Genomic DNA, 458943 nt, shown 5'->3' on the forward strand with positions numbered 1-458943 from the left:
CACAGCTTGGTCTTCCCAGGCCCAGTGACATCTCAAGGCTCTGTCTCTCGACGATCTCGCAGATGACTCATTTTTTTGTTCCTGTTCTAGCAGCAATCCTGCACACAAGAGAAATAGCCTCCCATTCCCTCCCACGCCTGTCCCTCCTCTCTGCCCTCACTCCAGCCTCCTGATTTCAGTTTTCTTTGGATATATTCCCAGAAGTGAGACTGCCGGATCATATGGTAATTATAGTTTTAACTTCTTGAGGGAGAAATCTCCTTACCATTTCCCATAATGGCTATCACAATTTCCATTTCACCAACAGAGCAAAAGTGTTCCATTTTCTCCACATCCTCACCAATGCTTGTGATGTCTTGTCTTTTTGATAATAGCACTCTTAACGGGTATAAGGTGGTGTGACCTTGAGACTTTTTTTTTTTGAGATGGAGTCTCGCTCTGTCACTGAGGCTGGAGTGCAGTGGCATGATCTCAACTCACTGCAACCTCCACCTCCTGGGTTCAAGCGATTCTCCCGCCTCAGCCTCCCCAGTAGCTGGGACTATAGGCACGAGACACCATGCCCAGCTAATTTTTGTATTTTTAGTAGGGATGGGGTTTCACCATCTTGGCCAGGCTGGTCTTGAACTCCTCACCTTGTTATCCACCCGCCTCGGCCTCCCAAAGTGCTGGGATTACAGGTGTGAGACACCGTGCCCGGCCTAATTTTTGTATTTTTAGTAGAAATGGGGTTTCACCTTGTTGGCCAGGCTGGTCTCAAACTCCTGACCTCAAGTGATCTGCTGCCTGTCTCAGCCTCCCAAAGCACTGAGATATCAAGTGTGAGCCACTGCACGTCTGCCTCGCCTCCCTCTTTTGAGACAGGGTCTCACTCTGACACTCAGGCTGGAGTACAATGGCATGATCTTAGCTCATTGCAACATCGAACTCCTAGGCTCAGGTGATCCTCCCCACTCAGTGTCCCAGTTTGCTGGGACTGCAGGCACGTGCCACCATGCCTAGCTACTTTTTTTTGGTTTGGTTTTATTTATTTATTTTTTTTAGAGATGAGGTTTCGCCATGTTGCCCAGGCTGGTCTCAAACTCCTGGGCTCAAGAAATCCTTCTCCCTCGGTCCCCGAGAGTGCCAGGATTACAGGCATGAGCTACTGTGCCCGGCCAAATGACCACCCCTTTGAAGTAATTTGTTTCTAAAAATGGTTGCAATTGTTTCCATCCTTTTTTTTTTTTTTTTTTGAGACAGAGTCTCGCTGTGTCACCCAAGCTGGAGTGCAGCGGTATGATCTCGGGTTCCGCAACCTCCGCCTCCCAGGGTCAAGTGATTCTCCTGCCTCAGCTTCCCAAGTAGCTGGGACAATTGGCGTCTGCCACTACACCTGGCTAATGTTTGTATTTTTACTAGTCTTAAAGCATAGGCAGGCTTGGATGGCTTCAACCAACTGGATATCATGGAAGTGGTGCTGTGGGATTTCCCAGGCTAGATCGGAAAAGATCAGCAGCTTCTTGTTTACTGGACACTGGTTTTCAGAGTTCAGAGGCACCAGGCGTGGTGGCTCACGCCTGTAATCCTAACACTTTGGGAGGCTGAGGTGGGTGGATCACGAGGTCAGGAGTTCAAGACCAGCCTGGCCAAGATGGTGACATCCCATCTCTACTAAAAACACAAAAATTAGCTGGGCATTTGGCCGGGCGCGGTGGCTCACTCCTGTAATCCCAACACTGTAGGAGTCCGAGGCGGGCAGATCATGAGGTCAGGAGATCGAGACCATCCTGGCTATCACGGTGAAACTCATCGCTACTAAAAATACAAAAAATTAGCCGGGCGTGGTGGCGGGCACCTGTAGTCCCAGCTACTCAGGAGGCTGAGGCAGGAGAATGGAGTGAACCTGGGAGGCGGAGCTTGCAGTGAGCCAAGATCGGGCCACTGCACTGCAGTCTGGGCAACAGAGCAAGACTCCGTCTAAAAAAAAAAAAAAATTAGTTGGGCACGGTGGCAGATGCCTGTAATCCCAGCTACTTGGGAGGGTGAGGCAGAGAATTGCTTAAACCTGGGAGGTAGAGGTTGCAGTGAGCTAAGATGGTGCCACTGCACTCCAGCCTGGGCAACAGAGCAAGACTCCATCTCAAAACAACAACAACAAAAACAAAACAAACAAATGAACAAAATGCAGAGCTCAGAGGCTCGACCTCCTCAGACCCTTTCCCCCACAGCCTCTCCACCTCCTGGCCAGCCTGACTACTGTCCCTCCTCTCCTTGTCCTCATGTCTCTGTCTCTGGTGGGATTTTGGACTCGTTTCTCTCTCAGGTGGATTTCGTGGTTCTTCTGGTGCCTTCTGTCTGGGGGTCAGGCTCAAGCTCTCTCTGGGTCTCTCCCTGTCTCTGTCTCTGTGTTTCTCTGTGTCTCTGGTTGTTTCTGTTTGCTTTGGGGTCTTTTGCTCTGTGTCTCTGACTCTCTCTGTCTCCGTCTCTCTCTGTTTCTTTGTTGTTGTTTTTTTGAGATGGAGTCTCGCTCTGTCACCCAGGCTGGAGTGCAGTGGTACGATCTTGGCTCACCGCAACCTCTGCCTCCCAGGTTCAAGCGATTCTACTGCCTCAGCCTCCCGAGTAGCTATGATTACAGGCGTGCACCACCACATCCAGCTAATTTTTGTGTTTTTAGTAGAGATGGGGTTTCGCCGTGTTGGCCAGGCTGGTCTCAAACTCCTGGCCTTAAGTGATCCTCCCATCTCAGCCTTTCAAAGTGCTGGGACTACAGGAGTGAGCCACTACTCCTGGCCTGGGGTCTGTTACTCTGTGTCTCTGACTCTCTGTCTCTGTCTCTCTCTGCATCTTTGTATCTCTGTTCCATCTCTGTCTCTAGATCTCTCCATCTCTGTCTCTGTCTCTCTCCATCTCTCTGTCTCTCTGCATCTCTATGTCTCTGTCTCCATCTCTCTACATTTTTCTGTCTCTGGCTCTGTCTATCTCTGTTTCTGTCTTTCTGAGTGTTTAGTCTTGCCTCTGTCTCTCTCTGTATTTTCATTTCTCTTTTTCTCTCTGTCTCTCAGTGGGTGTCTCTCTGTGTCTCTCTCTGTATCTCTAACTTTCTGTATGTTCAGTCTTGCCTCTGTCTGCCCTCTGCTCCACCTGGCGCTCTCTCTGCATCTCTGAGCATCTGTCTCCCTCCTCACCCCCACACCCCTTCAAACTCTGGACCCCTGGGCCTTGAGGAGAACCCCCGACGGTGGCAGATATTCAGACAACCAGACACCCATGAGCTACTCTGCCCCTAACTCCCCAGACTGCCCCAAGAGATTCGATGCCATTGACTTTTTTGCTGCACCTCGATTAAATTTCCTCCCTTCCACCGGTGAAGCCCACACCTTTCCTGATGCAGCCTGAATCCTGGGCTGCACTACACATTCCCAGCCTACTCCCGGGTCACCAGACGCCCACCTGCACAATGCACCCCTGCACCTGCCTGGGTCTGCCAGCCCGAGTCCCGCCCCTCCCCAACACAGCGCTGGGGTGGCCACCTCCACCTGGGACACCTGGGGGCATCGATCCAAGTTCTCAGTGAAAGGCTTATTTTTAAAACCCTCAGTGATTTGTCTAGATTCTTCCGTTTTCTCCTGCTTGTTTTGAGAACACACACACACACACACACAATGTGGGAAATTCGTATTTCTTTTTCTCATCTCCAGATTTTTAAAAACTTTCTATTTTAAAAATAATGATAGGCTCTGCAGGAAGTTGCAAAAATAGCGTAGCCAGCCCCTGTACCCTTCACCCCGCTTCCCCCCGGAGTAGCGTCTTACATAACTCAAATAATTCTCAAAGCCGGAAGCGGCTGTGGGCGCCACACCTACTCCCTGGATGGCAGAGCTCTGTTTCCAGATTTTTCACATTAAGCTTCCCTCTTGCACACAGCCCTGAGTACGTTAAGCTTCCCTCTTGCACACACCCCTGAGTATGTGTACACACACTTCTAGAGTCACACACCGCACCTGACCCACACTCACAGAGTCACACGCCTACATCCAAGCACACGAGTTGCTCACACACAGTAACACACACCACATAAGGACAGGCAGATTCACATACCTGCAGAGACCAGTAGCTCATGCCTGTAATCCCAGCATTTTGGGAGGCCAAGGTAGGAGGATCACTTAAGCCAGGAGTTTGAAACCAGCCTGGGAAACATGGAAAGACCCCATCTCTAAAAAAAAAAAAAAAAAGGGCCGGGCGCGGTGGCTCACGCCTGTAATCCCAGCACTTTGGGAGGCCGAGGCGGGCGGATCACAAGGTCAGGAGATCGAGACCATCCTGGCTAACACGGTGAAACCCCGTCTCTACTAAAAATACAAAAAATTAGCCGGGCGAGGCGGCGGGCGCCTGTAGTCCCAGCTACTCGGGAGGCTGAGGCAGGAGAATGGCGTGAACCCGGGAGGCGGAGCTTGCAGTGAGCCGAGATCGCGCCACTGCACTCCAGCCTGGGCAACTAAGCGAGACTCTGTCTCAAAAAAAAAAAAAAAAAAAAAAAAAAAAAAAGAAAAGAAAAGAAAAGAAAAAAAGAAAAAGAAAGTCGGTAGAGTGATGGTGGCTCACGCCTATAATCCCAGCACTTTGGGAGGCTGAGGTGGATGGATCACTGGAGGCCAGGAGTTCGAGACCAGCCTGGTCAACATATAAAAACCCTGTCTCTACTAAAAATACAAAAAAATTATCCAGGCATGGTGGTGCGTACATGTGGTCCCAGCTACTCGGGAGGCTGAGGCAGGAGGATCACTTGAATCCGGGAGGCAGAGGCTGCAGTGGGCCGAGATGGCACCACTGCACTGTAGCCTGGTGGCAGAGCCGAACCCTGTCTCAAAATACCCCACAAAAGCAAAAAACAAAAAACAAAAAACTGTAGTAAAGGGCAGGACACGGTCACCCCACGGATGCACACACACACACACAGCCAATCACATGGTGCATAGAAATGAACACTGTCGTGCACACACAGCTCTGTACACCTTTCTGAAAGTGCCCACACACACATCACATCCATGCACAGAAGCACACATGGGGTTGCAATGCAGATTCAAACAGCTACACAGATATGCATGCACACACAGTCACACTCATGCACGAACACACACAAACACATGCGCCCCCCACATCCACACTCACAGTCACTCATACACGCGCACGGGCGCGCACACACACACACACACACACACACACACTGCCTTGCTAGTACTGTAACCTGTGCTGGAAAATCTGCACAGAGAATTACAAATGTCATCTGTGCCCCCACCCCCAAGCTGTGTTAGTCACCATGGTTTCTGGAGGATGCTGTCTGTATTTGGCAGTCTCTGTCTCTGTCTCTGTCTCTCTCTCTCTCTCTCTCTCTCTCTCTCTCTCTCTCTCTCTGTGTGTGTGTGTGTGTGTGTGTGTATAGAAAACATTTGCTCGGCCGGGCGCGGTGGCTCAAGCCTGTAATCCCAGCACTTTGGGAGGCCGAGGCGGGCGGATCACAAGGTCAGGAGATCGAGACCATCCTGGCTAACACGGTGAAACCCCGTCTCTACTAAAAAATACAAAAAACTAGCCGGGCGAGGTGGCGGGCGCCTGTAGTCCCAGCTACTCGGGAGGCTGAGGCAGGAGAATGGCGTGAGCCCGGGAGGCGGAGGCTGCAGTGAGCTGAGATCCGGCCACTGCACTCCAGCCTGGGTGACAGAGCAAGACTCTGTCTCAAAAAAAAAGAAAACATTTGCTGCCTTGGTATAAGTTTGTCCAGCTTTGGTTCTAACAGACATAGAATATACTCAATGTTCTGGAAGGGAAGATTAATGCAGCTGTACCACAGCCTGCAGTGGTCAGTTGTATAATGCCCTCCCCAGCTCTGTCCTTATTCTAGTGTAAGAGAAATAAGATGGGGGAAGATGGGGCTCAGTGCTGGTCTCCCAGGCTCCAAAGCTTGTGCTGGGGCCATGAGGCCACCCTGTCCCCTCACCCCTGCCTGTCCCTCTGAAGAACCCTGGACACTGAGTTCTTTCTTGGGTCCAGCCTCTCACCTGTTCCCTCTTTTTTTTTTTTTTTTTTTCGAGACAGGGACTTGCTCTGTCACCCAGGCTGGAGTGCAGTGGCATGATCACAGCTCACTGCAGCCTCCACCTCCCAGTTTCAAGCGATTGTCCTGCCTCAGCCTCCCGAGTAGCTGGGATTACAGGTGTGCACCACCACGCCTGGCTAATTTTTGTAATTTTAGTAGAGACAGGGTTTTGCCATGTTGGCCAGGCTGGTCTCGAACTCCTGACCTCAGGTGATCCACCCACTTTGGCCTCCCAAACTGCTGAGATTACTACAGGCATGAACCACTGCATCTGGCCTCAACACATAATTTCACTTCTTGTCTTTTTCGTATTACATGAGTACACATTCCCGGTAAATAATTTTTTTTTAATTTAAATTTAAATTTTTTTTTGAGATAAGAGTCTTGCTCTGTCTCTGGGAACCACCTTGCCCAGCTTCAATAAGTGGGTTTAAATTTTTTTTTTTCATTTTCAGAAATAGGGTCTCACTCTGTCACCCAGGCTGGACTCCAATGGCATGATCATAGCTTACTGCAGCCTCAGACTCCTGGGTTCAAGTGATCCTTCTGCCTCAGCCTCCCAAAATGCTGTGATTACCAGACTCAGCAATAACTATTTGTTGAATGAAAACGAATTAGACCGCTGGGCGAGGCGGCTCACGCCTGTAATCTCAGCATGGTGGGAGGCCAAGGTGGGTAGATCACCTGAGGTCAGGAGTTCAAGACCAGCCTGGCCAACATGGGAAGCCCCTTCTCTACTAAAAACATAAAAATTAGCTGAGTATGATGGTATGTGTAATTCCAGCTACTCAGGAGTCTGAGGTGGTAGAATTGCTTGAACCCGGAAAGCAGAGGCTGCTGTAAGCTGAGATCACACCACTGTACTCTGCCTGGGCCACAAACCAAGACTCTGAAAAAAAGAAAAAGAAAGAAAGAAAGAAAGAATGGATGAAAGGAAGGAAGGAAGGAGAAGACAGAAAGGAAAGAAAGAAGGAAAGAAGGAAAAGAGAGAAAGGAAGGAAGGAAGGAAGGAAGGAAGGAAGAAAGGAAGGAAGGAAGGAAGGAAGGAAGGAAGGAAGGAAGGAAGGAAGGAAGGAAGGAAGGAAGGAGGGAAGGAAGGGAGGGAGGAAGGAAATGAGGCCGGGCACGGTGGCTCACGCCGGTAATCCCAGTACTTTGGAAGGCTGTGGCGGGTGGATCACCTGAGGTTGGGAGTTCAAGACCAGCCTGACCAGCATGGAGAAAGCCTGTCTCTACTAAAAATACAAAATTAGTTGGGCATGGTGGCACATGTTTGTAATCCCAGCTACTTGGGAGGCTGAGGCAGGAGAATTGCTTGAACCTGGGAGGCGGAGTTGGCAGTGAGCCAAGATCACGTCACTACACTCCAGCCTGGGCGACAGAGCAAGACTCTGTCCCCCCCAAAAAAGAAAAGAAATAAAATGAATTAGACCACTGGACAAACCCAAACCAAAAGATCATCTACAAACCCTGTCTCCTGACAAACATTCCTGGGGAGGGCACAGTCTCTACCCACCCACTAGTTGACTACCCCTGGTGCAGACACCTTGAACCAAAGGCTCTGTCCTGATCAACCAGGCCTCGTCCTGATCAACCAGGCCTCATTTCCAGGCCCCACACCTGCTCAGGGCCGGCAGCAGCTGAGCAGAGCTGAAACCTGAGCCCCTGTTCTCACAGCTGGTAACAGAGGTACCCAGACCTGTGCAGACACAGCTGATGAACCAGGAACAATCCCCGGGAAGCCCCAGCAGCCCCAGAGGCTGGTGTCGTGTCTGGCCACAATTTGGGAAATATTACACTTGTGGGACCAGAGACCTTGAGCTCAAAGGGGCTTAGGATTGCAGCTTGAGACGGGGCGTGGTGGCTCACACCTGTAATCCACTTTGGGAGGCCGAGGCAGGCGGACCACTTGAGGTCAAGAGTTCGAGACCAGCTTGACCAACATGGTGAAACCCCATCTTTACTAAAAATACAAAAACTAGTCTGGCATGGTGGCATGTGCCTATAATCCCCCTACTTGGGAGGCTGAGGCAGGAGAGTCACTTATACTCAGGAGGTAGAGGTTTCAGTGAGCTGTGATCCCGCCACTGCACTCCAGCCTGGGTGGTAGAGTGAGATTTTGTCTCAAAAAGAAAAAAGGCCAGGAGTGCTGGCTCACGCCTGGAATCCCAGCACTTTGGGAGTCCGAGGTGGGTGAATCACGAGGTCAGGAGATCAAGGCCATTCTGGCTAACATGGTGAAACTCTGCCTCTACTAAAAATACAAAAAATTTGCCAGGCGTAGTGGCACGTGCGTGTAGTCCCAGCTACTTGGGAGGCTGAGGCAGGAGAATCACTTGAACTCAGGAGGCAGAGGTTGCAGTGAGCCGACATTGCACCACTGCACTCCAGCCTGGGCGACAGAGCGAGACACCGTCTCAAAAAAAAATGGTTGGGCATGGTGGCTCATGCCTGTGGTCCCAGTACTTCGGGAGGCTGAGGCAGGTGGATCACCTGAGGTCAGGAGTTCGAGACTTAGGGGAGGTAAGTCCCCAAATTGGGCCTTAGCAGGGGAGGATTTTTTACTTTGCCCAGGAGAGAATTCAGGGCAAGCTGGTGGGGTTAGTAACCATATATATATTTTTTGAAATGGATTCTCATTCTGTCTCCCAGGCTGGAGTGCAGTGGCGTGATCTTGGCTTACTGCAACCTCCGCCTCCCAGGTTCAAGCAATTCTCCTGCCTCAGCCTGTTGAGTAGCTGGGATTACAGGCACACACCGCCATGCCCAGCTACTTTTTTTTTTTTTTTTGAGATGGAGTTTTGCTCTTGTCACCCAGGCTGGAGTGTAATGGTGAGATCTCGGCTCACCGCAACCTCCACCTCCCGGGGTCAAGCGATTCTCTTGCCTTAGCCTCCCGAGTAGCTGAGATTACAGGCATGTGCCACCACGCCCAGTTAATTTTGTATTTTTAGTAGAGACAAGGTTTCTCCATGTTGGTCAGGCAGGTCTTGAACTCCTAGCCTCAGGTGAGCCACCTGCTGCAGCCTCCCAAAGTTCAGGGATTACAGGCATGAGCCACAGTGCCTGGCCTCATTTTTGTATTTTTAGTAGAGATGGGTTTTTGTCATGCTGGTCAGACTGGTCTCGAACTCCTGATTTCAAGTAATCCACTCACCTTGGCCTCCCAAAGTGCTGGGATTACAGGCGTGAACCGCCGTATCTGACCGTGGTGTTAACAATCTTTTTTTTTTTTTTTTTTGAGACGGAGTCTCACTCTGTCGCCCAGGCTGGAGTGCTGTGGCCGGATCTCAGCTCACTGCAAGCTCCGCCTCCCGGGTTCACGCCATTCTCCCGCCTCAGCCTCCTGAGTAGCTGGGACTACAGGCGCCCGCCACCTCGCCCGGCTAGTTTTTTGTATTTTTTTAGTAGAGACGGTGTTTCACCATGTTAGCCAGGATAGTCTCGATCTCCTGACCTCGTGATCCGCCCGTCTCGGCCTCCCAAAGTGCTGGGATTACAGGCTTGAGCCACCGCGCCCGGCCGGTGTTAGCAATCTTAATTGCAGCGGCAGCATACGCAGCTGCAGAACTCCTGCTCCTTGCAGAACAGGGCTACTCCATAGGCAGTAAACTCAGAGCAGCGGCCCAGAGGCAGTTCTGCAGGCATACTGAGATCCACTTTTAATTATATGCAAATTAAGGGGCAGATTATGCAGACATTTCTAGAAGAAGGGCAGGAATTTTTGGGTTGCTGGGTTGTTGCAATGGAAAGGGATGGTAACGTCTGGGTGTTGCCATGGCAATGGTAAACTGATACGGTACACAGGTGGGGAAGTACTTTCTGCCTGTGACTGTGTTAAGCACAGACACCGAACCTCAATCAGGTCCGGTGTCTGAGCCCACCTGTGGAGTCAAGAGCCTTGCCTCCTACTTCAATAGTCTTTAATGCTTATGGAGGTTGTGAGAATTCAGTGAGTCAACAAATGGTGAGATTGGTGAATACTGAACGCACAATAAATAAAGTTAACTCTTTTTTTTTTTTTTTTTTTTTTTGAGATGGAGTATTGCTGTCTCCCAGGCTGGAGTGCAGTGAGTGGTGCAATCTCTGCTCACTGCAAGCTCCGCCTCCCGGGTTCACGCCATTCTCCTGCCTCAGTCTCCCGAGCTGGGACTACAGGCACTCGCCACCACGCCCAGGTACTTTTTTGTATTTTTAGTAGAGACAGGGTTTCACCGTGTTAGCCAGGATGGTCTCGATCTCCTGACCTCATGATCCGCCCTCCTCGGCCTCCCAAAGTGCTGGGATTACAGGCGTGAGCCACCACGCCCAGCCAACTATGTGTTTTAAAAAATTGCTTAGGCCGGGCATGGTGGCTCACACTTGTAATCCCAGCACTCTGGGAGGTCGAGATGGGCAGATCACCTGAGGTCAAGAGTTTGAGACCAGCCTGGCCAACATGATGAGACCGCCCCCCCCCCCCCCCCCACTGTCTCTCATAAAAATACAAAAATTAGCCGGGTGTGGTGGTGCGTGCCTGTAGTCCCAGCTACTGGGGAGGCTGAGGCAGGAGAATCGAGTGAACCCAGGAGGTAGAGGTACCCAAACCAGAGTGCAGGGTCATGATCATAGCTCAATGCAGCCCCGAATTCATGGGCTCAAGTGATCCTCCTGAGTAGCTAGGACTACAGGTGAACACCACCATGCCTGGCTCATTTTAAAATGTTTTGTAGAGACAGGGTCTCACTATGTTGCCCAGGTTGGTCTTGAACTCCTGGGCTCAAGGGATCCGCCCTCCTCAGCCTCCCAAAGCACTGAGATCACAGGCCGGAGCCACTGTGCCCAGTCTCAGGATGCAATTCTTTTTTTTCTTTTCTTTTTTTTTTTTTTTTTTTTTTTTTTAGACAGAGTCTCAATCTGTCTCAATCTGCCCAGGCTGGAGTGCAGTGGCACTATCTCGGCTCAGTGCAGCTTCCACCTCCCGGGTTCAAGGTATTCTTCTGCCTCAGCCTCCCAAGTAGCTGGGACTACAGGTTCATGTCACCATATCCGGCTAATTTTTATATTTTTACTAGAGACGGGGTTTCACCATGTTGGCCAGGCTGGTCTCGAACTCCTGACCTCAGGTGATCCACCCGCCTTGGCCTCCCAAAGTACTGGGATTCCAGGTGTGAGTCACTGGAATGAGACCTGGCTGAGACTTCCTTCCTTCCTTCCTTCCTTCCTTCCTTCCTTCCTTCCTTCCTTCCTTCCTTCCTTCCTCCCTCTCTCCCTTCCTGCCTCCCTCCCTCCCTCCCTCCCTCCTTCCCTCCCTCCCTTCCTTCCTTTATTTTTGAGATGCAGTTTCTCTCTTGTTGCCCAGGCTGGAGTGCAATGGCGTGATCTCAGCTCACAATAACCCCCGCCTCCCGAGTTCAAGTGATTCTCCAGCCTCAGCCTCCTGAGGAGCTGGGATTACAGGCATGTGCCACCACACTCGGCTAATTTTGCATCTTTAGTAGAGACGTGGTTTCTTCATGTTGGCCAGGCTGGTCTCGAACTCCTGACCTCAGGTGATCCACCCACCTCGGCCTCCCAAAGTGCTGGGATTACAGGCATGAGCCACCGTGCCCAGCCGACCACCGTTTCTTCTTTTTTTTGAGACGGAGTCTTGCTCTGTCGCCCAGGCTGGAGTGCAGTGGCACAATCTCGGCTCACTGTAACCTCCGCCTCCTGGATGCACGCCATTCTCCTGCCTCAGCCTCCCAAGTAGCTGGGACTATAGGCACTCATCACTACGCCCGGCTAATTTTTTGTATTCTTTAGTAGAGACGGGGTTTCACCATGTTAGCCAGGATGGTCTCAATCTCCTGACCTCATGATCCACCCACCTTGGCCTCCCAAAGTGCTGGGATTACAGGTGTGAGCCACTGCACCCGGCCGACCCTGTTTCTTAAAAAGCAAAACAAAACAACAACAACAACAACAACAACAACAAGACTGGGCCCATTGGCTCACGCCTGTAATCCCAGCATTTTGGGTGGCTGAGGCAGGCGGATCAGCTGAGGTCAGGAGTTCGAGACCAGGCTGGACAACATGGTGAAATCCTGTCTCTACTAAAAATACAAAAATTAGCCAGGCATGGTAGCGCACACTTGTAGTCCCAGCTACTCGGGAGACTGAGGCAGGAGAATTGCTTGAACCCCGTAGGCAGAGGTTGCGTTGAGCCGAGATTGTGCCACTGCACTCCAGCATGGGCGACAGAGTGAGACTCTGTCTCAAAAAAAAAAAAAAAAAATTTACGAAAGATCTCTTCAAATGTCAGACAGGCACACTGAAGGCAACACATGTTCCCAGACCACAAAGGAAAAGAGCTGTAAAGAACGTGATGGTGACAGGTGGTGAAGTGTGCATATGGATTATATATTGGATAATAACATCAAGTCAACGTGAAATTTCATGAATTCATTGTATCTTCATTATTATGTAAGGGAACAGACTTGTTCTGAGAGGTGCCCAGTCCCTTCCGGGCTCATTAACAATAAACAGGTGTACATATTAAAATGTTCACAATGGGTGAGGTGAGGAAAGATGGTACCTGAGAGGTCATCGTAGTCTTCTTGCAACTTTTGATATTCTTTCCAAAATAAAAAGTTAAAAAAAGTACATCTGAGTAGGGATGAAAAAATTAGAAAATAGGGCCGGGTGCAGTGGCTCACACCTGTAATCCCAGCACTTTGGGAGGGTGAGGTAGGCGGATCACTTGAGGTCAGGAGTTCAAGACCAGCCTGACCAACACGGCAAAACCTTGTCTCTACTAAAAATACAAAAATTGGCTAGGCGTTGTGGTTCATGCCTGTAATCCCAGCACTTTGGGAGGTCGAGGCGGGCAGATCGCTTGAGGTCAGGAGTTTGAGACCAGCCTGGCCAATGCAGTGAAACCCTGTGTCTACTAAAAATACAAAAATTAGTGGGGTGTGGTGGTGGGCACTCGTAATCCCAGCTAGTCGGGAAACTGAGGTAGGAGACTCGCTTGAACCGGGGAGGCGAAGTTGGCATTGAGTCAAGATTGCATCACTGCACTCCAGCCTGGGCGACAGAGCAAGACTCCGTCTCAAAAAAAAAAAAGTAAAAAAAAGTGTGGTGGAGGAGAAGAAATTCTGATTCATGCTACAACATGGATGAACCTTGAGGACATCATGCTAAGTGAAAGAAACCAGTGTTAGGAGACAAATGCATCATTCCAGTTGCATGAGTTCCCTAGAACCGGCAAATTTATAAAGACAGAAAATAGGTTGGAGGTTAGCAGGGGCTGGGGAAATGGGGAGTTTTTGCATAATGGCTACAGAGTTTTGTTTAGGAGGCTGGAAAGATTCTGGAGGTGATGATGGTGATGGTGGCACAATGGTGAATGCACTTAATGCCACTGAGCTGTTCACCTAAAAAGGATTAAAGTCAGGTGCGGTGGTATGTGCCTGTAGTCCCAGCTACTCGGGAAGCTGAGGTGGGACCACCGCTTGAACCTGAAGAGTTTGAGGCTGCAGGGAGCTGTGATCAAGCCACTGCACTCCAGTGTGGGGGACAGAATGAGACCTTATCTCAAAAAAAACCAAAAAGTTAAAATGGCAAATTTCATGTGATACAATCATGCATTAATTGTTAATGGAAATACATGGGAATCTGAGGCGGGAGAATCTCTTGGACCTGGGAGGTGGAGGTTGCAGTGAGCCAAGATCGCGCCACTGCACTCTAGCCTGGGTGATGGAGTGACACGCTGTTTCCAAAAAAAAAAAAAAAAGGAAATACATTCAGCAAGATGTGTCATTAGGCAATTTCATCGTTGTGTGAACATCACAGAGTGTGCCCACGCACACCTAGATGGCACAGCCTACTGCACACCTAGGCTGTGTGACACAGTCTATTGCTCCCAGGTTACAAACCTGCACAGCATGGAGCTGTGCTGAATCCTGCAGGCAACTGTAACCCGATGGTAAGTACTTGTGTATCTAAACATATCTAAGCATAGAAAAGGTGCAGGAAAAATATTGTATAAACGATTAAAAAGTTTATTAGAAAGCGTGAGCGGTGGCTCACGCTTGTGATCCCAGCACTTAGGGAGGCTGAAGTGGGTGGATCCCTGAGGTCAGGAGCTCGAGACCAGCCTGGCCAACATGGTGAAACCCCATCTCTACTAAAAATACAAAAATTCACCAGGCGTGGTGGCGGGTGCCTGTAATCCCAGCTACTTGGCAGGCTGAGGCAGAAGAATTGCTTGAACCCGGGAGGTGGAGATCATAGTGAGCCAAGATGGTGCCACTGCACTCCAGCCTGGGCCAGAACAAGACTCCGTCTAAAAAGAAAAAAAAAATCTTATTGAACAACCATCATGATTGCAGTCTGTCATTGACTGAAATGTTGTTATGTAATGCTTAATGGTACATGTTTTATCACAATAAACACACATAGAGTAATGAGATGTCATTTCCATGCTCAGGTTGTAAGACACTGTAACTTCCATCTTGTTAGCAGGATGTATTACCCTCTCAGTTTTCAGACTTTAACAAAGCAACCCATCATGTTGAAGAGACCCCTATGTGAGTCAGCAAGTGACTCTTTTCCCTTTCCAATATTTTTTTCTTTTCTTTTAGAGATGGGATCTTGCTATGTTGCCCTGGCTGGGCTGAAGTGGCTATTCACAAGCACAATCACAGTGCACTACAGCCTCAAATTCCTAGCCTCAAGCAATCCTCATGCCTCAGCCTCCAGAGTAGCTGGGCCTACAGGCACTTAACACCTCATCTGGCATCCCCCAGATCAGATCTTTGGATGAGACCCCAGCCTTGGCTAACACCTTGATGAAAACCTGTGGAAGGTTCTAAGGCAGGTAAGACACAGAAACAGTGAGATAATGAATATGATTATTTTAAGCCATTAAGAGTTGAGGGACCAGGTAAGGTGGCTCATGCCTGTAATCTGAGTGCTCTGGGAGGCCGAAATGTGTGGATCACTTGAGCCCAAAGGTTCGAGACCAGCCTGGGCAACATAGCAAAACCCCATCTCTACAAAAGTTTTAAAAATTAGCTGGGCATGGTGGTGCGCACCTTTAGTCCCAGCTAGTCTGGAGGCTGAGGTGGGAGGATCACTAAGCCCAGGACACAGAGTTTGCAGTGGGCCCTGATCTTGCCACTGCACTCCACCCTGGGTGACAGAGGGAGACCCTGTCTCAACAACAACAACAACAAAAGATTTGGGGCTATTTGTTATACAGCAATAGATAACGAATACACTTGTGTGTGTGTGTATGTGTGTGTGGTTTTTTGTTGTTGTTTGCTTGGTTGGTTTTGAGACAAAGTCTTGCTCTGTCACCCAGTCTCTGGAGTATGGTGGCACGATCTAGGCTCACTGAAACCTCCCCCAACCGGGTTCAAGAAACTCTTCTGCCTCAGCCTCCCGAGTAGCTAGGACTACAGGTGCACCCCACCATGCCTGGCTAATTTTTGTTTTTGTGTTTTTGAGACAGAGTCTCACTCTATCACCCAGGCTGGAGTGCAGTGGTGCAATCTCAGCTCTCTGAAAGCTCTGCCTCCCAGGTTCATGCCATTCTCCTGCCTCAGCCGCCTGAGTAGCTGGGACTACAGGCTCCCACCACTATGCCCGGATAATTTTTTTTTTTTTTTTTTTTTTTTTAGTAGAGATGGGGTTTCACCATGTTAGCCAGGATGGTCTCGATCTCCTGACCTTGTGATCCACCTGCCTCGGCCTCCTAAAGCGCTGGGATTACAGACATGAGCCATCGTGCCCAGACTAATTTTTGTATTTTTAATAGAGATGGGGTTTCACCATATTGGCCAGGCTGGTCTCGAACTCCTGACCTCGTGATCTGCCTGCCTTGGCCTCCCAAACTGTTGGGGTTACAGGCGTGAGCCACTGCACCCCGCCCACTATTGTTTTTTATCATTATTATTAGAGGAAGTTTCATAAAGTGAACGAATATATGGGCTTTTGTAGCCAATCCTAGAGGATGGGAGTCCCTCCCTGCCTCCTAGCTTGTACTGGCCCCATTGGGAGCCTCAGTTTTCTCATCTGTAAAAGGGAAATAACAATGCCTGCTTCTGGGGTATAAAAAGGATGAGATGCAAATAAAACGTTTAGCTCAGTCTCTGCTCGTAGGGAGTGGTCAGGTACAGGGGCCGTGGTGATGATGATGATGGCTGGGGGGACAGGGACTGTCTCCTGTCTTGTCTGGTGACATCCCCTTCCGAACAGAGACTTGGAGCCTGCAGGAGTTTCAGCAACTGTTTGTTGATGCTGCAAGATCTCTGTGCCCCTGGCGTGTTTGTCTGTCTGTCCTTCAGCGTGCCTTGCCCTCTGTGCTCCATGGCCCTGTTCGTGATCATCGGTGTCCTGTCCACCCACGTGGATGTCCTGTCACGTCCGTGGGGGGCTCGGAGCGACTGAGCTGTGGGGGCCGGGGACTGGGAGCGGGAGCTGAGGGAGGGAGGGAAGGAGGGAGGCAGGGAGGCAGCGCTTGCCTGGCCCTCGTGATCCCCCCTCCTCGTCTCTTACCGAGGACCCTCAGAGCAGCCACTTCTCCAGGCACTCGGCAGAGAGAACGCGCGTAGGCGTTGCCCTGGCAACGCCGCGATGCCCAGCAACAAGTCCGCGGCGTGTGTCACGTGCTCGGCGCGGACCAATCCGAGGGCCCGCCGGGAAGCAGGTCAGCCTGGGCCAAAGTCCGCCTCCTCCCTCCCGGCGAGAGGCTCCCAGCTAATTACCGTAATTGCAGTGGGAGAGCTGCCGGGTGCGCGGAGGCTGGGGCTGGGGGCTGGGCAGACCCTGAGGAGCTGAGCGGGGAGGGCTGGAAAACAGGACTCTCTCCTCCAACAGCCTTGCCACTGCCTCCAACGCCACCATCGAAGCGCTCATTAGGCGCCTACTGTGTGCACCTGCTGTTGGAGGGGGTGGGGTTGGAGTGTTTCCAGTGGGGTGGGGAACCCTAGCCTCCAGCCTGGGTAAACCTAGATTTGGGGGCTCGGGGAACAGATTTGACTCTTAAGATTCGGGGTCTCATAGAAACTGTCCAATCGCCATTGGCTGTATTGAACCAACCCCTCCCTCCCCCATCCCGATGGGTCATGGTTTCCTCCTGCACAAAAATACAAAAAGTTTAACTCTTGAAGGGAGTGTATTAAAATATTTGTCTCTGGGTGGACAGAGTTCACATCCCGTCTCTGCCATTTACTGCTGTGTGACTCCAGGTGAGTCCCTTAACCTCTCTAAGCCCTCCACTCCTCATCAGTTAAAAAAAAACAAATAGGACCGGGCACACTGGCTCACGCCTGTAATCTCAGCACTTTGGGAGGCCGAGGCGGGCAGATCACCTGAGGTCGGGAGTTGGAGACCAGCCTGGCCAACATGGTGAAACCCCATCTCTACTAAAAGTACAAAAATTACCCGGGCCCGGTGGCAGGCACCTGTCGTCCCAGCTACTCGGGAGGCTGAGGTAGGAGAATCGCTTGAACCTGGGAGGTGGAGGCTGCAGTGAGCTGTGATGGGGTCATTGTGCTCCAGCCTGGGTGACAGAGCCAGACTCCCTCTTGTATTATTGAAAGAATGTGTGTGAAGTGTACAGCAAGTATTTAATAAACAGCAGCTAATGATCACCGTGGTCCCAGCTCTCAGTTAGGAGCTGTGAGGCCTTCCAAGTGTCATTGAATGGCACTGAGCCCCCATCGTTTCCATAGATAAGGTGAAGGAGTGGGAGAAGTGGCTTCGTGTCAGATTCCCTGCCACTGTACTTGGTTTCCTACACAATGTTCTCTGGGTTGTTTTTGTTTCTAATTATTAATAGCTCAAGGCCAGGTACAGTGACTCTCACCTGTAATCCCAGCACTTTGGGAGACCTGACGGAGGCAGGAGGATCTCTTGAGGTCAGGAGTTCAACACCACCCTGGGTTTCAGAGTGAGACCATGTCTCTAAAAAAAAACCAGAAATTTTGAAAAAAGAAAGAAAATTAGCTCAAAGTGGGGGCCTTCATGTGAAGGCATTTAAATTTCTGATTCCTGGACTACCTTATTTTTATTTATTTATTTATTTATTTATTTTGAGACGGAGTTTTGTTCTTATTGCCCAGGCTGGGGTGCAATGGTGAGATCTCGGCTCAATGCAACCTCTGCCTCGCAGGTTCAAGCGATTCCCCTGACTCAACCTCCCGAGTAGCTTGGATTACAGGCGCGTGCCACCTGTATTTTGTATTTTTAGTAGAGACGGGGTTTCACCATGTTGGCCAGGCTGGTCTCAAACTCCTGACCTCAGGTGATCCTCCCGCCTTGGCCTCTCAAAGTGCTGAGATTACAGGCTTGAGCCACAGCACCCGGCCTAGCTGATCTCTTAACCCCTTTCCAGTTCTTTGCTTTGTTTTTTCTTTTGTCAACAAACATTAATTGAGCACCTAGTGTGTACCAGGCTCTACTGTGCGTCTGAGTCCTCAGTCTCGCTGTGCTGAAATCAGGGTCCAGCTGAGCCGGACTGCAGGGCAGCTTCGAGGAATAAATGAGATCCTTCAGTCATTCAATGAATTTCAGGCATTGGGAAATACAGTGCCAATAGTGGTGACTATGGCGTTGACCATAGGAAGTGGCCCAGGACCTCAGGGGACAGTAGGGCGCATCTGGTCATTGTTCAGTTTCGCCGGTGCTGGTTTCCTCCTCCAGGTCTTCCCGCTCGCTGTTCCATCTTTCCCAGAAGACTTGCCTCTGACTTTCCTCTCCTCACCTGCTCCAGGAACAGCAGGAGCAAAGATACAAATGGCAGAGCCTCTGAGGGGCTCCCCTGGGTGTACCCCCCTCCACCACCATGGCTGCCAGGAACTGCCTTCCTATCTGCTCCCCTCTTAGGAGGGCAGTCACCAGAAGGCAGTTGCAGAGGAGGACTGTAGTTGGAAGTTGTTTTTGTTGTTGTAGTTGTTGTTGTTTTTGAGACAGGGTCTTGCTCTGTTGCCCAGTCTGGGATGCAGTGGCACAATAATAGCTCACTGCAACCTCGACCTCCTGAGCTCAAGCCATGCTCCTGCCTCAGCCTCCAGGGTAGCTCGGACCACAGGTGCATGCCACTATGCCCAGCTAATTTTTGCATTTTTTTGTAGAGGCAGGGTCTCGCTATGTTGCTTAGGCTGGTCTCAAACTCCTGGCCTCAAGTGATCCTCCAGTCTTGGCCTCCCAGATTGCTGAGATTACAGGTGTGATCCACCATGCCTGGCCCAGAATTTTGTTCATATGCATTTTTCAGGAGCCTCTGCAAACTAAGAAGGGAGAATACAGCTTTCATGCGAGGGCCTCCCAGGACTCAGGGCTGGAGAACAAACCAGGTCTGCAGGAACTTGGCTTGACTCTGCAGCCCAAGAGCCACCTTTTTGGAGGCTGGGGATCTGGTCCCACTTCAGACAGGCACCAACCACAGAATCCAGCTGAAAGTGGGGACTCTGGTCTCAAAAGGCAGCTCTCTGCGTCTCTGCTGTGTGAACTTGGGCAAGTGTCTCAACTCTCCGCTTGCTTCTGCCCCTGGGAAATGGTGCGAATAAGCACCAAGCTTGGAAAGCTAATGTGAGGATGAGATGAAGAGAAGAGCCGGTTTTCAATAAATGGTAGCTGGCACCATCATTTACACAGACTGGGGACTGATTGGAAGGAAGCCGTGACGGCCACAGAACCAACAGAAAGCTAGAAAATCGCTTTTGAGAACAGGCAGATGCCAAGAGAAGAGCCATTGAGGAGAGCAGCAAGATGGCAGAGAAATACCAAGCCTAGCCCCAGACAGCCTCCGTCTTTCAGTATGACTACGGGCTAGCAATCCGACCTCTGTCTTCTTCCCTTTTCCCTATCTTTCAAACAGGAACAAAACAACAGGTCCTGGTTCCCTGGAGGATGAGGGTGTGAGTTGGAACAGATACCTTGGAAAGGTTTCAGAAGGTTCCAGAAGGTTCTGGAAGGTCCAGATCTGGAACTCATCATATCATTGACAAATACCTATTGGGAATCAATATTTTCAGGACATTGTGCTTCACATTAGGGCTGCCAGAAAGTATTAAGCCAAGAAAAGAAACATTAAAGAAGGGGATAGGAAAGCTGGATTCTAGTCCTGCCTGGGCCTCTGACGTGCTGCTTGAGCTCTCTGGACCTCAAGGAATTGAAAAGTAGGGGGGCTCTATAATAGGAAGGCCACCCTTCAGAGCCCTTCTCTGCCCCCTGCTGGGTGTCCCTGGGGAAAATGTCTCCACCTCTCTGGGACTCAGTTTCCACATCAGAACACTGAGATTCAGTGACTGTACTGCAGGGCAGCTTTAAGAAGTAACTTAGATCATCCAGTCACTCAGTGAATTTCAGGCATTGGGAAATACAGTGCCAATTAAAATGTACAACCTGGCTCTCTATAGTCTATAAAGCGCTTAGCACATAGTGAGTGACAGACAATGAGCACCAACATCGGGCCATCATCATCACCCGTAAAGTGCTTGGCACAAAATAGATGCTCAATAAACCCTAGTTCATAATACTGCAGTAGTTCCAGGACTGACATTGCAATATTCTCTCCTCTCCCACTGCGTCCGAAGCATTAATGTGCCAGGAAGCCCGAACTGAGACCTTCATTAGGGATTCCCTGGGTGGCCTCAGGTGGGGAGGGTGACCTGCGTGTGGTCCTGTTTTCGTGCCCTGCCTCTTCTGGGTAAACGCCTCTGCTAATCTCCCCTTGCCCGGGCTGCGGGTCAGGTTTCGGGGCCCCAGGCAGATGTTGTCCAGAGTAGCCCTGTTTCCTTAATCCTCAGGGCTCCAGAAATTGTCCTTAGAAGAAAGAACAACAGACCCGCTGAGGTCACCATCTGTGCAGTCTTGATTTGTAAATGCTCATGAGGGTGGCAGAAAACAGGTCTCTATAGTAATGGCTGAGGAAGGAGCTGCCTGTGCTTGCGTGTGTGCATGTGTCTGTGTGTGCACACGCACACACAGGGAGGAGGAATTGTCCAAGACCCTTATTCCTAGACTTTTCTTTTCTACCCTGATGAGCTATTAATTGATACTCATTGCTGCCTTGTTATTCCAGAGACAATTAGCTACTGTTCCTAACTGGAGTCGTGGGGACATTTTCTAAAGAGATTCGTTTGCCTCTGCCCACCCACACCTGTCTATCTCCTGGGACACAAGGAAATGTTACAGAACACGGAGACCCAGAGAGGAGAAAAACTGAACAAAGGGGTCTCTCCGGGAAGCTCAGATTCTCAGCAAATAGACAAGGGCAGAGCCTGAATAAGCAAGGACCCAGTGCACGGAAAGTTATAAAAACATCAGCTATAGCTGGGCGCGGTGGCTCACGCCTGTAATCCCAACACTTTGGGAGGCCAAGGCAGGAGGATCACTTGAGGTCAGGAGTTCGAGACCAGCCTGGCCAATGTGGTGAAACCCCCTCTCTACTAAAATACAATCCCTCTAGAAAAGTTTGACGGTTTCTTATAAAGTTAAATATACACTTCCCATATGACCCAGCCATCGCATTCCTAGGTGTTACCCTAGAGATGTGAAAATTTATCACCCACATGAAAGCCTGCATGAAAATATTTATAGCAGCTTTATTCCTAATAATCTCCAAACACAGAAGATGTTCCAGAACCTAATGTCCTTGGACTGATGAATGGCTAAACAGGCCGTAGTTCATCCACATGATGGAATACTACTTAATAATAAAAATGAACTAACTCCGGGTTCACACAGTAGCATGAATGGATCTCCAGTGTGTTCTACTGAGGGAAGGAAGCCAGGCTGGGCACGGTGGCTTACGCCTGTAATCCCAGCAATTTGGGAGGCCAAGGTGGGCAGATTGCTTGAGGTCAGGTTGACCAGCCTGGCCAACATAGTGAAAACTCATCTCTACTAAAAATACAAAAATTAGCCGAGTGTGGTGGCGGGTGCCTGTAATCCCAGCTACTTGGGAGGCTGAGGCAGGAGAATCACTTGAAACCGGAAGGTGGAGGTTGCAGTGAGTTGAGATTGTGCCACTGCACTTCAGCGTGGGTGACAGAGTGAGATTCCAACTCAAAAATAAAATAAAATAAAACAAAACAAAATAGTAAGATAAAAAATAAAAACAAAAAGTAGCAAATGTGCATGTGGGCGGAGAATGTACACACTTATATATGCGTGTGCTTCTGGAAGGGCACAGGAAATGGAATGAACAATTGATAAGAGATTAAACCTTGGGGTTAACAGACTGGGGTCCCCATCCCAACTCCCACACCCTCTCCCTGTGGTCCTTCCGCAAGCCCCTTCCCCTCTCTAGCCATCTATAAAACGTGCATATCAGCCAGGCATGATAGCTCATGCCTGGAATTTCAGCACTTTGGGAGGCCGAGGTGGGAGGATCGCAGAGCCCAGGAGTTCAAGACCAACCTGGGCAACATAGGGTGACCCTGTCTCTACAAATAATTTTTAAAATTAGCCTGGCATGGTGGTGCACACCTGTAGTCCCAGCTATTCAGGAGGCTGAAGTAGGAGGATTGCCTGAGCCAGGAGGCAGAGACTGCAGTGAGCCATGATTGTACTACTGAACTCCAGCCTGGGTCACAGAGTGAGACCTTGTCTCAAAAAAAAAAAAAAGTCTTTCTTTTTTTTTAATTTTTTATTTTTTTTGAGATGAAGTCTCGTTCGGTCGCCCAGGCTGGAGTGCAGTGGCGCGATCTCGGCTCACTACAACCTCCTTCTCCCAGGTTCAAGCCATTCTCCTGCCTCAGCCTCCCAAGTAGCTGGGATTACAAGCATCTGCCACCACACCCAGCTAATTTTTTGTATTTTTAGTAGAGACGGGGTTTCACCATCTTGGCCAGGCTGGTCTTGAACTCCTGACTTCGTGATTTGCCCACTTCAGCCTCCCAAAGTGCTGGGATTACAGGCATGAGCCACCACACCCAGCCAAAAAGCCTGCCTTCCTCTCTCTCTCTCTCTCTCTCTCTCTCTCTCTCTCTCTCTCTCTCTCAGTGTGTATTTTGAGATGGAGTTTTGCTCTTGTTGCCCAGGCTGGAGTGCAATGGCACAATCTCAGCTCATTGCAACCTCCAACTCTTGGGTTCAAGTGATTCTCTTGCCTCAGCCTCCTGAGTAGCTGGGACTACAGGCATGCACCACCATGCCCAACTAATTTTTGTATTTTTAGTAGAGATGGGGTTTCAACATGTTGCCCAGTCTGGTCTCAAACTCCTGACCTCAGGTCATCCACTTGCCTGGGCCTCCCAAAGTGCTGGGATTACAGGCACCCTGCTAAAAAGAACTAACTTTCTTTCCTTCTTTCTTTCCTTCCTTCCTTCTTTTTTTTTTTTTTTTTTTTTGAGACGGAGTCTTGCTCTGTCGCCCAGGCTGGAGTGCAGTGGCATGATCTCCCCTCACTGCAAGCTCCGCCTCCTGGGTTTACGCCATTCTCCTGGCTCAGCCTCCCGAGTAGCTGGGACTACAGGCGCCCGCCACCTCGCCCGACTAGTTTTTTGTATTTTTTTTTTTTTAGTAGAGACGGGGTTTCACTGTGTTAGCCAGGATGGTCTCGATCTCCTGACCTCGTGATCCGCCCATCTCGGCCTCCCAAAGTGCTGGGATTACAGGCTTGAGCCACTGTGCCCGGCCAATATTTTTAATAGAGACAGGGTTTCACCATTTGGCCAGGCTGGTCTCAAACTCCTGACCTCAGGTCATCCACCCGCTTCGGCCTCCCAAAGTGCTGGAATTACAGGGGTGAGCCAACGTGCCTGGCCGGGATCTATCTTATCGGGCTGCCCTGAGGCCTTCAGAACACACATCAGGTGAAATGTTTGGCGCTGACCCTGGCACAGAGTAAAAGCTTAGGGATGGGGGGAGAGAAAGGGTGGGAGGTTTTCCTGTGCAACCTAAGGAACTTCACTTTAGTCCTGGCCTGAATGATCAGGTCCTGTCCAGCTGTCCCCAGATTTATATCCTAACTGTCCCCTCTACGCTTGCTCACCCTCCAGGGCCTGTTCTTTCCCCCACCCCCAGCAGGGCCTTTACACTAACTGTTCCTTCAGCCCAATACCCATACCAGCATGCGAGCAGAGTTTTCGTGTCTTTACCCTCCGTAAAGACAAGGTTGTTTGCTGAATTCATGTATGTATCTCCAGTGCCTAGTACAACAAAAGTTTGTTGAGCAAATACATGGGTGGAATAGATCAGGAAAGAATAACAGTTGTGTCATTACAAAACTTACCATAAACAGACACGATTGCTAGTGCCATGCCAAGTCATGTTGGGAACTTAGGCAAAAGGAAAAGTCAGAAAGGCTGGTTCTGCCTTTATTGACATTTTTGATATTTTGTTAATTGTGGATTTTGGCATACATTTTGATTTCTTAAAACATAGCACTGATTTTTTTTTTTTTTTTTTTTGAGACAGAGTCTTGCTCTGTCACCTAGGCTGGAGTGCAGTGGTGCAATCATAGCTTACTGCAGCCTCGACCTCCTGGCCTCAAGTGATCCTCTCACCTCAGCCTCCCAAGTAGCTGGAACCACAGGTGCCATTCTCTCTCTCTCTCTCTCTCCTCCCCCTCTCTCTCAGAAATGGGGTCTCACTGTTGCCCAGGCTCATCATGAACTCCTCAAGTGATCCTCCCACCTTTGCCTCCCGAAGTGCTCAATGGCATGAGCCATTGCACCTGGCCTGAAATACTATTTATCTTGATTATTGAGTTTTTTGGTGTTCCTTTAAATTTTGCACCTGAGGCCAGTGCCTCACTCAAGTCATTAGCGCCTGCCCTGATTATTTCCAACATGCAATCCACACCATATCATTAATTCCTCATCAAACGCTCTACTATTACCACTTTACAGTTGCAAAAAGTGAGGCACAACTGTGCCCAATGTCCCAAAGGAACGAGAAGAAAAATCTGAATTTGAACCCCAGCTTCTTCGTTTTTTGGTTCAGAGCCTGCCCAGTATAGCACTACAATAAGCTGAATTTTATAAGTTGGGTTTTGAGTCAAGGAATCAAAATCTTCAGGCTTAAGTCCCATCTCTGCCCCAGAGTCTTCTGAGTCCTCCATTTTCACAGACGTCAGTTGCCCTAGGTGGAACTGGACTTTAATATTCTCAACATCCCTTATTTTTCCCAAAACAGTTTACCAGCTTTTTCTTTCCTGAACCAGGAGTAATCGCAAAAATTGGGAATGCAAAGAAACAGGTACCAGCCCGGACACCTGAACCAACTTGGAGCTCAGGAACCCAGGAGGGGATTGGAGAGAGTGCGGAGACTCCGTGGTCCACAATGAATGCTCCTTCCCCATCCAAAAAAAAAAAAAAAATCCCCTAGCCCAGTTTTTGGGCAGATGCCAGACTTTTATTCTGAAGCGTGGGCCACAACCTATGAGGTAATCTTTGGAGCTTCATTCTGAGGCGGAATCCCATTGGCCAGTTGGGGAAGCCCCTCCCAGGATTCCTGGCGCTCCGCCTTCCCCGAAGCCTATAAAAGCACAGATCCCCGCCTCGGCAGCCACGGGACACCTGCATCTGCCAACAAGACTGGAAGCAGGTGAGGCACACAGAGGGGGAGGCCCGCAGCTGCGTGGGAGGAGGGGTGGTCTGAGGGACATGGGATGCCGGGAATTAGGCTGGTTTGCAGGTCGGCGCATGGACATTTTCCCAGGAACGGACAGAGACGGCGAAGTTTGACGGTCTGGAAAGCAGAGATCAGCGGGGCTGACTGCTTGGGAGGTAAGTTCTGGGGACGTGGTACAGGTTGAGGAGCAGGTATCAGTGCTAGTTGCGACCCCTCCGTGTCTCCCCCTCCCAATGCCATTCTGAAGCTCCCCAGGAAGAAGCTAGGAGGGGAAATAAATTGAGTGGGGGTGGGGTTTCCCAAGAATCGGGGGAACCGAGAACGAAGAGGGGTGGGGGAACCAAGAAAGAGAGAGAGGAAAATCAAGTTTTCTTCAGCACGAGGGACAGCTCTCCCCCGACCGAAGGAGGAGAATGCTATTTATTTCAGCACCAAGTATCCGGACAGCGCCTCTCGAGGGTTCCAAGGAGAGAACCGCGATCTGTTTCAGCACCGGGGCTCAGGACAGTTCCCAGAGGGCTCCGTTTCGGCGCCAGAACCCTGGACAGCTCCCCCAGGTAACGCGAGAGCCCTTTGACCCTGATTTTGCAGGAGGAGGACGAGAGAGGGTGGTGTGAGGTGCCCGGCATTTCTGGAGACCTGCCCCTCATGTAATGGATCTTTAAACAAAGTACTTTCCAGATAAGCACACACAGAAGTCTGCAATTTTCTTTTTTTTTTTATTCGAGACGGAGTCTTGCTCTGTTGCCCAGGCTGGGGTGCAGTGGCACGATCTCGGCTCACTGCAACCTCTGCCTCCCGGGTTCAAGGGATTCTGCTGCCTCAGACTCCCGAGTATCTGGGATTACAGGTACCGCCACCACTCCTGGCTAATTTTTGTATTCTTAGTAGAGACGGGGTTTCACCATGTTGGCCAGGCTGGTCTCAAACTCTTGACCTCGTGATCCGCCCACCTCAGCCTCCCAAAGTGCTGGGATTATAGGTGTGAGTCACCGCACCTGACCCAAGTCCGGAACTTTCAACAGGTAAGATGCCTCACTGGGGTAACAGGTGCCTGCTAAGATGACATTATGGTGTCCCTTCCAGACTTCAGTGAGGAACCTTGTGCCAAGCATTGTACATACAGCATATCATGCCATCTTCAACCCTAGGACATGGGTGTTACTGTGCCCAGGTGACATTTGGGGAACCCAAGGCCCCGAAAAAGGCAGAAAAATAACCCACGCAGGGACTCTCAGCCCACAAGTGAAGCTGTAAGTCAACCCCATCCGTCCAACTCTAAATCCCATGTCTCTGACGTGCCTGGGTGGGAGTTGGGCCCTTGGAGATCAGACCCTGCCTCTCTCCAGGAGAACCGGGAATGGAAAACAGGGAGGCAGCACAGAGGCAGGAAGCCCAGGTGTCACAGCTTGGCTCAGGTGAGAAGGAGGAGCTGGGCAGCGATCTCAGACATGGGGCAGGGGGTGGTGAAGAAGATTAGAGTGGCTATGGTCTAGTGCTGTGTGGAAGACTAGTGATTTTGTTGTTCTGATGTGCTACGACAACAAGTCACAGCCGGCCTCATAGCGCAGACTCCCTTCGACCTTCGCCTTAAATGGGCTGGCCCGTGGGGGAGAACCGGGGAGGTCGGGGAGGAATTGTTTCCACTTGGAGTGCGGGCTGGCTCACTCCAGGGGATACAGGCACAGGCAAGGGAGGGAAGCAAACAAGGACATACATCCTGTGCTCATACAGCCACGGACCATGTATGGGGTTGGTCACATCACTCGGACGCCCCCACAAGCCTGGAGATAGAAAATACCTGACTCGAAACCCAAGACCTCTAACCACCTCATGGCGCTTTCCCGGGGAACTCAATGAGGGAATGGCGTTTAAAGCCCTCCATAGACCAGGGTTCTCAGGGTACTTTTCTATTAAAAAAAAAATTTTTTTTGGCTGGTTGTGGTGGCTCATGCCTGTAATCCCAGCACTTTGGGAGGCTGAGGCAGGTGAACCACTTGAGGCCAGGAATTCAAGACCAGCCTGGACAACATGGTGAAACTCCATTTCTCCTAAAAATATAAAAATTGGGTGTTGTGGATCACGCCTGTAGTCCCAGCTACTCTGGAGGCTGAGGCATAAGAATCCCTTGAACCCAGGAGGCAGAGGCTGCATGACCAAGTTTGCACCACTACACTCCAGCCTGGACAACAGAGAGAGATTCTGTCTCAAAAAACATTTTTTTTTTTTTTGGAAAGACATGGTCTCCTGCCTCAGCCTCTCAAAGTGCCAGGATTACAGGTGTGAGCCACCGAACCCAGCCTAAGGGTACTTTTCAATAAAAGTTCCAGAAGTGGGCTGGGTGTGGGAGCTCACACCTGTAATCCTAACATTCTGGGAGGATGAGATGGGAGGATTGCTTGAGCACAGGAGTTTGAGACCAGCCTGGGCAATATAGTGAGACCCCGTCTCTACAAAAAATTTTTTTGTTTTGTTTTGTTTTGTTTTTGTTTTGTTTTTAATTGGCTGGGTGAGGTGACACATGCCTGTAGTCCCAGCTACTTGGGAGGTGCGAGGAACACTTGAGCCTGGGAGGTCAAGGCTGCAGTGAGCCGTGACTGCACCGCTGCACTCCAGACTGGGCAACAGAACAACACCCTGTATCAAAAAAAAAAAAAAAAAAAAAGTTTCAGAAAAGATTATTTTCCTGTCTGCTACCCATCAGTGTCATGGGCCAATCATAGGACAAGTGTGAACTTGTGCCCGGTGGTGACTTAGGACATCATAAAGGCTCACCTCTTTTGCCAGGTGTGATGGCTCACACTTGTAATCCCAGCACTTTGGGAGGCCAAGGTGGGAGAATAGCTTGAGCTCAGGAGTTCGAGACCAGCCTGGGCAACATAGCAAGACCTCATCTCAATAAAAAAATAAATAATAAATAAAACTCACCCCCAATTCTCTGCAACACCCTAATCGAGTGACAAACTCCACATGGTACCTGTTCTCCAGCCTCAGGGCTTTTGCCTTTGCTGTTCCTGCAGCTTGGACTCCCCCCACCTCCACCCAGAGCTCCCCACAACTGACCCTGCCTTCTTCTGCAAGCTCCATTTCATCAAAGGAAATGATCCTTAGTACCTCACCATTGCCCACGTGAAGTCTGTATTGACATTCTCATAGACCTAGGATATTGTGTCTACAGCACATAGTCCAGTTATTTTCATGTTATCTACTGACAGGTCTATTTGTCTCCCTGTTACACTGTGAGCTCCGTGAGGACAGAAACAATGTTTGTATTTTCACTGCTGTATCCCCAGTGCCTGGTCCAGGGCCCGGCACACAGCAGGCGTACAATAAGCATGTGTTGAATCAATAAAGGCATCAAAGAATAAACCAATACATCAATCAATAAATGAATGAATGGCCTCAGCAAACACAGGAAGATCCTTCTTCTATGTCTCCCCCAGAGAGATACCGGAGAGCGATGGTTGCTGCAGGTGTTTATTGGGGAAGCATAATTGAATTTGTGGACACTTAAGGGCCGGCCAGCCAACTCATAGCCCCAAGAGAGAGAGCCAGGCTCATTTAATTAGCAATTACAAGGCATTGATTCCTTATTCGCTCTGGCAACCCTTGTCTCCCTCCTCAGCCCCAGACAAATGAAATCTTTCTCTCTCTCCCAGGAGGACTGCCTCAGTGGGTCTATTAACAAGCAGAGAAAATGAGATTAGAAGACACCTAAATGCCAGAGGCACTTTATGAATGGGCTGAGCAGAGGGAGGTTCAATGTCTGGGTTAGGTCTAATTGTGGGAGTTTTCCTGGACTATTTAGAATTGCCCCCTGGGAATGCAAGGTCTTTCAGAAAGGAAAAGGCACAGATATTGCCTTTTGGGGTCCTCAGTGGAGGAGGGCATTCTACTATGGGTGTCTCCCAATCACCACAAATTAATCATTTCAAACTGAACACTCAATCTTCTCAGCCCCCAGCTTCCTCCCCCAATGTGCCCATGAATATGACAGTCCTCCTACATGCCCAAGACCCTCCTCTCCTCATCCACTCCCCGTGGTCCCCAAGATGAGTCACTGTGCTCAAGTCCATCCTCTCTCCTCCAGCCCTCCGCCTCCATGACCTCCACCTCACTGCACGTCCCCATCTCCTCACTGTCTCCCCTCCCAGCATACGCACACATGCAGCCTGTTCATTCTCTACACGCAGCGAGAGGACTTTCCAGAACACACATCTGACCAAGTTCCACTCCTGCCTGTCACACTTCCAAGAGCCCTACTGACTGCAGAATAACATTCAAATATCTGGTCGGGAGTGGTGACCACTTTGGGAGGCCAAGGCGGGTGGATCACTTGCACAGGACCACAGACGTGTGCCACCACACCCAGCTAATTTTTATATTTTTTATTTTTAATTTTATATTTTTAGTAGAGATGGAGTTTCACCATGTTGGCCAGGCTGGTCTTGAACTCCTGACCTCAAGTGATCCACCCGCCTCAGCCTCCCAAAGTGCTGGGATTACAGGCATGAGTCACCGCACCGGCCTAATTTTTTTTCAGAGCCTCGCTCTGTTGCCGAGGCTGGAGTGCAGTGGCACCATCTCGGTTCACTGCAACCTCTGCCTCCTGGTTTCAAGCGATTCTCTTGGCTCAGCCTCTCGAGCAGCTGGGATTATAGGCATGCACCACCACACCCAGCTAATTTTTGTATTTTTAGTAGAGGTGGGGGTCCTGCCGTTTTGGCACAGTTGGTCTTGAACTCCTAACCTCAAGTGATCCGCCCACCTCGGCTTCCCAAAGTGCTGGGATTACAGGCACGAGCCACTGTGCCTGGCCCTTATCCTTCTCCCTCCCTCCCTCCCTCCCTCCCTCCCTCCTTCCCTTCCTCCCTCCCTCCCTTCCTCCCTTCCTTCCTTCCTTCCTTCCTTCCTTCCTTCCTTCCTTCCCTCCCTCCCTCCCTCCCTCCTTCCCTCTTTCTCTCTCTCTCTCTCTCTCTCTCTCTTTCTGACAGAGTTTTACTCTTGGTTGCCCAGGCTGGAGTGCAATGGCATGATCTCAGCTCACCACAACCTCCACCTCCCGGGTTCAAGCGATTCTCCTGCCTCAGCCTCCCGAGTAGCTGGGATTAAAGGTATGCACAACCACGCCCGGTTAATTTTGTATTTTTAGTAGAGACAGGGTTTCTCTATGTTGGTCAGGCTGCTCGTGAACTCCAGACCTCAGGTGATCTGCTCACCTCGGCCTCCCAAAGTGCTGGGATTATAGACGGGAGCCACCGCACCCGGTCGGCCCTTATTGATTCTTATTAAAGCCACACTCACCTTTTATTTCCCCCCAAAGACCCCTGGGAGCCCTCAGTTTTTCCTGGCAGTTTCATCTTCGTACCCTCCTCCTCCTCACACACATGCCTAGCTCAGTGCTGGCATCCAGTATTCACTTTGGGTATAAATGCTTGTGCCTGAACCCATCACCTTCATCAGACACAGAATCCTGGAGGCCACACACCCCTGTAAAGATGAGCCATCAGCCGGGCGCGGTGGCTCACGCCTGTAATCCCAGCACTTTGGGAGGCTGAGACGGGCGGATCATGAGGTCAGGAGATCGAGACCATCCTGGATAACACGGTGAAACCACGTCTCTACTAAAAAAATACAAAAAAACTAGCCAGGCGAGGTGGTGGGCACCTGTAGTCCCAGCTACTCGGGAGGCTGAGGCAGGAGAATGGCGGGAACCCGGGAGGCGGAGCTTGCAGTGAGCTGAGATCCGGCCACTGCACTCCAGCCTGGGCGACAGAGCGAGACTCCGTCTCAAAAAAAAAAAAAAAAAAAAAGATGATCCATCACCCACGGAGGCCCCACCAACTTACCACCTTCTCCCAGCCACCCCCAAGGACCCAGCTTGCAGCTGCCTACCCAATGGCTTTAGAAACTAAAAAAGGTGAATGAGTTTCCATCCCTGACCTCCTGGGCTTTGCTGTTATGGCTGGTTAACTTGACAGAAGAACACATTATACTTCATTTCGTGCTGTTGTCTTGTTGGAAAAAAAAGTGGCAGCTGGGTGCCGTGGTGCACATTGTAGTCACAGCCACTTAGGAGGAGAATTGCTTGAGCACAGGAGTCAAAGGCTACACTGAGCTATGATTGCCCCCCTACACTCCAACCTGAGCAACAGAACAAGACTCTCTTAAAAAATATGTGAGAGGCCACGTGCAGTGGCTCACGTCTGTAATCCCAGCACTTTGGGAGGCCGAGGCAGGCGGATCACGAGGTCAAGAGATCAAGACTATCCTGGCTAACACGATGAAATCCCGTCTCTACTAAAAATACAAAAATTAGCCGGGCATGGTAGTGGGCACCTGTAGTCCCAGCTACTCGGGAGGCTGAGGCAGGAGAATGGCATGAACCCAGGAGGCGGAGCTTGCAGTGAGCCGAGATCGCACCACGGCACTCCAGCCTGGGCGATAGAGCGAGACTCCGTCTCAGAAAAAAAAAAAAAAAAGTGAGAGAGATCCCCTTCTACCCCGGCCATAGAGCAATTAAATTATGATTGTAATCACCCAGAGTTAAGTGTCAGAATCCACAGGTTAGCCAGGTGCAATGTCTCATGTCCTGTCATCCCAGTTGCCCAGGAGGCTGAGGTGGGAAGATGGCTTGAGGCCAGGAGTTTCAGACCAGTTTGAGTCTTACTATGTTGCTCACAACCCTCTCTTAAAAAAGAAAGGGGAGGCTGGGCATGGTGGCTCATGCCTGTAATTCCAGCACTTTGGGAGGCCAAGGCAGGTGGATCACCTGAGGTCAGGAGTTTGAGACCAGCCTGGCCAACATAGTGAAACCTGGATCTATTAAAAATACAAAAATTAAGGCCGGGTGCGGTGGCTCATGCCTGTAATCCCAGCACTTTGGGAGGCTGATGAAACCTTGTCTCTATTAAAAATATAAAAAATTAGCCGGGCATGGTGGGAGGTGCCTGTGGTCCCAGCTGCTGCGGATACTGAGGCAGAAGAATGGCATAAACCCAGGAGACGGAGCTTGCAGTGAGCTGAGACGGCGCCACTGCACTCCAGCCTGGGCGACAGAGCGAGACTCCATCTCAAAAAAAAAAAAAAAAAAAAATTAGCCAAGGGTGGTGGCACATACCTGTAATCCCAGCTACTTGAGAGGCTGCGGTGGGAGGATTGCTTGAACCAGGAAGGCAGAGGTTACAGTGAGCCAAGATTGTGCCCCTGCGCCCTGGCCTGAGCAACAGCGAGACTCTGCTTCAAAAAAAAAAAAGAAAAAAAGAAAAAAAAAAAGCAGTTACTCCTCATTCTTCTTCCCACACTCCAGCACCTGGCAACTATTTACCTGATTTCTGTCTCTCTGGATTGGCCTGTTCTGGACATGTCATAGAAATGGGATCACACACTGTATAGCCTTTTGTGTCTGGCTTCTCTCACCTGAGCCTGACGTCCTCAAGGTTCTTGCTGTAGCCTGTGTTAGAGCCTCATTGCTTTTCATGGCTGAGTCATATTTCCGTTGCATGGATATACCACATTTTCCTTATTCAGACACTGTTCATGGCTTTAGACACATGATCTCCTGCGAGGTTGGTAGTCTTATTGCACCCTGTTTTGCAGGAGAGGAAACTGAGGCCCAGAGAGGTCAAGCAAGCTGCTTGAGGTTGCACAGCTGCTGGTGGTGTAGCCAGGATTCCAATCCAGGCAGTTTCATCTAGGGTCTGCAAGTTGAACCCCTACCTTCTACCCCTCTAACAGTTCAGTATTCAGAAACAATGTAGCAATTATTATCATTTTTTTAAAGATGGAGTCTCACTCTGTTGCCCAGGCTGGAGTGCAATGGTGTAATCTCGGCCCACTGGAACTTCTGCCAACCGGGTTCAAGCGATTATCCTGCCTCAGCCTCCCGAGTAGCTGGGATTACAGGCACCCATCATCAGGCTCAGCTAATTTTTGTATTTTTAATAGAGACGAGGTTTCACCATGTTGACCAGGCTGGTCTTCAACTGCTGACCTCGAGTGATCTGTCTGCCTTGGCCTCCCAAAGTTCTGGGATTATGGGCGTGAACCACCATGCCCAGCCCAATCCAGGCAGTTTGATGCACAGTCTGCAAGTTGAACCCCTACCTTCCACCCCTCTAACAGTTTGGTATTCAGAGACAATGTGGCAATTATAATGTATCTCTCTGTCATTTTCCCAGGAAAGGATGCCAAGACGCAGACAGGAGCTTGTGGCGGTCACCCAGCGAATCGTCCCCAGCTAGGGCTGGAACTGAAGACTCAGGCTTGGGGAGGAGTCAGTTCAGAAACCTTGAGGGTCTTCTCTGACGCCTGCCTGGCTCCCTTGCGTATGTTTTGGAGAAGTTTTTTGTAGGGAGGCAAGTGAGGGAAGAGGGCAGAACTAAAACGCTGCAATATTCAAGGGCTCAAACGGTGGTTGCCTCCCACCAGGGAGGGCAGGGGGCTGCCAGAGAGAACCTTGGTTATTTCCTGCACCTTAATGGGTCCTTCCTAAGAGAGTGGCTTTGGTTTCCATGACAACAAGCCGGCAGCATCAGAGCAAGATGGTGGAGTCTCCTCCCCCGACCCACATCTGGTTCTGGAATTTCTATCCCTGTCATTCCAAATCGCAGGAATCCAGCTGTGGCTCAGCCCAAGACCAGAGTGGGCAGCCGGGCAGTGGACAGCGTTCCTTCTCTGTGGCCTGGCAGGCAGGAGGACCTCTGGCCCTGCCCCACGCGGGTAAGGAAGAGATGAATGGACAGACATAGCGTATGCCGGGCCTGGCACAGTGGCTTACGCCTGTAATCCCAGCACTTTGGAAGGCTGAGGCAGGCGGATCACTTGAGGCCAAGAGTTTGAGACCAGCCTGGCCAACATGGTGAAACACCATCTCTACTAAAAATACAAAAACAGCCGGGCGCGGTGGCTTAAGCCTGTAATCCCAGCACTTTGGGAGGCTGAGATGGGCGGATAACGAGTTCAGGAGATCGAGACCATCCTGGCTAACACGGTGAAACCCCGTCTCTACTAAAAAAAAAAAAATACAAAAAACTAGCCGGGCGAGGTGGCGGGCGCCTGTAGTCCCAGCTACTCGGGAGGCTGAGGCAGGAGAATGGCGGGAACCCGGGAGGTAGAGCTTGCAGTGAGCTGAGATCCGGCCACTGCACTCCAGCCTGGGCGACAGAGCCAGACTCCGTCTCAAAAAAAAAAAAAAACAAAAAAACTAGCCAGGTATGATGGCACGTGACTGTAATCCCAGCTACTTGAGAGGCTGAGGCAGGAGAATGGCTTGAATCTGGGAGGTGGAGGTTGCAGTGAGCTGAGATTGTGCTATTGCACTCCAGCCTGGGCAACAAGAGTGAAACTCTGTCTCGAGGAAAAAAAAAAAAAAAAAAAAAGCTACAGCCAAGAAGGGAGCAGTGGGTCACGCCTGTAATCCCAGCACTTTGGGAACCCAAGGAGGGATGATTGCTTGAGGCCAGGAGTTCAAGATCAGCCTGGGCAACATGGCAAGACCATGTCTCACCAATAAGTAAATGAATAAAAAATTAGTTGGGTGTGGTGGCACTTGCCTGTTATCCTACTTGGGAGGCTGAGGAAGGAGGATTGCTTGAGCCCTGGAGCAGGAGGCTGCAGTGAGCCATGACTGTGCCACTGCACTCCAGCCTGGGTGAGAGAACAAGCCCCTGTCTCAAAATAACAGCAACAAAACAAACAAGCAAAACAAAACAAGACAAAAAAAACTCTACAGCTAACAGCACACTTAAGGGTACAAGACTGAATGCTTTCCCCCTAGAATGGGACTAAGACAGAGACGTCCAGCTCTGTCCCCCAGGCTGGAGTGCAGGGGTGTGATCTCAGCTCACTGCAACCTCCACCTCCTGGGTTCAAGCAATTATCATGTCCCAGCCTCCCATGTAGCTGAAATTACAGGCGTGCACCACCACACCTGGCTAATTATTGGCAGGTAATTTTAGTAGAGACAAGGTTTCGACATGTTGGTCAGGCTGGTCTCAAACTCCTGGCCTCAAGTGATCCACCCGCCTCAGTTTTCCAAAGTGCTGGGATAACAGAGCCACTGTGTCCAGCCGACTCTCATATTTTCTTCCTTTTCTTTTTTTTTTTTTTTTTTTTTTTTTGAGACGGAGTCTCGCTCTGTCCCCCAGGCTGGAGTGCAGTGGCCGGATCTCAGCTCACTGCAAGCTCCACCTCCCGGGTTCCCGCCATTCTCCTGCCTCAGCCTCCCGAGTAGCTGGGACTACAGGCGCCCGCCACCGCTCCCGGCTAATTTTTGTATTTTTTTAGTAGAGACGGGGTTTCACGTGTTAGCCAGGATGGTCTCGATCTCCTGACCTCGTGATCCACCCACCTCGGCCTCCCAAAGTGCTGGGATTACAGGCTTGAGCCACCGCGCCCGGCCTTCTTTTTTCTTTTTTGAGACAAAGTCTCACTCTGTCGCCCAGACTGAAATGCAGTGGCGCTATCTGGGCTCACTGCAACCTCCACCTCCTGGGTTCAAGTGATTCTCATGCCTCAGGCTCCCGAGTAGCTGGGGTTACAGGTGCCCACCACCACGCCTGGCTACGTTTTGTATTTTAGTAGAGATGAGGTTTTACCATGTTGGCCAGGCTGGTCTCAAGCTCCTGACTTCAGGTGATCTACCTGTCTCAGCCTCCCAAAGTGCTGGAATTACAGGCAAGAGCCACCGCGCCCAGCCGCCACTTCTATTCAATATTGTATTGGAAGTTCTAGCCAGAGCATGAGAAAAAAACAAAAAATAGGCCCGGCACAGTGGCTCATGCCTGTAATCCCAGCACTTTGGGAGGCCGAGGCGGGAAGATCACAAGGTCAGGAGATCGAGACCATCCTGGCTAACACGGTGAAACCCCGTCTCTACTAAAAATACAAAAAAATTAACCGTACACGGTAGTCCCAGCTACTAGGGAAGCTGAGGCAGGAGAATGGCGTGAACCCGGTATGCGGAGCTTGCAGTAAGCCGAGATCCCACCACTCCACTCCAGCCTGGGTGACAGAGCGAGACTCCGTCTCAAAAAAAAAAAGAAAAAGGAAAAAACAAAGAGTAAAGGCATCCACATTGCAAAGAAGTAAAATTGTGTTTACTCATGGGTCCTGTGGTTGTCTATGTAGAAAATCCTACAGAATCTACAAAAGGTTGCAGGCTCCAAGAACAATATAAAACATTAATTGTATTTCTATATACTAGTAACAATCTTTCAGAAACTGAAATTAGGCTGGGCGCGGTGACTCATGCCTATAATCCCAGCACTTTGGGAGGCCGAGGTGGGTGGATCATGAGGTTAGTAGATCGAGACCATCCTGGCTAACGCGGTGAAACCCCATCTCTACTAAAAATACAAAAAATTAGCCAGGCGTGGTGGCGGCGCCTGTAGTCCCAGCTACTTGGGAGGCTGAGGCAGGAGAATCACTTGAATCGGGGAGGCGGAGGTTGCAGTGAGCTGAGATCGTGCCACTGCACTCCAACCTGGGTGACAGAGCAAGACTCCATCTCAAAAATATAAAATTAATAATAATAAAATCCACAAACATCTGTTTTATTGTGAAGATCCGATTCTCTCCCTTGAAAGTGGGCTAGATTTGGCAAATACGATGTGGCAGAAGTGACCCTGTGACTTCTGAGGCTGCGCAATAAGAGGTGATACTATACAGCTGCTGCCTGTTTCTCTCTCTGGGTGCTTGCTCCTGGGACCCAGCAGCCATCTTGTAAGGAAGCTCAAGCTACAATGAGGAGTTCCCACCGGCAGTCCCAGTTGCGGTTCTTCAAGATGACTCCAACCTCAGCCTCCTTACGACGTGAACCACATAAGAACCGCCCCCAGTGAGAACTGTCTAGCAGAGTCCACTCTCAGAACCATGACAAGTAATAATAAGAGGTTGTTGTTTATGTCACTAACCTTGAGGTTGTTTGTTAAGTCAACTTACGTATCGAGAGCAATCTGGAGCATTTCTTTCTTCCAAATCTCTACCTACAAAAAAAATCCCTGTCCAGGCTGGGCGTGGTGGCTCACGCCTGTAATCTCAGCACTTTGGGAGGCTGAGGTGGGCGGATTACGAGGCAGGAGATCGAAACCATCCTGGCTAACACGGTGAAACCTCGTCTCTATTAAAAATATAAAAAATTAGCCGGGCGTGGTGGCGTACGCCTATAGTCCCAGCTACTCGGGAGGCTGAGGCTGGAGAATGGTGTGAACCTGGGAGATGGAGCTTGCAGTGAGCCGAGATCACGCCACTCCACTCCAGCCTGGGTGACAGAGCAATACTCCATCTCAAAAAAAAAAAAAAAAAAAAAAAAAAAAAAAAAAAAAAAAAAAAAAAAAAAAGGCCGGGCGCGGTGGCTCAAGCCTGTAATCCCAGCACTTTGGGAGGCCGAGATGGGCGGATCACAAGGTCAGGAGATCGAGACCATCCTGGCTAACCCGGTGAAACCCCGTCTCTACTAAAAAATACAAAAAAAAAAAAACTAGCCGGGTGTGGTGGCAGGCGCCTGTAGTCCCAGCTGCTTGGGAGGCTGAGGCAGGAGAATGGCGTGAACCCGAAAGGTGGAGCTTGCAGTGAGCTGAGATCCAGCCACTGCACTCCAGTTTGGGCGACAGAGCAAGACTCCGTCTCAAAAAAAAAAAAAAAAAAATCCCGGTCCATATGTCCATACTCAAATACTAGCCTCGTCCATGAAGTATCTCCCAGCTTCCTCCTTTCCTCTCCAGCCAGATACAATTCATTCATTCTCCGGCTCCCGCATCCCCAGCCACACAGTCTAACTTGAGTTATTCTCCTCCCATCAGACTCTGGGCTCTTGAGAACATCTGCTTGTTTACTGCTATATAACCAGGATCCAGCACACAGCCCAGCACATAGCAGGTGCTAAGAATATAAATAGATGTGGCTGAATGTATAAATGAATGAAGAAATGAAACAAAGATACATACTAATGCCTTCAGGCTGTACTACATTATATAAATCTATCTAGTCCCTTCAGGGAGTGGGAGACACACTGAGACTGTTTCTTAGAAACTAAACCATGTCATATTTTCCCAATGAACAGACAGTTCCCCGGAGAGGAAACAGACATTGTAAACAAACTCTTGGGGAACTGTGTGATTTGGTTAGTAATTATAGACAGGCAAATTAAAGCTACCAGCTAGCACGTGGCACGATTCCAGTTACTATTACTGCACCACAGATGACCTCAAAATGTTCAGGCTTAAAACAATCATCATGGCTGGGTGGAGTGGCTCACGCCTGTAATCCTAGCACTTTGGGAGGCCGAGGTGGGCGGATTGCTTGAGCTCAGGAGTTCGAGACCAGCCTGGGCAACATAGTGAAACACTGTCTCTACACAAAAATACAAAAATTAGCTGGGCATGGTGGCACAGGCCTGTAGTCCCAGGTACTTGGAAAGCTGAGGTGGGAGAATCGCTTGAACCCAGGAGGCAGAGGTTGCACTGAGCTGAGATTGCACCACTGCACTCCAGCCTGGGCAACAGAGACAGATCCTGTCTTTTTTTTTGAAATAATTTTCTTATATGTTATGGATTCTGTAGGTCAGGAATTTGGGGCAGGGCTCCACTGGGAAAGTAGCCATTTGCCGAAGCCAAGGAGAGAGGCCTCAAGATAAATCAATCTTGCCCATATCTTTTTTTTTTTAATTATTATTATACTTTAAGTTCTAGGGTACATGTGCACAACGTGCAGGTTTGTTACATATGTATACATGTGCCATGTTGGTATGCTGCACCCATCAACTCGTCAGCACCCATCAACTCGTCATTTACATCAGTTATAACTCCCAACACCATCCCTCCCCCCTCCCCCCTCTTTCTTTTTTTTAAGTCAGAGTCTTGCTCTGTCACCCAGGCTGGAGTGCAGTGGTGCAATCATAGCTCACTGCAGCCTCGATCTCCTTGGGTCAAGATCCTCCCACCTCAGCCTCTCAAAGAACTGGGATCACAGGTGTACATCACTGTACCTGGCTAACTTTTTAAATTTTTTCATAGAGACAAGGTCTCGCTGCATTGCCCACACTAGTCTCGACCTCCTGGACTCAAGCAATCTTCTCATATCAGCCTCTCAAGAAGGTGGGACTGCAGGCGTGCCCTACCATACTCAGATCATTCTGCCCATATCTTGATCTTGAACTTCTAGGCTCCAGAAATGTGGAAAAATAACTTTCTGTGTTTAAGCCACTCAACCTGTGATATTTAGCTAACTAATACACTTACTCCTCTTCTCTTTCCTTTTCTTTTCTTTCTTTTTTTTTTTTTTTTTTTTTCAGATGGAATCTCGCTCTATGGCCCAGGCTGAAGTGCAGTGGCGTGATCTTGGCTCACTATAACCTCTGCCTCCCAGGTTCAAGCAATTATCCTGTTTCAACCTCCTGAGTAGCTGGGACTGCAGGCACGCACCACCATGCCCAGCTAATTTTTGTATTTTTAGTAGAGACAGGGTTTCACCATGTTGGCCAGGGTGGTCTTGATCTCTTGATCTTGTGATCTGCCTGCCTCGGCCTCCCAAAGTGCTGTGATTACAGGCACATGCCACCATGCACAGCTGATTTTTGTATTTTTAGTAGAGATGGGGTTTCACCATGTTGGCCAGCATGGTCTCGAACTCCTGACCTTGTTATCCACCCGCCTCGGCCTCCCAAAGTGCTGGGATTACAGGCATGAGCTACCGCACCCAGCCGAGACCAGTGTTCTCAGTGAAGTAACTCAGTAATGAAAAACCAAATACTGTGTATTCTCACTTATAAGTGGGAGCTAAGCTATGGGTTTGCAAAGGCATACAGAGTAATATAATGGGTGGGACACAGTGACTCACACCTGGAATCGCAGCACTTTGGGAGGAGAAGGAGGGAGGACCATTTGAACTCAGGAGTTTGAGAACAGCCTGGGTAATGTAGCAAGACCCCACATCTAAAAAAAAAAAATTAGGCCAGGCATGGTGGCTTACACCTGTAATCCCAGCACTTTGGGAGGCCGAGTCAGGTGGATTCCGAGATCAGGAGATCGAGACAATCCTGGCTAACATGGTGAAACCCCGTCTCTACTAAAAGTACAAAAAAATTGGCATGGTGGCAAGCACCTGTAGTCTCAGCTACTTGGGAGGCTGAGGCAGGAGAATGGTGTGAACCCGGGAGGTGGAGCTTGCAGTGAACTGAGATCATGCTACTGCACTCTAGCCTGGGCAATAGAGTGAGACTCCATCTCAAAAAAAAAAAAAAAAAATTAGCTGGGTGTTGTGGCACCTGCCTTTAGTCCCATTTACTCAGTAGGCTGAGGCGGGAGGGTCACTTGAGCTCAGGAGTTCAAGCCTGCAGTGAGCTATGATTGCACCACTGCACTCCAGCCTGGACAACAGAGCAAGACCTTATCTCAAAAAATAAATAAAAATAAATAAAATGGTATAATGGACAGTGGAACTCAGAAGTGAGGAGAGAGTGGAGAGTGAGGGATAAAAAGCTACACACCGGGGCCAGACACTGTGGCTCACACCTGTAATCCCAGCACTTTGGGAGGCGGAGGTGGGTGGATCACCTGAGGTCAGGAGTTTGAGACCAGCCTGGCCAACATGGTGAAACCTGTCTCTACTCAAAATACAAAAATTAGCCAGGCATGGTGGCAGGTGCCTGTAATCACAGCTACTTGGGAGGCTGAGGCAGGAGAATCACTTGAGCCCAGCAGCTGGAGGTTGCAGTGAGCTGAGATTGCGCCACTGCACTCCAGCCTGGGCAATAGAGCAAGACTCTGCCTCAAAAAAAAAAAAAAAGAAAAAAGAAAAAAAAGAAAGAAAGAAAGAAAAGAAAAAAAGCAGAACAAGAAAACTGCATATTGGGTACAATGTACTGTACTTGGGTGATCTGTGCACTAAAACCTCATGCTTCACCACTATCCAATTCATCCATGTCACCAAAAACAACTTGTGCTCCAAAAGCTATTGAAATTTTTAAAATGTTTTTTTAAGGGTCTGTTTTGTTTTATTTTGCTCCCGCAGACACGCAATATCCTCTCAGTAAATATTTATGGAATAAATAAATCTGTCTCATCTTTCTTTGGCATTGCTATGATGGGGTCTATTTTGTCTTTTTCTCTATTCATCCGAGTGTTTAAAATATTTTTTCATTAGGAAAAAAAAAAAACGGAAGGCACCTTAGGATGAAAGCACCCCCACCTCCCGACCCCCAGTGGGGTTTGGCACGTCCCTCGCTGTCCCCATCACCTCCCCAGCCCGTGCAGGTGGCCTGGCCGTGGCTCTGCACGGGCAGTCGCGTTTAGGCGGCGCTGCAGCTAATGACACCCCGCTGTGTGTGCCTGGCTGGCAGCCCGAGATGTGCCTGTGCATGGCATGGGGACGTTTGCAAGCCTGGAGCCTGGCGCGGGGGCGGGTAGCGGGAGAACAGGCACGCAGATGGCAGAGGGGCTGCGGCGGAGACGCTCGCCTGGCGTGGGCCACAGTCACGACCCGATCGTAGCCCCCACTGTGTCTCTTCATAGTTGCATCCTTGGAAACCGGTGGGGCCGCAGGAAAAAAATTTAAAAATCAGATGAAAGAAAAGAAAGCAGTGGAGACCTCCAGAATGAGCCAGCGCCGCAGCGCTGTAGTCAGGGTGGTGCTGTGGTTAGAATGTGCTTCCTGGGGTGCTGCCTTTATTCATTCCACAGATATTTATTATTATTATTATTATTATTATTATTTATGTATTTTCATTTTTTATTTTATTTTATTTTATTTTATTTTTGAGACGGAGTCTCCCTCTGTCACCCAGGCTGGAGTGCAGTGGTGCAATCTCGGCTCACCACAACCTCTGCCTCCCAGGTTCAAGCGATTCATGTGCCTCAGCCTCCCAGGTAGCTGGGATTACCGGCATGCACCACCATGCCTGGTTAATTTTTTTTTTTTTTTTTTTTTTTTTGAGACGGAGTCTCGCTCTGTCGCCCAGGCTGGAGTGCAGTGGCCGGATCTCAGCTCACTGCAAGCTCCGCCTCCCGGGTTCACGCCATTCTCCTGCCTCAGCCTCCCGAGTAGCTGGGACTACAGGCGCCCGCCACCTCGCCCGGCTAGTTTTTTGTATTTTTTAGTAGAGACGGGGTTTCACCGTGTTAGCCAGGATGGTCTCGATCTCCTGACCTAGTGATCCGCCCGTCTCGGCCTCCCAAAGTGCTGGGATTACAGGCTTGAGCCACCGCGCCCGGCCGCCTGGTTAATTTTTGTATTTTTAGTAGAGACGGGGTTTCTCCATGTTGGTCAGGCTGGTCTCAAACTCCTGACCTCAGGTGATCCACCCGCTTCAGCCTCCCAAATTGCTGGGATTATAGACATGAGCCACTGTACCCGGCTTCCACAGATATTTATTGAGCATCTACTCTGTTCTAGAAACGGGAACACAGCAGTGAACACGACAGAGAAGAGTCCCTGAACAAACATTCCCAAATATGTAAATTATACAGCAGGCTAGGTTAGACAGTGCTATATGCTATGGGGGGAAAAATAGGCTGAAAGGATCCTTCCACCTTAGCCTCCCAAAATGCTGGGATTATAGATGTGAGCCACCGTGCTCAGCTTTAATTTTTAATATTGGCCATGATTAACAATTGGTCAGAAAAAAAAATCCTGAAAATTTAACAATCAGCTCTTGTGAGCCAGTTTACACCAACATACCAACATACGCACACTCTGGAGGGGTAAATTGTTTTGTTTTTTTGAGACGGGGTCTCTCTGTCACCCAAGCTGGAGTTCACTGGCATGATCTTGGCTCACTGCAACTTCCCAGGGAGTTGGAGGGAGAGAGGAGGTTGGAGGGAGGAGGTTTGCTGGTCTTTAGCATTGACCCATATCCCATGGTGTAAATACTCAGGCCAAGAATGATTTCCAGCTACCACCAAGGAGCCATAGAACAGGGTATGGGGGGCGGACGTGGTGGCCCACACCTGTAATCCCAGCACTTTGGGAGGCTGAGGCGGGTGGAACACAAGGTCAAGAGATAGAGATCATCCTGGCCAACATGGTGAAATCCCATCTCTACTAAAAATACAAAAATTAATGGTGTGGTGGTGGGTGTCTGTAATCGCAGCTACTCAGGAGGCTGAGGCAGGAGAATCGTTTGAACCTGGGAGGTGGAGGTTGCAGTGAGCCGAGATCACACCACTGCACTCCAGCCTGGCAACACAGCAAGACTCCATCTCAACAAACAAACAAACAAAAAAAAAAACAGGATAGTCAGAAGGAACGTGCAGGAGTACCCCAGCACACAGTATCCCAGTACCACTGGGTAGGTGCAGCGGACTTAAATAACCCAGGAAACATAGAACAGAGGAGGACACAGTAACAAAAACAGTGAATTTGTGAGCATTTGTTATTTGTCACCTTTGTTTTTTTGTTGTTGTTGTTGTGTTTTGGGTTGTTTTTTTTTTTTTGAGAGAGAGTCTCTCTCTGTCACCCAGGCTGGAGTTCAGTAGTGCCATTTTGGCTCACCACAACCTCCACTTTCCCAGTTCCAGCCATTCTCCTGCCTCAGCCTCCAGAGTAGCTGGGAATGCAGGCACCTGCCACCATGCCCAGCTAATTTTTGTATTTTTAGTAGAGACAGGGTTTTGCCATGTTGGCCAGGCGAGTCTTGAACTCCTGACCTCAGGTGATCCATCTGCCTCAGGCTCCCAAAATGCTGGGATTACAGGAGTGAGCTACCACGCTTGGCCTACAAAGCACTTTTTAAATTATTTATTTATTATTATTATTTTTTGAGACAGTTTGGCTCTGTCACCCAGGCTAGTGTGCAGTGGCGCGATCTCGGCTCACTGCAACCTCTGTTTCCCAGGTTCAAGCAATTTTCCTGCCTCAGCCTCCTGAGTAGTTGGGATTACAGGTGTCCACCACCACGCCGGCTAATTTTTATAGTTTTAGTAGAGACGGCGTTTCACCGTGCTCGCCAGGCTGGTCTCGAACTCCTGACCTCAGGTGATCCGCCTGCCTCAGCCTCCCAAAGTTCTGGGATTACAGATGTGAGCCACTGCACCTGGCCACAAAGCACTTTTAGCCATGTTTTCTCTCTCACACTCCTGTGTTCTCATTTTATAGACGAGAAAGCTACATTCGGGGAACTTGGGCTGCTGTTTGAAGTCATGCCGCTGTTTGACCGTGGACCTGGTTGTTGGATCCAGGAATTCAGCGTTTAGAATTAACCTCTTGTCTGTGTTGAGAGGCAAATGGTTCATAAAGTATTTTCACGAGAACACTTAGCCTCCCTATGGTGCCAAACACTATAAGAGGCAAAAGGAGTGTCCCAGGGGTTGACCAAGGTCCATCTGGCTGGAGCTTCTCATGTCCCCAAATGGTCTTATGGCCAGTCCCAGGTGCACCGTGGAAACCTTAAAAGTAGAAATTTAACATGCAACTTTAAGCTGCTGTCCTATTATTGGATCACATTCCCTCTAGTGAATTAATTTTTTAAATAAATCCCATAATTACTTCATGCAAAGAACAATTATATTGCAAGATGTTGCCATCTGTGGAAGGACATTAAAACACAATGAAGTGGCCGGGCATGGTAGCTCACGCCTGTAATCCCAGCACTTTGGGAGGCCGAGGTGGGTGGATCACTTAAGGCCAGGAGTTCGAGACCAGCCTTGCCAACATGGTGAACCCCCATTTCCACTAAAAATACAAAAATTAGCTGGGTGTTGTGGCGCGTGCTTGTAGTCCCAGCTACTTGGGAAGCTAAGGCAGGAGAATCGATTGAACCTGGGAGGTGGGCCGGGCGCGGTGGCTCACGCCTGTAATCCCAGCACTTTGGGAGGCCGAGACAGGCGGATCACGAGGTCAGGAGATCGAGACCAACCTGGCTAACACGGTGAAACCCCGTCTCTACTAAAAATACAGAAAAACTAGCCAGGCGTGGTGGCGGGCGCCTGTAGTCCCAGCTACTTGGGAGGCTGAGGTAGGAGAATGGCGTGAACCCGGGAGGCGGAGCTTGCAGTGAACTGAGATCCGGCCACTGCACTCCAGCCTGGGCAATAGAGAAAGACTCCGTCTCAAAAAACGAACAAATAAATGAACCCGGGAGGTGGAGGTTGCAGTGAGCCAAGATCACACCACTGCACTCCAGCCTGGGCAACAAGAGTGAAACTCTGTCTTAAAAAAAAAAAAAAGGCCGGGCGCGGTGGCTCAAGCCTGTAATCCTAGCACTTTGGGAGGCCGAGACGGGAGGATCACGAGGTCAGGAGATCAAGACCATCCTGGCTAACATGGTGAAACCCCGTCTCTACTAAAAAATACAAAAAACTAGCCAGGCGAGGTGGCGGGCGCCTGTAGTCCCAGCTACTCGGGAGGCTGAGGCAGGAGAATGGCATAAACCCAGGAGGCGGAGCTTGCAGTGAGCTGAGATCCGGCCACTGCACTCCAGCCTGGGCCACAAAGCGAGACTCTGTCTCAAAAAAAAAAAAAAAAAAAAATTACTTTGGGGTGTGTGTATGTATATTTCAAATGGTTGAATTGTTCATTAAAAACATTTCAAATATGCCATGAAATCCTATTTGGAGGCATTTCTTCATGTTGTACCACACACAAGAAAGCATCAAAAAAGAATTGGTGGCCGGGAGAGGTGGCTCACGCCTGTAATCCCAGCACTTTCCAGCACTTTTGGAGGCTGAGGCGGGCGGATCATGAGGTCAGGAGTTCAAGACCAGCCTGACCAATATGGAGAAACCCTGTCTCTACTAAAAATACAATATTAGCTGGGCGTGGTGGCGCATGCCTGTAATCCCAGCTATTTGGGAGGCTGAGGCAGGAGAATTGCTTGAACCTGGGAGGTGGAGATTGTGGTGAGCCCAGATCGCACTATTGCTTTCCAGCCCAGGCAATAAGAGTGAAACTCTATCTCTTTTTTTTTTTTTTTTTTTTTTTTTTTAGGCGGAGTCTCGCTCTGTCGCCCAGGCTGGAGTGCAGTGGCGCGATCTCGGCTCACTGCAAGCTCCGCCTCCCGGGTTCCCGCCATTCTCCTGCCTCAGCCTCCCGAGTAGCTGGGACTACAGGCGCCGCCACCACGCCCGGCTAATTTTTTTGTATTTTTAGTGGAGACGGGGTTTCATTGTGTTAGCCAGGATGGTCTCCATCTCCTGACCTCGTGATCCGCCCGTCTCGGCCTCCCAAAGTGCTGGGATTACAGGCTTGAGCCACCGCGCCCGGCCGAAACTCTATCTCAAAAGAAAAAAAGAAAAGAAAAAAAAGAATACTTACACTCGTAGGCATTACCCAAGAGAAATGAAAACATATTTCCACACAAAGACCTGTACGCAGAAGTTTATAGCAGGTTTATTTGTCATCTAAAACTGGAAAGAACCATTACGTAATGGATAAAAGAATGGTGGCTCATTCTTGCCATGGAATACAGCTCCATAATAAAAGGCAACGAGCTACTAATACGCGCAACAGCATAGTTGCATCTTGAATGCATTGTGCTGAATGAAAGCAGCAGACCCCAGAGGCCGCATATTGCATTTTTCCATTTCTATGCTGTTATTATGAAATGCAGAGAACAGATCAGCATTTACTAGTGGCTGCGGGTAGACAAAGGCGTTGACCAAAAGGGCATGATACAACATTCTTTTTTTCTTTTTTCTTTTTTTCAAGGTGGAGTCTCGCTCTGTCACCCAGGCTGGAGTGCAGTGAGGCAATCTCGGCTCACTACTACAAGCTCCGCCTCCCGGGTTCAGGCCATTCTCCTGCCTCAGCCTCCTGAGTAGCTGGGACTACAGGTGCCTGCCACCACGCCCGGCTAATTTTTTGTATTTTTAGTAGAGACCGGGTTTCACCGTGTTAGCCAGGATGGTCTTGATCTCCTGACCTCGTGATCTACCCGCCTGGGCCTCCCAAAGTGCTGGGATTACAGGCATGAGCCACTGCTCCCAGCCAGCATGAGATAACATTCTGAATGAAGATGCTGTTGAACATCTCAGTTGTGATACTGGCTACATAACTGCATGTTTGTCACACCTGTTCTATTTATTTATTTTCATTTATTTATCTTGGAGACAGGGTCTCCCTCTGTCACCCAGGCTGAAGTGCAATGGTGCAATCATGGCTCACTGCAGCCTTGACTTCAGAGGTTCAAGCGATCCTCCCACTTCAGCCTCCTTGATAGCTGAGACAACAGGTGCACGCTACCACGCCCAGCTAATTTTTGTATTTTTGTAGAGATGGGCTATGTTTCCCAGGCGGGTCTCGAATTTCTGGGTTCAAGCAATCCTCCCACCTCAGCCTCCCAAAGTGGTGAGATTACAGGTGTGAGTGACCCTGCCTAGCCAAACCTGTCCTCTTTTTTTTTTTTTTTTTTTTTTTGAGATGGAGTCTCGCTCTGTCGCCCAGGCTGGAGTGCAGTGGCCAGATCTCAGCTCACTGCAAGCTCCGCCTCCCGGGTTCCCGCCATTCTCCTGCCTCAGCCTCCCGAGTAGCTGGGACCACAGGCGCCGCCACCTCGCCCGGCTAATTTTTTGTGTTTTTAGTAGAGACGGGGTTTCGCCGTGTTAGCCAGGATGGTCTCGATCTCCTGACCTTGTGATCCGCCCGTCTCGGCCTCCCAAAGTGCTGGGATTACAGGCTTGAGCCACCGCGCCCGGCCCTGTCCTCTTTATTAAAAATGCATTTTAGTGTATATATATTGCATCTTGAATACACTTTAAAAATAAATAATTCGGGCCACCAAAGATTTCTGTCTCATAATTCACTGCTGTCAAAAAAATGCCAGGAAATGGATCACCTTACAACTGCTAGAATAGCTATTATCAAAAAGATGAAAGGTACCAAATGTTGGCAAGGATTTGAAGAGAACACTTACGCACTATTGATGGTAATTTTAATTAGTATAGCCATTATGGAAAATGGTATGGAAGTTCCAAAGAAAAATTTAAAAATAGAACTACCAGATGATCCAGCAATCCCAGTTCTGGGTATTTATCCAAAGGAATTGAAATCAGCATGTCAGGCCGGGCACAGGGGCTCACGCCTGTAATCCTAGCACTTTGGGAGGATAAGGCGGGGGGATCGCCTAAGGCCAGGAGTTCGAGATCATCCTGGCCAACATGGTGAAACCCCGTCTCTACTAAAAATACAAAAATTAGCTGGGTGTGGTGGCGGGCGCCTGTAATCCCAGCTACTCGGGAGGCTGAGGCACAAGAATCGCTTGAACCCGGGAGGTGGATGTTGCAGTGAGCCGAGATTGCACCACTGCACTACAGCCTGGGCGACAGACCGAGACTGTCTCAAAAACAAAAACACACAAAAAAATCCCACGAAGTTATTGAAAGAAATAATTACGTAAATAAAATAGAAGAAGGAAATTCTGACATATGCTAGGATATAAACAAATGCATGTAAATGAATGAATGAATAAATGAATGGGGGAATAAGAACTGAGCGCGTAATTTTTTACCCTTATCTCTCCCTGTTCTCCCAGCTCAAAACGCTTTCGCCCTGCCTGGCTTTTCGGCCTCCTCTTGGCGCCCCCTGCCGGTGGGCTGCTCGCCTATGCTCCAACCCCGAATCATGACTCGCCCCCTCTGGCCGAGCTTGGCCTTCGGTCTAGGTCCTGATTGGCTCAGAGTTGCTCGCCATGCCTTTTGGGAAATGTAGTCCTTAAGGGCATCGTGCAGGCTTTTTCCATAGGCTCTGACGTAGAGACAGCCACGGGAAGTACGTCACCAAATTTCGCCGGTTCCCACAAGCTAGGTCGTGTAGCGCTGCATGACGGGAATTGTAGTTCTCAAATTGCTAACTTCCCTGGTCATGCACTGCGACTGGAACACCAATTTCCATCATGCCGCGCGCTCACAGCTCGCGGGGGCTGTCCTGTGGCCTTTTGGGAAGTGTAGTCTTAATCCCCCAATGATTCCTTTTTTGTTCTATGGAGTGGGCCCGCGCAGAGGACTCCATTTCCCGGCGTGCTCCCATTCGTCGGGTCGCGGCAGCCATTTTGTTCCGCCCGAGGAACCCCTAAGATGGCGGCGAGGGAGACGGTGAAGGTTGCCTCCCGCCCGTCCGGGCTCTGATCCTCTGTCTCCCCGTCCTCCGGCGGCCGGCCCATGGCCTGGCGGAGGCCCGAACCATGGACCTCCGCACCGCCGTGTACAACGCTGCCCGTGACGGCAAGCTGCAGCTGCTCCAGAAGCTGCTCAGCGGCCGGAGCCGGGAGGAACTGGACGAGCTGACGGGCGAGGTGGCCGGCGGGGGGACGCCGCTGCTCATCGCCGCGCGCTACGGCCACCTGGATGTGGTGGAGTACCTGGTGGACCGGTGCGGCGCGAGCGTGGAGGCCGGTGGCTCGGTGCACTTCGATGGCGAGACCATCGAGGGCGCGCCGCCGCTGTGGGCCGCCTCCGCCGCCGGCCACCTGGACGTGGTGCGGAGCCTGCTGCGCCGCGGGGCCTCGGTGAACCGCACCACGCGCACCAACTCCACGCCCCTGCGCGCCGCCTGCTTCGACGGCCACCTGGAGGTGGTGCGCTACCTGGTCGGCGAGCACCAGGCCGACCTTGAGGTGGCCAACCGGCACGGCCACACGTGCCTCATGATCTCGTGCTACAAGGGCCATCGTGAGATCGCCCGCTACCTGCTGGAGCAGGGCGCCCAGGTGAACCGGCGCAGCGCCAAGGGCAACACGGCCCTGCACGACTGCGCCGAGTCCGGCAGCCTGGAGATCCTGCAGCTGCTGCTGGGGTGCAAGGCCCGCATGGAACGTGACGGCTACGGCATGACCCCGCTGCTTGCGGCCAGTGTGACGGGCCACACCAACATTGTGGAGTACCTCATCCAGGAGCAGCCCGGCCAGGAGCAGATCGCAGGGGGAGAGGCTCAGCCTGGGCTGCCCCAAGAAGGCCCCTCTACCAGCCAGGGGTGTGCGCAGCCTCAGGGGGCCCCATGCTGTAGCTCCTCCCCGGAGGAACCACTGAACGGGGAATCTTATGAAAGCTGCTGTCCCACCAGCCGGGAAGCTGCCGTGGAAGCCTTGGAATTGCTGGGAGCTACGTATGTGGATAAGAAACGAGATCTGCTTGGGGCCCTCAAACACTGGAGGCGGGCCATGGAGCTGCGTCACCAGGGGGGCGAGTACCTGCCCAAACCGGAGCCCCCACAGCTGGTCCTGGCCTATGACTATTCCAGGGAGGTCAACACCACCGAGGAGCTGGAGGCGCTGATCACCGACCCGGATGAGATGCGCATGCAGGCCCTGTTGATCCGGGAGCGCATCCTCGGTCCCTCGCACCCCGACACTTCCTATTATATCCGTTACAGGGGCGCCGTGTACGCCGACTCGGGCAATTTCGAGCGCTGCATCCGCTTGTGGAAGTACGCCCTGGACATGCAACAGACCAACCTGGAGCCTCTGAGCCCCATGACCGCCAGCAGCTTCCTCTCCTTCGCGGAACTCTTCTCCTACGTGCTGCAGGACCGGGCCGCCAAGGGCAGTCTGGGCACCCAGATCGGCTTTGCAGACCTCATGGGGGTCCTCACCAAAGGGGTCCGGGAAGTGGAACGGGCCCTGCAGCTGCCCAGGGAGCCCGGAGACTCGGCCCAGTTCACCAAGGCGCTGGCCATCATCCTCCACCTGCTCTACCTGCTAGAGAAAGTGGAGTGCACCCCCAGCCAGGAGCACCTGAAGCACCAGACCGTCTACCGCCTGCTCAAGTGCGCACCCAGGGGCAAGAACGGCTTCACCCCTCTGCACATGGCTGTGGACAAGGACACCACAAACGTGGGCCGCTACCCCGTGGGCAGATTCCCCTCCCTGCACGTGGTCAAAGTGCTGCTCGACTGCGGGGCCGACCCGGACAGCAGGGATTTTGACAACAACACCCCACTACACATAGCAGCCCAGAACAACTGCCCGGCCATCATGAATGCCCTGATCGAAGCAGGGGCCCACATGGATGCCACCAACGCCTTCAAGAAGACGGCCTACGAGCTGCTGGACGAGAAGCTGCTGGCCAGGGGTACCATGCAGCCCTTCAACTACGTTACCCTGCAGTGCCTTGCGGCCCGGGCCCTGGATAAGAACAAGATCCCTTACAAGGGCTTCATCCCGGAAGATCTGGAGGCATTCATTGAACTGCACTGACCTGCCCAGAACGTCTGTACCCTCACCTCTCCACGCTCCTGCTGAAAGGCGGGAAATCGGGCTGGGGTGTAGCAGATGCTCCGTCTCGCCTCCTTCCGGCACCAATCAGGAGAAGGGTTCTTCCGCCTCCCATCCCTTGACCTGCAGAGAGGGTGGGAGGTGTTAGCCAGCCTTTGGTGCTAGAAGCCTTCAGGGTCACGTGCTAAGAGGACAGTCTTTCTCCAGGAGCCCGCTCACTCATTCTGAGTTAGGGAAAGACACAAGGCCTTCCCCACATCCTGTCTGCCTGGGTTACAGAGGCCTTTGCCTTGTTACCTAGAGGTGGAGGGACCGAAGCCATTGCGTTCCTTCCCTGCTAGAAACACAGGAAGAAGTTGAGGACGGCCTTCCTTCCCTTGCCCCTTTACGTGGCCGGATAACTCCAGCTGCCGAATACAGTGTTAGGACTGGGGGCTCCCGAGATGAGAGTCTGAAAGTCAGGGAATGAGCCCACCTCTCATTTCTTCCAGCACGATCACGCCCTGCTCCCGTGCCACCGTAGTCCCTGGCAGACAGGCAGGGCTCTGCCCAGGGCAGCCTGCCACTTGCATAGCTTTCGGTTGGTTTGGTGTTCTATTTATTTAATAAGTGGGCAGGTTGCAAGCATTGCACAGAAGTTCTGAGATTTTGCTGCCTTTTTTTTTTTTTTTAAAAGAAAGTTGTTTGTTGGACTCCATAAGTGAATTTCAAGCCGTGAGGATTTTGTGGTGCCCGAGATGGCCGAGGCCACAGGAGTGAGCTCTGTGTGTGTGAGGAATTTGGTGAGCGAGATAAAAGTCCATGGGTGTCGACCCCTAAAACACGGGCGACCGTACATTTTTATACATCTCCACTCTACCGCCTTTTACAGGCTTTCCGATTTTACAAGCCTTTCCAATTTTCCATTCTCATTAGAAAGAGAACTGTTCTTCCAAGCAGAAATCAGGAGTGACCACAAAGCCTGACAACACTTTGCCACCCAGCAAGAACTGGCACAATTGGTTTGGGTCTGCATCGCCATCGTGCCCGAGTTAAAACTACAGGCCACTCCGCCTTGCAAACCTCACGTGGCCTCTGATTTCATTGTGGGTGCATCTACAGGTGGCCCGGGCTGTTTTTTTCAGCTGCTTCGAGGATTAGGACCCAAGTCATCATGAAAAAGGCCCAAGTACAGTCTTAATGCAATAAATCCACTAGCTAAGACGTTGAGTGCCAAGACCAGCCTTCCAGCCGAGCTTCGGACAAAGTCTCAGGTTCCCATGTCTCAGGGTGAGGTGCTGGGGCTGCCAGAGGACCTGCCCCAGCAAGACTTTTTCTCAAGAGTGAGACTCCATCAGCCCAGGCAGACAGGAGCAAACAGCAGAAGGAAAGCCATTCTCACTACATCCTCCCTGCAGTGGCCAGGCCCTTAGGAGGAGCAGCCACCGGGGGTGTCCAGAAACATCGTGTCCCTGGATGGAAACTAGGTCTCGTTTGGATTTTTTTTTTTTTTTTTTTTTTTTTTTGCCGTGTTAGGAAATTATTTATTTATTTGCAAGACAGGTTTTAACTTAACTCAGCCAAGGTGGGAAATGGCGTCCCCATCCCTCCCAAAGCACAGAGCACAGAAATGAGGCCGTTTACATTGCAAGTCTGCGCGCTGGTGTTTAAGTCATTAAAAAGATACTGGAAGAGAATTGCCTGATACGTCCTTGGCGTGGGTCAACTGCGGAAGTGGGAGGTGGGTGGATCCGTCCATGGCATTGGTCCGAGTGAACAGAGAGCCCTAGGGCCACCTCCCCTAGCCAGAGGGGTTTCTATGTTATATACTGGGGCTTATTTTATTTTATTATTATTTTTTTGAGACAGAGTCTCGCCCTGTCACCCAGGCTGGAGTGCAATGGCGTGATCTCGGCTCACTGCAACTTCTGCCTCCCGGGTTCAAACGATTCTCCTGCCTCAGCCTCCTGAGTAACAGATTACAGGCACCTGCCACCATGCCCAGCTAATTTTTGTATTTTCCGTAGACGCAGGTTTTGCCATGTTGGCCAGGCTGGTCTCAAACTCCTGGACTCATGCGATCTTCCCACCTCGGTCTCCCAAAGTGCTAAGAATACAAGCATGAACCACTGCACCTGGCCTCTATGTTATATACTGGGGCTTTGTGTAAAATTTCATTTGAAAAACAGTATGTTGCTGTATTTTAAAAAAAAAAAAAAAAAAAAAAGCCTGAGCAGCATAGAGCCTGCCTTTACAAAAATAAAAAATAGTCTGAGTATAGCGACTCACGTCTGTAATCTCAGCACCTTGGGAAGCCTAGGCAACATAATAAGACCTCTGTATCTACAATTTTTTTTTTTTTTTTTTTTTTTTTTTTTTTTTAAGATGGAGTCTCACTCTGTCACTCGGGCTGTAGTGCAGTTGCGCCATCTCGGCTCACTGCAACCTCCGCCTCCCGGGTTCGAGTGATTCTCCCGCCTCAGTCTCCCAAGCAGCTGGGACTACCGGCATATGCCACCATGCCCGGCTAATTTTGTATTGTGAGTAGAGATGGAGTTTCACCATATTGGCCATGGTGGTCTTGAACTCCTGACCTTGTGATCCGCCTGCCAAAGTCCTGGGATTACAGGCATGAGCCACCACACCCAGCCTCTAGAATTAATTTTTAAAAGTAACCAGGAATGGTGGCATGCACCTGTAATCCCAGCTACTTCAGAGGCTGAGGTGGGAGGATTACTTGAGCCTAGGAAGTTGAGGCCGCAGTGAGCCATGACTGCACCACTGCACTCCCGTCTGAGCGACCAAAAAAAAAAAAAAAAAAAACGAAAACCACTAACCCCTGCTTTTCGGTAGGGTTACCTCTAGAAGGAAAGGGTGGCTCCTTTAAGTTGGGGAGAATGAAGTTCACAGGAAGCCTTCCTCAGCTGGTGCCTGAGGAGCTGGGACAGGGACGGTGGAGAGCTATGTGTTGGTGTTTGTGTTTTGGTCAAACCTATCCTGCTTTCCAGCAAGACTCACCGATGAAGCCAGTAAGCGTCTTTGGTGAACTTGGATTTCCTAGAGCTGGTTCAGGCTTAATGAGGAAAATCCCCCTTCCCTTTTTCTTTTTCTTTTTTTTTTTTTTCTTTCGAGATGGCGTCTTGCTCTGTCACCCAGGCTGGAGTGCAGGGGTGCAATCTTGGCAACCTCCGCTTCCTGGGTTCAAGCAATTCTCCTGCCTCAGCCCCCCGAGTAACTGGGATTACAGGCGTGCACCACCACACCTGGCCTAATTTTTATATTTTTAGTAGAGACAGGGTTTCACCACATTGGCCAGGCTGGTCTCAAATTCCTAACCTCAAATGATCCACCCGCCTCAGCCTCCCAAAGTGCTGGGATTATAGGCGTGAGCCACCACACCAGGCCTCCCCGCCACCTTTTTTTTTTCTTCATCTGCCATCTCATCTCACTTCCTTGTGTAAATTTGTTCCATTCTAAAATTCTGGTTTTCTCCCTATTAGAACAGTCAAACCCCCACTAGAAAGCACCACCCCGTTAGCTGGGTCTGTGGGATTTTGCTGAGCCCCTGCCATGTGCCAGGCAGGTTCCAGGCCCCCTTGGGGATAAGGATCGAGCTGTCAATACCAACGTGTGGTTAATCCCTGTGCCCCCGCCGCACGTGGCAATGGAGGGAGGCCCTGCTGTGGGGTGCATGCTACTTCCATGGTGCATTGGGTCGGAGGGCTCTCCCAAAGGTGGGTGTCTCCCATCTCTTGCCTTCACGCACCTGTGGTCTGGTTTCATTCGGGACTGGACAGTGCCACAGGTGACAGCTGTTGGGCTGTCGTCTGTTTGGTGTGGCATCAAAGGAGTGGATTTGAATCAGCAGGTGCTGCTCTCAAAGCCGTCTCCTGGGGGACACAGTACTAGTGAGCATTTATTGAGCACCTACTGTATGCCAGGCACCATTCTCTGTAGTTAAATGCACTGCCTGTTTACACAACAGCCCTCTAAAGGAGGAAAAACATATCAGAGTCCCATGGATGGAAGAAAAATAAGAAGAAGAAGAAGAAAGTAGGAAAAACAGCCCTCTTAAGATGAAGGCCATCTTAAAGCTCTACCAGTTTCGGGTGAGGACTGATCCAGCAGATCCCAGTCATTCCTAAAGAGCTGGCTGATAGCTCCCCTGAGACTGGAGTGAGGTGGGCGTCCCAAGATGACCACCAGCAGAAAAGAGAGCATCTTCCTCCCAGTCAAAGTAGGTCCTATCTAAAGTAGGTCCTGGCCAGGTGCGGTGGATCATGCCTGTAATCCCAGCACCTTGGGAGGCCAAGGCTGGAGGATTGCTTGAGCCTATGAGTTTGAGACCAGCATGGGCAGCAAAGTGAGATCCTGTCTCTACAAAAAAAAAAAAAAAAAATTAGCCAGGCGTGGGGATGTGTAGTCCCGGCTGCTGCTGGGGAGGCTGAAGCAGGAGGATTGATTGAGCCCAGGAGCTTGAGGCTGCAGCGAGCCTTGATGGCACCACCACACTCCAGCCTGGGCAACAGAGTGAGACCCTGTTTCAAAAAAACAAAGTAGGTCCTGTATGGCAGGCGGGGGAACTGAGGCTACTAAGCGACATTAAGATGCCTAAGGCTGGCCGGGCGTGGTGGCTCACACCTGTAATCCCAGCACTTTGGGAGGCCAAGGCGGGAGGGTCATGAGGTCAGGAGATGGAGATCATCCGGCTAACAGTGACGGTGAAACCCTGTCTCTACTAAAAATAGAAAAAATTAGCCGCGTGTGGTGGCAGGCACCTGTAGTCCCAGCTACTCAGGAGGCTGAGGCAGGAGAATGGCGTGAACCCGGGAGGCGGAGCTTGCAGTGAGCCGAGATGGCGCCACTGCACTCCAGCCTGGGGTACAGAGCACGAGACTCCGTCTCAAAAAAAAAAAAAAAAAGTGCCTAGAGACACAGCGCATGAAGGAAAGGCTGAGGTTGGAACCCAGGGCTGTCAGAGTTCATACCTTGTGCTGATTCTCCATCCCGGACGGCAGACACACGGATCCCTTTCCCCTGCTTTCTGGTGGTGGTGTTTTGGCACAAGCTGTCCCCTCCCTGGGACAGGTGACCATCCTGCCTCCACATCCTGAGAGTCTGTTTCCCTCGGGGGTCTGCCAGAATCGGTCCCCTAACCCCAAGCAAATCACTCACAAAAATTATCTGAGCTAAATGCTTGCTTTGAAAGCTCAGACCTGGGGATCGTAACTTCAGCCTCATACCTTCTAATGAAGGCCATCTTAAAGCTCTACCAGTTTCAGGTGAGGGCTGAGCCAGCAGATCCCAGTTGTTCCTAAAGACCTGGTTGCTAGTTCCCCTGAGACTGGGGTGGGGGTGGGGATCCCAAGATGACCACCAGGAGAAAAGACAACCTCTTCCTCCCAGTCAAATCCCAAGATTCGTGACCGAGCACAGTGGCTCACGCCTGTAATCCCAACACTTTGGGAGACTGAGGCGGGTGGATCACGAGGTCAGGAGTTCGAGACCATTCTGGTCAACATGGTGAAACCCTGTCTATACTAAAAATACAAAAAATTAGCCGGGCGCGGTGGCGGGCGCCTGTAGTCCCAGCTACTCAGGAGGCTGAGGCAGGAGAATGGCGTGAACCCAGGAGGCGGAGCTTGCAGTGAGCCGAGATCGCGCCACTGCACTCCAGCCTGGGCAACAGCGTGAGACTCCGTCTCAAAAAAAAAAAAAAAAAAAAAAAAAAAAAAAAAAAAATTAGCCGGGCGCGGTGGCAGGCACCTGTAATCCCAGCTACTCGGGAGGCTGAGGCAGGAGAATCGCTTGAATCCGGGAGGTGGACGTTGCAGTGAGCCGAGACTATGCCACTACACTCCAGTCTGGGCAACAGAGTGAGACTCTGTCTCAAAAACAAACAAACAAAAAACACCAAGATTAGCTCTGATTGGACCGGCCTGGGTCCCATGTTCTTCCATGACCCAATCATAGTATCTCAGGGGTGGGATGTGCCAATTGGCTTGGCCTGGGGAGGGTCCCCCACCAGAGGGTCTGTAATCCACGTGTAACTGGGGTTGCTGTAAAATGGGGCCATCAACGCCATCAAGGGTAGCAAGAACTGTCCACAATAATCAAATGACCACCTGACGCTGATCAGTGAAGTAAAAAGCTCAGAGAGGTCAAGTGGAGTGCCTAAGGCCATGAAGCCAAGAGGGTGACCCAGGTCGTCTGTGGTTAAATGCACTGCCTGTTTACACAGCAGCCCTTTAAAGGAGGAAAAACATATCAGAGTCCCATGGATGGAAGAAAAATAAGAATAATAAAGTAGGAAAAACAGCCCTCTTAAGATGAAGGCCAGCTTAAAGCTCTACGAGCTTCAGGTGAGGGCTGATCCAGCGGATCCCAGAGAAACAGGCTCACAGAGAGGGGAGGGGGCTTCTCTAAGCTTACCCAGCCGGGAAACATCAGGGTCAAAGCTTAACCCCTGCTGGAAGGTGTCGAGAGCCAGGCAGCCCAGCCTGACCTGGGAGATGGGGGAGTGGGGGCCCCCCAAGCTCGCAAACCGCCCTTCCCAGCCTGCTGCCAATCCGATTCCACAGAACTGAAGTGGGGGATCTGGAGTTCTCATTTGCTCGTCTACTTGGTCAGTGACTTTCTCAGACCCTCCCCAACCCTTTGAGGGTCTTGGTCACTGCTGCGTCCTCAGCACCCGGGCCAGGGTCTGTCCCACGCCAGGTGGCCTGTAAATATGGGCTGAGCGAGCGAACAGTGAACGAGCTGGGAATTCGCGACCTCCTCTGACTACTTAGGGCAGCAGCAGGGGACACGAGCAGGCCCCGAAGGCTTTGCCAGACCCCGGGGGGCCGCCACCCCTGTGAAATTCCAGCACTGTTATCTGAGCAACGTCGATGGGGAGGGAACGCCCCTGCCCGAGGTTAAAGATAGCACCGCTCGAATCACGTCACAGGCCGAAAAGGCCAGATGACCCACCGGGGACATTGAATCCATGTCCCGAGAGAGAGGGGTGGAACGGGGGTGTGGATTCCTGTGGGGAGCTTCGGGACTGGAAGAAACAGAGGGTGCTCTGACCGAGTGTTTACCAAAACTTGTATTAGGCAAGACCCGGGCCAAATGTGGGCGGCACTGCCCATGTGCTGGGCCAAGAGAATGTGCCCCCACCGGTCCCAGATCCTGTTTCTCCAGTGGGTTGTACAAGACACCTTGAACCTCCACACAAACTGGGACATTTAGAATTCCCCGGGACAACCCCCTCCCTCCGCCCTGTGCCTTGATATCTCCTATTAAAGCTTATCTCTGAATGTCTGTTAACTTAATATACATGATTTAATTATTGATATTAATTCAAATTTATTAATTTGAATTATTAACTTATTAGTTATTTGATGTCGATTAAAGCAATGATCTTGATCCAATGTCATCTCCTCCATGAAGCCTTCACGGATTACCCAACGTGCAGTCCCACAGCCAGGGACAGTGGCTCATGCCTGTAATCTCAGCATTTTGGGAGGCTGAGGTGGGAGGGTTGGTTGAGCCCAGGTGTTCGAGACCAGCCTGGACAACTTAGTGAGACCCACCCCCTCATCTCTACAAGAAATATATAAAAATTAGCTGGGTGTGGTGGTGTGCACCTGTGGTCCTAGCTGCTCAAGAGTGGCTCATGCCTGTAATCCCAGCATTTTGGGAGGCTGAGGTGGGAGGATCGCTTGAGCCCAGGAGGTGGAGGCCGTAGTGAGCTGTGATCACACCACTGCACTTCAGCCTGGGTGACAGAGGGAGACCCTGTCTCAAGATAAATAAATAATTAATACAAGTTAAATGTTTTTTACTTTTTTAATGGCTTTTATATTTTTAATGGAGATATAAGTTGCAAAACATAAAATTCACTTTTTTTTTTTTGAGACGGAGTTTCGCTGTGTTGCCCAGGCTAGAGTGCAGTGGTGTGATCTCTGCTCACTGCAAGCTCTGCCTCCCAGGTTCACTCCATTCTCCTGCCTCAGCCTACCGAGTAGCTGGGACTACAGGTGCCCGCCACCACGTCCGGCTAATTTTTTTTTTGTATTTTTAGTAGAGACGGGGTTTCACCGTGTTAGCCAGGATGGTCTCGATCTCCTGACCTCGTGATCCTCCCGCCTCAGCCTCCCAAAGTGCTGGGATTACAGGCGTGAGCCACCATGCCTGGCCACAATTCACCATTTTAACATGGATAATTCAGGGGCTTTTAGTATATGTACAAGGTTGTACAACCATCACCAAGATCTAATTCCCAAAAAAGGCCGGGCGCGGTGGCTCAAGCCTGTAATCCCAGCACTTTGGGAGGCCGAGACGGGCGGATCATGAGGTCAGGAGATCGAGACCATCCTGGCTAATACGGTGAAACTCCGTCTCTACTAAAAAATACAAAAAACTAGCCGGGCGAAGTGGCGGGTGCCTGTAGTCCCAGCTACTCGGGAGGCTGAGGCAGGAGAATGGCGTGAACCCGAGAGGAGGAGCTTGCAGTGAGCTGAGATCCGGCCACTGCACTCCAGCCTGGGTGACAGAGCAAGACTCCGTCTCAAAAAAAAAAAAAAAAAAAAAAAAAAAAAAAAAAAAAATAATTCCCAAAAAAATTAAGGACTGATTTTTAAAGCCTATTTAAATAAAAATGTTAACTGGCTCAAGCAATAGAAAATACATTAAAGAGCCAGGCACAACGACAAACGCCTGTAACCCCAGCTACTCAGGAGGGTGAGATGACAGGATCACTGAAGGCCCGGAGTTCAAGACCAGCCAACACAGCAAGACCCCATCTCTTAAAAGAAAAAAGAAAAGAAAATGCATTGATTTTGGCCAGGTGTGGTGGCTCACGCTTGTAATCCCAGCACTTTGGGAGGCCGAGGCGGGAGAATCACTTGAGGTCAGGAGTTCAAGACCAGCCTGGCCAACATGGTGAAACCCCGTTTCTACTAAAAACACAAAATTAGCCAGGTGTGGTGGTGCGTGCCTGTAATCCCAACTGCTCGGGAGGCTGAGGCATGAGAATCACTTGAACCCGGAAAGTGGAGGTTGCAGTGAGCCAAGATCGCGCCACTGCCACTGTAGCCTGGGCGACAGAGTGACCCTTCATCTCTAAATAAATAAATAAATAATAAAAAATAAAACTAGAGACAGGGGTCTCACTGTGTGGGCCAGGCTGGTCCCAAACTCCTGGGCTTAAATGATCCACCTCAGCCTCCCCAAATACAGGGATTACAGGAAAGAGCCACTGCACCCAGACACTCCTTTTCCTCAGAAGAGAAAAAGTTTTGCAGCTTCCCTTGGAAACTGGAGACCGTGGCAGCCTCCCAGGGCTATAATAAGGCCGCAACCACTGAACAGGTTAAAAATAAAAGATCCCCGCCCAGGGGCACTTGGGGATGGCATTTGTGAGCCCAGGCAAACCCCAGGGCTGCAGGGAGACACTCTTGGGGGAGGGGACTGGAGAAGAGCCTGCTGTGTGGCCTCAGGCTGGCATCTGCCCTCTCTGGGCTCTAGCCGGGCTGGAAACAATATTAGACAGAGATTTCCAAAGATCCCGCACTTGCGCACCCCTGAGGATGAACTCTGCCTTTAATTTGTCTCTGAGGGTGCTCTCTAGCCTCATCCTAATCCCGGCTTTACAGTCTCACTATGTGACTTTGCAAAGCGACGCTACCGTCCTGTGCCTCAGTTTCCCCACCTGCAAAATGGGGCCAAAAGAGCCCTAGTGACCTGCCAATGGGGATAGGTATTTAGCTGTCATTCTTGTTGCAATTATTTATTTATTTATTGTTGAGGCACAGTATTGCTCTGTCACCCAGGCTGGAGTGCAGTGGCACCATATCGGCTCATTGCAATCTCAGTCTGCCGGGTTCAAGCGATTCTCCTGCCTCAGCCTCCTGAATAGCTGGGGCTACAGATGCCGGCCACCGTGCCCAGCTAATTTTTGTTTTTTTTTTTTTTTTTTTTTTTGAGACGGAGTCTCGCTCTGTCGCCCAGACTGGGGTGCAGTGGCGCGATCTCGGCTCACTGCAAGCTCCACCTCCCAGGTTCACGCTATTCTCCTGCCTCAGCTTCCTGTGTAGCTGGGACTACAGGCGCCCGCCACCACGCCCAGCTAATTTTTTTGTATTTTTAGTAGAGACGGGGTTTCACCGTGTTAGCCAGGGTAGTCTCGGTCTCCTGACCTCGTGATCCACCCACCTCAGCCTCCCAAAGTGCTGGGATTACAGGCGTGAGCCACCGCGCCCGGCCTAATTTTTGTATTTTTAGTAGAGATGGGGTTTCACCATGTTGGCCAGGCTGGTCTCGAACTCCTGACCTCAGGTGATCCACCCGCCTCGACTTCCCAAAGTGCTGGGATTACAGGCGTGAGCCACCGCACCCGGTCCATTGTTGCAATTTACAGAGGGGCGAGGAGGCTGTTGGCATGGTTGAGAACTGGGCACTTTTTCAGGACCCCTCCCGCTTTGGGCTGTCTCTTTGGAGCAGGCCGGGGAAAGAGGGACTGTCCCCGCGCCAGCCGTCGTTGGGAGAGGCTGGAACCGCTGTCCGATGGTGCCCTCTGGTGGCAGCGTCTGCTCATTGCGGCACCTTCTGGGTCCCCACAGATAATTCATGCCTCCGCTACCTCCAGGCTTGGGGGACACAAGGCCTGCACCAAGGTGGGCCACACTGGCTCCCCTCGGTCCCTTGGAGGCTCCACACTCCCTCCTACCCCTCCGGGTTGTTGCCTGTGCCATGCCCTCCACCCGGAGTGCCCTTTCCTTCCTGGGGGCTGCAGAGAGCTCTGAGCACTACCGGTGGGTTCAGACCCTGCTCCCGGGGCCCCGCCCCCTAGTTCCTTCTGCATCCCGGTCGCACCCAGGGCAAGCCCACACGAGACCACCCACTCCTGTGCCCGCCTCCCCTTGGAGCTGCGAGCCCCGTGAGGGCAGCAACGGGATCCGTCCCGGAAAACATCGTCCACCTGATCTGAAGCCACCCCTGGCATACAGTAGATGCTCAATACACACTGCTCAGCAAAGGAATGAACAGATAATGGAGGGAATGAACAAAATACACCAGCTAGCAGGAAGCGAACATGGAATCGAGAAACGGAAAAACTGACTTGAGGCCAGGTGCAGAAGCTCAGGCCTGCAATCCCAACACTGGGAGGCCAAGGCGGGAGGATTGCTTGAGCCCAGGAGTTCGAGACCAGCCTGGGCAACACGGTGAAACTCCATCTCTACAAAACGTGTAAGGCTGGACGCAGTGGCTCATGCCTGTAATCCCAGCACTTTAGGAAGTTGACACAGGAGAATCATTTGAGGTCAGGAGTTCGAGAACCAGCCTGGCCAACATGGTGAAACCCCGTCTCTAATAAAACTACAAAAAAAATTAGCTGGATGTGGTGGCACATGCCTGTAATCCCAGCTACTCAGGAGGCTGAGGTGGGAGGATTGCTTGAGCCTGGGAGGTCGAGGCTGCAGTGAGCTGTGATCATAACACTGCACTCCAGCCTGAGCAACAGTGAGACCCTGTCTCAAAAAAAAAAAAAAAAAAAAAAAAAAAAGCAGCTAGGCACGGTGGTGCATGCCTGTAATCCCAACACTTTGGGAGGCCGAGCTGGGCAGATTGCTTAAACCCAGGAGTTTGAAACCAGCCAGGGCAACACAGCAAAACCCTATCTTTACAAAAATTACCTGCGTGTGATGGCATGCACCTGTGGTCCCAGCTACTCAGGAGGCTGAGGTGGGAGGATTGCCTGATGTGGAAGGTTGAGGCTGCAGTGAGCTGTGATGGCATCACTGCATTCCAGCCTGGGTGACAGAGTGGGACCCTGTCTCAAAAAAAAAAATTAAATAAATAAAATTTTAAAAAGACTTGGGCATCCACCAGGCATGGTGGCTCATGCCTGTCATCCCAGCACTTTGGGAGGCTGAGGCAGACAGATCACTTGAGGTCAGGAGTTGGAGACCAGCCTGACCAACACAGTGAAACCCCATCTCTACTAAAAATACAAAACTAGCTGGGCGTGGTGGCGTGTGCCTGTAATCCCAGCTACTTGGGAGGCTGAGGTAGGAGAATCACTTTTTTTTTTTTTCTGCCTCCTGGGTTCAAGTGATTCTCCTACCGGCCGGGCGCAGTGGCACACGTCTGTAATCCCAGCACTTTGGGAGGCCGAGGCGGGCAGATCACGAGGTCAGGAGATCGAGATCATCCTGGCTAACACAGTGAAACCCTGTCTCTACTAAAAATATGAAAAAATTAGCCGGGCATGGTGGCGGGCGCCTGTAGTCCCAGCTACTTGGGAGGCTGAGGCAGCAGAATGGCGTGAACCTGGAAGGTGGAGCTTGCAGTAAGCCGAGATCACGCCACTGCCCTCCAGCCTGGGTGACAGAGCGAGACTCTGTCTCAGAAAAAAAAGAAAGAGAGAGACAGCATCCCACTCTGTCGCCCAGGCTGGAGTGCAGTGGCGTGTTCGATCATAGCTCACTGCAGCCTCGAAATCCTGGGCTCAAGTGACCCTCCCACCTCAGCCTCTGGAGCAGCTGGGACAACAGGTGCCCACCACTACGCTCAGCCAGATGGTGATGTTTGAGCAAAGACCTGAAGGAAGTGATGAGGGAGGCATGTAGGTGCTTGGGGGAAGGGCATTCCAGGCAGAAGGCACAGCCTATGCAAAGGCCCTGAGGCAGGACCACACCCGGTATGTTGGAGGAACAATAGGAAGGCTCACATGGCTGGAGCAGAGTGACAAAGGCCAGAGGTCAAGGCAGATGAAGAAGTGACTCTGGGATTTAACAACACAAGGTCGGCCGGGCGCAGTGGCTGAAGCCTGTAATCCCAGCACTTTGGGAGGCCGAGATGGGCGGATCACGAGGTCAGGAGATCGAGACCATGCTGGCTAACACGGTGAAACCCCGTCTCTACTAAAAAATACAAAAAATTAGCTGGGCGAGGTGGCGGGCGCCTGTAGTCCCAGCTACTCAGGAGGCTGAGGCAGGAGAATGGCATGAACCCAGGAGACGGAGCTTGCAGTGAGCTGAGATCAGGCCACTGCACTCCAGCCTGGGTGACAGAGCGAGACCCCGTCTCAAAAAAAAAAACAACAACAACAACACAAGGTCACCAAGGACCTTGAGCTGAGCAGTTTCTTTTTGTTCTTTATTTTATTGTATTTTGTTTTTGAGACAGAATCTCGCTCTATTGCCCAGGCTGCAGTGTAGTGGTGAGATCTCAGTTCACTCCAACCTCCACCTCCCACGTTCAAGCAATTCTCCTGCCTCAGCCTCCCGAGTAGCTGGGAATCCAGGCGTAAGCCACAGTGCCCGGCCAATTTTATTGTATTTTTTTATTTTTAGTTTTGTTTTCTTTCAGATAGAGTCTTGTTCTGTCGCCCAGGCTGGAGTGCAGTGGTACGATCTCGGCTCACTGCAACCTCCGCCTCCCGGGTTCAAGCGATTCTCCTGCCTCAGCCTCTCGAGTAGCTGGGATTACGGGCGCGTGCCACCATCCTCAGCTATTTGTTGTAATTTTTGTGGAGATGGGATTTCACCACGTTGGCCGGGCTGGTTTCGAACTCCTGGGCTCAAGTCATCCACCAGCCTCAGCCTCCCAAAGTGCTGGGATGACAGACGTGAACCACCGCGCCTGGCTGAGCAGAGCAATTTCTGGGACATAGGGCTGAGGTGGGGGGTGGATGGTAATAGTTTCACAGGAAGGACAGGACAGGAAGAGGATCCTGGGGGGCCTTCTGGAAATTCCATGCTGGTGCAAAGCCTGTAGGAAGTGAAGCTCTATTCTGGTCCCTGCCTTCCAGAAGGCCCTTTATTTTCACGGCCAGAGGGGCCAAGCGGGGCCTGGCTGTGCAGTCTCAGAAACTTCCTCCTTTCAGTTTCTGGAGGGAGTCTGCAGGGCTGGGCCAGGGCCTGGGTCATGCAATCTCTAGCTTCAGCATTAGGGTGACCCCCGGCAAAGGCTCAGCCTCATGCCAAGCCCGGGAGGGCAACAGATGCTTCTAGAAGAAACTAAGGGCCGGGCACAGTGGCTCACACCTGTAATCCCAGCACTTTGGGAGGCTGAGACGGGCGGATCACGAGGTCAGGAGATCGAGACCATCCTGGCTAACGCAGTGAAACCCCGTCTCTACTAAAAAATACAAAAAAATAGCCGGGCGAGGTGGCGGGCGCCTGTAGTCCCAGCTACTCAGGAGGCTGAGGCAGGAGAATGGCACAAACCCGGGAGGCGGAGCTTGCAGTGAGCTGAGATCCGGCCACTGCACTCCAGCCTGGGCGACAGCGCGAGACTCCCTCTCAAAAAAAAAAAAAAAAAAAAAGGATGGGCATCAGAAAAGATATTCATGTTTTGCTCAATGAGAGAAGGCAGACACAAAAGGCCATACAGTGTGTGATCCAATTTCTTTCTTTCTTTTTTTTTTTTTTTTTTTTTGAGACGGAGTCTTGCTCTGTCACCCAGGCTGGAGTGCAGTGGCCGGATCTCAGCTCACTGCAAGCTCCTCCTCTCGGGTTCCCGCCATTCTCCTGCCTCAGCCTCCGGAGTAGCTGGGACTACAGGCGCCCGCCACTTCGCCCGGCTAGTTTTTTGTATTTTTTAGTAGAGACGGGGTTTCACTGTGTTAGCCAGGATGGTCTCGATCTCCTGACCTCATGATCCGCCCGTCTCGGCCTCCCAAAGTGCTGGGATTAAAGGCTTGAGCCACCGTGCCCGGCCTCTTTCTTTTTTTTTTTTTTGAGACAGAGTCTAGCTCTGTCACCCAGGCTGGAGTGCAGTGGCGCGATCTCGGCTCACTGCAAGCTCCGCCTCCCAGGTTCACGCCATTCTCCTGCCTCAGCCTGCCGAGTAGCTGGGACTACAGGCGCCCGCCACGGCGCCCGGCTAGTTTTTAAATATTTTTAGTAGAGACGGGGTTTCACTATTTTAGTCAGGATGGTCTCGATCTCACTGATCCTCCCAAAGTGCTGGGATTACAGGCGTGAGCCACGGCACCCGGCCACGTGATCCAATTTCAGTGAAATGTGCAGGACAGGCCTATCCACAGAGACAGGAAGGGGATGCGTGGGTGCGGGGCTGGTGGGGACGGCAGTTGGGAGTGTCAGCTGATGGTTCCAGTGCTGCTTTTTGGGGTGATGAAAGTTTCTGAAATTAGATAGTGGCGATAGTTGCATAATATAGTGAATACAGTAAAAACCACTGGCGTTTCCACTTAAGAAATAACAGGACCAAGCGCAGTGGCTCACGCATGTAATCCCAACACCTTGGGAGGCCAAGGTGGGTGGATCACCTGAGGTCAGGAGTTCAAGACCAACCTGGCCAACATGGTGAAACCCCGTCTCTACTAAAAATACAAAAATTAGCTGGGCATGGTGGCAGGCGCCTGTAATCCCAGCTACTTGGGAGGCTGAGGCACAAGAATCACTTGAACCCAAGAGGTGGAGATCACGTCACTGCACTCCAGCCTGGGTGACGGAGCAAGACGCCATCTCAAAAAATAAAAAATAAAATAAATAAATAATAATAATAATAAATGCCGGGCGCAGTGGCTCACGCCTGTAATCCTACCTCTTTGGGAGGCCGAGGCAGGTGGATCACCTAAGGTCAAGAGTTCAGGACCAGGCCGGGCGCGGTGGCTCAAGCCTGTAATCCCAGCACTTTGGGAGGCCGAGACGGGCGGATCACTAGGTCAGGAGATCGAGACCATCCTGGCTAACACGGTGAAACCCCGTCTCTACTAAAAAATACAAAAAACTAGCCGGGCGAGGTGGCGGGCGCCTGTAGTCCCAGCTACTCAGGAGGCTGAGACAGGAGAATGGCCCGAACCCGGGAGGCGGAGCTTGCAGTGAGCTGAGATCCGGCCACTGCACTCCAGCCTGGGCGACAGAGCGAGACTCCGTCTCAAAAAAAAAAAAAAAAAAAAGAGTTCAGGACCAGCCTGACCAACATGGAGAAACCCCATCTCTAATAAAAATACAAAATTAGCCGGGCATCGTGGCACATGCCTGTAATCCCAGCTACTCAGGAGTTCAAGACCAGCGTGGCCAACATATGCAAAACCCCATCTTTACTAAAAATACAAAAATTAGCTGGGCATAGTGGTGCATGCCTGTAATCCCAGTTACTCAGGAAGCTGAGGCAGGTGAATTGCTTGAACCTGTGAGGTGGAGGCTGCAATGAGCTGAGATCAGGCCTCTGCACTCCAGTCTGGGCAACAGAGTGATAGTCAGTCTCAAAAAAATATATATCAGAAAGAGATCATTCCAAGCAGGCACACATAGCTGCCCAGCCCAGTCTGGCTGTGTGTATACTGACTTGCAGAAAGAAATCCTCTGTTATTTATTCACATTTCACCGTTTTTAAATAGAGGGGACATCGGGCCGGGTTCGACGGCTCACGCCTGTAATCCCAGCACTTTGGGTGGCCGAGGCAGGCTGATCACCTGAGGTCAGGAGTTCAAGACCAGCCTGACCAACATGGAGAAACCTCGTCTCTATTAAAAACACAAAATTAGCTGGGCGTGGTGGTGCATGCCTGTAATCCCAGCTACTCGGGAGGCTGAGACAGGAGAATCGCTTGAAACCGGGAGGCAGAGGTTGCAGTGAGCCAAGATCGCGTCATTGCACTCCAGCCTGGACAACAAGAGCAAAAATTCCATCTCTATATAAATAAATAAATAGGACATTTTCTTATATTTTTTTCTTCCTATTTTTCTCCAAGGCTGTTAGGCTCCCAGGGAATCTGGGCCGCCGTGGCCACGTGGCGCTGGTGGGTGGTGACCACCAGAGGGCGCCAGGGCAGCACAAATCTCAGCTGAGTCCCTAGCTCTGGGGACCTGGTCCTGCCTGGAACTGCTTTCCAGACCTTCCAGACTTTCCCCCATGCCGTACCACCCTCTAGAACTCTCTCCCCACCTGTGGTTCATTCCGATGTAGGCCTGAGGTCTTAGCTTACTTCCTTCTTTCAGAAACTTCCCTTAATCCTCCCAGGCCAGTCTAGGGTCCCCTTTGGGGTCCCACAGCTTCCCCAACAGAGCTCCCATCACCCCATAGCTGCCTGATACTGTCTCCAGCACTGGACAACATAGATTTTCTTCTTCTTCTTCTTCTTCTTTTTTTTTTTAATGGAGTTTCTCTCTTGTCGCCCAGGCTGGAGTGCAATGGCACAATCTTGGCTCACCGCAACCTCTGCCTCCCAGGTTCAAGAAATTCTCTAGCCGGGCGAGGTGGCGGGCGCCTGTAGTCCCAGCTACTCGGGAGGCTGAGGCAGGAGAATGGCGTAAACCTGGGAGTCAGAGCTTGCAGTGAGCTGAGATCCAGCCACTGCACTCCAGCCTGGGCGACAGAGCGAGACTCCGTCTCAAAAAAAAAAAAAAAAAAAAAGAAATTCTCCTGCCTCTGCCTCCCGAGTAGTTGGGATTACAGGCAGGAGCCACCATGCCTAGCTAATTGTTTTGTATTTTCGGTAGAGAATGGATTTCTCCATGTTGGTCAGGCTGGTCTTGAACTCCCGACGTCAGATGATCAGCCCCACTCAGCCTCCCAAAGTGCTGGGATTACGGGTGTGAGCCACCGCGCTGGGACAACAACACAGATTTGTTTCCTGAGGAGACAAAACAGATTTGTGTTGGTCACCTCCACAGTGACCACCAGCGTAGAGCTTGCACACACAGGTGCTCAATAAATGCTGACAGATAAATGGAGGGATGACTGCCTACTCCTCCCTCACTGCTCAGTGAACCAGGGCAGGGAAGAACTCTGTGGCCCCAGGGCCCTGTAGAGACTTGCATACAGCAAGCGCTCAATAATTGCTTATCAAAAGAACTCACAGACCGGGCGCGGTGACTCACACCTGTAATCCCAGCACTTTGGGAGGCCGAGGCAGGTGGATCACTTGAGGTCAGGAGTTCGCAACCAGCCTGGCCAACATGGTGAAACCCCGTCTCTTTTAAAAAGACAAAAATTATCCGAGCGTGGTGGCGCCCGCCTGTAATCCCAGCAACTCTGGAGTCTGGGGCGGGAGAATCCCTTAAACCTGAGAGGCAGAGGTTGCAGTGAGCTGAGATCACGCCACTGCACTGCATCCTGGGCGACAGAGTGAGACTCTGTCTCTAAAAACAAATAAACAACATGGAGGCAGTGAATGAACTGTCTGCACAGCCTCCGTATGGGCTAGAATCCAGGAGAGAGCACCCAGCTTCTTCTTCTGCCCCTGCAGGTCGGTTATGTGGCTGTGAGACCTCAGATAACTGACTCCACCTCTCTAGGCCTCAGTTTCTTCATCTGTAAATGACGGACAATGATGGTCCACTTGGCCCAGGGCCTGGACACCCCCCAGGGATAAGGCCCTCAGGTCCTGGGGGCTTTTTTTTTTTTTTTTTCCTGAGATGGAGTCTCACTATGTTGCCCAGGCTGGAGTGCAGTGGCACGATCTTGGCTCACTACAACCACCGCCTCCCTGGTTCAGGCCATTTTCCTGCCTCAGCCTCCCGAGTAGCTGGGACTACAGGCACCTGCCACCACGCCCGGCTAATTTTTTGTATTTTTAGTAAAGACGAGGTTTCACTGTGTTAGCCAGGATGGTCTCAATCTCCTGACCTCGTGATCCGCCCATCTCGGCCTCCTAAAGTGCTGGGATTACAGGCGTGAGCCACCGCGCCCAACCTGGGCTTTTTTTTTTTTTTTTTTTGAGACGGAGTCTCGCTCTGTCGCCCAGGGTGGAGTGCAATGGTGCGATCTTGGCTCACTTCAACGTCTGCCTCTCGGGTTCAAGTGATTCTCCTGCCTTAGCTTCCTGAGTAGCTGGGATTACAGGCACCTACCAGGCTCAGCTAATTTTTGTATTTTTAGTAGAGACAGGGTTTCACCATGTTGGTCAGGCTAGTCTCGAACTCCTGACCTTGAGTGATCTGCCCACCTCGGCCTCCCAAAGTGCTAGGATTACATGCATGAGCCAACGTGCCTGGACACTTTTTTTTTTTTTTTTTTTAGACAAAGTCCAGCTCTGTCACCAAGGCTGGAGTGCAGTGATACCATGGTAGCTCACTGTAGCCTTGACCTCCCAGTCTCAAGGGATCCTCCTGCCTCAGCCTCCCGAGAAGCTGGGGCAACAGGTGGGTGCCACCATGCCTGGCTTTTTATTTCATTATTTCATTTCATTTCATTGAGACAGGATTCTCACTTTGTTGTCCAGGCTGATCTCAAAGTCCTGGCCTCATGTGATCCTCCCACTTTGGCCACCCAAACTACTGGGATTACAGACGTGAGCCACTGTGCCTGACCCTCAGGGCATTCGAAATGACCCTCCTTTACAGATCTAAAGGAGGTACATGGAGACAGCTAGGAATGGGAGTTCCAGATCTGAGGTCCGTGGTACAAATGAGGAAGATGAGGCCCAGAAAAAGGCTGCGGACCGGGCGTGGTGGCTCACGCCTGTAATCCCAGCACTTTGGGAGGCTGAAGCAGGTGGATCACCTGAGGTCAGGAGTTCGAGACCAGCCTGGCCAACATGGTGAAACCCCATCTCTACTAAAATAAAAAAATTAAAAAAAAATTAGCCAGGCGTGGTGGTGGGTGCCTGCTTGAACCCAGGAGGTAGAGGTTGCAGTGAGCTGGAGATTCCCCCATTCACATCCATCTCGATCTCCTGACTTCATGATCCGCCCGCCTCAGCCTCCTAAAGTGCTGGGATTACAGGCGTAAGCCACCACGCCCAGCCAGTTTTGTATTTTTTTTTTTTTTTTTTTTGAGACGGAGTCTCACGCTGTTGCCCAGGCTGGAGTGCAGTGGCGCGATCTCGGCTCACTGCAAGCTCCGCCTCCTGGGTTCACGCCATTCTCCTGCCTCAGCCTCCTGAGTAGCTAGGACTACAGGCGCCCGCCACCGCGCCCGGCTAATTTTTTGTATTTTTAGTAGAGACGGGGTTTCACTGTGGTCTCGATCTCCTGACCTTGTGATCCACCCGTCTCGGCCTCCCAAAGTGCTGGGATTACAGGCTTGAGCCACCGCGCCCGGCCCAGTTTTGTATTTTTAATAGAGATGGGGTTTCACCATGTTGGCCAGGCTGGTCTTGAACTCCTGACCTTAGGTGATCCACCCACCTCAGCCTCCCAGAGTGCTGGGATTATAGGCGTGAGCCACCACACCTGGCCTGAAGCCTCTTCACTTTCTGAAACTATTTTACTTCCTTCTTTGATAACTTGTTTACTATTCCTTCCTCTCCTCCCCTACGGAAATGACAGTCACTGACTAATCACTTCTGTCTGCTGTCTGGGACAATTCCCAGCACGCAGTAGGCGCTCGATGAACGTCGGTCAAATAAAGAAATAGCCAGTTCACTGCCCCTGCTCAGGTATTTGCGGCTGGTTCCGGCCTGGATGGTCTAAAACCCTCTATTGGGAACAACCTCACTGCACCCTGGAATCTCATCTCAGAACTCTGCTCCCCAGTTTCACTTCAGGGCCGCTGCGGCTGCCACCGGGACCAGAGCTCTGACAAAATCTGAGTCAGCACCTAAAATAGCAAGTGGTGCATGGCTGCTGGGTGATTCACACCAGCCTCCTCCTTCCACGTGGCCTGGCAATCGGGTTGTCAGGCGGGAGGGGCCCCTCGGGTGAGTCCAGTTTCACCTTCGGGGACCGTCCTTCGCTTCCTCCCTTAGCGCCTTTCATTGCAATTCCCCACTTCTGATCTGTGTGGCTTTTGGAGTCAGAATTAATCTTTTTGGGCCTCAGTTTGCCGCATCTGTAGGGTGGATCCATAATAGAAGCTTCTACCTTGAGGGGTCGTTTTGAGGATGAAAACGTGTTTGTTTATTTCTGTATTTGATTTTTTGTTATATCGATGAGGGCTTCCTATGTTGCCCAGGCTGATCTCGAACGTCTGGCCTCGCCTCCTTATGCACCAGGACGATGGGCCTGCGCCACCGTGCCTCCTTATTTATTTTTATTAGTATTTTATTATTATTATTATTATTTGAGACGGAGTTTCACTCTCGTCACTCAGGCTGGAGTACAGTGGCACAATCTCAGCTCACTGCAACCTCCGCCTCCCAAGTTCAAGCAATTCTCCTGCCTCAGCCTCCTGAGTAGCTGGGATTACAGGCACCTACCACCACACCGAGCTAATTTTGTATTTTTAGTAGAGACAGGGTTTCATCACATTGGCCAGGCTGGTCTCGAACTCCTGACCTCAGGTGATCCACCCGCTGCAGCCTCCCAAAGTGTTGGGATTACAGGCATGAGCCACCACGTCCTGCCTTTATTTATTTATTTATTTATCTATTTACTGATACAGAGTCTTGCTCTGTTGCCCAGGCTGGAGTGCAGTGGCGCAATCTCAGTTCACTGCCACCTCTGCCTCCCAGGTTCAAGCGATTCTCCTGCCTCAGCCTCGCGTGTAGCTGAGACTACAGGTGCGTGCCACCACACCCAACTGGTTTTTCTATTTGTAGTAGAGACAGGGTTTCATCATGTTGGCCAGGCTGGTCTCAAGCTTCTAACCTCAAGTGATCCGCCTGCCTTGGCCTCCGAAAGTGCTGGGATAATAGACGTGAGCCACCATGCCTGGCCAATTTATTTATTTATTTTTTAAAAAGAGTTGGATGTCTTATTCAGTTGATAAATAAATAAATAAATAAGAAAGATGTGGCTGGGTGTGGTGGCTCACGCCTGTAATCCCAGCGCTTTGGGAGCCCAAGACAGGTGGATCACCTGAGGTCAGGAGTTTGAGAGCAGCCTAGCCAACATGGCGAAACCCCATCTCTACCAAAAATGCAAAAATTAGCTGGGCGTGGTGGCGAGCTCCTGTAATCCCAGCTACTCGGAAGGCTGAGGCAGGAGAATCGCTTGAACCCGAGAGGTGGAGGTTGCAGTGAGCCAAGATCTCTTCACTACACTCCAGCCTGGGTGAGAGAGCCAGGCTCCATCTCAGAAAAAAAAAAAAAAATGGAGATGGGGTTTCATTATGTTGCCCAAGCTGGTCTTGAATTCCTGGCCTCAAGCAACCCTCCCACTTCAGCCTCCCAAAGTTCTGGGATTAATTACAGATGTGAGCCACCACAGCACCCAGTCTTGTTTACGTATGTACTTATTTATTTATAATCCAGAATCAATAAATGTTAAGTGTCCAGCAAACCTTGGCTCCATTCTTATTCTTAGAAGATCTGTCACCCTGAAAAATATTAATCCCTTCCATGTGGGTCCCCCCACTTAATGAGCGCTGCACCTGCTACCCAGATACGGTGTACCTGATATTTATGTGGTTCTGCATATCATCCGCTGAGGCCTTGAAACAACAGCCTCCACAGACCCATTTCTCAGATGAAAAAGCAGAGACTCCGAAAGGTGAGGCACTTGCTCAGCATCACACAGTGGCATCAGAGTCCAACCTTGGTGGGGGCATCAAGGCAGACCCCAAAGAAAAAAAAGGGCTGCAGCAAAACTGCTAAATGTCCCCCAGTGGCATTTATTCCAATTCATTCATTCATTCGTTCGCTCATCCATTCATTCATTCACTCACTCGTTCATTCATTCACTCATCTATTCATTCACTCACTCATTCGTTCACTCATTCATTCATTCATTCACTCATCCATTCATTCACTCACTTATTCATTCACTCACTTATTCATTCCTCATTCATTCATTCACTAATTCGTTCATTCACTCACTCGTTCATTCATTCAGTCACTCATTCATTCACTCACTCGTTCATTCATTCACTCATTCATTCATTTATAGCTCACTGCAGCATTCACCTCCTGGGCTCAAGCAATCTCCCCACCTCAGTGTCCTGAGTAGCTGGGACTATAGGCGTGCACCACCACACCCAGTTAATTTTTGTGTTTTTGAAGAGACGGGGTCTCACCATGTTGCCCAGGCTGCACCCTCCCCGCTCTCAACAGTATCTTTTCCCTCCACCTTTCCTGGTATTAGAACCCAGACTCGGCGAGGCACATGGCCGCTTAGAAAGGACTACATTTCCCAGCGTTCCTTGCCGCAGGAGCAGGGCCATGTGATTATATTCTGACCAATGGGATGAGGATGGATCCTGGTTTACGCCCTCCAAGAAAAGGCGTGCACTTCCCGCTTCCGTTTCCCTTTTGCAGAAGCGGGAGCCACGTGTTTTATAATAAATAGTTGGGCAGAAGGTGTCCCAGAAGACAATGGCGCTGCGGAAGCAGTCAATAAATATTATTATAATTAAAAGACCGTAGCAATACCCCCACCACCAAGACCCCTCACCCAAAAATAGAGATTGGAATTGGAAACACGGTATCCAGTTCTGACCACCCTGAAAGCCAGGTCATTATCGCGCTTCTTTTGTCCTAAATGAAGGGCTCCCAGGCAATGTCCTGAAAGCGGCAGATGACCTCATCTTCCACTGTCCACAGGGCGCAGGGCAGACCGGAATGGTCTATGGGGTCCTGCCCAAAGCTGATGCCTGGGTCCAGGTGTGTTCCCCAGGTGGTCAGGTCAAAGGACACACAGTCATTCTGCCTCCTGTGTTTTGTCCTCGGGCGCCTGGGACCCTCTCTGGTTCCACATGTGATTGTTCAGCCCCAGCTGTACCATCTGTGCATGGTGGATAATGAGGGGTTGCAGTCCTGGGCTCTGAGGGGGTGCAGGTGAGGCCGTAGGGAAGGCTGGTGGCTGTGAGAAGGGCAGTGACGGTGGGAAGGTTGCTGGCTGTGGGGAGGGCGGTGGTGGGGTGCCAGCCTGCCACGCGTGCAGGGGCGGCGGCTGCGGGCACCCCTGCCAAGTGGGAAAGGATGGAGGGGCTCCCAGGGGCCCCTGGCCCCCAAAGGGCATTCGAGCCCCAAAGGGTGCCCCAGTCCCAAATGGCATGTGGCTCCCAAAAGCCACCTGGAGCTGCTCCATCTGTGCCTGATAGGACAGGTAGCTCTGGAGGTAGGCCGAGTAGGCCGCGTTCAGGGCCGCTGCTTGCATCCGCTCACTGTCCAGGTGTTGGCTCTGTTCCCGCAGGGCTCGGGCGTCCTGTTCCTTCCTCCACATGGCCTTTCGGGCCTGAAGCCTGTGGGGCCTGAAGGTGTTGGCCACCTTCCTAGCGAAGATCTGGGAGTGTTCGTCCAGCCGCACCAGCCCGGAGAGCAGGCTGGCCGTGTCCGAGCTGAGCTGGGCCGGGGAGCTCTCCAGGGGTAGGAAGGGGATGACACAGTCTGGCGACCCCTGTCGCGTGAGGTTGCTCATCATGGCTTGGTTCACCTGGTGCAGGCTCAGGTGACAGTCGAAGTTGGAGGTGAGAAGTAGGATGATGAAAGCTGAGTGGTCTATCGCATCCTGCAGGCAACTCAGCTCCCCACGCCCGGGCACCTGGAAATCCTCGCAGAAGGTGGCCCCGTCGGGCACACCAAGGGCCTCCAGCTTCTCCCGGACCCGCAGGGCGATGTGCTCGTCCGCCCTGGCATGGAGGATCACAAAGTTATAGAATTTCTGTTCCGATGACGATTCCAGGGAGGAAGGGAACAGGGAGGAGGGGGTCAGGTGAGCTGAACAAGGGGCTGATGAAGGAGGAGGAGGAGGCGGAGGGGATGTTTTTGCGGTGGTGGGAGTAGGTGGGCACGGCTTGGTATCTGGAGAGGTGGTGTCTTCTACAGAAAGTTGGAGTGGCGACTGGTGTTTGACAGGGCAGGGGTTTTTGACGGGCTCCACAATGGGCGACGGGAGAGACTGGGCGCCTGCAGACTCCTCAGTGCACTCCACCGGGTAGTGGGTGCTGGTTTCTGGAGCTGTGGGGGTTTCAGGGAGGCCAGTTGAGGTTGTATCTGAGGCCACTTTGGGAAGCGCAGGGGGTGGGCTGCTTGGCAGCTCTTGGGGGCTGGCAGTCTCCCCCGATGGCGGCCAGCTCATCTCCTCAGGCTCCTGGCAGCCACCGGGGACAGGCTCCAGCACCAGGTTGGCCTGAGGGTCGTCACAGAGCTTGCTGGGCCTGTGTGGGCTGCGGTGCGGGCTGAGGAAGGGCATGGTGGGGGACTGGCTGATTTCCAAGTTGCTGGCCAGGGAGGCGGGGCTGTCGGTGGATCGCAGGGAGCGCCCTTGGCTCCAGCCGGCAACACCGTCGATGGGACGCGGGAGGCTCCGGGTCCCAGAGGGCGAAGCCGAGGATGGTGGGAGGCAGTCCAGATTGGACTGGAGCGTCCGGATGCTCCCTGGATCCCCAACAACGTCCCACCCACACCGGTTTCGGGCCTCATCCTGAAGTTCCCCCAGCCGGTGGTCGTCCCTGGAGCTGAGGGTATGGAGGGCTTCCTGGTAGGCCACGTCCCGCAGCGAGGCCGGGCACAGCTTCTCCTCAGCCAGCAGGTGGTACAAGCGGGCTACGGTCCAGGACACATCTGGGGGCTCCTCTGGGTCCTCGGTGCTGTCCACACCAGCCCACTGGCGGGCCACCAGCCGGGCCACTGCATCGGCCTTCAGTGCCTCTAGAGAGATCCTGGCCTCAGTTTCCTGGCCCAGCTTCAGGAGGACCATGGCATGCAGGAGGTCCTGCCCTTGGCAGCCTGGGCGTGGGGTCTTCAGTTTGTGTTTCAGATACAAGAGCTTGTCCTGGCCTGCTGTGCCTAGAATGTCGAAGGCACTAGGAAGTGACGGGCCCGTGCAGGCCATGGGCACAGGTGGGTGCAGCCTCGGGCAGCAGAAGCTGGGGGTAATGAAGGCATGTTCCACACTGCCCGCCTTCTGCACGCCCGGCGTCCCCTACGCATTCACTGTTCCAGGTTCCGCGGGAGCTGCCCGAGCAGATCTGTAGGAAACAGGAGAGGCAAACATGGTTACCCCCAAGAAAGGTCAGCACGGGAAGGCAGCCCACACACCCCCGCCTGCTTTCCCATCCTGCCACCCAGACCTAACCAGGTGACCTTCGGCAACTTCCATTTCCTTCTCTGCAAAATGCTATGAGGCCAGCACGATGGCTCACATCTGTGATCTCAGCACTTTGGGAGGCTGAGGCAGGAGGATCACTTAAGCCCAGGACTTCCAAACCAGCCTGGGCAACATAGCCAGACTCTTGTCTCTACTAAAAATTTAAATATTAGCTGGGCCGGGCGCGGTGGCTCACACCTGAAATCCCAGCACATTCGGAGGCCAAGGCTGGGGGATCACCTGAGGTCAGGAGTTCGAGACCAGCCTGAAACCGCGTTTCTACTAAAACTACAAAGAGTTAGCCAGGCATGGTGGTGCACAACTGTAATCCCAGCTACTTGGGAAACTGAGGCTGGAGAATCACTGGAACTCAGGAGGTGGAGGCTGCAGTGAGCCAAGATCACACCACTGCACTCCAGCCTGGGCAGCAGAGTGAAACTCCGGATCAAAAAACAAAAAAAGTAGCTAGGCGTAGGTGGCATGTGCCTGTTGTCCCAGCTACTCCGGAGGCTGGAACGGGAAGATTGCTTAAGCCCAGGAGGTTGAGGCTGCAGTGAGCTAAGATGGAGCCACTGCACTCCAGCCTGGGCAACAGAGCAAGACCCAGTCTCAAAAAAAAAAAAAAAAAGTTATCCTCTGATACTTACCTGGTGTTACCTGGGAGGTAAACACTATTACACTATTTTCCCCATTTACAGATGAAGAAAGTGAGACACACAGAGGTGATGTCACTTGCCCAAAGTCACACTATCAGCGGATGGCAGAGGATGGATTTGAACCCCAGGCAGTCTGGCTGTGGAGGCTGTGTGCCTAATGGCATACACTTATAGACTTGTTTTGGGCAATTGAGTTGCATTAACACACAGAAACTTTTTTTTTTTTTTTTTTTTTTTTTTTTTGAGACGGAGTCTCGCTCTGTCGCCCAGGCTGGAGTGCAGTGGCCAGATCTCAGCTCACTGCAAGCTCTGCCTCCCGGGTTCCCGCCATTCTCCTGCCTCAGCCTCCCGAGTAGCTGGGACTACAGGCGCCGCCACCTCACCCGGCTAATTTTTTGTGTTTTTAGTAGAGACAGGGTTTCGCCGTGTTAGCCAGGATGGTCTCGATCTCCTGACCTTGTGATCCGCCCGTCTCGGCCTCCCAAAGTGCTGGGATTACAGGCTTGAGCCACCGCGCCCGGCCCACACAGAAACTTCTTAGCTTGATGACTGAAAGCCAGTAGGTGCTCAATACATGCTTGCTAAATAAAGTGGTCAGCCTCGGCTGGGCACGGCAGCTCACACCTGTAATCCCAGCACTTTGGGAGCCCAAGGCGGGCGGCTCACCTGAGGTCAGGAGTTCAAGACCAGCCTGGCCAACATGGTGAAACCCCGTCTCTACTAAAAATACAAAAAATTAGCTGGGTGTGGTGGTCCGCGCCTGTAATCCCAGCTACTCAGGAGGCTGAGGTAGTATAATCGCTTGAATCTGGGAGGCAGCGGTTGCAGTGAGCCAAGATCACATCACTGCACTCTAGCCTGGGCGACAAGAGCGAAACCCTGTCTAAATAAATAAATAAATAAATAAAGTAGTCAGCCTTCTAGATGGTCTTCAAGGACCCAACATCCTGGTATTTGCAGGCTTGAGTAGTCTTTCCAACACTGTCCCAGGGTTGGACTATGAGATTAACAGAATATGGCAAGGGAGCCGGTCGCCACATCTGCTCATTTTTCAAGAGAAGCCAGAGATCTAGATTTTTAGAAATATGCTCACTTTTCTCGGGATGACAATCAATTCCAATACTTTTAAGAAATCTTGTGAGTTGGGTCGGGCGCGGTGGCTCAAGCCTGTAATCCCAGCACTTTGGGAGGCCGAGATGGGCAGATCACGAGGTCAGGAGATCGAGACCATCCTGGCTAACACGGTGAAACCCCGTCTCTACTAAAAATACAAGAAAATTAGCCGGGCGAGGTGGCGGGCGCCTGTAGTCCCAGCTACTCGGGAGGCTGAGGCAGGAGAATGGCGTGAACCCGGGAGGCGGAGCTTGCAGTGAACCGAGATCGCGCCACTGCACTGCAGCCTGGGGCACAGAGCAAGACTCCGTCTCAAAAAAAAAAAAAAAAAAAGAAATCTTGTGAGTTGAAAAAAAAGTTTGGGCCAGGCGCAGTGGCTCACGCCTGTAATCCCGGCACTTGGGGAGGCTGAGGCGAGCAAATCATGAGGTCAGGATGTCGAGACCAGCCTGGCCAACATAGTGAAACCCCGTCTCTACTGAAAATACAAAAAATTAGTCGAGCATGGTGGCAGGCGCCTGCAATCCCAGCTACTCGGGAGGCTGAGGCAGGAAAATCACTTGAACCCGGGAGGTGGAGGTTGCAGTGAGCCAAGACTGCACCACTGCACTCCAGCCTGGGCAACAGAGTGAGACTCCATCTAAAAAAAAAAAAAAAAAAAAAAGTTTGGAGCCAGGCCTGGTGGTGTGTGCCTGTGGTCCCAGCTACTCGGGAGGTTAAGGCAGGAGGACTGCTTGAGCTGAGGAAGTGGAGGCTGCACGGAAAGATACATACATAGCATTCATTCATTCATTTAAGAAGTAATTTTTTGGCTGGGCACTGTGGCTCATGCATGTAATCCCAGCACTTTGGGAGGCTGAGGCGGGTGGATCACAAGGTCAGGAGTTCAAGACCAGCCTGGCCAACATGGTGAAACCCTGTCTCTACTGGAAAAAAAAAAAAAAAAAATTTAGCCTGGCATGGTGGCATGTTCCTCTAATCCCAGCTACTCGGGAAGCTGAGGCAGGAGAATTGCTTGAACCCAGGAGGCGGAGGTTGCAGTGAGCCAAGATTGCACCACAGCACTCCAGCCTAGGCAAAAGAGCAAGATTCCATAAAACAACAAACAAACAAAAAAAGTACTTTTTAGCCGGGTGCGGTGGCTTACGCTGGTAATCCTAACACTTTGGGAAGCCAAGGTGGACAGATCACTCGAGGTCATGAGTTCGAGACCAGCCTGGTCAACACGGTGAAATCCCCATCTCTACTAAAAAAAAAAAAAAAATTGCCAGACATAGTGGTGGGCGCCTGTACTCCCAACTACTTGGGAGGCTGAGGCAGGAGAATCACTTGAACCCAGGGGGCGGAGGTTGCAGTGAGCTGAGATCACACCACTGCATTCCAGCCTGGATGACAAAGCGAAACTCCATCTCAAAAAAAAAAAAAAAAAAAAAAGGTAATTTTTTCAGCATTTGCCATGTATTGGGTACCAGTGAATATACCAGTACGCAAACAAGGAAAAACAGTAATAGACTCTTCCCTGGTGCAACTGACTGTCTAATGGTATGTTAGTTATATGTAATATATAAGTATCACATATATTACATACGACAATATAATGGGCATGTGTAGATACACACAAACACTTACATGCAACCACTTATTTGAGGACTTACTACATGCTATATTGTGCACAACTCCGTTCTTTAAACTGGGCACAGTTCTGCTTTAGGACCTTTGCACTGGCTGTTCCCTCTACCTATATCACTGTTACCTGCCAGGTATCCCTGTGGCTTACTCCCTTACCCTTCTTCATGTTTTTGGTTATGACCTGATCCCAGTGTGCACATCTCCCTTTGACAGGGGCCACTAAATATGGTCCACCAATTTTTTTTTTTTTTTCCGTTTTTGAGATGGCGTCTTGCTCTTGTTGCCCAGGCTGGAGTGCAATGGCACGATCTCAGCTCACTGCAACCTCCGCCTCCTGGGTTCAAGCAATTCTTCTGCCTCATCCTCCCAAGGGATTACAGGCATGCACCGCCATGCCTGGTTAATTTTTTATTTTTAGTAGAGACAGGGTTTTTCTGTGTTGGCCAGGCTGGTCTTGAACTCCCGACCTCAGGTGATCCACCTGCCTTGGCCTCCCAAAGTGCTGGGATTACAGGCGTGAGCCACCATGTCCAGCCAATTGTTTTTTTGTTTTGTTTTGAGACGGAGTCTCGCTCTGTCACCCAGGCTGCAGTGCAGTAGCACGATCTCAGCTCACTGCAACCTCCACCTCCCGGGTTCAAGCGATTCTCCTGCTTCAGCCTCCCGAGTAGCTGGAACCACAGGCGCCCGCCACCACGCCCAGCTAATTTTTGTACTTTTTATTTTTTTATGTTTTTTATTTTTATTTATTTATTTATTTATTTTGAGACGGAGTCTTGCTCTGTAGCCCGGGCTGGAGTGCAGTGGCCGGATCTCAGCTCACTGCAAGCTCCGCCTCCCGGGTTTACGCCATTCTCCTGCCTCAGCCTCCGGAGTAGCTGGGACTACAGGCGCCCGCCACCTCGCCCGGCTAGTTTTTTGTATTTTTAGTAGAGACGGGGTTTCACGGTGTTAGCCAGGATGGTCTCGATCTCCTGACCTCGTGATCCGCCCGTCTCGGCCTCCCAAAGTGCTGGGATTACAGGCTTGAGCCACCGCGCCCGGCCGATTTTTGTACTTTTTATAGAGACAGGGTTTCACCATATTGTCCAGGCTGGTCTCGAACTCCTGACCTTGTGTGATCCACCCACCTCAGCCTCCCAAAGTGCTGGGATTACAGGCGTGAGCCACTATGCCCAGCCAATTGCTTTTATAAATAAAGTTTTATTGAAACACAGACATGTTCACTCATTTACATATCATCGATGGCTGCTTTCTCACTAGGGTGATGGAGTCACTACAACAGAGACCGTGTGGTCTACAAAGTGGTCACTCTCTGACCCTTGACAGAAAAAGTTGGTAGACACCTGGGTTATGAGACAGGCATGTGATTTTTTTATTTTCCGTTCCACAGAGGGGCAAACATGACCGAGATCACACAGCCAGTGACTGATAGAGCAGCCATTTGATGCCAATGTTTGTAACTATAACACCAAGTGCCTTTCAATTAGTAGGGGCATGATTGGCTATTATCGGTTCAATGTCAATCGTGTCTATCCCCAAAATCATACGTTGAAGTGCCAACCTCCAGTAGCTCAGAATGTGACTTTATTTAGAGAAAAGGCCTTTTTTTGGTTTGTACTTGGCTTTGATGTTTTTGTTTGTTTGTTTGTTTTTGATGTTGAAAGTATTTTTATTTGGCTGGGCGCGATGGCTCATGCCTGTAATCCCAGCACTTTGGGAGGTGGAGGTGAGTTGATCACTTGGGATCAAGAGCTTGAGACCAGTCTGGCCAACATGGTGAAATCCCATCTCCACTAAATATACAAAAATTAGCCAGGCATGGCTGGGCGTGGTGGTTCACGCCTGTAATCCCAGCACTTTGGGAGGCCGAGGTGGGCAGATCACCTAAGGTCAGGAGTTCGAGACCAGCCTGGCTAACATGGTGAAAATCCATCTCTACTAAAAATGCAAAAATTAGCCGGGTGTGGTGGCGGGTACCTGTAGTCCCAGCTACTCGGGAGGCTGAGGTAGGAGAATGGCGTGAACCTGGGAGGTGGAGCTTGCAGTGAGCCAAGATTGTGCCACTGCACTCCAGCCTGGGTGACAGAGCGAGACTCCATCTCAAAAAAAAAAAAAAAAAAAAAAAAAAATTAGCCAGGCATGGTGGTGCGTGCCTTTAATCCCAGCTACTTAGGAGGCTGAGGTGGGAGGACTGGTTGAGCCTGGGAGGTTGAGGCTGCAGCAAGCAAGCTAAGATCTCACCACTGCACTCCAGCCTGGGCAACAGAGCCAGACCCTGCATCAAAAAAAGAAAAGGCAGCGGACACTTAGATACAGACATAGAGCTGCACAGAAGGAAGATGATGTGAGGAGACCCAGGGAGAAGGCGGCCGTCTGCAAGCTAAGGAGAGTCCTCAGAAGGAACCAACCCTACGACACCTCGATCTTGGACTTCCAGCCTCCGTAACTGTGAGAGAATCAATTTCTGTTGTTTAAGCCATCCGATCTGGGGCACTTTATTACCGCAGCCATAGCAGCTAATACACTGCAGACACTCGCTGTCTAGACCAGCCTAAACACTCTGTGTTGTCCAGTATGGGAGCCCCCAGCTACCTGTGCCTACTGGGCACCTGAAATGGGGCTGTGATAGTGAAGAGGCTCTGAATTTTAATTTTTTTTGAGATGAAGTCTCGCCCGGCCACATGTTCTCACTTCTAAGTGTGAGTGAATCATTGAGTTCACAAAGACACAAAGAAGGGAACAACAGGGCCGGGCACAGTGGCTCACGCCTGTAATCCCAGCACTTTGGGAGGCCGAGGAAGGTGGATCGCCTGAGGTCAGGAGTTCAAGACTATCCTGGCCAACATGGTAAAATCCCATCTCTACTAAAAATACAAAAATTAGCCAGGTGTGGTGGCGGGTGCCTGTAGTCCTAGCTACTAGGGGAGGCTGAGGTGGGAGAATCACCTGAACCCAAGAAGTAGAGGCTGGAGTGAGCAGAGATCAAACCACTGCACTCCAACCTGGGCGACAGAGCGAGACTCTGTCTCCAAAAAAAAAAAGGGGGGAACAAAAATACCGGAGCCTGCTTAAGGGTGGTGGAGGTGAGGAGGAGGAAGAGGATCTAAAAACTGCCTATTAGGGTCCGGCACGGTAGCTCACGCCTGTAATCCTAGCACTTTGGGAGGCTCAGGTGTGTGGATTGCCTGAGCTCATTCAAGACTAGCCTGGGCAACATGGTAAAACCCCGTATCTACTAAAATACAAAAAAATTAGCTGGGTGTAGCAGTGTGCACCTGTAATCCCAGCTGCTTGGGAGGCTGAGGCGGAAGAATTGCTAGAACCTGGGAGGCGGAGGTTGCAGTGAGCCGAAATGGCACCACTGCACTCCAGCCTGGGTGACACAGTGAGCCTCCGTCTCAAAAAAACAAACAGACAAAAAACTACCTGTCAGGAACGACAATTATTACCTGTGTGATGAAATAATCTGTACACGAAAACCTGTGACATGCCATTCGCCTATATAACAAACCTGGACATGTACCTGTTAATTTTTGTATTTTTGTACACACTGGATCTCCCCATGTTGCCTGGGCTCAAGCGATCCTCCCACCTTGGCCTCCCAAAGTGTTGGGATTACAGGCATGAGCCACCGCAGCCGGCATTTTATCTAATTTTTAATTAATTAAGGCAGGGTGCAGTGGCTCATGCCTGTAATCCCAGCACTTTAGGGGGCAGAGGTAGGAGGATCTCTTGAGCCCAAGAGTTCAAGACCAGCCTGGGCAACAGTGAGACTCATCTCTACCAAAAAAAATAGGCCGGGCGCGGTGGCTCACGCCTGTAATCCCAGCACTTTGGGAGGCTGAGGCAGGTGGATCACCTGAGGGCAGAAGTTCGAGACCAGCCTAGCCAACACAGTGAAACTCTGTCTCTACTAAAAATAAAAAAAATTAGCAGGGCGTGGTGGTGGGTGCTGGTAATCCTAGCTACTTGGGAGTCTGAGACAGGAGAATCACTTGAACCGGGGAGGCAGGGGTTGCAGTGAGCCAAGATTACACCATTGCACTCCAGCCTTGGCAACAAGAGCAAAACTCCGTCTCAAAACAAACAAGCAAATAAATAAAATAAAAATAAAAATAATTAGCTGGGTGGGGTGGTACATGCCTGCATCCCAGCTACTTGGGAGGCAGAGGTCAGAGGATCGCCTGAGCCCAGGAGATCAACGCTGCAGTGAGCGGAGATCGAGGCTGCAGTGAGCAGAGATCGCGCCACTGCACTCCAGCCTAGGCAACAGAGTCTCAAAAACAGCAAAACAAAAAAGGTATGGAAGATGCCTCATTCATAATATTTTATAATGAAACATGTTGGGTATATTGAATTAAATAGAATTTATTATTAAATGCGTTTACATATTGGATTAATAAAATGTATTATTAGGATTAATTTTTGTTTTTATTATTTTTTCTTTTTTCGAGGTGGAGTCTTGCTTCATTGCCCAGGCTGGAGTGCAGCGGGGCGATCTCGACTCACTGCAACCTCTGCCTCCTGGGTTCAAGCGATTCTCTTTCCTCAGCCTTCTGGGCAGCTGGGATTACAGGCATCCGCCATTATACCTGGCTAATTTTTTTTTTTTTTTTTTTTGAGACAGAGTCCCACTTTGTTGCCAGGCTGGAGTGCAGTGATGCGATCTAGGCTCACTGCAGCCTCCGCATCCCGGGCTCAAGTGATTCTTGTGCCTCAACATCCTGAGTAGCTCAGATTACAGGAGCCTGCCACCACGCCCAGCTAATCTTTTTTTTTTTTTTTTTTTTTTTCTTTTTTGAGACCAAGTCTCCCTCTGTTGCCAGCCTGGAGTGCAATGGTGCGATCTTGGCTCACTGCAACCTCCACCTCCTGGGTTCAAGCAATTCTCCTGCCTCAGCCTCCCAAGTAGCTGGGACTACAGGTGCGCGCCACCATGCCCAGCTAATTTTTGTATTTTTAGTAGGGACGGGGTTTCACCATGTTGGCCAGGATGGTCTTGATCTCTTGACCTCATGATCCGCCTGCCTTGGCCTCCAAAATTCTGGGATTACAGGCGTGAGCCATCGTGCCCGGCCTTATTTTTGTATTTTTAGTAGAGACGGGGTTTCACCATGTTGGCCAGGCTGGTCTGAAACTCCTGACCTCAAATAATCCACCCACCTTGGCCTCCCAAACTTCTGGGATTTCAGATGTTAGCCACCGCACCCAACCTCAGTAAAATATATGTATATATATATTTTTTTAGGCTGGGCTCGGTGGCTCACGCCTGTAATCCCAACACTTTGGGAGTCTGAGGTGGGCAGATCACAAGGTCAGGAGATCGAGACCATCCTGGCTAACACGGTGAAACCCCGTCTCTACTAAAAATACAAAAAATTAGCCAGGCGTGGCAGTGGGAGCCTGTAGTCCCAGCTACTCCAGAGGCTGAGGCAGAAGAATCACTTGAACCCAGGAGGTGAGAGGTTGCAGTGAGCCGAGATCATGCCACTGCACTCCAGCCTGGGCGACAGAGTGAGACTGTGTCTCAAAAAGTAAATAAATATGTGTGTGTGTGTGTGTGTGTGTGTGTGTATTTAACTTCAGAGACCTCTGGACAACCCCACTGGCAAAGCAATGTGAGATTCAAATTACTTTGAATTCATTGCCAACATTGAACAGAGACTTTGTATACAACTCCGGCATTCCAGATTCTCTCGGAAAATCAAAGATCCGGCCACACTGGGCCCACGTTCCCACGGGGCAACAATCCGCAGTGAGAGAATTTCAAGTCCTTCCATCTGAGGGCTAAGGCCTGCCCTGTTGACCCCACACCCATCTGAAATGCGTCAGTCCCAGGGCAAGCGAGAGCAACAGGTAGAAGCTTGCCCTTGGGATTCAAGTCACACCCAGGCTGTGACCCTGGGGCAGGCCATGGGTACTTAAAATGTCTCAGTCTCCACGTGTGTGAAATGGGCACCAGCTAAGGTAGCTGTGAGGGTGAATGCGTTCATTTGTACAGGACTCTTTTTTTTTGAGACAGAGTGTTGCTCTGTCACCTAGGGCAGAGTGCATTAGTGCAACCTCAGCTCACTGCCACCTCCACCTGCAGGGTTCAAGCAAGTCTCTTGCCTCAGCGTCCCAAGTAGCTTGGATTACAGGTGAGTGCCGCCATGCACGGCTAATTTTTGTAATTGTATTTATTTATTTATTGAGACGGAGTCTTGCTCTGTCACCCAGGCTGGAGTGCAGTGGCTCGATCTCAGCTCACTGCAACCTCCACCTCTCAGGTTCAAGTGATTCTCCTGCCTCAGCCTCCCAAGTAGCTGGGACTACAGGTGTGGGCTACCACGCCCAGCTAATTTTTTTTTTTTTTTGAGATGCAGTTTCACTCTTGATGCGCAGGCTGGAGTACAATGGCACGATCTTAGCTCACTGCAACCTCCACCTCTCAGGTTCAAGTGATTCTCCTGCCTCAGCTTCCTGACTAGCTGTGACTACAATTGTGGGCCACCATGCCCAGCTAATTTTTTTTTTTTTTTTTGAGGTGGAGTTTCGCTCTTGTTGCCCAGGATGGAGTGCAGTGGCATGATCTCAGCTCACTACAACCTCTACCTCCTGAGTTCAAGCGGTTCTCCTGCCTCAGCCTCCTAAGTAGCTGGGATTACAGGGACCCGCCACCACGCCCAGATATTTTTTTGTATTTTTAGTAGAGACGGGGTTTCATCATGTTGGCCAGGCTGGTCTCCAACTCCTGACCTCAGGTGATCCTCCTGCCTCAGCCTCCCAAAGTGCTGGGATTATAGGTGTGAGCCACCACATCCGGCCCATGTCAGTTACATTTAAATCTCATTCTTTTTTTCTTTTTTTTTTGAGATGGAGTTTCAAGCCACTGCACCTGGACTTTTTTTTGTATTTTTAGTAGAGATGGGGTTTTGCCACGTGGGCCAGGCTGGTCTCAAACTCCTGACCTCAGACAATCTGCTCACCTCAGCCTTCCAAAGTGCTGGGATTACAGGCGTAAGCCACGGCACCCAGCTAATTTTTGTAATTTTAGTAGAGACAGGGTTTCAGGCCATCGACCAGGCTGGTCTCGAACTCCTGACCCCAATCGATCTGCCCGCCTTGGCCTCCCAGAGTGTTCAGATTACAGGCATGAGCCACTGCGCCCAGCCCGTATAGGACTCTTTTTTTTTTTTTTTTTTTTTTTTTGAGACGGAGTCTCGCTCTGTAGCCCAGGCTGGAGTGCAGTGGCCGGATCTCAGCTCACTGCAAGCTCCGCCTCCCGGGTTCACGCCATTCTCCGGCCTCAGCCTCCTGAGTAGCTGGGACTACAGGCGCCCGCCACCTCGCCCGGCTATTTTTTTGTATTTCTTAGTAGAGACGGGGTTTCACCGTGTTAGCCAGGATGGTCTCGATCTCCTGACCTCGTGATCCGCCCGTCTCGGCCTCCCAAAGTGCTGGGATTACAGGCTTGAGCCACCGCGCCCGGCCCCGTATAGGACTCTTAAAGCAGTGCCTGGCACATGTGTGCTCCATGAACATTAGCATGCAAGACTGAAACCTCCTGGCAAGGACTCAGGGGAGTTTTGCAGAAAACACAACAAAGCCAGTCAGACTTAGAATCATCAAGGCAGGACCACCCCCACCTGTATGCCTGGCAAATCTCTAAAATCACGTGGTCTTTCTTCTCCTTCTCTCTGCCCATGGGCCTGAACTCAACCCTATTTCATTGACTGCCCCAGCTTCCCCTGCCTGCCTCCCCTGCCCGCTGCCACCTCCACCTTCTGGAGACCTGGAGAGTTTCATTTCTCACTGTCCATGGCTGGGACAAAGTCCACTCCTCACTCTGAAGAGCAGGCGCCTGGCGGGACAAAAACACCCACAGGGTAGGGGCGTTCTGGCTCTGCCACCTGCCGGCTTGTGCAGTCTGTTTCTCAGCCTCCGTTTCCTCATTTATAACACCCACATGAACTGGTACTTAGGATGAATGGGAGTCTGTTTTGAAACTTTGATGCAAAAATATGGTTAAAAAGTTTACATCAGTGCCCAGGAAGAAGCAAGAGCTTGATATAATAATGTTAGTGTGACAATAAATGTTGACAGACTTTTTCTCTTCCTCTTCCTTTTTCAAAAAAATTTTGATTTTTAATTTCATTTCTTTCTTTCTTTCTTTTTTTTTTTTTTTTTTTTTTTGAGACAGAGTCTCGCTGTGTCACCCAGGCTGGAGTGCAGTGGCACGGTCTCGGCTCACGGCAACCTCCGCCTCTTGGGTTCAAGCAGTTCTCCTGCCTCATCCTCCTGAGTGGCTGGGATTACGGCACACGCCACCACGCCCGGCTAATTTTTGTATTTTTAGTAGAGACGGGGTTTCACCATGTTGGCCAGGCTGGTTCAAACTCCTGACCTCAGGTGATCTGCCTGGGATTACAGGTATGAGCCACTGTGCCCAGCCCCCATTTCATTTTTTTTTTTTAGAGACAGGGTCTCACTCTGTCACCCAGGCTGGAGTGCAGTGGTGGGATCACGGCTCACTGCAGCCTTGAACTCCTGGGCTCAAGCAATCCTCCGACCTCAGCCTCCTGAGTAGCTGGGACTACAGGTGTGTGGCACAACACCTGGCTAATTTTTGTCTTTTTGGTAGAGACAGGGTCTCACCTATGTTACCCAGGCTCCAGGGCTCAAGCAATCCTCCTGCCTCAGCCTCCCAAAGTGTTGGGATTATAGGCATAAACACTGAACCTGGCTAACTTTCTTTTTGAATTTTTTTGTAGAAATGGAGTCTTGCTATGTTGCCCAGGCTTGTCTTGAACCCCTGGGCTCAAGCGATCCTCCCACCTCGTCCTTTTTAAATGTTTTAACTGCATCTGAAACGTGCCCTTCTCTCCCACTCTTCCTCCCACACTGTCATACAGTCTTTCATGCGTTGCGTATGCATTTATTGAGCATCTACTAGGTCCAGGAACTGTTCAAAGTGCCACTGCATATCAAGGCAAGCACATCCGCTCTCACAGAGCTCCTAGTCTGGTTCAGGGAGACCAACAGTAAGTGGGAAAATAACCCAAGATCATTTCAGAGAATGAAAAGTACTGTGAAAGCCATGAGCTGGGGGCTGTGTGGCTCTGAGAGACTGGCTGGGAAGGGGCTACAGGGGACCATGGTGGTCAAGGGAGGCCTTTGGGGACAGGGGGTGACATTGAGCTGAGACCTGAACGAGCTGAGGGAGGAGGCTGGGTGGAGATCAGGGAGGAAAGCTCCCGGAAGGTGAAGCCACCTGCCCAAAGGCCCTGGGGCAGGATTGCGCCTGGCTAGCTGGAGGAACAGTGAGGAAACCCATGTGACTGGATAACCGTTAGGAGGGGGAGAAAGGAAGAAGGTGTGGGGTGGTATAGGGTGTGAGGTTGGGATCCTGGGTCTCAGGGAAGAATTCGGGGTGTCAGGAAGGAATTTGGGATGTTGGGGAGGGATCCTGGGTGTCAGGGAGGAATCTGGGGTATTGGGGAGGGATCCTGGGTATTGGGGAAGAATCCAGGGTGTCAGAGAGGGATCCTTGGTGTCACGGAGGAATTTGGGGTGTCTGGGAGGAATCTGGGGTATTGGGGAAGGATCCTGCACGTCAGGGAGGAATTTTGGGTGTCAGGGAGAAATTCAGGGTGTTGAAATATCGGGTGTCAGGTAGGAAGCTTGGGGCTCAGGAATTTGGGGTGAGGAGGAATATGGGGTTTCAGGTAGGCATCCTGGGTGTTGGGGAGGAATCTGGGGTTTGGGGGAGGGGTCAGGCTGTAGGGGAGGAAACCCGGGTGCTGGGGAGGATCCGGACAGTGGGGGAGGATCTGGGCCACCAGCGAGGAGAGCTGGAGGTTGAGGGGAACGTCAACCTCCCAGCGCGCGGCGCCAGGCCTCCCCGGGGCCCTAAGAGGGAGGCCAGGTGGCCTGGAGTCCTGGCGAGCGGCGCGGGCGCAGGGCCACCCTCCACACCCCCGACACTTTCTCCACCTCTGGCCAGTCCTCGCCGCTTCCCCACCTACCAGGGATCCGGGGCTGCCGGCTGCGCCACTGGGTCCTAGGGTCCTGGGGTCCTGGGGTCGTGGGGTTCTGGGGGCCGGGACTTCTGCGGAGGTTCCCGCAGACCTCAGCGCGCTGAGGGCGCTGGCTCCACCCCGCGGCTCCCGCCCTTGGAAGGAAACGCACCGCCCCTTCCGCGTCCTGGGTGGGTGTGGGACGTGAGGTCACGGTTTCGGAGTCCTGCCCCGCAGCACCGGGAAAGTCCCCGGGGCGCCCCGCACCTGTGCCCTCTCTTCCCAGCCCTTGCGGTCACGTTCAGCAAGTGTGAGCACCTACTGTGTGCAGGGGGCCAGAAGAACTCGCATCTGCCCTGGGGAGCCCACAGTCATCTGGGCTGGGGGCCCAGATGAGAAAGTAATCACAATTGGAAAGTAGGATCATCTCCGTTAGTGATAGGTGCTTTCCAGGAAAGAAATGCAGCAGCTGTTTTTTTTTTTATTTATTTTATTTTATTTTATTTTATTTTTTATTTTATTTTTTATTTTATTTTATTTTACTTTATTTTATTTTATTTTATTTTACTTTACTTTATTTTACTTTACTTTACTTTATTTTACATTTTATTTTATTTTATTTTATTTATTTTATTTTATTTTATTTTTCCCCGAGACGGAGTTTCGCTTTTGTTGCCCAGGCTGGAGTGCAGTGGTGCGATCTCAGCTCACTGCAACCTCTGCCTTCCCGGGTTCAGGCGATTCTCCTGCCTCAGCTTCCCGAGTAGCTGGGACTACAGGTGACATGTGCCACCACGCCTGGCTAATTTTGTATTTTTAGTAGAGACGGGGTTTCTCCATGTTGGTCAGGGTGGTCTCGAACTCCTGACCTCAAGTGATCCACTCACCTCGGTCTCCCAAAATGCTGGGATTACAGGTGTGAGCTTCCATGCCCGGGTCCCCCCAACTTTTTTTATTTTTTTTTTGAGATGGAGTCTTACTCTGTGGCTCAGGCTGGAGTGCAGTGGTGCGACCTCAGCTCACTGCAAACTCCATCTCCTGGGTTCAAGCAATTTTCTTGCCTAAGCCTCCTGAGTAGCTGGGATTACAGGCACGTGCTGCCACATCCGGCTCATTTTTGTATTTTTAGTTGAGACGGGGTTTTACCATGTTGGCCAGGCTGGTCTCGAACTCTTGACCTCAGATGATGGGCCCACATCAGCCTCCCAAAGTGCTGGGATTACAGGCGTGAGCCACCACGCCCGGCCTAATTTTATTATAATAATTATTCTTATTATTATAGGGGTCTCCCTATCTTGCCCAGGCTGCTCTTAAACTTCCAGGCTCAAGCAATCCTCCCATCTCAGCCTCTCAAAGTGCTGGGATTACAGGTGTGAGCCACCGCACCCGGCCTATAACATTATTTTTATCACCACGATAAATAAGATCTAATAATCACAGTGATTTTGCATTGGTGACAAGTGTCAGTTGTGTTTCTGGTTGCAATGCAATCTGAAAGTATCTGTGGCTTTTATTAGGGACAAAGGGACAAAGTCCCAGGTCCTGCGGCTGTCTTCATTAATAATTGAGGAAATGGTAATTATCAGTTAGAGTCAGTGAAAATAAAGATGTGGGCCGGGCGCGGTGGCTCAAGCCTGTAATCCCAGCACTTTGGGAGGCCGAGACAGGCGGATCATGAGGTCAGGAGATTGAGACCATCCTGGCTAGCACGGTGAAACCCCGTCTCTACTAAAAATACAAAAAAAAAAAAAAACTAGCCGGGCGAGGTGGCGGGCACCTGTAGTCCCAGCTACTCGGGAGGCTGAGGCAGGAGAATGGTGTAAACCTGGGAGGTGGAGCTTGCAGTGAGCTGAGATCCGGCCACTGCACTCCAGCCTGGGTGACAGAGCGAGACTCCGTCTCAAAAAATAAATAAATAAATAAATATGTGAATTTTTTTTCCCCATCAGAGTTCACAGACACCCTGAATACCCCCAAGAGACTCAGGGACCCCAGGCTGAAGTTTACCTAAAAGTTCTTGTGGGGAGATAGCAATGGAAGTTATGTTGATGTCAAATCTCCCACAGTTCCCCTTATTGAGTACCTCTCTCCAGTGAGGGAGAAATTTTATTGAGCACTGACTGTGTTCCAGGCATGTCTAGGCTCTGGGAATACAGTAGCGGGGAAGACAGAAATGGTCTTACCCTTCAGGGTCTCCAGGGCTGGTAGGGGAGAGAATGTTAAGCACATCCTCCTGGCCTCTCTGTCTCCCATCCCCAGTATTACCAATTCAAGGAGTGTCTCAGGTGCTTGTCCGCATGCAAAACTGCGCCCAGACTCTTTATTTTTATTTTTATTTTTTTTGAGACAGAGTCTCACTCAGTCACCAGGCTGGAGTGCAATGGCACAATCTTGGCTCACTGCAACCTCAGCCTCCCGGGTTCAAGTGATTCTCCTGCCTCAGCCTCCCGAGTAGCTGGGACTACAGGTGCACGCCCCCACACCTGGCTAATTTTTGTATTTTTAGTAGAGACAGGGTTTCACCATGTTGGCCAGGATGGTCTCGATCTCTTAACCTCGTGATCTGCCTGCCTCGGCCTCCCAAAGTGCTGGGATTACAGGCGCGAGCCACCGCACCCGGTTTTTTTGTTGTTGTTGTTAGACAGAGTCTCGCTCTGTCGCCCAGGCTGGAGTGCAGTGGGGTGCGATCTCTGCTCACTGCAAGCTCCGTCTCCCGGGTTCACGCCATTCTCCTGCCTCAGCCTCCTGAGTAGCTGGGAGTACTCCTGACCTCGTAATCTGCCCACCTTGGCCTCCCAAAGTGTTGGGATTACAGGCGTGAGCCACCATGCCTGGCCTTTTTTTTTCTTTCTTTCTTTTTTTAGAGCTGGGATTTCACTCTGTCACACAGGCTGGAGTGCAGTGGCGCCATCTTAGCTCAAAGCAGCCTCCCATTCTGGGCCTCAAGCAATCCTCCTGCCTCAGCCTCCCAAGTAGCTGGGACTACAGGCACACAACACTGCGTAGAATTATTTTTTACATTTTTTTTTTAGAGACAGGATCTCACTATGTTAACCAGACTGGTCCCTGACTCTTAGGTTTAAGAGATTGTCCCAATTTGGCCCCCCAAAGTGGTGAGATTACAGGCGTGAGTCACTGTGACTGGGCTTTGGTGATCATCTGATCAATGTTTTTTTTTTTTTTTTTTTTGAGACAGGGTCTCAGTCTGCCACCCAGGCTGGAGTGTAGCGGTGTGATCACTAATCACTGTAGCCTTGACCTCCTGGGCTCAAGCGATCCTCCCACCTCAGCCTCCCAAGTAGCTGGGACTGCAGGTGCATGCCACCATGCCTGTCTAATCTCATTTTTTTTTCTTTTGTAGAGATGATGTCTTGCTATGTTGACCAGGCTGGTTTCAAACTCCTGGCCTCAAGCAATCCTCCTGCCTTGGCTTCCCAAGGTGTTGGAATTATAGGCGTGAGCTACCATGCCTGGCTTGATCAATGTCTTAAAACAACCTTTCCTCCATCAAAATGGGTTTGATGGTTCCCATTTTACAGATGAGAAAACTGAGGCTCAGAGAAGGTAATGGCTGAAGCATTCAGACTTCCAGGGCTGCAGATGGGTGAATTTGGCCACTTGCAGAGAGGTGCAGTTGTCCCCTCCCTTCTTCAGTGAAAGAAACAGGCCGGGTGGGGTGGCTCATGCCTATAATCCCGGCACTTTGGGAGGCTGAGGTGGGAGGATTGCTTGAGCCCAGGCGTTTAAGACCAGCCCTGGCAACATAGTGAGATCCCATCTCCACAAAAATTAAAAATAAAGAAAAAACGAGCCAGGCGTGGCAGCACGTGCCTGTAGTCCCTGCTACTCAGGAGGCTGAGATGGGAGGATCACCGGAGCCCGAGAGGTTGAGACTAGTGAGCTATGATCGCACCACTGCACTCCAGCCTGGGCAACAGAGAGAGACCCTATCTCGAAAACATTTTTTTTTTTTTTTTTTTGAGATGGAGTCTTGCTCTGTCGCCCAGGCTGGAGTGCAGTGGCCGGATTCCAACTCACTGCAAGCTCCGCCTCCCGGGTTCACGCCATTCTCCTGCCTCAGCCTCCCGAGTAGCTGGGACTACAGGCGCCCGCCACCTCGCCCAGCTAGTTTTTTGTATTTTTTAGTACAGACGGGGTTTCACCGTGTTAGCCAGGATGGTCTTGATCTCCTGACCTCGTGATCCGCCCGTCTTGGCCTCCCAAAGTGCTGGGATTACAGGCTTGAGCCACCACACCCGGCCGAACACATTTTTTTAAAAAAGAAAGAAATATAATATTCCAGTAAAAGTCCAAGGTTTTTTCTATTTTCCCTCTCCACCACCTCCCCTAGAAGCCTCCACCTACAAGCCTATCCATTCTGTTTCCCACTTTTTTTTTTTTCCTTTTGGAGACAGAGTCTCACTCTGTAGCCCAGGCTGGAGTGAAGTGGCGCGATCTTGGCTCACTGCAACCTCCACCTCCTAGGTTCAAGCAATTCTCCTACTTCAGCCTCCTGTGTAGCTGGGATTACAGCTGTGTGCCGCCACATCCGGCTAATTTTTGTATTTTTAGTAGAGACGGGGTTTCACCATGTGGGCCAGGCTGGTCTCGAACTCCTGGCCTCAAGTATCTGCCTGCCTTGGCCTCCCAAAGTGCTGGGATTACAGGCATGAGCCACCATGCCTGGCCTCTGTTTTCCACTGTTGCACACATATCCACAGATCCATGAACATGATACTGAATATTCTTTGATCTGATTTTCCTTTTTAATTCACATAGGACAGAGGTCAGCAAACTGTTCTTTTTTTTTTTTTTTTTTTTTTTTTTTTTTGAGGCGGAGTCTTCACTCTGTCGCCCAGGCTGGAGTGCAGTGGCACCATCTCGGCTCACTGCAAGCTCCGCCTCCCGGGTTCGCGCCATTCTCCTGCCTCAGCCTCCGGAGTAGCTGGGACTACAGGCGCCCGCCACCTCGCCCGGCTAATTTTTTGTATTTTAGTAGAGACGGGGTTTCACCGTGTTAGCCAGGATGGTCTCGATCTACTGACCTCGTGATCCGCCCGCCTCAGCCTCCCAAAGTGCAGGGATTACAGGCGTGAGCCACCGCGCCCGGCCCAAACTGTTCTTTTTTTTTTTTTTTTTTTTTTTTTTTTTGAGACGGAGTCTCGCTCTGTCGCCCAGGCTGGAGTGCAGTGGCCGGATCTCAGCTCACTGCAAGCTCCGCCTCCCGGGTTCACGCCATTCTCCGGCCTCAGCCTCCCAAGTAGCTGGGACTACAGGCGCCCGCCACCTCGCCCGGCTAGTTTTTTGTATTTCTTAATAGAGACGGGGTTTCACCGTGTTAGCCAGGATGGTTTCGATCTCCTGACCTCGTGATCCGCCCGTCTCGGCCTCCCAAAGTGCTGGGATTACAGGCTTGAGCCACCGCGCCCGGCCCAAACTGTTCTTTATAAAAGACCAGACAATATTTTTGCTGGGTGAGGTGGCTCACACCTGTAATCCCAGCACTTTGGGAGGCCGAGGCGGGCAGATCATGAGGTCAGGAGTTCAAGACCAGCCTGGCCAACACGGTGAAACTCCATCTGTACTAAAGATACAAAACATTAGCCAGGTATGGTGGCTCACACCTGTAATCCCAGCTACTGGGGAGGCTGAGGCAGGAGAATCGCTTGAACCTGGGAGGCAGAGGTTGCAGTGAGCCGAGATTGCACCACTGCACTCCAGCCTGAGCAACAGGGTGAGACTCTGTCTCAAAAAATATATACATATGTATATTTTTTCATAATTATGGCCAGACATAGTCTCTGTCCCAACTTCTCAATGCTGCCATTACTGTCATAGGTGACATGTAAATAAATGAGTGTGGTTATGTTCCAATAAAACTTTATTTACAAAAACAGACAGTGGGCCGAACATGGCTCACAGACCATGGTGCGCCGACCCTTGACATAAATGGTGTCAATATTTAGCTGTATTCCATTGTCAACACATCTTTGATACTTTCCCAACATATGTATCCTGTATGATATTCCAAAACAGGCATTGCGACCTTAAAATGAGGTGGTTATGAGCACCATGGAGAGAACTTGACTCTTTTGAGTCCAAATTCTTTTTTTTTTTTTTTTTTTTTTTGAGACAAGAGTCTCACTCTGTTGTCCAGGCTGGAGTGCAGTGGCCTGATCTTGGTTCACTGCAACCTCTGCATCCCGGGCTAAGTGATTCTTGTGCCTCAGGCTCCTGAGTAGCTGGGATTACAGGCGTGTGCCACCACACCCAGCTATTTTTTGTATTTTTAATAGAGAGAGGGTTTTACCATGTTGGCCAGGCGGGTCTCGAACTCCTGACCTCAAGTGACCTGCCTACCTTGGCCTCCCAAAGTGCTGAGATTACAGGCGTAAGGCACCGCGCCTGGCCTGAGTTCAGATCACTACTTAGCTATTAGTAGCTGAGGTGGGGCTGAGGGTGAGCTCTCTGGGTTACACCTCAGTTTCCCTGGAGATAACAGCATCTATCTGATGGGATTGGGAAGAAGACTGGGAAAGAGCCAGGTGCAGTGGCTCTCACCTATAATCCCGGGGCTTTGGGAGGCTGAGTGGGAGGATCGCTTGAGCCCAGGAGTTTGAGACCAGCCTATGCAACATAGCAAGACCCACATCTGTGTATATATGTATAAAAAACATTTAGCTTAGTGAGGTGGTGCACGCCTGTAGTTCCCAGATACTCAAGAGGATGAGGTGGGACCAGGTGTGGTGGTTCACACCTGTAACCTCAGCACTTTGGGAGGCCGAGACGGGTGGATCACGAGGTCAGGAGATCAAGACCATCCTGGCTAACACGGTGAAACCCCGTCTCTATTAAAAATACAAAAATATCAGCCGGGTGTGGTGGCGGGCGCCTGTAGTCCCAGCTACTCGGGAGGCTGAGGCAGGAGAATGGCGTGAACCCGGGAGGCGGAGCTTGCAGTGAGCCGAGATTGTGCCACTGCACTCCAGCCTGGACGACAGAGAGAGACTCTGTCTCAAAAAAAAAAAAAGAAAAAAAGATTCTTATACTTGGGTGCATATGAATTCAAGTTCAATACGGATTAACAAAGAGAAAGTAACATGTGGTTGGTGACAGGGAGAATGAACCCTCTCATGTACTTAGGGTAGGACTGAAAAGACTGACAATGATTTGGCCTACGTTCCGGCAGTATTTGGTAAGACTGAGAATGTATCGTCTCCATGTCCCTGGGAGAAGTCCCTGAAGTTCCCCTTCTCTGTAGCTACCGTAGAGAAACACTGTAGATTGTCACTTGATTTTTTTCTGAGATGGTATCTTGCTCTGTTGCCCAGGCTGGAGTGTAGTAGTACAATCTTGGCTCACTACAGTCTCAAACTCCTGGGCTCAAGTGACCCTCCCACCTTACCATGCCTGGCTAACTTTAAAAAATTTTTTTTCCTGTAGACTTGGGGTCTTGCTATGTTGTCCAGGCCAGTCTCAAACTCCTGGCCTCAAGCGATCCTCCCACCTCGACCTCCCAAAGTGTTGGGATTACAGGCATGAGCCACTGTGCCAGGCCTGCCAGCATCTTGATCTTGGACTTCCCAGCCTCCGGAACTGTGAGAAATACATTTCTGTTGCTCATAAATTATCCAGCCTGGCCAGGCACTTTGGGAGGACGTGGTGGGAGGATCGCTTGAGCTCAGGAGTTCAAGATCAGCCTGGGCAACACAGCAAGACCCCATCTCTACAAAATAAATAAATGAACAAATAAATTACCCTGCCTAAGGTATTTCTGTTCTAGCAGCAGGGACAGTGAAGACACACAAGCATACACACACGGCCTGCATGCAGTTGTGGGTGAAGTTTATTAAGGCAATACTGAATGCCAGAGCATTTCAACAAGGCTTGCCAGACAGGCCCCAGCACCTTTCTACACTACATTGAGGCTTAGAAGCTCAGTGTTCCACCCCATCCCTAGGACGCCCACTTAGACCAGAAATCCAAGTCCATTAGCTACAGGCTGATCTCCAGGGACATTGGTGTAAACAAAGAAGTGGGATATGAACTATATCCCTGATTTTTTATTTTTCTTTCAGACTAAGTCTCGCTCTTGTCCCCCAGGCTGGAGTGCAATGGCGTGATCTTGGCTCACTGCAACCTCTGCCTCTCGGGTTCAAGTGATTCTCTTGCCTCAGCCTCCCGAGTAGCTGGGATTACAGGCGCCCGCCACCACGCCTGGCTCATTTTTATTTTTTTGTATTTTTAGTAGAGACGGGGTTTCACCATGTTGGCCTGGCTGGTCTTGAACTCCTGACCTCAGGTGATCCGCCCGCCTCGGCCTCCCAAAGTGCTGGGATTACAGGTGTGAGCCACCACACCCGGCCTATATTCCTGACTTTTAACAAGGAAAAAAAAATTCTGTGGGGGAGAACTTTCCTGAAAAAATATTTTTCTGGACATCTCTCTCTACTGACTGATAGGGTGAGGCTCAGAACACGCTTCCTCCAAGCTCAGAGAGACCGAAAGATTGGTCAGCTGGGTGATGCCCCAGTTTTGAGACCCTTAGCTTCCCAAGCAGACAGCACAGAAGAGCTGGTGGAGTGGCCAGAAAACCGGTTTGAAAGGAGCCCTGGGTTGAAGACTCCAGAGCAGAGCTACAGCATAGAGACGGGGCCCGCTGAGTCATGTCCTCTCCCCCTACTTCTTCTCCTCTGGGGCTTTCTCAGTGATTCCGGGGGCAAAGGGTCCCACGAGCCACGTGACAGGTGTGTTCTGGGCCACGTATTCCACCATGTGGTCCAGAGCCTCGCGGGCGCTGGTGACGCGCTCTCGGCTCTGGGCCAGGATGCTGCTGGACAGGTCCTGGAAGGAGTGGATGCTGGAAAAGGTAGCTTGGAGGTCCTCCACCTGGCGGCGGGCCTGCTGTACCTGGTCCTTCACATTGGTGGGGAGGCCCTGAATGCTGGACCCCAGGGAGGTACAGGTGGCCTGCAGCTGCTGGGCAATGTCCCGGAACATGGTGAGCGCCCGGGACTCGACCTGCTGAGAAGGGAGGTGGGGACATCAATCAGGACCATTTGTTTCAGGAAAGGCAACTGGAGCTGAAGCCAGGGAAAGAGGGGTTCTACCACTAACCTTGGGGAAAACCCTTTCCATAGGTGAAATTTTTTTTTTTTTTTTTTTTTTTTTGAGACAGTCTCATCCTGTCGCCCAGGCTGGAGTGCAGTGGCGCGATCTCGGCTCACTGAAAGCTCCGCCTCCCGGGTTCACACCATTCTCTTGCCTCAGCCTCCTGAGTAGCTGGGACTACAGGTGCCCGCCACCACAGCCGGCTAATTTTTTGTATTTTAGTAGAGACGGGGTTTCACCATGTTAGCCAGGATGGTCTCCATCTCCTGACCTCGTGATCCACTCGCCTCGGCTTCCCAAAGTGCTGGGATTACAGGCGTGAGCCACCGAGCCCGGCTCTTTTTTTTTTTCTTTTTTTTTTGAGATAAGAGCCTTGCTCTGTTGCCCAGGCTGGAATACAGTGGCATGATTTTGGCTCGCTGCAACCTCCACCTCCTGGGTTCAAGCGATTCTCTTGCCTCAGCCTCCCAAGTAGCTGGGACTACAGACGCATGCCACCACGCCCGGCTAAATTTTGTATTTTTAGTATAGATGGGGCTTCACCATGTTGGCCAGGCTGGTCTTGAACTCTTTACCTCAAATGATCTGCTCTCCTCAGCCTCCCAAAGTGCTGAGATTACAGGCATGAGCCACCGCGCCCAGCCTCTTTTCTTTTAATTAGAAACAGGATCTCACCCTGTCACCCAGGCTGGAATGCAGTGGTGTGATCATAGCTTACTGCAGCCTCTAATTTCTGAGCTCAAGTTATCCTCTCATTTCAGCCTCCTGAGTAGCTGGGACTACAGGCACTCACTACCATGCCCAGCTACATTTTTAAAATTTTCTGTAGAGCCAGGATCTCACTAAGTTGCCCAGATCTTAAACTCCTGGGCCCAAGTGATCTGCCCACTTCAGCCTCCCAAAATGGTGGATTTACAGGCATGAGCCATTGCATTCGGCCACTAGTCAAATTTTTTTAAAAGCATAGACAAATCACCAAAGAAGATATAGGGAGAGCACATGAAAAGCTGCTTGACATTGTAAGTCATTAAGGAAATGCAAATCAAAATCATAAGGAGCCCTGGCATGGTGGCTCATGCCTATAATCCCAGCACTTTGGGAGGCTGAGGCGGGTGGATCACCCGAGGTCAGGAGTTCAGCCTGACCAACGTGGTGAAACCCTCATCTGTACTAAAGATACAGTTACTGTGGAAAACAGTCTAGCGGTTTCTCAAAATGTTAAACCATAGAATTATCACATGACTCAGCAATTCTAGTTGTGGGTGTATGCACAAGAGAAACGGAAACACACGTCCACACACAGAGGGCAAGGCAAAAAGTGGAAACAACTCAAGTGTCGTTCGGTTGATGAATGGGTGAAGAGAATGTGAACCACCCATACAATAGAATGCGACTCAACCACGGAAAGTCACAGGGATCTGACGCAGGCCACAGCGTGGATGAGCTCCAAGGACGTCACGCTCAGTGTGAGAAGCCAGACACAAAAGGCCAAACAGGGTGGGATCCCATTTCTATGAAATGTCCAGGACAGGCCCATCCACAGAGACAGGACGGGATACGTGGTCGGGAAGAGGAGAAAATGGGGCAGTGATTGCTGATGGGAAAAGGGTTTCTTTTTAGGGGCATGAGATGAGATAGGGATAGTCGTGCAATGCTAAGAACCAGTGATGTGTATGCTTTTTTTTTTTTTTGAGACGGAGTCTCGCTCTGTGGCCCAGGCTGGAGTGCAGTGGCACGATCTCCACTCACTGCAAGCTCCGCCTCCCGGGTTCACGCCATTCTCCTGCCTCAGCCTCCCGAGTAGCTGGGACTACAGGCGCCCGCCACCACGCCCGACTAATTTTTTGTATTTTTAGTAGAGACGGGGTTTCACTGTGTTAGCCAGGATGGTCTCGATCTCCTGACCTCATGATCCGCCTGCCTCGGCCTCCCAAAGTGCTGGGATTACAGGCGTGAGCCACCGAGCCTGGACGATGTGTATGCTTTAAATGCATGAGTTGTATGGTATGAAAATGATATCTCAATAAAACTGTTAAAAAAAAAAAAAAAAAGGCTGGGCGCGGTGGCTCACACCTGTAATCCCAGCACTTTGAGAGGCCAAGGCGGGAGGATCATGAGGTCAGGAGATTGAGACCATCCTGGCTAACATGGTGAAACTCCGTCTCTATTAAAAATACAAAAAAATTCGCCGGGCGTGGTGGTGGGCGCCTGTAGTCCCAGCTACTTGGGAGGCTGAGGCAGCAGAATGGTGTGAACCCAGGAGGCAGAGCTTGCAGTGAGCCGAGATCGTGCCACTGCACTCCAGCCTGGACGACAGAGGAAGACTCCATCTCAAAAAAAAAAAAAAAGAAAAAAAACACTGTTAAAAAATAAAAAGTAGAAGCCAGGCTGGGATAGCCTGGAAGAACTTTCTAGGCAGAAGTTGTAAACCGTTGGGTGAGAACACAGTTGAAATCAGGTCCTTGAAAATTTCCTTGGTCAGGGAGTGAGATGAGCAGAGACAGGATTTGAGACCAGCCTGGCCAACATGGTGAGACCCTGTCTCTACTAAAAATACAAAAATTAGGCCGGGCGCAGTGGCTCTGGTCTGTAATCCTAGCACTTTGGGAGGCCAAGATGGGCGAATCACTTGATGTTAGGAGTTCTAGACTGGCCTGGCAAACATGGCAGAACCCTGTCTCTACTACAAATACAAAAAAATTAGCCGGGTGTGGTTGCGGCGCCTGTAGTCCCAGCTATTTGGGAGACTGAGGCAGGAGAATTGCTTGAATCCAGGAGATGGAGGCTGCAGTGAGTCGAGATCACGCCACTGTAGTCCAGCTTGGGTGATGGAGTGAGACTCTGTCTCAAAAATAAATAAATAAATAAAATTAGCTGGGGGTGGTGGCAGGTGCCTGTAGTCCTGGCTACTCGGGAGGCTGAGGCAGGAGAATCGCTTGAACCCAGGAGGCGGAGCTTGCAGTGAGCCAAGATTACAACATTGCACTCCAGCCTGGGCGACAGAGTGAGACTCTATCTCAAAAAAAAAAAAAAAAAAAAAAGGTACACACTGGGAGGTAGGGTTTTGCCCAGAGCCCTGGCAGCTGGAGGACTCTGGACTTGAGCCAGGGATTATGGGAAGGTGTCCACGTGAGAGAGATAAGATCTGGTTTTCTCATTTGAAAGGTCATTCTGGCTGCTGTGCTTAGCAGTGGAGGAAACAGGAAACAGTTTTAGGCTGGAGACGGTCCAGTTCTGCCTCCCGAACAATTTGCATTTATAGAGATAGTAACGATATCTTTATACATCTCACTTTTGTAGCCTTTACTATGTGCTTTCGATATGATCTCATTTCAGCTTTTTAAAAATTGATCTGGGTCCGGGCACAGTGGCTCACACCTGTAATCCCAGCACTTTGGGAGGCCGATGTGGGCAGATCACCTGAGATCAGGAGTTTGAGACCAGCCTGGACAACATGGCAAACCCCATGTCTACTAAAAAGTACAAAAATTAGCCAGGCGTGGTGGTGCATGCCTGTAATCCCAGCTACTGGGGAGGCTGAGACAGGAGAACCACTTGAACTCAGGAGGCAGAGGATGCAGTGAGCCGAGACTGTGCCACTGCACTCCAGCCTGGGTGACAGAGCAATAAATAAATAAACAAATAGGCCGGGCGCGGTGGCTCATGCCTGTAATCCCAGCACTTTGGGAGGCTAGGGCAGGTGGATCATGAGGTCAGCAGATGGAGACCATCTTGGCTAACACGGTGAAACCCCGTCTCTACTAAAAATACAAAAAAAAATTAGCCGGGTGTGGTGGTGGGTGCCTGTAGTCCCAGCTACTCGGCAGGCTGAGGCCACAGAATGGCGTGAACCTGGGAGGCGGAGCTTGCAGTGAGCTGAGGCCGGGCGCGGTGGCTCAAGCCTGTAATCCCAGCACTTTGGGAGGCCGAGACGGGCGGATCACGAGGTCAGGAGATCGAGACCATCCTGGCTAACACCGTGAAACCCCGTCTCTACTAAAAATACAAAAAACTAGCCGGGCGAGGTGGCGGGCGCCTGTAGTCCCAGCTACTCCGGAGGCTGAGGCAGGAGAATGGCCTAAACCGGGGAGGCGGAGCTTGCAGTGAGCTGAGATCCGGCCCTGCACTCCAGCCCGGGCTACAGAGCAAGACTCCGTCTCAAAAAAAAAAAAAAAAAAAAAAAAAAAAACTGGGGTCAGGCGTGGTGGCTCATGCCTGTAATTCCAGTACTTTGGAAGGCCAAGGTGGGAGTATTGCTTGAGGCTAGGAGCTCAAGACCACCCTGGGCAACACAGTGAGACCCTGTCTCTACTAAAAATTTAAAAAAAAATTAGCCAGGCACGGTGGCACGCGCCTGTGTTCCCAGCTACTCAGGAGGCTGAGGCGAGAGGATTGCCTGAGCCTGCAACAGTGAGACCACAGTGAACTGTGATGGCATCACTGCACTCCAGCCAGGGCAACAGAGTGAGAACCTGTCTCAAAAATAAATAAATAAACAAATATTTCAAAAATTGATATATAATCCACACACCATAAAACTCACCCTTTGAAGTGTACAATTCAGTGGTTTCTAGTATATTCACAAGGTTGTGCAAATACTACCTTCATCTAATTTCAGGACATTTTCGCTTTTTTGAGACAGAATCTCCCTCTGTTGCCCAGGCTGGAGTGCAGTGGCGCGATCTCGGCTCACTGCAACCTTCCTTTGCCCCTGGGGGGCTTAAGTGGGTGGTGGGACAGGCAGCGAGATCCATTAGAGAACACAAGAGGCCAAGGCTTGAGATAGAGTGGAGGGGGCCGGAGAATACTAGTCAGAAGTTGCTACTAGGGGCCAGGCTCGGTGGCTCATGCTTGTAATCCCAGCACTTTGGGAGGCCGGGGAGGGGAGATCACTTGAGGTCAGGAGTTCAAGACCAGGCTGGACAACATGGTGAAACCCTGTCTCTACTAAAAATACATAAAAAATTAGCCAGGTGTGGTGGTAAGCTCCTATAATCCCAGCTACTAGCGAGGTTGAGGCAGGAGAATCACTTGAACCCAGGAGGTGAGCCAAGATCATGCCATTGCACTCCAGCCTGGGTGACAGAGCAACACTCTAAAAAAAAAAAAAAAAAAAAGCCATACCCATGCAGGCCCAAGAGGAGAAATCAAGGCAGGCTTCCTGGAGGAGGTGTCATTAGCTCCTGAAAGCAGGTGAGGCTGGGGAAAGCACTTGAAGCAGGTAGGCCCATGAAGCAGAGGTGTAGAGAGTGGCATCGGGACTCCAAGTACCCCAGGCCACCCCCCCAGTCCCTCATGGGTACCTCTGGCTTGGGCGGTTCCTTCTCGGGGCCCTGGAGCTGCTTCTGGTTCCAGCTGAGCCACATCTGGTGCAGCTTCTCCTGGCCTTCCACCAGCTTCTGATCAACGCCTTGCTTGACAGTTTCCATCTGGGGCAGGGGAGAGAGAGGTGAGGGAAGGAGGCTCCCCTGGGAGAGGCGGGATTCCAGAGGGAACCCAGGGAATCCATCATCTGACTTACATGATGGTCTAGAAGAGAGAAAGGGAGGGAGGAAGGGTTTCCTGGCTATGGTGAGCTCTGGGGCCTTTGGTTTAATCACTGACACACTCATGCTCTGTGTGGTCGGTGGGAAGAATGGCCGCACGTCCCCTGTAGCTCCTCCCATTGCGTCAATTTCTCCTGCCTTTACAAGGGAGCCTGGACATGTGGCTGGCTTTGGCCAATGGGAGATGAGCAGACGGAACTAGCAAAGGCTTAAAAAGTACTTGTAGGCTGGCCACGGTGGCTCACGCCCGTAATCCCTGCACTTTGGGAGGCCGAGACAGGCGGATCACAAGGTCAGGAGATCGAGACCATCCTGGCTAACACGGTGAAACCCCGTCTCTACTAAAAATACAAAAATTAGCTGGGCGCGGTGGCGGGCACCTGTAGTCCCAGCTACACGGGAGGCTGAGGCAGGAGAATGGCGTGAACCCGGGAGGCGGAGCTTGCAGTGAGTGGAGATGGTGCCACTGCACTCCAGCCTGGGCGACAGAGCGAGACTCCGTCTCAAAAAAAAAAAAAAAAAAACCACAAAGTGCTTGTAGGCTGGCCACAGTGGCTCACGCCCGTAATCCCAGCACCTTGGGAGGTCGAGGTGAGTGGATCACCTGGGCTCAGGAGTTGGGAGACCAGCCTGACCAACATGGTGAAACCCTGTCTCTACTAAAAATACAAAAATTAGCCGGGCGTGGTGGTGCGCATCTGTAATCCTAGCTACTCGGGATCGGGACGCTGGCGCACGAGAATCACTTGAACCTGGGTGAAGGAGGGTGCGGTGAGCCGAGATTGCGCCACTCCACTCCACCCTGGGTGACAGAGCCACACTCAGTCTCAAAAAAAAAAAAAAAAAAAAAAAAAAAAAAAAAAAAAAAAAGGGCTTGTAATGAAATAGGATTCACCCTTCCAAAGGAATGAAGCACGCTCACTTCTGCAATCCCAGTGCTTTGGGAGGCCAAGGCGGGAGGATCACGAGCTCAGGAGCTCCACAACAGCCTGGGCAATACAGTGAGACTTCATTTTTATATATTACATAAAGTTTAAGAGAAAAGAAAAATAAATAAAGAGGAATGATGGCAGACATATGCTCCAAGATGGGTGAACCTTAGAGACTGCAGTGAGCCATGCTCATGCACTGCAGCCCGGGAAACACAGTGAGACCCTGTCTCTAAAAAAAAAAAAAAAGGGGTAATTAAAGGTAAATGAAGCTATCCATTAGGGTGGGCTCCAATCCATAAAGGGTTGGGCTCCTTAAATGAGGAGATTAGAGCTGGGCACGGTGGCTCATGTCTGTAATCCCAGCACTTTGGGAGGCCGAGGCCGGCAGATCACTTGAGGTCAGGAGTTCAAGACCAGCCTGGCCAACATGGTGAAACCCCGTCTCTACTAAAAATACAAAAATTAGTCAGACGTGGTGGCAAGTGCCTGTGATTCCAGCTACTCTGGAGATGGAGGCCCAAGAATCACTTGAACCCGGGAAGTAGAGGTTGCAATGAGCTCAGATCACACCACTGTACTCCTGCCTGGGCAACAGAGTGAGGCTCCGTCTCAAAAAAAAAAAAAAACAGATTGGGACACAGACATACACAGAGGGAAGGGCCGACCACGTGAAGACACGGAGAGAAGATGGCTGTCTACAAGTCAAGGAGAGACGCCCCAAAAGGACGCTCTGATCTTGGACTTCCAGCCTCCAGAAACGTGAGGAAATAAATATCTGTTGTTTACATTTCCCAGACAGTGCGATTTTTTTTTTTTTTTTTTTTTGAGATGGACTCTCACTCTGTTGCCCAGGCTGGAAAGCAGTGACATGATCTCGGCTCACTGCCATCTCTGCCGCCCGGGTTCAAGTGATTCTCCTGCCTCAGTCTCCTGAGTAGCTGGGACTACAGGCGCCTGCCATTGTGCCTGATTAATTTTTGTATGTTTAGTAGAGATGGGGTTTCAGCATGTTGGCCAGGCTGGTCTTGAACTCCTAACCTCGTGATCCACCCGCCTGGGCCTCCCAAAGTGCTGGGATTACAGGAATGAACCACCCCACCTGACTGCGATTTTTTTTTTTTTTTTTGAGATGGGCTCTTGCTCTGTTGACTAGGCTGGAGTGCAGTGGTACAATCATAGCTCGCTGCAGCCTCCAACATCTGGGCTCAAGCGATTCTCCTGCCTCAGCCTCCCAAGTAGCTGGGATTACAGGCATGTACCACCACACCCGGCTAATTGTTTTAAATTATTTTTTGTAGAGGTGGGGTCTTGCTGTATTGCCCAGGAGGGTCTCAAACCCCCCGGACTCATGCAATCCTCCTGCCTTGGGCTCCCAAAGCACTTGAGGGACTCACACAAAGAGGTGTGAGCAGCTGTGCCCGGCCCCAGACACTGTGGTTTGTGGCAGCAGCCTGAGCAAATGAGTGTACAACCAGAGACAGTGCCAGGAGCAAGCGGGAATGGCCCCGCCAGCCTGCAGAGGGGTAGGCAATAAGTCACTGAGCTCTGGGTGGGCGTCTGCTGTGGGGTGAAGGCTGCTGGCTCAGGGTCCCGACCCCCCGGAACCTCACCAGGCTTAGGGCCTGCGACAGCTGCAGCAGAGCCTCCTGTGCCCTCTGCTTGGTGGCTCGAAGCTTGCCCAGCGAGTGCTCATAGGCGTGCTGCCGCAGCCTCTCTGACAGGGAGCCCAGACGCACGAAGTAGCTCTGCTCCTGCCGCTGCTGCTGCATGGACGCGACGTCAAAGCCATCCAGGGACGTGGCGATGCGGGCTGCAAGGAAAAGGAGAAGAGTCTCTGTGAAGACCAGAACACACAGCTGGGCTCGTCCCATGCAGACGGTCCCAGGAATCACACTGTCCAGTTTATTTATTTATTTAGAGATGGAGTTTCGCTCTCTCACCCAGGTGGGAGTACGGTGGTGTGATCTCAGCTCACTGCAACCTCTGCCTCCTGGGTTCAAGTGATTCTCCTGCCTTAGCCTCCTAAGTAACTGGGATTACAGGTGCCCGCCACCATGCCCGGCTAATTTTTGTATTTTTAGTAGAGACGGGGTTTCACCATGTTGGCCAGCCTGGTCTCGAACTCCTGATCTCCAGTGAGTCATCCGACTCGGCCTCCCAAAGTGCTGTGATTATAGGCGTGAGCCACCACACGCGGCCATGCTGTCCAGTTTATACCCCAGTTCTGCTTCTTATAAACCTCGAAGGCCGGCCAGGCGCAGTGGCTCACGCCTGTAATCCCAGCACTTTGGGAGGCCGAGACGGGCGGATCACGAGGTCAGGAGATCGAGATCATCCTGGCTAAAACAGTGAAACCCTGTCTCTACTTAAAAAAAAATACAAAAAAAACTAGCCAGGCGTGGTGGCGGGCGCCTGTAGTCCCAGCTACTTGGGAGGCTGAGGCAGGAGAATGGCATGAACCCGGGAGGCGGAGCTTTCAGTGAGCTGAGATCTGGCCACTGCACTCCAGCCTGGGTGACAGAGCGAGACTCTCTCAAATAAATAAATAAATAAATAAACAAACCCCGAAGGCCTGGGAGCAAAGGATTCTGCCTTGGTTTTCCCTATCTGCAAAATGGGGATGAGGGAAGTCAAACCTCACAAGAATCAGAGACCTTAGACTAGCGGGAGGGTCTAACGATGGCCCGCAGGCCAGACCTGCCTTGGTCAACCTGTGAATATAGCCCTGAATGTTCATTATGCAGTCCTGCAGAGACAACAGCATTCCAGCCAGCAATGGATCGCATATACTACAGAGGTCCCATAAGATTGTAACAGTGTCGGCCGGGCGCAGTGGTTCATGCCTGTAATCCCAGCACTTTGGGAGGCCAAGGCGGGCAGATCATTTGAGGCCACGAGTTCAAGACTAGTCTGGCCAACATGGAACAACCCCATCTCTACTAAAAATACAAAAATTAGCCAGGCTTGATGGCACTAGCCTGTAATCCCAGCTACTTGGGAGGCTGAGGCAGGAGAATCGCTTGAACCCGGGAGGTGGGGATGCAGTGAGCCGAGATCACATCACTGCACTCCAGCCTAGGTGAGAGTGAGATGCCATCTCAAAAAAAAAAAAGAGAGAATAATGACATTTCAGCCAACAACGGACCTCATATAGTGGTCCCATAAGATTATAATACCATATGAGCCATATTTTTCCTGTACCTTTTTTTTTTTTTTTTTTTTTTTGAGACAGAGTCTCGCTCTGTCGCCCAGGCTGGAGTGCAGTGGCCAGATCCCAGCTCACTGCAAGCTCCGCCTCCCGGGTTTGCGCCATTCTCCTGCCTCAGCCTCCCGAGTAGCTAGGACTACAGGCGCCCGTCACCTCGCCCAGCTATTTTTTTGTATTTTTTAGTAGAGACGGGGTTTCACTGTGTTAGCCAGGATGGTCTCGATCTCCTGACCTCAAAGTGCTGGGATTACAGGCTTGAGCCACCGCGCCCGGCCTTTTTTTTTTTTGAGACGGAATCTCACTCTGTCACCCAGACTGGAGTGCAGTGGCGGGATCTCAGCTCATCGCAAACTCCGCCTCCCGGGTTCACACCATTCTCCTGCCTCAGCGTCCCGACTAGCTGGGACTACAGGTGCCTGCCACCTCGCCCGGCTAGTTTTTTTGTATTTTTAGTAGAGTCAGGGTTTCACCATGTTAGCCAGGATGGTCTCGATCTCCTGACCTCGTGATCCGCCCACCTTGGCCTCCCAAAGTGCTGGAATTACAGGCGTGAGCCACTGCTCCCGGCCTTTTTCCTGTACCTTTTCTTCTTTTTTTAGGCAGGGTCTCGATCTTTTGCCCAGGCTAGAGTGCAGTAACATGATCTCAGCTTACTGCAGGCTCAACCGCCCAGCTTCAAGTTATCCTCCAACCTTGGCCTCCCGAGTAGCTGGGACTGCATGAAGCTGGGACTACGGCAAGACACCCGGCTAACTTTTGTATTTTTTGTAGAAATGGGGTCTCACTGTGTTGCCCAGGCTGGTCTTGAACTCCTGGACTCAAGCAATCTGCTCGCCTCAGCCTCCCAAAGTGCTAGGTTTACAGGTGTGAGCCATTGCACCTGGCTTCCTGTACCTTTTCTATGTTTAGATCTGTTTGTTTTGTTGGCTTTTATTTTTTGAAGTACGGTCTTGCTCTGTTGCCCAGGCTGGAGTGCAGTGGTGCGATCATAGCTCCACTGTAGCCTTGAACTCCCAGACTCAAGTGATCCTTAGGCTCTCAAATAGCAACTGGGACTACAGGCGTGCACTAGCACACCCAGCTAATTTTTACATTTTTTGTAGAGACAGGGTCCAGGCTGGTCAGGAACTCCTGGCTTAACTGATCCTCCCACCTCAGCCTCCAAAGTGCTGGGATGACAGGTGTAAGCCACCGTGCCCGGCCTCATCCCATGTTCGTAGGTTCATATATATGTATGCATGTATTTATTTATTTATTTTTGAGACAGAGTCTCGCTCTGTTGCCCAGGCTGGAGTGCAGTGGCATGATCTCAGCTCACTGCAACCTCCGCCTCCCGGGTTCAAGCGATTCTCCTGCCTCAGCCTCCTGAGTGGCTGGGATTATAGGCACGTGCCACCACGCTTGGCTAGTTTTTGTATTTTTAGTAGAGACAGGGTTTCACCATGTTGGCCAGGCTGGTCTCGAACTCCTGACCTCGTGATCCAGCTGCTTCAGCCTCTGAAAGTGCTGGGATTACAGGCATGAGTCACCACGCCCGGCCTTTATTTTTTTTCTTTGAGATGGAGTTTTGCTCTTGCTGCCCAGGCTGGAGTGCAGTGGCACAGTCTCAGCTCACCACAAGCTCTGCCTCCCAGGTTCAAGCGATTCTCTTGCCTCAGCCTCCTGAGTTAGCTGGGATTACAGGTATGCGCCACCACGCCCAACTAATTTTGTATTTTTAGTAGAGATGGGGTTTCTCTATGTTGGTCAGGTTGGTCTCGAACTCTGGACCTCAGGTGATCCGCCTGCCTCAGTCTCCCACTCCCAAAGTACTGGGATTACAGCTGTGAGCCACTGCGCCTGGCTGCATGTATTTATTTAATCCTTCTGTACCTATACTTTTTTTTTTTTTTTTTTTTTTTTTTGAGATGGAGTCTCACTCTGCCGCCCAGGCTGGAGTGCAGTGGCCCAATCTCGGCTCCCTGAAACCTCTGCCTCCTGAGTACTGGGATTAGAGATGACCACCACCATGCCTGGCTAATTTTTGTATTTTTAGTAGAGACTGGGTTTCACCATGTTGGCCAGGCTGGTCTCAAACTCTTGACTTCAAGTGATCTGCCCACCTCGGCCCACCAAAGTGCTGGGATTACAGGCGTAAGCCACCGCGCCCTGCCTATATCCTAAGCTTTTTTTTTTTTTTTTTTTTTTTTTTTTTGGAGACGGAGTCTCGCTCTGTCGCCCAGGCTGGAGTGCAGTGGCCAGATCTCAGCTCACTGCAAGCTCCGCCTCTCGGGTTCACGCCATTCTCCTGCCTCAGCCTCCCGAGTAGCTGGGACCACAGGCGCTGCCACCTCGCCCGGCTAATTTTTTGTGTTTTTAGTAGAGACGGGGTTTCGCCGTGTTAGCCAGGATGGTCTCGATCTCCTGACCTTGTGATCCGCCCGTCTCGGCCTCCCAAAGTGCTGGGATTACAGGCTTGAGCCACCGCGCCCGGCCTATCCTAAGCTTCTTATTTGCAAAAATCCCAATCCCAGTACTTTGGGGTGCTAAGGCAGTAGGATCACTCCAACTGAGGAGTTCCAGATCAGCCGGGATGACAGAGGGAGACTCCGTCTTTACAAAAAATTAAATAAACAAAAATTAGTTGGGTATGATGTTGTGTGCTTGTAGTCCCAGCTACTCAGGAGGCTGAGGTGGGAGGCTCGCCTGAACCCAGGAGTTTGAGGCTGCATTGAGCTATGATCGCACCATTGCACTCCAGACTGGGCAACAGAGTGAGACTCTATTTCTAAAACGAACAAATAAAAAAGGGTTGGGTACGGTGGCTCATGCCTGTAATCCCAGCACTTTGGAAGGCCGAGGTGGGTGGATCACGAGGTCAGGAGTTCGAGACCAGCCTGGCCAACATAGTGAAATCCCATCTCTACTAAAAATACAAAAAATTAGCCAGGCACGGTGGCTCACGCTTGTAATCCCAACACTTTGGGGGGCTGAGATGGGCAGATCATGAAGTCAGGAGATCGAGACCATTCTGGCTAACACAGTGAAACCCTGTCTCCCGTCTCTACTAAAAATACAAAAAATTAGCCGGGCATGGTGGCGGGCTCCTGTAGTCCCAGCTACTCAGGAGGCTGAGGCAGGAGAATGGCGTGAACCCAGGAGGCGGAGCTTGCAGTGAGCCGAGACTGTGCCACTGCACTTCAGCCTAGGCAACAGAGAGAGACTCCATCTCAAAAAAAATAAATAAATAAAAATAAAAATAAAATAAAAATAAATTTTAAAAAAATACAAAAAATTAGCCAAGCGTGGTGGCGGGCACCTGTAATCCCCGCTACTCAGGTGGATGAGGCAGGAAACTCACTTGAACCCAGGAGGCGGAGGTTGCAGTGAGCTAAGATCACGCCATTGCACTCCAGCCTAGGTGACAGAGCGAGGCTCTGTCTCTAAATAAATAAATAATAAAGAAAGAAGGATATCAAATAAACAGTGCAGGGAGTGCAAGTATATGACCGAGATGACTGACGTGGGATTTCTGGCCTGCCAGGAACACCAGGGTTCAGTGAGATCTCAAGTTTAGTCACATATTTATGCAGGAACAGAGTGAGCGAAGGGGGAAGAGGAGGAGGGCGGGGAGAGGACAGGGCAGGTTGTGCAGGACCTTGTGGGCTGGCTGTGACGAGGACTTGGGCCTTGACCCCAAGGGAGGTAGGGTCCATGGAGGGCTGTGGGCAGAGGAGGGATGGGCTATGATTCAGATGCTCACAGACGCCCTCTGGTGGCTGCTGTGGGGAGGAGACTGTGGAGGGTGAGGGCAGGAGCTGGTGAGCAGGACAGAGAGGGGGACTGCGTTGGTGATGAGATTCCAAGATGCTGGGAAGAGGTGGCAGGGACGAGGCGGCAGTGAGGAACAGACCCCACGAGGCCAACAGCGGCTCCCGGTTAGGGGGCCCAGGGAGGGGTCTCAGAGCAGCCGACTGGCCACACTCACCCAGCTCGGCGTCCGTAAGGGGCAGGTGGTTGTCCACCCACTCCTCCGACTTCCCCAGCACCGTGTCGACCCCACTCAGCACCATCTGGCCCACGCGGGAGCCCATGACGGACTGGACCCCGCCAGTCACTGCAGACTTCGTCTTGTCCACGCCACTCTGCACAGCACCGCGGGTCGCGTCCACCGCCTCCGATACTCGTGTGGCCACCGTGTCCTTGGCGCTAGACACCATCTCTCGGGCCCCTGACACCTTGGACGACACAAGCTCCTTGGTGTCCGCCAGGACCTAGGAGAGGCAACAGCATCAGCATCTCTGCCCTCCATACCTGGGCACCCCTCCCCTACACCCCAACTTCCAGGGAGATGGAGGCGGGGAGCGCCATCCCCCAGGTGACCCCAGCATCGCTGCCTTCCCTCCATACCTGGGCACCCCTCCCCTGCACCTGAACTTCCAGGGAGATGGAGGCGGGGAATGCCATCCCCGGGGGACTCCAGCATTTCCGCCTTCCCTCCATACCTGGGAACCCCTCTCCTGCACCCCAACTTACAGGAAGACTGAAGCAGGGAGTGCCATCCATCGGGTGACCCCAGCATCTCCGCCTTCCCTCTGTACCTGGGCAGCCCTCTCCTGCACCCCAACTTCCAGGGAGACGGAGGCAGGCAGTGCCATCCACCGGGTGACCCCGAGTCTGGAGTCATGGGCATGATCTCATACTCTGCAGCCAGACTACCTAGGCTCCGTCCCTAGCTTGCTGCTTCTCAGATGTGTGGCTTCAGGCAAGTCACTCTACCTCTCTGTGCCTCGTTTCTTTCCTTCCCTTTCCTTCCTTCTTTTCTTCCTCTTCCCTTCCCTTCCTTCTTCCCATCCCTTCCCTTCCCTTCCTTCTTTAGAGACAGGGTCTTGCCCTGTTGCCCAGGCTGGAGTGCAGTGACACCATCTCAGATCACTGCAACCTCTGTCTCCTGCGTTCAAGCAGTTCTCCTGCCTCAGCCTCCCAAGTAGCTGGGATTACAGGCATCTGCCACTACGCCTGGCTAATATCATGTTCTTTGTTTGTTTTGTTGTTGTTGTTGTTGAGATGGAGTCTCACTCTTGTTGCCCAGGCTGGAGTGCAATGGCATGATCTCAGCTCACTACAACCTCCGCCTCCCGGGTTCAAGTGATTCTCCTGCCTCAGTCTCCCGAGTAGCTGGGATTACAGGTATGCACCCACGCCCAGCTAATTTTGTATTTTTAGTAGAGATGGGGTTTCACCATGTTGGTCAGGCTGGTCTCGAACTCCTGATCTCAGGTGATCTGCCCGCCTCAGCCTCCCAAAGTGCTGGGATTACAGGCATGAGCCACTGCACCCTGCCTGTTTTTGTTTTTTGTTTTTTGTTTTTTTTTTTGTTTTTTTTGAGATGGAGTCTCGCTCTGTCGCCCAGGCTGGAGCGTAGTGGCCGGATCTCAGCTCACTGCAAGCTCTGCCTCCCGGGTTTACGCCATTCTCCTGCCTCAGACTCCCGAGTAACTGGGACTACAGGCGCTTGCCACCTCGCCCGGCTAGTTTTTTGTATTTTTTAGTAGAGACGGGGTTTCACTGGGTTAGCCAGGATGGTCTCGATCTCCTGACCTCGTGATCCGCCCGTCTTGGCCTCCCAAAGTACTGGGATTACAGGCTTGAGCCACCGCGCCCGGCCTGTTTTGTTTTTTGAGATGGAGTCTCTCTCTGTCTCCCAGGCTGGAGTGCAGTGGCGCGATCTTGGCTCACTGCAAGTTCCGCCTCCCAGTGATTCACACCATTCTCCTGCCTCAGCCTCCCGAGTAGCTGGGACTACAGGCACTCGCCACCACACCCAACTAATTTTTTGTATTTTTAGTGGAGATGGGGTTTCACCGTGTTAGCCAGGATGGTCTCGATCTCTTGACCTCGTGATCCGCCCACCTTGGTCTCCCAAAGTGCTGGGATGTGAGCCAGCGTAAGCCACCATGCCCGACTTTTTTTTTTTTTTTTTTTTGACAGAGTTTTTGCTCTCGTTGCCCAGGCTGGAGTGCAATGGCGCGATCTCGGCTCACCGCAACCTCCACCTCCCGGGTTCAAGCGATTCTCCTGCCTCAGCCTCCCCAGCAGCTGGGACTACAGGCGCCCACCGCCACGCCTGGCTAATTTTTTGTATTTTTAGTAGAAACAGGGTTCACTGTGTTAGCCAGAATGGTCTCGATGTCCTGAGCTCGTGATCTGCCCGCCTCAGCCTCCCAAAGTGCTGGGATTATAGGCGTTTGAGCCACCACCCCTGAGAGTCAGGTTTTAACAGCAGCACTACACTCACTGAACATGCACGTTCTCACACTGGCCCAGATTAAAATCTAGCTCTGACAACACCACCATTCCCCAGAACGTGGGGAAAGTCACCTCTTTGCAAAGGGGGAAAAAACTCACAGGGCCCAGAATTGAGAGGATATATTGCGCCTCTCAAAAAGTCAAGAGCTCACAGCAGGCCAGGCATGGTGGCTCGCACCTGTCAATCCCAGCACTTTGGGAGGCTGAGGCGGGAGGATCGCTTGGGCCCAGAAGTGTGAGACCAGCCTGGGCAACACAGTAAGACCTCACCTCTACAAAGCATACAAAAATTGGCCAGGCACGGTGACTCACGCTATAATCCCAGCACTTTGGGAGGCCGAGGCAGCTGGATCACCTGAGGTCAGGAGTTCGAGACCAGACTGGCCAACATGGAGAAACCCCTCTCTACTAAAAATACAAAAATTTGCTGGGCATGGTGGCGGGCACCTGTAATCCCAGCTACTCGGGAGGCTGAGGCAGGAAGATCACTTGAACCCAGGAGGCAGAGTTTCCAGTGGGCTGAGATCACGCCACTGCATTCCAGCCTGGGCAACAAAGCGAGACTCCATCTCAAAAAAAAAAAAAGAAAAAGAAAAAAGCTCCCAGCTGCTGCTCCGTTCAACGACCTTGAAGAATTCACCCTGAGCTTATCCCTTCTGTAAACACAAGGACCGTTGGCCTCCCATGTTATCAGTGGGAGAGAAAGGGAATGCAAGGGTTTGGCCCTACGATGGGGGCTCCTGGCTGACATTTCGCCATCTTCCTGTGAGCTCGGCAGTTTCCATCCCCCTCAGCCAAGCCCACTATTGGCCTTTGCTGATAAGCTGCAGGCATGGCTGGGCACAGTGGCTCACAACTGTAACTGCAGCACTTTGGGAAGCCAAGGCAGGCGGGAGGATTGCTTGAGCCCAGGAGTTTGTTTTTTGTTTTGTTTCTGAGATGGAGTCTCGCTCTGTTGTCCTGATCTCGTGATCCACCCGCCTCAGCCTCCCAAAGTGCTGCGATTAGAGGATGAGCCACCGTGCCCGGCTAGCCCAGGAGTTAGAGAGACCAGCCTGGGCAATACAGCAAAGCCCCACCCCTACAAAAAAACTAAAAAATTAGCCGGGTCTGGTGGTGCACACCTGTAGTCCCAGCTTCTCAGGAAGCTGAGAGCTGGGAGGATTGCCGAAGTCTAGGAGGTCGAGGCTGTAGTGAGCCGAGATCACGCCACTGCACTCTAGCCTGGGCAACAGAGCAAGACCTTGTCTCAAAAAAAAAAAAAAAAGGGTGCAAGTTGACACCCGCTCTGCTGTTTCCCAGCTAAGGTCATTTCCGCATAAATGGGAGGAAAGAAGTGTGACCGTGATGGGACAGCAGAGCCCCCCGGCATACAGTAGGCACTCAATATCGAGTGGATGAATGAGCTGCCTGTCCCTGTAGGCGGTCTCAGGGAAAGTCCAAGGATGCTGGGATGTGGGCTGGCTTGTCCTGCCTCCAACCCAGGGAGCACCTATTTTTTTTTTTTTTTTTTTTTTTTTTTGAGATGGAGTCTGGCTCTGTCACCCGGGCTGGAGTGCAGTGGCCGGATCTCAGCTCACTGCAAGCTCCGCCCCCCGGGTTTACGCCATTCTCCTGCCTCAGCCTCCCGAGTAGCTGGGACTACAGGCGCCCGCCACCTCGCCCGGCTAGTTTTTTGTATTTTTTAGTAGAGACGGGGTTTCACCGTGTTCGCCAGGATGGTCTCGATCTCCTGACCTAGTGATCCGCCCGTCTCGGCCTCCCAAAGTGCTGGGATTATAGGCTTGAGCCACCGCGCCCGGCCGGGAGCACCTATTTCTGATGCTAGAGACCCAGACGCAAGCAGGTGGTGCCTGAGGGTGGCCCTTCTGTAACCACTGGGCCGAAGCGGACATGGAGCCCCTGAATACTTAATAAGCATCTACCTGCTGGGGTGGTGGCTCACCCCTGTAATCCCAGCACCTTGGGAGGCAGAGGCAGCCGGATCACCTGAGGTCGAGAGTTCGAGACCAGCCTGACCAACATGGAGAAACCCCGTCTGTACTAAAAATACAAAATTACCCAGGCGTGGTGGTGCATGTCTGTAATCCCAGCTACTCGGGAGGGCTGAGGCAGGAGAATCGCTTGAACCCGGGAGGCAGAGGTTGCAGTGAGCTGAGATCGCACCATTGCACTCCAGCCTGGGCAACAAGAGTGAAACTCCATCTCAAAACACTAAAAAAAATAAGCATCTACCCTGTGCCAGGCTGCCCGCTGAGCACTGGACACAGACACAAAGCAGGCGGCCTGTGCCCTAGGGACACAAACAATAACCGATTAAGCTTCACACTTATCTGAAGGAGGGTGTTTTGTTGTTTTTTTTTTTTTTGAGACACAGCCTTGCTCTGTTGCCCAGGCTGGAGCACGGTGGCGCGATATCGGCTCACTGCAACCTCTGTCTCCCGGGTTCAAGTGATTCTCCTGCTTCAGCCTCCGGAGTAGCTGGGATTATAAGCACTCACCACCACACCTGGCTAAGTTTTGTATTTTTAGTAGACACGGGGTTTTGCTATGTTGGCCAGGTTGGTCTCGAACTCCTGACCTCAAGTGATCTGCCCACTTCGGCCTCCCAAAGGGCTGGGATTAAGGCGTGAACCACCGCGCCTGGTCTGTGCCTCATTTCTTCATCCCAGGCTATTATAGGTCAAATTATGGCCCGGCCCCCTCAACCCCAAATTCATATGCTGAAATCCTGATCCCCAGGGGTAAGAATGTGACTGTATTTGGAGACAGAGTCTTTAAAAAGCGGTGATTAAGGGAAACTGAGGTAGGGACAGTGGCGCACTCCTATAATTCTAGCACTTTGTGGGGCTGAGGCGGGAGGATTGCTTGAGCCCAAGAGTTGGAGACCAGCCTGGGCAATATGGCGAGACTGCGTCTTGACAAAAAGTACAAAAATTAGCCAGGCGTGGTGGATGCACCTGTAGTCCCAGCTACTCAGGAGGCTGAGGCGGGAGGATCTGTTGAGAACAGGAGTTTGAGAACAGCCTGGGCAACATGGTGAAAACACACATCTACAAAAAATTAAACATAGCCAGGCATGGTGAAGTGTGCCTGTGGTCCCAGCTACTTGGGAGGCTGAGATGGGAGGATTGCTTGAGCTCAGGAGTTCAAGGCTGCACTCCACCCTGGGTGACAGAGCGAGAACCTGTCACACAAAAAAAATTTATTTTATTTTAAATGTTAAGAGCCAACATTTGATACAAGCCATGTGTAGTTCTAGGCCTTCAGGTGTTAACCCCAGGTCAGCATCGCCATTCTGTGGAAAAGAAAGTAGGGCCCAGGCTGGGTGTTGTGGCTCATGTCTGTAATCTTAAGACTTTGGGAGGCCAAGGTAGGTGGATCACCTGAGGTCAGGAGTTCAAGACCAGCCTGACCAACATGGTGAAACCCCATCTCTACTAAAAATACAAAAATTGGCCAGGTGTGGTGGCGTGCACCTGTAGTCCCAGTTACTTGGGAGGCTGAGGCAGGAGAATCGCTTGAACCCAGGAGGCAGAGGTTGCAGTGAGCTGAGACTGTACCAGTGCACTCCAGCCTGGGCAACAAGAGCAAAATTCCATCTCAAAAAAAAAAAAAAAAAAAAAAAAAAGAAAGACAGTGAGGCCCACAGAGGCAAAGTAACTTGTGTGAGGGCCACTCAGCTGCTGAGGGGCAGGACACAATTTAGAACATGGTATTTTTGTTTGTTTTATTTTTTTTTGAGACAGAGTCTCGCTCTGTCACCCAGGCTGGAGTGTAGTGGCACAGTTTGGGCTCTCTGCAACCTCTGTCTCCCGGGTTCAAGTGATTCTCCTGCCTTAGCCTCCCAAGTAACTGGGACTACAGGTGCACGCCACCACGCCAAGCTAATTTTTCTTTATTTTTTTGAAATTTTAGTAGAGATGGGGCTTCACCGTGTTTGCCAGGATGGTCTCGATCTCCTGACCTTGTGATCTGCCCACCTTGGCCTCCCAAAGTACTGGGATTACAGGCGTGAGCCACCGCGCCTGGCCAGAGCAAGGTGTTTTGTTTTTGTTTTTGTTTTCTTTGAGACAGAGTTTCACTCTCGTTGCCCAGGCTAGAGTGCAATGGCGTGATCTCAGATCACCGCAACCTCTGCCTCCCGGGTTCAAGCGATTCTCCTGCCTCAGCCTCCCAAGTAGCTGGGATTACAGGCACCCGCCACCACGCCTGGCTAATTTTGTATTTTTAGTAGGGATAGGGTTTCTCCATGTTGGTCAGGCTGGTCTCGAACTCCCAACTTCAGGTGATCCGCCCGCCTTGGCCTCCCAAACTGCTGGGATTACGGGCATGAGCCACCGCACCCGGCCAGGAACATGGTGTTTTGATGTTTTGACTTTCCTGCCTCCAAGCTTTTCTGACTAATAAAACAGTTATAGGGATGTCAACATTCTGGGTAAAGGGCCACATAACTAAGATTTTCAGTACTGTGGGTCACAGTCTCTGTCGCAACTACGCAACCTTGCCATTGTAGGGTGAAAGCAGTCGTAGACAATATGTAAATAAATGGTCATGGCTGTGTGCCAATAAAACTTTATTATAAAAACAAGTAGGCTGGGCACTGTGGCTCATTCCTGTGATCCCAGCACTTTGGGACGCCGAGGTGGGTGGATCACCTGAGGTCAGGAGTTCGAGACCAGCCTGGCCAACATGGTGAAACTCCATCTCTATTAAAAATACAAAAACTTGGCCGGGCGCGGTGGCTCAAGCCTGTAATCCCAGCACTTTGGGAGGCCGAGGCGGGCGGATCACAAGGTCAGGAGATCGAGACCACAGTGAAACCCCGTCTCTACTAAAAATACAAAAAAAAAAATTAGCCGGGCGCGGTGGCGGGCACCTGTAGTCCTAGCTACTCAGGAGGCTGAGGCAGGAGAATGGCGTGAACCCAGGAGGCGGAGCTTGCAGTGAGCCCAGATCGCGCCACTGCACTCCAGCCTGGGCAACAGAGTGAGACTCTGTCTCAAAAAAAAAAAAAAAATACAAAAACTAGCCGGGTGTGGTGGTGGGCACCTGTAATCTGGCTGGCTTTGCAATTATCCCTCCAGCTGCCCTGTGGGGAGTGCATTCGGGGTGGGGATGGGAACCGACAGGAGAGGGAGCAGGGAGGATGCCATCAAGCCTGTCTAGTTAAGCTGGGACCAGCGCACTCCATACCCAGGTAGGTCCCTGTCTCGGCAGAGCCCCCGAGGGCGGACATCGTTACCTTCTCCGTGGGCTGCTGTAGGATGGGGAGGTTCTCCTCCAACTTGTCCAGCCCCCTGTGGGCGTACTCGCTGGCTGATGCAACTGCCGAAAGAAATTAAGTAAGACGCAAATGTGACTGGTGGAAGGTCACCTCGTAATTGTTCGGGGGACGGCACCAAGAGCTGGGTAGACCCCCCTACTCCCCACCCAGGGAAAGTGCCAGGAGGGGGATTCAGGGCCCTCTGGGACTTCACCCACTCTGGGGCTCCAGCTTGGAGAGGATTGGCTGAGCCCCGCTGACAGCGGCCGCCGTGAGGGTCCTCACTCCCTTCTCTGCCGCGTCGCAGACGGTCTTGACGTGCGGGTAGCTCTCCTTGGTGGAGGCATAGGCTGCGGACACCATGTCGCAGGTGGAGCTGATGAGAGGCATGCTGGCCACGCGGTCCACCACACTGGGCTATGAGAGAGAAGTGGCTCAGGCAAACTGGGCGGGGGAGGATGGGGGGCTCAGCCAGAAACTCAGGGTGCCCTGCAGTTTTGCTCTCACTCCTGGCCAGTGAAACGGCTCAGTTTACCCACACTTTGCATCCAGGTGGTTGCACAAGTCAGGAACCTTGGGGTTTCGCCACATGCTTCCTTTTATTTATTTTTTTTTTGAAACGGAGTCTTGCACTGTCACCAGGGCTGGAGTGCACTGGCGTGACCTCGGCTCGCTGCAACCTCCACCTCCTGGGTTCAAGCGATTCTCCTGCCTCGTCCTCCTGAGTAGCTGGGATGACAGGCGCCACCATGCCCAGCTAATTGTTTTTGTATTTTTAGTAGAGACGGGGTTTCACCATGTTGGCCAGGCTGGTCTTGAACTCCTGACCTCATGATTCGCCCACCTCAGCCTCCCAAAGTGTTGGGATGACAGGCGTGAGCCACTGCGCCCAGCCCGCGTGCTTCCTTTAACACAGCCTAGTTACATGAGCCTGCACTTTATTCCAGCGATGTGCCAGGTGGTGATAAGGGACAAGAGTCCCATTCTCATGGCAGTTAGGGTCTAAACTGGGGGCTGCAGACTATAGCCCATGGGTCACATCCAGCGTACCACTTGATTTTTTAATTTTAATTATCTTTGGGGCCAGGTGCAGCGGCTCACGCCTATAACCCAAGCACTTTGGGAGATCGAGGCGGGCTGGTCACTTCGGGTCAGGAGTTCGAGACTAGCCTGGCCAATATGGTGAAACTCTGTCTCTATTAAAAATACAAAAATTCGCCGGGCGTGGTGGCGCACGCCTGTTACCCCAGCTACTCGGGAGGCTGAGGCAGGAGAATCACTTGAATTTGGGAGGCAGAGGTTGTAGTGAGCCAAAATGTCACCACTGCACTCCAGGCTGGGTGACAGAGCAAGACTCCATCTCAAAAAATATGTATGTAAAATAAAATAACCTATGGATGAGAGATCTGGAATAGAAACTGGCTTCCTAGGAGGTCCCTGAGAGAGACTGCAGAGGTGAGGAAGATTTGGCTTAGCGGTTGTGGAGGGCAGGTAGTTTCAGACAGAACCCTGACCCCTCAGGCCCTCCAAGGGCCTTTGAGATTCCCCTGCTCCCAACTGGGGACACCAGTGAGTGGTCTGTACCCCACCGAGGAATAAACCTCTCTGGCTCCGTGGGCTGCCGGCATATCCCTGGCTCCCTGCCAGGGCACCCTGGTGTGGGAAGCCTCGTTGCACAGGAATCACAGGGTCGGGGCAGTCCCTGGTCCTGGCCCTTCCTCACCTGCTGTACCGGTTCTTCCGCTGTCGCCTGGGTGCTGCCATCAGCCTCTGCCCCGTTGGCAGACATGGTCTCTGCAACAGACACTGTGGAGAGAGGAACAGTCAGGTACAGCCTGCTTGGCCCCACCTTCCAAGAAAAAGTCCAGGCCCACGCTGCAGCTGGAAGACAGGGTTCATACCTGCCCATGACTTATAGCCATGCCTTTCAGTCCTTAGCAGGCACAAGAGTGACCTCTGGACTTTGTTCAACAGCAAGTGCTGATTCTAAAGCTTCGGAATGGGGCTCACCTGGCCCCCCATTTCTTTTTTCTTTCTTTCTTTTCTTTGGAGACAGTCTCACTCTGTTGCCCATGGTGGAGTGCAGTGGGGCAATCTGGGCTCACTGCAACCTCCGCCTCCCGGTTTCAAGCGATTCTCCTGCCTCAGCCTCCTGAGTAGCTGGGACTACAGGCACCCACCACCATGCCCAGCTAATTTTTGTACTTTTAGTAGAGACTGGGTTTCATCATATTGGCCTGGCTGGTCTCGAACTCCTGACCTCGTGTTCCACCCACCTTGACCTCCCAAAGTGCTGGGATTACAGGTGTGAGCCACCACACCCGACCCTTTCTTTTTTTTTTGTTAAAGACAGGATCTTGCTCTGTCACCCAGGCTGGAGTACGGTGGTGCAATCACAGCTCACTGCAGCCTCCAACTCCTGGCCTTAAGGGAACCTCCTGCCTCAGCCTCCCAAGTAACTAGGACTATAGGCACACACCACCACACCTAGTTAATTTTTTCTTTTTGGGTAGAGATGGTATCCTTTTTTTTTTTTTTTTTTTCTGAGACAGAGTCTTGCTCTGTCACCAAGCTGCAGTGCAGTAGCACGATCCCGGCTCACTGCAACCTCCACCTCCCAGGTTCAAGCAATTCCCCTGTCTCAGCCTCCTGAGTAGCTGGGACTACAGCCGCGTGTCACCATACCTGGCCAATTTTTTTTTGTTTTGTTTTTTGTTTTTTTGAGACGGAGTCTCGCTCTGTAGCCCAGGCTGGAGTGCAGTGGCCGGATCTCAGCTCACTGCAAGCTCCGCCTCCCGGGTTAACGCCATTCTCTGGCCTCAGCCTCCCGAGTAGCTGGGACTACAGGCGCCCGCCACCTCGCCCCGCTAGTTTTTTGTATTTTTTAGTAGAGACGGGGTTTCACCATGTTATCCAGGATGGTCTTGATCTCCCGACCTCGTGATTCACCCGTCTCGGCCTCCCAAAGTGCTGGGATTATAGGCTTGAGCCACTGCGCCCAGCCCTGACCTTGCATTTCTAAAAGGCTCCCAGGCAGTGTTGATACAGCTGGTCCCTGGGATACACGTCAGGAAGCAAGGCTTGGGAACAGTCCCTTCCAGGGCTCACCTGTTCTCCAGGAAGCCAGGTATGACCTAAAACCTCTGTAGAGGACAATTTGCCAATAGCTGTCAAGTTCCAAGAGCCATCTTCCCCTTGACCCAGAAACCTCACTTCGGGGAAGATCCCACACCTGTGTTTCCGCATGGGCAGAGCTGTGTGGACTTACTGGCCACAACATGACACTGGAAACAACCTGGATGCCGAGCGAAAGGGGAATAAGACAACAACAAGTGTGGCCAGACACAGCGGCTCACGCCTGGAATCCTGGCACTTTGGGAGGCCAAGGCGGGCGGATCACCTGAGGTCAGGAGTTCGAGACCAGCCTGACCAACATGGTGAAACCCTGTCTCTGCTAAAAATATAAACATTAGCCAGGCATGGTGGTGGGCATCCGTACTCCCAGCTACTCAGGAGGGTGAGTTAGGAGAATTGCTTGAACCTGGGAAGCGGAGATTGCAGTGAGCTGAGATCGTGCCACTGCACTCCGGCCTGTACAACAGAGTGAGACTCCATCTCAAAAAACAAAACCAAAACCAAAAACAAAAACAAGTGTATCCCAATGCAGTGGCTAAAGAATGAGATTTAAAGGCCGGGCATGGTGGCTCATGCCTGTAATCCCAGCACTTTGGGAGGCTGAGGCAGTTGGATCACCTGAGGTGAGGAGTTCAAGACCAGCCTGACCAACATGGAGAAATCCCATCTCTACTAAAAATACAAAATTAGACAGGTGTGGTGGAGAATGCCTGTAATCCCAGCTACTCGGGAGGCTAAGGCAGAAGAATTGCTGGAATCTGGGAAGCGGAGGTTGCAGTGAGCCAAGATTGCACCACTGCGCTCCAGCCTGGGTGACAAGAGCGAGACTCTGTCTCAAAAAAAAAAAAAAAAAAAAGAATGAGATTTAAATGTAACTGACATGGGCTGGATGTGGTTGCTCACACCTGTAATCCCAGCACTTTGGGAGGCCGAGGCGGGAGGATCACCTGAGGTCAGGAGGTGGAGACCAGCCTGGCCAACATGGCGAAACCCTGTCTCTACTAAAAATACAAAAACTAGCCAGGTGTGGTGGTGCACACCTCCATGTTTAGTTATCCCAGCTACTCAGGAGGCTGAGGCAGGAGAATCACTTGAACCCAGGAGGTGGAGGTTGCAGTGACCTGATATCTCACCAGTGCACTCCAGCCTGGGTGACAGAGCAAGACTCCATCTCAAAAAAAAAAAAAAAAAGAAAGAAAGAAAGAAAGAAAACAAAAGACAAAAGACTAAATGTAACTGACATGACATGGACAAAGATCTAGTCAAGGGATAAAATGTGTTAAATAGGGCAAACTATTTTTTTCTTTTTCGAGACAGATTTCCACTCTGTTGCCCAGGCTGCAGTGTAGTGGTGCCATCTTGGCTCACTGCAACCTCTGCCTCCTACGCTCAAAGAGATTCTCCCACCTTGATCTTGTAAGTAGCTGGGACTACAGGCACGCACTATCACACCTGGCTAATTTGTGTGTGTGTGTGTTGGGGGGGGTGTGTGTGGTTTTTTTTTTTGACAGGGAGTCTTGCTCTGTCGCCCAGGCTGGAGTGCAGTGGCGTGATTTCAGCTCACTGCAACCTCCACCTCCCAGGTTCAAGCGATTCTCTTGCCCCAGCCTCCCGAGTAGCTGGGATTACAGGCATGCACCACTGCGTCCGGCTAATTTTTTGTAGTTTTAGTAGAGATGGGGTTTCACTATGTTGGTCAGGCTGGTCTTGAGTGCCTGACCTTGTGATCCACCCGCCTCAGCCTCCCAAAGTGCTGGGATTACAGGCGTGAGCCACCGCACTCGGACGTGTTTTTTTTTTGTTTTTTTGTTTTTAGTAGAGATAGGGTTTCGCCATATTGCCCAGGTTGGTCTTGAACTCCTGAGCTCAAGGGATCTGCCCCCCTTGGCCTCCCAAACTGCTAGAATTACAGGCGTGAGCCACCACACCCAGTCAAAATGCAGGCTTTTTTTTTGAAAGTGAGATAACATGCCTGCCTGCACTGCAGAGCTATGAAGCCCAGGTCAGGGGTATGGGGAGGACGGGGCTCCCCAGGTGAGTCTATGCAAGTGGGATGAAGCCACAACCCCGTTTTCCTGGACAAGTGAGATAAAGCAGGGACACCATCATCAGATGAGGTTCTCAGGGGAAAGCCAGGAGTCCCAGCTCCACCTATGCTGTGCTCCCTGGAGCAAGGCACCTTCCCCTTCTCTGGCCTCGGTCATCTCATCTGTAACATGAGGATAAAGGGTCGGGCACAGGCCTGTAATCCCAGCACTTTGGGAGGCTGAGGCGAGTGGATCACTAGGTCAGGAGTTCGAGACCAGCCTGGCCAACATAGTGAAACCCCATCTCTAAATATACAAAATTACATACAAAATTACGAAAATTAGGCGCGGGTATGGTGGCAGGCACCAGCTACTTGGCAGGTACCAGCTACTTGGGAGGCTGAGGCAGGAGAATTGCTTGAACCTGGGAGGCAGAGGTTGCAGCGAGGCAAGACCGCACCACTGCACTCCAGCCTGGGTGACAGAGGAAGACTCCATCTCAAAAAAAAATGTGGCTAAAGGTCATGCCTGCCTTATGGGATGCTTTCCCGGGGAATTCTGGTGTGAGCCTAAGAACCTGTGGCCTTGACTCTGAGCATCTTTTCCAGAGGAATGAGGCCCCGCCTCCTGGTGGCCTTGCTTTGATGTCCCCTAAGCAGAACTCAGCAAAATGATGTTTTGGGAGCACTGGATCTGGAGTCCAGATTGGGTTCTCTTTTTGTTTTTGTTTTTTCTTTGAGATGGAGTCTTGCTCTGTCACCCAGGCTGGAGTGCAGTGGCGCGATCTCAGCTCACTGCAACCTCCGTCTCCCAGGTTCAAGGGATTCTCCTGCCTCAGCCTCCAGAGTATCTGGGATTACAGGCGCCTGCCACCAGGTCCAGCTAATTTTCATATTTTTAGTAGCGGTGGGGTTTCACCATGTTGACCAGGCTGTTCTCGAACTCCTGACCGCAAATGATCTGCCCACCTCAGCCTCCCAAAGTGCTGGGATTACAGGCGTGAGTCATCGTGCGCAGTCCAGAGTGGGTTCTAATCCCAGTTTGGCAACTCACTAGGAATAGGAGTTTGGGCAGGCAGCATTCCCTAGGAGCCTTGCTTGCCACATCTGTGAAATGGGTATAAGTTTCACAAGAGCCTGGAGTCCCTGTGGACTGGAGGAGACACTGCTCCGGGGAAGCTCAGCTCCATGCCTGGCACATAGTAAGAGCTCCATAAACCATCTCACCGCACTCTGGCTTCCACGGACAAAGGGGTACAGCCAGCCAGGAACCAGCTTCCTGCTAGGTACAAAAATCCCCCAACTGGGAAGTCAGGTGAGAAGATATACCTACCTCCCAGTGATCACTGCCTAAATCTATTCTTCTCACCTCCTTCGGAGCCTGAGCTCACCTGGGCAGGCGGCCAGGTTGGCAGGCATCAAAGTCCTGGCCTCGACAGATTCCCAAGTCCCACTTAGGACTCAGGCAGCTTCCTCCCGTCCCCTCTGTCCACCATGACTTTCTGGAACTGGTTAAAGCAAGGGTGGCCACTGCAGATGTCAACGCCCTATGAAACCCCTGGGGGTCAGTGACCTGCCTTGCCGCTGGCTCCAGAAGGGGAGTTTCAGGCCAGACCCAGTCATCCAGCAACTTCAGGGCATGCTAAGACTGGACTTCAAAAATTCCAAGAGCCCCAGGTCCCACTGCTAGGCCCAGCCGGGACAAGAACCCCAAAGCAGTTAAGGGGTAGGCCTTCCTACTTTCAAGCCATCTCGCCGCCACGCCCACCCGAGGGAAGCGGGCAGGATTCGCCCAAGACCTCCCCAGAAGCAGTTGGGGGCGCCAGGAGCCGGGGCAACCCCCCTTCCAACGCCCGTGGCGAAACCATCTGGAGGGGAGGCGGCTTTACGGTGGCGAGGGGTGTCTCTGAAGACCCCGGAAGGGAGGGCGAAGTTTCTGCCTGCAGGAGGAAACTTACCTGCAAATTGCGTTTCCAAAAGCAAGCAAACTGATCACAATTTAGAGAAAACCGGACGGGGGCGGTATTTAGCCCACCTCCCTCAGTATCTTTCGCCCCTCAAAAGTCCCAGGAAGTGAGAAGAGGGTTTCAAAGTTCAAGCTCCGTTGCAGACGTTGGATTTTTCTGGGGGGAGGGGTGACCAGCCTGGGCTGAAGACCCCTCCCCAGGCCGCAGAGTCCAGCAAATCCCACCCCGAGAAAGGCCCTCCCCCACCCCTCCGCCCCTGGGGTGCCCCAGGACTCGGTGGACACCGCCCCCCAGCTCAACTGAGGGACCCCCGCCACTCACCGCGGTCAACTGGACGTCCCAGGCACAATAACTGCGGCTTCCAGACCAGCCTTGAAACCGTCAGGGCCGGGGCGGGGCTGGCTTTTACTGCGCGGTGGGTTGGGGGCGCAAGGGAGTGACGGGCGAGAGAACCAATCAGGTTGAGGGAATGCCCGCGCCAGGCCCGCCCCTCTCCTCCCTAGCCCGCCTCCACTAGGCCCCGCCCCTCGCCAAGTCACTTAAGAAGTACGGGAAGGACTACACGCCCTGAAGGGGAGGGGGCACTCCTGGACCACGCCTGTCCCAGTCACGGGACCCCCCGCTCCGCAGCTGGGGACCCTATGAAGTTGGCCCTGGGAGGTGAGTGCGATCGGGGCGCCGCACGGGTGCTGGGATTCCCTAGGTCGCCCATTTCCCCTATGGCCAAACTGAGGCTGCTAGAACCCCAGGAGAGTTGCAGGGTGACCTTCGCCAGCGCGTCAGGGGCCAGGCCTTCCACCATGGGCTGCAACCCAGCTACATATATATACACATACACACACTTTTTTTTTTTCGAGACGCAGTCTCGCTCTGTCATTAAGGCTGGAGTGCAGTGGCATGACCTTGGCTCACTGCAGCCTCCACCTCCTGGGTTCAAGAGATCCTCCTGCCTTAGCCTCCTGAGTAGCTGGGATTACAGACACGTGCCACCAGGCCTGGCTAATTTTTGTATTTTTGGTAGAGACGGGGTTTCACCATGTTGGCCAGGCTGGTCTCGAACTCCTGACCTCAAGGGATCTGCCCGCTTGGGCCTCCCAACGTGCTGGGATCACAGGTGTGAGCCACCGCACCCGGCCCAACCCAGCTATATGAGCGACTTGAACCACCACAGGGAACTCATCCAGCCTCCAGCCCGACCTGCCCAGCATCAGACCTCCCAGCACTATATTGACTTTTTATCATCCCTGTTTTGTGGAGGAGGAAACGGAGGCCTGGAGAGGGTCAGCCAGAGGCAAGGCAGCCGTCAGGTTCCAGGCTCTGTGACTGCTGGATCAACCTCTTCCTGAAGCTGCCTCCGCCTGGATTTTACCCCGCCCCTCTCCACCACCCAAATTCTTTATCTTCTTGGTCTATAAACCAAGGTCTCAATCTCAGATGGCCCTAGGGGCCAAGGAGGAGATGAATATTTCTGCTGAGGAGGTGGCAGTGATGCTCTGCTTAGAGGGGCAGGGGAGAGCAGTGTCCTATGGGAGACCCACCTGGGGAGTCACAGATCCACAGGAAGTTCAAGCCGTAGACATGTCCTGCCTGTTAGGGAACAACAGGGGCTGTGTCCAGCCCAGGGGCCACCGGTTTGCCACTTCTGCTAAATTATTTGAATAGAATGAAGCTTCTGGTAGCTTTAGAAAGAACATGGGAAAAATTGGGTGTCTGTGACTGCATTTTTCTGGGGGGTGGGTGAGGACAGGGTCTATGCTAGCACTGTCCAATAGAACTTTCTGCAATGTTAAGAGTGTTCTAGAAATGTGTGCCATCCAACACTGTAGCCAAAAGCACCATGTGGATAATGCACAGTGAGAAGCTGAATGTTTAAATTTTTTTTTTTTTTTTTTTTTTTTTTTTTTTTTTTTTTGAGACAGAGTCTTGCTCTGTCACCCAGGCTGGAGTGCAATGGTGCAATCTCGACTCACTACAACCTCTACCTCCCGGGTTCAAGCGGTTCTCCTGCCTCAGCCTCCCAAGTAACTGGGATTACAGGTGCGTGCCACCACACCCGGCTAATTTTTGTATTTTTGGTAGAGATGAGGACTCACCATGTTGGCCAGGCTGGTCTCAAACTCCTGGCCTCAAGTGATCCACCTGCCTTGGCCTCCTAAAGTGCTGGGATTACAAGTGTGAGACACTGCACTTGTCCTGAATGTTTAAATTTAAGTAACTTCAGGCAGTTAGTGAGATTCTCAAGTGAATCTGAGACCGCATTCCTTGACATTTGTAACAGACTTTTTCCTTCTCATTCACTCATTCAACCATATTTATGGAGTCCTTGCACTGGGCACAGCGGTGAGCTAAACAGATAAGAATTCCAGCCCTCGTGACACTCACTAACCAGTGCGAGAGACGAACAAGGAACAAGATAAGTGAGTGAACTTTACAATGGGTCACGTGGTAGGACAGCAAAGGAAAAGACGAATGTGGGGGCTGCAGGGTTTTTGTTCTTGTTTTTTGTTTTTGAGACGGAGTCTCACTCTGTCACCCAGACTGGAGTGCAGTGGCACGATCTTGGCTCACTGCAACCTCCGCCTCCCACGTTCAAGCAATTCTCGTGCCTCGACCTCCCAAGTGGCTGGGATTACAGGCCTGTGCCACCATGCCTGGCCAATTTTTGTATTTTTTTTAGTAGAGACAGGGCTTCACCATGTTGGCCAAGCTGGTCTTGAACTCCTGACCTCACGTGATCCACCAGCCCTGGCATCCCAAGGTGCTAGATTACAGGCGTGAGCCACTGCACCCGATGGGGCTGCAGTTTTTTGTAGGGAGGTCAGAGGAGGCCTTTCTGAGTGACATCCAAGAAGAGAAGAGAGAGAGGTCAGGAGGGAACCATGTCCAGTTAGGGGGAACAGCATTCCAGGCAGCAGGCACAGTCCATGCAAAGGCCCTGAGGCAGGACTGCACCCGGCACCTAGAACAGCGAGGAGGGCCCTGTGGCTGGAGTAGAGTGAGTGAGAGGGAGGGAGGAGGGGAGGGCAGGGATGGCTCAGAGAGGGGAAGTGACTCATCCAAGATTCAAGGTCAGTGGGAGATTTGCCTGGTAACCCTCAGCTTCTTGGTGGCCTTGAGTAACAAAATAACTCTGGTCTAGGGGATGAGCCCTGGTGATTTTGCCAAACGCCCTTTTTTTTTTTTTTTTTTGAGACAGAGTCTCACTCTGTCGCCCAGGCTGGAGTGCAGTGGCGCAATCTCGGCTCACTGCAAGCTCCACCTCCCGGGTTCACGCCATTCTCCTGCCTCAGCCTCCCGAGTAGCTGGGACTACAGGCACCCGCCACCACGCCTGGCTAATTTTTTTGTATTTTTAGTAGAGACGGGGTTTCACCATGTTGGCTAGGATGGTCTCGATCTCCTGACCTTGTGATCTGCCCGCCTCGGCCTCCCAAAGTGCTGGGATTACAGGCATGAGCCACCATGCCCAGTCTTTTTTTTTTTTTTTGAGACAGTCATCTCCCAGGCTTTCGGTTCTTCTTGAGGGCAACATCTGCCGAGAAGTCCCCGCCTGGCCTCCCACAGCCCCAGGGTGAGAGGTAAGAAATAGCTACTGTGGGTGTGGGCCCAGCTACTCGGGAGGCTGAGGCAGGAGAATCACTTGAACCCGGGAGGCGGAGGTTGCAGTGAGCCGAGAATGCACCACTGCACTCCAGCCTGGGCAACAAGAGTGAAACTCCATCTCAAAAAACAAAAAAGAAAAAAAGAAAGAAATAGCTACAGTTGGCTGGGCAAGGTGGCTCACTCCTGTAATCCCAGCACTTTGGGAAGCCAAGGTGGACAGATCACTTGAGCTCAGGAGTTCAAGACCAACCTGGCCAATATGGTGAAATCCTGTCTCTACCAAAAATGCAAAAATTAGCCTGGTATACAATTAGATACCATCTCACACCAGTTAGAATGGCGATCTTTAAAAAGTCAGGAAACAACAAGTGCTGGAGAGGATGTGGAGAAATAAGAACACTTTTACACTATCGGTGGGACTGTAAACTAGTTCAACCATTGTGGAAGACAGTGTGGTGATTCCTCAAGGATCTAGAACTAGAAATACCATTTGACCTAGACATCCCATTACTGGGTATATACCCAAAGGATTATAAATCATGCTGCTATGAAGATACATGCACACATATGTTTATTGCGGCACTATTCAGAATAGCAAAGGCTTGGAACTAACCCAAATGTCCATCAATGACAGACTAGATTAAGAAAATGTGGCACATATACACCATGGAATACTATGCAGCCATAAAAAAGGATGAGTTCATGTCCTTTGTAGGGACATGGATGCAGCTGGCAACCATCATTCTCAGAAAACTATCACAAGGACAGAAAACCAAACACCGCATGTTCTCACTCATAGGTGGGAATTGAACAATGAGAACACTTTTACACAGGGTGGAGAACATCACACACCAGGGCCTATTGTGGGGAGGAGGGTAGGGGGAGGGATGGCATTAATACCTAGTGTAAATGATGAGTTAATGGGTGCAGCACACCAACATGGCACATGTATACATATGTAACAAACCTGCACGTTGTGCATACCCTAGAACTTAAAGTATTAAAAAAAAAAAAAATTAGCCGGGTATGGTGACCCATGCCTGTAATCCCAGCTTCTCCACAGACTGAGGTGGAAGGATCGCTTGAGACTGGAGGGGTGGAGGTTGCAGTGAGCCAAGATTGCACCACTACACTCCAGCCTGGGTAACAGAGCAAGACCCTGTCTCAAAAACGAAAATGAGATAGCTGCTGTTTTCTTGGCTATTTCATTACATTATTCAGCAGCCTGATTCCCATTTTCTTTTAATTTTTATTTATTTATTTATTTTTGAGACAGAGTCTCGCTCTGTCGCCCAGGCTGGAGTGCAGTGGCACGATCTCGGCTCACTGCAAGCTCCACCTTCCAGGTTCCCGCAATTCTCTGCCTCAGCCTCCTGAGTAGCTGGGACTACAGGCACCCACCACAACGCCCGGGTAATTTTTTGAATTTTTAGTAGAGGCGGGGTTTCACCATGTTGGCCAGGCAGATCTTGAACTCCTTGACCTCGAGATCCACCCGCCTCAGCCTTCCAAAGTGTTGGGATTATAGGCGTGAATCACCGCGCCTGGCACTATTTATTTATTTACTTATTATCGTTATTATTTTTTGAGTTGGAGTCTCGCTCTGTCGCCCAGGCTGGAGTGCAGTGGCGCAATCTCGGCTCACTGGAAGCTCCACCTCCCGGGTTCATGCCATTCTCCTGCCTCAGCCTCCCGAGTAGCCAGTGACCACACCTGGTTAATTTTTTTTTTTTATTTTTAGCAGAAGTGGGGTTTCACCGTATTAGTCACGATGGTCTCGATCTTCTGACCTCGTGACCCACCCGCCTCAGCCTCCCAAAGTGCGGGATTATAGACATGAGCCACGGCATCCGGCCTATTATTAATATTATTATTATTATTATTTTTTGAGACAGAGTCTTGCTTTGTCGCCCAGGCTGGAGTGCAGTGGCGCGATCTCGGCTCACTGCAAGCTCCGCCTCCCAGGTTCACACCATTCTCCTGCCTCAGCCTCCGAGTAGCTGGGACTACAGGCGTGCACCACCACACCCGGCTAATTTTTTGTATTTTTAGTAGAGACGGGGTTTCACCGTGTTAGCCAGGATGGTCTCAATCTCCTGACCTCGTGATCCGCCCACCTCAGCCTCCCAAAGTGCTGGGATTACAGGCGTGAGCCACCGCGCCCAGCCCTATTATTTTTTTTGAGACAGAGTCTCACTGTGTTGCCTAGGCTGGAGTGCAGTGGCGTGATCTCGACTCACTGCAACCTCTGCCTCCCGGGTTCAAGCGATTCTCCTGCCTCAGCCTCCCAAGTAGCTTGGATTACAGGTATGCGCCACCACACCCGGCTAATTTTTGTATTTCCAGTAGAGACAGGGTTTTGCCATGTGGGTCAGGCTGGTCTCGAACTCCTGACCGCAGGTGATCCACCCGCCTCAGCCTCCCAAAGTGCTGGGATTACAGGCATGAGCCACTGCGCCCAGAAAGTCTTTGTTTTTGACATTTTCTACTCCTTCTTTTCTTTCCTTCCCTCTCCACCTCCTCCCAATTCTAGGACTCCTAGTTCTTTCTCTCTGAGAGTAGGGGAATGGCGGTGAGCATACTGCCACAAGGTGGCACTGCTGGCCCCACATGGGCGGGGGGGGGGGGGGGGTCCCTGCCTGGCACAGGTGTTCCCTGTCTCACCTCTGACCCTTCCTTCCCTCCATCCATCCATCCGTTTTCAAGCATGTCCTATTGAGTGTGAGCCAGGCCGGCAATTCACTGAATATGCAGTCATTCAACAAATAATTATTAAGCACCTGCTGTGTGCCACACTGTGCTGGGCAGCCCTGGAGACAGACACGGGATGGCAGGATTGTATTAAGACTTTTGGGACCTGGCCGGGTGCGGTGGCTCACGCCTGTAATCCCAGCACTTTGGGAGGCTGAGGCGTTTGGATCACCTGAGGTTAGGAGTTCGAGACCAGCTTGAACAATATGGTGAAACTCCATCTCTACTAAAAGTACCCAAAAGAGGCCGGGCGCGGTGGCTCAAGTCTGTAATCCCAGCACTTTGGGAGGCCGAGACGGGCGGATCACAAGGTCAGGAGATCGAGACCATCCTGGCTAACACAGTGAAACCCTGTCTCTACTAAAAAACATACAAAAAACTAGCCAGGTGAGGCGGCGGGCGCCTGTAGTCCCAGCTACTCGGGAGGCTGAGGCAGGAGAATGGCGTAAACCTGGGAGGCGGAGCTTGCAGTGAGCTGGGATCCAGCCACTGCACTCCAGCCTGGGCGACAGAGCGAGACTCCGTCTCAAAAAAAAAAAAAAAAAATTAGCCAGGCATGGTGGCGCGTGTCTGTAATCCCAGCTACTCGGGAGGCTGAGACAGGAGAATTGCTTGAACCCAGGAGTCAGAGGTTGCAGCAAGCCAAGCTCATGCCACTGCACTCTAGCCTCAGCAACGGAGCGAGACTCTGTCTCAAAAAAAAAAAAAGACTTGGGGCCAGCTGTGATGGCTCAGGCCTGTAATCCCAGCACTTTGGGAGGCTGAGGAGGGTGGATCACCTGAGGTCAGGAGTTCGAGACCAGCCTGGCCAATGAAGAGCAACCCTCTCTCTATTAAAAATACAAAATTGGCCAGGTGTGGTGGCTCACGCCTGCAATCCCAGCACTTTGGGAGGCTGAGGCAGGCGGATCACGCGGTCAGGAGATTGAGACCATCCTGGCTAACACAGTGAATCCCAGTCTCTACTAAAAATACAAAAATTAGAGAGAGGGTTTCTCTTCATTGGCCAGGCTGGTCTCGATCTCCTGACCTTATTATCTGCCCCCCTCAGCCTCCCAAAGTGCTGGGATTACAGGCGTGAGCCACTGCTCCCGGACCCTATTTTTTTTTTAAGGCGAAGTCTAGCTCTGTCACCCAGGTTGGAGTACAATGGCGCCATCTTGGGTCATTGTAGCCCCCGCCTCCTGGGTTCAAGGGATTCTCCTGCCTCAGCCTCCTGAGTAGCTGGGATTACAGGTGCGTGTGACCACACCCGGCTCATTTCTATATTCTAATTTTTTTAAGTTTTATTTATTTATTTATTTGAGACAGAGTCTCACTCCGTCATCTGAGCTGGAGTGCGGTGGCGTGATCTCAGCTCACTACAACCTTCACTTCCTGGTTTCAAGCAATTCTCCTGCCTTAGCCTCCCGGGTAGCTGGAATTATAGGCGCCCGCCAACATGCCCAGTCAATTTTTGTATTTTTAGTAGAGGCGGGGTTTCACCACGTTGGCCAGGCTGGTCTCAAACTGCTGGCCTCAAGTGATCTGCCCACCTCGACCTCCCACGGTACTGGGATTACAGGCATGAGCCACCACGCCTGGCCAGGGCCTGGTCTTTGTCTTGGGAGCAATGGGCAGCAATGTTGGATTCAGAGCAGGGGAGGGCCCTCATCAGGCCTCTGGGGAAGGGGCCTGTGAGATGCAGGGACTGGCAGGGGCCTGGGGAATCTGCGGGGGCCAGTGGGAGGTGATGGTCCGTGGAGGGTCTGCAGGGGGTGCGGGCAGAGGAGAGACTGCACACGGAAAGTGGACAGGTGAGGCTGACACAGGCCTTGGGTTAGGGGTTCAGGGGACAGGGCCAACCTTGAGGCAGGGACCCAGCAGAGGAGCACGTTGGGGGATAAGGATGAGGATGAACTCAGTTCGCCTCTTCCAGAACCCCTGTCCTAAGGTTGCAGGGTTAGCAAATAAAAATACAGGACACCTGGTCGAATGCAAATCTCAGCTACACTTTTTTTTTTTTTTTTTTTTTTGAGACGAAGTCTCGCACTGAGCCCAGGCTGGAGTGCAGTGGCACGATCTCGGCTCACTGCAAGCTCTGCCTCCCGGGTTCATGCCATTCTCCTGCCTCAGCCTCCTGAATAGCTGGGACTACAGGCACCCAGCACCACGCCCGGCTAATTTTTTTGTATTTTCAGTAGAGACGGGGTTTCACTGTGTTAGACAGGATGGTCTGGATCTTTTGACCTCATGATCCACCTGCCTAGGCCTCCCAAAGTGCTGGGATTACAGGTGTGAGCCACCGTGCCCGGCCTTTTTTTTTTCTTTTGAGACAGGGTCTGGCTCTGTTGCTCAGGCTGGAGTGCAGTGGTGCAATCAGGATGCAGCCTCAACATCCCAGACTTAAGCAATCCTCCTACCTCAGCCTCCCAAGTAGCTGAGAAGATGGGTGCATGCCATCACATCTGGCTAATTTTTGTATTTTTCATACAGGTGGGAGTCCCACCATGTTGCCCAGGCTGGTCTTAAACTCCTGGGCTCAAGTAATCCTTCCACCTTGGCCTCCCAAAGTGCTGGGATTACAGGGGTGAGCCACCATGCCTGGCCATGTGAATAATTTATAGCATAAGTATGTTGTGAATATTTTGACACATACCTATGCTAAAAAATGTTCATTTAATGGAGTTCAGTGGCTCACACCTGTAATTCCAGTGCTTTGGGAGACAGAGGCAGGAAGATTGCTTGAGCCCAGGAGGTCAGGGCTGCCATGAACTATGATGGCACCACTGTGCTCCAGCCTGGGTGACAGAGCAAGACCTTGTCTCAAAATAATAATAATAATAATAATAATAATAATAATAATAATAATTCGTTTTGGCCAGGCACAGTGGCTCATGCCTGTAATCTCAGCATTTTGGGAGGCCGAGGTGGGCAGATCACTTGAGGTCAGGAGCTGGAGACCAGCCTGGCCAACAAGGTGAAACCCCGTCTCTGCTAAAAATACAAAAATTAGCCGCTGGGCGTGGTGGCATACATTTGTAATTTTGGCTACTTGGGAGACTGAGGCAGGAGAATCCCTTGAACCTGGGAGGCGGAGGTTGCAGTCAGCCAAGATCGTGCCACCGCACTCCAGCCTGGGTGACAGAGGGAGACTCTGTCTCAAAAAATAGCAATAATGGCTGGACGCGATGGCTCACACCTGTCATCCCAGCACTTTGGAAGGCCGAGGGGACGGGGATGGATCACCTGAGGTCAGGAGTTCGAGACCAGCCTCACCAACATGGTGAAACCCCGTCTCTACTAAAAATACAAAAAATTAGCTGGACGTGGCCGGGCGCAGTGGCTCAAGCCTGTAAGCCCAGCACTTTGGGAGGCCGAGGCGGGTGGATCACGAGGTCAGGAGATCGAGACCATCTGGCTAACACAGTGAAACCCCGTTTCTACTAAAAATACACAAAATTAGCCGGGCGTGGTGGCAGGCGCCTGTAGTCCCAGCTACTCCGGAGGCTGAGGCAGGAGAATGGCGTGAACCTGGGAGGCGGAGCTTGCAGTGAGCCGAGATCTCGCCACTGCACCATTCCAGCCTGGGCGACCGAGCGAGACTCCGTCTCAAAAAAAAAAAAAAAAAAAAAATTAGCTGGACGTGGTGACATGCACCTGTAATCTCTGTGCTCGGGAAACTGAGGCAGGAGACTCGCCTGAACCCGGGAAGTGGAGGTTGCAGTGAGCCGAGATTGCGCCGTTGCACTCCATCCTGGGCAACAAAAGTGAAACTCCGTCTCAAAACAAAAACAAAAACAAAAAGTAATAATAACAACAACAATAATTCATTTAACTGCCTGTCTTGTAATTAACCTGGCAACTCAGCCAGGCCTTGTCCACGTTGCCCCCCGCCACACTGTGGCTCCTGCGACCGGGTGGACACCTGACCAGCTGTGGCCCAACGGTGAGAAGGCAGAGGATTTTGTCTCTGGCAATTTGGGCTCGCTGCAGGAAGCCAGGGGTCTTTTAACATGCAGGCCCTGGCCCATCCCCACCCCCAGGCCCTCATGGCGCCAGCTGCCCGCTGCCCCCTGCGAGGCGGTGGCGGGTGTGGGGGAGGGGAGCAGCTCTGAGACCCACTGTCCTCTCTTCTAGGCCAGGAGTGTCCTACTGGTTCACATGCCCATCCGTGGACTGCCCGGAGGGACCACAGGCCAGGCCTCCACCTGGCCATTGTCTCCTGCACCCTCCGGCCCTGGTGGCCCGTACGGCTCTGAGCCGACATTTAAGACTTCCTGGGCCTCCCTCGCGTCCTGCAGGCAGTCAAGCAGATTCCTTGTCCATGTCCGGGAAGGACGGAGGCCTGGGGCAGCTGTCTGGGAATCAGATCCCATGGGGCCGTGCGACTCCATTCCTTGGGGCCGCAGCCATCCCCCCCAGCCAACCCCTCCCTGGAAAGCCGTGTCCAGGGTGGCCAGGCCTGGCGGCTCTGGGCACAGCCCTCCTGGTGCCAGCTGCCAGGATGTGCCAGCCGCGTTGGCGGGGAGAGAACAGGCCGTTCTTGGCTCTCTCGGCTGCCTCTTTGTTCCCGGGCGGAGGTGGGGGGCTGTTGTCCTGGCAACCAGCCCCTTTTCCTCAACACAGTCACCCGAGGTGAAAACTGGGGGCACCTCAGGCCTGGGGGTTTGGGTCAGGGAAGGTCCCTGGTCACCTAAGGTGGCCAGGGTGGGAGTTCCCTCCTCCCCGCCGGCCCGGCTTCCTCGGAGTTCATATTTCCCGGACGATGAGGGAGGCCGGGTCACCCCCCCCCTTTTGGGGATTGGAATGCCGGAGGTGGTGGCAGCAGGGGGTGGACGTTCCTGGCGGGGCAGGCACCGTGGTGGTGGTGGCAGCTGCTAGTCCCCTGCCTGTCCCACGTCCCCCAAGTGGGAGGCTGCAGCTGGTGTGGGTGACTTTGGTTCCCGGGGCGGGGGAGGGTTATTTTGGGAGTGGGGGCCAGGGAGAATGAGAGGCCCCTCCACGGGGGCAGGAAGTGGGGCGGCCCCAGCTGCATTCTCCCGTTGGCCCACCTGGCGTGGCGGGTACCGCCGCTGTTGCACAGGAAGTGTCCTCAACGCCCGCCTGTGTGGTCCACTGAGTCTAGGGCCTGGAGGCGGGAGGCAGCTGGCGCGGAGGGGGCAGGGACCCGCTGGCGGTGCTGCAGAGCAGATCAGAATCTTCCAGAAGAGTCCCACTGGGGTAATGATGGCGCCTATGGAGTGAGTGGTGACTTGGGTTCAGGCCATTTATATGCATTGGCTGGTTTAATCCGGTGTCTTCCGGAGGAGGGCGCTAGGAATGAATTCCCCTTTTACACATGGAGAAACCGAGGCTCAGAAACAAGTAACTGGCCCAAAGTCATTTAGCAAATAAACAGCTGACACCAGGCGTGGTGGCTCACGCCTGTAATCCTAGCACTTCCGGAGGCCGAGGCAGGTGACTCACCTGAGGTCAGGAGTGTGAGACCAGCCTGGACAACACAGTGAAACCCCATCTCTACTAAAAATACAAAAATTGGCTGGATGTAGTGGCGGATGCCTGTAATCCCAGCACTTCAGGAGGCTGAGGCGGGTGAATCACCTGAGGTAGAGGAGTGTGAGACCAACCTGGACAACATGGTGAAACCCTGTCTCTACTGAAAATACAAAACTCAGCCAGGTGTGGTGGTGGGTGCCTGTAACCCCAACTACTTGGGAGGCCGAGGCACGAGAATCGCTTGAACACAGGGCAGGGGTGGAGGTTGCGGTGAGCCGAGATTGCGCCACTGCGCTCCAGCCTCCGCAACAGCAAGACTCCGTCTCAAAACAACAAGCAGCAGAGGCTGGGCGCGATGGCTCATGCTTATAATCCCAGCACTTTGGGAGGCTGAGGTGGGTAGATTGAGCCCAGGAGCTTGAGGTTAAGTGAGCTATGATAGGACCACTGCGCTTCACTCTGGGTGACAGAGCGAGACCCCATCTCACAGCAAAAAATAATGATAATAATTAATAAATAAACATCAGAACTGGGATTCTCATGCATAGCATTTACTATCAGATCTATTAACTCCACAGAGGCCTCCAAGTGTATACTGTACAGTGTAGCTCTCAACCAGGGGTGAATCTGCCCGCCAGGGCACACCGGGTGATGTCTGGGGACATTTGTGGTTGTCACAACTGGGGGTTGCTCCTGGTATGGAGTGGGTGGAGGCCAGGGATGCTGCTCAGCACCCTTCACTGCCCAGGATGGCCCCGCCACAGAGAAGGAATCCACCCCTAATGTAAAGTTATGCGCAGTGGCTCACGACGGGCATGGTGGCTCATGCCTATAAGCCCAGCACTTTGGGAGGCCGAGGCAGGCAGAGCACTTGAGGTCAGGAGTTCAGGACCAGCCAGGCCAACATGGTGAAACGTTGCCTCTACTAAAAATACAAAAATTAGCCAGCTGTAGTGGCACGTACCTGTAATCCCATCCACTCGGGAGGCCGAGTCAGGAGAATTGCTTGAACCTGGGAGGTGGAGGTTGCAGTGAGCCGAAATCACACAACTGCACTCCACCCTGGTTGACAGAGTGAGACTCCATCTTAAAAATACCTACATACATACACACATTTCCCATCCTGGGGTCGTTCATATCAGCCTAACTGTCAGAGTTTAGGCAAGCAGTGAGCATCCACAGTGGTTCACATCACCAATTTGGTTGAACTGGTTTCAAGTCCTGGCTCTGCAATGAGTTTGCTGTGTGACCTTAGGCAAATCAATGAACCTCTCTGATCCTCAGTTCCTGGGTAGTGGTATCTTCCTCAGGGGTTGCTGTCTGGACTACATGAGATGATGCAGGTAATGGGCTTAAGACAGTGTCATGCTTAAAGCAAGGGCCCAATAAATGTGACCTAGATCACTATTGTTACTATTCAACCAACAAACTTTCTTTTTTTTTTGAGACAGAGTCTCGCTCTGTTGCACAAGCTGGATTCAAGCGATTCTCATGCCTCAGCCTCCCGAGTAGCTGGGATTACAGACATGCGCCACCACACCTGGCTAATTTTTGTATTTTTAGTAGAGACTGGGTTTTGCCATGTTGGCCAGGCTGTCCTGAACTTCCGACCTCAGGTAATTTGCCTGCCTCTGCCTCCTAAAGTGCTGGGATTACAGGCATGAACCACTGCCCCGGCCTAGGAAATTTAAAATTACATTTGTGGCCAGGTGTGGTGGCTCACACTTGTAATCCCAGCACTTTGGGAGGCCAAGATGGGAGCATCACTTGAGGTCAGGAGTTCAAGACCAGCCTGGACAACACAGCGAGACCCCCGTCTCTATTTGAAGAAAAAAATAATAAAATAAAATTACATTTGTGGCTCTCATGATCACTAGCATTGGCTGAGAGGAAGAAATATAAATGAATTGACTGAATGCAGTGGCTCTTGCCTACAATCACAATACTTTGGGAGGCCGAGGCAGGAGGATTGCTGGATCCCATGAGTTCAAGACCAGCCTGGGCAACATCGAAAGACCCCATCTCTACGAGAAACTTTTAAAAAGAAGTAGATGCCGGGTGCAGTGACTTATGCCTGTAATCCCAGCACTTTGGGAGGCAGAATCGGACGGATCACGACGTCAGGATTTCGAGACCAGCATGGCCAATATGGTGAAATGGTGAAACCCCATCTCTACTAAAAATACAAAAATTAGCTGGGCATGGTGGCGGGTGCCTGTAATCCCAGCTACTCAGGAGGCTGAGCAGGAGAATCGCTTGAACCAGGGAGGCAGAGGTTGCAGTTAGCCAAGATTGAGCCACTGCATTCCAACCTGGGTAACAGAACAAGACTCCATCTCAAAAAAAAAAAAAAGAAAGAAAGAAAGAAAAGGAGACATTAATCCCGTGGGGCGTGGTGGTTTATGCCTGCAATCCCAGCACTTTGGGAGGCCAAGGCGGGCGGATCACTTGAGGTCAGAAGTTTGAGACCAGCCTGGCCAACATGGTGGAACTCCATCTCTACTGAAAATACAAAAATTAGGCGGGCATGATGGCATCCACCTCTAATCCCAGTTACTCAGAAGACTAGGGCAGGAGAATCATTGGAACCCAGGAGGCGGAGGTTGCAGTACGTGGTGGCACATGCCTGTAATCCCAGCTACTCAGGAGGCTAAAGCAGGAGAATTCCTTGAACCTGGGAGGCAGAGGTTGTGGTGAGCCAAGATCATGCCATTGCACTCCAGCCTGGGCAATAAGAGGGAAACTCCATCTCAAAAAAAAAAAAAAAAAAAAAAAAAAGGGCCAGGCACAGTGGCTCATGCCTGTAATCCCAGCACTTCAGGAGGCCGAGGCAGGTGGATGAGGAGGTCAGGAGCTTGAGACCATCCTGGCCAACATGGTGAAACCCCAGCTCTACTAAAAATTCAAAAATTAGCCGGGTGTGGTGACAGGCATCTGTAATTCCAGGTATTAGGGAGGCTGAGGCAGGAGAATCGCTTGAACCCAGGAGGCGGAGGTTGTAGTGAGCCGAGATCGCACCACTGCACTCCAGCCTGGCAACAAAGTGAGACGCTGTCTCAAATAAATTAAATAAATAAATAAATAAATAAATAAATAAACTAAATGTCTTGGTTCCACCCTATGGAGAGGCTGGGTCTTCCAGAATCTTCTGGAATGTGGCAGGGGCCACCATTTAAGTGCAAATGTGTCGTGGCTGCAGGGTTGACAGACACCCTGCAGCAAGAGGGAGGGAGGTACCAGTATGTTGCTGTTGGAAGGTGGTTGGAGAAGTATTTCAGGGCCATTTCCCCAAGAAGACAAACCCTGGACCACTCTTTTTAAAATTTAATTTAATTTAATTTTACTATTATTAAGAAAAATTGGCCAGACGAGGTGGCTCACGCCTGTAATCCCAGCACTTTGGGAGGCCGAGGCGGGCAGATCATGAGGTCAGGAGATCGAGACCATCCTGGCTAACATGGTGAAACCCTGTCTCTACTAAAATACAAAAAACTAGCCAGGCGTGGTGGCGGGCGCCTGTAGTCGCAGCTACTCAGGAGGCTGAGGCAGGAGAATGGCGTGAACCCGGGAGGCGGAGCTTGCAGTGAGCCAAGATTGTACCACTGCATTCCAGCCTGGGCAGCAGAGCTAGACTCCATCTCAAAAAAAAAAAAAAAAAATTTAAAAATAGACGCAGGGTCTCGCTATGTTGGCCAGGCTGGTCTCAAACTCCTGACCCTAAGACATCTGCCCACCTTGGCCTCCCAAAGTGCTGGGATTATAGGCGTGAGCCACCACACCCAGCCTCAGTCACTGTTTCATTTCAGGCATGCAGGGCCTTGCAGGCGAAGCCAGGCCTTTTGAATTTTACTGTATGTCAGCATGCCTGGCTAATTTTTGTAGTTTTTGTATAGATGGGTTTTCTCCATGTTGGTCAGGCAGGTCTTAACCTCCTGACCTTAAGTGATCTACCTGCCTCAGCCTCCCAAAGTGCCGGTATTATAGATGTAAGCCACTGCGCCTGGCCATCAGTGAATGATTTTTAAGCATAACTATATTCTAAATATTGCATGGGATATACTTACACTAAATATTTCTATTGTTCCTCTAAAATCCAATTTAGGTTGGGCACGGTGTCCCAGGAGGCTGAGGCAGGAGAATCGCTTGAATCCAGGAGGTGGAGGCTGCAGTGAGCCAAGATCAAACCACTGTACTCCAGCCTGGGAGACAGAGGGAGACTCCATGTCAAAAACAACACAAAACCAAAAAAGGTGGACCAGAGCAGGGTAGAGGCAGGGGAAGGGGAGAAGTGGGAGATTCTGGGAAGTGTGGAGACAGAAGCCCTATGGCTTATGGATGGATTGCACGTGGGCAGATGGCACAGGCCCATCACTAGGAAGACTTTGGCATTGGTCCCAAGTGTGGGGGAGGAAGCCTAAGCTGCTGTAGGCAGAGGAGACACAGGATCCAACTCGGGTATGAGACCCACAGAGCAGCCCCGGGGCTCTACAGCAACCTCTGTGAATTATACCAGCACACAGTTTCTCCTCCTTTTTACTGTGATATCGTGGGTGTTTTTTTTTTTTTTAATTTTTTTTTAAATTTTTTTCCAGACAGGGTCTTGCTCTGTCACCCAGGCTGGAGAGAAGTGGCATGATCATGGCTCACTGCAGCCTCGACCTCCCGGGCTCAAGTGATCCTCCTGCCTCAGCCTCCCGAATAGCTGGGACTACAGGTGTGTGCTACTACAGCCAGCTAATTTTTCATATACATATATACGTATATGATCCTGTCATATATGCATATATACACATATACACATATATACACACATACACATATATACACATATATACATATACACGCATATATACATATACACACATATACACATATACACATATATACATATATACACATATGCACATATACATATATACACATATACACACATGTACACATATACACACATGTATACATGTATACACACATATATACACATACACATATATACATATACACATATGTACATATATTCATATAAACACATATACATATATATACACACACATATATATGTATATTTACACTGACTCTTGCACTGTCACCCAGGCTGGAGTGCAGTGGCATGATCTCGGCTCACTGCAACCTCAGCCTCCCAGGTTCAAGAGATTCTCCTACCTCAGCCTCCTGAGCAGCTGGGATTACAGGTGAGCACCATCACGCCCAGCTAATTTTTTTTTTTTTTGGAGGCAGAGTCTTGCACTGTCACCCAGGCTGGAGTTCAGTGGCATGATCGCGGCTCACTGCAAGCTCCGCCTCCCTGGTTCATGCCATTCTCCCTCCCTAGCCTCCCAAGTAGCTGGGACTACAGGTGCCCACCACCACGCCCGGCTAATTTTCCTTTTGTATTTTTTTTTTTTTTGAGACCGTGTCTCGCTCTGTCGCCCAGGCTGGAGTGCAGTGGTGCGATCTTGGCTCACTGCAAGCTCTGCCTCCCGGTCCTGGGTTCATGCCATTCTGCCTCAGCCTCCCGAATAGGTGGGACTACAGGCGCCTGCCACCACACCCGGCTAATTTTTTGTATTTTTAGTAGAGATGGGGTTTCACTGTGTTAGCCAGGATGGTCTTGATCTCCTGACCTCGTGATCCACCCACCTCGGCCTCCCAAAGTGTTGGGATTACAGGCGTGAGCCACCATGCCCGGTCAATTTTTCTTTTTTTTTTTTTTTTTGTAGAGATGGGGGTCTCACAATGTTGCCCAGGCTGGTCTCAAACTCCTGGTCTCAAACGATCCTCCTACCATGGCCTCCTAAAGTCCTGGGATTACAGGAATGAGCCACCATGCCCAGCCCCTTTGGTACTGTTGACATTCAGGGTAAACAATTCCTGATTGTGGGGGGCCGCCCTGGACACTGCAGGGTGCTGAACAGCGTCCCTGGCCTCCCCCCACTCCACGCCAGTAGGACTCTCTTCTCCCCCGATCCCCTGCAGTTGTGACGGTCAATACAGCCAGACATTAGCAGAGGGGAGAATTTCCCCCAAGTAGGACCCCTGGTCTTGGCACTGTGAGACCCCAGTAGGCGGGGGCAGACTCAGGGTGGAAAACGCGGGCTATGCCAGGTTTGGGTCCTGGGAGACCTTCCCAGTTTCCTTTGTCCATTCCAGGCATTCAGTGATAGTTCTACAGATGGGAGACACGGATACCTAAACCGCTAGAGCTCGGGGAGGTTGCAGACAACGTGTTGCCTACGCCTCGACTCATCTGAGAGTCACCTGTGCAAGACAGAGAGCTTCCTCCCAGTAGAGACTAATAAAGCTTTTAATATTTAAAAGTTTGGGCACTTAATTCTGGTGATCTGGGCTCACGGGTAACACTCCGTCCTCTGACGACTGGCAGCCGGCAGAGTCCACCGAGGCGCTGGTGATGATGATGGGAACCTTGGCCTTGAGGCTGGTCAGGGACCAGGGCAGGTGCACGGTGATGACCAGCTCGTAGCGAGTGTGCATGATCTCCCCGTCCCGTGTGCTGCTGCTCACGGACAGCAGCACTGGGAGGTTGAAGGTGCTGACGATCTTGGTGGTGTTGAAGCGGGTCATGTGGGTGTTGGCCTCCTGCCGCAGAAGCTCGCTGCTGTCCAGCCGAGACCGCCTCTCTGCGCCGGGCGTGAAGCCCTCGTACTGAACGTGAGCATACAGGGCGAATATGACCGTCTTGATGCATTTGCTGGTCTGGTTGTTGATCTCTGTTGTGAAGACAACTTTCTCTCCTGGCATGAAGGTGTTCTTTTCCATTTGGATTTGCAAGCAGATGGTGCCCTGGCGGCAGCAGTTGTAGGAGACTTTCTCCTCAGCCTCCACCAACAAGGGGTTCTAGAAGAGGAGGATGTGGGGGAACAGAAACAGACAACCGTGAGGGACCAGGACCGCACAATCCACTCGCCTGCCTGATCCACCCTGGGAACTCCTCAAAGCCTCTGGGGCTGGCCGGGCACGGTGGCTCACGCCTATAATCCCAGCACTTCGGGAGGCCGAGGTGGGAGGATCATGAGGTCAGGAGTTCGAGACCAGCCTGACTAATATGGTGAAACCCCTGTCTCTACTAAAAATACAAAAACTAGCTGAGCGTGATGGTGCATGCCTGTAATCCCAGCTACTCAGGAGGCTGAGGCAGGAGACTCTTGAACCCGGGAGGTGGAGGCTGCAGTAAGCCGAGATTGTGCTATTGCACTCTAGCCAGTGCTACAGAGCAAGACTCCATCTCAAAAATAAAATAAAAATAAAAAGCCTGTGGGGCTTTGGGGACTCTCGTAGGAAGAGGCATTAAGATGGAATCTGGAGCCCTAGGGATTTTGCAGTGAAAAACCTGGAGTCATCTCCCATCTCCCAGCATGTTTTGGCTTTTGGTTTTTGGTTTTTTTTTTTGGAGACAGAGTCTTGCTCTGTCGCCCAGGCTGGAGTGCAGTGGTGTGATCTCGGCTCACTGCAACCTCCGCCTCCCGAGTTCAAGTGATTCTCCTGCCTCCGCCTCCTGAGTACCTGGAACTACAAGCGCATGCCACCACATCCAGCTAATTTTTTTTTTTTTTAGACAGAGTCTCGCTTTGTCGCCAGGTTGGAGTGCAGTGGCACCATCCCCGCTCACCACAACCTCCGTTTCCCAGGTTCAAGCAATCCTCATGCCTCAGCCTCCAGAGTAGCTGGGATAACAGACACATGCCACTACCGCTGGGCTAATTTTTGTATTTTTTGTAGAGACGGGGTTTCACCATGTTGGCCAGGCTGATCTCGAACTCCTGACATCTTATGATCCACCCGCCTCGGCCTCCCAAAGTGCTGGGATTACAGGCGTGAGCCACCGCGCCCGGCCACATCCAGCTAATTTTTGTATTTTTAGTAGACGTGGGGTTTCGCCATGTTGGCCAGGCTGGTCATGAACTCCCGACCTGAGGTGATCTGCCCACCTCAGCCTCCCAAAGTGCTGGGATTACAGGCGTGAGCCACTGCACACAGCCTCTCCCAGTGCCCTTGGATCAAGGCTATTTGCCATTTGGAATATCAATTTCTTTCTTTCTTTCTTTTTTTTTTTTGAGACGGAGTCTCGCTCTGTCGCCCAGGCTGGAGTGCAGTGGCGCAATCTCGGCTCACTGCAACCTCCGCCTTCCAGGTTCACGCCATTCTCCTGCCTCAGCCTCCCGAGTAGCTGGGACTACAGGTGCCTGCCACCACGCCTGGCTAATTTTTTGTATTTTTAGTAGAGACGGGATTTCACAGTGTTAGCCAGGATGGTCTTGATCTCCTGACCTCATGATCCGCCTGCCTCGGCCTCCCAAAGTGCTGGGATTACAGGCGTGAGCCACCGTACCCGGCCTCTTTCTTTCTTCTTCTTCTTTTTTTTGAGATGGAGTTTTGCTCTTGTTGCCCAAGCGGGAGTGCAATGGCGTGATCTCGGCTCACTGCAATCTCCGCTTCCTGGATTCAAGTGATTCTCCTGCCTCAGCCTCCTGAGTAGCTGGGATTACTGACGTGCGCCACCACGCCCGGCTAATTTTTGCATTTTTAGTAGAGGTGGGGTTTCACTGTGTTAGCCAGGATGGTCTCGATCTCCTGACCTCGTGATTCGCCCGCCTCGGCCTCCCAAAGTGCTGGGATTACAGGCGTGAGCCACTGCGCCCGGCCTTTTTTTTGTTTTTGTTTTTGTTTGCAGCCTGAAGTTCAGTGGTGCATTCATGGCTCACTGCAGCCTTGACCTCCGGGGCTCAAGTTATCCCCCGCCATCAGCATCCCAAGTAGCTGGGACCACAGGCATGCGTGCCACCACACCCCAGCTTTTTTTTTTTTTTTTTTTGGAAATAAGGTCTCACTATGTTGTCCAGGCTAGTCTCAAACTCCTGGGCTCAAACAGTCCTCCCGCTTCAGCCTCTCGAAGTGCTGGGATTACAGGCATGAGCCACCGCGCCTCACCCTATTCATGGATTTAATAAACAAAGTTCATTGAAACTCACAAAATTTATATTTTCTGACATAGTCTGTTCTTTGCTTTTATTTTTATTTTATTTCATTTTATTTGAGATGGAATCTCGCTCTGTTGCCCAGGCTGGAGTGCAATGGTAAAATCTTGGCTTGCTACAGCCTCCGCCTCCCAGGTTCAAGTAATTCTCCTGCCTCAGCCTCTCAAGGAGCTGGGATTACAGGTGCACACCACCATGCCTGGCTAATTTTTATATTTTTAGTGGAGACGGGGTTTCACCATGTTGGCCAGGCTGATCTCAAATGCCTGACCTCAGTTGATCTGTCTGCCTTGGCCTCCCAAAGTGCCTGGCCTGCTTTTATTTTTAAAAAGTTGATTGCAACATGGCAGATTTTTTTTTTTTTTTTGAGACGGAGTCTCGCTCTGTCGCCCGGGCTGGAGTGCAGTGGCCGGATCTCAGCTCACTGCAAGCTCCGCCTCCCGGGTTTACGCCATTCTCCTGCCTCAGCCTCCCGAATAGCTGGGACTACAGGCGCCCGCCACCTCGCCCGGCTAGTTTTTTGTATTTTTTTTAGTAGAGACGGGGTTTCACCGTGTTAGCCAGGATGGTCTCGATCTCCTGACCTCGTGATCCGCCCGCCTCGGCCTCCCAGAGTGCTGGGATTACAGGCTTGAGCCACCGCGCCCGGCCGGCAGATTGTTATTTCTGATATTTTTATTCTACTTATTGCCTGTTCTGTTCTTTTATCTTATTTAAAAAAATGGTTGCAACCTGCTAAATTGATTTTTTCTGATATTGCCTATTTATATTCTTGCCTATTCTTTCATTTTATAAAAATATGGCCAGGTGCTCCTAGCACTTTGGGAAGCCGAGGCGGGTGGATCACAAGGTCAAGAGACCGAGACCATCCTGTCCAACTTGGTGAAACCCCATCTCTATTAAAAATACAAAAATTGGCCAGGCGTGGTGGCGGGCACCTGTAATCCCAGTTACTCAGGAGGCTGAGGCAGGAGAATCACCGGAATCCGGGAAGTGGAGGTTGCAGTGAGCCGGGATTGCTCCAGCCTGGCAAAAGAGTGAGACTCCGTCTCAAAAAACAAAAATTAAAAAAGACCAGGCATAGTGGCTCACACCTGTAATCCCAGCATTTCGGGAGGCCAAGGCAGGCGGATCACCTGAGGTCAGGAGTTTGAGACCAGCCTGGCCAATGTGGTGAAACCCCATCTCTACTAAAAATATAAAAATTGGCCAGGTGTGGTGGCATGCTCCTGTAATCCCAGCTACTCGGGAGGCTAAGGCAGAAGAATCACTTGAATCTGGGAGACCGAGGTTGCAGTGAGGCTGAGATCCAGCCCTGCACTCCAGCCTGAACAACAGAGGGAGACTCTGTCTCAAAAAAAAAAAAAAAAAAAAAAAGGAAGAAGAAAAAGAAAAGAAAAGAAAAAGAAAAGAAAATGCTTGTATTCCACCAAATGGATTTTTGCAACCCACTACTTGGTTGTGACCTGTGGTTTGAAAACATTGCTGGCCGGGTGTGGTGGCTCATGCCTGTAATCCCAGAACTTTGGGGAGGCCAAGGGAGGAGGATCACTCAAGCCCAGAAGTTCGAGACCAGCCTGGGCAACATAGTGAGACCCTGTCTCCAAAAAAAAAAAAAAAAAAAAAAAAAGAAGAAGAAGGCTGGGTAATCCCAGCACTATGGGAGGCCGAGGCGGGCAGATCACGAGGTCAGGAGATCGAGACCATCCTGACTAACAGGGTGAAACCTCGTCTCTACTAAAAATAAAAAAAGAAAAATAGCCGGGTGTGGTGGCGGGCGCCTGTAGTCCCAGCTACTTGGGAGGCTTAGGCAGGAGAATGGCGTGAACCCAGGAGGCAGAGGTTACAGTGAGCCGAAATTGCGCCACTGCACTCCAGCCTGGGTGACAGAGTGAGACTCCATCTCAATAAAACAAACAAAACAAAAGAAGAAGAAGAAGAAGAAGAAGAAGAGAAAAGAAAGAAAAACATACTGCAGGAGGTCAGGTATGTCGCCTTTTTGAGAACTCAGGCAGACCCTTGACCCCCTCTGACCTCACCTCTCACTTTTCTGCCTCTGGCTTCTCTTCCGCCTTCTCAGGAGCAGCTGGAGCTGCCCCTCCTCTCCTGAAGTTTAATTGCATCTGGTTTCATTCTAAATCCCGGCAGTCTTATTCGAAAATTCGTAGCATGCGTTAGGACCCTGCAGGTGTGAAAGAACCTGCTGCCCTAACTCAAGACAAAGCTGGTAGTCCTGTCCTGGTCCTGAAAGAGGTATCAGGAGGTACCAAGAGCTACCAGTGTCCCTTTATTTCCAACTGAGCTATTACCTTTTTTTTTTTTTTTTTTTTAATAGAGGTCCTGGCTAGGAGCAGTGGCTCACGCCTGTGATCCCAGCACTTTGGGAGGCCTAGACAGGCGGATCGCCTGAAGTCAGTTTGAGACCAGCCTGGCCAACATGTCGAAACCCCATCTCTACTAAAAAATACAAAAATTAGCTGGACGTGGTGGTGGGCACCTCTAATCCCAGCTGCTCGAGAGGTTGAGGCAGGAGAATCACTTGAACCCGGGAGGCAGAGGTTATATTGAGCCAAGATTGTGCCACTGCACTCCCACCTGGGTGACAGAGTGAAACTCTGTATCAAAAGAAAAACAATGGGGCCAGGCGTGGTGGCTCATGCCTGTAATCCCAACACTTTGGGAGGCCAAGGCGGGCGGATCACGAGGTCAGGAGATCGAGGCCATCCTGCCTAACACTGTGAATCCCTGTCTCTACTAAAAATACAAAAAAATTAGCCAGGTGTAGTGGCAGGCGCTTGTAGTCCCAGCTACTTGGGAGGCTGAGGCAGGACAATGGCACGAACCCGGGAGGCGGAGCTTGCAGTGAGCCAAGATTGTGCCACTGCACTCCAGCCTGGGCGACAGAGCAAGACTCCGTCTCAAAAAAAAAAAAAAAAAAAAGGTCGGGCGTGGTGGCTCAAGCCTGTAATCCCAGCACTTTGGGAGGCCGAGACAAGCAGATCACGAGGTCAGGAGATGGAGACCATCCTGGCTAACACGGTGAAACCCCGTCTCTACTAAAAAATACAAAAAACTAGCCGGGCAAGGTGGCAGGCGCCTGTAGTCCCAGCTACTCGGGAGGTTGAGGCAGGAGAATGGCGTAAACCCGGGAGGCGGAGCTTACAGTGAGCTGAGATCCGGCCACTGCACTCCAGCCTGGGCGACAGAGCAAGACTCCCTCTCAAAAAAACAAAAAAAAGAAAAGAAAAGGAAAAAGAAACTGCTGGCCGGGCATAGTGGCGCACACTTGTAATCTCAGTACTTTGGGAGGCCGAGGAGGGTGGATCACAAGGTCAGGGGTTCAAGACCAGCCTGGCCAAGATAGTGAAACCCCGTCTCTACTAAAAATAGAAAAAAAAATTGGCCGGCCTTGGGGGCAGGTGCCTGTAATCCCAGCCTCCTCAGGAGGCTGAGGCGTGAGAATTGCTTGAACCCAGGAGGCGGAGGTTGCAGTGAGCCGAGATCATGCCACCGCACTCCAGCCTGTGTGACAGAGCGAGACTCCGTCTCAAAAAAAAAAAAAAAAAAAGGAAAAGAAAAAAAAAATGCCAGCCCTCTGACATCTGTCATCTTGTCCCAATGCTCTGATGGCAAATCACTCCCTGGAGAGGTGAAGTGACTTTGGCCAACGTCCCTCCTCCCACCTCGACTTCTGCCTCTGCACCTGGACTCGGGAAGGGACCCAGAATGAGTCCTGCACTCAGCCAAGCGGAGGCTGCACGGCCCTTCCTTCTCCTGGACTGAGGCCACCACCTCTATTGTCTGAGAGCTCCAAGGTCAGTGCTGGAGGGCTACTGAGTGTCCAGGCCTCTCTCCCACACTGAGGGTCACCCCGTGGGGCCTCTTCTTGGCTTTTCCCTAGGGCCGTGTCTCCCCCTTGACAAGTGGACATTTGGGCCATTCTCCTGGGTGGGGCTCTCCTGGGCTCTGCAGGGTGCTGAGCAGCATCCCTGGCCTCCACCCATTCCATGCCAGGAGCACCCCCCAAGTTGAGACAACCACAGTTGTCTCCAGACATTGCCAAATGTCCCTTATGGGGATAAAACAGCCCCAGTTGAAAACCACTGGCTTATCCATCCTGGCTAACATGGTGAAACCCCGTCTCTACTAAAAATACAAAAAAATTAGCCGGGCGCGGTGGCGGGCGCCTGTAGTCCCAGCTACTCAGGAGGCTGAGGCAGGAGAATGGCGTGAACCCAGGAGGCGGAGCTTGCAGTGAGCCAAGATCGCGCCATTGCACTCCAGCCAGGGGGACAGAGCGAGACTCCGTCTCAAAAAAAAAAAACAAAACAAAAAAAAACGACTGGCTTAGTTCCTGCCCTTGTTTCTTTTCTTAAAAAATGTTGGCCTGACATGGTGGCTAATGTCTGTAATCCCAACACTTTGGGAGGCTGAGGCAGGTGGATCACCTGAGGTCGGGAGTTCGAGACCAGCCTTACCAACATGGTGAAACCCTGTCTGTACTAAAAATACAAAAATTAGCTGGGCGTGGTGTCGCCAGTCTGTATGTAATCCCAGCTACTCAGGAGGCTGAGGCATGAGAATCGCTTGAACTTGGGAGGCGGAGGTTGCAGTGAGCCGAGATCATGCCTCTGCACTTCAGTCTGGCGACGGAGCGAGACTCTGTCTCAAAAAATAAATAAAATATATACACATATATTATTTTATTTTAGAGACAGAGTCTCACTCTGTCGCCCAGGTTGGAGTGCAGTGGTGCAAACATGGCTCACTGCAGCCTTGACCTCCGGCTGCCCTAAGGTTTCTGACTCACCTTTTGTGAAATCTCAGGGGCTGGGAAGCTGCCAACACCCTTCCCTTCTGCCCTTGGGACCTTCTCTGTCCCCTGCCCACCCACCTTCCCTCTTCCTCCTTGGAGCTTGGAGAATGTTTCCACCTCCGCCTTTCCCCCATCAGTACCTGCAATGGAGTTTCTTTGTGGAAGGCGGAAGTTCCTTGAACCAGTAAGTACATCCTCTTCTTGGCTAAAATGTGTTCCCGGCCCATGCAGGAAGCTTGTACGAAATAGAAGACATGGCCAAATTTGCTGCTGAAGGTAGAAGGAAGCCTGGGAGGTAAGTTGAAATGGAAGTCAAAGGTGTGGCTGCCTGCACTTAACCAATTATCTGAAAGCAAAACACACCAATGCCATCAGAAGGTTCTAGAATTGTTTTTCTTTTTTTTTTTTGCTTTGTTTTTTTTTTTTTTTTGAGACGGAGTCTCGCTCTGTCGCCCAGGCTGGAATGCAGTGGCCGGATCTCAGCTCACTGCAAGCTCTGCCTCCCGGGTTTACGCCATTCTCCTGCCTCAGCCTCCCGAGTAGCTGGGACTACAGGCGCCCGCCACCTCACCCAGCTAGTTTTTTTTTTTTTGTATTTTTTAGTAGAGACAGGGTTTCACCGGGTTAGCCAGGATGGTCTCGATCTCCTGACCTCGTGATCCGCCCGTCTCGGCCTCCCAAAGTGCTGGGATTACAGGCTTGAGCCAGCGCGCCCGGCCTGCTTTGTTTTTTTGTTTGTTTATTTTTGAGACAGGGTCTCACTTTGTGGCCTGAGTACCTGGAACTACAGGTGTGTGCCACCACACCCGGCTAATTTTTGTATTTTTAGTAGAGACGGGGTTTTGCCACGTTGGCCAGGTTGGTCTCGAACTCCTGACCTCAGTCTGGAGTATAGTGGTGTGATCTCGGCTCACAGCAACCTCTGCCTCCCAGGTTCGAGCGATTCTCCTGCCTCAGCCTCCCGAGTAGCTGGGATTACAGGCATGCACCACCACATCCGGCTAATTTTTGTATTTTTGGTAGAGATGGGGTTTTGTCATGTTGTCCAGGCTGGTCTTGAACTCCTGGCCTCAGGCGATCCGCCCGTCTCGCCCTCCCAAAGTGCTGGGGTTACAGGCGTGAGCCACTGCACCCGGCCTTTTTTTGCTTGATTTATTGTTTTGGCATGGAGGCGGGTCCTGGACTTGGCTTGTCTGTCCCTGCTGAGTTAAACTGAGCTCTACACTTTTAGGACCTGCTGGGCCTGTAAATATCAGGCCCCAGCTGGGCTGGAGTGGGATGCCCTGGGGTGCGTGACTGTGCCTGGAGTTGTCACCTGAAACCACTGAAGGACCCTTGCATACGCCCGCCTGGAGCCTGAGAAAGTGGAAGTTAGGCCTTCAGGGTTCAACAAATATACCTTTTTTTTTTTTTTTTCTTTATGTAGAGACAAAGTCTGTCTCTGTCGCTTAGGCTGCAGTGCAGTGGTGTGATCATTGCTCACTGCAGCCTCCAACTCCTGAGATCAAGTGATCCTCCCACCTCAGCCTCCAGAAGAGCTGGGACTACAGGCCCATGCCACCTTGCCTGGCTAATTTTTAAATTTCTGGTGGAGACAGGGTCTTGCTATATTTCCCAGGCTGGTCTTGAATGTCTGGCCACAAGCAATCCTCCTGCCTCACTCTCCCAAAGGTGCTAGGATAATAGGCGTGAACCAGCTGGGCCCGGTGGCTCACGCCTGTAATCCCAGCACTTTGGGAGGCCAAGGTGGGTGGATCACCTGAGGTCAGGAGTTCGAGACCAACCTGGCCAACGTGGCGAAACCCCGTCTCCACTAAAAATACAAAAATTAGCCGGGTGTGGTGGCACACACCTGTAGTTCCAGGTACTCGGGAGGCTGAGGTGGGAAGATCGCTTGAACCTGGGAGGTGGAGGTTGCAATGAGCCGAGATCGTGCCACTGTACTCCAGCCCGGGTGACAGAGTGAGATGCCGTCTCTAAACATAAATAAATAAGTAGTATGTGAGGCAGAGAAAACTTTTGCCCTCATAGAGCTTGACCTTCAGTGCATGGTATACAGTAGGTGCTTAATACATGTTGATTGACCAACTGAGTGATGGTCTAGGAAGCAGACTCTCATACAACTGCCATTTCTATGACCTTCATTTCATTTTCCTTCTTGCACTTCTCAAAAATCCTCTTAGCATTGCCTATCTTCCCTAGCTCATGGCAATCCCAAAAATATCAGGGACCCTGTTTCTTTCTTTTTTGTTTTTTTGGGACAGAGTCTCAGTCTGTCGCCCAGGCTGGAGTGCAGTGGCGTGATCCTGGCTCACTGCAACCTCCGCCTCCTAGGTTCAAGCAATTCTCCTGCCTCAGCCTCCTCAGTAACTGGGATTACAGGTATGTACCACAACGCCTGGCTAATTTTTGTATTTTTAGTAAAGACGGGGTTTCGCCATGTTGGCCAGGCTGGTCTCAAACTCCTGACCTCAAATGATCCACCTGCCTTGGCCTCCCAAAGTGCTGAGATTACAGGCGTGAGTCACTGGGCCCAGCCTTTTTTTTTTTTTGAGACGGGGTCTCACTTTGTCACTCAGCCTGGACCTCTCGGGCTCAAGTGATCCTCTTGCCTCAGTGCCCCAAGTAGCTGGGACTACAGGCGTGTGCCACCACGCCTGGTTAGTTTTTGTATTTTTAGTAGAGACGGGGTTTCACCATGTTAGCCAAGATGGTCTTGATCTCCTGACCTCGTGATCTGCCCGCCTCAGCCTCCCAAAGTGCTGGGATTACAGGCGTGAGCCACCGCGCCCGGCGCTAGTTCTTTTTTTTTAAGAGACAGTCGTTCGAACCCAGGAGGTTGTGGTGAGCCGAGATCGCAGCATTGCACTCCAGCCTGGGCAACAAGAGCAAAACTCCGTCTCAAAAAAAAAACAAAAAAAAATAAGCAAAAATTAGCCAGGCATGGTGCCTGGCTACTCAGGAGGCTGAGGTGAGAGGATCACTCATGCCAGAGAGGCTGAGGCTGCAGTGAGTTGTGATCATACCACTGCCCTCTAGCCTGGGCAACACAGCGAGGCCCTGTCTCAAAAATAAATACGTAAGCCAAGCATGGCGGCTCACGCCTGTCATCCCAGCACTTTGGGAGGCTGAGGCGGGCAGATCACAAGATCAGGAGTTCAAGACCAGCCTGGCCAACATGGTGAAACCCTGTCTCTACTAAAAATACAAAAAATTGCTGGACTGGTGGTGGGTGCCAGTAATCCCAGCTATGTGGGAGGCTGAGGCAGGAGAATTCTTTGAACCTGGGAGGTGGAGGCTGCAGTGAGTCGAGATCACGCTGTTGTACTCCAGCCTGGGAAGCAGGGTGAGACTCTGTCTCAAAAAATAAATAGGCCGGGCACGGTGGTTCAAGCCTGTAATCCCAGCACTTTGGGAGGCCAAGGCGGGCGGATCACGAGGTCAGGAGATCGAGAACATCCTGGCTAACACGGTGAAAACCCATCTCTACTAAAAAATACAAAAAAACTAGCAGGAGGCTGGGCGCAGTGGCTCACGCCTGTAATCCCAGCACTTTGGGAGGCCAAGACGGGAGGATCCCGGGAGGCGGAGCTTGCAGTGAGCTGAGATCCGGCCACTGCACTCCAGCCTGGGCGACAGAGCAAGACTCTGTCTCAAAAAACAAACAAACAAACAAAGAAACAAACACAAAAAACTAGCCGGGCACGGTGGCGGTTGCCTGTAGTCCCAGCTACTCGGGAGGTTGAGGCAGGAGAATGGCGTAAACCCGGGAGGCGGAGCTTGCAGTGAGCTGAGATCCGGCCACTGCACTCCAGCCTGGGCAACAGAGTGAGACTCCGTCTCAAAAAAAAAAATAAAAAATAAATAAATAAATAAATAAAATAAAAATAAATACATAAATAAATTAAATTAAATTACACTTTGTTCAGCCAAGCGTTGGCCACGTGTTCTGCTTGACTGCATAATATCTGGGAATATCCCCACAAACACATTTTGAAAAAGACATATAATTCCCCCCATAGCTCAGCAGACTCTCTGACATTTGTTCAGATTTCAGGTCTGACCTGGTGGAACTGGGGACTAGTTATTCCTTCCCTGGAAGGTCTCCCTTGCTCTTCTACCTCCACTATCTTTTTTTGAGAGGGAATCTCGCTCTGTAACCCAGGCTGGCGTGCAATGGTGCAATCTCGGCTTACTGGAACCTCCTCCTCCCAAGTTCAGGTGATTCTCTTGCTTGAGCCTCCCAAGTATCTGAGATTACAGGCATGTGCCAGCACGCCTGGCTAGATTTTTGTTTTTTGGGGGGCAGAGATGGGGTTTCGCTGTATTGGCCAGGCTAGTCTCAAACTCCTGACCGCAAGTGATCCACCTGCCTCAGCCTCCCAAAGTGCTGGAATTACAGGCATGAGCCACTGTGCCTGGCTTACCTCCACTGTCTTTCCCCATGAATACAGGACTGCCTACTTTGTCTCCTGGGGTTTTGCTGTCAGAGTGAAACTTATCTGTAAAAGAATAAGACTTCTCAGGGGCCTCTCAAAGGCAGTTGTTGGACTGAGCATTTTCCAAAGAGACTACTTTGAACCTTCATTTTGAATATCTGGGTTCTGATCAGCTCCTTATGTCTTGTTATTTTCGTGTTTTGTGTATCTGATGGTCATCGTTCTACATGACTTCCCTTAGGGAGAAATCAGGCCACTCCCTATTTCTGATAGCCCTGGAGGTTTGTTGATTGACTCTTGGATGTGTTTATTTTCCAGACCCAGGTTCCTGTCATGGCTAGGGGTGGCTGTTGGCCTCGTCCTTACCCTCCACTGGGAATGTCTTTGTCTTATGCACGTAGTCTGCCTTGTTGTTGCAAATAACATTTCTGCTGTAATCGCGGGATGCCCCGGCTTCTTCACTCCACTCAATGTAACCCCTTCCCACGAGCTCCACCTTCACTATGGGGTCCACCAGGGTGCTGTTCAGGGTTAAAATCATCTTCCCTTTTATGCTGGAGCCAGCCAGGTAGATTGCATCCTTGGGCAGCACTAATTCGATCGACTTCACCACAGACATGGGGGGTTGGGGCGGTAGAGAGACATCCCTCTCCCTCCCCCATGTCCCTGAAATTCCCGGTTCCTTGGCCCTAGTGAGGTAATCCATCTATGACATCACTCAGCTCAGAGTTCCGGGAAGTGGGGACCCCAATGGCCAGGAGGGGAGACAGAACTGTTGTTCAGGGTGGGTGGTTGATGGCGAAACTTGTAGTCCTCACTGGTTCCTTTTTACTGGTTCTTTTTTTTTTTTTTTTTGAGATGTAGTCTCGTTCTGTTGCCCAGGCTGGAGTGCAGGGGCACCATGTTGGCTCACTGCAAGCTCTGCCCCCCGGGTTCAAGCGATTCTCCTGCCTCAGCCTCATGAGTAGCTAGGACCACAGATGCACGCCAGCACGCCTGGCTAATTTTTTGTGTTTTTGGTAGAGACAGAGTTTCACTGTGTTAGCCAGGATGTCTCAATCTCCGGAGCTTGTGATCCACCCGCCTCGGCCTCCCAAAGTGCTGGGATTGCAGGCGTGAGCCACCGCACCTGGCCCTTTTCTTTTTTTTGAGACAAAGTCTCATTCTGTCACCCAGGCTGGAGTGTAGTGGTGTGATCTCGGCTCACTGTAACCTCGGCCTCCCGGGTTCCAGTGATTCTCCCACCTCAGCCTCCTGAGTACCTGAGATTACAGGCATGTGCCACTGCAACTGGCTAATTTTTGTCTTTTTAGTAGAGATGGGGTTTCACCATGTTGGCCAGGCTGGTCTCGAACTTCTGGCTTCAAGTGATCCGCCTGCCTTGGCCTCCCAAAGTGCTAGGATTGCAGTCCGTGAGCCACTGTGCCTAGGCGCATACACACTCATTTTCATCTTGAAGACTCTACATTTGTATTGGTCTGTACTGGAAAAAACACAGAGATATGGCCAGGACCTGGAATCTGGTGCGTACTGAAGTTGCTCAGGGCATCGTGTGCTTAATTTGAACGTTGACACCATCAGGAAGAGGCGATTCCCTGCATGATTGACATTTCTCTTTTTTTTTTGAGACGAAGTCTCACTCTGTCACCCAGGCTGGGTGCAGTGGCGTGATCTTGGCTCACTGCAACCTCCGTCCCCCTGGTTCAAGGGATTCTCCTGCCTCGACCTCCCAAGTAGCTGGGATCATGGGTGTGGGGGTTACAGGTGCTTGCCCCCATGCCCAGCTAATTTTTGTATTTTTTAAATTTTTTTGAGACAGAGTCTTGCTCTGTCACCCAGGCTGGAGTGCAGTGGCGCAATCTCGGCTCACTGCAAGCTCCGCTTCCCGGGTTCATGCTATTCTCCTGCCTCAGCCTCTCGAGTAGCTGGGACTACAGGCATCTGCCACAACGCCTGGCTAAATTTTTGTATTTTTAGTAGAGATGGGGTTTTACTGTGTTAGCCAGGCAACAGGCTGGTCTCGATCTCCTGACCTCGTGATCTGCCCATCTCGGCCTCCCAAAGTGCTGGGATTATAGGCGTGAGCCTCCGCACCTGGCCAATTTTTGTATTTTTAGTAGAGACAGGGTTTCGCCACCTTGGCCAGGCTGGTCTTGAACTCCTGACCTCGTGATCCATCCACCTCGCTCCGCCTCCCAAAGTGCTGGGATTATAGGCGTGAGCTACCACGCCCGGCTGACATTTCTCTTTATGCCTGCCTCTCCCCCGTTGGATGGGAAGTCCCTCCAGGGTGAGACCTTGTCTAAGTGAACTTTGTGCCCACCAATGTCTGCGTGACTCAGGCAGGATCTGGCTCAGACAGGGGTGTGGGGTGGGGCTGGAATCAATAAAAGTTTGTTGAATGACTTAATGCCCTCTGAGAATGTATCATTTTGCAACAGGGAAACTGAGGCCCTTTGCACTCTAGCAGTTATTCCTGCCACCTGATTTGCACATGGGTTGGTACCTAAGAGGAAGGGACATTGAATCATAGGAGGGGCTAGGAAGTACTCATTCTCTAGCCTGGCAGGCCTTATTTCTTGTCTTGCATTATTTTATGTGATAGCTTTTGCGGGCATTGGCCTCTTGTTTCCCCAAGTCAAGCTTGTCCAACTCCTGACCCACAGGCCACATGTGGCCCAGGATGGAATACGGCTCAACACAAACTCGTAAACTTTCTTAAAACATTAAAAGATTTTTTTGCAATTTTTTTTTTGTAGCTCATCAGGTATTGTTAGTGTTAGTTAGTTAGTTTGTTTATTTATTTATTTATTGAGATGGAGTTTTGTTCTTGTTGCCCAGGCTGGAGTGCAGTGGTGCAATCTCGGCTCACTGTAACCTCCGCCTCCTGGGTTCAAATGATTCTCCTGCCTCTGCCTCCTGAGTAGCTGGAATTACAGGCACCCGCCACCACACCCGGCTAATTTTTGTATTTTTAGTAGAGACGGGGTTTCACCATGTTAGGCCAGGCTGGTCTCGAACTCCTGACCTCAGGTGATCCGCCCGCCTTGGCCTCCCAAAGTGCTGGGATTACAGGCATAAGCCACTGTGCCTGGCCAGTGTTAGTGTATTTTATGTGTGGCCCAAGACAATTATTCTTTCAGTGTGGTCCAGGGAAGCCAAAAGATTAGACAACCTTGCTCTAAGTGGCTTGTGAGCTTTTTTTCTGAGATGCCTGGAATAGTTTGTTACTCATGTTTTAAAATAGCAATTATTACTATTTTTTTTTTTTTTTTTTGAGACGGAGTCTCACGCTGTTGCCCAGGCTGGAGTGCAGTGGCGCGATCTCGGCTCACTGCAATCTCCGCCTCCTGGGTTCACGCCATTCTCCTGCCTCAGCCTCCTGAGTAGCTGGGACTACAGGCGCCCGCCACCGCGCCCGGCTAATTTTTTGTATTTTTTTTAGTAGAGACGGGGTTTCACTGTGGTCTCGATCTCCTGACCTTGTGATCCGCCCGCCTCGGCCTCCCAAAGTGCTGGGATTACAGGCTTGAGCCACCGCGCCCGGCCTTAATTATTACTATTTTTTGAGACACAGTCTTGTTCTGTCACCCAGGCTGGAGTGCAGTGGCGCAATCATGGCTCCCTGCAGCCTTGATCTTCTGGGCTCAAGAGATCCTCCTGCATCAGCCTCCTGAGTAACTGGGACTACAGGTGCACACCATGCCTGGCTAATTCATTTTTATGTTATATAGTGAAAGGGTCTCACTATATTGCCCAGGCTGGTCTCGAACTCCCAGGTGCAAGAGATCAGCCCTCCTCGGCCTCCCGAAGTGCTGGGATTACAGGTGTGAGCCACTGCACCCGGCTGGACAGTTATGAACCTGAGCAAATTTAAGAAATTTTGATTTTCTCAAGATGACTAGGGAACTGGAGCCCTCAATCAACAGCCGTTGGTATCTCTTCTGCAGGGAGAGTTAGATGCCTCCTCTGTGATACTTAACTACCACTATCCAAGGTGCTTGGGCTATACCCCTCACCACGTGTACATGAAAAACGTATTCCTGGTCAGTCACAGTGGCTCACGCCTGCAATCCCAGCACTTTGGGAGGTCCAGGCGGGCAGATCACCTAAGGTCAGGAGTTTGAGACCAGCCTGGCCAACATGGGTGAAACCCCATCTCTACTAAAAATACAAAAATTAGCTGGGCTTGGTGATGCGGACCTCTAGTTCCAGCTACTGGGGAGGCTGAGGCAGAAGAATTGCTTGAACCCAGGAGGTGGAGGTTGCAGAGAGCCAAGATCGTACCACTAGAACTGCAGGCTGGGCACCAAAGCAAGACTCCATCTCAAAAAGAGAAAGAAAAAGAAAAAGAAAAAGAAAAAAAAAAGAAAAATGTATTCCCTCTTTCAGCCACGTTGAGTTTTCTCAACAGCACTAACAAACGGATGATGTGTTCTGATAGAACTAGGCCAGGTTCCTGCAGCAGGTGCTATCATTTTGGAAGAGCTCAAGCCGTCTCACACCCTCAGGTGGGCCTGCTCATACCTGTAGTGTGGGTTCTACCTGGCTGATGGCTGAGGGTCCAGAATTGTGTGCAGTAGTGTTAATTGTGTACTGAGGTTGGAGACAGTGAACAGCACCATCTGGACATCGTGGATTAGAATGCAGGAGCTTCCCAAGGCTATGACAAAGGACCACAAACTCAGTGGCTGCAAACCACACATTTATTTATTTGGAGATAGAGTCTCGCTCTGTCACCCGGGCAGAGTACAGTGGCTTGATCTCGGCTCACTGCATCCTTCGCCTCCTGGGTTCAAGTGATTCTCCTGCCTCAATCTCCTGAGTATCTGGGATTATAGGCACACACTACCCTGCCCAGCTAATTTTTCTTTTTTTTTTTTTTTTTTTGAGATACCATCTTGCTCTGTCACCCAGGCTGGAGTGCAGTGGCACAATCTCGGCTCACTGTAACCTCCTCCTCCTGGGTTCAAGCAATTTTCTGCCTCAGCTTCCCGAGTAGCTGGGATTACAGGCGCCCGCTACCACACTTGGCTAATTTTTGTGTTTTTAGTAGAGACAGGGTTTCACCATGTTGACCAGGCTGGTCTGGAACTCCTGACCTCCAGTTATCTGCCTGTCTCGGCCTCCTGAAGTGCTAGGATTACAGGTGTGAGCCACCGCGCCCGCCCCATACATTTATCATCTTACAGTTTGGGAGGTCAGAAGTCTGAAATAAATTTTAGGGACAGGGCGGGTTCTAGGAGTCTTTATTGCTTTTTCTTGCCACCAGAAGCTGCCCATCTTCCTTGCCTCTTGGCCTGATCTTTTTTTTTTTTTTTTTTGTGAGACTGAATTTTGCTTTTGTTGCCCAGGCTGGGGTGCAATGGCGCGATATCAGCTCACCGCAACCTCCACCTCCTGGGTTCAAGCGATTCTCCTGCCTCAGGCTCCCGAGTAGCTGGGATTATAGGCTCATGCCACCAAGCCAGGCTAATTTTGTATTTTTAGTAGAAACGGGGTTTCTCCATGTTAGTCAGGCTGGTCTCGAACTCCTGATCTCAGGCGATCCGCCTTTCTTGGCCTCCCCAAGTGCTGGGACTACAGGTGTGAGTCCACGTGCCCAGCCCTTGGCCTGATCATTGTAAAGCCTGCTTCCACTTTCCCATCTCCTTTGACTTTGACCTTTTTGTATCCCTCTTTCACTTATTAGGACCTTTTAAGGACATTGTGCCCACCTGGATCACCCAGGAGACGCTCCCCAACTCAAAATCATTAACTGAATCACACCTGCAAAGTTGCAAAGTCCTTTTAGCTGTGTAAGGCACTGTATTCACAGATCCGGGGGATGAGGACGTGGGGGTCTAGAGACGCCTATCTTTGGGGGCCATGATCTGTCTCCTATATAGGGACGTAGCAGAAGTCCCACTGACCAGATAGAGGAGATAATAGAGTGATGAAGAAACTATAAAAAGCTAAGTGGGAACTCAACGTTTTTCTGCTCACAGCTCTCAAGAGAAAGACCAAAGTCCTCCCCGGTGGCCTTCAAGGTATTATATATCACCCCTCTGACCTCAACTCCCCCTCCCCTTTGCTCAGTGGGCCCCAACCACACCAGCCCCTTCCTGCTCCCTGGACACCTCTAAGCCTTTTCCGGCCTCTAGGTTTGACCTTCCCTCCTAGACCCATCTGTCCTTGGAGCCTCATCTCCGATCCCAGCTCAAATGTCATCTTCTCTGAGAGGCCCACCGCAATGGCCCCAGTGAGACAGTATCCTCTCTCCCCGCCTCCCGACACATGGCTGCTGGGTACTCTCCTATAAGGAATCATCTCAAATTATCTGCTTTATTTATTCATTTCTTGCCTGTCTCCCCCAGATAGGAATTTTTCCTCCCTGAGACCACCAAGTGGGTCTGCCACGTACACCCCTGGGTTCTGCAGCTCTGAGCAACCTGTCCGGCTGCTTTGTAGGTGTCCAGCACAGGTCACTCGTGTGCCCGCCAGGACTGGTCAGAGTGGAATAGACAGGGCGGAGGGGGCAGGGCAGCCCTGCCCGCCTGGACAGCCTGGAGAAGGCGGGAAAACGAGGCGGGAAAAGACAGCAAACAAGCCCTGCGGGTGGGTAGGGTGGAGAGCCCTGGCAGGCCCTGACGCCAGGCAGTGGGGCTTGGGGCGATCAGGCGAGCCATCGGGGTGCAGGTGGTCTCCTAGGGGCCCCCCACATTCCCTCGCAGTATTTACACATTGATTCTGGCCTTCTTAGACCTACTGGTCAATGCGTGCGACTGGGGACCTGCGAACGGACTTGGACTTAAGAGGTCAGGGGGTCTGTACCCTGGGGGTCTCCAAGGCTCCTGGGGGGGCCCACGTGCGGGGGGTGACCAGGCCCTGCCACGCAGACCCTTTGCACGCTGGGCGCGCCCAGCAGAGCGCGCAAGGCTAGGCGGAGCCGTGGCCCGCTGGGCGGAGGCGCCGTGGACAGAGGAGGGGGCGCCCCCCACCCTCTTTCTCGCTTCCCGCCACTGCGCCGGCCAATCAGGAGGCAGGCGCCCGCCCCCGGCACGGCCTCCTGCGGCCCCGCAACTCCCAAATGCCGAGTTTTCGCGGGAAAAAAATCAGAGCAGCTGGCAGCGCGGCGGGCAGCATTTGCCGAGCGGGCGCTCCGGGTCGCACGCACGTCCGCGCGGGGTCCGGGCCACGCACGCGGCTTCATAGCTATCCCCAGCCGGGCCGGGCGCGCAGACAAGCGGTTTGCGGCGACCAGAGAGGTGAGCCGCCGGGTCGGGGTGCCAGCCCGGGCCAGGCGCACGGGGCTCGGGGACTTTACAAAACTTTCCCGCGCGGCCAACCCGGGCGCACTCGTGTCCCTCACTCTGTCCCGGGATCCAGGGCCTCCCCTTCCGCCGAACCCTCGGGAGTCGCTCCCCGACACATACCCGGCTGGAGCCGGGACCAGCGCTGCGTCCCCGGAGCCCGGCTGGGGGTCGAGCGCACCGGGTGGGGGAGGGCCCGGCAAGCCGCCGGGGAGGATGTCAGGCTCCGCGCCTGCGCGCGGGGCGCCCCGCGATTCAATTGTCGCGCCCGAGCCCGATTTCGCGCGCCCTGAGCTCCCCGGGCGCATCTGGGCCAATGGGGGGCGAGCGGGGCGGGGCGGCCGGGTGCGGCGGAGCCAATAAGAAGCGGCTCAAGTGAAGGGGGGCGGGACTTGACGAGCTGGGGCCCCTTGGTCGTCCCGGCGGCGGGGGTGGGCGTGGGCTGCTGGCGCGACCCGCGCGGACCGGTGGGAGTGCGGGAGGGACGCCGGGGGTCTAGGGTCTGGAGGGGCGCGAGCTGCCGGGAGTTGGGGGCCGAGGTGAGTCGCGGGGCGCGCGGGCGGGGGTGGCCGGGACGGGCGGCCAGTTGCCATGGCCACCGCGGGGCGGGCCCGGTCGCGCACGCGCGCGTTTGGGGGGCAGCAAGGAGGGGGGGCGCGGGCACCGAGGGGTCCCGGGACCCGCGGATCTCGGGTGGGGTTTTTTCGTCTCAGTCGCACTTGGTTGAGTTCCCCCGGGACTTCTGAAGTTCCGGCCCGCGCTGGACTTCTGGCATTCCCTCTTCCGTAAATAGCAATCCGAGGAATGAATGAATCAATGAATGAAATGAGTAAACGAACCAACTCGGCCACTTGGCCCAGGCCTCCTTCCTCCTCTGGTCGTGGGGAAGGAGGGATGGGTTGGACCTTTTGCTTTCCTTTCAATTCCCTCTTTTCATTCTCCTTCCTCCTCAATCTTCAACACTTGGCTAGTCGTTAATGCCTTAAGTCCTTTATTTACTGTGTCTGGCCCTGGCCGGGGTCTGGCTGTATAGGAGGACTGGGAGGGCATCCTGGGAGTTTCCTGGTGTCCACAGGCCGGACAAATGCAACCCCGACTCCTTAGAGCATGGTATGGCTTGGAGGTGTTGGTAAAACTGATCTGGGGTTTTTGCTGTCTCTTCCCTCAGCGCCGACACCATGTGGATCCAGGTTCGGACCATGGACGGGAGGCAGACCCACACGGTGGACTCGCTGTCCAGGCTGACCAAGGTGGAGGAGCTGAGGCGGAAGATCCAGGAGCTGTTCCACGTGGAGCCAGGCCTGCAGAGGCTGTTCTACAGGGGCAAACAGGTACACCCGCCGCCAGCACCTTTGTTCTATGCCTGGTCCAGGCCCCGCGCCTCTGCAGCCACCAGCCGATACTTTCTCCCTCCCACCTCCCCCCCCCACAACCTCGTCCGGTACCACTTCACCTCTCCCGGAAGAAGTCCACAGAAACCTCAAATGCCTGCGAGAGGAAGGAACAAAGGGAGGACTCACAGATTGACATGCTGGGCTGGCGGCTGGTCCTCGAATCTATAGGGTCTGGGCTTTTAAACTTATTTTTTCAAAGCTCCCCCTCAAAATAATGGCTAGAGAAAGAAGTTTTGGAGGTGGCCGATGGAAGACTGAGGAATTTTCGAGAAAGGGCCCAGGACCATCCCGTAGCTAGGACGGAAGCGACCAGGTTTTCTTTTTTAAACATCCACCACCAATTAATTACTCACAGCCTGTACCAGTTAAGCGTCAGACCCCAGAGTGTTTTTTTTCTAAAAATTTGGATTAGCTTATTCAGAGTCTGGAGATGGCGCTTGCTAATCAGGAATTTCCGCCACTCTGAGCCTGCTGTGCCGCCGCTGCTGGTGACCTGGGGCGCATGGTCCCTGAGGGGTCCACCGGCCTTCATCTCTTTCTCTGTTCTTTCCCCAGCCCCTCGTTGCATTTAAAATGGCCCCCTTTGATTTCATAGCTGCCACGTTTGGGACGCTCCCTCCATTGGCACCTGGGGGGGTTGGGGGTTCTACTTTGGTTGGTGTTTTTGTGGGGGACTGCGGGACATACTGTGAGTGGGGTTTCCCGGCAGGATGAAACAGTGTGATTGAAGGTGTAGGTCCCATCTGCTGGAGATGGTTGGACCACGGGGACGGGCATAGACTACTGGAACTGGATTAAAAGTTGTCAGTTGAGCTGCGTGTACCCCACCGTGTTGTTGTTGGATTTTGAACCGGGTACTGCTGCCATCTGGTGTCTAGGTTGGAAAATAAACACCGCGCCCGGCCAGGTTTTTTGGGGGCTGGGAGGATCATGCCTGCTCACTCCAGATGAGATCTGATGATTAATTTCTCCGGCTTGCACGCAGTAGACCTTCCTTAGCCCTCTTCCCGTAAGAGACGTGATGACTTGAGTCGTAAGAATCTGAGTTAACCCGCCCTGCCCCGAGAGGAGGCGATCTGAAGAACTTGGGGAGTTGATCGTGCAGCCGCGTGCGCGCAGGGAAGAGGCAGGGCCGGGCTCAACAGAGGAGCTCCGCCTGGCGCTCTCTTCCTCCCTCCTCCTGCGATGCGTGCTCCCTTTGTGGCATCCAAACTGATTCTGATTTGCTGCTCAGCCTATTGGGTTAGCACAGAAGGCTTCATTTCACAAAGTTTCTGAAGCCTGCACAGACCTGCTAAGTTCACGGGGTAGCTCAATGGCGGGTTGGCCTCTCATGCTCCCAAGTTCAGGAGAGGAGATAATGCTGAGTATCCACTCTATGCCAGTCACCGAGCTAGCATTTTAATTTTTGCATTTCACCCATGCAGGAATGGGAAAACACCTAAACACACCTGCCATGTAGATTTTACCATCGATATTCTGACGTATGAGGTTTATCATGAAGCGCTCTGTCTTTATGCCCACCAAGCCATCTTTTTGGGATGCATTTCAAAGTAAGTTGCAGACACCAGTCTACCTTTCCCCTAATTACTGCAGCACACCATCAGTAACTAGAGCTCAGTATTTGTTTTTGGTTCTGTTCTTACTGTTTTTTTTTTTTTCTTATTGAGACAGGATCTCATTCTGCCCAGGCTGTGGTGCAGTGGCACGATCACAGCTCATTACAGCCTCAGTTTCCTGGGCTCAAGCAGTCCTCTAGCCTCAGCCTCCAAAGTAGCTAGGACTATAGGCGTGTACCACCATGCCTGGCTAGTTTTTGTATATTTTGTAGAGATGGGGTCTTATTATGCTGCCCAGGGTGGTCTCCTGGGCTCAAGTGACCCTCCTGCCTCGGCCTCCCAAAGTGTTGGGGTTACAGGCATGAGCTACTGTGCCTGGCCAAAAAACTTTGAATATAGTGAAACAGATGTTAAACAGACTGAATAATTTTGACAAATGTCTACATCCATGCAACCCAAAACCCCTATCTCCCCTCATTTGTAACATAATACTTGAGTCATACAATAGTTTCTGTCACATCTCTAAGTTTAGTGTGACAATGACAGGAACACTTATGTTAATTAGACACATACATTGTGCTTTTCTTTCTTTTTTTTTTTTTTGAGATGGAGTTTCACTCTTGTTGCCCAGGCTGGAGTGCAGTGGTGCCATCTGGGCTCACTGCAACCTTCACCTCCCAAGTTAAAGCGATCCTCCTACCTCAGCCTCCTAAGTAGCTGGGATTACAGGCGCCCACCACCATGCCTGACTAATTTTTTGTATTTTTTTTTTTTTTTTTTTTTTGAGAAGGAGTCTTCCTCTGTCGCCCAGGCTGGAGTGCAGTGGCGCGATCTCGGCTCACTGCAAGCTCCACCTCCTAGGTTCACGCCATTCTCCTGCCTCAGCCTCCCGAGTAGCTGGGACTACAGGCGCCCGCCACCACGTCCGGCTAATTTTTTTGTACTTTTTTAGTAGAGACGGGGTTTCACCGTGTTAGCCAGGATGGTCTCGATCTCCTGACCTCGTGATCCGCCCGTCTCGACCTCCCAAAGTGCTGGGATTACAGGCTTGAGCCACCGCGCCCAGCCAATTTTTTGTATTTTTAATAGAGATGGAGTTTCACCATGTTGGCCAGGCTGGTTTCAAACTCTTGACCTCAGGTGATCCACCTACCTCAGTCTCCCAAAGTGCTGGGATTACAGGTGTGAACCACTGTGCCCAGCCAACGTACATTGTGCTTTTGTCAGGATGTTGGCAGTGATGATACCCGGCCCTAGCTCTACCGGAACTCACCCGGACTGAACAGGGAGCTGGGATTGGAACCTGAGATTTTGGTTTCTGAGACTGGGCTCTCAACACTGAATTTCGTCTCCCAGGTCAGCTCGGGTAGTTATGAAAAGATTCCGTGTTCCTACGTAACCTTCATAACCGCCTCTTTGTTCCCTTACCCTGTGGCTGTTCCCTATGCAGTAGTTTTTTTTCTCTCGAGACGGAGTTTTGCTCTTGTTGCCCAAGCTGGAGTGCAATGGCATGATCTCGGCTTACCTCAACCTCTGCCTCCTGAGTTCAAGCGATTCTTCTGCCTCAGCCTCCGGAGTAGCTGGGACTACAGGTGTGCGCCACCATGCCTGGCTGCTTTTTTTTTTTTTTTTTTTTTTTTTGTATTTTTAGTAGAGATGGGGTTTCTCCATGTTGGTCAGGCTGGTCTCGAACTCCCGACCTCAGGTGATTCACCACCCCCCTTGGCCTCCCGAAGTGCTGGGATTACAGGCGGGAGCCATTGCACCCGGCCCCATGCAGTAGCTTTAAGAGATCGTGTCGTTGCTTCTGTCTTCTGGGCCCCAGAGAGGTGATGCAGTTTCCCCACTTGGACGGCTCGGAAAGTGAGCTGGCGGCAGGGAGGTTTGGACAGTGGAGGGAGGGGGGCACAGAGGCACACAGCAGCACCTCCCAGCACCACGTGAAGTCTGCAGGCCCCCAGGCTAACGTGAGAGAAAGCAACGCAGTTCCCGGTGGGTGCAAATGGGCTGTTGTCCTTATAGAATGTTCTAGAGTGTTCACAGTCCTTTTTTGTCCTGTTTAAAGAAACTTGGCCTAGCAGCCCAAGGTCTACGGTGAAGTTGATGGAGACCCCAGAGCAGAACAGAGTTGGGTCTGTCTCAGAATATGGAGGATCTGTGGTGGCCTCACTTGGGCTGAATAGGGTGGCAGTGATGTTGCTTGATGGGTGGGAAGGCAGGGAGCTGATTGAGGGCAGTGAGTTTGGGCGGGCGGCCCAGCGTAGGCAACGGAGAGGCATCTGCAGCTCCCCATCCCCCAGTCTTTTTTCTTTTTGGCTGCACATCAAAATAACAATAGCTGTCTTTCGTGGCGCCTTTAACCTGCTCAGGTACAACACTGCACTGTACATAATCTTTTCAGCATCCCTGGCCAGAGACTCGCCAGCTCCCACATCATCTTATTTTAGACAGGGCGAATACCCACCACGTTGTAGCGCAGTGCGAATTCAATGAGATTATGAATGTGAAGGGCGGAGTGAGCCCCGTGCCGGGCTCACAATGAAAGTGAAATAAATCTCTTAGCACAGGGCTTCTCCCGCTCTGCACTGTGGCTGTTTGGGGCCAGGTCATCCTCTGGCTGGGGCTGTCCTGGGCACTGCAGGGTGCTGAGCGGCGTCCTTGGCCTCCACCCACTCCATGCCAGAGCACCCTACCCTACCAGTCATGACAACCACAAATATTCTGAGACTTCCATGCCTCAAAGGCAGGATTAGAGTCAGTCTGATGCCTCAGTTGAAATGGTGGCCCAGGAATGGCCTTGCAAGGGTCACTTGTCATAGTGATGCCTTGGGTGTCCCCACTGGACAGCCCCCTTGCAGAGGCCTGCCCTTCTGGCTGCAGAAGGGAGGGTCCCCACCACCAGCTCCCACCCACTGTTGCATCCCTCCCCCAGGAGGGCTCCCTGTTAGAGTGCACGGCCTCTGTTAGGATTACTCACCGCTGCTGTCGTGGCCCCAGAGCAGCTGTAGACAATCGGTAAATGGGTGGGCGTGGCTTTGTTCCAATAAAGCTTGATTTATAAAAACAGGTATGGCCTGGTGCAGTAGCTCATGGTTGTAATCCCCGCACTTTGGGAGGCCAAGGCAGGTGGATCACCTGAGGTCAGGAGTTCGAGACCAGCCTGCCAACATGATGAAACCCCGTCTCTACTAAAAATACAAAAATGAGGCGGATGTGGTGGCGCATGCCTGTAGTCCCGTAGTCCCAGTCCTGTAGTCCCAGTTACTTAGGAGGCTGAGACAGGAGAATCGCATGAACCTGGGAGGTGGAGGTTGCAGTGAGCTGAGGTCCCACTACTGCACTCCAGCCTGGGCGACAGAGCAAGACTCCATCTCAAAAAAGAAAAAAAAAAAAACATAAAACAAAACCAAAACAAAGTAGGTGCAGGCCAGAATTGTCCCTGGGGACATAGTTGGTCAATTAGATTGCACACTTTGATCCAGCCTCAGTTGGTGTGTCCGGGTTTTCTGGCTAGGAAGAATGCTGCTGTGGAATGTGTTGGAACAGATACTTACGTGCGCCGTGTTGGCGTCCTTCCAGGTCAGGGGTTCTCAAACGGATCTCAGGACCCCTTTACATCTTCCAGAATGATCCAAGAGCCCCAGGAGCCTGTGTCTGTGTGGATTCTGTCTGTCGGTTGTCACTGTGTTAAAAATTGAGGCCAGGCATGGTGGCTCGCGCCTGTAATCCCAGCACTTTGGGAGGTTGAGGCAAGAGGATCGCTTGAGGTTGGGAGTTCGAGACCAGCCTGGGTCATGTAGCAAGACCCTGTCTCTACAAAAAATCATGAAAATTAGCCGGGCGTGGTGGCGCATGCCTGTAGTCCTAGCTACTTGGGAGGCCAAGGTGGGAGGATCACTTGAGCCTGGAAGGTAGAGGCTGCAGTAAGCCAAGACTGTACCACTGAACCCCAGCCTGGGAGACACAGTGAGACTTTGTCTCAAAAAAACAAACAAAAAAAAAACAAATAAATTGAAAGCTGAGAAATTCAAAGCACAAGAAGACAAGCGTGCCCCCTCTTTTAGCTGTCAACATGGCGGAGCCGTCCCTGGTGACGCAGCCTCCAAAGATGCCCCTGTGCCCTCCTGAGACCTCAAGAGGGAAACTGGCAGCGACAGTGACGGTAGTGTCTTGGTGGCGGTCATGTTGACCTCACTGACCTCTGAAGTGCTGCTCTAGTGTCTCAGCGGTGACCCGGCCAGGTCGAAGGACGGAGTTCCGCTGTCACTAGCCCTCTGCCCGTCCTGTGTGCTGGGATGCCCTCGTGGTGCTGTCCACGCCACCGCGGCTCCCCCACCTGTGGGTCCTGTCTCCTCTGTGTCTGGGATCCTCCCGCATCGGTTTTGCTTCCTCCCCTCTCTCCCTCCATCTGTCTGTCTTGCCCGCACCTGAGGTTGCCGCCGAGGCGCTGAGACGAGCCAGCAGGAGCTGTGGCTGCGCCCCAGGAAGGCAGAGCAGTTTCTTACTTCCTTCCCCCCGGGTCCCGTCAGGCCTCTGCAGGCGCTCTGTCTTCCGGCTGGAGGTCCCTCTTGGTTCGAGACTTACACGGTCCTTGCTGAGCTCCTAAACGTCTGGTTTCTATCCCGGAAGTTGCTGTCTCTAAGCCAACTGGACAACCACCACTCCTCAAACCCGGAGGCTCTTAGTATCTTCCCTGCTGTGCCGCTAGGCAGCGTTCGGCGCGCTGAAAGAGAGACCCCGAATATGGCACGAGGGGTAGGAAGTGGGCGGCTGTGGGGGGTGCAGCGAGCTTTTAGTCTTAAGTTTTCATTTTTTTTTTTTTCTTTTTCTTTTTTTCGAGACAGAGTCTCGCTCTGTCGCCCAGGCTGGAGTGCAGTGGCGCGATCTCGGCTCGTTGCAAGCTCCGCCTCCCGGGTTCAAGCAATTCTCCTGCCGCAGCCTCCCGAGTAGCTGGGACTACAGGCATGCGCCACCATGCCCAGCTCATTTTGTATTTTTTAGTAGAGATGAGGTTTCTCCCATGTTGGTCAGGCTGGTCTCTAACTCCTGACATCCAGTTATCTGCCCGCCTTGGCCTCCCAAAGTGCTGGGATTATAGGCGTGAGCCACCGTGCGCGGCTAATTTTTTTTTTTTTTTTTTTGAGACAAGGTCTTGCCCTGTTGTCCAGGCTGGAGTACAGTGGCACGATCTTAGCTCACTGCAGGCTCGAATTCCTGAGCTCAAGTGATCCTCCTGTCTCAGCCTCCCAAGTAGCAGGGACTATAGGCTGTATACCACTACACCTGGTGAATTTTAAACATTTTTGTAGTGATGGGGTCTTGCCATGTTGCCCATGCTGGTCTTGAACTCCTGGCCTCAAATGATCCTTCTGCCTCAGCTTCCCAAGGTGCTGGGATTACAGGCCTGAGCCACTGCTCCTGACCTCATATATTTTTTTTGAGACAGGGTATCAGTGTCTCCCAGGCTGGAGTGCAGTGGCGCCATCTCAACTCACTGCAACCCTCGCCTCTTGGGCTCAAGCAGTCCTCCCACCACAGCCTTCCAGGTAGTTGGGACTAGAGGTAAATTTTGTAGTGATGGGTTTTGCCATGTTGCCCAGGTGATCTTCACCTCCTGGACTCAAGTGATCCTCCTGTCTCGGCCTCTCAAATCACACCTGGGATTACAGGCGTGAGCCACTGTACCCAGCCCCATTTTAACTTTTTTTTTTTTTTGAGGCAGAGTCTCGCTCTGTCGCCCAGGCTGGAGTGCAAGTGGTGTGGTCTCGGCTCACCACATGTTCCACTTCCTGGGCTCATGCCATTCTCCTGCCTCAGCCTCCCGAGTAGCTGGGATTCCAGGCACCTGCCACCATGCCCGGCTATTTTTTGTATTTTTAGCAGAGACAGGGTTTCACTGCGTTAGCCAGGATGGTCTCCATCTGACCTTGTGATCCACCTGCCTCGGCCTCCCAAAGTGCTGGGATTACAGGTGTGAGCCACTGTGCCCGGCCCATTTTAACTTTTCTAATAATGATTTTCCTTTTGCCAAAAATGGCAAGTGGGTTTTAGATTAAGTCACTCCTTTTACTAGGCACAGTAGTAGACCTTGAGTTAGGGCTATGGTGGTATCATTTAATAGGAACATTTAACTTCACTAGGTCAATGATAGGAGACCAGCCCGGCCAACATGGTGAAACCTCATCTCTACCAAAGATACAAAAATTAACCGGGTGTGCTGGCATGCGCCTGCACTCTCAGCCATTCAGGAGGCTGAGGCGGGAAAATTGCTTGAACCCGGGAGACGGAGGTTGCAGTGAGCCGAGACTGAACCACTGCACTTCAGCCTGGGTGACAGTGAGACTCCGTCTCAAAAAAGAAAAGAAAAAAGTTGCCGGGCACGGTGGCTCAAGCCTGTAATCCCAGCACTTTGGGAGGCCGAGACGGGTGGATCACGAGGTCAGGAGATCGAGACCATCCTGGCTAACACGGTGAAACCCCATCTCTAGTAAAAAATACAAAAAACTAGCTGGGTGAGGTGGCGGGCGCCTGTAGTCCCAGCTACTCGGGAGGCTGAGGCAGGAGAATGGCGTGAACCCGGGAGGCGGAGCTTGCAGTGAGCTGAGATCCGGCCACTGCACTCCAGCCTGGATGACAGAGCGAGACTCCGTCTCAAAAAAAAAAAAAAAAAAAAGAAAAAAGTCCCATGTACCCATCACCCTCTGAAGTAGTCGTCTGCTGTGTCAGATCTTGTTCATTTTGCTCATTTCTACCCTACCCACATACCTCTACCTGACTGGATTGTTTAAGAGATGGGATCTTGCTGTGTTGCCCAGGCTGGAGCACAGTGGCTGTTCACAGATGTGATCATTTTGCATGACAGCCCCAAACTCCTGGGCTCAGGCGACCCTCAGCCTCCCAAGCAGTGGGGACTACAGATGTGAGCCCCCATACCGGCTCCTACTGGATCATTTTGAAGCAGGTTACAGATGTTGTAACTGTAACACAGACATCATAGGTACAGGCATTTCAGCGCATCTTCCCCAGTGGCTCATAGATCATGCAGATAGAAAATCGGTCAGGAGGGCCGGGCCCGGTGGCTCACGCCTGTAATCCCAGCACTTTGGGAGGCTGAGGTGGGTGGATCACGAGGTCAGGAGATCGAAACCATTCTGGCCAACATGGTGAAACCCCATCTCTACTAAAAATACAAATATTAGCTAGGTGTGGTGGCACTCGCCTGTAGTTCCAGCTACTCGGGAAGCTGAGGCAGGAGAATCGCTTGAACCCAAGAGGTGGAGGTTGCAGTAAGTCAAGATCATGCCACTGCACTTCAGCCTGGCGACAGAGTAAGACTCTGACTCCAAAAAAAAAAAAAAAAAAAAAATCGGTCAGAGGATGCCAGGCACGGTGGCTCAGCCCTATAATCCCAGCACTTTGGGAGGCCGAGGCGGATGGGTCACCTGAGGTCGGGATTTCAAGTCCAGTTTGACCAACATAGAGAAATGCCATCTCTACTAAGAATACAAAATTAGCTGGGCGTGGTGGTGCAGGTCTGTAATCCCAGCTACTCGGGAGGCTGAGGCTGGAGAATCGCTTGAACCTGGGAGGTGGAGGTTGCATTGAGCCAAGATTGCACCATTGCACTCCAGCCTGGGCAACAGGAGTGAAACTCTGTCTCAAAAAACAAAAAAAGAAAGTCAGTCAGGATGCCGGGCAGGGTAGCTCAGTCCTATAATCCCAGCACTTTGGGAGGCTGAGTTGGGAGGATCAGTTGAGCCCAGGAATTTGAGACCAGCATGGGCAACATGGAGAAACCCTGTCTGTACAAGAAACACAAAAAACTTTCTGGACATGATGGTCCATGCCTATAGTCCCAGTTACTCGGAGGGGCTGAGGCGGGAGGATCGCTTGAGCCCAGGAGGTCGAGGTTGCAGTGAGCCATGGTCACACCACTGCACTCCAGCCTGGGCAACAGGGAGGGAGACCCTGTTTTTTTTTTTTTTTTTTTTTTTTTGAAACGGAGTCTCGCTCTGTCGCCCAGGCTGGAGTGCAGTGGTCGGATCTTAGCTCACTGCAAGCTCCGCCTCCCGGGTTCCCGCCATTCTCCTGCCTCAGCCTCCCGAGCAGCTGGGACTACAGGCGCCCGCCACCTCGCCCGGCTAGTTTTTTCTATTTTTTAGTAGAGACGGGGTTTCACCGTGTTATCCAGGATGGTCTCGATCTCCTGACCTCGTGATCCGCCCGTCTCGGCCTCCCAAAGTGCTGGGATTACAGGCTTGAGCCACCGCGCCCGGCCGGGAGACCCTGTTTTAAGAAGAAAAAGAAAATTGATAAAGATATAGATGATTTGAACAAAATGAGTAACAGGGTTACCGTAATGACATGGATGGAATCTGAACCCAGCAAGAAAGAAAACACATTCTTCTCAGGCCACAAGGAGTGCTTAGGGAAACTGACCACATACAAGGCAAGTCTTAAAAACTTGATTTTTATTTGTATTTGTATTTATTTATTTATGAGACGGAGTCTTGCTCTGTCGCCCAGGCTGGAGTGCAGTGGTGCGATCTCTGCTCGCTGCAAGCTTCGCCTCCCGGGTTTACACCATTCTCCTGCCTCAGCCTCCTGAGTAGCTGGGACTACAGGTGCCCGCTACCACGCCCGGCTAATTTTTTGTATTTGTTTTTAGTAGAGACTGGGTTTTACCGTGTTAGCCAGGATCGTCTTGATCTCCCGACCTCGTGATCCACCTGCCTCGGCCTCCCAAAGTGTTGGAATTACAGGCGTGAGCCACCGTGCGTGGCCATATTTATTTATTTTATTCATTTATTTGAGACAGAGTCTCGCTCTGTCACCTAGGCTGGAGTACGATGGTGCAATTTTGGCCCACTGCCTCTGGGTTCAAGTGATTCTCCTGCCTTAGTCTCCTGAGTAGCTGGGATTACAGGCGTGTGCCACCACACCCAGCTAATTTTTGTATATTTTTTTTTTTTTTTTTTGAGACAAAGTCTTGCTCTTTCGCCCAGGCTGCAGTGCAGTGGCTGGATCTCAGCTCACTGCAAGCTCTGCCTTCCAGGTTCACGCCATTCTCCTGCCTCAGCCTCCCGAGTAGCTGGGACTACAGGCGCCCGCCACCTCACCCGGCTAGTTTTTTTGTATTTTTTAGTAGAGACGGGGTTTCACTGTGTTAGCCAGGATGGTCTTGATCTCCTGACCTCGTGATCCGCCCGTCTCGGCCTCCCAAAGTGCTGGGATTACAGGCTTGAGCCACCACGCCTGGCCTAATTTTTGTATTTTTAGTAGAGATGGAGTATCACCATGTTGGCCAGGCTGTTCTTGAACTCCTGATCTCAAGTGATCTGCCTGCCTTGGCCTCCCAAAGTGCTGGGATTATAGGCATGGGCCACCAGACCCAGCCTTTTGTTTTTCATGTACTTATTTATTTATTTATTTATTATTTTTGAGATGGAGTCTTGCTCTGTTGCCCAGGCTGGAGTGCAGTGGCATGATCTTGGCTCATTGCAAACTCTGCCTCTTGGGTTCAAGCAGTTCTTGTGCTGCAGCTTCCCGAGTAGCTGGTACTACAGGCGCCTGTCACCACGCCCAGCTAATTTTTTGTGTTTTTAGTAGAGACGGGGTTTTGCCATGTTGGCCAGGCTGGTCTTGAACTCCTGACCTCAGTTGATCCACCCGCCCTCGGCCTCCCTAAGTGCTGGGATTACAGGCTTGAGCCACCGTGCCTGACTCTTTATAACTTTAGAACAATGACTGACTTACTGACCGTGTTTTCTCTCACCTGTGGAGTCAGAACTTAACCATAACCAAGCTTCCTCCTGCCTGCTATGGGTCCCTTCTGGAATGTTCCAGAAGTGGCATCAGGAGGCTGCCCAGCCAGCTTGTGAGTCGTATTCTGGAGTCAGAGTTTGGTGCCCGCCTGGGTCAGGCTCCATCCCCACTTCCCCGCCTCATTTGCCCCTGTCTACACCATTGTACTGGGAGACACTTCCTGTCCCTCCTACGTAGCCCATGCTAAGCAAGGTGCTTCTGTCCACCTTACCTTTCTGATGCAGGAAGGGCTGAAGTCATGGAGGGGCGGCCTGTCAGGCCCAGCGAGGGTGGCATGGATGCTGTCCTTAGTGACAGATGACAGGGGATGGGCTGGGACTGCAGGCCTGGCTCCCCTAGCTGCTCCTGCGCGTCAGGGGCTGCACATTAGCCTGGCCAGGGCCCCTCATTGGATCCCTCCTGTCTGCCCAGTCTATAGCCCTTGCCCCCCTGCCCACCCGCTGCCAGTTCTCATCGGCCCTGCTTCCCTACTCGACTCTGCCGCCCTGGCCTCTCCTCCTCGGTCTCGCTCCTCCCGGACTTGTCCTCTGTCTGAGTCCGGCAGGACAGAGTCCGACCGTCTGGCCCCCTCGTGGCTCCGTCTGCTCCTCCTGCCGCCTTCTGCTGTCCAGGTCACTTGGTTTTTGGCCTGCTGGCCCCCAGCCACCGTGCTGGCCGCCTGCTCTCCAGGCTGCCCCTTGCCCAGGGCTGCACCCCCGACTGGTCCTCCGTCTTGGTGGTGCTGGGACTGTGTTTTCCGTCCTCTGCAGTGGGCTGGTTTCCCTCGTGTGCCGAGGCCCCTCTGCCTGGCTGTCCCTGGCTGCCCCACGCAGCTGAGCTGTGCTCCCGCTGGCTGGAGCTCAGGATGCCCACGCCGTTCTGGCAAATAACGCTGCTGGAAACACAGGACGAGCAGCTGCCCCTCTGCGCACGTGGTCTTCGGACACACGTGAGGGCCGCTCTAGCTTGGGTGCTCACTGCGGGCGATTCTCCCCTCCAGGGGACGCTGGGGGATGTCTGGGGACATGCATGACTCAGGGGCGCTCCTGGCGTGGAGTGGATGGAGGCTTGGAGTACTGATCCGCACCCTGCAGGGTCCAGGATGGCCCCACTCCAGAGAGCGACCCCACCCCAAATGTCAGCTTTGGCAAGGGGGTTGTGCCTGGCCACAGAGGTGCTGGCCCGGATGCAGATGAGTGCCCTGTCCATCCCTCTGAGCTCCGTGTGGCTTGTCCTGTGCTGCTTTCCCTGCCCCAGTGATACTGGGGGCACTTAACTTGTCTCTCTCTTATTTATTTATTTATTTTTAAGACGGAGACTCGTTCTGTCGCCCGGGGTGGAGTGCAGTGGCGAGATCCCGGCTCACTGCAACCTCCACCTCCTGGGTTCAGGTGATTCTCTTGCCTCAGCCTCTCGAGTAATTGGGATTACATGCACCCACCACCATGCCTGGCTAATTTTTGTATTTTTAGTAGAGACGGGGGTGGCGATGTTGCCCAGGCTGCTCTCGAACTCCTGGCCTCAAGTGATCTGCCCACCTTGGCCTCCCAAAATGCTGGGATTACAGAGTAAGCCACTGTGCCTAGCCCCTTTTTTTAAAAAAAAAAATAAATAAATAAACTTTATTTTCTAGAGCAGTTCTAGGTTCACAGCAAAATTGAGCAGAAGGCACAGAGAGTTCCCATAGACCCCCTGCCCCAACAGGCACAGCCGCCTGCACCGTCAGCTTCCCCCACAGAACGGTGCATCGGTTACAATCGATGGCCCTCTGTGGCGTCATTTTCTTTTTTTTTTTTTTCTTTTTTTTTTTTTGAGGCGGAGTCTCGCTCTGTCGCCCAGGCTGGAGTGCAGTGGCCGGATCTCAGCTCACTGCAAGCTCCGCCTCCCGGGTTCACGCCATTCTCCTGCCTCAGCCTCCCGAGTAGCTGGGACTACAGGCGCCTGCCACCTCGCCCGGCTAGGTTTTTTTTTTGTATTTCTTAGTAGAGATGGGGTTTCACCGTGTTAGCCAGGATGGTCTCGATCTCCTGACCTCGTGATCTACCCGTCTCGGCCTCCCAAAGTGCTGGGATTACAGGCTTGAGCCACCGCGCCCGGCTTGTGGCGTCATTTTCATCTCCCAGAGTCCACAGTCTACACCAGGGCTTGCCCTTGGTGTTACGTCTTTTTTTCTTTTTTTTTTTTTTGAGACAGTGTCTCACTCTGTCACCCAGACTGGAGTGTAGTGGCGTGATCTCGGCTTACTGCAACCTCTGCCTCCCGGCTTCAAGTGATTCTCCTGCCTCAGCCTCCTGAGTAGCTGGGAATACGGGCGAGAGCCACCACGCCTGGATAATTTTTTTATTTTTAGTACAGATGGGGTTTCACCGTATTGGCCAGGCTGGTCTCAAACTCCTGACCTTGTGATCTGCCCGCCTCAGCCTCCCAAAGTGCTGGGATTACAGGCGTGAGCCACCATGTCTAGCCGGTGTTACATGTTCTATGGTTTAGACAGATGTGTGATGACATGTATTCACGTTACAGTGTCACACGAAGTCATTTCACAGCCCTAAAAATCCCCTGTGCTCCATCGAGTTAGCCTTCCTGACCCCAGCCTGGGGCAGCCACTGACCATCTTACGGTCGCCATGGTTTTGCCTCGTCCAGAATGTCATCCGGCTGGAGTCGTACTGTAGTACATATAACAGGCAGGTGTTTCAAATGGGTTTCTTTCCTTTTTTTTTTTTTTTTTTTTTCAGATAGGATCTTAATCTGTCACGCAGGCTAGAGTGCAGTGGCATGATCATAGCTTGCTGTGGCCTCCACCTCCTGGTTTCAAGTGATCCTCCTGCCTCAGCCTCCAAGTAGCTGGGATTACAGGTGTGCACCACCACACCAGGCTAGTTTTTTTTATTTTTAGTAGAGACAGGGTCTCAGTATGTTGCCCAGGGTGGTCTTCAGCTCTTGAGCTCAGGTGATCCTCCCACCTCTGCCCTTGGCTTCCTAAAGTGCTAGGATTACAGGCATGAGCCACAGTGCCCTCTTTTTTTTTTTTTTTTTTTTTTTTTTTAAAAAAAGCCAGCTTCGGCCGGGCGCGGTGGCTCAAGCCTGTAATCCCAGCACTTTGGGAGGCCGAGGCGGGCGGATCACAAGGTCAGGAGATCGAGACCACAGTGAAACCCTGTCTCTACTAAAAAATACAAAAAATTAGCCGGGCGCGGTGGCGGGCGCCTGTAGTCCTAGCTACTCAGGAGACTGAGGCAGGAGAATGGCGTGAACCCAGGAGGCGGAGCTTGCAGTGAGCCAAGATCGCGCCACTGCACTCCAGCCTGGGCAACAGCGTGAGACTCCATCTCAAAAAAAAAAAGCCAGCTTCATAGTGTGTTTTTTTTTTTTTTTTTTTTTTTTTTTTTTACGAAGTCTTGCTCTGTTGCCCAGGCTGGAGTGTAGTGGCGCGATCTCTGCTTACTGCAAGCTCCGCCTCCCAGCTTCAAGCAATTCTCCTGCCTCAGCCTCTGGAGTAGCTGGGATTACAAGCGGCCGCCACCACGCCAGGTTAATTTTTGTATTTTTAGTAGAGACGAGGTTTCACCATGTTGGCCAGGGTGGTCTTGAAATCCTGACGTCAGGTGATCTGCACTCCTTGGCCTCCCAAAGTGCTGAGATGACAGGCATGAGGCCCTGCGCCTGGACTGAGTTATATTTTAATGCATGGATGGCCACGTTGTGTTGATCCACCTCAGCTGTTTTTTTTTTTTTTTTTTTTGAGACAAGAGTTTTGCTCTTTTTCTCCAGGCTGGAGTGAGTGCAGTGGCATGACCTCGGCTCACTGCAACCTTTGCCTCCCAGGTTCAAGCATGTGATTCTCCCTCCTCAGCCTCCCGAGTAGCTGGGATTACAGGCACCCGCCACCATGCCCGGCTAATTTTTGTATTTTTAGTAGAGACAGGGTGTCACCATGTTGGCCAGACTGGTCCCGAACTCCTGACCTCATGATCTGCCCCCCTGCTCGACTTCCCAAAGTGTTGGGATTACAGGCGTGAACCACCGTGCCCAGCCTCAGTCCCCTCACCTGCTGATGGACACCTGGGTTGCTGTCACCCTCTGGCTGTTGTGATGCTGTGTGAACCTGCGTATACAGGTTGACATGCCTCTTTCTCTCCATCCGTATTACCTCTCCCCGAAGCCAGGTGCTCTGTGCTAGAGAGCCGGCCCTGAGCCTCCTCCTGGCATGCAGGCAGCGCCCAGCATGTTGGAGGCATTCACTGCTTGCTGGGAGAACAGAAGGGCTGAAGCAGGTATTGGTGGGCTCTTGATGTCCACGGTGGGTTTTGGAGCAGCCCTTGAAACCTTTGTAGCTGTGGGTGGGTGTGTACATGTTCAAACGGGTTTTTCTGATCCTGGAGGATCACTTGCTTGAGCACAGGAGTTCAAAGCCAGCCTGGGCAACACAGCAAGACCCCATCTCTAAAAAAATTAGCTGGGCATGAGTGATGTGTGCCTGTGGTCCCAGCTACTCAGCAGTCTGAGGCAGGAGGATTGCTTGAGCCCAGGGTTCGAGGCTGCAGTGAGCTACGATTGCACCACTGCACTCCATCCTGGGCAACAGAGCGAGCTCCTTTCTAAAGAAAAAAAAAAATCAGACCAGGTACCATGGCTCATGCTGTAATCCCAGCTCTTTGGGAGGCTGAGTTGGGTGGACCCGTTCCCTGTTAAGCTCAGGAGTTCGAGACCAGCCTGGCAAATGTGGTGAAACCCTGTCTCTACTAAAAATACAAAAATTAGCCAGGTGTGATGGCTCATGCCTATAGTCCCAGCTACTCAGGAGGCTGAGGCACAAGAATCACTTGAACCCGGGAGGTGGAGATTGCAGTGAGCTGAGATAGCACCACTACACTCTACCCTGGGCGACAGTGAGACTCCATCTCAAAAAAAAAAAAAAAAAAAAAAATTTTTTTTTTCTGGAAAAGATGAGTCAGCCTTTATCAGGTTCTTAGGTTGTTGGTGAACAAAGAAAGAAAGCCTTGCAGAGAAGGGCTTTGGCCTTCACTGTGACCCCCATGCTGTTTGTATTTGAACAGCCGTCAGGCCTTGGAACTCCAAGGGACGGAAGGAGGAAGAGCTGACATTCCATGTATGTTTCTCTCCTCCCTTTTCCTAAGAACGCTCCTGAACCAGGGCATTTCTGCCTCTAGGGGACACAGGGTGATGTCTGGGGGACATCGGTGGTTGTCATGACTGGTGGAGGCCAGGGACGCTCTGGTGCCTCTGCAGCGCCCAGGACAGCCCCACTGTCTAGTGCCCAGAGCGGGAGACCCATCCTGCCCAAGTGGTCAGCCCTAATGTCAGCCATGCTGAGGTTGAGAAACCTGTGTTAATTACACAGAAACCAACCGAGTCCAATCCTGCTTGCACCAGGCACAGGATCAACTCCCCACAGGGCAGACGATGGAAACCAGGGGGACCCCAGCTCCCGGGATTCACTCCCTCTCTCCCTTCCCTGTCAGTGTGTGGATTTTAATGTGTGCAGCCTCCTGGGACCTCAGTAGGGCAGACATCATGGGATAAGGAGTCTCTTGGAGGCCTGTGGAATCCCTAACCAAGGGGTCTCACCCAGGGTGATGTCATACCCCCCCACCCTGTACTGGATGATGTCTGGGGACATTTGTGGTTGTCACAACTATAGGGTGTTCCTGGCATGGCAGTGTCAGGGGAGAGGAACTTGTTGCCTTGGGGGCATCTAGATGGCAGACCACTGGGAGGGGGGTCCTAGATTGGACACCACTGGGAGAGGGTCCTAGATGGGAAACCACCGGGAGAGGGGTCCTTGTTGGGGGTTGGTGGAGTGTGGATGGGCGGCTTCTGACAAAATGCCTCGGCTTCTCCAGCCGCCAGATACAGCTCAGGTGATGAGCTCCTCCTTGTACACCTGCTGAGTCAGGTGACCTGGGGGGCAGGCTGTGGAGCCAGCCTGGGGACGGGCCCCAGGGGATGAGGGCATCAGGATAAAGGCGCACAAAGGGGTGGAGCTGAGCCTTGGAGGAGGTGCCCTGGTGGGCGAGCTTGGCGCTGGAGCCTTACCCAGGAAGCTCATGGATGCTGGCATGTGCCTCTTGCCGTTCAGGTGGGACAGGGTCTCCCCGTCTCGGCACTGGACAGTGGGGCTGTCCTGGGCACTGCAGGGTGCCAAGCAGGGTTCCTGACCTCCACCCACTCCATGCCAGGAGCTTCTCCCAGTGGCGACAACCACAAATGTCCCAGACATGGCCCAGCATCCCCTGGCGTCTGAGTCGTGTTTGGTTGAGAACCAGTGACAGAGGTGACACACATTCACTGTCACAAAAGCTGCCGTAAACGCGAAGTATCAGGAAAAACTCCCGAGACCCCCATGTATGCTATGCGTAGTGCCCTGCGATGATGCTTTGTGCTCCTGGGTGTGTCCTGCATGTGGTGCCAAAAGCCCTCGCTAGAGGGGCCTGAGACTCTGGGGGAAGGGACTGGGGTGCCACCTGTGAGCGGGACAGCCCCCTGGCGTGGTCCAGGTATCATGGCCCTTTACTCTGATGCAGATTGCCCCCCAACGAGTGCTGGGACATAGTGCTTGGTTCACGACTGGTGCCCACAGATGCCCACTTGGCATTTGGTGGCTGAACAGCATCTGCCTCTGGTATCCCTGCAGATGGAGGACGGCCATACTCTCTTCGACTATGAGGTCCGCCTGAATGACACCATCCAGCTCCTGGTCCGCCAGAGCCTCGTGCTCCCCCACAGCGCCAAGGAGCGGGACTCCGAGCTCTCCGACACCGACTCGGGCTGTTGCCTGGGCCAGAGTGAGTCGGACAAGTCCTCCACCCACGGCGAGGCAGCCGCCGAGACTGACAGCAGGCCAGCCGACGAGGACATGTGGGATGAGACGGAGTTGGGGCTGTACAAGGTGCGCCTCCCCTCTGCATCTGCTCTGGGGTTGGACATTCTCCCTGCCATTCTGATCTCTGCATACCCAGGGCCCACGGGAGGGGCTTCCCACGCCCCTCTCCAGCTCCAGCTGGGGAGAAATGGCCAAGGGGTGGTTTCCTGCACATTCCCTGAGGGGAACACAGTGCCCTGGGCTTCCTTTGTGGACCTCTAGAGCAGAGTCTTGTGTGGGGGCTTGCACGTGTTTTCTCTGTGAAGCTTGCAGTGGCTGTGACGTTTCTGAACTTGCTGCCACCATGTAAGATCAGGAATTGTCACAGAAAGATCTGGGTTTCCAGCTCTTTTCTTTCTTTCTTTTTTTTTTGGCAGGGTCTCACTTTGTTGCCCAGCCTGGGGTGCAGTGGTGTGATCACAGCTCACTGCAGCCTCGAACTTGTGGGCTCAAGTGATCCTCCCACCTCAGCCTCCTGAGTAGCTGATGTTATAGGTGTGTGCCGCCACACCCAGCTAATTTTATTATTATTATTATTATTTTTTTTTTTTTTTGAGACGGAGTCTCGCTCTGTCGCCCGGGCTGGAGTGCAGTGGCCGGATCTCAGCTCACTGCAAGCTCCGCCTCCCGGGTTTACGCCATTCTCCTGCCTCAGCCTCCCGAATAGCTGGGACTACAGGCGCCCGCCACCTCGCCCGGCTAGTTTTTTGTATTTTTTTTAGTAGAGACGGGGTTTCACTGTGTTAGCCAGGATGGTCTCGATCTCCTGACCTGATCCACCCGCCTCGGCCTCCCAGAGTGCTGGGATTACAGGCTTGAGCCACCGCGCCCGGCCTATTTTTTTAATACATGGTCTCATTCTGTTGCCCAGGCTGGACTGCAGTAGTGCCATCTCAGCTCACTGCAACCTCTACCTCCTGGGTTCAAGCAATTCTCGTGCCTCAGTCTCCTGAGTAGCTGGGATTGCAGGCATGTGCCACCACACTTGGCTAATTTTTGTATTTTTTATAGAGACAGGGTTTCGCCACGTTGGCCAGGCTAGTCTTGAACTCCTGGCCTCAAGTGATCCTCCTGCCTCAGCCTCCCAAAGTGCTGGAATTATAGGTGTGAGCCACCGCACCCAGTCTGTTTTATTTTTTAGTAGACACAGGATCTTACTATGTTGCCCAGGCTAGTCTTGAGTTCCGGGGCTCAAGCATCCACCTGCCTTGGCCTCCCAAAGTGTCGGGATTCCAAGCGTGAGCCATGATGCCCTGCCTGGATTTCCAGCTTCTCTTGACAAATGGGCAGCTCTGGTCTCTCAGAGCCTTCTAGCAGCTGTGGCTGAAGCAGAACTGCAGGGGCCTTTGTGAAGACAGTCCATGGCCCCTGGCCCCGCATCCCCATCACCCCTGCTGGGGCTGGTTTCTCACGGGCCTGGGTTCCCAGCCGGGGAGGAGAAACCTCGCTGTGGGCATTTGAGTTTGTGCCCTGGTTCCAGAGCATCCCAGCGTCCGAGAATCAAGGTGGTCTCCCGTCAGTTTTCCTTACCCCGTTGGGATACCAGAGTTCCCTCATTCCTCACAGGTCAACGAGTACGTCGATGCCCGGGACACGAACATGGGAGCGTGGTTTGAGGCGCAGGTGGTCAGGGTGACGCGGAAGGCCCCCTCCCGGGACGAACCCTGCAGCTCCACGTCCAGCCCCGCACTGGAGGAGGACGCGGACGTCATTTACCACGTGAAATACGACGAGTGAGTCATGGCAGGTGGGCGGGCCTGGGTCCTCAGGCTCTGAGACGTGCGTCCTTGGCTGCGGCTGTTCAGGCCAGAGCTTGGCACTGTCTCGAGATGGTAATCAGGATCTGGGGCCCCACCCTCAAATTCCTAACAGCATACAAGGCTCACTGCCCCCTCTACCTCCCGGTTTCATACGATTCTGCTGCCTCAGCCTCCCAATTAGCTGGGACTACAGGCGTGCACCACCAAGCCTGGCTAATTTTTGTTTTTGTTTATGTTTTGCTTTTTTTTTTTTGAGACATAGTTTTACTCTTGTTGCCCAGGCTGGAGTCAATGGCACGATCTTGACTCGCTGCAACCTCCGACTCCCGGGTTCAAGCGATTCTCCTGCCTCAGCCTCCCGAGTAGCTGGGATTACAGGCACCCGCCACCACGCCTGGCTAATTTTGTATTTTTAGTAGAGATGGGGTTTCTCCATGTTGGCTGGTCTCGAACTCCCGACCTCAGTTGATCTGCCCGCCTCAGCCTCCCAAAGTGCTGGGATTACAGGCGTGAGCCACTGCGCCCGGCCACGCCCGGCTAATTTTTGTATTTTTAGTAGAGACAGGGTTTCACCGTGTTGGTCAAGCTGGTCTTGAACTCCTGACCTCGGGTGATCCGCCTGCCTTGGCCTCCCAAAGTGCTGGGATTACAGGCTTGAGCCATCGCTCCCGGCCTCTCCTCTTGTTCTAAAGACACCAGTCCTGTTGGATTGGGGCCCACCCTACTGCGGTGTGATCTCATCTTAATAAGATTTCATCTGCAAAGGTTCTACCTACAAAGACCCTATTTCCAAAAACAGAACTATTTGTGGGTACTGGGGATCCGCGTTTGAACACCTCTTTTTGCAGGGGACACGGGCAACCCATAATAATTCTGTACCTGGAATGTACCTTAATATACCTGCGTGTTCTCAACACCAGCAAATAAGCCTGTCGGGAGGGGCCTCTGCACACTGTCGGGAGGGGCCGGCCCCACTTCGGCTTGTTTCCCATGGAGGGAACGAGGTTTGGTCTTACCACGGGATCTAAGGCCGGGGCTTTCCTCCCAGCTACCCGGAGAACGGCGTGGTCCAGATGAACTCCAGGGACGTCCGAGCGCGCGCCCGCACCATCATCAAGTGGCAGGACCTGGAGGTGGGCCAGGTGGTCATGCTCAACTACAACCCCGACAACCCCAAGGAGCGAGGCTTCTGGTACGACGCGGAGATCTCCAGGAAGCGTGAGACCAGGACGGCGCGGGAACTCTACGCCAACGTGGTGCTCGGGTGAGCCTCGCATCCTGGGGCGAGTCCTCCCTCTCTCCTTTCCTCCCTTTCCGGCCACCCAGCCCCTCCCGGGGCCCCCGGACTGGCTCTGAAGCCGTCCAGCCAGGCTGTGTGTGCTCCGGCCTGGCCTTCCTGCTTCCCCTCTGGGGTCTGGTCTTGCTCCCTGCTAAGCATCTTTCTTTTTTTTTTTTTTTTTGAGACGGAGTCTCGCTCTGTAGCCCAGGCTGGAGTGCAGTGGCCGGATCTCAGCTCACTGCAAGCTCCGCCTCCCGGGTTCACGCCATTCTCCGGCCTCAGCCTCCCGAGTAGCTGGGACTACAGGCGCCTGCCACCTCGCCCGGCTAGTTTTTTGTATTTCTTAGTAGAGACGGGGTTTCACCGTGTTAGCCAGGATGGTCTCGATCTCCTGACCTCGTGATCCACCCGTCTCGGCCTCCCAAAGTGCTGGGATTACAGGCTTGAGCCACTGCGCCCGGCCATCTAAGCATCTTTCTAAGACCGACCACCTTGGGCCCCTGAGTGCCTCTGCCCACGGAACCGTCTCTGACCGCCGGGCCCTGACAGGCAGAGTTGTCAAGCTTCCTTTTTCTCGTTTTTTTTTGGTTGTTGTTGTTGTTGTTGTTTTTTGAGGCAGAGTCTCACTCTCTTGCCCAGGCTGGAGCACAGTGGCACAATCTCAGCTCACTGCAAGCTCCTTCTCCTGGGTTCACGCCATTCTCCTGCCTCAGCCTCCCGAGTAGCTGGGACTACAGGCGCCCGCCACCTCGCCCGGCTCATTTTTTTGTATTTTTAGTAGAGACGGGGTTTCACCGTGTTAACCAGGATGGTCTTGATTTCTTGACTTTGTGATCCCCCCACCTCGTCCTCCCAAAGTGCTGGGATTACAGGCGTGAGCCACTAGGCCCGGCCTCAAGCTTTTTCTCTTTTGTTTGTTTCAAATTTGGTGAATAGGTACCATTCACAGGGTCAAAATTCAGAAAGTACCCAAGACCACACATGAAGATTCCCCCTCCTCTGCCTGGTCACCCAGTTCCCCTTTTTGGCGACATCACTGTTACCAGCTTTCTGGGGGCATTCTGTTCATAACCATATTTACAAAACCACACTGCTTAGGAGTCAGCAAACTGCAGTCCAGAGGCCTGCTGTGGTCCTCTGCCTGCTTTGACAAAATTTTATTGGGACACAGTCACGCCCATTTTTATCTTACTACCTGTGGTTGCTTTTGTGTTATAAGGTCAGAGTTGCATAGTTGTAACAGAGACTATGTGGCCTACAAAGCTGAAAATCCTTCCTGTCTGACCCTTTGCAGAAAAACTTTGCAGACCCTCTTCTTTCTCCCTTGCTTCTTTGTGTGTGTGTGTGTGTGTGTGTGTGATAAAATAGATGTAACAGAAAATTTACCTTTTTTTTTTTTTTTCTTTGAGACAGAGTCTTGCTCTGTTGCCCAGGCTGAGTGCAGTGACCGGATCTCAGCTCACTGCAAGCTCCGCCTCCCGGGTTTACGCCATTCTCCTGCCTCAGCCTCCCGAGTAGCTGGGACTACAGGCGCCCGCCACCGCGCCCGGCTAGTTTTTTGTATTTTTTAGTAGAGACGGGGTTTCACCGTGTTAGCCAGGATGGTCTCGATCTCCTGGCCTCGTGATCCGCCCGTCTTGGCCTCTGAAAGTGCTGGGATTACAGGCTTGAGCCACCGCGCCCGGCCCTTTTTTTTTTTTTTTTTTTTTTTTTAAGACAGAGTCTCCCTCTGTTGCCCAGGCTGGGGTATAGTGGCATGATCTTGGCTCACTGCAGCCTCTGCCTCCCAGATTCAGGTGATTCTCCTGCCTCAGCCTCCCAAGTATGTGGGATTATAGGTGCCTGCTACCATGCCTGGCTAATTTTTATATATATATATTTTTTAGTAGAGTCTGGGTTTCACCATATTGGCCAGGCTGGTCTTGAACTCCTGACCTCAAGTGATTTGCCCGCCTCTGCCTCCCACAGTGCTGGGATTATAGGCATGAGCCACTGTGCCTGGTCGAAAATTTACCATTTGAACCATGTTTAAGTGCACAGTTCAGTGGCATTAAACGCATTTATGTTGTTATTCTGCCGTCTCCACTACTTTGTCCTTTTCCCAAACTGAAACTCTGACCCCATGAAACGCTCACTCCCCAGCCCCTGACATCCCTGCATCCTACTTTCCATCTCTGTGAATCTGACGACTCGGGGGACCTCCTAGGAATGGGATCACACAGGATTTGTCCTTTTGCATCTGTTCACTGACGTCACTGAGCATGATGTCCTTGAGGTGCATCAGGCTGTAGCCTGGTTGGAGTTTCCTTCCTTTTTGTGGCCAAGTGATAGCCCATGACATGTTGTCTATAAACATGAGCATCTTGGCAATGGCGTTCCAAGTACAGGTACAGCAAGCGCAGAGGTCCTGGGACATTTATGGTGCATCTGTGGCCCGGCAGGGAGGTCAGTGAGCTGCAGTGGAGGGAGGAGAGTGGCTGGGGCTGCGGAAGCTGTGGAAGACTTCACAGTGGAAGGCTGTGGAAGACTGAGTCTGGGCCATCACGGCATTACTTGGGTGTGGTGTGGAATTGGTATTTATTCTCTGCTAGGGGCGATTCTGACCCTGAGATTTTCTGAGAAACAAATTATCTGGATTATTATATGGAATCTGATTTTTAAATGCTGGTGATTAACGTTTTTTTCTTTTTTTTTTTTTTTTTTGAGACGGAGTCTCGTTCTTGTTGCCCAGGCTGGATCTCTGCTCACTGTAACCTCCACCTCCTGGGTTCAAGGGATCCTCCTGCCTCAGTCCCTCAAGTAGCTGGGATTACTGGTGCCCACCACCACGTGCAGCTAATTGTTGTATTTTTAGTGGAGACAGAGTTTCACCATGTTGGCCAGGCTGGTCTTGAACTCCTGACCTCAGGTGATCCACCCACCTCAGCCCCCAAAAGTGCTGGATTACAGTCGTGAGCCACTGCGCCCAGCCAATCTGGTTTTACAAAGGGCAGTTCCCCTACACATACTCTCTTGCCTCCTGCCATGTAAGATGTGCCTGTGCTCCTCATTCACCTTCCACCATGATTGTGAGGCCTCCCCAGCTATGCGGAACTGTGAGTCCATTAAACCTTTTTCCTTTCTAAATTACTCAGTCTTTATTATTTAGTATGTCTTTATTAACAACACGAGAACAGAGTCATACAACCCCTTCCAAGCTCTCGTGGTGGCTGATACAATCCACGTCTTTGCGGTTGAAGGATGGGGGCTTCATTTATTTTTAACTTGGCTCCTGGAGGCTGCCTGCAGTTCCCAGGACCCGCCTGCAGTTCCATGCCCTGTGGGCCCCTCTGATGTGGCTACTGACATCAAGCCAGCAAGGGAGGTCTTCAGCTAGTCGGCTAGTGAGATATAGAGCATTGAGCGACAGTCCGTCAGCTCTGCTGTGTTCTTATGGGTTAGGTTTAAGTCACAGTCTTGCCCATACTTTTATGGGGAGAAATGCCCACAAATGCATGGTTACCAGAAGGTGGGGGCTGGGGGGCCACCTTAGGCTCCATCTGCACCAGTTATACACCAGCTGCTGTCCGTTTACCCAGAGATGGATAACCTGCCCGGATAACCTGCACAGCCAGCACCCACGAGCTTCCTCCACCTCAGTCCCTTCCCCAGCAGAAGAAAACCACTTTTTTTTTTTTTTTTTGAGATGGAGTCTCGCTCTGCCACCCAGGCTGGAGTGCAGTGGTGCGATCTCAGCTCACTGCAAGCTCCGCCTCCCGGGTTCATGCCATTCTCCTGCCTTATCCTCCCGAGTAGCTGGGACTATAGGTGCCCACCACCGCGCCTGGCTAATTTTTTGTATTTTTAGTAGAGACGGGGTTTCACTGTGGTCTCCATCTCCTGACCTTGTGATCCACCCACCTTGGCCTCCCAAAGTGCTGGGATTACAGGCGTGAGCCACCGTGCCCAGCCGAAAACCGCTTTTCTGCACACTGACTGTCACGAGGAAGGGGTGTCACCAGGCAGGGAAACGAAGATACCTGGCCGACCACACGTTGGGGCATTCGGGGTTCTTTGATTCATTCACGCTGGTGTCCCGAGCCCTCTGGGGATGCAGGAGGCACAGCGGGAAAGGGAGGGGGTGCTCGGTCCAGGCAGCTCTGGGGCAGACATTGTCCCTTTCCAGCCCCACAGGAGCTTCCAGGGACGCAGTGAGGTCATGTGGAGTCGAGGTGTGCCTCGCAGTGAGTTTGTGATATGTGCCCGTCGTTAGCCGCTTCGACTTTCATCAACTGCTGAGTCAGGCATCATACAAGATGAGACAGAGAAACGCACCAGCAGTCGCTGTCTTAGGAGGCACCCAGCCTGGTGCGGGAGACAGATCTGCAGATGACAGACTAGGGAGATGGGTACTCTGAGACAACACGCGAGCAACGGCGGCAGAGACGGCTGAGCGGCCTCTGAGATTGGCAGGCTCAGATAGGTGGCTGGGCCCCATCCCGCTCTGGGCAGTGCTAGGAGCTACCAGCTTTTGCCAGGGCTGACTTCTAAATGCAAACCCTCTGCACTGGTGTCTCCGCAGTGTGGGGGTCAATTCAATCATCGTTCATTTTCATTAAATTTTACCTTGCAGTGTAGATTCACAGGCAGTTATAATGTAGAGATGGCTAGGCGCAGTGGCTCACGCCTGTCTTCCCAGCACTTTGGGAGACTGAGGTGGGAGGATCGCTTGAGCCTGGGAGGTCGAGGCGCAGCGAGCTATGATCACACCCCTGCCCTCCAGCCTGGGCAACAGCAAGAGAGTCAGAAAAAAAAAAAAAAAAAGCCGCGTACCCTTTATTCAATTTCCCCCAATGGTAACATCTTTTTTTTTTTTTTTTTTTTTTGAGACGGAGTCTCGCTCTGTAGCCCAGGCTGGAGTGCAGTGGCCGGATCTCAGCTCACTGCAAGCTCCGCCTCCCGGGTTCACGCCATTCTCCGGCCTCAGCCTCCCGAGTAGCTGGGACTACAGGCGCTGCCACCTCGCCCGGCTATTTTTTGTATTTCTTAGTAGAGACGGGGTTTCACCGTGTTAGCCAGGATAGTCTCGATCTCCTGACCTCGTGATCCGCCCATCTCGGCCTCCCAAAGTGCTGGGATTACAGGCTTGAGCCACCGCGCCCGGCCAGTAACATCTTATATTAATAAACTATACTGTGTTACTGCAACTGGGATATTGACTTTGATAGTCAAGAGTGAGTTTCCTCCCCATAAAATCCTTCTCATTGCCCCTTTTATAGCCACCTCCCCATCCCCAGCTGGTCCCTGACCCCTGGCAAGCACTAATTTTTTCTTTTTGTTTGAGACGGAGTCTCGCTCTCTTTTGTTCTCTGTTGATACAATTTTGTAATTTCAAGGATTTTATAATTTCAACTTTGTAATAAGGACTCCTGTTACATAAATGGAATCACACAGTATGTAACCTTTTGGGATTGATTCTTTTTTTCCCCACTCCATAATTACGGATTAACTAAAGTTATCGCGTATCAGTAGCTCATTCCTTTTCACCCCTGAGTAGTATTCTGTGGTATAGATGGGCCACTGTTTTTTTTTTTTTTTTCAACGACCCATTGGATATCTGAGCTGTTTCCAGGATTTTTTGCGGTTTAAGATTTATTTGTTTGTTTTTTGAGACAGAGTCTTGCTCTGTTGCCCAGGCTCTGGAGTGCAGTGATGTGATCTCAGCTCACTGCAACCTCTGCCTCCCGGATTCAAACGATTCTCCTGCCTCAGCCTGCGCACGGAGTAGCTGGGATTACAGGTGCGTGCCAGCACACCCAGTTTATTTTTGTAATTTTAGTAGAGGTGGGGTTTCTCCATGTTGGCCAGGCTGATCTCGAATTCCTGACCTCAGATGATCCGCCCGCCTTGGCCTCTCAAAGTTTTAGGATTACAGGCGTTAGCCACTTCTCCCGGTCAGTTTCGGATTTATTTGACTAAGTTAATAAGAAACAGTGGTCTGCAGTTTTCTTGTTTTGCATGGTCTTTGTTGGTTTGGTCAATACCGGCCTTATAACGTGAGCTGGGAAATGTTTACTCCTTTTTCTGTTTTCTGGAAACGATTGTGTAAAATTTACGTTAATTCGCCTTTAAAGGTTTGATAGAATCCTTTAATGAGACCATGGGTTGGGCACAGTGGCCAATGCTGTAATTCCAGCACTGTGAGAGGCCGAGGTGGGTGGATCACTAGAGGTCAGGAGTTCGAGAACAGCCTGGCCAACATGGTGTGAAACCCCCGTCTCTACTAAAAATACAGACATTATCTGGGCATGGTGGTGTGCACCTGCAGTTCCAGCTACTTGGGAGGCTGAGGCAGGAGAATTGTTTGAACCTGGGAGGTGAAGGTTGCAGTGAGCTATGATCGTGCCATTGCACTCCAGCCTGGATGACAGAGCAAAACTCCGTCTCGGGGGGCGGGTGTGGGGGGGAAGCTTTAATGAGGCCATGGAGATCTGGAGATGTCTTTCGGGGGAACTTTTATGAATTGAATTTCTTCTATGGTTATGTGACTATCTGGACTATCTGTTTCAGCCTGTTTGAGCTTAAGTACTTTCTGGGTTTTGGGGAATTAGCACGTTTCCCTGAGCATAAAGTCATTTGTATTATTTCTTTATTCTCTGATGCCTGAAGGATCTAGTGAGATCCCTGTTTTATTCTTGGTTTTGCGAATTTGTGTTTTCTCTTTATTTTTGTCAGTCTTTGCCAATTTTATTATTTTTTAGGATCTGAGACCTTTCCCTCCCTGCTCATTTATTTGTACAGCAAGAATAAGACGGGTTTGCTTGTTTGTTTTGAGACAAGATCTCATTCTGTGAGGGCAGTGGCGAGATCTCAGCTAACAGCAATTTCTGGCTCCCGGGTTCAAGCGATCCTGATCTCAGGTGATCCACCCGCCTCGGCCTCTCAAAGTGCTGGGCCTATAGGCGTCAGCCACCGCACCTGGCATGAGACAGTTTTGTTTTGGTCAGTTTTTTTTTTTTTTTTTTTTTGAGATAAGGTCTTGCTCTGTTGCCCAGGCTGGAGTGCAGTGGCAAACTTTCAGTTCACTGTAGCCCCAACCTCCTGGGCTCAAGCAATCCTCCCACCTCAGCCTCCCAAGTAGCTGGGACCATAGGTGTGCACCACCATGCCTGGCTATTTTTTTTTTTTTGGGTGAGACAAAGTCTCGCTGTATCACCCGTGGTGCAGTGCAGTGGTGCGATCTCGGCTCACTGTAACTTCCGCCTCCCAGGATCAAGCGATTCTCCTGTCTTAGCCTCCCGAGTAGCTGGGATTACAGACATGCACCACTGCACCTGGCTCTTTTTTTTTTTTTTTTTTTTTGTATTTTGAGTAGAGAAGGGGTTTCACCATGTTGGCCAGGCTGGTCTTGAACTCCTGACCTTAGGTCATCTACCTGCCTCGACCTCCCAAAGTGCTGCGATTGCAGGTGTGAGCCACTGCACCCGGCCATTTTTTTTTTTTTTTTCCAGTAGCAATGGGGGCGGTCTGGCTATGTTGCCCAGATTCGTCTCGAACTTTTGAGTTCAAGTGATATGCCTGTCTCAGCCTCCCAAAGTGTGCTGGGATCATAGGTATGAGCCACTAAACCCAGTCTTAGAATATGCTTTTTTTTTTTTTTTTTTTTTTTTTGAGACGGAGTTTTGCTCTCTCACCCAGGCTAGAGTGCAGTGGTGCAATGATAGCTCACTGCAGCCTTGAATTCCTGGGCTGAAGCAATCCTCCTGCCTCAGCCTCCTTTTCCTTAACACTTTATTTGTTGAGGAATCCTGGTCATTTTTCCCAGGAGGTCCAAATGGCTCTATCCAGACTGTAGAGATGACCAGAAGATGTCGCTGGCTGCGTGCGTCTGTGCTCCCTGTGAGGTGGTGGGTCGATGTGTTCCCACACTGTCCCATAGCCAAGAACCACGTGTGCTGTGCTCGAAACGTGGCCAGGAGGAACTGGAATGTACATGAGTGTAAAATACACACAGGGTGCCGGGCGCGGTGGCTCACGCCTGTAATCCCAGCACTTTGGGAGGCCGAGGTGGGCGGATCACGAGGTCAGGAGATCGAGACCATCCTGGTTAACACGGTGAAACCCCGTCTCTACTAAAAATACAAAAAATTAGCCGGGCGTGGTGGTGGGCGACTGTAGTCCCAGCTACTCGGGAGGCTGAGGCAGGAGAATGGCATGAACCCGGGAGGTGGAGCTTGCAATGAGCTGAGATCGCGCCACTGCACTCCAGCCTGGGCGACAGAGCGAGACTCCTTCTCAAAAGAAAAAAAAAAAAATACACGTGGGCTTTCAGAGACCTGATACAAAAGAAGAATGTAAAGTAGCTCATTAATAACATTTTCATACTCATTCCATGTTGAAATAATCTTCTGTCTACGCTGGGTTCTATGGAACATACTTCAATTGCTTCCACCTGTGTCTACCTCTCAACCGTGTTTATTAGAAAGTTTAGAATTACACACGCAGCGTGTGTTCAGATGCTGTTTCCCTCGGTCGTTGCTGATGGAGATGTCGGATTATTGATCTGGGGGATCAGTTTCACTCACAGAAGTTCTTGTATTTCGATGTAGGCCGTTGGATCAAACGTTGCCTTTGTGTTTTTTTTCTTTTTGAGACGGAGTCTCGCTCTGTCGCCCAGGCTGGAGTGCAGTGGCATGATCATCTCGGCTCACCACAACCTCCACCTCCTAGGTTCAAGCGATTCTCTTGCCTCAGCCTCCCGAGTAGCTGGGATTACAGGCACGCGCCACCATGCCCGGCTTTTTGTATTCTTAGTAGAGATGGGGTTTCACTATGTTGGCCATGCTAGTCTCGAACTCCTGACCTCGTGATCCACCCACCTCGGCCTCCCAAAGTGCTGGAATTATAGGTCTGAGCTACCATGCCCGGCCAACTGTTATGAGTCTTGCTTGTCCGTTCTTGTTGGTTTGGCGCTCCTTAGCCAAAGGTTCAAACTCATCCTCCCCAGGGCATCCTACAACGAAACTCTGGTTTCTGTATTCTCATCTTCTGTGAGTGTGGCTTTGATTGGTAGGGGGCGTAGCTGAGCTGTTGCCCCAGGCACCCTGAGAACACGTGGTGTTCAAGTGCTCTGAGAGTAGATTTAGGGGCCTCGGCAGGGTCAGGCGGCCAGAATGTTCCAGCGTCCTCATTCCTTGCAGGGATGATTCTCTGAATGACTGTCGGATCATCTTCGTGGACGAAGTCTTCAAGATTGAGCGTCCGGGCGAAGGGAGCCCTATGGTTGACAACCCTATGAGACGTGAGTTCTGAGCCAGCCTTTCCCCATCTTCCGCGGTGGGCACGGGGCGGGGGCTCTTGTCCCGTCTCTGGCTTGGCCGGGCCCCGCCGGAGCTGACCCTGCTGCCCCGTGCCCAGGGAAGAGCGGGCCGTCCTGCAAGCACTGCAAGGACGACGTGAACAGACTGTGCCGGGTCTGCGCGTGCCACCTGTGCGGGGGCCGGCAGGACCCTGACAAGCAGCTCATGTGCGATGAGTGTGACATGGCCTTCCACATCTACTGCCTGAACCCGCCCCTCAGCAGTGTTCCCAGCGAGGATGAGTGGTGAGTGCAGCCCTGCCTGCCGCAGGGAGACCAGAGTGTGCCCTACAAATCCCCAGAGGGGCACTGAGGAGAGGCAGGAGAGGGGCGGGCACGGCGGCTCACGCCTGCAATCCCAGTGCTTCAGGAGGCCAAGGCGGGAGGATCACTTGAGCTCAGGAGTTCAAGACCAGCCTGGGCAACGTAAAGACCCCGTTTCTTTTTTTTTCTTTTTTTTCCAAGATGGAGTGTCGTTCTGTCGTCTAGGCTGGAGTGCAATGGCGCGATCTCGGCTCACTGCAAGCTCTGCCTCCTGGGTTTATGCCATTCTCCTCTCTCAGCCTCCCGAGTAGCTGGGACTACAAGCGCCCGCCACCATGCTGGGCTAATTTTTTTGTATTTTTTTTTTTTTAGTAGAGGCGAGGTTTCACCGTGTTAGCCAGGATGGTCTCGATCTCGTGACCTCATGATCTCCCTACCTCGGCCTCCCAAAGTGCTGGGATTACAGACATGAGCCACTGCGCCCAGCCTTGAGACGGAGTCTTGCTCTGTCACCCAGACTGGAGTACAATGGCACTATCTAGGTTCACTGCAACCTCTGCCTCCCAGGTTCAAGCAATTCTCGTGCCTCAGCGTTCTGAGTAGCTGGGATTACAGGTGCCCGCCACCACACCCGGCTAATTTTTGTAGTTTTAGTAGAGACGGGGTTCCACCATCTTGTCCAGGCTGGTCTCGAACGCCTTCCCTCAAATGATCTGCCTGCCTCAGCCTCCCAAAGTGCTGGGATTACAGGTGTGAGCCATCATGCCCAGCCTGGAGACCTCATTTCTACAAAAAATTTAAGAAAACTAGCTGGGTATGGTGGTGCTTGTCTGTGGTCCCAGCCACTTGGGAGGCCGAGGTAGGAGGATCAGATCGCTGGAGCCCAAGATGTCAAGGGTGCAGTGAACTGTGATCGTGCCACTGTACTCCAGCCTGGGTGATGGTAGTGGGACTCTATTTCTTTAGAAAAATAAAAATGGGGTCAGGCGCAGTGGCTCACGCCTGTAATCCCAGCACTTTGGGAGGCTAAGGCGGGCGGATCACGAGGTCAGGATATTGAGACCAGCCTGGCCAAGATGGTGAAACCCCGTCTCTATTAAAATACAAAAAATTAGCCAAGCGTGGTGCCACGCGCCTGTAATCCCAGCTACTCAGGAGGCTGAGGCAGGAGAATCGCTTGAACCCGGGAGGCGGAGGTTGCCATGAGCTGAGATCGTACCACTGTAGTCAAGCCTGGCGACAGAGACTCTGTCTCAAAAAAAAAAAAAAAGACCGGAGGAGTGGTGAGGAAATCTTCCCATTTTCCTTGAGTGGGCGAGACCTGTGGCAGCCAGAGAACAGAGCCCAGGGGACTTCACAGCTTCTGTGAGAGGAGGTTTCATAGCCACTGTGTTCCTGGTGCACATGATGACAACTGTGGATGTGGATGGGGAGGTTGTGACGCGCTGGGCTCGGGTCTGAGGACCTGCGTGTGTTCGCGGTCACTCCTCCAGAGCAGAAGTGGGTGCTGTTGTTGCCCTGCCCCCCATCGTGGAGATGGGGAAGCTGAGTCCACAGCAAGGAGAAGGCACCCATGGAATCTGCCCGTGTATTTCCCACATCCCACATTGCGTTCACTCTCACTGTTGGAAGATCCGTTGAATCCTCCCTGGAAGGCCAACAGAGAACCTGCTTGCTTGTTTCCTCCCCTCCCTTCCTCCCCTCCCTTCCTCCCCTCTCTTCCTCCCCTCCCTTCCTCCCCTCCCTTCCCTCCCCTCCCTCCCTTCCCTCCCTCCCTTCCCTCCCTTCCCTCCCTCCCCTCCCCTCCCCTCCCCTTCCCTCCCCTTCCCTCCCTTCCCCCTCCCTCCTTTCCTTCCTTTCCTTCCTTTCCTTCCTTTCCTTCCTTTCCTTCCTTTCCTTCCTTCCCCTCCCCCTCCCCTCCCACTCCCCTCCCCTTCCCTCCCCCCCCTCCCCTTTCCCTTCCCTTCCCCTCCTCTTCCCTTCCCTCCCCTCCCTTCCCTTCCTCCCTTTCTTTTCTTTCTTTTCTTTCTTTCGATGGAATCTTACTCTGTCCTCCAGGCTGGAGCGCAGTGGTGCAACCTTGGCTCACTGCAACCCCTGCCTCCTGGTTTCAAGTGATTCTTCTGCCTCAGCCTCCCGAGTAGCTGGGATTACAGGTGCCCACCACCACACCCGGCTGATTTTTGTATTTTTAGTAGAGATGGGGTTTTACCGTGTTGGCCAGGCTGGTCTTGAACTCCTGACCTCGATGATCCGCCCACCTCGGCCTCCCAGAGTGCTGGGATTACAGGTGTGATCCACCGCACCTGGGTTAGTTTGAATGAATTTAAATGTAAACAGCCTCGTGCGTGTGCCAAGTGGCCCGCAGTGTGGACAGGGCAGCATGGAAGGGGTGGGGAGAGCTGTGTCCGTGGCACATGGGCAGAGGGCACGTGTTGGCTGAGACGTCTGCCAGGCTAGGCGTGGGCAGTGACAATCCCGACCCCACAGGTACTGTCCTGAGTGCCGGAATGATGCTAGCGAGGTGGTGCTGGCGGGAGAGCGGCTGAGAGAGAGCAAGAAGAAGGCGAAGATGGCCTCGGCCACATCGTCCTCGCAGCGGGACTGGGGCAAGGTGAGGCGGGTTCTCCCCACGCGCCCGCGGCTCTTCCCCGCCTGCCAGGGCTCACGCTATTGTTCTTTGTGTCTGCGCCTGGGACAGGGCATGGCCTGTGTGGGCCGCACCAAGGAATGCACCATCGTCCCGTCCAACCACTACGGACCCATCCCGGGGATCCCCGTGGGCACCATGTGGCGATTCCGAGTCCAGGTACCTGCAGCGTCCCAGGGGTCCATGGGCCACGCGGGCTCGTCCTGCTTTTCTGGGGGCAGTTTTCTCCTGGCCTCCGCCAGCCAGGGGTCAAGGTGCTTACCAGGTCCCAGCGGTGCCTTGTCCGGCCGCAGAGGGGTATGGAACGTGTGCAGGTTTGGGTTCACTCCTTATTTTACCAGAGACCTGAAATCAATCCTTGGGGGCGGGGGCTGGTGCTTCTCTGCTCGGAGGCACGTAAGGTCATTCCCAAAGCTCCTGTCCCAGAGAAGGGGTGGCAGCTGCTAAAAGGGACCTGTCTCAGCCCTGGTTGTGATCTGTCACTGGGGCAGCTCCCACCTGTGACTGGGCGTTGACAGTGCTGGGTGCTGTCAGCTGTGGGCTGTGTGTCACGGCAGACTAGACACTTTGGCACTAGTGACGTTGGAGCCAGGTGGTTCTCTGGGGCGGGGCCATCCTGGGCGCTGCAGGGTGCTGAGCAGCGTCCCTGGCCCCCACCCACTTCATGTCGCCCCAAGTCATGACTACCAGAAACGTCTCCAGACATCTGAGTGTCCCCTGGGAGGCAGAACTGCCCCTGGGTGAGATACACTGAGCTGGGTGGACAAGCTGGGCCTCCTCATGGAGTTCATGGGGCCAGGCGTGTAGCGGCTAGGAGCTCCTGGGGCAGCACTGTATCTCTAGGGCTCAGCAGCCAGCCGGGGCCCCACGCTCAGGCCAGGGCCTCTCAGGGCATTCTGTGGAGTGAGTGGCAGGCTGGACCTCAACCGGCCCAATGAGGGCCAGCTTTTTTTTTTTTTTTTTTTTTTTTTTTTTTTTTTTTGAGACGGAGTCTCACGCTGTTGCCCAGGCTGGAGTGCAGTGGCGCGATCTCGGCTCACTGCAAGCTCCGCCTCCCGGGTTCCCGCCATTCTCCTGCCTCAGCCTCCTGAGTAGCTGGGACTACAAGCGCCCACCACCTCGCCCAGCTAGTTTTTTGTATTTTTTAGTAGAGACGGGGTTTCACCGTGTTAGCCAGGATGGTCTCGATCTCCTGACCTCGTGATCCGCCCGTCTCGGCCTCCCAAAGTGCTGGGATTACAGGCTTGAGCCACCGCGCCCAGCCAGGCCGGCTTGTATATCACAACCTCATTTAGAACTCAGTCCCACCAGATACTTGTCACCCCCACTTTTCTTTTTTTTGAGATGGAGTCTTGCTCTGTTGCCCAGGCTAGAGTGCAGTGGCGTGGTCTCGGCTCACTGCAACCTCCCTCCCCTGGGTTCAAGCAATTCTCCTGTCTCAGCCTCCCCAGTAGCTGGGATCACAGAGACACGCCACGACGCGTGACTAATTTTTGTCTTTTTAGTAGAGACAGGGTTTTACCTTGTGGCCAGGCTGGTCTTGAACTCCTGACCTCAAGTGATCACCCACCTCGGCCCCCGAAAGTGCTGGGATTACAGGTGTGAGCCACCATGCCCGGCCGTCACCCCCACTTTCTGGAAGCCGAAGCGGAGCATCAGGGATCAGCAGTGAGGCTGCCCCGTGCACACTTGATGGGACTGGCATTCATGCCAGCTGTTCTCATGGTGCAGCTCAAACTCTGGCCATCTCTGGCCGAGCAGCACACATAGTAGGCCACTCACAGGCCTGACACGTTTGGCATAAAAGGCCACTGGCTCCGCGGGGTAGGGAGGAGGAGGGCGGTGGAGCTTCTCTGCTGCAGTCATTGCAGAGGACACCATGTATGTCTTGGTGGCATCCTCAGGTCAGCGAGTCGGGTGTCCATCGGCCCCACGTGGCCGGCATCCATGGCCGGAGCAACGACGGAGCATATTCCCTAGTCCTGGCGGGGGGCTACGAGGATGACGTGGTGAGTGTGTGCGTGGGAGGCATGGGGGAGGGTTGCTGTAGTTTTTGGATGGTGGTAAAATACATACAACAAAATTTCCCATCCTAGCTTTTTGTTTTGTTTTGTTTTGTTTTGTTTTGTTTTTGAGACAGAGTCTGGCTCTGTCGCCCAGGCTGGAGTGCAGTGGCGCGATCTCGGCTCACTGCAAGCTCCGCCTCCCGGGTTCACACCATTCTCCTGCCTCAGCCTCCCGAGTAGCTGGGGCTATAGGTGCCCGCCACCACGCCCGGCTAATTTTTTTGTATTTTTAGTAGAGACGGGGTTTCACCATGTTCGCCAGGATGGTCTCCATCTCCTGACCTTGTGATCCGCCCGCCTCGGCCTCCCAAAGTGCTGGGATTACAGGCGTGAGCCACCGCGCCCGGCCCATCCTAGCGTTTTTTAAACGCTCAGTTCCCAGTGGCATGAAGTATATTCCCATTGCTATGCAACCATCACCACCACCATCTCCAGAACTTTCTCATCTTCCCAACCTGAAACGTCATCTCCATGAAGCACTTGCTCCCCACCCCCTCCCAGTCCCTGGCACCCCCCAACCTGCTTCCTGCCTCTGTGACTCTGACGACTCTGGAGACCTCCTAGGAGTGGAATCACACAGCGCGTGTCCTTGCGTGCCTGGCTCCTCTCCTGAGCCCGACGTCCTTGCTTTGTCCATGTTGTCGCATGTGTCAGGGTTCCCCTTTCATTCATGGCCGAGTCCTATTCCGCTGTGTGGAGGGACCACGCTGTGTTGATCTGTCCATCCGTCCGTGGGCACTGGGGTTCCTTCCCCTTTCGACTGCTGTGAATAGATCTGCTATGAACATGGCTCTACGAGTATCTCCAGCCCCTGTTTTCCAGTCTTTTGGGTGTATATCCAGAGGTGGAATTCAAGGGTCCTGTGATAATTCTATGTTGAGTATTTTTATTTATTTTTTTCTTCTTTTTTTTGGAGACTGAGTCTCATTCTGGCTGAAGTACAGTGGTGTGATCACAACTCACTACAGCCACTGCCTCCTAGGCTCTAGTGATCCTCCCACATCAGCCTCCCAAGAAGCTGGGACTACAGGCATTATGCACTGCAATGCTAAACTAATTTTTTTTTTTTTTTTTTGGAGACGGAGTCTCATTCTGTTGCCCAGGCTGGAGTGCAATGGTGCAATCTTGGTTCGCTGCAAGCTCCACCTCCTGGGTTCACACCATTCTCCTGCCTCAGCCTCCCAAGTAGCTGGGACCACAGGCGCCCGTCACAACGTCTGGCTAATTTTTTTTTTTTTTTTGTATTTTTTAGTAGAGATAAGGTTTCACTGTGTTAGCCAGGATGGTCTCGATCTCCTGGCCCCGTGATCTGCCCGCCTTGGCCTCCCAAAGTGTTGGGATTACAGGTGTGAGCCACCACGCCCGGCCACGCCAAGCTAATTTTTGTATTTTTTTTTTTGTGGTGATAGGGTTTCGCCATGTTGCCCAGGCTGATCTTCAACTCCTGAGCTTAAGCGATCCTCGCTCCCCAGCCTCCTAAAGTGCTGGGATTACAGGTGTGAGCCACTGTGCCCAGCCCTCTGTTTAGCTTCTTGAGGACGCACCACACTGTACATTCGCTTTGCCATTCTGCAGTCCCACTGGGAAAAGGACTCCAATTTCCCCACATTCTCACCAACACTTGTTATTTTCTGTTTCTTTGAAAGTAGCCATCCTGGGGGTTTTGCTTTCAATGCAGTCTCTCTTTTTGCCTCTGCAGAGGGTTCACCCAGCCTTCTTATCTGTTTCAGGACAATGGGAATTTTTTCACATACACAGGTAGTGGTGGCCGAGATCTTTCCGGCAACAAGAGGACCGCGGAACAGTCTTGCGATCAGAAACTCACCAACACCAACAGGTTCGTGGAATGAGCCTTCTTATTTCCTTGCCGGCACATATCTGCCGAGTCCTTGGTTCTGTTCTGGGCCTCATGTCCAGCAAGTGATAGTCACATTAGGAGCTTGGTAGAACATAGTGATGCCTGGCATTCGGTTCCTCTCTTCTTTTTTTTTTTTGATGGAGTTTTGCTCTTGTCCCCCAGGCTGTAGTGCAGTGGTACCATCTTGGCTCACTGCGACCTCTGCCTCCCAGGTTCAAGTGATTCTCCTGCCTTAGCCTCCTGAGTAGCTGGGATTACAGGCGCCTGCCACCATGCCTGATTACTTTTTGTACTTTTAGTAGAGACGGGGTTTCACCATCGAGACGGGGTTTCATCATGTTGGCCAGGCTGGTTTCCAACTCCTGACCTCAGGTGGTCTGCCTGCCTCTGTCTCCCAAAGTGCTGGGATTACAGGTGTGAGCCCCTGCGTCCGGTCTGGTTCCTCCCTTCTATGTGCCACATACTGTGAGCCATCCAGATGGATGAGAGCAAACTTCCCTATAAAAGGCCAGATAATAGGTATCTTGTTTTTTTTGTTTGTTTTTTCGAGATAGGGTCTTGCTCTGTTGCCTAGGCTGGAGTGCAGTGGTGTAATCTCTGCTCACTGCAACCTCTGCCTCCTGGGCTCAAGCAATTCTCCTGCCTCAGCCTCCTGAGTCGCTGGGATTACAGGTGTGTGCCACCTCACCTGGCTAATTTTTGTATTTTTAGTAGAGATAGGGTTTTGCCATGTTGGTCAGGCTGGTCTCGAACCCCTGACCTCAGGTGATCCGCTCTCCTCGGCCTCCCAGTGTCGATATTACAGGCATGAGCCACTGCACCTGGCTGATAGTAGGTATCTTAATGCTGGGCCCGGTGGCTTGTGCCTGTTCTTGCACTTCAGGAGGCCGAGGCTTGAGGATCACTTGAGTTCAGGGAGTTCAAGACCAGCCTGGGCAATGTAGTGAGACACCCCCTCTACCAAAAAGTAAAAATAAAAAAATGAGCTGGGTGTGTTAGCACATGCCTATAGTCACAGCGACTTAGGAGGCCGAGGCAGATGGATCACTTGAGCCCAGGAGGCTGGGGCTGCAGTGAGCTGAGACTGCGCTACTACACCCCAGCTTGAGCAACAGACTGAGATCTTGTTTCCAAAAAAAAAAAAAACCTCCAAAATAGATTGCTTCTGGCCAGGCTCGGTGGCTCACGCCTGTAATCCCAGCACTTTGGGAGGCCGAGGTGGGCGGATCACGAGGTCAGGAGATCGAGACCATCCTGGCGAACACAGTGAAACCCCGTCTCTACTAAAAATACAAAAAAATCAGCTGGGTGTGGTGGTGGGCGCCTGTAGTCCCAGCTTCTAGGGAGGCTGAGGCAGGAGAATGGCGTGAACCTGGCAGGCGGAGCTTGCAGTGAGCGGAGATCGCGCCACTGGCACTCCAGACTAGGCGACAGAGTGAGACTCTGTCTCAAAAAAAAAAATAGATTGCTTCAGCTGTGCAGGTCACACAGTCTATGCAGAGAACCTCTTCAGCTCTTGTGTTGTAGCACAAAATCAGCCACAGACCCTATGTAAGTGAATGAGCATGGCTGGGTTCCAGTGAATTTTATTTGCAAAAGGATGTGATGGGCCAGAATTTGCTTGGCCCCTGATGATAGGATGGGGGTGGACTTTTTCAGCATAAAAACCATTATATAAGCCAAAAGAAAAAGATTCGATGATCTAAACATTATAAATATATGACATAAATAAATCCTATAAATTAAAAGCCAGATGACTAGGAGGAGTTCTTGACATGACGCATGATGATTGTGTCTTTATACTATAAAGAGCTGTTGCAAATCAACAAGAAACTCATAGAAGAGCCGGGTGCAGTGGCTCATGACTGTAAAACCAGCACTTTGAGAGGCCAAGGTAGGTGGGTCACCTGAGGTCAGGAGCTCAAGACTAGCCTGGCCAACGTGGTGAAACCCCATCTCTACTAAAAATACAAAAATTAGCTAGGTGTGGTGGCAGGCACCTGTGATCCCAGCTGCTTGGGAGGCTGAGGCAGGAGAATCGCTTGAACCCAGGAGGTGGAGGTTGCAGTGAGCCGAAATTACGCCATTGCAGTCCAGCCTGAGTGACAGGAGTGAGACTCCATCTCAAAAAAAAAAAAAAAAAAAGAAAAGAAACTCATAAAGAGGCTGGGTGCGGTGGCTCACGCCTGTAATCCAAGCACTTTGGGAGGCCGAGGTGGGCGGATCATGATGTCAGGAGATCGAGACCATCCTGGCTAACACGGTGAAACCCTGTCTCTACTAAAAACACACACACACACACAAAAAAATCAGCCTGGCATAGTGGCAGGCACCTGTAGTCCCAGCTACTCAGGAGGCTGAGGCAGGAGAATGGCATGAACCTAGGAGGTGGAGCTTGCAGTGAGCCAAGATCGCTCTACTGCACTCCAGCCTGGGCGTCAGAGCGAGACTCCATCTCAAAAAAAAAAAAAAAAAAAAAAAAAAGAATGTGGAAATAATGCATAAAAGAAATGCAAATGGCCAGTGGCCACAATAAGTTGTTTGACTTTTGTAATCAAATACAAACTGAGGCTGTGGTGACATACTATTTGTTTCCCTGGTAAAGCTGGCTAAAAGCTCTAAAATGGTGAGATCGATCAGGGAGTATAATAGCATTCCACTGTTGGTAGAAATACAAATTGGAAGCATCTTTCTGGAAATCTCTTCTGCCTGTTTGTACGAAGAACTTTATAAATGAACTATTTTTGACACTGTAATTCCGCTTTGAAAAATGTCTTTAGGAGACCTCTGGCTAGGTAAAAATGTAAGATGTGGCCGGGTGCGGTGGCTCAAGCCTGTAATCCCAGCACTTTGGGAGGCCGAGGCGGGTGGATCACGATGTCAGGAGATCGAGACCATCCTGGCTAACACGGTGAAACCCCGTCTCTACTAAAAAAAAAAATTGAAAAAACTAGCCGGGCGAGGTGGCGGGCGCCTGTAGTCCCAGCTACTCGGGAGGCTGAGGCAGGAGAATGGCGTGAACCTGGGAGGCGGAGCTTGCAGTGAGCTGAGATCCGGCCACTGCACTCCAGCCTGGGCGACAGAGCGAGACTCCGTCCCAAAAAAAAAAGAAAAAAAAAAATGTAAGATGTAATGTTTTTCATACCATTATCTAAAACAACTAGCACACACACACATTCACACACACACACACACACACACACATTCTCTCACACAATATCGGTGACTGAGTATCTAAAAAACACATGGACCATGGGTGGTGTGTCACATGCCACAGTTCCAGCACTTTGGGAGGCCGAGGTGGGAAGATTGCTTGAGGCTAGAAGTTTGAGACCTGCTTGTGCAACATAAAATTAAGAAAAATTGAAATTACAAAAAATGTCAAAAAAAGTTAGCTAGTTATGGTTGTGTGGGCCTACAGTCCCAGCTTGGGAGCCGGAGGTGGGAGGATGGCTTGAGCCCAGGAGGCTGCAGTGAGTAAGGCATGATCATGCCATTCCATTCCAGCCCGGGTGACAGAGTGAGACCCTTTCTCTTTTTGTTTGTGGGTGTGTATGTGTGTGTGTGCGCGCTTTGTTTTTTTTGAGGCAGGGTCTCCCTCTGTTGTTCAGGGTGGAGTTCAGTGGTGTGATCATAACTCATTGCAGCCTCGACCTCCTTGGGCTCAACTGACCCTCCCACCTTAGCCTCCAGAGTAGCTGGGACTACAAGTGCATGCCACCACGCCTGGCTAATTTTTTTTTGGTGGAGATGAGGTTTTGCTATGTTGGCCAGGCTGGTCTTGAACTCCTGGGCTCAGGCAATCCTCCCGTCTATATATATAGTTTTTGAAATATTAATCTTTTTTTTTTTTTTTTTTTTGAGACAGAACCTCACTTCGCCCAGGCTGGAGTGCAGTGGCATAATCTCCGCTCACTGAAACCTCTGTCTTCCAGGCTCAAGCAGTTCTCCTGCCTCAGCCTCCTAAGTAGCTGGAATTACAGGCGCACGCAACTACGCCTGGCTAACTTTTGTATTTTCAGTGGAGATGGGGTTTCTTTTTTTTTTTTTTTTTTTTTTTTGGGAGACAGTCTCACTTAGTCACCCAGGCTGGAGTGCAATGGCGCGATCTCGGCTCACTGCAAGCTCCGCCTCTCAGGTTCACGCCATTCTCCTGCCTCAGCCTCCCAAGTAGCTGGGACTACAGGCGCCCGCCGCCTCGCCCGGCTAATTTTTTGCATTTTTAGTAGAGACGGGGTTTCACCGTGTTAGCCAGGATGGTCTCGATCTCCTGACCTCGTGATCCGCCCGCCTCGGCCTCCCAAAGTGCTGGGATTACAGGCGTGAGCCACCGCGCCCGGCGAGATGGGGTTTCATCATGTAGGTCTGGCTGATCTCGAACTCCTGACCTTGGGATCTGCCTGCTTCTGCCTCCCAAAGTGCTGGGATTACAGGCCTGAGCCACCACTCCCGGCTCCTGTGTTTCCTTTTTGGGGGGCACATCCTCACCTATAATGCGTGGGGTCCTGACTGTCCCCACAGGGCGCTGGCTCTCAACTGCTTTGCTCCCATCAATGACCAAGAAGGGGCCGAGGCCAAGGACTGGCGGTCAGGGAAGCCGGTCAGGGTGGTGCGCAATGTCAAGGGTGGCAAGAACAGCAAGTACGCCCCCGCCGAGGGTAACCGCTACGATGGCATCTACAAGGTGAGTGCCCCGTAGGGAAGCCGGGGGCTCTGTCCCCACCGGGGCTGCCTCTGATGGAGCTGACGCTGATGCCTGCTCCCCGCAGGTGGTGAAATACTGGCCCGAGAAGGGGAAGTCCGGGTTTCTCGTGTGGCGTTACCTCCTGCGGAGGGACGATGATGAGCCCGGCCCTTGGACGAAGGAGGGGAAGGACCGGACCAAGAAGCTGGGGCTGACCATGCAGGTGCGTCTGGGATGGGGGATGACACTTTGGGAGTCCAAGGCGGATGGATCCCTTAAGGTCAAGAGTTCAAGACCAGTCTGGCCAACATGGCGAAACCTCATCTCTACTAAAAATACAAAAATTAGCTGGCCATGGTCGTGGGTGCCTGTAATCCCAGCTACTGAGGTGGCCGAGGCAGGAGAATTGCTTAAACCCAGAAAGTGGAGGTTGCAATGATCTGAGATGGTGCCACTGCGCTGTAGCCTGGGTGACAGAGAGAGAATCCGTCTCAAAAACAGCACCGCCGGACTCTGTGATGGCTCTGGCACTTCCCACCCGGGCAGCCTGGGCACCACGTGAACCGCTCGGAGGCTGTCATCTTTAATAGTCATTGCGGGTCACAGAATGGGCCTGGCCTGGGCTTGTGGTGCTCACGGTCTGGACCGTGCCGAGCACTCTGGGAGGCCTCCCGTCCCAGGCCCATGCTTTCCTGGTTTCTCTCTGATCCAGAACGATTTCCAGGGCCCCAGCTGATGGCGCCCCCCTAGCTGTCCTATATAAATCCTCCAGCCAGGGGGTGATGGGGATACGCAGATGACATTTGCGTCTCCGCCTGCCGCGTCTCGGAGTTGAAAACCAGACTGGCTTGTCTTGGTTGTGTCGGTAAAGAGATCGCTGCAGACCAGTCAGGCATCTGATGTCCTCTGTTTTCACTTCTCTCGGCTCATTTAAAAAAAAAAAAAAAACAGAAACAAACCAACCAAACTGGTGGAATCCAGAGAGGTCCGGATGGAAAAATGGGGAGGATGAATATCCCTGAGCCATCTCTCACCTCCCCGCGGCTGTGGGAGCTGCCGAGAGCTTGTTCAGGGAGCGGCGCAGCATTTTGGCAACACAAGGTGTTTTCTGTCCATTGCAGGGAGCTGCTTTACAGCAGATGAACTGTGGGACTATTTAAGGAATCTTAATTGCTGTCGAGAGCCCGACATCGTCTACCTGAGGGGGTCGCTGAGGTGGTCTTTTGAACGGATTTGTGCAGTGGGGAATTTCAGAAACTGAGGAACGAGAGAGAAAAATAGTAATGGGAGAGACAACCTCAGCTTCTGTTGGGAGGAGGATTTTGTTTGTTTGGTTGTTTTTTTGAGATGGAGTCTCGCTCTGTCGCCCAGGCTGGAGTGCAGTGGTGAGATCTCAGCTCACCGCAGCCTCCACCTCCCAGGTTCAGGCGATTCTCCTGCCTCAGCCTCCCGAGTAGCTGGGATTACAGGTGCCCACCACCACGCCCGGCTAACTTTTGTAGTTTTAGTAGAGACGGAGTTTCATCTTGCTGGTCAGGCTGGTCTTGAACTCCTGACCTCAGGTGATCCACCTGCCAGTGCCTCCCAAAGTGCTGGGATTACAGGCATGAGCCACCACTCCCAGCCTTTTCTTTTTTTTTTTTTTTTTTTTTTTTTTGAGATAGAGTCTTGCTCTGTCACCCAGGCTGGAGTGCAGGCGTGATCATGGCTCACTGCAACCTCCACCTCTCAGGCTCAAGCGATTCTCCTGCCTCAGCCTCCCGCATAGCTGGGATCACAGGTGCACACCACCATGTGCAGCTAATTTTTGTATTTCTAGTAGAGATGGGGTTCTGCCATGTTGGCCAGGCTAGTATCGAACTCCCGACCTCAGGTGATCCACTTGCTTCTGCCTCCCAAAGTGCTGGGATTACAGGTGTGAGCTGCTGACCCTGCCCAGGATATATATATATTTTTTTCTGACTCTCATATCCATTGCAACATAAAGATGTGAAAGGAGCTTGAAGATTTCCCGAGACACTGGAGAGTCAGACGTGACTGTAGGTTTCTTCAAAATAGAGCGATGATGCCCTATGAGGACAGGGAGGGCACGAGTCCTCAGAATCATCAGAATTTGGCCAACTAAGGCCCTGGGGTCAGGTGTTCATAAGCAAAGTTTCTGAGGAAACAGTCACGCTCACTCACTGAAGTAGCCTGCGCTCAGCGCTTGCGGTCCAGACCCATAAGGCTTGAAAACATTTACCCTAGGGGCCCTAGAAGCAAAAGATTGCCTGCCTTCATGTCAATCATAAAGACGAGATCTTATTGGTGGGATGTGATACTGAACACGTCACCAGCGTTCACTCACATTAAATGCGCTTACCCCGACCCTGCCAGGTGGAGCTTGGCCGATTATCTCCTCTTAGTCTCCTCTTGTTCATAGTGAAGCTTTGCGATTAGGCAGGATTAGCCATTGGTCGAGGCTCCACAGAGAAGGAAGAGCTGAGTCCACAGGCGTCCCCCACCCCCGTTACTAGGGGACACTTCCAAAGTCCTCAGCACATGCCTGAAACCAGAGATAGTACCAAACCGTAGATATATAATGTTTTTTTCTATACGTGTAGACTGATGATTAAGTTTAATCTATAAATTAGGTACAGTATGAGATTCGAAACCTGTCTTTCACATCTTTGGCTTCTCTTTAGCATATCCAAATTGCCAGCATCCCTACTCTTGCACTTTCGGGCCATTATTTTTATTTTTGAGACCAGGTCTCGCTCTGTCGTCCATGCTGGAGTGTCGTGGTGCGATCATAGCTCACTGCAGCCTCAAACTCCTGGGCTCAAGCGATTCTCCTGCCTCAGCCTCCTAAGTAGCTGGGACTACAGATGCACGCCAGCACACTGGGCTATTTTTTAAAATTTTTTTGAAGAGGGAATCTTGCTATGTTGCCCAGGCTGGTCTCAAACTCCTGGGCTCAGGCGATCCCCCTGCCTTGGCTTCCCAAAGTGCTGAGTTTATGTAATAAAAATTATAATGTTTAATATTAACATTTTATATTTAGCCTGTAATCCCAGCACTTTGGATGACTGAGGCAGGTGGATCACCTGAGGTCAGGAGTTCAAGACCAGCCTGGCCAACATGGTGAAGCCCCATCTCTACTAAAAATACAAAAATGAACTGGGTGTGGTGGCAGGCACCTGTAACCCCAGCTACTTGGGAAGCAGAGGCAGGAGAATCGAGACACTGGACAAAGGGAAGGTTCACATCCCTGCGGGACGATGCAGTATTTCATCATGCGCCTCAGAACAGTGTGCAGTTTACAACTTAGGAATTGTCTTTTTTTTTTTTTTTTTCCGAGGCAGAGTCTTCACTCTGTTGCCCAGGCTGGAGTGCAGTGGCACCATCTCGGCTCACTGCAAGCTCCGCCTCCCGGGTTCGCGCCATTCTCCTGCCTCAGCCTCCCGAGTAGCTGGGACTACAGGCGCCGCCACCGCGCCCGGCTAATTTTTTGTATTTTAGTAGAGACGGGGTTTCACCGTGTTAGCCAGGATGGTCTCGATCTCCTGACCTCGTGATCCGCCCACCTCGGCCTCCCAAAGTGCAGGGATTACAGGCGTGAGCCACCGCGCCCGGCCCAGGAATTGTTTCTGGAATATTCCATGTAACATTTTCAGTTGACTTTGGGTCACTGAAACAGCAAAACTAGATAAGGGAGAACTACCCTGTGCTCTTCAGGGGGATCGGGAGTCAGGTGCGTTTGGAAATCCAGACCTGGCAAGGGGGCCGGAAGAGCAGGCGAGTCCCAGTGGGCCCCAAGCCTGACTCACACCCGTCCCTCCTTCTCCTGAAGTATCCAGAAGGCTACCTGGAAGCCCTGGCCAACCGAGAGCGAGAGAAGGAGAACAGCAAGAGGGAGGAGGAGGAGCAGCAGGAGGGGGGCTTCACGTCCCCCAGGACGGGCAAGGGCAAGTGGAAGCGGAAGTCGGCAGGTGAGCATCTTGTGTGTGTGGGAGCAGGTGGGTGTCTCGTGGGTGTGGGGTCGGGGTCGTATGGACGTGGGAGCAGGTGGGTGTGTCTCCAGCAGCTGGGGCCACGCTCCCCTCCCTCACGCGCCCCGCCCTCTTCCAGGAGGTGGCCCGAGCAGGGCCGTGTCCCCGCGCCGGACAGCCAAGAGAAGCAAGGTGGAGCCTTACAGCCTCACGGCCCAGCAGAGCAGCCTCATCAGAGAGGACAAGAGCAATGCCAAGCTGTGGAATGAGGTCCTGGCGTCACTCAAGGACCGGCCGGCGAGCGGCAGCCCGGTAGGCACGCGCGGCTCACTCGTCGCCCTGATTTGTGTTGATTGCGGTAAAATGTATAGAGCTTATTTACCATTTTCACCATTTTCAAGTGTACAGCTCAGTGGCACTGAGCACATTGATGTGGTTATGCAACTGTCACCACCGTCGCCACCTCCAGAACTTTCTCCTTTCCCCAAACTAAAAGCCTGCTCCTGTGAAACCGTCACTCGCACTCACTCCGCAGCCCCCGCACACCCGCTCTGCGGTCCCGGCACCCCCTGCCATCCTACCCTTTGTCTCCGCCTCCTGGGGCTGTTGCAAAGTGACCCCCAGCCTCGGAGTGCACAGCGACTCGCATCTCAGCTCTGGGGCTGGGAGCCTGACAGAGGCCTTGGTGGGCTAAGGTCGGGGCACGGGCAGGGCTGGGCCCTCCTGGGGGCTCCAGGGAAGAACCAGATTCCTGCCTTTCCCAACGCCAGAGGCGCCGCATCCCTCCTCTCGTGGCCCCTTCCTCCCCCTTCACAGCCACAGCACATCCTCTTCCAGGCTCTGAGTCTCACCTTCCCGCCCCTCTCTCGGGAGGACCTCGAGGTGATATCAGGCCCCCCGTCTCACCCAGGATGCTCTCCCAGCTCCAGGCCCTTCACTCAGTCCCGCCTGCCATTTCTTCTCTTTTGTGGACGGTGACGTAGTTGCAGGTCTCAGGATTCAGCTGTGGCCGAGGCCATCTCAGGGGTCCCTCTACTCCTGTTTCCTTCAGGCTACATTCTTCCCAGGGCCTTGTCCCCAGCCCCCACCCCATGCTGGGACAGCGCCTTGCCTCCGCCCTTCATTTGTGTCTCTTTGGTCCCCGCACTTAGCTCCAAGCAGGAGGGAGGTGTCTTTCAAGTCATCTGTGGCTGGGCTTCTGGTGGCCTGTGTACTCAGAATGCATTGTGCCAGTGTAGACCATGCCTCAGGAGTGCCTTTTTTTTGGGGGAGGGGAGGAAGACAGCGTCTTGCCCTGTCATCCAGGCTAGAGTGCAGTGGCACAGACACAGGTCACTGTAGCCTTGAACTCCTGACTCCCAGGCCACGCCTATTTTTAAAATTTATTTTATTTATTTTTATTATTTTTTTTGAGACGGAGTTTTGCTCTCGTTGCCCGGGGTGGGGTGTGCAATGACGCGATCTCAGATCACTGCAATCTCCACCTCCCAGGTTCAAGTGAGTCTCCTGCCTTAGCCTCTCGAGTACCTGAGATTATAGGTGCCCACCACCACGCCTGACTAATCTTGTATTTTTTTTTTTTTTTTTTTTGAGACGGAGTCTCGCTCTGCCGCCCAGGCTGGAGTGCAGTGGCCGGATCTCAGCTCACTGCAAGCTCCGCCTCCTGGGTTCCCGCCATTCTCCTGCCTCAGCCTCCCGAGTAGCTGGGACTACAGGCGCCGCCACCTCGCCCGGCTAGTTTTTTTGTATTTTTTTAATAGAGATGGGGTTTCACCGTGTTAGCCAGGATGGTCTCGATCTCCTGACCTCGTGATCCGCCCGTCTCGGCCTCCCAAAGTGCTGGGATTACAGGCTTGAGCCACCGCGCCCGGCTAATCTTGTATTTTTAGTAGAGACAGGATTTCACCATGTTGGTCAGGCTGGTCTTGAACTCCTGACCTTAGGTGATCTGCTCACCTCAGCCTCCCAAAGTACTGGGATTACAGGCACGAGCCAGCATGCCTGGTCTATTTTTTTAATTTTTTTTTTTTTTTTTTTTTTTGAGACGGAGTCTCACGCTGTTGCCCAGGCTGGAGTGCAGTGGCGCGATCTCGGCTCACTGCAAGCTCCGCCTCCCAGGTTCCCGCCATTCTCCTGCCTCAGCCTCCTGAGTAGCTGGGACTACAGGCGCCCGCCACCGCGCCCGGCTAATTTTTTGTATTTTTAGTAGAGACGGGGTTTCACTGTGGTCTCGATCTCCTGACCTTGTGATCCGCCCGCCTCGGCCTCCCAAAGTGCTGGGATTACAGGCTTGAGCCACCGCGCCCGGCCTTATTTTTTAAATTTTTTGTAGAGACAGGGTCTCACTGTGTTGCCAGGTTAGTCTTGAACACCTGGCTCAAGCGATCCTCTTGTCTTGGCCTTCCAAAGTTCTGGGATGATAGGCGTGAGTTGCTGCGCCCGGCCAGGAACCTCTCCTAAAGCCCTGTCTTGACTCAGTGCAGGGCGTGTTTGGTGGTGCCAGCTGGTCGCATCTGGGTCCTGCCCAGCATCATCGAGGCCCCCTGTACCGGCTCCGCCCCATCCTCCCCACCTCGCCACTTGGGGTGTTGGGGACTTCGGGTGAGGCTCATGCCTTTTGGGCATCTGTTTTTCTCAGAACGGGGACGATCATGGCCCCCACCTCCTGGAGTGAAGGCTGGGGACAGAATTAGAGGACCCAGGTACATGCTCAGCAGGAAGCCGCTGACCTCTGGGAGCCCTGGTCCTGGGGTCTTTGCCGGCCTCACGCCCGCTTTCCTCTAGTTCCAGTTGTTCCTGAGTAAAGTGGAGGAGGCGTTCCAGTGTATCTGCTGTCAGGAGCTGGTGTTCCGGCCCATCACGACCGTGTGCCAGCACAACGTGTGCAAGGTGAGCGGAGACAGCCGCGGGAGCCAGGTGGAAGGTTCCAGAAGGATGACCTGACCTCCCGTTCCCACATGCCCGCCCACTACAGACGGAGGCTCACTGGCTTTGCTCCGGTCACTCTGCAGCTTTTCTCGGGGCCTTGTTGACTGCTTTCTGGGAGGCCTGTATTATGACGGAGGCCTGGAACATTCTCCCCCTAGTCTTGTATGGCCAAGGGGCCAGGGTGGGAGAGGATGGGCCACCGTCTTGGCCCAAGGTCCGGAGAGGGAGGTGCACATCCCCTGGGGGGCAGGAAAGAAGGCTTCCTGGAGGAGGTGGTGTTACCACACAGCATCCCTGGTACCTGGGACAGCAGGTGAAAAAGCCTGGGTGAGAAACCAGCAGCTGGGGCCTGTGGTGGCTCTGGGCACTGGGGCAGTGGCCTGGCATGGGCTTTAGACTCAGGACAGGTGGTTGGTCCTAGGAGGGAAACATGATCCCAGCCGATGGTTTTTTTGTTGTTGTTGTGTTTTTTTTTTTTTCTTTTTTGAGATGGAGTCTCGCTCTGTCACCTAGGCTGGAGTGCAGTGTTGCGGTCTCTGCTCACTGCAAGCTCCGCCTCCCGGGTTCACACCATTCTCCTGCCTCAGCCTCCCGAGTAGCTGAGACTACAGGCGCCCGCCACCACGCCAGGCTAATTTTTTGTATTTGTAGTAGGGATGGGGTTTCACCGTGTTAGCCAGGATGGTCTCGATCTCCTGACCTCGTGATCCACCCGCCTCGGCCTCCCAAAGTGCTGGGATTACAGGCGTGAGCCACCGCGCCCGGCCCCCGCTGATGGTTTTCAAAGAGATAGGTTTGGGGCCAGGACAGGGTCTCTTCCCCTCTGTGCTGTGGGCCTTGGGGTCAGATCATTCTCTGGGGTGGAGTCGTCCTGAGCGCTGCAGGGTGCTGAGCAGCATCCCTGGTCCCCACCCACTCCATGCCAGGAGCTCCCTGCCTAATCGAGACAACCACAGATGTCCCCAGACACCTTCCAGTGCCCCCTGGGGGCAGAACTGCCCCGGTGGGCAGTGTGGGTCTGGGTGATGGCTTCTCTGCTGTGACCTCTGGCCAGAGCCGGCAGTCCATGGGACAGGTGTGGAAGGGACTGACCCTGCCACCCCGCAGATCTCCCCAGGCCTCTGAGTTGCCGGCGGTTTCCCTGCCAACTGCAGTCCCACAGTTCTCTCAGCCATGGGCCACAGCCCCGGGTCTCAGACCCTGTGTTTGCTTTCCTGCCAGGAGGCAGATCAGGGAAGGTCAGGAGACAGGGTGTTCCCAGTCACGCCCATGGCACCTCTGCCTCCTTGGCCCCACCTGCCTCGCCCTGTGGACTAAGTCCTTTCAGCCGTGTGGGCCGCCCTGCGTGCCCTGTGAAGTGGCAGAAGCGGTGAGAAGTCGTGGTGTCTTTGGGGCTGGTAGTCCGGGTCTGAGCCATCTCTCACCTCTCAGGCGTGCAGGCACTAACCCCTCCCAGCCTCAGTTGGCCACAATGAGAAGGGACCTGGTATCGACGTCCTGGCCGCCAGGTTGTCGTGAGGGTCCTGGCTTAGCCCCTGGCAGGAAGGAAGTGCTCAGGAGGTGGGCACAGGCAGAGGGCTGGCTGTGGGGGGCTCTTGGAAGAGGGAGGCCTGGGAGCCCCGTGACAGTAGGAAGGACTGTGGGGACACTGGGAAACCACCTTTCCTGTGCATTGGTGTGAAGTCACAGAAGCGCTGAGGATGTAAAGGAAGGGGCTAACCAGCGTCACTGTGTCCCCACAGTCTGTCCTCGCTGCTCTGTTTCAACTCGGGAAGCTCAGCATTGGAGGGGTTCTGGGAAACAGGCTGTGACCTTCCACCTTGGTTTTTTTAAATGAAAAACTTGAGGCTGGCCACGGTGGCTCATGACTGTAATCCCAGCAATTGGGGAAGCTGAGGTGGGAGGGTCACTTGAGGTCAGGAGTTTTTGTTTTTTTTTTTTTTTTTTTGAGACGGAGTCTGGCTCTGTCGCCCAGGCTGGAGTGCAGTGGCACGATCTCAGCTCACTGCAAGCTCCGCCTCCCGGGTTCACGCCATTCTCCTGCCTCAGCCTCCTGAGTAGCTGGGACTACAGGCATTCGCCACCACGCCCGGCTAGTTTTTTTGTATTTTTTAGTAGAGACGGGGTTTCACCGTGTTAGCCAGGATGGTCTCGATCTCCGAGGTCAGGAGTTCGAGACCAGCCTGAACAACATGGTGAAACCCCATCTCTACTAAAAATAAAACAAAATTAGCCACTCTTGGTGACAGGCGCTACTCGGGAGGCTGATGTGGGAGAATCACTTGAACCTGGGAGGTGGAGGTTGCGGTGAGCCGAGATCGTGCCATTGTACTCCAGCCTGGGCATCAGAGTGAGACTCCATCTTAAAAAAAAAAAAAAAAAGGCCACAGGCTGCCTGGAGCAGGTGACTGTGCTGTGGTCACTGGGCCTCTACCCTTGTGTTGCCACTGCCCTTGCCCAGCTGTGTGACGACATGCTGCAGACATGTGTCCCCCGTGTAGGCATCTGTGCACCTGTGTGTGGTGTCTCACTCCTCCCTGGCATGCAGCCAGCCCGGTGGCATCTTCCCTGTTTGTCTGCTTGGGAAGTGGAGGCTCCGGGCCTCTCAGCTCTGTCTCCTCCTGGCTTTCTTCCCCAGGCATGACTTGGTTGAGCTTGAATTTAGGAGTCTGAATCTGCCGGACTTGGTTTCCCCTTTCCTCTCATTGACGTGTATGTTTATTTTTTATTTTTTTCGAGACAAGGTCTTGCTCTGTCGCCCAGGCTGGAGTGCAGTGGCGTGATCACAGCTCACTGCAGCCTCAGCCTCCCTGGGCTCAGGTGATCCTCCCACCTCAGCCTCCGGAATAGCTGCGCCCGGCTAATTTTTTTGTTTTTGTTTTTTCTTTGAGACGGAGTCTTGCCCTGTCACCCAGGCTGGAGTGCAATGGCGTGATCTCAGCACACTGCAACCTCCGCCTCCCGGGTTCAAGTCATTCTCTTGCCTCAGCCTCCCAAGTAGCTGGAATTACAGTCATGCGCCTGGCTAAATTTTGTATTTTTAGTAGAGCTGGGATTTCACCATGTTGGCCAGGCTGGTCTTGAACTCCTGACCTCAAGTGATCTGCCCCCCTCGGCCTTCCAGAGTGCTGGGATTACAGGCATGAGCCACGATGCTTGGCCTGATGTGTGTGTTTATGAAGCATCTACTGTATACCCTGTGCTTGGTGTTGAGAGAGAACACAGCCTCAAAGCTCAGGGAGCATCTGCCCTGTTGTAGATAAGATAAGCACATTAATAAATAAGATGGCTCCACAGGTGGAAGGAGAGGTGACATCGTGAAGGCAGATGGGGCAACGTGATGGGACTGCCTCTGATACTCTAGGGAGGTGTCAGGGAAGGCCCCATAGGGGAGGTGACTTGAGCTGAGCTATGAGTGATGAGAGCCAGGGGGCCGAGCTGTTAAGTGGCATGACTTGCAGGGACAAAAGCCTGGAGGCTGGGTGAGCTTGGAATCTTAGAGGGCCCCCAAGGAGGCCAGGCTGGTGATGGGCGGCAGGTGGAAAGTGAGACTGAAGGTCAGGAGGGGTCCTCTGGACCTGGTGAGACTGTCCTTGCAGCGCTGGGAGAGGTGGCCAGGAGCAAACCTGATGGCGTGGATGGCACTTCTCACGCCCCCGCTGTGTCTTACAGGATTGCCTGGACAGATCGTTCCGGGCACAGGTGTTCAGCTGCCCCGCCTGCCGCTACGACCTGGGCCGGAGCTACACCATGCAGGTGAACCAGCCTCTGCAGACCGTCCTCAACCAGCTCTTCCCCGGCTACGGCAACGGCCGGTGATCTCCAAGCACTTCTCGACAGGCGTTTTGCTGAAAATGTGTCGGAGGGTTCGTTCATCGGCCCTGATTTTGTTCTTAGCGGGCTTAACTTAAACAGGTAGTGTTTTCTCTGTTCCCTAAAAAGGTTTGTCTTCCTTTTTTTTTTTTTTTTTATTTTTATTTTTCAAATCTATACATTTTCAGGAATTTATGTATTCTGGCTAAAAGTTGGACTTCTCAGTATTGTGTTTAGTTTTTTGAAAACATAAAAGCCTACAATTTCTCGACAAAACAGTGTAAGATTTTTTAAAGATGGAATCAGAAACTACGTGGCGTGGAGGCTGTTGATGTTTCTGGTGTCAAGTTCTCAGAAGTTGCTGCCACCAACTCTTGAAGAAGGCGAAGGGATCAGTCCTTCTCTCGGGTTCTGGCCCCCAACGTCAGAGCAAGCATCTTCCTGACAGCATTTTGTCATCTAAAGTCCAGTGAGATGGTTCCCCATGGTGGCCCGTGGCAGCCCGTGGCGTGGCGTGGCTCAGCTGTCTGTTGAAGTTGTTGCAAGGAAAAGAGGAAACATCTCGGGCCCAGTTGAAACCTTTGTCTCAAAGCCATCCCCCGCCAGACTGCTTAGCGTCTGAGATCTGCGTGAAAAGTCCTCTGCCCACAAGAGCAGGGAGTTGGGGCCATGCAGAAATGGCCTCAAGGGGACTCTGCTCTACGTGGGCCAGATGTGTGGCTGACGCTGTCCGATGAAGGCGGCCATGGACGGATGCCAGCACACGAAGTCACGCCCAAGTGCCTTTGGTTCGTTCCTTCTTTCTAAAGACGACATCGTCTTTGTTGTTAGCACTGAATTATTGAAAATGCCAACCAGATTCTAGAAACTACGGTCATCCAGTTCTTCCTGACACCGGATGGGTGCTTGGGAACAGTTTGAGCCTTACAGATCATTGAAATTCAATTTTTTAACTCGGCATGTGAGAACTTACAAGAGGATTTTTGTTTTTGTTTTTGTTTTTTTTCTATGAACACATTTTCTAAATGAATTTTTTTTGTAGTTACTGTATATGTACCAAGAAAGATACAACGTTAGAGTTTGGTTGTTGTTTTTGTTTTTGTATTTTTTTTTGAAAGGTTTTGTTAATTTTTCTAATTTTACCAAAGTTTGCAGCCTATACCTCAATAGAACAGGGATATTTTAAATCACATACCTGCAGACAAACTGGAACAATGTTATTTTTAAAGGATTTTTTTTTTCACCTCCTTATTGTTAGATTATTAATGTATTAGGGAAGAATGAGACAATTCTGTGTAGGCTTTTTCTAAAGTCCAATATTCTTTGTCCAGATTTTAGATTCTCAGAATAAATGTTTTTCACAGATAGACTTGATTGTGTCTTCCTATTTGCAAACTGCCTTTGGAGCTTTCTGTGCACTTTTGTGCATTATTTTACAAAAATCCCCGGAGAAACGTGAGGCAGGTGGCTTCAACCCCACTTTACAGTTGAGAAAACTGAGACCCAGGAGATGATGGTGATGGGCTGAGGTTCTAACAGCCTAGGAGGTGCTGGGCTGTTAACTTAGCAGCCTTGAGTGCAGGGGTCAGCAAACCACAGCCAATGGGGCCCAAGTCAGGGACACTGCCTGTCTTTGTAAATAAAGTTTTATTGACACCACCACACCCACTTCTTTATGTATATAGTGGCGTTTGCGCTACTATCAGCAGAACTGAGTAGGTGCAGCAGAAACCAACTGGACCACAAAGCTGAAAAATACTCACTGCCTGGCCAGCAAAGCTTGCTGGTCCCTTCTCTCGGGAGGATCACTTGAGTGTGTAGGAGTTTGAGACCAGCCTGTAGACCCCAACTCTACAAATAAATAAAAATATTAGGCCGGGTGCGGTGGCTCAAGCCTGTAATCCCAGCACTTTGGGAGGCCGAGATGGGCGGATCACGAGGTCAGGAGATCGAGACCATCCTGGCTAACACGGTGAAACCCCGTCTCTACTAAAAAATACAAAAAAAATAGCCAGGCGAGGTGGCGGGCGCCTGTAGTCCCAGCTACTCGGGAGGCTGAGGCAGGAGAATGGCGTGAACCCGGGAGGCGGAGCTTGCAGTGAGCTGAGATCCGGCCACTGCACTCCAGCCTGGGCGACCGAGTGAGACTCCGTCTCAAAAAAACAAACAAAAAAAATATTAGCCAGGTGTGGTGGTGGTTCTGTAGTCCCCGCTACTCAGGAGGTTGAGGCAGGAGGCTGATTGCTTGAGTCCCGGAGCTAGAGGCTGCAGTGAACTGTGATTGCACCACTGTACTCCAGCCTGGGCAACAGAATAAGATGCTGTCTTTAAAAACGTAAAAAAAAAAAAAAAAAAAAAAAAAATCTCGGATGGTAAAGGGGCTGCATCTTGCAGATTAATTAATTCACACCAACCTATTACTGGTGCCTTTTATTGATGGTTAAGTAACCATATGGGCAGATTTAGTTTGTTTTTGAGACAGTCTTGCCCTGTTGTCCAGGCTGGAGTCCAGTGGTGTGATCACAGCTCATCGCAGCCTCCAACTCCTGGGCTCAAGTGATCCTCCCATCTCAGCCTCCCGAGTAGCTGGTGCCACAGGCATGCAGCACCATGATTGGCAAATTTAATTTTTTTTTTTTTTTTTTGTAGAGATGGGGGTCTCATTATGTTGCCCAGGCTGGTCTCCAACTCCCGTGATTAGGCGATCCTCCCATCTCAGCCTCCCAAAGTGCTGGGATTACAGACATGAGTCACCACGTGCAGTCTGGGGTTTCTTTATGAGTGGTAAAAATGTTCTCAAATTGATGGTTGCCCATGTCTGTGGATATACTAAAATCCACAGAATTGTACACTTTAAATGGGTGAATTGTATGGTATGTGGATTATACCAGAAATAAGTGTGAACATGAAAATAGGAAAGATTCCCAGTACTTGAAGGAAACTCCATAAATGTCCCCAGTGGGCCCTTCCTAGAAAACACGAAAGTGGGTTCGTTGTTGAGATTGCTGCCTTCTCTTTGATTTTTCTCTCACTTTAAAGAACAATGTCATGTTTAAAAAATGAGCAAAGCCCAGAGAAGTATTTGTGGGACTGTTTTGCCACCGACTGTAATGTTGCGCATCATATTTCTTTCCTGGTTCACTTTAAAATCTTTTGGCCGGGCGCGGTGGCTCACGCCTGTAATCCCAGCACTTTGGGAGGTCGAGACGGGCGGATCACGAGGTCAGGAGATCGAGATCATCCTGGTTCACACGATGAAATCCCGTCTCTACCAAAAATACAAAAAATTAGCTGGGCGTGGTGACGGGCACCTGTAGTCCCAGCTACTCAGGAGGCCGAGGCAGGAGAACGGCGTGAACCTGGGAGGCAGAGCTTACAGCGAGCCGAGATCGCGCCACTACACTCCAGCCTGGGCGACAGAGCGAGACTCCGTCTCAAAAAAAAAAAAATTTTTTTTGGCTGGGCGTGGTGGCTCACACCTGTAATTGCAGCACTTTGGGAGGCTGAGGTGGGTGGATCACCTGAGGTCAGGAGTTTGAGACCAGCCTGGCCAACATGGTGAAACCTCGTCTCTACTAAAAATAAAAAATGAGTTGGGCGTGGTGGTATGCACTTGTAATCCCAGCTACTTGGGAGGCTGAGGCAGGAGAATGGCATGAACCCAGGAGGCGGAGGTTGCAGTGAGCCGAGATTGTGCCACTGCACTCCAGCCTGGACGACAGGGCGAGACTCTATCTCAAAAAAAAAAAAAGTCTTTTTGATTCAAGATCTCAGTTTGCTACCCAGGCTGGAGTACAGTGGTGGTGTCCTCATAGCTCACTGCAGCCTCAAACTCCCATGCTCAAGCAATCATCCTGCCTCAGCCTCCTGAGTAACTGGGACTACTACAGGTGCAAACCACCATGTCTGGCTACTTTTATATACATATATATAAAATATGTATATATTTTGATATATATAAAATATATACATATTATATATATATATGTATATATCTTTTTTTAGTAGAGAGAAATCTCACTATGTTGCCCAGGCTGGTCTGGAACTCCTGGCTTCAAGCCATTTTCCTGTCTGGGTCTCCCAAAGTACTGGGATTACAGGTGTGAGCTGCCATGCCTACCCTAAAAATCTTGAACAGCTCTATTAAGATAATAGTTCAGGTAATATAAAGGTCACCCTTTTAAAGTGTACAGTTCAGTGGTTTCATTTTACTGCGTGTGTTTTTTTTTTTTTGTTTTTGTTTTTTTGAGATGGAGTCTTGCTCTGTCGCCCAGCCTGGAGTACAGTGGCACAATCTTGGCTCACTGCAACCTCCGCTTCCTGGGTTCACACCGTTCTCCTGCCTTAGCCTCCCGAGTAGCTGGGACTATAGGTGCTCACCACTATGCCCGGCTAATTTTTTGTATTCTTTGGTAGAGATGGGGTTTCACTGTGTTAGCCAGGATGGTCTCTATCTCCTGACCTCGTAATCTGCCCGCCTCGGCCTCCTAGAGTGCTGGGGTTACAGGTGTGAGCCACCACATCTGGCCTACTGTGGTGTTTTTGAGACAGTCTCGCTCTGTCACCCAGGCTGGAGTGCCGTGGCGAGATCTTTTCGTACTGCAACCTCCCCCTGCAATTCTTCTGCCTCAGCCTCCCAAGTAGCTGGGATTGTAGGTGTGTACCACCATGCCCAGCTAATTTTCATATTTTTAGTAGAGATGGGATTTCACCAGGTTGGTCAGGCTGGTCTCGAACTCCCGACCTCAGGTGATCCACCTGCCTTGGCCTCCCAAAGTGTTGGGATTACAAGTGTGAGCCACCGTAGCCGGTCAGTTTAGTGGTTTTAGTGTAGTCGATACAGTTACGCAGCCATCACCACCATCTAATTACAGAACTTTTCCATCCACACAAAAAGAAACCTCGAACCCTTTTGCAGTCACACCCTGTGTCCCTCCCCCAGCCCCTGCCAGCCATGAATCCTCTCTGTCCTTATGGATTTGCCTGCCCTGGACATTTCATATAAATGGAATTATACAGTATTCTTTTGTGTCTGGCCTCTGTCACTAAGCATAGAATTTTCAAGGTTTATCCATATTGTAGCCTGTGTCAGAGCTTTATTCCTTTTCATGGCTGAGTAATATTCCATTGTGTAGATGGGCCACCTTTCTATAATCCCCCTTTGACTTGTTTTAAGATGTAGTCTTGCTCTGTTGCCCAGGCTGGAGTGCAGTGGCACAATCTTGGCTCACTGCAATCTCCACCTCCTAGGTTCAAGCGATTCTCCTGCCTCAGGCTCCTGAGTAGTTGGGATTACAGGTGCGCACCACCGTGCCTGGCTAATTTTTTGTATTTTTGGTAGAGACAGGGTTTTGCCATGTTTTGCCATGTTGGCCGGGCTGGTCTCGAACTCCTGACCTCAAGTGATCTGCCCTCCTTGGTCTTCCAAAGTGCTGGGATTACAGGTGTGAGCCACTGCACCTGGCCTGTATTGTTTTCTATTTTTAAGAGACAAAGTCTCACTTTGTCACCCAGGCTGGAGTACAGTGGCATGATCATAGGTCACTGCAGCCTCAACCTTTTGGGCTCAAGGGATCCTCCCACCTCTGCCTCCTAAAAGTGCTGAGATTACAGTCATGAGCCCCATCTCTTTTTTTTTTTTTTTCTTTTTTCTTTTTTTTTTTTTAAGGCAGTCTCCGTGGCCCAGGCTGGAGTGCAGTGGTACAATCTCAGCTCACTGCAGGTTCCTCCTCCTGGATTCAAGCGATTCTTGGGCTTCCCCCTCTCTCTCGAGTATTTGGGACTACCGGCATGCACCACCACACCTGGCCAATTTTTGTACTTTTTGTAGAGACGGGGTTTTGCCATGTTGGCCAGGCTGGTCTCGAACTCCCGGGCTCAAGTGATCCTCCTGCCTCAACCTCCCAAAGTGCTGGGATTAAAGCCGCTGCACCCGGCCTCCCATTTCAATTTGTTAATGCAACAGACCAACCCATAGGAGGGAGGGAAATCTATTAAAGCATTGAACATTTCTGCACTCCACACCTTGCCTGTCTAGAAAGATTGATGGAGACCAGTCAGAAATTGAGCACTGGGCCTGCTAATTGGGGATTCCTTGATGTCTGAAAGCCAAGTGAAGCCTCCTGGTCTTGTTTAGGGGGAGGTCCGCAAGCATTCCCTGCCCCCGTCCTTTGTGAGATTTGCATCTGACTGCAAAGAATGGAAGAAAACCAGGGCAATTAGGTGAGTGTTCTCTAAATGAATCTGTCCATTAAAATATTCTAAAGAGCATTTCCTTCCTTTTCGGAGGATGAAGACTTCTTACCTGACAGCAATTCTAGTGTGTTTTTAACATTTAATATGCAAGGTTTCCAAAACTTGGAAAGAATCGGATGGTGAACCCTCAAGGAGACCCACCACCCAGATTCTATGATTGTTAGTGTTAAGTGTTTCTCATAATAGATGGCATTAAAACTTTGTCTACGCAAAATAAAGTGGAGAACCCATTTGGGTGACTTGGTTAAAAACATTTGTATCGTCTGTGAAATCCAAACACCCCCACTGTCTTACAGAATATACTTGGAAGTAGAACAAAAAGCCCTATGTATGTGGGGTGGGGACTCCTTCCCTGCATGATTGCCGTTTTTTTTGAGACAGGGCCTCATTCTGTCACCCAGGAGTGCAGTGGTGTGATCATGGCTCACTGTAGCCTCGACCTTCCGGGCTCAAGTGATCCTCCTCGGCCCCCCCAAAGTAGCTGGGACCACAGGCATGTGCCCCCACCATCGACTCATTTTTTAAATTTTTAGTAGAGAAGAGGTCTCGCTATGTTGCCCAGACTGGCCTGAAACTTCTGAGATCAAGTGATCCTCCCACCTTGGCCTCCCAAAGGGCTGGGATTACAGGTGTGAGCCACTACACCCAGCCTGTCTTTTAATTTTATTTTTACTTTTTATTTTGAGACGGAGTTTGACTCTGTCACCCAGGCTGGAGTGCAGTGGTGTAATCAATGGGTCACTGCAGCCTCCACCTCCTTGGGCTCAGGTGATCCTTTCACCTCAGCCCCCGAATAGCTGGGTTTATAGGCATGTGTCACCACGCCCAGAGACTTTTTGCTTTTTTTTTTTTTTTTTTTGTAGAGACGGGGTCTTGCTATATTGCTCAGCCTGTTCTCGAACTCCTGAGCTCAAGTGATCTGCCCACCTCAGCCTTCCAAAGTGCTGCGATTCCCAGGCATGAACTAAAATTGAATCTTAACTCCATGTGGAATATATGAATATGGTCCCATAGGAATGTAAAACACCCAGAGCTGCTTAAATTCTCCTTTGACTTCTCTTTTTACCAGCATGCAACTTTCCTTCTCTCCCCAAGGATTAAGTTAGTTTCTTCAGGTTAGGAGGACCTTTTTCTGTACATTGACAGGCTTGTGTGCTCTTAAAAACCTCATGCCGGTTTCTGTGTGTGTTTCCATATACATTTTACTGAGTACAGGATTCTGGACTACTGCCCCTAGCTCAGCGGTTGGAAGATATTTCATGATTGCATGCAGATCGGCCTCCTTTTCTTTTCTTTTTTTTTTTGAGACGAGTCTCACACTGTTGCCCAGGCTGAAGTGCAGTGATCTCGGCTCACTGCAACCTCTGCCTCAGCCTCTGGAGTAGCTGGGATTGCAGGCGTGCGCCACCATGCCTGGCTAATTTTGTATTTTTCAGTAGAGACAGGGTTTTGCCCTTTTCGCCAGGCTGGTCTCGAACTCCTGACCTCAGGTGATCCACCTGACTGTCTCCCAAAGTGCTGGGATTACAGGTGTGAGCCACCACGCCTTAGCTTCAGCACGGGGCCTGGCCGCCTTTTCAATTGCTACATAGTAAGTATTCCAGAGTACTGATTGCTATTAAGTTACTTCTCTAATCCCCCGCTGATGGGTATTTAGGGCAAAACATTGGAAACAGTTGCAGACAGCCCTGCTGCCCGCATTCTTGAATTGTGTAAGCTCCAGACCTTTTCTTTGGGTACATCACCTCCAGGAAGAACTGCTGGCTGGGTTATAGGGTGGATGCACTTAGAATGTTGTTAGAAAATGTCAAATTGTCCAATTTACACTCCTGCCCGTCCAAATGGGGGCATGCCAACGCCTCTGCAGTGGCCCAGTACACAATGCTCATTTTGTGTAGTCACAGGGTCAAATCTTTCTCCGTGCCTCATCCCACTTAATCCTTGCAACATTCTCAAAGGCTGGTAGACGGGGTGTGGCTACTAGCATCATATCCATTGCACAGTTGGAATCAGACTCAGCGAGGTTACTTTGTTGGAGGCCAACCACAGTGAGGCATGGGGCCCGGCTGAGCTTTGAACCCAGGTCAGAAAGGACCAAAGCTCATTCTCTGCCATTTTAGGGAACTTGGGGAGAGGGACCCTAACTTTATTCGGAAGGCCTTGCCCCTTTGCAAAGGTTTGTTGATTGTGATGGAAATAGACCTGCGGGGGCAGGGTGGAGGCTCTTGCTGCTTTACTCTATGTTTCTCCTGTTTTCGGTTCTCCTCCTTTGCAAAACGGATCGCTATGTCTTCTAGCTTGGAACTTTGCAAATGGGGGAACGGTACGCCCACATTCCGGCCACGGGCTTCGAACCTGCAGCCTGCACGTTCCCGGCCGGTGCTGATGCTGTGCTAGGTCTCACGTACTCAGCCGCCGCCTGATAACCAGGGCGGGGCCCGGAGCGTGCGGGCAGTGATTGGCACCCGCCCCAGCCTGTCCGCGCCTCGGGCTGGCCCGGCAAGCCAATACTAGCTCCTCTCTGTGCGGTCGTCGGGCGGGCCCTGAGGCTCCCTTGTCAATCCGAGGCCCAGCTGCCGTCGGGTTGGTCGCGGCCGCCTTGGCTGGCGTGCGCCCCCTCCAATGAGAACGGAGCCGGTCAGCGGGCACGTGGGTGGGCGCCGGCGTGTCCCCGCCGGGCTGCCAATGAAGAGGCGAGGCCGGCGTTTGTCCCCGCCCAATCGCGAAGCGCGGTGGGCGGGCCGTGCGGTGTTGATGGGCCCGGCGGAGGGGAGGGGCGGAGCTGTCAGCGCGGGCCAATGGGCACTCGGGCGTGGGTCAGGCAGCCAATGGCAGTCGGGGCGGAGCTGGCGCGCGGCCTTATAAGCCCCCCCCGCGAGCGCTGGAGGAGGGCTCGGTCGCCAGCAACCGAGCGGGGCCCGGCCCGAGCGGGGCCTGGGGGTGCGACGCCGAGGGCGGGGGAGCGCGCGCCGCTGCTCCCGGACTGGGCCGCGCACGCCGCCTCAGGTGAGCCCACGGGGAGGCCGCCGGGCCGTGTCCGAGCGCGGACCCCGCCGCCATGGCCGCCCCCGCGTCGCGGCTCGGGGCTGCGGGCGCGCCCGGGACTCGAGGCCCAGGCCTCGGGCGCGGCCTGCTCGGGCCGGGCCTCGCGCTTTGTCCGGGCCGGCGGGGCGGTTGGGGGCGTTAACCGCCCGGCCCGAGGGCGCCTGCTGGTTTTCGGGTGGGGGCGGCGGGGCCGGACAATGGCGGGGCGCGCCCAGGGGCGGGAGCGGGGGCCCCTTCCTGGGCCGGGGGCGCGCGGGGGCTAGGCGCAGACGGTCCTGGCGCCCCGCACAAAAGATGACAGCGTGGGTGGCCCCGGCCGGGCCCTTTTATCACCCAGGACAACCCTCAGCGTATTATTATTATTATTATTTAAAGAAAGCAAGAAAAAGAAAAAAGACCCCAGTACCTGGGTAACCCCCGCCTGCGTTTCTGGCCCTTTGGGCGCCAGAGGGGCTAAGGGGAAGCCCTCCAGCTGGACACCCAGGGATGCCCCCTAAATGCCTATCATTGCTCCTGCGCTGCCCCCACCCCCGGTCAACCTGCTGTGCCTTGGTGGCTTCCAAACTTGCCCCCCGTACGTACCCGAAACCCCACCCCCCATAAGCATATGCAATCTGGATTTTAGAAAAAAAAGTCTTGCTATGCAACGGCAGCCTCCACGAGTCTCCCCGTCCCTCCCCCTTCCAGCCTGATCGCCATCTCGAACGAAGCCCCTGCTCTAGAGAAATGAATTGAGGAGTTGCTTCCGCTGAGACCCCTTTTCTGTGTCACCCGTGGACATCCCCGTGGGAGCTGGGGACGGACTCGCTCTGAAATCTGCTTGACCTGGGGTCTGCCAGGGCCCAGGTCTGCGCTCAGTGGTGGCCATGACAATCAGGCAGGACGGGGTCTCTGTCCACCTGGGCACGGTGGAAGTTTTTTAGAGGCATGTTTTCCGCCCCTGGGGGCAGTGGAGGCATGGACTGCTTTTGGGTGCATCCCATCTGTTTGCTTGGGGGAGGATGCTTGTGTTTTAATAATTCAGCAGCACCTTGTGGGGATGTGTTCCCCGAGTTGTGAAACTAGTGAGAAGGTGGTTCAGCTCCGTGGAGCCCGGTGATCCTGTCATATGTGAAGAGCGTCTTTTTCCATGTGTTTCTGGCTGGGGCATGTATTCAGCAAGTTGCTTTGGGTCCCACCGGGTGCCTGCACTGTCTTGGGATCTCTGGATACTGGGCTGCATTCAAGGGATCGGTGCCCTGCCCCACCCCTCTGCCTCAATGGCCATTTATCAGAATCTCCCCGGGCTGGAGAATGCTCCTAAAAACAGCACCAGTCCTAAAGCAGGCTCATTAGACGACTCCTATGGGCTTTTATCACTGCCGTTCGAGAGCTAATGACTCCCCTAATTCCCCAATAATAGCTTCCTTATGAGCCACCAGGAGGGTTTGTCAACACACGGGGTCAGCCTTCTCCTGCAGCCCCTGCTGACGCAGTGGGCAGCCTCTCTCCTCTTTGCAGTTTATGTTTTGAAACCCTGAAGGTCGGAGTGTAAAGCCGTGGTAGAGTCAACTTCTGTCTGAGCCGAGGATTTCTGGGACTTGCCAGCCTCGTCTCCGTGTGTCTGATTGGACACCTGGCAGGTCCGGGCGCTCCCCCTCCTTGAGCCGGCGACACCAGGACGGGTCAGACCGTCCTGGCCTAGAGGAGGTCACCGCTGGGGAGGAAAAGAGGGTGACGGAGATTCTGCCGCACAGATGGGTGTTTGTGTGCAGGCTGTTCTGGTGGAAGCGTGTACTGTGTCAGGAGCTGCGGGTGCCTGCGTGTGCACGTGTGTGTTTAGTTGCTGAGACTTGAAATATATATGTCGTGGTAACAATCGGTTTGTTCGCATTTTATAGCCTTTTCTTCTTTGGGGAGGGAGCTGCTAACAAGATGTTAACTACTGGGGCTTAAAGGTATAACTGATCAGCCACCGCACAGCACCCCGCCTGGCCTTTGTTGTACTTTTCTGTCTTGTGGAAGAGACCCTTCCTCAGCCTCCTGCCGTGTCTTCAGTCCCTGTCCGTCCTGCAGGAGCCCTCTGGGGGCGGTCAGGGGTCGCCCTCTGTGTCCTTCTCTCCCGCCTGACCACTCTGCTTGCGCTTTAATTCCTAATTGCTCTGTCTCCTCTGCTGGTTTCCTGCCCGTTTGTCCTATGCCCCGCCCACTCCCCCGATGAGCTGGGGAGGAGCCTCAGCTCCAGGGAAGCCATCTGTCCTCGGTTCCATCTGACACCTGTGGGGACGGGCCTTGCGGTCATGCGTTCACCTGGTCTGGGCTGCTGGGTTTTGAGTGCCGAGTGCCATGCCGGGACAGGTTGGGAGGAGTCCCTGGCTCCTGTGGGTTTAGAGTGTGGTGGGGGAAAGGGTGAGCTGGCTGCCCAGGGCCTGGTCACAGCTGGAATGGTGGTGTGCAGTCCGCTGCCCTCGGGCCCAGCTCAGGGAACAGGCAGGACGAGGCAAGGCTGTTGAGGGCCTGAGGTGCATTCATAGGTGGCTTTGTTCCCTGGATTGGGGAGCGGAATTGGGGGTTCAGAGCTGGGTGACCTTGAGCCAGTCACTTGCTGAGTAACAAAGCAGGTCAGGGGGCACTAAACCTTTCCGAGCCCACTGGGCGGGAGGGGACGGAGAGCAGATGAATGGTGTGGAGGCTGGCGGGGGGCTCCGCAAGCCTGTGCTGGTCACCACCATGACAGATCGGCCGTCCTCATCCACAGCTTCACGCTGGGCTCCTGGCTCAGCTCCAGGGACCTGCCATGAGGCAGCCTGGTGGGGCCTTCAGACGCCACAGCCCTCCCCCTTCCTGCCCCAGGAGCCTCTGCTCCTGGCTTAGGATGCCGGGCAGGAGAGCAGGGGCCCAGCCTGAGCTCCGTTCTCATCTGGTGGTCTTGGCGACATCTCTGGGTCTCTGCCCTCGGTTCCATGCCCCACACAGGCTTCAGAGTTGGAGAGACCTGGATTCAGATCCCTGCTCTGAGGCGGTCACTTCCCCTCTCTGGTCCTCGCTTTCTTCATCTGTAAAACGGGTGTAATGGGAACACCTTCCTCCCAGGTGGTTGTGAGGATCAAAGCGGGTAAAAGACACTGAAGCTTGCAGGGCGCCAGGAGCTCTGAGTTCAGAGCCGGTTTATTACATGGCAGGACCCTGCTGCCCCATTGGGGTCTCCCCACCTCTGCCGTGTCCACGTTCTGAGCTGGGACATTCCATGGCGGGGCTGTCCTGGGCACTGTAGGATGAATGTGGGCAATATCCATGACCGCCACCCACCAGATGCTAGTAGCAGTGTCCCCTAAGCTGTAGCAACCAAAAATGTCCCCTGGAAAGCACTGTCACCCCCCCAGTGAGAACCTTGGACTTGGCCTTCAGCCCTGCAGCAGCTCATGGTGTGCTGTGACTGTGATGGGCCTCAGCTCCCTTTCTGTCCTCCCCACTCCCCTTTAGCAGTGAGTGACTCCTATTTGCAAACTGTGTCCCGGCCACACTCCTCACCTGGCTGTTCAGGTTCTCCGCGACCGTCTTTCTGCCCTTCCAGGGTGGCAGCTTCCACCTGAGAGGAGAGGAGTCCCCCACAGGGTCCCCTGCACTCCGTGCATCTGGCCTCTGAGCTCCGGGTCTTCCTGGGCTGCTCTCTGGCCTCTGAGCTCTGGCAGGTCCTTGCCCAGGCTTGCTTGGCTGCCCCCAGAGGTGGCATTTCCATATCCTCCCAGTCACCATAGCCCTGACCTGTCGATTTGCCGGACCGTTTTCTTTAAATCCATTTTAGAGGCCGGGCGCGGTGGCTCAAGCCTGTAATCCCAGCACTTTGGGAGGCCGAGACGGGCGGATCACAAGGTCAGGAGATCGAGACCATCCTGGCTAACACAGTGAAACCCCGTCTCTACTAAAAAATACAAAAAAAACCTAGCCGGGCGAGGTGGCGGGCGTCTGTAGTCCCAGCTACTCGGGAGGCTGAGGCAGGAGAATGGCGTGAACCCGGGAGGCGGAGCTTGCAGTGAGCTGAGATCCGGCCACTGCACTCCAGTCTGGGCGACAAAGCGAGACTCTGTCTCAACAAAAAAAAAAAAAAAAAAAAAAAAATCCATTTTAGAATGACGCACCTCTTTGATCTTGGCCTCTTCCTGAACAGTAGTGTCCCCAAAGTTGTGGGACGTTAATGTGCTAGTTGCATGTACTTTTATGTATGTATGCATGTATGTATGCATGTATGTATGTGTGTATGTATGTATGTATTTATTTTGAGACAGAATCTCGCTCTGTCACCCAGGCTGGAGTGCAGTGGCTCAATCTCAGCTCACTACAAGTGCTGCCTCCCGGGTTCAAGTGATTCTTCAGCCTCAGCCTCCCCAGTAGCTGGGATTACAGGCACCTGCCACCACGCCCGGCTAACTTTTGTATTTTTAGTAGACACAGGATTTCACCATGTTGGCCAGGCTGGTCTCAAACTCCTGACCTCCAGTGATCCGCCTGCCTAGCCTCCCAAAGTGCTGGGACTACCGGTGTGAGCAACTATGCTTGGCCAAGTTGCACATACTTTTACTAACCGTGTTCAAATGAGCTTAACCTCTATATTGAAAAAAAGGAAATGTGTATCTTCCCAAATATTGAGGCAGGAGTGGATTGACAAATTGATGTTTTTTGGTTTTCGGACGAATTGATTTTCAAGCTCACTCCCCGCGTGACTTGGCCTGTTCTTGGATGCTGAGCTTGATTAGATCTGGGTCCGTCCATTCCCTGCTGCTCCCTCGAGGAGCTCGGAAAATGGCCTTCCCTGTGGCGGCGGGGAACATGGGAAGTCTCTACCTCCTGCTTAGTTCTGCTGTGAACCTAAAACTGCTCCCTAAAACAAAGTATATTAAAAACAAAATAACTGGCTGGGTGCAGTGGCTCACGCCTATAATCCCAGCACTTTGGGAGGCTGAGGCGGGCAGATCACGTGAGGTCAGGAGTTCGAGACCAGCCTGGCCAACATGGTGAAACCTCGTCTCTACAAAAATAAAAAAAATTAACTGGGCATGGCGGTACACACCTGTAGTCCCAGCTACTTGGGAGGCTGAGACAGGAGAATTATGCCAAGATCCTCCACTACACTCCAGCCTGGGTGACAGGGCAAGACTCCGTCTCAACAAAATAAATAAAATAAAATAAAATAAAATAAAATAAAATAAATGGCCAGGTGCGGTGGCTCACACCTGTTATCCCAGCACTTTGGGAGGCCAGGACGGGACGATTACCTGAGGTCTGGAGTTTGAGACCAGCCTGGCCAACATGGTGAAATCCCATCTCTACAAAAATACAAAAATCAGCTGGGTGTGGTGATGGGCGCCTGTAGTCCCAGCTACTTGGGATGTGGGGGCATGAGAATCTCTGGAACCTGGGAGGCAGAGGCTGTCGTGAGCCAAGATCACACCACTGCACTCCAGTCTGGGAGACAGAGTGAAACTCTGTCTCAAAAAAAAAAAAAAAAAAAAAAAAAAAAAAGGTACTCAAACGAGTAAAAACCAAAACAAACAAAAGATCTTCCCCTGCTCAGAACCTTCCGGTGGCTTCCTATTGCCCTTGGGAAAAATTCCAGGCCCTTTCACGTGGCCCCTTCGCTCTGTCATCTGTGGCCTTGTCCTTCCTTTCCTCCCGCTCTCCCTCCTGCGCCTGCTCCTTTCCTGGCACAGCCACCTTCCCTGCCCACCCTTCCCTTCCCCAGGACCTGTGCACTTGCGGTGCCCACTGCCTGGGGCTCTTTCCACCCAGCAGGCTCCTTGTCACTCCAGTCGCCTCCCTTCCCTGCTTCTCCTTCTTTGCATGTCACATGATCAGAGCTGGGTATTAATCTGTTTGTGTATCTGTTTGTCTCATCTACTAGGGCAGGGGCTTTTTCTGGAAGGGCCAGACAGTAAATATTTTCGGCTTTGTAAGCCAGAGGTCATGTCTGTCCAGACCGCTCTGCTTTGCTGTTGTAGCAAGAAAGCTCCCATGGGCAAGTGTGCCTGTGTTTCAATAAAACTTTATTTATGGACACAAACATGTGAATTCCATGCAATTTTTACATTATAAGACATTTTTCTTCTTTTGCTTTTTTTTTTTTTTTGCAACCACTAAAAGATGTCAAAACCATTCTTAGACTGCAGGCTGCACAAAAACAGGTGGCAGGCAGGATTGAACCTGTGGGTTGCAGTTTGCAAATACCTGGCTAGGGTGTGAGTGTCACACTGTGGAAAACTATGGAAACGTCAGCCCTGTGACCCCCTAAGATGTAGGGCAGCTCCTGGGACATGTTGGGTGTTCAGTAGACATTCCTTGTTGAATGAATGAATTTTTTTTTTTTTTTTTTTTTTTTGAGACAGAGTTTTGGTCTGTGGCCCAGACTGGAGTGCAGTGGGCTGATCTTGGCTCACTGCAACCTCCACCTCCCGGGTTCAAGCGATTCTCCTGCCTCAGCCTCTCAAGTAGCTGGGATTACAGGTGCCTGCCACCATGCCCGGCTAATGTTTGTATTTTTAGTAGAGATGGGATTGCGCCATGTTGGCCAGTCTGGTCTCCAGCTTCTGACCTCAGGGCATCTGCCCGTCTTGGCCTCCCAGAGTGCTTGGATTACAGGTGTGACCCACCATGCCCAGCCTGAGTGTGAATTTGTATCTTCCCAACTTAAAAGCATTTAGAGTCATAGACTTAAAAAAAATATGGGTCATGGCCGGGTGTGGTGGCTCACGCCTGTAATCCCAGCACTTTGGGAGGCTGAGGCGGGTGGATCACCTGTGGTCAGGGGTTTGAGACTACCCTGACCAACATGGAGAAACCCTGTCTCTACTAAAAATACAAAATTAGCCGGCGTGGTGGTACATGCCTGTAATCCCAGTTGCTCGGGAGGCTGAGGCAGGAGAATTGCTTGAACCCGGGAGGCGGAGGTTGTGGTGAGCTGAGATCGTGTCACTGCACTCCAGCCTGAGCAACAAGAGGGAAATTCAGTCTCAAACAAAAAAAAGCGGGGGGAGTGTCATGGGTAATTTCAAGGATCCTTAAAACTGCAGGAATGTAAGAAAATGTGATGCTGACATCCACCCAGACAGCCTCACCATAAAGGAGGAAAAAAGCAGCTACAAACCGTGTAGGTTGGGGGAACACTTCACTGTTTGAGACGCCGGACTCTCTTGCTGTGGGATTCACACGGCCACCTTTCTGTTACAACTCACCAAGTGTCAGAAGCACGTCGAGTCGTGTACTCGGCCCAAGGAGTTCAGTGTGACCTGGCAGGAACTGAGGTTTTGTTTAAAAGGAAGACGGCATTGCACAATTTCACAAGGCTTTTGTTTTGTAAGCATCCGAACTCTCCTCATTACCAATGCTAGCGCCCCCGATGGGAGGGGCGGGGAGTCGCAGATGGTGGTTTCTTCCAGCCCTGAGCACAGGGAGACTCATGAGCGAGGTGGCTGAGCCGGTGCAGAGCTCAGCTTTGTAGAGTGAGTGGATAGGTGCCCGTCGGTGGCCATCGTGCGGTCAGTGGCCGAGTGGGGGACTGTGCCCGGCCACACTTCCTTTGTCTCACTCTTCTCCCAGCTGACAGGCATTTTCTGAGCCAAGTAGGTCTCTGGCATCTTAGATTTGGGCCTGTCCCAGGAACGTTCTGACTTGTCAAGAAACCGTATCGTTAATTTACGGTCATGCTTTCTTTCCTTGATTGAAATAAACAATCTGGAGAGGCTTGCTCAGAATTTCTTGGCTTTCAAAAGTGGCCTTTTTTTCTTTTCTTTTCTTTTTTTTGCTTGCCCTCTGTCTCTCCCTGCTTCTCTGGCTCTGCCTCCCTTCCCCCTTTCTTTTCTTTCTTTATCCACCTCAGCGATCTCAGCGAACACGAGGGGATGGATGACAAGTTTGTGTCCAGCCATCTCTGCCACGCTGGCGGGCTGTGCCTCCTTGGCAGTGGCCGAGCGCGAAGTTGCTCTGTGGCTCTGGACTGGGATCGTGTGTGTTCGGTGGACAAAGGCTGAGAATCCCGAGGCCGACTGCCAATGGCTGCTGCACCCCGAGACCCCGAGGGCTCTCAGGTGCACATTGACAGTCACTCACGCAGACCTGGCCCTGTTTGCCGGTAGGCACGACCACTGTTGCATTTTTCAGACAAGCCCGGGCGACCCGCTGTGAAAACGTCGGCTGAGGGCACAGTGGCAGGATTGCCCCGGGCACAGACCTCCCTTCAGCATTCATAGCTGGACCCCAGTGATGGCACCTTGTGGGCTGCCAGCGGTGGCAGTGGGCCTGTTTTTGTTTTGGTGGCTGCCCTCGTCTCCAGGGAGGGAACGTGGAGACGGATGATTTGTGTAAGATCAGCCGGCCGTGGATTCAGAATCGCTCTTTGTGTGATGGGTCCCAGGGGTCCCTTTTGACCACAGAGCCGGCCTGAAACTACCCGCAGGTGCCGCGGACCCCTCGATCACGGCGGGTTGGAAATGGGCTGTGTCCTCAGCCCGGACTCCAGACTGCAGCGTGTCTGGGCAGCAGCCTGGAAGCTGGCCAGCCTGGGCGCCCCTGGGAACAGCACTGGACATGCTGGCTGGGTGTCCCGAGTGAGGGGCGCCACCCTGGGCTCCCTGGGATGTGAGCAGGACCCGAGCCAGGCTCCTGGACCGGGACAGTCGCGTCATGTTGCCGTCGTCCCCTTCCTGCAGCATCTCCATACTCTCCTAAAATCCCATCTGTCAGACAGTGTTGGCTGGAGGCAGAGCGGGCCTCCTGTCTTGCTGTCGGGCTGCATGGAGCTGATTATCTTGCTCAGGAGAGAGAGGATTGCCGTCTCTAGCATGCACTTGGGTCAAGCCCCTGGAATTTCAACTCCTATTCACTGCTCTATTCCAACTGCTTCCCTCAGGAAGGGTGGGGACGAGGTGGAGGAAGTCGCTCTCCTGACTCCCCTAGAACATAAGGCATCTTGGCCGGGCGCAGTGGCTCACGCCTGTCATCCCAGCACTTTGGGAGGCCGAGGAGGGTGGATCACCTGAAGTCAGGAGTTCGAGACCAGCCTGGTCAACGTGGTGAAACCCCACCTCTACTAAAAATACAAAAAATAGCCGGGCATGGTGGTGCGTGCCTGTTACCTCAGCTACTCGGGAGGCTGAGGGAGGAGAATCACTTGAACCTGGGAGGCAGAGGTTGCAGTGAGCCAAGGTCACACCACTGCACTCCAGCCTGCACAATGTAGTGAGACTCTGTCTCAAAACAAACAAACAAACAAAAAAAAAACAAAAAAATAAAAGAACATAAGGCGTCTCATGTTACTGTCTCTCTGGGCTGGAGTTGGTGGAAGCCACAGAATTTTCTTGGCCCCTCCAACCACGGGTGTCCTATGTACCCCAAAGGCAGAGCAGAGCCTTCTTCTCAGCCAGAGCCCAAAGGGCAGCTGCGTTAATCGAAACAACTCCTGTGCACTTCTGAGCCTGTCACTGGCCCAGGGAGGGAAGAGGGATGGGCTGCAGTGAGCGGGTGTGGTCAAGCCCAGGCTGGTGTGTGATCACTGGGAGCTGGGGCGGCATGGCTGTGGTGGTGCCACACCCTGGGTCCCTCTGAGTGGGTTTGCATTGTCCAACTCCGCCTGACAGTTGTCAAATGCATGCGTGCCTGGTCAGGGGCACAGGGTGGCCAGATGACCAGCGTCTCCTGCCTGCAGGGCCTCTTGGTGGAAGGAGATGGAAAAGAACTGCCAAGAGGGATAGAAACGAAGCCTGGAGGCCGGATGGCTGTAACCCAGCACTGTGGGAGGCCAAGGTGGGAGGATTGGTGGAGGCCAGGAGTCCAAGACCGGCAAGGGCAACGTGGCGAGACCCCATCTCTACAAAAATTAGAAAAAATTTGCCAGATGTGGTGGCTGTGTCTGTAGTCCCAGCTCCTCGGGAGGCTGAGGCGGGAGGATCACTTGAGCCCAGGAGTTTGAGCCTACAGTGAGCCATGGTTACACCACTGCTCTCCAGCCTGGGCAACGGAGCAAGATCATATCTCAAAAAAAAACCCCAAAAAACCAAGCCCGGGGAAGCACAGGGCAGGGCAGGGAGGCTTCCCAGAGGAACTGCTGTTTGCGCAGAGCCTTGTCCACTGTGGGAACTGTCACAGATGACTGTGAGCTTGGGAGCAGAGGAAGTAGCGAGGGGGATTTGGGGGTGTGGCCTGGGAGACCCAAGAGGGGATGGGGTCAGGGTGAAGTCCGCCTGGCACGCTGCAGGCAGCCGGGTACCCAGGCCCTGGGGTGTCTCTAGAGGCGTCCCCCGAACCAGTGTGATCATGGGTACACGAGGCAGCAGGCAGCCCTGTCCTCGAGGAGCTCAGAGTCTAGTTGGCAAGTGTAGAAGCCATTCCTGTCACCAGGGAGAGCCACCTCACAGTTGCCCAACCATTGGCTTCAGTGTGCTGGCCAGGTTCTGAGTTTTCTAGGACAGCCTCTCTTAGAGATGATCCTGCCATTTAAAAAAACATATATTTTTATGGAGATACCATTCACATACTATAAAATTTATCTTTTTAGGCCGGGCACGGTGGCTCAAGCCTGTAATCTCAGCACTTTGGGAGGCCGAGGCGGGCGGATCACAAGGTCAGGAGATCGAGACCATCCTGGCTAACACGGTGAAACCCCGTCTCTACTAAAAATACAAAAAAAACTAGCCAGGCGAGGTGGCGGGTGCCTATAGTCCCAGCTACTCGGGAGTCTGAGGCAGGAGAATGGCGTAAACCCAGGAGGCGGAGCTTGCAGTGAGCCGAGATCGCGCCACTGCACTCCAGCCTGGGCGACAGAGCAAGACTCCGTCTCAAAAAAAAAAAAAAAAAAAGAACATTTCTATTATTACACAAAGGCACCCTGTCTCCACCAGCGGTCACTCTCCATCTCCTCCCCCATCTACTGGTACCCACACATCTCTTTCCTGTCTCTGGATCGGCGTGTCCTGAACATTTCATAGAAATGGAGTCACACGCTGTGCGGCCTGTTGTGTCTGGCTTCTCTCAGTGGGCATGATATTCTCAAGGTGTATCTACGCGTGGCGTGTGTCAGAGCCTCTTCCCTTTTCTTTCTTTTTGTTTTTTTTTCAAATGGAGTCTCACTCTGTCACCCAGGCTGGAGTGCAGTGGCGTGATCTTGGCTCACCTCAACCTCCGCCTCCTGGGTTCAAGTGATTGTCCTGCCTCAGCCTCCTAAGCAGCTGGGATTACAGGCATCCACCACCACACCCGGCTAATTTTTGTGTCTTTAATAGAGACGGGGTTTCACCACGTTGGCCAGGCTGGTCTCGAACTCCTGGCCTCAAGTAATCGGCCTGCCTTGGCCTCCCAAAGTTCTGGGATGACAGGCGTGAGCCACTGCGCCAGGCCCGTCTTGTCCCTGTTCCTGGCTGCGTCCTATTCCCCTGTGCGGGAGGGCCCTGGTTTGGTTTCCATTGATCTCAGTGGGCATTTAAGTTGTTTCTCATTTTTTCAGCCCCATCCTCTCCCCAGTCCGTGGCAAAGCTCAGGGATTCCTGTGCTGCACCGTGCAGACTGTGGACTGAGCCGGCCCCCGGGCAGAGACAGCTTAGAAACCATTTGTGGGGCTGTCTTAGGGGCAGGGGTGGGGCGGGGTCAGTTTGTTGGAGGCTGGGCCGTGGCTAGGCTTCGAGGCGCAGTGGCCGGGCGGGCCTGCAGGGGTGCAGAGGTGCCGTGTGAGGCCACAGGGTCTGGGCTCCAGGTCGTTAGTGGTGAGACCAGGCCACGGGCCTCCTCTCTCTGCTCTGCCCTGCCTCCAGCCTGAGCTGGCCTGCCCTGGCAGGGACCTCGCCGTGCAGCCACAGGGCCCCTGTGTCTCTGCTCCATGGGGCAGCGTGGCCCCGGCTGACCACAGCTCTGACTCACCCTCTGCTTTGTCCTGTAAGGTCACCCCTGGTGAGCAGGACCCCTGATTCCACCACACCAGGGCCCGACGGCTGTCCTGTCCCTCACCGTCCCTTTGTTGGTGTTGCCCCGCTGTCTGGTTGGCTATGCCAGCCTCCCTGAGGGGCTTTGAGAGAAGATGGCGGGGCCTTTCTTCCCCAGAGCCGCTCCCACGAATCCAGCCTGGGGCTCCTGCGAATCCAGCCTGGGGTTCCCGCAAATCCAGCCTGGGGCTCCCGCAAATCCAGCCTGGGGCTCCCGCAAATCCAGCCTGGGGTTGGAGAGCACGCTGCTCCCTCGGTCACTTCCCTTTACTGGTCTGGGGCCTGATCCCAGCCCGGACAGGGTTGGGCGCCTTAGGAGGTGGCCACCGAGTTCTAAGTGTGTCCCTGGGGCCCAGCAGCCTCCACCTGGACATGCCCCCAGGGGGTTAAAGGGGTAAGTGAGTGCCCCCCTACCATGCTGGGCCTCTTGGGAGTGCACGTTGGTTCTCCAGGGGAGCAGGTGACACTGCCAGGCACGGGTGGTACTGAATGGTCATCCCAGTGCCAAGCCCCACCTCTTCCCACCTCTTCTGTGGTGCTCTCCCTGTGGGAACAGTGACGTGCCTGGAGACTGTCGCCTGCTCTCCCCTGACAGAGGATGTGGGTGACCTGGGATGCCCCATGAGTACCCCAGGGGCTGCTGATGAACATGGGAAGACCTCATGGCAGGGGGGCGGTCACGTAACTAAACACTACCAAGTGTCATGTGGTGAAGGTGGACCCCTGCCTCACACCATGGCCAAAAGCCAACCCCACACGTAGCAGAGACCAGAACATGTTACTAAAATGATTACAAAACCTCTAGAAGAGCCAGGTGCTGTGACTCACGCCTGTAATCTGAGCACTTTGGGAGGCCGAGGTGGGCGGATCACCTGAGGAGGTCAGGAGTTTGAGACCAGCCTGGCCAACATGGAGAAACCCCGTCTCTACTAAAAAATACAAAAATTAGCCGGGCGTGGTGGTTCAGGCCTGTAATCACAGCTACTTGGAGGCTGAGGCGGGAGAATTGCTTGAACCTGGGAGATGGAGGCTGCAGTGAGCCAAGATTGTACCTCTGTACTCCAGCCTGGGCAGCACAGTGAGATTCTGTCTCAAAAAAAAAAAAAAAGAAAGAAAAAAAAAGCCAGACGCAGTGGCACATGCCTGTAATCCCAGCTACTTGGGAGGCTGAGGTAAAAGAATCTCTTGAAACTGGGAGGGGGAGGTTACAGTGAGCCAAGATCGCACCACTGCGCTCCAGCCTGGGTGACAAGAGCAAGACTCTGTCTCAAAAAAAAAAAAAAAAAGAAAAAAAAGAAAAGCCTCTAGAAGAAAACCTGTATGTAAAATGATGTATTTCCTTTTTTTAAAAAAAAATTAAAATTATTTTTATGTTTTTAGTGGTTTGTCTGTATAACCAAAAGTGATGTTCATTCGTTCGTTCTCTTTCTTTTTTTTTCTTTCGTTCGTTCGTTCTTTTCTTTCTTTCTTTCTCTTTCTTTTTCTTTCTTCCTTTCCTTTCTCTCTTCTCTCTTCTCTTCTCTTCTTTCTTTGTGGTGGAGTCCCACTCTGTCAACCAGGCTAGAGTGCAGTGGTGAGATCTCGGCTCACTGCAACCTCCACCTCCCGGGTTCAAGCGATTCTCCTGTCTCAGCCTCCTGAGTAGCTGGAACTACAGGCGCCAGCCACCACGCCCAGCTAATTTTTGTATTTTTAGTGGAGACAGAGTTTTACCATGTTGGCCAGGCTGGTCTCGAACTTCTGACTTCGTGATTTGCCTGCCTTGGCCTCCCAAGGTGCTGGGATGACAGGCGTGAGCCACCATGCCTGGCCTAAAAGTGATGTATTTTCTAAGGCAGCGCTGTCCAGTGAGGATGCAGAGCGAGCCCGTGTTTCTGAATATTCTGGTAGCTGAGTTAAAAGGTGAAGGGGGCGGGAAATTAATTACAATAGCATGTTGTATTGAACCCAGTATACCCCGTTTTATCATTTCAACATGTATTCATCCTCAAAACTCTTGGTGAGATGTTTCACACTGCTTTTTCTTTTTCTTTTTTTTGGGGAGTGCTGTCTTTGACATTCATTGTGTATTTTCCTTGAGAGGTGGCCCTTCCTGGTTGATAGTTTGGGGAGGGCCCTGGCCCCAGATGCACCCAGCATGATGCCAACCTGGTGCTATAGATAGGGGCCTGGTGCTTAGTGGACCAGGGCCCACGCCCCTTCCTCTCACCCTCCTATTCCTGCCCCCGCCTACCCCGGGCAGGACTTGTGGCTCTGACAGTGTCTGGCTGGAGAAATGAGACACACCTGACATTCACCAGCAATGGCAGGAGACGCCGTGGCAGGTGCGGCTGAAGGAGAGCCAGGCTGTCTGGCAGTGGTCCTGGGCTTATCCTCCCTTTGGGCCCTCGCCCACAGCCTCTTGCCTTTGCCAGGGAGCGCTGAACCGTGGACTGGTCCTGGGGACCAAGGGGTCCTGGCGGCCCAACCCGGGCAGCACCTCTGGCATCACAACTGGTGGGAAGGCGCAGGGCTGGCGGGGCTTAGCTGCTTGGCGCTGAGGAGGTGTTTCCGGGAAGAGAACGGCAGGAAGTTGGAATGCTTATTTGGCTGTAGGAAAGCCCAGGAGAGAGACTTGTGGATCAACACAGGTCAGGAATAACATCCTATAGCCACAGGCAGCTTCAAAGGGCTTGAGCTATCAGGGCAGGGTTGTGAGAGGATTTGCAGCAGGGAGGATGGGCACCCGGAGACCTGCTACCCACGCACCTAGCCTGCTGGGCTCAGATCCACCTCTCCGGGGTCTGTGCCTTTATTTCCAAAGTTGGGGTGGTTCTACAGGTCCCGCTTCAAGGCTAGGTGAGGTTAACTGAGTTACCATGCAAAAAACCTTTGGTGAAGTAGTTCTCACCCCAGGGGCAATTCTGTCTCTTAAGGGACACCTGGCCACAGCTGGGGACATTTGTGATGGTCAGGATTTAGGAGTGCTCCTGGTGTGGGGTGGATGGAGGGCAAGGACACTGCTCAGCACCCTGCAGTGCCCCGGGCAGTGTCATCCCAGGGAAGGCTCCAGGCCAGTGTCCGCTGAGCGGAGGCTGAGGCCCGAATCCAGAGCGGCGCTGGCCAGGTGGGCCCCGGGAGGTCACAGTAATGATTTTTCTCTGGGCTTGTTTCTTTTCTTGACTGTGAATAGAGGTGTTGCACTAGAAGTTTCTAAAATCTTTTTCCATTCCAAGATAGCTTAGGGTTTATGCTGCTCTTCGTATTTGTGCTGGAAAGGAATTTAAGGAGCCGTGGAAGTGATCATAAAGCAACTTGAAAATAATAGTTTTTGCGGCCTCTTTATTATAATGGGGCAGCCAGGTGGGTTGACCGGGGTTTTATGGGCCAGGAAGCAGGCGTGGAGGTTTCTGGGGGAAGCTGGACCCGAGGCAGCGTTGACCCCAAGACCAGGACTCCGCGTCTCTCTTGTTCCAGCCTGTTCCGTACGCCTCGTCAGGTTTTCTGCTCCGGTGAACTTGGAGTTTATTGGGGAGTGACAGATCCAGAGAACACGTCCCTTTGCTGCGTGGTGCCACTCAGGCCCCCGGGAGGGCTAGGGGTGTGACTGTGGGTCTTGCAAATGTGCTCCTCTTGGTGAGAAGGATCTGGTTACATTTCGTGCCCTTGGGCTGTCCCCTGGCTCAGGCAGAGGTGTCCCTGCTGCAACCCCCACCCACTTCACAGGGTACCAGATGCCACTGCCTAGGAGTTACTAACGTACCTGGGGGTCTGGCACCTGCTCCGTGAAATGCGAAGTCTCCCTGTACTAATTAATCTGGCCTTTAGCCAAAGGGAGGGCTGCAGCCTTTGGGATCTGCCGGGCCTCAGTGGCTGTTACCCCCACAAGGTTCCTAGAGGGATGTTCATTAGAAAAATCATTCATTTTGTGGTATAAAAATCAGCAGTGACAGGCTGGGTGCCGTGGCTCCTGCCTGTAATCCCAGCACTTTGGGAGGCCAAGGTGGGTAGATCACCTGAGGTCAGGAGTTCGAGACCAGCCTGGCCAACATGGTGAAACCCCGTCTCAACTAAAAATACAAAAATTAGCCGGGTGTGGTGGCAGGCACCTGCAGTCCCAGTTACTTGGGAGGCTGAGGCAGGAGAATCTCTTGAGCCTGGGAAGTGGATCTTGCAGTGAGCCGAGATTGCGCCACTGCACTCCAGCCTGGGCAACAGAGCGAGACACAGTCTCTTAAAAAAAAAAAAAAAATCAGCAATGAGTGAAGTGGAAACAAAACAATACAAGCTGTTGTCATCTCCAGTGAGCTTCCAAGGTCTCTGCTCCATCCATGTGGATGTTTGGGAGGGGCCCTCTGTGGGCTCCAGGGGGCTGGTTTAGAGGTGGTAGAATGTTCTAGCTCTATCAGGCCGGGACTCCCAGCTGGTGACCTGTGATGCCGCCGGGTGACAGACAGGCAGAGGGTCCTGCTGTGCAGGCTGGGGCGGCCGGAGGCTTGGAGCCGAGTGTGGTGAGGATGGAATCAAGGGAGCTGGCCCCCGTTCACTGTGCTGGGGTGAGAGGCGGGTGTGAGCATGGCAGGAGGCTTTGGGGGCCGAATGTGCAGTGGAAGCCAGGACAGTAAGCGGGTGAGCCCGTGCTGGAACGCAGACCCGCCTTCACTGCCCCCAGCATTGGGCGATGACCGCTTATCCTGTGGGCCGATGGTTTTGCTCTGAGCCTCAGCACAGGCTCCAGGAGCACAGCCTGGGAGCGCGGATTGGGACTGTCGGTCTCTGGCCAAGGCTGTGTGCGTCTCAGGAAGCCGCCCCGGCAACCGGCCTCCACCTCTGTGTGCTCTGTACCCACCATCTCCCGGTTCTTCCTCGCTGTCTGGGCCAGGAGCAGCCCAGAAGAGAAATTGGATCACTTTTCAGCCTGAGCTGAAAGAGGTCCTCTTTGGAAGGAGCTCCCCAGCCAGGCTTGGATTGGTCCCCTCTCTAGTGCCCCGGGGAAGCAGTGATGGATTGAGGACTTGGTCCTGGTCTGACCTGCAGTGGGGGCTGTGACGGGGTCCTGATGTGCCCGTGTGCCATGGCACTCACCAGGGGCCGGCATATCTGCGGCCTCCCGGGGGTTTCATGGGCCACATCCGGGGCAGCGCTTGGTTTGGAGTCTAGAGCCAGAGGCTGGCGTGGGACCTGAGCTCACGAACTCTGTCAGTGCCACTGACTTGGGGCAGTGTCTCCGTGTACCTCACTGTGGGGCGATGGCAAGAGTACACGGGTAATGGTCACTGAGCGCTGGCCATGGGGGCTCTCGATCCTGGCTGCCAAGTAGAAGCTTCATGGGTGCTCTTCACGGTCAGCTGACTCTGCTGTCCCCGATAGCAGAAGACAGCGGAGGCACCTGCCCCCTGCCATGGCAGGTCGGCAGGCACAGAGAAGGGTTTGGGAGGCTGTGTCCTCCAGCGTCTCCATGTTTACTGTGCCAGGTCAGGTGCTGAGGAGCCAGCGGGGAAGACATGAGGACCGGAGAGAGCCTAGATGAGGGCCCTTGAGGAGTGGTGCTGCTTTAGCTGGGGGAGCAGGGAGGGCCTCTCCCAGCAGGCGACATTCAGACCAAGACCTCTGAGCGACTCACAGCTGCCCACCTTTGCAGGATTTGGGACAAGAGCGCTCCAAAGGAAGTGCAGGCAGCACGTGCAGAGGCCCCGAGGCGGAACGAGGCGCAGCTCATTGAGCTGGCAGGAGCAGAGGCTGGCACAGCAGTGCCTGCTGCCTAGTCAGCCGTGAGGGGCAAGGGCTGGAGGCACTGCTGCCAGAAATTTATGCCTTTGTGTGTGTGTGTGTGTGAGAGAGACGGAGTCTTGCTCTGTCGCCTAGGCTAGAGTGCAATGGCACGATCTCTGCTCACTGCAACCTCTGCGTCCTGGGTTCAAGCGATTCTCCTGCCTCAGCCTCCTGAGTAGCTGGGATTACAGGTGCCTGCCACTACGCCCGGCTAATTTTTGTGTTTTTAGTAGAGATGGGGTTTCGTCATATTGCCCAGACTGGTCTTGAACTCCTGACCTCAGGTGATCTGCTCGCCTTGGCCTTGTAAGAGTTAAAGAGGAAAGAAACATGAAACGCGGCTGGCAGTTAAAGACAAGTTTTCTTTAGTTAAAACCTGAGAGGCGCTCCTGGCTGATTGTGGTCAGGAGCGCTTTCTCCTGTAGACTAAGAGGATATATTGGTTTTGGGGTGAGGGCTTATCACAAGCTTGAAATGTTTGTGTGTGGGGAGAAGTTTGTGGCGGGGCTGGAGTCTGTCTGGGAGGACGGGAGGTTATCTTCCTGGCCGGCGGGGGGGCTGTCTCGGGGCTGGCCTGTCTCTGGCTGGGGAGAAGTTTGTGATGTTTCTGGCCGGAGATGTTATCTGTGGTTGATGGTCATGCTGATCTTTTTTTTTTTTTTTTTTTTGAGACGGAGTCTCGCTCTGTTGCCCAGGCTGGAGTGCAGTGGCCGGATCTCAGCTCACTGCAAGCTCCGCCTCCCGGGTTCGCGCCATTCTCCTGCCTCAGCCTCCCAGGTAGCTGGGACTACAGGTGCCTGCCACCGTGCCCGGCTAATTTTTTGTATTTTTTTTAGTAGAGACGGGGTTTCACCGTGTTAGCCAGGATGGTGTCGATCTCCTGACCTCGTGATCCGCCCGTCTCGGCCTCCCAAGGTGCTGGGATTACAGGCTTGAGCCAGGTCATGCTGATCGTAGCTGTTAGGCTGACACCCTTTGGATTGAGTGGCCTTTTATTAAGGTGAACTTTTAGAATGAGGGGCTTGTGTGGGATGGCGGTGCTTCTCCTGTCAGGCTTCCCAAAATGGTGGGATCGTGGGCGTGAGCCGCTGCGCCCAGCCCGTGTGTTTTAACGACCTCTCAGGTGACTGTAGGGAGTGAAAGCAGGGGACCTGTTGGGAAACTCCAGGCATCACCCAGGTAATCCAGTGGCTCAGGAGAAGGGAGTCTGGGCTGGGACCGCAGGCTGGACTGGGGGCGGCTTTTGGAGGCAGACGGGATAGGCCTGGCTAGTGGGTTGAATGTGGAGGAAGGAGATCACTGCCACTCCCAGGGTGCAGCAGCTGGTTTCACGCCCCCGACTCGGCCACTTCCTCCGCAGCTATGTGGTCTTGGGCCTGAGAACGTGGGAATAACAAACTCAGTTTCTCCCAGGCTGTCGGAGCAGTCACAGGTCCCTTCCAGCACACGCGAGCAAAACGGCACAGGGGCAGGAGCCGGGGTCCTCCATTCAGTTCACTCCTACCTGGAGGCTGCATCGGGGAGGACAAGGCTGCAAGCTCCTCCCCACAAACCTGCCCCCCATGGCCCTTGCCAGTCACAAGCCCCAGGCTGTGCCCTGAGCTTCTGCCGGCCTGGCTGGAAACGAGCCTTCTCATGAACCCCTCTTTGAGCTGAATTTGCTAATGCACCTCTCAAGACTCAGGGAGGCTGTCACTCACTTTACCAGCTTATTAGAAAGGATTTTACGGCCAGGCGCGGTGGCTCACGCCTATAATCCCAGCACTTTGGGAGGCCGAGGTGGGCGGATCACAAGGTCAGGAGATCGAGACCATCCTGGCTAACACGGTGAAACCCCGTCTCTACTAAAAATACAAAAAACTAGCTGGGCGAGGTGGCGGGCGCCTGTAGTCCCAGCTACTCGGGAGGCTGAGGCAGGAGAATGGTGCGAACCCGGGAGGCGGAGCTTGCAGTGAGCCGAGATGGCGCCACTGCACTCCAGCCTGGGGGACAGAGCGAGACTCCGTCTCAAAAAAAAAAAAAAAAAAAAGAAAGGATTTTACAAAGGAGGCTGATGCTGAAGAGGTGTGTAGGGTGAGGGATGTGGGAAGGGGCACAGAGCTTCCATGCTCTTCCCAGGCCGTGCCGCCTCCAGGAACCTCCACGTATTCAGCTGTGGGGAAGCTCCCAACCCAGTCCTCCAGGTTTTACCTCAGCTTCCTCACGGAGGCTTGGATGACATCATTGCATTGGTCTGGCTGATCAAGTCAGCCTTCAGCCCCATGCCCCTCCCCTCCCGTCCCACCTGGGTCTTTTCAGTGTTTTCAGTGAGCAGCCCGCTTCCTGCAGCTCCCCGGGGGCTGCCAGCCCTCAGTCACCTCATTAGCACACCGGAGGATTCTGAGGATCTGAGGGAGTCATGGGCCAGGAAACAGGACAAAGTGTATTTCACAGTCTCACTGGGCCGGTCCCTTGCCTTCACTTCCTTATCTGTGATGAAAGGACGGGAGGGTGGCTGTCTGGACAGCGCTGGAGTGGTAGAAGTGAGTCGTTGGCGTGGAGGGATTGGCGGGGTGCTCTGTGAGGGCCTGTGTTCTGGGGTGGAAGCTGCTTGCCCAGTGCTGGTTCTTGCCTCTCTAAGGATGGTGGGACAGGCTGGGGTGTGTTCACACGTGCTGTTGACTGTGATGGCCAATCTTCCTTTCTTTTTTCTGATTCTGTTTCTTTTTCTTTTTTTTGTTTGTTTGTTTTTGAGAGGGAGTCTTTCTCTGTCACCCAGGCTGGAGTGCAGTGGCGCGATCTTGGCTCACTGCAACCTCCGCCTCCTGGGTTCAAGCAATTATCCTGCCTCAGCCTCCCCCAGTAGCTGGGATTACAGGTATACACCACCATGCCCAGCTAATTTTTTTGTATTATTAGTAGAGACAGGGTTTCACCATGTTGGCCAGGCTAGTCTTGAAGTCCTGACCTCAGGTGATCTGCCTGCCTCAGCCTCCCAAAGTGGTGGGATTACAGGCGTGAGTCACCGTGCTCAGCTTTCTTCTTTTTCTTGTGAGACGGAGTTTCGCTCTGTTGTCCAGACTGGAGTGCAGGGGCAGATCTTGGCTCACTGCAACCTCTGCCTCCTGGGTTCAAGCGATTCTCCTGCCTCAGCCTCCTAAGTAGCTGTGATTACAGGCATACGCCACTGTGCCCAGCTAAATTTTGCATTTTTAGTAGAGATAGGATTTCACCTTGTTCACCAGGCTGGTTTTGAACTCCTGACCTCAGGTGATCCACCTGCCTCGGCCTCTCAAAGCGCTGGGATGACAAGCGTGAGCCACGGTGTCTGACTCAGTCTTCCTTTTCATGTTACTCCTTGTTAATTTCCTTTAGAAAGAGTTTGGGCCAGGTGCAGTGGGGGGTGGCTTATGCCTGTAATCCAGGCGCTTTGGGAGGCGGAGGTAGGAGGATCACTTGAGGCCAGGAGCTGGAGACCAGCCTGGGCAACATGATGAGACCCAGTCTCTACGAAAAAATAAAAAGCTTAGCTGGGCATGGAGGTGGCACCTGTAGTCCCAGCTACTTGGGAGGCTGAGGCAGAAGGATTGCTTGAACCCAGGAGGTTGAGGCTGCAGTGAGCCATGATTGCAGCACTGCACTCCAGCCTGGGCAACAGAGTGAGACCCTGTACCCACCCCACAAAAAAAGAGTCAGAACCTTGGTGTTAGAGCAGTTCATTTCCACTCAGAAACAGGGACTTAGAAAGGAACACACTTGTGTAGAACCCGAGGCAGAAATGCCCTGACTTAGCAGTGCAGGTTTCTGTATTGGAATGAGGGCTGGGTGGGTCACCCCTGGCAGGACACATCTGTTACCTGGGTCTGAAGGCAGCATGGCAAGGAGATGGGAGGGCTGTGCCTGGGATCGTGGGGCCGCGGAGAGCTCATTTAGAGGTCATGTGTATTAGGCAAAGCTCACATGCCGTGTTTTTTTTTTTTTTTTTTTTTTTTTTTTTTTTTTTTGAGACGGAGTCTCGCTCTGTCGCCCAGGCTGGAGTGCAGTGGCGCGATCTCGGCTCACTGCAAGCTCCGCCCCGCCGGGTTCACCCCATTCTCCTGCCTCAGCCTCCCAAGTAGCTGGGACTACAGGCGCCCGCCACCTCGCCCGGCGAATTTTCTTGTATTTTTAGTAGAGGCGGGGTTTCACCGTGTTAGCCAGGATGGTCTCGATCTCCTGACCTCGTGATCCGCCCGTCTCGGCCTCCCAAAGTGCTGGGATTACAGGCTTGAGCCACCGCGCCCGGCCTACATGCCGTGTTTTTAATACTGTCATTATTAAAGTTGGCCCGCGGATAATCCAGTCTCTTTTACATCTGTGTTGTACAAACACTGAACTAGTTCTGGCCACCTCTCCGGCCTTTGTTTTGGGGAGATTATTAGATGAGATGGCCCGTAATTCTAACACTGCACGTTTTGAAAGATATTTATAAACCCGGATGGATAAGGCCCTTGTTAGTGCTGCTCTTGTGTTGGTTCCCTTTATTATTTTATTAAGAAAACTTTATTATGGGCCGGGTGTGGTGGCTCACGCCTATAATCCCAGCACTTTGGGAGGCTGAGGTGGGCAGACCGCCTGAGGTCAGGAGTTTGAGACCAGCCTGACCAATATGGTGAAACCTCGTCTCTACTAAAAATGCAAAAATTAGCTGGGCATGGTGGTGGGTGCCTGTAGTCCCAGCTCCTTGGGAGGAGACAGGAGAATTGCTTGAACCCAGGAGGTGGAGGATGCAGTGAGCTGAGATTGTGCCACCACACTCTAGCCTGGGCAACAGAGTGAGACTCCATCCAAGAAAGAGAAAAGCAAAAAATAAATATTAAAAAAAAAAACCAAAACACTATTATGGAGAATTTGAATACACATAAAGGTAGACAACAAGGAATAATGAGCCCCCCATGCCCCTCATCTGGCCCCAAAACCATCAGCCCATGGCAAACCCTCTGCCCCACCCCCGTCTATGGTGAAATAGCCCTCATATTATTTTTGTTAACTTTTAATTTTTAAAGAATTATAGAGGCTGGGTGTGGTGGCTCACACCTGTCATCCAGGCACTTTGGGAGGCAGAGGTGGGAGGATTGCTTGAGTCCAGGAGTTCGAGACCAGCCTGGGCAACACAGCGAGACCCTGTCTCTACCAAAGCGAAAATAAGAATAAATTATAGACTCCCAAGGTGTTGCAACAATAAGGAAGAGGTTTCGCTAGCCTTCACCCTGCTGTCTCCAGTGGTAACGTTTTACATAACTTTATTATACTGTTAAAACTAGGAAATTGGCATAGGACGCTGTAGCTTCAGACCTTCCTCAGGCGTCATCAGTGTTAGCACTCATTCTTTCGGTAGAGTCTTTGCGACATTCTCTTACCTGCACAGATTCCGGGAACCACCATTGCAATCAAGATACAGAACTGTTCTGTCAACACAAAGGAACGCTCTGCTTTTCTCTTCTGTCACCCCCAGTCCCTGGAAACGGCTGGTGATCTCTGCATCTCTGTAACCTTGCCCTTTTGAGAATGTTATGTAAATGGAATCACAGCGTATTTAACCTCTTGGGATTGCCTTTTTTTGCCTGCAATCCATCCAAGTTGTTGTGTGTATCAATAGTTACTTTCTTTTATTACTCAGTAATACTCCATATGGATGTTATTTTCTCATTCTGCTTATTTCTGTGAGACGGGTGATAGTGGTAAAGTCCCATCTTTCATTCCTGATTTTAGCAATTTGAGTTCTCCAGAGATGGAGGACAAGATCCAAGGTTGCCAGGGCCTGGGGGCAACCGAGTGGAAGCAGAGTGAGTTCCTTTGTGTTGACAGAACAGCACTGTGTCTGATTGCAGTGGTGGTTCCAGGAATCTGCGCAGATAACAAAATGTCACCAAGACATTTACCTTTGACAGTTTTGCTAGTCTTTCCAAGGGGCCGACTTTCGGTTTCATTGGCTGTCTCTATTTTGTTTATTTCTGCTCGTTATCTTTGTTATGTACTGTGCTCCGTCTGCCTTAGTTTCTACATGCTCTTCTTTTTCCAGTGTCTTAAGGGAGATGCTTAATTTAATATTTTGAGATCTTGTTCTTTTTAAGAACTATATAGGCAATTATAAATTTCCCTCTAAGTACTGTTTTAGCTGCAACCTATACTTTTTTTTTTTTCCTTGAGATAGGATCTTGCTCTGTTGCCCAGACTGGAGTGCATTGGTACAATCACAGATCACTGTAGCCTCGACCTCCCGAGCTCAAGCAGTCCTCCCACCTCAGCCCACCAAGTAGCTGGGACCACAGGCATGTGCTACTATGCCTGGCTAATTGAAAAAATAATTTTATGGAAATGAGGTCTCACTATATTTCCCCAGGCTGGTCTCGTACTCCTGGGTTCAAGCGTTCCTCTCACCTTGGCTTCCCAAAGTGCTGGGATTACAGGTGTGAGCCACTGTGTCTGGCCATCCTAAAAGTTTTACTTTGTTGTGACTTCATTTTCATTCACCTCAAAGTATTTTCTAATATTTTCTTCCTCCTCGACCCTTTGATTATTTAGGAGTATGTTGGTTAATTTCCATGTACTTGTGAACCCCCAAATTCCTTTCTGTTGTTGATTTTTAATTTCCATTGTGGTTGGAGAACTTACTTTGGATGATCTGAATTCTTTTCAATTTAATGAGGCTTGTTTTATGGACTAACATATGGTTTATCCTAGAGAATGTTCCATATGTACTGAGAAGAGAGTATGTTCCGTAGATGCTTTTGACTTACAGTGTTCAGGTCTCTCTCTTTGTTTCTCTTCTGCTAGTTGTGTTATCTTTTGTTGAAAGTGAGGGTATGAGCCGGGCATGGGGGCTTATGCTTGTTATCCCAGCACTTTGGGAGGCCGAGGTGGGTGGATCACCTGAGGTCAGTAGTTCAAGACCAGCCTGGCCAACAAGGCAAAACCCTGTCTCTACTAAAAACACAAAGATTAGCTGGGTGTGGAAGTACACGCCTGTATCCCTGCTACTCGGGAGGCTAAGGCACCAGAATCTCTCTTTTTTTTTTTTTTTTTGAGACGGAGTCTCGCTCTGCCGCCCAGGGTGGAGTGCAGTGGCCGGATCTCAGCTCACTGCAAGCTCCGCCTCCCGGGTTCACGCCATTCTCCTGCCTCAGCCTCCCGAGTAGCTGGGACTACAGGCGCCCGCCACCTCGCCCGGCTAGTTTTTTGTGTTTTTTTAGTGGAGACGGGGTTTCACCGTGTTAGCCAGGATGGTCTCGATCTCCTGACCTCGTGATCCGCCCGTCTCGGCCTCCCAAAGTGCTGGGATTACAGGCTTGAGCCACCGCGCCCGGCCGGCACCAGAATCTCTTGAACCCGGGAGGCAGAGGTTGCAGTGAGCTGAGATCACCCCACTGCACTCCAGCCTGGGTGACAGAGTGAGACTCCATCTCAAGGAAAAAAAAAGAAGATATTGACATCTCCAGCTATTGTTGAATTATTTCTCCTTTTATTTCTGTCATTTTTTGCTTCATGTATTTTGGGGCTCTGTTATTAGATGCATATATGTTTATAATTGCTATATCTTGCTAATGATTCACCTTTTTATCATTTTAAAATGTCCCTCTTTATCTCTAGTAACTTTTTTTTTTTTTTTTTTTTTGAGATGGAGTCTTGCTCTTTTGCCCAGTCTGGAGTGTAGTGGTGTGATCATGGCTCAACCTCCTGGGTTGCAGCCTCAACCTCCTGGGCTCAAGTAATCCTCCTGCCTCAGCATCCTAAGTGGCTGGGTCTACAGGCGTGTGTTGCCATGCCTGACTAATTTTTTTGAATTTTAGCGGAGATGAGATCTTACTATGTTGCCCAGGCTGGTCTCAAACTCCTGAGCTCAAGTGATCCTCCCACCTTGGCCTCCCAAAGTGCTTGGGTTTCAGGCATGAGTCATTATACCGCACATGGCACATTTTTTTTTTTTAAGTCTATTTTGTGTGATGTTAGTGTAGCCACTCCAGCTTTCTTATGGTTCCTGTTTGCATGTTACATGTTTAATTTTGATATTTTCAGCCTGGTGTTTTTTTTGTTGCTGTTGTTTTGGTTTTTTGAGACGGAGTTTCGACCTCCCGGGCTCAAATGATTCTCTTATCTCATCTCAGCTTCCCAAGTACCTGGAACGACAGGCATGCACCACCATACCTGGCTAATTTTTGTATTTTTTCTGTAGAGACGCGTTTTGCCACATTGCCTAAGCTGGTCTCAAACTCCTGGGCTCAAGCAATTCACCTGCCTTGGCCTCCCTAAGTGTTGGGATTACAGGTGTGAGCCACTGTGCCCAGCTTATTTGCAGCCTGTTTGTATCTTTGAATCTAAAGAGTTTCTCCTGGCTGGGCACAGTGGCTCACACCTTTAATCCCAGCACTTTGAGAGGCTGAGGCGGGTGGATCACCTCAGGTGACCAACATGGAGAAACCTTGTCTCTACTAAAAATACACATGCATGGTGGCGCATGCTTGTAGTCCCAGCTACTCGGGAGGCTGAGGCAGGAGAATTGCTTGAACCCAGGAGGTGGAGATTGCAGTGAGCCAAGTTCGTGCCATTGCACTCCGGCCTGGGCAACAAGGGCGAAACTCTGTCTCAAAAAAAAAAAAAGTGTCTCCTGAAGATAGTATATAGTATAGTATAGTATAGTATAGTATAGCATAGTATTAGTATAGTATAGTACAGTATATGGTTGGATCTTGTTTTTAAATCAAGTCTGACAATCTGTGTCTTTTGATTGGATTTTTAATCCATTCATATTTAATGCCATTATTGATATAGTTGGATTTATATCTGCCATTTCCCTTTTTGTTTTCTATTTCGTTCCTTTATTCCTTCTTTGATGTTTTCTTTTGCATTAAGTGAATATTTTCTAATGTAATATTTTAATTCTTTTCATGATTGTTAGCACTGTATTTTTGGAAGTATTTTCTTAGTAGTTGCTCTCGGTCTTATAGGCATCTTAACTTCTCAGAATCGACTTCAGATTCCCAATATCGTTAGAAGCAAGGCCGTGCTTATTCCTTTTGAACTGTGCTTAGCAATCAGGATTTCGCTTAATCAGTTAAATGGCTTGGGTTTTCAAGGATGCTGATGTGTTTGTTTGCCTGAATGGTGCCTCTTCTTTTGCTCATTCCTCCTCACACTCAGTGAAATGAACGCATCCAAGCCGTCTTAGGACCTGTGATCATCAAAACCGTTTGGAGATCCCACTCTCTCGGGAGCAGGGCCTGGGAAGGACACCAGCTCCCCTGCCATCCCTCTCCTTGTGTTTTTGGCTTCTTTTCATCTCCCTTGCACCATTGAAACTGACGAGTTTGTAGCCCTGTTCCTGACACAAGACTCCAAATCTGTGTCAGTGGGTCTCACCCACTTGGAGGCAGGTCTTTTTTTGTGTGGAGATGGAGTCTTGCTGTGTTGCCCAGAGCAAGAATCCTGGGTTCAAGCGATTCTCCTGCCTCAGCCTCCTGAATAGCTGGGATTACAGGCACCTGCCACCACACCCAGCTAATTTTTTTGTATTTTTAGTAGTGATGGGGTTTTACCATGTTGGCCAGGCTGGTGTCAAACTCCTGACCTCAAGTGGTCCGCCCGCCTCGGCTTCCCAAAGTGCTGGGATTACAGGTGTGAGTCACCACATCTGGCTGGAGGCAGGTCTTTGGTTTTGAGGAGCGTGTAGTATAAGAAAGCCCCAAACCAGCCGAGAGGAAAACTTACTGAAGACCCCCAGGGTGATGGGGCTCTGGGGGTGACATGGCAAACTGGCTTGTTGGCTGTGATCGTTCATTTGAGAGCCTGGGATGTGGCCTGCATGGTGGCGGTCACGGTGGCACAGGGCCGGAGTGCCAGGCAGCTGACAGAGCGGGCGCCTCTGAGCATCGGCAGAGTGAGCGGCCACAGGGTTCTGGGTCCGTGTCTTTGAAGCTTCCAGACAGCATTGAAGTATTGATCAGAGCTTTGCAGAGCTTGTAGACATTTATTTTCTGGCTTTTTTTTTTTTTTTTTTTTTTAAGTAACAGCTTTATTAAGTATAATTCACATGGCATACAATTAATTTGTCCTTTTAAAGTATACAAATCAGTGGTTATTAGTATACTCAAACTTGTACATCAGCCATTATACTGCCTAATTCCAGAACATCCCGTCACCTCCAAAAGAAACCCCATCTCAGTTAGCGATCACTCCCTGTCCCCTCCCCCAGCCCCTGACAGCCACAAATCCCCCTCCCGCCTCTGTGGATGGGCCTGTCTTGGACATTTCATAGAAATGGGTGTTTCTGTTTGTGGTTTCACTTTTTGGCTGTTGTGAATATTACTGCTGCGGGCGTTCCTGTCCGAGTTTTGTGTGGACGGGTGTGTGCATCTTTCTTGGGTGGATACCTGGGAGTGGAATTGCTGGGTCCTATGGTAACTCCAAGTTTAACACATGAAGAAGCTGCCAAACTGTTTTCCAGAAGGGCTGCAACATTTCACAGTGCCACTAGCAACGTAGGAGAGGTCTGGTTTCTCTTGCCCCCGCCAGAGTCGGGGCCTCATTCTCTTGCCCAGCCTGGAGCACAGAGGCACGATCGTAGCTCACTGCAGCCTCCAACTCCTGACTGGGCTCAAGTGATTCTCCCACCTCAGCCTCCTGACTAGCTGGGACTATAGGTGCATGTCACCATGCCTGGCTAATTAAAAAAACAGTTTTCGTAGAGATGGGGTCTCACTGCGTTAGTTAGGTCAGTCTTGAACTCCTGGCCTCAAGGAATTTTTTATTTTATTTTTTTTTCCCCGAGATGGAGTCTTGTTCTGTTGCCCAGGCTGGAGTGCAGTGACGTGATATCGGCCCACTGCACCCTCTGCCTCCCTGGTTCAAGCGATTCTTGTGCCTCAGCCTCCTGAGTAGCTGGGATTGCAGACATGTGCCACCACATCCAGCTGATTTTTGTGTTTTTAGTAGAGATGGAGTTTCTCCATGTTGGCCAGGCTGGTCTCAAACTCCTGATCTTAAGCGATCTGCCCACCTTGGCTTCCCAAAGTGCTGGGATTACAGGCGTGATCATCTGTACCTGGCCGAGGCTTGGCATTTTTAGTTTGAATTGGTAGAGTGGGTGCCGTCGTCATTTTGATTATCGTTAAACCCCAGGGATATGCATCCCTTTCCTGAGATGCACTCTCACCCTCTACACAGAGCAGCCAGTGAGCCGCTGGAGGGACCTTGGGTCCCAGCCCAGCATCCCAGGCTGGCTCCTGAAATGGCCTGTCTTGGTGTCGGTGGTCCTGGTCGCCGTGGTGTCACCTGTAGATCTTTGCTTCTCGGTGACTGCAGAGTCCTTTATTTTGGCACAGATATGCGTAATTTACTGACCCATTCTCCTACTAATGAGCACTTACTTTTCTCTCTCTCTCTCTTTTTTTTTAGACAGTGTCTCGCTCTGTCACCCAGACTGGAGTGCAGTGGTGTGATCTCAGTTCTCCACAGCCTCTGCCTCCCAGTTCAAGTGATTCTCCTGCCTCAGTCTCCTGAGTGGTTGGGATTATAGGCATGTGCCACCACGCCGGGCTAATTTTTGTATTTTTGGTAGAGATGGGGTTTCTCCATGTAGGCCAGGCTGGTCTCGAACTCCTGACCTCAGGTGATCAGCCTGTCTCAGCCTCCCAAAGTGCTGGGATTACAGGCGTGAGCCACTGCGCCCAGCCACTTTTTCCTCTTTTAAACAATGCTGCTGGCCACATCCTTGCTGCCAGCCCTTCTAGCTGGGGTTGCTCAGAGTGTGTGTGCCTGGTTTGTTTTTATGTTTTTGAGAGGGGGTCTTGCTCTGTCGTCCAGACTGGAGTACAGTGGCATGATCACAGCTCATTGCAGCCTCAGCCTCCTAGGCTCAAGTGCTCTCTTGCCTCAGCCTCCCAAGTTGCAGGGACCACACATGTGCGCTACCACGTCTGGCTAATTTTTTTTTTTTCAGTAGTGACGAGGCCTCGCTGTGTTGTCCAGGCTGGGGTTTATTTTGAAGCATGTTACTCAGCTGTCCTCTGAATGGTGGTCTGAATTTGTGCCCCTGCGGTCGTGTGGGACAGTCATTGTGTTGGGGATGGCTCTGGTCTCTGCCCCTCCTTGTAACCTGTCTCCTCGTGCTGGTTCTTGTTTGAGTTGCCAGTTCATAGCCTTTGCCCGCTTGTTCATAGCCTTTGCCCAGAGCTGCTCAGATTTGGCACTCTTGCTCTCTGAAGCTGGGTCCCTCTCTGGGGTGGGGATGTTCTGGGCCCTGCGGGGTGCTGAGCAGCATCCCTGGCCTCCACCCGCTGCATGCCAGGAGCACCCTCTGGTCGTGACAACCACAGACATCCCCAGACCTCCCAGTCTTCTTCCCTATGGGCACAGCTGTGCGGTTGGGCAGTGTGGGTCTGGGTGAGTGGGCTCTTTGCATCCCTGGCCTCCACCCACTCCACACCAGGACCACCCTCAGTCGTGACAGCCATAAATGTCCCTAGACGTCGCAAAGCATCCTCTGGAGGCGCTATCAGCCCTGGCGGAGAGCCCCTGTTTTGGAATAGCCGTCTCTGTACTTGAGCTGTTGGCACCCTATTGTGTTACCTTTTTTCTCAGTTCCTCACTTATCTTTAGTTTTGTTTTTGGTGCGTCGTTAAATGGGATGTTTTCAAGTTGCCAGGTGTGTCCTTCCCTCTAGGGCTTCTGAGTTGGTGTCCCACTTAGAGAGGTTTCCACCGCCCTAGGAGTCCGGGAGCGTTGGCCCCTGGCTTCCACCGTGTCCTTCTGTGGTTCATGAGGACCTGCCATCTGGGGGCGGCGAGGTAGGCCGGGCTTTGTGTTTCCAGCATGTCCACCCCAGCCAGCTGGGCCTGCGTACCCAGTGGGTGGCGCTCAGGTCTGGAGCTGCCTCCCTGGCTCCCTGGTTGTTCGCTGTGTGATCTAGGGCAGGCCACTTCCTGCCCAGGCCTCGGTTTCCTCTCCTGGGCAATGGACTGGAATAGCTGTCCCTGCCTTCTCGGGTTGGTGGGCTGGTCAGCCATGCCAGGCACTCAGAGTCATGCCTGCATGGGGGCTCCAGGACCTCGTCGTCAGCCTCTTCATCCTTACTGTCGGGTCTGTTCCAAAGGCCGCAAGCCCCAGAAAGATGGTGACACTCTAGGAGGTCGCTGGACCTGGCGGGCCCCAGGGCTAGGAGTGAGGGGCACGCGTGCCGCTCTGCACTGCTGACACTCTCCACCCAGGCCTTGGGGCTCCCAGACAACCATGAAATTACAAGGCAGATTTGTAGATGCGTAGATTATTTTGTTAATGATTATGATTTTAAATGGTTGATTATGGAACATCAAATACCTATAAATAAGTGTGAAACACAGACTGGTCCTTGTATATCTGCCAGGGGTTGCCTCCTGACTGGGTGGGAGCCTGCTCGGGGGTCTGAGGCTGCTGGCATCCCCACTGTATGTGGGGCTCCATCCCTTTGCCTGGGGGCAGTGGGCAGACAGGTGGCCATTGCCCGTGGTACTCCCCAGACCCTGTTGAGTGCCTGGCAAAGATGTAGGTGGGCTGCATCTCCCTTTGTGTGGAAGATTCCAGAAGGAAATGCCAGGTGACCAAGCCTGTGTCTGTCCTGGGTTTTCTTGGCTCTTCACTCAAACACTTCCTTTTTTTTTGGTTTAGTAAAATTTTTTCGGACATAATTTCAGGCTGACCCCAAAATTGCAAGAATAATAGGAAGAATTCCCAGGCCCCTTTCACCCAGGATCCCCATGTGGTGACATTCACTGCTTTGCCTTTAATCCTTTCCTCTCATTTTCTCTCCCTGCACTTCTTCCTGAACTGTCAGTTTGTGGCAGATGTGACATCCCTTTACCTCTCCTTCAGTGTATATTTCCGCCAGACGAGGAATTTTTGTATCAAGTTATCAAAATCAGAAATTCACACTGAGAAAATCAAATCTACAGACCCTATTCTGACTTTGCAGTAATGTCCTTAAGTATAGGAGGAGAATCCGGGATCAACACAGCACTCACTTGGCTTGCCGGTCGGTTCCTTTTAACCTGGGGCTGCTCCTGAGTCTCTCCCTGGGTTCTCTGACTCTGATGTTTTGGGGGCATACAGACCGTCATTCTGTTAAATGTCCCCCAGGTGGGTTTGTCTGATGGTTCCCCAGGACCAGATTGAGGCCACACACTTTTGGCAGGAAAATCCCAGGGCCGACATTGGATGCTGCTTAGTGCACCCTGTTGGGAGGCCCATGGTGTTAATTTTTCCTGTTTCTGGTGATGTTAACCTTGATCCTTTGGCTAAGGTGGGCCCACCAGGTTTCCCCACCCTAACATTATTATTGTACCATTTACATTTCATGGGGAGGCCAGTGTAAACACGCCGTTACTCCTCAAACGTTCACTGCTTGTTTCAGCAGACACTGATTCTTGCCATATGGTGGTTGTCCAGTCCTGTCATTTCTTCTGCATTTATTAGCTAACATTTCCTGTACAGGACAGCTGTCCCTTGTTCCTTTTTTATTTCTATCAGGGTGGGCTCGTGGGTTCTCAGTGGGTTATAATCCACTGCCATCACGATTGATCTGGTTGCTCAAATGGCCCCAGGTTTTTCCAGAGAGAGCCCAGTTGAACTGGCTCCTGGGCCATTTGACATGTCCCCACCCTGCTCTGAGGACTTCCCAACTTTTTGGCACTGGGATGCTCACAGGTCATCCTGTAGTCTCCCTCGTGGTCAATCCCTGGGATTGACCAATCTCCAATAAGTCCTGGTTCTGTTTGTGGAGAATGCCACTTAGAAACCAAGATCCAGGTGCTCTGTGTGCTCAGTGCTACTGGGTTGTCTTTGCTTCTAGGTCCTCTAATCAGACAGAGCTGGGAAGTAGATGTGTGCACATCTTACACACATATACATTGTGTGTGTATACATGAATACATATATATACATACAGACACATGCATTTGTATCCATCTCTGCATCCATCCATCCACCCACCCATCCACCCATTTACTCACCTATCTATCTATCCACCTGCCCATCCACCCACCCACCCACCCACCCACCTATCCATCCATCCATCCATCCATCCATCCACCCACCCACCCATCCGCCCATCCATCCACCCACCCATCCACCCATCCATCTATTCATTCACCTATCCATCCATCTATCCATCTATCTGTCTGTCCATCTATCCATCCATCCACCCACCCACCCACCTACTTACCCACCCACCCATCCATCTACCCATTCACCTATCCATCCATCCAACCATCCATCTATTCATTTACCTATCCATCCATCTGTTCATCCATCCATCCATTTATTCATCCATCCATCCATCCCTCCCCATTAATGCCCATGAGTTCACACTGAAACCTCTAGTTCCAGCCTCACACCCAGGGTCCCTTGCTATCCTTCCCCATCCTTATTTGTAACTCCCTTGTCTGACAGTGAGAATCCACCCACCGCCTACCATAAAAGCAGCTTCCAGTGTAGGAGCCAATATTTCTTTTATCTTTATCTCAAAGATGTACAGTCCCAAACTGTATTTAAAAGTTTACATGGATTAGTTCTTCCATTTTTTCCCCCCTTCTTTACTGTGGTTGTATTGTTTGCTTGAAATAAGGTTTGGTTTACTTGTTTTTGTTTGTGTTTTGGACAAGGATTTTCCTCCTCAACTCTTGCTGATTTTAGTTGCCTATTGATTGATTCCTTGATTCAACATACTTGATTTAGTGTGTAGAACATTAGCATGGTTCCAAAGCCAGGACTACACAAAAAGGCGTGGGCGGAGAAGTGTCATCAACCCCCTTCCTCCTCCCCATTCCTGCCCACCCCCTGCAGGAAAGGAATCTCGTCAGTCTCTGGCTCAGCCTTTCAGGGCACCTCAAAGAAGCAGATGTGTATTTTTTAAATTCTTCTTTCTTCTTCCTCCCTCCTTCCTCCTTCCTCCCTCCTCTTCCTCCTCCTCCTCCTCCTCCTCCTCCTTCTTTTTGACACAGAGTCTTTCTCTGTTGCACAGGCTGGACTGCAGTGGTGTAATCACGGCTCATTGCAGCCTTCACCTCCTGGGTTCAAGTGATCCTCCCACCTCGGCCTCCTGAGTTAGCTGAGACCACAGGTGTGTGCCACCATGCCCAGCTAATTTTTGTATGTTTTTGTAGAGAAATACCATGTCTTGCTATGTTGCCCAGGCTGGTCTCAAACTCCTGGACTCAAGTGGGCTCCCAAAGTGCTGGGATTACAGGTGTGAGCCCCAGCGCCTGGCCTTATAACCTCTTCTTTCCCATGTGAAAGTGTCACTGTGCTCTGTTCACTTAGCTGTGTGTCCTGGAAACCACTTCATCAGCCAGGGAACTCTTCCCGGCTCCTCTGCACGGCTGCATCGTGTTCCCTGCAGGGATACAGTGAAGTCCGCCCAGTGTCTTTCCTGCATGGAGGCATTTAGTTTGTTTCCAGGCCCTTACGGTGGCGAACTGTGCTGCCGTGCGTAACCTGGTGTATATGGATTTTCACATTGGTGGAAGGGTGTCTTCATGGGAGATTTCCATGAGTGCGCTTGCTGGGTCAGAAGTGCAGACGTATGATGTTAGCTTTTGCTAAACACCCATGTAAGTCCTGTTCCGCGCGCTGTGTCGTCTGGAAGGGCCTGGTTCCCCTGCCTCGCCAGCAGGGTGTGCTGTTCTGCGTCTAAAATACTTGCCAATCCCACTGCTGAGAAATGGGAGCTCAATGATTGTTCCTGTAGTTATGAGTGGTGGTGAACATCTTGTGATTAAAGCTGTTTTTGCATCTTTTCTGTTAACTGTCTCTTCATGCTTTTTACCTACTTTTTTCTATTGGATATTTGGCCTTTTCCTCCTAACTCGAAACTCCAATATGTGAACCTTTGTGGTATATATTTATGTATTGCAAGTATTTTCTTTGTCTTTTTTTTGTTGTTGTTTGTTTGTTTGTTTTTGGAGACTGAGTCTCACTCTGTTGTCCAGGCTAGAGTGCAGTGGCACAATCTCAGCTCATTGCAACCTCCGCCTCCCAGGTTCAAGTGATTCTCCTGCCTCAGTCTCCTGAGTAGCTGGGACTGCAGGCATGAGCCACCACGCCCAGATAATTTTTGTATTTTTAGTAGAGATGGGGTTTTGCCATGTTGGCCGGGCTGGTCTAAAAATCCTGACCTCAGGTGATTCACCCGCCTTGGCCTCCCAAAGTGCTGGGATTAGAGGCGTGAGCCACCTTGCCCAGTGCAAATATTTTCCCTCAGTCTCTGGATTGCCTTTTGACTTTGTTATTGGTGTTTGGTTTTCTTTTGCCCTGCAGAATTTTTTTTTTTCTTTTTCCTTTCCTGTCCTTTCTCTCCACTTTCTCTCCCTTCTCTCTCCTTTCTCTGTCCTTTCCTTTCTCTGTCCTCTGTCCTTTCTCTGTCCTTTCCCTCTCCTTTCCTTTCCTTTATTTCCTTTCTTCTTTCTTTTTTTTTCATTTTCTTTCTTTTTCTTTTTTCTCTTTCTTTCAAGAGGAGGTCTTACTGTGTTGCCCAGGCTGGTCTCAAACTACTGGGCTCAAGCAGTCTTCCTGCCTTGACCTCCCAAGCAGCTGCAATTACAGGTGTGAGCCACCACACCTGGCTAATTAAAAAAAAGCCAGGCACGGTGGCTCACACCTGTAGTCCCAGGACTGTGGGAGGATCACTTGAGTCCAGGAGTTTGAGGCCAGCCTGGGCAACATGGTGAGACCCCTATCTCTACAAAAAAGAAAAAAAGTTAGCCAGACACGGTGGTGTACGCCTGTGGTCCCACCTACTCAGGAAGCTGAGGTGGGAGGACTGCTTGAGCCCAGGAGTTCAAGGCTGCTGTGAGCTATGATCACACCACTGTACGCCAGCCTGAATGACAGAGCGAGACCTTGTCTCAAAAGTCACATTTCTGAGTCTGTTTTCTTTGCCTCTCGATTAGAGCTGTGGTTGGAAAGCCCTTTCCGTCTCTGGGGCTGGAGAGGAGTTTGGCTCGTTTTTTTCTGGCTCTCGTATGATTCCTCCTTTACACTCACGTTCTGATTCCACCGCTGTTCATTCTCGCAGATGGTGTGAGGTGGGGACCTCACTTTATTGTTTTCTAAATGGCTACTCCGTTGTCCCAGCTCCACTGATTAAAAAATCCCTGCTTGGGCCGGGCGTGGTGGCTCACCCCTGTAGTCTCATCACTTTGGGCTGAGGTGGGCGGATCACCTGAGGTCGGGAGTTCGAGACCAGCCTGACCAACATGGAGAAACCCTGTCTCTACTAAAAATACAAAATTAGCTGGGTGTCGTGGTGCATGCTTGTAATCCCAGCTTCTCAGGAGGCTGAGGCAGGAGGGTCTCTTGAATCCGGGAGGCGGAGGTTGTGGTGAGCGGAGATTGTACCCTTGCACTCCAGCCTGGGCAACAAGAGCAAGATTCTGTCTCCAAAAAAAAAAAAAAAAAAAAACCCTGCTTGGCCAGGCGCAGTAGCTCACACCTGTAATCCCAGCACTTTGGGAGGCTGAGGTGGGCGGATCCCTAGAAGTCAGGAGTTTGAGATCAGCCTGGACAATATGGTGAAACCCCATCTTTACTAAAATACAAAAATTAGCTGGGTGTGGTGGTGGGTGCCTGTAATCCCAGCTACTTGGGAGGCTGAGTTAGGAGAATTGCTTGAACCCGGGAGGCGGAGGTTGCAGTGAGCTGAGATCGTGCCACTGCACTCCAGCCTGGGTGACAAGAGCGAGACTCCGTCTGAAAAAAAGGTCCCTGCTTACCCCACTGCCTTGGGAAACCCCCTCTGTTCCCCACACAGGCTCCGTATATGCCTGAGTCTGTGTTTGGGCTTCCTCATCTCTCCACAGCAGGTCTGCCCCTGGGTTGTTGGCCACGGTCAGATGCTCAGCCATGTGAGAATACTCTGTCTCCTGCCTGGGCACATCTGGCTCCCCTCTGCGTCCTGTTTGGTATTACTTTTTAGGGTTTGTGCATTTTTCTGTGTTCTTTGGTACACAAATGCTTCTTTGAAGTTAATACGTGGCAGTAATGCTGGCACTGGGGACGGCTAGGGGTGGTGGATGGCCTGTGTCCGAGAGGGCGGGTGTGCTGGCGGAGACTTGGGGATGAGGTTGAGGATTCTCCTAAGTCCTTTTCTTCTGGGGGAAAGAGACTCATGGAAACCCCTTCAGTGCAACGGTCTCGCCATTTCCACACGCCAGCCCCTGGCACTTTCCACCATTCACGTGCCCGGCTCCCACGGTCCCACCCTTGCCCTGCCACAGGCCCTTGCTCCCTCCTTACCCGACCTGGAGTTCATGGCCCACAGTGGGCCTGTTCTCATCGCCCATCCCGCCAGCTCCTTGGCCCTTCTCAGCCCTTGCTGCCCCCTGTTCTCATCCACCTCTACCCACGATCCGGAGATGGATTGTCACAGGCCCACGGGTCCAGGCCCACCCCAGCCCGGCAGCTTCCTAGAGCAGTGCCTCAGCCGGGCGTGTTGCCCAGGGGCGCTCGGCAGTGTCTGGAAACAGCCGGTCCCTGTGACCCGGTGTGCACATGTGCTGCCATGTGCATTTCACATCCCCAGTTTCATGTAGTTGAGGATGCTTGGCTGTGAGATCTGCCACGGCTCTCTGCTCCCTGGGAGTCCCCTTCTCACGTCACCCTGCATGATGAGCGTGAGAAGTCACCCGCAGAGGGTCAGGAAGGTGGTTATATTTTAGTGGCCACAGGTGGGCAGTGCCCCTGGGTGTTGAGCAGAGGCCACCCCTGCTCCCCTCTGGAAGACACTCCCTTCTGTCCAGGCAGCCCTCAGATTACAGCCCTCAGTCTGACCCCAGAGACATGCAAATGGGGGACAGACGCAGGGCTTTGGTGCCGGAACCAGGAGCGTCCCGGGCAAAGTGAGACAAGCTGGTCACCCCCTGCACATTCCGCCACTTCCCCCAGGTTTTAGTCTCCCACCCCCTGGAACTGGTAACCCTTCTAGAGGTACCCGTGCAGCGTCTTCCTTTTCTGCGCGCTCCGTGTGTGCTGGCCTGTCCTGCGGCCGTCACCTGGCAGATAGCTGCTGGGGGTCCTGTCCGGACCCAGGGATCCAGCACAAAGCTTGGAGACGTGTCTGTGCAGCCCACCCTGTGGCTGTGTGTGGAGTTGGTGGTGGACTTCTGTCGCCCCATGACATCTGAGGCTACAGGAGCGGCCTGTAGAGAGGTGTTGGTGGCCAGGTGGGACAAGCATGGAGAACACAGATGCCCGGGGCAGCTGGCAAGAGGGGTCAGGTGCTTTTGAAAGAAGAGATGTTACCAAGCTGTCCTTCCCAGTGGTGCTGCCAGGCCACTGGGGCATAGATCAGTGTGGGCACCTGTTCCTCCATGGCCTCTGTGACCTGCTGTGTCATTGGACTTACTGGTCTGTGGCTGAGCGAGCCTCCTAAGTGACAGGATGGTGACAGCTACCACTTAGGGTACCTCATTGAGCTTCCCGAAGACCCCATGAGGAGAGCATTAACATGGAGAGCCCCCTTTACACACGAGGAAACTGAGGCCCAGAGGTGTGGGGCCTCGCCCTCCTCTGGACCTCATGGTGGGTGGTGGGGCTCACCTTCCTTTGTATGCATGTGGATATCCAGTTGTCCCAGCACTGTTTGTTGAAACACCTTTTCTTTCCGCATTCAGTGGTCTTGGGACAAGGCCTTGGGTGCCTATGCTGTGTACCATATCCCCACCTGGGACCTCCCTCCAAGAGTGATCTTAGAGGTTGCAGGGCCACGGGGGGAAGGTCCCCACCATTCACCAGCAGCCGCCTCGCCACACAGCTGGGAGGGATGTGGGGTAGAGAGCCCCCCCTTGGTGCTGGCCCTGGGGGTCGAAGTGGTACAGGGGCAGGGGTGGCCCCTGCAGTCACCGCGTCCTCCTCTGGTGGAGGCGAGTGGTGATGCTGGGTCACAAGAGGTGGCTTCTCATCCCAGTGGTCTCGCGCTGCACTCCGGGGCCTCCATCACCCGATCTGGGGGCTGTGGGGGTCCTGGGAGAGGGCTTGTGGTAGGGGACAGTTTTTGATGTTCTCTTAGTGAAGGACAGAGAAGAAGAATGGGGGGCTGGCGGTGGGGGCAGGGAGCCAGGATGGTGCTGGTCCCACCTCCCTTCCTTCCATCCCTGCTGCAGGCCTGCCCTCTTCATGCCTGGCTCCCCGCAGCCTCTCCCTGTCCCCGTCTGTCCCGCCACTACTGGAACCCCACCTCACCTCTGGGTAGTGTGCCCTCCATCCTCAGAGAGGAACCCTCATCCCCTGGACTTGATCCTGCTGTCTCCCCGGAGCCCGCGGCCGTTCTGCTGCTCCTCCCACCCCTTCTCGCTGTCCTTCCCGGCAGTCCAGGCCTGTCCACCGAGTCTTTCTGACTCGTGCTGCCACATCATCTGCCCCGGCTGGGGTTTTAGCTCCCCGGGTACTGGAAATGCATTGGTTAAGATATGGTGAGTTAGGCCGGGCACAGTGGCTTATGCCTGTAATCCCAGCACTCTGGGAGGCCGAGGCAGGTGGACCACCTGAGGTCAGGAGTTCAAGACCAGCCTGGCAAACATGATGAAACCCCATTTGTACTAAAAATACAAGAATTAGCTGGGCATGGTGGCACACACCTGTAATCCCAGCTACTTGGGAGGCTGAGGCAGGAGAATTGCTTGAACCTGGGAATTGGAGGCTGCAGTGACCCGAGATTGTGCCATTGCACTCCAGCCTGGGCAACAGAGCGAAACTCCATCTCAAAAAAAAAGAAAAAAGATATGGCGAGTTAAGAAGTTAAGAGAGGCCGGGCGCGGTGGCTCACACCTGTAATCCCAGCACTTTGGGAGGCTGAGGTGGGTGGATCACGAGGTCAGGAGATCGAGACCATCCTGGCTAACACAGTGAAACCTCGTCTCTACTGAAGAATACAAAAAAGTAGCCGGGCGAGGTGGCGGGCGCCTGTAGTCCCAGCTACTCGGGAGGCTGAGGCAGGAGAATAGCGTGAACCCGGCAGGCGGAGGTTGCAGTGAGCTGAGATTGTGCCACTGCACTCCAGCCTGGGCGACAGAGCAAGACTCCGTCTCAGCTTCCATGTTCTACTCTGTGAAGTGGGAGTGACAGCAGTGCCTTTCCCATGGGGCTGCTGGGAAGTGACTCAACCAGGAGCACCAGCGAGGGGACACCAGAGTGGGCCCCAACCACCTCCTGGCAGAAGCATGGGGCTCACGAGGCGGGGCGGGGGTGGTGGGGACCAGGCGCAGACCTGGGCAGGGACCTGGGCAGAACAGGGAAGTGGAACCTTCTAGAAGGGCCTTGGAGGAGGGCCCTACCCACACCACCCCTCGTGAGCAGCCCCCTGCCAATGTCCATCTCCCAGTTGAGAGTTGGGAAAAGCAGAGTTCTCTCAGGACTGGAATATGAATGGCAGCTCTTAGCCAGGCTCTGCCATATTGGAGAGGGTTCCAGAAGGTCCCGCAAGCCCACTGGCTCCTCTGTCATTCTTGGCATGGTTTTGATCTGTCTTCTCCCTTGCTTCATTGCTGTGATGTCAAGCATCTCTTCCCGTGACTGTTGACTCCTTTTGTATCTTCTTTGGAGAAATGTTTGTTTCATCCTTTGCCCGTGTTTTCTGTTAGGTTGTTTGTCTTTTGTTAAGTTGCAAGAGTTGTTGACATATTCCGGATGCAAGTTCTTTATTAGATAATGACTTGCAAATATTTTCTCCTGTTTTGTACATTGTCTTTTCATTTTTCTGTTTTTTTTGTTTTTTTTTTTTTCGAGACAGAGTATTGTTCCATCTCCTAGGCTGGAGTACAGTGGCACAAACATAGCTCACTACAGTCTCCAACTCCCAGGCTCAAGCGATCCTCCCTCAGCCTCCTGAGTAGCTGGGACTACAGGTGTGCATCACAATGCCTGGCTAATTTTTTTCTTCTTTATTTTTTGTAGAGATGGCATCTTGCTGTGTTACCTAGTCTGGTCTTGAACTCCTGTGCTCATGTGATCCTCCCACCTCGTCCTCCCCAAAGTGCTGGGATTATAGACATGAGCTGCCATGCCCAGCCAAGTCTTTTCACTTTCTTGAGGCCTTTGCAAACAATTTTTCTTTTTCCACATGCACTTTTGGTGTTATAGCCTGATCCAAAGCCACGAAGGTTTATTCCCATGATTTTCCTAAGAGTTGGATAGTTCTGGGTGGGGTATACCAGCTCACATCTATACGCCCAGTGCTTTGGAAGGCTGGGTTGGGAGGATTGTTTGAGGCCAGGAGTTTGAGACGAGTGTGAGCAACATAGCAAGACACTGTTGGTACAAAAAGTTTTAAAAAGAGTTTTGTAGTTTGGGCACTTACATTTAGATCTATGACCTATTTGGAGTCAGTATAAATATATGGTGTGAGGTAGGGGTCCACCTTCATTTTTTTGTGTGTGAATATCCAGCTGTCCCAGCAATATTTGTTGAAAAAACTGTTCTTTATGCATTGAGTGGTCTTTGCACTGTTTTTGAAAATCACCTGACTTTAAGTATATGGGTTTATTTCTGGACTCTCAGCTTTCTCCCATTTATCTAATGTCTGTCCTTATACCAGTAGCATGCTGTCTTGACTACTGTAGGTTCATCACTGTGAATTATTTTATGTCTAGTCTTGAGTGCAGACATTAAGGAAAAATAATGTGGTTTTTACATTAACATATAGGGACCCAGATTAGCTGATGAGACTACAGCCTTCTTAGTTGAGATCCGGAAAACCCTGGCTGTTCCCTGCCTCCTTTTTCCTTCTTTTTCTTTCTTTCTTTTTTTTTTTTTTTTGAGACAGAGTCTCACTCTGTTTCGCAGACTGGAGTGCAGTGGCGTGATCTCGGCTCCCTACAACCTCTGCCTTCTGGGTTCAAGCGATTCTCCTGCTTCAGCCTCCCGAGTAACTGGGACTACAGGCACGTACCACCACACCTGGCTAATTTTTTTAAAAAATATTTTTAGTAGAGATGGGGTTTCACCATATTGGCCAGGCTGGTATAGAACTCCTGACCTCGTGATCTGCCCACCTGGGCCTTCCAAAGTGCTAGGATTACAGGTGTGAGCCACCATGCCTGGCCCCTGCCTCCTTTTTTTTTTTTTTTTTTTTAAAGACAGAGTTTCACTGTGTTGCCCAGGCTGGAGGGCAGTGGCGTGATCTCAGCTCACTGCAGGCTCTGCCTCCCAGATTCAAGCATTTCTCCTGCCTCAGCCTCCCAAGTAGCTGGGACTACAGGTGGGTGCCACCACACTCTGCTAATTTTTGTACTTTTAGTAGAGATGAGGTTTTGCCATGTTGGTGAGGCTGGTCTCAAACTCCTGACATCAAGTGATCTGCTCACCTTGGCCTCCCAGAGTGTGGGATTCCAGGTGTGAGCCACTGTGCCCAGCCTATTCCCTGCTTCCTTTATTGAGCCATGCCACCTTCCTCAGTTGGATTTGGGTATCAGTAAGGATATGAAGGTTTTGGTGACATACTTGTAAATAAGAGGCTGTTTCCCTAGGATGCAGAGGTTGATGACAAATGTCAGCTTTTCAGTTCTTTCACTCAAGAAAGATGTGCAGCTTGAATTCAGCAGGTTTGGTCTTCAGTGGGGCCTGAAAGTGGGTGGGATGTGGTGGTGCCCCTCGGTTTTCTGATCATCTTGGCTCTTTTATGGCCTGACTCTCCTCTTCCAGTGACAGCCTGCTATGCTGTGAGCTTCAGAGGACAGAGGTCCAGGTGGTTGTTTGGTTTAGTTTTTTTAACTTTTTATTTTGAAATAATTTTAGACTCACTGAACTGTTGCAAAGATAGCACAGAGCGTTCCTGTGTACCTTTCACTCAGCCCCTAATGTGAGCATCTTACATAACCACAGAATGCTCAGAAATTAGCCAATTCCATAGTACCATGCAATTTACTCAACTGTAGATTTTTTTTTTTTTTTGAGTCAGAGCCTTGCTCTGTCACCCAGGCTGGAGTGCAGTGGTGCAATCTTGGCTCACTGCAACCACTGCCTGCCAGGTTCAAGCGATTCTCCTGCCTCAGCCACCCGAGTAGCTGAGATTGCAGGTGCCCGCCACCACGCCCAGCTAACTTTTGTATTTTTAGCAGACACGGGGTTTCACCATGTTGGCCAGGCTGGTCTCGAACTCTGACCTCAGTTGCTCTGCCTGCCTTGGCCTCCCAGAGTGCTGGGATTACCGATGTGAGCCACTGCACCTGGCCTCAACTATAGATTCTATTAGATTCCCACTAGTTGTCCCACCAACATCCCTTTCCTGGTCCAGGACATCATCCAGGACCCCACTCACCATTTAATCTCAGAGGCTCTTCCGGGCATGCCAAGCCTCCATCTTGCCTTGACTTTCACGACCTTGGCACTTCCAGAGAGCACCAGGCAGATGTTTTGTAGAAGGAGCTTCTTCCCTTGGCTTTCAGGCGTTTTCTCGTGGTTAGCCTGGGGCTCTGGCCATTTTGGAAGCAGACTGCAGGGGCTGAGGTTGCTGCTTCCCTGTGCAGCGCAGCAGGAGGTGCGTGTGGCCGATGTGGCTGATGCCGCTCAGCCGGTGATGTCGACTGTGGCCGCCTGGCTGAGGCATCGGCCCAGTTCCTCCACTGCAGAGTTACTCCTTTTCCCTTTGGGACTTTGAGCCTGTGAACATGTCCTGTGCCTTCAACTTCTGCCCGCCAGTTTTTGCACCTCTTTCCTGCAGGGATTATTCCCGGGGTGTTGGAATGGTGATATTATGTTACTTGTATTCCTTTGAGACTTACGAAGGAGAATTCTTCTGTGGAGGAGAGCTGTCCCTCTTCCCCCATTTATCAATTGCGTTTTATTTATTTGTATATTTTTGAGACAGAGTCTCATTCTTTTGCCCCGGCTGGAATGCAGTGGCACAATCTTGGCTCACTGCAAGCTCCGCCTCCTGGGTTCAAGCAATTTTCCTGCCTCAGCCTCCCGAGTAGTTGGGATTACAGGCGCCCGCCACCACACCTGGCTAATTTTTGTATTTTTAGTAGAGACAATGTTTCACCATGTTGTGCAGGCTGGTTTCAAACTCCTGACCGCAAGTGACCCACCTGCCTCGGCCTCCCGAAGTGCTGGGATTACAGACATGAGCCACTGCGCCCTTGATTGCACTTTAAATGTTCTCTCCGGAAAGCCATCTGTGTGTTTGTTTTATCCTGTGGGTTGTAACATGATGCTGTCATTCATCTTGGTGCTCAGGTAGGTGGTCCTCATTTTGGCCATCGGTAGCCCTTCGCGTGTCCTTTCTGCCCGCTCCCATCCTGTCAAGCCTTCCCTCCCTCTCTGGTCCTGCAGGGCGATCTGAGCTCATCTTGTATGTTCTGCCCCAGCCCTGGAATTGACCACCTGTCCTGCATGGCGCCCTGGTTCCTCATAGTGGAGAATGAGATTTACAGACCGTGGCCTGGGTACTGACCGTGCTTGATGCTGTTGGGGCATCATTGCTTCAGGTTTTCTCTGCCAACAGGGCTTGGAAGTAGGAATGCTAACCCATGTGTATATGCGCATCTGTATGTCTCTCACAGTATCTTTTCCAAAGCTGCTGAGTTCATACTCACAGGGTGCTAGAGCGTTCATGTCGTGGGCCTGTCTGAGGCTTTGGGTGGCCACCCCCAACCTGTAAGGGGTACGCAGAGCCCCTGGAGAAAGGAGGACCTTCCTGTGGCGCTAAAGACTTGGGTGGGAGGCAGGAAATGACATGTCCCTTTTGAAGGCCACTTGGGACTTGTGGCCGTGGGAGAGGCAGGCAGAGCCGGGCTCTGGGCCATCCTGGGTCAGGTAACCTCGCCAGGCGGGCAGGTGAGAGGATGGATCCCTTCCTTCCGGTTCAGAGATTCCTGTTTTTGGACCCGTGCCCAGCCCCAGGATAAGAGGTGGGCAGTGTGGTCTGGTGCAGGCCCAGCCTTCTGAACCCACCTGAGGGTCAGCCCTGGAGGCTCTGGTGACTGGCAGCCTCATGGCCAAGAGCACCTCCTTTTGGGGGGTTCTTGGGGGGCCAAGTTCTGTGGTCCCCAGGCCTCTGTGCTGTGGTGCCGCTGTCTCCTCCCTGATTCCCGCCTGTGGTCTCTCCTTTCGCCCCACCTGTGGGTCTTGGCAGAGGGGGCTCCCTCAGCACCTGTGCCTTCAGAATCAGCACGTGTGGGGCAGCGGCTGTTACGTTATCAGCAGCTCATGCCTTTTGGGGGCATTGGTGTCCGATGCCTGGGGCTGTCACTGCAGGCTTCTGTCATGCTGCGGTGGGCTCCCCTTGCCAATTCTATTCCTAGTGCCCAGGTCTGCCCAGAAGCCGCAGCAAGGTCGACGGGCTGGGCCCATGGCAGGACACGGTCAAACCTCAACCACCTGGGTCTTCCCCTCCCGGCAATTAATAGAACTTAGTTTTTGGAGCAGTTTGAGATTTACAGAGAATTTGGGCAAGTGGGAGTGAGAGTTCCCGTCTCTCCCTGCCACTCCCCGCCCGTTTTCCTCATGGTAACATCCTGCCTATCGTGGTGCATTTGTCTCTTGATTAACACTTTGTTAGTGACACTTCACACTTCATTCGGATTGCCTCTGCTTTTCCCTAATGGACTTTTTTTTCTGTCCCAGCCCCCCGCAACCCTGACCTCCCAACTGGGATCCCTCGTGGCCTGTAGCCGTCCCAGGATCCCTCGTGGCCTGTGGCTGTCTCCTCAGGCTCCTCTGGGCTGGGACCGCTCCCCACACGTTCCCTTAGTTTTGTGCCTGGACAGTGTTGAGGGGAGTTGGCCAGGCAGATGGTAGGGCGCCCCTCGATTGGGGCGTGTCTGGCGTTTTGCTCAGGCTCGCACGGGGTGGAGGCTGTTGGGAGGACCTCAAAGGTAAGGGCTCTTCTCGTCACATTCTGGCAAGTGTTAGGACACGGGCCATCAGCAGGACTGGGTTAGAGCCATGTGGCTGTTGCTGCTGCCCTGACGGCCTGGCTGCAGGGGTTCATCATCCTCCCCCCGGGACGCTGTCCCCTGACTTTCCATTCATGCACTGATGGAAGGAAGTCACTGCATAGCCCATGCGTCAGGAATGGGGAGCTGTCTGGGCCCCAACCCCTTGTCCTCCCTCCTTGGGGGGCAGTGGAGGTGGGCTAGCCTGGCGTGTCATCCATTGCGGATGGGGGCCAGGGTGGACACAAGCCTAGGCTCGGGCTGTGCCTTGAGAACTGGGGCCCGGCCTCAGCCCCAGAGCTCCAGCCTCCCAGCTTGGAGTGGGCACTTTTCAGGCCCCGGAGAGGGAGGGCAGGACCTGTGGTCTTGGCAGCACCGGGCTGAGGTCTGTCCAGCTGAGAGCCTCCGGGTCTGGTGGACTCCCTGCCTTCTTGACCAAGTGCTGAGAGTGGGGGTGGCACATTGCGCAGCGGGGGAGAGAGCTGTGCAAAGAGACAGTTACGTGTGGAGGGGAGACCCAGGATCCCATGGGGACCTGGTGGTAGCCAGGACCAGCAGTCACAGGGGAGAGGCCTGGGTGGCCCCTAGGAGTGGACAGGCGCTTGCCTCCCCTGAAGTCAGGGAGGTGTCCTTTGCTGCTGTGACAAGTGGCCGCAGACACAGTGGCTGAAAGCAGCACCTGGTCATTCTCTCCCATGCCTGGAGGAGGAAAGTCTGACATGGGCCTCCCTGGGCTAAAACCATGGTGTGGGCAGGGCTGTTCCTTCTTGAGGCTCCCGGAGAGAGTCCATTCCTTTCCTTTCCCAGTGTCTAGAGGCGTCCACATCCCTCGGCTTGGGGCCCTTCCTCCCGCTTCACAGCCACAGCGCAGCCTCTTCCAGGCCCTGACTCTCACCCTCTGGCCTCTTCCCACGAGGAGGCTGTGAGGACATTCGGTCCCCGGATCATCCCATCTCAAGATGCCTAAGTCAGTCCCATCCGCAAAGCCCCTGGTGCCATGGAAGGGGAAATAGTCCCAGGGGTCTGGGGGTGAGGACAGGGACATCTGTGGGACCATTATTCTGCTGCCCACAGCTGCGTGGAGGGATTCCTGAGTGCGCAGGTCCTCTTCAGCTGGTGACAGTGTCAGGGGTCGGCCTGGGCAGGTGGGAGAGGTCGTGAAGCCCTTTGCAGGGCACTTGGCCGCTCATCTGGCGCGGGGAAGAGGCACAGCCTGCGGCCCGGTGCTCTAGGGCCTGCTGTTCCCTTCCTACCCAGGGCAGGGCCTGTGGGAAGATACGGAAGTCGGGTGAATGAGCCGTGCCCAGTGATTTTAAAAAGCAGATTAAAATAACACAGCAAATGTCAGAGCTCATTGCGTGCTGTAGGGCGTTTGTGAAACTCGCATTGTTTATTTTTTTGAGACAGGGCCTCGCTCCGTCGCCCAGGCAGCAGCCTTGAATCCTGGGCTCAGGTGATCCTCCTGAGGAGCTGCGGCCACACCTGCTACCACACCTGGCTCAGTTTTAAAGTTTTTGTAGAGACAGAGTCTCACTATGTTGGTCAGGCTGTTGAGACTCCTGGCCTCAAGTGATCCTTCCTCATCGTCCTCCCAAAGTGCTGGCATTACAGGTGTGAGCCACCGCACCACTTGGTGTTGTTTAAAAGTCCTGGTGAGTTGTAAAAAGTGTACAGCTTCGGGAGGCCGAGGCAGGTGGATCACAAGGTTAGGAGTTTGAGACTAGCCTGGCCAGCATGGTGAAACCCCGTCTCCACTAAAAATACAAAAAATTGGCCAGGCGTGATGGCGCACACCTGTAGTCCCAGTTACTTGGAAGGCTGAGGCAGGAGAATTGCTTGAACCCAGGAGGCAGAGGTTGCAGTGAGCCGAGATCGCGCCACTGCTCTCCAGCCTGGATGACAGAGCAAGACTCCATATTAAAAAAAAAAAAAAAAAAAAAAAAGAAAAGATACAACAAAACCAGGGCCCCAGGGAGCGAGCTTCTCTGCCCTGGAGGTTGGGCCCACCGAGGGGACCTTAGAGTTGCTTCTGAAGTGAGAGTTGGCGTTAGCTGAGCAGAAGGAAGCAGAGGGCAGCCTGAGTTGAGAGCCAGCACCGGTGGAGCTCAGAGACGAGGGCTCGCAGGCCTGGGCACCCACCGAGCCCCAGGTGTGCCAAGTCCAGTGGGAGCTGCAAGTCAGATTGTGAAAGTCCTTTTTGTTTTTTCCTAGACGTAGTCTTGCTCTGTCACACAGGCTGGAGTGCAATGGCGTGATCTCAGCTCACTGCAACCTCTACCTCCCAGGTTCAAGTGATTCTCAAGCCTTAGCGTCCCCAGTAGATCTTAGCTCACTGCAACCTCTACCTCCCAGGTTTAAGTGATTCTCAAGCCTTAGCGTCCTGAGTAGCTGGGACTACAGGTGCACATCACACCCGGCTAATTTTTGTATTTGTAGTAGAGACGGGGTTTCACCCTGTTGACCAGGCTGGTCTTGAACTCCTGACCTCAGCTAATCTGCCTGCCTTGGCCTCCCAAAGTGCTGGGATTACAGATGTCAGCCACCGCGCCCCGCCATGAAAGTCTTGATATTGGCCGGAGTGGTGGCTTATGCCTGTAACCCCAGTACTTTGGGAACCCAAGACAGGAGAATCAAAAATTTGAGGCCAGGAGCTCGAGACCAGCCTGGACACGATAGTGAGACCCTGTCTCTTAAAAAAAAAAAATAAAAGTCTTGGTGTCACATCCAAAGTTTGGAGTTCCGTTCTGCATTCATCCTACAAGTGTCTGAGCGTCTGTGTCCAGGACTAAGTTTGACGCCTGGGCTGTGCCTTGGCCCTTGTGAGGTCGCAGCCCCTGCCTCCCTCTCTCCCTGTGCTCTGCCTCTTGGTGTTGGGGGGTGGGGAAAAAACTGGGTGCATTTTCTGCACTTTTCCCCTTGTAGGAAGCAAAACTTGAAAATCTCTCAGTAGTTGTCTGCATCTTAAGGCTTCCAGAAGCTTCTTTGGTTTCATTTGACTGTTCACGGATACTCTCGCTGCCTCGGCCCCTGGTTTTTAGGAGCTGAGGTTAAAATGGACCCTCATTGGAAAACTTGACTGGGTAAAGTGCTTATAGTTACGGATTTTTGTGTTGTTAAAAATTGACAAGAATGTGGAAAATCTGAATAAAGGCAAGCATCCTTGGGCTGTGTGCAGCTGGTGGGAGTCGAATTTAGAATTAAAACTTAAGCGTGCAATCAGTTTAGTTAATCATGCTTTTATTTGCATGTTTTAGGAACCATCACCATTGCTGGAGGCACCTGACAAATCCTAGCCAATTTTTGGAGCATCTCCACCCAGGAACCTCGCCATCCAGAAGTAAGTAACACGGGCCCGGCCTCCAGGTGGCACCACAGGACCAGGGCCCGGAAGGCTATGGCCTCTTCCCTGGGTGGCCTGCCAGGCTCTGAATTCCTGGGACGTCCAGGCATGAGCTGTGCTTAGACGGGAGCCTGCGGTAGGGAGGTTCTTCTGGAAGTTTCTGCATGAAGCCTGTCTGCTCTGGGCTTGCATCTCGCCCTTTGGCATCGAACCACCCGACCCTCATTTCTAGAAACCGCAAAAGCTGCGGCTCCTCCTGCCTTTCGAGTGATACTGGGGTTTCCCCAGGACCCACTACCCTGTCTGCATCGGCCCTGGGGACACCTGGGCTCGTGGGGCGTTCCCCCACACACTGTCAGAAGTGGGGAGCAGTTAGAGCAGGGGTTTCTAAAAATGGGAGACTCCTTTTTTTTTTTTTTTTTTTTTGAGACGGAGTCTTGCTCTGGGAGACTCCTTTCTAAATGCCAAATGCCTCTGAGATAGTTCCATGGCCTGGCTGCCCCGGGTTTAGTTCCTTTTCTTGTGCCTTTCTTACAAGCCAAGGACAGTGGGCTTAAAGAGGTGCCTCTGCTGGCAGCCCAGGGGGACCACTCAGGAGAAGAGAGAATGGCCTTATCGCTTCTGGCCATATCCATAGGGCCCGGGTGACCCAGCGGAGAGTGTCAAGTGTGGGATGAGCAGTGCTGTGTCCTCCTGTGAGGACGGAGATGGCAGTGGCAGCGGTGGCTGGCAGAGCACTGGGGAAGGGCGGCCTGGTATGGCGTTGCCCTTGGATTCTGTGCCACTTCCCTGTGCAGAGGGAAGAAGGTGCCTGTCCAGGGCCCCTTGTAGCTAACGAGAGCGAGTATGGACTTGAACTGGGCCCTTGAGTCATTTGTGGGTGCCTTTTCTGTTCTGCCACGATTAGGACCTTGAGGAGGGTGGTAGAGCCTAGCCTCCCTTGGGAAGGCATAAAGTGTAAAGGAAGAGGCTCTGGGCACCTGGTTGGCAAACTATGGCCCCTGGACCCAATCTGGGCCCCCGTTTTTATAAATAAAGTTTTATTGGCACGTGGCTGTGTCCATTTGTCTGTGCATTGTCTCTGGCTGCCCTCTCCTCACAGAAGAGAAGTGGGGAGCAGTTCCACTTGGGAGAAGTGAATAGCTGGAAGAGAGGGCGTGAGCTGCGCGTCTGAAGACATTTCCTATCTGGGCCTGTGCAGAAAACCATGCGCCTCCTCTTGTCCCGGTTGACTTACTGCTGGCTGGGGCAGGATGGACGAGTCTCTTAGTGACTTGGTTTGGAAATTGGCAGCTCTGTCTGTGCCTCCTAAAATCGTGCTTTTACCCTTCAAGTTTATGCTTTGTTACAAGATGGTCAATTTACTAAAACTCAACTGTCTTCTTTGTACCAAGATTAACATAGCACAAACCAAGTAAGCAATGTGCTCTGTCAGTTAGCTTTGTTTTTTTGAGACAGGGTCTCGCTGTGTCACCCAGGCTGGAGTGCAGTGGTGTGATCATAGCTCACTGCAGCCTCCACCTCTTGGGCTCAAGGGATCCTCCCGCCTGAGCCTCTTGAGTAGCTGGGACTACAGGCATGCACACCACACCTGGCTAATTTTTTTTATTTTTGTAGAGACTACGTTGCCCAGGCTGGTCTCAAATTCCTGGCCTCAAGTGATCCTCCTACTTCGGCCTCCCAACGTGCTGGAGTCACAGGTGTGAGTCACCTCATCCTGCCTTAGTTCACCATATAGCCTTTGATAAACCCACTTGATATCTGAAGGTGCTGAGTGCAGCAACGAGGAGGTGCTAGAAAATATTCGGGGAGAGCACGGGAGACAGGAGTGAGGGAGCCGGGCTCCTGCTTCCGGAGGCCTGGAGCTGAAGGAGAAGAGGAGCTCAGGGCAAACCGTGTGGGGTTGCTGTGGTTTGCCAGGTCCCCAGATAGGCGGCTTTACTGAGATGAAATTAACACGCATCATATTCACTCTTTAAAGGATACAGTTTGGAAATGTGGGTGCCCTTGCAGGGCTGGGCAGCATCACCACTAATTCCGGAGCATCTCACTGTCCTAGAGGAAGCTCTGTCCCCCCTCAGCAGTGGCTCCCCATCCCGCCCCCACACCCCTAAACCAGCCATCCCCTTCCTGCCTCTGTGGACTGGCCTGTCCTGTCCTGGACATCTCTTAGAAATGGGATCACGCACTGTGTGGCCTTTTGTGCCTGGAGTCTCTCACTGAGTGCGACATCCTCACAGATGAACCTCAGTTCATCCACGCCATGGTCTGCGTCAGAGCCTCACTCATTTTCGTGGCTGAGTCGCGTTCTGCTGTGTGTGGCGCGCCGTGTGAGCTGCTCCCCTGCCGATGGGCGTTCATGTGGCCTCCTCTCTAGCTGTTGGGAGTCGTGCTGCTGTGGACGTTGGTTTGCAGGTGTGGTGTGGATATGCATTTCCATTTCCCTTGGGTCGACACCTGGGTGTGGAATCGCGGGTCCTAGGGTACGTTCTGTTTAACCTCAGGAATCGCCTGCCCGTCTCCACAGCGGCCGCACCCTTCAACATTCCTATGAGCTGTGCCTGAGCGCTGCCTCTGGTTTTGGAAATGTCTCTCGGAATAGTTGCCCGCTTTCTCCATTCCCACCCTGGAGCCGTCGCTTGGTGCACAGGGGGAGCTGGGCTGCGGGTGGTAGGGGAAGGGGGTCCCATGGCAGCTGCGAGTCGGCCTGTCCTCCTGCCTGCTTCCCGTGCCTCTGCTGTTAGCTTATTCGAGTATTGAATCATAGTGGCTTTTTCCTCCTAAATAGAATGCTAGGTTATCTTTTTCAGGCCTTGTAACTTTTCCTGCCCTGTAAAAAAGCACACCTTGAACACCTCGCTTTCTGTCTTTGCGCACAGATAGGTGTTGGGTGGGGGCTGATACAAAACACCCCTGTCTGGCCGGGCGCGGTGTCTCACGCCTGTAATCTCAGCACTTTGGGAGGCTGAGGCAGGCGGATCACCTGAGGTCAGGAGTTCAAGACCAGCCTGGCCAACATGGTGAAACCTCGTCTCTACTAAAAATACAAAAACTAGCCAGACGTGGTGGTGCATGCCTGTAATTCCTGCTACTCAGGAGGCTGAGGCAGGAGAATTGCTTGAACCTGGAGGCGAAGGTTGCAGTGAGCCGAGATCGCACCATGTTACTCCACCTGGGCGAGAGAGTGAAACTGTCTCAAAAAAAAAAGAAAGAAAACACGCCTGGCTGCGGCCTCGGGTGTCCCCGTGTCCTCCACGCTTGGGGTGGGGCCGCTCTGACATCATGCGCCATTTGGGGAGTGTCATGACCAGGAGGGCATCTTTTGTTTTTTCTTTTAATTAAAACAAATGCTAGGCTGGGCATGGCAGCTTCTGCCTGGAACCCCAGCATTTTGGGAGGCCAAGGCAGGTGGCCTTGATTGCTTGAGCCCAGAAGTTCAAGACCAGCCTGGGCAACATGGTGAGACCTGGTCTCTACAAAACAAATACAAAACTTACGTGGGTGTGGTGGCATGCACCTGTGGGGCAGGAGGATGGCTTGAGCCCAGGAGTTCCAGGCTGCAGTGAGCTGTGATTGTGCCACTGCACTCCAGCCTGGGCGATACAGCAAGACTCTGTTTCAAAAGATAAAATCAAATTAAAAAAAACACTGAAGGGAAAGGGTAGAGTGCAGGCCTGGCACAGGTTTCTTTTTTTGTTTGTTTTTTGTTTTTAAGACAGTCTCGCTCTGTTGCCAGACTGGAGTGCAGTGGTGTGATCTCGGCTCACTGCAACCTCCTGTGTTCAAGTGATTCTCCTGCCTCAGCCTCCCGAATAGCTGGGATTACAGGAGCACACCACCATGCCCAACTAATTTTTGTATTTTTTTAGTAGAGATGGAGTTTCACAGTGTTGGCCAGGATGGTCTTGTTCTCTTGACCTTGTGATCCGCCTGCCTCGGCCTCCCAAGGTGCTGGGATTACAGGCGTGAGCCACTGCACCTGGCCAGATTTTTAATTTAAGAGACTTGGCACGCATTTTTCATTTGCCTCTGTCTGCTTTCCATAGGCCCCCAAGCAGGGGCGATGTGTGATTGTCCATTTGTTTTCTCCTCTGCAGTTTGGCGGTCCTTGGGTAGAAGGACGGAGCGTTGAGCTTGGGTCAAACCACTGGTTTTATGGGCAGAGTCGAGTCGCCCGGAGGTGGTGACTTTGGCCACGTTCCTTGTGAGGGTTTTGTTTGGCTCATTCATTCAGCATAGGCGGGCCCCATGACCATGTGCTGGTAGTCCTATGTTCCCTCTGAAAGTGTGGCCCTGGTCCCTTGTCTCCTGGGGATTAGTGGTAGGGCCAGGCCTGGCCCTGGGAGCTCTGGGTCTTGAGCCTGTTCTTCCTCACACCACCTCTCCTGGATACGCAGGGCACAGGGCACAGGACCTCCGCCTGAGGGCCACTGTGCTCAGGCGTGGCTCACATCTCGTGGCTTCGTCTTGAGGCTGGTTCGTCTGCTTGTCTCACCACGCTTAGGCCTGAGTGTCTGAAGAAGTAATGAGCTGCAAACCTCATGACCTGGAAATCCCGCCTGTCAGAGCCCAGGCCTCAGGAGGAGGCAGCTGAGGATGTTGGGGGTGCCAGCAACTGGATCCCGCTTCTACCTGCCTCACTCAGGCCGCTGGCCACCCCCACAGACGGTCCCGGGAGTAGCTCTGTGACCACGCGCAACTGTTCCTGCTCCATTTCCTGGAGCTGCCTCTGTCTGTCGGTGTTGTGGGGGAACCGGGTTAGGAGAGCTCGCTCCAGTGTCTGATTTTCTGGAAACTGTGCTCCTGTCTGAGTGAGCGCAGGCAGAGGTGTGCTGGGCAGGAGTGGTCTCCAGGTGGGAGGGCTTGGAGGGACGTGGGGGTTGGTGGGTTTTTTTTAAAGTTTTAATTCGTAGTTTTTATGGGTACAAGCTATGCTTATTTCTTTGTGTAGTACATTTTCCACATGGCAGTTGTGGCGGACTGAATAATGGTCCCCATAGATGTCCACATCTTAATCCCTGGAACCCATGAATAATTACTTTAAATGACAAAAGGGACTTTTTGCGGGTGGCACTGAGTGAAGGACCCTGAGCTGGGAGATGACCCTGAATGATCCGGGGAGCCCAGTGTCCTCACCATGTCCTCATGAGAGGAGGCAGGACGGTGAGAGTCAGAGGCTGGAAGAGGCTGTGCCGTGCCTGTGGAGGTGGAGGAAGGGCCTTGAACTGAGGGAGCCTGGCACGCACTGGTGCTCTCTGGAGTAGGACGAAGCAGAGAACGTTCTGGTGCCAAGATTTTCTCTTTCCTGCCTGAGGGCCCTTTATGTACATTAGACCAGAGACAAGCGAATCCCGGTCTTGCCAGGGGAGGCATTTGGAGCTGCTCGTGGGACGTGGTGATGAGGTGCCAGGCCTCATGCCTGGAGCTTGGGCCGAGGGGCGTTCTCGTGCTGCCTCTGTGGCCAGGTTTCACTTGGGAGCCTGGCTGCATCGCGGGTTCCTCCTGGGCCATCTGACTCGGGGCTCCTCTGTCCTTGGTCCCTGCTGGGAACCGTGCTTTGGCAGCAGGAACCCAGTGAGATGGCAGCACAGGGGCCAGAGGCCAGCTGGGTCTCACTGGGGCGGCAAGGGGCTTCACCTGACGGCCAGCCCTCCCGGGACAGGGACCAGCTGGGACTCACTGGGGCAGCGTAGGGCTTTGCCTGTTGCCCAGCCCTCCTGGGACAGGGACCAGTGGGAGCAAGAGAATGAGGGCCCGAGGGAGCCCCACACTTCCTAGCCACAGAGGAGGGCCTGACACTTCAAGAACAATGCAGTGTCTTTTTGGATTTGTGGGTTTTTTTTGGAGACAGGGTCTCATTCTGTCCCAGGCTGGAGTACAGTGGTGCGATCAGGGATCACTGCAGCCTTGATCTACTGGGCTCAAGGAATCCTCCTGCCTCAGCCTCCTAGTAGCTGGAACTGTAGGTGTGCACCACCACGCCTGGCTGATTTTTAAATCTTTTGTAGCGATGGGGTCTCGCATGTTGCCCAGGCTGGTCCTGAACTCCTGGCAGCAAGCGATCCCCCACCTTGGCCTCCCACAGTGCTGGGGTCACAGGCGTGAGCCCCCGCCTCCGGCCTTCTCATTTTTAAACTGATTCTTCGTCATCAGTTTCTGTGTGTGGCTGCTGAGAGCCATCACCTGGCTGTTTCTTGGGTGGCCCTTGAACCCCCACACCTGCATCCTGCCCCACCTTCAAGTTCTTCCATCCCAGACTGGACTCTGGGTCAAGGAGAGTCCTCAGACCCTGGGGACATGGGCAGTTGTGGGGCCTGGGGACATGTGGACAGGATGCCCGCTTGGCCCCAGCAGTGCCGGTGCAGGTGGGGTGGAGGCCTGATGGGGATGGCCAGACTGTGCCCACCTGAAGCCCCCTGCCAAGCCCCTGCATCTGAAGACTGCAGAGTGAGGGCAGCAGCCCAGGAGGGTGTCCTTGGGCCGGATGTGTCAGCCATCAGGAGAGCAGCCGAGGCTGGAGCGTGCGGCCCTGCTCAGCCCAGCCGGAGGGGTCCCCTCTCACTTGTTCCTCTCTCAGGTTGCGGAGGAGCTGTCCAGGACAGCCGGAGTGGGGCTGCCCATAAGATACAGATGCTGGTCCCACGTCATGGTCACAGCAGTAGGGCTGAGGAGCCAGGCCTGGCCCACGGTGTGCCTTAAAAAAGCTGCCTTAAAAAAAGGCTTTAAGGCCAGGCGCAGTGGCTCACACCTGTAATCCCAGCACTCTGGGAGGCCAAGGTGGGCGGATCATGAGGTCAGGAGTTCGAGCCCAGCCTGACCAACATGATGAAACCCCATCTCTACTAAAAATACAAAAATTAGCCGGACGTGGTGGTGGGTGCCTGTAATCCCAGCTACTCAGGAGGCTCAGGCAGGAGAATTGCTTGAACCCGGGAGATGGAGGTTGCAGTGAGCCGAGATTGTGCCACTGCACTCCAGCCTGGGTGACAAGATCGAGATTCCGTCTCAAAAACCAAAAACAAAAAGGCTTCATTGTGATACAATTTGTGAACCATACAAGTCACCCATTTGAAGCATGTTATTCAGTGGTGCGTACTTTACTCAAAAGGCTGCTCTTGGGCCTCAAAATGAGTAGAGGGGAGAAAGGGACCCTTTTTTTGTTAGCGATTTTGAGAGCTGGGTTGGGTTAAACGACTTTCACGGTAAACTGGGGGCCAGGGTACCCAAGCCTGTCTTGAACCCCGAATAAACAAGAAACCCAGGGGCGGGGCGTAGTGGCTCATGTCTTATAATCCCAGCACTTTGGGAGGCTGAGGTGAGATGATCACTAAGCCCAGGAGTTTGCCCTGGTCTCCCAGCTTCCTCTCCAGTCCCCCAGCCAGGAGCAGCTGTAGAATCTGCGGACCCAATGTGAAATGAACCCACAGGGTTCCCGTGCTAAAACGGTGAAGAATCTTCAGATGGGGTCAGCTGGGCCTTAAACTGTGTATTTAACTGAGCGGGGCCTGGGGTACCAGTGGGGGTTGCATGCCCTGGAAGGCAGCCATGCCTGCCATCCACTTCCCACAGCCAGAGAGAGCTTTCTAGAAATTTCAGTTGGATCGTGTCTTCTTGCTCTGAACCACCCGTCGGCTTCCCCTCCAACCCCACAGGAAGGGCAGGCTCCTTCCAGCCCAGCCCCCAGGGCCCACCCTGGTCTAGCCTTGACCCCGCCGCCTCCTCTGCGTTCCCTGCCCTCCGGCCAGTCGGGCCTTAGCTCTTCCCTGGCATTGCGGGGTCCTTCCCTCTACCTAGACTTTCCTCCTGCCCTGGACCCCCCAGAACTTGCACTGCTGCGTGTTTGACCCTCACGTCCAGACGCAGCCCTGCTGCCGCCCAGACCTCTCTGGTCCCAAACCAACTTCGTTTGTCTTTTTCTGTTTTTAAAATTTATTTATTTATTTTATTTTACTTATTTTTTTGTTTTTGAGACAGAGTTTCACTCTTGTCGCCCAGACTGGAGTGCAATGGCACGATCTCAATGCAACCTCCACCTCCTGGGTTCAAGCAGTTGTCCTGCCTCAGCCTCCCGAGTAGCTGGGATTACAGGCGCCCGCCACCATGCCCAGCTAATGTTTGTATTTTTAGTAGAGACGGAGTTTCACCACGTTGGCCAGGCTGGTCTTGAACTCGTGACCTCAAGTGATCTGCCCACTTTGGCCTCCCAAAGTGCTGGGATTACAGGCGTGAGCCAGCATGCCCGACCTTATGCTTTTTTTGAGATGATCTGGCTCTGTTGCCCAGGCTGGAGTGCAGTGATGTGATCACAGCTCACTGCAGCCTCAAACTCCTGGGCTCAGTCGATCGTCCTGCTTCAGTCTCCCAGAGCACTGGGACCACAGGTGTGCGCTGCCAGGTCTGGCCTTCATTTGTCTTTGAAGCTCTTGCTCACCCCTTGGTGACGTCATTGATTAGTCAGTCTCCAGATCAGGCCCCGTTTCGTCCCAGAACGGAAACTCTGCCTGGCACGTGGTGGGGCCTGCACATTTGCTCAGCGGAGGAGGATTCTGGGGACCTGGGTTCCCGGGGCTAGCAAGTTGGCTCGGAGCTGCCCATGGGTCAGGTCACGGTGGGGCAGGCTGGGGGCAGCACAGAGTAGGCACAAGGGAGTTTTGTGGTTTTGAAATTGAGTTTGTATCATGAGCTTTACTGCTTTTGTAAAAACTTGCTAGCATGGTGCCGAGAGAAATTCAAACAATAGTTGAGAATAAAATCCCTCTGTACCCCTGCCCTAGCGTCCCCATAGGAGCTGACTGCCGCCCCCTTTCTGCAGCATTAACTATGGTCTAGAATCTTCTAGAAGGATGGGACAGGGTGGTGGGAGCAGGGCCCGAGGGTCCCAGTTGTTTGGAACTGTGCCAGCCCGGCTCCAGCCAGGTCACACCACGGGGCAGCCGAGGCCTCCTTTGGCCCAGCTGAGGCTTTCACAGCACCCCAAGGCCCAGAGCCCCGTGAGCAGGAGACGGAGAAAGGGGTCTCCAAGGAAGGGTGGGCCTGGCAGCAGCACTGTGAGTGGCGGCAGGTGCGGGGGTGCCACTAGGCAGAGGCCGGCAGAGGCGGAGGCCGGCATGGTTGCCCTGCATCTGTTTCTGCGTGTGTGTGTTTGTGCCAGGGCTGCTAAACATGCACGGCAGGCATTGTGGCGCTCACTCCAAACCACAAGAGGAATGTGTCTCCCGTGAGCGTGAAACCCACCACCACTCCATAGTGTCGGCTCGCACCTGGCTGTTTCCCGCACCTCCCCGCCTGTCCCCAAGCCAAAAGGTCTGGGATGAAGCTGCCGTTTGCTTTGCGTGGCTGGGGATGTCTCCTTGGCCTCTCTTAGCTGAGAAGAGTGCCAGTTTCCTCTCTTCTTTTGCGAGTTCAGGAGGACATTATTCTTTCTTCTTTCCATCCTTCCTCCCTTGCTTGTTTCTCTCTCTTTTCAATTTTTTTTTTTTTTTTTTTTGAGACAGAGTGTCTCGTCACCCAGGCTGGAGTACAGTGGGCAATCTTGATTCACTGCAACCTCTGCCTCCCGGGTTCAAGCAATTCTCTTGCCTCAGCCTCCCCAGCAGCTGGGATTACAGTCGTCCACCACCGTGCCCGGCTAATTTTCATATTTTTTAGTAGAGATGGGGTTCACGACGCTGGCCAGGCTGGTCACGAACTCCTGACCTCAGGCAATCCGCCCACCTTGGCCTCGCAAAGTGCGAGGCGTGAGCCACCGCGCTGGCCTTCTTTATGATTGTCTTGCTAAGAGCTTTATTGGATGTAATTTGCACACTCGTTTGTCCAACCCATTTAAAGTGTCCAGCTCCACGGTTTTCAATATATTCAAACACTTGTGCAACTATCATCACAGTTTGATTTTATTTTTGTTCATTTACTTTTTAGAGACAGGGTCTTGCTCTGTTGCCCAGAGGCTGGACTGCAGTGGTGCAATCATAGCTCACGGCAGCCTCGCAATCCTGGCCTCAAGCGATCCTCCTGCCTCAGCCTTTTGAGTAGCTGGCAGGCACGCAGGCGCGCACCACCATGCCTGGCTAATTTTTTATTTTAATTTTTGGTAGAGATGGGGTCTCCCTATGTTGCCTAGGCTGGTCTCGAACTCCGGGACTAGAGCACCCCTCCCACCTCAGTCCCTCAGTGCTGGGATGACAGGTGTGAGCCACCGCGCTGGCCACAGTCAGTGTAGAACATTTGCCTCTCCCCACAGAGAAGCCCCGTAGCCTGGGGTGTAACACACGGCCTTTTGTGTCTGGCTTCTCTCACTATGACGTCCTCAGGGTTCATCCATGTGGCATCTGTGTCAGAGCCTCGTTCCTTTTCATGGCTGTGTCATATTCCCCCGCACGGAGGGGCCGTGTTGTGTTGGTTCATTCTTCGTTGGTGGACCCCTGGGTCGTTTCCACCTGTGTCTGTTGGGAGTTGTGCTGCTGCAGACATGGTGTACAAGTTTCTGTGTGGACAGATGTTTTCATTTCTCTTGGGCAGATACCCAGGAGAGGAATTGCTGGGTCAAGTGTGATTTATGTATGACATTTCCAGCAACCGCCATGCTATCTTGCAGAGCGGCCGCCCCACGTCACCGTCCCGCCAGCCTGTGTTCGAGGTCCCCGATTTCTCCACATCCCCACCCACAGTGTCGCCGTCTGTCGTTCTGATTCTGGCATGCTGGTGGGTGTGAGGTAGTGGCTCATTGTGGTTCTGATTTGCATTTCCCTGGTGCTGAGTGCTGCTGGGCACCTTTTCATGTGCTTCTTGGCCATTTATCTACTTTGGAGAGCTGTCTACCCAAGTCCGTGGCCCGTTTTTTTTGTTCGTTTTTGAGAAGGGTTTCGCTCCTGTTGACCAGGCTGGAAGGCTGGAGTGCAGTGGTGCGATCTTGGCTCACTGCAACCTCTGCCTCAGCCTCCCAAGTAGCTGGGATTACAGGTGCAGACCACTGCACCTGGCTGATTTTTGTATTTTTATGGAGACAGTCTCACTCTGTTGCTCATGCTGGTGTCAAACTCCTGGCCTCAAGTGATCTTCCTGCCTTGGCCTCCCAAAGTGCTAGGATTACAGGCATGAGCCACCACGCCCACCAGCCTTGGCCCATTTTTCCTGGGCTGTTGTCTTTGCCTATGAGTTGAGAGCCCCGTCTTTGCCTGTGAGTTGAGAGCCCCACTCCTTGGTGTGTCACTGTCGTGAGCGTGTCGCTGTTGCCGGGCAGCTCCTCCGGCTCCTCCAGGGTGTCTGACGCCCCCGAGTCATCCCACGTCGTCTGTCTGCCACAGTCCTGGTGACCTGGAAGATCGGCCGCAGGGCGGCATTTCAGTAAATTCCTTCTTACCTGTTTAGCTGTATTGCACGTGCGTCAAGGTTATGGCGTGTGGAGATTGTGGGCCATTTTAGTTTTTCTCTTTATAATTTACCTCCTAAGCAATGTCATTTCAAAAGACACAAATGGCTGGGCGTGATGGCTCATCCCTGTAATGCCAACACTTTGGGAGGCCAAGGCGGGAGGATCACTTCAGGCCAGGTGTTTATTAGCAGCCTGGGCAACTTGGCAAGACCCTGTCTCTACAAAAACTACAAAAATTAGCCAGGTGTGGTGGTACACACCTGTGGTCCCAGCTAGTTGGGAGGCTGAGGCGGGAGGATGACTTGAGCCCAGGAAGTCGAGGCTGCAGTGAACCGTGACTGTGCCACTGCACTCTAGCCTGGGCGTCAGAGCCAGATGCTGTCTCAAAAAACAATTTTTTTTTTTTTTTTTTTTTGAGACGAAGTCTTGCTCTGTTGCCCAGGCTGGGGTGCAGTGGCCAGATCTCAGCTCACTGCAAGCTCTGTCTCCCGGGTTTACGCCATTCTCCTGCCTCAGCCTCCCGAGTAGCTGGGACTACAGGCGCCTGCCACTTCGCCTGGCTAGTTTTTTGTATTTTTTAGTAGAGACGGGATTCCACCGTGTTAGCCAGGATGGTCTCGATCTCCTGACTTCGTGATCTGCCCGTCTCGGCCTCCCAAAGTGCTGGGATTACAGGCTTGAGCTACTGCGCCCAGCCAAAAAACAAGTTTTTTAAGAAGTGCACCAGGTTGCCCCTAGGGGGCCGTGGTGGGTGAAATGCCTGAGCACCTGTGCCAAGAGCAGCTCCTGGTGTCACGGCTCCACCTTCCAGAAGGAAGGACTGTCTGGGTCTCCACAACGTGGGTTTTGATGCGTAACCTGCCACGAGCTTTTATCATCCGACATTGCAGTGTGCAGCTGGCAGCTGTGGCCACACGCTTTCCAGATGGGCTCCCACAACCCCGCGAGGTGTGGGGAGCCCCCCGTTTTATTATTTATTTGTCTATTTTTTGAGACAGGATCTCTGTCACCCAGACCGGAGTGCAGTGGTGCAATCACAGCTCACTGAAGCCTCGACCTCCCGGGCTAGAGTGATCCCCCTGCCTCTACCTCCCGTGTAGCTGGGACCACAGGTGTGCACCACCATGCCTAGTGCTTTCCTGTTGTACAGAGCACAAGTTTGAGGCGTCCCTTGGGCCGCCCAGCCCTGCCCCAGGCCCTGTCCTTCCTGGGCCCAGCTGGTCTGGGGGACACAAGACTGTGGCAGGCCCCATACTGGTCACCCTGTGGCCAGGCCTGTGGGGCAGGTGGACTTAGATGACCTGGCGATCAGAGCCTGCAGAGAGGGATGGGCCAGCCCCCCCACAGGACTCTTGCTTGAGGGCTTCCTGGGAGCTGATGGCCCTTGCAGTGGGTTACGGGGAGGCAGGAAGAGGCCATGTGTGCGCTGGCCTGCGGAGCGGCAGCCAGGGACGAGGGCTGCTGGGTGCACATGGGTCCCAGAGCCTCCACCAGCTGCCAAAGCACAGGGGGAGACTCACGCGGTCATGGCAGTGCCCTGGCATAGCATGCAGCCCAGCTGTGTTCCGTGTAGCCTAGGCCCACAACCACCCCTCATGGGCCTCTGTGCCCTCCTCAGTCAGCTCGGTCAGCCGTGGCACCACCTGTGATGCACAGAGCAGGGCCAGGGACCCAGTAAGTGCTGATGTGGGGACCCCTGCAGCCACCACCGCGCCTGGACGTGGGGACCCCTGCGGCCACCACCGCGCCTGGACGTGGGGACCCCTGCGGCCACTACTGCGCCTGGACGTGGGGACCCCCGCGGCCACCACCGCGTCTGGGCACCGTTGGTGGCAGATCCAGGGATGGCCTCAGGCCTTTTGCCTGGCCTCTAAGGCCTGGGGACCAGTGGGAGGCCCGAGGTGACCGCGTTCTGCCGCCCAGTCCTCCCAGAGGACCACCCTAACCACTGGCTACTGGCCCTTCGTGGCCACTGGCCCAGCTCAGGCAGGCATCGAGGGTCCCACAGTGGTCCAGCTGCAGCCTCTGCTCCCTCTGAGCTGGTGGCTCCCTGGGGACAGTGCGCAGGCCCTGGGTGAATACTGCATGGCCACGTCCAGGTGAGAGCGGGAGGTCAGGTGCGGCGTAGGGGGGCATCCGGGCGCCTGTGGGGCTGGCGGGGTCTCAGGTGAGGATTAGGTACTGCGCCCTGGCTGTCGGCGAGGGGCCTGCTGGGACAGTGTGGTGGCTTGGGAGGCCCCGCACAGTCAGAGGCTGGTCTCTGGGCACAGGCAACTCTGGTGACTGTGGCAGACGCCTTGCCTTTATAGACACTGTGACTGTCTGCATTCCTAGGCTGCGTGTGGTCACATGCCATCCACGGTGCACTCGGGGCCTCCTGTGCAGACACTGGCCTTGCAGCTGCCCCATGGGAGAAGCCATGAGGACTCTGCACAGTGGTGGTGGGCAGGGCCTCAGCCCACGTGGGCTTGGAGCTGTGGGGTTTTGTCAAACCCAGTGAGGGTCTCAGCCACAGCCCAGCCGGGGGTGTGACGTCAGGGCTGGGGTTCAGCGCTGGGTATAAGCCGTGTGTGCTGCAGGTGGGGTATGGGGTGGACCCAAGGCAGTAGGGGGAGGCCAGGGGGCACCCCCAGCTTTGCTTTTGCCTGGATGGAGGGTTCTGGATGCCGGTGCAAGCCTAGCTGGGGCCTCCCTGCCGTCCTGAGTGGATTTCTGGGTGCATGCTGCCCTCTAGTGCCCGCGGTGGGGGCGCCTTCAGGAGCCGGTGGCTGCGCCGTGGTGGCTGGGAGCCCTGCTCCCGCGACTGCCTGGGCAACTCCCTGCCTTGCTTCCTCATGCTCTAGGTCACTTTGGGGGTCACAGGGTGGGGAGGTGGAGTTTGTTATTTTTTTCTAAGTTTTTGGGTTTGTGTGGACTAAGTTCCTCATTTCCAAATCCTAGAGGAATTCTGTCATCTTTCTGCCTTTGGAGACTTTAACCTGCCAAGGAGGACCCTTCCGCAGAGTCTGTGATTGAAGTCCCTTCCTGGTGGGCTACCTGGTGGGCTACCAGTTCCCACCCCGCAACACCTGGGGCCAGAGGGAGCTGCTCCCACCCGCAGCCTCCTTGGAGAGGACAGTCTGACTCTGGCGTTTGTTTCCAGGCGGGTGCTGGCGGTGGATCACTTGGCCTGGAGACTCAGCTGCGACCCCCGTTCTGTACAGGGCTGGTGGGCTGCGACCCCCGTTCTGTACAGGGCTGGTGGGCTGCGACCCCCGTTCTGTACAGGGCTGGTGGGCTGCGATCCCTGTTCTGTACAGGGCTGGTGGGCTGGTTGATGGCCCGTGTGACTCTAGGCAGCTGTGGTGGCAGGAAATGAGCCGTCCCGGGTGGGCCCGCTGCTCTCCTGGGCTGGGGTTCCTGCTGGGCCTGAGTTCCACTGGCAGCAGCAGCCAGCCCACCGTGACCCACAGGCCTGCTCCGAGGGGTGGGGCCGCCAGCCCTTCAGCGTGTGACCCTCGCCCGCGGCCTCCCACACCTTCGACAACCCGCAGGTACCTGCCGCAGTCTCTCGTGCGAATCTGGCTCAGGGCAGAGAGACCGATGTGCAGCGGACGCTGACACACCTGGAGCATCCCTGACACGTAAGCCTTTCTCTCCGAGGCACTGCTTAAAATGAGCGCACTGGCTCCCGGTGTCGCCTCGGCCTTAGAAACTGGGGCGCCTCTGCTTCTCGTTAGCTGCAGCCCTCGTGCCTTTTGTGCTCGGCAGAGTGACGGGGCCGCTTGTAGTTTTCTCTCCTGCCCTCGCTCAGCCGTGAGGGCCTGGCCGCCTTTGTCCTCTTGGCGGCCGCGGTATTTTTAGCACGCTCCGTTCTGAGGGAGGACGGGCTGCAAAGGCCGGGCGTGGCGGCACCGCTGGTTCACCCTCTCTCGTCTTCCTCCACAGGTGTGCTTCCCGCACAGCTGCAGCCATGGGGTCTGAGGACCACGGCGCCCAGAACCCCAGCTGTAAAATCATGACGTTTCGCCCAACCATGGAAGAATTTAAAGACTTCAACAAATACGTGGCCTACATAGAGTCGCAGGGAGCCCACCGGGCGGGCCTGGCCAAGGTGGGTGACGTCCTGGCCCCAGCGCAGCCCTCCATCCGCCTGCGCTGCGGGCCTGCGGACATCCTGGGTCCCAGCTCAGCCGGCCCCACGGGCGAGGCCCGTGCATGTGGAATATGTTTCGGGGCCACTCCAGGCTCGTTTACCAGCACCTGTTTGTGGAGTTCCAAGTGTGCCAGGCACCATTCTAGGCACTGGAGTTGAGAAGCGGCCGATGCAGGCCCTGGCCCCAGGGAGCTGGCAGGTGGTGGTAGGGACACAGCCACACTGCAGTGAAGTCCAGGGGCTGTGGGGCTCCAGGTTGTTCTGGCTGTGAGCTGACATCTCACTGAGGGATGTCAGGAGTCTAGGAAGCCTTCCAGGGGCGTTCGGTGCCCGGGAAGCCCTTACTTTCCTTGTCAAACAATTTTTTTTTTTATTTTTAAGCTGGGTACGGTGGTGCATGCCTGTGGTCCCAGCTATTTGGGAGGGTGAGGCAGGAGGATTGCTTGAGCCCAGGAATTAGAGGCTGCAATGAGCTATGACCGTGCTACTGCACTCCTGCCTGGGCAGCAGAGCAAAACCCTGTCTCAAAAACGAAATCAGGCCGGGCGCGGTGGCTCAAGCCTGTAATCCCAGCACTTTGGGAGGCCGAGAGGGGCGGATCACGAGGTCAGGAAATCGAGACCATCCTGGCGAACACGGTGAAACCCCGTCTCTACTAAAAAATACAAAAAACTAGCCGGGCTAGGTGGCGGGCGCCTGTAGTCCCAGCTACTCAGGAGGCTGAGGCAGGAGAATGGCGTGAACCCGGGAGGCGGAGCTTGCAGTGAGCCGAGATCGCACCACTGCACTCCAGCCTGGGCGACGGAGCGAGACTCCGTCTCAAAAAAAAAAAACAAAAAAAAACGAAATCAGACCAAACCAAAAACAGTCTTTTTGAGATGGCAGTGGCTTTGTCAGCAAAGTTCAAACGGTGCAATGGCGCAGGTGGAGAGTGACCTCCTCCCTGTCCCAACCCAGTCACCCACCCTATCCCTGGAAGCGGTGCTGTTACTGGTTCTTCTCTCTCTCTCCTGGTGTATTGTGCACGTGTGTTTGTGTGTGCGTGTATGTGAATACAGACAGCAGATCCCCAAACCCCATGTGCTAAGTATCTACAGTACCATGCTGCTCGACTGGGCATGGTGACCCAGGCCTGTAATCCCAGCATTTCAGGAGGCCGAGGCAGGAGGATTGCTTGAGGCCAGGAGTTTGAGACTAACCTGGGCAACACAGTGAGATCCCATCTCTACTAAAAATACAAAAATGAGCCTGGTGTGTGTGGTGTTGGTACATGCCTGTGGTCCCAGCTACTCGGGAGGCTGAGGTGGGAGGATCTCTTGAGTCAGGGAGGTTGAGGCTGCAGTGAGCTGAGACTGCGCCACTGCACTCCAGCCTGGACAACAGAGCAAGATTCTGTGTCACAAAACAAACTTAAAAGTCCGTGCTGCACGTTTCACGGCTCCAAAGGTGGCTGCCGTGGTCCGTGAGTCTCTGTGTTCTGATGTGAGCCTGTTCGAGCAGTGCTCACCCCTCAGTGTGGAAGATGAATCATCTTTGCATTTTGAATTCTTCCAGTTGCTTTGCCATTTGACTATCACTGTTCTTCCTCAGCTGGGCCAGGGATCGGCGGGCACTCTCTACACACAGCCAGAGAGGGAATGCCTAGGCTCTGTGAGCGACAGAGCAGCCAGACACCGTGTGAATGAAAGTGCACAGCCCTGTGCCGGCACAACTTTATTCCTGGACGCTGAAGTGCAAACGCATGTTGTTTTCACGTGTTCTGAAATCATCTTTCCCCCCGCCCTCCCTCCCCCAGCAAAAAAAGCCTTCTTAAAGGCTATATAGAAGCAGGAAGGGGCTGATTTGGCCCGAGGGCCGCAGTTTGCTGCGCGCTGAGGCCGCCTGCCTCTTTGGGCCTCCTCCGCCCTGTCCCGCCCTCCACTCCCTGGTTGTGGTGGGTTTGTCATTAGCCTTCGTCTCTCCTAGTGATCCTTCAGTATCGGACTCACGTTGTTATTTCTTCGTCTGTGAGCCGGAGAGTGAGGGACACAGCCTCACACCGTCTTCTCTTCCCCACAAGATGGATGTTTTTTCTGTTTTGAGATGGGGTCTGGCTCTGTCTCCCAGGCTGGGGTGCTGGGGTGCAGTGGTGCGATCACAGCTCACTACAGCCTTGACCTCCTGGGCTCAGGCAATCCTCCAGCCTCAGCTTCCTGAGTATCTGGGACCACAGGTGTGTGCCACCAAGCTGGATTTTTGCCTGTAACACACAGTGACGATATGGGAATGACGGCACCTCTGTGTCCGGGTCAGAGTGGTGGGGCCTGCTCCCGTCCCGGCTTCAGTTCTGTCTTTAAAAGGCTTTGGTCCTCCTGTCTGATCTCAGACTGTCTTCTCTGGCCCTCTAGGCCACAGGCTGCTGTCCCAGGAAGGGCCCAGGTGCTCCTCCTCCTCCTCTCCCTGGTGTCCTTAGGGCAGGTGGGACAGGCGTGGCCTCCCTTTATCCTGGCATCACATCTGCCTCTGTCTCCTGCCCTTGACCTACTTCCATATTTCCCAGGATGCAGCAGCCCTTTCTGGCTTGGGATTCAGGGTGTCTGATGTCAGGAAGTTGTGGGGAATCAGCATCTCAGACCGCCCTGTGCTCTTTTCCGAGGCACCTTTAAATGCCCACCTGTCACTTCTTTCTCGTCCCTTACCTCCCACCTGGCTCCGTGGCCCCAGCGTTTCCAGCTCTCTCTGTCTTCCACGTGGCGGCCTTGGGTGCAGCCTGGGTTCCCGGGTGGCCTGTCCTCCCCCGCGCCAGCACCTCTGCTTTGTCCCTTCCTCTCTGCCTCCTTGGCTGCTGCCTGTTTGAGCCCTGATGTCGCTGCTTCAGGCTTCTGCACCCCACCAGGCCAGTTCCTCCAGAGACTCTCAGCTCCAGTGTCTTAGGCCAATGTGGGGAGTGTGGTTGCCCTGCCTTGTGTTCTGCATGTTCCTTCCCATGCCTCTCGTGTGCTGCTTTCCTTGCACCGATGCAGAGAATCCTTTCTCAAACCTGTGGAGGGGGCTGGGTGGTAGGGGGCTGTCTGGGTCCCATGCTGTGGAGGGGACGTGTGTGCACGTGTTGGTGTGACTGTGTGTGTGTGCACAGGAGACTGAGAGGGGGGAGGCGGCTCTCACACAGCCCAGAGAGCTTGGCAGCTGCAGAGTCACGTTGGCACCCGCATGTGGCACACGCACACCCCCTTCTGCAGCTCTTTGGGGACAGATGGGCTCAGGGAAGCATCTGCTTTGGCCCTGGGCAGCCCTGCATCTTCCAAATGGGGGGCCCTTGGCTCGGGGCTGCCAGCCTGTTTGGAGAAGGAGCACAGTGCCCTGCTGGTTCTGAGCAAGCTGTGGGGGTGTCGGGGTCCCCCTCTCACCCTGATCTCCCTGCCTTGACCACAGTGTGTGTGTGTGTGCGTGCATGTATGTGTGTGTGGGGGGCGCCTGGGAGTTTCCTGGTTCCATCAGAATTGTGTTTGGTTATACATCCCCCTGCCCCCAGCAGAGATCCGCAGGCCCGATGGAGCTGGGTCGGGGTAGGAGCTTCGGGCTCAGCCCTGAGAGGGCCCTGGTGCTGTCGGTGCCCTGGGTGTGGGGAGCCCCTCACTGGAGTTGCTAGGGCCTCCACATGGGGTGTCCCCGGCCACTCGGGAAGCACTGAGGTGAGAGGAGCCCTGGGAGGCCCTGTTGGGGGTCCTGTTGGGAGGGGTGGGAGCTTCCGGTGCCCCGCCACCCCACCAGCTGCCTCCCAGACGGGTGCCAGCAGGGGAGGCCCTGGCCGCCCTCAGCTCTACCGCCTGCCAGCATCTGCCTCTCTCACTGTTGGCATGTGGCCGGTCGCCTTCCTGGCCTCAGCTGAATCTGGCCCCCCCAGGAGCCCGTGTGAGGCACTTCCGGGGGCCGCCTGCAGCCTGGGAGGTCTGAGTGTGGCAGTGGAAATGTCCTGAGCGGCTTTCAGTGCCTTCTTTTCAGCCTTCTGCGCCTGGAGCCCTCCTTCTGGATTTGCGTCTCGGCAGAATGTGGGATGTCACTTCTGTCCTCTTCCGCCCCGCGGGATTTTCCTAGAGCCTTCGGGTTTGAGCCCAGCTGGAAGTGGCCCTCGTTCACGCCGCCTGTCAGCACCTGCCTGGGCTGTGTCACCTAGCGTGTGGCTCTGTGTGTGCGGCGCAGACGCCGTGGGGGCGTTTGGAGCCTCCTGCGTGGCTCCCAGATGTCTTTACTACACAGTGCCCGCTGTGGAGGGGACAGACGAGCAAAGTAGCCCGAGGCTCTCTCCAGAGCAGAGGAATCGGGAGCAAAGTGTTTTGTTCATTTAGCAGACTGGGATCATGGGTGCGTTTCCTCCAATAGCATTGAAGAGGCCAGTTCACGGCTTCCCCTCGGCCAGCAGCTTTGGCGTGGTTTTGGAGCTGAGCCAGGTTCGTGGAAGCCTCCTGCAGAAGCAGACTGGGGCTTCCTGGAGACGGGGGAGCAGCGCCTGTGTGAATCAGAGCAGCGCTGGCCCGTGGCGCCTCAGACCATACCACTCAGTTCTCTGCAGGAACATCTCGTGTCTGGGACACAGGCCCTTTTGTTTCTGTTTCTCGCCTTTCCACTCCTGAATGTCTTAGTGTCTCGCTGACTCTTCAGCTGCTCCCATGAAATCTAAGAGAACAGCAGCCCTGCAGCTGCCCCAGCACCCTGCCGTCACACAGCCTGTGCCAGGGACAGGTGCCCCAGCCGCCTATTGCACTGTGGCCACACTGGACATGGAAGGGGTGGAGAGTCTCAGAGAGAGCCGGCGCTAACCTGGACCATCCTTTCCTTGGGACCGGCCGCGTCTCGGTTTAACTCTAAATTAGCGCTTCTCTTCGCTTGGCACTGTGGACTTGGGGCTGCATTGTTCTCTGGGGTGGGGCCATCCTGGGCACTGGCAGGGTGCTGAGCAGCTTCCCTGGCCTCCACTTACCTCATGCCAGGAGCACCCCCAGTCGTGACAGCCACAGATGTCCCCAGACATGGCCAGGTGTCCCCCGGGGAATAAGACCCCCCCCTCAGTTGAGAGCCACCTGCTCGCTGCGGCTGCGGCTGCTGCTGCTGTTACTGATTTTGCTAAAGAAACCTGCGCATGCCGGCCACGGAGGCAGCACCTTCCTGTCGTTAACAGGCACCTGGAGGATAAGTGTTTTCATTGCCAAGCAAAACAGTTTCTTCACTGATGTGATTGCTGGGTCCTTGGGGACAGTAAATGGATTTCAGCCATTCTGGAAGCTACCAGCAACGTGGGCCTCAATATACAGCTCTTCCCTTGGTGGCCCTGAGCATGGAGGGGTGGCTTCCCAGATTCCTGGCACATGAGCTGGTGGGTGGGTTAGTTCCTTTTCCCTGTGCAGTGAGTGGCCTGGTCGACCCCTGGAAGGAGGCATGGGGCCTACAGTGCCCACCCCAGGACTGGGTGTGGCAGCCCCGGAGTGCCTGCGGGGCCTGCACAGAAGGGTGCCTGGTGCCCACAAGGCCCGTGGTGCCCACCAGCAGTCTGGAATCTGGTCTTGTCAGCCCATAGGCTCACCCCCACCAGAGGAGGGAACATGAGGCTGGGGACAAGGCCCGGAGCCCAGGGTGAGGCGTGTACCCCCGGATAGCCCTGGTCCCTCAGCTCCTGAATGGGGTGAAGCCACCGGGTTCTGGCTGCCGCGCCGCCTCTGACGGGTACTGGTCCTTGTCCTCCTCTGCTGTCCTCTCTGCAAGTCCCAGTGTCTGAGGTGGCCTGGGGCTTCTCTGGGGTGGTGGAAGTTCACACAGCCTCCAGGCTAGAGGTCTTGGGCCATAGTCTGCCCGCCCACCCCAGGGTGCCCTGGGCTGTGTTGTGGATTGCTGTGTGCCTCAGTTTCCTCAGTGGTCAGATGGGAGCTCTGCCATTCCTCCCATCCTGGGGATGGGTGCGCTGGGCCCCAGCACACTCTGCACAGTGCCCAGCTCCACATAGCTCCTGTCCTGCCCCATGGCCCCTGCCCCCGTCCCACGTGGTGCTGTCACCCTCCCCGCGCCTGTGCTTCCTGTTGGCCCACTCCAGGCGGGGCGGAGGCCCATGGGGGCGGGATCTGTTTCCCAGTGATTCCTAATTCCTAGAACTTGGGTTGCCCCATAGTGGGTCTCAACCAAGGGGAGCCACTGGAGCGAGTGTCTGGGCTCCAAGCCCTGGTCTCTAGCTGCATGTGGCCCCAGTGGCCTCTTGGTGGCCAGTGGGTGCCGTTCTCATTTCCTGCTGCCAGAGAGCATGATGAGCTGCAGTGCTTATAACCAAGCATGAAGATTCCCGTTTTAGAAAATGCCTTGCCAGGGCGCAGCGGCTGACACCTGTAATCCCAGCACTTTGGGAGGCTGAGATGGGAGGATCAGTTGAGGCCAGGAGTTCGAGACCAATCTGTGCAACAAAATGAGACTCCATCTCTAGAGAAAATGAAAGCATTTTTTAAAAATTAGCTGAGTGTGGTGGTGCAAGTCTGTGGTCCCAGGTACTCGGGAGACTGAGGTGGGAGGATTGCTTGAGTCCAGGAGTTGGAGGCTGCAGTGAGCTATGGTTGTGCTACTGCCCTCCAGCCTGAGTGACAGAGCAAGACCCTGTCTCAAAAACAACAACACTAAATGCCTACAGATACGAGTCTCTGAGCCTCGAGATGCCGGAACACCCACACCCAGTCCCAGCTATGTTTGCTGAGTCTGTAATCCTGCATACACATGTCGGGGGGGTGCTATACCCAGCTTCCCAGGCCTTGGGGATGGCTCTGCCCTAGCAGGTGAAGCCCTTGTTGGCTGCAGAGTCTCCTGGGGAGTTTGATAAGGCAACGGGGGTTTCTTGATGCCCCGGGGGATGTCCCGAGGTGCAGATCTGGGGGTGCCGGTCTCTGGGGAGCCGGTGGCACAGTCTGCTCTCTGACCCTGCCCTGAGGCTCTGAGGGAGCCGCTGACTCCCATCTTGGTCTTGCAGATCATCCCCCCGAAGGAGTGGAAGCCGCGGCAGACGTATGACGACATAGACGACGTGGTGATCCCGGCGCCCATCCAGCAGGTGGTGACGGGCCAGTCGGGCCTTTTCACGCAGTACAACATCCAGAAGAAAGCCATGACAGTGGGCGAGTACCGCCGCCTGGCCAACAGCGAGAAGTACGCGGGGCAGGTGGGGCGGACCTGACCCCCGTCCCCAGGGCCACACCTGCTCATGGGGGCCCTGGGGGCAGATAAGGTGCAGCACATGCAGCCCCAACAGCATGGCCGGCCTGCTCTGTGTGCCCTGTGTGGGCTGTGGCAACCCCTGTTCCCAGTGTGGATCCGGACCCTCTCCCCGCCTGGGCTGACCCATGCCGCCCTCGCCTCAGCTTCCCAGGGCTCACCAGTGCATGTCGGGTGGTGCCCTGGCCTGGGACCGCGTCCTCCACACCCTCCTGTGACGCCTGGGCTGGTGGCCCCTCCTCAGAGAGGGCTCCCTGGCTCCACGCGGGCACATGCACAGGCACACACGAGGGCACCTGTAGACACGCATAGGTACACAGAGCACATGCATGTCCATGCGCAGGCACACACAGGTACACATGGCACACACGTTTCTACACAGGCACACACGGGTACATGTGGGCACGTGCACTGGACACAGGCACATCCATGTGGGCACATCTATGGGCATGTACCCAGGTACACATGGCACCTGCGTGTACTGGCAGCGTTCCAAATACGGCTCCCCGATTTAACAGGCGCAGCCATGCAGCCTCCGTGCTGCACAGGCCCATCCCGTCGCCATGCCCTCCTCCCCGTCGCCATGCCCTCCTCCCCGTCGCCATGCCCTCCTCCCCGTCGCCATGCCCTCCTCCCCGTCGCCATGCCCTCCTCCCCGTCGCCATGCCCTCCTCCCCGTCTGTGGCCTCCACCCCGTGGCTCTCTGAGGTTCGCGTGCCTTGTGGCTCTGGCATCAGAGCGGAGCCTGGTCTGTCCTGCTCACCCGGCCTTCCCAGCCCCCTAGTCTGTCGTCTGAGCTTGGTCTTTGCCACACAGCGATAAGAAGAGCCACCCAGGGCCTCTTTCCCCTGCCCACTCCCCCTGGCTTGTGTTCTGATGTGGGCGCCCCGGGCCAGGATAATGGAGGAGGGGTACATGGGTTTGGGCCACTTGCTCGCCCGTGGAAATGCTCTCTCCTGCTCTCTCCCACCCGTGAGCAGGTTACGTGGCACCCTAGGCGGGGCACAGGCAGTCTGAGCCAAGCCCCTCCTACCTCTTTCATGGGTGTCCCGGGTTCCTGGTGGCTGAGGGTGGGCTGTGTGGCACCCAGGCCCCACCCTGAGCTGGTTTTGGGGTGTTTGTTCACCAGGTACTGTACCCCACGGCACCAGGACTTTGACGACCTTGAACGCAAATACTGGAAGAATCTCACCTTTGTCTCCCCGATTTATGGGGCTGATATCAGCGGCTCTTTGTACGATGACGTAAGTACGAGTTCCCGGGGAAGAACAGGGACCAGCTTCCTCGTGGGTGGTGGTGGGAGGGCCCTGAACAAGACTCTGTCTTGGCAGATGAAGCTTCTAGGTGGGCAAGGTTAACTCCCTCGCCCAGGCTCTGGCTGCGGGCCTCGTCCTTCAGGGAAGAAAGAGGAATCCAGGCTTTCTCTGATTTTTGCAGGGCCCCTCCTGCCACACCCCGCAGTCCCCACCCTGAGCTCACCCTGGCCCTGCCTCTAGCCTCAGCAGCTGGCCCATAGCGTGTTACAAACACGTGTACTTTTCCAGTCCCTGCCGCTCGTCTTCCTGGTACTGTGGAGCCTTGAGTCTTCAGCCCGCCAGGCCACCTGCTGGATTCAGCTCCAGCCTGGTCCCTGCCTTGGGCTCAGGGCCCGGAGACACTGGGGTGAGGGGATCCCGTCTCCCATCCGGAGCCTGGCCTGCCGAAGCGTCCCCTTGTCCACACAGGCTGGACTCTCCATGAGAGCAGCTGGCGGGCATCCCCAGAGTCCCGGTCTCAGCCGTAAGGCCCCCCAGGCCCTGCTGGACGCCGGAAGTGGGCCTGCACATGGGCCTGCGTGGCGGGTGTGTGTGGAACAGGATCAGGAAGCTGTGACTGCCCTGAGGCCACGGCCAGCCTTGGTCCTGCCCTGCTTAGTGGACCCTGTCTGCTCTGTGGCCTGCAGGGGACTGGCTTTGCTCTCTGAGCTGAGGGTGCTGGTTTATCGCACAGAGGAGTCTGTTCAGGCTGGAAGTGAGCCCACCGTAGAGAGCCTGAGGGAGACGCCCCAACACGGAGCCAGCCACAAGCCAGCTTTGCTTCCCACTCCGCCAGAAGCAAGCATGAGACCAGAGTATTTCGAATTTAGGACAAAATATTTGCCTATACATACTGGGATATCTTGGAGATGGGCCCCAAGTCTGGATTAGTCTGTTCTTGCACTGCTGTAAAGAAATACCAGAGGCCGGGTGTGGTGGCTCACGCCTGCAATCCCAGCACTTTGGGAGGCTGAGGTGGGCGGATCACTTGAGGTCAGGAGTTCAAGACCAGCCTGGCCAATATGGCAAAACCCTGTCTCTACTAAAAATACAAAGCTTAGCCAGCCATGGTGGCGGGTGCCTGTAGTCCCAACTACTTGGGAGGCTGAGGCAGGAGAGTCTCTTGAACCCGGGAGGTGGAGGTTGCAGTGAACCGAGATCACGCCACTGCACTCCAGCCTGGGCAAGAGTGAGACTCCGTCGCAAGAAAAAAAAAAAGAAAAACACCTGAGACTGGGTAGTGAATAAAGAAAAGGTTTAATTGGTTCACGTTTCTGCAGGCTCTACAAGAAACGTGGCTGGGGAGGCCTCAGGAAACTTAGAGTCATGGCAAAGGTGAAGGAGAAGCTGATCCATCTTACATGGCGGGAGCAGGAGCAGGAGAGAGTAAGGGGAGGTGCCATACGCTTTTCAACAGCCAGGTTTCGCGAGAACTCACTACCGTGAGAACAGCACCACGGAGATGGTGCTCAACCGTTCATGAGGCAGAGCAATCCACCTCCACAATGCAGCCACCTCCCACCCAGCCCCACCGCCAATACCGGGACCTGCAGTTCCGCAGATTAAAGTCTAAACACAAAATTCCTCTGTGTTTCAAGCTATGTGTGTAGCTTGAAAATAACTTGATACAAAGTTTTTAATAATTTTGTGCATGAAATGAAGTTTTGACTGTGTCTTAACCGTGACCGGTCACATGAGGTCAGCTGTGAAAGTTTTCACTTGTGGCGTCGTATCCGTACTCAGAACATTTTGGACCTTGGAGGTTTTTGGGTTTTGCATTTTTGGAGTGGGAGTGTCCACCTTATCCCATGCTATGTTTATCAGAGGGGGGTGTCCACCTTATCCCGTGTGGTGTTTATCGGAGTGGGGTGTCCGCCTTATCCCGTGTGGTGTTTATCAGAGTGGGGTGTCCGCCTTATCCCGTGTGGTGTTTATCAGAGTGGGGTGTCCGCCTTATCCCACGCTGTGTTTATCGGGGTGAAGTGTCCGCCTTATCCCGCGTGGTGTTGATTGGAGTGGGGTGTCCGCCTTATCCCGCGCGGTGTTGATCGGAGTGGGGTGTCCGCCTTATCCCGCGCGGTGTTGATAGGAGTGGGGTGTCCGCCTTATCCCGCGCTGTGTTTATTGGAGTGGGGTGTCCGCCTTATCCCACGCGGTGTTGATCGGAGTGGGGTGTCCGCCTTATCCCGCACGTGTTGATCGGAGTGGGGTGTCCGCCTTATCCCGTGTGGTGTTTATCAGAGTGGGGTGTCCACCTTATCCCGTGTGGTGTTTATCGGAGTGGGGTGTCCGCCTTATCCCACACCGTGTTTATCGGAGTGAAGTGTCCGCCTTATCCCGCGCGGTGTTGATCGGAGTGAAGTGTCCGCCTTATCCCGCGCGGTGTTGATCGGAGTGAAGTGTCCGCCTTATCCCGCGCGGTGTTGATCGGAGTGAAGTGTCCGCCTTATCCCGCGCGGTGTTGATCGGAGTGGGGTGTCCGCCTTGTCCCGCGCAGTGTTGATCGGAGTGAAGTGTCCGCCTTGTCCCGCGCGGTGTTGATCGGAGTGGGGTGTCTGCCTTGTCCCGCGCAGTGTTGATCGGAGTGGGGTGTCCGCCTTATCCCGCGCGGTGTTGATCGGAGTGGGGTGTCCGCCTTGTCCCGCGCAGTGTTGATCGGAGTGAAGTGTCCACCTTATCCCGCGCGGTGTTGATCGGAGTGGGGTGTCCGCCTTATCCCGCGTGGTGTTGATCGGAGTGAAGTGTCCGCCTCATCCCGCGCGGTGTTGATCGGAGTGGGGTGTCTGCCTTGTCCCGCGCGGTGTTGATCGGAGTGGGGTGTCTGCCTTGTCCCGCGCGGTGTTGATCGGAGTGGGGTGTCTGCCTTTTCCCGCGTGGTGTTGATCGGAGTGGGGTGTCCGCCTTATCCCGCATAGTGTTGACTGGAGTGGGGTATCTGCCTTATCCTGCGTGGTTGTGATTGGTTCATTTGCTGACGGACATTCAGGCTGTGTTCTCTTTTTGGCTATTATGAATAATGCTGCTGTGAACGTTTCTTGTGTGTTTGTTTCTTTGTTTTTGAGACAGAGTCTTGCTCTGTCGCCCAAGCTGCAGTGCAATGGCGCAATCTCAGCTCACTGCAACCTCCGCCTCCTGGGTTCAAGCAATTCTTCTGCCTCAGCCTCCTGAATAGCTAGGATTACAGTGTCACACGGAGTCATCTCACCACCCTGATGATCACCTGCGCTCCACCTCGTCATCCCTCCCTCTCCCCACTCCCTTTCCCCCGCCCCAGGCAACCACTGATGTCTCACTGTCTCCATAAATCAGCCTTTTCCAGAATGCCATGAGCTGGAATCCTACAGTCAGTAGCCTTTTCCCATTGGCCTCTTTGGGTTTTGTTTGTTTGTTTGTTTTGAGATGGAGTCTTGCTCTGTCGCCCAGGCTGAAGTGCAGTGGCGTGATCTCCACTCACTGCAAGCTCCGCCTCCCGGGTTCACACCATTCTCCTGCCTCAGCCTCCTGAGTAGCTGGGACTACAGGCGCCCACCACCACGCCCGGCTAATTTTTTGTATTTTTAGTAGAGACAGGGTTTCACCGTGCTAGCCAGGATGGTCTCGATCTCCTGACCTCGTGATCCGCCCATCTCGGCCTCCCAAAGTGCTGGGATTACAGGCATGAGCCACCGCGTCCAGCCCCCATTGGCCTCTTTGACCAAGCAATAGGTGTTCAAGGTTGCTCTGTTTTTCATGGCTTGGGAGTTCGTTTCTTTTCAGCACTGAGTAGTACTCTGTTGTCTGGGTGTACCGCAGTATGCCTGCTCATTCACCTATTGAAGGACCCTTCCAAGTCTGGGCAATATGGTCCGAAGTTTTCATCTCCTTTGGGTAAATACCAGGAAGTCCAGTTGCTGGACCACATGGTGAGAGGACGTTTAGTTTTGTAAGATGCCACCAAACTGTCCTCCCGCCTGCCTGTCCCATTGTGTGCTCCCAGCAGCAGCGAATAAACGTTCCCAGGGCCCCACTTCCCCGCCCCCATCTGGAGTTGTCGGCGTTGTGCGTCCTGGCCGCTCTGGGAGGTGCGTTGCGCTGTCTCATTGCCGTTTCAATCTGCATTCCCCCGATGGCAGCCTTCGTGGCGGTGCCCCTTTGCATGCCTGTTTGCCATCTGTGTGTTTCCTTGGTGAGCTGTCTTCACATCTTTTGCCCAGTGTTGTTTTTTTTTTTTTTTTTTTTTTATGGAGTCTTGCTCTTGTCACCCAGGCTGGAGTGCAGTGGCATGATCTCAGCTCACTGCAACCTCTACCTCCTGGGTTCAAGCAGTTCTCTGCCTCAGCCTCCCAAGTAGCTGGAATTACATTACAGGCGCCCGCCACCACGCCCAGCTAATTTTCTTTTTTTTTGAGATGGAGTCTCACTCTGTCACCAGGCTGGGACTACAGGTACCCGCCACCATACCCAGCTAATTTTTGAATTTTTAGTAGAGATGGGGTTTCACCATGTTGGCCAGTATAGTCTCAATCTCTTGACCTTGTGATCCGCCCGCCTTGGCCTCCCAAAGTGCTGGGATTTACAGGCATGAGCCACCGTTCTCACCCTTATTTTAGTAGAGACAGAGTTTTGCTATGTTGGCCAGGCTGGTCTCGAACTCCTGACCTCAGGTGATCCGCCTGCCTTGGCCTCCCAAAGTGCTGGGATTACAGGCGTGAGCTACCGCGCCTGGCCATTTTTTTCTGTTCTTTAACCGGGCTTTTGTTTTCTTTTGGTTGAACTTTGAGAGTTTGCTGTGTATTTTGGTTATCAGTTGTGACTTGCAAGTATTTTCTTTTGGTCTGGGGCTTGTCTTTCTCGTATGGATCCTGTCAGATTGTTTTTAAGTGCAAGCTCAGCCTCAGAGTCCAGTGCATGAGGGCCTCTGGGTTGGCTGGCCTGCACTTGGCCTGTAGTGATGACCCTGGAGGGACTCTGCAGCTGCATACAGGCTATGCCGGCCCAACCTGCTACAGTCTCCAGAGGAAGCTTCAGGGCTTCAGGGCTTCCTTGCCTTGTATTTGCCACACCTATTCTATGCACCAGCCTACTTTTATAGCGGGGGAAACTGAGCCCAGAGCAGAGCAGCGACTTGCTCTGGTCCCAGGATGAATTCGTGCCCAGCTCAGCCTGTCCCCGGGGCCTCCCTCTTCCCCATCGGGGTCTCATCACTGCCTCCCTCCCTGCCTTTTCCGGGCTCCTGCCAGGGCTCACCTTGCAAAGGAACCGCTGGTCTTGCCAAGTCTGAGGGCCGGTCGTGCTGGTGCGGGAACAGCTGGTGTGCCGGATTCGGGCCGTGAGAGGAGCTCAAGTTCATGAGTGTGTCTGGGCTCCTCTTGGCCTCTCAGCAGGCCGTGGGCCCCTCTGGGGACTGCAGTGAGCAATGTGTATTTTATGAGCTCTTGGGACAGGATGGAGTTTGTTTGCATTAAGAATAGATGTGCCTGGCGGGTGGGGATTCTGTCCTTGTTTGCCTGGTTCTGAAAACTGTCTTCATCTCCTCGGTCGGAAGCTGTGGAAGGGCTGTCACTGGGCCTTGGCTCCAGTACCATCTCTGGGTTAGCCTCACGTGGTGACTGTTTTTCTCTTTCCGTGTCATTGTCTTAGGGGAATGTTAATTATGCACTTCCAAACTGGAGACTTCGCAACAAGGCCTCCACCCAGCAGGAAGCACGCAGCTCAGTGGAATCTGGCAGGCCCTGCCTGCCTGGTGCACACTGGCATGTACGCTGGGGCCCTTCCTGGAAGGGCTAGGCTGGCGGTGAGCCCTTCAGAAAAGGTGTCTGGGCCGGGTACAGTGGCTCATGCCTGCAACCCCAGCACTTAGAGGGGCCAAAGTGGGAGGGACACTTGAGCCTAGGCTGGAGTTTGAGACCAGCCTAGGCAACAGAGTAGTGAGACCTCATCTCTACAAAAAAACATGTAAAAATTAGCCAGGTGTGGTCCCATGCCTATAGTCCCAGGTACTCAGGAGACTGAGGCTGGAGGATCACCTGAGCCTGGGAGGTTGAGGCTGCAGTGAGCTATGATCCTGCCACTGCACTCCAGCCTGGGCAAGGGTCTCACACAAAAAAGAAAGCGTACAGAAGTGTGCAGGGTGTGGCCAGCCCCTAGGGGGCCTCAGATACTGGCCTGGGAGAGGATAGGCAGCAACCCCCGGGACCTCGGGGGAGAATTAGCCTGCACCCCGGAGCTTGCAGGTTCTGGGGGTGGCCGGGCGGTTGCCGACGCTGCTCTGCCGCCCCACAGGACGTGGCCCAGTGGAACATCGGGAGCCTCCGGACCATCCTGGACATGGTAGAGCGTGAGTGCGGCACCATCATCGAGGGCGTGAACACGCCCTACCTGTACTTCGGCATGTGGAAGACCACCTTCGCCTGGCACACCGAGGACATGGACCTGTACAGCATCAACTACCTGCACTTCGGGGAGCCCAAGTCCTGGTGAGTGTCTGCGTGGCCCTGGCGCCTGCCGGACCGAGAGCCACTTGGCGGGGGTGGATCACAGGTACGTGGCTGGGCGCCGTGGCAGGGGCCCCAGCAGGTGAGGCCAGCAAAAGTCGGGCTGTGATGGCTGGAGATCTTCCGGATCGCCTGGGGTCACCCACCAGCTTTGGGGAGGGGGATGTGCACCCGTAGGGCCGAAGCTCCCAGGCCCCTAGAGCTTGTGCTTTGCACCCCAGAGTGCCCCCGCCATTGAGCTGTGAGCGGCCCCTGGTGTCCCCATGGCCAGGGCGTGGTCTTGAGCCTCCTGAGCTGCCCAGGCTGTGCCGCCTCACAGCAAGGGGAGATGATTCCTGGTGAAGGGACACTGTCCATGCTGCCCGGAAGGGGCCTGGCCAGGATGACCCTGCAGCTGCTCGCTCGCAGTCTCCGCCCTGGCACGTCTGGGCCAGACCCTGCAGTTAGGAGGGCAGGGCGTGGTGCTGCAGTCATGTGTGGAGTGCAGTGGACCTGCCCCTTCCCAGGAGGTGCTGGGTGCAGCGTGGGTGTGCTGTAGTGGGCTGAGTTCCAGGACCTTCTACTGGCTCCCTGTGCACGTCTGCAGCGAGGCCATGTGGGTTTGGGTGTGAATGCACGTGTGTGCACGCGTGTGAGTGTGCATGTGAGTGTGTGAGTATGCACGTGCGTGTGCATGTGTGTGTGTGCTGCCCTGTGTCACTGGGCTCTGCTTGTGACTGCGGATCCTCCTGGGTGCTCGGCGGGGCTGCCCTGCGCCGTCCGCTGAGGGCCGCTAGGTGGCGCTCCCGCGCTTCCCGGGGCCTCGCTCACTCACGCCTGGAATCTTCCCAGGCCGTCCTGGCACTGGAGGAGGACGGAGCCTCTGCCTGGAGGGCGCAGGAGCTCCGCCCTGCCTGGCCCTTCCCTGGGTTGGGGTTGTAAGAGGTGGGAGAATGCTCTACCTCTTCCTTAAAAAAAGCACATTGAGCAGGAAGGGGTGAGCTGTGCGCACCCTCACCCGCGTCCCGAGCACAGGTGGAGCCCTAGGGGAAGGCCCTATAGAGGACCCCGTGTGTCTTGGGGCGAAGCGTGGCCTCCCAGGGGTGCGTGGGCGGCGGGACGCCCACAGTGTGACTGGGTTTGTGCCTCCATAGGTACCGTCTGCCCTGTGCAGAGAGCCCCTGCTGGGCGGGAGGTGGCAAGCAGCCGGCGAGGGGTCCTGGTCAGACAGAAGCAGGGGGTCAGGGACATGGGAGGTGGGGGACCAGCCAGTGAGTCAGACATGAGGATGTCAGTGCCAAGGACAGCAGCACCAGCAGCTCCGTCTCCTGTGAGGGGCCCCGAGAGTTGCTGGCTGTCGCGGGAGCCTGGGCTGGGGCTGCTGTGGGTCAGATGCCAGGGCTGGGGGTGCCTGCTGCCACGTCAGAGGGGCCTCTGCAGGGAGAGGGGACAGTGGCTCCCTGGAGGTGGCAGTTGGTCCCGGCAACAGCCCGTCGGAGGGGCTGACGGGGACGTGCCAGGAGCCGAGGGCCTCTCCTGAGCTGGTTCGTCCAGGACACAGCCCCTGAGGACATCCTGCACCTCTCCCCGACTGCCCCCACTGCCCCGCTCCTCTGCTTCACCTGATGCTGCAGGTGTCCAGCTGCTACCCCCATGTCTACCCTTCCCCACGACCCGTCGTGGGAGGCGGCTCGGGAGACACCCAGGGCGAGGCAGGCTGAGCAGGCAGCAGTTCCTCTAGGAAGGGAATTCCGGAAGTGCGCTGACCTTGGTCTTGGTTTCTGCCCAGGAAGGGGTGGGGATGGCAGGGATGGGACCTCATGCTGCCTGAGTGTGGCCTGGCATAAGGGGCCTGAGAGGAGCCACAATGTGGACTCAAGCTGCAGGGCGTGTCCCCCAACCCCCCAGAGCTCCCCACTCGTCCCCACAGTCAGCTCAGCCTGCTTAGCACACAGGACCCCTTCCCTGCCGTCTCTCACCAGGGCTGAGGCAGGACCCCAGATGTTCCCACAGCACCCCATGCCTGTCCTTTGGGGCTGGCATAGACCAGGTGACCCCAGCATTAGCGAAGGTCCACTACGGGCCATCAGTCCTCCCCAGCAGATGGCAGGATCCCTGGTCACCCCGTGTCCCAGCTCCCAGCAGGGGCCTGGCACAGAGAGGCTCAGTGACTTTCTGGAGCCTCTGGGATCCTCACTGTGTGCCGTGGGAGCTGACTCCTGCTCCAGGCTGCTCTCCCAACTTGCAGGGGGGTGGGGACAAGGTAGCTGGAACCTGGCCTCTGGTCCCTGGGCTGGGGTTCAGGAAGCTACTGGGGCCCCTGGGAGGTGCTTCCCCCCTCTCCCCTCCTCGGGCCCTTGGGGTTGGTAGGGCTCCCAGCCAAGAGATCACCAAGGCTGCACCCCATCTGTCTCCTAATTACACCGCTCTGCTTGCATCTGCAGCCACGTAATTGCAACCATTTCAGAGTATTCCAGTGGCATTTTAAAGAAAGTGTCAATGTACTCAGGTTTACAGCATTTTATTAAACCTTTCTGGGTCTGTTGCTACTTTGGTAGCTTGATTTGTGTGTCAAAGTGACGTGAACAGCCTGGTGTCAATAACAGACAGAAACGTGCTTCAAAAGGCCAGCTTCTGTGGTGCTCTCAGGCAGCGGGGCTAAGAATATCTGAAGCGACTGAATGTCTCAAAATCTCTTTGGCAATGGAGATTGAAACCAGAGCCAGCACCTGCAACTTCCCCCTGCCGGACTTCCCGCAGCCCCTTCTGTCACCCAGGCTGGGGGCCAAAGTGCAGGTGGGTATGCGGAGGGTCCGAGCTTTCCACTTGACCCTGTATTCCAGGGTCTTCCTGGGTGGGGTAGTGGCCTGGGGTCGGTGTCCTGAAGCCTGTGCCCCATAGAAGCCACTGTCCAGGCCACACTCCTTGCCATAGATCAAGACTCTCCTGGGGCCGGGCGCGGTGGCTCACGCCTGTAATCCCAGCATTTTGGGAGGCTGAGGCGGACGGATCACAAGGTCAGGAGATCGAGACCATCCTGGCTAACACGGTGAAACTCCATCTCTACTAAAAATACAAAAAACTAGCCGGGCGAGGTGGCGGGCACCTGTAGTCCCAGCTACTCAGGAGGCTGAGGCAGGAGAATGGCGTGAACCCGGGAGGCGGAGCTTGCAGTGAGCCGAGATTGCGCCACTGCACTCCAGCCTGGGCAACAGAGCGAGACTCCGTCTCAAAAAAAAAAAAAGAAAAAAAGACTCTCCTGGAACCTGGGGTGGGGATGGTTTAGCTGAGCTGACCCTTCAAGGCCAGTCCTGCGGCTGCTCCCCTCCAGGCCTCCCCTCCCCGAGCTGCACCTGTGGCAGCCCCTGCAGGGCCCACCCTCCTGAGCCGCCCAGGCCAGGCACTAAACACAGGCATCCCCATGAGGTTGAGCACAGTGCTGCCAGCGGCATCACATGCTACATGGCTGCTAGAAGAGAGTCCCAGGCTGGGTGGGAGTACGTCGGGTCTTGGCCAGCCCTCGGAGAGTCCCAGGGTACTTCTGGGCCGTTTGGGTTGTGCTGTGCACCCCATAGAAGAGAGTGGAGCGGCCATCCCCCCTGTGGCCCTGGCCCAAGCTGCCCGGGAAAGTGCCCACTGTTCAGTCCTGTGCACCCACGCGCTGGGCTGGGGCCTGGCCAAGTCTTCGGGTGCCCTTTTGCCCCCAACCTATCAGACACCCTGCAGGGCAGTGTTGGGGGTATGCAGGGGGCTGTGGGCCACCGCCAAGAGCAGAAGCCTTGGCTCTCACTGCAGCAGGGAAGCCAGATGGGGGAGCCGTGAGTTCCCGGGGCTGCAGGGACTCAGAAGGACGTCGTGAGCTGATGGGACGTGGTCAGGTGCTTGCACCCCTCTGAGGCGGCCAGAGGAAGGCCCTCCTGAGGAGTGCTGCGGGGCCAGCACATGTGCATGGCAGCCACAGAGACCTCTGCTCAGGCTTAGGGGAGGGGTGTCTCCCAGGCTCTCTCCAGCTCTGCTTGTCAGGAGGGGGGTCATCCTGCACCCGGGTGAAGTCCCCAAGAGCAGCGGGGCAGAGGAACGCTTGTCCTGACTGCGACCGTGACCTGCCCATGACCCGCGGCAGTCTGGAAATCCTCCATTGCACCAGGCGGGATGCAGGTTCCCCACGGTGTCATCTCTGGCTGTTTCCTCGGGATCTCTCCGCCCACCCCTTCCTGCCTCCATTTACCTTGGACACACTCTTAGTCTCCTATGCAGGTGCGGGAGGTGGGGGTCTCGGAGCTCGTGCTCCCGTGAAGGGCGCGGAGCCCCCAGTTGCTCTTGGCTGCTATGGGGAGCCAGACCCTGGTTCGGACTGCTACGTTTCAAACCAGTGCTCAGCTCTGGCAACGCCACCCCCATGGGGGCGCTATGAGCCAGACCCTCCTGAGGGCTGAGGGGAGGGCTGCCGGGGAGGCCGGGGAGGAGGGGATTATCAGAAAACTCCACCAGCCTCCCTTGACCTTTAAGGAGCTGCAAGCTGAGAATTTTCCCTTTTGATTCAGCTGCACCTTGAGTTTTCTGTCTGGCGTTTTCACTCAGGGGAATTTCACAGCATCTTTTCTTCTTGCTGCCAGAGAAACTTGACTCCTAGCAGGCACAGCCGTCTTTTGCTTCATGGGCGTCCCTGGAGGTGTGCACATGTGCACGTGTGCGCGTGTGCATGGGCGCGTGCGTGCACCGAGGAGCCGTGCTCCTGACGCTGGGGGTGAGGGCGGGGGTGTGGAGAGAGGGTGCCGGGGCTGCAGTGGACCCGCCTGGGCTTCCTGCCCTGTGGCCGCAGGTGGGTGGAAGGCAGAGCCTCGGGTCGATGGGTCTGTCGCCCACCCAGGCCAAGCCGGGCTTTTCTTGGGGTGGAAGCTGCTGGGCTGCTCCCTCGCCCCTCTGCTTCCCACCTGACTGCCCCTCAGGACCTCACCGGCCCACCCGCCTCCCAGCTCCCGTCTCCTGCTGCAAGCTCTTGCCTGGGGGGGAGACACCTCCCTCCCTCCTGGGCTCCCTCAGCCTGGCTGCAGGTGGCGCTGTTGGGCCCCACGATGACCTCTGCCCTGTCCCTTGGAGTGGGACCCAGGAATCTGGTGGGTGATGGAGCCGTCCCAGGCAGCAGCCTGAAGGCCCACGGGGTAGCGCGCTGGTGCCTGGGACCCTGGTGTGGGTTTGTGCTGCTGCTGCTGGCGAGCCAACCACTGGGACTTCCAGCTTCTGAGCCCAGGACCTGGGGGGTCCTACCAGCAGTGGGGACCCAGGGGTCCCAGTCTACTGACCCTAAGGCACAGCCCCTGTCAGTGATCCGGGGCATTCCTCCCAGCCGCCTTGCTCTGGCTGGGCCGCCAGAGGTTGGGTGGCCGCTGAAATGGCTCCGGCAGAGATTGGTGTCCCCATGGGGATGGCAGTCCCCAGTTGCCAGAGCTGAGCACTGGTTTGAAATGGAGATTGCCTGGAGCCTGACAGCGTCACAGATTGGTTTTAATAACTCAGCTTCCCCACACTGCACCCCGTCACCAGAACAAGATGCAGGAGCGAGATAGTTGCTCCCTCCTTTCCTCCGCCACCCCAGGCCCAACCCTGGCTAGGGTGCCTAGGGACAGAGTTGCATTGGCAGCTCAGAACCACTGCAGTGCCCGGGGAGCTCAGACTGAGAAGACCCACCAGGCTGATGGGGGCAGCCCGATGTGTGCCTTGCTCCCAGGCAGGGGACCGCAGCCAGGTCTCTTCCCAGCCACACACACCGAGCCAGGATGCCAGAAATAGAAAAGGAGGAAGCGGTTTAGAACAGAGAGCTCCCACGGAGAGCAGATTGGATCCAGCAGGGAGGCAGAGGGACCCTGGTCATTAGAAAATGATAAGGTGTCAGGAGCCGAGGCAGCTTGCTCAGGACCTGGGTTCCTGCCCTCCAAGGCCTCAGCGCTTCCTCCCTGGCTCACTGAGACCCACTGCAGTGGCCCCAGCCCATGGTCCCTGGGAGCTGTATCCTTGTAGAGATAGCCGTCTAGCCTGCATGAAGTTATCTGGGGAGTCTTTTGATGAGGGGGTATCCCCTCTCTGCAGAAGGAACCTCTTTTTGAGTGAAGACAGTTGTTACAAGCGAGGCCCCCAGGCCCAGTGCCCAGGCCAGCTGCTACCTCTGACTAGTAGTTACCACCAGCCCAGACCAGCCGCTACCCCCCAGCAGCTCTCAGCACCAGCCCAGGCCAGCAGCTACCCCCCAGCAGCTCTCAGCACCAGCCCAGGCCAGCCGCTACCCCCCAGCAGCTCTCAGCACCAGCCCAGGCCAGCAGCTACCCCCCAGCAGCGCTCAGCATCAGCCCAGGCCAGCAGCTACCCCCCAGCAGCGCTCAGCACCAGCCCAGGGGCCCAGCATCCCGGCTGACTGGCCCTGGGTCCACATGGGTTGCCATGTGGCCAGGCACACCTGGTGCCCAGCTTCCCTGTTTGAGGAACGTGGCCGTGGGCAGGCAGGAAGCTCCTTTGTGGTCACCTGTCCCGATCCTCTGCTTCTGATGGTGACTGTGGCCATAGCATCAGTGCAACGGTTCTTTATTTCTGTGTGTGCCTGACCACGTGCCTGGAAGTGTGTGTGAGTGGGTCTGAGTGACCAGCTCAGCTCTCCAGCTTTATTTTATTTTAGATGGAGTCCTGCTCTGTCATCCAGGCTGGAGTGCAGTGGTATGATCACAGCTCACTGCAACCTCCACCTCCTGGGCTCAGGTGGTCCTCCTGCCTCAGCCTCCTAAGTAGCTGGGACCACAGGCACATGCCACCACAACTGGCAAATTTTTAAATTTTTTTGTAGAGACGGGGTCTCCGCATGTTGCCTGGGCTGGTCTGGAACTCCTGGGATCAAATAATGCTCCTGCCTCGGCCTCCCAAAGTATTGGGATTGCAGGTGTGAGCCCAACTCTTTCTCAGTTTCTTGGAACCTGCTCAGATCCAGTGAACTGTGATGCTCAGTTCCCCGAGAGAGAGAGCAAGAAAGAAAGAAAATTGTGTGTGTGTGTGTGTGTGTGTGTGTGTGTGTGTGTGTGTGTGTGTGTGTGTGTGTATGTATGTACACATGTGCATGTGTTAGAGAAACAAGGGTCTCCGGTCACATAGGTTGTCTGGGAGGGAGTCTGGCCCCCTGGGACTATGCCCAGAAGATGAGGCCTGGAATTCTGCTGCACAACTGAGAGCTGGACTAAGTGGGTAACACTTAGCTGCAAGAACCTGGGCCAGGAACTGAGCTGCCAGCACGGCATTGCAGCCATGCGGCCTGGAGCGTGGCGTGTGGTGCCGTGCTTGGATAAGTGGTCCAGGCCACAGCCAGGAGGGCCGGCACATGGGAGCTATGGATGGCAGCTGTGTTTTCCCTGGCCTGTTCCCCTCCCGGGCCCTCATCTTCGAGCCCTCTGCCTTGTTCTTGTCACCACCACTCTGTCAGCCTGATGCCATCAGCCCAGACCTGCTTATCAAGATTGGGGAGTGAATGGAGCACCAGAAGCTGGCTTTGGCGTTCAAAAAATTAACTCCTGATGCTGCAAAGACCTTTCAGCCTCACACTGGGGCGTCCACAGCGAGGCTGGGATTGCATCTGTGCGCCTGGCGCGTGGGGCACAGGTGCCGGAATCACAGCCCCTCCCGCTGGCCTGATCAGCCTCCTATCAACCTCACTCCTATTAAGCAATCACGCCCAATTTTGCCCCCAGAACAGGCAGGGCCCTCAGCTGTGTCTCGTGATGGTGTCCCCAAGGACTGGGAGAACACCTCTGGGCCAGGGTGACCGGGAAACCCAGGGCATATGGGGCCACTCGCTGGGGCTCCCACCATACCCATCAGTGGGATCTGTCCCAGCAGGCTGGCTCCTGGCTCTTGCTGAGAGCTGGCAGGGACAGATACAGAGACACTCGGTGTTTGTTCAGGGACGACAGAGCAATTTTCCTATCACCTTTTGCTGTGTGAAAATCGTACTCCAAGCCTTGCTGCTGAGTCGGGGGACTTCCTGGTGTTCAGATGGTCAGTTGCCCATGGATTTGGGAAACTGGCTTCTTGGTGAGCAGAGGTGGTGGCCAGGATGGGGGCCGGGAGGGCACCCCGCAGCAGGCGAGTGTCGGGCGGTGGCCGTGGTGGGAGCTGGGAGGGTGCCCCGCAGCAGGCCAGTGTCGGGCGGTGGCCGTGGTGGGAGCTGGGAGGGCGCCCCGCAGCAGGCGAGGGTCGGGCAGGTCCCTCCTCTCATTCTCATCCCAGGCTTGTGCTTGTGTTTTTCGTCCACTTTTTGGTGAGGTATTCTCCCCCTTTCTGTCTCTTTAAATAGATCTTTATTAGACCTGTTTTCGAGTCACTGAAAAAGTGGGAAGGTAGTAAGCACAGAGCTCCCCACCAGGCTCCCTGTTAGGAGCGTGTTCTGTCAGTGTGGCACACTTGTGGTCATTGATGGGCCCACACCGATGCGCTATCAACTAAGATGCATGCTCCAGATTTCCTCTGTCTTCCCCCATTGTCTCTTCTGTCCCCTGTACCCATCCGGGTCCCACATGACGTTGTTCCGTCTCCGTAGGGCCCTGAGCTATGACAGTGTGTTTGATGCCCTGGACAGTGTTGAAGGGGGGCTGGCCAGGGGGTTTATAGAACGTCCCCTAATCCATATGTCCCCTAATCAGCATGTCTGATGTTTTTCTTTGTGGTTAGACTGGGGTGATGGGTTTTACAGAGGAAGACCACAGGGGTGAAGGGCCCTCTCATCACATCCTACCAAGGGTCAAAGGTGCAGCCATCAGCATGACGTCACTGCTGGTGTTGGCCCTGGTCCCCCGGCTTGGGTGTGGATGTTCAGTGTCTCCACTGCAGAGTGGCACTTTCCCCCCTTTCCATGCTGTCGTCTTTGAATGTTGGGCCCACCTGGATCATCTCCCTTTTTTTTTTGAGACGGAGTCTCACTCTGTTGCCTAGGCTAGAGTGCTGTGGTATGATCTCGGCTCACCTCAACCTTCACCTCCCGGGTTCAGGTGATTCTCCTGCCTCAGCCTCGCGAGTAGCTGAGATTACAGGTGCGCGCCGCCACGTTTGGCTGATTTTTGTATTTTTAGGAGAGATGGGGTTTCACCATGTTGGCCAGGCTGGTCTCGAATTCCTGACCTCAGGTAATCTGCCCGCCTCGGCCTCCCAAAGTGCTGGGATTACAGACGTGTGTCACTGTGCCCGGCCACCTCTCTTTCTTAAGGTTAAGAAATGATGGGGACCTTTATCACATCTTCGAGGCCCTCACGGCAGCAGCATGAGGCATGTGTCACACGAGGAGTGTGGGAGCCCTGGGGCAGGGAGTCCTGGGGTATCTAGAGCTCTGCCTGTCCCAGGGCTTCCCTTTTGTAGGCATTCTTGCTGTGAAACATGATTTGGTACAGAAATGGATATAAAGTATGTAAGTACCGGATATATATATATATTGCACGCGCATGTGTGTGCACGCGTTAGCAAATGACTCTACGGCTGCCCCCTGTCTACCCCAATGTCAGGACGGCCCCCATCTGTGCCTCCTTTTCCCAGCCCCTTCTGCATGCTGTAGTGGCGGCTTCCTCCCAGCTGTGCTGGCGGCGCCCTTGCCTTTCCCCTTTGCCAGGCCGCGTGTGCCTGTGGCCCGGGCAGTGAAGCTGTGTGTTGGCTGCATTGGAAGGTCTTACAAATGGGCTGATTTCCTTGCCTTTCTGGTCAGTGGTCTGTGTGTAAGATTCGTCCGGCTGTGTGTGGTGGCCGCACACTCATTGTCACGGCTGTGCGATTCCCCACTGTATGGCTGGACTTCAGTCGACTTTTTCATTCTGCCGTGGACGGACATTTGGACTGTTTCCAGCATAAGGCTTCTGCGAAAGACTTACCATCTCTTCACCTGCTGCTCATGTAAGAAATTCGTTTTGATCGTAAGCCTTGCTGTCCATAACTGTGGCTGAGGCTGCGTTTATCATGTTCTGTTCCTCATGCGGCAGCTTTGCCTGGAGTAACCCTTTGACTTGTGCCCCGGCTCCATGTCCTTGTTCGGACAAGGCACAGATTGAGGAGACGTCTGACCTGCCCTTGAAGCATTGCCCTGTGGGATCAGGAGGGCGGCAGGTCCTGGGAGTAGGTGCCAGGACGTTGTGCTGCCTTGAGGACAGGGTGTGTCCCAGTTGGTGAGGGTGGCCTGGGTGAGGAAGGTCTGAGTGAGGAAGGACCCGTTTCTAATGGAGTCACCATATTAAGCCCTGCTTAGCCAGACTTGAAGGTGACAGTTTGTTGTGGGAGATGGAGATGGTGCAGGGATGCAGGGACTGAGGCCAGCGTGTGTGGTGTCCAAGGTCGCCCTGGGTGCTGCTGTGCAGGTGAGGGAAGAGGGATTGATGGGCTGCTTAGGGGGCCTTGTCTGAGGGCAGGGCCCACCACTTCTGCCCACACCTCATTGGCCAGCACCCAGTCACGTGGCCACACCTTGCATCAAGGGAGCCTGGGAAATGTAGTCTGACCACGTGTTCAGCTGGGAAAGGGCGGGTAAGCCTTCTCTTTCCTGCCATGTGGGGGCTGGGTGCCCTGCAGGGTCTTAGCCAACAGGGTCTCGAGGTTGAAGAGATGGGTCTGCTCAAGCCCTGACGGAGTGCTTATGCCTGCTCAGGGCCCAGCATGAGCTGCGTCAGGAGCAGAAGCCATTGGGAAGGGCCTTTGGTGTGGCTGGGCAGCCAGACACCCCACACCTAACCCCCAGAGCAGTGCCAGGCCTGGGAGCCCTTGGGATGGAGGCAAGGAGACCGGGGGTCTCTGAGGACTGAGGGAGGAGGGGAGCCTGGTGAGGGGAGGATGGATGACCAGCTCAGGAGCAGGGGCATGAGGTGGGCACAGAAGATTCCTAAGTAGGGGAGCTACTACTCTTGGCCATGTTCCAGGAGAATGGAGTGGTTGTGGGAGCGGGCTGTTGGGCCAGGGCCTGGGTGTGGTGGGAGCCGGGGCTGGCTCTGGACCTTGCAGGGGCCGCCTTAGCCTCACACTGTCTGACCAGCCCCTGCCCCATGTCGTGTGCTGAGTCTGAATGTGGCCCCTCACTCACCCACTGGCTTGGTCTGGCAGGAGCAGATGGCCTTCATTTTGGAGTCTTTTGTTCAAAGCAGGCGCTTCGGGTTGGAGTGGCAGTGCACACGCTGGCTCGTGTTGCTTGTGAGGCCGCAGGATTTTTGCTTTAGGGAGGCAGGAGCCAAACAAATCCGGCGCCTGCTTCTAGGCTGTGGCGTGCCAGGCGAGTCACCAGCATCCTGTCCCTGCCCACCACTTTAAGAAACTGTTAGTTCTGTTTGAAATGTCATCACTGGGCGTGAATTCCCATCTTCAGATAATCCCGCCAGGCACTGTTTGGATGAGGAGTTTATTCAGGCCGTGGGGGTCTGTGTGCGCCCACGGGTCCCTCCTACCGCAGCCGGTAAGGCTGGCCCTGACCCGGAGTCGCCCGCCCACCTGGTCTCCGTAGGCATCAGAGGTTTGGGTTCTGAGTGCAGGGCCTAGTTTCCATGGCAAATTTCTCTCCCTTCAGCAAGGCTGCTGCCGGCGGGGTTCAGCTCCCCAGAAGGGAGATGGCTGCAAATCTGCGGGAGGAGAGCGTTTTCGTTATCTTTGCTTAAAAATTGGGCAGCGCACGGCTTCCTCCCCTCCACACTCGCCAGCAGCAGGGGACAGAGCGCTGGCTGCCTTCCGATGAAACGGGGCGGGCGCAGGATGGGGCTGATGACAGCGATGCTAATGGCCCTCATTCAGCAGCCTCCTGCCGAGGGCTCCGGTCGCCTGCTCTCCCTGACCTGATTGCAAGCCGAGCAGACTTAACCTGTGCGTGAGCCAAACCACCTCGGAGGTCCAGAGCCCAGCCCCGGTCCCCAAGGCCCAGGGAGGGACCCGGTATCTTCCTGCGGCCTCTGCCTGTGGTGGGCACAGGCTGAGACTTAGGTCATAGGAACAGAAGTGTGTACTCCCATGGCCGTCGGCCTGTGTGTGAGACAGTTTCACTCCTGTGCTCTCCAAAGCTGGTCACATCGTTAAGCGCGCCATTTAGGATGCCCCGGGCCATCTGGTTCTCCAGGGGCCTGGCTGTCACCGTGTTTCCTCATGAGGTTCAGTGGGTGCTGTGTGTCTGTGGACGCCGGTGGTGAAATAAATGTAAGCCTAGAGGCGTCAGAGCGTTTTAATAGATGGGAACCTCCGCAGCCTGCAGGTGTCCAGACCGCGCTCTGCACACAGACTCAGACTCCCACCAGGGCCTCACGCCCCGCTGCCTCTCCGGGACGCCTGCGTGTGGCTCACTCCTGCCATGGGCGCGTCGGCCCCGGTGCCCAGCTGGCCTTCTGCAGAGCTTGGTGCCAGAGCAGCTTCTCAAATTCTCTGCTGCCTCCTCCCCACAGCCTTTCAGGACCTCAGAGCTGCCACCAGTCCAGCACCTCCTTGGGCCAGTGTCGAGGCCCCATGGGGCTGGACTCATGTGGGTGCTGATCTTGGCTGGGTGATCCCTCACTGCTCTGGACAAAAGGGAGCCATGGGCCGGGCGCGGTGGCTCATGCCTGTAATCCCAGCACTTTGGGAGGCCAAGGTGGGCGGATCGCCTGAGGTCGGAGTTTGAGACCAGCCTGACCAATGTGGTGAAACCCCGTCTCTACTATAAATACAAAACTTAGCCGGGCGTGGTGGTGGGCACCTGTAGTCCCAGCTACTCGGGAGGCTGAGGCAAGAGAATCACTTGAACCTGGGAGGTGGAGGTTGCAGTGAGCCGAGATTGCGCCACTGCACTCCAGCCTGGGCGACAGAGTGAGACTCCATCTCAACCAGACCCCACCCAGGTTGAGTAATGCTGGAGGAGGGCCGTGGGTCTGGGCATGGTGGGGGCTGCCTCCTGGTTGTTGATGAGCAGAAATTCAGGCCGGTTTGACAGCGGGCACTTGAGAGAGGTTGCTGTGTGTCAGTGGCCCTGTGTCCCTGGCACTGTGTCCAAACCTGACAGCCACCACTCTGTCGCTGGGCACCTGCCCTGCACGCCCTCCCCTGTGACGGGCACTCCCACAGCTTTCCTGGCAAGGCTGCAGGAAAAACATCGCAAACAACTCGCACATGACTTTGCATTTTTGGCCTTGTCATATAATAAAAGTGATTTGTGGGCCTAAAATAAATCAGGGCTGGGGATCAGATGCCTCCAATCCGGCCTTTAATTGCAGGCGCGACACGGCTTGCCTCGGGCAGTCTGCTCCTAATTAAAGTGGGCTGGTGGTGTGTGAAGTTTGCACGGTTGCTCGGGGTGCTGACCCAGCCCAGGTTCCTGAGGGCCAGTGTGGTGACACCTCGTGGCCTAGGAGAGCAGGGCGGGCCACCCACGGCCACCGTGCCAGGAATGAGGGCTTGTGGCTGGCCCTGCGAGAGCTGACAGCTCTGTGTCTCCTCCCACCTGCGGCTCCTGTTTGTCTGGCATTCCTGTGGGCGGCTCTCCCCGTGCGAGGCTCCCCATCTTCCCTGAGCCAGCGCTCCCAGGACTCTGTTGGTCTCCTGTGTGTCTCAATAAAAATGTCATTATTTGAAATCATTGACACTGCTGGTTTAAGATACCAAATTCCATCATCTATTGTCCCGTAAAACGATCCATTAAAGATAAAGCCGCTGCAGCTCAATAAGGCTGTTTCCTGGGAACAAGCCTCCCTGGTCCCTGGCAGATCCTATCTCCCGAGCAAGTGTTAGTATCTGTCACATAAAAGGGCCCCTGTGCTGGGGACAAATGAGGGAGGCGGCCTCTCCCCAGGACAAGGTTCCATGGAAGAGGATTTTTCCAGTAGAAGTAGGCAGGTTGGCTGATGCCTGTAATTCCAGAGGTTTGGGCAGCTGAGGCCGGAGGATTGCTTGAACCAGCCATTGGAGCTTGAGACCAGCCTGGGCAACGTTGCGAGACTCCATCTCTACAAAAAAAGAAGAAAAAATTGGGTGTGGTGGTGCACACCTGTCATCTTTCAGCTACATGGGAGGCTGAGGAGGGAGTATTGCTTGAGCCTGAGAATTTGAGGCTGCAGCAAAGACCCTGTCTCAAAAAAAAAAAAAAAAAAAAAAAGGAAGGAAGAAATAGGGTAGCTTTCCATGAGGCATTGGAGGAGTTCTGTCGTCACCTCAGGCCTGGCTCCATTTCTGCAGCGCTGGTGTCTAGGGGAGCCCAGCAGAATGCCAGGGTTGGAGTCTTCCCCATGGGGCCTACACCTGCTCTGGGACTCCCATTTCTTCCGTGAGTCTTTGGGAAAGGGTCTCACTTTTCCTTTTCCCGCCCTCTGTCCGGTCCCCTGTGATCTCTCCCTCCCAGCAGGCTGGGGTTTGTGACAGCTCCTCTCCCTCTCTCTCAGCCGGGATATGGGACTTCAGTGTTCTTGGCAGTTCCCGGGCTGTCTGTGTGTCCTGGCCTGTGGATCCACTCCCTTGCCTGCGCAGGTGTTTCTTCTAACATCTTCATCTTGCCAGACTGATCTGTGGGGTGGTCACCTGTCCTGGGCGACCTGTCCTCCTGGGGTGGCCGTGGGTAGCATACCTTTCCTGCTTCTCGCGCCTGCGTGGTGAGCTCTGGCACCTGCCCTTCCTTCCGCCTGTCCCCATGCACTGTGGCAGGGGTGTGGAGGGGTTTTACCCAGGTGGGTGCCGGCTTCCCAGGTCAGAGCCTGTGAGTACAGCAGGTAAGCACGCTACCAGGTCTGTGTGTGGCCTTGTTTGTGGTGAAAATTCCTGCTCCTCCACCCTAGACGAGGGACAGGTTTACCCTAGTGGGTTTAGAGTGTTCTGTTAATGTTCTTTCTGCTGTAGAGGAAACCCTCTTTTTGTTTATTTATTTTTTTTAAATTCTGCCACCTTGCTGGGCTGTGTTTAATTCTATAGTTTTACCAGTTTGTTTGTTTGCTTAGATTTCCTAAGTAGAAACTTATGTTATAATTAAACTTTTTCTTTTTTTCTTTTTTTTTTTTTTAAAGAGACAGGGTCTCCCTCTGTTGCCCAGGCTGGAGTGCATGCAGTGGTGTAGTCATGGCTCACTGCAGCCTCAACCTCCTGGACTCAAGTGATCCTCCTGCCTCAGCGTCCTGAGGAGCTGGGAACACAGGCATGCACCATCACGCCTTGCTTAGATGTTTATATTATGATTTTAAGAAGTTTGGGCCGGGCGCAGTGGCTTAAGCCTGTAATCCCAGCACTTTGGGAGGCTGAGATGGGCGGATCACGGGGTCAGGAGATCAAGACCATCCTGGCTAACATGGTGAAACCCTGTCTCTACTAAAAAATACAAAAAACTAGGCGGGTGAGGTGGCGGGCGCCTGTAGTCCCAGCTACTCGGGAGGCTGAGGAAGGAGAATGGTGTGAACCCGGGAGGCAGAGCTTGCAGTGAGCTGAGATCCGGCCACTGCACTCCAGCCTGGGCGACAGAGCGAGACTCCATCTCAAAAAAAAAAAAAGCTTTGTATTATCTCTTCTGCTTGTTAAACGGTTTGTCTTTTTCTTGATGTATCACATTGGCTAGTGTCTCTAATGCAGTGTGACGCGTGCTGTGATGATGGGCAGATTGTGTCCTCTCTTGCCTCGCCGTGAAGGTGATAGTGGGAGAGTCCCTGCTAGTCCTGGTTGCCTGAGAATTTTGTACCGAATCCTTTGGAATTTTCGATAGATATTCATTTTTGGAATGTCTTTGCAACCTTGGTGATAAACTCTTCTTGGTCTTGCCATAGCCTACTGTGCTTGACTCACTAATACTGTGTTTAGGATTTTTACATCCAGGTGGGACTGACTGACCATTTTCTTGTGTGTTCTTTGTTGGTGATAGGGTTTCCCATTCGTTCATTTATTCATCCATTGGGACAATACGCGAGATGCAGAAAACGAGCTTGGTAACATCAGATCTTCCCTGCTGCTTGCCAGCCGTGTGTGTACATGAGCACTGTCCCTTTTGATGAAGGTCATTGGGTAGGATTCATTAAAACCACCTGGGCCTGGTGCCTTTTCCAGAGAGGACATCTGTGACCTGGTCTCCTCAGGGTTTCTGGTGGGGCCTATGTTAACTTGGTGGACACCCTGGACTCCACAACACTGAGGACACTCCGGAGAGCCAAGTGCATCTGTGGCACTGAGCCCAGCACCTCAGGCAGGGAGTGTGGCTCGCTGGTCCTGTGTCCTCAGTGCGGCGGACAGGTCCTCAGTTTCCTGTGAACAGCTTTGTTTGAGTGTAATTTCCGTAGCATACATAGAAGGCGCTTGGAGAACTCGGCCGTTTCCGTGGACGGAGTTGACATGGTGCAGCACAGTGTCACCGCACAGTCCTGTGGGTCCTTGGCCTGGTCACTGCGCGGCTCTGAGGAGCGGAGCAGAGGAGCCGCCCTGGCCTGGCTCGTCTTCAGCTAGCTCCGGGACTGCATGTCGGCCGAGGGCCTCGCGTGGGTGTGGGACTGAGACTGCAGCTCTCTGTTGGGTCTCACGGGAAGCCCACCCTGTAGCTGGCTTGTTCTCCTTCCCAGCCTGTGCCAGCCACAGGGCAGTGCGCCAGAGCCGTCCTGCTGGGTCACAGGCCAGGGCCACCATAGGGCTTTGTTGCAAGGGTGGTGATTGCCATGGCTTTTCTGTTCTGCTTGCCACTTGGGGTCCTGAGGGCGCCGCTGGCATTTGGATCTGCCGTGGCCTTCCTGGGCTTGCGTGGGCGGCTCACTCTGCCAGGTGGCCTCTGTCCAACCTGACACCTGGTCTCGGGTACTTGCAGCATGGTGTGCGCGGGCTCTGCCTCCCTGGTTCTGTGTCTTTGACGATAGCACATTAAATGGTGAGGGCCCGTCTGCCCAGGCCTGTGCAGACACTGTGAAATTAACTTCCTCACCCTCTAGCATGCGTTGGGCTGCGCCGACATCTCTGAAGGGCTCCTGGTCGGACCCCCGCTCTTGGCACACGTACCTTGGCGGTGGGGGCGGGGAGAGCGGGGGGCAGGGAGGAGAGCGTTTTCATCCCTGGCACCTAGTTGCCGAGAGCCTCCGCTGGCAGGAGCTGTCAGGCTGGGCCATGGAATGGATTCCAAGTGCTGCTGTCACCTGGGAGAAAGGTGCACGAATCTTAAAAGAAAACCTTCCACTATGATGTCTCGTCTCCTGGTTCGGAGCCATCCACAGGGACCGAGCAAGATGGTACCAGGCAGGGGCCACAGAGCCCTGACTTGAGAACCTCCAAGGAGCCCATTCCCCTTGCAGCAGGAGGGAGAGGGCGCCGGGAGTTACCTGGTCGTTGCGGAAGGGCCGCCCAGGTAGGGAGCCTGGGGCAGCTGGCAGGTGTGGTGGCGACATGTGTGGCTGGCGCCAGCATTACATCCCTCATCTAGAGACTTTGCCCGATCTCAGGTTTCCTGCCTGGTCTGAGAGGCAGTGGCCCTGCTGGCATTGCCTGCCCATGGCTGGGAGAGGCAGAGGCTGTGAGGGGGGCAGGATATTGGACCCCCACCCCCTCTGCCTTGGGTTCCGAGGTTAGGTGCGGTGTGCTTCGGCCGTGGCAGGCAGGGTCCTTGGGGGTGCTGGGGCGTCAGCCAGGCAGGCGGTGCCCACAGGTGAAGCAGGCAGCCCCACCACACAGCATCACCCAGCCCAGGAGGAGCCACAGCACCTGCTTCGCAGAGCCCAGGGAGGGCCACGCTTTTATGGAGCCAGATGGGGCTCTGTGAGATGGCACCCAGGGGTGGCCTGGGCCGTGCGGCCCCAAGCCCGTCTGCTCACCGTTGTCGTAGCTAAGGGCTCCCGGGCAGGTCCCGGCTGCCCAGGACGGCCTGTGTTCCCTTTCCTGACACACTCATTTAATTTTTAACTCAAAGGCATTTGCTTATTTATTTTCATTGTTCTTGAAATAATTCTAAGCCATTAGAGGGGAAAATTATATTCAAAAATGCTGTTTCACACTTTATTTGTTTGATGATTTAGAGCGATAGAAAATAGCACATTTGCTGGCTTTTATAGTCTGATAATTATTCACATCCATCAAGCCATTCCGGGGGAATAAACAAAACACCAAGAAAATTACACTATTAATAGCATCCTCTGCAGCGGCCAGGAAGACTCTTTCCCGGGCCGGCGTGGCGGCGAGATGACAGCGGCCCGTTCCCTGGCTGGAGGTGAGCACCTGCCTGCAGAGAACGCCTTTGCTTTGATTCCCTGGCTCTGGCTCCAGCTCCGGCTCCAGCTCCGTCTCATGAGCTGCTCGCCATCCATCCCCTCCTCTGCAAGGCCCGGGGCTTCTGCTGGGGCCCATGGCAAAGCTTCGCCCACCCCCTCGCCAGGAGCCCCTGGGGAATTGCACAAGCAGAAGCAAGGCTGTCAGGGCCCCGGACAGCTCTGCCGCCTTCCCGGACAGGCTGGATCTCAGCACACTGGCTGAGCCTGGTGGGGCGTCCCCACTTTGTGGCCTCCGCACTGAAACAGGAACATGCGGCTCGCTGCTGCCCACGTCGGGGCCCGGTCCTTGCTGCAATCCTGACCTCCCGTGTGACCAGCGTCTTTGGACACTGGTCAGACTCGTGCACATCAGGCCGCAGGGCTCAACCTCAATCGCTCTCTGCTTCTGGGTCCCAGCCCCTAAGAGGTGACCTGGCCCCCTCTTGTCTGTGGGTGGCTTTGAGGCTTTTAGCTTTGCCTTTTCTTGGGTGGCAGTAAGTGTAAGGTTGGTGACATTCACTACTCAAAGCACCTCAAAGAGTAAAAGAGAAACCTGGGAAGGCAGAGGGTCCGGGGGCTGCTCCCCTGCCCGTGCCTGCACACCCGCTTTCCCTGTGGCGGGGTGTCCTTCCTTCTGGAACTCGTGTCCTTGTTGGTGGGTGCCTGTGCCGCCTCACATGTGTCTTCCCACGGGTCTAGGAGCTGGCACACTGCTGGGCCGTCATTTTGTTTGTTCACCATCGTGTGACCTTGTGTGTCTTGTGTCCCCAGCTCCAGGGGGGCCACATCCTGGTGTTTGTCTCTCCTATTGTTTTATTTTCTCACCCATGCTGCTTTGGCTTGCAGATGACTGACTGTCCGAAAGGGCGTCCGATGCCTGGGTTTGTTTCTTGGCCTGCCAGTCACCACCACGTGTGGCTCTTACAGAGCTTGTGGAGCCCTCCGCGGCCAGCACCGGGCACCAGGAGTGGTTACCAGGTAGATGGCTCCAGAGCCCAGGCTGGAGATGCGGAGCTGAGTTTCTTTGACTTTGTGGTTTACCATCTTCCAGAAGGGCTGTGTAGAGCGTTCTAGAACAGAGGGAATGGGTGCGGGGCAGGCAGGCAGGGCTTTGAGAACACGGAGATGGAGACCCCGCGGGGGGTGCTGTGGACAGAGGTGCAGAGAAATGGCGATGCCTGGGTCCTAGGTCCTGGGTCCCATGTCCCGGCCGATGTGAGTCCTCAGAGGGGCACTTGCTTATTGCATTTGCCCCGATTTAAAACCAAATTCCTCCAGGAAAGGCCAGGGGCCTGCGGTGGGGGCACCTGAGGCACCTGTACAGGCCGCCCCCGCTCCCGAAGGTTCCCCTGGCAGCCTCCTCAACGGCACTGTCTTCAGCCCCCACCCAGACACCCCAAGGCGCCTGCTCCGTGCTCGGAGAGCTTAGCTTGCTGGAAGAATCCTCACTGCACTGAGCTGAGTCTCCCATCCCCTTAACATTTCTGACTCTGCCCTCTGAAGCCCTGTGGCCTGTTCTGCCTTGCACAGACCCACCAGGTTCCAGGAGTTGCTCTTACTGGTTCCTTTGTCTTGACCTCTGCAGCTTCTTCCAGCAATCCCTGTGCGCTGGGCCACAGACCCTCCGCACCCTGCCCCTGGCTTAGGGAGAGCTGATGGCTGCAGAGGGCCAGCCACCCACAGCCCCAGTCCTGGGGATATGCTCTGAAGATACCAGAAAGGAGGGACACGTGCACTGACCTGGCCTCCAGGGCTCTAGCGGGTGAGAGGTGGCCAGCCCTTGCGGGGGCCCGGGGAGGTTGATGGAGTCAGAGGACAGAGGCTGGTGTGGGGGCCTTTGTGTCGGCAGGAGGTGGTGCTGGCATGGGGGAGGGCGGGGAGGGAGGGAATGCCGGGGGCTTGTGGGCAGGGCCCGTGCAGGACATGGAGCCGGTAGCATCTCAGAGCTGGACGGAAGAGGAAGGCTCGGAGCAGACCCACCTGGGGACCAGTGGCCCCTGCACGGGAGCCGGAGGGCCTGGGCAGCCGTCTGTCCAGAAAGTATGCGCGAGCCCCGTGCTGCCCGGGCACACTGGGCCGTCGTGTCCAGAAGGAGACCTCTTGGGGTCGCAGGCAGGCGAAGCTGATTGATTTTGGCCACGAAGTTTGGCCTTGCGACGGGAACCGAGCTCCCAGGAAGCGAGACAAACTGCCTCCCCGTGTCGGTGGCCGATAAGCCTGACTTGGTTTTACAGCCCGAGAAGTTGCTCACTGATAGCCAGACAGATGCTCCCCTGCCTCGAGCTTTAGTGAACAAACATTTCCAACCCAAATAGCTGCTTTTGCCTGTTTGTTTTTTCCTCCAGAGCCAAGGCCAAATGTCAGGGATGCCCCAGCATGGCCCCGAGCAGGGACTACAAGGAGGGGGCTATGCGTCCTTCGCTCTTTGGGGGCCTGGGCGGAGGACCCTGCTGAGACGCCCCTCTGGGAGGCCCGAAGCCTCCCTGAATCTCTTCTCCTGTGGTGACTGTGGGTCTCTGTCTTGCGTCTGCTTCAATCCGCCAGCTCCCTGGCCTGCCCACCGGTGCCGTTGCAACCCTGTCCTTTGAACTGGGCTTTTCAGGACACCCAGAGAGCCTTGGTGTGAGAAGCAGGCCCCGAGGCCAATTCTAGTCCCCCATCCTGGGGTTGCTCCCCTAAGTGAACCTGAGCATGCCTTCAGCCTGGTGTGGACGAAGCATGGTGCCTCCAGCCTCGCTCAGCTCTGTGTGTCCTTAGAGCCCTGTCCTGGCACTTTTTCTTGGAAACTGAGGTTTTTCTTCCACCTGCGTCCTTGCGGGTGGCTGGGAGGCGGGTCTGCCAGCATCAGGTCTTCTGGTCCCCGAGGCCGTCGCTGGGTTGTTCTGGGCGGTGGGAGGTGCAGCTCGCTGTCGGGCGCTGGCAGTGGCGGAGCCCGGAAGTCTCTGTGGCTGTCCGGCCTCCTGTCCAAGAGTCCTTTGTGATTTCTCTGGGGGCCGCTCCTCTGAACGCCGGGCCGGCGTCCTGCAGTCTGTGCTTTCTGATAACGCCGGAGCCACGTTCCAATGTATTAAACTTTTAACATTCGCCAGATTCAATTAATCTTATCTTTACAACTCCCAATTACAGGCAGTAATTAAGTGGAGCAGCATTGTAGGCTGGGGATACGGCATTAATCATCGCAGCCTTGGAGCCATAAATTAGTTCCTTCCCGTCCCCGGCATCTTCCCAGAAGGAGCGGAGGGTTTTATTCCCTGTGTGGAAGGGTCTTTAATCCCACAAAGGTGCTTTGGATTGGGATTAACTTTTCTTATCTTTATGTAAACGATAAAAGCCCATTTAAAAAAGAGGAACGCACCTCTGTCCGGACAATGGAAGACTCTCTGAGGATGACAGAGTTGAAGATGCTGAGGTCGCCTCGGCCAGGGACCCTGGGCACATGCCCAGAAATTAATTACTTGTGTCCTGTTAGAGCAGAAACGCTGTGATGTTTGCCGCATCTCCAGCTCCTGCCCCCTCCTTATTTATTTTTATTTTTATTTTTTTAAAATTTTTTGAGACAGTCTCGCTCTGTTGCCCAGGCTGGAGTGCCATGGTGCGATCTTGGCTCACTGCAACCTCCACCTCCTGGATCCAAGCAATTCTCCTGCCTCAGCCTCCTGAGTAGCTGGGATTACAGGCGCCCGCCACCACGCCCAGCTGATTTTTGTATTTTAAGTAGAGATGCGGTTTCACCGTGTTGGTCAGGCTAGTCTCAAACTCCTGACCTCGTGATCCACCCACCTCGGCCCCCCAAAGTGCTGGGATTACAGGCGTGAGCCACCACACCGGCCTTTTTTTTTTTTTTTTTTTTTTTTTTTTTTGAGACAGAGTCTCACTCTATTGCCCAGGCCGGAGTGCAGTGGCGCCATCTTGGCTCACTGCTTCTTTGCCTCCCAGGTTCAAACAATTCTCTTGCCTCAGCCTCCCGAGTAACTGGTATTACAGGCCACTGCCACCAGGCCCAGCTAATTTTTGTATTTTTGGTAGAGGAGGGGTTTCACCATGTTGGCCAGGCTGGTCTTAAACTCCTGACCTCAGATGATCCGCCTGCCTCGGCCTCCCAAAGTGCTGGGATGACATGCATGAGCCACCGCGCCTGACTTCTTTATTTCATTAAAAAACAAAGTGGCCTTTCAGTTGGAAGGGGCTGTAGCGGAGCGGGGGCTGTCTCCCACCCTCTGAACGTTTCTTTGTCTTGCTTCTGCCCTGGGAGGGTCTGGGAGAGAGACCACGTCACGTGTCCTTTCATCTGTGTGACTGTTCTAGAACGGGAGCTGTTGGCCTTGTTACTCTGTAGCGGGGGTCGGGGACGGGACTTGACCAACCTCAGCCGGTACTCAGCTGTGCATCCTCAAGTCCCCGAGGCCCCGTCCTCGTCCGGTCCCCTTCGCTTGGAAATGAGGTTTTTGTTTTGCTGGAGGCCTGGGGTGGGCTGGGTGGTGTCCCTGTTGGCATTGGGCCTTCTCACTCCCCCTCAAGGCTGCAGCTCTTGGTGCCCACCTTCCCTCATGGGAAGAGAGTCCCAGCTTCCGGGTGCGGCATGAGCGGGACGCCCCCCCCCACTTCGCTTCCTCTGTTTACAAACTTTATCTTACGTCTTTCTTATTCATGATGTAGCCTTGGTGATCTTTCAAATGTAAAATGTGTAAAAATAAAACTTACAAAGTTGGTGACAAATGCAGCTTTTCTCATTCCCAAAGCTGCTTTTTCCCTGTTGGCTCCCGGCACCAGGAAACGGGTGACGTGGGCCTGGAGACCAGGCTGGCAGCTCCAGGGGCCCCAGATGCTTCCTATTCCAGACTCGGCCCCCCAGGACCTGCTCACCACCCGCAGTTCCAGTACTTTCTTTTATCTTTTGCCTTTTCAGCCTCCTCGAAGTGTAGTGCCGCTTAACCTGGAGCGTCCACACTCCTGGCTTTCTGAGTGTGTCACAAGCCACCGAGCCATGGTCCTCACTCCCCGCTCCTCCACCCGCCCCCCCTCGCTTCCTTATGGATTCCATCCTGAAAGCCCCCGCCCCCAGCCATCCCCTGCACACAGCCCTGACCACAACTGCACTTTGTTTCTGCCCTGGGCACTGTCTGTGTCTCCCCAAGGCAGGTCCCACCAGGGACACCCTGACACGTGGCCCCCACCGACCTTGCCTCTGACGTGCCTCCCTTCTCTCGCAGGTACGCCATCCCGCCAGAGCACGGCAAGCGCCTGGAGCGGCTGGCCATCGGTAGGTGACTGCCCCGAGGGCCCTGGGGCCCAGGGACCGGGTGGGTGGGGCCTGTGGGAGGGGAGGAGAAGCTGGCATCCCCCGGGCTCTGCTGCGGTTTGGGTTTGGGTTTGGGTTTTGGGGAGTGGTGACATTCTTTGAGCCATTACTGTGTGACTTTTCCATTTCCTCCCACCCTCGTGGTCAGATTCACGCCCTTCTGCTGCGCGATTTGTCTCCATGAAATTCACACAGAATGCCCAGACACTCCTGTTTTCCAGTTTTCTTAGTGCAAGCTTCTTGGGCCTCGTCAAAGGCTGCCAGGGCCCAGGGAGGGCAGCCTGTGTTCATTTTTCTTCCATCACCCGGCCCCACACTGTGCCCTTGCTAATTCTGAGAAAGCCTAGGAAAGGAGACAGTTCAGCCAGCAGTCCGCTCACCTGCGCGGGGGCTGGCATGGTGGCCGCACGGCGTTTGCCCTTGCTCTGCTGGGACCCAGCCTGGACACCTTCAGCGCATGTCCTCACCGGCAATGCCACCGGCCCGTGTTCACATGCTCCCTGGGGACTCTTGGGCAAGGAGGGGTTTGTCATGGAGGCCCAGCATGTGCCTGGGGGAGTGCTTGGAAACAAGCCAGACACCTGGAGACAGCCAGGGTGGGGCCCCCCTGAACTCCCCTGACCACCTGGCCCTGAGGCGCCTGAGCAGGGTTCCCAGTCAGCACCGGCGTCACAGCACAACAGGGGTGCGAGTTTCATGACACCTCACTGTTCCTGAGTGCCCAGAAAGTCATGAAGACAGCTGGCTAAAGCAGTTCCTCCCTCCTGCTGGTCCGTTCCCAGCCGCTCAAGAGCTGGCTCCTCCGGGCTGGCAGGTGGACAGCTTGGGGCGCGTGCGGAGGGAGGGTCAGTGAGGACCCATCGTTCCTCTGACAGCGCTGAAAGGGCCCTGTCCGAGCAGCGCGCCCTTCAGGGACGGCGTCGGGCAGGTCAGCACACGACAGCCACGGCTTTTCCGGGAGCTCTCGCCCAGCCTCAGCATAGGCTCCCGGGACTGCCTGGTTGCCGTCCTCTGTCCCTTCCAAACCTTCGAGCCGAAGAACGCCCGCCACACGCTTCTTCCCCCTTCCCATGGGCTTTTGGCTTTGGAGATGGGAACTGTCAGTCTTTCTGGGGAAATCAGGGTCTCCTGTCACAGAGGCCGCGCCAGGAGCTGCGTGGCTGTGCAGGAGACGTTGCCCAAGCGCGGCAGATTCAGTGGCGGGGTCGGACGGGAAGGTGCGTCCTTGAGGAGTGGGCTGGGCCCTCTCCTGGCACGCAGTCTCCTGGTTTCTGGACTGAGGGCTTTGCTCTTGGTATTTTTGAGCATTCCTGTTGGAAACCTGGGCCCTGTTCTTATGCACAGGTGAACCCTGGTCTTAGGAGCATGCTTCTGATAGTAGAAATTCTGCAGTCACAGGCAAGCTGTAGCAAAGGTCCAGCTCACTTACATACTAAAGCTGTGAAAGAAAAGCAGGATTAAAGCATTTCTCCCATTGTATTTTTTTAATATTGATTTCCAAAACACATTTGAAGACATAAGCTAAAGAAACATTCCCCGCATTGTGTTAGCATCCTGAGGCTCCTGTAACAAATGACCACAGAGCTAGTGGCTGAAAACAACACACATTTATTCTCTCACAGTTCTGGAGGCCAGGGGTCTAAAATGCCCATTAAGGGGCTAAAACCCAGGTGCAGGCAGGGCCAGCTCCATCTGGAGGACTCAGGGGAGAATCTGTTTCCCACTTTTTCCAGTGTCTAGAGGCTGCCCACATCTTTTGACTCGGCCCCAGGGGAGAACCCGTTTCCCGCCTTCTACAGCATCTAGAGGCCGCCCGCATCCCTTGGCTTGGGCTGCATCACTCCAGCCTTTGTCTCTGGTCTCCTCACTTTCCTCTGCTCTAACCAAATGTCCCTCTGCTTTGCTGTTCTGAGGACCCGCCGAACGACATCGGACCACCCGGAGAGCCAGGGTGCTCCCCCACCTCAAGAGCCTTAGCTCAGTCCCATCTGCAAAGTCCTTTTCACCGTGGAAGGTGTCACACTCACAGGTCCCAAGGGTCAGCACATGGATGCCTTGAAGTTCCATTATTCAGCCAGCCACACTTAGAAAGCCACAGAAGAAACCTTTCTGAGCGGTCAGGGAGTGCCTGTGGGCTCCCAGTCTGCTGCCGGTGTGACACCCCGCATCTCTGTCGTCCACACAGCAGTACCTCTCTGTTGCCACTGGGAAGGGGATGCAGACGCAGCCTGGGGAGTGCCAGCAGCCCTGGTGGGGAGCAGGCCCTAGGCTCTGCAGTCTGTACTGGAGCTGGGCTTCACCCAGGTGGGCCCTTCCTGGTGCTCTCTGGTGCCCAGATCGAGAGGGCCACCCCCTCCTTGCCAGTCACTTCTCCCCCTCCATATTTAATGGGGACTACAGTTAGCCACTGTCCCCTCCCTTCTCACCCAGTGCGACTTTTGCATTAGAAAAGCAGAGGTTGACAAGAGCCTGCCGGAGAGGCCGTAGGCAGGGTCTGGCAGGGCCACCACTGTCCCCAAGCACTGCCACATCCTCTGTCCCTGCAATGTGACCGGTTCTACCCTGAGGCCAGGCCAGGCACCTGGAGGGCTGGTTCGGTTTCTAGGTGTGCAGAGGGCTCAGTGCCTGGGCTGGGTGAGGGGGAGCCGGGGAAGAATTCGTTCTTTGTGGTGCTTTCACAGGGGTTCTTAGAAAATGTGGACTCTCTGGCCAGGTGCAGTGGCTCACACCTGGAATCCCAGTACTTTGGGACCTGACATCAGAGGATCGCTTGAGCCCAGGAGTTCAAGACCAGCCTTGGGAACATAATGAGACTCTGTCTCTGTAAAAATTAGCCAGGCGTGGTGGCGCGCATCTGTAGTCTCAGCTACTCAGGAGGCTGAGGCGGGAGGATAGCTTGAGCCTGGGAAGTCGAGGCTACAGTAAGCTGTGATCAAGCCACTGCACTGCAGCCGGGGTGACAGAGGGAGACCCTAGTCACTCCTCAGCAGGGCAGAGCAGCTCCCAGAATTGTGGGCGCCAGCCTAGCTGTGAACCCCGAGGAGGGTCGGGAAGGGCGGCGGGATGTGCCAGATGCCTGCGGCTGCGTGGAAACACCTTGAGCCCCCTGTGGCCTCTGGCTCCGGCCCTGTCCTGCCCTCTGGATGGCAGCGGGGGCAGGTTGGGGCAGTGCTGGGGAAGGCGAGCCCGACCCCGCGTGTGTTCCTAGGTGTCCCTCCCAGACTTGCAGGGAGGTGTTGTGCTCCGTCATCAGGACGGTGGAGGGGTGTGCGATTAATATGGAAAATGAATAGCTGGGCTCCACACGGGCTCGCCGGAGAGTTGTGGAGCCTGTGGAGAGAGCGTTAATGTGCTGGTGCCTTATTGGTGCTAATCACTTAAAATGTGCGCCTTTGTTAGAGCTTTAATGAGAGCCACTTAAACTGTGCATTAAAAAGAGGAACTGCGGAGAGGCCGGCGGGCCGGGTGGCAGGCAGTCATAATTCTAATTGAAATGCTTTTAGTGCAGAGAAAAGTTACTGGATTCGACAAACCCCTACACTTTGCAAAACCTCACCGTGGGGCCTGTGCGGCCGGGTGTCCGCAGAAGCACCGTGGCCCTGCTCTCCCGCCTCCCCGTGTGCCTGGGCCTCTGTGTGCTGGTGCTGTCACATACACGTGTGCCGCCTTCCACCAACGACCCACTGGGTGTGTGTCCTGGCCTGGAGGCGCTTGAGGTGTGCGCACTCTTCTCGAAGGGCCCTCGGGCTGGCCGAGGCTGTTGGTCAGTCCTGGCGGGAGGTGGACGCCTGTGGGCTCCCTGTCTGCTGCAGGCATGACACCCCACACCTCTGTCATCCACTCAGCAGTAGCTCTCTACCGCCACAGGGCAGAGGACACAGGCGCAGCCCGGGGAGAGCCCGCAGCGCTGGTGTGGAGCAGGCCCTAGGCTCTGCAGTCTGTACTGGAGCTGGGCTTCCCCCAGGCGGGCCTCCCCTAGCCCACACCTGACCCCCGTCCTCCTGCCTCTTGGGCCGGCCTCCTGCCCGTTGCCACTGGCAGAGTGGGTGGTGGAGCAGGAAGTGCCTGAGATGAGGCGGCGAGTCCCCTCCCTGAACTGTCCTTCCTGGCTCGGGCCCGTCTGGCTCTCCCGGCGCTGGTTCCGGGGACCCAGCTGCTTCAGGAAAGCGCCTTCGGTACAGGGATTGTGCTGCACACAGCGGGGTGTGGGTCTCCGCAGCTGCAGCCGGGAAGCCGGGGCGTCCTTACCTTACCCCCTAAATGCACGGGTCTTCACCTTGTGATTTGGGAACGTCCCTGAACTGTGCTAGTTAGGAAGCTTAGTTTATTTTTTATTTTTATTTTTGTGGAGATGGGGTCTTGTGATGTTGACCAGGTTGGTCTCCAACTCCTGGCCTCAAGAGATCTATCCACCTGCCTTGGCCTCCCAAAGTGCCGAGATTCCCAGTGTGAGCCACCGAGCCCGGCCTGGCTATGAGGTTTGGGAAGGCACTGAGCCGCTGGTGTGAGTGCCTGCTTTCCAGGCACTGCTTTCAGCTGTGGAGTGCACTGCGGGACAGACAGCCCCACACATGTGCACGCAGCCTGCCACTTTGAGCTCGGCCTAACAGGAAGAGGTTGTGAGCCCCGACCACAGCCCGGGGTCAGGCCCACTCTGCCACTTCCTGGCGGTGCTGGGGCTGAGGGTGAGTCAGTTGCTGGCCCGGGCCTCGATTTCCTCACCCGTGCAGTGATAGTGAGGACACCCGCGGTGCTGTGTGGGGCAGGTGCACGGTCTCATTTGTGGCCTTGAAGGCAGGTACCTAAGCAAGAGGCAGCAATGCTCACTCCCCACTGTCCCTGGCTGGTCTGGTTCTAGAACATCAGCTCCGAGAGGAGAGCGGCCACACTGTGTCCTTTCCCTAGGATCATGCTCTCTCATTGACCGAGTGACGAGAGCAGCCATACCACATCCTTTCCCCAGGATCGTGCTCTCTTGTTGACTGAGTGACCGTGTGGGCTGTGATATGGTAGATTTGGTCTCGGGGGAGGTCAGGGGGAACGTCTCTGCATAGCCGTGCCCTGTGAGGGATCCAAGTGTATGCCATGGGTGGGCACCTTGTCACACAAGTAACCCTGGTCCTTCCCATGGTGAGGAGGCTCCGGGCTGCCCCCGCCGCTGGGCAGAGACGAGTCCCGGCAGCTGCTCACATGGTTGCTGCGCAGAGGCCAGAGGGTGTCACCACTGTCTGCCACCGGCAGAGCTCACCGCAGGGCACTGTGGGGCGGCTCCTGTGCATCTCCTTCCCCCCGACCTGCGGGCACTGGGGCCGTGCGAACCAAGGGCAGGTCCGGCTGTGCTCTGTGCTCCCACACGCCTGCTCTCCGTGGGAGGAACGAGCCTGCCCGCCCAGAGGGCAGCCTCCTCACCGACCCTGGCTGGCTGTGGTCAGGAGACCGATGTCCGTCTTTTCTGCCCTAGGCTTCTTCCCTGGGAGCTCGCAGGGCTGCGACGCCTTCCTGCGGCACAAGATGACCCTCATCTCGCCCATCATCCTGAAGAAGTACGGGATCCCCTTCAGCCGGGTGCGTACGGGGCGGAGCCTGCACGCCTGTGGGTGGAGTGGGTACTGGGCCCGAGCCCGGGTGGCCACACACACCCCAGGAGATAAGCTGCTTAACCCTGGAGAAGTTTCTAGAACAGTGATTAACAAGCCAGAAGAGGGGCGCGTGGCTCAGCAGTTAGCCTCCAACTCTTCCACGGGGGAGAGAGGATGACAGAGCTTGAATGTGGTGGGGTGTTTACCTCCCCTCCCCTCCCCTCCCAAACCAAACCAAAACTTCCTCCTGGGTGTGGTCATCAGAGGCCCCTCTGCAGAGACCGCAGGGGTGGAAGGGCAGGGGTGGCCCCTGCTGACCTGGCAGGAAGCCGCCAAAGAAACAGAGGGCAGAGCCCCTCACCCCGTCCGAGGTGGGAACCCGGTTGCTACCGCCCCAGGCCACACCCTCAGTGTCAGGCACCCCACGGCCCATGTCACCCAGCCGTGGAGAGAACTGCCTGTTTAGAAATGATATATGGGCTCTCCTGCATGTGAAGACTGTGAACTCATTCAATTCACAGCTTCAGGGGCTGCTGGCGGAGGCTGTGATGGAGGAGACCTGAGGCTGGGGGTGGGGCCTTCCTGCACCTGGTTTGACGGACGGGGTTTGGTGTCCCAGGAGCAGAGCAGGCTGTGCTTAGGGTCTGGCTCAGCAGCTGCACCCACTCGAGGCAGTTCCTTCCCCATGGGGAAGCCTTCATGCATGGGAGAGTCTAGTCCTGTGTCCCCAGTTCTGTCCAGGTGAGACGCACGTGCCAGGAACCTGTAAGGCAGGTCTGGGCCGCAGCTCCGAGTGCTGGGCAGGAGTGGGGAGCAGCTGGGGAGCCCAGCTCACGAGGTTCCGCGGGAAGAGTGATGTGCGGGCTCGGGAGCGTGCTCTGTGGTGAGGCCCTGAGTGTCCGCCAGCCAGAAATCGCTTCTGACATTTCAATCAAACGGCCAAAGCATCAGCTTGCACATCAGGGACCGGCTCTTCCCGGCGGGGCCGCAACCCAGAGGCCGCCTCCCAGCCGCCGTGGGCATTCATCAGACAGCGCGGATCTCGCTGGGAGAAGTGCGGGTTTCCGGCCTTTCCTCTCATCCCCCGTCTTCTGGTTGGAACATCATTCATTACCAGCAAAACCAGACAGATCACGGCATTGCTCGGGGAAGTGAGAAGTACTGATTTTCTGGCTGGTTTGTCTAAAACCTTCTCCAAAGTGGTGCTTCCTGGAGGGGGCTGCCCATCGAAGGGGTGGGCAGGCGGTGAGTGGCCTGGATGCCCGGGTCAGCGTCTGTATCGCACTGCAGTTTGTCTGTGAAGTCCTTGAACCTGAGTCAAAGGTGGCTCACTACCGGCCCCGGAGTGGCTGCTGGAAGCGTGCATGGTAGCAGGCGGGCTCCAGGCAGGACGGCTGCGCTCCCCCACACCCCTAGCTGCTTGCTGGGGCTGGGCACTGGTTTCTCCAGAGGCCGCCACGGTGAAGGCCCCTGTCCCACTGCAACGAGCAGCACCTGTGCCGCCTCGCCTGGGAACCATCCTTCAGCCCCTCAGACTCCGCGGGCTCGAGATGAACGGCCCTTCCAGAGAGCGGCGTGGGTCCCTCATCTGAATTCCTGGCAGCCTTCAAACGAGTGACTGCCCACACTCCACTTATAAATCTTTGTAATGATATTTACTTCTAGGAGAAAAAGCCGATCAATAGCAGAGCTTTTTAATAATTAAAAGTGTGTATTTCTGTAATCTGCCATTGACTCCCTCATTTATTCTGCAAGAGGTCGCAGAGGAAACCGAGTTCCGGGCTTTCTCCGTGCCTGGTGTCTGGGGCTGCGTCCTGTCACTGCTGATGACTTTGCCGCAAAGCCTATTCATCATCCCAATGCCTTCTAATTGATTGTTGGATAATGTTGACAGCAGTGACACTGGGGACAGACACCATGAGTGTGGAATGAAGCCACCAGGACGCAGGTTTCCTCGCAGGAACATAATGTTGTCCTAACCGAGCGCATTTTCTGTTCTAGGCCTCGCTTCAGAGGAGGGGTTGGGCTGGGGGAGTGAGGTCCTTACATCCGTGAGAGCCTGGCTCTCTGCTGCCATCACCCCCATTCGATCTTGGCATTCCGGGGGCCCAGCTGGATCCCTGAAGGCTAAGAGTCTGACGTCAGCCTGACGCGTGCCTGCAGGCCCGGTTCTCCACCACACCGGATGGGCCCAAGGGAGAGACAGGGAGCGTCACTTGGCCTTAAAGGAGGTGGTCAGGGGGAAGCTTTCTGAAGCCAGCTCAGATAGGGTAAAGGAATCAGTAATGGCATTTACTTTAATTTTTTAACTTTTTTTTTTTTTTTCTAGAGATGGGGTCTCACTCTGCTGTCCAGGCTGGTCTCAAGCTCCTGGACTTAAGCATTTCTCCTGTCTTGGCCTTTTCCCAAAATGCTGGGATTACAGGTGTGAGCCACCATGCCCGGCCCAGTAATTACATTTTTTTAAAAAAACCCCAAACCTTAATTTTATTTGCCCCTCATTTCACGAAGCTCCAAGCTTAGTGGGGAGAAGCTGGCCCAGAGAACCCCACATCCTGCACTGCGAGGGCCAGGCCCTGGGGACCCTACGTCCTGCACAGCGGGGGCCAGGCCCTGGGGACCCCACGTCCTGCACAGCGGGGGCCAGGCCCTGGGGACCCCACGTCCTGCACAGCGGGGGCCAGGCCCTGGGGTAACGTGTGCTCCCCCCACCCCTGTTTTCTGTCCCGTGCTCATTCTGATGCACGTGGCTGTCACTTGGACGGGAATTTGAAAATATAACTTAATGCACACTGACTTTCCTTGATTGGTGCAATTAATTATTTGAGAAGAAAAATATCGTAGTGTTCTTAAGGACTGGCGTTTTTCCAAGCTGTGTCGGTTCTGATTGATGTCTGATGCCGTGGCTGGCTTCCGAAAGCCTCTCCAGTTCTGACGGCTTGTCGTTGACTTCAGGGCATCCAGCGGTCCCTGCTCATCTTTCTGGAGGAGTAAGTAAGGATCAGCAGGCCTGAGAACTCCTACGAATCAGAGATAAGAAAACAAACGGCCCGATGCATTTGGGGTGAGGGGCTTGAGCAGACGCGTTACGAAGGAGCCGCAGGAACGAAAGCCATGGTTTGATGCCCAGCGTTGGTAGAAGTTAGAGAGAGGCGGCCAGCCGGGAGATGCTGCCTGTCCCAGGACGGCCACGTCAGAACACCGCCACCAGTTACCAGTGAGGAGGGCGCAGCCGCACACTGCTCACGGCCGGGGTGGATGCGGGGCTGTGCCACGCCATGGAAAACTGTTCGGCAGTTTCTTGGAAACGGAAGCATGTACCCTGTGCCCCAGCAATGCCGCTCTGTGCATATTTACCCAGGAGAAATGAAAACATATGTCTACAGAAAGATTGGTACATAAGTGTTTTTGCAGCTTTCTTCACAAGAGCCCCAAAGTGGAAACAGCCCGCACGTCCGTCAGCAGGATAGATAAATCAATAACCATAGATCCACGCACGACCAAGTACTGTTTAGGAATGGAAAGGAGTGGTCGCCTGGTGCACATGACAGTGGGAACAAATCTCAGAAACGCGCGCCGGGCAGAAGACACCAGGCACGTGTCCCTGCCATACAACGCTGTTCATGTGAACAGCTAGGAGGAAACGAGGGCTGTGGTGACCAAGAGCGCATGCGTGGTTGGGTGGGGATGACCTGGTAGAAGGCTGGTGGGAGGGGTGCCCGGGGGCCCGGCATGTTCTATGCCTGTCTGTCTGGAGCAGTGGTTACTCCCAGAACTCCGAGCAGCCTGTAATCCCTGTGTTTTACTGGATGTTAAATAAAGATGAGGAGCCCACTTGACTTCAAGGGGAGTCACTTCTAGTCCATGAGCCTCAGTTTCCATGTCTGTGGATTGGGCCCACAGCCCCACCTCCCAGAAGCCCTTGGCCCAAGCCCCGGAGTGCAGCACGTGGGAGCCATCACTCCAGATTTGTCGTTGATCTTTCTGGGTGATCGTCTTTCAAAGCCTTTATCAACGGGCTTAGCAGTGAGCAGAGAGTGGGGGGACGGTGTGGCCATCTCGAGCGTCCCCAGAGTGGGGAGGGTTCCTAGGGCGCAAGGCTGCAGCCCCCCAGCACTGGTAGGCAGCCCTGCCTCTTCTTCCAGGCCTTGGGGTGGCTGTTGGGAAACCTTAGGTCTGGGGTCATTGTGGGCCCCACCCCAGCCACGCACGCCTCGGCTCCTCAGTTTAGGGGGTCCTGCTTCAGACACCTGCGGAGTCGGATGGGCCAGCCGTCGGAATTGGACTTGGGTCTGGAAGCACTGGCCCGCTTTCCAGGGGGCTGGTCTGTGGTGTCAGGTTCTGCTCCCAGTGTGCAGGTGTTTCTAGATCTCCATGGCCTCGTGGAGACTCCCTCGCTGGGGTATGATGGAAAGGCGGCTTGGGATGGCGGCGCGTTGCAGGCCCTTCCTGGTGTGTTTTGTGCGTGCAGTGGTGGCTCCTTTCTCATGCGAGGGCAGAAGGTGTCCTGAGCAGTGTCTTGTCTTCGGAGCACTCTAAAGCTGCTGCCGGCACCGCCCGCCCCAACACCAGCCCCAGCTGCTTCAGGACGTGTCACAGTGACTGTGAGTGTGACTCAGCCACCTCCAAAGCAGGAGGCCCCCGTCGCTCCCTGTGAGGGTCCGACTGGAGACGCCCCACAGGCATCGTGTCCAGCCACGGCTCCATCCGCAGGTCCAGCCACGGCTCCATCTGCAGTTCTCCCACTGGAGTGGTGCTGGCGGCCGCCTTGGGGCAGGGCAGGGCCTGCTGGGGCTGGAGGGGCCCGGCTGAGCCGAGTGGAGGTTGCAGAGCTGTGGCCACGCCTGCTCACCGTGTCCTTCATGAGCCGTGTGGGAAATGGGCTGGAGCCCCGGAGCCCCTGGATCCACCTTTGACTTCGTGAAACCCCCTTGGTTTGTGAGCCAGGCTCCCTGGCACCCGCTGGGAAGTCCCCGCGCCCCATCCCCTGGTGCACTTCCAGTGGCCCTGCCCTCACCCATCCCCTTTCCCTCCTCAGATCACACAGGAGGCTGGGGAATTCATGATCACATTTCCATACGGCTACCACGCCGGCTTCAATCACGGGTTCAACTGCGCAGAATCTACGAACTTCGCCACCCTGCGGTGGATTGACTACGGCAAAGTGGCCACTCAGGTAAGAGCTTGCCGGCTGGGAGCGGGACACAGCAGGGCGGACAGAGGCTCTTCTTTGCCTCTGCTCTGCAGCCACCTGCCCGCGGCTGGTCCAGCAGCCGTTTCGCTCAGCCCAAGGCCCGGACTCTCAACCAGGGTCTGTTTCCGGACTCCTCAGAGAACTTTTGCCCAGAACGCTCCTTACCTTGAAGACTAGAGAGGAGGTGGGCAGGCCAGTTGGACGACGGTGGTCCCGGGCCCATCTCCAGTTAGTTCCATACACCAGCTAGCCCGCCGCCCGCGTGGGCCTCCTGGGCATGGCCGACTGCTTGGGTCTGGGGTTTGAGGTGTCTCTTCCACCGGCACCATTATATATATTTATATAAATATATAAATAATGTATATGAATTGTATATAAATATAAATTACATATAAATTACATAATTTATGTATGTAAGTTATATATGTTTTTATAATTAAGATGGATTTTGGCCGGACATGGTGGCTTCACGCCTGTAATCCCAGCACTTTGGGAGGCTGAGGCAGGAGGATCTCTTGAGCCCTGGAGGTCAAGGCATTGATGAGCTATGATTGCACCACTGCACTCCAGCCTGGGCAACAGAGTGAGGCCCTGTCTCAAAGAAAAAAATGAATTTCACCTGTTTCTTTTTACTTTCCTCCCACCACCCTTTTACAGAGACAGGGTTTTAATATGTTGGCCAGGCTGGTCTGCAACTCCTGGGCTCAAGTGATCCACCCGCCTCGGCCTCCCAGAGTGCTGGGATTACAGGCGTGAGCCACCGCGGCATGCCAGCTCTTTCTGCTTTTTTCGCCTGGCTGCTGGGAAAATGGGGACAGCATAGGTGGCCTGTGTGACGTCTCTCCTGGCTGCGCTGGTCTGGACGAATGAGCGAACCTTAATTTTTGTGGCTGTTTCTCTGCTTTCGGTGCAGTTAAGAAAAAGAACAGGGGTCTACAGCAGGCAAGGCCCTGAGAGGTGCCCCCGGGACTCAGTTCAGAAAATCCCCAATGTCTCTAGTGAAGACTCTGGGCTTAGCTAAAGGAAGAGAGATCCGGAAGTTGGGATTTCGGCTTTTTGATCTAAGGGAGTAGTTAGGTATCTCAGGGCTGTCGCTGTGTTGAGAGGGCGTGTGTCTGTGTGTTTGTGCCGCTGTGGGGGCGCCGCGGGTGTTGTGACCAGCCCAGCAGCAGATTGAGCTGTAAGCCTCAGGCCTCGGGCTTGTCCTGGAGGTGCCGTCAGAACTGAAATTGCAGTGGGGCGGTGGGGACTGCCCAGATATTAAAAGCAATTTGGGATTCAGCCATGTGTTCACAAACAAGTGACTTGGGGAGTGCAGACTGAGACTGGGCTCCACGCTTCCATTGTCAGGCGGCGTAGCGTGAAATTGCTGAACAAGCAGCGTGCAGCACGTGAAACACACCAGGGGTTCCAGGCAGGCTCCCTCCTGGAGCCCCCAGCCCTTCTGTCCCAGCCCCTGCTCAGGCACCCCCTGGTGTAGTCAGGCCTGGCCTGGGCGGCGAGGGCCTTACGCAGGGAGTGTCATTAGCCACGAGGCCTCTATGGCTGTCTGGGGGGCGTCGGTGGCTCTCAGGCTTCTTGGCGGGGCAGCCCGCCCCTGACTCTGGCAGGGTTTTCTGCTCCTACAAGCAGCCCAGGCTGGAGAGGCTATTAGAGCATCTCGCCGCACAGATGACAGAGGAGCATTAAAAGGCAGGGAAACGGTCCAGGTCAGGTGGGGCTCGGGCCTTGTCCAGATCTGTGTGCAGCCCAGTTGGAGGGAAGGGGCAGCCCAGAATCCCCCTTTTCTGGTGTCCCTCTGGCCAGCCCAGCTCCCCCGTCCCATTGGCATTTTGGGCCAGTTTCTTTTGAGCACGTTCTTCAGAGGAGAGTGGGGGAGGCGGCTTCCACCCCTCCATTTGCTTAGAGACATGTTTCCTTGTCAGCTTGTTCGCCTTCCTTGACCCCTAGGGACCCCTGCCCCCGATCCCGTTGTCCCTTTTCTGTCAGTTTTGTGTTCAGGAGCTGACGGTGGGAAGCCACCCTCCTGTGAATTTTGGGTGTCTGTGTTCACGGGTTGGCAAGCTAGGGCTCCGAGCTGGCAGGCCGGCATTATGCCGTCTGCAAACTGAGCAGGAGGTTTACATCTTCAAAGGGTTGTGGCAGGAGGACAGTTCGAAGGACGTGTGACCTGTGACAGCCAGACGAAACTGAAGTCTCGCTTAACAAATGAGCATCCTGTGCAAAGCCACACCCTGGCATGGAGGTGGCGTCGGCGTCTGCGTCCGCTTCACCCTGCCGAGTTGAGTTCTGAAAAGCCAAGAGACATGTGCTGCCTGGCCCTTGCAGAGGAAGCCTGTCCCTGTCCCCGCCCCCCCCACCGTCTGCAGAACCCAGAGGGGCGCATGGCTTGCAGGACAGCCACCTCCTCCCCCGCCCAGCCCCCAGGGCCTGCTGCGAAAGCAGGTCGGCCCCCACCCCCTCACCACACCCTGAGCCAGTGCAGCTGCCTCTGGAGTTCCGGATGGACCTGCCAGCAGCTGCAGCCCTGAGCAGGCCAGGTCAGTGCCATGGACGTGCTGCCACCTGCCCACGGAGCATCCCTGGCTACCCCATGGCAGGCAGGAGGCCCAGCCCTTGGCCCAGGTCTGCCCCCACAGGCCAAAAGCTCTCCAAGGTTCCCCCTGGCTGTAAAATCCCCAAGAAATACGATCTCCCTGCAGCAGGTGGCTTACCTAGATACACAGCCTTGTGCCAGAGCCCCTGGGTAGAGCTTCCAGGGCCCTGTGCACACACACAAGAGGCAGCGTGGGGCTCTCCCCTCCCACCCTCTGCAGCAGGGCTGGCGCCTGCCTGAGCTTACAGGTGAGATGGAGCAGCCCAGGCCCGCGCTTGTGGTGGAAGCAAGGCCTCATCCACTCCCCATCAGCAGAATGCCGTGGGCACATGGAGGCTATTGTCAAGGAGGGGTGGGATTTATTCCTGTGGGTGTTTTTCCTTTCTAGCCGGTCTGCGGGCATTCACCCTCGCCACCCATCTGTGCAGCAGGCGACAGAGTGCCTCTCAGGGCAGGAGGAGGCCTGGTGGCCCCCGCCCTGTGTGTCTGTGTGGGGGAGGTACGGCTGTGTCCCCATCCCAGCTCTCCACTCCCACTCATCCCCTGTGACACCTGGTGTCATGGACCTGCTCCCCTCAGGGCTGGTGACCTTTGGACCCCAATGGTGACAACTGCAAAGGTCCCCAGACATCATGCAGCATCCCTTGAAGGCAGGATTGGCCCCAGTGAGAGCTGCTGGCCAGGGCCACTTTCGAGGTTGGTCCTCTCTTTTTGGGGGTGGGGTAGGTAGTGCCACTGTCATTTTTGACTGCCCTGCTGGTGTGGCCTCCTAGACCCAGGTTTCCCGGCGTCTCCCCTCCTGCCGAGTGCCTGTCTCTGAGTATCTGAGTGTTCTATTTGAGCTCCTCATCTCTGTGCCACTTTTCCCAGACCTAAGGCGGCTGAGCTCTGCAGCGGTCCACAGCCTCGGTGTGCGACCCTCTTTAAGCACACAGGTGTTAAGTATCTCAGAGCCGCAAAGCCTTGGCCAGCTGCCTTGCCTGACAGACTCCCACCTTGGGACGGACCCCGGCTTCAGGGCTGGGATTTCGTTCACTTCACTCGAGTCTCTTCTCCAGAAGTGGGCCGGACTGATAGGCGGGTTTGGGGCATGAGGGCGCCGGGCAGCGCAGGTTTAAGTCTCCTCTGGAGGAATCTCGTGTCTTTCCGGAGCTCAATGCCAGGAAGGAGGTTGCTTTGCCCTCAGGAACTAGAAGTTCTTTACCACCTGCTCTTCATGCCCACCTGTGGGGGAGAGCCCCATTCCTTGTATTCACTGCCTGCCGGAGAGCAGGAGGGAGCCTGTTTCCTCGTGGGTGGGATGTGGCCCCCACTTGGGTAGGCCCCGGGCATCTGAGGGCCCCCAAGGGCCCATCATTGTCAGGGTGACCGTCCATCCCTGTGGGGGCAGGGAGCTGGTGGCTTAGCTTCCTCTGGAGCACGGTTCCATCCGCCAGATGTGCTCACATCCAGCTCTTAGCAGCCCCTGCAAAAACCCTCTCTGATCAAAGAGAGGTGGGTGTACAAATGCGGCCCGGGCTTTGTCTCCAACTCCCTCCATGATTCCTGGACCATGCAGGCCACATCACTCGGACACCGTGGATACAAACCCTCACTCCCCCGGCCCCTAGACCTGAGCAGAGCCCTGGACTCAACTTCCATCTGGAGCAGAGGTCGATGGGGGGAGGTGGCCCCTGCCCACAGCTCCACCCATGATAAGTAGACAGGCTTTTTCATAATCAACACCTAGGCGTTCATCTGTGGGCCACGGCTGAGCAGGGGCCACAGCTGAGCAGAGACCACTGGAGTCCCTGAGGGAGCCCTGAGGCTGCAGGGAACGGGCCAGGACCCCCAAAAGAGCGGATTGTGGTTACAGGGGCAGAATGACAGTGGGAGGTTTTGACATCCTCAAGAGACAGAGGAGCAGGGCGCCCCTGCCAGCTTCATCCACACATCCCTTGGGGCAGATACAGAAGGAAGAATGTGCATTGTTGGAAATTGGGGAATACGGTAAACAAAGAGAAGTGGGAGCTGACCTTACCATCTGCTCAGCCATGAGAAGGAGCGAGGCCCAGTGTGGGCGAACCCTGAGGACACCCCGCTCAGTGAGAGAAGCCAGACCCAGAGGCCACACCGTGCGAGACCCCATTTCTATGAAATGTCCAGGACAGGCCAGTGCTCAGAGGCAGGAAGGGGTGCATAGGTGTGGGGGCTGGAGGGTGACAGCGGATGGGGGTGGGTTTTCTTTGGAGGGTGAAAATGCTCTACATTTGAAGGTGAAGATGGTTGCCCCACTCTGGGTGCACGAGCTCCTGCGTCGCACACCTGGTGAATTGTAGGGCACGCGAATCTCACTGAAATCGTCCAGAAACATCCTTCCCCCAGATCAGTTCTTAGCAAATGAGGAACAGTAATCCAGAATCAAAAATGGGCGGCCTTTCTGGAAGGCCGTCTGCCGTGGACTACACGCGTGTCTCCTGTGGCCAGCGCTTCCGTCTCGGGAACATGTGCATACTGGTTCCGTGTCTGAGGATAGCTGTAGCCTCGATTGTTGTAGTGGGAAGTTGTATGACCGGGGGTGGGCTGAGCCAGTGGAACGTTGTGCAGCCGGGAAAACGTGTTTGCTCCCTGGGGTGTGCTCTGTGTCTTTGGGCTTGGAGAGGTGCACACAGCACTTTGAGTGAACAAACAGGCTCCGACGGCGACTGTGGTGATTCCCATTTGTCGTGGGGTGGTGGGGTGGTGGGGTGGTGGGGTGGTGGGGTTGTGGGGTGGTGGGGTGGTGGGGTTGTGGGGTGGTGGGGTGGTGGGGTGGTGGGGTTGTGGTTCTCAAGCTGGGAAAGGGAGATTTGCCCAACTATTGGTTGATATTAGTTTGATGTCACGGAATTTGGGATACCTTAAAAATACGCGCTAACTTTTCAATATGGTTCTGTTTTTTTTTGTACTAAAAAAAAACCCAAAAACACCACACACTCCTCTTTTCATAGTCAGAGGCGCGTAGCTCTGGGGAGGGAAGAGGGGTTGGCCATTCCTAGCTGCTTGCTGAGCGAGCACCCCACAGTTCCCAAGTGGGAGAAGTTTTTGTTGTTGTTGCTTCGTTGGTTTGTTTTCGGAATGGGGATTAAAAACCAAACAAAAGGCCAAACACAGTGACTCACGCCTGTAATCCCAGCATCTAGGGAGGCCGAGGTAGGAGGACTGCATGACTCCAGAGGTTCAGGGCCAGCCTGGGCAACATCGTGAGACCCCACTCTCCACAAAAAGGGAAAACAAGACAAAAAAACCAAAAACCGTGAAGACCCCAAAGCCTGTTCCCCTTCCTCCCTGCTGAGCGGGTGAGGCAGTGCCGGGGAGAGGGCAGAGTGGCAGGTCCTGGAAGCCCAGCCCGGCGTTGCTGAGCGCCTGCTGTGTGCTGGGGAGGGATCCCAGCCCCCAGGTCTGCCAAGGAGAGGTGAGAGTGCAGAGGGCAGCAGGCTTGCCCCCCTAGCCGCACGCCTTGCTCCATGCCCCGACCTCGCCAGGCTGAGGCTTACGGTGCAGCACTGGGTTCGTTTTGAGAGGTCTCTTTTCTCAACTAGAGCCATCTCAATGGTAACGTCTTCTCTCTCTCTCTCTTTCTCTCTCTCTCTCTCTCCCTCTCTCTCCCTCTCTCTCTCTCTCCCTCTCTCTCCCTGTCTGCCCCCTCTCTGCCCCCCCTCTCTCTCTCTCCCCCCCCTCTCTCTCCCTCTCTCTCCCTCTCTCTCCCTCTCTCTCCCTCTCTCTCCCTCTCTCTCCCTCTCTCCCTCTCTCTCTTCCCTTGCCCCACTTGGAGGCACAAGCCGATGGGGCATCTGGGAGCCCACACCCTCCCTGCCCACCAGGTGTCTCCTGGGCCAGTGGCTTCGTGTCCTGGGCATGTGTCCTGTGCACAGCCCGGTGGAGGTGGGTGGAGGGGCCTCCAGAGGCGGCGGCTCCGTGTCTCAGAGCAGAATCCCCGGCATGTGCTCCAGCAGGCAGGCTTTGTAGTGGGATTACTGACAGGGCAGATCACAAGGATGTTCCCGTCTCACTGGAAGAAATAAAATGTGCACGCAGCAGCCTTTCTCACGCCGAACTCAAGTTAGTCCTACAAGCCTTCACGCCGTGTTAGATTAGCTTAGCACGCGGCCAGGCTGACCCCACGGTGGGTGGCGCCTGGTGCTGGTAGAGAAGGGTCTGTCCTCCAGAGCCTGGGATTCAGTGGCGTCCCGAAACTCCCCTGTCACCTGGAGAGTTGATTGAGGATTAAACAGAGCACAAGAGATGGGAAGCCCGGCTCGAAGGCCGGGAAGCCCCGTGCTCTTAACTGGTTCCATGCCAGCTGTCTGTGGGTGAGGCCTGCTGCGCACCAGCCTCCCCGGTGACATCTCGGGCTCTCGGGAGGTGTCTGGCAGGGAGAACTTCTACTGAGCTTGGGAAGGGGACGACGACTTGGATTCCCCAAAAGCACCGCCACCCATCTCCCCCCACCTCCCGCATCCGGCCGGGGTGGGGGCTCCGCAGGAAGCAGGCCTCTCCTGATACCCCAGCCCTGGGGTGTACTGAACGTAATTACTGTAAAATTCAAACCAAATTGTTTCTGCTGCCTGTGAGAACTGTGTGTTCCTTCTGTTTGGTAATGAGGCCGCCTGCTCCGGGTGATTAACCCGAGCCCAGGGGGAGGCAGCAGAAGGAAGGCGTGGGCTGGGGAAGTGTGGGAGGGAGGAGGGCCCACAGAGGCCCGGGAAACTCCAGCCCCTCCTCTGACCTGCCGGAGCCCACTGGAGCCCATGGCTGGCCTGTGCCCTGCCTTTGGCTTCCTGCCTCAGTCAGCCTCTGATTTGTGGTGTTGCAGGGCTGGATGTAAAATATGTCTCCCTTGCTCCTTCTCCCAGATCTTCCCTGCCTCTCTGACCCTGGTCAGGGCTTTTGGGGCCCCTTCCCATGTGTGGACTTAGGGGGTGTCACGGTCATGCAGAAGCATTGGGAGAATCTACAGCTAAGACCATGCAGAGCGGGTCCCGGGCCGGGTCAGAGTGAGTGGGCCCTGTGCTGGCTCTTGGCCTAGTGTTTATGCTGCACGTCTGGAGGGTGAGCTAGGAGAGGAGTGGTCTGGAAAGAAGGCCTCGTTTAGTCTCTCCCCCGGCACTGCGGACATTGGGGCCAGATCCTTCTCTGGGCTGGGGCCATCCTGGGCACTGCAGGGTGCTGAGCAGCACCCCTGGCCTCCACCCACCCCATGCCAGGCACACCCCAACCCAGCTGTTTCAACCACAATGTCTGCAGACACATCCACTCCCATGGGGGCAGGGCCACCCATCAAAGACACCTGGGTCTCCAGGCTCCCTGCTGGGCCCCTCCCTCCTTTCTCCTGCTGCTCTCAGCTTTCGGGATCACACCCTCTAATACTCCCAGTTCTGCTGCCCAGGAGCTCTGGTCGGGGAGGGGGGCACATCTCCCCAGAGGAGGGTTGGGGGCTTTTCTAGACCGAGGCTCATGGTGTGGCTCCAGGGCCTTTGCCGGCTCGGCAGCACCCAGTCTTCTCTACCATCCTTCATGGACAGAGCTGGTTCGGCGGCTGCAGCTGGATGCTGCCTGGCATCTGAGGAGCAGGTCTGCTCATGGGGTCAGGCAGAGGCGGGACCCCCTCGAGGGGCACCGGCGAGGGAGCCCAGGGGGCAGCCGTCAGAGAAGCAGGAGAGCCGGACGAGGGGGCTCGCGGGGCCTGGCCCTGAGTCAGAAGTGGTGGACCTCTCCCCTCTCCCATATCAGGGCATCCCAGCTCATGGCCGATCTTCGGCCTTTGTGGATGAGTTGTAACCCGGAGAGTGAGAGAGAACCTCCAGGAGCAAGCGCTGGCAAGGGATTGTGGGGGGCGGGCCCCTGCACCCCTAATCGCGTGTCCCCTCCCCACCCAAGGTGTGACCCTTCATAGGGCCCATGGTTCAGACCTGGAGCCATCTGCCTGGGTGCAGACCCTCCCCTCCTAGCGCGGTACCTCAGTTTCCCTCCTCGGCCTGTTGGAAGTGACATGGAACAGCACTTGGGTGGCGCCAGGCACAGAAGCAGGAGTGCCGTGGCCGTTGAGGCCCCTTCAGGGCAGCATGTGGAGGAGAAAGGCCGGTCCTGGTGGCCCGGAGTCAGGCGTGCAGCTGCCTGCTTGTCATGTCCCTGCAGGGGCTCCCAACACTGATAGACACATGCGAGGCTACTTTCATTTAGGGAGGGCCAGAGGGGACATCAGAGCCTCCCCTGGCACCTGGTGGATGTGCGGGCAGCATGGAAGGCTGTGGAAGGCCATGGAAGGCCTGTGACCTTGCATGGCCTGGCAGGCCCGGAGGGGCAGGGAGCCACTCGCTGTGCTGCCGGGAATGGCCCCGCGGCCGAGGCCCAGGGAGCCCTGGGAGCGGGCGCCTAATTGTTTTGTTGACGCGGCTGCCGACTGCTTCCAGTGGGTTTCCTAATGAACTGGTTTGTTATCGGCCCCGCTGCAGCGCTGATAATTACATCAGAAACAGGGGGCCTGCTCATCCTTCCCACGCCTTGTGTGAGCCATCAGTGCGGGTGCGGGCGCCTCTGCCCCTTCCTTGGTGTTTAACGCCTTGTGTGCCAAGGCACCTGCCGCCCATGCCCACCCCAGACAGATGGTTGAGATGGCTGAGAGAGGAGCGTGACCGCCACTCGCCCTGGCCGGCATCCGCTGGGCAGTGGTCACCGCGCAGGTCACTGTTCAGCTGCTGGGGAGGCAGCGGGTGAGGCCATCGAGGTCCAGGGAGGAGACAGGACACAAATAAGGGTGGGAAGAGGAATTTCTGCTCCTAGAGAGGGCGCAGGGGTGCTGCAGCTGCGGCCTGGTGTGTCTGCCACCTGGGTAGCCCAGTCCACAGCCCAGGCAGCTGAAAGCACCCGACGTGTATCCTCTCGCAGTTCTGGAGGCAGAGGCTGAGATGGGTGTGTGGTGGGCCGAGCCCCCTCAGGGCGCCAGGGAGACCCCCCCCCCCGCCTCTCCTGGCTTCGGGGCTGGCCGAGATCTCAGGGCTGCTTGGCTTGCAGGGGTATCACCCTCTCCTCTGCCCGGTGGCCACGTGGCCCCTCCTCCCTGCCTTTGTGTCCTCTTGTCTGCTTCTAAGGACACCAGGCGCTGGCCCCGGGCAGGCCCTGATCCCACGTGTGAATCACGCACCGACGACAGCTGCTACCACGCTGCTTCTGAACACTCCTCTGTGAGGCCCTGGGTGCAGGCTGCTGAGGAGCGCGGGGAACAGCACTGCAGGAGAGGAACGGAAATCGCGAGGTCCCTGAGCGGGGGTCCTGGCAGAGGCCAAACGTCAGAGGTCATGGGCTGCAACAGGGGCCTTCGAAGTTAGGTTTCATCACTGTGTGCTGGGGGAGGCACTGGGCATTTCAGCAAGGGAGGGGGCCACTGGCTGGAGAAGGGATTATGGGAGAGATGGGGCAGGGAGCCCGGCATGGATGGCTGCCGTCTAGGCGGGCATGGGGTCTGTGGGCTTGGGAAGAAGGGGACAGCATGACATGAAGAAGGGAACAGCATGGGCCTGTGTTTTAGGGGTGGTGCCTGCAGGACCTGGTGATAGGATGGAGGTGGGGGCGCAGGTGAGGGATGAGGACTTGGGCGTGTGGGTGTGTGCTGGTGCGTGCTGGTGCCGGGAGTGCACAGAGGGACGTGGAGGAGCCAGGACTGGCTGTGGTGTTCAGATGCATCAGAGCCTGCCGTCCAGTGTAGGAGCCACGGGCCACACATGGCACCATATCCGTTAATCAAAATGAAATAGGATGCACCCTCCATCTTCAGTTGGGCCAGCTGTGGGTGAAGCCCTTGCTAATAGCCAGGTGGGCTGGCGGCCGTGTCCTGGGCAGTGCAGGTGCAGGTCATTGCCGTCCCCAGACAGTCCTGTCGCAGTGCTGCCGATGTGTCCCGTGGAGGGGTCTCCAGCTCGGGGTTGGCGCTGAGGCGTATGTGGAGGGGTCTCCAGCTCGGGGTCGGCGCTGAGGCATCCCGTGGAGGGGTCTCCAGCTCGGGGTCGGCGCTGAGGCATCCCGTGGAGGGGTCTCCAGCTCGGGGTCGGTGCTGAGGTGTCTATGGAGGGGTGTTCAGCTCGGGGTCGGCGCCGAGGGTGGGGCAGAGGCAGTGTGAGGGATGGGACGTGGTAGCCATAGATGTCTCGTCGGCAGCTGTGAGATGCTGCACCCTCCCCACACCAGGCTGGCTGCTTCTAAGGTCCCCTCCCATCCCTGTCCCCGTCCACAGCAGGGCAAGCACCAGCCATGCAATGTCTGTTGCCGTCGGCTGTGGAACCACCCGCTGGCAACTGGCATCGTCCTGAATATTCCGCCCTGGTTCCTGGATCGGGGGCTGGGAGTTGGCGCCACAGCTGACGAGAGCGTTCATGAGCCCCGTGGTCAGATGCTGTTTGGGTTGATGATTTCATTGGACCACATATAATCATTTTCTCTGTAGGCTGGTGGCTGCGTCTTCTGCCACTCTACTGTTTTACATGAGCAGACTCTAGTATCTGTTAAGGCTTTTAAAAGGAGATGACCTCTTGTGAAAGCTCAGTGCTGTTTAAATCAGGGGAAGGTGGCGGATGAGCCCCTGGGCTCCAAGGCAGCAGTGGTAGCCCACTGCATCTGCAGATTGCCAGGGTCCTGCCGTGACGCTGCCAGCCAGGCTGCTGCACACTGAGAGCTAGGGGTCCATGAGCCTGGTGCTGGACGCCCCCTCAGCGTGGGTCCAATCGCAAGGGGCTGGCCAGGGCAGGGCAGGGCCTGCTAGGAGGGAGGGGCCCGGAGCAGCCAGGTCAGACTCTTCAACCTGGGGACCCTCCCCCAGCAGCCGCAGACTTGAGTGTGTGTGGCGCTTGTGTGCGAGCATGTGGTTTGTGTGTGCGTTTCCCTGGGAATCAGACCCCCTTCTATAGAGTGGGTGCTGTAGACAGACCCCAGCTGCTGGCAGGCAGAGTGTGCCCCACCAAGGGGCAGGCTGCTGAAAAGTCAGGTTCACAGGGAGCTTGTTTTAGGAGGAGGTCCTCATGTTATGGAGATGCAGGCAACAGACTGAGGTGCACACAGGGCCGGTGTACAGTGTGGGGAATCTATTTTTTATTTTTTATTTTTTGAGGTGGAGTCTCATGCTGTCACTCAGGCTGGAGTGCAGTGGTGTGATCTCAGCTCACTGCACCCTCTGCCTCCTGGGCTCAAGTGAGTCTCCTGCCTCAGCCTCCTGAGTAGCTGGGACTACAGGTGCGCCACCACACCCGGCTAATTTTTGTATTTTTAGTAGAGGCGGGGTTTCTCCATGTTGGCCAGACTGGTCCTCAACTCCTGACCTCAAGTGATCCACCTGCCTTGGCCTCCCAAAGTGCTGGGATTACAGGCATGATCCATTGCGCCTGGCCATGGCATGGGAGATCTTCACAGCCCTCCCCCATCCGGACTTCTCGTGGCATGGAGTGATCTCACCTTGGATGGGGAGCACGGTCCCAGGTCTCCATGGGTTTGGGGAACCCCCGGGGTTCCTGCTGACCTCAGTGCCCCTGCCCAGACCCCAGTTTCTCGCTTCCGTGCGATGTGGCATTTCTGCACTTGAGTCGCTGGTGACTTTGGTGGCGCCTGCTGCCACGGCACCTCCCCGTGGTGTTGGCGGTGTGGATCACGGCGCCTCCCTGGTGGTGTTGGCGGTGCGGATTGCTGCGGCGCCTGCCTGGTGGGGGAAGGATTCCTCCGTTTCTGGGCTTGCCTTAACAGCTCAGAGAAGGCTGAGGGGACCCTGGGAATGATTTTAAACATCCCATGCTAGGGAAGGGCTTGTAAGGCCACACAGGGCGGCTTCCATCAGCATCTATACTTTAAAGAGCATGGGCTGGCGGCACGTGTGGTGTGGAGTCAGCAGGGCGGGGAGAAAAGGAGGAGGCACGTGCCCCATGGCCATGGGGTGATGGGGATGGCACCTGTTCGCGAAGAAGAGTCGCCGAGAGAAGGAGGTGAGTGGTAACCAAAGCCACCAAGACGTCGATCTCGCCGTACACAGGATTCTTAAATATGTAGTAAAAGGCTGTAGAGCCCCAAACGGCGCATCAGCCGGCCATCCAGGCTTCGTGGTTTTGTTTTTTGTTTTGTTTTTTTGAGGCAGAGTCTCTAAAAACTCCAGGTTGGAGTGCAGTGGTGCAGTCATAGTTCACTGCAGCCTTGACCTCCTGAGATCAAGCAGTCCTCCTAACTCAGCCTCCCAGGTAGCTGAGACTACAGGCATTGCACCATCATGCTCAGCTAATTTTTTGTAGTTTTTGTAGAGATGGGGTCTCACTATGTTGTCCAGGCTGGCCTTGAACTCCTGAGCTCAAGGGGTCCTCCTGCCTTGGCCTCCTAAAGCACTGGGATGACAGGCATGAGCCGCTGCGCCTGGCCTGTGCAGGCCTTGGTGGAGCTGCCCCTTCGGTCCTGATGGAGAGCATTTCCCAGATGTGCCCCATGGAAAAGGCAAGGCGCAGAGCAGGGACTGTAGGATATCATTGACACGAAAAGCAGAGGACCGTGCCCTGTGTGTCGGGAGGGTGGGGCCCTGGGGCAGAGAGCGCATTGGCCACCTTCCCTTTTGTTCTTCTGGAGCTGGGTGTTGGGTGCAGCGTTGCCTGTTCCAGAAAGTCTGTGAGTTCTGTCTCCGTTTTGGCTCAGAGTTCTCCTGTGGGAGGTGCCCAGAGAGGGTGATCCCCCTCCGCCACCAATGAGATGTGAACCCTCCTCCTCCTCTGAGCTCAGCAGAGCCTCGTGGACCTGGGGACTCCAGCTTCTTTGGATCTCAGACATGGGGGGCTCAAATGTCAGTCGGGAGCTGTCAAGCTCTGTGGAAGGTTTCTGCATGTTTGCCCAAGCCCCGCCAGGAGGGGCTTCAGAGCACTTTTCCGAGTGCAGCCCATGAGCCCTGCAGAGCAAGGCAGGACGCAGAGGCAGAGGCAGACACAGCCCCCAGCTGGGCCGGGGCTGGTGGCCAAGGAGCTTCCCGCGTGAGCAGTGGCAGCCTCCACGTCAGTACATGGTCCGGGGAAGGCCCATTAACAGCAGGGGGACTCGGCCTCTGGGGAGTGGATTTCTTTTGCAATATGATGTTAAAGGAAGGTCTGGCATTCTGTATGTTTTTTATTTTATTTTTTATTACAATTTGCAACAGCACGCCAGTTTCATTGGATTTCAGGCATTTTTCATGGGATCGTTACGGCTCAGAAGGCATAATCTCAGGCATTAGATTAGAGTGACAGGCTTGGGAATTCAGACCCGAGAACAACTGCCCTGCCTGTTCCCTTGTAGGTGACTGGCAGGTCTTGCTTTATAACAGGAAGTGCTCCCATGGTGGCCCTGACTTGCCCAGCCTACGAGGTTCGCTTGTGTTATCTCATTTAAAACCCCCGGCAGCACGAGGTTGGTCCACCTAGTTCCCTAGAAAGGGACCATGAGCTGAAGGTCTGTGTCCCCTCAGAGTCATCTGTCGAGTCCTCATACCCCTCCCTAGGGTGATGGTATTAAGAGATGGGGCCTCTGGGAGGTGACGAGGGCATGAGGGTGATGCCCTCATTGATGGGATCAGTGGCCTTATGAAAGAGCTCCTAGAGAGCTCCCTCGCCCCCCCACCATGAGAGGACTCAGTGAGAAGATGCCAAGAACCAGGAAGTGACCCTCACCAGATCCCAGACCTGCCAGTGTCCTAATCTTGGACTTCCCAGCCTCCAGAACCATAAGAAATAAGCAATTTGCTTATAAGCCCCCAGCTTATGGTATTTTGTTCCAAGAACGGACTAAGACAAAAGATTCATCACAGTCACTTCCTCACATGCCATTTCCCTCATCCCTGCCTCTGAGGAATGTGCAGGGTGGATTTCTGAGCCTTTAGTTGCTGCTTTCTTTCCATTTGGCAGAGATACTTTGAGGGGAACCTGGGTCACGTAGAACAACCTCCAGTTCTAGTAGTACTGGGCGCACACTGGGTAGCAGTGGGCAGTGGAGAGGATTGTGGTGTGCCAGAAGGCCCATTTGTTTCCTTTCTCTTTAAATATGATGAGCAGGTCTGTGCAAATCTACCCCAAAGTCCAAGGATGCTGAGAGGCTAAAGAAAGAGGCTGGCATTCAGTTTCTCAGAGAGAAACATTTAATAAGGATTTACAAAGAAAAGCCATGTCTGTGTCTTGGGTGGCAGCAGTGAGACAAGACGGTGGATCCCTGCACCATCATCCCCAGACCCAGGGCTTATATACCATAGGGAAGGGTGGTTCAGGGATGTGCAAGACAATTGAAATATAGAAGCCTCAGGGCCATTGACCAAAGGGCAAGATTTGACCAAAGCAGGTACTTACAGTAAGTACCTGCTCTTATACAAGGAGCGGTAGATGAACTGGAAACCTCAGAGGCCTTCCCAGAATGGGGGTTAATCAGAAGCCAACGTGGCAGGTTAGTATCCAAGATGGAGGTGCTGTGGCCTCCACACCTGCTGTGACCTCATTTCTGAGGGACATATTCCAGGGGCATCTTGAGAAAGGAACACAGGCAGTAAAGTTTTGAGAGTTTTCTCATTTGAAAACAGGGCCTGAGGGTGGCACCCTCATGGAGGAGATCAGAGCCCTTGTAGAAGAGCCCCCAGAGAGCTCCCTCACCCCTTCCACCAGAGGAGGACACAGCGAGAAGGCACCGTCTAGGAACCAGGAAGTGACCCTCACCAGACACCAAATCTGCCGGTGCTTTGATCTTGGACTTTCCAGCCTCCAGAACCATGAGAAATAAGGAAAGGGCAGATATTGAAAATGAAACCAAAAACTCCACAGGATGGTTAGGCAACAAGGTAGAAGAACTTGTGCAGGAAAAGCTACTGTCTTTGTGGTGGATAGTTTGGCTGGGCATTGAAGTCCCTTCGAAGGCCACACCCATCCGTGGTTCTCATTCAGTGCTGCTGGCACAAAGATGCTCCTCTGATTCCTCATCCTTGGTGTGGAACCTGTTTTTCTCCCTTCTGGAAGCTTATTGAACCCTCTTTGTGTCCCAAGTGTCCTGAAGTCCCCTCACTCGGTACCTGGTATATGTCTGATTTTTGTCACTTCCCCCTCCTTGGGCCTTTCCATCCATCTTCTCCAACCTTTCCCATGATTCTGGTAAACTTTCTTGAATGGTTTCATTGATTATTTGCTCTCCTGTTTCTATTTTCTTGTTTCTATTTCAAACTTCTGTCACTCGCTGTTGGGCTTTCAGAACTAGTGTTCCACTTTCTTTATCTTCCCCACCTCCATTTTCTACTTTGTCTTGTTGTTGTTGTTGTTCTTGTTCTTGTTTTCAAGACAGGATCTCACTCTGGAATGAGACCGGGTCTTAGGCTAGAGTGAAGTCCTCTTCTTTCATGATGTAGTATCTTTTTTTTCTGAGGATATTGATTGGTGATAGGTTTATATTCTTTTTGAAAATATCTTCTCTGACTGGACATGATGGCTCACACCTGTGATTCCAGCACTTTGGGAGGCCGAAGCAGGCAGATCACCTGAGGTCAGGAGTTCGAGACCAGCCTGGCCAACGTGGTAAAACCCCGTTGCTACTCAAAATACAAAAAATTAGCTGGGCATGGCAGTGGGTACCTGTAATCCCAGCTACTCGGGAGGCTGAACCCAGGAGGCAGAGGTTGCAGTGAACCGAGGTTATGCCATTGCACTCCAACCTGGGTGACAAGAGCGAGACTCCATCTCAAAAAAGAAAAAAGAAAATATCTTCCCTGTCCTCTGTTTCTTACCAGTTTTTTTTTTTTAATTTTTATTGTTTATTTTAATCTCTGGGGATCATAGTGCAGGCCCATCTCTCTGATGCTTGGGGGTAATGATCGAGTGTAATGATTACAAGTGAGGTGCTGGGTGCAGTGGCTCACGCCTGTAATGCAGCACTTTGGGAGGCTGAGGCAGGAGGATTGCTTGAGCCTAGGACTTGGAGTCTACAGTGCACCTCTGTGATCACGCCACCGCACTCCAGCTCCAGCCTGGGTAATAGAGTGAGATTCTGTCTCAGAAAAAAAAACCCAAAAACCCAAGTGGGCAATGGAGGCTGATGATGGCTCGGGATGCAAGGAGATAGAGGGGAGGGCCTCACTTGGTGTTTTACCCCGGGAGATCCGGGTGGGCTGTGGATGCAGGGGAAGGGCAGGGAGGGCCTCACTCGTTGCTTTATCCCGGGAGATCCGGGTGGGCTGTGGATGCAGGGGAAGGGCGGGGAGGGCCTCACTCGGTGCTTTACCCCGGGAGATCCGGGTGGGCTGTGGATGCAGGGGAAGGGAGGGGAGGGCCTCACTCGGTGCTTTACCCGGGGAGATCCGGGTGGGCTGTGGATGCAGGGGAAGGGCAGGGAGGGGCTCACTCAGTGCTTTACCCTGGGATACCTGGGTGCGCTGTTATGGGGGGGCCTACATCAGGCCCTTTGGGTCTCTCCCCTTGGGCCAGCCAGATTGCGCAGGGAGTAGCCCTCCAGCCTCCTGCCTGGGCCCCTAAGGGTGGCACCCACATCCTCCACTGTGCCCAGCGTCCCCAGCCCAGACACCCACCTTCTCTGGCCTCTCCAGTAAATGAGCCTATGGAGTCCGGCGAGGAGGGACAGGTGGCCACCAGGGCGCCAGGAGGGGTTGGGTGCTCCAGCAGTCCTCGCCCAACCTCCGTGTTGAGCGATCCCACCCTCGTTTCCAGGGAATCCTGGGCTGTGAGGCGTGAGGTGTGCTCCTGCCACCACCGTCCGTGTCTCTGCTGGGATCGGCCCCTGGTGGCTGTCAGCCTGCTCGCCATGTCCCACTCTGCTGGGATCGGCCCCTGGTGGTCGTCAGCCTGCTCGCCACGTCCCACCACCAGCCCGCCGTCGTCTCCTTTTCCGTCTTCCCTGTCCTGGCAGGTGTGTCCTCCCTAAAGCCACTTTCCCATAGCTTCAGGAGAGAGATGGGTGGCGTGGGCTTGGCAACCAACCAGGGCGTCACTTACAGCCAGGTGCCATGAGCATGGCCTCCTTCCTGCAGTTGCCTCTGGCTGACCAGGAGGGGCATGGTATTGCCTGGCAGGGAGTGGAGGGAGTGGAGGCAGTGGGGTCTTCTCGGTGTCACTTGAAGGATCAGCAGGTCAGTGTGGAAGTCGCCAACGATGAAGGCCGGAGCCTGGGGGAGGGTGGAGCTGGGCACCCCTGGGAAGTCTGGGAGAGGGGCTGAGCCTCCACAGGCCAGGGGAGCAGGAGAGGAATGGGGCCAGGGCTGGGGTGGCCTCTGGGGCCCCTCCCGGTCTCTTGCTGGTCTGAGGGATCTTGTACCCCAGCAGGGAATTGAGGCCCCGGCTCCCCTCAGGGTCTCCCTTCACCAACGATGGGCAGGGGGTGACGGGTGGTGGGTGCGGCACCTGCCATGCCCACAGGAGAGCCCTGGTCCACTGTGGCCTGTGGATGTGGCCCCTGACGTCAGCGTCTCTCTCCCCACTCCCTTCCCCCGGCCTACCTGGGAGCAGTCTGAGCAGTGAAGAGCTCTGCACATCCGGTGCTATGGCGATGCTAAGTAATAAGATCTCCAGGTTTTATTGGGCATTAATATTTATTCCCATGAAAAGGTTAAATTTATTTCACTTTAAAGCCCTGGGGAGTGCAAGATAGAGCCAAAGCCGCCTCTCCTGGCAACGGCCCTGCCCACCACTCGCCCACCACTCACCCACCCCTTCCGCACAGGCCAGTCCTGTGACAGCCTGCAGGACAGGGCAGGATGTGTGGGGCAGTTGGTGGCACCCCCTTTTGGAAGGCACTGCTGCCAGTGGGGCCGGTGAGTGTGCAGAGCCAGGGCCAGTGTTCGCTTCCTGCAGGCACCGGGCGGGCCTGGCCACTCCTGGACTCTCTGGCCCCTTCCCCCGCGCTCTGCAGCAGGCACCACACGAGCCAATTTCGGTTGGCACAACGTCCTGACGCAGGCCCTGGGCTCTGTGACTGCCAGCTCCGAGCCCATCGACATTCTGATTTCTATTTTTTTCATGCGTTGGAAAAAAGAAATCCATTTATCTCTGCATCGGGCCCTGCTCTGCATAACCAGAGGCAAACCAGCAGCCCCGCCCGCTTTTGGATTTTCCTGGGAATGTTGCAGCGGTCCTCTGAGGCCTGCGTCGGGAATATCGGGCTGTCGGATGCATCAGCCTTCAGGGGCAGATGACGGCCACACTGCTTCTAGCTCTTTGGCTTGGTGTTTGGGCACCAGGTGACAGGGGCCAGCCAGCCAGCAGCCATGCTGAGATTAGTCCAGGTCCCCTGAACTCGATGGCCATCAATCCCGGGCCTGTCATTTGCAAGCAGCAGCTGCAGCTGGTCGAGCCTCCTGCTAGACCCTCTCTCCACCCCAGGTTTTTCTTAAGGGTCTGTGACAGCATCTGTCAGTGGAGACTCATGTTAGCCACGTCAGGAGGGTCCGTGTTGGAGAAGGATGGAGCGAACGGCCCCGAGCCCAGGGGGCCTGGCTTCTGCTCTGTGAGGCTTGCTCCACACCCTGTTCCCTTCCCGATTCCCTTCCCCATCCTGCCCTGGTCCTAAAGGAGGTGACATGGGGCACAGGGGTGCACGGCCACCTTCTGTAGAGCCAGGGCAGGCCAACCACCTTCTGAGTGGCTACCAAGCTCCTGAGGCTTGGCCACCTGCACATCATGGGGTAGATGAGGGGCAGGATGCCTGCAGCCTGGCCCTCCCCTTTTTCTCTGGAGAAAAGTGTCCTGTGGCTGCTGGGCGGGTGGCAGGGAGGCTGGCCGAATCCCTGGCCAATGAGTCCCAGTGGCAGGACCCCAAGAAGCAGAGGCGCTCGCTCCGGCTGGTGCACTCCCACCCCGGCAACAACAGGACGAGCAGGCATGCCGGTGCAGCTCCTGGGCACGCGGCCCCGTTCTGCTCCCGGCTCCCCTGGCTTCTCGTATGTGTTTGTTTTGTCTCCCAGTTACACTATGAGCTGCTTCAGGGCAGGGGCCGGTGTTGCCTAGTAAGACTACATTAATTCAGACTTATTAATTCAGAGCCTATTACAGTTCGGACCTGGGAGACGTGACTCTTTTTGAACTAAAAGTTAGAAACCGTTTTGCTCTGGGTTTTTATGGCCACAATTGCAGAACCTAATCTAAGATCGGTACCATTTTTTTTTCTTTCCTAGCAACTAAAATCTTGTGAAATTAAAGGTCCTTAAAACGTGCTTTCAATTCTGAGCCAGACAGTTCTCAGCCCAGCAAGGAGCAGGCACAGGGATGCTCTGGCTTGGAAGGGGGTTTTGTCTGGGAATGCCACTTCCAGGATTCGGACCTCATGTGTGTCCCTTGGGAGCTTCCAAAATAGGACTATTTTTAGGTGGAGCGTATTGGAACTGATGTCACGAGGATAATGGACACCCTCACACCCTGGGAGAACCAGAGCCTGACTCTGGGTCCCGAAGTTGTCATTTCAGGGACCTGAATTGCTGTTTTCTCCTGTGTATGAGTGTCTGGGCTCATTAAGACAACTGGGGCCATCCCAGCTGGAATGTGTGAAGTCCGTGGGCTCTGGGAGTTTGGAGCTGGGTCAGGTGGTGAGGCCGGGAAAGTCGCACCCCCTGGGCACCATCCGGGCAGCAGGATCCAGGCCCCCATGAGGCTGAGGTGCGGTGGGCCCAGCTCCCTGAGCTGCACCTGGGTTCCAGGGGCAGCACGCCCACAGTGCATGGCCAACTTAGGTTGATGATGCAGAGGGCACAGGACCCAGAGCGGGGCGGAGCAGGAGGCCAGGGCTCTCCATGCCTGGAGCCGGGCTGCTTCCCGGCAGGGGCAGTCAGAGGCCCAGAAGCCGGTGGTGGGGCGTGCACAGCCGCCATGCTCAGTACAAACTGGAACTGCCGCCCATGTCCACACAGACACACCTGTGATCGCTCCCAGAGTGTGCTGAAGCTGGTCTGTGGGACGTGATGTTTACCCCGAGGCTGTTACACTGCGAGTTACACTAGAAAAGTAACTTCATGACTTAAGTCAGGCTTCAGCAAGCTTTTTCTTTTGAGACAGGGTCTCAGTCTGTCGCCCAGGCTGGAGAGCTGTGGCATGATCACAGGTCACTGCAGCCTCAACCCCGTGGGCTCAGATGATCCTCCCACCTCGGCCTCCCAAGTAGCTAGGACAATAGGTGTGCACCACCACACTCACCTAATTTTAAAAATAAATTTTTGTAGAGACGGTGTCTCGCTATGTTGCCCAGGCTGGTTTTGAACTCCTGGCCTCAAGCGATCCTCCTGCCTCAGCCTCCCAAAGTGCTGGGATGACAGGTGTGAGCCACCATTTGAGCTAGCCCACTTACTGTGAAGGACCTGATAGTGACTGTTTGCAGCTTCGCAGGCCGTGCTATTCCACATTGTGAGTGTTCCGCCCTGCCCTTGTAGCATGAACACAGCTGTGGATGATACGAACGGGCATGGCTGTGTGAATAAAATTTCACAAATAGCAAGTGGTAGGCCAGATGTGGCCCGTGGGCCCACCTTAGGTGATATGCCTTCTCAATAAAGAGATTTAGAGAAATAAGTAGGACAGAAGTGTTTACTCCCACAATTGAAAGAACCACAGTGAGTGTTTTGATGCAGGTGTGTCTGTGTGGACATGGGCGGCAGTCCCAGTTTGTACTGAGCATGGTGGCCGCGCACGCCCCACCACCGGCTTCTGGGCCTCTGACTGCCCCTGCCGGGAAGCAGCCCCACTCCAGGCATGGAGAGCCCTGGCCGCCTGCTCGGCCCCGCTCTGGGTCCTGTGCCCTCTGCCTCATCAGCCCAAGTTGGCCATGCACTGTGGGCATTCTCTTTAGAGACCTCTGCCCATAATTGGGCTCTTGCTGTATTCATGACTGTGCATTTTGTGTTTCTTCAGATAACAGACACATCCTGAGGGCGTTTCTGTCATTGAAAGGGTCCTGTAGACCGCATCTTCCCAGCGCACGCCTCCCTGTTGTGTGCCGTTTATTTATTCTGTCCACGACGGTTGAACGGTTTGGTTAGAGTCATTGTGATGTGTGTGTGCGCGCAAGCGTACTTGTCTTTCAATATAAAAGCAAAGGACGTCTTTGAATTCCTTCCTTTCTCAGGCGAGATCACGGGCAGGGGGAGGTTAGGGACGAGCTTGCCCGGAGTGTGCAAAGATCCACGTTCCGCCCGTCGTCTGCAGCTTGGCAGAGCTGCTCTTCTCCTCCCTGCATCCTCCCAAGGCTGCCGGGGTCTGCTCCGCGCTTACTGGGGGCCAAGTAGGGCCGTGATGCTGACCCACCGTCCTCCTCTGGGGGATTCCGCAGGACCCAGCAGCCACCTCTCCCTCTGCTGATTCCCTGGCAAGCGGCGCCGTCCAGGTCCCCAGAGGTGCACTTGGCAGGGTGGTCAGGCCGCCCCCTGACATGAGCACTGTCCAAGAACCCGGTTCTGCTTGGCATCTGGGGCACCAAGAGGGGTGGTCTTGCTTTGAGACTGCTCTGCTGGCCTCACCCGGGAACGAGAAGAAGCTTATGGGTTCGAGCCCAACCAGAGCAGTGAGACCAGGACCTTAGCGTTGGGGAGAGCAGTGGGGGCAGAGAACCTGCAGTTGGTGGGCCCAACCTGTCTAGAGGCTGATCCCAAGGCCGGGCAACCTGGGGCCGTGACCCGCAGAGAATGCGGCGTATTTGGGAACAAAGACCTTCAGTGGAGAGTGGCGGTGGGACCCTGGCTTCATGCTCCACGTTCCTCACCTGAGTCCCTACCTCCTGGTCTTGGACCACCACCCTGCCTTGGCCAGACTCGCCCAGCTTCGCCCGCAGCTCTCAGGGCGGCCTCACCCATACACACGGCTCTGGTGGCTGCGTGTATCACGCCACATGATGGAACACAGGGCCCTGGGGCGTGCTCAGGCCTTCGGGGGCCGCGCAGACCTCCTCTTGCCCTGTTTGTGCCTGATTTCTCCGTCAGAAACTAATGACACAGCCAGATTCCCCCAGATGGCACCTTCCTTCTCTGCCGCGAGTGCTGACAGAGGACCACCAAGTCAGGGAGCAGGAAACTGTAGCGGGCAGGGCCCGTCCCCTCCAGTCACTCCTGCACAGCCCGCAGACACGCGTGTCCCAGAGAGTGGGGAGCTAGACAGGGCTGTGGTGAGGACAGTCAGGGGCCTCGCTAATGAATGAAAATAGACAACGAGGTCCGCCCTGCCTGAGGACTCTGTGGTGGGGCTCCCTCCGGCCTGCTCTGAACCCTTCCCAGCCACAGTAGAACAGCCCACGGAAGTCCTCACGTGCCTGGCTCACCCTTTTCATGGGCACGTGGCTCCCACAGGCGCGCAGCCGATCGGAAGAGGCCGGAGTTGGTGGCTTGCAGTGGGGGCTGGGCACGTTCAGCAGGAGGCTGCTGCTGAGGGGAGCTGGGTCTCCTCACCGGCCCTAGTGGTTTCTCTCCCACGCTGTGGCCCTGCTGAACTGCCCAGCACTTGGAAGTGACCGCCCTGTGTCCTCGATCCACGAGGCCGTGCTTCCCTCCCCGCGACCCACCGGCCTTGCCTCCTTCCTGCTGTTGGCTTCTTGGGTGTCCCAGCTCCCCAGCTCCCTGCAGGGCCACGTGGAGACTCGCAGGAGTGCCCCCAGCCGCCACCTCCTTCCAGGCCAGCCGTGGGCGGGCTGGCACCAGCAGCTTTGTCCTGACAGTGGCGCCAGCCCCCAGGGCAGGGGACGCGTCTCTGGAGCCTGGCCAGCCCTAGCCGGGCGAGGGGGCTCAGGCGGGCTCCAGGCCACGGCAGTGTGCTCCATGGAGCGTGTCTGCCTGTCCCCCTCCACGGGTGCACACAGGTGCTTTTTTTAATTACTTAAGGAAAAGCAATTGCAAAGCCGCTCAATACAAATCCCCTAAGCTGCTGTGGATGGGGATGCCGGGGCGGCCGGCACGGCCAGGAGTGTGAAACGCGGGCACCATCTGTGCTCCTGCCACTCCACGGCCAAATGACACCGTCAGCCTTGCTCTCCCACGCCATCTTTCATCAAATGAATTGAGTTTGCTGGGAATTGCTTGGCCGTAAATATTCCCTCCTGCTCAGCATGGTCGGGCTCTAACTGTTCCCAAGCCCCTGCTCCTGGATCCAGCAGAAGGTTCCATGGCTCCCTCAGGACTGGGGAAGGTGGGAGGAGGCACGAGCTGCAGGAAATTCCACAGGAAGGTTTCTCCCGTCCCCAACCCCACAGCTTCAGATTTGGGGTCGTAAATAGGTCAGTGTCTCCAAGCAAAGGGCGGGCCACCTGGAAAGGGTTTTCAGGGCAAGGGAATAGTCGCGTTGAATGAAGTCTTTCCCTTCCCGTTTCCTTCATCCCGTGGAGCACGGGTGGTGACAGCAAGACAGCCACTCGAAACGGAAGAGTGTCTCGTGATGTTTGGAAATGGGCTTCTCCTTTGCGTGTTTGATGGAGAGGCAGAAAGTTCTCTGCGGGCTTCTGAGGCTGAGATGAGGGTTGGCAGAGGTGGGGGCAGTCTGTGTCTGGCATGTGGTCCCTGAGCTGCCTCTCCCCAGCAGGAGACGAGGGCTGTGCCCGCTTCAGAGGGGGGGCCCGTGCCTCTGCCCCCCACCCTCCGAGCTTCTGCATGGCCCTCCCCCATGCCTGTGGAGACTCCCAGGGATACTTTGTCCCCTAGAGTCTAGACCAGGAGCTTCCAAACTGCAGCCTGTGGGTCAACTCTGGCCCTGGCCTGTGTTTGTCAATAGTTTTATTAACACACAACCACGTGCATGCATTTGCCCATCATCTGTGATGCTTTTGAGGCATGGTGGCAGAGTTTCTCGAAGCTGAAAACGCTTAGCATTTGGGCCTGTGTGACACTGTTTGCCAGCCCTGCCCTTTCCCCCTTCCTCTCGAGGTTGGTGTTTTTCCAGCCCCATCTAAGCGGGTAAGCGACAGACCAGAGCTTCCTGGCCACCTCCTGGGATCTGCGTGCCGGGGTGGGAATTGCCGCTTGGGCATCTGGGTTCATGCCTTGTAGAAACAGGGTCTCCCTGTGTTGCCCTGTTCATGCCTTCTGGGGCCTGGCTTCTCTGGCCCCAAGTCCCTGAAATGTTGAGTGTCACCAGGTCACCTGCAGAACATCCCTCACAGTGCCCCGTGTGACCAAAGTGATGCAGCAGCAGAGCCACCAGGAACAGTGACCTGGGAAGGGCTGAGGGCATGAAAGCGGCGGGTCTGCCCGGGAGGCAGCCAGAGGGGACCTCAGCTCATCCTTGCCACTCGCTTGAGGTTCCCAGACACAAGGGCTGCAGGAAATTCCTATTGGGTGTTTGCTCAATTCCCACAAGACCCCAGGCAAGCCGGCCGCAGCACGTGGCATGTTCATGTCCTTTCATAGCCACTAAGTCCCTGAGCCTCCCAGACCCTCAGTGTGTTCTTCATTAACATTGGCGTCCCTCCAGCCCTGCAAGCTGGCGGCAGTCAGGTGAGGTGTGCGGGAGCCTGTGGGCCACCATTGCCCTCGTGAGGCCTCCTGAGGAGGGGCCATTGTCACATTCTGGGATTCCTGTCGCTTCTCTCAGCTCTTTGGGGACTGCCATCATTTCCCCTCTTCCCAGCCCTCTTGGAACAATTGCTGTTACAAAATACTCCGTATCCATTGTTACCTACCTGGGAGCAACCGCATCTTGACAGGAGGGAGATTTTTGCCTGAACCAACAGGAGGCATCTGAATCTCAGCCTCGCTGGTCTCTGGACAACTGTGCATGGGGTGGTGCCCAGCCCTGAACCTCAGGCCCCTCATCGAGTCATGCGCCCAGCCCCCATTTCTCTTGGGTGTTTGCTCAGTGGCCATTACAACTCCATGGAGGCAAACCAGGGACTCACAATTGGGGGATGCCATTTCCTGACTTGTAATAGAAGTTCTAGAAACAGACCTGGAGTGGTGGTGCACACCTGTAATCCCAGGGCTTTGGAAGGCTGAGGCAGGAGGATCACTTGAACCCAGGAGTTCAATACTAGCCTGAACAACATAGCAAGACCCCATCTCTAAAAAGTCTAAGAATTAGCCAGACGTGTTGGTGGGTTCCTGTAGTCCCAGCTACGTAGGAGGCTGAGGCGGGAGGATCGCTTGAGCCTGAGAGGTTGAGGCTGCAGTGAGCCATGATTGCACCACTGTGCTCCAGCCTGGGTGACAGTGAGACCCTGTCTTGAAAAGAAAAATGTTCTAGAAGCGGAAAGCTCAGCGGTGGGTTGGGGTGTGGGAGGCCCGGGCTGTGGGCCCTACCTGCTCTGGAGTGGGGTGTGTGGAGCCAGCCGTCCAGGTGCGGTGCAGGGAGGGGCTCAGGTGCCTGTCTCCTGCCACAGTGCACGTGCCGGAAGGACATGGTCAAGATCTCCATGGACGTGTTCGTGCGCATCCTGCAGCCCGAGCGCTACGAGCTGTGGAAGCAGGGCAAGGACCTCACGGTGCTGGACCACACGCGGCCCACGGCGCTCACCAGCCCCGAGCTGAGCTCCTGGAGCGCGTCCCGGGCCTCGCTGAAGGCCAAGCTCCTCCGCAGGTGAGTTGCCAAGGGGCTGCCGCGTGACTGGCCCAGCATGACGGAGGGTGGCCCTGCCGGGTGGCCCAGGCCCCTTCCCACCGGCAGGGACTCCAGGCTGTGTCCCGCTCCTCTCTTTCTTCCTATTCCCACCCCGCCTCCTCTTTCATTCTCCTCCTCCTGTTCTGTCTGTTTCTCCTCGAGTCTGAGACAGTGTTTTCTCGAGGCCTCGCCTTGCTGGGGTGGGTGGGCCTTGCTCCGGTGGGCAGTGTCTGTGCCGTTCACACGCGCGGGCTCCCCATACTCCCTGTCACGTCCCCACCAGGAGGCTGACCCTCAGCATGGCATGCTTCCAGGCCCCATGCCACTGCCTCAGCAGAGTCACCAGGCCACATGGTTCCCTGTCCCTCTCACGGCATTTCTGCTGTCGGGCTCCTTAGGCCCCTCCCTGGCACTGAGAGCAGGCGGGTCCCGTGCAAGGACTCACATGGCATTGGGTGGGCTGCCCGTGCAAGGACTCACATGGCATTGGGTGGGCTGCAGAGCCCCTGCCCTTCCGTGTCTGCGGTTGCTCCTTCGGTGTAAAGGTGCTGCTTGGATTTGAGATCGTGGAGAGGATTGCAGAAGGCTGGCCCCTGGCATGACCCTGGATGCCCTCCTCCCACTCAGAACCCCTTTCTGCGCGTCGGTGTCTCCCCTGCCGCACAGACCCTCCAGCCAGGTGTCTGGTGTCCGCCTGGAGGAGAGGGCAGAGCGTCTGCAGTCTCTTGGCTTCCGACTGCAAGAGGCCGTGGGGACACGGAGGCAGGTCCCAGCCAAGGAGGAGGTCCACTTCATGCCCAGAGTGAAGACGAGTGCTGGCCTCCCTGGTCCCCACTCTGGGAAGCGTCCAGGCTTCCAGGCTCTGAGCTGCTCTCAGCACAATTGTCAACAGATCTCACTGCTGTTTGGTGCCCAAGAAACATTCAGGGAGCCCCTGAGCACGAGCTGGAGCCGGGAGGGACGGCACGGAGTGGGCTCAGCCGACTGCTCCTGGGAAGGGCCGGAGAGCAAACGTTTGTGACTTGGCAGCTTTGCAGGCCAGACCTCCTGTGTCTCGATGTCTCGACTCCTCATGGCATCTCAAGACCCCTGCAGATGATAGACAGAGAAGAAATGTGCGGGGCTGTGTCCATGAAGCTTTGTTTATAGACCCTGAAATCCGGATCTCATGATTTTCACATGCTACCAAATATTATAATTTTTCTGTTTTGAGCCACTTAAAAATGTGAATATTGGCCAGGCACACTCACACCTTTTAATCTCTGTGCTTTGGAGGCCAAGGAAGATGGATTGCTTGAGTCCAGGGGTTTGAGACCAGCCTGGGCAACATATTGAGACCCCATCTCTAAACAAAATTTAAAAATTAGCCGGGTGTGGTGGTGTGCTCCTGTGGTCCCAGCTACTCAGGAGGCTGAGACGGGAAGATCACTCGAGCCCAGGAGGTGGAGGCTGCAGCGAACTGAGATCATACCACTGCACTCCAGCTTGAATGACGGAGCAAGACCTTGTCTCTCCGGGAAAAAAAAAAAAAACCTGTAAACACTGTTCCTACCTTGTGGGCCGTACCCAGACTAGCTGCTGCCAGGTCTGGTCTTTGGGCCTACAGTGGTGGCCCTGGTGTGGGGGCAGCCTCCCCCTTCGCTTTGAGCAGTGGCCTTCGTTCTGCAGCCATCCAGTCACTGCTGGCTTGATCTCATCCCAGCTGGCGATGGATGGTGCCCACTCGAGACCCCGCCACTGAGCACCAAGGTTGGGGGCGGCTCAGCCTTGGCCCCCACCACACTCTGAAGAAACAGGCCTTGGAACTGGTTTCTGAAAAGTCACTCGTGGTCCAGTAACTTCTCCTCTAACTGGGCACCTTCTTTTTTAGCATGTGCATCTGTTTGTGAGTCTGGGACTCCTGGGTGGTCTGGGCATCTGCCTGGGCCTCCTCTGTCTTCCCCGCCCCGCGGCCTGTCTCGGAGAATGTTCCCTCCGCCCTGAGTGTTTTTGCAGCCCCTCCTGACAGCCCCGCCGAGTGAAGCTCTCTCTTCTGCTCTTGTGATCTGTCCTTTTGATTTCCTGCCGCCTGCTGCTCCTCGTGAAGAGCCGCCTCCTGGGGAGGCCACTCCAGGCGGCCACACCGGCACAGAGCTCGTGCACCCAGCTCCCAGGCCCAGCCGGACGCGCTATTTGCATAATGGTTAATTGATTGTGGCTCAGGCTAATTGGTCAACAGAGCGGATTGCCAGTAAACCGGCACCACGCTCCAGGAGTGGAATGGGACTAGAGGCCGTCTAAATTGCCAGCCAGGAGGAGATGCAGAAGCCACGGCGCTCACCGCTGCTTGGAACTGTCTTTGCACGCAGGAAGTGGACCCCCAGAACCAGCCCTTGCGCGGCCCGGCCTCCCTGCCCCAGCCGCCCCCTCGCTCGCTCGTAGTCACGACCTGCTCCCCCCAGGAGCCCCCTCCCGCCCTCTCCCGTGCACTGCCATCCTGGGGGCTGCCTTCCCCCAGCAGCGAGCCTGGATAACAAATGAAGGCACCTTCCCAAGGATGTAGTTTTCTTTAAAGCCTTCAGTATGTAAAACAAGGCTGATGCGCTTTTTTTTTTTTTTTTTTTTTTTTTTTAAGTCATGGGGGGTGCTTTTCTCTGGAGAGGCGGATGGGTGACTCACGTTTCAGAGCCCAAGCTACCCCTCCCGCCCCCGGGGAGGTGGTCGGTTCTCCCCTGAGCAGTGCTCTCTCCACATGGCCTGCCTTCTCCCCTGACCCAGGCTCCCTCCCTGAGGGCGTATCTTGGGGCCAGGGCAGCCCTGTCTGAGCATCTGTAGCTCAGGCTGGATCGGGAGACACGGTGGACTGACTGGCTCTGTCTCCCAGACAAGGGGCTTGTGGACACAGGCTGGATCCTTCTCTGGTGGGGGGAGCGTCCTGGGCCCTGCAGGGTGCTGAGCAGCGTCCCTGGCCTCCACCCACTCCATGCCAGGAGCACACCCCAAGTCGTGACAACCACAGATATCCCCAGACGTCGCCCAGTTCCGCGGGTGGGAACCCCTGCCCTAGACCACGGGATGGCATCAGGGTGGGCGCCATGCCCTCGCCCCAGTGCAGTCCAGCCTTCCCTGCCCTCAGCGTGGCTGTGGGACGACCCCATGTGTTTACCAGGTGCCCCGTGGGGTGCGGATGGTTCGGCACAGCAGCCTGAGCTCAGAGGACATGGCTTGCTCCCCGCCCGCCACCTTACACGGGGCTCTTCCGGAGCTAAATCTTGTCGGGCGAGCGTTGGGGGCTGTTTATATTCTTCCCCTGATGGATGGGTCGCCTAAAACGGCAGCCTGGCTCCTGGCGGGTGTCCTCGGCCTCCCCACGCCTTGTGTTGCTGTGCGTTCCTGCGCCTTGCCTGAGCCGGAGCCCTCACAGTGCTCTCTGGCACCCACGCGGCGCTCCTCCATGCAGACTCTTTCCACGCGAGAAGCGCCATGTACACATGCTCCAGCATGTACGCGCTCCCTGCAGGACATCTGTGCACCCGCCTCACCACAGCCTCCCTGGCCCACTGCTGCTCTGTGAGCCCGGCTGGGCCCAGGCCTCGTCTCCCCTACCCCTCCGAGCTCCGTGCTCCCTGTCCCCTCCGGCTCTGCCTTGGCCTGTCGCCCCCACAGCAGTGCAGGACACCACCATGCCTCCGGCCCCGACTCCCGCCAGGGCTGGCGCACCCCAGCTGCGTTCCTGAGCCCTCCCCACCAACAGGGACCTCAGCCCTCAGGGACAGAACCTCACGAGCACAGGGACCTGCCAGCCCCTGCAGGGAGCATGCAGCCTCAGGGACTCACTCACTGTCTCCTGTCTCTTTCCTAGAGCTGCTGTTCATTTTCTCAAAGGTGAAATTCCTCAGCACAGCGTCTAGTCTTGGGGGCGGGGAGCACTGGGCCACTTGGGGGCAGGGGGTGGGGGGCGGCTCTGAGGGCTCAGTCTGGGGCCAACCTCCCAGCCATCCCTAAGCCTGGGGCCAGGGCTGGGGCAGCCCCAGTCCTCCCCGCCCTGTGAGAAGCCCTGAGCCAGCGCGGCATTGAGAGCTGACGGTCCCACTCTGGCTGCTGCAGGTGGCCCGTGTTACTGGGTGACAGGGCCGGAGGCCGTCCACCCCGCCTCCTGCCATACAAGCTGCAAAGGACACCTGCTTCCACCTTGGAAATATTAGTGCAGTTTTCTGAACTACTTCCCGACATTTGGCTCATAGGAATGAGCCCAGGGGCGTCCAGTTAAGCCTGGCAGGCTAAGTGCTTATTTATCTCCACTCTCTCCTGAAACGCCCCTGAAACGCCACAGAGTGAAGTGCAGAGAACAGGAGGGGGGGCAGTGGCAGCTGAGCATGTCTACAGGCTTTGAAAAGCAGGGAAGGGTGGGCAGGAGACCTCCTGGGCCAGCGACCAGTAGGACAGCCAGCAGGGAGCGGCTGGTCTGCACCACGGGGCCGCAGAAAGACACAGCGGGCAGACGTGGGCAGCTCCTGGGGGGCTGCAGGGGGAATGCACTACGGGGCTGCAGAAAAATAGCAGGCAGACATGGCAGCTCCTGGGGGGCTGGAGGGATGCGGGGATAACCAGCAGAAGGCAGTGGGTGGCTCTGGGCAGGAGGGAAGCGCCTCCCTGAGGTTGGCAGTGGGGCCCAGCTGCCAGCCTCACGTCCCCCCACCCCCAAGGCCAGAAGAGACAATAGAGGGGGTGGGGTCCTCTCCCAGAGAACAAAGGGGCCCAGTGGAGCAAAGCCACAGATGCGGATACTGGGGCTCCCCTAAAGTCACAGGCTCCTGCCCTCAGCAGCCCCTGCCACTGCCTTCACCAGGCCCATCTCACACACGGCTTGTCACCGTGCACAGAGGGATCAACGGCCAGGGGGCCCAACACATTGGAGGCCACGCTCCCATGACAAAGCAGGGCCTGCACAGCGAAGAAGGGAAGAGCTCCGAGGAAGGAGGATGCAGTGAGCGTGGGGCCCTGGAGCGGCCCGGGATTTTGCATTATGGAAGAAGAGCCATTGCTGTGAAGAAGAAACGTTCCAGGAACGAGTGACTCTCGGATGTTACCATCTAGAGGAGAGAAGCGCCCTGGTGGATTGGGAGGCTCTTGAAGAAGCCCCTCCCACAGCACAGATGGACCGACAGAGCTGGAAATATGAAGGATCAGGAAGTCAGAGGCATAGTCCAGGAAATCTAGCCCCTGATAGGAGTTTCAGAAAAAAAGAAACTTTGCATTTCCAGGTTTAAAAGTCCGGAAAGTCCACCCAAGAATGGAAATTACCCAAACGACAACACATCGCTGTGAAATTTTACAACTCCTGGATTAAACAAAGGCCCTGAAAGCTTCCAGAGCAAACAGATCACTAAACAGCTCACCAGACTGGGGCTGGGCATGGTAGCTCACGCCTGTGATCCCAGCACTGTGGGAGGCCAAGGCAGGAGGATCTCTTGAGGCCAAGAGTTCGAGGTCAGCCTGGGCAACATAGCTAGACCCTGTCTCTACAAAAAAAAAAAAAAAAAGAACAGGAGACCCTATTAGCATTGGATCTACAATCATAATGCCATAAACTAAAAGACAAAAGAAAAAGGCCTTCAAAAGTCAGAAGAGGAATAGTTCTCCCCAAATCTTTCACCCAGCCAAATTGTCAAGAAATGTGTGAGGAGAATAAGGATCTTTTTAGACACACAGAGTCTCGTGTTCCATCTCCTTTCTCAGGAAGCTGCTGCAGGATGTGCTCCAGCTAAACAAGGATGTAAACCAAGGAAGCCATGGGATTGAGGAAACAAGATCTAACCCAGGAGAGTCAAGGGGAGTCTCAAGATCATGGGAGAAGGAACCAAGACCCCTAAGGTGTCATGGAGAGAAGGGGACACCCTGCACAGGAGACCACAGCAGGAATTTAAGAGCAACGGCAGGGAGCTCAGAGATACCAAGGAAGCTAGGTGTTCCTGAGGCTAGTTCCAGACCCCTGTTTGGGGGGTTGGGGAATGCGGCCTGAGTTGCTCTGTGGCTCATGGATGCACAATGTTTATGGGGCATAAAAGCGTACACGTGGAATTTGGCTGCAGCGGAAGACAGTGGCAGGTGCAGGGAGAGAAGGGGACGGTCATGGAGGCGAGCAAGGACGGCCACACCCTCAGCACCTGTGCCGGGAGCCAGACCCAGAAATAAGCATTGGGTGCAGAAACACGCGAAAGGGGATGAAGGTGTCAGGGTCAGGAAGAGGCGTGCCCTTAGGACCCCACAGATGCCCCAAGTGATGGATGCCTCTCTGCCGTGGGCTGTGCCCCCCTTGCTGTGTCTGTGTATTGAGCCCTACCCAGTTCCATGTAGTGTGGGACCCAGAGGTCTCAGCCTGGCACCGCGCAGGTAGGAAAGGGCTGGGCTGCAAGGATGAGGCCCCAGAGCTCTGGTTGGACACCAGGACAGTCCTGGGCCCTCTGGGGCAGACACAGTAAGGCTTCAAGGCTGTGGGGGTGCACCTGGAAGGCTGTAGCAGGGGAGGGCCATGGTCAGAAGCGACCTCTAGGGTGGGTTTTCAGGGTGGGAGTGGAGGGAGGGACTGCAGTGGGTGGGAGAAGGGGCTATGGAGCTGGAGGCCGCCAAGGCCAGGTGAGTGGAGTAGGAGGGCACCCTTCTGCTGGTGTTGTCTGGGACCAGGGCGGGTCCACTGTAGGATCCTGGCCCTGCAGCCCTGGGGCATTCCCAGACCAGGAGGGCAGCCCACCTTGGGATGACAGTGGTTACAAGAGCCAGTTGCACCCAGCGCCAATCTGAAGCTTCCTATTCCTGAGCCTGCTATCTCCACATGGGGCAGGCACCCAGCATTTCCCCAGCCCTCAAGTGGAGCCTGAGGCTGCCTGCCGGGAGCCGTCCTTGGGCTGCTGTTGTGGAGAACGTTCTCTGGAGGGCAGGGGCAGCTCCCGTGTCCCCCACCCACCTCCTGCTTCCTGTGTTAGTGACTCTGGCCCCACGCCCGCCCCTGCCTGCCTCCCGCCCCCGCCCGGCCGCCCCACAGCGACCTTGTGTGCACCATGCTGTGTGATGCCATGCCTCTGGGCCACCCGCTTTCTGCCTTGAGTCATTGTGGTGGGCCATGCTGCAGACGTCGGGGAGCACTGATTCTAGCGAGTTAGGCAGCTGAGGAGCAAGCAGGGCTGGCAGTGACTAGTGTTCTAGGAAGGCTTCCTGGAGGAGGTGCCCCAGAAGCCAGCATGGAGCACAGGACGGGCAGAGTGGCTGGGAGCAGCGGTGGGCAGGGGTCAGGTCCGAGTGTCCTGAGGGAGCATGGGCTGCTGCTGGCCCATGTGACAGCCTGGCTCAGGCAGAGGCGAGGAGGTCCTGGTGACAGAAGCCCCGCCAGCGGGCACACCCCACCCCCATCAGATGAACCTGCCCCACCCTGGTGACCACTTGGTCCTTGAAGGGGCAGCTGCCACAGGGACCCCTGTGGGATTGAGGTGACCGAGTCTGAGCCCACAGGAACAGGGGACACGGGAAGCACTCAGAAGCCGCAGCCGGCATTGGTAATTGTCCTGGAAACACTGGCGCTCCCAGCTCTGCCTGGCTGCTGGCGGGCTTGACGCGGCTGGCTCTCAACTGGGAAGGGGAGAAAGGCCTCCGGCGGGCCGGGCTGTGCAGCCTCAAGCTCATGGCCTACTGAGGCCCCTGGCCAGGCCAGGGCTTAGGGCAGCTGCAGGGGGTGGGCCTGGAGGAGGTGTAGACATCACACGCCCAGGGGAGGCGCCAGGCCTCGGCTTCTCTGCACTCCTGGCTTCTGCCTGAGCTCCCTGGGAGCCACCCCCTCCGCATCTCCAAAAACTTTTGCTTCCTTCCTGGAAAGGCCCTGGAGGTCCCCGGGGGAACCTGGTGCGAGGCCCTGGCCGCTCAGCTGCAGGTTCACCCGGCTGTCGCTTTTCCTCCTTCCTTTTTCAGCCCCCTTCTCTCTCATTTCTAAGAAGTGCTAGTTCAGCCAAGCTTGTAAGCCTTGGGCTGAATCCCTCACTTGGGGCTGGTGTGCAGGGACCGGGACCTCCCTGATGTACCCCGGGATTGTGGGTGTCCAGGCTGGGCATACAGGATGCGCCTCCTCTTGGCCAACGCCTGCCCTATGAGCAGATCCTGGGCTCGGGGTGCAGAGGAGGCCCTGGCAGACCCTGGGGCGTGGGCACAGGTCAGAGCAGCAGAGTGTGAGCTGGGGCTCCCATGCGCCTCAAAGGCTGCAGAGAGAGGACCCAGGGAGTCGGGGACAGAGCCAGGTGCCCAGGACCTGGCGTCCTGGGGAGTTGAGCAGAAGTCCTAGAGAAAAAACCCGTGAAATTTACATTCTAGACAAATTAGTCTGAAAGAAAACAGACACTGGAAAAAGACTGAGGAGGAGAGGAAACCAAGTCTAGAAAGGAAGAAAGAGCAGACCAAAAGGCCGGGGCTGTCGTAAGTGTCTTTTTCGTTCCGTTTGTCGTCTAGGCATTTTCCATGAGCTGCTGTTTCCCTCGGAGCTCACACTCCCCGTGTCTCTGTCCCGTGGCACACACGGCTCTTGCCGCCCCGTCCCGCCCGTCATCCCACCTGGTGTCAGTCGGCTTCCCATCTCCAGCTGTCATCAGCGTCCCCTGCTTGACACCGTCCCCACCGTGTCCATTGCCCCGTCTCCCTTCGGTCTCTCCTCCCAATACAGCTCCTGCCCTGCAAGAGCAGAACCCCACGCAGGGTTCCCTTTACCCCTGGCCTCCAGTCAGGAGGCTCCTGCTCGTCGGGCACTCTTCTGGGGGTGGGCGGGGGCTGCGCGCTGCCAGACAGAGTGCACAGACCGAGGGCTCTTCCTCCCTGGTCTCCCCTCCTGCCTGATAAACCTCCCTCTCCAGGTCTCACCGGAAACGGAGCCAGCCCAAGAAGCCCAAGCCCGAAGACCCCAAGTCCCCCGGGGAGGGTACGGCTGGGGCGACACTCCTGGAGGAGGCTGGGGGCAGCGTGAAGGAGGAGGCCGGGCCAGAGGCTGACCCCGAGGAGGAGGAGGAGGAGCCGCAGCCACTACCACACGGCCGGGAGGCCGAGGGCGCAGAAGGTCAGTCCCTGCCAGCCCAGGCCTGGCACCTCTGCTTTCCTACCCCCAGTGGGCATCTCCTAGAAGGAACCAGTGCCTGCTGCAGCCAGAGTCCCCGCTTTGTAAGAATCCCATTCAGTGGCTTTCTTGCCAGGGTGGGGCATTTCGTGAAAATAGACATTGTGAGGTGGAGGCCGTAAAAAAAGTGCCTGCTCCCCCAGAATTGAGAAGAGTAGTTACCAGAGGCCAGGCGCAGTGGCTCCCACCTGTAATCCTAGCACTTTGGGAAGCCAAGGTGGGAGGATCACTTGAGTCCAGGAGTTTGAGACCTGTCTCTACTTAGGATTAAAAAAAAATTAACCAGGCTTGGTGGCTTACACCTATAGTCCCAGCTACTTGGGAAGCTGAGGTGGGAGGTTGAGGCTGCAGTGAGCCGTGCTTGCACCACTGCACTCCAACCTGGGCAACAGAGCAAGACCCAGTATCACACACACACACACAAAATAATAATAATAATAATAAAATAAAAGACCAGGATGCTGTATGTGGCCCAGATGCTGGAACGTGCCTGCAGCGGCCGTGGCCACTTCTGAGCAGAGGGCCGGTCCTGACCCGTGAGCGGGTCTCCCACCTGCCCTCGGGCCTCCCAACTCTCCTGGGGCTGGTAAGACGGGGCAGCTGCCTTCCCACAGGAGTGTGAACCAGCAGTTGTGAACGGGGTGTGGGGGGCTGGGTGGCAGTCTCAGAAACATTCCCTTCTCCAGGGGGAGCTTTTGGCTGTGGAACTCCCACCTGTGGGTGTATAAAGGTTCCTGTTTCGGCCGGGCGCGGTGGCTCAAGCCTGTAATCCCAGCACTTTGGGAGGCCGAGACGGGCGGATCACGAGGTCAGGAGATCGAGACCATCCTGGCGAACACGGTGAAACCCCGTCTGTACTAAAAAAATACAAAAAACTAGCCGGGCGAGGTGGCGGGCGCCTGTAGTCCCAGCTACACAGGAGGCTGAGGCAGGAGAATGGCGTAAACCCGGGAGGCGGAGCTTGCAGTGAGCTGAGATCCGGCCACTGCGCTCCAGCCCCGGCGACAGAGCGAGACTCCGTCTCAAAAAAAAAAAAAAAAAAAAAAAGGTTCCTGTTTCAGGGTTGACAGCATTTTGTTTCCGGTGACTGGGTTTTATCTTCTCAGTTTAGCGCTTTAGCTGCTTGGGAGTCTGCGCAAAGTGGCTGTTCCCAGCTGGGGCTCCCTGCTGGGAGCCCTTCTCTCTTCCCACCCTTCCGGGCGCCGTGCAGGGAGCAGGTGTGTGGGGTGTGCCAGCCAGCCTGCCTCCTACCAAGGGCTACCCCCTGCTGTGGTGCCTGAGGCCCAGGTCATGGGGGCCACATTCGCCGGAGGGTCCTAGTCCTCAGTTTCCCTCTGTATGAGCCCAGCACGACCTGGTCTGCCTCCGAGGTGTCAGGTCTCCAGGACGTGCTGTGCCCAAGGTGAATATTGGCCTTGGAACATGGCAAGAGGCCCAACCATGGTGCCATTCAGCAGACATGAGGCCCCTCCCACCTGCCAGGGGCAGCCATGGGGCACCTGATCTGTAACGATGGGGTCGTGGCCCTTGCAGTGCTCCAGGAGGCAGGCACACCCCTGCCCTCCCCATATACATGGGGCAGGTATTGAGGGTCACAGCTGGCCAGTGGCTGTGGGCCTGAGGCAAGAAAAGTGAGCATCACTGGGGGAGAGAGCAGAGGCCGGGGGTGAGTTTGCTCCTGACATGCCACTCACTCAGTGGGGCATGTGGGCTCTGTGTCTGTTCAGCACGCCTCAGGAGGGTCTGCTGGCCTAGAGAGGCAAGACGAGGAAAGCAAAGGCATCATGGGTAGAAAGGAAAAGCACAGCTGTCGTGGCACTGTTCGCATGTAGCGACCATTCTCTACTGAGAAGCAGCAAGCAAGTCTACAGGCGGAGCCACATGGTGACTCGGGGATCGAGCAGAGCTGCCGGAGATGAGCGACGGGCACAGAAACCCGATTGCGCCTCTCATCTGCGAGCTGCTCACAGCAAGCACGGCTCCCAAAGATACCCCTTATGGTGCTACCAAACAGAGATAATGGATCTTGGAATAAACCTAATCAAAAAAATGATCTTTATGGAGAAAATTAGAGACTTTTTTTGGAAATAAGAAAGAATTGCTAAATAAACAGAAGAATGTACCAGGTGTTAGGAGAGCTCCTGAGCAGACAGCTGACGGCTCCCCCCACATTCTCTGCAGGTTCAGTGCAGCCCCATTTGGGATCCCAGCAGGGTTTGCTGATTTAAACACAGACAGATGAAAGCCCAAGGCCTGTCAAGAGGCCAGGGCCGCCCTTCCAGAAGGCAGGGCTTGCCACAGAGCTTGCAGGACCCAAGCAAAGATGGCAAAGGGTCTAGGAATAGGAATCCCAGAGCAGTGGACGTGGTGTGAGACCTGGAGTCCCCTCCTTCCCCCTGTCCATGCTGCCACCTCTGTGAGCGCCCTGTGGCTGCTGAAATGAATGACCATGACCTTGGTGGCATAAAACTACACACACTCCTTCTCTCACAGCGCTGGAGGTCACAGCCTGACACAGGCCTCACTGGGCTAAAATGCTGTGGGCAGGGCTGCTTCCTCCTGGGGGCTCCAGGGAAGAACATGTGTCCTGCCTTTCTCAGTGTCTAGAGGCGCCCACATCCCTCGGTTCAGGGCCCCTTCCTCCCACTTCACAGCCACAGTGCAGCCTCTTCCGGTCTCTCTCTGACTCTTACCTTCCTATCTCCTACCCGGGGAGGACCCTGGGTCCCTGTGTCACCCGGATGCTCTCCTGTGTCAGGGTCCTTCACTCAGTCCCACCTGAATGTTCCTTCTGCCACGGGAGGGGACAGATTCCCAGGCTCCAGGGATGAGGATGCAGACGCCTTTGGGGTCATTCCTCTGCCTGCCACATGCCTAGGCATTTCTGTCCAAAGAGAACCGGCAAACTGGAAACACAAAGCAGGAAAGTATCTTTATAACCCAAAGCTAAGTGATTGTTTATGAAAAAGCACAAACCAGAAAAATAAAGATGGACAAATTCAGTGACTCTCAAATACACTGCTGCGAGGATGAACCTTAAGAAAAATGAGAAGACAAGCCGATAGGTAGGGAAGATACTTGCCACCCGTCACCGACCAAGAGCAGATAAGCATGCCTGAGGACCAGGAGGGGCTCAGCCCCCCAAGAGAGAGGGCTCAGAGGAGGAGACCCCTGAGGCTGACGAGCCCAGCCTGCCCTGGGAAGCACTGAGGAGATGCTGCTTTGTGCTCCTCGGACCACCAGAGGTGAAAACTCCCACCGTGCCCAGCCCTGGAAGCCGGTGCAGCAGGCAGCCCAGTCCCCTGCTGCCTGGGACCTGCATGAGTCCAGCTGCATTGGAGATGGACCTGGCCTCATCCAGAGAAGTGGAGCATTTGCAAACTGCACACCCATAGCTTCCCTTGGGGCACATTTCCTGGAGAGACCCTTGCCAGCGGCGGGCACTAGGACTGTGCAGACACAGGAACAGGCAAACTAACCAACCTCCATCGATGGAGAGGGACGGGGAATCAGCACCGCCTCATGCCCTCGTCTGCCCCACAGGCATGAGGGCTGGAGGCCGCTGCTCCGCGCCCCGTGGCGCTCAGACATGACCTTGCGTGGCACAGGGCTTCTCATATGCTATGCTCCGTTTGTTTAAAGCCCACAGATGGGGCGGCTGAGATGACTGAAATGTACAGTCTCACACCTGTGGAAGCAGGAAGCTCACAGTCCAGGTGTCAGCCAGGCTGGCCCGTTCCGAGGACCCAGGAGGATCTGTCCCGGGCCCCTGTCCTGGGCCTGGAGGCGGCACCGTCGCGTTCCCGTGGTGTTCTCCCGAGTGTGTCTGCCCAGACTCCCCCCTTCCTAAGGACACCGGCCACGCTGAGCCCGGCCCGCCCCGAGGGCCTCATAACTCATTGTGTCTGCAGTGATGCCCTTCCCAAACAAGGCGGCATCCCAGGTCCAGAGGCTAGGACTGCAACCCTATTCACCAGCACAGGGCGAGGGGCTGCCTGTGGGGCGGGGGCAGGCACAGGTGCCCATTTGTGCTGTCATTCTGCAGGGACTGTGTCTACGCTGCAGGTCCGCTGGGGTCTGGGAAATCCTCAGAAATAATGCAGACTCCAGCAGGCAAGCCGGGCGCCTGAGCGTGGGCCGTGCTCGCAGAGGATGAGTCCCTGGGCTGGCTGCGGTAGCAAAAGGCCTCGTGTCTTCTGAGCAGGAGTCTGCGTTTGATTCTGGAGACTGTGAGCCCCAGGCGAGGCCGGCAGGGGAGTGGGGGATGGGTGCAGTTCAGGGTCTGTTCCAAGGGGGACTGTGGGATGTCCCTGGAGGGACCGGCACGGGACAGGGGGATGGCTGAGCCATGACCGTTCTCCGTGTTGGGAGCTGCATGGGCCACCTTGAGCTTGGGCCTTGTGAAAGTGCCTTTCTCATGGGTCAGAACGTGCTGGGGGCTGTGCGTGGTCTCACAGGACAGGGGTGAAAACAAGTGGGCAGAGAAAGATCCAGGCTTGGGTTTGGGGACCTGGGCCCACCCAAGCCCGTCGGTTAACTGCCCATGCGACCCTGAGCTGGGACACTGCCTTGATGGGCCTTTCAGGAGGGCAGAGACGAGAGAACACACATCCTCCCCAGGCCAGCGCAGTGTCGGGAAATGAGGCAGGCTGCTGCCGCCACTGCCATCTGTGGGTTTGGGCAGAGAGGAAAGTGGCCCAGTCCTGGGGAGGCTTCTACAGAGTGGAGGTGGCTGGTCAGAGTCTGGCCTGGGTTCTCAGTGGGGCCTCCTGGGAGGGGTCGCAAGGATCCCCGGTACCACCGGTGTCTTCCTCCCTCTTGAGCAGACTCCAGGGGCTGGCCAGCCTCAGGCTGGAGGAAGGGCGGCCACCACCTTCTGCGACTTGGTTTACCCAACTGTCTAGCAAAGGACTGTGGCTTTGCTGCTTTTCTTTTTCTTTTGAGATAGTTTCACTCTGTCACCCAGGCTGGAGTGTGGTGACGCGATCTTGGCTCATTCAACCTCCACCTCCCAGGTTCAAACGATTCTCCTGCCTCAGCCTCCCAAGTAGCTGGGATTACAGGCACCCGCCACCATGCCCTGCTAATTTTTATATTTTTAGTACGGACAGGGTTTTACCATGTCGGTCAGAATGGTCTCCAACTCCTGACCTCAGGTGATCCACCCACCTCATCCTCCCAAAGTGCTGGGATTACAGGCCTCAGCCACTATGCCCAGCCTTCTTTTCTTTTCTTTTCTTCTTTTTTTTTTTTTTTGAAACCGAGTCTTGCTCTGTCACCCAGGTTGGAGGGCAGTGGTGCAGCCATGGCTCACTGCAGCCTTAAGTTTCCTGGGCTCAAGCAATTCTCCCACCTCAGCCTCCTGAGTAGCTGGGACTGTGGACGTGCACCACAACTCTGCTCATTTTTCAAAATTCTTAGTAGACATGAGGTCTCGCTATGTTGCCCAAGCTGCTCCCGAACTCCTGGGCTCCACCTCAGCCTCCCGAAGTGCTGGGATTACAGGTATGAGCCACTGTGGCCAGCTCTCTTTTAATTAATGTGACTTATTTACTAATCTGCCCAAGCCTACCGACGAGACAGCCACACCCTTCCCAGCCCTGGCCTTACCTGTTCTCACTTGGGCCTCACCGTGGCCTTGGCCCCTGAGAGACTTCGGTTCAGGGAGCTGGTTCGCCTCTGGTCTCCCCTCCCCATGCGTGGTCCTGGCTGGATGGGCGGCTTTCCCTCCCCGACTTGCCCGCTGGAGAGAAGCCTGCGCCACGTGGGAGGGAGTGGAAACCAATGCCCCATCTAGCCGCCTGGTGTAGGCGAGGCCCTGGCCTGGCCACTCACCATCCTGCTTAAAGATGTACAGGGCAACTCACCCCTCCCGAGATTTCCGGGGGTCCACACACCCTGTGCAGTGGTCACAGTGCCTGGTGCATCTCTGAGGCCTGTGGCTTCCACGGGTCCCTGAAGGGATCAACCCCCTACAGAAAGGCCAGGGACCAGCGAAGAGGGTTAGGGGCCACCTTGGTGCCATGTCAGGGTCTCTGCCCAGGGAGGGCTCAGGGCTGGCGCTCACCCCCCCACCCACCAACCTACCTGGACACCCTTATCTCTGTTCCACGACAGAGACTCCTTCTGAGGAGGACCCACTCTGGCAAGGGCGGGTGTTTTCTTGGACACAGCCCTTCTCCCAGGAGCCCGCAGTCCCAGGAACCTCTGGACAGGATATTTATCTCGAGAGAGCCTCACAGATGCATATTCACAGTCAGGGGCGCCACAGGAAATGCATGCCACAGGGATGCGTGAAAGATTTCCTAAAGCGGTTTCTGGTCCCCCTTGAATGCCAGTTTCACGCCCCTAAAAGCTATGATGCTGAGGCACCTTTCAGGGCCTAGCAGTGGGGTGTGGGGTTCCATGGTTTCATATGGAACAAGCTGGGAAAGGGCCGGCACCTCTTGCTCATGGGGCCAGGAGTCATCAGCGTCGGGGAGGAAGCCCCTCGGGAGGAGAGGGGCCTGAGGCACAGTTGGGAGGCTGCTTCCCAGTGGCCGCTGGCGTCCCCTACCCCATTCTTACTGGCTGCTTTGAGGTCTGGGAAGAGCGGCCGCCCTATTGCCCAGCCCTAGGAGGGACTAGCAGCCCCACCAGCCAGCGCTGACCCCAGAGCCAAGCAGAAGGCAGGAAGGTGGCTTCGTCCACCTCTCCTGAGCCTGTGGGGAGGCCCCGCCTCCTGGAAGGCGGCCTGCAGTGCAGGACACACAGGGTCGGGGGGCAGAGCCAAGATAGGGACCCAGGAGGGCTGGCACAGTGCTGTCCTGCCTCCCAGAGGGTGGAGAAGCTGCGGTGAGCACAGCCTCCAGCCCCCAGCCCCCAGCCCTTCCCCTCCCCTCGCCCTGGAGGGCCGCTCTCAGGAGAGGCTTCGTGGCTGGCCACTGGCTTTAGGACGCGGCAAGCAAAGGCCGCCATGTCCTCCATCTGGAGAGCGGCCCCAGCTCACAGTGAGGGGCTGCGAGCTCAGCCCGGGGACCCCCCAGCACATTCCAGCTGGGCCTCGGGGACCGTCAGGCACACCCGGCTGTGGGTTCAGCATGGGAGGGTGGTGGTGTTGGACGGGGTGGCCAGAGAGCCCCTGAGACCGGGGCTGGCTTGGCCCAGGCATGGCGGCCAAGCACAAAACTTGAGGGAGGGCTCCGGAAGCCAGGCCTCCCTCGGCTGGTGGCTTGATTTCCGCAGCTTTGGGGCAGGGACTGAGCGGTGTCCTTGCAAATGAGTGGTTTCTTGCCCCCTCCTCCACAGGGCAGCCTGGGCCTCCGGGCCTGTCTTGGGGTTTGCTGGAGGCTCTGGTGGAAACCCAGGTGCTGAGGAGAAGTGACCCCAGTGCCCCAGGCAGGCTAGTGAGCCCTGATGGTGGGGGTTCTGCTGTGACACCTTCCCTCTCCCCTAAAAAGAGTGCTAGCAGGTACTCAGCTGGCTGCCCTCAGGGGTCCTGGGCAGGTTCTCAGCTGGCTGCCCTCAGGGGCCTGGGCAGGTCCTCAGCTGGCTGCCCTCAGGGGCCTGGGCGGGTTCTCAGCTGGCTGCCCTCGGGGGGCCTGGGCGGGTCCTCAGCTGGCTGCCCTTGGGGGCCTGGGTGGGTTCTCAGCTGGCTGCCCTCGGGGGCCTGGGCGTACCCTGGGCCCCATCTGTACCATGGTCCCTGCTCCCCTCCCTCAGGCCGGGCAGGTGAGGGGTGTGCCAAGGCCTCTGTGGTCCCCGGGGCAAGGACAGCCCGAGGAATGGCTGCGCAGTGTGCTGCCGTCTTTTGGTGTCCGTCCTGGTCTTGGGCGTCTCCCTCTAACAGGGTCCCCAGTGTGTCTGCCGGGGCTTCACAGAGCCTGGGAGCCAATGGGGAAAGGGCTGGAAACTTGTTATTGCAAGTTTGAGAATTCAGGGCGCCAGCAGGCGCGGGCTGTGTGTGGAGTGCCATGAGGCTGCCGGCATTGTCATTCACTGCTGTCTCCAGTTAGGGGATGGGGTGGCACCCATCAGCCGGGCACCCGAGGCTCAAATTATGTCCTCCTTTGTCTCCCATGCCTGGTCCCTCTGGGAGACAGAACTAGGCAGCCGGCCGGGGAGGGCTGTGGGGAAGCGGGACTTGGGGCCATCCCTGTCCTTGGAGGAGGAGGGAGAGAGCCCTACAGTGTGGCCCTTGGTGAGAGGACAGCCCTTGGGAGGCCTAGGGGCTGATGTTGGCCTCAGCTGCCACCCAGCCCTGCCTCCCAAGCAGAACCAGGGCCTGGGGCGGTCGTACCAGTCGCCGCTCAGGTCCCAGGAGGCCCCGTGGGTGGGGGCAGGATGCCAGCCCCTTAGAGAGGTGGGGACTCCCCAGGGACCCTCCGAGCAGACACCTGTGGTCTCATGTGAGGACAGCCTGGCTCTGTGTTCTTGGCCCCACAGCCCTGGCTGGCGTCCCCTATGCGTGGAGCTGTCTGTTGTGTGTGAGGACAGCCCAGTTCTGCGTCCCTGGCCCCCACAGCCCTGGCTGGCGTCCCATGTGCGTGGAGCTGCCTGTTGTGTGTGAGGGGTGGGTGGGTGGGGGTGCCGGGCGGGGGCTCTGATGAGTGTTTCCTCATTGCCTCCTTCCCCACTTCCTCATGTGTGCACTGAGCAGCCCTGCAGCTGGAGGCCATGAGGTTGTGTCCTGGAGTCTTCCTCCCTCTCCTGAGACCATCGATGCCCCAGGTGGGGCCCTCCTGGGCCAGATCCCATGCCAGCCCCCACCCCTGGAGTTGAACCCAACCGGGTGGCCCTGGCTCAGGAAGCCGGCCCAGCCGTGGGGGAGCCTGAGTCCCAGTCCCCGGTGAGCCTGGATGGGCACCGCAGCCTGCAGTGTGGAAGGCAGATCAGATCTGAGTGAGGCTGGGCAGGCGCTATCATGGGCGAAGGAATATTGGATTTCCTTAGGGGAACAAAGCTGTTTGTCCTCAAGTGCCTTTGACACTCGCAGTACGGTGGCTTTCCTGACAGGTGCGCAGGGTGAGGCGTGCGGCCTCTGCAGTCAGCCGGGGCTGCTCCAGCTTCCTGTGGTGAAGCTTCCAGCCCTGGTGAAGGAGCCCCTCCCCTCTGCATCTCCATGCCATGCCTCCACGCCCAGCCTGCCGGGGAGGGGTGTCTCCCCTCTGCATCTCCATGCCATGCCTCCACGCCCAGCCTGCCGGGGAGGGGTGTCTCCCCTCTGCATCTCCATGCCATGCCTCCACGCCCAGCCTGCCAGGGAGGGGTGTCTCCCCTCTGGCATCCGCACAGGAAAAAGTGTTTCTTCCCACACCAGCCTGTCTGCCGTGTCCACTGTTTACCTCCCCTGGCCAGATAACAGCGGAGGGGTCAGATAACAGTGAGGGGCCCAGATACCAGCGGAGGGGAAGACTGGAGGGGAAGACCGCACTCCCCACAAGGCCAGGCTGGTGGTGTTCCAGGCTCCCCTGCCGGGGTGGAGGTCAGGGAGGAGCCTGGCCAGTGTCCCCAATGCCCCAGAATGCTCAGGACTAGCAGGGGTGGGGGCCAGGGCAGTGGCAGGGGCTGCCTTCGCCTTATGGCTGCTTGCCTGTCCCTCTTGGTGGGCGTGTGCCTGCCAAGGACACCGTGGGCGGTCCCCGAAGCCTGAAGCTGGAGCTGGGGTGGGTGTGGGGAGGAGAGCTGGAGCAGGGAGGGCAGGGCCGCCTCCATCCCTGGGGGAGGCTGTGGGCTGGGGGCCCCTCGTGAGAGTGGGTGGGGCAGTGTGACTTCCTCCTGGCTGCAGGGTCTGCTGGGGGAGGGTCCTCACTTGACCCTTCCTGGGGTCAGCGTGGGTCAAGGGTTAAGCGTCATTCCCGGCCCTTGGCAGCCTCGTCACTGAGGCTCTCAGCACTTACCGCTGGTCCTGGCATCTTGGACTGTGGAACTGGGGACAGCGCGTGGTGGGTTTTATAGCAAGTAGTAAGATGTGGGCGCTGTGCTCCAAACCAGAACCCGTTAAGTGCCACATGGTCAACAGTTTAGTGTGCAGAGACGAATTTCCTTCCCTTGATTTTTCCTTTTTTTTTCCAGCCTGTTGGGGGAGGTGGAGGTGGTGAAATGTTAGCAGAGTGACCAGTTCATCCTGGTCTGCTTGGGGCCTTCCAGTTTTAGCACTGAGAGCCCCACAGCCTGAGAATCCCTTGACACCAGCCACTGTCCCTCTTCACAGAGTGTCTGAGAGCCCTGGGGCCCAGAGACACACAGATGGGGCCTGAGCCCCTGTCCCCCTTCTCCAGATGGAGCAGGCAGGGCCCTGGGGCTCCAGGGCTCACAGTGTTCTGGGGTCCACAGTGCGCTCTGCAGCCAGGCTGGTCTTCCTTGAGGACAGGGCTCCGAGGTGCCATGCCACAACTTACCCTGAGTGCAGTGGCCCTCAGAGGGATCGCCCCAGCACAAGCTTCCCACAGCCCGACACAGAGTCCCGCTGGGCCGGGCCCTCCCGGGGACTCCAGGGCAGAAAGCTTTCCCAGCATCTAGAGGCCCCTGCATCCCTCAGCTCAGGTCCCTTCCTTTCCCTTCACAAGCACAGTGCAGCCTGTTCTAGGCTCTCTCTCACTCTCACCCTCCCGCCTCATCTTGTGGGGGCCCTGTGAGGACTTTGGGTCTCCCGGATCATCCAGGATCACCTCCCATTTCACTCAGTCCCACCCACAGAGTCCCCCATGTCCCTCTGTCATGTCCCGCATCCACATATCTGGGAGAGTTGGGACCCGCACGCCTCTGGGGCACTGTGATTCAGCCAGCCAGGCTGCCCATCCCAGTTTTATTTGCTTTACTCACACACATCCTGGCCCCAAAATAAAATGCCACCAAAGACATATGTCACCTGGCCCCTCCCCATCATCTGTCAGGAAATGTCCCCAGTGCTGGCCCCGGGGAGTTCCACACAGAAGGGTGTCGGGCCCTGCAGGCCCGTCTGACGCTCCTGGTCCGCTCACGTGACCACCGGGTTGAGGTTCATTAAGATTTTGTGCGTTCAAGGTTTTACTTCTGTCAGAAGCAAAACCCTTACCGTTTCCACATCAACAGAAGAAACGTAAACAATTCAGATACTCGAGAACACAAAAAGTGCTTCTCCCACACCCCCACCCGGGGAAGTGCCGCTTGGTGCGGCCCACCCAGGTGGGAGCCCGGAAGACAGAGCAGCCTCCTCTGGGTGGGTTTGGTGATGCGTCTCCTCACCTGCCGTGACCCCAGAAGGCATCTAGAGCAACACCTGGTGGGTCCTCACAGGCCTTGGCGGGCGAGTGCTGCTGCTGCGCCTGCGTTCTGGGGAGACCGAGGCCCTGGGGGTGCCTGGCCTGGTGCCCCTGCGGTGATCTGAGGTGGCCCAAAGCCTGTGTTCTCTGCCCCTGCCATGCTCGTGTGGTCTCTCTGGGCTGGAAAGGGCCCTCGACCATCCCAGCCAAGGTTGGGGGATTTCTGGGGAGTGCGGGACCAGCACCTGAGCCCAGGTTCTCCTCCCTGACCGCCTCTCCTCTCCCCACAGAGGATGGGAGGGGCAAGCTGCGACCAACCAAGGCCAAGAACGAGCGGAAGAAGAAGAGCTTCGGCCCGCTGCCCCCACAGCTGCCGACCCCGCCTGCTCACTTCCCCTCGGAGGAGGCGCTGTGGCTGCCATCCTCACTGGAGCCCGCGGTGCTGGGCCCGGGCCCTTCGGCCATGGAGGAGAACCCCCTGCCGGCGCCCCTCAACGTCGTGCCCCCTGAGGTGCCCAGTGAGGAGCTGGAGGCCAAGCCTCGGCCCATCATCCCCATGCTGTACGTGGTGCCGCGGCCCGGCAAGGCAGCCTTCAACCAGGAGCACATGTCCTGCCAGCAGGCCTTTGAGCACTTTGCCCAGAAGGGCCCGACCTGGAAGGAGCCAGCCTCCCCCATGGAGCTGATGGGGCCAGAAGACGGTGGAGCCAGCAGTGGGGCTGGTCGCGTGGAGACCAAAGTCCGGGCCGGAGAGGGGCAGGTGGGGTGGATGGGGGCAGGCGGGGAGAAGGGGGACCGGTGGGGCAGAGGGGAGCTGGTGGCAGGGGAGGCAGGAGGCGGGGAGGAGGAGGGCAGGTGGGGCAGAGGGGAGCTGGTGGCAGGGGAGGAGGAGGGCAGGTGGGGCAGAGGGGAACTGGGAGAGTGGGGCAGAGAGGAGTGGGCGGGAGGGCTGCCTGCTGGTCTCACAGGGCACATGGCGTGTCTGTAGTTAGAGAACAGAGGAGCCCTGTGGCCTTTTGCTGGGACTATCACCCCAGGGGAGGAGACTCAGGCCTCAGGCACACTGAGCCCCTGTGTGGCTCCAAGGGAGCCCCACCCAGGGGTCTGTAGTGGGGCCCTCACTGCAGCCTGTTGTGTGTTTCAGGCACCGTCCACATTTTCCAAATTGAAGATGGAGATCAAGAAGAGCCGGCGCCATCCCCTGGGCCGGCCGCCCACACGGTCCCCACTGTCGGTGGTCAAGCAGGAGGCCTCAAGTGATGAGGGTGAGTGGGGGACCCCAAGTCGGCTCTCGGCCCAACTCTGCTGCTGCTCGTGGGGGGCCCGGCTCCCCTGTGGCCTCCGGTCCCCTCCCCTGAACCCAGGCCTGTGGCTCTGCCACCTTCTCTGTAAAATGGGGGTTGTGGGCACTTGGAATCGCCAGGCCTGGCACCGCGTCCTCCATGCAGACCCGGCTCCTGCCAGCACCCCTCCCCCAGGCCTGGGCTGGGTGCCCCTGCTGGCTCCCAGGTGCACGAGGCTGCACTTCCTCCCTCTCACAGCCTCGGACCTGCTCAATACCATTGGCTGCTCCTGTTCTCGAGTGTTAACAGAGCATGACTGTGCGCATGGCAGGGGCCCCGGGGGCGGGAGGGCGGGCAGAAGTGCTGGCCGCCCCTACCAGATGGAGGGGATGGAAATGGGCTCAGAGTTCCGGGGTAGCCAGGTGGGGCCTGAGAGCTCAGGTGGGGTCAACATATATCCTCTCCCAGTTTCCAGCTTGTTTCCAGTGCCAGCGTTCCCACAGCCATGTCCGTGCTAGAAACGGCCAGCAGTAGAAGTCTGTTCTCAAAAGTATTGCGGCTGCCTCGGGGGCAGGGGGAAGGCCACTGTATTCAAGTTGCATGACCAGAGGAAAACCCCTCACCCAGCCTGGTCACCCAGGCAGGTGGTCACTCCAGGGCAGGTGGTCACCCCCGAAAGGTGGTCACCCTGGGCAGGCGGTCACCCCTGATGGGTGGTCACCCAGGGTAGCCTGTCACCCCCGATAGGTGGTCACCCCTGGCAGGCGGTCACCCCCGATAGGTGGTCACCCCCGATAGGTGGTCACCCAGAGCAGGCGGTCACCCCCGATGGGTGGTCACCCAGAGCAGGCGGTCGCCCCCGATGGGTGGTCACCCAGAGCAGGCGGTCGCCCCCGATGGGTGGTCACCCCTGGCAGGCGGTCACCCCCGATGGGTGGTCACCCCTGGCAGGCGGTCACCCCCGATGGGTGGTCACCCCTGGCAGGCGGTCACCCCCAATAGGTGGTCACCCCCGATAGGTGGTCACCCCTGGCAGGCGGTCACCCCCGATAGGTGGTCACCCTGGGTAAGCAGTTATCCAGGACAGGCTGTCATTGGGACAGGTGATCACACGTGTAGGGAGGCAGCTGCTGTTAGAGATGCCTGGCTTCGCTCTGCTGGCTGGGCTGCCCACGATGGGCGGTTCGGGGCCGGGAAGCTCGTGCCTCCCCATGGAAGATTCCTCCCAGGGCTGAGCACAGGCCATCCGGGCCTTGGAGAGGTTGGAACAAAAGGCTCCCGTGAGGCTTTGAGTGGGAGGGGAGAAGATGGAATCTTCGATTTAACCCTCAGCCGAGAGCTGCTGTCTTGTGTGCAGAAGTCCTGCTAAGCCAATTTTTCATCTTCCGCTTTGGCCTTTCCCTGGGGATGCGTGTAGAACCTGAAAATGGCCTGGATGGCGTCTTTCATCCTGCATGCAATTTGAGGGGTAGGGAGAGGAGGGTTCTAGAAGTGCCTGGGATCACAGGGCGGGAGCTCCCAGGAGTGGAGGAATCAGCAGGGGGACAGAGGCGTGCCCAGGGGCCTCTCGAGCTGCCTCGGGAAGAGGCCTTGCCTTCTACCTGGATATCTTTCCAGAAGGCACCTCCAGGGCCTCCGTGGACTCCCCCACTCCCCACACCCCACTGTGGCCCTTTGGTGAGACCGGAGCATTTGCCTGTGAGATCGTCACGGCCCCAGAACCCCAGGTATCCTGGGGTCGTGAGTGACAGACACAACCAGTGGCTCCGTTCTCATCCCCAGGGCTTCAGGGCCACTTAGGGCCTTCCCTGGGCTCAGCTGGCGGGACTGTTGTGTTTGGGTTTTTAGAGGATTCTTGGCCTAAGGGCTTCCTGAGTTCACCATGGGAGTCCTGGGTCTCCACCTCAGGGAGCCTGCCCTGCCCTCCTCTAGGTGAACCAGGGGTAGTGCCACAGCTGGACTGATCCCAGGACCCCAGGATCCGCTTTAGGTTGGGCTGAGGGTTGGGCCACAGGAATGGGCACCCCACTTCCTGGGGACAGCACCCCTGTGTCCACAGGAGATGCAGGGAGGGGAGGTGGGGAGATTGAGGCGTGACAGCTGGCAGTGGAGGCCTTTAGAGTCCAATGGGAACAGGCGACAGGCGGGAGAGAGACAACTGTGGCTTCTCACCAGCGGCCCTCACCAGAGTTTCCCTGTCACGCACCTCTTCCCGGCACAGGCTGCCTTGGCCTCCTAGCCCTGGGCATAGCCCCTCCTGACTCCCTGCCACACTCCTCCGGCACCTCCCTTGAGTTCAGGGAGTCTGTGCCTGCCCAAGACAGGAAGGACAGTGTCTCTGAGTCTCTCTGGTCACTGCCGACGCCCCCACACATACTCAGACCCCAGGACAGGTGTAGGGCAGCCGGGGCAGGGCTGGACACTGAGTTTGGCCACTCCTTGGCCCGGAAGGCCCCGGGCGAGTGGACGGCTCCAGATGTCCAGGGAGAACCAGGTGTTGGGGGAGGGGCTCCGAGGAACCACGTTTGGGGGCTCCGGCCTTGGAGATAGACGTGTCCCCTCCTGTTGATGGGATGGGACGCTGCATTGCCAACTTGATGGGCATCGTGGAGAATGAGGCAGCCAGAAGGCAGGTGGAAGGGGAGCTATGGGCCAGGGACCCTGTGGGCAGCCAGGGCTATAGACCCGGGGCCATCTCCTGGGCAGTTGGGGTGATTCCTTGGCCAAGTTTTTAGGGGACTCAAGTGTCTCTCCCTCTCCCCCGTTCTTCTAGAGGCGTCCCCTTTCTCCGGGGAGGAAGACGCGAGTGACCCTGAGGCCTTGAGGCCGCTGCTGTCCCTGCAGTGGAAGAACAGGGCGGCCAGCTTCCAGGCCGAGAGGAAGTTCAACGCGACAGCTGCGCGCACGGAGCCCTACTGCGCCATCTGCACGCTCTTCTACCCCTACTGCCAGGTGGGCAGGCGGGCCTTGCAGGTCCCAGGGAACCCCAGAGGCAGGGGCAGCGGGAGAGGGCAAAGGACCGGGCACCCCCCATGCCTCCCTCTCTCACGCGGGGCGGGGTGTTGGCCAGCACCCTGAGTTGTGAGGGCTTGTTCCTGACAGCTGTAGGCGGAGCCTGGTCTCTGGGTTTTGTGGGAATGAAGCTTACCAACGTGCACATCTGCAGCGTGAGCCATGGTGGACGGGGCAGAGGGAGGGTGCGGAGGCTCGGGGTCACTGGCCTCAGGGAGCGCCCAGCCTGAGGGGTGCTGAGAGCGGCCGGGTGGTGTGGGGTGGAGTGAAGGCCCGGGTACACCACCTGAGTGGCCGGGGGGGCTCCTGCAAGCCCTGGCCTGTCTCACTGAGCTGGGCGCCTGGCCGAGGTCCCATTTCTGGTACTCTTTGCACGCTGGCCTCGCCTGTCCTCTGCACCCAGATGGGGGGCTGGCCTCTGCCCACGGCCATCCCAGGCATCAGCACCCAGCCCAGCCATTTTCCTCAGAATCTCTTGGATCCCCCCTCCTCTCCTTCCCTGAGTGTGCAGCCTCCCCAGGACAGGACCTGACCCACGTGCTTTGCACTCCCAGCTCCTAGCCCATGCCCAGCATGTCCAGGCATTGGCAGAGCTGCCCTGGGTCGGGGACCTCACCGCCTGTGCGCGGCTGGGTCTCGGTGGACAGAGCCAGCGAGGGTGCTGTGCCGAGGGTGGCGAGCCTGTCTCGGGGCCCTGCTGCTGGGAGCTGCCCGCACCTGCATCTGTGAGCTGGATTTAGTGCTTTGGTTCCTGAGATAGACAAGACCTGACAGGCGACACCGTCTCCAGGCACTTGCTGTCCTTTGTGAGGCCAGAGAGGCTGCTGGGAGCCACAGGGCCGGGAACGCCGCTTCAGACACGCGTCTTCCTAACTCCCCTTGCCAGGCAGAGTGCAGAGACTCATTCTCACACACACCCCCCAGCCTACCCCAGCGCCAGGGGCCACCCAGCACCAGGGGCCGTGCAGGCCGGCCTGAGCTCTGCGTCTGGACGCGACCCTCATGGGGACAGGGTCAGACAGCGTTTGGGGATCCCGGCTTTCTGGAGGAGTGGGAAGAGGGGCCGAGGTGGCTCTGGGCATCTCCCCGACCTCCCCCCCAGAGCCAGGGGGCATCGAAGCCCGGGGCAGGTGCCCTGACAGAGGTCTGTGCCGCCCACCTGCCTACCCTGCACATGGCTCTGTCCCCTGAAGGCCCCCTCTCCCCTCCAGGCCCTACAGACCGAGAAGGAGGCACCCACAGCCTCCCTCGGAGAGGGCTCCTCGGCCACACTGCCCTCCAAAAGCGGCCAGAAGACCCGACCGCTGATCCCCGAGATGTGCTTCACCTCTGGCGGCGAGAACACGGAGCCGCTGCCTGCCAACTCCTACATCGGCGACGATGGGACCAGCCCCCTGATCGCCTGCGGCAAGTGCTGCCTGCAGGTCCACGCCAGTGAGTGCCACTGTGGGGCCCAGAGGAGCCGCACCCTCCTTCAGGGTGCTGGTGGGGGCCCCGGTGGGGCTCCATCCTCCCGTGCGGAGGGCCACGCCGGCCCCTCTCCCCATGCTGTACTTTCAGGGCCGGGGCAGGGGCCTCTTCCGGTGACTTCCTGCAATTTCTGACTTTCTCATCCCTCCCGTGGTCCCACCATCTAGAGCAGGGGGAAAGGCTGTGGCCGTGGAAGGACTGGGTGACCCCATGCCACCCCGGGGCAGGACGGGGCCTCCACCTCTCCCAGCGTCCAGAAGACGCCAGTGCAGGCCCAGGTGCCAGCCTCTGGTGCCAGCCTCCGCGGAGGAAGCCTCTGCTCCGAGGGGCACTGGGCTCCTCCCGCCCTGTCCCTGACACCCAGAAGCTCACCCTAGGGCCAGAGCAAGAAACGGGCCAGATACCCCATCTCTCCACAGGCTGTGTTCCCTGAGAATGACTGTCTCTGCCAAGTAGCCTTTGGGGGCAGATATCCCTGCCCTTGACCTTGGCCCAGGCGGGGTTCCTCCTCACTGGGCCTCTGGACAGTTCTGCCGAGTCTTCCCCAAGGCCTGGGAGGCAGCAGGAGGAGCTCAGGCACCCGCTACGCCTGTGATTTGGGGCCGTGGTTGAAACTGATGGTCACAGTGAGATTGCAGTGTGGTCAGGGCATCTGATTTATCTCTGCTCTCGGGGACCCCTCCCCAATCCTGAGGCTCGACCGTGGTCACAGACAAGAAAATGAATGTCTGTCTCTTTCTCAGGCGTGAGGGGCAGTGGCAGGAATTGGACTTCCAGGGCAGGAGGAGGGCTTTCTGGCGACGTTTAATTTTCTGTGCCCCTGGCCAAGGCAGGTAGCCATAGATCTCTGTCAGTTTCCTCCTGGCAGTGGCCTGCCTGGGGCTCGCGTTGTCTCCTGGCTGGGAGGCTGTTCACTCTGCTTTGCTGGGCCTGGGTTTGAGACGTAGGGGAAGGGTTGCTGAGGGTCCCAGGCCTGCCACAGCCGGGCCACCCCAGCCAGGGCTACCCCAGCAGATGCCCCCACCCCCAGCCCGTGCCCACCACCCTGCTGCTCTGGAGGCAGTGAGGTCCTCGCCCCCAGCCTCTTCAGCGGGCCACCAGCACTGGCAGAGAGCCCCTTCCACACTGCAGGGCAGGACCCCCAGCAGAGGCAGAGCCCTGGGGGCAGGCAGCACCCCTCCCCTCACTTTGGGGGCATGACTCAGCCTTTCATGCCCTTTCCCCGTTTCCAGACCCAGGGCCACATCCAAAACTGAGTGGCCTTTGTGGCTGGCCTCTCTGGACACAGCAGGAGGAGCTGCTTTTGGGGGTGCAGACCCCCAACAAGGAGGGGCCCTCAAGATACCACCAGACTGAGTGTAGCAGACCCAGCTGGAGCTCAGGGGGCCCTGCTCCCCTTCCTGCATCCTCCTTCCACACACGCAGCTTCCAGACCTTTCTCTCGCTCCACGTGCAGGGGCCTGGATTGAAGCTCGGAGGGTGGGAACAGCACGACCCTGAATGCTGCAGCTGTGTGCGGAGGCCCCGTCACTCCACGTGCGGATGCCGGCCCCTGAGTTACTTGGCCCCTCCCGCTGAGTCTCACTCGGCACCCCCAAGTCTCACCTGCCCTCCAATCTCAGCCAGCCCCTGCTGTCTTCCAGGTTGCTATGGCATCCGTCCCGAGCTGGTCAACGAAGGCTGGACGTGTTCCCGGTGCGCGGCCCACGCCTGGACTGCGGTAACTCGCTCCCTGCAGCAGGGGTGGTACTCTGAGAGGCCCGGGCCCCGGCCCCACTCCAGCAGGCTGACTTTGGGGCACAGTCTCCCCCCATGGGCCTGGGTTCCTTCACCTCTGCCCTGAGGGGGTGGAACCCAAGGGATTCCCGCCCGTCACTTTGGTGGCTGCTAGTTTGAAATGTAAGGGCCGAGAGCTGCAGTTGGCAGATCAGGCCCCAAGCAGCGTGTGGGGAGCCTGCTCCGAGCCCTGCTCACCCAGGGCCGTCTGGTCTCTGCAGGAGTGCTGCCTGTGCAACCTTCGAGGAGGCGCGCTGCAGATGACCACCGATAGGAGGTGGGTGGCACCGCGTGTGGGGACTGGGGGGCCGGAGGGGAGCCTGCCCTGGGCTGAGGCTCTGCAGGGTGTGACCCTAGTACCCGGGGGTCAGCCATCACCTCCGTGTAACAGCCCCATGTCGTGGATGGGGTGGCCGGGGCTGAGGAGGAGCACACGCCTGCCCCGACCTCCCTGAAGGTCCCCAGGCCCTGACCCAGCTGACAGCAGCATCACGCCCGGCCCCTCTGTGGCCAGCCCAGGTCCTCGAAGGCGCACCTGACCCCGCCCCACCTGCCCTCCCAGGTGGATCCACGTGATCTGCGCCATCGCGGTCCCCGAGGCGCGCTTCCTGAACGTGATTGAGCGCCACCCTGTGGACATCAGCGCCATCCCCGAGCAGCGGTGGAAGCTGGTAGGTCCTTGCGGTCGAGGCCCACCCTGCCCGTGTCTCTAGGGCCGCCGGCCAGGCTCGGCTCCCCGCCTGCGCCATCCGACGCGGTCTTTCCTCCAAGCTCTGCGTCTCCACCGGCGTGGTGGGCAGCTTTCAGGAAGCCAGTGACCCCGACTTCAGCAGGCGTGTTATTTTTTGAATCGTTCCCCGAGGTGCAAGGTACAAAAGTCAAAAGTCATCAAGGGTGCCGGAGATAAGCAGACCCCGTCAGGTGCAGCCTCGGGGGCGTCCTCTGCAGGACCGAGCACCCCATGCGGTTTCCACCTTTCCACAAAAGCAGAGGCGCCACCCATGCCCCGACACAATCGGGGGCCTTCCGATTTTTGTTGTTTTTCTACTTATAACAAGCCTGGGCAACATAGTGAAACCCCATCTCTATAAAAAAACAAAAAACAATAGCTGGGCGTGGTGGCACCACACCTGTGGTCCCAGCTACTCGGGAGGCTGAGTGAGGTGGGAGGATCGCCTGAGCCCAGGATATCCAGGCTGCAGTGAGCTGTGATTGTGCCATTACACTGCAGCCTGGGCGACAGAGCCAGCCAGACCCTGTCTCAAAAAAAAAAAAAAAAAACTGTAACAGTGCTTAGCATGAGATCTACCCCTTAAGAAGCATCTGAGGTCCCGTACGGCTTTCACCACGGGCCCAGCGGTGGGCAGCAGGGCTCTGCGGCCTGCTCACCGGTCTTGTATAACTGACACTTCGCACGTGCTGAGCAGCAGCTCCCTCCGCCCGCCCCGGCGCCCAGCAGTCTGCTTCTGTGTGTTTGCCTGTATTACAGACCCCACGTGAGTGGGATTGTACAGTCTTTATTCTTCTGCGACTGGCTTCTTTCTTAAAAGACGGGGTCTCTCACTCTCACCCAAGCTGGAGTGCAGTGGTGTGGTCACAGCTCTCTGCAGCCTCAAACTCCTGGGCTCAAGCGATCCTCCTGCCTCAGCCTCCTGAGTAGCTGGGACCACAAGCACATGCCAAAAAATTAGGTTAACTCCCAATTTTTTTTAAGAGATGGGATCTCACTGTGTTGCCCAGGCTGGTTTGGAACTCCAGGCCTTGAGGTCTTCCTGCCTTGGCCTCCTGGGTAACTGGGATTACAGGCACGAGTGGTGTCTTTCATTTAGCGTAACGTCCTCAAGGTTCATCCATATTCATTCAACCCAAATATGGCAAGAGTTCCTTCTTTTCCTGGCTGAGTAATGTTCCACCGTGTGGATGGACCGCGTCGTGTGGATCCGGGCACCCGCCGATGTCTCTGCCTTTTGGCTGTTGTGGGTTGTGCTGCAGCGGATGTGGGAGTGTGGTTGTGGTTTGGAGATTCTGATGTCATTTCCTGTGGATATAGACCCAGCAGTGGGATTGCTGGACCGTCGGGCAGCTCTGTTTTTACACTGGAGGAAACTGCCCTCCCTTGCGACTGGATGGACTCCCATTCGCACCCCCAGGGAGCTGGGGTCTCCTCTTCCCCCCATCCTCACCCACACCTACCTTGGACTTCTTTGTACCAGCCGCCCTAGCAGGTGCGAGATGGTCTCGCTGTGGTTTGATTTGTGTTTCCCTGGCGATCAGTGACACTGGGCGTCTTTGCACAGTCCTGTTGGCCATCTGCATGCCGTCTTTGGAGAAACGTCCGTTTCCTTTGCCCATTCTTTGCCTGGGTTGCTTGGCCTTTGTGGTTGAGTTGGAGGATCTCTGCCGCTCCACTCTCGGTGCACATCGAGGGCCCCCTGCAGATGCACGCAGCCTCCTTGTGCGTGGCGGGGCCTCGTAGTGGGGGCTTCCGAGGCTTCCTCCTGCTCTCAGCAATGATGGTCCCCCTTTGGGGAACCCCTTGGAGCCACGGGGCAGTCGGGGAGTGGTCAGTGCTGGCCACCAGCTGGCTGTGCACTTGGGGCAGATTCCTCGACCTCTCTGCCTCGGCCGTCTCCTCTGTGCTGTGGGGTTGCCACAGTCCCCACTCTGCAGGGCTGCAGTGGTGTGAGCTGGGCCCACTCCCTCCCTGAAGCATGGACCACCCCGTCTGAGCACTAGCAGCTGCTCGGGGCTTGTCAAATCTGCAGCCTCGTCCCCCCAGACCCCCAGTGTCACCCACTGCATTTGATCCACACAGTGAGAGCCTGTGGAGTCACCCTGCATTGTCCGTTGTGCAGGTGAGGAGTCTGGAGCCTGGAGGGGCTTGGCCGACTGTGGCCTGGGCTGCAGCCCCACAGGGCTGTCTGTGCTTTACACCCTCTAGCCCATCTGTGTACGAGGCACTTGGGGCCGTCCACGCCCACCGGAAAATGACACTCAGCTGGCCCTTTAAATCAGCTTCCTGCAGAGCCTTGGGATCTGGCCCAGAAAGGAGATGAGGAGTCCAGGCACCGTGACTCACGCCTGTAATCCCAGCACTTTGGGAGGCCAAGGCGGGCGGATCACCTGAGGTCAGGATTTTGAGACCAGCCTGGCCAACATAGTGAAACCCGGTCTCTACTAAAAATACAAAAATTAGCTCTGCGTGATGGGCCATGCCTGTGATCCCAGCTACTCTGGAGACTGAGGCAGGAGAATCACTTGAACCCAGGAGGCGGAGGTTGCAGTGAGCTGAGATCTCCCCACGGCATTCTAGCTGGGACTACAGAGTAAGACCCTGTCTCAAAAAAAAAAGGATGAGGAGAGCGAAATGCAGACTTTGCTGGGGCCGCGTCCCCACTAAAAGGGCTGCGCATGTGGTGGCGTTGATGGGGAGGACGCGTTTGTCCCTGTGCACTCCGGCCTCTGCACATGTGTCTTGTGGGCCTCTGGAGGCTGGGCCCGCGGCCAGTAGTACCCAGCAGCGTCCTGCTTGCTTTTCCTGCCTGGTCTATCTTCCCAGCTGCGGACACAGTGCCCGGTGTTGACAGTCGGGCTCGTGTGGAGGTGGGGCTGGAAGCAGACACGTCAGTCTGGCGGGGCGGGTGATGCCCGCCACAGAGCCCGGGCTCCCGTGCACCGGTGCGAGGTGCCCACGAGCCTGTTGGGCTTGGATGCCGCACTTGGAGCGCACAGGTGCCGGGCCACCTGGGTGGGGCCACACAGGCCGTCACAGAGGCTCGTCTGGAGGGGGAGCCCTCTTTCCTCGTTCGTGGAGCAGAGCGTGCAGCGGGTCATGCCAGCCTGGCCTGGTACGGCTGAGCGATTAGGAAGCTGGCAGCCCGCGGGTGATGCTTCGGAGGCACCAGTGACTTGGTCCACAAACGTGGGCGTAAAAGGCCCCATGATTCAGGTGGAGCAATGGTGCGGTGCCAGCGCAGTGATAAATCCTCCCGCCCCAATGCCTTATGGATCATCTGACATTTCCAGGACGCGGCCTCTTCATTACTGGTGCTTGTAACGATGAATTAAAAATCCTTTTACACAAGGCCCGCTTGTACTGCTTAATGGAGCTTTGCAAGGAGGCAGTGGTTAACTCCTGCTCGCCCAGCCACCCAGCCACCTTCGCAGGCCACGGGCAGGCCGCAGGCATGGGGCACACTCACTCCTGGTTACCCGTCCATCCGTCTGTCTCCAGGGCTCCCCGGCCACCGGCTCAGGGCTTCAGGCAGTCCAGGTGAGTCAGGGGCTCCGGCTGGCCGCCCACCTGGGCCAAGTTAGCACCAGGTTCTCAAGGCGTGCTGCTGAGAAGCCCCTCACCTACCAGCGGGGCAGGTTCCTGGCAGTGGGCAGAAGCACCAGGAGCTTCTGGAAGATCTGGGAGGTCTGGGAGGGGCTTGGGATGAGAGGAGGCAGCTTCAGGGCAGCAGCAGGGGTGGGCAGTCACCAGCTCTCCCCGCTGCCCACAGTCCCGCCTGGAGGGGTAGGGCCGGTCAGGAGGGGCTCTCTGCTCCTCAGGGGTTGGGGTGGTTTGTGAAAGCAGGTTGGTGGACAGCCACTGCACCTCTGTGTGACACGCTGAGGACACGGTGCCATGGGTGGTACCCAGCGGTGACCACCTGCTTCCTCCAGTCCGTGGTGCCCTGCAGACCTCCGAAGTCCACCCTGCGTCGTCCTCACAGCCCTGTGGCCTCTGAGGAAGGACACTGAGCCGGGAACTTCAAACCAAACACCAGTACCTGGGCCCTTCCAGGCCCCCCAAGGGCCTTAGACCCTGAGTCCCCGGCACACACTGGCCTGGGCCAGGCCAACACTGGATGCGGGTCTTCAAACCGTGGCTCCCAGGAAGGGAGGTGACAGCCAAGAATGCCTGCCCGACCTCCTGTGGCCACAGCGTGTGGCATGACTGGACCTCGCCTTAGAGGGGTGGCTCTGGGCAACCTCAGCCCCAGGCGCAGCTCCTGACAAACGGCCTCATGGGTCCTGGGGCACACTCTTCGCAACGTGGAGACGCAGGGTCACGGGCCGCCTGCCACCACGGGGCGGAAGGGGATGGTGCTGTGTGCCAGGCTGCCCTGGGGCTGGGTTTCTCCTGGGCCTGGGCTGAGGGGTGGAGGCCTGTGGGTGACGTGTTCAAGATGGCTCAACAACCCCACCTGACAGTGTCCAGGCAGGGCCTCTCCCCCACCCCCAGGCCCTCAGGGAGCGCAGCCACCACTCGTACACGCCGGCCGCTCTGCTGGAGGGGGACGCCGTGCTGGAGCGCTGCCTGGCACGTGTTGTGTGATGGGAGAATTGGGTATTGACAGTTGAATAATGAGATCTTGATGCTGTCGATCGGCGCTGCTCCAGGCCCTTGGCTCATCTGGCTTTTGAACATGGTTTATAGAGCAGTGACGGTGCCACTTATTAAATGCTTATCAGGGCCTGGCGTGGGTGTGGTGGTCGCCAGGGCCCCAGTGCTGACTGGGGCGGGTGTTGCCGACTCGGGCGGGTGTTGCTGACTGGGGCAGGCTTTGCAGCAGGAGCGTCACGGGATGAAAGGTGGCTCTCCAGTGCTCCCTCCTCACCAAGGAGGCTTCTCTCAGGGCTTCTTGTTAAAATCCGACGTAAAGGACCCGCACAGTGGCTCACACCTGTAATCCCAGCAGTTTAGGAGGTCAAGGCAGGAGGATCCCTTGAACTCAGGAGTTTGAGACCAGCCTGGGCAACACAGCAAGACTCCACCTCTACACAAAATTAAAAATTAGTCAGGCATGGTGATTGCGCCTGTGGTCCCAGCTACTCAAGAGGCTGAGGGGGGAGGATCGCTTGAGCCCAGGAGTTGGAGGCTACAGTGAGCCATGATCGCGCTGTGCGCTCCAGCCTGGGCAACAGAGCAAAACCCTGTCTTAAAAAAAAAAAAAGAAAAAGAGAATCCTTCACTCTAACCATTCTAAAGTGTGCCACTCCATGTTTTTTAGTACATTCTGAGTTGTGTCAACTATCACACCATCTTAATTCCAGAACATTTAATCACCCCATGAAGAACCGGCCCCATTACCAGTCGCTGCCGTCCCCCACCCTGTACCCACGAGCCCACTTCCTGTGTCTGTGGGTTGCCAGCCCTGGGGGTTGCAGATCACGGGGTCACACGGTCTGCACTCACCTGCGTGTTCCCAGGGCACATCTCTGTCGCCCCGTGGTTCCTCTCTGGCTGAGCAACACCACGTGGGGCTCTTTGGTGTCTGTCCCAGCCGTCGCTGACACACGGGGGGGACGGGAGAAGACTCCCAGGGGCTGAGCAGCAGGAGGCTGGGTCTGGAGGACTTGGCCAGGGAGGTTTCGGGCTCTGGGCTGGGGAGGGGGCCCCTCGCCGGGCAGAACACAGGGCCACTCCCACCATGCCTCCCTTGAAGGCTATGCCGGGAGGGACCGGGGCCTCCATCCCAGGGTCCCTAGGGAAGCTCCAGCCCCATGCCCCTGCCTGTGTCCCCGTCCCCAGAAATGCGTGTACTGCCGGAAGCGGATGAAGAAGGTGTCGGGTGCCTGCATCCAGTGCTCCTACGAGCACTGCTCCACGTCCTTCCACGTGACCTGCGCCCACGCCGCCGGTGTGCTCATGGAGCCGGACGACTGGCCCTACGTGGTCTCCATCACCTGCCTCAAGCACAAGTCAGGGGGCCACGCTGTGAGTGCCTGCCCGCCTCATTGCCCCTGATCCCCGGCTCCCGCCCCACCGACGCCCACGCTGACCGTCCCCCGCACCCTCCGCACCCTCCCAGGTCCAGCTCCTGAGGGCCGTGTCCCTAGGCCAGGTGGTCATCACCAAGAACCGCAACGGGCTGTACTACCGCTGCCGCGTCATCGGTGCTGCCACGCAGACCTGCTACGAAGTGAACTTCGACGACGGCTCCTACAGTGACAACCTGTACCCCGAGAGCATCACGGTGAGTGTGGGGCGGGGCAGGAGGCGGGGCAGCGGGGGGGGGGAGGCTGGGAGCACAGCCACAACCTGAACCCGAGAGCATCACGGTGAGTGTGGGGCGGGGCAGGGGGAAACTGGGAGCAGCCTGACTCCAGATCCCTCCACGAGGTCCCCTTGTCCTCAGGCCCCATCAGGAAAAGCAGTGCTCACTGTGTTGTGCAGAAACAAAGCAGAAAGCGACCCGCAGTCAGGGCTCTGCACCGCCCCTCTACCCCCGCCCCCGCCGCCGGCTTTGGGGCTCCAGGCAGAGAACCTTACTTGCCAGCGTGGAGAGGGTCTAAAACCCAGCGACAGCCGCCGGCGTAGTGTGGCCGGGACCTCACCTCCCGCCTGTTCTCCCTGCAGAGTAGGGACTGTGTCCGGCTGGGACCCCCTTCCGAGGGGGAGCTGGTGGAGCTCCGGTGGACTGACGGCAACCTCTACAAAGCCAAGTTCATCTCCTCGGTCACCAGCCACATCTACCAGGTAAGCGGGGAACCTGGCCGCCCCAGTGTGCCTTCGCCAAGCTCTTCTTGTAGGTGTGGGAACGGGAGGATCACACCCCTGCCCAGGTGCCTTTGCTGGGGCACTGGCGGGCGTGGGCTGTGGTTAGTGAGGCCCACAGGGCCCAGCTGAGCCTCGGCTCGCCTGCCTAAGTTAGAGGCACAGGGCTTGTTCGTTTTCAAAGCTAAAGGGCCCTCCACTCGGGTGGCGTTTCCCTTTGAGACACCTCAGTGTTTCTTTTTTTTTTTTTTTTTTTTTTTGAGGCGGAGTCTCGCTCTGTCGCCCAGGCTGAGTGCAGTGGCGCGATCTCGGCTCACTGCAAGCTCCGCCTCCCGGGTTCCCGCCATTCTCCTGCCTCAGCCTCCCGAGTAGCTGGGACTACAGGCGCCGCCACCACGCCCGGCTAATTTTTTTGTATTTTTAGTGGAGACGGGGTTTCATTGTGTTAGCCAGGATGGTCTCGATCTCCTGACCTCGTGATCCGCCCGTCTCGGCCTCCCAAAGTGCTGGGATTACAGGCTTGAGCCACCACGCCCGGCCACCTCAGTGTTTCTTAACGTAAGTTCTCCCTTTCACCATTTTGGAGTGTATAGCTCAGTACCCCTGGGTTTTTTTTTTAATCAAGTTGGTGGTGAGCTTCTTCTCATGATTGTGGAAGAGAAATTATTTAAAAGTGTGGAATCTTAGACCCGACACGGTGGTTCACCCCTGTAATCCCAACACTTTGAGAGGCCGAGGCAGGCGGATCACTTGAGGTCAGGAGTTCAAGACCAGCCTGGCTAACATGGTGTGGGGGTTTCTGAACGCTCAGTGACAGGTCAGAGAGCAGTCACTGGGTGGCGCCAACCTGCACAGCACGGGGGGGTCCTGGACGCTCAGTGACAGGTCCGAGAGTGGTGACCGGGCAGGGCCAGCCTGCATGGCACAGGGGAGGGGTCCTGGATGTTCAGTGACAGGTCCCAGAGCGGTGACCAGGCAGGGCCGGCCTGCAGGGCATGGGGTCCTGGGTGCTCAGTGACAGGTCCGAGGGTGGTAACCAGGCAGGGCCGGCCTGCATGGCACGGGGGCGGTCACCACCCTGTCACCACTCAGACCTGTCACTGAGCGTCCAGGACCCTGTGCCGTGCAGGCTGGCCCCACCTGGTCACCACTCTCAGACCTGTCACTGAGCGTCCAGGACCCTGTGCTGTGCAGGCCGGCCCCACCCAGTCACCACTCTTGAACCTTGCAGAGTCTTCCCTGCTCCTTGAGAAGGAGGTGGTTTCTGGGACAAGCCATCCCCGTGGCCAGCTCTGTGGGAGCTGCCACCAATCTCCAGACACTGTCACTTCTGCTTAGCTCCAGCCTGCCCCAGGGGAGGCTCAGGCAGCTCCTTGGACTTCCTGATTGTGTTCGGCTTAGACCAAGGGCAGGGTTGATTTGCACCCCTTAGCCCATCCCAAGCAGCGGCAAAAGAGAATAATTCCCGCTCAGCTCACCTGGCAGCTCTTCTCTCAGACTATGAGTTTCAGGCTGGGCTGGGCGCGGTGGCTCACACCTGTAATCCCAGCACTTTGGGAGGCCAAGGCAGGAGAATCACTTGAGGCTAAGAGTTCGAGACCAGCCTGGGCAACAAAGTGAGACCCTCCCCCCCGCCAATCTCTACAAAAAAATTTTAAAAATTAGTTGGGCATGGTAGTGTGCGCGTATCATCCCAGCTACTCAGCTACTCAGCTACAGGCTGAGGTGGGAGGATCGCTTGAACCCAGGAGGCTGAGGATGCAGTGAGCTGTAATTGAGCCACTGGACTCCAGCTTGGGCGACACTGAGACCCTGTCTCCAAAACACACAAAAAAAGAAAAATATCTGCTGGGAAGCATTCTGGTGCATGTCGTACACGGCAGGATGGGTGGGCTGTGTGTGACAGTGACAGGACCCTCCGCCTGCCCCGGGAGCCTCAGAGTCTGGCCCAGGCAGGTTGGACTGGACTCCAAGGAGGGGAGGTTGAGCCAGAACCTCTAGAACACTGTGGAAGTTTGCTCCGGAGATCAGGCTGAGCACGCGCCAGTCTCCTTCCCTCAAGAAACCTATGAAGGTAATAGAAACACGTGAATGAATGAATAGCCATTTATAACGCACACGGAGCACAGCCGTGCTGGAAAATGACAAGGGAGACTCAGGGTGGATCTTGACAACACCCCACAGAAGAGGCGCCGGAAGCAGCCCCCACCCTGGCGGCGAAGGAAGCGGACAGTGCTCGGGTGCTCCCCGGATCATTGACATGTCACCAGAGCCCAGGAGGGGGCCGGCGTCAGGGAGCTCACCCCAAGGAAGCCGAGCTAATGAGACAGTCAGAAATGAGATGATGCCAGCCAGGTGCGGGGGCTCGTGCTATGATCACAGCACTGTGGGAGGCTGAGGCGGGCAGAGCACTTGAGCCCAGGGGTTCGAGACCAGCCTGGGCAACACAGCAAAACCCTGTCTCTACAAAATAACAAAATTAGCTGAGCGTGGTGGCACGCACCTGTAGTCCCATCTACTTGGGAGGCTGAGTTGGGAGGATCACTTGAGCCTGGGAGGTTGAGGCTTCAGTGATCCAAGATCACGCCACTGCACTCCAGCCTGGGTGACGAAGCAAGGCTCTGTCTCAAAACAAAAAAAAAAAAAAAGATGTTGCATCTCCAGAGTGCTCAGGGGCAGGGGGCAGAGGCTGTGGAATCAGTGACAGGTGGTACTGGAAGCCAGCAAGGCACTGTGGAGTGCCCGCCTGCCTGCGAGGTGGCAGCAGGACCTCGGTCACACGATCCTGCCAGCGCCCGCTGTGTGGTGGCCGAGGAGGTGGGGCTGGAGCTGCCTGCCCCGAGGCCGAGGCCTGGTCAGTGGGGGCTGGGGCAGGCCCAGGTGACAGCAGGGCCGAGTGGATGGGACACCCACATGCCAAGGCCCCAAGAGCCCCCGCCCCACCGCCTGTCCAGAATACTCAGAACACGTTTCCTTCGCACGTGACCCCTCGAGATGCTTCTGAGAAGTGCCAGGCAAGACGTCGCCACAGGGAGCCTGGGCTGAGGCGCGCGCCTCTCTGATTTCCTGTAGCTGCAAGCACATCCAGTTTTCTCAAAATGTTAAAAAGCAAACGCTACCTTCAGAGCTCGCCCCGTGGAGACTCATAGTGAAAGCAGGTTCCAGGGAGGCGCTGGGAGGAAACAGTCTGAGTCTCCAGTCAGGCCCCAGTTCCCAAATTACCCGAGCACAGAAGTTTCCCGGGAGCTCACTTGGACCCGGCAGTGTGAGCGCTGTCCTCCTGGGCGGTTCTGTGCCCTGAGAATCTGGGGCGGATCTCCCCAGTCTTCCCGACCCAGAAACCTGAGCCAGTTTCCGCTGAGTTTCTAGAATGCGCCTTCCCCTCCCGCAAGGTTGCGTGTGTGCCTGTCTGAGTCGCCGTGTGCCTGCCTGAGTCGCCGTGTGCCGCGCCTGCCAGAAGCCGAGAGGCCGAGTTGGGGCCGGGGGCTGGGGAAAGGCTGCGGGGGGTCCTGGGACTCCTGGGGTGGGAGCTCCAAAACCTGCCGCTGCCCGTGGCAGAGCGGAGCCTGGCCACACCGGGGGTGGAAATTGCTTTCCAGGGTGCTGGGGCTCCGACACCAGGACTCCTGCCCAGATGCTCCTCACTGGGCAGGCGCTGGGAAGGGGTCTTCTCCTGGTGGCTTCCCTCTACAAATGAGACGGGCGGGATGGGGCAGAGGGTGGCACCCAGGTCCTTGGTTCCCGGCGGGTTCCTCCACACATCCCTGGGAGATCTGTGCTGTCGTCCCAGGACATGGCCCAGAGGCAACTGGCCATCCGAGAGTTCACACTGGGCACTCCCAGCCCTGCTTCTCCCGCCACCTGTGCCAGCCAAGAGGCCTGTGGAACCCACAGCAGACTCTCTCCAGGGCCCACCTCTGTCTCCACCCCCAGCCATCCCTGGAGGAGTCACAGGGACTCAGGCTTGGCCGCCCTGAGGCCGGGTCTGCGCCCCCATAGAGAGGGAGGTGCCGTGATCCCGGGCTGCCGCCCTGCACGCTACCCGGGGCATCTGGCCCCAGACACACTTCTGTGAGGGTCTTAGTGTGTGCCTTTTGTTCGTTTTGAGACGGGGTCTTGATCTGTCACCCAGACTGGAGTGCAGTGACATCATTAGAGCTCACTACAGCCTCCACCTCAGCCTCCTGGCTAGCTGGGACCACAGGCACGTGCCACCATGCCCGGCTTGTTTCGAGTTTTTAAATGTGAAAAGCGAGCCCTCTGCTATGGGAACCTTCTCCCCGGAGCAGAAGGGCGGTCAGGGCCGGGGAGTGACCCCTGCACATTTCCTGGCTTGGGAACACGGCGCCCGTCGCCCGTCGCAGTTATGAGGTGGGCCTGGAGACACACGCCCCTCCCTGGCACGCCCTTCATGGGACAGTGTTGTGTTGCCAGAGGGTCCCTGAGAGAATCTCCGCGAGCCTGAGCTGGCGCCAAGCTTAACGAGGTGGAAGTGGGGCGCTCCCTGTGCCCCTCACCAATCAGGCATCTGCCGCCTGGAACAAGGCACCAGCTGGGGAGGCTGGAAGGGGGTGATTTGTCTCTGAGTTGAAGGGAAGAGGTGACCGAGCTGTTTTCAGGGGGCCACACGTAAGCTGGGGGCCCTGTCCTTCACCTCTGGTTGGGGACTCCTGAGCTCAGGCCCCTGTGTCCCCCTGCCCGGTCTCGCCTGCCTCCCAGGCCCTGTTAGGGCACTGTGCCTCCTGCCCGGCTCTGTGTCCACCCAGTGACTCTGTCGCCTTGTCCTGGGGCTGTGTCTTCATGGAGACAGATGTCTGTCGAGCTGGGAGGGGGTGAGGGGTGAGGGCTCTGTCTCCATGTGGAAGCTGCGAGGCCCCCGCCTCTGCCCCAGGCTGTCCTGTCCTCCATCGTCCTTGCACCATGGGACGGGACCCTCCGCCTGATCCCTGTTTGCTGCAGGCGGTGTCAGAGGTGGACATGAGCTTCTGCTCGGCTGCATGTGGCCTCTAGCGGGCCCCGTGCACCTGAGGGGGCCGGCCTCCCAGCCCCTGAGGCCGTGGCCTGCCTGGAGCACCTGCCAGCCTGGCAGTGCCAGGCCTCTGAGAGCCACATCCCCTGCAGGTGGAGTTTGAGGACGGGTCGCAGCTGACGGTGAAGCGTGGGGACATCTTCACCCTGGAGGAGGAGCTGCCCAAGAGGGTCCGCTCTCGGCTGGTGAGTGCACGAGGCTGGCCTGGTGGCTCCGGGTGACTCCTCAGGGAGCCCATCTGGGATGAGGCAGGGCACAGACTGCATCTTCCAATGGCGTGGACCACCCCTTCCTCCTGCACCTCTGCTGGAAGGGGGTCCTGGCCGCCCCGGCACAGCTGGCCCATGGGCTCCTGGCAGGAGACGCTTCCTTTGCCTTGACTCCGGGTGCGCAGCTCCTGGGCGATGCCCATCATGTGGGGAGGGAGGGTTGGAGGAGCCCTCCCCTTGTCATGAATGTAGAGCAGACCCACCAAGCCCCCTTGCCCTGCAGGACCCGCGCTGCCCGACCCCGCACAGGGCTGCCGCTGAGCCATCATAGGTTTTGGGGCACAGGCGAAGTACAGGCACCCAAGTTGTCGGCTTAAAAAAGCTTTCCTGAGCTTTTTCCTTATTAAACGGGAGCCTGAGTCCTGGAGGCAGCGGAGGCAGCGCTGGCTTTCGCTCCCACAGCCCTCATGGGCTTCCTTTGTTCTCTTTCTAATCCAGAGGCGAGGTGTTGAGGGGCAGAGCCCATGGGGGAGGTTCCTGCTCCTGGCCACAGCTGCTCAGCCACAGAGAGGTCCCTCAGGGAAGAGATGGGGGCTGGCACCCCACTAGGGGGCCAGAGGCTGGGGCGAAGGGCAGGGCCCCTCCACTGGCAGGATCAGGGGTTTGCACGAAGATGGGAGCCTCTGAGCAGCCCCCACAGCGATCAGGGCTCTGTGTCCAGCTGGCTCCTCTCAGAGGCCGTAGACGGTGGCCAGGGCTGCGCAGAGCGTCTCCACCATGCTAACACTGCGCTTCCGCTCTCCCGCAGTCACTGAGCACGGGGGCACCGCAGGAGCCCGCCTTCTCGGGGGAGGAGGCCAAGGCCGCCAAGCGCCCGCGTGTGGGCACCCCGCTTGCCACGGAGGACTCAGGGCGGAGCCAGGACTACGTGGCCTTCGTGGAGAGCCTCCTGCAGGCACAGGGCCGGCCCGGAGGCCCCTTCTAGGACAGCTGGCCGCTCAGGCGACCCTCAGCCCGGCGGGGAGGCCACGGCACGCCCCGGGCGTTCGCTTGCTGTGAATTCCTGTCCTCGCGTCCCCGACCCCCGAGAGGCCACCTCCACGCCGCGGGTGCCCCCTAGGGCGACAGGAGCCAGCGGGACGCCGCGCGCGGCCCCAGACTCAGGGAGCAGGGCCAGGCGGGCTCGGGGGCCGGCCGGGGGTGCACCCCACTCAACTACTCAGAATTTTAAACCATGTAAGCTCTCTTCTTCTCGAAAAGGTGCTACTGCAATGCCCTACTGAGCAACCTTTGAGATTGTCACTTCTGTACATAAACCACCTTTGTGAGGCTCTTTCTATAAATACATATTGTTTAAAAAAAAAGCAAGAAAAAAAGGAAAACAAAGGAAAATATCCCCAAAGTTGTTTTCTAGATTTGTGGCTTTAAGAAAAACAGAACAAAACAAAACAAACACATTGTTTTTCTCAGAACCAGGATTCTCTGAGAGGTCAGAGCATCTCGCTGTTTTTTTGTTTGTTGTTGTTTTAAAATACTATGATTTGGCTACAGAGCAGGCAGGGAAAGAGGCCCAGTAATTGGAGGGTGAGCCTGGGGGTGGGCAGGACGCCCCAGTTTCGGCACAGCCCGGTCACTCACATGCAGCCTCGCTCTCGCCTCTCCCCGGCTCCTGGACTTCGATGGTCTGGGTACCAGTGCCTGTCCCCGCTCTGCGCCTGCTGGGAGGAGGCCCAGGCTCTCTGGTGGCTGCCCCTGTGTGCCTGGCCAGGGGAAGCCCCGGGGTCTAGGGCCTCCCTCCGTCTGCGCCCATCTTTGCAGAATAAACTCTCTCCCAGGGTTCGTCTCTCTCTCTCTCTCTCACCCGAGAGAACCGCAGGGGTTCCAGAGGCTTCCTTGCAGACGAAGCACCCCTGGACCTCCCATGGCTCAGGGTGAGGGAGGCCCCCAGGCCCTTCTGGTTGGTAGTGAGTGTGGACAGCTTCGCAGCTCTTGGGGCACAGTCCCAAGAGTGGGTCGGGGACACAGGGCCAAGGCAGGCCTTCGGGGTCCCATTCGCCTGCTTCCGAGCAGGAACAAGGCCTGGTGTCCTTGGTCCACCCGCCCACGCTGCTGTCTTGAGGGGAATCGGCTTCTTAGGAGTGGGTTGAGCTGATAGAGAAAAACGGCCTTCGGCCCAGGCTGGGAAGCGCCTTCTCCGGGTGCCTCTCCCTCGCCAGCTCTGAACCGAGCCTTCCCCGCCTTAGCTGTCTCCTGCCCCAGGGAGGGGTGGAGGGATAATTTGCTTATATTAAAAAACGGCTGAGGCAGGAGTTTGGGACCAGCCTGAGCTACATAGCAAGACCCCATCACTACAAATTTTTTACAGGTTAGCTGGGTGTGGTGGTGCACGCCTGTGGTCCTAGCTCCTCGGGAGGCTGTGGTGGGAGGATTGCTTGAGTCCAGGAAGTTGAGGCTGCAGTGAGCTCAGATTGCACCACTGCACTCCAGCCTGGGCAACAGAGCGAGACCCTGTCTCCAAAAAAAAAAAAACAAAAAAAGCAATGTTTGTATTATAAAACAGTGTCCTAACAGTCCCCAGGCTAGAGAGGACTAAGGAGAACGGAGAGAGTGACGCAGGAGCAAGCCTTTCATTTCCTTGGTGGGGGAGGGGGGCGGTTGCCCTGGAGAGGGCCGGGTGGGGAGGTCGGGGGGGTGTCAGCCGAAACGTGGAGGTGGTCCTCTGCACGCAGCCCTCGCCCAGTGTGGCGCTGACACTGTATTCTTACGTTGTTTGAAAATGCTATTTATATTGTAAAGAAGCGGGTGGGTGCCTCAGCTGCCCTTGTCCCTTGGGGGTCACACCCATCCCGTGGTGGGCTCCGGGACGGCCTGCGTAGACGGGCCGCAGAAGGGCAGGCCGGAGCTGCACGCTCTCCCCACGAAGGTATTTCTGTTTCTTACTCTGTGCAAAGACGAGACAAAACCCAGCGCCCTGGTTTTTCCCCACCCGAGATGAAGGATACGCTGTATTTTTTGCCTAATTTCCCGGCCTCTAGGCTCATAATGAATTAAAGGTTCATGAACGCTGCGAAACCCCGTTCTGCGCCCTGGCACGTGTCTTCATTTCTGAGCCTGTGCTAGGGGGACCGATGTCGGGGCCTGCCTGGGGTGGGGCTGCCCGCGCCCCGTTCTCCTGGGAGAAGGTTTGCTTCCAGAGCTGGATGTCCCTCCGCTCGCACTCTCCAGCGTCCCCAGCACTCAGCGGCTGTCATGCCCCTCACACTGTGGCCAGGCTGGGTGACTGCTGCAGCAGACCCCATGATTCCCCCCCAGTTCCCTGAGGGCCTGGGCCTGGCCTCACTTGTCCCAGCCAGCAGCTGCCCTGTCCCTGTCCCCAACCCAGTTCTGGTGACACCTGAGCCCGGGGAGCGTCGCTTGTGGTGGTGACTGGCGGACGTGCTGGGGCTTATGGCCCTGGATGGCCACTGGGACCCTGCAGTCCTGGCCTGGGTCACTCAGTGCCCACCCCACCAGGCCTGGAGTCAACAGAGGGGACACTGGAGACCTGAGCCTCCCTCAGGGAGGTGACCCTCCTGTGCCTCGTGTGCTGCAAGAACATGAAGAGGCCCCTGTGGCTGGAACAGAAGGGGGAGGGGGAGGGGGAGGGGGGAGGAGAGGAGGCAGGTTGTGCAGGGCCTTGTGGGCCTTGGGCAGGACTTGGGCTTTGACCCTGAGGAAGGTGGGAGCCATGGAGGGCTGTGGGCAGGGGAGGGATGGGCCCTGACTCAGGTGCTCACAGGCGCCCTCTGGTGATTGTTGTGGGGAGGAGATGGGGTAAGGGCAGAAGCCAGGGACCAGGGCAGGGGTTAGGTGTAGTGAGAAGCAGTGGACTCTGGGTGCATTTTCGGGGCAGAGCCAATAGGATTTGCAGATCATCCGAGTCCCTGGAAGGAGGCGTTGAGCTGGGAGGGGGTTGGATTTGAACGCGAGACGTCCAGGTGACGATGCCGGGCCTGGGGAGGCCGCCCCAAGGCAGGAGGTCAGGGGCCGTCAACTGGCAGGTGTTGGAAGTAGAGGACAAAATCACCTGCAGGGAGTGGGTGGAGGCGGGGACCCAGGACTGGGTCGTGGGTGCTGGGGGCTGGGACACCTGGTGGAACCCAGACCCAGCAGCCAGGGTTCAGGGGGACACGGCCAGGCCATCCCTCCCTGGGCCCTGGCATTCCCTCTGCAGAAGGAGGGTCCACCTGCCTGCTGTGCTGAGGGCTTGTGTCCTGAACAGAGGGGGCCCTTGACAAAAGCTTCATCCACCAATCACCCCCAGCACCGAGTCTCCCTTCTGGGGCCCTCCCGCCTCCTGCATCCTCTCAACACCACCAGGACTCAGTTCCCCTGTCTGCTGCAGGTGAGGAAGAGGGATCCAGGGTGGGGTGAAGCCTGTGGCCACAGGAGGCTTGGAGGCTCCGCCCGCTGCGATTTCCCGACAAAGACCGTGTCCCTCTTCCCCATCACACAGCCTTCCCTGTGTGCGGGGACAGACACAGCCTGAAGCCAAAGCCTTTGGGGTGCCCCCCTCCCCTGCCCCCGGCCCTGGGTGGCACTGACTGATGGATCAGCGTCCCCAAGCCTCCCCAGGCTGGCAGAGGGACTGTGGCAGGAGCAGGTGGTGCCTGCAACATCCTTTCCGTTGTTCTCCAAAGGCTCTAAAACGGGAAGGCAATATGGGACAGGCCATTGCTGTCTGCTGAGCAGAATAAAAGATGAGTGGATAGGTCCCCAAAAGGGCCACCGTGCGGAGCCAGTGAGGCCTGCACTCGGGCCAGGGTGGTCGCCCCAATCCGAGGTCTTGCATCTCGGGGCGGCGTGTGAGACTCTGTAATCAGCACCCGAGTTTGCTTCATTTATTCCAGCGGCAATATTTTTATGCAACCCCTGTGCCAGGCTCTGGGGAGATGGCTGAGGAAAAGGGGGAGAAACCAAAAATACATCTTTAACGCATGCTCTGAAAGACAAGAACGGGTCAGAGGTGGAGGGTAAGCAGTGGTCGGTCACAGACCACCAGAGGGGTGTCAGTGGACACCCTTTTTATTAAAGAGGGACTCTTAAACAGATCTGACCTCCCCATGGGATGGCAGATCAGAGACTCAGGCTGTGGGTACATTGCGTTGAGAGCAGGCACCTTCTAGGGCAAGGCCCGGCAACATACAGCCCTCCAGCCAAATGCAGCCCGCCACCTGTTTTTGTCAATAAAGTTTTATTGGCACATGGTCATGCCCATTTTTTTACATATGGCAGCTGGCGCCCAGCGACAGCAGACCTGAAGAGTCGCTGCAGACCCCACCTGGCCTGCAAAGCCCAATGTAGTTCGAATCTGGCTCTTTATAGAAAAAAATGTGCTCAGCTCTGACTTAGAAAAAGTGAGTGGTGGCAGCCTCCACCCCTTCTCTATGCCTGCAACAGAACGTTCTTCCGTAGGGACAGCCCCTCGGTGCCCAGGTCCACCTAGCCAACTCCCCCGACTGCCATCCGCAGGAGCAGGTGGAAAAAGGAGGCTCTGACCAGGGACTTGGATTCATCTGTCCATCTGGCGGACCCACTGGGGGCGCTCTGCCCTCTACCCTTGGACCACCTGCTGCCCAACTGCTGGGGTCGGGGAGAGCCTGACACACTCAGCCTCTGACCCCGGCAGCGGCCCCTCACCAACCCCACCATTCACGGGCTCCCTGCCACTCTGCAATGGAGAGTTCCGGCTCCAACGCCGCCACGGTCAAGATTCACGCCTCCCATGATGGTGCTGAGATCCCGGTGTGTCTCCCTCTCTCCCTGTGGCCACCGCCCCGGCTCCTCCCACAACCTCCACCTGTCCCTCGGCCCCGCAAGGCAGCTCTGGAACTCAGAGTCACAGCCTGGTCATGACCATCAGGGAGAGAAGCCCCCAGGGACTTCCTGGGCCAGGCACAGAACACAAGGAGGCTGGGGGACACGCCTGGGGCCTTGGCACCAGCCAGGGGAGGGTTATTTATGGATTAGATTTCCCCAGCGCTGCTGCTCTGTTAATGGAGAAAATAAAAATTATTTGCTGCTGCAGGCGGTGTGAAGGGTGACAGCGACCAGGAGGCGGGCAGAAGAGTGGGTGGCTCAGGGCATCCCTGCCTCCCAGCTAACTAGGTGACAGGGACAAATGCTCCCCTTCTCGGCAGCTTCCAGACGGAGAAGGAGGTGGGGGCCTTCTGGCCACAACAGCCTCCACCCCCACCAGCCCCAGCAGCTGCTTTAGAAACACAAAGCCGGCGGTGTGCGGTGGCTCACGCCTATAATCCCAGCACTTTGGGAGGCTGAGGTGGGCAGATCACCTGAGTTCAGGAGTTCGAGACCAGCCTGGCCAACAGAGAGAAACCCTGTCTCTACTAAAAATACAAAAAACTAGCCGGGCATGGTGGAGGGTGCCTGTTGAGGGGCCTGGCTATCTCGCTGTATCCGGGGATCCATAGTTGGCAAAAGCCGGGGATTCCAAGGAACCCCCGCAACTGTTTTAATGTCTTAGGGCGAGGATAAGCCAGCATAGGCTGTATTCGTTCCTTGCTGAGGGCCCTGGTTCCTCTGGCTAAGATTAGGCCTAGATATTTGGCTTGTAGGCAGAGCAGGGCCTTCGATTTAGACACCTTGTACCCTTGATTAGCTAGAAAGTTCAAGAGATCTAGAGTAGCCTGCTGGCATGAGGTTTCCGAACTGGTAGCCAAAGTAAATCATCCACATATTGAAGGACCAGAGTGCCTGGACTTGAGAAGTGGCCTAGATCTTGGGCCAGTGCCTGACCAAACAGATGAGGGCTGTCCCTAAACCCTTGGGGCAAGACCGTCCACGGAAGTTGGGACATGTGGTCTGTGGGATCCTCAAAGGCAAAGAGAAACTGGGAGTCAGAGTGCAGGGAATACAGGAGAAGGCATCCTTGAGGTCCAGAACAGTGAACCGTTCTGCTTCCTCTGGTATTTGAGAGAGCAGGGTATAGGGTTTGGGTACAACTGGATATAGAGGAATTACTGCCTCATTGATGAGTCGAAGATCTGGCACTAGTCTCCACTGACCGTTTGGTTTTTGTACTCCTAGAATTGGGGTGTTACAGGGACTACTGCATTTTCTTACTAAGCCTTCAGATTTTAAATGTCTAACAGTATCCTGTAATCCTTTATGAGCTTCAGGCCTTAAGGGATATTGCATTTGATAAGGAAGGAAAATGACGGGGTTTTTTAGCCTGATTTGGACTGGGCGGGCATTTTTTGCCCTTCCCAATTGTCCTTCCAATGCCCAGACTTCAGGGTCGATTCTCTCCTCAAGTAGGGGACAACAAATGGCTAACTTGTTCCCCATATTCATGTAGATAATAGCTCCAGCCTTGGCTCATATGTCCCTCCCTAATAAGGGTGTGGGGCTTTCAGGCATCACAAGAAAGGCATGTGAAAAGAGCAAAGTCTCCCAATTACAACTGAGGAGATGGGAGAAATACCTGGTTACAGGCTGTCCCAGGATTCCTCGGATGGTAACGGACCTTGAGGACAGCCGTCTGGGGCAGGAGATGAACACTGAGAAGGCTGTGCCAGTGTCCAGGAGGAAGTCAATTTCCTGGCCCTCAATGGTTAAATGTACTCGGGGCTCAGTGAGCGTGATGACATGAGCTGGCGTTTGCCCCGGGCACCCTCAGTCCTGTTGTTGGATCGTCTGGTTGGGGGCTTCTGGCTCTGGGGCAGTGCGCCTTCTAGCGATTGCCTCGGCATAGCGGACATGGGTGAGGGGGCAGCTTGTTTCTCATTAGACAATCTTTTTTTTTTTTTGAGAGGGAGTCTCGCTCTGTTGCCCAGGCTGGAGTGCAGTGACGCGATCTCGGCTCACTGCAAGCTCCGCCTCCCGGGCTCACGCCGTTCTCCTGCCTCAGCCTCCCGAGTAGCTGGGGCTATAGGCGCCCGCCACCACGTCCGGCTAATTTTTTGTATTTTTAGTAGAGACGGGGTTTCACCGTGTTAGCCAGGATGGTCTCGATCTCCTGACCTCATGATCTGCCCGCCTCAGCCTCTGAAAGTGCTGGGATTACAGGCATGAGCCACCGCACCCGGCCTAGACAATCTTTTTTAAAGTGTCCTTGCAAACCACACTGATAATGAGCCCTCCTGGGTGATTGGCCTGCTCCATTTTCTGTTCTCTCTGAACCACCAAGGTTTGTTTGTCTGAGGACCATGACTAAGGCTGTGGCCTTTCTCTGATCTCGCTTTTCCTTTTGGGCCTGTTCCTCTTGGTCCCTATTATAGAACACTAAGGTTGTCAGGTTTAATAATGCCTCCAGATTTTGTTCAGGGCCCAGGGCTTGCTTTTGGAGCTTTCTCCTGATATTTGCGGCTGATTCGGTAATAAACTGATCTTTGAGGATCAATTGACCCTCGAGAGAGGTGACGGGAGTATATTTTCTTTTTTTTTTTTTCTTTTTTTTTTTTGTTTTGTTTTTTTTTTTTTTTGAGACGGAGTCTCGCTCTGTCGCCCAGGCTGGAGTGCAGTGGCGCAATCTCGGCTCACTGCAAGCTCCGCCTCCTGGGTTTACGCCATTCTCCTGCCTCAGCCTCCTGAGTAGCTGGGACTACAGGCGCCCGCCACCGCGCCCGGCTAATTTTTTGTATTTTTAGTAGAGACGGGGTTTCACCGTGGTCTCGATCTCCTGACCTTGTGATCCGCCCGCCTCGGCCTCCCAAAGTGCTGGGATTACAGGCGTGAGCCACCGCGCCCGGCCAGAGAGTATATTTTCTTAAGGCCTCCTGTAGCTGCTTGAGGAAGGTGGACGGATTTTCTTCCTTTCCCTGAGTTATGGTAGACATCATTGAATAATTCATGGGCTTTTTCCTAATTCTCCTTAGTCCTTCTAGAACACAGGTCAACAGATGTTTACGACTCCAGTCCCCATGATCTGAGTCTAGATCCCGGTGGGGATCCATACTGGGGACAGCTTGCTGACCGGTAGGGAATTTGTCCCTTTCTTCGACTGTCATCCTATCACTTACTTGGCTAAGATACCGGGTATCTCCAAACTCTTGGGCTGCAGCTGAAGCTGCATTCTTTTCATTAAAGGCCAGGGTTTGATCGAACGCCATGACATCTCTCCAAGTGAGGTCGAAGGTTTGCCCTAGACCCTGTAGGACATCTATGTACCTGTCAGGGTCATCTGAAAACTTCCCCAGGTCTACCTTGATCTGCTTTAAATCAGAGAGGGAGAAGGGGACATGTACCCAAATTGGGCCAAATTCCCAACCCCCTATAGCTTGAAGGGGACGTAACTGATAGCCCGGGGGTTTTTGTGGTCCCTTGGAGATTTCTTTGCTTGTTTCCTTCTGGGCAGGGGAGATTAGAGGAGGCTTATTAATAGGAAGGGGAGCTGTAGGGAGGCTAGGATTTGGGGGTAAGCTGAGAGCTCTTCCTGTGGGATGTACACTGCAAGCTTTGCATAGTTGTGGATTCTCCTTCAGTGAAAAGAAAGCTTGGACATAAGGTTTTTCACTCCATTTGCCTTCCCTCTTACAGAAAAGCTCAAGCTGCAGGATAGTATTGTAATTTATACTTCCGTCAGGTGGCCATTTTTCCCCCATCAGAGAGAGAGAATATTGGGGCCAGGCCGTAGTGCAGAAAAAAAAAATGAGCCGCCTCTTTTTCAGGGTTTGTGGGTCAAATTGGTCCCAATGGCTTAGGATGCATTTCAAGGGTGAGCCTGTTGATGCCTGAGTGTTCCATGTGAAAGAAAAACCGCCCACAGTTTTGGTTTATTCCGCCCCCCCCCCCACCCAAGAACCCACAACAGTCCCTGGACCCACTGATCGGAATAGTTGCGCTCACCCAAGCGGCAGCAGAAACACTAGCTTTCCTCCTAGACCACAAAGAGGACCGAGGAAGGTCGGATTTAGTGCCCCTTACCGATGCATTCTTGGAAACCTGCACCCTTGCCTTTCCTCTTAGACCACAAAGAGGACCAAGAAAACTCAGATTTAGTGGCCCTTACCGATGCATTCTCAAAAACCTGTTAGAGTCCTAAGCGTTTTCTCCTGTTAGTATTGGGACCTTACCCTTGTCCTATAAAGATGTTATGCCTCAAAATGGAGTGGAGGGCCATACGGGGAGGGAGGGAAGGGATCTCTAGGTTGATGCCTTTTGTCCTCACTTCTCATCATACGAATAGGAAGGATATCATTTCCGAGGCTCCCCGTATCCTAGCTTCGGGAACAGCCTTTGTTAGGCCCGCTAGTCTGAGCAGGAATTCTAAAATTCCAGATAGTCTCCCCACCGACAGAGCTTTGGGCAAAGATTATGTGTTTCTGATGGGTGAGCCTGGGTGCCTAAAGAAAGGAACACAGTCCTGAAATTTATACTAGAAATCGTTCTTATAGCAGAAACTAGAAGAGCACCAGAAACAGGGAGTGGTTTTTAGAAGCAGGAGTAGCCTCAGAGAGGAGAGGCGGGAGGGAGTTTGTCTGACGGGCTTTAGGACCCAGGAGGCAAGGGTCAGGATAGATAGGATAAATGGGCAAGTCTCGCTTGGGTGACGTGACTTTGAGAGTTCTGCTGATGGCTGCAGGGTCAACCAACTTTTTCTCAGGACCCTGGAGCTGAACGGCTTTCGTCTCTGTCGACCCTTGGCTCAGCCCGGAAGTACAGGAAAAGCAGAAGCTGGTTCCAGGCAAACCAACACTCCCAACTCCAAAGAGTTGGGGTTGTTAGAGAGCCCTTTCCCAGAAAGCCTGACACCCATGTTGTTAGTCCGGCAGCCACACTAGTTGCTTTTAACTGGCTGACAGGTGCCTGGTGTTTAGCCCCTGAATTCTAAGGAAAAATAGGACAGAATAGCAAGCAAAAGGGGTCCAGTGGTACTCACCGTGTGGCGATATCCTGGACAAGCCCCCAAGATGTGTCCAGAGTTGGTTCCTTCTGGTGGGTTCGTGGTCTCACTGACTTCAAGAATGAAGCCGTGGACCTTCGTGGTGAGTGTTACACCTCTTAAAAGTGGCAAGGACCCAAAGAGTGAGCAGCAGCAAGATTTATTATGAAGAGCAAAAGAACAAAGCTTCCACAGCATGGAAGGGGACCTGAGCGGATTGCTGCTGCTGTTTGGGGTGGCCAGCTTTTATTCCCTTATTTGTCCCGGCCCATGCCCTGCTGATTGGTCCATTTTACAGAGTGCTGATTGGTCCATTTTACAGAGCACTGATTGGTGCATTTTACAAACCTCTTGTAAAACAGAAAAGTTCTCCAAGTCCCCACTCAACCCAGGAAGTCCAGTTGGCTTCACCTCTCAGTCTCATCAATTCCACCAGCTGCTACTGAGCCCTTGTGCTGTGCTGGTTTTTCCCAAGACCACACACACACACACACACACACACACACACACTGGAGAGCCAGACACTGAGGATACAGCAAGTCCTTGCCCCCACAAAGCCTATGCCCTTTAGAGGAGACAGATGCCAGCATCAACATTACCAGATGTTACGAAAGTGCCTGGGAATAGTCTGAGTTCTTCAAAAAGTTAAACACAGACCAGGCTTGGTGGCTCACACCTGTAATCCCAGCACTTTAGGAGACCAAGGTGGGCAGATCACCTGAGGTCAGGAATTTGTGACCAGCTTGGCCAACATGGTAAAACTCTGTCTCTACTAAAAATACAAAAGTTAGCCAGGCTTGGTGGTGGGCACCTGTGATCCCAGCTACTTGGGAGGTTGAGGCGGGAGAATCGCTTGAACCCAGGAGGTGGAGGTTGCAGTGAACTGAGACCACACCGTTGCACTCCAGCCTGGGCAACAAGAGCAAAACTCCATCTCAAAGAAAAAGTTAAACACAGAGTCACTGTATGACCCGGGAATCCGACTTTCAGGACATACCAAAAGAACTGGAAGCAGGGACTGAGATACTTGCACACCATGGTCATAGCAACATGGTTCACAGTGGCCAAAGGCTGGACACAACCCAAGTGTCTATTGTTTGATGGATGGGTAAACACAATGTGGTCCATCCATACAATGGAATATCATCCAGCCATTAAAAGGAATGGGGATCTGACACAGGCTACAGCGTGGATGAACCTTGGCATTGTGCTCAGTGAAAGAAGCTGGACACAAAAGGCCACACATTGTGTGATCCCATTTCTGTGAAATATCCGTGATGGGTCAATCTACAGAGACAGGAAGATTGTAGGTTGCCAGCAGCTGGGGCCAGGGGAATGAGGAGTGGCTATTTAATGGGCATAGTGTCTTCTTTGGGGGGTAATGAAAATGTTGGCCGGGCACGGTGGCTCACGCTTGTAATGCCAGCACTTTGGGAGTCTGAGGTGGGCGGATCATGAGGTCAGGAGATCGACACCATCCTGGCTAACACTGTGAAACCCCGTCTCTACTAAAAAGATACAAAAAATTAGCCAGGCGAGGTGGCGGGCACCTATAGTCCCAGCTACTCGGGAGGCTGAGGCAGGAGAATGGCGTGAACCTGGGAGGTGGAGCTTGCAGTGAGCCGAGATCACGCCACTGCACTCCAGCCTGGGAGACAGAGCCAGACTCCGTCTCAAAAAAAAAAAGAAAAAAGAAAATGTTTGGGAATTAAAGAGAATTGGTGACTGCACAGCACTGAGTGTGTCAGATGTCACTGAATTGTTCACTTTCAAATGGCTAACTTTTTGTGAATCTCACCTCAATGAAAAAGAAATACAGGAAGGATAGACAAGAAACTAAGTATGTTGGTTACCTACAGGGCACAGGTGGGAAATGATTTAAAAGAATTAGGGCACTAGGCAAGGTGGCTCGTGCCTGTAATCTCAGCACTTTAGGAGGCCAAGGTGGGAGGATCGCTTGAGGCCAGGATTTCGAGACCAGTCTGGGCAACATAGCAGGACCTTATCTCTGAAAAAAAAATTGTTTTTAATTAGCCAGATGTGGTGGTGCACACCTGTAGTCCCAGCTACTCAGGAAGCTGAGGTAGGGGGATCATTTGAGCCTAGGAGGTCAAGGATACAGTGAGCCATGATTGTGCTACTACAAACTCCAGCCTGTGTGACAGAGCCAGATCCCATCTCTTAAAAAAATAAAAAAATAGAGGAGGCTGGGAGTGGTATGGGAAAAGAGTAGCAGGAAGGAAGAGGGAGTAACCACTCTCTGAGAACAATTTGGTATAGCTCTGACTCAAAAATCATAGTCATGTTATACATACCTTAAAAGATAACTAATTAAAATCAAGGATGTGGTGTGTACTCCAAATGGAAAACAAATAGTAAAACATAAACTCAACTGCACCGCAAATGAAAATCAACCACACTGAAGAGTGAGGGGAAGAATGGAGTTGATCTCAGTAAATTTGGGAAACAGTGTTTCCACTGGATACTGTTAGGCTAAACACAAAAATACCTATACACCAACCCTGTACTCTAGTTCAGAAATCTAGTTCTCAGAGGTTAGCCATTCTGTAACTACTGTATGTGAATATTGGAATTGAGCAAATGAGTGAATTAATTGTAGATGAGCTAGGTTTCTCTCTGTCAGCGAAAAAGGTTACAAATACATCAAGGGTAAAGGAAGCAGCTAGAATGAACATTGTGCTGGTTGGAATCAGAAGTGTCAGTATCAATCCATGATTTTCTAATATATATACATATAGATAGATGTTATAGAAATAGTATATATAGTTGCAGAAATAAATATATAAGTATATAATATATAAGTATATATATTTATATTATGAATACAGGTGAAGTGGCTCAAACTTGTAATCCCAGCTGTCTGCGAGACCAGGGTGGCTTGGGGAGAATCGCTTGAGGCTAGGAGTTCAAGACCAGCCTGGACAACATGGCACAGCCCCATCCCTACAAAAAGAAAAATGTTAAATAAAGATGTATGTACACATGGCTGATCTGATACCCCAATAGCAGTGAGCACACTAGCACCCCGAGCTAAATACCATTCTCCAATAAAAGGAACAAGGGGAGGAATCACTGATTTTATGACTGGGACAGAGAAAACACAAGACCAGGTATAGGCACATACTGCTGTGCCCACCTAATTTTTTATTTTTTGTGGAGATAGGGGTCTCACTTTGTTGCCTAGGCTGGTCTTAAAGTCCTGGGCTCAAGCGATCCTCCTGCCTTGACCTCCCAAGGCTGGCCATACCCAGCCTAAATGAATGATTCAATGGGGGGCTGGGCTCAGTGACTCATGCTTTTAATCCCAGCACTTTGGGAGGCCAAGGTGGGCAGATCACCTGAGGTCAGGAGTTCAAAACCAGCCTGGCCAACATGGCGAAAACCCATCTCTACTAAAAATACAAAAAGTAGAGGGGCGTGGTGGTGGGCACCTGTAATCCAAGCTACTCGGGAGGCTGAGGCAGGAGAATCACATCAACCCAGGAGGTGAGCCAAGATTGTGCCACTATGCTCTAGCCTGAGCAATAGAGCAACACTCCATCTCAGAAAAAAAAAAAAAAAAAAAGAGAGAGAAAGAAAGAAAAACAGAAAACACAAGATAAACCTGAAGCATCTTATGTTGCCAGAAAACAAGGAAATGTTGGCCGGGCGCGGTGGCTCAAGCCTGTAATCCCAGCACTTTGGGAGGCCGAGGCGGGTGGATCACAAGGTCAGGAGATCGAGACCACAGTGAAACCCCGTCTCTACTAAAAAAAAAAAAAAAAAAAATACAAAAAAAAAAAAAAAAAAAAGAAAACAAGGAAATGCTCAAAAAAGAGTACAGATATGTAGAAACGACACCAGACCCAACTGAAGCAGCTCCCTCTGGCTGAAGCTGGAGCAATTTGAACAACAGAATAAGTGACAGTGTGGGATTATCACCTAGAGAATAAATACCCAAACTGCTATAAGTAATGAAATAAATACCTAAATGGAGGGAGAAGGGATGGATCTTCCTTACAAATGAGTCACATTATATGTAAGAGGGAGGAGGAATGTCTTAGTCCTTTTTGTGCCGCTACAATGGAATATCATGGACTGGGAAATTTACAAAGATCATAGATTTATTTCTCATGGTTCTGGAGGCTGGGAAGTCCAAGATCAAGGCTCCAGCCTCTGGTGAGGGCTGTTCTCAGCTTCCAGAATGATGCCTTGAATGCCACCTTCTCACATGTCAGAAGGAAGGAGGGGAAAGGAGTCAAAATCTCCAGGAAGCCCTTTTATAATGGCACGAATCCTAAACACCTCCCCAAAGTCCCCACCTCCCAACACTGTTGCTTGTTGCATTGAAGAATCAGTTTCCAACACATGACTTTGCGGGTACCCATTCAGACCATAGCAAAGAGAAAGGAGTTTACATTCAGTCACCCAGCAAACACCTTCACTTTCCTGGTGTTATCCCAAGAGCTTGGGCCACACTGGGCAAAAATGGGGGGAAAAAAAAAGAAAAATCCCTGCCCCCAACAGCTCACAGCCTCTCAAGGGAGACAGATGAGATAAATAACCAAATTCTGGAGCATTTTAGAAGGTTGTACATGCTATGCAAAAAAGAAGGAAGAAGAAGGAGGAGGAAAAAAGAATAAAAAGAAGGAAAAAGACGAAAGAAGAAAACGAATGGTGACGGCAACAACTGTATTAGGTTGGTGAAAAGTCATTGCACTGGCCGGGCGCGATGGCTCACGCCTGTAATCCCAGCACTTTGGGAGGCCGAGGCACGTGGATCACAAGGTCAGGATATTGAGACCATCCTGGCTAACACAGTGGAAACCCCATCTCTACTAAAAAAATACAAAAAACTTAGCTGGGTGTGGTGGCAGGTGCCTGTAGTCCCAGCTACTCGGGAGGCTGAGGCAGGAGAATGGCGTGAACCCGGGAGGCAGAGCTTGCAGTGAGCCAAGATGGCGCCACTGCACTCCAGCCTGGGCGACAGAGCGAGACTCTGTCTCAAAAAAAAAAAAAAAAAAAAAAAAAAAAGGTCATTGCACCACACAATGACTTTTGCACTAACCTAAATATATATGTTATGTTGTTCAGGCTCCCTGCTGAGAAGGTGACATTTGAGCAGAGACCTGAAGGAAGAGAGTGAGTCAAGTGTATATTTGGAGGATGAGAGCTGCAGGCAGTGTGCACAGCCCATGCAAAGGTCCTGGGGCAGGACTGTGCCTGGCATGCAGGAGGAACAGTGAGGAGGCCTCTGTGGCTGCAGCAGAGTGAGCCAGGGAAAGAGAGGAAGGAGAGGAGGGCAGCAAGGTGATGGACATGTCTTACAAGGCCTTGTGGCCCTTGGGCTGTGACCCCGAGGAAGGTGGGAGCTGTGGAGGGCTGTGCGCGGAGGAGGTACAGGACCTGACTCAGGTGCTCACAGGCGCCCTCTACTGGCTGCTGCAGGGAGGACAGACTGTGGGTTGTGGGACTTGGAGGTGGGGGGGCACTGAGGACGGGAACAGGTGCACCAGTGCACAGGGTCCTGGGCTGGTACAGGGTGGAGTCAGAGGAGAGGAAGAGAAAGCAAACAAAAGGAGACGTAAAAGAAGCTGAGAAGGCTGGGCACGGTGGCTCACGCCTATAATCCCAGCACTTTGGGAGGCCAAGGAGGGTGGATCACCTGAGGTCAGGAGTTCGAGACCAGCCTGGCCAACATGGTGAAACCCCATCTCTACTAAAAATACAAAAATTAGCCAGGCATACTGGTGGGCACCTGTAATCTCAGCTACTCAGGAGGCTGGGGCTGGAGAATCGCTAGAACCCAGGAGGTGGAGGTTGTAGTGAGTTGAGATTGTGCCACTGCACTCCAGCCTAGACGACAGAGTTAGAACTCTGTCTCAAAAAAAAAATATATATATATACCGCTGCGTGGATGGTCCATCATCTTTTTGTAATTCATCCTCTATGGATGGACACTGACTTGTTCCCAGTGTCTCCCAGTTATGGACGAGCCAAGCAAAGCTGGCTTCTCTGTGCATATTAGCGTCTGCGTGTTTCTCTAGAACAAATTCCTGAAGAAACAAAAGGGAGATTGCCAAATGGAAGTATCTGTAATTTTACTTTGTTTGTTTGTTTTTTGTTTTTTGAGACAGTCTCACGTTGTCACTCAGGCTGGAGAGCAGTGGCGTGATCAGTGGTCCCTGCAGCCTCAACCTTCTGGGCTCAAGCAATCCTCCCACTTCACCCTCCCAAGTAACTGGGACTACAGGCAGAGCCACCACACCCAGCTAATTTTTAAATGTTTTGTACAGATGGGGGTGTCACTATGTTGCCCAGACTGGTCTTGAACTCCTGGGCTCAAGCAGTCCTCTCACCTCAGCTTCTCCAAGCGCTGGGGTTACAGGCACGAGCCACAGTGCCTGGCCTGTAATTTTCCTTTTTTCCTTTTTTTTTTTTTTTTGACGGAGCCTCGCTCTGTTGCCCAAGCTGGAGTACAGTGGCGCGATCTCGGCTCACTGCAAGCTCTGCCTCCCGGGTTCACACCATTCTCCTGCCTCAGCCTTCCAAGTAGCTGGGACTACAGGTGCCCGCCACCACGCCTGGCTAACTTTTTGTATTTTTAGTAGAGACAGAGTCTCACCGTGTTAGCCAGGATGGTATCGATCTCCTGACCTCGTGATCCGCCCACCTCGGCCTCCCAAAGTGCTGGGATTACAGGCTTGAGCCACCGCGCCCGGCCTGTAATTTTACTTTTTTTTTTTTTTTTTTTTGAGGCGGAGTCTCGCTCTGTCGCCCAGGCTGGAGTGCAGTGGCCGGATCTCAGCTCACTGCAAGCTCCGCCTCCCGGGTTCCCGCCATTCTCCTGCCTCAGCCTCCCGCGTAGCTGGGACTACAGGCGCCGCCACCGCGCCCGGCTAATTTTTTGTATTTTTAGTAGAGACGGGGTTTCACCGTGTTAGCCAGGATGGTCTCGATCTCCTGACCTCGTGATCCGCCCGTCTCGGCCTCCCAAAGTGCTGGGATTACAGGCTTGAGCCACCGCGCCCGGCCTGTAATTTTACTTTTAATCCTGCAGCCAGGTCACCCCAAATGCCTTGTGCACCCCCAATGTGTGGTAAAGGATAGTGCGTGCTTCCTGCCCTCTACCCGGATGTAAGCTGGACCATGTTTTTGTGATCTGTTTGATAAATGAAAAGTGATATCTGATTATGGTTTAAACATTCATTCCTCTTAGAACGAGCGAGGTTGAGTATCCTCTCATTCGATTAAAAGCCTTTTGTCAGAACTGTCTTGAAACATATTATTTTTCAAATTCCACGATGACCATTTCCTGTCGGCAAAAGGGTTGATTTGATGTTTAATCTTTTGACTTCCTACGTCCATCTAGCTCAGCGTCAGTTGCTGAGATCTGGGTCAGGGGTCACATCCAGCTTTTTCTTCTCTTATATTTGATGTTGATAAAGGAGAAAAACCAGGTCAGATGTAGTGGCTCATGGCAGGAATTCCAACACTTGAGGAAGCTGAGGCGGGAGGATCACCTCAGGAGTTTAAGACCAGCCTGGGCAACAGAGTAAGACTTCGTCTCTACCAAAAAACCAAAAAGTGAGCTGGGTGTGGTGGCGGGCACCTGTAGTCCCAGCTACCCAGGAGGCTGAGATAAGAGGCTTGAGCCCAGGAGTTTGAGGCTGCAGCGAGCTATGATCACACCACTGCACTCCAGCCTGGATGAAAGAATGAGACCCTGTCTTAAAAAAAAAAAAAAAAATGGCATCGTGTGATGGTGCACACCTGTAATCCCAGCACTTTGGGAGGCCAAAATGGGCAGATCGCCTGAAGTCAGGGGTTCAAGACCAGCCTGACCAACATGGAGAAACCCCGTCTCTACTAAAAATACAAAATTACCTGGGTATGGTGGCACATGCCTGTAATCCCAGCTACTTGGGAGGCTGAGGCAGGAGAATCTCTCGAACCTGGGAGGCAGACGTTGCAGTGAGCCCAGATTGCGTCCTGCACTCCAGCTGGGCAACAAGAGAGAGACTCCGTCTCCAAAAAAAAAAAAAAAAAAAATTGCCTGGTGTGGTGGTTCACGCCTGTAATCCCAGCACTTTGGGAGGCTGAGGCGGGCGGATCACAGGGTCAGGAGAGGAGATGAGACTATCCTGGCTAACATGGTGAAACCCCGTCTCTACTAAAAATACAAAAAATTAGCCGGGCGTGGTGGCGGGTGCCTATAATCCCAGCTACTCAGGAGGCTGAGGCAGGAGAATCGCTTGAACCCAGGAGGTGGAGGTTGCAGTGAGCCAAGATCGCACCACTGCACTCCAGCCTGGATGACAGAGCAAGACTGTCTCAAAAAAAAAAAAAAAAAAAAGAGGTTGGGAGTGGTGGGGCTCACGCCTGTAACCCCAAGACTTCACAGGGCTGAGGAGGGAGGATCACTTGAAGTCAGGAGTTTGAGGTCAGCCTGGGCAGCATAGCAAGACCCTGTCTCTACTAAAAAAATTTTCTAATTAGCCGGGCGTGATGGTACATGCCTGAGTCCCAGCTACTTGGGAGGCTGAGGTGGGAGGATCACTTCAGTCCAGGGGTTCAAGGCTGCAGTGAACCATGATCACACCACCACACTCCAGCCTAGGTGACAGAGCAAGATCCTGTCTTAAAATAAATAAAATAAAAATGTTTTAAATCTTGCAAAGAATCCTATCTGAAGCATTTAGATAGAGTTTTTAAATATACTCCACAATGAATCATCCGTTTCGGTCTCCAACAGGAAAAGAAAATCATGATGAATCAGCGAAAGGTCACCCCCTTGGTGACTGAGCCGTTTGTGCAAAAGCTTCATTCTTTTCCGGAAACCCCAATTTGTCCTCAGAGTTAAGACTGTCAGCTCCAAAGGGATGGCCCCAGGCTGTGCTAGTGACTGAAACCACCCCCCCGCCCATGACACAAGCCTGAAATAACCGCTGTGGGTGTGGGTGGTATTATTGGTGTCATAAAGAAATATCATCTCAAAACTCATGTTTCAAAAGTGCATGTGAGGGCTGGGCATGGTGGCTCAGGCTTGTAATCCCAGCACTCTGGGAGGCCGAGGGAGGTGGCTCACTGGAGGTCAGGAGTTTGAGACCAGCCTGACCAGGTCAGGAGTTTGAGATCCAACATGGTGAAACCCCATCTTTACTAAAAATATAAAAATTAGCCGGCCGGGCATGGTGTCTCACACCTGTAATCCCAGCACTTTGGGAGGCTGAGGTGGGTGGATCATGAGGTCAGCAGATCGAGACCATCTTGGCCAACATGGTGAAACCCCGTCTCTACTAAAAAAATACAAAAAACTAGCCGGGCCTGGTGGTGGGCGCCTGTAGTCCCAGCTACTCGGGAGGCTGAGGCAGGAGAATGGCGTGAACCCGGGAGGCGGAGGTTTCAGTGAGCTGAGATCGCACCACTGCCCTCCAGCCTGGGTGACAGAGCGAGACTCCATCTCAAAAAAAAAAAAAAAGCTGGGTGTGATGGCGCGTGTCTGTAATCCCACCTACTCAGGAGGCCAAGGCATGAGAATTGCTTGAACCTGGGAGGTGGGGGTTGCAGTGAGCCAAGATTGCCCCAGTGCACTCCAACCTGGGCAACAGAGCAAGACTCCATTTCGGGGGGAAAAAAAAATCCACCGAAAAAACAAAACACGTATGAGCACCTTTTTCCAGGAATGCCAACATCCTTCCATGGGAAAAGAGCAAAGTCTTGTCACCGCGGTCCAGCTTGTCCCACAGCTGATGAGGGTGATGGAGCTGTTGTAATGTCTGTAGTTTTCTTCCCTGAGCATATGAGAAGATAAATTGTGAGCTGTGTTTGCTGAGTAAAGCACTGTGGGATTTGTGGTTCCGGAGCAAACTGTTTTTAGGTAGTAAGGGCTCTTCCTGGTTTCTCCCCAAGCTGGTCCCCTTTCTGAACTGACCCCACCCACCCTTCCCAAGTTACTCTGTGGTCCCCAAAACAAAGTTTTTGTTTGTTTGTTTTGTTGGAGACGGAATCTCTCTCTTGTCGCCCAGGCTGGAGTGCAGTGGCTCCATCTCGGCTCACTGCCACCTCCGCCTCCCAGGTTCAAGTGATTCTCCTGCCTCAGTCTCCCAAGTTGCTGGGACTATAGGCGCATGCCACCACGCCCGGCTAATTTTTGTATTTTTAATACAGACTGGATTTCACCATGTTGGCCAGGCTGGTCTCAAACTCCCGACCTCAGGTGATCCTCCCGCCTCCGCCTCCGCCTCCCAAAGCGCTGGGATTACAGGCATGAGCCACTGTGCCCGGCCCCAGAACAAAGTTTTGAGGCACATGCATAGCCTTTAAGGTTGTCATTGTTAAGAATCTCACACGATTCTTGGGAAACTTACTATGGATCCTTTGTTTGCATGGGTTTCCATTTTGCAAAACAAATGCAAAGTTATTTTGTTGCTTCTCCCCCTGAAACAACCCGTGTACTTGCCCCTGGGTAACCCGGGTATCTAGACTTTCTGAGCTTGGGCCAGAGTTAAGCCCTTCCTGCTCTGTGTCCTTCTTCCTTTTTTTTTTTTTTTTTTTTTGTTTTTGAGACGGAGTTTCACTCTTGTTGCCCAGGCTGGAGTACAATGGCACTCACGCCTGTAATCCCAGCACTTTGGGAGGCTGAGGCAGGTGGATCACCTGAGGTCAGGAGTTTGAGACCAGCCTGACCAATATGGACAAACTTCGTCTCTACTAAAAATACAAAATTAGTTGGGCACGGTGGCGCATGCCTGTAATCCCAGCTACTCAGGAGGCTGAGGCCGGAGAATCGCTTGAACCCGGGAGGTGGAGGTTGCAGCTGCCTCAGCCTCCCAGAGTGCTGGGATTACAGGCTTGAGCGCCATTGCACTCCAGCCAGGGCAACAAGAGCGAAACTCTGTCTTAAAAAAAAAAAAAAAAAAGGGGGAAGAAGGACACAGGGCAGGAAGGGTTTAACTCTGGCCCAAGCTCAGAAAGCCGACTCTGGGTAACCCAGGTATCTAGGTACAATGGCCTTTTGGAAGCATCATGAGCATCTCATTGTTTGCAGCATAGATTGCCGTGGCCTCAGTGCCCTAGCTACACCTCACTCTTGGGCCTTTGACCAAGCTGTGCCCACTCCCCAAAGTGCCCTCCTTGCCACTCAAAATCTAGCTCTTTTTTTTTTTTTTTTTTGGAGATGGAGTCTCGCTCTGTCGCCAGGCTGGAGTGCAGTGGCACCATCTTGGCTCACTGCAGCCTCTGCTTCCCGGGTGCAAGCGATTCTCCTGCCTCAGCCTCCCGAGTAGCTGGGATTACAGGCATGTGCCATGATGCCCGATTAATTTTGTATTTTTAGTAGAGACGGGCTTTCTCCATGTTGGTCAGGCTGGTCTCAAACTCCTGACCTCAGGTGATCCACCTGCCTTGGCCTCCCAAAGTGCTGGGATTACAGGTGTGAGCCACCGTGCCCGGCCCTTCTTCCATCTTTACCTGGTGGTCATTAGATGTTCAACCCTGTGGGGAGACACCCCAGAGGGCAGGCCGGGGCCTGGCCTGCAGCTAGTATTAGAGGCTAAGTTAGCAATTGATAATTGAGGACTTACCATGTGGCATCCACAGGTCCTTCCTTCCTTCCTTCAAGTCTCCCTCTGTCGCCCAGGCTGGAGTGCAGTGGCGCGATCTTGGCTCACTGCAGCCTCTGCCTTCCAGGTTCAAGCGATTCTTGTGCCTCAGCCTCCTGAGTAACTGAGACCACAGGTGTGCGCTACCCCACCTGGCTAATTTTTGTATTTTTAGTAGAGACAGAATTTCACCATGTTGGCCAGGCTGGTCTTGAATTCCTGACCTCAGGTGATCCTCCCACCTCAGCCTCCCCAAGTGCTGGGATTATAGGCATGAGCCACTGCACCCAGTCCATCTAATTTTTCTTTTTGTTTTTTGAGACAGAGTCTTGCTCTGTCTTGCCCAGGTTGGAGTGCAGTAGTTCAATCTTGGCTCACTACAGCCTCCGCCTCCTGGATTCAAGTGATTCTCCTGTCTCAGCCTCCAGAGTAGCTGGGATCACAGGCGCCTGCCACCACACCTGGCTAATTTTTGTATTTTTAGTAGAGATGGGGTTTCGCCACATTGGCCAGGCTGGTCTCAAACTTCTGACCACAGGCAATCCACCAGCCTCGGCCTCCCAAAGTGCTGGGATTACAGGCGTGAGCCACCACACCCAGCCCATCTAATACATTTTTAAATATTTATTGAGACCTTATTTACATATTAATCAATAAACATATCTTCAGTTGTATGGTTCAATAAGTTTGATAAATGCATACCCTTGCTTTTGGGGTTGAGGTAGGAGGATCGCTTGAGCTCAGGAAGTTGAGGCTGCAGTGAGCTGAGATTGCGCCATGGCACTCCAGCCTGGGTGACAAAAGGAGACCCTGTCAAAAAAGAAAAAAGAAGAAAAAGAAGGAAAGAGAGAGAGAGAGAGGGTGGGAGGGAGGGAGGGACAGAGAGAGAGAGAGAGAGAAAGAAAGAAAGGAAAGAAAGAGTTAGATGCCCTATATCTAACCAAAACAAGATATAGGGCACTTCACTCCCTCCAGAATATTCTCTTGTCAACCCACCACACTCAGCGGCACCTACGGATCTGTTTTCTCTCGCTATCAGTGAGCATTACATGTTTAGCACTTCATATAAATGGAATTATGCAGAATGTCATCATTTGTGTCTGGCTTCTTTCCATTGGTGCAATGCATTTGAGATTCACCCAACAACAGGCGTGTTTCTAAAGTGAAGTCCTTTTTCATTGCTGTGTAGTATTCCATTGTGTTGATGGGCCCCAGTGTGTTTATACATTTGCCAGTTGATGGACATTTGGCAACTGCAGTTGGAGCAATTGTGAACTCATTCATGCATACAGCACTTTGTGGGTATTTTGTGGTATTTTACCCTCCGATTTCATTCCATCTCATGGAACTTTCTCCTACCAGGGACACCTATGCTAAAGTGATTTCCAACATGGGAACTTTTCTAAAGAAAGTGACAATCAGGCCGGGCATGGTGGCTCACACCTGTAATCCCAACACTTTGGGAGGCCGAGGCAGGCAGATCACAAGGTTAGAAGATCAAGACCATCCTAGCTAACACCAGGAAACCCCATCTCTACTAAAAATACAAAAAATTAGCCAGGCGTGGTGGCACGCGCCTGTAGTCTTAGCTACTTGGGAGGCTGAGGCGGGAGAATCACTTGAACCTGGGAGGAGGACGTTGCAGTGAGCCGAAATCGCACCATTGCACTCAAAAAAAGAAAAGAAAGAAAGAAAGAAAGAAAGAAAGAAAGAAAGAAAGAAAGAAAGAAAGAAAGAAAGAAAGAAAGAAAGAAAGAAAGAAAGAAAGAAAGAAAGAAAGAAAGAAAGAAAGAGGCAATCGGCCAGGTGTTGTGGCTCATGCTTGTAATCCCAGCACTTTGGAAGGCTGAGGTGAGTGGATCACCTGAGTCCAAGAGTTTGAGACCAGCCTGGACAACATGGTAAAACTCTGTCTCTACTAAAAATACAAAAAAAAAAAAAAAAAAAAACAAACCCAACAAACAAACAAACAAACAAAAAACAGCTGGGCGCAGTGGCTCACACCTGTAATCCCAGCACTTTGGGAAGCTAAGGCGGGCGGATCACCTGAGTCAGGATTTCAGGACCAGCCTGGCCAACATGGGGAAACCCCATGGGGAAAGCCCATCTGTACTAAAAGTACACAAATTAGCCAGGCATGGTGGCGGGTGCCTGTAATCCCAGCTACTCAGGAGGCTGAGGCAGGAGAGTTGCTTGAACGTGGGAGGCGGAGGTTGCAGTGAGCCAAGATCAGGCCACTGCACTCCAGCCTGGGCGACAAGAGCCAGACTCTGTCTCAAAAAAAAAAAAAAAAAACAAATTAGCTGGGCGTATGGCGTGCACCTATAGTCTCAGCTACTTTTGGGGTTGAGGTGGGAGGATCGGTTGAGCTCAGGAAGTTGAGGCTGCAGTGAGCTGAGATTGCGCCATGGCACTCCAGCCTGTGTGACAAAAGGAGACCCTGTCAAAAAAGAAAAAAGAAGGAAAAGAAGGAAGGAAGGAAGGAAGGAAGGAAGGAAGGAAGGAAGGAAGGAAGGAAGGAAGGAAGGAAGGAAAGAAAAGAAAGAAAGAAAGAAAGAAAGAAAGAAGAAAAGAAAGAAAAAGAAAGAGAGAAAGAGGTAGCGAGGGAGAGAGGAAGGAAGGAAGAAAGGAAGGAAGGAGAAAGAAAGAGAAGAAAGAGAAGAAGAAGAAGGAGAGAGAGAAAGGAAGGAAGGAAGAAAGGAAAGAAAAAGAAAGAAAGAGAAAGGTAGGGAGGGAGAGAGAGAGGAAGGAAGAAAGGAAGGAAGGAGAAAGAAAGAAAGAGAAGAAGGATAGAGAGAAAGGAAGGAAGGAAGAAGAAAGAAAAAAGAAAGAGAGAGAGAAAAAGAAAGAGAAAGAAAGAAAAGAAAGAACGAAAGAAAGAAAGAAAAAGAAAGAAAGAAAGAAAGAAAGAAAGAAAGAAAGAAAGAAAGAAAGAAAGAAAGAAAGAAAGAAAGAAAGAAAGAAAGAAAGAGACAGTGGCTGCCCTTGTACCTAATCATAGGAGAGAGGGGAGACCAGACCCAGCATAGGGGAGGGAAGAAGTTAGGGCCATCAGTGGCAGCTGGTGTGCCCGAAACAGCCATGGTAGGGCAGCAGGATGACCCAGACAGGACCTTCGGCTTATCGCAGGGGACAGGAGTGGAAATCAAGTGACCCTGGAGGGCCTGGGGGTCACTTGAAAAGGGTCACAGTGATAGCACCAGGTGGAGCTGATGGCCCAGCCCTGGCCCCCCTGGAGAAGGGGCAGAGGGCAGCCCCCAAGCCCCGGCCTCAGCATCCGCGTGGCTGACACTGGGGCCACCACCATCTGATAATAGGATCTGTTTGGAACAGCTGCCTGGTGACAAGTATAATAAAACGTATTAATGAGGCCATTATTATTCCCTAATTAAAAGCTAATAACTAAGCGTTAATTGCCTTTAAAAGATGAAACAAGGCTGGGCTGGGATTTATCTCTGTTTTCCTTTGCTTGCCTGGATAGGCTGATATTTGGGAACTAATTAATTGAGTCAAATCTTACAGGAAATGAATGTCTCCTCTGCCATCGCGGCTGTTGGATTAAAAAGTGTTCGCTGCGCGTCTGGGCGTTTCTGTGCGAAGGTCTCCTGGGTCCACTGTTCTTGCTGGGGTGGGGGTTGTGGTGGTAAAGCTTCAAGGTGTGGCGGTGGGGGGCTGCTTGTCCTCTCCTCTCCTGCTGATTCTCCCGCAACGGTAGTCCAAGTGTCCATGCAATTTGTGAGTCAGAATGCTCAGATGCTATTCCAGGGAACAGACAGGCCGAGCTTATATCACAGATCTATCATCATCATCACCATCATCATCATCATCATTAAAAAAAAAAAAAATCAGGCTGGGCTCGGTGGCTCATGCCTGTAATCCCAGCACTTTGGGAGGCCGAGGCAGGTGGATCCCCTGAGGTCAAGAGTTCCAGACCAGCCTGGCCAACATGGCAAAACCCCCTCTCTACTAAAAATACAAAACTTAGGCTGGCTCGGTGGCAGGTGCCTGTAATCCCAGCTACTCCGGAGGCTGAGGCATAAGAATCTCTTGAACCCGGGAGGCGGATGTTGCAGTGAGCCAAGATGAGATGGCACCATTGCACTCCAGCCTGGACAACAGAGCTAGACTCCACCTCAAAAAAACAAAACAAAACAAAACAGTGCTCTAATTGCAAGCATACAACTCAATGGCTTTTGTACATATGAACACTTTAGTTACCAACACTTTAACAAAATAGAACAAGGGTTAGCAAACTCTGGTCCCTGGGCCACATTCAGCCCACTGCCTGATTTTGTATGGCCCATAGACTAAAAATGTTCATATCTTAAAACAATTTTTAATAAGATTCAAGCTTTTGCTCATTCTGTTATTTATGCAATTTTCTTTGAGATGGGGTCTTGCTCTGTTGCCCAGGCTGGAGTGCAGTGGCATGATCATAGCTCACTGTGGCCTGGACTTCCAAGGCTCAAGCAATCCTCCCACCTCAGCCTCCTGAGTAGCTGGGACTACAGGCACCCCATTGTCTCCTCCTGCATTCAACTTGGATGTTGCTTCCTCCAGGAAGCCTTCCATGCCTCCCGATGCCCATCTCTCTGGGTGCCCTAGGTGCTAAAGATGGCTGCGATTATGCCACTGCACTCCAGCCCGGGCAACAGAGTGAGACCTGGTCTCTAAAAGAAACAGACATATTTTGGCTTCATATTTTGGCTTTCTATTACATGATTATCTGGTACAATTTTAGTGAGTACCTAGTAAGTTTAAGCATTATATTACGTGGTAGGATATAGTATACCTATAGTAGGGGTCCTTGCTATAACAGAAGAGCAGGGAAGAAAAACCTTAAACAAATACTTCTAAGTGTTGTATGTCATGCATTTTCTGTGCTTTGGGACATATGACTGTAATTTGGAGGGAGGGAGAGGCCTCCCCTCCCTCCCTCCCTCCCTCCCTCTCTCTTCTTTTTTTTTTTTTTTTTTTTTTTTTTTTTTGTTCAGGGTGTTGCTGGCTGGAATGCAGTGGTTCCATCTCACTGGAGCTTTGACCTCCTAGGTTCAATCCATGAAGCCTCAAAGGATTTCAGGCACCTTTCCGCACTTAACTAAAAACATACCCCCAGACTGAGATTTAAGCAGCCTTTGTGGACCGGGAGGAAACTGTAAAGAACTTTACAGGGCAGGGCAGGGAGGGGTTGTCAGCAGAAAGATCAGCCCAAACGGAGGTTAGGATGCCGAGCTTATCAGAGGGGGTTCGAGGAGGAACCGGTGTCGGCCTGGGCCTGGCCCACCTGGAGCCCTAGGCGCAGTGAACATCAGCTGCGCTGGTCACGTTGCCTCCATCATTCTGTGCATCTGTGCAGCGTGGCCATGCGCCAGCCATGAGGACCCAGAGTGTAGCAAGAACAATTAGCCCATGACGGATGGTGCCTCGGTCCACCTCACTTTTGGCAAGGCTAATTGTGGAAGTAAAGCTTCCGTCGGGGTCCCTCACTACTGCACCAGGTGGTGTTTTCCAAACCTCGTCTCCAGGAAAGTGACATGGACTGGGAGTTCTGGGAGGGGGTCCCCTGAGCTAGTTTGCTCCCGGCACTGTGGTCTCTGCAGTCTCCCGGGAAACCACTTGGGCTCTGCTAGGAAGGTTTGTCATGTATAAGACCACAGACCTCAGTCCATCCCCTCCCTCCCTTCCTTCCTTCCTTCCTGCCTTCCTGCCAACCTGCCTTCCTGCCTTCCTCCCTCCCTCCCTCTCTCTCTCTTTCTTTTTTTTTTTTCTGTTTTTTTTCTTCAGGGTATCGCTCTGTTGCCCAGGCTGGAATGCAGTGGTTCCATCTCGGCTCACTGGAGCTTTGACCTCCTGGGTTCAAGCAATTTTCCACCTCAGCCTCCCGAGTAGCTGGAACCACAGGCATGCACTGCCACAGCCAGTTAGCTCTTCACATTTTTAGTAGAGATAGGGTCTTGCTGTGTGTTGCCCAGGCTGGTCTGGAACTCCTGGGCTCAAGCGATCCACCCACTTTGGGCTCCCAAAGTATTGGGATGACAGGTGTGAGCCACGGTGCCCAGCTTCCTGTCCTAAAAAAAAAAAAAAACAAAAAACACTTTTAATTTTGAAATGATTATAGATTCATGGGCAGTTGCAAAGGTAGTGCAGACAGGACACAGGGTACTGCACACGCTTCACTCAGCTTCCCCTGATGGTTACATTTTATTACATGATCAAAACCAGGAAACTGACATGGGTACAATGTATCTAGTTCTATTTATTTATTTATTTATTTATTTATTTATTTGTCTCACTCTGTCGCCAGGCTGGAGTGCAGTGGCGTGATCTCGTCTCACTGTAACCTCCGCCTCCCCGGTTCAAGAAATCCGGCCCCAGCCTCCCGAGTAGCTGGGATCACAGGCGCGCGCCACCACGCCTGGCTAATTTTTGTATTTTTAGTAGAGACGGGGTTTCCCCATGTTAGCCAGGCTGGTCTCAATCTCTTGACTTCGTGATCCACCCGCCTCAGCCTGCCAAAGTGCAGTGTATCTTTTTCTATGTAATTGTATCACACGTGTACATTTTTTTTTTTTTTTAAGAGAGACAGGGCCTCACTGTGTCACTCAGGCTGTAGTGCAGTTGCATGATCATACTTAGTATCCTGAGTAGCTGGGACTACAGGTATACACCACCATGCCTTGCTGATTTTTTTATAGAGATGGGATCTTGCTATGTTGCCCAGTCTGATCCCAAATTTCTGGCCCCAATTGATCCTCCTGCCTCAGCCTCCCAAAGTGCTAGCATTACAGGTGCATACCACCACACTAAGCTAACTTTTAAGTTTTTTTGTAGAGATGGGGTCTTGCTATGTTGCCCAGTCTGATCCCAAATTCCTAGCCTGAAGTGATCCTCCTGCCTCAGCTTCCCAAAGTGCTAGGATTACAAGTGTGCACCACCACACTAGGCTAATTTTTAAATTTTTTTGTAGAGATGGGGTCTTGCTATGTTGCCCAGGCTGGCCTCCAACTACTGGCCCCAAGTAATCCTCCCGCCTCAGCCTCCCAAGGCACTGGGATTACAGGCGTGAGCCACCATGCTCTATCATACATAAATTCTTGTAACTAACCACAGACGAGATACAGAACTATTCTGTCCCCACAAAGATCTCTCTAAAGCTACTCCCTGAGAGTGACCCCCAACCCATTCCTAAGCCTAGGCAACCCTTTATCGCTTCTCCAGTCTACAATTTTGTTATTTCAAGAATATTATAGGACAGGCGTGGTGACTCACGCCCATAATCCCAGCACTTTGGGAGGCCGAGGTGGGCGGATCACTTGAGCCCAGGAGTTCGAGACCAGCCTGGCCAACAAGGTGAAACCCTGTCTCTACTGAAAATATAAAAATTAGCCAGGCTTGGTGGCGGGTGCTTGTAATCCCAGCTACTGGGGAGGCTGAGGAAGGAGAATCACTTGAACCCTGGAGGCAGAGAACCAAGATCGTGCCACCGCACTCCAGCTGGGGTGACGGCAAAATTCCATCTCAAAAAAAAAAAAAAAATGAGGCCAGGCATAGTGGCTCATGCCTGTAATCCCAGCACTTTGGGAGGCTGAGGCGGGCAGATCACAAGGTCAGAAGATCGAGACCATCCTGGCGAACACTGTGAAACCCCATCTCTATTAAAAATACAAAAAAAATTAGCCGGGCGTGGTGGCGGGCACCTGTAGTCCCAGCTACTCGGGAGGCTGAGGCGGGCAGATCACAAGGTCAGAAGATCGAGACCATCCTGGCGAACACTGTGAAACCCCATCTCTATTAAAAATACAAAAAAAATTAGCCGGGCGAGGTGTCGGGCGCCTGTAGTCCCAGCTACTCGGGAGGCTGAGGCAGGAGAATGGCATGAACCCGGGCGGCGGAGCTTGCAGTGAGTGGAGATCGCGCCACTGCACTCCAGCCTGGGCAACACAGCGAGACTCCGTCTCAAAAAAAAAAAATTATATATATACATATATGTATATATATGATTAATGGAATTCAAACCTATGTTGCACTTTGAAATTGCCTTTTTTTTCTGTGAACATTAGGCCCTTGGGAGCAGCCAGCGGGTATGTGGGGGTATCAGCAGTTCCTTCCTTTTCAGCCCTGCGTAGTATTCCACGGTGTGGATGGACCACAGTTTGTTCAACAATCCACCTGTTGAAGGGTACCCGGGTGGAGTCCAGGTTTTATGTGTCGGGTATAAAGCTGCTATGAACATATGTAGACAGGTTTTTTTTTTTTTTTTTTTTTTTGAGACGGAGTCTTGCTCTGTCACCCAGGCTGGAGTGCAGTGGCCGGATCTCAGCTCACTGCAAGCTCCACCTCCCGGGTTTACGCCATTCTCCTGCCTCAGCCTCCCAAGTAGCTGAGACTACAGGCGCCCGCCACCGCGCCCGGCTAGTTTTTTGTATTTTTAGTAGAGACGGGGTTTCACCGTGTTAGCCAGGATGGTCTCGATCTCCTGACCTCGTGATCCGCCCGCCTCGGCCTCCCAAAGTGCTGGGATTACAGGCTTGAGCCACCGCGCCCGGCCTGTAGACAGGTTTTTACATGGACATACTTTCCCATTTTTCTGGGATGAATGCCCAGGAGTGCAATTACTGGATAATGTGGAAAGTGTTTTGGGTTTTAAGAGTTTTCCAAGAGCGGCTATACCATGTTACATCCCCACCAGCAAAGGATGAGGGATCCAGTTTCTCTGTACTTAGAACGTCTTTTATCCTCATTCAGGCTCATCCTGGAAGCCACACATCCCAGCGTTTGCGGAGGCTCCTGGGTTTCAGGGAGAGGTCTGGGAATGGGGAGAAAAATGTGAGCTTGTGGTTCTATTCTAGGAAATCGCCACAGGCTTCGCTCTGGAGTTGGATATCTCGCCTGTGGAGCTCAGGGCCGCTTATGGCATCCAAGATGCCTCACGACTGCCAGACAGAGAATCCACACAGATCGGGCGCCAGAATTTGAAGCAACAGTCAGGCTCCATCAGGACTTTATCTTAAAAAACAAAATAGGCAATTGGCTGGGCCCAGTGGCTCACGCCTGGAATCCCAGCACTTTGGGAGGTCGAGGCAGGCAGATTGCTTGAGCTTAGGAGTTCAAGAGCAGCCTGGGTGACATGGCAAATCCATGTCTCTACAAAAAATACAGAAAAATGAGCCAGGTGGGGTGGCGAGTGCCTGTAATCCTAGCTACTTGGGAGGCTTAGGTAGGAGGATCGCTTGAACCCGGAGGCAGAGGTTACAGTGAACCAAGATCGCGCCACTGCACTCCAGCCTGGGCAAAAGAGTGAGACCCTATCTCAAAAAATGCAATTGCTGGCCGGGCGCGGTGGCTCAAGCCTGTAATCCCAGCACTTTGGGAGGCCGAGACGGGCGGATCACGAGGTCAGGAGATCGAGACCATCCTGGCTAACACGGTGAAACCCCGTCTCTACTAAAAAATACAAAAAACTAGCCGGGCGAGGTGGCAGGCGCCTGTAGTCCCAGCTACTCGGGAGGCTGAGGCAGGAGAATGGTGTAAACTCGGGCGGCGGAGCTGGCAGTGAGCTGAGATCCGGCCACTGCACTCCAGCTTGGGCGACAGAGCGAGACTCCGTCTCAAAAAAAAAAAAAAAAATGCAATTGCTTTACTTTATCTTATTGTCAATTCTATTTCATTTACCATTGCAACTATGTGCAATGCTTAGAATGAACAAAGAAATTAGAAAGTGTTTAGGGGGAAATGTTGCCATATTATTCTCCCCCTAAATTGCACGCTAGAACAGTCCCACATCCTTCCCTGCCACTTTGATTTTGCATCACAAATTGTCATGGGGGACACTTTTACAAGAATAAAAAAATAAAAATAATACTAATAAAAAAGAAGGCCAGGCGCGGTGGCTCATGCCTTTAATTCTAGCACTTTGGGAGGCTGAGGTTGGAGATCACTTGAGCCCAGGAATTTGAGACCAGCCTGAGCAATATAGCAAGACTTCATTTCTACAAAAAAATTACACAATTAGCCAGGCGTGTTGGCACATGTGTGTGGTCCCAGCTACTCAGGAGGCTGAGGTGGGAGGATTGCTTCACCCCAGGAGGCTGAGGCTGCAGTGAGCCATGAGGCACTCTGGGAGACAGAGCAAGACCCTGTCTCAGAAAAAAAAAAAAAAAAAAAGAAAGAATAAAATGAGGCTCTATTAGTTTCCCCAAAAATCCACTCTAATCAAATCTCTCTCTTTTTGTTTTTTAACTTTTTATTTTGGACTAATTATAGACTTACAATAAGTTTCGGCCCGGCACAGTGGCTCACGCCTATAATCCCAGCACTTTGGGAAGCCAAGGCTGGCAGATCATAAGGTCAGGAGATCAACACCATCCTGGCTAACACGGTGAAACCTTGTCTCTACTAAAAATACAAAAAATTAGCTGGGCGTGGCAGTGGGTGCCTGTAGTCCCAGCTACTTGGGAGGCTGAGGCAGGAGAATGGTGTGAACCCGGGAGGCAGAGCTTGCAGTGAGCCGAGATCGCGCTGCTGCACTCCCACCTGGGCGACAGAGTGAGACTCCGTCTCAAAAAAAAAAAAAAAAAAAAAGTTTCCAAAATAATACATAGTCTTAAATACCCTTCATCCAGCCTCCTCTAATGGTGACATCTTATATGACCTTGGGGCAATATCAAATCCAGGAAATTGATACTGGGATAACACTGCGAAATAGATATACAGATTGCAACATTTTCTAAACCTGCATTGGTGTGTGTGCACAGTTCTATGCAGTCTTATTCCATATATAGATCAATGTAACTACCACCACCATCAAGATACAGAACGGTTCCACCTTTACAAAGTAACTCCCTCATGCTACTTTTTTTCTTTTCTTTTCTTTTCTTTTTTGAGATAGGGTCTCACTCTTGCCCAGGCTGGAGTGCAGTGGTGCAATCTCAGCTCACTGCAACCACTGCTTCCTGGGCTCAAGTGATTCTCCAGTCTCAGCCTCCCGAGTAGCTGGGGCTACAGGCGCGTGCCACCACCCCTGGCTTATTTTTGTAGTTTTTGCTAGAAACAGGTTTTGCCTTGTTGCCCACGCTGGTCTCAAAACACTCCTGCTCTCAAGTGATTCAGCTGCCTCAGCCTCTTTCAAAGTCTGGGATCACAGGCGTGAGCCACTGCACCTGGTCACCCTCATGCTACCTCTTTATATTCAAAAATCCCACCTCCCCTTCCCTGTCCCATCACAACCACTGATCTGTTCTCTATCTCTATGGTTTGGCCATTTTGAGAACATCATATAAATAAAATCAGAGAACATGTACTCTTCTGAGGTTGACTGCTTTTACTGTTTATGAGACAGAGTCCCGCTCTGTCACCCAGGCTGGAGTGTAGTGGCGAGATCATAGCTCACTGTAGCCTCAGCCTCCCAGGTTCAAGCAATCCTCCCACCTCAGCCTCTTGAGTAGCTGGGACTACAGGCATGCACCACCATGCCCAGCTTTTTTTTTTTTTTTTTTTTTTAAAGATAGAGTCTCCCTCTGATGCCCAGGCTGGAGTGCAATGGCGTGATCTCGGTTCACCGCAACCTCTGCCTCCCAGGTTCAAGTGATTCTCCTGCCTCAGCCTCCTGAGTAGCTGGGATTACAGGTGCCAGCCACCATGCCTGGCTAATTTTTGTATTTTTAGTAGAGATGGAGTTTCACCATGTTGGTCAGGCTGGTCTGGAACTCCTGACCTTATGATCCACCCGCCTCAGCCTCCCAAAGCGCTGGAATTTTTTTTTTTTTTTTCTTTTTTGACGGAGTCCTGCTCTGTCACCCAGGCTGGAGTGCAGTGGTGTGATCTTGGCTCACTACAACCTCTGCCTTCCGGGTTCAGACGATTCTCCTGCCTCAGCTTCCTGAGTAGCTGGGACTACAGGTGCCCACCACCACGCCCAGCTAATTTTTATATTTTCAGTAGAGATGGGGTTTCACCATGTTGGCCAGGCTGATCTTGAACTCCCGACCTCAGGTGACCCACCCACCTCAGCCTCAAAAAGTGCTGGAATTATAGGCGTGAGCCTCCGCGCCCAGCCAAACTTTTAAAAGCTTTTTTGTAGAGATGGGGGGCGGCGGGGGGGGTCTCGCTATGTTGCCCAGACTGGTCTTGAACTCCTAGCCCCAAGTGATCCTCCCGCCTCAGCCTCCCACAGGGCTGGGATTACAGGCCTGAGCCACTGTGCCTGGCCTGTTTTCACTTTGTCGTGCTCTTGAGGTGCATCCAGGTTCCTGTCTCAATCTTTTGTCCTTCTTTTTTTTTCTTTTTTTTTTGCTTAGTAATCTTCCAGGCATGGAATGGAGGTACCGCCGTATGTTCAACCGTTCAACCACAGAAGGGCCTCTGGTTTCCAGTATTTTGCTATCATGAATAAAGCTGTTATGAATGTGTGTGTACTATTTTTTGCATGAACACATGTTCTCATTTCTCCAGGATGGGGTGCCTGAATTGTGTTCAATTGGCGGGTGGTATGCAAGTCACATGTTTCAGCTTTGGAGAAACTGCCAGACTGTTTCCACAGCGGCCACACCCTCTTACATCCCTACCAGCGCTGCCAGAGATCCAGTTTCTCCACGTCCTCACCAGCATTTGCTGTTGTCATTATTTTTTACTGTTCTAATAGGTGTGAAGTGGTATCTCATTCTAGTTTTAACTTGCATTTCCTAATGACTGATGCTCTTCAACATCTTTTCACAGGCTCATCTCAGATCTTTCTCTTAAAAAAAAAAATCATTCAGGCTTTCCATACAGGAAACAGTATATCGCTCCATTTCACACACACACACACACACACTCACACTCACACACACACACTCTCATATACTCACACACACACTCACATACACACACTCACACTCACACACACTCTCATACACTCACACACACACTCACATACACACACTCACACTCACACTCACATACACACACTCACACTCACACACACACAGTCACACACACACTCACACACATACACTCATACACTCATACACACACACACACTCACATACACACACATACACTCACACACACACACACAAACACAGATATAATTTTTTTTTTTTTTTTTTTGAGATAGAGTTTTACTCTGGTCACCCGGGCTAGAATTCAGTGGCACGATCTCAGCTCACTGCAACCTCCACCTCCCGGGTTCAAGCAATTCTCCTGCCTCAGCCTCCCAAGTAGCTGGGACTACAAGCGCCCACCACCACACCCGGCTAATTTTTGTATTTTCAGTAGAAACAGTGTTTCACCGTGTTGGCCAGACTGGTCTCGAACTCCTGACCTTAGGGGATCCACCACCTTGGCCTTGGCCTCCCAAAGTGCTGGGATTAGAGGCATGAGTCACCACACCTGGCTGTTTTTTTTTTTTTTTGAGACAGGGTCTCCCTCAGTCACCCAGGCTAGAGTGCGGTGGTATAATCTATAGCTCACTGCAACCTCCACCTCCTGGGCTCAAGTGGTCCCTCCACCTTAGTCTCTGAAGTGGCTGTAACACTATGCCTGGCTAATTTTGTTTGTTATAGAGACAGGGGTCTCACTATGTTGTCCAGGCGGATTTTGAACTCCTGGGTTCAAGTGATCCTCCCACAGTGCTGGGATGACAGATGTGAGCCACCGTACCCAGCCTCCTGTGCCCATCCTGATGAATTTTTACATTCATATTGTGAGGGGTGAGTGAACGGCGGGCTTTGGGTGGGGGTCAGAACTCCTCAGCACCCCTACTTAACTCTCACAGAGCTGAGCTTTCTTCTGCGGGCAGAGAAAATTCCCCAGGCGGACTTTGGTGTTTGCAATCAGCAATCATTCATTAGTGTGTTTAGGGGAACACAGGTGTTGAGATCAGGGCCTCTGCAGTAGCCACTGATTTATTTATTTATTTATTTTTTTGAGATGGAGTCTCGGTCTTGTTGCCCAGGCTGGAGTGCAATGGTGCGATCTCGGCTCAATGCAAACTCCACCTCCCGGGTTCAAGCGATTCTCCTGCCTCAGTCTCCCGAGTAGCTGGGATTACAGGCACCCGCCACCGCGTCCGGCTAATTTTTGTATTTTTAGTGGAGACGGGGTTTCACCATGTTGGCCAGGCTAGTCTCAAGCTCCTGATCTCAGGTGATTCACCTACCTCAGCCTTCCAAAGTGTTGAGATTATAGGCGTGAGCCACGGCGCCCGGCCGTATCCACTAATTTAACTATGACTGACTCATTTTCCTGGGCGTCCCACTGTTCTCAGGACACGCCCCTCAATGTGGCCCTCACGGCTCATGCTGAGGTTTGAATGTGCCCCCTCCAAAATTCACATGTTCGGACTTAATGGCTAATGTGATGTATTAACAGGTGGAGCAGGTAGGAGGTGATTGGGGCCTGAGGACACCTTCCTGGTGAATGAGATTAAGGCCCTCATAAAAGAAGCAGCGAGAACGTTCGGTTGTTTTTGCTCTTCCGCCCTGTGAGGACAAAGTGTTCCCCTTCTCCAGAGGACGCAGCAACCAGGTCCCGTCCTGAAGCAGACAGCAGCCGTCACCAGAGACTGACCTGCCGGCACCTTGATCTTGGACTGCCCAACAAGCCGAACTGTAAGGAAATCAATTTCTGTTCTTTATAAATGACCTAGCCTGACGTATTTTATTAGAGCCATGAAAATGGATTGAGACAATCCTCCATCTCTTGCGTCTGCCTCTCTGAACTTGTTTCATGCAATACTCCCCACCTCCACAGTCCTCAAATGCACCAAACCCCATCCATCCTGCCAACCTTTCTCTGGGCTGCTTCCCGGAATCATTTTCACCCTTCCTTCTGGCCAACTCCTTCCTATTCATCCTTTTGGATCTCAGATTAAACACCACCTCCTCCAGGAAGTCTCCCCTGATTGCTACCTTCCGGTCTGAGCCCCTGTTCCAGATCCTCACACCTCCCTGGGCTCGCCTTTGGAGAAATTCTCGTGGCCATCTTTTTTTTTTTTTTTTTTTTTTTTTTTGAGACGGAGTCTTGCTCTGTAGCCCGGGCTGGAGTGCAGTGGCCGGATCTCAGCTCACTGCAAGCTCCGCCTCCCGGGTTTACACCATTCTCCTGCCTCAGCCTCCGGAGTAGCTGGGACTACAGGCGCCCGCCACCTCGCCCGGCTAGTTTTTTTTTGTATTTTTAGTAGAGACGGGGTTTCACCGTGTTAGCCAGGATGGTCTCGATCTCCTGACCTCGTGATCCGCCCGTCTCGGCCTCCCAAAGTGCTGGGATTACAGGCTTGAGCCACCGCGCCCGGCCTCGTGGCCATCTTTATAACCAAGATTTGCAGGCAATTTACGGCTTCTCTTATCTGCCTTGATTTGCTTAAGGCTAGGGGTTCGAGACCAGCCTGGGTAACATGGCAAGACCACCCCCTATCTCTTCCTGCGGGGCAGAAAATTCAGCCTTGTGGTATCAGAGACACTCAGCCTGGAGCCTGGTATACAGTAGGTGCTCAAGCAGAGAAAGGAGGGGAGTGAAGGGCGGCCTAAATCACACGGCTTAGCCCATTGCACACTTCCTGCTGTTTTCCACGTCCCCCGGGGTGCCCACCGGCCCTCGGGACGCCAGGAATTGAAAGCAAGTGTTCCCTCCACAAATTTCCCCCTATCTATGTTCATCTTCTGCACGGGCTAATTTTATTAAAGTTCTCCAAAGAGAGAATAGTAAATTCATTAGCGCACATCTTAAACCAGACCCTCCTTTACGCTGGGTAGAAAAAGATTAGGAGTCAGCTGGGCTCGATGATAATGAAACAGAAGATGCTAAAACATCATTCTTAATTAAACGGTAATGAGATAAGAAGTTGTCGCCAGCTTGTGGGCCTGGCTTGAGTCGCTCGTGTTCCCATCGTAAATCTGTGATTTATGGTTCTCCTCCCTCAAAGATGTAATTAGGTTTTTCCCCCTCTAAAAAAATCCTAAACATCGCTTAGATTACATATATATATATATATATATATATATATATATATATATATATATATATATATATATATATATATATATATATATATATATATATATATATATAAAGCCTGGACCACAATTAGAGGTTTTTATCCAGCTGGAATAATAACTTCAATTAGGAAAAAAATAAATGCTAGAGGTTGAAAGAGGGAGAATTCAAGAGGAAGAGATGAAGGAAAGTCGGGGGAAGTGCCCAGTTCCTTCCTGACCCAGACTCTTGGACTCTGCCCAGGTGGTGCTTCTGCCAGGAAAGCCCTTGGTCATTTTAGGGATCTGCGGACATTTTTCACTGCGGAAACCTTCCCCGGATCCCTGTGTCTCCCTGAGCCTCATAGCTGGGTTGTGGCAGGTTTTGTATCATGATAGATCTCGCAGCTGCATGCTTCAAGAATATTTGGGGTCTAGGCCGGATATGGTGACTCACGCCTGTTATTCCAGCACTTTGAGAGGCCAAAGCAGATTTGCTTAAGGCCAGGGGTTCGAGACCAGCCTGGTTAACATAGCTAAACCCCCATCTCTTTAAAAAAAAAAAAAGGCCGGGCGCGGTGGCTCATGCCTGTAATCCCAGCACTTTGAGAGGCTGAGGCGGGTAGATCATGAGGTAAGGAGATCGAGACCATCCTGGCTAACACCGTGAAACCCTGTCATTACTAAAAATACCAAAAATTAGCCGGGCGTAGTGGTGGGCACCTGTAGTCCCAGCTACTCGAGAGGCTGAGGCAGGAGAATGGCGTGAACCGGGGAGGCAAAGCTTGCAGTGAGCCGAGATTGTGCCACTGCACTCCAGCCTAGGGGACAGACTGAAACTCTATCTCAAAAAAAAAAAAAAAAAAGCCAGGTGTGGTGGTGCACGCCAGCAGTCCCAGCTACTAGGGAGGCTGAGCTGGCGAACTGCTTGAGCCTGGAAGTTTGAGGTTGCAGTGAGCTATGATCGCACCATTGCCCTCCAGCCTGGGCAACCAAGCAAGACTCTGTCTGGCTTCCTGGTGTCTCCCTCCCCTCCCCAAGACCAGGTGCCTGACTTTGGGGACTCCACAATCTAGGAGAGGGAAGCTGATGTTCTTCAAAGAGCCACACACCAAAATGAGAGCCTTAGTAGCTGGACAGGGTGGGAGGAGAGCTTTGGGCGAAGGCCCAGAGGTGGGACAGCAAGAATGGGGTGGTGGGAAGCTGGGGAGTGAGGAGTTTGCCTTAGGAGGTCCCAGGAGGTTTAAAAGTCGGTTTTCGTGTGTGTGTGTGTGTGTGTGTGTGTGTGTGTGTGTGTGTGTGTGTGTGTGTTTTGTTTTTTGTTTTTCGTTTTTTTGAGACGGAGTCTCCCTCTGTCGCCCAGGCTGGAGTGCACTGGCAGGATCTCAGCTCGCTGCAAGCTCCGCCTCCCGGGTTTACGCCATTCTCCTGCCTCAGCCTCCCGAGTAGATGGGACTACAGGCGCCCGCCACCTCGCCCAGCTAGTTTTTTTGTACTTTTTAGTAGAGACGGGGTTTCACCGTGTTAGCCAGGATGGTCTCGATCTCCTGACCTCGTGAACCGCCCGTCTCGGCCTCCCAAAGTGCTGGGATTACAGGCTTGAGCCACCGTGCCCGGCCATGTGTTTTTTTTTGTTGTTGTTGTTGTTTTGGTTTTTTTAGATGGAGTCTTGCTCTGTCTCCCAGGCTGGAGTGCAGTGGTGCAATCTCAGCTCACTGCAAGCTCTGTCTCCCGGGTTCACGCCATTCTCCTGCCTCAGCCTCCTGAATAGCTGGGACTACAGGCGCCCGCCACCTCGCCCGGCTAATTTTTTGTATTTTTAGCAGAGACGGGGTTTCACCGTGTTAGCCAGGATGGTCGATCTCTTGACCTCGTGATCCTCCCGCCTTGGCCTCCCAAAGTGCTGGGATTACAGGCTTGAGCCACCGCGCCCGGCCTAAAAGTCTGTTTTAAATTGAGATAATTTACACAGCATAAAAGTCACCACTTTAAAGTGGACAGTTCAGTGTTTTTTAGCACAGAGTGTGCAGCCATCACTATGTAATTCCACAATGTTCCATCACCCCAAAAAGAAGCCCTGGCTGGGCACGGGGACTCATGCCTGTAATCCCAGCACTTTGGGAGGCTCAGGCAGGTGGATCACCCGAGGTCAGGAGTTCAAGACCAGCCTGGCCAACATGGTAAAACCCCATCTCTACTAAAGATACAAAAAATTAGAGAATCACTTGAACCTGGGAGGCGGAGGTTGCAGTGAGCTGAGGTTGCACCATTGCACACTCCAGCCTGGGTGACAGGGCAAGACTCCATCAAAAACAAAACAAAACAAAAAACCATCCCTATCAACAGTCACTCTCCCTCCCCTCCCCAGCCCTGTGGCAGCCACAAATCCCCTTCCTGTCCCTGTGGATTGGCCTGTCCTGGACATTTCATGGAAATGAGATCACACGCTATGTGGCCTTTTGTGTCTGGCGTCTCTGAGTGTGAGGTCCTCAAGGTGCATCTGTGCTGTGGCCTGTGTCAGAGCCTCGTTTCTTTTCATGGCTGAATAATATTCCATTTTACAGATAGACCCTGTTTTCTTTACCTATTCTTGTGTTGGACGTTTGGATTGGTTTCACATTGTGGCTGATACAAATCATGCTGCTATAAACATTCATGTAGAAATTTTGGTGCCAACATGGTCGGGCGTGGTGACTCACTTCTGTAATCCCAGCACTTTGGGAGGCTGAGGCGGGTGGATCACTTGAGGTCAGGAGTTCAAGACCAGCCTGGTCAACATGTTGAAACCCCATCTCTACTAAAAATGCAAAAAGAAAATTAGCAGGGCATGGTGGCTGGCACCTGTAATCCCAGCTACTTGGGAGGCTGAGGCAGGAGAATTGCTTGAACCTGGGAGGCAGAGGTTGCAGTGAGCGAGATTGCACCACTGCACTGAAGCCTGAGCAATAGAGCAAGTTTCCACATTACACCACAGTGTAACCATATCATTTTGCCTCCCGCCAACCGTAGACAAGGACTCCTGTATCTGCACACCCTCGCCAGCACTTGTGATTGCATGTTTTTCCGTTTGCGTTTGCTTTTCGCTTGGATTCTAGCTTTTACAGTGGTTGGGAAGTGTGGAGTCACACAACGGGTTGTTCACCGAAAGGGATCGCGCTTGCAGGCGGCTCAAACTGGAGTGATGGTGCCAGGGGAACCCGGGGACAGGATGCGATTTGCAAGTCCCTGTAGTTCTCTGTCATTCTCCTGTCCAGGGTCCTATTTGAGGACTCCCATAGTGGGAGTGTTTCAGGAATGGGGTCCCGATCCAGACCCTAAGACAGGGTTCTTGGATCTCACACAAGAAAGAAGTCAGGGTGATTCTGTAAAGTGAAAGCAAGTTCATTAAGAAGGTAAAGGAGGCTGGGCGTGGTGGTTCACGCCTGTAATCCCAGCACTTTGGGAGGCAGAGGCGGGTGGATCACCTGAGGTCAGGAGTTTGAGACCAGCCTGGCCAACATGGCGAAACCCCTTCTCTACTAAAAATACGACAATTAGCCGGGCATGTTGGCACTCGCCTGTAATCACAGCTACTCAGGCAGCTGAGATGGGAGAATCGCTTGAACCCAGGAGGCAGAGGTGATAGTGAGCCAAGATCGCGCCACTGCACTCCAGCCTGGATGATAGACTGAGACTGTGTCTCAAAAGACAGTAAAGGAATAAAGAATGGCTACTCCATAGGCAGAGTAGCCCCGAGGGCTGCTGGTTGCTTGTTTTTTATTTTTTTGAGACGGAGTCTCGCTCTGTCACCCAGGTTGGAGTGCAGTGGTATGATCTTGGCTCACTGCAAGCTCCGCCTCCCGGGTTCATACCATTCTCCTGCCTCAGCCTCCTGAGTAGCTGGGACTACAGGCGCCCGCTACCACACCCGGCTATTGTTTTGTATTTTTAGTAAAGCTGGAGTTTCACCATGTTAGCCAGGATGGTCTCGATCTCCTGACCTCGTGATCCGCCCTCCTCAGCCTCCCGAAGTGCTGGGATTACAGGCGTGAGCCACCGTGCCCAGCCTGGTTGCCCATTTTTATGGTTCTTTCTTGATGATATGCTAGACAAGGGGTGGGTTATTCATGCCTCCCCTTTTTAGACCATGTAGGGTAACTTCCTGACGTTGCCATGGCACCTGTAAACTGTCATGGCGCTGGCAGGAGTGTAGCAGTGAGGACAACCAGAGATCACTCTTGTGGCCATCTTGGTTTTGGTGGGTTTTGACCGGCTTCTTTACTGCAACCTGTTTTATCAGCAAGGTCTTAATGACCTGTATCTTATGCCAACCTCTTATCTCAATCTGTAAATTAGAACATCTAACCGTCGGCCGGGGGCGGTGGCTGATGCCTGTAATCCCAGCACTTTGCGGGGCTGAGACGGGCGGATCACCTGAGGTCGGGAGTTCAAGACCAGCCTGACCAACATGGAGAAACCCCGTCTCTACTAAAAATACAAAATTAGCCAGGCGTGGTGGCGCATGCCTCCCAGCTACTCAGGAGGCTGAGGCAGGACAATCGTTTGAACCCGGGAGGTGGGGGTTGCAGTGAGCCGAGATGGTGCCATTGCACTGCAGCCTGGGCGACAAGAGCAAAACTCCACCTCAAAAAGTAAAAGAATGTCTAACCGTCTGGGAATGCCAATCAGTGGGTCTCAGCCTCATTTTACCCTACTCCTATTCAAGATGGAGTTGCTCTGGTTCACACGCCTCTGACAGGAAGGAGGGGGTTAAGCCGGCCCAGACATCCCAGAACTGGGAAACTTCAGCTGGGCCCCCAAACACAGTGAGGCTGGCTATTCAGGAGAGCCATTCAGCCATCGCCCTGTTTGAAAAGGCCAAGCCTCCGTGCGCAAAGCCTCAAGGCAAAGTGGCTTCGTGCCTTCCTTTGTAAGGTCCAGCTGCTGGCTCTTTGTCTGGGGGGATGCGGGGGTGGGGACAGGCCTGCCTTGGCTCCTCCTGAAACCCTCTGGGCTGCAGCCACCCCTTTGTCTGCCCTGATTGAAATGCGAAGAGAAAATTAGAATTCCCTGGCCTCCTCTCCTCCTCTTTCTTCTGGATTTTAATGAATTCATCCCTTACAGGCTGCGCAGGTGAAGAAAATGGCTTTGGAGATTTGTTGTTGTTGTTGAAAAGAATTATTTTCATTTCCAGGACGATGTTCGCGTTCAACTTCATTCCGCGGAATGTTCCCCCAAAGTGGTCTGGGCTGCCGCTTCCCGATTTCCAGCTGGTTGGCCAGAGTTCCAATCAGACATTTTCTTCTGATTCGACGAAGAGACGTTATAGAGCTTTATCCGTTCTAGGAGGCAGTTAACCATAAAAATAAATATGAAAGAAACAAAATTATGGTAATAAAAATTTGCCTGCCCAAGGACTTGAACTTCAAGCCAATGGTCCTAATCATAGTGGTTTATGTATGCCTGTCATCCCAGCCCTTAGGGAGGCTGAGGCAGGAGGATCGCTTGAACCCAGGAGGTGGAGGCTGTTGTGAGACATGTTTGTGCCACTGTACTCCAGTTTGGGAAACAGAGACTCTGTCTCTAAAATATTTTTTTTTTTTTTTTTTGTTTTTTTTTTTTGAGACGGAGTTTTGCTCTTGTCACCCAGGCTGGAGTGCAGTGGCACGATCTCAGCTCACTGCAACCTCCACCTCCCGTGTTCAAGCGATTCTCCTGCCTCAGCCTCCCAAGTAGCTGGGATTACAGGCACCCACCATCATGTCTGGCTAATTTTTGTATTTTTAGTATAGACAGGGTTTCACCATGTTGGCCAGGCTGGTCTTGAACTCCTGACCTCAGTTGATCTGCCTGCCTCAGCTTCCCAAAGTGCTGGGATTATAGACGTGAGCCAGCACGCCAGGGCTTTAAAATAAGTTTCAAAAATATAAACCGTTGGCCGAGCATGGTGGCTCACGCCTGTAATCTCAGCACTTTGGAAGGCCGAGGCAGGAATATTGCCTGAGCCCAGGAGTTTCAGACCAGCCTGGGCAACACAGCAAGACCGTGTCTCTTTAAAAATAAAATAAAATAAAAATTATATAAACTATCCTTCGGAGGAGAGGGCACCGTATCAACCTGCCTGGGCTTCCCACCACATTAATAAAGCTAGGGTGGATGGTAGAACCAGTGAGTTTGTAGCCATCTGCAGTGTCTTCAAATGGCACAGTCTGTCGCTGGTCCTCCCGTGAGCTGTGGCTTCCTCTAGACACAGCCTTGCCCTGCACTCCCCCTCCCCTAGGAAGATCTTGGAATCCTATTCACTGTGCACCTTGAGAAAGTCATTCCTGATGCCTTCCCACCGATGTACCCACAACCACTCATGCCCCACCTGGTAGAGCTCTTGGCACCAAGAATTGAAATTGCTGAAATTGTCTTCCCCGCTCAGCAACAAAACCCATGAAAGCAAGAAGTATGTCTTGTTCACTTTTTTTTTTTTTCCCTCAAGAACAAGGTCTTACTCTGTTGCCCAGTCTGTGGTGCAGTGGCACAGTCTTGGCTCACTGCAGCCTCTGCCTTCTGGGTTCAAGCGATTCTCCTGCTTCAGCCTCCCGAGTAGCTGGGACTACAGGCATCTGGCACCACGCCTGGCTAATTTTTGTATTTTTTAGTAGAGATGGGGTTTCACCATGTTGGCCAGGGTGGTCTCAAACTCCTGACCTCAGGTGATCCACCCGCCTTGGCCTCCCAAAGTGCTGGGATTATAGGCATGAGCCACTGTGCGCGGCCTCTTGTTCACTATTGAATTTCCATGGCCTCGTGGCTTGTTCAGGGTAGGAAAGACTTTAGGGCCAGGAGGTCCAAGTTCACATTCTGGCTCTGGTATTTCCTGGCTGTGTGACCTTGGGCAAGTTACTTAACCTCTCTGTGCCTCAGTTTACTAATATGCAAAATGGGAATGATATTCTATCGGAGGGCTGTGAAGTACTATGGGTAACCACTCAATAAATGGAAGCTGTTTTTCATAAGATAGTGGTAGGACCCCAGGAAACAGCATAGTTAGCAAGATACAGCTCTGTCTCAGTCTTTTGTTTGTTTTTTGGGATCCAGGCTGGAGTGTAGTGGTGCAGTCCTAGCTCACTGCAGCCTCGACCTCCTGGGCTCAGGAGATTCTCCTACTTCCCTGAGTAGCTGGGACCACAGGCACATGCCACCACACCTGGCTAATTTTTTGTAGAGACAGGGTCTTGCTATATCGCCCAGGTTGGTCTCCAACTCCTGGGCTCAAGTGATCCTCCCACCTCGGCCTCCCAGAATGCTGGGATTCCAGGTATGAGCCACCGTGTCTGGCCTCTGTCTCATTCTTGTGGCTGCTTCTCTCTGTCCGTGGTAAGCTGCGTCTATAATAGCAGATATGGATGGAAGCATGTTCCTTTATGTTTTATTTTATTTTTATTTATTTATTTTTTTGAGACAGAATCTTGCTCTGTCGCCCAGGCTGGAGTGCAGTGGCACGATCTCAGCTCTCTGCAACCTCCGCCTCCTGGGTTCAAGTGATTCTCCTGCTTCAGCCTCCCAAGTAGCTGGGATTACAGGTGTGCACCACTACCCCTGGCTAATTTTTGTATTTTTAGTAGAGATGGGGTTTTGCCACTTTGGCCAGGCTGGTCTCGAACTCCTGACCTCAAGTGATCTGCCCGCCTCGGCCTCCCAAAATGCTGGGATTACAGGCCTGAGCCACCGTGCCTGGCTATGTTCCTTTACTTATTTTATTATTATTATTTTTTTCTGAGATGGAGTCTTACTCTGTCACCCAGGCTGGAGTGCAGAGGCACAATCTCAGCTCACTGCAACCTCCGCCTCCTGGGTTGAAGCGATTCTCCTATCTCAGCCTCCGGAGTAGCTGGGATTACAGGCGTACACCACCACGCCCGGCTAGTTTTTATATTCTTGGTAGAGACAGGGTTTCACCACGTTGGCCAGGCTGGCCTTGAACTCTTGACCTCATGATCCACCTGCCTCGGCCTCCCAAAGTGTTGGGATTACAGGTGTGAGCCATAGCGCCCAGCCCTGTTCCTTTATTTTTTAAATTCATTTTTAATGACACAATTACGATATAAAAGCATTTTTCATAATAAAAACAGAAACAGTGCCATAAAAACTAAAGTTCTTGTTCACTCCTCTTTAATCCTATACTCACCGTGGCCCTCTGTGCTAATTTTTTTATTTTATTCATTTTTTAAGAGACAGGGTTTTGCTATGTTGCTCAAGCAGGCCTTGATCTCCTGGACTCAAGCGATCCTCTCACCTCAGCCTCTCAAGTAGCTGGGACCACAAGTGTGCACCGCCAAACCTGGCTAATTTTTAGATTTTTTGTAGAGACAGGGTCTCCCCCTGTTTCCCAGGCTGATCTGAAACTCCTGGGCTCAAGCGATCCTCCTGCCTGGGTCTTCCAAAGTGCTAGGATTGCAGGCATGAGCCACCACACCCCGCCCCTTGCCTCAGTATTGAATTTAGTGGCCATGGTCTGTGAGTCAATCCAGCCCACCACTGGTTTTGTAAATAAAGTTTTATTGAAACACAGCCATGCCCATTCACTTTGTCTATCGCTTTTGTACTTTACTGGCACAGGTGACCAGATGCAACAGAGACTCTTTGGCCTGCAGAGCTTAAAATATTTACCATGGTTCTTTACAGAAAAAGTTTGCCAACTTCCGTTCAGAAGTTTCAGCATTATCAAGTTAATGTCTCAAGTTGAGAAAATTCCTTTCCTAGTTTGCTGTTTATTTTAAACATGCCTTAAAAAAAAAAAAATCAAATGCTGGCCTGGCACGGTAGTTCATGCCTGTAATCACAGCATTTTTGGAGGCCGAGGCAGGAGGATCACTTGAGGCCAGGAGTTCGAGACCAGTCTGCCCAACATGGTGAAACCCCATCTCTACTAAAAATATAAAAGTTAACCAGGCATGTTGGCAGGCACCTTGTAATCCCAGCTACTTGGGAGGCTGAGGCAGGAGAATCGCTTGAATCTGGGAGGCGGAGGTTGCAGTGAGCTGAGATCGCACCACTGCACTCCAGCCTGGGCGACAGAGTGAGACTCTGTCTCAAAATAAAGAAAGAAATAAAAAGAAATGTTGCCCCAAAGCATTTAAAAAATTGATTTATGGTATTTTTATTATGGAAAAATATTTCCAAAAATTTGTTATGATTTGTTACATTTTTATTATGTTATTCTTTATTTTAGTAAGTGATATCATGGGCTGGGCACGGTGACTTACATCTGTAATCCCAGCACTCTGGGAGGCGGAGGCGGGTGGATCACTCGAGGTCAGGAGTTCAAGACCAGCCTGGCCAACGTGGCAAAACCCCGTCTCTACTAAAAATAGAGCTATTTTTGTTTTTACCATGTTGCCCAGGCTGCCTCCCTGGTTCAAGCAATTCTCCTGCCTCAGACTCCTGAGTAGCTGGAACTACAGGCAGCTGCCACCATGCCTGGCTAATTTTTGTATTTTTTATTTTTTAGTAGAGGCAGGGTTTTATCATCTTGGCCAGGCTGGTCTTGAACTCCTGACCTCAGGCGATCCACCTTCCTTGGCCTCCCTAAGTGCTAGGATTACAGGTTTGAGCCACTGCGCCCAGCTGTCTGAGTGCATCTTTCGTTGTATCCCACAGGTTTTCATTTGCAGAGTGGTCTTGTCATTCAGTTCTGTGTATTTTGTTTGTTTGCTTTGTGACAGAGTCTCGCTTTGTTGCCCAGCTGGAGTGCAGTGGCATAATCTCACCTCACTGCAACCTCCACCTCCCAGGTTGAAGCCATTCTTGTGCCTCAGCCTCCAGAGTAGCTGGGACTACAGGCATCTGCTACCACACCTGGCTAATTTTGTATTTTTAATAGGGATTTCGCCATGTTGGCCAGTCTGGTCTTGAACTCCTGACCTCAAGCGATCCACCTGCCTCGGCCTCCCAAAATGCTGGGATTACAGGCGTGAGCCACTGTTCCAGGTCTCAGTTCTACATATATTGTAATTTACCTTTTGACGTATCTTTAACTTATTATGTTAGTATTTCCAGTTCTGTGGATTTGAGAAGCCATAGGTCATCATTGATTTATAATCTGATTGCATTACGGCTGAGTGAGGGCTGAGGGTTGGGCCTCCGTTCGTGTTCTCATACATGGTCTGTTTTTGTGATGACTTCAAGTGCTTGGACAAAATGCCTGTTTTTGTTGGGTACAAAGTCCTGCGAAGAGGTATGTGATCAAGTTTGGTGTTATTAGTCTCCTCGAGACCATTATAATTTTGCTTCATCTTTTAGTTTTCACGTCCTGTAGCATAACTGTGATGATGTTGGTTTCTCCTTTGCATGTTTTGCTTTAAACATTTCAAATCATATTGTTAGGGGCAGGGTATGTATTTACTGAGGGCATTTGTACATTTCAGAGAAATAGGAGGCTTTGGCCTCTGACATGTCGTTGAGGTGGGGATGGGGCTTTGTTCCAGGCTCTCTGTCTCCTAGCCTGGGGCTGTCATATGTGGCTAATGTTTGTTTGTTTGTTTTGAGACAGAGTTTTGCTCTGTTGCCTAGGCTGGAGTATAGTGGCACTATCTTGGCTCACTGCAACCTCCACCTCCTGAGTTTAAGTGATTCTCCTGCCTCAGCCTCCTGAGTAGCTGGGATCACAGGTGCTCACCACTACACCTGGCTAATGTTC

The 458943-nt window shown here is 53.9% G+C and overlaps 7 protein-coding genes, 1 long non-coding RNA gene and 1 pseudogene across 21 annotated transcripts; 5 read left to right on the forward strand and 4 right to left on the reverse strand.

The window, feature by feature from the left end:
* Window positions 1-25540: 25540 nt before the first annotated feature.
* Window positions 25541-34476, forward strand: LOC105485110 (putative uncharacterized protein encoded by MIR7-3HG). Of its 4 annotated transcripts, none has more exons than XM_011747311.3 (5): window positions 25541-25788; window positions 26063-26190; window positions 26720-26886; window positions 26983-27051; window positions 33814-34476. In XM_011747311.3, the coding sequence occupies exons 1-5, from the start codon at window positions 25671-25673 to the stop codon at window positions 33938-33940; spliced, it is 609 nt and encodes a 202-aa protein (XP_011745613.2). In that variant the 5' UTR covers window positions 25541-25670; the 3' UTR covers window positions 33941-34476. The 4 variants fall into 4 exon arrangements, with proteins under 4 accessions (XP_011745613.2, XP_011745609.2, XP_011745641.2 ...); XM_011747307.3 differs by lacking the exon at window positions 33814-34476 and adding an exon at window positions 28654-29006; XM_011747339.3 differs by lacking the exon at window positions 33814-34476 and adding an exon at window positions 28849-29006.
* Window positions 34477-49628: 15152 nt separating this feature from the next.
* LOC105485097 (fem-1 homolog A) lies at window positions 49629-53449 on the forward strand. The gene has a single exon (XM_011747299.2). It carries the CDS (start codon window positions 49746-49748, stop codon window positions 51753-51755), a length of 2010 nt encoding a protein of 669 aa, XP_011745601.1. The 5' UTR covers window positions 49629-49745; the 3' UTR covers window positions 51756-53449.
* A 21473-nt stretch (window positions 53450-74922) lies between these two features.
* Window positions 74923-91170, reverse strand: LOC105485089 (TIR domain containing adaptor molecule 1). Its single transcript, XM_011747293.2, has 2 exons — window positions 91034-91170; window positions 74923-77506 (listed from the first exon to the last, which is right to left on the reverse strand). Exon 2 carries the CDS (start codon window positions 77368-77370, stop codon window positions 75235-75237), a length of 2136 nt encoding a protein of 711 aa, XP_011745595.2. The 5' UTR covers window positions 77371-77506; window positions 91034-91170; the 3' UTR covers window positions 74923-75234.
* Window positions 91171-98852: 7682 nt separating this feature from the next.
* LOC105485083 (perilipin 3) lies at window positions 98853-128927 on the reverse strand. Of its 2 annotated transcripts, none has more exons than XM_071086731.1 (8): window positions 128825-128927; window positions 123099-123181; window positions 121594-121792; window positions 121355-121437; window positions 113789-114074; window positions 108224-108423; window positions 105439-105564; window positions 98853-100048 (listed from the first exon to the last, which is right to left on the reverse strand). In XM_071086731.1, exons 2-8 carry the CDS (start codon window positions 123162-123164, stop codon window positions 99704-99706), a joined length of 1305 nt encoding a protein of 434 aa, XP_070942832.1. In that variant the 5' UTR covers window positions 123165-123181; window positions 128825-128927; the 3' UTR covers window positions 98853-99703. The 2 variants fall into 2 exon arrangements, with proteins under 2 accessions (XP_070942832.1, XP_070942833.1); XM_071086732.1 differs by lacking the exon at window positions 128825-128927 and adding an exon at window positions 128495-128617.
* A 147-nt stretch (window positions 128928-129074) lies between these two features.
* LOC139360262 (uncharacterized) lies at window positions 129075-146607 on the forward strand. The gene is made up of 4 exons (XR_011617542.1): window positions 129075-129163; window positions 144927-145048; window positions 145426-145523; window positions 146482-146607. It is a non-coding gene; the product is annotated as an uncharacterized lncRNA (long non-coding RNA).
* Window positions 146608-146617: 10 nt separating this feature from the next.
* Window positions 146618-159273, reverse strand: LOC105487135 (arrestin domain containing 5). Of its 2 annotated transcripts, XM_071086733.1 has the most exons (4): window positions 158946-159273; window positions 158568-158642; window positions 154281-154486; window positions 146618-147186 (listed from the first exon to the last, which is right to left on the reverse strand). In XM_071086733.1, exons 1-4 carry the CDS (start codon window positions 159196-159198, stop codon window positions 146659-146661), a joined length of 1062 nt encoding a protein of 353 aa, XP_070942834.1. In that variant the 5' UTR covers window positions 159199-159273; the 3' UTR covers window positions 146618-146658. The 2 variants fall into 2 exon arrangements, with proteins under 2 accessions (XP_070942834.1, XP_070942835.1); XM_071086734.1 differs by lacking the exon at window positions 158568-158642 and having other exon boundaries at window positions 158946-159271.
* Window positions 159274-161951: 2678 nt separating this feature from the next.
* LOC139360190 (transcription initiation factor TFIID subunit 4-like) lies at window positions 161952-166179 on the reverse strand (annotated as a pseudogene).
* On the forward strand, window positions 165699-221490 carry LOC105487125 (ubiquitin like with PHD and ring finger domains 1). Of its 4 annotated transcripts, none has more exons than XM_071086727.1 (17): window positions 165699-165826; window positions 167040-167202; window positions 185286-185540; window positions 187080-187246; window positions 188322-188537; window positions 197732-197832; window positions 197949-198135; window positions 200644-200767; window positions 200855-200962; window positions 202708-202812; window positions 204600-204706; window positions 209249-209411; window positions 209497-209634; window positions 213244-213382; window positions 213522-213694; window positions 216167-216271; window positions 219983-221490. In XM_071086727.1, exons 2-17 carry the CDS (start codon window positions 167050-167052, stop codon window positions 220127-220129), a joined length of 2388 nt encoding a protein of 795 aa, XP_070942828.1. In that variant the 5' UTR covers window positions 165699-165826; window positions 167040-167049; the 3' UTR covers window positions 220130-221490. The 4 variants fall into 4 exon arrangements, with proteins under 4 accessions (XP_070942828.1, XP_070942829.1, XP_070942830.1 ...); XM_071086728.1 differs by lacking the exon at window positions 165699-165826 and adding an exon at window positions 166324-166410; XM_071086729.1 differs by lacking the exon at window positions 165699-165826 and adding an exon at window positions 166549-166656.
* Window positions 221491-229263: 7773 nt separating this feature from the next.
* LOC105485051 (lysine demethylase 4B) lies at window positions 229264-412915 on the forward strand. Of its 6 annotated transcripts, XM_011747234.2 has the most exons (24): window positions 229264-229384; window positions 278279-278361; window positions 293660-293825; window positions 300844-301019; window positions 302215-302329; window positions 308642-308835; window positions 332237-332286; window positions 337787-337890; window positions 342943-343080; window positions 369011-369207; window positions 377563-377664; window positions 378096-378295; window positions 389865-390334; window positions 390719-390839; window positions 393631-393809; window positions 395081-395303; window positions 396983-397059; window positions 397337-397392; window positions 397678-397786; window positions 403636-403821; window positions 403916-404080; window positions 404464-404583; window positions 409723-409815; window positions 410648-412915. In XM_011747234.2, exons 3-24 carry the CDS (start codon window positions 293685-293687, stop codon window positions 410822-410824), a joined length of 3393 nt encoding a protein of 1130 aa, XP_011745536.2. In that variant the 5' UTR covers window positions 229264-229384; window positions 278279-278361; window positions 293660-293684; the 3' UTR covers window positions 410825-412915. The 6 variants fall into 6 exon arrangements, with proteins under 6 accessions (XP_011745536.2, XP_011745567.1, XP_070944253.1 ...); XM_011747247.3 differs by lacking the exon at window positions 377563-377664 and having other exon boundaries at window positions 229267-229384; XM_011747265.3 differs by lacking the exons at window positions 389865-390334; window positions 390719-390839; window positions 393631-393809; ... (7 more) ...; window positions 409723-409815; window positions 410648-412915 and adding an exon at window positions 380080-385926.
* The last annotated feature ends 46028 nt before the right edge of the window (window positions 412916-458943 follow it).

Source organism: Macaca nemestrina, chromosome 20 (genome assembly GCF_043159975.1).
Source record: "Macaca nemestrina isolate mMacNem1 chromosome 20, mMacNem.hap1, whole genome shotgun sequence".
Lineage (NCBI taxonomy): Eukaryota > Metazoa > Chordata > Mammalia > Primates > Cercopithecidae > Macaca > Macaca nemestrina.

What these genes read in the sequence shown, in the direction of transcription:
- LOC105485110 (XM_011747311.3), top strand. Translation starts at nt 25,671, where the DNA reads ATGCCGGGAATTAGGCTGGTTTGCAGGTCGGCGCATGGACATTTTCCC. An exon ending in ACCCTGGACAGCTCCCCCAG is followed by an intron (nt 26,191 to 26,719) that starts GTAACGCGAGAG and finishes TGTCCCTTCCAG; the next exon opens with ACTTCAGTGAGGAACCTTGT. An exon ending in GGTGTCACAGCTTGGCTCAG is followed by an intron (nt 27,052 to 33,813) that starts GTGAGAAGGAGG and finishes TCATTTTCCCAG; the next exon opens with GAAAGGATGCCAAGACGCAG.
- LOC105485097 (XM_011747299.2), top strand. Translation starts at nt 49,746, where the DNA reads ATGGACCTCCGCACCGCCGTGTACAACGCTGCCCGTGACGGCAAGCTG.
- LOC105485089 (XM_011747293.2), bottom strand. Translation starts at nt 77,370, where the DNA reads ATGGCCTGCACGGGCCCGTCACTTCCTAGTGCCTTCGACATTCTAGGC.
- LOC105485083 (XM_071086731.1), bottom strand. Translation starts at nt 123,164, where the DNA reads ATGTCTGCCAACGGGGCAGAGGCTGATGGCAGCACCCAGGCGACAGCG. An exon ending in CGGAAGAACCGGTACAGCAG is followed by an intron (nt 121,793 to 123,098) that starts GTGAGGAAGGGC and finishes TCTCTCTCATAG; the next exon opens with CCCAGTGTGGTGGACCGCGT. An exon ending in CTCCAAGCTGGAGCCCCAGA is followed by an intron (nt 121,438 to 121,593) that starts GTGGGTGAAGTC and finishes TTCTTTCGGCAG; the next exon opens with TTGCATCAGCCAGCGAGTAC.
- LOC105487135 (XM_071086733.1), bottom strand. Translation starts at nt 159,198, where the DNA reads ATGTCTGTGGTGAAGTCGATCGAATTAGTGCTGCCCAAGGATGCAATC. An exon ending in CATGGGGAAAGACAGTGGAG is followed by an intron (nt 154,487 to 158,567) that starts GTAAGCCAGGCA and finishes TTTTGCTTTCAG; the next exon opens with ATAATTGGTTAAGTGCAGGC. An exon ending in ACAAAGAAACTCCATTGCAG is followed by an intron (nt 147,187 to 154,280) that starts GTACTGATGGGG and finishes CTCCTCTTCTAG; the next exon opens with AACCCCTTGTTGGTGGAGGC.
- LOC105487125 (XM_071086727.1), top strand. Translation starts at nt 167,050, where the DNA reads ATGTGGATCCAGGTTCGGACCATGGACGGGAGGCAGACCCACACGGTG. An exon ending in AGCTGGGGCTGACCATGCAG is followed by an intron (nt 209,635 to 213,243) that starts GTGCGTCTGGGA and finishes CTTCTCCTGAAG; the next exon opens with TATCCAGAAGGCTACCTGGA. An exon ending in GGCCGGCGAGCGGCAGCCCG is followed by an intron (nt 213,695 to 216,166) that starts GTAGGCACGCGC and finishes GCTTTCCTCTAG; the next exon opens with TTCCAGTTGTTCCTGAGTAA.
- LOC105485051 (XM_011747234.2), top strand. Translation starts at nt 293,685, where the DNA reads ATGGGGTCTGAGGACCACGGCGCCCAGAACCCCAGCTGTAAAATCATG. An exon ending in GGAGGCCTCAAGTGATGAGG is followed by an intron (nt 390,840 to 393,630) that starts GTGAGTGGGGGA and finishes CCGTTCTTCTAG; the next exon opens with AGGCGTCCCCTTTCTCCGGG. An exon ending in TGTACCCCGAGAGCATCACG is followed by an intron (nt 404,081 to 404,463) that starts GTGAGTGTGGGG and finishes TTCTCCCTGCAG; the next exon opens with AGTAGGGACTGTGTCCGGCT.